The following is a 546,808-nucleotide window of genomic DNA, read 5'->3' on the forward strand; positions in this document are numbered from 1 at the left end:
TCCTTACTCTTCATGACCCTGAAATTTTGTAGAGTACTCGTCAGGTAATTTGTAGAATGCCCCTCAGTTTGGGTTTGGCTGTTGTGTTCTAAGGATTACGGTAGGGTTATGAGATTTGGGGAGGAATATTGCAAGAGGTGAGGTGCCCTTCTCCGTGCACCATATCACATGGTACATATGTCAACATGAGAGATCACAGGTTGATGCAAACGTTGATCATTTCATTAACATGATAGTTGCCAGATTTCTCCACTATAAACTTACTATTTTTCTTTCTATACTATATTATTTGGATGCAGTCACTAAGTCCAGCCCACACCCAAGCAGAGTTCTCCTTTTTAGTCTTTTCTTGACATCCTCCTCATAAAACTATTAATCTATATCTGTCACTATATCTCATACCTATATCTAATATCTGTTAATTATCTATGATGCATTATATCTATGATCTTTTATGTCACTACTGCATTTCTTAGAGCTTTAATGAAATTATATAGTATGTACTCATTTTTGTCTGGTTTTTTTTTTTCACTCAGAGTAATTCTTTTTCATGAGAGAACATGAACCAGGAGTTCCAAAAAGAAAATGATTAAAATTTAAAAGTAAATACTTTTAAATTTTGATATGTTTTCACTTTGGTTGAAATATGGACAGTTACTATGCATCAGTGAAAAAAAAGTTTAGGTCAGGCTCCGTGGCTCACGCCTGTAATCCCAGCACTTTGGGAGGCCAAGGCAGGCGGATTACGAGACATCAGGAGTTTGAGACCAGTCTGACCAACATGGTGAAGCCCGGTCTCTCCTGAAAATACAAAAAAAAATTAGCCAGGTGTGGTGGCTCACACCTGTAATCCCAGCTACATGGGAGGCTGAGGCAGGAGAATTGCTTGAACCTGGGAGGCAGGGTTGCAGTGAACCGAGATTGCACTCCAGCTTGGGTGCAGAGCGAGATTCCATCTCAAAAAAAAAAAAAAGTTCAAAGTACTTTCTAATTTCTCTTTTGATTTTTTAAAATTTGATCCATGGGCTATATGGAAGTATGTTACCTTGCTTCCAAAATATTATAGTTTTTCTATAGATGTTTCTGTTATTGATTTCCAATTTAATCTGATTATACTCAGAGAATATACCTTATGATTTTAATCCTTTCAAAATTATTTAGATTGTTTTATGGCCCAGAATATGGTCAGTCATGATAAATGTTTCACATGTTCTTGAGAAGAATGTGTATTCCGTCTGGGTGCATTGGCTCACACCTGTAATCCCAGCACTTTGGCAGGCCAAGCTATGCGATCGCTTGAGGTCAGTAGTATGAGACCAGGCTGGCCAACATGGTGAACCCCCATCTCTACTAAAAATACAAAAATTAGCCAGGTGTGGTGGTGCATGCCTGTAATCCCAGCTATTCAGGAAGCTGAGGCAGGAGAATTGCTTGAACCCAGAGGTGGAGGTTGCAGTGAGCCAAGATCCCACCACTGCAACTCCGGTCTGGGTGACAGGGTGAGACTCTGTCTTAAAAAAAGAAGGAAAGTGTATTCTGCTGTTGTTGGGAGTCAAATAAATTGAGTGTTGTTCACGTCAGCTCTATCCTTGCTTATCTTCTGTCTACTAAATTCTTGAGACAGGTGTATTGAAAACTCTGATTATGCCAGGTGCAGTGGCTCACACCTGTAATCCCAGCACTTTGGGAGGCTGAGGTGGGCAGATCACAAAGTCAGGAGATCCAGACCATCCTGGCTAACACAGTGAAAACCCATCTCTACTAAAAATACAAAAAATTAGCCAGATGTGGTGGTAGGCGCCTGTAATCCCAGCTACTTGGGAGGCTGAGGCAGGATAATCGCTTGAATCTGGGAGGCGGAGGTTGCAGTGAGCTAAGATCCTACCACTGCACTCCAGCCTGGGCGACAGTGAGACTCCATCTTAAGACAAACAAAAAACTCTGATTATAACTGTGGATTTGTCTTCAAGTCTTGGTCTTCGAATGTCCAGAAAATGTTGATTGTATGGCAGATATTATATGTAAAGTGCCATATATGCTCCAGATGGTGTTATAGCCCATCATAGAGAATTCATCCTTTAATCTGTTGGGCTGATAGAGGAGGGGGCTGATCATTTCATTTCAGTCTGGGACTGAGCATGGGTGGGATTAGGAGGAAAGCTGGGTATGGTAGAAGCGGATTAGACTCAGCCTATCTCTGATCTCTTTCCAAGTAATGGTCTTTTAGGGCTCTTAAAATTGAGAAATAGGGTTTGTTACCTTTCTTGAAGGTTTTTGGAAAGTTAAGTTCTCTATCTCTCTTTCTTTTTTTTTTTTTTTGAGTCTTTCTCTGTCACCCAGGCTAGAGTGCGGTGGCACAATCTCAGTTCACTGCAACCTCGCCTTCCAGCTTCAAGCAATTCTCCTGCCTCAGCCTCCCAAATAGCTGGGATTACAGGCACCCGCCACCATGCCTGGCTAATTTTCGTATTTTTAGTAGAGACAGGGTTTCACCAACTTGGCCAGGCAGGTGTTGAATTCCTGACTTTATGATCCACCCGCCTTGGCCTCCCAAAGTGCTGAGATTATAGGCGTGAGAGTCACTGTGCCACCCAAGTTCCGCTTTTAAGAGGTTTTCAGATTGGATATTCAGTCTCTTACCAAGTGTCTTCAAAATTTGGCACACAGCTTCGGGGGAGACTAGGTACCTCCATTTGACATCTGAAATATTCAATTTGCCTCCCTACTGTTCCACATATATACCAAAATCTCAGCTGATTTCACCATTTTCTGTACTGGGAGGTTCTGCTCTGGGGCCAACCCTGGATTCTCAGCCCCCGGTTATATGCAGAATAAAGTATCTAGATCCTCTGTATCAATACTCCTTCTGAGGCTAACTCTTATCTGTTTTAGTTTTAGTCCTCTTTCTGCTGGTAATACTGTGATATCATTTCTTTTTTTTTTTCTTTTTTAATTTTTTTTTAAAGATGGGGTTTTACCATGTTGGTCAGGCTGATCTTGAACTCCTGACCTCAGGTGATCCACCCACCTTGGCCTCCAAACTGCTTGGATTACAGGCATGAGCCACCACGTCCAGCCTGCGATACCATTTCTTTTTCAAATTTATATCTGAATATTTTTGGGGGGACGGAGTTTCGCTCTTGTTACCCAGGCTGGAGTGCAATGGCGCGATCTCGGCTCACCGCAACCTCCGCCTCCTGGGTTCAGGCAATTCTCCCGCCTCAGCCTCCTGAATAGCTGGGATTACAGGCATGCGTCACCATGCCCAGCTAATTTTTTGTATTTTTGGTAGAGACAGGGTTTCACCATGTTGACCAGGATGGTCTCCATCTCTTGACCTCGTGATCCACCCGCCTCAGCCTCCCAAAGTGCTGGGATTACAGGCGTGAGCCACCGCCCGGCCTTCAGATAGGCTTCTTAAGCCTGAGACTCCTAAATAAGGAAATACACTGGAAAAAACTAAATTAGTTCAAGAAGGGTAGTTCCTGTTGGATTCTAGTAAAAGCATAAAAAAAATCCCCAATTGGCTGGGTGTGGTGGCTCACGACTGTAATCCAAGCACTTTGGAGGCCAAGGCAGGTGGGTCACCTGAGGTTAGGAGTTCAAGAGCAGCCTGATTAACATGGTGAAACCCTGTCTTTAAATAAATAAATAAATAAAAATCCCCAATTTAAGCCTCCAGTATCCCTAAAGATTAAGATAAACACCTATGTTCTTTCAATCAAAGATCAGTAAACGTAAGAGAAAAATGTCAGTATGATTAAGTTAAGTTAGGCAACAAACAACAGATTTAGTCCTCCATGGTCTTCAAACATGGAAATTATAATATTCAAACTGTAAAATAACTTTATATGAAATACTATGAATTTTTAAATGGAATTACAAAATAAGCAACAAAGACTATCATAAATAATTGCAATTTTTTTTTTTTTTTTTTTTTTTTTTTGGAGACGGAGTTTCGCTCTTGTTACCCAGCCTGGAGTGCAATGGCGCGATCTCGGCTCACCGCAACCTCCGCCTCCTGGGTTCAAGCAATTCTCCTGCCTCAGCCTCCTGAGTAGCTGGGATTACAGGCACGTGCCACCATGCCCGGCTAATTTTTTTGTATTTTTAGTAGAGACGGGGTTTCACTATGTTGACCAGGATGGTCTCGATCTCTTGACCTCGTGATCCACCCGCCTCGGCCTCCCAAAGTGCTGGGATTACAGGCTTGAGCCACCGCGCCCGGCCCAATAATTGCAATTTTTAAAATAGAAATAAATAATGTGTGTGAAAATGAAAAATATAATTTGCCTTTTTCTTTTTTTGAGACGGAGTCTTGCCTTGTTGCCCAGGCTGGAGTGCAATGGCATGATGTTGGCTTACTGCAATCTCCACCTCCCGGGTTCAAGAGATTCTCTTGTCTCAGCCTCTGAAGTAGCTGGGATTACAAGCACCCACCACCATGCCCAGCTAATTTTTGTATTTTTAGTAGAGATGGGGTTTCACCATGTTGGTCAGGATGGTCTCAAACTCGTGACCTCAGGTGATCCACCCACTTGGGCATCCCAAAAGTGCTGGGATTACAGGCACAAGCCACCTCACCTGGCAATTGTTGACATTTTAAAACTTCATAAAGCCTTGGCTAAGATAGCAGATTACACATGGATAAAAAGAGAATTATATTATGGACGCTGAATTGAATAAATTACCTAGAATGTAATAAAGAAAATAAGAAGATGGAAATTATAAAAGTCAGATTAACAGATGTGCAAAATAGAATAAATCTAATCTATGAATTTCTGGGATTAGTGAGAATATAGAAAAAGAAATAATTAAAGGATTAATGATTATTTTTCAATTCTGATGAAAGATAGAAGTTTATGAATGTCCAAAACATGACTTCCCTTTTTTTTTCTTTTGTTTATTTATTTTTTATAATAAAGTCAAGAGGTCAAGCCATGCACTTGGTTTCTCAAGTTACCCGCTTGGCCGTCTTGCAAGTGTACCTTTTTTCCTTTCCTTACTGTTCTAAAGCTTTTAAAATATACTTTCCCTCTTGGCTTGAAATTTGCCTTGGTCTCTCCTTCTGCCTATGCCCCTTGGTCAAATTCTTTCTTCTGAGAAGGCAAGAATTGAGGCTGCTGGAAAGCCATACAGGTTTGCCACCGGTAACTCGGACACCTTCCACCGGTAACAAGAGCACTGAAAGTCAGTCAGCAAATTTGTTCAAAATAAAGACCACTGGTGACTTTTGATAAATGAGATTTCTGTGGAATAGTGGGGGAAAAGGCTAAACTGGAGAGTCTAGGGGGAGAATAAGGAAGTAGAAACAACAAATACTTATTTCGAAGAATTTTGCTATAAAGGGAAGCAGAGAAATGCAAGGGTAGCCACAGATGTATGTAGGGGCAGGGTATATATTTTAGGCATGTGTACAGGTTGAGTATCCCTTATTCAAAATGTTTGGGACTAGAAGTGTTTCAGATTCTGAATTTTTTTGATTTTGGAATATTTACATTATACTCAAGCATCCTAAATCCAAAATTTTGAGATCAGAAATGCTCCAATGAGTATTTTTTTTTTCGAGTGTCATGTTGGTACTCAAAAAGATTCAAATTTTGAAATATTTCTTTTTTTAAAAAAGTTTTTAATTTTTAGATTTTAATTTAATTTAATTTTTTTCAGATGGAGTCTTGCTCTGTTGCCCAGGCTGGAGTGCAGTGGCATAATCTCAGCTCACAGCAACTTCTGCCTTCTGGGTTCAAGTGATTCTCCTGCCTTAGCCTCCCAAGTAGCTGGTGTTGCAGGAGCGGCCACGGGAAACAGATCTCTTGGACACCGAATATTGGAGGAAGAAGTTTATTCGGACCGGGAGCCAGGTGGCATATTTGCCAATAATCAAGCTCACCTAACAAAAGAAGTTTCCTTCTTCATATATGGTTATACTTTAGATGGTACACGTGGAAGAATCTTAGGTATATAGCTTAACATATGAAAAGGGTTTCAGTTTACAGTCTTAGGAATTACGTATGAAAAGGGCTTCGGTTTACAGTCTTAGGAATTACATATGAAGAGGGTTTTGGTTTACAGTCTTAGGAAAGAAAAGGGGAAGTTTATAGTCTTAGGAAAAGGGAAGTTGATCTGAGATACCTGAGTCTCCCTCTTCATTCCCCACTTTGAGACCCTCACCGCTTTGTAATATTAGTGAGAGATCTCACTTTCATTCTCACTTTTCAGATTTTCTGAAGAAACAGACTGATAATGTTTCATATAATACACTTGTGGTGTCATTTTTTGGCTGACTACAGTAAGGATGAATCCCCTAATCATCTGAAGGAACAGGGGCAGTAGACAAGGGAGCAGTAAGCAAACACCTATTATTATTAAAGCACTTATGACGAGGGTTTTGAATCCTCCTGAGGATGAGGACCAACCTCCAAATAAGGACTCAGGGTTAAATCTGTGCCATATCTGTACCGGCACATGTGCCAGTTTGGTCATGTCAAGCACAATATCCTCCACTGCTCGCCCCTGGTCATCTATGTGCAGATGGCAGTTGGTTAGATTGAATTTTCCACAGATTCCTTCTTCGGCTGCTAGCAAATAATCTAGGGCCAATCCGTTCTGCTAAATAGCATTTCTCATTTGAATTTCTTGTTGGGCCCAGAGGGACAGAGCTTTGCCCATTTCATTAGTGAGTATTTCCAAAACAGCCTGCAACCGGATAATCTGGTTGAGCATGTAAATAGGGGTCCGGTATCCCCATGAGCCATCCTTAGCCCATGTGGCCAGCCCATAGTACACAATAATTCTCTCAGGTGGCCACTCATCATCTGTCCAATTCCCTAGTTTTGGGTCTCTCTTCTCCCTAGTGGAGTAAACTGAATGCCCTAACAGCTCACCTGTCTTAACAGATAATAGGAAGAAAGAAGGCTTAATGATGCCTATGACACAGCTACCTGTCCATCTCATGGATTACACACCTTATATTGAGTACCATTATATGAACAGGTTCCCTTCTGTGTCCCCGTACATTTATAAGAGCTGCAGGACAAAAGAGTACCTTTTACATCCTACCTGGTGTACATACTGAGGGCATTCTTCAAAATTGGTTAATGTTCTTACTGTGCAAATCCAAATATTAAGAACAAGTCCCACGATGATTCTCCTCATGCTTCGGCCGTGCATGGACCAGCCAGCTTCCGGGATGTGGCTGGAGCAAGGCTTGTTGTCCTTCTTTTTTTTTTTTTTTTTGAGACGGAGTTTCGCTCTTGTTACCCAGGCTGGAGTGCAATGGCGCGATCTCGGCTCACCGCAACCTCCGCCTCCTGGGTTCAGGCAATTCTCCTGCCTCAGCCTCCTGAGTAGCTGGGATTACAGGCACGTGCCACCATGCCCAGCTAATTTTTTGTATTTTTAGTAGAGACAGGGTTTCACCATGTTGACCAGGATGGTCTCGATCTCTTCGCCTCGTGATCCGCCCGCCTCAGCCTCCCAAAGTGCTGGGATTACAGGCGTGAGCCACCGCACCCGGCCTTGTTGTCCTTGTTAAGGTGATTCTGCAGTCCTTGCCTTGGTCTAAGTCTCAGCTGTTGCTGGTTTTGACACGGCTGTGGTGGATTCAGGCTGGGATTCCCTCCACCTTCACAGCTGGGGGATTGGTCAGGATCAGGTCTGAAGTCCTTTTCATTGTGGCTTTAGAGGGGCTGTACTTCTGTCCTTTATCCACACGTGATTACCTAGTGAGAAAGGGTGAACTGGGGAGAAAAAGGCTTACAGGACATTTGTTATTTACTTAGGTTTAAGTATCCTAAGCGACTTTCCTTAGAGCTGGTAAGTAGCATCCTAACCCGAGGAGTTCCCAGGGGTGCCCAAAGTAGGGTAGGGGGCCTATGGTATAAGACTTAAAAGGGAATATCCTGTTTTTTCTAAAGGGGGTGCCTCTAATTTTGAATAACCCCAAGGGAAGTGCCTGCACCCTCTCTAATCTTGTTTCCTGAACACTTTCCCTAAGCTGTTTTTGATGGTCAGTTCATTTATTTTTATTTTTTTATTTTTTCACCTTTCCGGAACTCTGAGGTCGGTAGGCAGTGCACAGTTTCCAGGTGATACCCAAAGCTGTTGCTCTTTTCCAGACTAAATCTGCCACAAATGCTGGTCCACTCTATGCTCCGATGTGCAGTGGTAGTCCAAACCTAGGGGTAAAATCTCGAAGCAGCACACAGGTTACTTCATGGGCTCTTTCAGTTCCATTCAGAGTATGTGCACACCAGGACCAACAAATACTTACGTCCTCCACACTTGGACATTTCAATAAAGTCTCCCTGGAGATCTTCAAACGGAGCTGCTCCATAAGCTTGAATTCCAGGGAGAATAGTTGGACCCTGCCTCGCATTGTGTTGCCAACATGTAATGCATCGCTGTGCCAGTTTTGGTCAAGGCTGCTAAGTGTGAGATGTAAAATTACTGGCCTAGCATCTTTTCAAGCGACTCTTGACCTAAATGAGTGGTCTCAGGTACGGCTTGTACAACTGCGGACCCCAGCAGCTGTGGTGCTGTTTTTCTTCCATCTGGCCTCTGGATCCATCATTCTTTAATCAGTTGCCCCCTTCTGTTTGGAGAAAGTCTCTTTCCTCCTTAGAGTAAGTAGGTATTAGATCAGGGATCTGGGGAAATCAGCGGGGCTGTAACTGCTATTCGGTAGGGGGCAGATGCTGCCCCACCTACGAGCTGCTGAAACCGCTCGGGAATTTCCCAGGGCCACGGAGGTGTGGGCCCTCTGATGCCCTCGGCAATGCACGACCACCACTCTCCAGACCATTTCTAGGAGCTGCAAAATGTCATGCTGATACTTTATTTCTTTTCCCCCTGAAGTTTACGGGCCTCTCTCTTTGAACAGTGCTCCAGGTACTTGGAGAGTCGGGAAGGCATAAACGGTTACTAACTTATCTTTACTCAGCTCTAGGGCTTGAGTTAAACAATGAGTTCAGCCTTTTGAGCCAAGGTGCCCTGAGGCAGGGATTTGGCCTCCATTACAGTGTCCAGAGTTACCACGGTGTAGCCTGCACATATGTCCCCTCGTGGATTGACAAAACTGCTCCCATCCACACACAACTGCCAGTCTGCTACTGTCCATGGCTGATCCCAAGGATCAGGCCTGCTGGAATAGACTGTGTCCAGGACTTCAACACAGTTGCGTTCAACAGGTCCCTCTGACATTGGGAGCAAAGTGGTGGGGGTTAAGGTGTTGCAGACCTCAACGGTGATGCAGGGATTTTCACATAGCAGGCCCTGGTATTCAGTCAGCCTAACATCTGATAACCAGTGGTACCCTCTAGTTTTCGTTAGAGTCACTACTGCGTGAGGTACCTTGATATTTAGGTTCTGTCCCAGAGTTCGCTTATCTGCTTCTTGTGCTAGCAGAGCAGGTGCGGCCAGGGCCCTTAAGCACGGGGGTCATCCTTTGGAAACTCCATCCAGCTGCTTGGAGAGGTAAGCTACAGGCCTGGGCAAAGGTCCTACTGTTTGATCTAGGACCCCAACTGCCACTTTTCTCTTTCTGCCACATATAATGTGAAGGGCTTTGTTAAATCAGGCAGCCCCTAAGCTGGAGCTGACATTAGTTTTGTTTTCAGCTCCTGGTAGGCCTGACGCTGCTGGGATCCCCATTCAAAGGGCTCCTTGTCTCCCTCTTTGTCACATCATAGAGGAGTTTGGCTAGTACCACGAAGTTTGGAAATCCACAATTTACAAAACCCAGCGCTCCCAGGAGCTCTCTCGCCTGCCTTTTATTCTCAGGTTCTGTCACTCTGCAAGCGACTTGCTTCCTCTCTGCTTCTAGGCTGCATTCCCCCTTCCGGATCGTGAGCCTCAGATCCGCATTTGCTTTTTAGCAAATCTGCGCTTTCCTTATAGACACTTTATACCCACAGTCCTCCAGGTGCCAAAGTAAGGCATTTGTTTGCACATCCGACTGCCGTGGGGTGTCTCAATAGAAGGTTATCAGCATACGGGGGCAGGATGCAAGCAAGAAGCTTCTGGGGGGTGGTCACAGGCTGATGCCTCCCCAAGGATGATGAGAGAGCTTCTGAGCCCCCAGGAAGCTGGGTCCAGGTGTATTGAGTGGCTACACCTGCTTCTGGGTTTCTGCCATTGAAATGCAAATAGTTCTTTTGACCCCCTGAGGCCAGTCTAATGCTAAGGAGGTATTTCTTTAAGTCCAATTAAGTGGACCAACTATCTTCTACTGGCAATAATCCCAACTGCGTATATGAGTTGGGTGCAAAGCCACGCAAGCCCTGCATGGGCCTGGGTGATAATATCAGTCTTCTGCTTCTGGCTAGGAAGGCTCCACCCTCCTTCCCACGGGACAATGAGAGCCTGGACGACCCCTGCCTAAGGCATTTTAGCTGCAGGGAGTCTCCTTCTTGAACGGCATAGTGGCCCTCGATTTGCACAACAGGTTTTGCCAGAGAAGGCGAGTAGGGGCAGTCCATTAAGTACAGGAAAGTCTGTTCTCTTAACACCTTAATAGCTCTAACAATATTGGTTCTGTTCTTTCCATGGGGGGTTACAGGGCTGTCGTCCGGACTGTGGGCTCTTTGGGGGCATGAGTCCAGCCCCCCTCTCTTTTAGTCCAGTGGCCCTTCCATTAGATTGAACAGAGCCCCTTCACTTTTTATCTGGATCCTTGTGCTTAGGATCGCCCTGTTCTCCCATTAACTGTGGGCATTTTTTCCAATGTCGTATTTCTTGACAAAATGCACACTAATCTCGTTGCAGACACAGGCGGGCAGACTGTGGGGCTTTCCAGGAACCTCCCTTTTTCCACACTCTTGGGGACGTTCCTCTCATAGCAGCAGCTATCAAGTCAGCCTTCCATTGAGCCTGGCTTTCCCTTTCCCTATGACTTTCCCTCTGGCTTCTTGCCTCTTGGTTTACAAACGCCTGGTTAGCCACTTCCAATAACTTAAGTATTCATACATGCAAATCCTGCCTATTTCTGCCACTGCATTTGCCTGGACTTGGGAGTCCGTGTTTCTCGGCGGCGAGGGAGATGGTGGTTTCTAGCAGTCTATCCCTTGGCTACTAAAACAGTCGCTGCCTGCTCTCTTAGCCACTTTGGAGGGTTCAAAACTAACTGCAACCACGAGTCTATGTACGGAAATTGATCAAGGTGTTCTAGCTTGCCGTATATAACCTCATGCCTTACTTTGGAGACAAGGGGCCTGTCTAGGGTCCCCTCTGGGAGCCAACCGACTCCAAATGCTGGCCAGTCTTCCCTACATAAAACCCTCAATTTCTCGGGTATCATAGTTACTTTATAATCCCCACTAAATCCTTTCTTGAAATTTTTCAGCATGGTTCCCAAAGGGGTGAGCTTGCTTTGGGAGTGACCCATGTTAACGATTCAAAAAAAAATTCCCATACTTAGGAGAGTTTCAGTACAGCAGTTCCCGACTAGCAAGACGCGGCACAGAGCACTCTCCAAATTACATTCACTTCAATCCCTTTACAATGCACAGAGGCTTTTTCACTGAGCCTTATGTGGCTGTCTCTAATTCTTACAAATTGCTTGACACATGAGGCCCTTCCTAATGGGCCCAATACCTGTTACGACTGATGATGAGTCTGGCTGGACACATCTACACAGAGAGACACGTCCACACAGAGACACACATCTGAATGCTCTTCTTCCAATTCAAAACCATAAGCAAAAGCTTCCAAGGTTACACACATCCACACACAGAAACACATCCGAATGCTCTCCTTCCAATGCAACAGAGAGCTACCTTCCAACGTGCCAATCTGGCACCCGTGGGTGATCAGGCCACGCTTCCACCCAATGGGGTGGGCTACTTTCCTGGGTACAACGACACAGACACACATCCAAATGCCCTCCTTCCAATGCAACAGAGAGCTACCTTCCAACGTGCCAATCTGGCACCCGGGGGTGATCAGGCCACGCTTCCACCCAATGGGGTGGGCTACTTTCCCGGGTACAATCTTACCAAATTCAGTGTGCCGGACTTCCCCAACTGCTCATTCCTCCTCGGTGTTCAGCCACGGGGTGGATCTGGACTGCAGGACCTCCCTGCTCCCTTCTGGCGAGGCTTTTCCACCAGGCAAACACCTGCCCAGGAGCGCTCTCAGGATGCGCCACCCCAGAGAGCAGGAGTCCCCCCGCAGGGATGCTCCACAGGGCTAGGCAAACCACCTAAGAGACTTTTCCCGCTGTCTGCTATCCGAGACTCGCTTCCCGGCCAATGCACCAAAATGTTGCAGGAGAGGCCAAGGGAAACAGATCTCTCCAACACCGAATATTGGAGGAAGGAGTTTATTCGGACCGGGAGCCACGTGGCATATTTGCCTAATAACCAAGCTCACCTAACAAAAGAAGTTTCCTTCTTTATATAGGGTTATACTTTAGATGGTACATGTGGAAGAATCTTAGGTATATAGCTTAACATATGAAAAGCGTTTCAGTTTACAGTCTTAGGAATTACATATGAAAAGGGCTTCGGTTTACAGTCTTAGGAATGAAAAGTGGAAGTTTATAGTCTTAGGAAAAGGGAAGTTGATCTGAGATACCTGGGTCTCCCTCTTCTCTGGGACTACAGGTACCCACCACCATGCCCGGCTAATTTTTGCAACTTTAGTAAAGACAGGGTTTGACCATGTTGGCCAGGCTAGTCTTGAACTCCTGACCTCAGGTGGTCCACTGCCTTGGCCTCCCAAAGTGCTGGCATTGCAGGTGTGAGCCACTGCACCTGGCATGATTTTATATTTTTGAATTTGGGATGTTCGACCTGTATATTACTAGTGGAAGTAATATATTGTTGGAGAATAATCTGTCACATTTTGAAATATGCAATCCCTTTGACCCAGCAATTTGAATTCTAGGAGATGTGGTGTGTGTGTGTGTGTGTGTGTGTACATACACATTGTGATGGTTGCTACTGAGCATCAACTTGACTGGATTGAAGGATTCAAAACATTGTTCCTGGGTGTGTCTGTGAGGGCGTTGCCAAAGAAGATTAACATTTGAGTCAAAGGACTGGGAAAGGCCGATTTATCCTTAATCTGGGTGGGCACAATTTAATCAGTGGCCAGAATAAAAGAAGGCAGAAGAATGTGGAAAGACTTGACTGGCTAAGTCTTCTGGCCTCCATCTTTTTCCTGTGCTGGATGCTTCCTGCCCTGGAAGATCAGACTCCAAATTCTTCAGCTTTTGGACTCTTGAACTTATGCCAGTGGTTTGCCAGGGGCTCTTGGGCCTTCAGCTACAGACTGAAGGCTGCACTGTCAACTTCCCTACTTTTGAGGTTTTTGGTACTCTGACTAGCTTCCTGGCTCCTCAGCTTGCAGACAACCTGTTGTCTATTGTGGGACTTCACCTTGTGATTGTGTGAGTCAATTATCCTAACAGACTCCCCTTCCTATGTATATCCATCCTATTAGTTCTGTCCCTCCAGAGAACCTGGACTAAAACACACATGCAGTGTACATACTTATATACAGTCTTAGTCGGTCTATCTGAGCTGCTCTAACAAATATTGTAGACTGGATAATTTGTAAACAGAAAGGTATTGCTTGCAGTTCTGTGAGGATGGGAAGTCCCAAGATCAAGGTGCCAGCAGATTCAGTGAGGGCCCCTGGTGAGGGCCTGTTTTCTGCTTCAGAGATAGTGATTTCTCCAGACTGGCTAACATGGTGAAACCCCGTCTCTGTTAAAAATACAAGAATTAGCTGGATGTTGTGGCATGTACCTGTATTCCCAGCTACCCCGGAGGCTGAGGCAGGAGAATTGCTTGAACCTGGGAGGCTGAGATTGTAGTGAGCCAAGATCACACCACTGCACTCCAGCCTGACGACAGAGTGACACTCTGTTTCAAAGAGAAAAACAAACAACAAACCAGCATAGAGGCTCACACCTATACTCTCAGCACTTTGGGAGGCCGAGGTGGGTGGATCACAAGGTCAAGAGTTCAAGACCAGCCTGGCCAACATGGTGAAACCCCATCTCTACTAAGAATACAAAAATTAGCTGGGCATGGTGGCGCATGCCTATAATACCAGTTACTCAGGAGGCTGAGGCTGGAGAATTGCTGGAACCCAGGAAGCAGAGGTTGCAGTGAGCCGAGATCGTGCCACTGCACTCCAGCCTGGCAACAGAGCAAGACTCCTTCTTGAAAACAAAACAAAACAAAATTCAAGATTTTCCTGTGAGACCCAATCATGTCAATAGGTGATACGATCTGCAGAGACAGCATCTTTGGGGCAGGCTTTATGGAGGGTTTTAGTATCTTTCTGGGGGAGAGAGGGTCTATCTGATATAAATACTAGATAAATTAGTTTGTAAATGAAATAATAATATCATATTATCAGTGAAAAAAAGAAAAAGAAAATAAGATAAAAAAGCTTATAATTCTCAAATATTATCAGTGAAAAAAAAAGAAAAAGAAAATAATATCAACATTCACTAGCCTATGTGCCAGCCAAGTAAATTATTTACATGGATTATATCAGTTAATCTTCACAACAACTCTTTGATGTAGGTAATGTTATTAGCCCCCATTTTACTGATGAGCAAACTGAGGTTTAGAGAGGTTAGAATTCAAACCCAGGGAGTGAAAGAAAAGCTAAAGTTGTTCATCTGTGTTCTAAGATAGGAGTGTAATGGAAGAATGAGCAGATGGAAGAGGAAGAGAAGACATAGCATCTAGATATAGAATAGGCCAAAGTCTTCAAACTTTTGTTTTCCATTGAGAGGTCCTTTTCTAGTGATGGCTTTAGCTGCTGAGAAACATCATGCCACACTGAACACATTTGTCTTTAAATAGCTTACATTCTATGTTGGAAGAACAAAGTTTTAAAATTTGATGAGCAGGACACAATTTACCCAAAAGTTCAGGACCACCACAGATGATGTCTCCCATGTCAGTAGCTGTTTTTATTTATTTATTTTTTTATGTTTATTTTTATTTTTTTGAGATGGAATCTCACTCTGTTGCCCAGGCTGAAGTGCAGTGGCATGATCTTGGCTTACCGCAACCTCCACCTCCCGGGTTCAAGCAATTCTCCTGCCTCAGCTTTGAGTACCTGGAACTACAGGTGCATGCCACCACGCCCAGCTATTTTTTGTATTTTTAGTAGAGACAGGGTTTCACTGTGTTACCCAGGATGGTCTCCATCTCCTGACCTCGTGATCCGCCTGCCTCAGCCTCCCAAAGTGCTGGGATTACAGGTATGAGACACCACATCCAGCCTTATTTATTTATTTGTTTAATTTTTTTTTGAGACAGGGTCTCACTCTGTTGCCCAGGCTGGAGTGCAGTGGCACTATCTCAGCTCACTGCAACCTCTGCCTCCAGGGTTCCAGTGATCCTCCCACCTCAACCTCCCAAGTAGCTGGCAGTACAGGTGCCCGTCATGACGCTGGGCTAATTTTTGTAGTTTTAGTAGACAGGGTTTCACCATGTTGGCCAGGCTGGTCTCAAACTCCTAGCCTCAAGTGATCCACCCTCCTCAGCCTCCCAAAGTGCTGGGACTACAGGCGTGAGCCACTGTGCCGAGCCTTATTTATTTTTGAGACGGGGTCACCTTGGCTGGAGTGCAATGGCAGGATCATAGCTCACTGCAGCCTTTATCTCTTAGGCTCAAGCAATCCTTCCCCCTCAGCTTCCTGAGCAGCTGGGATAATAAGTGCACGCCACCACACCCTGCTAATTGTCTTCTATTTTTTGTAGAGACAGGATCTCACTTTGTTCCCCAGGCTGGTCTTGAACTCCTGGGCTCAAGAGATCCTCCCTCTTCAGCTTTCCAAAGTGTTGGGATCATGGGCGTGAGCAACTGTATCCAGCTAGTGATTTTCAAATAAATTGTGCATATAGTAAGTTTTATCTGAGGAGTGAAGTAAAGGTTAGTCGTGTCCCTCTCCAGATCAGCTTGACCCCTTCAAGGCTACTTCTCATTCCTACAAAGGACAGCGGGATTCATGTAAAACAGTATCCCTATATTTGCTATGCAATTGATGATCTAGATTTGGAGTGCTTTGCGTTGCCTGAGTGCCTTCTCTTTCTTTCCTCCCAAAATGTATGACTGAGTCTAGTTATGAGAAAACAGTGGACAGTGGACATACACACCTGATATTTAGGGGAGATGGTGTATCCAGTGCATAACTTTCCATCAGATTATTCATAAGAAGATTCAGGAGGCTGGACACGGTAGCTCAAGGTGGTAACCCCAACACTTTGGGAGGCCTGGGGGTGTGGATCACTTGAGGTCAGGAGTTTGAGACCAGCCTGGCCAACATGGTGAAACTTAGTCTCTACTAAAAATACTATATATATATATGTATATATGTATATATGTACATATATATATCCAAGCATGGTGGTACATGCCTGTAGTCCCAGCTACTCAGGAGGCTGAGGCATGAGAATCACTTGAACTTGGGAGGCAAAGGTTGCACTAAGCCAAGATTGTGCCACTGCACTCCAGCCTGGGCAGAAAAAAAAAAAGAAAAAAAAAAGGAAGACTCAGGGCCGGGCACGCTGTCTCACGCCTGTAATCCCAGCACTTTGGGAGGACAAGGCAGGTGGATCACGAGGTCAAGAGATCGAGACCATCCTGGTCAACATGGTGAAACCCCATCTCTACTAAAAAAAAAAATACAAAAAAAAAATTAGCTGGGCATGGTGGCTGTAATCCCAGCTACTCAGGAGGCTGAGGCAGGAGAATTGCCTGAACCCAGGAGGCGGAGGTTGCGGTGAGTCGAGATCACGCCATTGCACTCCAGCCTGGTAACAAGAGTGAAACTCTGTCTCAAAAAAAAAAAAAAAAAGAAGACTCAGAATAACAACAATAAAACTATATACTAGGTACATACAGAGAGAGTGAAAACAAATATGATAAAATACTAAAACTTGGGGAATCTGAGTGAGGAGGACAGGAGAATTCTTGCAACTTTCTGTCACTTGAAATTATTTGAAAAGTAATATAGAACACATTCATATTTATAATAAACATAAAATATATGTCTACACAAAAACATGTACACTAATGTTCATAACAGCATTATTCGTAATAGCTAAAACGTGAAAACAAAAAATATACAACTCAAATAAACAAAATTTTATATCTAAAATTTTATGTATCTAAATGACCAAATATTATTTAACAATAAAAAGTAGATAGAGGCCACGCATGGTGGCTCACAACTGTAATCTCAGCACTTTGGGAGGCCGAGGCTGGTAGATCACTTGACGTCAAGCGTCAAGACCACTCTGGCCCACATGATGAAACCCTGTATCTACTAAAAATACAAAAATTAGCTGAATGTGGTGGCGCACACCTGTAATCTCAGCTACTTGGGAGGCTGAGGGAGAAGAATCACTTGAACCTGGGAGGCAGAGGTTGTAGTGAGCTGAGATAGCACCACAGCACTCCAGCTAGGGTGAAAGAACAAGACTCTATCTCAAATAATAATAATAATTATTATTATAATTATAATTATAATAAAGTAGGCCCGGCATGGTGGCTCACGCCTGTAATCCAAGAACTTTGGAGGCCAAGGTGGGTGGATCACCTGAGGTTGGGAGTTCAAGACCAGCCTGACCAACATGGTGAAACCACGTCTTAAAAATAAATAAATAAATAAAAATAAAGTAAATACAGATACATACTACAACATAGATCAACCTTTGCTTAACAGGTTGTTATGAAACAACTATATAGAGGTCTGGTGTGGTGGCTCACGCCTGTAATTCCAGAACTTTGGGAGGCCAAGGCAGGCAGATCATGAGGTCAAGAGATTGAGACTATCCTGGCCAACATGGTGAAACCCTATCTCAACTAAAAAATATAAAAATTAGCTGGGCATGGTGGCGTATGCCTGTAGTCCCAGCTACTTGGAAGGCTGAGGCAGGATAATTGCTTGAACCCAGGAGGCGGAGGTTGCAGTGAGCCGAGATAGTGCCTCTGCACTCCAGTCTGGCACCTGGCGACAGAGTGAGACTGTGTCTCAAAAAAAAAAAAAAAAGAAAAGAAAGAAAACGGCCGGGCGCGGTGGCTCAAGCCTGTAATCCCAGCACTTTGGGAGGCCGAGGCGGGTGGATCACAAGGTCAAGAGATCAAGACCATCCTGGTCAACATGGTGAAACCCCGTCTCTACTAACAATACAAAAAATTAGCTGGGCATGGTGGCACGTGCCTGTAATCCCAGCTACTCAGGAGGCTGAGGCAGGAGAATTGCCTGAACCCAGGAGGCGGAGGTTGCGGTGAGCCGAGATCGCGCCATTGCACTCCAGCCTGGGTAACAAGAGCGAAACTCCGTCTCAAAAAAAAAAAAAAAGAAAGAAAGAAAACACTATATAGATGAACCTTAAAAACATGCCAAGTGATGCCGGGCGCGGTGGCTCAAGCCTGTAATCCCAGCACTTTGGGAGGCTGAGGCAGGTGGATCATGAGGTCAAGAGATCAAGACCCTCCTGGTCAACATGGTGAAAACCCGTCTCTACTAAAAATACAAAAAATTAGCTGGGCATGGTGGTGCGTGCCTGTAATCCCAGATACTCAGGAGGCTGAGGCAGGAAAATTGCCTGAACCCAGGAGGCGGAGGTTGCGGTGAGCCGAGATCACGCCATTGCATTCCAGCCTGGGTAACAAGAGCGAAATTCCATCTCAAAAAAAAAAAAAAAAAAAAAAAAAAAAAAAAATGCCAAGTGAAAGCAGCCAGTCACAAAAGACCGAATACTGGCTAGGCATAGTGGCTAATGCTTATAATCCCAGCACATGAGGAGGCTGAAGGAGGCAGATCATTTGAGTCCTGGAGTTCAAGACCAGCCTGGGCAACATGGTGAAACCCTGTCTCTGCAAAACAAACAAACAAGCAAAAAAACCCTCCAAAATTAGCTGGGCTTGGTGGCACACACTTGTAGTCCCAGCTACTCAGGAGGCTGAAGTGGGAGGATGCTTGAGCTCAGGAGCTAGAGGCTGTGGTGAGTCAAAATCGCACCACTGCACTTTAGCTTGGGCACCAGAGCAAGATGGTCTCAGAAAAAAAAAAATAATAATAAGGTTACATATTGTATGATTTTATTTATGTGAAATGTCCAGAATAAGAAAACTCATAGAGAAAAAAATAGATTTGTTGTTGCCAGGGGAAGAGGAGATGGGTAATGGTGAATAACTGCTGATGGTTACAGGTTTCTTTCTGGGGTGATGAAAATGTTCTAAAAGTGATTGTGGTGATGGTTGCACAACTTTGTCAATATACTAAAACCCCCTGAAGTGCACATTTTATTCATAATTTTTTAACAATACTGAGTTTTACTAAAGATAGTAGAAAAGCGAATATTATCAAATTCCCTCAATGATAGTAAGGAAACCTTCCGGGCAGGGCATGGTGGCAGGTGCTTCTAATCCCAGCTACTCGGGAGGCTGAGACAGAATTGCCTGAACCCGGGAGGCAGAGGTTGCAGTCAGCTGAGATCGTGCCACTGCACTACACAGCCTGGGTTACAGACCGAGACTCTGCCTCAAAAAAATGAAAAAAGAAAGAAAATGCAGACAGAATTCCAACCAAGCTCTGTCTTCAGATCCTATTAACTGCCATGTTATATGGTCTGCCCGCCCCTAGAATGTAAAAGAGTTTACAGCTAAGGCCCTCTTTCAGGGGAGCCCAAAGTAACAGAGGTCAGATATTGTGTCTTAGCTATCTGTGTGTCCTCAGTGCCTAGGACACTGCCTGCCATGTGATAGGAACTCAGAATGTTTGTCCAGCTGCTTAACTCTGCATGGAACATGGCATATAGAATTAAATGAATCCTCCAGTTGTAGAGTCTATTTTCTACTTGTATCACAATTTATTTATTTATTTATTTATTTATTTATTTATTTATTTATTTATTGAGATGGCGTCTCAACTCTGTTGCCCAGGCTGGATCGCAGTGGTGCAATCTTGGCTCACTGCAACCTATGCTTCCCAGGTTTGATGGGTACTCTGGTCTCGACCTCCCAACGTGCCTGGCTAAATTTTTTTTTTTTTTTTTTTGCGACGGAGTTTCGCTCTTGTTACCCAGGCTGGAGTGCAATGGTGAGATCTCGGCTCACCGCAACCTCCGCCTCCTGGGTTCAAGCAATTCTCCTGCCTCAGCCTCTCCAGTAGCTGGGACTACAGGTGTGCGCCACCATGCCCAGCTAATTTTTGTATTTTCAGTAGAGAAGGGGTTTCACCATGTTGACCAGGATGGTCTCGATTTCTTGACCTCGTGATCCACCCGCCTCAGCCCCGCAAAGTGCTGGGATTATAGGCGTGAGCCACCGTGCCTGGCCAATTTTCGCATTTTTAAAAAAACTTTGTAATAGGTTTTTATTTTTGCATTATATCTATTACAGTGTTTGAAACCTAAAGAAATACATTTTCTCTTCAAATTTGGATGTACGTATAAATATTTGTCTGGACTCAGCACACTCAATACCATGATTTCTTGGCCAATGTCTGCTCTGAAATCAAGCTACAGCTACCCAAGGGCCCTGAGAACATGGAAAATAGAGTTTATAGTTATTAGAAAAATAAAAGCAAATGAATTTGCAAAGAAAAACCAGTCAGGAGGATTTGATTCATCTTCCAAGGGTCCAAAGCTGGTAACCCAAGTCATTCTTGGGGGATATCCAGTTTCTTGAGTGGCTTGGACTCCATACCCTTTCCCTCTTTAATAGGTTAATCAAAGGCAATTCCCACAAAAGCTGGCTTAAAAAACCAGTACCTAACTCCGGAGTCTGAGGGCTCATGAATTTTTTTTTTTTTTTTTTAAGACAGAGTCTCGCCCTGTCACCCAGGTGGGAGTGCAGTGGTGCGATCTTGGCTCACTGCAACCTTTGCCTCCTGGTTCAAGAGATTCACCTCCCGTGTAGCTGGGATTACAGGCACCTGCCAGCGCGCCTAATTTTTTTTTTTTTTTTTTTTTTTTTTTTGGTATTTTTAGTAGAGATGGGGTTTCACTGTGTTGGCCAGGTTGGTTTTAAACTCCTGGCCTCAAGTGATCTGCCTGCCTCGACCTCCCAAAGTACTAGGATTACGGGCGTGAGCCACCTCACCCAGCCATCATTTTGTATTTTTAGTAGAGGCAGGGTTTCACCTTGTTGGCCAGGCTGGTCTTGAACTCCTGACCTCAGGTGATCTGCTCGCCTTTGCCTCCCAAAGTGCTGGGATTATAGGCATGAGCCACCAAGCCTAGCCAATTTTCTACTTGTAAGGCAATTTAGAGGGGCTTAGAGTCACAGAGATCTTAGTGGGAATTTGGTAGCTATGTGATCTTGACAAATGTATTTAACTCATCTGAGTCTTGTGTCTCTAATTTGGAAAATGTATTAAATATCTACTCATAGCATTATTATTTGGCTGGAGTGAAATAATGCTGCAGTGATAAACATGTAGTACATACTCAATGAATATTAGCTGTTATTATTACCTCCCTTATCCTTTCTTCCAAATAGGTCTTTGTGACGAGTCAACCATGAGTTAGTTCCCAACTCAAAATAAGTGAAGCAGAAGGCCGGGCGCGGTGGCTCAAGCCTGTAATCCCAGCACTTTGGGAGGCCGAGGTGGGTGGATCACGAGGTCAAGAGATCGAGACCATCCTGGTCAACATGGTGAAACCCCGTCTCTACTAAAAATACAAAAAATAAGCTGGGCATGGTGGCGCGTGCCTGTAATCCCAGCTACTCAGGAGGCTGAGGCAGGAGAATTGCCTGAACCCGGGAGGCGGAGGTTGCGGTGAGCCGAGATCGCGCCATTGCACTCCAGCCTGGGCAACAAGAGCGAAACTCCGTCTCAAAAAAAAAAAAAAAAAAAAAAAAAAAAAAAAAAAAAAAGTGAAGCAGAAACTGGGACTTAGGAGTGGAACTGGCATTAAATTGGAAAGCGGGAAACTTGTCTCCTGGCTTTGTTGCCCTTTCTCTACCCAGCAACTATGTAATCTTGGTCAAGTCACCTTATTTGCCTGGACTTCCAATTTCATAATTAAGAGCATTGACAGAATTGATCTTTAAAGCCTCTAGGATTCTCTGGAATCCATACATCTGAGATTAAGATTATGTCGAGGCATTATTACTCTTGGCTTGATTGTTTTTTAAACAAATTAACGTGAGGTGGTTGGAAAATGCATTCATTATTTACTCATTTTAGAATTACACATTGTTTATTTATTTGAAACTGAACTATACTTCCTCCAAACATGACAGAAACTTGGTTAAAGGCTGCGAAAGACTCAAACTCGCCACCTAGCGGCGAAGAAAGGAAGTTTCAGGTGACACAAGATGTCCCGCTATCACCCGCGAAGGATGGTTGTCCATAGCCATTTTTTATCTTGTATTAAGTCCTCTCCCCTCATCACTCAAGACATTATTATGTATTATGTACCCGGAAACTCAATACTTCCTAGCGTGCTCATTTGACAGTACTTCCCCCCATCCCCAGACGGAGTCTCGTCGTGTGGTCCAGTCTGGAGTGCAATGGCACGATCTCGGCTCACTGCAACCTCCGCCTCCCGGGTTCAAGCGATTCTCCTGCCTCACCCTCCTGAGCAGCTGGGACTACAGGCACCCGCCACCACGCCCAGCTAATTTTATTTTTCATTATTTTTATTTTTTTTAAGACGGGGTTTCACCATGTTGGTCAGGCTGGTCTTGAACTCCTGACCTCAGGTGATCCGCCCGCCTTGGCCTCCAAAGTGCCTGGTTTACAGGCGTGAGCCACCACGCCCGGCCTTTTTTTTTTTTTTTTTTTTTGGATAGTTTTAGTAGAGACGGGGGTTTCACCATATTGGTCAGGCGGGTCTCGAACTGCTGACCTTGTGATCCGTTCTCCTAGGCCTCCCAAAGTCCTGGGATTAGAGGCGTGAGCCACCACACCTGGCCGACAGTACTCAAGCCAATGAAGTATTGCGGACGTTTGAGAATTGGGGAAAGATCAATTATATTAAAATTGGCGAGGTGGGGTAGGAGTGAGAGGAGGGGAAGGTGCCTTCCGACCTTTACATTTGCATTTCAAGCCACCCGTACCCGAGGCCCACCCAGTCCATCTGTGTATGGGTAGATAAGCGATTCTGCCATTTCCACCAGTGGCTGGTACAGAGAACCAGAACCACCACCTTTGAGAAGACCTAAATCAATACACCAATTGGATTCCTGATGTCAAGTATTTAACGACTTCGCTTTACTTACCACAGTAATTAAAATTAAGTCTTCAAACTTAAATTTAAATTTCTAAAAGCAGGAATGCACTGTCCTTAATCTTAAACACCAAAGGTGGGGGGGATGAGGACAGAGTCCTAGAGTACTAGGCCTACTGGTATAGGGCGAACTCTTCTGCTTTTTTTTTTCTACCCCACTTCTTTTCCCTGTCTCCTTTCGTTCCCCTTTCTTCTCTCTTCTCGTTCTCTTCGAGGTAACAGTCACAAATTAACACCGGCATTACGTTTAAATGACACAGATAGTGCTCTGTGCAGTGTGATTCAATTATTCCAAGAGGTTTGGTCATCGAAAATATTTCTCTTTCAGCCCTTTGCTGAAACCTGAAATTAAAGCACTTCCAATAGCCTGCTTTAAGTATTCCCAATTAAGTCTGTTTTTTTGAAATATTAAAATCATTCTCACTTGGGCGCAATATTCCGAAATTCCTTGAGAATTTCGCCTACGAGCAGTCTTGCTAGTAGAAACCTATATATTTTTTTAATTTAAAACGCTTGATTTCCACTTTTTACTGCGTTTCCCAATGTTGGCGGTCTCCGAATGACTTAATAACGTGTATCCCTTTCACCTTTGAAAAACTTAGAGCTCAGTGCCTCCACCGGCATCCGGGCATTTATCCTTATTTCAGCTTCTTAAGCAGGCTCTGGGGAGGAGCAGTTTCGACCGAGAAGTTCAGAGCAGCAGTTACTACGGAATTTGCAACAGTTGGTGCCAAGCGATAGGCAGGTTGGAAGTGATAAATGGGCCTGGCGTAAAAAACAAAAAGCCCCGGGGAGGGCGGAGGCAGCCGTGGCCTTGGGGGAGTGTGCGAGGGCGGCGCGGGGCCGGCGGGGCCGAGCTTCGGCCGTGGGAAGGCGCCGTCCCGGGCGGCCAGAGACGACGGCCGCCGCGGAGTAGGGGAGTAGGACTGCGGGACGGCAGCCCGGCGGGCGGTGGGCGGCGCGCGGCGCGCGGGGCGGGCGCGCGGGGCGGGCGCGCGGGCCCAGGCCGCCCCGGGGCCACGCCGGGGCCACGGCGAGGTGAGGCCGGCCCTGCCCCCGCACCGCCCCCGGCGGGAGGCGCGACGCCCGGGCCGCGGGTGCGTGCGCGGCCCCGGGCGACGCGGCTGGGCGTGCGCGGGGCCGCGGCGGAGGCAGGGCCGGGCGGGCGGCAGAAGATGGCGAGGGTGTGTAGGCGGCAGCAATGCTCCGTTGAGAGACGCGGCTTTCGGCAAGAACTGGATTCGTGGCGCCACAAGCTCATTCACTGTGTAGGTGAGACCCTCCGCCGGCCGCCGCGGGCCCTCAGGCCACCCCTCCGCTGGCCGCCCCGGACCAGGGAGGGAGCCGGGGAAGTGGCAATTGCTGCTCCGGCCCGCCCGCCCTCTTGGGCTGGAGCGTCCCCCTCCCCCACCCCCCGGAGTGCGAGCGCGCGCGACCTCCAGGCGGGCTGCCCCGCTCTGCCGAGCGCGCGCCGGCCCCTCCCCTCCGCGCGCCTCCCCGGGGCGGGCTCTCGGCGGGAGCGCGTGTTCCTCCCCCTCCCGCTCCTCCTCCCCGCCCACTCGCTCCCTCCTCCCAGCTCCCACCCCAGCTCCTGCTCCCGATCCCGCTCCCGCTCCGGGCCCGGCGCCCTGGCGCCGCTACGGGCTTATTGTGGCGACTCGCCCCGCGGCGCTGCCTCTGCACTGAGGGTGGCGCCAGGGGCGCGGGCGTGCTCAGCCCCCACCCGCGCTCCGGCCGCCCCCGTCCTCCTCCCGCGACACCCCTCCCCCACGCGCGGGGCGCGCCCCTAGCTCTGCGTGCACGCGCGGCGGGCGGCAGGCGGGCGCCCGGCGCTCGGGCGTGTGCGAAGCGTGAGGTGGAGATGGGGGCGGAGGGAGCCAGAGCTGTCACAGTCCCCGGGTGCGCCTGACCGAGCCGAGTGGGGTGTCATGGCCGCGGGGGGCAGCGGCTGCACTTCCTCTGCGGGCGGCGGCGGCCGGGGAGTTAATCCTCGACGCACGGGTCGGTGTGTGCGTATTTGTGTTCGGTGTCGTGCGGCGGGGAGGAGGGGGTGGGACCGGGTCCGAACGAGGCGCCCCGGCGGGGGTCGTTCTCGTTCCCTCCCGGGGATTGGCCGGAGCCGCAGCCTCTCCCGTTGCCCTGTCCGCCCCCAGCCTCCCGGACCTTGGGCCGCCCGCGGGCGGCTTTTCCCTGCGGGCCGGAGGGAGCGCGGACTGGGGCGCTCCGGGAGGGGCCGGGCGGCCGAGCTGCGCCTCTCACACTGTGTGTTTTGTCTGTTTTTCTCTCCCAAGGTCCCGTTTCCCTCTGTGCGGCGGCCGGCGGGACCATAAGGGCTTAACTCATATATTTAACCCCCCTCCAAAAAGTAAGTGGCCCGTGTGGTGTCTCCGCTCCGCCCGCCGCCCCCTAGCCCCAGTCCATCCTTGTGTCTGACTCTCCTGTCCTCCAGCATTGTTACTTCCCGGTCTTTGCTTCGGTGCTGCTGGTGTGTGGGGAGATGCCCTCTCGTCGTCCTCTGTCCCCCACGCCCAGTCCTCGGGGAGGCACAGAATTCCAGCCCCTTTTCCCCCAGGGCAATATTCTTGGGAACCAGGTCTTCCCCGGCAGAACCTATGAGATTCTATCCGTTCGCTTGGGCCCCTCATCCCCTCCTTCCCGACAGGGTTTCGTTGGAAGGAATTATGCAAATCCTGCTTTCTGGTGTCCATTCAGCGGCAATTTCATGCGGTGAGAAGTTCTCTTTGTTGTGCGAGGGGGAGAACAGACACTGATTTAATAGACATATCTGTTGGGGGGAAGGGTGGAGGGGGTGTGGAGAGGCTCAGTTTGGAAGAATTACAGCACTTGGTTAGCTCAGTGTCTTTGTGTTTAAGCCTTCTGGCTTGACAGGAGGGTCTGCCCTTTACAATGTCCCACAAGAGATGTTTTTGATAATAGATTAAAAAGCAAAACTGAAACTTTAAACAAGTGAAAAATCAAATAACCTTTACTTAAAGAATATAAGCCTTTCCATTTCTGCAGCTTTTCATTACGAAAATGTATAACGTGAGTTTTGTTAAGGATTTAGACTGTAACAGCATAATTATACAGGCAACAATGCTTTAAGGTATCTGATATCACTTTGGTTGTCCAAAGGTTAAAAGTACATTTTCACACATATGCTTGTGCAAATAATAAAGGCATGAGTCAGTTTTTTGGTATAATTCGTCTCATGAGTATATTTTAAAATTCCCCTCCTGCCAATCCAAGACCAGTGCTGCCCTCCAGAAAACAGTCTTTTGGCTATCGGTTATCCTGTACTCTGCTCTATCTCCGCTTGTTTCATTCTTTCAAACCTATTATACATTTACTAAAATGTTACGTCAGTTTAAGTACTTTTTGAATTACATGTTATTTCGGACCATCGTAGAAGAGAGCATATAGCAGGTTTTGAGAAGCTTGAAATTAATGGGTTTTTAGAATTGTGGGTTAACACAAAATGCCGGAATTGTTTTGAAGAATTTTTAGTTCTTGTATGTTTTGCGTTTCTTCGTGATTGGCTTTTTCAGCAGAGCTTTTTCGTCTTTTAAAGCTTTTGAAATTTACAGTGTCCTATCCTGTGAATTTTCTAAGTTCATGTTGCTATAGTTTAGATGGTTTTAATTAGTTGTGTATCTCATTCTAATTGTTTGCTTTTAATATTGACCTCCTGCCTCAGGACCCCATTTTATCAGTCTTTGCTAGTTAGTGGTTAGTTACTGCTGCTTGACAAGATGTGTCTTTGTTTTTATTTTTTTATTTTTTTGAGACGGCGCTCTGTCACTCATGCTGGAGTGCAGTAGCGTGATCTCTGCTCACTGCAACCTCTGCCTCCCGGGTTCAGGCGATTCTTCTGCCTCAGCTTCCCAAGTAGCTGGGACTACAGGTGTGTGCGACCATGCCTGGCTAATTTTTATATTTGTAGTAGAGACTGGGTTTCACCATTTTGGCCAGGCTGATCTCGAACTCCTGAGCTGGCGATCCTCCCACCTGGGCCTCCCAAAGTGTCAGATTACAGGCGTGAGCCACTGTGCCTGGCTGTCTTTTTGATTTTTAACATTATGACTGATAAATTATTTCTGTAAATATCTCAGTGGAATATCAAAATTTGGGTTCACTTTTTAAAGGCAGATTTTAATCTGATGATCAAATTTCTTAAAGCATACTTTAAACTCCAAATTTCCACTTTATAAGGTAGTAAAGTTCAGAAGATTATATAGAGTCCAGAGTGCAGAGCAATGTTTTAATCTCAGCAGTAACTTATATTCGTAGTCTCCCAACCAAAATCAGTGGAGCCTCATGTTTTCTCTTTTATTATGTGTAATTTTGTTCTTTAAGAGGAGCATTCTAAGTAAATTAATTGTAGTGTTAAGAACTTTTTATAAGAACTGGCAGTGATCCATATACCTTTCAAAAGGTAACTTGTTTATACTTCCAGATGTAATAATTCCTCATTTAATGGGTTTGGTTTTAAACAGTTAACCTATTTGATTCTCTTGACTGATTGTCTTAATACTTTTGGGTCATTTGGTTTCTGAAAAGTATTTAATTTACAGAACTTTGGATTAAAAATTAATTCTTAGTCATTTCTAAAATCGAATTCTGCCGTCTGTTAATAGTTTTTTGGAGAGCAGGTGGTGGTGGTGGCAGTGGTGGCGGTGGTGGTGGTGGCGGTGGCGGCGGCAGCAGCAGGGGTGGTGAAGTTGGTGCTTAAATGATTAGGTTTAGTTAAATTGGAGTTAGTCCTGGGTTCAGACAGTGACTGTGATCAAGATGGATATTTGGTTACCAGGTGATTATTAAGGAGTCCTCTGAGACTAAGATGATCGGTCTAGATTCCAGGAAGATCTAGGCTCTCTCTGTGCCTGATATGATGTAGCGCCTGATATGATGTAACCTATTGCTCCGGTGTACTTTGCCCTTGCCTTATTTTCAAGAAGCTCTTCCTAATGTGGGCAAGGTTGTGGTGATTTCAGCTTAGCTCTAGCTTGGCTAAATATAGGACAGCAGATGAGTCTCTTTGACTTTCAGAAAGTTATTTCAGATTGCCCTAATTTCCTCAAATGTGCTTGTAGCTGGAGCAGTTCTAGGAAGTGTTTGAATAATGCCATATTTTTAGTCTTATGGGACTACACAGGATGACCTGGAATTTCTTATGTAGTGATAATTGGTTATTTGATGCCACTTTTATTTTTAGTTAAATTTCTTTGTAGAGACAGGATTTGACTGTGTTGTCTAGGCTGGTCTCAAACTCCTGGCCTCAAGGTATCCTCCTGTCTCAGCCTCCCAAAGTACTAGGATTATAGGTGTTAGCCACCTGCTTGTTGGAACTTGCCCCTTCAGAGTACCTGCCTAATCACTTGATGCTGTCTTGAGGATGAAGCGCAGTTTGGTGTTTACTTCATTTAAATAAGCATCTGTCTTTTACCAGGCAGTGTGGACAAAGTTACTGGGAAAGCTTCCCCAACCTTCAGGAACTTTTCAACTTTAGAGAAAATGTAATATATTCAGTTATTGTGCATGACATAGTGTGACATATCATGGTGCTAGGGGTGTTAGACGTGAAAGAAATCTCTCCTGAGATGATGGTGGAAGATTTCATGAATAAGGTGGTAGATTTTTGCTTAATTCTGATGAGTAAGGAAACAGCATTTCATTCATGAGAAATGGCATGAGCAAAAAAGGACAGCAGTGTTGTCAGTTTAAATAGTAGTTCGTGATTAGTGTAAGAGACATACACATGATAGGTTTGCAAAGGTAGGTTGTAGGATTTTCTAATGCAGGTTAGAAAGTGGAGACTTTTTGTTAGGCAACTTGCAGTTTGTAATACATGTCTTTCCTTAGCTCAGGGGAGGAATGTTTCCTTTAGCTAAGAATTTCATTGTGGAACTCTACAAAAATGACACAGATTCCTTTTTAAACCACTTTTACAGGACAATATTATCCACAGAAGTATTATTTTCTAAGCAAGCTCATTTGGAGGCCATACCTTCCAATGCTTTTACAAATCTGTTTTTGGAATACCTTTAGGATTGATAAATTTCCATCCTTGGAAGTTGGATTTGGTATATTGGAAAGCGTTATTTACTGTGAAGTGTGGCAGATTAAGGTGTATATTAAATAATGGATAGGTTTTCTTCCCTGGTTTGCACACTAGCTTGGAATGCTCAGCAGAGGGATTTGATTTGTTTCCATGTGACTCTGAACCTCTCTCTCTCTTTTTTTTTTTTTTTTTGAGACGGAGTTTCACTCTTGTTACCCAGGCTGGAGTGCAATGGCGCGATCTCAGCTCACCGCAACCTCCGCCTCCTGGGTTCAGGCAATTTTCCTGCCTCAACCTCCTGAGTAGCTAGGATTACAGGCATGTGCCACCATGCCCAGCTACTTTTTTGTATTTTTAGTAGGGACGGGGTTTCACCACGTTGACCAGGATGGTCTTGATCTCTTGACCTCGTGATCCACCCGCCTCGGCCTCCCAAAGTGCTGGGATTACAGGCTTGAGCCACCGCGCCTGGCTGAACCTCTCTCTTGATTCGTATTTCCTTTAAGTCTGTCCATCTGTTGTATGGAATCTCAGTTTGTGATATTGGATAGATGCAAATAAGCAAAGCTGTTATTTTTCATAGTTGCAAATGAAAAACTTAACATCACTACTGTATAAATTATCTTCTAGTCTGTGTTTATTTTTAAGTTCTTTTTACTATTCCATACACTTGAATGTTGTTTTGGAAATCCAGTATAAACCATTAGCTCATTTTATTGACCATTCTTGTATTCGGCAGGAATCCTGAGTACAGTGGTCCATGCCTTGAATTTTTTTTTCACTTTCAATATAATTATAATTCAAATAAACAAAAAAATAAAAAAAATTGTTATGGTATGTGAATTATAATTTTTTTATCCGAATACTAGGTTGTGTATATATCATCACTGTCCAATTCCAGAATATTTTTATTTTTTTCAGTGATGAGGTCTTGCCATGTTGCTCAGGCTGGTCTTGAAGTCCTGGGCTCAAGTGATCCTCCTGCCTCAGTCTCCCAAAGTCCTCGGATTACAGGTGTGCGCCACCGCACCCACCCTCAGAATATTTTCATTTCCTAAAAAAGAAACCCCATATCCATAGGCAGTCCCACATTCCATTCCTCCTATGACCCAGCTCTTGGCAGTTACTAATCTACTTCTGTTTCTGTGGGTTTGTTTATTCTGGACATTGCATGTAATCGGAGTCATACAATGTATGGCTTTTTATGTTTGGCTGGTTTCACTTAGCATAATGCTTTTAAGGTTCATCCATGTTGTACCATTATTAGCACTTTGTTTCTTTTATGGCTAAATAATACTTCACTGTATGGACATAACACATTTTGTTTATCCATTAATCAGTTGATGAACATTTGGGTTGTTTATACTTGCAGGCTATTATGGATGATGCTTATGAATATTTGCATACAAGTTTTTATGTGGACATTTGTTTTTAGTTCTCTTGAGTATGTACCTAAGATGGAATTACTGGGTCATGTGGTAACTTTGTTTTATTTTGTAGGAACTGCCAAATTATATCCTAAAGTGGTTGCAGTTATTTTACATTACCAGCAGCAGTATATGAGAGTTCCATTATTCCACATCCACTCCAACACTTGTTATTGTCTACTTTGATTATATACTAGATACTCTAGTGAGTATGAAGTCATGTTTGAAAAAAAAAATACAAAAAATTTTTTAAAAGACAGGTTTATTTCATTGTGGTTTTGATTTGCATTTTCCTAATAATGTTGAACATCTTTGCATATGCTTTTGGAGATATATTCAGATCCCTTGCCCATTTTAAAAATTGGGTTATTATCTTTTCATTGTTGAATTGTAAGAGTTCTGTATATATTATGGATATACTTATCAATACATGCTTTGCAAATTTTTTTTGTCTCATCATATTCCGCATTTGAGAACAAGTACAGATGAACGCATAAGCAGATATACTGTAACAAAAGCTAAACACAGGATACCTTGTGAGGAGACTAATGAGCATAGTAATGGAATGAAATAGAATTCTCAGGAAAAGCTTTCTTTCTTTTTTGAAATGAAGTCTTACTGTGTTGCCCAGGCTGCTGGAGTGCAGTCATGCAATCTTGACTCGACTCGCTGCACCGCTGCCTCCCAGGTTTCAAGTGGTTCTTCTGCTTCAGCTTTCCCGAGTAGCTGGGACTACAGGCACACACCAGCATGCCTGGCTAGTTTTTGTATTTTTAGTAGAGATGGAGTTTTACTGTGTTAGCCAGGCTGGTCTTGAACTCCTGACCTCAGACAATCTGCCTGCCTCAGGCTCCCAAAGTGCTGGGATCACAGGTGTGAGCCACCACACCTGGCCAAGAAAAGCTTTCTTAAACATCTTTTCTATCAGTTACTAAAATTGTTATTTGTTGGGGTTATGTAACGGCACACATTTACTTTCCTATCCAAATCTAAATTTCTGCCTTTTATGATGAGGGTTCAAATATTAAGTTCAGATAATGTGGTATATCATACTGTTTAAATCTATATTATTCCTGAATTTTGGATAGTAAATGACAGGAGTTTGTATAGAGAAGGATGCCTTTGCTCTATATTGCCCTATCACAGGTGTTTTGAATGAATCTATTCCATTTCTGAGATTGAATAGTGAGAATTTAGGTAGTGTGAGGAATCTCACTAGCAATATATTTGAAATTTAAGATTACATTTTTTGTTTGCATTTTATAAAACCCAGACATCTGACAAGTCATACAATTTATGGCATATGTTTTCTTTTTTTCTTTTTCTTTTTTTTTTTTTTGAGATGGAGTTTCGCTCTTGTTACCCAGGCTGGAGTGCAATGGCACGATCTCGGCTCACCGCAACCTCCGCCTCCTGGGTTCAGGCACTTCTCCTGCCTCAGCCTCCCGAGTACTGGGATTACGGGCACGCACTACCATGCCCAGCTAATTTTTTGTATTTTTAGTAGAGACGGGGTTTCACCATGTTGACCAGGATGATCTCGATCTGTTGACCAGGATGATCTCGATCTCTTGACCTCGTGATCCACCTGCCTCAGCCTCCCAAAGTGCTGGGATTACAGGTGTGAGCCGCTGCGCCCGGCCCCTCTTTTTTTCTTTTATTTTGAGATGAAGTCTTGCTCTGTCACCCAGGCTGGAGTGTGGTGGCATGATCATGGCTCACTGCAACCTCTGCCTCCCAGGTTCAAGTGATTCTTCTGCCTCGGCCTCCCTAGTAGCTAGTATTACAGGCGGGCACCACCATGCCCAGCTAATTTTTTTGTAGTTTTAGTAAATACGGGATTTCACCCTTTTAGCCAGGCTGGTCTCAAACTTCTTAGCTTCCTCCTGCCTTGGCCTCCCAAAGTGCTAAGATTACAGGCATGAGCCACCCCGCCCAGCTTATGTTTTGTTTTTTGGTGGTGCTAAATTAAATATACCGTTTTTAAAGCGTTTGTTTAAATTTCTTTGTTACTCTTGGGTTTTTTTTTATTTTCGAATTGGTTAGATTTGGTCTGTTACAAATGATGTCTTAAGGATGAAACTATCTTATGGGGTAGGTGACAATTAGATTGAGAATCCTTTGCTTAATGGATTGTGAAGGGCGAGTTAGGAAAGCTGTGTAGTAATGATTGGCATGTTTTAATGATTTTTGGTCTTGTTTTTATTCCTTTGTTTCATATTTTAATCTAATGTTTGTTAAAGAGAGTTGTAGATTCTTTTAGCATATTGCTTAATCATTTCCTGCATTCATTATTGTGCAAGCCTGTGAATTTTACATTGTAAAACTAGTATTTGTTGAGTCTTTATACTATAATGAAATTCTTATAATTGAGGGTAATAGAAGGATTTAGTCTTGTGTGAAGTGAATTTGTTGTAAGAGGAGAAGTCAGACGGTTTTCTAAAAGAAAAAGATGGCTGTTACTAGTGGTGTAGACTAATGTTTCAAATTTGGTATTGGGAGATGAGAAATTAATATGCTTCAGACACATCTATTTTAAAATTTCTTCTCTCTCTATATATATTTAAATTTAAAGAAAAAATAGAGACGGGGTCTGGGATTACAGGCATGAGCCTAGACCAGTATAAAGGAACTTTTTAGACTTTAAATGTTCTCCAGAGGCTAAAGAGAAAAAACAAATTCTATTCAGTTGTGCCTTTCAATTGTATTAAAAACTATTCTAACTATGCCAGATGAAGTAAAGCAGCATTTCTTATAACTTCTAAATCAATAAAAGTTAGTCCATCACAAGTCAGGTGCGGTGGCTCATGCATGTAATTCCAGCACATTGGAAGGCTGAGGCAAAGGAATTGCTTGAGCCCAAGAAGTCGAGACAGGCCTGGGCAATGGAAACCTTGTCTTCGCATAAAATAAAAAATTAGCTGTGTGTGGTTCTGTGCACCTGTAGTCCCAGCTACTCAGAAGACTGAGGTGGGAGGATCGCTTCAGCTCAGGAGGTTGAGGATGCAGAGCTCAGGAGGTCAAGGATGCGGTGAGTCCTGATTGCATCACTGTACTCCAGCCTCAGGGACAGAGCAAGACCCTGTCTGAGGAAAAAAGAAAAGTTCATCAAGGTGTTTTACAAAGCTTGAAGGGGATTATTTAGAAACATACAGTTGTCTCAAAAGAATTTTGAAATGTGCAAAAATTTAGGTGGATAATTAACTCTTTAAAACTTGACATAGAAAGCAGAAAATACCAGCAGATCTATTAATGGTATCACCATCTTATATTTGCATGGCACATTTTATACTTTCTAGAAAACTTACACATTCTCTTATTTAGAAATGTGGGAAGGTAGAGGTGGATATTAAAAAACAGTTGCTCAAAAAAAAAAAAAAAAAGAATGAATGTGACCTCCATCCAGTGGTTAAATTAATTTTTTATATTCTTTAAAAAAAAAAAAAACAAAAAAAGGTTGCTCACACTTGTAATCCCAGCAGTTTGGGAGGCCAAGGCAGGCAGATACCCTGAGGTCAGGAGTTCAAGACCAGCTTGGCAAACATGGTAAAACCTGTCTCTACTAAAAATACAAAAATTAGCCTGGTGTGGTGGTGAGCGCCTGTAGTCTTAGCTACTTGGGAGCTGAGGCAGGAGAATCACTTGATCCTGGGAGGCAGAGTTTACAGTGAGCTAATATTGTGCCGCTGTACTCCAGCCTGGATAACAGAGCAAGACTCCGTCCTAAAAAAAAGCAAAAGAAATTACTCAATTGGAAAACATTTAGTTATCTTGTTAAAGCAATTAGGGTTTCCCTCATTGTATATACTTTCCTATTATCCATAGAAAGAATAGTATGATATTTTAATATTAGAAAAATCTGAAATAGTTATGTAACTTCTCAGGTAAGAAAATATAGAACTGTACTCTTCTAGAAGTGAAGTTGTTTACTTTTTTCTAATTTTTTTATTTTTGAGACGGCATCTCTTGCCCAGACTGGAGTGCAGTGACATGATCTCAGCTCACTGCAACCTTGCTTCCTGGGCTCTAGGGATCTTCCCACCTCAGCCCTGCCGAGTAGCTGGGAGTATAAGTGCATATCACCACACCCAGGTTTTTTGTAGAGACAGGGTTTCACCATGTTGCCCAGGCTGGTTTCGAACTCTTGAACTCAAACATCATCCCTCCTCGGCCTACCAAATTTCTGAGACTACAGGTGGGAGCCACTGTGCCTAGCCCAGAAGCATACTTTTTAGTTAACTTGCTTCAGTTGCTCTTTGAAATTAGGTAGTTTTTGTTTTGTTTTGTTTTGTTTTGTTTTGTTTTTTGCCTCTGTTAAAGATGATACACATCAAGACTTTCTGGTTTTTGTTGTTTTTTTGCGGGGAAAGGAGTCTTACTCTGTCGCCCAGGCTGGAGTTCAGTGGTGTGATCTCGGCTTACTGCCACCTCTGCCATTCAAGTGATTCTCCTGCCTCAGCCTCCTGAGCAGCTGGGATTACAGCCGTGAGCCACCACGCCCAGCTAATTTTTGTATTTTTAGTAGAGATGGTGTTTCACCATGTTGGCCAGGTTGGTCTTGAACTCCTAACCTCAAGTGATTCACCCACCTTGGTCTCCCAAAGTGTTGGGGTTGCAGGCATGAGCCACCGTGCCTGGACAAGACTTTCTTTTTGAATTTAGAAGATGTTGTAAACACCAGTATTATTTTCCATAGTTGCTATCATTGGAAAACCTGGTTTTTAAAAATTAACTAAAAAGAAATATAGAGATGGAGGTCTCATTATTCTGCCCAGGCTGGTCTCAAACTCCTGGACTCAAGCAGTCCTCCCACCTCAACCTCCCAAAATGTTGGGATTACTTACAGGCTCAAGCCACTCCACCAGACGAGAGCATTATTATTTTTATTTATAATACTAGGTAGTCTGTTACTGTTGTTTGATCTCATGATTAGCTTATTTTTCATACAATTTGAATCATTTTATCATTATCAATAAATGATTATTATGTATACTTCTCTTAGTAGGTGATTTTTTTAGAGTTTTGCAGAAAGTAAAGGCATGCTTTTACCTTTTCTCAACTAACCGTGTAAAGGGAAAGAGAAACTAAAGGGATCTACAGACTGTATCCTACTTGGTAAAAGAAAAATCTATATGTGAAAATGCAAATTTACTACAAAGACAAATTTGTTAGTCTGTTACTATATTAAATCAGATACGAATTGTGTTGTAGATAATTCGTATCTGATTTAATATAGCACCAGGCTCCTTATACGTTTAGAATGATGAGTATATACAAAAATTGTCTAAATAGCTTTCTTTTTATTTTGAGACAGAGTCTGGCTCTGTTGCCCTGGCTGGAGTACCGTGGCCCCATCTCGGCTCTCTGAAACCTCTGCCTCCTAGGTTCAGTGATTCTCCTGCCCCAGCCTTTGGAGTAGCTGGGATTATAGGCACATGCCACTACCACAGCCCACTAGCTTTTTATATTTTTGGTAGAGATGGGGTTTTACCATATTGGCTAGGCTGGTCTCAAACTCCCGACTTCAAGTGATCCACCCATCTCCGCCTCCCAAATTGCTGGGATTACAGGTGTGAGCCATCATGCACCGCCCCTAGTTGATACAAATTTTTGAAGTAAGTATACATTGTATGTAGATGAGGCAAATGTTGAATTAAATTGAGACATGCACATGTTCAGTTTGATGATCTCTTGTTTTTCACTTTTTCTATTGTTCTCATTGTGTGGGTATTTGTGAACTTTTATTTGGCTACTCCTTTTCCTTCCAGTCAGTGGAAGCATGTTTTTTTTGTTTTTTAAAGACAGGGTCTGGCTCTGTCATCCTAGCTGGAATGTAGGAGCACGATCATAGCACACTGTAAACTCAAAACTCCTGGGATCAAGTGATCCTCCTGCCCCAACCTCTGGAGTATCTGGGACTACACTACAGCATGTTTTATCATGCCTGGCTAATTTTTGTTTTCTTTTGTTTTTGGTAGAGATGAGGTCTTGCTATGTAGCCCAAGCTGATCTTGAACCCTCAGCCTCAAGTGGTCCTCCTACCTCAGTCTCCCAAAGTGCTGGGATTACAGGCTGAGCCTCAGTGTGTGGCAGAAAACATCTGTTAACATCTGTTTTACAAGTGGGGAAACAGATTTAGGTAGATTATAGATTTCATTCATAATCACTTAGCTACAGTGTGGTAGACTTGGGATTGGAATTCAAAATTTTACGCCCTTTAATCTTCCTTTCTTTCTTTTTCTTTTTTTGATTTTGAGATGGAGTTTCGCTTTTGTTGCCCAAGCTGGAGTGCAGTGGCACAGTCTTGGCTCGCCTCAACCTCTGCTTCCCGAGTTCAAGTGATTGTCCTGCCTCAGCCTCCTGAGTAGCTGAGATTACAGGCATGCGCCACCATACCCAGCTAATTTTGTATTTTTAGTAGAGATGGGTTTCTCCATGTTGATCAGGCTGGTCTTGAATACCCGACCTCAGGTGACCCGACCTCCTGTGCCTCCCAAAGTGCTGGGATTATTACAGGCGTGAGCCACCATGCCCAGCTAATCTTTTTTCTTTACGACAGGGTCACACTCTGTCACTCAGGCTTGGAGTGCAGTGACATGATTCTAGCTCACTGCAGCCTCCTAACTCCTGGGCTCAAGTGATCCTCCTGCCTTAGCCTCCCAAGTAGCTTGTGACTACGGGTACACTCCATGGTGCCTGGCTAATATTTTTATTTTTTTGTTTTTTTGTTTTTGTTTTTTAATAAAAAGTAGAGTTGGGTTTCTCCATGTGGGCCAGGCTGGTCTCGGACTCCTGACCTCAGGTGATCCGCCCACCTCGGCCTCCCAAAGTGCTAGGATTACAGGTGTTGCGTGAGCCATCTCGCTTGGCATATTTTTATTTTTTGTAGAGATGGGGGTCTCTCTTTATTACCTAGCCTTCAATCTTCAGCATTATGCTTATGCCCTTCTTTTAGAATTTCCATTAAGTTGTCCTCTTTGTTTCTGAATACTGATTGCTTATGTGCTTTATGTCTTACATTAAGGTATTTTGGTTTCTCTACCCATAATCTTACCATAAACAGGAGTTTATTCTATTAATTTTCTGTTCTCTGGCCTTGATTAGAATACCTTGCCTCCTCCTCTTCAGCTGTTACAGTCCTATTTGTGTTTCCTTTTTTCTTTTTGATTTTTTAGTTTTGTTAGCTAAATGAGTTTCTGAGCTGAATATTTCTACCGGCTTAATTTTCCTTCCTACCTTGCTCAACTGGCCATTCTACACCATTAGCTGAGATTGGAGCATAGGCTTATGAGAGGGAAAGGCAGCAGAGGAGATCTGAGCGATACAGATTCTACACCTGGCGAGTCTTCTGTGTGGACCAGCCTAATTCATAGAGGTTTGTAACAAAAGCCTTGTGGTAACAGTAGCTGCTTGGCCTGCTGATACTCTTCCCAGGGACCTCAAGGAGGTGTGTGTGGAGGGCTGGTGGAGGGGCGAACAGGTAAAGCAGATTGAGGTCAGGATTCAGGACTCCTGAATCTAGCCAAATGCCTTTTCTTCACTTATAACCTTGTATGTGACTTAAATTTGGTGCAGCTGGCAATATTTTAAATTGTGTGACAGAAAAGGAAGTTGCTGAGTAATGTGCAATTACTGAGAAGAAGAAGAAATTGAATAAAATTTTTGAATGAATATACTATTTTGATAACTCATACATCATAATTGGTCTTAGAGAAAATAATGCTTACTAGCAAGCACAGGACGATGTTGTGACAAAGGCAACAAGGAGAAATTCCCATCAAATAAAATGGGAAGCTTCTTGCCTTCAGTAATAGTAAAAAAAAAAAAAAAAAAAAAAGGGGGGGGTGAAATCAGTGTTTATGAGCATTTCACGTTTCAAATGTGGCTCTTTTGTTGCACCTTAAATGATATAAACACTAATCTCACAAGTTAGGTTATATGAATTTTTATTCGGCTAGTAAAGAAGCTGACAAAGTTTACCATGTATGTGGACTTAACTGATTATAGTAAAATAATTACAGATGAACATCAATAAGTCCATAAATATTTGGTCATTGTTACTGAGAAAAACCTTTAAACTGGTCATTTTTCTATCAATGTTTAATAGAGCTAATACATCTTTTAAAAATCATTCAATTGACCGGGGGATGGTGGCTTATGCCTATAACACCTATAACACCAGCACTTTGGAAGACCAAGGCAGGCAGATTATTTGAGGTCAGTTTGAGACCAGCTTGGCCAACATGGTGAAACCCCATCTCTACTGAAAATACAAAAATTAGCTGGGCATGGTGGCTGTAATCCCAGCTACCATGGAGGCTGAGGCAGAAGAATTGCTTGAACCAGGACCAGGAGGCAGAGGTTGCAGTGAGCCAAGATGACTCTGCTATACTCCAGCTTGGGCTGCAAAGTGAGACTCTGTCTCAAAAAAAAAAAAAAAGGCACTGGAATTTTGTTGTACTGGCTTTATTTATTTTTTTCCTTTTCTTTCTTTTTTTTTTATTTTTAATTAAGACTTGGTCTTGCACTGTCACTCAGGCTGGAGTACAGTGGTGTGATTTAGGCTTACTGCAGTTTTAGCCTCCCAGGCTCAAGCAGTCCTGCCATATCAGCCTCCTGAGGCTGGGACTACAAGTGTGTACCACCATGCCTGGCTAATTTTTAAATTTTTTTCTAGAGAATGGGGGGCTCTCCCTGTGTTACCCAGGCTGGTCTTAAACTCTTGGGCTCAAGTGGTCCTCCCATCCTAGCCTCCCAAAATGTTCCCACTGCCTGGCTGTACTGGCTTCTTAAAAAAAAAAAAAAGAAAGGTACGAATAAAATGATAAAGCTATTTCCCTTGTGAGACTTGTATAACCAGTTTTTATTTGTGTATATATTTACTATGTATAGGCTTTCATTGTATAGTTTTTATTAAAATAGATTCTGGCGTGTTAAAATAAATAGATATATACTGAGAAATCCCCATACATCTACTGAAAACAATTTCAAAAAGACCTATGGCTTATGGCTACAAATTTACGATCTAAAAGAGAACATTCCCTTTGGTGCCTTTCGCCTTAGGAGAAGAACTTCTGCTTAATTTTATGTAACATGTCCAAATCAAAGATTAGTACATTTTACTGGTGAAAGGTAAAGGTATTTAAGTGCATAAATAGAATAAAAATAGAAAAGAGAAAACAGGCTGGGGGCAGTGGCTCCAGTACTTTGGGAGACTGAGGTGAGGATTGCTGGAGCCCAGGAGTTCAGGACCAGCTTGGGCAACACGGTGAAACCTTATCTCTACAAAAAAATAACAAAAATCAGCTATGTGTGGTGGTATGTGCCTGTGGTCCCAGCTTCCTAGGAGGCTGAGATGAGAGGATTTCTGGAGCCTGGGAGGTCAAGGCTGCAGTGAGCCATGATCATGGCACAGTACTCCAGCCTGGGCAACTGAGTGAGTCCTTGTCTCAGAAAAAAAGAGAAGCTAGAATTTTCCACAGATATTTAAGAAGTCTTTTAGGAAGACTAAAGACCTAGACAGCATTTGCCTTTTTTCCCCCTTTTCCTGGGGACTTAAACTTTATTTTGGAAAAAAAAAAAAGAAGGTGTGTTTTTGTTAAATGGTTGAAAAATGTATGTTATTATTTCTCAAAATTATATGAAGTTGTTTAGGTAAGAAGACTTTTAGGGAGGAGTTATCAGGAGCTATAATAGAAATTTATGTGGGACTGAATTTTTCCAAAAAAAAACGAAAAACAAAAAACAAAAAACAAAACCACACGCTGGTGACAGTCCTGAATGAGTTGTTTGGTCAAGATTATCTATTTATTTATTTTTGAGCTGGAGTTCTGCTCTTGTTGCCTAGGTTGGAGTGCAATCTCAGCTCACCACAACCACTGTCTCCTGGATTCAAGCAATTCTCCTGCCTCTGCCTCCCAAGTAGCTGGGATTACAGGCATGCACTACCACGCCTGGCTAATTTAGTATTTTTAGGAGAGACAGGGTTTCTCCGTGTTGGTCAGACTGGTCTTGAACTCCTGACCTCAGGTGATTGGCCTCCCAAAGTGCTGGGCTTACAGCCATGAGCCACAACACCCAGCCAGCCAGGTTGAACATCTTTAATCTGAAAATCCGAAATTTGAAATGCTCCAAAATCTGAAACGTTTTGAATGCTGAAATGACTCTGTAAGTAATTCCACACCCGACCTCATGTGATGAGTTGCAGTCAGAATGCAGGTACACAACAGTTTATTCAGTGTCCCTCAAAGGGAAAAAAAATCCTCCCAGTGCTTTTCAGCTGAGATACATCTTTTCTGTATATGCTCAGATTCCCCCATGCAAGTGTGCCCTCTAATAAGATGGCATGTGTGCATACCATATGTGTCAATGGCAGGTTCCCCATGATGCCCCAAGATAGGACCAAGACGTCTGTGCATCACTCATTTTGTTTTTTTGTTTATTTTCTGCCTCTGGCGTAAAGATGTTATTGGAATTGTCAAAAAGACCTGCAGATATCCCTGTGGGTGAAACAATAAACAGGGGAAGCATTGCTAGCAAAGAAAGTCACGTTGTTGGAAAAACTGGACAGTGATGTCTGAAGTGTCTTTACAGAAGAGTATGGTGTTAGAATGAGCACTGTATATGACCTGAAAAACACAGAAGGAAAAACTATTAAAGTTCTATGTTGAAAGTGATGGACAGAAGTTAATGAAAAATAGAAAAGCACTGCATAAAGCTGAAAATGGTCTTGATTAGATCTTGAAAGAGTAGATCCATCAACATCACAATGAGCACATGCCACTTAATGGTATGCTAGTCATTAGCAGAAAGATTGAGGCTGGGCACAGTGGCTCAGGCCTGTAATCCCGTCTGCTCAGGAGGCTGAGGTGGGAGGATCACGTGAACCCAAGCAGTACTAGCCTGGACAACATAGTGAGACCCCATCTCTAAAAAGAAAGATCAAGCATGATGAACTGAAAATTGAAGGTAACTTTGAATTTAAAAACAGGCTGGTTGCAGAATTATAGGAAGAGACATGGCATTAAATTTTTATTATTTATTTATTTATTGAGGCAGGATCTCACTCTGTCATCCAGGCTGGAGTGCATGTGTGATTATAGGTCACTGCAGCCTTGGTCTCCTGAGCTTAAGTGATCCTCTTACCTCAGCCTCCTGAGCAGATGGGAGTACAGGCACATGCCACCATGCCTGGCTGATTTTTAAAAAGTTTTTAGTTGACCAGGTCTCGCTATGTTGTCCAGGCTGGTCTCAAACCTCTGAGCTCAAGCAGTCCTCCCACCTCATTCTCCCGAAGTACTGGGAATACAGGCATGAGCGACCATGCTGGGCTTATTCAATTAAAAAAAATTTTTTTTTTTTTTTGAGACAGAGTCTCACTCTGTCACCAGACTGGAGTGCAGTGGCTTGATCTCGGCTCACTGCAACCTCTGCCTTCTGGGTTCAAGCAATTTTCCTGCCTCAGCCTCCCGAGTAGCTGGGCCTACAGGTGAGCGCCACCATGCCCAGCTAACTTTTGTATTTTTTTAGTAGAGACGGGGTTTCACCATGTTGGCCAGGATGGTCTCGATCTCTTGACCTCGTGATCCACCTGCCTCGGCCTCACAAAGTGCTGGGATTATGGGCTTGAGCCACCGCGCCGGGCCTGAAGATTTGTAATGAACCATCTGCTGATCGTGAAGCAGCAGAGAAACTTACTGACAGGTTTGCTAGGGTCATCATTGATTTGAAAATCTGATGCCAGAACAAATCTGTAATGCTGATGAAACGTCACTGTTTTGGCGTTACTGCTCCAGAAAGATGACTGACTACAGCTGATGAAAGGGCTCCTGTAGGAATTAAGGATGCCAAGGACAGAATAACTTCTGGAATGTGCTAATGCAGCAGGCATGCATAAGAGTAAACTGATGTTTTCAAGGAGTGAATTTCTTACCAGTCCATTATTATGCTAACAAAAAGGTGTGAAACTCCAGGGACATCTTTTCTGATTGGTTTCACAAACATTTTGTAATACTGCTCGTGCTCACTGCAGGGAAGCTGGACTGGATAACAACTGCATGATTCTTTATTCCTTGATAACTGTTATCCTCCAGCTGAAATTCTCATTACAGATGTTTATGCCATGTACTTTTCCCCAAATGTGACTAAATTAATTTAGCCATGTGACCAGGGTATCCTTAGATGAATGAAGAGTAAATATAAAAACACTTTTTTGAACAGCACGCTAGCAGCAGTGAACAGAGGTGTGGGTGTGGAAGGTTTTCAAAAGAAGTTTAGCATGAAGGATGCCATATATGCTGTTGTTACCTCTTGGAACACACTGACTAAAGACATAGTTGTGCATGACTGGCATAACCTCTGGCCTTGTGACTATGTTCAGTGATTATGATGAACAAGGTGGTAACTTTGAAGGATTCCCTTGTCAAGTGAGAAAAAAATGATGTCTGGCTTACATATGCAAAAAAATATACCTCCAGAGATAATTAGTAAACTGGAAGAAATGGATACCAAAGAAATTTTTTTTTCTTCTTCTTCTTTTTTTTTTTTTTTTTTTGAGACAGAGTGTCGCTCTTGTTACCTAGGCTGGAGTGCAATGGCGCGATCTCGGTTCACCGCAACCTCCGCCTCCTGGGTTCAGGCAATTCTCCTGCCTCAGCCTCCTGAGTAGCTGGGATTACAGGCACGTGCCAACATGCCCAGCTAATTTTTTGTATTTTTAGTAGAGACGGGGTTTCACTATGTTGACCGGGATGGTCTCGATCTCTTGACCTCGTGATCCACTCGCCTCAGCCTCCCAAAGTGCTGGGATTACAGGCTTGAGCCACCGCGCCCGGCCAAGAAATTTCTAACATTGATAATGAGGCTCTAGTTCATTCATTTGATGGTGAGATAGGTAGTGATTCTGAATCAAGATGATTATAGTGACAATGACGATGATGTTAACAGTGCTCGATGATGTTAACACTGTAGAAAAAGTGTCTATAGATGATGTAGTGAAATCATGTCAGTTTATAAAATTGAAGAAAGACTTCTAAGACAAAAAACGTTGTCAATGAGGCATATGACTCTGGAGCAGACATTCTAAAAAAGCCATCCAGCAGAATGCCTCTACATTCTTAGAGGATCCATTTCTGGATCTGTCAACTGCTTATGATGTTTCTTCTCAACTCCCCCCAAAATAAATACAGTGTACAGTCATTTTTTTAGTGAGAACATAGCATTGTAGATGGAGACTGAAAGCCTGACATTGTTGCTGTTGTTTAACAACTGACTCAGGTATTCTGGTGATGCTCCTGTGCTGTTTAGTTTTCCCAAACACGTTATTTTTTCACGTATTAATGGCATGGCATTTTTTTTAAATGTTAAGTCCTTATGTGTGAATAAGTGTAAGAAAATGATTGGTTATTGGTAGCATATAAATTGAGAGGAATGATGCTGATGCCACACAACCATAGATTGTCCACATGGATGGCTGAAAAGGTGACACCTTTGCCTTCTGATGCTTCAGTGTACACAAACTTCGTTTCATTCACAAAATTTAAAAAATATTGTATAAAATTACCTTTAGGCTAGGCCAGGAACATTGACTCATGCCTGTAATCCCAGCACTTTGGGAGGCTTAGGTGGGAGGATCGCTTGAGTCCAGGAACTTGAGACAAGTGTGGGCAATATAGTGAGACCTTGCCTCCACAAAAAATTTTAAAAGGAATTAGCCCAGCATGGTGGTGCATGCCTGTAGTTCCAGCTACTTAGGGAGCTGAGGTGGGAAGGTTGCTTGAACCCAGGAGGTGAAGATCCCTGTGAGCTGAGATGCACCATTGCTCTCCAGCCTGGGTAGCAGAGTGACACCCTATCTCCAAAAAAAAAAAAAAAAAAAAAAAAAGAAATGTTTAGGCTATATGTAAAAGGCATATATGAAACATAAATGAATCTTGTGTTTAGACTCGTGTCCCATCCCCAAGATATCTCATTATGTTTCTGCAAATATTACAAAATCTGAACAAAATCCTAATCCTGAAACACTTCTGATCTGAAGTATTTTGGATAAGGGATATTCAACCTGTATGTCTGTTTTATTCTAGGGAAACAGACTTCTTCAGAAGCCCATGGAGGTAGAGCTCCATGAAGTAGAAGCAGTAGCAATGGTGGTGATAGTTAAGGGAGTGAAAGTAACTAGAGAGAGATTTTTATGATGAAATATAATGAGTAAAATTTTTTTATTGAATATTTTGTCCCTGTTTTTATCGGGGTTTTTATTCTGTGAAACAATTTCGTTTTGTTACAGTGTAAATAGCTTTCTCTCTTCTAATTTTTGTCTATTGTTCATGAACTTAAAACTTTTTTTTTTTTTTTTGAGACGGAGTCTTGCTCCGGTTGCCCAGGCTGGAGTGCAATGGCACAATCTCAGCTCACTGCAACCTCTGCCTCCTGGGTTCAAGTGATTCTCCTGCCTCAGCCTCCCGAGTAGCTGGGATTACAGGTTCCTGCCACCTGCCACCATGCCTGGCTAATTTTTGTATTTTTAGTAGAGACAGGATTTCACCGTGTTGGCCAGGCTGGTTGTTGAACTGACCTCGTGATCTGCCTGCCTCAGCCTCCCAAAGTGCTGGGATTACAGGCATGAGTCACCACGCCTGGCCAAACTTAAAACATTTTAAGATGTGTAAACATTGTTGAAGTTAAACATTAGTTCTCCATTTCTTTTTTTTTTTGAGACGGAGTTTCGCTCTTGTCCCAGGCTGGAGTGCAATGGCGCGATCTCGGCTCACCTCAACCTCCGCCTCCTGGGTTCAGGCAATTCTCCTGCCCCAGCCTCCGGAGTAGCTGGGATTACAGGCATGCGCCACCATGCCCAGCTGATTTTTTGTATTTTTAGTAGAGACGGGGTTTCACCATGTTGACCAGGATGGTCTCGATCTCTCGACCTCGTGATCCACCCACCTCGGCCTCCCAAAGTGCTGGGATTACAGGCTTGAGCCACTGCGCCCGGCCCAATTCTCCATTTCTAATAGTTTTAAAGATGTGCTTGAATAGTTAATTTGTAATGATAATAGGAATAAACTTTATTTTGTTAATATTTTTGTCACTTTTTTTGTTGTTGAGGCAGAGTCCAGCTCTGGGATTATGGGAATGTGCCACCATGCCCAACTAGTTTTGTATTTTTAGTAGAGATGGGGTTTTGCCATGTTGGCCAGGCTCTTGCACTCCTGACCTCAAGTGAACTGCCCGCCTCAGCCACCCTGGTCCTGGTATTATAGGCGTGAGCTACCACGCCCAGCCTGTTGTCACCTTTTAATATCATAAAAGGAAGAATAAAAATGATTTTCTTTAATCACCTACCACAATAAGATAGTGTTTCAATTACCTGATGTCACAGTAATGGTGCATATCAATCACAAAACCTCAGTGACATATAACTAGAAGCATTTATTGAACTCAAAAGTTTGAGGTTCAGTTAATCAGGTCTAGGCTTGCTCATGTCAGCTGTGTTGTTGACTAGGCGGCTCTTTTGATTTTGGCTGGACTTGCTCCATGTCTGGGGTGATTTGGCGTACGTAGGTTGACCTAAGTTGGGTTAACTGGGGCAACTAGTCTCTGTTATATGTTTCTCACGTTCAGCAGGATAGCTTGGGGTGTTACCCTTTGTTTTAGTATGTTCTCACATTGCTATAAAGGAATACCTGAGACTGGGTAATTTTATAAAGAAAAGAGGTTTAATTAACTCACAGTTCTCATGGCTGGGGTGACCTCAGGAAACTTACATTCATGGCAAAAGGCATCTCTTTTCAGGGTGGCAGAAGAGAGAATGAATGCAAGCAGGGAAATGCCTGATACTTACAAAACAACCATCAGATCTCATGACACTCTCTCATTATTACAAGAACACCGTAGGGGAGACTGCCTCCATGATTTGATTACCACCACCTGGTCCCACCTTAGACACATGGGGATTACAATTCAAGGTGAGATTCAGGTGGGAACACAGAACCAAATCATACCACCCTGGCATGACAGAAATATGCAAATAATTTAGAAATAAGCAGCCTTTCAAGCCTCTGCTTGTATAATATCTACTATCCCATTGGCTAAATGAATATCTCCTTGGCTAAATCACATAATTGAACCCACAGTAATGGTAGGATGATATTATAAAGTTACCCAGCAAAAGGCCTAGTTACATGGAGGGACATGGAATTGGGGCCATTTATAATTGACATCAGAAAACATCAGTTTTCATTTCTTTGTTAATTTCTTTGAGATGGAGTCTTGCTCTGTTGCCCAGGCTGGAGTGCAGTGGCACCATCTCAGCTCAACTGCAACCTCCACCTCCCAAGTTCAAGAAATCCTCCTGCTTTAGCCTCCTGAGTAGCTAAGATTATAGGCACCTACCACCACACCCAGCTAATTTTTGTATTTTCAGTAGAGACGGAATTTTACCATGTTGGCCTGGTCTTAAGTTCCTGGGCTCAAGCGACCCTCCCACCTGAGCCTCCCAAAGTGCTGGGATTATAGGCATGAGTCAATGTACCTGGTCTAGCCTAAAGGTAATTTTATGCTGATGCCGTACCATAGATTGTTCACATGGGTGGCTGAAAAGGTGATATCTTTGCTTTCTGATGCTTCAGTGTATACAAACTTCGTTTCGAACTCCTGACCTCAAGAGATCCACTGACCTTGGCCTCCCCAAGTGCTGGCATTACAGGCATGAGCCACCATGCTTGGCCCTTTTCTTCATATTCATAACAGTAGGTATTCTTCAAGCACTAATGTGCTAAACGACTATTTTTCCGATTTAATCTGTACACTCAACTTGAAAAGCGTGTGTGTGGTGGTGTTTTTTTGAGATGGAGTCTCACTGTCACCCAGTCTGCAGTGCAGTGCACTATTTCGGTTCACTGTAACCTCTGCCTTCCAGGTTCAAGCAGTTCTCTGCCTCAGCCTCTCAAGTAGCTGGGATTACAGCTACTTTAGAGCTGTAATCTGCCACTGTGCCTGGCTAATTTTTGAATTTTTAGTAGAGGTGAGGTTTCACCATGTTGGCCAGGCTGGTCTTGAACTCCTGACTTCGTGATCCACCCGCCTTGGACTCCAGGAGTGCTGGGATTAGAGGCTTGAGCCACCATGCCAGCCAATACTCATTTTTATTTACTTATGTAGGAACGGGGACTAGGATAATTAAATAATTCATAGATATACTAGAATTGATGATGTGAATCTAAGACTCTGACTTCAGAGTCTAAATGCATTCATATTGTTGTAATCATTTAAATGGTGTCTTTAATTTTCTCCCTGAGGTATTCCTCCCTTATTTTGGGGAAAAATTACATATTTTTTTTTATCATACCATCTCAACTGAATATCTTATTTTAGCCCTCCCAGGATCTTTTTTCCCCTCCTATTATGGCAGTAGCATCTTGAGTTTCTCTTAGGGAATCACCTTTTCTGCCGTTCTTAAATTCTGTATGATTTGGGTGAGGCTGACTTAACCCTGGGACTGATATTGGCTGTTGTGAGTGGTTCAGGGATCACCTCTGAGATTTGATTGGTGGAGTTCTTGGGAAAGAGATTTCTTTTCTCTAGGGTAGCTAAGCTAATAGCCTATAAGTGGGAAGCAGCTTCCATGTGGGGAGAGCTTGTTGGTGAGTGATGCTATGTGCATTTGTGTGAGACATAACAGAGTGATGGATGAGAGTTATTTCTGTGTACTTGGATCCAGCTGCGCATGCTCTAAAAAAATCTACTTGAGCTGATAATTCTGCTTTTTTTGCTGAAGCCCATTTATGTTAGGTTTTTATTACCTTGAACCAAAAATTCTGACTAATGCTGTTTTGTTAGGTTTTTGTTGTTTTCTGTTTTCGAGACGGAGTTTCGCTCTTGTTGCTTAGGCTGGAGCGCAATGGCGCAATCTTGGCTCACTGCCACCTCTGTCTCCCAGGTTCAAGTGATTCCTCTGCCTCAGCCTCCTGACTAGCTGGGATTACAGGTGCCCACCACCACGACCAGCTAATTTTTTGTATTTTTTAGTAGAGACGGGGTTTCATCATGTTGGCCAGGCTGGTCTAGAACTTATGACCTCAGGTGATCCACCTGCCTCCCAAAGTGCTGGGATTACAGGCGTTAGCCACTGCGCCCCATCCTGTCTAATGCTGTTTTTAATCCTCCCTCCCTTCCTTTCTTTTCTTCTGCCCTTACCTCCCCCGTCCCCCACTTCCTTCCTTCCATTCCTCCCCGCCTGTCTGCCTTTCTTTCTCTCTTTTTCTGTCTCTCAGTCCCCACTCTTTTAGTTTCCCTCCACCCTTCCTGGCAGGGTCTTGCTCTGTTGCCTGTGCTGGAGTGCAGTGGCATGATCATTGAGTAGCTGAGACCACATACATGTGCCACTGTGCCCAGCTAATCATTTATTATTTTCGTAAAGATAGAGTTTTCATGTGTTGCCCTGGCTGGTCTTGAACTTCTGAGCTTAGGTGATTCTCCTGTCTTGGCCTCCCAAAGTGCTGGAATTACAGTGTGAGCCACTGTGCCCATCTAATAGTGTTATTTTTTCCTCCAGAAAGATTATACCACTGTGAGGGGAGCAGAAAAGATATAGCTCACTATAGGTAGACAATGCAAAAAAAAAAAAAAAGAAAAGAAAAATTATCTGGCCTTATGGAAATAGGGAAGGTTTGCTTACCTGGGTTGATACTATACTAGAAAGGAATAGTAGGGAACAGTATGGAGGGAAGATCTACTTAATTTCAGTAAGCAGAAATAATAGACTTACCACTTCAAGGTATTCTCTTATTTTATTCTTTTTTAGTGAGTTCTTCCATCAACTGTTAATACAAAGATATTAATATAGATATATGTGTATGTGTATATATAGTACACATTTGAATGTTGCAGAGTTCATTTTAATTGTAGTTATTTCTATCTCATAAGACATTTTAGAGCAAGAAACAGTATTGTAATTGTTATTTATGAAACCACAACCTACAAACATGATTTAAGTAAACTGAAAAGTTTAAGTAGTTTATTATTAAAAATAATAGACATCCATTCGCAAAGCCATCCCTTGTACTTTTTTATTACTTGGAAATGTTGAAGTCTTAAATTCTAGGATGCCATTATCCCATGTGTTTCAATAGATGTTACTTTAATTTTATATGTGGGTAAACAGTTGTGTAAATTGATGCTGCTATAAATTTATTGTGTCCAGCTTCAGCTGGACTCTAAGTGCTGGGAATGCGTTTGTGTTTTCCTGGTCAATCCCTGCAGTTTCCCACAGTGACTCTTAAGCCTCCATGTACTCCTCCTCCTCTCTCAACTGATGATCTTGTCACTTGCAGAACAGTGAAAACCGAAGCTGTTGAAAATGAATATTCTCCAGCATCCTTCCTTTTACTCCTAGGACCACTTAGAAAATTTTAGAAAAATGCTGCCCTAAAGCATTGTTTCCAAATATTGACTGCTTGAACAAAAGCATTGAAATATTTATTTAAAAATGCTAATTTGGGGCCCTGCCCTAGATGATGTTGGGCAGGGTAGGGGAATCTGTATTTTTAACAAGTGTCTCAAATAATGCTTGGACACACTGAGGTTTGGAAACCACAGGCATATGAATAAGATTGCTTTAACCAATGTGAAAGACTTTCCAATATATCTGATCCCAGCCTGTTTCTTCAGTCTTGCCTCTCTCTGTGTATCTTGCCCAGTCCCTATTCCCTAACCCCTGAAGTCTTCTAACCACAAAATAGCTCACTCTTTTTCTAGAGTGCCAGACTAAAATTCAGCAAGAGGTTAGTGTTCTGTTTGTTGTGATTCAAGTTATTTAAGGAAAAATAAGGGAATGTTGATTTTTGGACACAGTTTGGTGTACCTTAATGACTTTAACACAGTGATTTTTAAGAGAGGTTAGGTGGGAGGAATTTGAGAACCACTGTATTCAAAGTATTAGACATAGTAAGGACTGTAGTTTTTCTATGTGGGAGTTGTGTGGAGACACATAAATGTGACTTTTTAACAGGTGAAATGTTTTATCTAGTTTTACTTCAAAATGTAATGCTTTCCTTTTTGTTTAGAACATATTACTTTGAGGTTTCTGAAGCACCAGCAAATGGAATAAGTAAAGGGCTGGGCATTTTTTTTTTTTTTTGAGACGGAGTTTCGCTCTTGTTACCCAGGCTGGAGTGCAATGGCACGATCTCGGCTCACCGCAACCTCCGCCTCCTGGGTTCAGACAATTCTCCTGCCTCAGTCTCCTGAGTAGCTGGGATTACAGGCACACACCACCATGCCTAGCTGCTTTTTTGTATTTTTAGTAGAGACGGGGTTTCACCATATTGACCAGAATGGTCTCGATCTCTTGACCTCGTGATCCACCCGCCTCGGCCTCCCAAAGTGCTGGGATTACAGGCTTGAGCCACCACGCCCGGCCTAGGACTGGGTATTTTTGAGAGAGAAATTGGTAAAAGTTGGAGGTGGGCAACAGGCAGAAAAGAGCTTTTAGATTGTATGTGAGTGTAAAATGTTGATGCTTCTTCCAGAACTACAGGGATGCTTATTGACATATTATGTGTGTGACAGAGTTTGTTAGAGAAACAAACAAATGAACCATAAATAATGATAGGCATATTAAAGGGTGAGACTATCATGAATTTCCTCATAGTGGTGCTTTGGTCAGAAAGAGATACTCAATATGATTGTCACCATTCTGGCCAGCATTTAGTAATTAGGCTTGTCATTATTTTCGGGGATGATCATAATGTTGAGTGTTACTAGAGAGGGAAAATTTTTGTCAGTGTTGGGATACTTAGGGCTTTTTAGGTTTTTGTTTGTTTTTGACACTGAGTTTCGCTCTTGTTACCCAGGCTGGAGTACAATGGCACGATCTCAGCTCACTGCAACCTCTGCCTCCTGGGTTCAGGCAATTCTCCTGCCTCAGCCTCCTGAGTAGCTGGGATTACAGGCACACACCACCATGTCCAGCTAATTTTTTGTATTTTTAGTAGAGACGGGGTTTCACTATGTTGACCAGGATGGTCTTGATCTCTTGACCTCGTGATCCACCTGCCTCGGCCTCCAAAAGTGCTGGGATTACAGACGTGAGCCACCGCGGCTTTTTGTTTTTGTTTTCATAAAAAAACAACTCTAAGTATCTAAACATTCACAAAATGGAACTCACAAATCCATACTTCTTAATGAGCGTGAATTAATTTGTAACTTAGATTCTAGAACCCTGCCTGGCAGATGGCCTGGTGGATAGGGTCATCTGTGTTCATTACACAGATACAAGCTATTCTTTCTCTACTTGCTCTCCCTGTCTCTTTGCTAAATTTGAGAAAATAACCTTAAAATGAGTTATCTTCTCAGCCACGTGGCATACTGCAGTATTGTGCTTTTGTTTATCAGGACACTTTGTATTGCAAATGACAGAAACCCAACTCAGATTAGTTTATGTCAAAAAGGTCATTTTTTGCATTGGAACCAAATCATAAAAAGGGAAAAAAAAAGGTCATTTTGTGGGTTTATGAACTTGGAAGTTTGGAGTGTAAAATTAGGTTCATGCAGGATCCAGGAGTTTAATCAGGAATGTTTCCTTATTTCCACTTTGTACTTTCAGCTTTCTTCTTTGGCAGGTATGATGGTAAAGATGGTCAGTGGCAGCTGCAGCTCTAGTAGCCTTGTATCATTCTTTTTTTTTGGAGTCAGAGTCTGGCTCTGCCGCCCAGGCTGGAGTGCAATGGCGCAATCTTGGCTTACTGCAACCTCTGCATCCCTGGGTTCAAACGATTCTCCTGCCTCAGCCTCCCAAGTAGCTGGGATTACAAGTGTCCACTACCACGCCTGGCTAATTTTTTTATATTTTTGGTAGAGGCGGATTTTCACCATGTTGGTCAGGCTGGTCTCCGGCTCCTGACCTCAGGTAATCCACCTGCCTTGGCCTCCCAAAATGCTAGGATTATAGGTGTGAGCCACCATACCTGACCGAGACTTGTGTCATTCTTGAAGTCCACAATCCTAGAAGGAAACATGTGTCTCTTTCCTTTTTTTGAGACTGAGTCTCATTCTGTCTCCCAGGCTAGAATGCAGTGGCATGATTTTGGCTCACTCCAAACTCTGTCTTCTAGGTTCAAGTAATTCTCGTGCCTCAGCCTCCGGAGTAGCTGGCACTACAGGTACGCACTACCACACCCGGCTAATTTTTTTGTATTTTTAGTAGAGAAGGGGTTTCACCATGTTGGCCAGGCTGGTTTCGAACTCCTGAGCTCAAGCACTCCACTCGCTTTGACCTCCCAAAGTGGTGGAATTACAGGTGTGAGCCGCTCCACCTGGCCTGATGTGTGTCTTTCCGCGTAGTACCAGCCAAACTGAGTGGACGGAAGAACACTGACCAGGCTTGGGTTATGTAGCCCATCCCTGAGCTAGTCACTATGGCCAGTAGAGTGTGATTCTCTGACTTGACCAGGGACAAATGCTTTCTTTTGGAGAGGGGTTTTAAGATCAGCCTTTCCTTAGAGCTTAAAGGAGAAGATTGGTTCTTCAAATGAAAATTGGATTCTGTTACCTAAGAGAAATGGATTTAGGTTAGGCAAAAATTGATAAATACTCCAACCATGAATCTAGATCTAATTTTGAAGAAATTGACTGACTTTGGCCACATGGTGGGTTGAATTGTGTCCCCCAAAAAGATAATTGAAGTCTTAACCTCCAGTACTTGTGAATTTTAGCTTGTTTGTATATAGGGTCTTTGCAGTTGTAATTAAGATAAGGTCATACTAGATTAGGGTGGCCTCTAAACCAACAAGTGATATCTCTAGAGGAAGTGGGAAATTAGGCTGCAGACACAGACCTTCAGAGATTAGAGTTGAGATTAGAGTTATACTGCCACAAGCCAAGGAATGCCAAGGGTCGCTGGCAACCACTGGAAGCTAGAAAGAAACAAGTAAGGATTTTTTTCTAGAGCCTTTGGAGGAAGCATGACCCTGTCAATACCTTGATTTCTGACTTCTAGCCTCCAGAATTGCAATATTGTTTTCAGCCAGTTACCCAATTTATGATAAGTTCCAGCAGTCCTAGAAAACGAATACAGTATATTTTTGGCACATGATAAAATTTAATTTTTGGGTACGTCCATTGTTTTAAGATAAAATGCTGACCATAAGTTTTCCCAGTGGATATCTTCAAAAAATGTGATGTTACTTTGTGATTGGTTACATTTATGAAACTTTACATTTTACTCTATAGTTAGTGTCGCTGAACCTGTGTTTCTAGTTGATAGACGGCTAAACATTTTTCAGTGTGTTTGACTCAGCAGTCGTGTATGAAAACTAATAGAAGAAATAAAGTGAAATGCCTGCAGTAAATACATGCTGATAACCTGAGTATAAAAGACTTTGTCTGGGGCAATTAGCTGTTGAGGTGGGGACAATTAGTATTTTGGTGAGTCTGAGCAAGAACTTAATAACTTGAACAGTATTTCCGGGTTCTAATTCATTTTCAGCAAACAGAGTTGGATAACACCTTTAAGGCTGGCTGAACTTTGAAAAAAGCATATATGTTATGAATATCATTTTGGTTTCTAATTTATAGAAAGTGAATATCTTCTGTAGGCACTGTAATTCTTGTTCAGAACCTTTGTGGTGTGATAAATTCATTTTTGAGGAACCTAAGACTTTCCTGGAAAAACAAATTTTAGGAGACGTATGCAAGTACTTTTAAATACCTATGCTTTCCCTCCCAACCCCACTAAAATTTGCTAGAATGAAATAGCAGTAAGTAAAGAAAATGTTATAAATTAATAATGATGAATGCAGTACACTTCTTTTAATGCTTATAAATATTTTTGACGGTGGTAGTGTGAGTATGGGAAAACAAAATCTTTTTCTTCTTCTCTCACATCATATAACAATAATCACTATCTAAAACACAGAAGAGTTCTGTGACCAAATGTGGGTTTTTCCCCCCCACCAACAGGCATACAATCATTTTTGCAGTGCACACTAGGTGAGTGTTTTTTCTTTCTTTCTTTCTTTTTTTTTTTTTTTTTTTTTTTGAGACATGGTGTCTCCATCACCCAGGCTGGAGTGCAGTGGTGTGATCACAGCTCACTGCATTTTTCACCTCCTGGGTTCAAGTGATCTCCTGCTTCAGCCTACTGAGTAGCTGAGGTTGCAGATGTGTGCCATCACACTCGACTAGTTTTTGTATTTTTAGTAGAGACGGGGTTTCGCCATGTTGGCCAGGCAGATCTCAAGTGATCTGCTTGCCTCGGCCTCCCAAAGTGCTGGGATGGCAGGTGTGAGCCACTGCGCCCAGCAAAGGTGGGTGTTTTCTAATTCAATTCCAATGCTGTCTACCTGGAGATACCATCAGATCCCACACATGACGGCTCCGTCTCCAAGACTGGCCCTCCTTCTTCAGACCTACCAGTCTTAAGTCTGGACCCAGGCTAGAGTGCAGTGGTGCAATCTCAGCTCACAGCAACCTCCGCCTCCCCGGGTTCAAGTGAGTCTCCTGCCTCAGCCTCCCAAGTAGCTCGGTTATAGACGCCCACCACTGTGCCCGGCTAATTTTTATATTTTTAGTAGAGACAGGCTTCTGCCATCTTGGCTATGCTGGTCTCGAACTCCTCACCTCGTGATCTGCCCATCTCAGCCTCTGAAAGTGCTGGGATTACAGGTGTGAGCCACCACGCCCAGCCCATCTTACAAATTTTCTGATTTTTCACATTCAGAATTGATTTTCTGGGAATTGATTCTAAAAGTTTGGTTACACTGTTAGTGGTTTGGAAATGTGAAGTGTGTGATTGGCATAGCATGAACATGTTTTTCTGAGGTCTACCTTTTTCAAGAAAGCATAGATTGGTGTTGCGCAGCCTTCTTTAAACTGCTTTAAATGAGTTTAGAAAATTGCTCAAATTTCACCCAAAGGTCTGGGCTTCTATTTAGTTTAGGCAATTGCTAAAATAGTTTTTCTCTAGTAATTTTAAGTTGGTATCTGTAGACATTTTTTGTTGGATTTAGTATGTTCTACAGAATGCTAGATGCCTTCTTTCATGATGCTGTCTTTCGTTTCTAACCTGCCTATTTTATCTGTTCTTTCTGGCACTTTATTCTTTCTGTGTCAGTTAGCATTCTGTTTACTGAATGTTGGAGGAACTGTTTTGAGCTTTGTGGTAGGAATGTCACTTTATATGTTTAGATTCTGATCTGAAACCCTCATCCCTGAGCAGTTATGTTTCTGTAGCTAATGATGCCATTAAATATTAACTTGGCAGTAGTTTATGAACCTTATTGCCTAATTTCTTTAGGTCCAGTATCTTAGAAACTCCAGGAGAAGCACATCATAAAATTCACAGCAGAGATTAAAGGTTATTAGAATAAATATACCTAACTAAGAAGGGACCAATAGGTAGAAGAATAAGGATAGGAAATAATGACACAGAGGATAATCCAGTATTCTGAGAGCCAGGTTGAAAAGGAAGTAGATACTCAAGTAATGACTCATAGATGCTAATCCAAAATGTTCTCTGTCAAATAAAGGTGTATTGACTTTCAGTTGATTTTTCAAACAAGGAAAAATTCTTATTTGCTTTGGGGACAGTCTTTGTTTAGATGGTTTGGTTGGATTGTATTTTTATTCACTGAGCCAAATGTTCTGTGAGCATCTTTACTAGCTGCCAAGCACTGTGCAGGGATACAGTGATGTGCCAAGCAGACTGTTCCTGCTCACCTGGCACTGAGAATATAATGGGAAAAAGAGGGACATCAGTCACACAAGGAACCAGATAAAAGCTCTAAAAAGATACATCGTTCTCTGCATGTATGTATGGTCATGCGCCTCATAATGTTTCAGTCAACAACATATCGCATATGTGGCACTAGTCCCATAAGATAATAGCACTTTTTATTTTATTTTATTTATTTTTTTTTTTTGAGACAGAGTTTCACTCTTGTTACCCAGGCTCGAGTGCAATGGCACGATCTCGGCTCACCGCAACCTCAACCTCCTGAGTTCAGGCAATTCTCCTGCCTCAGCCTCCTGAGTAGCTGGGATTATAGGCACGCACCACCATGCCCAGCTAATTTTTTTTTGTATTTTTAGTAGAGACGGGGTTTCACCATGTTGACCAGGATGGTCTCGATCTCTTGACCTCGTGATCCACCCGCCTCGGCCTCCCAAAGTGCGGGGATTACAGGCTTGAGCCACCGCGCCCGGCTGATAGCACATTTTTATTATACCTTTGCTGTGTTTAGGTATGTTTAGATATACACATACTTACCATTATGTTACCATTTCCGACAACTTTCAGTATAGTCATATGCTGTAGGTTTGTACCCTGTGAGCAGTAAAAAGTCTAGGTGTGTAGTAGGTTATACTATCTAGGTTTGTATAAGTATACCCTATAATGTTCACACCACAACACACCTATTGATTTATTTCTCAGACCATATCCCTGTTGTAAAGCATCTCATGACTGTAAATGTGTGTGAGTTGTGGGGGTGGATTGGAGTAATAGAAACTCAGAAGAGTGTCTGAGAAAAGAAAATTTAATTTGATAGATGAAAGATTAGTAGGAGTTAATTAACTAGGGGAAGGAGTTGGGAGGAGTGTGGTTGGTGGAAAGGACTACGGGATATCGGCATATATTTTCGGAAGACAGAAGAAGAAAAGTAAGATCTTAATTTCCCTCTTAAGATTCATTCTACTTTGTATAAAAATTATATTTTTGTCTCACTATTGGATGTGTTTAAACATGCCTTTATGTTCAGTTTTGGCTGGAATATTAAGCTGTTTAAAAAAAAATTAAGAGAAACTCATCTGTAAATGTTAGAAGGGGACTCTGGATGAGTATATTGTTAAACTTGTATGGGAAGAAAAGATAAAATTGTACCTAGACACTATATATTTTTGTAAATGCATAGCTGTACAATTCCCATTGGAGAAGCATGAAGGCATTTTTTTTTTTTTTTTTTTTTGAAACAGAGTCTCTGTCACCAGGCTGTAGTGCAGTGGTGTAATCTTGGCTCACTGCAGCCTTCAGCTCCCAGGTTCAAGCAATTCTCCTACCTCAGCTTCCTGAGTATCTGGAACTACAGGCACTTGCTACCACACCCAGCTAATTTTTGTATTTTTAGTAGAGATGGGGTTTCACCATGTTGACCGGGATGGTGTTGATCCCTTGACCTGGTGATCCACATGCCTCTGCTGCCCAGAGTGCTGGGATTACAGGTGTGAGCATGAAGGCATTCTTAAGCAGACACACTGTCAGTTTCTACCTCTCTCTTTCCAAAATCAAATAGTGACTTTTTAATCACATTTAATTGAGATACAATTAAAATGTACAGTAATTAAGTTATAACTGTTATATACACCCCATGACCGTCACCCAAAACAAGAAATAAAACACTTCTAGCCTCCCTAAGATTTGCCAATATCCTTTTCTGGCTAATCCCCCACTGCCACAGTAACTGATTCCTAACATTATAAATTCGTTTTGCCTGTATCTGGAATTCATATAAAAAGGAATCATATTGTATGTTGGTTTCTTTGTCAGGGTTTTGCTTAAGCCTAATGTTTGTATGTGTTGCTGTATTTATATTAACAGTTCTTTTTTTTTTTTTTTTTTAGCAGATTTACTGAAATTCATATAGCATTTATTTTGCCCATTTAAAGTTTACAATTCAGTGATGTTGTTGTTGTTGTTATTGTTTTTACTATACTCACAGAGTTGTACAACCATTACATGATCAATTTAGAATAGCCAATCCTCATTCCGTCTCCTTCCCTTACCCCAGCCACAGGCTGTTATTAATGTACTTTGTCTCTATACATTTGCTAATCTGGACATTAATTCACTTTTTTTTTTTTTTTTTTTTTTTTTTTTTGCTTAGTAGTATTTCATCGTATGGCTATACCACAATTTGTTTATCCATTCTGTTGCTGATGGGCATTTCACTGTTTGGGGATATTATGCATAATGCTGCTATGAACATTTTTTTACAAGTCTTTTTGTGGACTGTTATTCATTTCTCTTAGGTACATACCTAGAAGTGGAATTGCTAAGTCTTAGGGTGGAGATAGATGTATGTTTAATTTTATAAGAAACTGCCAAACAACTCTTGAAAGAGGTTATGTCATCGCTTTACATTCCCAGCAACGTGTATGAGAGATTGATTATTCCACATTCTCCCGTATTTATGGTCTTTGTCAGTCTTTTCTATTTTAAATATTGGCTAGATGTGATGGGCCTCACCTGTAACTCCAGTACTTTGTGAGGCTGAGGCAGGAGGATTGTTTGAGTCCAGGAGTTTGAAACCAGCCTGGGCAACATATGGAGATCTTGTCTCTACAAAACATTTAAAAATTAGCTGTATGTGGTGGCACGTACCTGTAGTCCCAGCTACTCAGAATGCTGAGGTGGGCGGATCGCTTGAGCTGAGGAGATTGAGACCGCAATGAGCTGTGATAACACCAATGCATTCTAGCCCAGATGACAGAGTGAAATTCTGCCTCAAAAAATATATTTATAAGCTGACTGTGGTGGCTTACACCTTACACCTGTAATCCCATTTGGGAGGCCAAGGCTGGAAAGTGGGAGGATCACTTGAGCCCAGGAGTTCAAGACTAGCCTGGGCAACATAGCTCTATTTTGTGTATATAGATATATGTTTAATCTACTTAATATATGTAAAAATAATACAGTATATTTATATATGAATATATATAGATTTTAGAATATTTTGTCTGTTGTTTCAAAATAGCCTACTGGAATTTTAACAAAGATTATGTTGAATATATCAATTTGATGGGGATGGATGTCCTAACAATATTGAATTTTCCAGTATGCCCTAAGGATGGTTACTTGTTTTTTGAGACAGAGTCTTGTACTGTTGCCCGGGTTGGAGTGCAGTGGTGCACTCTCAGCTCACTGAAACCTCTACCTCCTGGGTTCAAGCAGTTCTCCTGCCTCAGCCTCCCAAGTAGCTGGGATTACAGGTTCCCGCCACCACACCAGGCTAATCGTTTGTAGTTTTAGTAGAGACGGGGTTTCACTATGTTGGCCAGGCTGGTCTCAAAACTCCTGACCTCGTGATCCACCCGCCTCGGCCTCCCAAAGTGCTGGGATTACAGGTGTGAGCCACCACACCTGACCAGAGTTGTTGCTTTTTAAAAAGTCATCAAATTCTTAAAGAACTGAAATTACAGTGTAGTTTTAGGTAACTGTTGGAAAAACCTAGTCTAACCTTTCATATCAGATCAGATTCCCCCATAAGTATACTTGTCTTTCATAGCACTTTTCATGGTTTTTAATTTTGTATTTATGACCATTTCATTATTGTCCATCTCCTCCAAGCTTTAAGCCTCTTGATGATAAGGACTATCATCTGTTCAGCATTGTATCACTAGCAGATAGATTAGTCTGACACACAGTGAGTGTTCAGTAAGTCGTCATTGGACAGATGAATTGTTAGGTTTTTTTTTCCCTTTGAGACAACAGTCTCACTCTATCGCCCGGGCTGGTGTACAGTGGCATGATCTTGGTGCACTGCATCCTCTGTCTTCCAAGTTCAAACGATTCTTCTGCCTCAGCCTCCAGAGTAGCTGGGTTTACAGGCACCTGCCACCAGGCTCAGCTAATTTTTATATTTAGAGATGGGGTTTCACCATGTTGGTCAGACTAGTCTTCAAACTCCTGACCTCAGGTGATCCACCCACCTCGGCCTCCCAGAGTATGGGATTACAGGCATAAGCCACCACACCCACCAGGATCTCAGTTCTTCTTAAGCAAATATTTAGGTATACTGAACTGTAAGCCTCATGAGGACATACAGACTTGCCTGTGGTGCTCATCATTAAGCCTAAGCAGTGATGGGGCTCATATTTTTCATATTTACATCTAGGCAGGATCTGACTTCAGAGCCTGAACTTCTAACCATAAGTTTTGACTTCTACTGTAAGAAGGAAAGATTTTGAGGAAAAAAAAAAAAAACTACTACGTTACAACCATAGTAATAATGTCTCCCAAAGTCAGTAGGCACTGACGTTTTATAGCCTTCCCAAATCAGAACAGATTTCTCTCTCTCTCTCTCTCTCTCTTTCTCTCTCTTTTTTTTTTAAGATGGGGTTTCACCATAATGGACAGGCTGATCTTGAACTCCTGACCTCAGGTGATCCACCCACCTCAGCCTCCTAAAGTGCTAGGATTACAGGCGTGAGCCACCAGATCAGCTATTCATCTGATCTGAATAGCTCAGATCTCATAGACTATTCATATCTTGTAGACTAATTTCAAGTCATTTAAAAGTTTTGAAAAATAAGTACTATTTGGAATTATTATATCATCCTTGGATATTAAACCTGGGCTCAAAAACCTATTGTTTGATGTTGCAAATAGTTAACTTCAGTTTTCTTCTATTAAGGTAAAATACTTTCATCATGTCTGTGCCCCCTAAAATAATCCTGTTACTGCTTTGTCTTCCCCTTCTCCTCTCCTAATCCTCTGTAGTTATTTTGTTTAGAAGCAAGATACTCTTAATTTTAAGAATTAGATCAACGAGAAATTGGGCTAGAGATATACAAAAGCCTTGGACAATAGTAGTTTTCCTTGTCCTCATTCGTATTAGAAGTGCTGTTAATTTACTGATAAATTCTAAGTTGGAAGACAAATCTTTGCAACTGGTAGCATCTCAGTCAGTAATAATTTGTTTTCCTTAGAACCATACTGAGCTCTGGAAGAGCTGTCTTGTTCAGCATTGTATCACTAACAAATAGGTTAGTCTGACACACAGTGAGTGTTCAGTAAGTTGTTGTTGGATGGATGAATTGTTGGGTTTTTTCTTTTTTTGAGACAGAGTCTCACTCTGTCACCCACGCTGGAGTGCAGGGGCATGATCTTTGCTCACTGCATCCTCCACCTCCCAGGCTCTCGAAGAGCTCAGTATGGTCTACAGAACAATGAGCAGATGTGAACCAAAATGCTGGGATCTTTTTAGTTTCAAATTTGTGTGTGTGTGTGTGTGTGTGTGTGTGTGTGTGTGTGTGTGTGTGTATGTAAGAGATGGGATCCAGGCAGGAGTGCAGTGGCATGATCATAGCTCACTTGTAGCCTTGATCTCAGACTCAAGAGAGTCTGCCTTAGCCTCTCAAGTAGCTAGGCCTGTAGGCATGTGCCATCACACCTGACTTTTTTTTTTTTTGGGGGGTAGAGACAGTTTCCCATTGTTGCTCAGGCTAGTCTCAAACTCCTGGTCACTAGCAATCCTGGTTCGAAACCAGCCTGAGCAACATGGTGAAATCTCCACTTCTACAAAAAAAAAAAAAAAAAAAAAATTAGCCAATCATGGTGACTCATGCATGTAGTCACAGCTACTCGAAAGGCTAACGCTGGAGAGTCACTTGAGTTCAGAAAGCTGAGGTTGCAGTGAGCCAAGGTCATGCCACTGCACTCCAGCCTGGGCGATGGAGAGACCCTGTCTCAAGAATTAGTGATCCTCCTGTGTCAGCCTCCCGAAGTGATGGGATTATAGGTGTGAGCCACCACCCCCAGGCTCAATTTTTTTTTTCCCCAAAGCATCAGAGTAGGAAAAGGTCACTTTATTTAGACCTTTACTCTTTTTTTTTTTTTTTTTTTTGAGACAGGGTCAGAGCTGGGTGTGGTGGCACATGCCTGTAATCCCAGCACTTTGAGAGGCTGAGGCGGGCAGATCACCTGAGGTTGGGAGTTCGAGACCAACCTTATCAACGTGGAGAAACCCTGTCTCTACTAAAAATACAAAATTAGCCGGGTATGCCTGTAGTCGCAGCTACTCGGGAGGCTGAGGCAGGAGAATTGCTCGAACCTGCAAGGCACAGGTTGTGGTGAGCTGATTATTGTGTCATTGCACTACAGCCCTGGGCAACAAGACTGTTGTTGCCCCATCTCAAAAAAAAAAAAAAAGAGAGAGAGACAGGGTCTTAGTCTGTTGACTAGGCTGGAGTGCAGTGGTACAATCTTGGCTCACTGCAACCTTGGCTTCCCGGACTCAAGTGATTCTCCAGCTTTAGCCTCCCGAGTAGCCTGTAGTCACAGGCGTGAGCCAGTATGCCTGGCTAGTTTTTTTTTTTTTTTTTTTTTTTTTTTAAAGCAATGGAGGTTTTGCCATGTTGCTCAAGCTGGTCTTGAACTCTTGAGCTCAAAGCAATCCGGCTTGCCTTGGCCTCCCAAAGTGCCGAGGTTACAGGTGTGAGCCAGCATGTGTGGCCTATTTAGACCTTTTCTAAAGGAGATTAGAAAATTTTAAATTACTTTTTAAAAGTAGCTGCAGTAGTTGATCACTTATTATTGAACCATGATATTGTAGGCAGAGAGGAGGAGAGGAGCATTTTAGGATGTATATCTTACAAAACAGCAACAACAAACAAACCAAGTTAATAACATTCTGGAGTCAAAATGACTGCCACTTCACAGAGTCAAGATAGAGTCAGGGTCTTCAGTTCTTCTCCCCAGGAAGTTTTGTAACTTTTGGTGGAGTCCCAAATATATCCATATAGTCCATGCCACATAGAAGCAGTTCTTCTGACCAAAAACACCTGAGATGAGAAATGCTCCTAAACTGCTAGTCCTGTAGCTTGCCCCGCAGTCTGTAGCTAACTCACATGCTACTGTCACTACATAGGCAGCCATGTCTGATAATCTGAATAGCTGGAGTTAGGTGTGAACTCTACTGTGAGGGCACATGTGGCTTATGCCATTACTGCAGTGTCAGTAAAAAGTATTGCTGAACCTGTGGAAATTTCAGAGATATCATCAGTATCAGCAGCCGCATGGTATAGCTTTTGTTAATGAGATTTTAAGAGTGTCCAAAGAATGAGGGTAACCTGAACTGAGTGAGGATTTTAGCAAGATACAGAAGCAGTGCTATTTACAAATAAAGGAAGAAGCTAGTGTGGTGGCTCACACTTGTAGTCCTAGCACTTTGGGAGGCTAAGGTTGGTGGATCAGTTGAGCTCAGAAGTTCTGACACCAGCCTGGGCAACATGGTGAAACCCTGTCTTTACAAAAAATCAGCTAGGCGTGGTGGTGTGCACCTGTATGCCTGGCTAATTTTTTTTTTTTTAAAGAAATGGAGGATGTAAATTTTTTTTTTTTTTTTTTTTTTTAGAAATAGTCCCAGCTACTTAGGGGACTGAGGCAAGAGGATCGCTTAAGCCCAGGAGTTCTAGGCTGCGGTGACTTTAGATGACACCACTGCACTCCAGCGTGAGACACTGCCTTGAAAAAAAAGGAAAATTACCCTAAGGAGCAAGCTAAATTAACATAAGACCATAGCTAACAAATTATAGTGAAGATAAAGACCACCAGTTAATTCTCCTTATAACAATAATAGCCTTAGTGTTTCAGAATCCCAATAGAGGAGGATGTTCTTATTGTATAAGCTGTTTGGGGTTGGGCAGATATTTATGTGATTTCAAATGAGATTTGTATTTAAAAGGTTATTTTTTTAAAAAACCAAGTACTATAGTATTAGATGATAGCAGAGGGTCACCCCAAATTTCGTATGCAGAAAAAACTGCCATTATTAACACTGTAGACAACTTTTATTGCATAGATAACAGCTGGAAGGGCGAGCAAAGGGCTGAGGGGGATGAGTGGAGGGATGAATGAATGGTTGGAAGGAGAGACATGATTTTAATAAAAATTGGGTTACATTATATATACTGTTTGTATTTTTAAATATTAACTTTAATTCTATTTGAATTTAGCAGAAAGGGAAATTGAAACCGTTGCTACCATGAAGTAAATGTTAATTCACAGCAGGAAGTACTGTAATTAGTTTCTGAAAGCTTCTTCTGAGTTTGTGGGGAAAATCATTATGAGGGGGAAAAAACTGTCATTGGGATTTTTTTAAACTTTCAACTTAAGACAGTGGTTGTGCTTTCAAAGGTAAAGAAATTAGCATTCTGACCTTTCTTTTCATCACTTTTTCCCTGAACTGCTGAGTTTGTAAATTATTTTAGTTTTATGCTTTCCAGGTTTATGAAGTTTACATTTTTTCTTCAATCCTAATTCCTGTAGTTTCGTTAACTTGATTCTATATTTGAATGGATTCAATGCTAAATAAGGCTTTTTGTTTTGTTTTGTTTTGTTTCTTGAGACAGGTTATCCCTCTGTGGCCCAGGCTGGAGTGCAGTGGGGCAATCTCGGCTTATTGTAACCTGCACCTCCCTGGTTTAAGCCTCTGCCTCAGCCTCCTAAGTAGCTGGGATTACAGGAGCCTGCCACCACAGCCCAGATAATTTTCGTAGTTTTAGTAGAGATGGGGTTTCACCATATTGGTCAGGCTGTAAGTTGTTTTGATGTTAAATCTGTGGTGAACAATGACTAAAATATTCTTCGAGCATTAAAGGGTATGGGGGAAGGGATAGCATCATGCAGTTTTTAGAAAACCAGCCTTTGGATTGACTGAGGGACATTCATGAGCTTTCGCCAACCTCTCTGGCTTGTGGAAAAGAGGACAAATGGGCCACTTCATGACCCAGAAAGAGTTTTCTTGAGAATGATTTACTTTACTAAATGGAAATTTCATTTTACTAAAATAGAAAACATTAATTATAGTCTAAAAATATTTATTAAGGATATATATATCATGCTATACAACTATTAGGTATTTTGTAGCTTTAGTAGAGATCAGTATGCTTATAAAAGGTGTCTTGCATAATGTTTGCAGATTTCTGCTATTTTATAAGTTTTTATCACTTCTACATACATCATCATTGAAGATTCTTTCTGATTCTTGTGTATCTGTATTTCATCCAGTCTTTAACCTATATTGCCAGTGTAGTGTTTCTAAACATGATTTCCATTATCCCATCAGTAATCCTTTAATGACTCATCATAATCTTCCAGATAAAATCTGGACACTAACTTGACTTCCCATACATATTTTAGTTTACTGCTTACTATTTTACCTAGTTTATCTTCATGTTCCAGTAATCAGCATAATAATAGCTAACATTTATATAGTATTTTATATGCCAAGAACTGATGGAGCAGTTATAATAAACTTCTTGTAATTCTACAAACAGATCATGTACTCTCACTTTCCTACCTCTACACGTAGAGTACCCTATGACTAGAGTACTCTTTATCAATCTTTTTTGAGATGGAGTCTTGCTCTGTTGCCAGGCTAGAGTGCAGTGGCGCGATCTTGACTCACTGCAACCTTTGACTCCCTGGTTCAAGCAATTCTCCTGCCCCAGCCTCCCAAGTAGCTGGGATTACAGGCACGCATCACTGCGCCTGGCCTAATTTTTGTATTTTTAGTAGAGACGGGGTTTCAACGCCAGGATGGTCTTGATCTCCTGACCTCATGATCTGCCTGCCTCAGACTCCCAAAGTGCTGAGATTACAGGCGTGAATCACCATGCCTGGCCTATCAATCTTTTAAATTATTTAATACCTGCTTCTTATTTTGAGATTCCACCCAGACATCATTTCTTAGAAGCGGAATTCCCATACTCATTTTCTGTACCCCCACCTTTACCTCTTAAAATTTTTGTGAGATGTCAAGGCAATGTATTATTTTTTTCAGTGGTTACAATTTCAGTGGTTACAGTAGGACTCAGTTGCCCTAGTTTAAGAGCAGAGGAAATAGGATTTTTAATTGTTCATCACCAGTACTTCATTCCTCAAACCATGTGTGTGAAACACATGGGCCGGGTTTGGTGGCCACACCTGTAATCCCAGCACTTCGGGAGGCTGAGGTGGGCCAGTCATTTGAGCTCAGGAGTTAGAGACCAACCTGGACAACATGGTGAAACCTTGTTTCTACAAAAAATATAAGAATTAGCTGGGCATGGTGGAGTGCCCTTACAGTCCCAGCTACTTGGGAGGCTGAGGTGGGAGGATCGCTTGAGCACAGGAGGTTCATTGAGGCTGTAGTTAGCTGTGTTTGCACTACTGCACTCCAGCCCGAATGACAGAGTAAGACTGTCAAAAACAAACAAACAAAAAACAACAACCAAAATGTGGTCCACAGGTAGGAGGCACAAAATTGGTAGATCTTGCTTTTGAAGATCCAAAATTCTACTGGTAAAATACCGACTTATAAATAGCTAATTATATTTAGCTGGGTCAGAGACTTAAACTTTAAAAAAGAAAAAGAAAAAGAAAAAACATAAAAGAAGTAGAAGCAACATAGACAGTTTTTTTCTCCTGTCATAGTATCTTAGTTCTTTTTCTTTTGCTGTGACAGAATACCTGAAACTGGATAATACATAAAGAAAAGACATTTATTTCTTAACATTTATGGAGTCTGGGAAGTCTAAGATTGAGGAGCCGTATCTGAGGAGGGCCTTCTTGCCTCTAATGGTGGAGGGTACCTCACGGAGAGGGCAAGAATGCCAGCTTAGGTCTCTCTTCCCTTTCTTTAAAGCCATTATTTCCCATCATGGGGACCCCACCCTGATGACCTTACCTAATCCTAATACCTTTCAGAGACCTTACCTCCAAATACCATCAACATGTGAATTTAAGGATTAATTTCTCAACACATGAAATTTGGGAATACAGTCAAATTATACCACATATTGAAATGGAAAAGGCCTTTAAATGGTTGTTTAGAAATTAAATTCTTTATGTGACAAAAGCCATATAATCAAAAAGCAAACAGAGAAAAAAGATTGTGGCTTTTATTAATACATAACTTCCTGCCATATATTAGAATGGACTCTTAATATTCAGAAAGTACAAAAGGTTAATGACTCTTCAGAAAATATGGACATGGAAATGAATAGGCAGTTCACAAAGAATTAAAAAGCTCAGTAGACTTTTTTTTTTTTTTTTTTTTTTTTAAAAGATACGGAGTTTTACTCTTGTTGCCCAGGCTGGAGTGCAGTGGTGCCATCTCAGCTTACTGCAACCTTCACCTCCCGGGTTCAAGTGATTCTCCTGCCTCAGGCCTCTCAAGTACCTAGAATTACAGGCGCCTGCCGCCACGCCCGGCTAATTTTTTTGTATTTTTAGTAGAGACAGGGTTTCATCATACTGTCCCGGTTGGTCTTGAACTTCTGACTTCAGGTCATCCAACCGCCTTGGCCTCCCAGAGTGCCAAGTTTACAGGTGTGCCTGACCAACAGGCATATTTAAAAATTGTTCAGTCTTTATTATAATCAAGGAATTGCAAATTCAAACATCAAAGTAAAATCTTTTGCTTATTTGTGTATTGGCTAAGATAAGTTCAAGCATCCAAAGGACCCTGGGACCGTCTTGTGTGCTCTCACTGGCCTAAGATGGAAAATGCACTATTTTTAAAAAATGACTACAACAGATTTAACTATATCAAATCAACAAAAATCCAGGAGTTCATAATGATACTTTAAAAATAGACCCAGTTTGGTGGCTCATACCTGTAATCCAAGCACTTTGGGAGGCAGAGATGGATGAAATGCTTGAGCTCAGGAGTTCAAGACCAGACTGGGCAACATGGTGAAAACCCTGTCTCTACAAAACATCCGAAACTTAGCTGAATGTGGTGATGCATGTCTGTAGTCCCAGTTACTCAAGAGGCTGAGGTGGGAGGATCACTTGAGCCCAGGAGGTCATGGCTGCAGTGAGCTGTGATCATGACACTGCACTCCAGCCTAGGTGACAGAGTGAGATTCCTTCTCAAAAAAGTAAAATAAAATACAAATAACTTACTGATTGTCTTCGGAAATTGCAAGGGTATCATTTCCTGAAAATTTATAATAGGAGAAGAATGAAGCATATTATCTTCCCTATCATCCACAAAATGTGTTACAAGGTAATAGTTGATAGTGGAAAGCTCTTTATTGAAGAATTTAGTTAATAATGAAGAAAAATGAAAATATTAGAGTACTGTTTCGCATCCATATACAAGTAATGGATCCAGGCAGATTATCAGTATGTGCAAGTATATTGAAAAGTATAGAAAAATAACAGAATGCAGACCATGTAAGGTATATAGACCATTGTGACAACCTCCACTTGTACTCTGAGCAAAATTGGCAGCATTGTAGGCGTTTGAGCAGGAGAGTTGACAGGATGAGATACAGCTTAGTTTTAGCAAACTAACTGGCTGCCACGTTGAGAATTGGTCAGTAGTGCAGGAAGCAGAATTGACACATATACCAAGCTGGAAGTTACTGCATCAATCCAGGTAAGAGATGAAGGTTGCTAGTACCCAACTAGTAGAGGAGAGAAATTATTAGGACTCTAAATATATTAGATTGATAGACCCAGCAGAATTTGCTGATAGATTAATGTGAGTGAGAAGAGAGAGAAGAGGATTAAAGAGAGGAGAATAGGAGGACTCTAAAGTTTTTTGCTTAAGCAACCGAAAGTTTAAAGTTGCCATTAACCAAGAAGGAGGAGACGAGGTGGCACAGATTTGGAGACGATAAAGAATTCAGTTTTGACTACGTTCCACCTAGTAGATACTCTCTGTGAGCATAGTATTGCTGAAAATTAAGATCCAAGGGTATGAAAAAGCTGTTTTGAGATGACCTTTCATTGTCAGCCTCATATTGTTCATTAACCATGAGTTCCTATTTCATCAGCTTGATATTTTTGTATTGTGTTTTGTTTTTCTTTCTTTTTTAAGACACTGTCTGGCTCTGTTGCACAGGCTGCAATGCAGCGATGCAATCACAAGTTACTGCAGCCTCGACTCCCAGACTCAAGTGATCCTCCCACTCACTTCAGCCTCCCAAGTAGCTGGAACTGAAAGCTCGCACCATCACACCCAACTAATTTTGTATTTTTTGTCGAGATGGGGGTTTGCCATGTTGCCCAGGCTGGTCTTGAACTCCTGAGCTCAAGCAATTCACCCACCTGGCCTCCCAAAATGCTGGGATTACAGGCATGAGCCACCACGTCTAGCTTTAATTTTGTTTTACCATTTAAGATGTGTATATGACACCCACTATATGCTGAATACTATTTACTTTCTCAAATACCTCATTTATTTAATCCTCATAGAAACTTGATGAAATAAATATATTGTCATACATATTTTACAGATGAAGCACAAAGAAATTAAGAAACTTGCCCAAGACCACGTAGCTAGAAAAGGTAGAAGTAGGACTTGAACCCATGCAGTGCTTTAAGAGTTCATGTTCTAAACCACTGTGCAAAGCTGCTTTCCTTTTCATTATTTCCCCTTATTTTATTGTAGTCATGAATGGAGAGTGAGGATTCAAGCACAGGCCAGAATCTTATTCCAAGGTATCTCCACAGAGGTTGTGGCTAATAAGTACAGTACTTCTATAGCTTCAAAAATCATAATTATTTTCATTATATAAAAAGCTAACAGTAAGACTGCTAGTGCTGGTAGAAAAGTTGTAGAATTTATATCTCATTGTGCTCTTAGGCAGTATTTTATGAGACCTTCTGAAATGTAATGGTTATCTAAGTTGGAGACTGTGTTATCAATTTTTTTTAAAGACAGTCTTTCATCTCACTATGTTGCCCAGACTGAAGTGTAGTGGTGCCATCTCACTCACTGCCATCTCTGCTTCCTGGGTTCAAGCTTTTCTTGTGCCTCAGCCTCCTGAATAGTTAGGATTTACAGGCATGCACCACCACGCTCAGCTAATTTTTGTGTATTTAGTAGAAATGAGGTTTTACCATGTTGGCCAGGCTGGTCTTGAACTCCTACCCTCAAGTGATCCACCCACTTTGGCCTCCCAAATTGCTGGGATTACAGGCGTGAGTTACCATGCCCAGCCAATATTGCATCTTTATGATTCTGTTTACATGTCTAACATGTTACAAGAAGTAATGGTTTGGGATTTGTGGACTAACGGTGTTTCATATATTCCCCTACTTAATGTTGCTTCAGTCGCTTCACTGTTAATATTGAAAATCCTTAAGGATCTGGCTGGCCTTTAGCATTCAGATACTGGTTTTGCTCTATTTGGTTTAAACTGACATTGCCCCAAAAGGCAATGTAGCTTTTTAGTCCACACTCTCCTTTAATAATGTCAGTGACCTTTAGAGCTGTCAGTTTGAAATAATGTAACTTTGCAAAGTATTTTATATCATTGGTTTTTCCTGGAGGGCATAGTGAGACTACAAAGGTTGTGATGATGGTGGCCTTCTAGCATTGTGAAAATATATTTCAAGTCCATCTTGTTTAGGTTATCTATATTCTTTTTTTTTTTTTTTTTTTTTGGTGAGACAGAGTCTCACTCTGTCATCCAGGCCAGAGTGCAGTGGTACAATCTTGGCTCACTGCAACCTCCACCTTTCAGGTTCAAGCAGTTCTCGCACCTTAGCCTCCCAAGTAGCTGGTATTACAGGCATGGTCTTGATCTCTTGACCTCGTGATCCACCCGCCTCAGCCTCCCAAAGTGCTGGGATTACAGGCTTGAGCCACCGCGCTCGGCCCGGTTATGTATATTCTTAATGGGGACCACATAAATGTAAAGCAACACTGTATGATTTAATTCTCCTTCCCTTTGTTGGCATTAATGAGTCATCAGTACAATTTTAGAAAAAATACACAGAATCATATTTTTCCAGATAGCCAAGATGTAACAGTTGATATTTGTTTCTTATATTGAATGTAGGGGAACCACTGAACACAGTTGGAGTGACTGTCTGGTCTTCAAGAATCAAATATAACTAATACCATTTAGGATACATAAGAAAAATAAATTTATTACATACAATGGATATCTTAGTGCATTTGAGCTTAATTGTCTCAGACAACCTGGTTAGGCTCATCTTGACTGTGGTCTGTCTTTGTAAGTCTCCAGAGCTAAGGGTGGTTTTTTGTGAAGTAGGGGCAGAGATTGTATATGGTCTGCAACACCTGAAATATTTATCATCTGGCCTTTTACAGAAAAGGTTTGTCTAACTCTCTTCTGGAGAAGAGAGTACTTAGATTTGAATCCCAGCCTCTCCTTTGACAGCTGTTTGGCCCCATTATCTGACTCTGTAAATGGGAGATAGTAATAGTACATATCTCAGAATTGTGGAGAAGACAGAAAGTAATGAATGTCAAGTTTTAGAATACAGTTTTATGATGGTTAACTGGTATTTTAACATATTTAATATGTAATATAAAATGGTAATATATGCTGTTTCTCTGTGAATATAGCAGATATCAAATCTTGGCTTTGTGATATAAAGTAATGTTATTTTAATTGAGACTATTAATCGGTATTTGTGGTACCATGATGTTATATAGATTGTTGTGGTGGAAATATCCTCTTTAAAGCCATGTAATCTATCCTCCATTGTTTTACCACTTCTCAGTGTATGATAATTCACTATTTCTTATAGTAGTCTCTTTCTTCTTTGGATAACATTGACTTATTTTTAGTTGATATACTGGCTTTGTCTTCCTCTAGCTTCCTCTAATTGCTGTTTATTTGAGTGTTGTTGTCCTAGATAAGCAGCTCTCAAACTTTTTGGTTTCAGGACCCCTTAAAAATTACTGAGCTCTTTGAAGAGCTAATGTATTAATAATTTATTTGAACTAATAATCAACCTCTTAACATGTTAAATAACTCTTAATGAAAATTTGTTGTTTCCCAAAACAAGTGGGCATTGCTTTTACATTTTTGCTCAACCTCTTAACATGTTAAATAACTCTTAATGAAAATTTGTTGTTTCCCAAAACAAGTGGGAAAATGGGCATTGCTTTTACATTTTTGCACATTTCTTCAATGTCTGGTTAATAGAAGGTAACTGAATTATTGTATCTACTTTGTCATTCAACTGTTGCATATGTTATTTTGATTGAAGCATGTCATGAAAATCCAGCCTGATACATAAAGGTTGTTGGGAAATATTATAATAGCCTTTCAGATAATTCTGGGTATTTTTTTTTTTTTGATTCAGCATTAAAACTTGACAAATAGTGGTGGGTTTTTTAAGTTAATAAACTTTATTTCTAGAGTAATTTTAGTTTCACAGCAAAATTGAGCAGAAAGTACTCCTTGCTTCCACACATGTACTTGCTCCTCCACTTTTGACCACACTACAGTGGTACATTTATTACAGTTGATGAACCTATGATGACACATCATTATCCAAAATCCATAATTTATATTAGGGTTCACTGTTAGTCTTGTATTTTCTATGGGTTTTGGCACATGTGTTGACCATTGTAGTGTACAGAGTCGTTTCACTGCTCTAACTGTGTTCTGCCTGTTTATCCCTCCTTCTGCCTAACTCTGGCAACCACTGGTCTTTCTACTGTTTTCCATAGTTTTGTCTTTTCTAGAATTTTATAAAGTTGGAATCCTAGAGTATGAAACCTCAGCTTGGATTCTTTCACTTAGTAATACACTTTAATGCGTATTACTCCATGTCTCTTTATGGCTTGATAGCTCATTTCTTTTTAGCAGTGTCTCAATGTACCATAGTTTATCAGTTCACCTACTACAGGACATCTTAGTTGCTTCAAGTTTTGGCAATTATAAATAAAGCTGTTACAAACATTTGTGTAACGGTTTTTATGTGGTCATGTTTTCATTTTATTTGAGTAATTACCAGGAAGTGCAGTTGCTGTATCATATGATAAGAGTATGTTTAATTTTGTAAGAAACTAACAGTCTTTCAAAGTGGTTGTACAGTTTTCCATTTCCACCAGCAATGAATGAGAGTTCTGTTGCCCCATATCTTCCCCAGCATTTGGTGTTGTCTGTCTAGATTTTGGCCATCTAACAGTCGTATGGTTGCATCTCATTGTTTCAATTTGCAGTTCCCTGCTGTATGGCTGTATCTCGTCGTTTCAGTTTGCACTTCCCTGCTGACATGTGATGTTGAACTTTGATATGCTTACTTGCCTTCTGTATGTCTTTGATGAGGTGTTTGTAGAGGTCTTTTGCTCATTTTTGATCGGGTTGTCTGTCTTCTTGTTGAGTTTTTAAGAATCTTGTGTGTATTTTGGATAACAGTCCTTTATCAGATGTGTCTTTTGCAGATATTTTTTTCCCAGTCTGTGGTTTACCTTCTCATTCTCTTGATTGGTAGTTTCTTTTTAATTAATGAAATATTTTAATTGACAAAAATTGTATATATTTATGGTGTCCAACTTGTTTTGATATATGTATACATTATGGAATGGCTGTATCAAGAGTGGAAGTTTCTTAAGAAATACGGATTTTTTTTAAACAGTGATATATATAACTCAAGATACAATAATATATGGTTATATATACCATATAACATTTTAAATGTTTAAATATACTGTTAAATATATAATAATTCACCTCATTTTTGTAATAGTTTTGCATAAATTTTACAAGTTCAGGGACTTGAAGATTCAGGAGGTCAAAACTATTTTCATAATAATAATACTAAGCTGTTACTTGCCTTTCAGTCTTCATTCTCTCACTAGTGAAGTTTTCCAGAGGTTATGGTAAGTAATTCTGCCTTCACTCTCACAGCTAATGGAATGTGAGTCCATTTTCTGTTTTAATTTTAAATATAGAAAATATCAAAGGATATAATTTACATGAACAAAAGCTCTTCAGTGATTTCAGTAATTTTTAAGAGTATAAAGCGATCCTGGGAGCAACATACTTGAAAACTGTTAAGTATATTTGGATTCCAAACCTTATGCAGGGCATAAGCAAGGGATTCACTTTGTCAAGCGAGACTTGTCGTCCTTTCTCTGTATCTCAGAAGAGAACTTTCTTTGCCAGTGTTTGGATGTTTCCCTCCAGTCAATCCTTTCTGCACCTGAGGGTGCAGTGTCTCTAGGACAGCATTTCTCAAACTTTTGTAAACTTAAGAATCACCTGGAAAGTTTGTTAAAAACTAAGATTCCTGGGCACATTTCCAGATATTCTGATTGATTAGGTCTGGGTTAAGGTACAAGAATTTACATTTCTGTGGAACAAGCTGCCAGATGCTGATATGGCAGGTCAGCAGACCACACTTTGGAGTAAGGTGTAGGTCCTAGCCTTTATGTGAGAGTCTCAGTTTCATTTTTTAAGGCCCTTCTGCCCCTGCCTGCATATTAAAACCCAAATTGCTGTGTTACCATATTAATCATCATCCCTTAGTGTGTCAGTGCACTCCCAGCTGTCCTCCAGATTCTCCTTCATTTCTGGCACGTGAGGCATTTCCTACCTACCTCTCTTTCATTTCTGGCACGTGAGGCATTTCCTACCTACCTTTTCAGCTTAGCTTGATGTGTGTATTTGGTGGGGAGGGTAGTGGGTATATATGTGCACTTAATACACATTTTATCAATTATATGTAGTAACAGGACTTTTTTTTTTTTTTTTTTTGAGACATAGTTTATCTCTTGTTGCTCAGGCTGGAGTATGGTGGTGTGATCTTGGCTCACTGCAACCTCTGCCTCCCAGGTTCAAGCGATTCTCCTCCCCAGCCTCCTGAGTAGCTGGGATTACAGGCATGTGCCACCATGCCCGGCTAATTTTGTATTTCTAGTAGAGATGGGGTTTCTCTATGTTGGTCCGGTTAGTCTCAGAACTCATGACCTCAGGTGATCTGCCTGCCTCCCAAAATGCTGGGATTATAGGGGTGAGCCACCGCACCAGCTGAGTAAAGTTGTCTTCACATACTTCTCTGAATAGTTTGGTCCCACCAATAAACCTATAACTGTTCAACTGGAAGTTCCTGTAAATCTATTTATAGGCCTTTTGGGAAAATGCCCTAAAATAAATACTACGTTATTTTGGTTTTAGTACATACTTAATTTAAGGAAATGCAATGCTTTACAGTTATTTAGAACATTACTTCTCATTTGAAAAAAGATATGCTACAGTAAAGCTTTCAGAATTGGACCCCATGTGTTCTGAGCTTAGAATATAACAATAAATCTTTTTTTTAAATGGCATTCTTAATAGTTTGTTGACTTGTCATTTGTTTCTCTTTTAGCATTAGAATGTTAAATAGGTCTTTTTCTTTCTTTCTTTTTTTTTTTTTTTTGAGACATCTCTTTCTCAGGCTGAAGTGCAGTGGCATGATCACGGCTCACTGTAGCCTTGACCTCCTAGGCTTGTGCCACTGCTCCTGGCTAATTAAACCTTTTTTTTTTTAAATGAGACAAGGTTTTCCTGTGTTGTCCAAGCTGATCTCAAACCTCTGGGCTCAAGTGATCCCTGCCTCTGCCTCCCAAAGTGCTGAGATAACAGGTGTGAGCCACTGCAGCTGGCTAAATGTTTTTTTAAAAAGGATTTTAGTTGAGAATTGGGTTGTTCAGGATGAACTGAAAAGAAAAATAAAAAGTGAGAGGATTTGGGTTGGTCAGGTTTTACTTAGAGTTCTAATATAGGATACTTTAGATTTGATTTTATATTTTTGTTAAAAAGAATGGCCTGTTTTAATATTTTTTTATATGTTTCTCTTAATGATTTTAAAGGCTTTGTTTTTTGAGACAGTCTCTTACACCGTGACCCAGGCTGGACTGCAGTGGCACGATATCAGCTCACTGCAACCTCTCCTTCCAAGGTTCAAGTGATTCTCGTGTCCCAGCCTCCTGAGTAGCTGGGGCTACAGGCATGTGCCTGCTAATTTTTTTTATTTCTAGTAGAGACAGGATTTCGTCATGTTGGCCAGACTGGTCTTGAGCTCCTGACTTCACGTGATCTGCCCTGCTTGGCCTCTCAAAGTGCTGGGATTGCAGGCATGAGCCACTGTGCCCAGTCAAGACTTTGTCATATATTTTTCTAGTCCTTTATATTTGCCTTGTTGAACTGTACTCAGAACTTTAGTGATCAGTTCATCACCATGTTATAGGTATACAGGTTGAGGGTCTCTTAACCCAAATGCTTGGGACCAGAATTGTTTTGGATTTTGGAACATTTGAGTTATGCTTAACAGTTGAGCATCCCTAATCCGAAATCCTTCAATGAGCATTTCCTTTGGGGATCATGACAGTACTAAAAAAGTTTCAGATTTTGGAGTATTTTTGATTTCAGATTTTCAGATTACGGATTCTTAACCCATACTGTCTAGTTTATAATATTCTTCCCAACAATGTCCAACAGCTTTAGTATTCTCTTTTAGCTGTAATGACATTCTTTGTAATAATTGTAGATTTAGAGAAGAATATACAATGACACCTAAGACTTACTGATTGCTTAGGGTCAATCATTGTATAAATCTAATTTGGGTTGTTTTTTCCTTAAATATATTACCTTGTACTTACTCAACCTTAAGAGATTTTACTGGATTGTCTTACCTTTAATGCCATCTGTAAACTTCCTACATCTCTTCCTGAGCACTTGTAATAATTAGACTGGATACTGAGATATCCTACTGCTTACACTTCTCCAGCCAAAAGTACCCATTTATTCCTATGTTTAAACCACTACTTTCATCATTTAACTCTATATTCTTTTACTCAGCAAACTGGGGACTAAAGATCTACAATATTCTGAAAATGTAACTATTAGTTGCAACTTTAATAAATAGAGCAAGAAAACTGTGACAAAAATGACTTGATCCTTCAGGGTCTCAAAGTTCGGTCCCTGGGCCCCTGGTGGTTCCTGAGACTCTTTTAGGGATCAGAAAGGTCAAAATTATTTTCATGATGATGTTAAGATGTCATTTCCCCTTTGCACTGTGTTGACAGTTGTACTCACATTGAAAGAATGACGGGTAAAATTGCTCAGGTGCACAAATTAACACAGTGGTACCGAATTATTATAGTAGTCCTTGTAATCTTTCGTTGCCTTGTACTCAGAGTATGTGCCAGTTTTACCTAAAAATGCCCATAATGAAGCAATAAAAATATACTACATTTACTAAATCATGGGCCTTGGGTCTCTTAATATTCTATTAAGTGCAATGGGAAATATGCATAAAAGCTCTTTGTGATTGCGTTGAGTTGCAAGGTAAAGTATCTACTTTTTTTTTTTTTTTTTTTTTACTTGAGACAGTCTCACTCTATCACAGGCTGTAGAGCAATGGTGCGATCTCAACTCACTGCACCCTCTGCCTCCTGGGTTCAAACAACTCTCCTGCCTCAGCCCCCCAAGTAGTTGTGATTACAGGTGTGCACCACCATACCCAGCTAACGTTTATATTTTTAGTAGAGATGGGGTTTCACCATGTTGGCCAGGCTGGTCTCGAACTCCTGACCCCAGGTGATCCACCTGCCTCCACCTCTCAAAGTGCTGGGATTACAGCCATGAGCCACTGTGCCTGGCCTACTTTTTTAATAGAATACCATTTTACTTGGAAGAATATCTGACAAACTATAATTATTCAGACTTCAGTATTTGGCAAACATTTTCTTAAAAATGAATGAAGTGGGCCAGGCATGGCGGCTCATGCCTGTAATCATAGCAGTTTGGGAAACTGAGGTGGATAGATCACAATATCAGGAATTCAAGACCAGCCTGGCCAACATGGTGAAACTCTATCTCTACTGAAAATACAAAAATTAGCTGGCCACGGTGGTGGGCACCTGTAATTCCAGCTACTCGGGAGGCAGAGGCAGGAGAACCTCTTGAACCCGGGAGGTGAAGGTTGCAGTGAGCTGAGATCACACCATTGCACTCCATCCTGGGTGAAAGCAAGAATATTGGAAAACTTAATCCACCACTGTGAGCATGAGAACTTCCCTGAAATGACCTTTTTGATAGGAACAGTAGCGATATTAACAAATGCATTTTTTTTTTCTTTTTCTTTTTTTTAAAGATGGGGTTTCACCATGATGGCCAGGCTGGTTTTGAACTCTTGACCTCAGGTGATCCACCCACCTCAGCCTCCCAGAGTGTTAGGATTATAGGTGTGAGCCGCCACACCCAGCCCAACAAATGTAATTTTTTAATGTAATGAAATAGGTCAACATTTGGAAAATGTGCAGTCCTCAGTGAATTAATACTTTACAAATGACCAATAAATTATGTTACAAATAAGCATTGGTCAAGTGCAAAATAGACTGATGGATTTTTTTTTGTAGCAAAATTTTTATTTTTTAAATTAAGATATAGTAAAACTGACAATTTTTATGTACAGTTGTGTGACTTTTGCCACATGTATAAATTTGTGTACCCAACACCACAACTAAGATACAGAATTGTTTCATGACTTCAAAAAGTTCCTTATGCTGTCTCGTCTTTTTTTTTTTTTTTTTTGAGTCAGAAAGTCTGACTCTGTCACCCAGGCTGAAGGGCAGTGGTGTGATCTTGGCTCACTGCAACCTCTGCCTCCCAGGTTCAAGCAGTTCTCCTGCTTCAGCCTCCTGAGTAGCTGGGATTACAGGCACATGCCACCACACCTGGCTAATTTTTGTATTTTTAGTAGAGATGGCGTTTGAGCATCCTGGCCAACCTGGTCTTGAATTCCTGACCTCGTGATCCACCTGCGTTGGCCTCCCAAAGTGCTGGGATTACAGGCGCGAGCCACTGTGCCTGGCCCCTGTGCTGTCTTTCCTAATTGCCTCACTCCAAACCTCTGGCAGCTTCTGATCTATTTGCTTGCTATAGTTTTGTTTTTTAGAGAATATCATATAAATAGAATCATATACTATGTAACCATTTGAGACTGGCTTAATTCACTCAACATGCATTTTTCCAAGTTTCATCTACCAATATTTCACTCCTTTTTAAAAAATTGAAATTTACCATTTGAGCCGTTTTAAACTGTGTATAATTCCGTGGCTTTTAGTATATTCACAGGGTTGTACAGCCAACACCACTATCTAATTGTATAGCATTTTGATCACCCTTCCAAAAGACAGACCATACCTATTACATAGTCACTTCCATTTCCATATTTCCTCCGTAATATCCTTCGTGTCTGTGAATTTTCCTCTTCTGGACATTTCATATAAATGGAATCATATAATGTGTCCTTTTGTGTCTTGTTTTCATTTAGCATATTTTTGAAGTTCATCCATGTGGTTATATGTATCATTACTTCATTTATGTTGTCAGCTCAGGTTGCCATAACCAAAATACCACAGACTTAGTGACTTAAACGGTAGGTACTTATTTCTTTTCTTTTTTTTTTTTCTTTTTTTTGAGATGGAGTTTTGCTCTTGTTACCCAGGCTGGAGTGCAATGGCGCGATCTCAGCTCACCACAACCTCCGCCTCCTGGGTTCAGGCAATTCTCCTGCCTCAGCCTCCTGAGTAGCTGGGATTACAGGCATGTGCCACCATGCCCAGCTAATTTTTTGTATTTTTAGTAGAGACGGGGTTTCACCATGTTGACCAGGATGGTCTCGATCTCTCGACCTCGTGATCCACCCGCCTCGGCCTCCCAAAGTGCTGGGATTACAGGCTTGAGCCACCGCGCCCGGCATTATTTCTTAAGTTCTGAAGGCTGGAGTCCCATATCAAGGTCCAGCAGTGTTGGTTTCTGCTAAGGCCTTTCTTTCTGGCTTCTCACTTTAACCTCTCACACAGCCTTTCCTACAGCACAAGTGATCTTGGGCATGTGTGTACTTTCTCTGTTTTGTTTGTTTGTTTGTTTGGTTGGTTGGTTTTTTGTTTTTCCTAACAAGAACACTAATTCTGTCAGATCAGGGACCCACCCTTCTGACTTCATTTCCTCTTTGTTACTTCCTTAGAGACCTCATCTTCAAATACAGCCACACTGGGGTCAGAGCATTAACATGAATTTTGGGAGGGACATAAACTTTCAGTCCTTAACAGTTCTTTTTTATGGTTGAATAATATTCCTTTGGATGGTTATACTCCATTTTGTTTATCCGTTCTTCAGTTGATGGACATTTGAGTGTTTCCACTGTCAGATTATGAATAATACTGCTATGAATATACATGTATGACTTTTTTTTTTTTTTTTTTTTGAGATGGAGTTTCGCTCTTGTTACCCAGGCTGGAGTGCAATGGCGCGATTTCGGCTCACCGCAACCTCCGTCTCCTGGGTTCAGGCAATTCTCCTGCCTCAGCCTCCTGAGTAGCTGGGATTACAGGCACGTGCCACCATGCCCAGCTAATTTTTTGTATCTTTAGTAGAGACGGGGTTTCACCATGTTGACCAGGATGGTCTCAATCTCTCGACCTCATGATCCACCCGCCTCGGCCTCCCAAAGTGCTGGGATTACAGGCTTGAGCCACCGCGCCCGGCTCATGTATGACTTTTTGTTTGAACACCTGTTTTCTCTTGTGTATATACTTAGGAGTAGAATGCTGGGTCATTTGGTAATTCTATTTTTAACTTTGAGAAACATCTAACTTGTTTTTCAAAGTGTCTGTGCCATTTTGATTTCCTACTAGCAATGTGTGAGGATTCCCATTTCTTCACGTCCTTTACCAGCATGTGTTATTTTCTTTGTATGTGTGTGGTTTTTTTGTTGTTGTTTTTCTGTTTTGTTTGAGATGAAGTCTCGTTCTGTCATCCAAGCTCAAGTGCAGTGGCATGATCCTAGTTCAGTGTAACTTTGAACTCCTGGAGTGAAGTGATCTTCCCACCTCAGTTTAGGACTACAGGTGCACAATGCGTCTGGCTAGCCTTTAAAATATTTTGTAGAGAAGGGATCTGGCTGTGTTGTGTAGGCTGGTTTCAAACTCCTGGACTCAAGCAGTCTTCTCACCTCGGCTTCCCAAAGCTCTAGGACTGTAAGTGTGAGCCACCCCTGCCCAACCTAAAACTGATTTTCTTATGTTCATCTTGTATCCTAAAACCTTGCTGAACTTAATAGCCCGCATTCCACCTGGGCTTTTTTTGTTGGAAGTTTTATTAAATTTTTAATCTTTTTACTTATTATAGGTCTTTTCAGTTTTTTAGTTGTTTTTTGTGGTAGTTTCTAGAGGTTTATCCATTCATCTTATCTAATTTGTTGGCATACAACAGTTCATGGTATTCTCTTGTAATCCTTTTTATTTCTGTAAGAGTGGTAATGATGTCCGCAGTTTTATTCCTGATTTTAGTAAATTGAAGTCTGTCTAGTTAAAGATTTGTCAATATTGATTTTTTCAGAGGAATTTTGGGTTCATTGATAACTGATTTTTCTCTTGACCCTTTACTGATTCCCAATTTTATATTGCCCCATTTCAGTGTCTCCCTTCAAAGTCACCTATCCAGTTGCCTTCTTCATTGATCTACTTTGATTTCTAACCAGCATCTCAGACTTAACATCTCCAAAACTGAACTAGATCTCTGCCAAACATTTCTCCTCCAGTCTTCTCCATCCTAGAAAGTTAAACTACCATTTACTCACTTCACAGACCAAAAGCCTACGTGTCATTTTCAGCTCCTTTCCCTCGCATTCCACATCAGCATATCATCAAGGAAGTTGCTACCACTGTCTCTTGCCAAGGCTGTTGTCATAATAGTCTCCTAATGCTTTATCTAATAATCTGTCGTCTGTACAGCCACCTGGTAATCTTAAACAACATAAATTTGATTATTTTAGCTCTACTGCTACCTAAATATGAAACTTCAGTGCATTTCTATTAAAATTGAAAATCCAGTCTCCTCACTGTGGACTGTATAATCGTGCCTCTAAATCTCTTACCTCATCATGGACTTCCCATCTTAATTACTTTGCTGACCATGCCTGCTTTCTTGCTTGTTCTCAATATACCATATTTCATACCTTAACTGCATCAGTGCTGTTCACTCTGTCTAGAACATTCACGTGTCTCCATATGGCTTGCTTCTCCCTTACTTTATTGAGTTCTCAAGAAATGTTACCTCCTTTGCCTGTAATCACAATGCTTTGGGAGGCCAAGGCAGAAGGATTGCTTGAGGCCAGGAGTTTGAGACCATCCTGGGCAACATAGCAAGACTCTATCTCTAAAGAAAAATTTAAAAATTTAGCTAGGTGTTGTGGTGCATACCTGTAGTCCAAACTGCTCAGGAGGCTGAGGCAGGAAGATCACTTGATCCCAGGAGTTTGAGGTTATTGCGAGCTGTGATTGTGCCATTACAACCCAGCCTGGGCAACAGAAAGAGACTCTGTATTTAAAAACTAAAAAGAAAAAAAAAATATTGCCTCCTAGATAATTTTTTTTCTCAGCTCTCTAAATGCTCTCTTCACTGCTTTGTACAATAAGACTTATATGCACGTCACTGACATTTCTGGTGTTTAGAGGGGTGTAGGATGAGGAGGGATCCCGTCATTACGTATAGTCATACCTTATGTCATTGACTTTTTTATTGTTCAGCAATGTATAAGACTGAAATACTTCACATACAATTGACTGTGAGGAATGGGAAATATGAGTAATTTTAATTTTTTTTTACCTCCAGTAAATTAATTGCAAAGCAATTTTATTACTTTTATTTATTATTGTTATTACTACTATTTTTTTTTTAGGCAGATTTCTCGCTCTGTTGTCCAGGCTGGAGTGCAGTGGCATGAACTCAGCTCACTGTAGCCTCTGCCTCCTAGGCTCAAGTGATAGTTCCCCTCAGCCTCCCGAGTAGCTGGAATTGCAGGCGTACACCACGAAACCTAGCTAATTTTTGTATTTTTAATAGAGGTGAGGTTTTGCCGTGTTGGTCAGACTGGTCTTGAACTCCTGACCTCAAGTGCTTCACCCTCCTCGGCCTCCAAAAGTAATTCCCTGGGATTACAGGCGTGAGCCACAACGCCCTGCCCAAAGTAATTTTTGGGCAAGCATGGTAGGTCTAGGATGGGGCTAACTCTGGAAAGAAGAGAATAAATGGACAAAGGAATAGGGAAAGGATGGGAAGGGATAGAAGAGGAACCCCTACCTTTCCAACCTCCTAAGAACCTTCAAAGTTGAGTTTTTGTCTTTGTTCTTTCAACTATAGAAATTTCCATTTTACCTAAAGTGAGGGAAATCATTCAGCTATAATTTTGTTTTTACTTTGTTAACTCCATTACTCCTAAGGAATATGAGGCCTTCCTTTAAACTTTCATCAGAGGAGAGAGAGAGAAGCAAAAACAAAGGAATGCAATGCTTACCTCTCACACTGTAATTTGTACCTTGGTAGCTTTGAGAAAAAAATGTGATGTAAAAAAGTTACTGTGGATTCAGTAGTGCTTTTAAAATAAATATGTATGTATTGCTTGTAGCAAGATGTGTTAAAAAGAGTGAAGTTAGTGGCTGTATATGCAAGCACATTTTTATTTAATTTACAAACAGTGCCCGTATGGATTTACTGACCTTGTAATGACTGAGATCTTCTAAGGGATTGTGGCCTATGGATTGTGAACTGATGTAATTGACTCATTCCTATCAACCTCAGATTTGCATTAAATGGTTTGTTTCTAAGCATAATTAACCTAGACAGTTTGATATACAAGAAAAAATGAAACAAAACTGCCCTTGGATTTCCAAAGACTTAAATTAATCTGACCTAGCTACTCACTACCTTTGTGATTTTGATAACTTATTTAATACCTTTGAATCTCATTTATGGCATTATGTATGTAATACTATATTCTGATAATGTTCTAACTATTCGGTATATCTTTCTTTTCCCTCCTTAATGTATGAGTAACACTGGTTTTCGGGACTTTAACTTTCTTATTTTATTTCTATCTTTGCTATGATTACAGCTTTCCACAAAGAAAGTTTGCTGCCCTCTGTTCATGGGCCAGCAAAGAGAGCCCTTAATTCAGTTCTGGTTTTAGTCCATAGATAGATAGAAGAGAATTTATTTGAGCTGGAGCAGAAAACCATCTTTTTTTGGTCAGATATCTATTACCCTTCTGTTTTGTTTACTTTATTTCTGTTTCTTCAAGTCGTCAGCATGCCTGACACATCAAACAGTCCTCATAAAGTCTCCAACCTCTCAGGTAATTATAATGATGTAGGAATTACAATCCAACAAATATTTCTTAAGCACTTACCTGAGAATGGTAGTTTAAAGAATAGGTCGATGTTAAAAGGTGAATAAATATTTCTTTTTTTTTTTTTTTTTTTTTTCACGTTTAAGATTTTATTCAGATTTGATTTGCATTCCAAAAGAAATTATAAAATGTATTCACTTGTTTATAAAAAAAAAAAAAGAGGGGCCACAAAATTTTAATTCAAATTATAAAACATAATTAATTAATTTTCAGATTAAAAGTGGGCTAGTTGCTTGGAGTAACAAACTTTTAAATCAGCATTTTCCACCTCCACACCAAGGATAACCATCTAATTAATGATCAGCTGTGCTGTAATAGGATAGCACTGAGACTTGAGTAAACATCAAAACTGAAGCACCCTTCTAAGCCCAGACCAGGAGCTTTTTTATGCCTTCTCATAGTGGCGAACAGCAACCACATCACCAAAAGTAAGGGTCATAACCATTTTGCCATCCTTAATTTCTCTTACAAAATTTGTTTCTTTGCCATCCCATTTCTGTACGTGAACAAGTTTGTCTCCATCCAGGCTAACAACAGACTTACAGTTTCTGTCATCCGCAGTGGTTTCATCAAACTCTTCTCCCAGGTGGAAACTAATCTCCGTGTTCTTGAATGTGCTGAGAGTCCTGATGACCACTTTGTCTCCTTCCTGACTGATAATTACCGTTGGTTTGGTCACATTTCCCACCTGCCTAGTGGCAAAGCCCACACCTAGAGCCTTCATGTACTCATCAAAGTTCTGACTGTCGGTCAGTTTCCAGGTAGCACAGAAAGCCTCCACCATCCTTGCCCTTTCCCGTCTTTAGAGACAAGAGCGAGGATCTTCTCGTCTAATTGCCACTGGTGAATAAATATTTCTTAGCTCAAAATATAATGGAATTAAATACCACAAAAGGGTGTCGTTTATAAAATAGTACAACTTGAGTACTGATGAGGATGTTATTAGCTTTGCCTGTTTGCCTGGGGCCTATGGGGTGAGATAGGGGATACCTCAGAATTAGATTGAGGGTTGCAGGAAGAACATTATAGGCAGAGGACATATTGTGTTCATATGGCATGGAAGCATTGACAGTGCACATTGTGATTGATCAGTGTGGCCAGAGCATAGTGTATGTATACAGAATATGGTAGCAGAGAAGACTGAAAAGGTAATTTGGGATCAGACCGTATAATGATAATGCATGGCATTCAGAAATTAGAAGTCTTCAGTATTGTCAGTGGAAAGCTATAAAATGTTTTTAAAATGTAGAAAGGATGATGTTTAGCAGCAGCATGAAGGGTGAATTCTGGTGGTAGAGATGGTGGTGTAGGTGAATATAAAGATAAGTTACAAATTAATAGATGTTATTAATAGGTAGTGTCGGCTGAACAAAGTGGCTCACACCTGTAATCCTAGCACTTTGGGAGGCTGAGGCGAGCAAATCACGGGGTCAGAAGTTCAAGACATGCCTGGCCAACATGGTGAAACCTCATCTCTACTAAAAATACAAAAATTAACCGGGCATGGTGGTGCATGTCTCTAATCCTAGCTACTAGGGAGGCTGAGGCAAGAGAATTGCTTAAACCCACCCAGGTGGTGAATGTTGCAGTGAGCTGAGATCAGGCCACTGCACTTCAGCCTGGGGGACAGAGCAAGACTCTGTCTCAGGGGAAAAAAAAAAAAAAAAAAAAAAAAAAAATTAAGTGCGATGAAGTGAAAAGAGCCTGGACATTAGAGTCACAGGCATGGTTTTAAATCTAGGTGCTGGCCTTTGCAGTTGGGAACAAATTAACTGCTTTGATTTTTAGATTTTTTTTTTTTTTCCCGCATGTACCAGGTGGTAGTAGAACTTGTTTTACAGTGTTCTTCTGAAGGTTTTGTTATGGGCCTGAAGCACAAATAAGGGTTCACTTAATGATAACTGTCATTATTATCAACATGAATGACATTTATTATAATTTTTAAGGTAAGAAATAGTGAAAACCTGAATTTAGGGATGGAAAAGAGAGAATAGATGGGGAGGAATTTTTTTTTTTTTTTTTTTTTTTGCTCCATTGCCCAGGCTGGAGTACAGTGGCAGGATCTCAGCTCACTGCAACCTCCACATCCTGGGTTCAAACGATTCTTCTGCCTCAGTCTCCGAGTAGCTGGGACTACAGGCATGCACCAGCTAACTTTTGTATTTTAGTAGAGATGGGGTTTCACCATGTTGGCCAGGATGGTCTCAATCTCCTGACCTTGTGATCCGCCCACCTCAGCTTCCCAAAGTGCTGGGATTACAGGCATGAGTCACCACGTCCAGCCGGCAGGAATCTATTTGAAGTAAAATGAATAGGACTCAGTGACTGGAAATACTTGGTGATTTATGGAAAGAATGGAATTGTGACTGAGGTGTCTAACCTGAGTATCATGTGTTACTCAGGAAAGTGTTCATGATGACATTTTCCTGGTAAGTAATACAGACTATAGGAGGAATCCATGATTTCTCAATCATGGATTGATTTCTCAATCATGGATTGAAGGAAAGGAGTAAAATGATGTTGATTTAGGCATTTTTAGGTATTTAGGAGATTTCGGTGATGATATGAAGTAGGCAGTTAGTCTTAGGGCAAGAAATAAAAGATTGGAGTATATGTGTGATAGTGGGAAAGCATGTTAATTTTGACTCCTTGACTAGAATTATGAATATCTTAACAGCAGGGCATACTTTTAAACATTATCCCTGTATCCCTACACTGCTAGCTCTATTTAAACACTTGATTTTTTTTTTTTTTTTTTTGAGATGGAGTTTCGCTCTTGTTACCCAGGCTGGAGTACAATGGCGCGATCTCGGCTCACCGCAACCTCCGCCTCCTGGGTTCAGGCAATTCTCCTGCCTCAGCCTCCTGAGTAGCTGGGATTACAGGCAAGTGCCACCATGCCCAGCTAATTTTTTGTATTTTTAGTAGAGATGGGGTTTCACCATGTTGACCAGGATGGTCTCGATCTCTTGATCTTGTGATCCACCCGCCTCAGCCTCCCAAAGTGCTGGGATTACGGGTGTGAGCCACCGCTCCCGGCAACACTTGATTTTTATTAAATGTGAGATTTTAAAAATAATATTCTTTATGATGGCTTTGTGAATAGAAAAGATAATTCATAGTTACTTTGATTTCTGATTTTTAACTGTTCACTTTATTTAAATTTATACATTTAAAACTAGTTCTCTTTTTTTTTTTTTTTTTTTTTTTGAGACGGAGTTTCGCTCTTGTTACCCAGGCTGGAGTGCAATGGCGCGATCTCGGCTCACCGCAACCTCCGCCTCCTGGGTTCAGGCAATTCTCCTGCCTCAGCCTCCTGAGTAGCTGGGATTACAGGCACACGCCACCATGCCCAGCTAATTTTTTGTATTTTTAGTAGAGACGGGGTTTCACCATGTTGACCAGGATGGTCTCGATCTCTCGACCTCGTGATCCACCCGCTTCGGCCTCCCAAAGTGCTGGGATTACAAGCTTGAGCCACCGCGCCCGGCCAAAACTAGTTCTCTTTAAATACATATCTTATTCTGTAACAAATTTTAACAAACTTTTAATAAATGTCTTAATTTCTTAAAACATTTAAATCTGTAAGTATAAATTAAAATTTTATATTTTCTCTGTAAATACTGATTTAATAAAACCTTCCTAGATATTTAAATAAATCTTGTAAATATAATAATTTAAAATTATAAGACATTCTTAAGTTGTGTGAGTATTCTTTTTTTTTTTTTTTTTTTTTTTGAGTTTCGCTCTTGTCACCCAGGCTGGAGTGCAATGGCGCGATCTCGGCTCACCGCAACCTCCGCCTCCTGGGTTCAGGCAATTCTCCTGCCTCAGCCTCCTGAGTAGCTGGGATTACAGGCACGCGCCACCATGCCCAGCTAATTTTTTGTATTTTTAGTAGAGACGGGGTTTCACCATGTTGACCAGGTTGGTCTCGATCTCTCGACCTTGTGATCCACCCGCCTCGGCCTCCCAAAGTGCTGGGATTACAGGCTTGAGCCACCGCGCCCGGCCATGTGAGTATTCTTAATACAGGATACAAACTTAGTAAAATTTCATGATAGAATTACAAGTCTAAATCAGCTATTCAATAATACATCTTAAATTAGAATTACAAGACTGGGTCCAATAGGCCAGATCGTCTTAAAACATTACAAATATTTACCAATAGGCATAGAGTACTTATTTTTTAAACATATTTTTTGAGATATAATTTACATATCTTAGAATTCATCTATTTTAAGTGTACAGTTTGCCTATTTTTATTATATTCACAGAATTATGCAACATCACCACAATCTACTTTTAGAATATTTCCCTTCACACAAAAGGAAATATGTTGCCCATTTGCAGTTATTTTCATTTTCAGTCACCCCAGGAAACCACTAACGTACTTTATTCTATCCGTAGATTTGCCTTTTCAGTACATTGTTTATAAACGGACTTACATAGTATGTGGTCTTTTGTTTCTGTTCTTTTTTCACCTAGCACCTTGTTTGAGGCTTATTCATCCATATTATAATTTTATTCCATTGTATGGGTATACCACATTTTGTTTATCACAGATTGCTTCTTAATATAAAATAATTAAAATTTTATTTCTTTTAAATCATCCTATACTTGATTAAGAAAAAAATCCTGAAAATAACTAAATGAATCCTTTATAAGTTAGAAAAAGTGCAATAGGATAAACCCAAATAAATGGATAATTTTAAAAAATTAGAGCACAATTTAATGAAATCAGAGATACAATAGAGAAGATCAAAAAAGTCAAAAGTAGGTTTTTAAAAGAAAACTAAAAATGAAACCTAATAAGACCGATTAAGGAATAAAAGACAAAAATAGTATGAAAATGAAGACTGACTACGTATTAGAGATTAAAATACAAGGAATTCATAGCACCTGCCATTAGGTTTTATACAGTGTTTTTCCTTTTCAGGAGATCTTTATTCTGGATCATATTTTGCTTAATGGAACTGCTTTGAGTAACCCTTACCCCCAGAGTGAATGGCTTTTCTACTTTCAAAATCGGAGAATATCTGTAAATGTCTCTTTTCAATATTCATAAGCAGCACATTGTCTACATTTTTTTCCTTTAGAATTTTGTAAACACAGCTTCATAGGCTTTTTTTTTTTCTTTTTTCTTTTTTAAGAGATGGAGTCTGCTCATGTTGAATTCTTGGAGTCAAGCAATCCTTCCACTTAAGCTTCCCAAGTAACTGGGACTACAGGTGTGTGTCACCACATACCATACATACCCAGCTCTCCATAGATGTCTAGCATTTACATTTACCAGTGAAATGACTGGTGGTCTAAATCTCTTTCCTCTTATTTTAAGTAAAATTAAGTGAAATATTTCCCATATTTGGAGCTTGTAAATTTTTATTGTCAAAATTCCGATATTTTACCAGGAGAGTCTACATGTGTAGCTTCCCCTCCAACCCCTAGTGCTGCCCCAGTATTTCATGGAGCCCATTAGACAAGAAGACTCAAGCCAGTAATCAGTGTTAGGAAGTTTTTGTTTCCTTTTCCTTCCTTAAAATTTTTATTCATTTAATTAATTTTTTTTTTTTTTTTTGAGACAGAGTTTTGCTCTTGTTGCCCAGGCTGGAGTGCAATGGTTCGATCAGCTCACCACAGCCTCCACCTCCTAGGTTCAAGCGATTCTCCTACCTCAGCCTCCTGAGTAGCTGGGATTATAGGCGTGCGCCATCATGCGTAGCTAATTCTTCGTATTTTTAGTAGAGACGAGGTTTCTCCATGTTGGTCAGACTGGTCTCGAACTCCCGACCTCAGGTGATCACCCAGCTTGGCCTCCCAATCCCAAGTGCTGGGATTGCAGGCATGAGCCACCACGCTCAGCCTAATGTAAATTTTTTAAATGTTCATTTTTTGGCTTTTCTTGTTCTAAAAATCTTATTTAAAATCCTGTTTTACAGATATTGCACATCTGACCACCTAATCTCTAATATTTTTCTCATGATATATATGTCTTTGACACTTTACACTATTAGTGCTGTCCGTCCATTCATCTGTCTGTCTTCTTTTGATGGTCTCAGATCTTGGCTTACTGCAGGTTCCACCTTCTGCGCTCCAGTGATCTTTCTGTGTCAGCCTGCCAGGTAGCTGGGACTACAGGTGCGTGCCACCATGCTGGGCTAATTTTTTGTAGACACAGGGTTTTACCATGTTGTCCAGACTGATACTAGGGCATTTCTTAAGTTGATTTTCTAAATCACTACTTTGTTGTGTATTTCTCTACTTAATTCTCTTTCATTTTAGTGGTTTTTCTCCTCCCCTCAAGCATTATTTTCTGCTCTTTTATTCAGAGCTCTTTGCTTCCCTCCCTGGCTATTGCCTCTTTGCTATTCCTCCCTGGCTTCAATAGAAATACTGCCTGCAATTTTTCTTCAAGTTCTACTGTTTTTTTTTTTTTCTTATTAGTTCTGTTTCAGTTTGGGCCATTAGTTGTGATTCAATTGTTAATTCTCTTTGGTGTATCTGGCCAGGTTTTGTCATCAGTTCTTGTGCTGGGTAATTCTGAGAGTGATAAGTGAGCCAACAAATAGGGTTCATATGCATTATCTGGGAGCAGGTGCTCAGGAGGAGAGGAAGAATTCTTAATGAATGTAGTTCTCTAATAATGAGATGAATCACCAGGAGTAGTAAGGAGAAGAGAAGCCTGAATGATTGTTGTTCACTATGTATAGAAGTTCATCTGGTCTTTGAATGACACACTGAGATAGTTGGAGTGTCAATTAAAAACAATTGATTACTTTAATCACCTTGGATAGAATATAAAAGATTGTATAATACAGTGCTCTAAAATTATTACCACAATTACTATTGCATCAACCCAGTACTTTGCAACTGACTTGTTATGAAGTTCAGTGTGGTGGTGGCAGCAAGTCACACATCCTGAGTTTTAAGCAAACAACTCCAGATACTATCATTCCCCTTTTTGTTTATTAGGACATTATTACTGCCAGCAAGCGCCTTTGAACTGATACTTTGTAAAATGTAATACAGTCATGTGTTGCTTAACGATGGGGATGCATTATGAGAAATACATTGTTAGGCAGTTTCATCACTTTTCAACATAAACTGTACTTAGACAAACCTACATGGTATAGCCTACTGCATACCTAGGCTATTTGGTATAGTCTCTTGCTTCTAGGCTGCAAACCTGTACAGCATATTATGGTACTGAATACTGTAGGAAATACTTGCCATCATTGCCACACAATATCATTGTCATACAGTGGTATTTGTGTTCTTAACATAGAAAAGGTACAGTAAAAATTGTCACACCTGGTTAGGGCACTTACTGTTAATGGAGAGTTCAGGACTGGAAGTTGCTCTGGGTGAGTCAGTGAATAAGTGGTAAATGAACAGGAAGGCCTAGAACATTGCCGAACACTACTGTAGACTTCCAAATACTGTACGCTTAGGCTACATTAAATTTATCTAAGAATAAAGTAATTGCAGTCCAGCATTACAATGGCTATAATCACCAAGCAGTAGGGATTTTTCAACTCCATTATAATGTTAGGGGACTATTGTGGTATAGGCAGTCTGTCCTTGACTAAAACATTGTTATATGGCACATGACTACTTTATTGAAGATTGAGCACCAAGCTCAGTACAAGCCTGAGTACAAGATCCAGGGGACCTTGATGTAAAAATTGCTAATTTTCTGATATATTCCTACATTTCCTTTAGCACGTCTCTCAAACTACTAGTCTCTATACTGGTATCTCAGAGGAGAGGTTCCCAAGACCTATAAACCACTTTTTCATTCTGTTAATTTTTTTCCAAAAGAACAGGCTATATTGCTGACCTTAGTTAGCTTTGTATTTGATATATTCCTATTCTGTTACTTTATATAACTTGTTTCCCCAGTTTTGGTTGGAAATGGATTGTGATTTAGATTGAAGGCGGACATTTGTGGGAGAGTTTAGTCTTCTATCTTCTGTTTTTAAGAGCTGTGTGATTAAATCAGAAGCCAAAAGTAGGCATGCAAAGCCTTCCTATAAGAGAAACATTGTTCCTATAAGAGAAATACTGCTTCCTATCCTTCCTGGAGCATTAATTCTCCTTGAGGAGACAAGACATAAATGAACAAAAAGAAAAATGAGAACATAGGGTTTAGATAGCCTGTGACAAATTTTATTTTTGCAAATGATAGAAAGCAAAGAAGACATTAAGCAACTGACTTTTATTTAAAATCGAACAATGATCTGGGAATTCTGAGGATGAGAGAACTGGAAACTAAAGATCCATGAGGGCAGGTAACAACATGTCTGCTCAATGCTGCCTGTTGAGCAGTCCCTGGCAGATGATAGACGCAGTATATGTCGAATAAATGAATATTTGTTGAACAGTTTGAAGAGTATCTTCAAGGAGAGAAATACTGTATTTGAGCAGAGGTGAGATGTAAAGCAGGAAAGCTCTGGTAAGTAATCCAGCTAACAGTACATAGGGTCAAATTATAAGCAGTTATTGCTGAATTGGAATTTGGATTTTGTTCTTTAAGCAGCATAAACTTTGAAGAGGTATTGGCATCATTGAAGCAGTGTTTTAGGAGTAGTCTGAAGAGATGGTGCAGATTGCAGTGAAGAAGAAACTAGAGATCAACCTTGAGACCAGTTGTGATGTTGGATAGGAATTCTTTCAAAGGTAGTCAGCTTCATAAAATAATTTTTCTTCATGTGTGATATGAAAAGGTAGTTTTAAAGTCCTTGTGATTGAACATAATGGCATGGCTGTCTTTTTCAGTATTTAGTTTTCTGTGGCATTTTGTTATTGATCTTTCTGGCTTTTAGGTGATATCATGGTATACATTTTGAATATATTTGTTCTTCCCTTATTTGTCTTTTGTTAATGTCAAGCATAGCACATGAGACATTCCCTGTTGCTATGCAACTGCTAAATTCAATATTTAGTATTAATAAAACTGAGTGACATTAACATCCAGTGAACAGAGAGTAGCAAAATAGGACTTTATGGTATCAAATCAATAATGTTTGTTAGGTTTAATGTATTGTTGCAGGTATGAGCAGAAGAAGAGTGACTTGTTTACAGTTGCTATTTTGAGCACAATTAGTTGTGGTTAAATCTTTGTGTTTATGACCAGATTTTTGTGTTTGCGTTTGTTCGTTCTTTGTGATTGCTTTTTGGTTTATGACTCAGTTTTTGTTAGTATTATTGATGTTCTGCTCAGTTTCTTTTTCTTGTATCAGATTCTGTTCTTCTTTAAAATTTTTATCTCCCAGAGCTTTCATTTGCATTTTTCTTTCCTGGCATTATTTCTCACTATATTTACTTTTTTCCTTTTCAGGAATTTACGGTCAGCCTGCAGATTTGGAATTTGTTACGATTTTATGTAAACCTAGGCGAAAGAATATTAGATTTGCTCTTCAGGATAAGACATACTTAATGATTTCCTTTAGCCATTTAAAGTATGTATTTGATACTTTCATGATGTTGAAATACTTTATTTGTAAAATCAGAATTTCTCTTAGTGTGGGGGCAGGTAGGAGGGCTTAAGAATTGGAGATACGCTGTGGGAGTTATTTATTTTTTTAAGTCGAGAGTGTTCTGAAAATATCTGGTCTGCAGGGCCAAGATAGACAGTATCTAGCAGTTTCTTCTCTTCTCTTACTACTGCCTCCCCACCCTCATGGCCCTACCCTAACCCTTTTTCCTACCTAGTGTGGGGAAGAGAAGGAACCATAACAATTCAGTGGAAAATGTTTTAATTTTTGTAGGTAAATAATAAACATAGATACCTCCCATTTGTTTGAGTGGTTAGTTTGATTTTGCTAACGTCCTTGGAATAATTTTGATGGGAAGTAAAGAGAGTTGAAAAATAATTGCTCCCTAACAATAAATGAAAAATCTGGAATCTAGGAAACATATAGTATAGAAAAACCAGCTCTCTCATTACAGTGTAGGTAAACTAGAGATTACTAAAAATTGTGGCTTAATACTAAGGCAGAGAAATCTCTTACATTACCATCTTCTTATAGCCAGATAAAATACCATTTTCAGAGGCCATCAATTCTACCTCCTCCTGAATCTTTTTTTGTGATTGTATTTGTGGTAAAGAATTGATGGATGCGAGGGGGCCTTATGTATCCAGCAGGCTGTAGTATTTTAAATAAAGTGATACCTTATCTTTTAAGCATGGGAGTGCTTTTTAACAATTAAAAAATCACAAGCCTCTAAGTCAGGCATCCCCCTGAGGCCATTTATCCGGCCCCCTGCCGCCCTTCAGGAAGGGGCACCTCTTTCATTGGTGGTCAGTGAGAGGAGCACAGTATGTGGTGGCCCTCCAACGGTCTGAGGGACAGTGAACTGGCCCCCTGTGTAAAAAGCTTGGGGACGCCTATTCTAGGTGACAGATAATGTTACAAAATACACAGTGCCCTAAGCTGTTAGGAATTCAGTAACACTTTTTATATTTGCTTTGTTGTATCATGCTCATATTTGAAAAGTCGTATGTATACTGCAAGAACAAGACATGGCCATGCTCAGGGTACATACGATTCATAGACTCCTTGTAATAACCATTTGAGTTCTCAGTGAGGTCCATGGCACACATTTTGGGAACCACTGCTTTAATCCATTATTCCTGGTATGTTGTTTAAAGATACAGTCTGATACCTGCTCTTACTTTCTTACACTCTTGACCCATAAAAAATTGCAAGATGGCAAAGATATTTATCATGGAGTAGATCACCAGTATTTGAGGTAATAAGCCAGAAAAAAAAAGTTTTTGATTTTTTTCATTTTCTACTTTCACACTGGTAGAAGGACATAATAGTTTAAATGTTTGTATGCAAGTATATTGGATTTCTCTCTCTCTCTTTTTTTTTTTTTTTTTTTTTTTTTGGTAAGTATAATCAGTAGGGTTTACATTTATAAAGGAACCAGCACATAGTTATTGTGGCAGTGTTAAATAGTTACAGAAGTCTTTAAAAATATATATATGTTGTAGCTTGTATGTGTGTGATGTCGTTTTTCTCAGTGAAGATTTCATAAACTGTTAACTCAAAAAATCTGTTGTCTCAATTGGTATTCGAGAAAACACTTTAGATAATTCTAGTAAGTTGTGGAAATTTTGAAGCAGTTTGATTCATTCATTGAGAAAAGTACCTTTTAACATAGAGCCTGAGAGTTTGTACAAAGAGGTGTTTGGGATTTTGTAAAATAGTAGGAGAACCTGTGAATTTCCATTCCTTCATTGGTCTTGATCTTGAATGTGCTCAGAATTTGTGTTGAACGTTAATCATTGACAGAAATGCAAATGCTACTTGTAGATTTGCCGTTGACACTTTTTTCTAAGCATCCCTTCAATAGTAATCCAGGATCCTTGAGAACTGGAAGAAAACACCATCATTTTTTTATGCAAAGATTTTTCAATACTAGAGTGAATATTACTGTGGTAATGGATTTTGTTTTTATCCTTTCAGGATTTGAAAGTATTCTTGAAGGGCTGTTTGGACCTGCATTATTAAAAGATCTCAGTTTATTTAAAGGTATTCAAAAAATTTTTGGTATTTCAAATTCTTCCTGGTGACATACATGATACCTTGGTGATTTAAGCCTCAGTCTCCTATTTATTCACAGTTTCATGTGGGTTAAAGCTGTATTCATGTAAGCGTCTTTTTGTGTTCAGTTGATATTGTTAATGTATGTATTTATGATGTATTAACTAATGAGCAGTTAAGAACTTAAGAATTTTAAGAGTTAAGAATTTTAAGCGAAATATGGCCCAACTACTTAGGTTTTTGTTAAACAGTATTTTGAAATTAATTCTAATTTATTTTCTGAAAAATTTTCTTTTATGACTATTAATTTGTTACTTTTTTTTTTTTTGCAGACTGTGAACCTGAAAGCATTTCTGATTGGACTTTTGATGAAAACTGTTTATTCTGTTGCTTGAGAAGAGATAAAGTAAAGGTAACCAAGAAGCTTGAGTAACTTTTATTTAGTATAGTACTTTAAAAGTTTTCATTTCTTAAAACATTGTATAACTTTGTTGGAGGATTGTAGGAAAAAGAAAGTATGGGTTTATACTTATGAAAGAGTTTGATGGTAACTCTGGGTTTTGCCATTTAAATTCTTTCCATCTGTTGATTAACCTATTAAGAAATCTATATCATACCATGCATTTTTAAATTGTTGCTGTTGTTCTGTGTTTTTTTCGCTTTTTTTGCTTTTTTCTTTTTTGAGATGGAGTCACGCAGGGATGCCCAGGCTGGAGTGAAATGGCACCATCTCAGCTCACTGCAGTCTCTGCCTCCTAGGTTCAACCGATTCTCCTGCCTTGGCCTCCCGAGCTGCTGGGATTACAGGCACCCACCATCACACCCGGCTAATTTTTGTATTTTTAGTAGAGATGGGGTATCACCATATTGGCCAGGCTGGTCTTGAACTCCTGACGTCAAGTGATCTGCCTGCCTCATCCTCCTAAAGTGCTGGAATTACAGGCATGAGCCACTGTACCTGGCCCATGCATTGTTTTATTTATACAGTTCACTAGGCAGAGTAATTAACTAGGTCTCAAACCATACCCCAGGCTGGGCGCAGTGGCTCACGCCTGTAATCCCAGCACTTTGGGAGGCCGAGGCGGGCAGATCACCTGAGGTCAGGAGTTTGAGACCAGCCTGGCCAACATGGTGAAACCCCACCTCTATTTAAAAAATAAAAATAAAAATAAAATTAAAAACTTGTGTTTATTGTAAAAATAAAATGTGTGGTAATTCAAGGAATCAGAGTTATTTGTAGTGCAAAAAGAATGGTAACCAAAAAAATAAAAAATAATAATTAAAAAAAGAAAAAAGGGGGCACAGGAGTAAAAAAAGAAGAAAAGAATGATAACGTAGATCTAGATCAAGCTGTTACTAATTCATGTAGATTTATGATGTACTATGGTTTATACTTTAAAACATTTCTTCAGAATATCTGAGCATGAATGCTATTATTTTCAATTGTATAAATTGGCTGAACCTTTGTGTATCTGTTGTTTTATTGCTTTGTTTTAAACAAACAATTTTGCTTTAGAAAACATTTCATTTGTTGGAAACATTTATTAATAATGGTTTACTGTCTTATTTTTTTTCATGGTACTTCTATTTCCTGTTTTAAAGCCTTGGAAACACTTTCTTCTGCCCTATACATTCTTAACTTAAATCATTGACCAGATTTTATCAGTTTTTCCCTGATAATGAATTTTATTCTTTTTCATTCCCACAGTTATTACTATAGTTCTCTCTTAATTTTCCTCAGTCTCTTAAATATTCCTACAAGGTTAAACTACTTCCAACCCTCACCCCTCAAATGGTGTAGAAATGTTACCTTATACTTAGTCTTTGAGGACTTTCTCATTGTCTTTTGGATTCATTAGCCCCACAGTGCCACAGTACCCTCCACATTTTAATCCACTTTTCTCTCTGTACGGGTTTTCTTTCAGCTAAACTGATCTGATCATTTAAACAAGATGCTTTTTACTAGTCTTTGGACTACACCATAGCATACCCTTTCTCTATAGCTAGAAATTCCCTTGCTTTTTCTCTTAAGCCCCACCCTTCCTCTGCTCCTATTGCTGTTTCAACCTTTCACACTGTTGTAAATATTACCTGTGTCAATTACTTGTCAGTTAATATTCTGCCTTATTTTGTTCATCCTTTTCTGTGTTTGAATCTTTTGTTCCTGTCTACATTGTCAACTGCTAAAGACTAGATAGACCATGCTATATGCTTCCTTGTACCCCTGCATATAACCATTGTATCACTATTTATCCTTGTTGGCAAGTTGCTTTAAAATTTGAAAACCAACATGTAGCCAACTTAAAAGCTTCTTAATGTTCTTTCATGGCTTCTTTTTGTTGTTTTCTACATGAAAAAGTTGTTGCTCTATTTGGAATGGTCTGTTTTTGTTGAATTGAGGAAAATGTTTTCAAACTTAATGTGGCTCCAAAACGAGAGACTAAAAAGTAAAGCAACATGATTTTCAGTTAAACTTCCAGTGACGTAGAAGTTCATAATTTTAAACTCTGTGTGTATATGCGTGTGTGTGCACACATGTCTTGTGGCTATTTATTGAGCAAGGCATTTAATAGGAACTTTTGAAGAATAAAAAGAAAGTTACTAATTTTTTTATTTTTTCAGTTTACGATAAGGAAGAGAGTCATTCTGTGCTTGGTAGTTGTATACAGTATATTCTTGTGATATGATTGAGAGTTTTCCTTTGCTATATGAGGGTAAAATATTATATGAATTTTTTAAGAGATAGGGTCTCACTGTGTTGTCCAGGCTGAACTTGAACTACTCTAGGGCTTAAGTGATTCTGCTTCTTCAGCCCTCCAAGTAGCTGGGACTACAGATGCACATCTCCACACTGGCTTGTGTGAATATTTTTAGAAGAAAATACAGATAGAGAAAGTCATGAAATGAAGCATTTAAAACAACTGTTGTACTGTTTGTAGTTCTACAGTTTTTAGTTGGTTTTCTAAATAGAAATAATATTTCCATTTGACAACTCAGCTGATTCTGGGAAAGCTGCTTTTCTCCATTGGATACTATACCTCCTTTCTTTGGCATTTATTATTTTCAGAGAAGTCATACATTTGTAATAGAAAATAGGAAAAGAGAAAGCCTATATCATGTGAATTGTCAGATGTACAGTATGTCTTTAGTTGTGTTAGACTTAAAGTGTTTGTATTGGAACACTCTGTAGTCATTTGGAGCTTCTTGTCTGAGAAGGACTAGAATCTAGAAACTAAATCTTTTTATTTTTATTTTTTTGGAAATTATATCCAGTGGATTTAGACTTGCATTTTAAGGCTGGCTTCAGATTCTAAAGAAGGAACTATCAGGAGAGTGTGGTAATAGCCAGTAGGTGGCAGCATAGAGCATGGTATTGGAATCTTGAGTTTGAGGTTGGCATGGTGAAATAATCTAGGTAGTATTTGGAAAAGCAGTTAGAAATATTGATCTGATATTTGGGCAACAGAAGTTATGCATATCTTTTTTAGCTAGTTGGATTTTCAGTAACTAATCTGTAGAATGGATAAAGCAAATAACATTGTTTATATTTACTTTAAAAAATATATAGGTGAAAAATATGAAGTAGCCTCTTTGGGAAATAGAACAGGGATTCTCCTAGAGATTAGTAAAAAATTTTGAACTATACTTCAGGATTCTGCAGAAGTTAGAGAATATAATTTGAAAGGAAATGCAACTAATACGTTCTGAGCATCTGCTATGTGCCGGTTATTTTTACATGTTCCTTTTTTTTTTTTTTTTTTGACAGGGTCTTGCTCTTTCACCCACGCTGGCGTGATCATGGCTCACTGCAGCCTCTGCCTCTTGGGTTTAAGCAATTCTCATGCCCCAGCCTCCTGAGCAGCTGGGAGGGACTACAGGCGTGCACCACTATGCCCAGCCGCATGCTCCCATTTAATCTTCGAAACAATCCTAGTTTTATAAAGAAAGAAATGGAAAGGATCAGAGTCATTAAGTTCTGGGCAAAATCACATAGCTGGGATTTGATCCATGTTTTTAGAATATATGCATTTTGATAACAGTAGGAGCAGTAGCATGGAAAGTAGAGAGCAAGAATTAAGTAGGCCTTGGAATTCAATTGGAAAAGGGGAAAGAATTCTCAGTTGGACATTTCTGCAATTCAGAAGTTGGAAAGAGGGAAAGCATATTTGAAATGACCAATCCTAGCTGTGTTAGGAATCTGTTAGTGACTGACTGCCTCAATTATCTACTTACTGCTTTCCTTCCTCCCTTTTTCTGTTTTATGGACATAAAATAGGCACTCTAAAATATTTATTAAAAGAGTGACTAAGAAGTCAGGAGGCTTAATAAACTTGGCAAATTATAATAATTAATAGCTCTTTTGAGTATTTACATGTGCCTACCATATATACACAGTTCTCTGTGTACTGCTTATTCATGAGACTTTCCTTTAACCTTTTTTTAAGCTTCAAATTTAAAAATTAATTTTAGCCTTACGAAACAGTTGCAAAAATTATAAAAGGGAATCCCATATATTCTTTAGCCAGATTTTCCAAATGTTAGCATGTTATATAACCATAGTACAATTATAAATTCAGGAAATTCAATGATATAATAGTATAATCTACAAACCTTTGCAAATTTGCCATTTATTTCAATAGTGTCCTTTATCTCGTCCAAGATCCAGTCAAGGATTACAGTCTTACTGATGTATCATTTTTAGTGCACCGTATCAGAAAGCACATGGCGATGTATGCATTCATCACTTGGTTAAGGTGCTATCTGCCTCTTTTCTCTAAGATTTCTTTCTTTCTTCTTCTTCTTTCTTCTTTCTTCTTTCTTCTTTCTTCTTTCTTTCTTCCTCCTTCCTCCTTCCTCCCTCCTCCCTCCTCCCTCCTCCCTCCTTCTTCCTTCTTCTTCTTCTTCTTCTTCTTTCTTCTTCTTCTATTTTTTTCCCTTTTTGTAGTTAAAGGATTCCTTGTAGGGGGAGGTACTTTGAGATTTTCTAAATGTCCTCTTTTTTAAAATTACGCTAGTTTCAGATCATACACTAATTTTAGCATCCGCTGATGAATGTTACCTGAAAAAAAATATTACTGTGATGTTAACCAAATGATTTTCTGTTTCCATTATTCTACCTTTATGAGTTGGAATTCTAGTGTAAGAAGGAACTTCTCTTTCTCCCCATTTATGTTGTCATTTTAATGTATCGGATGAATTCGAATTCTTATTCTGTGGATTATAATTCATTACAGTCATTGTTTACTTTGCAGTTCACATTATTCAAGGCCATTTAGAGCCCTTTGAAATTGGCTCTTACATCCTTTTTGACATCTTTCTTGCCTGTTTTTTTTTTGTGTGTGGTTTTGTTTTTTTTTTTTTTTTTTTTTTTTTGCACTTCGTTTTACTTTTTGGCATGAAAAGATGCTCCAGTCTTGTACTTTCCCTGTCCTAGCCCTGGCTTTCTCCAAAGAACTCTAGTTACTTTTTAATTAAGAATTCAAGGTGTGAGCACTAGGTGTACTCTTAGTACTAGAGTGTCATTGCTTTGAAACATGTATGTTTACTAAAGTACACGTATATCTATGTTATTTTATATATCATTGAAAAACCGTCTAATGAGATTTTTTTATTACAGATGTGTTGATAGTATGAAGAGTTAATCTAGTAGTAATGAGAAGGTGGCAGAGAGATGGGAAGGATAAGAAATTACTTTTAGTAGTTAACTCCTAAAAATGGACTGCTTCAGTGATGAGTCTCTTGTGTATGGCTGAGATAGAGATAGCTGTTGTAAAGTACAGATTAACATGACAATTCATTAAGGATGATGGGAGAGTAGGATGTTATACCAAAATATAAAATTAGTTTATCCACTTATGTTAAGACTAAAGTAAATTTAGTATTTTTTATTGGCATATTAGGAGAATGTTCTAAGAAGTTAGAACTTGAGGCTGGATGCAGTGGCTCACGCCTGTAATCCTGACACTTTGGGAAGCTTCAGGCGGGTAGATCACTTGAGGCCAGGAGCTTGAGACCAGCCTTGCCAACATGGCAAAACCCCATCTCTACTGAAAATATAAAAAATTTAGCTGACTGTGTTGGCCCATGCCTGTAATTCCAGCTACTTGGGAGGCACAACAATTGTTTCAACCCAGGAGGCAGAGGTTACAGTGAGCTGACATCGTTCCTGGGTGACACACCAAGACTGTCTGCAAAAGAAAAAAAAAGTTAGAACTTGATCTGTGTTTTTTAAGAACATCTAAGTCTGGATAAGCGGAGATGAGAAGGCACATCCTGGGTGGAACACGGCATTTATTTTTGGAAGTTACCAGTGATATGGTTGGAGCCAGATTATAGATACCTTTCAATGCCCAGCTAGCTCAGGAGTCATGTAACTAAATCTTCTTCACTGTATCAGCAAATATTTTGCTGAATATTTCATAATTTCTTCTGATTCATGAATATGCATTGTTTGGTTATATCCCTTTAACATTTTCGTTTTTATTGCTATTTTATTTATTTATTTATTTGAGATGGAGTTTCGCTCTTATTGCTTAGGTTGGAGTACAGTGGCATGATCTCAGGGCTCACTGCAGCCTCTACCTCCCAGATTCAAGCGATTACTCTGCCTCAGTCTCCTGAGTAGCTGGGATTACAGGTGTGCGCCACCATGCCTGGCCAATTTTGTATTTTCAGTAGAGACAGGGTTTCACCATGTTGGCCAGGCTGGTCTCAAACTCCTGACCTCAGGTGATCCACCCCGACTTGACCTCCCAAAGTGCTGGGATTATAGGTGTGAGCCACCGCTCCAGGCCTTTGTTGCTATTTTAGTACATTGATAGTTTTTTTTTTTTTCCTCCAAGCCAAACTGTATCCAGCTTTATTAAAGATACTTTAGATAAACAATCATGGTATTTCAGGCAGGACATGGGCAGACTGTCATTAACAGTATAGAACAACTTTCAGACTCCCTTATTCAGTGGACAGAAATCAGAAAGCCTCTATAAAACCGAATGAAGTCTTCATCTGATGCTTTGAACAGGGGAAGTTTAGAGTGAGGGTTGACATTTGACATTTAGCATATTATTTAACAACTTTTCAAGAGCTGCCCTGACTTTCAGGAATTGAAATGAAAATGACAGTATTTATCTGAAGATCCACAATCTGGAAATGGAACCACTGCTCTTTTGAGGGATGCCATCTGAGTGGTATCACTGGTAAGCCAGATTGCCTGACACACTGGTAACTATTTATTGGGACTGAGGTCCCAACAGATGTTTGGATTTAAGGGAGTTAAATCGATGCCAAACGGTGGAAAGGGAGAAGAGGACATAAAAACACATTTGTTTTTCTATACCACAAGGCTTTTGTGTCATGGTGGCCATGTGTGTCAAAGTCAGGAAATCCCCCCTCCTGGGAGCCAAGAGGAAGTCTCTAAACTAGAAGGGAAAGGTGGTTTCCCATCAGTCCAGCTTTGGAGACATTCTGTGCCCCTTCCCCAAAAAGCAACAGTGAAGTATTCTGTGTGTTCACAGCATAGCTTTAAAAGCAACAGTGAAATATTCTGTGTGCTCACAGCATAGCTTTAAAAAAAAAAAAAAGTAAAACAAAATTCTGCATTTTTATAAAACTTGTTGAAAAATACTTCAAGAAGTATTTCAAACTATACAGCCAGCAAGAGTACACAGTTATCAAAAATGTACTCACTTCACACAGCATCTGCAGCACCTTCAGTTTTCTGTGCCTGGTCTGATTTTCATCTCCATTTTCTATAGGCTTATTCCCCTCCTTGGCAGCATCAGCTTTTTCCTTTTTCCCTTTGGATACCTTCTCTCCCTCCTTTACAGGGCCCTTTGGAGGAGCAGGACTAGCAGACAACCCACAGATCTCTGTGGTTCTTCCTTCACTTGGGCATTGTCTCCTCTAGCATCCCCTTCAGCCTTTCTCTAGGCATATTGGCAGCGTTAGCGGCAGGATGTAGGTGCTTGGCACAGGATGCAGTGATACCCAGCCTTTTGTAGTCCAGGAGTCATTCTCACCTCGTTTTCACCCTGCTCCCTTTGAAAGTTTATATTAAGAGCAAATGATAAATCTAGTTGTTACATTTTTATTGTATTCTTCAACATGTATTCATGTTGAATATATTACATTGGGCTTATTCAACCATTCTTGATGTGACTTACCTGTCATCTTATACCAGAATACCACAAATCAGTAAGTATTTACAATACCTATTATATAAAAAGAACTATGGAGGAAAAAATATCAATATAGCTTCCATTAGGAGTGAGAAAGAAGCACGTGAGATACTTAAAGGATACACACACATATATATACACACACGTATGTATAAAGGAGAGATTATATATATAAAATACATGTTTTACACACACACACACACACACACACACACACACACACACACACATATTTTGAGACAGAGTCTTGCTCTGTTGCCCAGACTGGAAGGCAGTGCCACGATCTTAGCTCACTGCAATACTGCAACCCTGTACTCCTGGGTCCAGGTGATTCTTGTACCTCAGCTTCCTGAGTAGTTGGGACTACAGGTGCGAACCACCTCACCCGGGTAATTTTTGTATTTTTACTGGAGATGGGGTTTCACCATGTTGGCCAGGCTAACCTTAAGTGATCTGACCATTGGCTTCCCAAAGTGCTGGGATTACAGGCTTGAGCCGCTGCGCCCAGCGTATATATGAGATTTAAATAGAATGCAAAGTTAAATAGATGTGACAAGTTAATACGTGTTAATTAGGTGCTCAGTTAATTGTACAAATCTAAATTGCTGGGGCTTACCTTGTCATATTTCCAGAGACGTCTGGTATAGATTATTTAGAAGGATTAAAGAAAACTACTTGATGTGAATTAGTGCTCAGTAGGAGATTCCATTAAATATCAAAGAGTTTATTTTTTTGGTCTCCTGATTCCTGGTATTGTTTGCAAAACAGGCTGGGGAAACCATCAATTGGTGACTGCTCTGTTCAGTTTTATATGGTCATAGTCAATGAATAGACTAATCATTTGGCAAGTTTATTAAATGTCTGATTCTGTGTTTGGCCAGAGAGGATAACAAAGAATTAAAAGACCTGGTCCCCACTTGGTTGGAGAATATTGAGGAAACTGTGGGTGGCAAAACCAATTAGACTCGTAATCTATAAGGAGATTTAAGTCATCCATCCTGTGCACCCAGAACCTGAGTTCCCATGTAGGCAGGGAACATTGAATGTAAAATCCCATTCTCATTCCTGTATGTAGTAATTTAGAGATAGTGGCTAATAGAAGAAAATATAAGTACTGTGGCAGTTTGAGAGATGCAGTAGATGACACTGGAGTTACTTAATCTAGAATATAGAACTCAAACTGCACCTTAAAAGGATTTTTGTGTGTTTTAGAGTGGTTGGTTTGGTAATTGCGTTTAGAATTTACAGTGAGAAAATCATAGGAGGGTCTTAAAATAATTCAGAAAATGAAACTGAACTAGAGTAATGGCTGTGAAGATGCGTAAGGAAGCGATGTGCGTAGAGAATCTGAAATAAATTGTGAAAGCTTAGTGAATACATAAATATATAAATAAGGGAGAGGGAAGTGATACTGATGTTAGGCTTCCACCCCAGATGGCTTGGCATGGTCAATTAAAAATCAGAAGTCAGTAAGAGAGAAGGGGAAGTTGTGGTGCAGTGGCCATTTTTATGAGGAGAATAATGGAGATAGCTCAAAGCATTTTGAGGTGAGAATGAACATTTAAAGTGTCAGTAGACAGAGTTGTGGGAAATGAGTTGAAATAAAAGGTCTGAGGTGAAAATATACTGGAGAGGGTTTCTGAAAACATGATTGGATTTTTTAAACAAAGTTTTTGAGGAGTAAAGCACAAAATACTGAGCTTTATGAAAGACCTTCATTTTAGGAAGTAAGAAGAATCAGATTAAAAAGAAGGTAGAGTCATAAAATAAATGAGTTACCCATTTTGCATTCAGTTATCTTCCTGGCCCCATACTCTATAATGATTAGGGGGATGGGTTGTCATGTTTGTCAAACTAATGTGGACTCCTGTACCATTTCCCAGAGTGGACCTCAGATGGGTTGAGCAAGTACCCTCAAAACATACTACAGTGGGCTTTCAGAGAACAGGTTCTGAAGAATTCTGGTTGTAGAGGACAGACAATAAGTCTGACAGCATGAATGAACATGTTGGTGTTGGTGGGAGTTAAGAAATGCATCTACATACACTACTAGATTGAAAAGTTGTCAGTGAGAAGAATGATGATGAAAACAGGACCATAAAAAAATAGGCAAAGGATTTAAGTAAAGATCTTGGGAGCTAAAGGGGGAAGCTTAACTATACTCAGGAAGAAATTAAAACTGTTATAAGGAGGAAACAGTTGGAAAAGGCAAGATTGTAAGAGAACCAACAAGATATTAGTTACCGAACATTGATAGGACATTCCTACTGAAATTAGAATACAGTCAGTATAACTTCAGGAGTTACAATTGTTAGGAATTAAATGAGGCATGAATGCCTGAGTGTGAGAACCGTGTCCAACTGACTTTGCTCTCACAGAGATAGCAGTCACTGGTGAGAGACTCTAAGATATGAAGGCAGTGTTTAACACAAGAATAAGGTGGAATAGGCTGAGGTAACTACTACTCTTTTTTTTTTTTTTTTTTTTTTTTTGAGACAGAGTTTCACTCTTGTTACCCAGGCTGGAGTGCAATGGCGCGATCTCGGCTCACCGCAACCTCCGCCTCCTGGGTTCAGGCAATTCTCCTGCCTCAGCCTCCTGAGTAGCTGGGATTACAGGCACGTGCCACCATGCCCAGCTAATTTTTTTTGTATTTTTAGTAGAGACGGGGTTTCACCATGTTGACTAGGTTGGTCTCGATCTCTCGACCTTGTGATCCACCCGCCTCGGCCTCCCAAAGTGCTGGGATTACAGGCTTGAGCCACCGCGCCCGGCTAGTAACTACTACTCTTACCTGCAGTGCTGCTCAAAGTTTTCCAGTTACACTAGCAACATTAAAGGAAAAGATTCAAGTAAAGTAAGATTTCCTCAGCCAGCAGTGCATTTTTAAGTATAAAAAATTACTGAAGTCTAGATATTAAACAGAATCTTATTTTTTGTATTTTACATTTTGTCAGTGTAAAAACCATGAGGCATTTGGAATGTGTACACATTGAGGTACCTTTCAACTCTGAAATTCTGTGATTCTATGTCTTTTTTCAGTAGCTTGCTTAAGGAGATTCTTAGAATTAATCAGTGACCTAACTTTAGAATATACTTATATACAAATTTGGACTAGAGTTATATAGAGCCTCAGTGTTTGATTTGAATGTCTTAATAGAGTCAGTATTTTCTTTCTTTCTGCCCATTAGTATAGGTCTCATTTTTTTCTTTCTTTCCTTATGAACTGGTATTTGCATATTAGACTTTCTTTGTTCTTTCCCTTCCATTATGAGAGCTTGTATTTGTTCTGTTTCTCGTATCTTCCCTCCTCTCCCCGTTTATTAGGTCTCCATCTTTTTTGAAATTATTTGCATTTTCTTCATGGATTGTACCTTTTTATTTTTTTTAATTACAGTAAATATACCTCACAACATTTACTATCTTAACTGTAAGTATACAAGATCAGCAGTTAAGTACTTGCATTGTTGTGCAGTCAGTCTCCAGAATGCTATTAATCTTATAAAATGGAAACTCTTTGTCCATTAAATAGTAACTCTCCCATTTCCTCCTCTCTTTAGCCCCTGGCAACCACTATTCTACTTTTTGTCTCAATGAGTTTGCTTGTTCTAGATACTTCCATATAAGTAGAATCTATGTATTTGTCACTTTGTGACTGGCTTGTTTTGCCTAAGATAATGTCCTTTGTTTTTTCTTATTGTTGTATGTGTCAAAATTCCTTTTTAAACCAGAACAGTATTCCACTTACGTATATATCACATTTTGTTCATCCATCAGTGGACCTTTGGGTTGCTTTCACCTCTTAGCTGTTGTAAATAATTCTGCTATGAACATGGGTTTACAAATACGTCTTTTTGAGATCCTGCTTTTAATTTTTTTTTTAATATATATATACCTACAAATGGAATTTTGGATAATATGGTAATTCTGTTTTTAAGTTTTTGAGGAACTACCAGACTTTCCTACATCAGCTGTACCATTTTACATTGCTACCAGCAGGGCTAAAGGGTTCCAGTTTTTCCACATTGTTGCCCTCATTTGTTATCTTCTGTGGGTGTTGTTTTTTTGTTTTGTTTTTGTTTTTGTTTTTTCAAATAAGACTTTTTATTTGCCACTATTATAAGTCTGAACTTTACAGATTCTTGGACTGGTGGTTCATATCCATCAGCTCGTTCAACTTTAGCACCTGTCTCATCCCCAGTGGCTTTTCCAGAACTACTGCCTTCACCATGAAGCTCCATGAGTTTTCCCAGTTCAAACTTGGGCTTCTTCAGTATTTTTACTTTTCTAACGAAGATATCATGGAGAGGATAAATAGATTGGCATGCCTTTTCTATGTCTTTACCAATGTCGTCTGGAATCAATTTATTGACCACTTCTTTAAAGTCATTTGTCAGGACCTCTCAGGTCATGATTTCCATCATCATCTTCCGGATTTGGCGGACCTGTTTGTGCTGAGCATAAGAGGTCTTCCGTATCTGATTGTTGCATTTTTTTAGTAAAACCAACACAGAACAGACGAAGCACGTAACCGTCGGTAGTCTTGACATCAACATGAGCTTCAATCATTGTCTGCCATTTTTTGACCATGGAACACATTTTGTCACGGGTCAGATCCATGCCATGGAAGTTAGTCAGGCAGTTTTTGCCCTGAACATCTTCAGTAATCAGCTTGAATTTCCTAAATGCAACTTCATCATTCTGCAAATCAGCAAGACTAACTTCAAACACTCGACCCTTGAGTCCAGCAGATGCAATTTTGGTTCCTTGGGTCCTGGTGACTAGCGTCTTTCCAGTATTTCTTATATTGAACATAGTGGGTGCTTTCACATCATACCGATCTTTCTTATAAAATGGATCAACCACTTTTTTCTTGGCTCCCTTTTTGCTGCCTTTCGTAAGGCGCTTGTTCTTGCCGACCGCCATGGTGCTGCTCAGAGAGCCAAAAGGTGGTTTTTCTTTTTTTCAATAGTAGCCATGATAATGAACGTGATGTAGTATCTCATTGTGATTTTGGTTTGCATTTCCCTAGTGATTCGTAGTGTTGAACAGCTTTTTGTGTGAGTGTTGGCCATTTGTATATCATGTTTAGAGAAATGTCTGTTCAAGTCCTTTGCCAATTTTTGAATTAGGTTGTTTGTTATTAAATTATAGTTCTGTGTGCGTGCGTGCATGCATGTGTGTGTGTGTATGTGTGTATGAAGAACTATATACATATATGTGTGTGTGTGTGTGTGTGTGTGTGTGTGTGTGTGTGTGTGTGTATATATATATATGTGTGGTTATGGGAAGGGAGAGGGAAGTAGGCGGGGGGCCGGGGGGTCGGGGGGTTGGTGCGGGAGACAGGATGCTACTCTGTTGCCCAGGCTGGATGCAGCCTTGACCTCCCGGGCACATGTAATCCTCCTGCCTCAACCTCCCAAGCACCTGGGACCACAGGCACTCGCCACCATACATGGCTAATTTTTAAATTTTTTGTGGAGTTGGGGTCTTGTCATGTTGTCCAGGGGGTCTTGGACTCCTAGACTCAGGAACTCCTAGAATCCTAGAACTCCTAGGCTCTTGCTTTCCCTCCTTGGCCTCCCAAAGTGCTGGGATTACAGGTATGAGCCACCTCCCCCAGCCTACGTATTCTTAATTTTTTTTTTTTTTTGAGACGGAGTTTCACTCTTGTTACCCAGGCTGGAGTGCAATGGCGCGATCTCGGCTCACCGCAACCTCCGCCTCCTGGGTTCAGGCAATTCTCCTGCCTCAGCCTCCTGAGTAGCTGGGATTACAGGCACGAGCCACCATGCCCAGCTAATTTTTTTGTATTTTTAGTAGAGATGGGATTTCACCATGTTGACCAGGATGGTCTCGATCTCTCGACCTCGTGATCCACCCGCCTCGGCCTCCCAAAGTGCTGGGATTACAGGCTTGAGCCACCGCGCCCGGCCGTATTCTTAATATTAACCTCATATCAGATACGCAATTTGCAGGTTATCTCCCATTTTATAATTTGTTTTTTTCACTCTCTTGTGTCCTTTGATGCACCGTTTTAAATTTTGATTTAGTTTCAATTTATCTATTTTTACTTTTGTTGTCTGTTCTTTTAGAGTTGTATCCAGAAGATCGTTGCCAGATCCAGTGTCATAAAGCTTTTGCCCTGTTTTCTTCTAAAAGTTTTATAGTTTGTAGCTTTTACAGTTAGGTCTTCAATTGATTTTAAGTAAATTTTTGTATACGATACAAGGCAAGGATCCAGCTTCATTCTTTTTTAATTTTTTGGAGGCAAAGTCTCACTGTATCTCCCAGACTAGAGTGCAGTGGTACAGTCTCAGCTCACCACAACCTCTGCATCCCAGAGTCAAGCGATTCTCGTGCCTCAGCCACCAAGTAGCTGGGATTACAGGTACATACCATCACACCTGGCTAATTTTTTTGTATTTTCAGTAGAGATAGGAGTTTACCATGCTGGCCAGGCTGGTCTTGAACTCCTGGCCTCAAGTGATCCTCCTGCTGTGGCCTCCCAAAGTGCTGGGATTACAGGTGTGAGCCACAGCGCCCAGCCTAGTAGTATGTGGATGCCCATGTTTCCCAACACCAGTTGTTGAGAAGAGTTGTTTCTCCCATTGAATGGTGTTAATATCCTTGTAGAAAATCATCTGACCACATCTAAGTGTTTATTTCTGGACTGTTTGATTAGTTCATGTGTCTCTCTTAATGTCAGTACCACATTCTGGGAGGGATTACTGTAGCTTTATAATAAGTTTTAAAATGAAGAGGTGTGAAACCTCCAAAATGTTCTTTTTTTTTTTCTCCCCAATATTGTTTTGGCAGTTGGAGTATCTTGAAACTTCAGGGTGGATTTTTTTTTCCCCCTGCAAAAGACACCATTTGGATTTTGGTAAGGATTGTATTAAATGTATAGATCATTTTGGATTGTATCAGCTAACAATATTACCATTACGTCTTTCCCTTTTGATTTCTTATATATTTTAAAAAATAAAATTTTCTAAGTTCTTTTTTTCTAAATTTAAAGTCAACTACTATATATTTCATTTTTACTACATGAGAAGCACTAGCCACTGTGGCATGAAGATGCTACAAGTGAAAGAAAGAAGTTTTAGCCACAGATACTATTTTCAAGGAATTTACAGTCGGTGGAGGAGATTAGAAATAGAAGTAAATAGAACACAAGTTAAAGACTGTTGATATCAGAATAGTAGAAAGTCCTTTCCTACGAAAACAGCAAAGTTACTCTCAGCCAGGCTTTATAATGCAGTTGCCTCAAATATGCAGTTAATATTCTTGCAGTTGTAGTAGCCTTAGCCACAGTCATCATGAAGAGTGGATTGAAATTCAGGGAGCTTTCTGACTGAGATTGAGCTGTGGATGAATATTGGGAATAGTATAAACTTTGAATTTCCAGCCAGGCACAGTAGCTCACACCTGTAATCCCAGAACTTGGGGAGGCCAAGGTGGTCAGATCATGAGGCCAGGAGATCAAGACCATCCTGACTAACACAGTGAAACCCTGTCTCTACTAAAAATACAAAAAATTAGCTGGGCGTGGTGGCATGCACCTGTAGTCCCAGCTACTTGGGAAGCTGAGGAAGGAGAATTATTTGAACCCGGGAGGCAGAGGTTTCAGTGAACTCAGATTATACCACTGCACTCCTGGGCAACAGAGCAAGACTCTGTCTCAAAAAAACAAACAAATAAAAAAAGAAATTTGTATTTCCAAACAATGGAGGCATAAAGAAACCCTTCCTATTGTCTGTAGGGATGGTCTGCTTTTGTCTTTTAATAACTATACATGTATGATGAAGAAAACTTATCAACAGCAAATGCTGATGATAGATACTGATGAATTAACTAATGTAATGGTAATAATCATTTGCTGCTTATTCTTTAGGCTTAATTTCTAGGAACAGTAATAATAATTAGATACATTGATGAGTCATTTATGATAAGTTTATACTTTTTTTTTTGAGATGGAGTCTCACTCTGTCACCCAGGTTGAAGTACAGTGATGTGATCTTGGCTCACTGCAACCTCCACCTCCGGGTTCAAGTGATTCTCCTGCAGCCCCCGCCTGAGTAGCTGGGATTACAGGCGCATGTCACCACGCCTGGCTAATTTTTTGTATTTTTTGTACAGACGGGTTTCACCATGTTAGTCAGGATGGTCTTGATCTCCTGATCTCATGATCCACCTGCCTCGGCCTCCCAAAGTGCTGCGATTACAGGTGTGAGCCACCGTGCCTGGCCCAGTTTGTACATTTTGAATGGCATATTTAACTCTTGAAATGTGTCTAGCTTCAAAGTTCTTGGTTTTCTATTCATTAACTTGATAGTCTGCTTAACAGTCAATGGTAACATTGGCATATGCCAAAGATTATATTAAGCCCAATTCATACTTGGTTTATTTAAAAAGCAATAGTTTAAGCAAAGTAAGGTTTTCTGTTAGATAATTGACCTTAAAGTGTATGGACATTTAAATGGTGGAGAAATTTCCCCTAAGACTTGTTGGCATTTAAAGTAATAAGATGTAGGAAAGTGGCATTTAAATCAACAAGTTGCATCATGTCAGCTCTTTTCAGCTCGTTGCTTGAAATGTCAGTAGCAGACATGGCTGTAGCTGTAGGCCCATGATCTATTTGGGGAGGCTTTGCTAACATAGTTATTACAAAACCTGCATGTTTACACATGCTTTTAATTCCCAAATTTTCTATATCCTATAGTATGAATTTAAATTCATACTATATTATTTTTAATTCCCAAATTTTCTGTATCCTATGGTACGAAATTAAATTCATACTCCAATATTATCTAAATTTGGAGAATCCTATCACTAAGTTTAGATGGGTGGTTTTAAAATGTCATCCTGTCGGTTTTGCATCACACTTCTAAAGTCTAGGCCATCCTACCCTTTCCTAATGTGAAACTGTTTGCATTCTGTCCTCTATTTCCTTTCTTGAGGTCTTACCTCTCAAATAGAAAATAAGTAAGCACCCTCCTCCTCCAATCTTACCACCCAAAGCACATCTAAACTCACAAGGGGACAGATATTAGAGTTAGAAAAGAAACTTTAAGAAATGTTCATCTTTATTAAAATTTAATTGTATTAAATATTTATCACTGTAAGGACTAGATTCCATGCTGACATAATTTTGTAGCTTTGTTTATTCAGTGATATATTTGCTGTTTCAGGGACCATTGGAGCTATTTCTGTCACAATTCTTGGAGGAATCTCTAAGAGTTTCCAGGGGTCAGCAAACTAGGGCTTGCTAGTAAATCTAGCCTGCAGGCTGTTTTGTAATACCCGCAAGCTAAAGAGTTGTTTAAAAAGAAAAAAAAAAAGAGCAGAGTAAGCAACAGAGACTTATCTGGCCTGTAAAACCTTAAATATTTACTCTCTAGCCCTTGACAGAAAACTGTATGCTATTTTTTTTTTTTTTTTGGTATACTCTTTTTAATATCTTCACCAGGTTCTTGAGATATTAAGAGAGGCCTGAAAGTCATTAATTTCCATATCCTGCTTTTATTCTCTTTCTCTTCATCCTCAAGTCAGGTACCAGCTACCTGTAACACAATCAAATATAAGTTAATGGCAAGACAGCTGGGATTATGGAGGAGAAGATGCAAGAGAAACAAAGGACATCTGGCTTGTGGGAGAAAAGTAGGGCTCAGTCTTTGTCTACCTTTTATTTTGAGACAGTCTCACTTTGTTACCCAAGCTGGAGTGCAATGGCACAGTCTGGGCTTGCTGCAGCTTCAACCTCCTGGGCTCAAGTCATCCTCTAGCTTCAGCCCCACAAGTAGCTGGGACTACAGGCGTATGCCCCTACGCCCAGCTAATTTTACATACATGTGTATATATTATATATATATATATATATATATATAAAGTAGCTGGGACTACAGGCGTATGCCCCTACGCCCAGCTAATTTTACATACGTGTGTGTGTATATATATATATATATATATATATTTTTTTTTTTTTTTTTCTTTTTCTTTTTCTTTTTTTTTTTGTAGAGATGGGGTTTTGCCATGTTGCCCAGGCTGGTCCTGAAGTCCTGAATTCAAGCCATCCACCTGCCTTGGCCTCCCAGAGTGCTGGGATTACTACCATTACCGTGTAATAATCGGGCACGAGCCACTGTTCCCAGCCCGTTTATTTTTAATGACAATGAAATTTTTTAAAAATAGCATAGAACATTTATTTTGTAGAATTTCCTTAGTTTAGGTTTTTCTGATGTTTATGATTACGTTCATAATATTAAACAAGTGATTATTAAATAATTAAGTGATAGATCCTCCTTTATGTATCATATCATATGAAGCATACAGTGTCAGTTTAATCAGGTGCTGTTAACTTTGTTTTTACTTATTTTTACGTGTGTGTGTGTGTGTGAGAGAGAGAGAGAGAGAGAGAGAGAGAGAGAGGTGTGATATCAACTTTGATGACTTGGGTTGATGTCTACCAGGTTTCTCCACTGCAGTATTACTGTTTTCCCTTTTATAATAAGTTATTTATGAGGTGATGCTTTGAGACTCTGTAAACATCTCATTGAGCTTTGATCATTTTAGTTTCAGTATCACTGATAGTTTCTTGCCTAAATCAGTTATTGTTCTGATAGATGGAAAATGGTAATTTTTTTAAGCCCTTTATTTATTCTGTTTTTTAATTGGCTTTATACTTTGAGGAATACCTGTCCCTCTTCCTGTATCAATTTGAAGTCAGGATTCTTATTCTGTGCAATAGATTGTCAGTTAGTGTTACATATTTGGTCAGTGGAAGTCCCTTTCAAGCCACTTCTTGTGTCCTTTTGGCATGTCCCACTCTTTATGAGCATTTATTACATTCTGTTACAAGATGGTCATCTTGTAAGGTTCATCTTGTCCTTTTTCTGCTCTAGCAATGGAATCCTTTTTTCTAAAGAGATCTGGTTCCTTTCGTGAGGAACTGTTGATACTCATACCTCTTTTATTGCCCATCTGCATACAGCTTCATTCACATTAGCCTTCTTATCTTGATTTGTATTTTTTGGTAGTAGCAAAAATAGTGAAATGTCATTAACTCTTAGCCACTAAGAGCATATCCTTTCAGTATACTGTGCAAAGAAATTTATGGAAAGTTATATAGGTTTTCAACTTCAAAGTATGCTTGCTTTTTAGGGGAAAGATAGTCAAGTGAAGTTTGAAAATAATCACATATCTTTGTGACACTAAAATTACAAGCAAAAATCATTTATTTGATTTCAAGTGATTAGTACAAGAGTTGAAAGACAGTGAGTAATATATTCAGTATCTTTAATACCCTGAACCTGTTTTTACTGATATTTAGGCATTGAGATAGTGTTTACATACAATAAATTTCATCCAAAGAGTACAATTGGATGAATTTTGGTAAATGCATATGGCTATCTAACTACCAGCATGGTGAAAGACACAGGACACTTCCCTCACCCTAAGAAGTTTGTATGTGCCCTGTATAGTCAGTCCCCTTCCCAGACCCACAGACCTATACAATCATGAGTTTTACCTTTTCTATAATTTTATATAATAGGAATCGTAAAATACCTAGTTTTTTATGTTTGACTTCTTAGCATAATTTTTTGGGATTTTTGTTTTTGTGTATAAGTTTTGTTCCTTTTTATTGCTGGGTGATTCTCCATAGCATGGATATGCCACAGTTTATCATTTCACCTTTTCAATGGACTTGCCGAGTTGTTTTCAGATGTTGGTTTTTATGACTTGTATACATTTTGTTGTGGACATACTGTTTCATTTCTCTGGGATCAATACTTAGAGTTGGAATTACTCAGTGATATTATAATTATATGTTTAACTTTGTATTGCCATATGGTTTACCAAAGTGACTGAACCATTTTTGTTTCTATCAGCAGTGTATGAGAGTTCCAGTGTCCTTTATCTTGCCAACATTTGATATCATCTGTCTCTTTAACATAAGTCATTCCAATGGGTGTGTAGTGGCATCTCACTTTGGTTTTAATTTTCATTTCCCTGATAACTGGTGAGGTTGAGCATCCTTTCCATCTATATATTTATGTGATTTGTTTGAAACTTTTATCATTTTTAAAAAACATTATAAGTTATAATGATTATATATTTTGTGTGAACTCTTTGGTCAGGTAAGTTATACAAATATTTTCTCTGAGGTTGGTCTTTTTCTTTGTGTCATTTGAAAAGCAGAAGGGTTTTTTTTTTTTTAATCTCAATGAAGTTCATTTTAACATCTTTTTCTCTTAAAATTTGTTTTTTTAATGTCCTGTTCCAAAAAATCTTTGCCTATGTCAAGTGCAAAAGAAAGAATCTATTTTTTCTTCTAAACGTTTAGTAGTAACTTTTATTTTGATCTCTGACTTATTTCTGTTTAATTTTTCTATATGGTGTGAGGTAGGAGTTGAGGTCTTATATTCTGGTAGAAAATTCACTTGTTCTAGCACCGTTTGTGAAAAGACTGTCTGTTGTCACATTGAGTTACCTTGACATCTTTGTTTAGTCATTTGACCATGTGCATGTTGGTGTATTTCTGGATCCGACAGACAAACCTTGGAGATACTGTGGATTGGGTTCCAGACCATCATAATAAAGCAAATGTCACAGTAAAGCAAGTCACATGAATTGTTTGGTTTCCCAGTATATATAAAAGTTATGTTTACATTATATTGTAGTCTGTTAAGTGTGCAATAGCATTATATATAAAGAAACAATGTACATAACTTAATAAGTGCTTTATTGCTGAAGAATACTAAAAATTATATAAGCCTTCAGTGAATTGGAATCTTTTTTTCCGGTGGAAGATATTGTCTTGATGTTGATGGCTGCAAACTGATCAAGTTGGTGGTTGCTGAAGGTTAGACTGGCTGTGGCAGTTTCTTAAAAGATGACAATGAAGTTTGCTGCATGAATTAACTCTTCTTTTCAGGAAAGATTTCTCTGTAGCATGTCAGGCTGTTTGCATTTTACCCACAGTAGAACTTCTTTCAAAATTGGAGCCAATTCTCTCAAACCCCTGTGTTGCTGTATCAACTAAGTTTATTTAATATTCTAAATCCTTTGTTGTTATGTCAACAATGTTGACAGCATCTTCACCAGGAGTAGATTCTATCTCAGGAAACCACTTTCTTAAAAGCATGATGTAGACTCATTTAAAAAAAAAAAAGTTTTTTTCCAAAAGTTTTTGCTCATCCATAAGAAGAAACTCTTCATGTTTTCAAGTTTTATTACGAGAGTGCAGCAATTGAGTTGAATCTTTAGCTCCACTTCAGGTTCTCTTGCCATTTCTGCCATATCTTCAGGTCCTTTCTCCACTGCCGTCTTGAACTTCCCCAAGTCATCCATGAGGGTTGGAATCAGTTCTTCAAAACTCCTGTTAGTATTTATATTTTGTCAAACTCCTCTGTTGAATCACGAATGTTCTTAATGGCATCTAGAATGGCAAATCTTTTCCAGAAGGTTTTTAATTTACTTTGTCCAGATCCATCAGAGTAATCACTATGTATGGCAGCTATAGCCTTGCAAAATGTATTTCTTAAGTAACAAGACTCGTATTATTCTTCGATACATGAGCTGCTGAATGGGTATTGTGTTAGTAGGCATGAAAATAACATTAATCTCCTTGTATATCTCCATCAGAGCTCTTGAATGACCAGGTGGATTGTCAGTGACCAGTAATCTTTTTTTTTTTTTTGGAGACGGAGTTTCGCTCTTGTTACCCAGGCTGGAGTGCAATGGCGCGATCTCGGCTCACCGCAACCTCCGCCTCCTGGGCTCAGGCAATTCTCCTGCCTCAGCCTCCTGAGTAGCTGGGATTACAGGCACGCGCCACCATGCCCAGCTAATTTTTTGTATTTTTAGTAGAGACGGGATTTCACCATGTTGACCAGGATGGTCTTGATCTCTTGACCTCGTGATCCACCCGCCTCGGCCTCCCAAAGTGCTGGGATTACAGGCTTGAGCCACCGCGCCCGGCCCCGACCAGTAATATTTTTAAAGGAATTTTTTTTTTCCTGAGCAGTAGGTCTTAACTGTGGACTTAAAATATTCAGTAAGCCAAAATATAAACACATGTGCTGTCTTCCAGGCTTTGTTCTGTTTATAGAGCACAGGCAGTGTAGAGTTAGCATAATTCTTAAGCGCCCTAGAATTTGGGAAATGGTAAAAATGAGCATTGGCTTCAACTTCAAGTCACCACTGCATTAGACTCTTAACAAGAGAGTCAACCTGTTCTTGAAGCTTTGAAGCCAGGCATTGACTTCTCTCTAACTATGAAAGTCCTTGCTGGAATCTTCTTCCAATATGAGGCCTTTTTGTGTACATTGAAAAATCTGTTGTTTCATGTAGCCACCTTCATCAGTGATCTTAGAGTGATCTGGATAACTTGCTGCAGCTTCTGTATCAGCACTTGTTACTTCATGTTGCACTTTTGTATTATAGAGATGACTTCTTTCCTTAAACCTCATAAGCCAACCTTGGCTAGCTTCCAACTTTTCTTCTGCAGCTTCCTCACCTGTCAGCCTTCATAGAATTAAAGAGAGTTAGAACCTTGCTCTGGATTAGGCTTTGGCTGGTTTAATATTCTGTCCAGACCACTCAGACTTTTTCTGTATAAGCAATAAAGCTGTTTTGATTTCTTGCCATTTTTGTGTTCACATTTCTAATTTTCCTTAAGAACTTCTCCTTTACATTCACAAGTTGGCTGCTGACATAAGAGATCTAAATTTTGGCTTATCAGCTTTCAGCATGCCTTCCTCACTAAGCTAAACCATTTCTAGCTTTTGATTTACAGTAAGAGACTTGCAACTCTTTCTTTCACTTGAGGTCATTGTAAAGTATATTAACTGGTCTCATTTCTATATTGTTGTGTCTCAGGGAATAGGAGGTCAGAGGAGAGGGAGAAGGACAAGGGAACAGCTGTTAAGTGGGCTGATCAAAACACACTTAGTATTTATCAGTTTAGTTCACCGTCTTATACAGGTGCAGTTTGTGGGACCTCAGTTTGTGAAAGACACAGTTACCTGCCAATTGCAATAAAGTGAGGTGTGCCTGTATTGTGTGTCATTGATCTTTATGTCCATCCTTAATACCAATACCACAGTGGCTTTATTATTAAATCTTTATATGTAGAAATCTAGTAGTATGAGTCTTCCAGTTTTTTTGTTTTTCAAATTTGTTTTGCTAATCTAGGTCTTCGATCTTTCCTTATAAAGTTTATAAAGACTAATCATCTTACCAATTCTTGAAAAAGACTTTTAGGATTTTGATTAGGATTGTATTAAAACTTAGATTAATTTAGAAAGAATTACCACATCAATAGTAGTATTTCAGTTTACTTAGTTTATCTCACCTGTATATGTTTTTAATTTCTGTCAGCAGTGTCTTTATAGTGTCGTTTCCCTTCGACCCAAAGAACTTTCTAAAGCATTTCTAGTGGCGCTGAGAGCATGCTACTTTAAATTGTGGAGAAAGGTATAGAGTAAATTGTGCTTTGAATGGGTCCTCTCCAAAATTCAGGCGTTGCCAATGTGATAGTATTAAGAGGTGGGGCCTTTTAAGAGGTAATTGGGCCATAAAGACTCCTTCTTTCTTTCTTTTTTTTTTTTTTGTTTTTTTTGTTTTTGTTTGTTTGAGACGGAGTTTCGCTCTTGTTACCCAGGCTGGAGTGCAATGGCATGATCTCGGCTCACTGCAACCTCCGCCTCCTGGGCTCAGGCAATTCTCCTGCCTCAGCCTCCTGAGTAGCTGGGATTACAGGCACGCCCTACCATGCCCAGCTAATTTTTTGTATTTTTAGTAGAGACGGGGTTTCACCATGTTGACCAGGATGGTCTCTATCTCTCGACCTCGTGATCCACCCGCCTCGGCCTCCCAAAGTGCTGGGATTACAGGCTTGAGCCACCACGCCCGGCCCAAGACTCCTTCTTTCTTAATGGAATTAAGTTCTTATAAAAGGGGCTTGGTGCAGGGTTAGGCTAGCTTACTTACCCTTCTGCCTTCTGTGAGAGTGCAGCAAGAAGGCCCTCACCAGACACTGAATGCTGTTGCCATGATCGTGGAATTCCAGGTTCCAGACTGTGAGAAAATAAGCTTCTGTTATTTGTAAATGACTTATTCTCAGGAGTTTTGTTATAGCAGCACAAAATGTACTAGACATACTCCATATTTGAAAATATATTTTTGATATTTCATAGGCCTTCCTAGAAAACATAATAAAGGCTCCTATTAGATAATAAAAGTGTATATTTTTCAAAGCTTTTAGTATATTATTACAAATGATGACAAATATTATTTATAATATTGTTATTAAAGCTTTTCCTGTTAAGAAATATCTCAACCCATTTACTATTGTATCTCCTCACCTGCTTTGGGTGATAGATGGTGAGACCACAAAGCATTGGTAGTTTCTTTTTTTTCCTTTGAGATGGAGCCTTGCTCTGTTTCCTAGGCTGGAGTGCAGTGGTGTCATTTTGGCTCACCGCAACCTCTGCCTGCTGGATTCAAGTGATTCTTCTGCATCAGCCTCCTGAAGAGCTGGGACTACAGGTGCACACCACTACACCTGGGTTTTTTGTTTTTGTTTTGTATTTTTTGTTAGAGACAAGGTTTCGCCCTGTTGGCCAGGCTGGTCTCACACTCCTGACCTCAAAGTGATCTGCCCACCTTAGCCCTGCAAAGTGCTGGGATCACTTGCATGAGCCACCGCACCGAGCAGCATTGGTAGTTTGTGTAGCTTTTTTCTTTATGCTTCTCCCTACCACCTTCCACAGCTTCCTTAAAAGAAATTACTTAAAGGTATTTGGGAAGTGGACACAAAATAGTGAGCCTGAAGATAGCTGACCTACACTTTCCCCTGAAAGCTGTATATAAAATTAAATTTTATATACAAACATATATAAATACATTCTTCATTTGTTTCAGCAGTAGCTCTTAGGAAGTAAAAGAAAAATCATTTCATAACAGCAAGAAAAAAGTTAAGATAATAAGTACATGGGAACTCTATGAATAAACTTTGAAATCCGTTCAAGTCCACTTAGGTAAATTTAAAACAGTTACTAAAAGAGAAGACTGAATATTTTTAAGGATATTCCTCTTTTAAAATTGCTTTCTAGGTATAACGCTATTCTGATTTAAAAAAAAATGCATTGTCTTTTTTTGGGGAGCTTTTGCGGGTGGGTAGCAGAATTCACTAAGTGATTTAAAATATAATCTGAAGACTAAAGCCAGAATGGCCAGGACATTTTAAAGACATAAATAATGAGTGGGGATTTGCCTTTCTAAATACTAAGACTTAATGTAATTTTAAGAATGTGCTACTGATGATGGATTTGAAAAATAAATCAATAATTATGATGGTTTTATAAAAAGTGCCCTCAAACATTGCTTGTAAAATTAAGTGTTACTACTCAGTAGATGGTGCTGAAATTACTGATTAATCAATATATTACTTCCAGTAAACTCATAGGAAAAGAAAATATATAAGAACAATAAACCATTAAAAGATATTGATTCTTACCAGTAATCAGAAAAGAACGTTTTTTATTTTTTTTTATAGAGTCTTGCTCTGTTGCCCAGGCTGGAGTGCAGTGGTGCAATCTCGGCTCACTGCATACTTCACCTCCTGTCACCTTTCAGGTTCAAGCTTTTCTCCTGCCTCAGTCTCCTGAGTAGCTGGGACTACAGGTGCATGCCACTGCATCCGGCTAATTTTTATATTTTTAGTAGAGACAGGGTTTCACCATGTTGACCAGGATGGTCTTGATCTCCTGACCTCGTGATACACCCACCTTGACCTTCCAAAGTGCTGGGATTACAGGCATGAGCCACCGCACCCAGCCCAAAGAACCATTTTTTGCCAATGAAATCTAATATCTTCAAGTGTGGCAACCATAGTATCCCCAGTGCTCCAAGTGGGAATACAATTTGGTATAACTTTTTCTTATAAAAAAAAAAGTTTGAGAATATATTTCAGGAAAAGAAGAAATTGTTTCTTTTGATTCATGCTTTCTCTTACAGTAATCTATCAAGTGTTTTTGAAGAATAAGTAATGATATAAGAAAGAAAATCCTTGTAATATTGAGAATAGGTAAAATGATCTTCAGTGTGAATCTCATTTAATTTTTTTAAATTAATACATCTTTATAGCTTTGTGTACAAGGTAGCTTTTTTCAAAATCTTCCAGAGAATGAGAAAAACATGCATTATTTATTTATTTATTTAAAAAAAAAAGACCTTGTAGGATTTCTGTGCAGTATGTTTAGTTTAAGAAAAAAGAAAATATAGATGATTGTGGCTTATAAATTTTTATTGGCAAATGATGTGACCTTTATTTGTGTAGAGGAATAAAAGAGAAAAGAATACAAGTCCCTGATTAAGTTAATTTAAAATTTGGCAGCTTGATGGTATTGGTTTCAATTTATAGGTAGAAAGACTTTTTTTTTTTTTTTTTTGAGATGGAATCTCTTCAGGTCGCCCAGGCTAGAGTGCAGTGGTGCGATCTTGGAGCCTCCACATCTGAGGTTGAAGCAATTCTCCTGCCTCAGCCTCCTGAGTAGCTGGGATTACAGGGACATACCATGCCTGAAAGACTCTTAATATAAGATTTAAACACAAATGAAAAGATACACTTGGATTTTTCAATATTGATTTCTCTTATGCAGTTCATGAAATAATTTTGAAAAGATTTTCTGACAATTTACAGCTCTAGTTTCTTGAAGTGCCATAGATTTAAGAGTTTTATAACATTTGTTTAACATATTTTTCTGCTAAGTGTTTCATCAGGAAAAAGTTGTGATGCTCACCTTAACACATTTCACAACTTTGGCAAGATTTAATTCTAAATATGTCAACTCTTATTTAATGTAGAAACATAATAAAGTGATCTTTAAAATAATCCAGATTCGGAGGATTAAAATAAGATGGTAATAAGCTTTATAATCTTTAAATTGATTCTTGAGGTAAGATTACCTATATTGCTTTTGTGTAACCAAATTTAAGCCAAAATTCCATTAAGCAAACAGTGTAGGACTGTGAGAGAGGGAGGAAACCTTTTGGGTTAATGGTGGTATCAGTAACAAATGCCATAGCTCTTCTACTCTCATCCCTCCCCCATTTTTGCAATTGCTTATTAAGGAGAGAGCTTTTTAAAAGCCTAAGGACTACTTTTTACCCTAAAGCTATAGAGTCATAAACTCTGGGGACCTCAAGGCATAGAGGCTTCTAAGAAGTTCATAATAGCTTGTATACAAAGCCACTTCTGCCTGTGAACCAATCAATCTAGGTGGACCAATTTCTGCATCCTGAAGGAAGCAATTCCTCCTGGGGGGGTAGAAATTCCAGTTGAAATCTCCAACTTCATCTTTATTTTTTTTCGACAGAGCATCACTCTGTCACCCAGGCTAGAGTGCAGTGGCACAGTCTTGGCTTACTGCAACCAGTGCCTCCCAGGTTCAGGAGATTCTCATGCCTCAGCCTCCCGAGTAGCTTGGATTAAAGGCATGCGCCACCATGCCTGGCTAATTTTTGCATTGGTTTTGCCATGTTGGCCAGGCAGATGTCAAACTCCTAGCCTCAAGTGATCTACTTGCCCTGTCCTCCAAAAGTACTGGGTTTACAGGCATGAGACTGGTCTCAAACTCCTGCCCTCAAATGATCTGCTCATCTGGGCCTCCAAAAATGCTGGGTTTACAGGCATGAGCCACCGTACCTGGCCTAAATCTCCAACTTGACTCCTATTTAGTTCTATGCCAATGACTTGTTTTTTTTCTTTTTAATTTTTTTATCTTTTGTTTTAGTTTTTTCCCACAATGTATGACTTGTTCTTTAGTAATGAATAAATATTCCTAAATTTATTAGGAATAATAAATGTAAAGACAAATGGTTTTTGAGTTACAGTAGAAGATTTTGCATCTTTTTGTTATTTGCCTTATGATAAATAATGTATTATTTTAGAATTCAGCTGAGGGGAGATGACACGAATTGATTTAACTTTTCCTTATCTCCTGGCTATTTTACTTTCTCTTTCTTTTTCTTTGAGACGAGTCTCTCTGTTGCCCAGTCCTGAGTGCAGTGGTGTGATCTTGGCCTTCACCTCTCAAGTTCAAGCAATTCTCCTGACTCAGCCTCCTAAGTAGCTGGGACTACAGGTACATGCAGCCATCCTCAGCTAATGTCCATATTTTTTTAGCAGAGATGGGGTTTTACCACATTGGCCAGGCCAGTCTCAAACTCTTGACCTCAGGTGATCTGCCTGCCTTGGCCTCCCAAAGTACTGGAATTAACAGGCATGACCCACCACACCTGGTCTTGGCCATTTTATTAGCTCTGTTATATGTCATATAAACTTTTTTATTCTTATTGGTTCATTTTATTGGAAGGGTTGACATTACAAACAGAATTCCAGCAAGATGTGGTGACTCATGCCTGTAATCCGAGCACTTTGGGAGGCCAAGGCAGGAAGATTGCTTGAGGCCAGTAGTTCTGCAACAGCCTGGGCAATCGAATGATACTCTTTCTCTACAAAGTATTTTTAAAATTAGCCTGGTGTGTTGGCACATGCGTGTAATCCCAAGACACTTGGGAGGCTGAAGCAGGAGGATAGCTTTAGCCCAGGAGGTAAAGGCTTGCAGTGAGCTGTGATTGTGCCACTGCACTCAAGCATGGGCAACAGAGCAAGATACTGTCTTTAAAAACAACAACAACAAAAAAAAGAAATAGAAAACTCCAGAGCTTTCAGGCTTAGAAAATCTCACCCCTAAAGATGTTGAAAATAATGAAGATCTGTGTGAACACTTAAGGTCCATGATATTAGTAGCATTAGGGGAAATGACACACCTGTTGGATGTTTGTTTGTTTCGTGAATCAGGCAACTTCCTGAGCCAGAGTAGGCTCTGAGAATCACATTAGAGGTTTAATGGAGAGTCAGATTAAGAGACAGTTAAGAGCCCTCCTAGGGTTGGAGCAAACTTCAAACACTGGCAACAACATGCCCCTTCAGTGAAGCTCAGCTTTTATTGGATCAGGAAAAGGAAATTAGAAACTAGTTTCAGATGAACTAAAACAAAAAACTTAACCAAAACAAATGAGATGTAGCTAATGGTACTTAGAAGATACTTAGAGAAGGCCTATATTTAAAAAGCAGATCTCAAATCAATACCCTAATCGTCCACATTGGGAAACTAGAAAAAGAAGAGCAAACTAAACCCAAAGCAGACAGAAAGAGAGAAATAATAAAGATGCATGAGCAGAAATAAATGTAGTAATGTAGAAAAATGATAGAGAAAAGGAACAAAACCAAAAACTGGTTTTTTGAAAAGATCAACAAATTAGATTAACTATCGTGATCAAGAAAAAAAGAAGACTCAAGTTACTAATCACAAATGAAATAGAGGAAGTCAGAAGTAAAAAGGATTGGGGAATACAGTGAAGAATGTGTATGCCAGCAGATTAGAGAATTTGATGAAATAGGCAAATTCCTAGATACAAACTTATCAATACTGACATAAGGTGAAACAGAAAATCTGAATAAACCTATGATGCAAATTGAGTTGTGTCCCCCAAAACATATGAATCCACTCCTGGTACCTGCGAATGTGACCTTATTTGGAAATATACAGTCTTCCCCCTTATAAGGGAATGCCTGAACCTACAGATAGTACCAAACCCTATATATACTTTGTTTTTTCCTGTACACATACCTATGAAAAAGCTTTGTTTGTTTGTTTTTTTAGAGACGGGGTTTCACCGTGTTGGTCAGGCTAGTCTTGAACTCCTGATCTTGTCATCCGCCCATCATGGCCTGCCAAAGTGCTGGGATTACAGGTGTGAGCCACTGTACCCAGCCAGTAAAGCTTAGTTTATAATTTAGTCACAATAAGAGATTAACAACAGTAATTTAAAAATAGAGCATTTATAACAATATACTATAACAGAAGTTATGTGAATATTCTCTCTTTTCTCTCCAAATACTTTATTGTACCATACTATGAGTAATTGTGGAAAGCAGAACTGCAGATAAGAGGGGACCACTATAAGGTCTTCATCAAGTTATGATGAAGTCATTTTGGATTAGAGTGGACCCTGAATCCAATGACTGGTTGCCTTGTAAGGAAAGAGAGACTTGGAGACACACACACACACACACACACACACACACAGAAGGAAAAGGACCATGTAAAGATGGAGACAGAGATTGGCAAGGAATGCCAAGGATTGTCAGCAACCACCAGAAGCTAGGAAGAGGCAAGGAAGGACTCTTCCCTAGAGCTATCAGAAGGAAAATGACCCTGCTGACACCCTAATTTTGGGTGCCTGGACTCCAGAGCTGTGAGAGTATACATCTGCTGTTTTAAGCCACTTAGTTTGTGATAAAATATATAGCAGCCCTAGTGAACTAACACAACTTAGAATAATGAGATTAGATTAGTAATTTATATAAACTTCCATCAAAGAAAAGCCCATGGCCAGGTATCTTTACTGGTATTTTCTTTTTTTTCTTTTTCTTTCTTTCTTTTTTTTTTTTTTTTTTTTATTTAATAGAGATGGGGGTCTCATGATGTTAGCTAGGCTGATCTCGAACTCCTGGGCTCAAGCGATCTGCCTACCTCGGCCTCCCAAAGTGCTGGGATTACAGGCATGAGCCACCACACCCTGCCCTGCCTCCACTGGCATATTCTATCAGACATTTAAAGAAGAATTAATGCCATTTCTTAACAGACGTTTTCAAAGTATAGAGAGGAGGGAAGACTTCATTCAGTAAGGCCAGTATTGTTTATATGAAAACCAAAGAAAATTACAGACAGATGCCACTTGAGTACCAACACAAAAAAATCCTCAGCAACATTAGAAAACCAAGTTTTGCAACATATAAAAAATGTTACACACCACAACCAAGTGGAATTTATCCAAGGAGTGCAAAGTTGCTTTAACACCTTATTTGTGTGTGTGTGTGTGTGTGTGTGTGTGTGTGTGTGTATGTGTGTGTCTGTCTCTCTGTCTCATCTTGCCCTGTCATCCAGGCTGGAGCACAGTGGCACAATCATGACTCACTGCAGCTTTGACTTCCCAGGCTCAGGAAATACTCCTGCCTCAGCCTCCCAAGTAGCTGTGACCACAGGTGTGCACCACTATGCCCATCTGTTAATAATTTTTTAAAACTGATTTGTGAAGATGGGATCTCCCTATGTTGTCCAGACTGGTCTCAAACTTCTGGGTTCCAGTGATCCTCCTGCCTCAGCCTTCCAAAGAGCTGGAATTACAGGCATGGGCCATTGTACCTGGCTGGTTTAACACTCAAAAGTCAATTACTGTAATACAATGTATCAGTAGAGTAAGTGACACAAACCACACGATCATGTCTGTAGACATCCTCCAAAAAGGCATTTGGCCAAATCCAACACGTTTTCTTCATTTAAAAACAAACAAACCAGGAATAGAAGGGAACTTCCTCAACCTGAGCTACAAAATCACACAGCTAAAAGATTGAACAGCTTCCCCCAAGGTCAGGAACAAGGCAAGATGTCCACTCTTACCACTTAATCCAACATTGTACATGAAGTCTAGCCAGGAAAATTAGGCAATAAAAAGAAACCAAAGTCATTCAAATTGCAAAAGAAGAGGTAAAACTGTCTCAGTTTACAGGTGGCATGATGCTGTACATAGAAAATCCCCCCACAAAACGGAGTTTAGCAAGTTCAGCAAGGTTCAAACTACCACGTCATTTAAAAAAAAAAAAAAAAAAAGGCTGGGTGTAGTGTCTCACGCCTGTAATTCCAGCACTCTGGGAGGCTGAGTTGGGCGAATCATGAGGTTAGGAGTTTGAGACCAGCCTGGCCAACATAGTGAAACCCATCTCTACCAAAAACACACAAAAAAATTAGCCAGGCATGGTGGCAGGCGTCTGTAATCTCAGCTACTTGGGAGGCTGAGGCAAGGAGAATCGCTTGAACCTGGGAGGTGGAGGTTCCAGTGAGCTGAGATCACACCACTGCACTCCAGTCCTGGTAACAGTGTGAGACTTCATCTAAAAAAAAAAAAGAAGTTGTATTGCTATACACTAGCAGTGAACAATGTGTATGAACATGAAAGTTTGAAAACAGTTCTGTTTACAGTAGCATCAAAAATAATATAACACTTAGGAATAAATAAAAATGTATAAGACTTGTATTCTGTAAATTACAAAATGTTGCTGAAAGAAATTACATGGAAAGACATGTTCATGGATCAGAAAACTTTAAATTGTTACTGTGACATTACTTTCCAAATTGATATGCTGATTCAGCACATTTTCTACCAAAATCCCAAATGACTGCAAGATTCACAAGCTGGTCCTAAAATTCATATGAAAATTTAAGAGACTTGAAATAGTCTATATCTTGTAAAAGAAGAATAAATTGGGAGGATTTACACTTTACCAGTTTTAAAACTTACTACAGACTACATTGGTCAGCTTAATGTGAAGCTGCCATGAGGGTAGATATAAATAGTGGAGTAGAATTGAGTGTCCAGCAGTAAAATGTATGGCCAGTGACTTTTGACAAGCATTCCAAAACAGTTCTTTGGGGGAAAGAATTGTTTTTTCACCAAAAGGTGCTGGAACTGATTATCCACATGCAGGAGAATGAGATTGGACCCTTCCTCACACCATACACAAATTAACTTGACGTGCATCCCAGATCTAAAGCCCTAAAACTATAAAACTCTTAGAAGAAAGCATAGGACTAAATCTTCATGACCAAGATTTTTAGGTATGACATCAAAAGCACAATTGACCAAAAAAATATATTTAGAGTTCATTGAAATTAAAACTTGCGTCCTGCTAACAGTACCATCAGTACTATCAGTGAAGTAATTAGAAAACTCAAAGAATGAGAGAAAATATTCACAAATTATATATCTAATAATGGACTTGTTTCAGAGTATATCAAGAATTCTTAATGCTACAAGAAAATGGTAACTCAGTAAAAAAAGGGGAAGGATCTGAATAGACATTTTTCCAAAGAAGGTATAATGTGCCATGAAGCACATGAAAAGATGCTCAACATCGTTAGTCAATTAGGAAAACACAAACCTTAGACCATGATATATACTACTTCTCATCTGCTAAAATGGGTTTAATCAAAAAGATAATAAGCGTTCATGAGTATGTGGAGAAGTCAGAATCCTTATACATTGTTGTTGGTAATGAGAATCCTTATACTCATTGTTGGGAATATAAATGATGTAGCTGCTTTGGAAAATGGTTTGGCCTTCCTCAAAATAGTTAACATATGATACAGAAATTCTACTAAGTTTATATGCAAGAGAAATAAAAATACATGGCCAAACAAAAACTTGAGCATGTAATAGCCAAAAAGTGGAAACAGCCGAAGTATTTGTCAACTAATGAATGGATAAATAAAATGAGATATATTCATCCAATGGAATGTTATTTAACAGTAGAAAGGTAAAAAGTACTGATACATGCATCAACATGGATGAACCTTGAAAACATTATTCTAGGAGAAAGAAGTCAGTCATCACAAAACTACATATTATGTGATCACATTTATAGGAAATATTCAGGGTGGGCACATCTCTAGAGACAAAAAGTAGTATAGTGGTTGCCTAGGATTGGGAGCAAGTTGAGAAAAGTTGTAATTGAATGTTTATGAATACCGAATTTCCTTTTGGGGTGTGAAAATGTTCTAAAATTACATTGTGGTGATGGAGAGTCATAGCTGTGAACAGAAACCATTGAATTTTACATGTTAGATGGGTGAGGTGTTTACTATGTGAATTACGTCTCAATAAAAGTGTTTAAAACAAAACAGGTGTACCCAATTGATATAAATCAACTAAAAGTAATGTAAATATTTCAGCGTTCAGGCTGATACAGTTACTTGTTTGATTCAAGAAAGAACATGCAGCATTTGCCTACTGAATGCTAGGTTTCTCTGTGTTGCTTTAAATTAGAAGGCAGCCTGAATGGTTTTGTTTGTTAGTGATTTTGTTTGTTTGTTTTGAGTTTAGGAGTGGAGGTTTAATTGGTAGAGGAGAAGAGAAAGAGAAACAGCTTTCTCTATAGAGGAAGGAGTCTCTGAACGGTGTTAGTTTTTTTTTTTTTTTTTTCCTCGGTGTTAGTTTTTAAGATGGAATTTCACTCTCGTTGCCCATGCTGCAGTACAGTGGCACAGTCTCAGCTCACCGCAACCTCCGCCTCCCGGGTTTGAGCGATTCTCTTGCCTCAGTCTCCCAAGTAGCTGGGATTACGGGCATGCGACACCATGCCTGGCTAATTTTGTGTTTTTAGTAGAGACAGGTTCTTCATTTTGGTCAGGCTGGTCTCAAACTCCCGACCTCAGGAGATCTGCTTGCCTCAGCCTCCCAAAGTGCTGGGATTACAGGTGTGAGCTACTGCACCCAGACAGCCTGAATGTTACTATGCCACATAATGCCTGATTTTTTAAAAAATCACTAAACAGTGAAATGATACCAAAGTATAATATAATTAAAGATTTTTTTTTTTTTTTGAGACGGAGTTTCGCTCTTGTTACCCAGGCTGGAGTGCAATGGCGCGATCTCGGCTCACCGCAACCTCCGCCTCCTGGGTTCAGGCAATTCTCCTGCCTCAGCCTCCTGAGTAGCTGGGATTATAGGCACGCGCCACCATGCCCAGCTAATTTTTTGTATTTTAAGTAGAGACGGGGTTTCACCATGTTGACCAGGTTGGTCTCGATCTCTCGACCTTGTGATCCACCCGCCTCGGCCTCCCAAAGTGCTGGGATTAAAGATTTTATTGGACTAAAATTGATGACAGTTCCTAATACATTTTAGATACTAAATCAGTATCAGAATTATTTTGTTACTCATTTTTTAAAACTAATGGTTTTTTAGTCTTTTATAAAAGATAATGTTAGTAAATACACCTATAATAAAGGTTCTCATGATTTATAAGGCAAAATATTTCATTTAATTTTTTTTACATTATATAGCAGACTTACTGTGCCTTACATAGCAGTGTTTAAGGATCATTATTTTAGTTTGAATATGCCAGTGAGTTCTTCATATTAACCTTTTTACAATATATACATAATTGATGCTGAATACAGATTTTGGTTGTGCTTTTAACATAATTCTTAGGATGGGAAGTCATAGAAAACTTGTTGCAAGTATCAGTGTGTATTTTTTAAACCTTTGAGAGAATCATTTGTGCATTATAACATGTCTTCAATATCTTGTTTAATTCCTTTCATTGTCCCAAGATATGTTCCATTTTGGTGTTCAGAGCACTTATATATGGAAATAAAGACATTAATTCATACATTAAGGTGATTTCAAATAAATTATATGTACTAGAACTTAAAGAATACTTAAATATGCTTTTAGCTTTTTAAAAAAATACTTTTATTTTCGGTTACTGTGAGATACGAGAGTGGAGGTAGGTGCGAAGTATTGTCAATTTGGTCCAGTGCTCCTGTGGTCTGGAATTATATGCTGGAAGACTCAGGGATGAGTATAGTACAGCATATTGGAACTTTTTGTCAGAGAAACTTTCTGATCTACTTTGTTTTTGGAGACAAAGTCTTGCTCTTGTCACCCGGGCTGGAGTGCAGTGGTGTGATCTAAGTGCAATCTCCACCTCCCAGGTTTAGGCAATTCTCATGCCTCAGCCTCCCAAGTAGCTGGAATTATAGGCATGCACCACCATGCCCAGCTAGTTTTTGTGTGTTTAGTAGAGACTGGGTTTTACCATATTGGCCAGGCTGGTCTCAAACTCCTGACTTCAAGTGATCCATATGCCTCAGCCTCCCTAAGTGCTGGGGTTACAGGCATGAGCCACCTCACCCAGCCAGATCCACCATTTATATTGCGAAGGTGTTCAAACTTAAATACATTTTAACAAAAGATAATGCTATGCTTACACTTAGAACATGCAGTGCATTCAATTTCTCAACTCATTTTGCTGCTGTTACTTTTGACCAATTAATCAATTTTGTAACCCACTAAAGGTTTGAGAATCACAGTTTATAAAATAGTAATTTAGAGACAGAATTGTGAATTCAGATGTATTCTGAGTTTTTTTCCTAATGCCCCTTTAAAAGTGTTTCTGTTTTGTGTCTGGTGAAAAACAGATCTAGGAAGGCAAACATGATCCTCAAATGAGATTTGGAATTAAATTTTTTTTTTAAATTAAAGCATTCTTTCTGAATTGCCTGTGAAAGATAACTATGGTATAGTATAATAGAACCAATATATTTGTGTGCTCACAAGAAAATTATCCCTTTGGCAGTTAAAGTTTAGAGTTTATGCAAATTTTGAACAAAATGTATAGTCAAAAAACATGGATAAGATCTAGCTAAAGAATATGTTTACATTTATTTTGCTTTTATACTTTTTAAGAGATAAATTTTATACTGAAGTTTTTAAATGTTTTAATTGCATCAAATTAATTTGCCTTATTTACTGCTAACTTTGATTTCGTATCTATGCTTTTGATATTGAATGGGGAAAGATTTTTGCACAACTATTTCACCAAGTAAATTTTTGCAGGGACACTTAGTCGGTCTGGATGAACCAGCTTCGGGAGCTGGGCAAGAAGCTCTGCTTAAACAAGAGCAAGCAAAAATCATTCGATTCGAGAGACAAGCAGAAGAATTCCTCAATGCAGTCTTTTATAGAAAAGGTTGGTTTCAGTGAAGAATGATATTTAGCATCTGCTTGTCTTGTATTATTAATCTCCTTAATTTCAGTGTCATTTTAAAAGTTACTTTTAAATGTTTTTCTTCATTGATGATATAGTTTATATTGCTCTATATCCCTTGGGTCAAATTCCTATCGGAATTAAGGTTAAGGTTAGCACTTTTCTCCGCATTTAGGCTGTGATGTGATGGTGAGTTTTAATTAAATAGTTTAGAAAATTAGTATGAAATTCTAAAAATTTTAAGCCCTCAATAGCACTACATTTTTTTACACAAATTTTCTTATGGAGACCGTTACTGTTTTAATCACTGATAATAAAACCAACTGTGTGAATCTTTAGTAATTCCAGCCGGAAATTTCATTTGGAGAGAAAATGTAGTTATAAAATTAGATTTGTGAGTGCTCTTTTCCTTGATACAGTCTTGTTTCTTAAAATTTTTATATTAAAATTAGGGAAACGATTATGTAGTAAAACTTTTCTCCCTAAATTTGAGTTGGCATTTAATAAGCTCAGCCTCCTGCACTTTTAAAATTTATCTTTATCCTTGAAACTTTGGTATATGTGGTTTATTTTACATTTCTTTTGAAATACAGAAAAGTTGTTTAATCATAGGCTCTTGAGGCTTATAAATCCTTCATAGAGGCATTCAGGTTTATTCTCTATTCACAAAGCAAAATAGCCATCAACCAGAACCTTCAGGAAATTTCCTTTCATGTTCCTTTCCAGTGAAGAGTCTTTACTTTTAAGAAATTATAGCCAGGCGCGGTGGCTCAAGCCTGTAATCCCAGCACTTTGGGAGGCCGAGGCGGGTGGATCACGAGGTCAAGAGATCGAGACCATCCTGGTCAACATGGTGAAACCCCGTCTCTACTAAAAATACAAAAAATTAGCTGGGCATGGTGGCATGTGCCTGTAATCCCAGCTACTCAGGAGGCTGAGGCAGGAGAATTGCCTGAACCCAGGAGGCAGAGGTTGCGGTGAGCCGAGATCATGCCATTGCACTCCAGCCTGGGTAACAAAAGTGAAACTCTGCCTCAAAAAAAAAAAAAAAAAAGAAAGAAGAAGGAAATTCTAAATGGATTTATACTGCTTAGTTACGCTTTTCCTCCATTTCCAAGATGGTAGTTACTATGATGTGTTCTAAAGTTTTATACAAACTCTTGATAATCTTAAATATTCTTATTTAATCTTCAGCAGACTCAGTGATTCCATTTTCTTTAATAATTCTTCGTATGTTCTAGTTTACACCTCTCATTCCTCTGGGAATTCCCTCCTTCCCTTTGACATTGGTTAAAAGTCTGATAAGTGCTGGTTCTGTTGGGTTTCTTTATAGTTGGACACTAGCTGGGCTTCTGCTTAATTTGAACAGTATTTCCAAAAGGTGATGTGAGGTGTATGTAGTGTCATATAAAATTAAGAAATGCACAGAGATTGTTTTCTGTTCTACTTATTTTCCCCATTTTCTTTCACTAGATCTCTAGGTAGAATTAAATCATTTATTACATCCTTACTTCTCTATAAACACCCATGAGCACCTCCTGACCTAAATCTCCCAGCTGAGTCTCCTGTGTCTAATTATCCCTACAGATTGCTCAGAATTCCAAAATTATGTTCAAAATAATCGTTTTCTTAGTTTTATGAACACTTGATTGTTAAAAATCACATTTAAATATAAATAACTAATAGAGCAGTTCTATCAGTTTGCTTACCAAATTTATTTATTTATTTATTTATTTATTTTGAGATGGCGTCTGTATCGCCTAGGTTGGAGTGTAGTGGCACGATCTCAGCTCACTGCAACCCCCATCTCCAGGGCTCAAAGTATTCTTCTGCCTCAGTCTCCTGAGTAGTTGGGACTACAGGCACGTGCAACCACACCTGGCTAATTTTTGTATTTTTAGTAGAGACGGAATTTCACCATATTGGCCAGACTTGTCTCAAACTCCTGACCTTGTTATCTGCCTGCCTCGGCCTCCCACCACAGTGCTAAGATTACAGGCATGAGCCACCGTGCCTGGCCTCAAATAAAATATCTTTACAGCTCCTCTCCTGAAGGATGTACACAGAGTCATTGATCTAATGTGTTGTCACAGCAAGCTTCATTATCTGAAAAGAGGACTTCCTCTCGGTAATTTACATGGAGGAACCACTTTTCATCCACTCTTTGCTTAGGGGGAATAAGGTCAGTCATGTAAGGACTCCTACAGAGAAATTCGGTATCAGTTTTCTACTAGTCCCATCCCTTTGTCATAGAGGAATAACTTTAAAGTTTTTATAAAAATTTTTTTTTTAAGAAATTAAACTTTTGGGTTATAACCTTTAGGGGAGGAATTATTACTTTGGAATTAGTCTCAGGATAGATTTCAAGAGACGGGAATGCTGAAATTCTAAGTTGAGTTTATTGGTTTTTATGTACAGGCATGGGATGCTCAGAGAAAGAACTATTGCTTTGGAATTTGGACATTTCCTTCCCCTTTATGTATTAATATTGCTATTTTTGGATATAATTCTCTTAAAACCATCTCCAAGATAGTAATTAGTACTCTTTAAATTAATACCAAAAATGTTTAGTCTCCAAGGACATGATGGGCACCTTAGTCTGAAGAGAATCATATTTTAATAAATAATTCAAATGCTTAGATTTAGTCCCTTGTTTCGAAGTATTGTAAATGGTATGTTTTAAATAATTAGTGTAAAGATTATGTATAGTTAAGTAGAATCAGAGATGGAATAAAAGTAGGCTTTTGTGATATGGAGTCAATTAATTTCACTGTAAGAACAATATACCATCTACAGATGTCATAATGGCATTTATTTTTAGCTCGCTTTGTCACTTGTATTTAAAAAATCTGTTAGATTTGCATTTTAAGATATACAGATAGCTGTGATATAACATACTTTTCTGAGTTTTATTTTTGATCTGATTTGTTGCTTTTATTTGACTCAGTTGTGCTGTGTTCCCCTGGGTATGGATGTATTTGTAGATGTGTATTTTAAGTATGTCAAAGAATGAAATCTGTTCAAGAAACTTTAACAAAGTAGAGAAATTCAAATGGCAGAGATGTAATGGATAAACACTGTCTTGTCTCGTGACTGTTTCTTCATTCAATAAAGAGACAAGATACACTACAGACATTGAATGCTCCAAGGTAGTGGTCTGTGGTCCTTGTCCTGGTATCTTTGACTCTTCACAGAGCTCTTTAATTATATTTATAATATTACTTAAACACAGAGACATCTCATAAATTCATAAATTTTATTTTATATATGGAAATTTTTTATGTATTGTGTGTTCTTCAACTATTAAGGGAGAAACAGTAAACTAATATTAAAACGAAATTTATATGATAGTTTATGTGGAGATTTAGGTAGAAAAAAACAGGTCTTAACTGGAAAGTTAAATGATACTAAGAAAATTCAATAGAGATAGTTAAAAAGCAGTGTATGGATAAAACGTTTATTAAAACACTGGAGGAACCATTGTCATTAACTGTAGCAACTTCCGAACCTTACCTAGTTACATACCTTTATTTTTAAACCATGTGGAATACTTAGAGTCTCTATTTATAGAGAAGAAAGTTAGAGTTATAAATATTCCTTAGTATGACAGAAACATTATTATTAGGAGAGAGAGCCTCAAACTCCAGAAGATGAAATAAATATCACAACTTTGTGAGCATCTTCTGGTATTGAATATTGTCTTTTAGTGGGGGAAAATGCCTGTTCTTAGGAGCCCTGTGAGGTTTTGATGGTGTAGTTGTTTGTTGGTTGTTTATTATGGAGATTTTAGATTTTAGTTAGTAATTAGAGTCAGTTTTTCTTTAACTTTCTAAATTAAACTCTTAAGTTCCTTACAGCTTGAAAATACTGTGGGTAAAGTTGTTTGCCTTCTATAGCTAATCTTTAAAAGACTAGGGAAACCTTGGTTTTCTGAGAACTGTCTTGGAAAGCCCCAAAAGTGTGGTGGGGAAGAAAGGTCACAGGTAAAACAGTAAAAGGGGAAAAAGTTTTAATTGAGGGTCTGTCACTAATCATCTATATAAATTTGTAGTGACCACTTACTCTTTTGATCGCATTTCCTTTTTTTTTTTTAAAGGACTGTTTCATGGTGATTGACCTATGTAGTATTCAACTAAATTGAATACACACTTTAGACAAGGCAAGATTAGCTATATAGAGATACACAGAGGTAAACACATTGCCCTAGTTTTATTTTTTTAAAAGGACTATTTCATGGTGATTGATTTGATTGACCTATTTAGTATTCAACTAAATTCAATACATACTTTAGACCCGGCAAGGTTAGGTATATAGAGGTACACAGAGAAAAAACACACAGTCGCAGCTCTTGAGAAGCTTAGTCTTCCTGATTATTTGAGTATGATAATTATAGAGGCGTGATGATGATGTATTTATACAAGTCATTTTCCCTTCCATCCTAACCTTTTGCCCTTCAAAGTCTCTTCCAGTGCTAAAAGTTCTATGAGTTAATGAGTTCTTATGGTCAAAACTTCACATTAACTAGCAATTGATAATTCAGCTGTTTATTTCATTATTTCCCTAGCTATTGTTTTAGTTGTTGGCAGAGTTTATTTAAAGTACTCTTGGAAAATAGTGTGGTTTTTCTTAGGCTTTTGAGATTTAACGTTTAAACACCTAGCCCAGAGGTTCTAAGATTATGGTCCCCAGACCAGCAGCATCTTAGAACTTGTTAAAATGCCAGTTCTTGAGCCCACCCTAGAACTACTGAATCAGAAACACTGGGGAGAGAACCCAACAATCTGTTTTTGCAAGCCGTCAAGGTGCTTCTGATGAACATTAAAGTGTGAGAATGATTGCCGTAGCCTAAAATGGATCTTAAAATTAAGTATCTCCTTTTATAGTCTTCGTATGCTTTTAGTCTTTAAAGTAAATTAAGCACTCATGAACTCAGTAATGTATTCTTCAAATATTTAGGAGGAGGTGACTGAGGAAAAAATCTAGGGAAACTTGCTGTGATCTATAGATGTGTTAACGTGAGAGTAATTATTTCCTAAGAGAAGGGTTTTGAGATTTCTATATCAGGTAAGTGATTCTTGCCCATAAGATACCTATTTGTTATCCCTTTATTTAATTTCATAATCAATTATTATATGGGGGAAGATGCTTAGAATTATTTTAATGAAAATTTTATTTTTAAAAATCTATAACTCAAAAACTTAGTAAAAATATAAGTCAGAGGGGAAATACTATTTTAAAAATAACTGCATTTTAAGAAAAAAATGAAATTTTATGTTTACTTGAAAGCTGTCTTTTTTTAGTACATTGTCCCACTTTAAAAGTAAATAAATCTTTATTTACAGACAGTCCCTGGGTCTCCGACCCCAATATTCCCCTAGTGGCCCGTGAGATCATGCAGCGAATGATCCAACAATTTGCTGCTGAATATACCTCAAAAAATAGCTCTACTCAGGACCCCAGCCAGCCCAATAGCACAAAGAACCAAAGCCTGCCGAAAGCATCTCCAGTCACCACTTCTCCCACGGCTGCAACTACTCAGAACCCTGTGCTCAGCAAACTTCTCATGGCTGACCAAGACTCACCTCTGGACCTTACTGTCAGAAAGTCTCAGTCAGAACCTAGCGAACAAGGTATGGTTTGATGTCAAGGTCTCCTCTATCTTACCAGAGTACTTTAATTGGGGGAGAAAAAAAGGAACAAAAAGCGTTGTGGGCAAGTAGAGCATCAGCAGCAATAATAGTGTAAAAACTAATGTGATTCTTAAATTATTTCTTACTATGCAGTGATGGAGAAGTACAGCTCAAGTTGTTACAGCCTTATCTTCATGATCATGATTGATGTACCACCCAGAAAAGTCAGGTGGTTACAGTTGTCACTTATCTTTCAGTTGCTTGATATTTATATAAGCATTTTATATTTTCCAAAGTATTTTTATGTTTTTTAAAACTCCTATGAAAAAGTAAGTTTTCCTCTTACCTACAAATTTTCTAGGACTAGCACCTGTCTGAGAAATACACTTCTCCTTGTAGGTATAAATTACGTAGTCTGCAAATGAGATCGTAAGGAAAAACATGTATTTGAATTTTGAAAAATAAACTGCTAGGGTTACAAATAGAGAAAGGAGCAGAACATTCTTTAGGTTGTTAAGTATGTTCAGTGTTTTATAAATACAGAAACGCATACAGAAACACATATATCCACTGACTAACTTGAAAGTATTTCCAAAAGGGAATTTGTTGAAGACACTAAGTGATGAAGTTAAGAGGTTGTTTTGTTTAGAAAATGTTTCTTGAGACTCTGAAGTTAATTTTCTTCAGTAGGTATTCCTGTTGCTTTGTGATCTCATTTTACCTTCAATTTCACAAAAATTGAGGCAAGCATTTCAACTCAGTTAATATTTGAACCACCGCAATTAGTAAATCGGTGATGTTTATACTGAGATTTTATTGTCATAGAAATCTTGAGTATATAGCAAAGTTACGAGATGTGTGGATTTATTGGTGAGAAATACATGTTTATTTTGGAAAATAAATTTAATTCCTAAAGAACGTCTTTGAAACGAACTTTCTTTTGAGTAGTTTTTCTTTGCTTTTATCCTTTTCCTTTGTGGTGAACAGCGAACAAAATACCTGAGTTCTGAGAGATTTCTTGACAGGAGACCTCCTATTTGTTTCTCATGTGCCTTTGGTTACTGTATTTACAAAGTTGTATCTTTTTTATTGATGACTTTTCTTTTCCACAAATTGGTAGTATTCACTAAAAATCTCTTCACTCTATTGCATCAGAAGCTTCAGTTTTATTTTGGGAGAATGGCAACATAGAATTATATTTAAAGTATTAATGTAGGTTTACATAAAATGATACCACTTAGTCTAATTTAACTTGTTTTAACTAGTGTTATACTTCATTTGAGCTACATGATAGCATTATAGTATGCAGACTTCAAATGAAGTAAAAAAAAATTAAATTATATTTCCTTAATGAATGTGTTTTCAGCCCAAACCACAATATTTTTAGTGGTAGACCTAAAATATGTTGCCTGTTTGATTAGACAAATTGTCTATTTGGCTTGTCTTTAAATAATAGTGTTTTAAGCAGTACTTTTGCTTCTTAGATGTGTCTAATTGGGTTAGATGTCTAATGGGATAATTGGTTCTATAAGCCTATAATTATATTTTTAGAAATATTAGTGACTCTAAAAGAGAAAACACTTATGAGTATGGGTTTTTTTTAGTTTACAAACTCAGTTGCCTGTTTATTTCTAGCAGCCTGAAATAAGGAGTCAAAATGTCTTCAGATACAAGTTGTAAGTAGGTTCTACCCTTGGGTGATTTTTAACATAACTAGATATCAAGACCTCTCTGCTGGTGGATCGAAAATTAGAGACATTGTGTATTATCTTATTCTGTTAATTTTGGACAGAATAATAGACTTAAAAGATTTCTACGTATTTCTATAAGGAGAAAAATGTCTTTGAGGGAAAAGGAAGTCTTCTAACTTTATGTATTAATAACATGAATTTGTGATTTGGTTTAGTTGCAGTAAAAAATGGTTGTACTTCCAGGCTCTCATCAGTATCAAGAGAGTTTCATTCTTCTTTCTTTAAACTTTCTCCACCAATTTTTAATGTCGTCTTAGTTCTTGCATTCATAAAATTCAGCAATTGAATTTTGAATCTCTGCAAATATTTTTAAAAGACTGAATGCAAGTATACATTTTTTATAGATATGTGTAGAGAACTATTAGGACACACCCAAATTATAAATCATTAACAAGGGATTCGTCTTACAGACCATCGTGTTTAGTATATACATGTACTTTAACGACATAAACTTACATTTAAAAATAATTTTTGTATCTTATTTAAAATTTTCTACATCCAACTTATATGTACTTTTGGAGTTTCAGGTAGATTTAGCTCTTGAGGGATTTGGTTCTGTAGTTTGTATGCCATTGTAGAACATTAAAAATTTCTATGCTTTGATCAAGGTAAATTTAGAAAATTGCATCTTAAAAATTTTGAGAACAGAGGACCTCATGCTATGTAAACTGCTATTTCTAGTATCTCACTATATCTTAACATCTTCAGTAACATGTTTTATCTTTTCTTTTGCCCCATTAATATTTAGCCCTTGCAGATAATAAGTATAACATGCCTTGCTATATTTATGTTGCTTCAGGATTGAATTGATTTTATAACTTAAATATATGACTCGCATATCTGCTTAGTTGAATAAGCCTACTGCTTTTTCATATTTAGCCTATTCAGTTGACATTTGCTCCAAGTTTTTAATGTCTTCAGGTGTTTTTTTGTTTCTCTGCAGACGGTGTACTTGATCTGTCCACTAAGAAAAGTCCATGTGCTGGCAGCACTTCCCTGAGCCACTCTCCAGGCTGCTCCAGTACTCAAGGGAACGGGTAAGGGAGAATATTTGTAGCCTTACACAGTTCAATATAGATAATTCATCAAAGGTTGATGTCAGTCTCCCTTTTAGGTTTTAAAAATTAACCCTTCTAACTAAGTCATTTATAAATATGGACCATTGATTAAGTAAAAATATAATCTCTGCAATGTAAATTGGCTAGTACAGATGAATATTTGTCAGTTTAGTACAGACAGTAAATAATCATGAATATGGCAGAAATATTTCTTTGGACTTTTCGTTGTGGCATGTTTTGGAGTGTGAAACTCAAGTTAAATAATTCTGAAGTTTAGATGTGAAGACAGTATTATGTGTGCTGAAGCTGTTGAATGAAAATTGAGCTCCAATACTTGGTATCTCTAGTGGGGTTCGTGTGTGTGCATGTTCATTTTTGTTTGTTTCTTTTGGGTTTGGTTTTGGTGGTTAATTTAAACTGTACTTTAACTCTGGCAGTTCAGAATATGCAATTTTCTGAAAGACTGATTGTAGATGTTGATGCATAACCATCTTAGGCTACCAAGACATTATTACATGCTCAGTTTTCATAACTCTTAGGATACTAAAGTAAATTCTCTGACTACCTAATTTTATGGTATAAGAACCATCTTCTCCCTACGTGTATCTAATAACCAACTAGAAAAGTCAGGTTTTAATAAAGATACCTAGACACCATGTTGAAAAAGGATTTCTATAAAGCTGTGTGACAAAAATTAACTATCTTGATATGAAGAATAACTTGGTAAGTTTAAATTAGTTAATACTTAGACTTATTTAACTTTCAGATTGTCAATATGGGGAAGTTACTTAGATATTAAAGGAACAAGTGGATGCTAAGTGGACTGGCCTTTTCCAACTTACTGTTGACTACCTTCAAATCAAAGGATTCCTTTACAGACTTTTTATTAAAATCTCCCTTTATTTTCTCTAAAATTCCAAAACTTTTCGTTTGCAGAAAGTATTAATCTATTATGCATAGTTTACTAACCTTTTTCTTAACCCTTTCTTTTCACTATGGTTTATACTAGATATGTCAGCACGGTCCCAAATCTTTGGGTTCTATTTATATATCAAAAAACACTTGAGCTGGGCATGGTGGCTCACGTCTATAATCCCAGCACTTTGGGAGGCTGACTCAGGCAGATTACCTGAGGCCAGGAGTTCAAGACCAGCCTGGGCAACATGGCGAAACCCCATCTATACTAAAAATACAAAAATTGTCCAGGCATGGTGGTACACACCTGTAGTCCCAGCTACTCAGGAGGCTGAGGTAGGAGGATCACAGCTGCAGTGAGCCATGATCACAACACTGTACTCGAGCCTGGGTGACAAAGCGAGACCCTGTCTCCAAAACAAAAACAAAAAACAGTTGAGTTGTGTAATTAAGGAAATTAAGGACACATACAGGAGAAGTCCATGTGCAGTTTGCATAAACAAATCCCTTGCTTAAGATTCACTGTAAACTTGCGTACTAGGTTCATGTATTATATGGCTGAAGTTGCTGTGTTTATCCTTCTGAATGGAAAGTGTTTTCTACTGGTTTTGTTTTATGGAAGAAAAATGCACCAACAGGAATGCCCATCTTTTAGTTGAATATTCAGTGTTATCCTTACTGTGTTACTGATGATAGTAGATCCCCGTAGAGTTTTGTAGAACATAACTGGTTTATGATTTCTGCAAAGCCCCACTTTTGTGCCTAGATAATGTAATCATCCCCTTGGGTATGGTTTGCCAGATGTCAACCTTTATATTGATAATCTTTCTCTATTGTGGAAGTCAAAACTTTACAGATTAACTTTGTCTAAGTAGTTGACTTTTCAAACATTATTTGAAAGCTGTCCACTTGAAATTTGAAAATAGGTGTTTGGTATTTCAAGAAGGGGAAGTCTTTTTTTTAAGCCAGAGAAAACTGCTAAAAAATGGTTTAGTTCCCTCTGACAATAATTACTTTGAGTAGAACTTAACGGGTAAATAAAGACTAATGTCTTTTAAGCTTGGATTATTTCAATGGAAAATCATATTATTCGTGTATCTATAACCAATAGTGTTTTTAAATGAAGAAGTGTGGTAAGTTATAATGCAGTGGGTCTTTTGGTTTGGTTTGTTTGGAATTTTTTTTTCCCCGTTGGGTCTGTTAGCCATATATATGTATTTTTTCCCCCAAGCAAAATAAGAAATGTTACTTGGAATTGTTTGATTTTTTGATGATGAATATCAACATGTTTGTGGGATAAATGAGGAATTATCTATGGGTTCCAATAATGTGTGTGGTTCCAGTTTTAAAACTAGTTGTCATGAATGTTGAATATATTGAATTAAAATAAATAATTTGGCTTACTCTTTTATTACTGTACTTGTTTAGTGGTAACGTCACATTGGTAACACAATTCTTTGTAGATCTATGGAGACTGATGATTACTTTGTAATTAATAATTAAGATGCTATTTTCAGACAGTTGCGCGAAACTTTTTCTCCGAAAATTTGTGAACCCAACCAGAGACCAGCTGACAGGTTTAATTTTTCTTTGCCCAAAAAGCTCCTGATTTTTTTCTTTTTTCTTTTTCCTTTTTTGTGAACAAGTTTTAAAACTAACTGCTGAGACCATTTTTTTTTAATTTTAGAGAAAAATAAATAAATAACACAAAGTGATGTTACCCAAGCAAGGCCTTCTAATAAAGGAGTGGTCCCCTCACCCATCCCTCCCTACCTGTGCAAGTCCTGCTCACATCAGTTTCCTTCCATCCAATTAGGCGACCTGGGAGACCCAGCCAGTACCGCCCAGACGGACTTCGGAGTGGTGATGGGGTACCTCCAAGAAGCTTACAGGATGGAACCAGGGAAGGTTTTGGACACTCCACATCACTCAAAGTTCCACTGGCTCGATCCCTGCAGATTAGTGAAGAACTACTGAGCAGAAACCAATTGTCCACAACTGCCAGCCTTGGGCCATCTGGATTACAGAATCATGGACAACACTTAATATTATCCAGGGAAGCCTCTTGGGCAAAACCACATTACGAGTTCAACCTCAGCCGTATGAAGTTCAGGGGAAATGGTGCACTCAGCAACATCAGTGACCTTCCTTTTCTTGCAGAAAACTCTGCCTTTCCAAAAATGGCACTTCAAGCAAAACAAGATGGAAAAAAGGATGTGAGCCATTCATCTCCTGTAGATTTAAAGATACCACAAGTTCGAGGAATGGATCTTTCTTGGGAGTCTCGCACTGGTGATCAGTACAGCTATAGCTCTTTGGTAATGGGTTCACAAACGGAGAGCGCGCTTAGTAAAAAATTAAGGGCTATTCTTCCAAAACAAAATAGAAAAAGCATGTTAGATGCTGGACCCGATTCTTGGGGCTCAGATGCTGAGCAGTCTACCTCTGGACAGCCATATCCCACATCGGATCAAGAAGGAGACCCTGGCTCCAAGCAGCCTCGGAAGAAAAGAGGGCGTTACAGACAGTACAACAGTGAGATACTGGAGGAAGCAATCTCAGTGGTTATGAGTGGAAAAATGAGTGTTTCCAAAGCTCAGAGTATTTATGGGATTCCCCACAGTACACTGGAGTACAAAGTAAAGGAGAGGCTGGGCACTTTGAAAAACCCTCCAAAGAAAAAGATGAAATTAATGAGGTCGGAGGGGCCAGATGTTTCTGTAAAGATTGAATTAGATCCCCAGGGAGAGGCAGCACAAAGTGCAAATGAATCAAAAAACGAGTAGGAATACTGTAGAGTGCCAATTACTGTACAAACTGGGTGAGCACTACTGCATCATTGTTCAGCTATCATTGTTTGCACGTAATTTCATTTACTGTGACACTTGTTTCTTTGCAGATTTGCATTGACTTGTGTGTACAGAGATGAAATGTGCATTCTGAATGTTGCTTATTTTAAATTTTTCATGTGCAGTATGGCTCGGAATATGTTTGGCCTTTTGCATGTTTCTCTACAAAAGAGAATTGAGTTACCTCACAGAGAACAGATACATGGAAGTGGACTCCTTGCCTGTAGAGCCTGCATGCTTTTCTTTTTGTTTGTTTGTTTTTTTCTAAGTTATATTTGTTTTTACTTTTTAAAAAAGAAGAGGAAAAAAAGCCCCCTTTTAGAAACCACGTCTGTCATACTGGGAGCTTTATCACTGCAAATTGGAAAGCCATCTTATAATACAAAATTATTCACATTTTTCATCTACGATTCACCTAGTTGAAGGATTAAACTAAAGAAAAACTAAGAAGAACAATGAACCTTTGAATTTGAGAAATTTGTTTATTCAGTGACATAATTATTGGGTCATATATTTATAGTTACATTTTATAATTTTCTTCTCACTATTCAATTTACTCAACAAATTAGCAAGCTATTAGTGCTCACCCAGAGGGGAAGGCGGTGAAAAATGTGCACACACTACCTTCAGAAATACTTCAGTTAATTACTTTGAACACTACCTTTGCTGTGATTTCATTTGAGATTTTCTAAGGGTAGAATTTGGTCTCACCAACAAGTGAGGATATAGCCTTATCTCATGGAGGACGAGCTCCGTATTTACTCAGGAGCAGTCAGGGTACATTACATAAAACAATGGAGGATGCCTCATTTTAGCAAACTAGATTTCTTTGTATTCTTCAGTCCTTTTACAGAATTGATGTGCTAACTGACTGAATATCATTGCAGCAACTAGATTAAGATATTCAAGATCTGTTTATTGGGGATGGGAGAAATAGGGAAAGAAATGTGTATAAGTAATTATGATACTGCAAAAGTGATGCTTAGATTTTACAGCCTCAGTAGTTTGCCCAGTATTCCACATTAATGAAGGATCCATGTTTGTGATGTGAGAAAAAACACAACCCCAAGGTAACCTGATATGATTAGCATGCATATCACTTCTAATAATAATTCAATCAGAAGTCAAGCTCATTAGAATTCCTTTGTTAACTAGTCTAAATACCAGTAGAAGGGTGGAAGAGGTTGTTTTTTTAAGTTTTTATTTAATTTTGTTTGTTAGAATTTTTCTCTCTTTTTTTTTTTTTTTTTTTGGCATCCTGCATAATACCCCCTTCTTGACTTTTTCTGATAATTAGCCGATATTCATGGTTGTTTAGCACACAGTTCAGGACCTTTGAGATCATGTTTTTATAAGCACTCCTTGAAGAATATCTAAGCTTTTTTTGAGATGGGCTTTTAAAATTATAGTAAGGAAAGTTTTTTTTCTGCAGTTTTTGCAAGAACTAAGCAGAGCCCATGGAATTTAATGTTTCATTGTGATCAGATTAAAATTTACTATTTGTGCAAAACAAAATCCACACCATGTATACTGTATATTCTAATCTGCTGAGAAAGGTGGTCAGGCCCTTCTAAATGCTTAACCAAAAGCAACATTATTGGAGTTTCAGTGTAAAATAAAAATCAAACTTGGAGAATTGGTTAGATTGAGGTTGATTTCAGATGAATACGAACAGTTTGAGGGGAGGTCCAGATATTACCAAGGCATAAATTCTTGCCTGGAAACTTTGGAGCAGTTAATTAAATTAGGTTAAGTTTTCCCTCAGCGACCTATGTGTTCAAAGGTTAGGCACACCATTGCTGTTATTAAAATACATGCACTGCTCATTCTTGACATAGCTTGGGTGTGGGTTCTTCTTGATTTGGTTATTTTTTGTAGCAGTTTAATCAGTGGATAACTGAGCCTGTTTCCTCTTAGCTTTCTATACTTAACAGAAAAAGCAGTTTGGGTTTAGTAGCATTTTATGATTCTACGATATTTTGTCACCTCGCTGGAAGTTGCAATAAAAATTCCTTAGGAAATGTATGGTTTTCATCTGCAATTAAAGGAAATCATAGAAAGTTTGCTGAAAGCAAAGGGCTAAGCTTATGAAGGAACACCTCCTTTGTTACACACTCAAGAATTTGTCAGCACACAATTAATTGCGGCCATAGTACCTTTTTGAGTAATGTTTGGGGTATTCAGTAGCCCAGGGTTGCTGCAAAAGGGTCCTTTGAGAAAGTTAATTTGTGCTTGCTTTTATTCCCTCTCAGAAAGACATCACTAAAGGCCCATTAAAAATCTGGCCCTAAAAGTTCAACTTTTGTAGAGTTTACTGTTCAGAGGTTTAATCCTATGTGGTAGTCTATATAAGTGATGTATGAGTTGAGTTATGTAAATTTTGTCATTGTAGTGTACATGGAGTGATCATTTTACTAACATAAATATTTTCTATGTGTGTTTCAGTGGATGACAATCGAGCAGCAGAAGAATGGTGTGCCTACCCTTTAATGCTGCAGTTTAAATAAGAGAACTTGTATTGTGTCATTTCAGATTGTAGGCTGAGAGTTGTAAATAGTGAAAATTTGAGTAATTCTATGATTTGTTTTGGTTAGAAAGTGAATTTAAAAAACAAACCAAACTCTAAACTTTCTCAGATTAAAAGTCCTGAGACCTGAAGATTGTAATATTCATGTCTGTGAAGCTTTTAAACATTACACTTGAGATCAGTCATGACTTGATATTCAGGTAAATTTTCTTTTTCAAGAAGCTTTTGAATAAGCGTATTTCCTCCAAAGGTCTCTCTTTCTCTCTCTCTTTTTTTGAGTGTAGATTATTTTAAAGCACTAATTGCATTACATTGGTAACTGCAATATAAAATAGCCATTATTGTTTTGTGAAGCATGGTTGAAATTAGCTAGTGGTCCCTTTTAAATTTTCATGAGCCTCTCAAAAAAGAAAAACTTAAAAAAAAAAAAAAACAGAAGCTGCTGGAATATTTCAAAAGATATATATTTTACCTTATTATAGGTTTTGTAAAGTTAGTTTGTAATATTCAGGTGCACTTTTAATGTTAAATTTTGTGTTCAGAGTTCCATTATACCATTTCTCGGAGGTGGCTCATCACATGGCTGGTTGTCAGTCTTGGTGCCGCAGTGATTCCTTAATATTTGATTTCTCTCTTGATTTGCCACTATTCTGTATTGGCACTTTGAGTGTAGATATTCTGGTTTGGGGATGTCCTCACAAATGTGTGATAGAGATTGGTTTATTAGCATGCTTAATTTCTGCTAATCAGAGTTTTGCATGGCCCAAACAGTTGACCATTTTTATGGTATGGGAAAGTGTAGTTCACAACTGTCTTTATCACGAAAGCCGTTTTTCCTCACATTTTCCAGTAGGCAGATGATAACATTACTTAAATTATTAATATATAACATTCTTGGAACTATTGATAGGAAATAATGTATTTAAAATAATTTTTTTGCATTTTCAGAGAACCTTGATATAGGGTAGATAAGCTATGGCACTATAAAATCAAAAACACTAAATAATTCTGTGGAAAGATATCTAGTTGGTATTTTATCTTTAGCTTTCTCATTTCTGAGACAGCTTAGTCATTCAGCTTGACGGTAATGTAGTATATAACTTTGTTCAGTAAGCTTATCAGTGACTCTGAATTATGTTTGTGATGAGCTATACACTTTTCTGTTCCCCAAATACCATGAAGGGCAAGGTCACTCTTTCAGGAAAAATAATTTATATTTGTGTATAATACTTTTTAATATTAAGTTTGTTGTTCTGAAGTTTAGATGTTGCTTGATAATACCTTTGCTGCAGCAGATCATGAATATGAGTAAGGCTTTGTGTGATAATAGGGGTCCTTATGTGAAGTTAATTACTATTCAGTTCTGGTGAGCAAGCTCAGCAAGTGTGAAGTGTGTATTAGCTTTATTTGGTACACTTTTACTTTACAATATTGAAGTGCTTTTAGAACTCTGGTTATCTTACATAAACCATTACCTCAACCAATTGGCATTTCTTTTCCCCAACATTTACGTTAGCTATCATATGAGCTATGTGTGATCAGACGGTAAAACTATTAAAGGCACAATGAGAAGTTTAGTTCCCAAGTTTCGGAGAGAACTCTAAATTAGACTAAAAACAACTACCTGTTAACACCCATATCATAACTACCTTCTGTCATTAGGCAGTACATAGCAACCTTTGAGCTGCTAGTGAGCAATGTGTTCTCCCCTACCCCCAAGTAAGCACACAGTGCCAGGCCTGGTTCTAAGCCTTTGTGATTCTCTTAGATCTCATTGGCCCATAATAGTGAAGCATGGATTCATTTATTTTCATTAAACAAATTGAGTCAGCTCAATAATATTGAAAGCTGAAAATATTTTGAGTTATAGCAGTTATATGGCAGATCGGAGTCATTTTCTTTAACAGCTTTTATCTTGGTAGATTTCCTGTTGAGACCATGTATTTTTGCTTTTATAATTTTGCTTTAAATTCCAGAGGTTTTCATATAAACTGCTCTTTTCTGCATATTAAGGTTGCTGTCATTGGTGATAGGCTATGGCAACAGACAGAACTGTGCTCCACTTTATGTTTTATAGGAGATATTGAAAGTTACAGGTTAAATTTTGGCCTTCTTGAAGATATCGGAGCTTGTTTTCCTTGTTACCTTTAATTAGAATTTGGTCTTCATTAATGCTTTGGTCAGGCCAGTATTACTAAAAACTTGATGGCTTCAGAACAGCCTATTTAGGAGACTATATAGCTATCTAGTGATTTTTTTAAAAATTGCTTTCAAAATCTACTGAAAAGGAAAAAAGTACAGTTGTGGTCCAAGGAAGACAGAACTCCAGGCTCTTTCTTCTTTGTTTATTTTGGTTTAATTCTGTACTGGAGACTTGAACAGGATTTGTGAACATGGTGATGGAAAGAAAAATGGAGGACATTATTTGTGTACCCTCATTCCTGAATAATCTTGCAGTCACCTTTTGAAGAAGCAGACATTAGCCCTGTAACATAACACTGTAGCTATAAGCCCTAAGTGTTATGAAGGAGATTGGGGTGGGGAGGGTCAAGTAGGATGGAAAAAGCATGTAGACTTCAGAGAGGAGGCTAAAGATTCTGCCCTAGAATACTAAAAATGAGTCGCAAGATAATGTGGTAAAAGTTAGGCCATCCTGATTTGATACAGAGATCTCTTAGATTGTTCTGCCCTAGAATACTAAAACTGAGTCGCAAGATAATGTGGTAAAGTTAGGCCATCCTGATTTGATACAGAGATCTCTTAGATTGTTTAAAAATGATAATTGAGGCTAATTAATGTTGATTTGACAATAGAACGTGAGTTAATTCTGCAACTGTTGGGGGTTATTTTATGGTTTCCATTTCATTTAGAGCTATATCAAGAAAAACTGAAAAGGAAGCACTTTTAGTTAATCATAGATTTATTGGATGTAGCAAATATTGTTATAATATTTAATCTCTGTTATTTGAATGTGGAAATGAACTCTTTTACCCCATCTTGAACTGTCATTGAACAGGCTCAAGATGATCAACACTGGAAATGACCCTACACACATACCAAAAAAATCTAAAGCAGTTAGACATATTTGAAGATCCATACCTCTTAAACTTTTTAGATTTATCTTGGGAAAGAATTTATGAACCTCTAACCAGTATTAGTGCAGTCTTGGGTTCCTTGTTCTGCATAATTGCACCCTTTCTCAGGTATGTCCTGACAACATAAATTTTAAAATAATCTCTTTAGAGATTAGATTCTCAGTGGATAGTGTGTAAGGGGACTAGGGGTGGGGGGTTGGGGGTCGTTGAACACAGGACACTGACACAGTAGAGCAGGGATTTTTAACAGTCAATAGCCAAATAGAATTTCAATCTAGAATATTTTTACCCCCTCAGAATGAGTGAAACAACTTCTATTATTTGGTATACCCGGTGCTACACTCTTAAAAGTCTTTTTTTTTTTTTCCATCCAGGTGACTTTTTCTTTTTCCTGCTTGGTGGGGAAGGTTATATAGTAAACTTCACTGTCACTAGGAAAGCACTTGTCCAAAATGTTTAAAGTACTAGAAAAGGGATAATTCAGCACTTTTTCTGTTACAACACTAAAGTCTTAATTTATCTTCAGAGTCTTAGGTACTGTAAGTTTTAGGATGATTATTTAAAAATATAAAACATACTACATAATATGGGGTCAGATCACATTTATATAAATCTTATTTTAGAAAAAGACAACATTTTGTACCTTTCTAGCAATTCCAAGTGATTGCCTCATTTTCTCCATTTTATTAAGCATTTCAAGCTTAAGAATTTGAAATTTGAGAGAAGGTGAGGGGGAAAATTCCCCAAAATAAAACATTGTTTCAGACCATTTTAGAAAAATAAATCACTAGGAAAATGGGTAGGGACTCTCTCCCCCTTTACGTCTTCAGGGAATGAGCAGTATTTAGAATCTTTGGCTGAAATTCAAGCCTTTTTACTTTGTAAATTTTTAATACTAATTCACTGACATGCTTTTTACACCAGAGGACTGAAAATGGATCTTAATGTTTAAGTTGTGGAAGGGTATATTTCTAAAATGGGGGGCGGGGATGATTAACTAGGTTAGTATTACCAGCATTAGTAAGTTCAAGGAATTTTAGTATGTAATAGCAAAGTGTTTGATTAAAAGTCTAATCCTATATTACTAGTTGAAATTAGTTACATTCTGATCTAGGAAAGATAATAGTCATTGGATATTGATAGGCTGTGCTGTCAGAAAACCAGACTAAGATAGAAACCTTTATCTGACTCCCACATGTTGCTTGTTCTGATGGGATGTATACTTTACAGCAGCTTATTGCTGCTTGGAAAAAAATGTATAAACTATACATTTGGAGTGTTTGCGTTTAATTCTTTATAACCTCCACTTTAAGCTGTCAGACATTGGTATTTTATCAGTCCACACTGTTTAATAAAACTAATGTTCTTAGGAATCCAGCTTGTACACACTGTTTAAAAACCCTCAGGGACAGTTTACACACTCTTCTCACTCAATTCAGGTACTTTGATGCTATTCTTAAACCTAACAGTGACTTGTATTTTTCTGTTTTGCTTTTATTTCAACGTGCTGGTAGCACATCTGATGAATGTCAACTTAAAAACTCAGTTCAGGTATCCAGGTATAACTCAGCCAAACAGATTTTAAAGCTGCATATAACTCTCCAGCACATGGTGCCTCACACTCTTATAGTGGCATTCTATATATTCAGTTATTACTACTGAGCAGATACTATGGGGGTTCCTGTTAACAGTGTATTGTTTTTAAAAATGTGCATAAATGTATAGCCAGCACACTACACACACAGTCATACACAAACATGCACAGATAAACTATGTATTTTTAAATGCCACTAATAGCCAGCACAACTAAAACAAAAGACATTCCTAACTGCTCTGTAAGCTGTAACAGATGCAGTTCCTTCTTGATGTGGCTCTTGCTTCTTCACAATAACTACTACTAAATTCAAGCACTGGTCCTTGGGTGTCTGACCTCTACATTCTAGTTTATGCAATGTCTTTAGAGAATTTTGTGCACTGGCCACTGTGATGGAACCATTGGGCCAGGAGTGCTTTGAGTTTATCAGTAGTGATTCTGCCAAAGTTGGTGTTGCAACATGAGTATGTAAAATGTCAAAAAAAAAAAAATTAGCAGAGGTTTAGGTCTGCATATCAGCAGACAGTTTTGTCAGTGTATTTTGTCGCCTTGAAGTTCTCAGTGACAAGTTTCTTCTGATGTGAAGTTCTAATTCCAGTGTTTTAGTCCTTTGCATCTTTAATGTTCAGACTTGTCTCTTAAAAATTACTTTTGTTTTCTGCAGTACTATCTGTGGTTAACAAAATAGATATTCCTCTGCTTTAATATTTGATATCTTACATCTAAAATAAATTCTCTCCACATATAAAACCCATAGCCTTTGAAGATACGGAAAATGGGATCTTTGAAATTTCTAGAAGTTAAAGTGTCATACAACAAAACAGGAACCCCCTTTACTCTTATGGACCTCATTTCAATATACTGTTTACAGTTTGATGGAATTGTATAATTTAATATTTCTCTTGTACTGTAGTTTATATTTATTTACAGATTTTTTTTGTACTGTGTGATTTGAACTTTTTGTTCCTTGCTATGATCAATGTTTATGTAGTAGAGCACTTATGATCACAAATTAAGTTTTTTGGTTTGATTGCACTACATTAAATTTTTTAATGCAGTTCTGATTTTTGACTGGACTAAAATTGTGTCTTAATGTATGTGATGAGTACTTAAAATTTTAATCCATGTGGTTCTTCCCCCCCCCTTTTTTTTTTTCATTGTATGTCAAAAGCGCTAGTTCTTTCGTGCATGTGTAAGATTTAATGGTTCCATTGTATTATTTGACCATGACATTTTGGAGAAACATTCCCAGCTGTAATGTTGTGTATGGTAGTTCTCACTGGATGCTAGACTTTTCAAAACCACTATTCTTCTAATAAATTTTGTTGTGAAAAACTGTTTTAAAAGCTTTCATTTCTACTTCCTAAGATTTTAATCCTTTTTGGAAAATTCACAAATTGGGTAAGAGTTGGATTGTACTCCAGCTCTAAACACACATGGTAATCAAAGTTAGTGATTATTTTATGATAAATCCTTTCAAGGTGAAATCTCTTAAAGTTGCTGCTGTGAGATTCTGCTGTCATATTCAGGTGCAATACCGCCTTGTAACTCAATGTCTTTACTAATTTGATACTCGGCACACAGATACTCGATTTTTTTCTTTGAGTTATTAATTTTAAAAAAAAGTTTCCAGCTAGACAAGATGTGATATTTCCATAATACCTTTTTCCGTACTGACTTAGTTTTCCATAATTTTCTTAAGAGTGTAAAACATCATGCTGGGGTTCCTTGTCCGAAAAGAATAGTGACTAATTTTTGTTTGCTCTTAATTCTTGAGGTGTAAGTACAAAAGCAACATTGTCAGTTAAGGTTATTCTAGTAGTTCTCATTTTTGGCAGGATGTTGATGATTACTTTTACCAGGACACATAAAGAACAGAATATGTATTGCTCAGTATTTAAATTGTTTTTAGAAACTGAGTGTATAAAGAAGCTTTGCATTGTAAAGTGGTTAGGAGAGCTGAATTCTAGTACCTTAAGATTAGAAATAAGAGAAATGTATTTCAGAAAACTACTTGTTCAAGCTCATGATGTAATTACATGTAGGGAGGTTGAAGTGATTTTTGATCATTTCTAATGGCGTGGGGTTTTGTGTTTGTTTGTTTATTTTTTGTTTTTTGGTTTTTTTTTGAGATGGAGTCTTACTCTGTTGCCCATGCTGGAGTGACGTGGCCTGATCTTGGCTCACTGCAATCTCCACCTCCCGGGTTCATAAGCAATTCTCCTGTCTCAGCCTCCTGAGTGCTGGGACTACAGGCGCGTGCCACCACACCTTGCTAATTTTTTTTTGTATTTTTAGTAGAGACGGGGTTTCACCATATTGGTCAGGCTGGTCTTGAACTCTGACCTCAAGTGATCCACTCCCCTCAGCCTCCCATGGTGCTGGGATTACAGGCTCGGCCTCTAATGGTGTTTTATATTTAAAGATGATGCTGTCGTTAGTCATTGGTCTAGTTTGTCTTTTAATAGTTTTTGTTGCACACAGACTGGCTATCTAGCTGTTTCTGCCTTTGGTCTGATGTTTGTAAAACAGGAATTTGTATTAGTACTATGGACTTGTTCTCTTGGCTTCATTTGTTCCCTAGTTATGTCACATACTTAATCAATTTTTTTTAAAAAGCTAATTATTAATTCTCTGTAAGTTCCAAAGGCATAACTTACTTGTTGTCATTTCTTGCCATTATTCATTCTAAACTGGTGGCCAGATCAGTAGTAAAATTATAGTTTAGCATCTCATAAATGAATTTGCTTTATTTTAGTGATCCTATCTTCAAATTGATACTTAGCCCTTCAGTTGTTACAAAGGTCCTATTTAAAGAAAGGACATTTTTTCTTTTAGACTGGAGTTTTCTCTGATTCTGCTGATATTTTGGAAGTTAATTCAGGAGGCCCCTCTGTCTTAACTGGTGTGAAAATTAGCAAGATTGCATAAGGGAAGTAAAGTGGGAAAAAACAAACTTGTCTTTTTTTTTTTTTTTTTTTTTGTGATATCCTGAGTATTGGGGTTTTTTTTCACCCAAGGACTCTCACCAAACACTGTATTCAAATACAACCCCAACCATGTCATGTGGTATTAGGTTTTGTAGCTGAAATGAGTGAATAATCCTTTTTTTAAATAGGAAGTATTTGTTAAGTGATATAGTAGATAAGAGTTCTTGTTACATTGTGTACACTTCATCATTATTTGCTTCTAAAAGGTAAGCATTTTAACACAGATTATTTATCAGATTCATCTGATATACAGATTGTTGAACTTCGTTGTTTGTCAGAATCTTATTCATTCATTCACTCATTTATGTATGCATTTATTTATTTATTTATTTATTTTGAGATGGAGTTTTGTTCTTGTTGCCCAGACTGGAGTGCAGTGGTACAACCTTGGCTCACTACAACCACCGCCTCCCAGGTTCAAGCGATTCTCCTGCCTCAGCCTCCTGAGTAGCTGGGATTACAGGCATGCACCACCATGCCTGGCTAATTTTGTATTTTAAGTAAAGATGGGGTTTTGCCATGTTGGACAGGCTGGTTTTGAACTCCTGACCTCAAGTGATCCACCTGCCTCGACCTCCCAAAGTGCGAGGATTACAAGTGTGAGCCACCGCCCAGCCCAGAATCTCAGTCTTACCACCCAGGTTAGAGTGCAGTCGTGTGATTACAGCTCACTGCAGCCTCGACCTGCTGGGATTATGTGAACCTCCCACTTCAGCCACTGAGTAGCTGGAACTGTAGACACATGCCACTATGCCTGGCTAACTTTTACAATTTTTATGGAGACAGGGTTTCACTATATTGCCCTGGCTGGCCTCAAACTCCTGAGCACAAGTGATTCTCCTATTTTGGCTTCCCAAAGTGCTAGGATTATGGGCATGAACCATCATGCCTGGCCAACTCTAGAGGTTTTATAGGCATGTAAGAATATTGCTGTTTCTTGACTAGTCATTTTTCAATGTTTGTTGTTCATCTTGCCAACTTTTATTTGATCAGCAGTATGGAGTGACTGGTTTGATTTTTTTGAGATGGAGTCTCCCTCTGTCTCCCAGGCTAGAATGCTGTAGTGCCATCTCGGCTCTCTGCAGCCTCCACCTGCCGGGTTCAAGCAATTCTCATGCCTCAGCCATGAGTAGCGCTGGGGTTTCACCCATGGCGGGGGGTGCCCATGGTTGGCCTGGCTTGCTTGGAACTCCTGGCCTCAAGTGATCTGCCCGCCTTGGCCTCCCAAAGTGCTAGGATTACAGATGTGAGCCACCACTCTGCCTTGATTGTAATTTTAAAGTTATCCTTCAGCTTGGTACACTAGAACATTTGTTTTTTCTTCTATAAAGTGAGAGTATTACAGACTGAATGGTTTTTAGACCTCATTTCAACTCACTTAAAATGATAGAAAATGCCATTTTATATTAAATGTGAGACAAATACACAAATTATATCTTTATGAACATTGGGAAATACAGTAGAAACTCTTTTTTGAATAAGAAGATCTTATAAACCTGTGTCTCACCTTTGTGTTGAAACATTTTCTAAAGGGAAAAAAGATGTGGATGTCATTTTTAGATGTCTTTTATTTAAAACAAAGTCTGTTTAAAGTTTTTGTCATGAACTGTGATACTTTTGCAGATATTAACTTGAAAAGTCACTTTTTATTTTAAGTTATTCATAATTTTTATTTCTGTTGTATTGGCCTAGGTCTGCCTTGAATATTAAGTGCTACGGGTCTTTGGAATTATCAGATATAATCAGTCTTAAGCAGAATCAACCGTTTTTTTGGTGGGGTGGCAGGGGGAAGAGAAAAGAAAAAGAGGGAGAGAGAACAGGAGTATTGCTTTATTGCCCAGGCTAGAATGCAGTCTAAAAATGAGTATTGAAAACCTCTTTTATGCCAATAATTGTGCTTAACAATGGAGACAGGAAGGAGTAAGGGAGGAAAATAACAAACAGGCAGCCAACTAATATTTCATTTAAACCTATGAAATGTACAGTTACTGAGGAGAGATTTACTTCCAATTATGTAGTCACTTTTAGAGTAGGTGTGATGTGATACTGATAAGAATGTATGTTTTGTGGATTTGGGGTGGAGAGTTCAATAAATGTTTATTAAGTTTACTTGTTCCAGGTCTGAGTTCAAGTCTTGGATATCCTTGTTAATTTTCTGTCTTGTTGATATGTCTAATATTGACAATGTGATGTTAAATTCTCCCACTATTATTGTGTGAGAGTCTAAGTCTCTTTATAAGTCAAAGAACTTATGTATTTGGGTGCTCCTGTATTGAGTGGGTATATATTTAGGATCGTTAGCTCTTGTTGCATTTATCCTTTTACTATTGTGTAATGTCCTTCCTTGCCTCTGTTGATCTTTGTTGCTTTAAAGTCTATTTTATCAGAGGCGAGAATTGCAACTCCTACTTTTTATGTTATTTATTTATTTATTTATTTATTGCTCTCCATTTGGTTGGTAAATCTTCCTCCATCCCTTTGTTTTGAGTCTTTGTTTATTCCTGCATGTGAGATGGGTCTAGATGGAACATACTGATGGGTTTTGGCTTTTTATCCAATTTGCCTGTCTGTGTCTTTTGATAGGGGCATTTAGTTAATTTAAATTCAGGATTGATGACAATATATGTGAGTTTAATACTGCCATTTGATGCTAGCTGGCTGTTTTGCCCATTAGTTGATGTAGATTCTTCATTATGTTGATGCTCTTTATCTTTTGGTATATTTTTGGAATGGCTGATACTGGTTGTTCCTTTCTATGTGTAGTGCTGCTTTCAGAAGCTCTTGTAAAGCAGGCCTGGTGGTGATGAAATCTCTGAGTACTTGCTTGTTTACAAAAGATTTTATTTTTCCTTCACTTATGAAGCTTAGTTTGGCTGGTTGTGAAATTCTGGGTTGAAAGTTCTTTTCTTTAAGGATGTTGAATATTGGCCCCCACTCTCTTCTGGCTTGTAGGGTTTCTGCTGAGAGAACTGCTTTGAGTCTGATAGGCTTCCCTTTGTGGGTAACGTGACCTTTCTCTCTGGCTGCCCTTAGCATTTTCTCCTTCATTTCAACCCTGGTGAATCTGACGATTATGTGCCTTGGGGTTGCTCCTCTTGAGGAATATCTTTGTGGTGTTTTCTGTATTACCTGGAGTTGAATATTCTCCTGCCTTGTTAGGTTGGGAAAGTTTTCCTGAATAATATTCTGAAGAATATTTTCCAACTCGGATTCATTCTCTTGGTCACATTCAGGTACACCTATCAAACGTAGATTAGGTTTTTCACATAGTCCCATATTTTTTGGAGACTTTGCTGGTTCCTTTTTACTCTTTTTTCTGTAATCTTGTCTTCTTGTTTTGTTTCATTGAGTTGGTCTTTGACCTCTGATATCCTTTCTTCTGCTTGATCAATTCGACTATTAAAACTTGTGCATACTTCTCGAAGTTCTCGTATTGTGTTTTTCAGCTCCATTAATTCACTTATATTCCTCTCTAGATTGTTCTCGTTAGCATTTCTTCAAATCTTTTTTCAAGGTTCTTAGTTTCGTTGCATTGGGTTAGAACATGTTCTTTTAGCTCACAGAAGTTTCTTATCTGCCTTCTGAAGCCTGATTCTGACAGTTCGTCACACTCATTCTCCATCAGGCCTTGTTCCCTTGCCCATGAGGAACTGCGATCCCCTGAAGGAGGAGAGGCATTCTGATTTCGGATGTTGTCAGCCTTTCTGGGCTGGTTTCCTCCCATCTTTGTGGATTTATCCACCTGTCGTCTTTGTGATTGCTGACTTTCAGATTGGACTTCCAGCTTGGTGGTGGTGATGGACGTCCAGCTGAGTGGACGTCCAGCTTGGTGGTGGTGATGTTATCTCTGTATCTTTGTTTTCCTTCGGCAGATGCCCCTCCCCCACAGAGCTGGACCTTCCTGGGTTCAGCTGTGCTGCCGGTGAAACTCTCAACTGTCAGCGCTTCTAATTGCTGTTTTCCTGAGGGGGTGGAACCAGCCGAGCCCGATCACCTGGCTCCCCTCCTCGGAGCCCCCTTCTTTTTTTCTCCCAACTGAACAGTCGACTCTCTCTCAGGTGCCCCAGTCGCCCGCCAAAAGGCGCTGGGATCCATGCAATTTCCTCTGGCGACTGCACTAGCTGAAACAGCAGCGCAGAGATTCATGGTGCTTTTCTGCCTGGGAGATTCCTGGTCTGGCTCTTGGCTTCAGTGCCCCCTTCAATTGGCTGAATGGGTGACTCTGCCTCCTGGAGCCCCAAATGCCAACCAAAAGGGCACCCAGTCCTGCACACTTGGCGGTGGGACACCGGCAAAACAGCTGCGCCAGCCAAAAGTTCGTCTGGAAGTCTGGCGTCCACTTACTCCCTGCGCCTTCACTGGGAGCTGCAATCCTGAGCTGCTGCTAGTCAGCCATCTTGGATCTCTCGTTCAGAATCAACCTTTTAAAAATATAGATGCCTGGGTCTTGCACTAGATCCACTGAATCAATTTATAGGAATGAGACTTAGACATGTTCAGTATTTTCAAAATGTTCCATATGAAGTTTTTTGGGTTTCTTTTTTATTGTTAAAACATTTAAATTTACAGTTTTAACCATTTTCAAGTATACAGCTCAGCATTAAGTACATTCGTGTTGTGACCACCAGAAGTTTTTATCAACCCACTGATTAAGCACCCATTCTACTTTTTCATTTTTTAGGTGATAAACATGGAACTTGCAACCTTGAGGGACTTCTTCTGCCTCACACAATGAGTTGCCCATAACAATTTCATGCCATGTTATCTCTATACCACTTTGGCATTCTTGACTCAACCTAGAATTAAAATTAGGGATTGTACCTACTCATAATTTTCCTTCAGATTCAGTTTTAATTAAATTTTAACAATTTAATTTGACTCAAGCAAATTTGTACTGCTTTGTAGGAAGAGAATGAAATCTCTTTTGTGAAATTAGCCATAAAAATATTGAAAGCATATATAAACCTCAGTGTTAAAAATCAGCCATTAATAGGTGACCTTCAGGAAGCCCTCATAAAGGAGGTGAGTCTTGAATAGGTAGGGCATGGATAGGAGAGGAAAGACTACCCCAAGTTTGAGAGAGTTTGATGGGCCTGGTAATAAATGCCATGTCCCAATGCCTGTAAGCCCAGTTTCTGGGAGGCTGAGGTGAGGCGGTCACTTGAGCCCAGGAGTTTGAGACCAGCCTGGACAACATGGCAAGACCCCGCCTCTACAAAAAATATAAAAATTAGCTGGCTTATACCTGTAGTCCTAGCCACATGGGAGGTGACTTGGGAGGATAACTTGGGCCCGAGAGATAGAGGCTGCAGTGAGCCCTGATCGCACCACTGCACTCCAGCCTGGGTGACAAAGTAAGAGACCCTGTTTCCAAAAAAAAAAAAAAGAAAATTTCAGCCTTTCCACTTGCTTACTACATGATCTTGAACAAGTTATTGAACCTTCCTGAGTTTCAGTTTTTTGATCTGTAAAAGAGGGTCATAGATTTGCTATAAGGTTTAAATGAGATTCTCTTGTGTAAAATACTTAGCACTATGGCAGCTCTTTGCCCCAAGTGTTCTATAAATGAAAGGTATTGACAGCACCTGATGGGCATGAATTTAGTGTGAGGGATAGAAGAGTAAGAAAGATTGACATTATGCAAGAAACTATTGATTACAACACTGAGAGCGAGGTCATTGTGTTCATATTAGACTGAAGTAAAGGGCAACCAGTCTCATTGAAGAACACAAAAATATTGGAACTGTAATTGGAACCTGGAGTGCTGCTTTCTTGCATTTCATGGTACTGTTTGAGGGGAATGTAATCAAACCATTATTGTTTATTTTCAAAGATTAAAATGGAATAAAAGTTGTTTGGAAGTAGAAGATGCTTAAGATTAGAAATTTAAAAGTCACATAGAATTAACTATCTGCATTTCCATTGTATACAACATTTTTTTGTATAAGGGTGAAGCTTTGCATGCTTTATAGACTTCTTTTTGCCTGAGTAGTAGAGTTTGAACAACAATCTAAGAGCTAAGGGTGGGAATGTGTATGTTTAATCATCAAAACTTTTCCATTGGAAGAAGTTGGGGACAATTCTGCCTATTTAATGTGGTTTTATCAGTTAGGAGTTCTGTGCATTTCAAACCAACAGATCAGATCACAGCTAACATAAGTTTAGAGGTGTTTGTTTCAACAACTAATTAAATTGACTTGAGAATGGGCGCAGTGGCTCACACATGTAATCCCAATACTTTGGGAGGCCGAGGCAGGTGGATTGCCTAAGCTCAGGAGTTTAAGACCACCCTGGGTAACATGATGAAACCCTGTCTTTACTAAAATACATAAAAAAAAAAATAGCCAGGTGTGGTGGCACTTGTCTGTAGTCCCAGCTGCTCAGGAGGCTGAGGCACAAGAATCGCTTGAGCCCGGGAGGTGGATGTTGCAGTGAGCCAAGATCACAACACTGCGCTTCAGCTTGGACTGCAGAGTGAGACTCCATCTCAAAAATAAATAAACTAAAAAATAAATTGACTTGAGGTGTTTTTACCAAGAAGAACTGGCAGTGTAATTTTTGTTACATAGAGCTGGATTAAGAAAAATCCATCTTCTTGGATTTTTTCTATCTACCTACCAGGTCAAGTTTTTCAAATTGGATTGACCAGCTACAGCCTATTAATGGATTGCAAGATCAATTTAGTGTGTCCTAACCAGCATTTTATTTTATTTTTTATTTTATTCTATTTTGGAGACAGAGTCTCACTGTGTCGCCCAGGCTGGAGTGAAGTGGCATGATCTTGGCTCATTGCAGCTTCCAGTTGCTGGGTTCAAGCGATTGTTGTGCCTGAGCTTCCCAGGTAGCTGGGACTAGAGTTGCGTGCCACCACACCCGGCTAATTTTTTGTATTTTTAGTAGAGATGGGGTTTTGCCATGTTACCCAGACTGGTCTCAAACTCCTGAGCTCAGGCAGTCCACTTACCTCGGCCTCCCAAAGTGCTAGGATTACAGGCGTGAGCCACCAAACATGGCTCTAGCCAGCATTTTAAAAAAGAATAGAATCAGAGTACATAGGATTATAGTAAGAATAAATAATGTTTCATTGAAACATCATTATACATATGTAATACAAACGGATGTGTGTACTGAGTCACTCTGTAAAAAGTATTTCTTGCTCTGGATTGTTGTATTGAAATTCTAGAATTGAATTTCAATACAATCAAAATACAATTTCTAAATTCTGGATTGAAAACCTAGTGGCCTTTTAAAGCCATTATGTAATAAACCATTTCTTTTCATCCCGGTTTTCCTGGTACCTTAGAGAGCACACTTAGACTGCCTGTGTGCTTAGTCAGGAACCTGCATACTTAGGTCTAACCTTCAAAATTCCCTTCTTTCCCTGCCTCATTGAACTCATTTTCATTGAAAGCTTATTTTTTCCCTTCTGATTATATGTAAAAATCTTTTCTCTACCCCTTTCAATTCCCTTGAAAAATGCCTTTGGGAGAATTATTTTCACTGCATAGTAATTTATTTGAATAGTCCATTTGTGACTGATTTAATGCCATTGGAAGAAGTTGGGGACAGTTTCATGAGCTGAGCCCCAAGCTATAGGCACTGAGGCTACCAAGTTGAAAAGGACAAAGTCCTTGACCTAGAGGAAGTTCACAGTCCATGGAGAAGATGATTAGGTCAGCAGTTACCATGCAGCATAGTACTGTTTAATAAAAGAAGCAGACTGCGAGAGTAGAGTAAAAAATACCTAATGCAGCACCAGGGAGAGGGCGCTGAGGAGGGTTGTGAAAGCAGAGGGGAGCTTATAGGGGTTTCAAGCAAGAAAGTAACCAGATGAGATTTGGGCTTTAGGAAGATGGCAGCTCTGGATAATGTGATGCTGACTCTAAAATTAGGAGAAACTAGGGGCAGAGTGCTTACCATATAGTATTTCCCAAAGAAAGTCAACCTTTGTATTAAGCTGGATGGTATATTGGAGGCAAGGGAAGTGATGAAACTAATAATAAGGATTGAAGTTGAATAAATATCTAAATTGAAGCAGAATATGTAGCATAGAATATCTAAATAACAGGCCTTAGAACTCATGTCTGCATGTGTGCCTACACCTTCAGTTACATTTGTCTTCCAAGATTCCTGAGTAAAAACTTGAATATACAGATTATTTTATTAAGATTTAGTTTAGTCCTCCCCCCAGAACATCTCCAGCTGTAAGCTTGAGTGTTTCTAGAGAGAGGTGGCATGGGGAGTAGTTCATAAACAACTATTAATTCCTATAGCACCCCAGAGAGGATGATAAATATAAAATACCTTGCTTATCCTCATACTTTAAAAAATAAAAATACTTATAAAGTAAAAATTCAGTGTTATTGCTCACCTTATGAATATCAGTGAGGTAAAGGGGGCATACACACACACACAAAATTTAAAATGTTTTAAAATGTATGTCATCCAGTCCAAAATCTCATGTCTCTCACTGCCCCTGAACCCTCCCTTATTTTTTTAAAATTAACACCATATATACGTTAGATTTTACATAGTCTAACCAAGGATGATGAAGTTAGAAACAGTTAATGTGGTAGGGGGAGAAACATAGAAGTAGTTTGTCAGAAATGTCTGTTTTGTGAGGCCATTACATTTCCAGAGAGCAGATGGAGGCATTGACCTGTTGTACTTAATTCCTGCTCTTCAAGTAACTTTCTGGTCATATTTTAGCATCCTGGGTATATTTGCCTGTAGGGTAAAAATATATTAAAGAATGAACATGAGAATCTTCTTGATAGTTCTTTTTTTTTTTTTTTTTTTTTTTTTGAGACGGAGTTTCGCTCTTGTTACCCAGGCTGGAGTGCAATGGCGCGATCTCGGCTCACCGCAACCTCCGCCTCCTGGGTTCAGGCAATTCTCCTGCCTCAGCCTCCTGAGTAACTGGGATTACAGGCACGCGCCACCACGCCCAGCTAATCTTTAGTATTTTTAGTAGAGACGGGGTTTCACCATGTTGACCAGGATGGTCTCGATCTCTTGACCTTGTGATCCACCCGCCTCGGCCTCCCAAAGTGCTGGGATTACAGACTTGAGCCACTGCGCCCGGCTCTTCTTGATAGTTCTATTTTTTTCTTGTAATTTAATAAATTTGACAATCTAGTTGAAGAAAAATAGGATATACAATATATATGCCTTAAAGTGCTTCTGTGATATTTAGGAGATCTACTCTGTCCCTTATCTAGGAATATTAAGCCTTAAGATACAGAAAGCTGGCACCTATGGCTTCATGTCCAGTAAGCTCCCTCTGAAACTCCTATTTTTCCCTCAGTTTCGATTATTAATTCATAATTTTTGAACTTTTATTCTGCTCCGGTTTTAGTGAACATGGTTAAGAACATGGTAAACTTAGCTATTACTAAGGGATTGCATGTCTTTTATTTTAGATCAGTAGCTCCACACACTTGAACAAATACCATGTTGCCATTAACAGTGGTAAGCTACTGAGGCTGGGACTCTTACAGGGGTGAAGAGGTACATCCTGGTTTCAACCCCTCACACACCATTCTCCATGATTTTGATCTCTGGGAGAGGGGATAATTTAACGCCAATTTTGAGAATTGCTTTTTCTGTATCTAGGTTCTGTCTACATCCAAATTTAGATAACTTGGATTTCAAACACCTAGAAAACACATATTTAATGGCCTGAGATTTTTATGAACTTTATTTCTCACTTTCCTATATTCACTTTTACCTGCCCTTTCACGACTTCTCCTGATCTAGTTCTATGGAAAGAAAAGTGTGGTCAAGGGTTTTAAAGTACACCTATGCCTTTCTAAAGAGTAAAAAAAAAAAAATTCCATGCCTCATGCCCACCTTCTCCATTATGTCTACACACTTTGTCATAGCCCTTGGAATATTCTTATATCCAGGTGTGGAGGACACACAGATATGAAATAGCCAAGAGCAGATAAATTTCTCAGTGTAGACCTAGGACTTAGCAGATTTTTTTCAACCCCCACGCCCACCTCGCTGCCCGACTATACTTACACTTTCTGTGTTTAAGAGAGAAGAAGTGAGAAAATTAGGGGACACAATTTCAGATATTATCTGGCAAAAAACAGAACTCTTATTCTCTGAAGAGGGTCTGAGGAAGCATTTTTATGTTTTATTTAAAGAGTGAAGCCGTACTAAATTACAACTCTTGACTATAATCAGCTCTCTAAAGCTTTCTTTCCCCTTCTCTTTCCCTGGGACTCCCTTTTTCTGCTATTAAGATTAGCTCCTATCCAAACATCATTCACTGTGGCTATTTTATCTTTTTCAGTCAAGAAGAATATATTTTGGTCATCAATGATATTGTCTTTGCCCATCAAGCAATTTATTGGTAGTTAGTACATACCTAAATTTGTCACTCCCAAATTCTAGACTCTCAAACTTGTCCCTTCACCTTCATACCACATCTCTTCTCCACTTGATCTTTTACCCTAAGATAACCTAAGCGTTGCCTACCCAACAGTATTAACTACAGGAATGCTTTCCTTCAGGAATTAAATGTTGTGTTATTGACTTGGTAGGCAAGTTCAGCTGTGTCTAACCTGTGATGTAGATAAACATCAGTGAGTAAATCATTAAAGATGGGGTTGTGAAACAACAAACTGTGGCTTTTAAAGGGTTTATGAATATTATCTTATCCTTTACCACACCCTCAAGAATTAGGCATACAACTGAAGATAGGAAGACTGTGGTCAAGGTCATGCACGCCATTTCTCACCAAGTAGATAAACTGCAACCTAATTCAAGTACTGGAAATCCAATTTTTTCTTTTCCTTTATGAGAAGTGGGAATACTTCCTACACTAGTATCTTACTGTGCTTTAGTGGTGGTTTTCAGGTGATTAACGAACAATTCACTTGACTATTACAGAGAGTCCTCTTGGTGAGCAGAAGCGGCATGAACTCAAATCATTTCAACATCTGTGATGAATTTACTGTTCTTATACAGATCTTATTTAGTCAGATGTGAAGGACATCATATGATACAGACTGTTATCTGTACCGAACTAAAACAGTGCTTCCTCCACCTTAGGCCAAGTTGAGGAAATGCTTTGCAGGACAGAAAATCGTCTCTCTCTGGTTTCCCTACTAGCTGCCCAACAATATTCTAAATAAATGCAAGTGCTATATTTAGGGTCTGTTAAAATCTAAGGTCTCAGAAAAATTGAGTAACTAGATGCAAAAGTAAAGACGAGCTGTTTAAAACAGGAAAAACTGGCTGACACCTATTTTTTAATATAAAAAAGTAATATAATTAAATATCAGGAAGTTGAGATTAATTTTTAAAATATTCAAATGATAAAATTCATCTAAATTTAGGTGTTATTGCAGGAACAGTAGCTCACGCCTATAATCCCAGCACTTTAGGAAGCCAAAGCTGGTGGATCACCTGAGATCAGGAGCTGAAGACCAGCCTGGCCAACATGATAAAACCCCATCACTACTAAAAATACCAAAATTAGCTGGGTGTGGTGGAGCCCATGCCTGTAATCCCACCTAATTGGGAGGCTGAGGCACGAGAATCACTTGAACCCGGGAGGCGGAGCTTGCTGTGAGCCGAGATTGTGCCACTACACTCCAGTCTAGGCAACAGAGGGAGACTCAAATAAAATACAACTTAAGTGCTATTGAGAAAAACTCTAGAAACAAAGTAGAACGCTGGATAACTTAGAGCTACAGCCAAAACTGATTTTATTGCTATATTGTAAAGTTAGCTGTTATAACAGGGCCATTTAATGACACCTGGACAAAGGTTAGTATTAATGTGAAGGCTCTCAGATCAAAGTGAAGTGATCAGTGGGCTCATCATTCCTATGTGTCCAGTTGCCTGCTAGACATCTCAGATTCAGAATCGTGTAAACGTCGTAATACATACAGAACAAAACCAGCCTGACCAACATGGTGAAAACCAGTCTCTACTAAAAATAACAAAATTAGCCAGGCATGGTGGTAGGCGCCTGTAATCCCAGCTTCTTGGGAGGCTGAGGTAGGAGAGTTGCTTAAACCTGGGAGGTAGAGGTTGCAGTGAGCTGAGATTGCGCCATTGCACTCCAGCCTGGGCAACAAGAGCGAAACTCCGCACGCTCGTGTGTGTGTGTATGTGTGTTTGTATGTATACAAGGCCCCATATAATTGAGTTTTACCAAGAATAGTGGTTTAGAATTTCAGGAAAGGATGCAATCAATCCAGGTGGGGTGGTTTTGAGCTGGCCAATGACAGGCTGACAAGAATACCCTGGTACCTGCTCTTATGACCTGTGGTTCAGCAGTATATTGTCCCTGATCCTTTTTCTGAGGAAAACGTACAAATGGCCTTTTCTGTTGAAGCCATTTTCTCTGGAGGTTGCCATTTGCAGTTCTGTGAAAAGAAAAGGTTTTTTTTGTTTTGTTTTGTTTTGTTTTTTCATTCTCCTGAGCTTCCACAAACTACTGCTCCAAGTGTCTCTTATGGTTAGGGTAGGCTATCGGTCTCTCTGATGATGCTACTGTTTTTTTAGCATCCACATGCTTTGTTGCATTGTTCCAGGTTAGAGTTCAGTGGATCCTGAACATGTTTCTTTAGCATACCTTAGTGGGTGGCATGGAAGACGCCACCTCCTCTTGCCATGAGGTTGTGAAACACATTCCTGCCTACCTGTGGTTGTCTAATGGGGATTAGCTTGAGCCATCCGGCCACAGTTGCTGCTTCAGGGCTGGCTGCATGGTCCTTCGGAATACCTTACGTTAGTTAAGGGTAATAAAAACATTGGGGTGCTATTAAATTGTTGAAACATGGGACAGTAGCAGATTAGAGTTTCACAATCATAAAGGAAGTTAGCTATTACCTGTGGACTAAATGATTATTCATTTATTCTGTGTGAGCATCCCTTTAGAGGAAAGTGCTTCTTCAGCTTTCTTCATAGCACTCTGTCTTCTTATTGTATGTATACCTTGATTTCATTCATCCCCAGGCATCTTGTTAATTCCAAGCACCAAAGCTTCCTTCCAGAGCCCAGCTATAGGCCTGAAGCAGTACCCAGAAAATTTTTGCAAAGACTTAGGTAATGATTGTACTTCTTGAATTAGGAGGAACCATTTATCTCTTCAATTTTTCTACAATAAGATGCCATGATATTTCTTCACCCCATTCACAGAGCTTTGTCAGCCTTTTTTGTGTACTGCTATGCACCTCGAGTATATTCTTTGATGTATTAAAAAGGCATCCTACTTGTTTATAGTCACCTACCTTGGAAACATCAGGAACATATCCAAGAACCAGGAGCTAAGGAATAAAGGCCTCTGAGCAGCAGAAGTTATGGTTAGAAAATTCACGTACTCACCCCTAAAACTATTCCTCAAGCTTTCATTCAGAGCCTGTTTATTTTTAAAATACTATTCTGGCACATGGGATATGGCTTCTCAGCTAGTGAGAAGTCCTACTAAAGGCAGAAATAGGACTGCTAAGATCAGCACTGTTTGGAAGCCAATAAGGAGGAAGATTTTAATACAAAACAGGCTACCACTGTGGCTCTTTAGGAAGTCAGACTTATTTAGTTGAGTAGCCCCCCAAACTATTAATATAATTTGGTTTAGTGTAATAAAAATAATAGCCAAACTTCAGTAATAGTGCATATGATAATGATCCCAAGTATCAGGAAATAATGAATTATGTTCAAGATGAGATAATTTTTTAAGACTTCCATCAGAAAAAAAATTGAATCTTTATATATTTGCTTTAAAATTTTTGGTACTTGAAGTTTAAATTTTATCCAGAGAATTTACTCTTTTTACGTTATAAGAAAGCATTAATGCATGTTCCTGATCTCCAAGTTTGTTGGCTTGTTTGTTTGTTGATATGGGGTCTTACTCTGTCACCCAAGCTATACTGCAGTGGCATAATCATAGCTCCCTGCAGCCTCAACCCCCTTGGCTTAAGCGATCCTCTTACCTTAAGTTTCCCAAGTAGCTGGGATAGCTGGGACTGCAGGCTAAAGCTAGCAAGCCCAGTTAGCCTAGTTATTTTTACTGAAGCACTTTTAATTTGATTCATTGACACTAGTTGATATTTGTATAAACCGTGTAGGTTTTTCCTTGGAGAATTCCCAAGTGGTAGATGGGGCAGGTACTCTTCTAAGACCCAAAGTGGTTAAGTGTTTTGGACAAGGTCACATAACTAGTAAATAGCAGGACTACTCATTGGTTCTCCACCTCCTCACTGGTACTGTAGCTTGTAACACATATTGTGTTGTTGCTTCCACCTGATAGACATAGCGGCAAAGTTCCTCCTAAAGGGCTCCAGGGGTCCTTGAGCAGGGACCACCTCCTGCCTGCTCCATGAGCAGAAAAGTCTGCAGCTACATGAGGAGTCTGTTGAGCTCCTTTGAACATCTCATTGAGTCTGTAAGTTGGAAATGTCCTAACAGTCACTCATCCAAGGATGTCACTGATGTCTTGCCTGTTCCAAAGGAAGAAGATAATATTTGCCATTTTTGCAAAGCAGGAGGAGCTTATTCCATATATTGCCTTTTTAAAACTTTTTATTAAGTCCACTTTATAGACAGACAAGTACTCAGTAGGTTTTTTTCCTAGCTGCTTTCATCTTTTCTTCCCTTTGGCACATTTTGTCCCCATTGCCAGGATGTACATTGGAGTTTACCATACTCGTGTATGTTTTGTAATACTTTAATGGTCTTTTTTCCCAGTGTATTCACAATTCAGTTATACTTGGAAAGTTTGAGGTAGGCATTTTCTTTTTTTTTTTTTTTTTGAGATGGAGTTTCGCTCTTGTTACCCAGGCTGGAGTGCAATGGCACAATCTCGGCTCACCGCAACCTCCGCCTCCTGGGTTCAGGCAATTCTCCTGCCTCAGCCTCCTGAGTAACTGGGATTACAGGCACGCGCCACCACGCCCAGCTAACTTTTTGTATTTTTAGTAGAGATGGGGTTTCACCATGTTGACCAGGATGGTCTCGATCTCTTGACCTCGTGATCCACCCACCTCGGCCTCCCAAAGTGCTGGGATTACAGGCTTGAGCCACCGCGCCCGGCGAGGTAGGCATTTTCTAAGACATTTCTAGTCTTTCAAATCCATAGTCTAATGTAGGCCCTTTCAGAAACCCATGGCACTACCAACTAAGACTGCTTTCTTGCTAATTGTGAAAACAAAAACACAGTGTATTATTTTTTCTGGTAAAGCAGTTAGGTTAAGCAAGAGATTTGACTAGTTTCTTGGTTTTGTATTTAGTCATGTTCAGCAACCTTTTCACCACTTGATCTTAAAAGTCTCCCTAAGTCAAGAACAAAAACTGAAATTGTCTGAGTACCTAGCCTTTTGTGCTTTATGCTTTATGTATGTTATCTAATATCTCAGTCATTTGAGATACTGACACTCAGTCCCAGCTTACAGATGAGGAAACCAAGGTTCAGAGACATGAAGTAACTTGCCTAAGATCTTGTAGATAGTAAATGTCAGAGCCAAAAGTGGAATCTCGGATTTCCATATTCCACAGCCTGTGCTCTTTCCACTATGACCCCACTGCTCAGAAGCCAGTGGAGGGTGGGAAGGAAGGTAGGGGTGATGTGGGTTGTCTAGGGTCAGCCTTCCTTATAAAGGTGCCTCATGACTGGAACAGAAAAGTCAAAGACTGAAGAAAAGAATTAGCCAGAAGATACTATCAAACAACATCTGTTCACACATTTAAACTGCCTTCTGTGCTCTGCCCTATTTCATGTCAGGTCACATAATAGTCTCCTGAGGAATTATAATCCATACAGAGAAGTTTGAGAAATTATATAAAACTCCAGGAAACTGGAGCAACTGCATGGTTTCAGGCATCCAGAAGCACAAAGCAGCTAGTGAAAGGCCTGGCTGTCTAAGCAGGCATTGCCTGTGGTGTGACTTGAATCTAGCATCACCCTTTCACACAGCCCCAACTGTCATGATAAGCTCTAAGGATTTGTCCTGGGTGACTTATTTAAATGGTAGAAAGGGGTTTTTAACATAGAATAATTTCTTGTGCATGATTGTAAAAGATGTATTGAAGGTCTAGGAGAATATAGCAAGTGGACCTTGAGTGAAGATAGAATACTACTACCTCTCGGTGATAGGCCTATACAGTTTAGTGTGGCATCATATCTGTGTTCTCACTTAAGAGACTGTGAATTGGGACTAGCTTATTATCTCACCTTTTAAAGAATGTAAAATTGTTGATTTCTATTCCTTTATGCTCCCAGGAAAGGTAGAAGGATTCCTGCATTAGCGTGACCAATTGGTCATGCCGAGAAACCATCTTAAAATTTTAAGTTCTCAGCCAGGCATGGTGGCTCATGCCTGTAATCCTAGCGCTTTAGGAGGCTGAGGCAGATGGTTGAGCTCAGGAGTTCGAGACCAGCCTGGGCAACATGGTGAAACCCCATCTCTATTAAAATACAAAAAATTAGCTGGGCGTGGCAGTGTGCGCCTATAGTCCCAGCTACTTGGGAGGCTGAGGTAGGAGAATTGCTTGAACTCAGGAGGCAGAGGTTGCAGTGAGCCAAGATCGTACCACTGCATTCCAGCCTGGGTGACAGAGTGAGACTCTGTCTCCATAAAAAATTAACAAAAACAAACACAATTGTAATTTCTCTAAGTACTTTTTTTTTTTTCTTTTGAGATTGAGTCTCACTCTGTCGCCCAGGCTGGAGTGCAGTAGCACAATCTCGGCTCACTGCAACCTTCACTTCCAGGGTTCAAGCAATTCTCTGCCTCAGCCTTCTGAGTAGCTGGGATTCCAGGCACCTGAGACCACACCCGGCTAATTTTTGTATTTTTAGTAGAGACAGGATTTCACTATGTTGGCCAGGCTGGTCTTGAACTCCTGACCTTGAGATTCACCCACCTCAGCCTCCAAAAGTGCTGGAATTACAGATGTGAGCCACCATCTAAGTACTTCTAAGCCAAGATTTGTACTGTAGTGTGCCTCAATTCTTGTCAGTGTTGTAGACTTATAAATCAATGATTATTTAACAGGAATACCCAGACCCAAAATAAAGCAAAGTATATGTTGACCAACTAGAGTTAATAATGTGGTCAAAATTTTAGTTTTTTTGAAAAAAAAATATATTTGCAGTATTTCTTCTCTTTAAGATAATTTTTGAATGATTACTTTTAAAGTATGAAGAAGTATCCTTCGTAAATATAAACTTACGCTGTGGTTAAATTAAAAAAAGAAAAAAGTATGAAGAATACTGTCACTAAAAATTGAGACAATAACAGCCTGGCTCTATATTATAATTAGGTAAATAATTCTTATTTATTGAATCAAAAGTATACGAACAGACTGAGAAGCAGTTTTGGCCAAAGTACCCACTCTCTTTATAGTACAGATAGCCAGGCAAGGTGGCTCAGCTTGTAATCCCAGCACTTTGGTAGGCTGAGGCAGGAGGATGTCTTTAGGCCAGGAGTTCAAGACCTGCTGGGCCAACATAACGAGACCTTGTATCTACAAAAAAAAAAAAATTAATAATAAAATGAATAACATCAAGTGAATTTTATAATGTAAAAACAGTTCTTTGGTAAATGACCATACTAATACCTTCTTTCTCTTTGTCTGTCTAGTGAGAACTCAACAGAGGCAATAGCAGTAGATTCTAACAATCAGTCGAAGTCCCCACTGGAGAAGTTTATGGTCAAGCTGTGTACTCATCATCAAAAGCAATTCATTCGTGTTCTGAACGACCTGTATACTGAATCTCAGCCAGGCACTGAGGACCTGCAGCCTTCTGATTCTGGAGCAATGGATGTATCCACTTGTAATGCTAGCTGTGCCCAGCTAAGCACCAAACCTAAGGAAAAAGATGCTCTGTGTCTCGATATGAAGTCTCCTGCTTCTGTAGATTTGTTTGTAGACTCTCACAGCCCTCTACACTTGACGGAACAGACCCTGAAGGAGCCTCCTCCTGAGACAAACTCTGTAGATGGAAGAGAGAATACCCTGACTGTTGTCCAGAAAGATTCCTCTGAAGTTCCAACCACTAAACCGAATTCTATTAATAGCAGTTCAGTGGATAGTTTCACTCCGGGATACCTCACTGCATCTAATTCTTCCTCAGTGAACTTCCACCACATCCCTAAAAGCTTGGAGGGGCAAACCACTGGACAGGAGCAAGACACAAATGTGAACATATGTGCGGATGGGAAAGACCATATGCAGAGTTCAGCTTTAGTAGAAAGTCTAATTACAGTAAAAATGGCAGCTGAGAATAGTGAGGAGGGCAATACCTGTATTATTCCTCCAAGAAATTCGTTCAAAGCTTTATCAGAAGAGGCTTGGGACTCAGGGTTTTTGGGGAACTCACCTAGAACTGCAGACAAAGAGAATACTTTACAGTGTAGCTCAAAAACACCTTTACGCCAGGATTTAGAGGCAAATGAACAAGATGCAAGGCCAAAGCAAGAGAACCATCTTCACTCGCTGGGAAGAAATAAGGTGGGTTACCATTTACATCCCAGTGATAAGGGCCAGTTTGATCATTCCAAAGATGGTTGGTTAGGCCCCAGCCCTATGCCAGCTGTTCACAAAGCGGCAAACGGACACTCAAGAACTAAGATGATATCAACCTCCATTAAGACAGCTCGGAAAAGTAAAAGGGCATCAGGGCTGAGAATAAATGATTATGATAACCAGTGTGATGTTGTTTATATCAGTCAGCCAATAACAGAATGCCACTTTGAGAATCAAAAATCGATACTATCTTCTCGGAAAACAGCCAGAAAGAGTACTCGAGGATACTTTTTCAATGGTGACTGTTGTGAGCTGCCAACTGTTCGTACACTAGCCAGGAATTTACACTCCCAGGAAAAAGCAAGCTGCTCAGCGTTGGCATCAGAGGCAGTTTTCACTCCTAAGAAGATCCTTGCAACTTCAGCCCCTAGACATACAGTAGATGTGCAGCTTCCCAGGGAAGACAACCCTGAAGAACCTAGCAAGGAAATAACCTCCCCTGAGGAAGGAGGTGGAGATGTTTCACCTGGAAAAGAACCTCAAGAGCCTGAGGTTTGCCCCGCAGAGATTAAGCCAAATCTGAGCAGCTCCCCTAGGTCTGAGGAAACAACAGCCTCCAGCCTGGTGTGGCCTCTCCCTCCTCACCTTCCTGAAGAGGACCTGCCAGAAGATGGCTCCACAGTCGCAGCTCCCACAGCAAGCGGGATGTCTTCTCCTGACCACGACCCACCACCACTTGCACTGCTGGATACGGAGGAGGTGAGCGTACCCCAGGACTGTCCGCTGCTTCCCTCTACTGAAAGCGTTTCTGGGGGAGGCAGTGCCGATGTCATTTCTAGGCCTCATTCTCCTCCTGAAACAGTCAGTAGAGAAGAAAGTCCTCTGTGCTCAGAAAATCAAAGTTCCCCAGTGTGCTTGGAGCCTCCCCTGAGTCTGGGCAAGGCTGAGGACGACCAAAGCATCAGTGCTGAGGTTGAGCCTGGGGATACCCAGGAGCTAGATGTCGACCCACTCTTGAAGGAAAGCAGCACTTTTACTGATGAAAAGCCCAGTGAAACTGAGGAAGGTGAGGCAACAGGTGGTACAAGAAAATTAGAGGGAGCGGATGGGGATACAAAATGCCTGTCAGAAAAAGACACGTGTGAGCCAAGCACTGACCCACTCGAAGAGAATTTGGACAAGAAGAAAAAAGGTAAAAAATTCCTCGAGGCCTCTGATAGGTGCCTAAGAAGTCAACTTCTGGATTCTTCCTCTACTGACAGATGCTTAAGAAATCAAAGTTCAAATTCTTCCTCAGCTTGTCTTGAAATCAAGGTTTCTAAAAATCCTGGTGCAAAACGTTCCAGAAAAGAAGCGCACCCTAGTGGGGCAACACCTGAGGGCCTTCCACCTGACGCTTTCCACACGGAAGCTCTGGAAGACACAAAAAAGCCAAGTGTCAGCGAACGCCTGCCTGAGAAAGATGCCGAGCCGGAGGGTGAAAGCGCTGGGGTCATCACCAGGCAGACTTTGAAAAACATGCTGGGCAAAGAAGTCAAGGAGTTAGGAGGAGAGATTTTCCCCAGCAAGGACCCCATAACCGCAGCTGGACAACCACTGCCTGGAGAGAAACTAGAAATCTATGTTCAGTCGAAAACAGACGAGAAGAATGCTCATATCCCCTCAGAACGTATTCCTTGTAAGAGGGACCCAGCACAGGCAAAAGAAGAGCCAGGGCATCTTCCCACACAGCATGCGGAGGAGGCTGTGAATGAGGCAGACAGAGAAAACACGCAGCAGAAAGATGATGACAGTGATACCCCATGCAGCTCGCTCGGGTTGTCGAGTAGTGGAAGTGGTGATGCTGCTAGGCCACCAAAATTGGTGCCAAGGCCTAAAAGATTGACCTCTTCAACCTACAACCTAAGACACGCTCATTCTCTGGGCTCCTTGGATGCTTCAAAAGCGACTTCAGAAAAGGAGGCTGCACAAGTAAACCCCCCACTGCCGAAGGAAAACAGAGCTTCAGAGAGTGGAGACCCCCTAGGTGAAGATGATGTTGACACCGTGGTAGATGAACAGCCAAAGTTTATGGAATGGTGTGCTGAGGAGGAGAACCAAGAGCTTATTGCCAACTTCAATGCCCAGTACGTGAAAGTTCAGAAGGGCTGGATCCAGTTGGAGAAAGAAGGACAGCCCACACCAAGAGCGAGGAACAAATCAGATAAGCTGAAGGAGATTTGGAAAAGCAAGAAAAGGTCACGAAAATGCAGGGGTGCTTTGGAGGGTCAGAAGTTTTCTCCTGTTCAGATGCTGTTTATGACAAATTTCAAATTATCTAATGTTTGTAAATGGTTCTTAGAGACAACTGAAACCCGGTCTCTAGTCATTGTGAAGAAGCTCAATACTCGTCTTCCAGGAGATGTTCCCCCTGTCAAGCATCCACTTCAGAAATACGCTCCTTCCAGCCTGTATCCCAGTTCACTGCAGGCTGAACGCTTGAAAAAACACTTGAAGAAATTTCCTGGAGCTACTCCTGCTAGGAATAATTGGAAAACGCAGAAGCTCTGGGCTAAATTTCGAGAGAATCCTGACCAGGTGGAGCCAGAGGATAGCAGTGATGTCAGCCCCAACCGTAATTCTGAAGACAGCATAGAGGAAGTCAAGGAAGATAGAAACAGCCATCCTCCAGCCAACCTGCCCACTCCAGCCAGTACTCGGATTCTTAGAAAATATTCCAATATTCGAGGAAAGCTTAGAGCCCAGCAACGTTTAATCAAGAATGAGAAAATGGAAAACCCAGACGGTCTGGCTGTGGAAAGTAAAACAAGTCGTAAGAGCGTATGCATCAACCCTCTGATGTCCCCCAAGCTTGCCCTGCAAGTAGATGCAGATGGGTTTCCTGTTAAGCTCAAGAGTACTGAAGGAATGAAGGGAAGGAAGGGGAAGCAGGTGTCTGAAATCTTGCCTAAAGCAGAAGTTCGGAGTAAACGCAAGAGAACAGAAGGCAGCAGCCCTCCTGATAGTAAGAACAAGGGGCCTGCAGTGAAAGCCAGCAAAGAAAAGCATGCTGATGGAGCCACCAAAACCCCTGCCGCCAAGAGGCCAGCTGCAAGGGACAGAAGCAGCCAACTCCCCAAAAAGATGTCTTTGAAAGAGAATAAAGGGAAGGTCCCTAAAAAGTCCCCTGGGAAGAGCTGCCCTCCCTCCAGGAAAGAAAAGGAGAATACAAACAAAAGGCCTATTGCCTCAGAAACACTGACGAAACCTGCAAAACAGAAGCGGGCAGGTGAATCCTCTTCAAGGCCCCAGAAAGCCACGAATAGGAAGCAGACTAGTGGAAAGACTCGGGCCAGACCCCTGACAAAAACCCCAGAGAGCAGTGCAGCTCAGAGGAAGCGAAAGCTGAAGGCAAAGCTGGACTCTTCGCACAGCAAACGGAGGCGGCTGGATGCAAAGTGATTGGAAAATGGTAACCAAGAATAAAACTGTTCTATAGAAGTAACCTTTTATTTTGCATTAACTAAATCTGCTTTTATAAGCTTATCAAGCCTTTCAAATTTACAGTTAATGGAGAACAGCGTGATTTGAGATGTCAGAAAATGCATCTCAGATGGAGAAGGGAACTTGCAGAGTCCTTCTCTGAGGCTAAGGGAAGTTATATATTATATTCTGGTTGTTCCTTGGGTTTTAAACTTGGAACCAAGCAGTTTTTGTTTTTAAAAGTACAGTGCCTTATTTATCCTTTTTGTTTTTAAATTTACAAAAGCTAAAAAGCTGATCTATGTGATTAAAGGCTTGTATTTTATACTTGATGCACAAGCACTTGCACTGTAGCCGAGAAGACCACCATCATGCACATCAAAGGAGCTTTTCAGCAGCCACCCTGCAGCGTCTGCCCACCAACAGATACCCCTCTTTGCAAACCCTAGCAGTGAACTTCCCTCTCTGTCTTGTTTGTTTAGATGATATTTGAAAGCTAAACCAAATCATTTTTATGGTATGCAGAGGTTTTATAATTATTATAAAAGATTACTATTTCTGTTACCCCCTTTTGAAAAAGATCACATTAATTGTTTCCTCCTCTCACCTTTGATGTTTTGTCATTTGAGAGCATGTATATGTCACAAGTGTTAATTTTTGTTCATAACTTCTAAAAAATCATTTGCATCCCCAAACTGTATTACCGATTCTCACCATCTTCTTCATTTCTGGCCTTGCTAGCACTCCTGCTGCCAAGAGGCCAGCTGCAAGGGTCTTGTTAGAAGACTGCATTCTTAGAAAATAGATTCTTAGTTGGAGAAGGGAACTTGCAGAGTCCTTCTCTGAGGCTAAGGAAAGTTGTATATTATATATAGTTTGGGAGTATATATAATATATAACTTTGGGAGGAAAAAGTCCAGGATGTTTTTTTTTTTTTCATCTTGTAGCTGTAATTTGATGATTAGGATGAAAATGACTGTTCTTATTTTCTTTCTTACCCAAATACTTCCATATTCAAAGAAAGCCGAAATATTTGCAGTAATAGAAAGGTTTAAAAGTGTGTATGTCCATGTGTGCTTGGGTGCATTTGCATGTGGTTATCAGCCACAAGTGTCTCCCAGTCCCGGTTTTACAGTAAAATTTTTTCTTCCCCGTGCCGTGTGCTTGGGTGTTCCTGAGTTGAGTAATTAGCAAAGAACAGGTGGCTTAAAAGTAGTCCAGTGTCTCTGTGAGCATCCCCAATACCACTATAGTACCAGACTCAGAAAGATCTAAAACAGTCGGAGTTATGTAAAGGTTAGAGTAGCCTTGCAGTGAGAGGAAGCAGCTCCAACATCTGTGGGGAGCCCCCACACCCCCTACACCCAGAGCTGATGTGCAGTTGTATGCTCCAATGTGAATGTACTTGTTGGAGTAGATGTTCATTCTGATTGATTAATGCCATCCTAGTAGTTAAACGCTTGTAGTATCACTCCTGCCATGTCATGTCAGGCTCTGTTCCATGTCTCAGAAATGAGAACTACAATATTTTCACTGACTTTGTTTGCCTTTCCCAGGTGAAGCCTGAGACGGGCGCATTGGCTTTAGCCTAGTGCTTATGACCTTGCTCCATTATAGCAAAGTGTGTACTTGACTTTTCCATTGGGCTCCTCTACAAAAAAAGGCTTGGTTGCTGAAGCCTCAACCAGCTTGTTTAACCTGTTCTGTCGCCAAAATCAGCTTGTATGGACAGCTGTGGCACTGTCCCATTTCATTTAAAAATTTTCCATTTAGGTTGTTTCAGATCTCTTTAGATAAGCCCAGATGGACTTTTTTCATGCGAATCATGATAATACAGGCCTTCTACCCATTCTGTTAAAGGTTTGCTGTATATCATGGAAACTTCTGATGATTGGATAAGACTGGAGAAAAGCATTTGATTTATGAGAAATTTAGAATTGTGTTGAATTTCATAGCTAGAGAAGCTTGCTATCTTATGAATCCCTGATTTGTTTTAATGTCTTCTCTGTCCGATGAGTCTTTTTATTATCTTTGACTCTGGCCATTCAAGAGCTACCTATATTAATAAAACTGCTGAGTGTGTATATTGGCAACCCTTTCTCAGCATTAAGTTGCACAGAAGCATTAATATGTTTTGAATAGGTTCATTTAATCTTAAAAAATGGTTTTAAGGTTTTAAGAATATCTTTTCATATAGTTGTCACTGGATACTGTTTTTGTGGTGACTTAAACAGCTGATGTTTGCCAATGGCAGACATGCTGATTCCTGTACATTAGAGGTGCCCCCTTGGCTGCATACAGACTACCTTGTAAGGTGCTTGGATTAGGTTAGGGAGAGGAGTAAGGTAGTAAGTGGGTGGAACTTTTCCAGTTCCAAGTGTATAACTCATTCCATTCCTTTTTTAAGTTATTTTTCATTTTTAAAAGCTCACTTAATAGCCTTCTTTCCCATTCTAGGCTGTGTGTGAGAAAAGGTGTTAATGTGTATCTATGTATCTTACATACCTAACAATGCAATGGATCATCTTTAAAATCAACTTACACTTTATAATAAGGACATTTAAATAGACCGAAAGTCTACATAATTACAACACTTGAAAGTGTAGAATTTTTTATGTTTGTTGAATCTCATTTTGGCTGATTCAATTAATTTTGTTTTAGAAAAAAGAAAATAGCAAAACGTGAGGGCCAATCCCAAAAGGCCCTTTGATACCGGCAGCAGGTACTGGCAAAGCAGTTTCCCAGACACCTCCAAGCTCAGGTTGGGTATTGAGTCAAGTCGGTTAGTTTTCCCTCCCTTGCAGAAATCTTCCTAGAGCCATCTTCAAGAATGGCCCACCACCAGATGCAAAAGCAGTCTATCCCACATTCTGATTCCAAATCAGAAAGGAATTCTGTTCCTGGGTGTACGCTTGGTGAAGTGACCATCCCAGTCTTGGGGCTGAAGCTGATGACCAGAGGATTCTGGTATTCTCTTGAGTTTCTGGAGATGCTGGTAGGTGCCTGGGAAGTAATCACTGAAGCTCTGCCGTAGCTCCCCTAGAGGAGGGCCCTCTTCAGAACACCCGTCTTCTATCCCATGAGGCTCCCTGCTGTAGGTGGACACCCAGGAGACCGCTCTCTCACTTAGGGTCCCAGCTAGCACTTCCTCAGACAGGTAACAATCTTGGAGTACAGCAGGAAGGTTGCAAACCTGTGTTCTGCTCCTGGGGCTTCCTTCATAGGAATGCTATTAGTGTCTAAGTCAGTAGTTGCTAGCCCCTTGGATTCCTTAGTAAAGACTTCTCTGTAGGCTGTGAGTCTCCTGCTGTATTGTTCCTAAAATAGTATGGATCGAAGAGGTACCCTTAGTCATCCCTTTACATATTTGGTGCTTCCTAATGGGATCCTCTATGCATCACACACTAGGCAGGTGAATTTCTCATTGTTCAGTTATGTCATCAGTAAAAGGCATCACTTCAAGATAGTTACTTTGAATTAAGGTTTGGCCTCTTTTCCTGCTTTGTGATAAGTTCTGTGGTGAGGGTGGGAGCTGTCATTCACATTTATGGGCAGCGTTCCTGTTGATTAGTGGACCTAAGTGCCAAGTAGGAAAACATAGCATGCTATGCGATGCAAGCTGGAGATGCTGTAGTGTTAACCATCAGCAGGTTCTGTGTCTGGTCACAATACCTGGGACTGGGCTGGAATATCCCAAGGTGCTGGCCAGTAGCCCAGAGAGCCATCCCCGTTCCTTTTGGTTTTAGGTCAGCCTGTGCAGGCTGCCTTTTGGATTCCAGATGATCTATCAAGGGTCTGCAAACTGTGGGCTGGTCACTTGTTTGTGTAAATAGAATGTGTTTGGAATATAGCCACACCCATTTTCTTATCTCTGTGGCTGCTTTTGCACTGCAAGAGCAGAGTTGAGTAGTTGCAGCAGAGACCCTTGTGGCCCTCACAGCCTGAGATACTTACTATCTGGACCTTCAGAAAACATCTGATCCCTGCTTGAGAAAGTCATCCTTTTTCAGGAACAAATATTCTCTGATTTTCCTTCTTTCTTCTGCCCCTTTTTCTCTGTTCTTCTGTATTTACCATTTTCCTTGTCTCAATTATGTTTTTCTCTTTTACACCTCTTTATTCTTGCTACAAAGGAGACATGTTATATCGATACGCACTACCATCCTCTTAAACTTGAGTAACCTTAGCATTCCATCTTTCTTAAAATCAACCATCACAGTAGCCATAACGAGGCCACCTTACCCTATAAAGCCTGAACCCATGAGCAAATAGGGATTCGGAGTTCTAAAATTACATGTCCTGGGCCTCTCATTTCACTCACAAAGAACTGTTACTGACTTTATTGTTTAGTAAAGTAAGCCAAGATTTTGTTGCTGGTAAAATTAGTTGAGACTACTTTAGTTGGACTTTTAGTCCTTTGAATGTCACACTTAGATGCGGAAAATGTTCCTCACACAGTCGAAACCAAGTCTGATCACAAACCCAAAGCATTATTTTTCTTTTTCTTTTTCTTTTCTTTTTTTTTTTAAAGCATTGTTTTTCTAATGTAATATTTTGGTCAGCTTTTAGGAAAATAAAGAGTTGGTACTGCTACCTTTTTAGTCACATACTTTCAAAATCATTTAACTAAAGGTAAGCCAACAAATAAAACATAGATGCTTTTGGAGTGCTTTAGTAATGATTTTAAAAATTGGAGTTATAACCAGAGTATGACTGAAAAGCTATTATAGTCTTCCTCCTGCTCCAAAAACTCAAGGATAAGTTATATGTAATCTTTTTTTGTTTAAGTAGAGACAAGGTTATGCTATGTTGCCCAGGCTGATCTCAAACTCCTGGACTCAAGCTGTGCTCCCACCTCAGCCTCCCAAAGTGCTGGGATTATGGGTGTGAGCCACCACACCCACACAAGTATGAGTTTCTGTGCGGTTGTTTTTAAATGTGAATGTGGTTGAATGTCCTGTCAGTGAAAAATTTTTGTCAGTGGCCCCAAATCAGTGATCGTTTTAGTTGTCTTGAAACTGAAAATTATTATTTTTAATTCTTAGTGTTACTTTGATGTCTTATGACTTGATATCCACTGAAATACTGGATTTTTTTAAAGTATGAAATCACATCTGTGTAAGGCAGTTTTCATACCCTAGCAGTAAGTGCTTTTCCCCATACTTGTTCTCAAATCCTTTTCAGGGGAAAATGAAAAGATTATTGTATTTGAAACAAGCAGAATTGTGGGAAGCTGCCTTTTTTTTTTTTTTATTTAGACACCCAGGCTGGAGTGCAGTGGGCATATATGATCATATAGTTTAAAAGTGCAGTTTTTTACGGTTGACTTCATTTTTATGACACCCACTGCAGCCCTCATCTCCCAGACTCAAAGAGATTTTCACACCGCAGCCTCCTGAGTATCTGGGACTACAGGCACATGCCACTACACCCAGCTTTTTTTTTTTTTTTTTTTTCCAGTTTTAGCAGAGATAAGGTCTCGCTGTGTTGCCCAGACTGGGAAGTCTTTTGAGGCAGCCTTCACTGTAATTCATCCCTCGGAACATCAGAACTGAGTCTTGTATTCTACAGTGGATGGATTAGAAGACTTGAGGGTCCAGCCTCTTTCCTTTACAGATAATCAGACTTTGGCAGAAACCCAGAGCTCTCAGGGCTTTACTGTATTGTGTTGTGCCATGCCATGCCATGCCATCCTGGGGCCCGGGAAATCACCCTGAGCACTTGTGGAGTGTGTCCTTGCTCAGGCTTTTGCCTTGGGATTGAACCGAAGCTGGTCAGTTCCTTCCACTTCCCTCCTCTCTGTCTGATCTTCCTTTTCCCAAAGCTTCAGTGCTTGATGCTCAGTGCTCAGGTGATGTCCTTTGCTCCATCTTTCAGAGGGGCAATGTGTGGTTATGCTGCCAGGTGAGCACAGACCCAGAAACTTTCTCCCCTAGCTGGGACCATCCCACATGGGGTGCTCAGTATGCATGCCTCATGAAAGCAGAGACTGTCCATTAAAAAAAAAAAAAATTAGGTACTCATGGTATTACAACATGCCAGGGGTTGGACAAATGGATTTTTTACCCGTTTTTAAGGGGTTATGTAAAAAAATAAATAATGGAGACTGTATGTGGCCCACATAGCCTAAAACATTTACTACCTGACCGTTTTGCAGAAAAGCTCTACTGGTCCTTGGAATAGTCATTCAAGATCAAATTGTGTAGACAAACACAACTTTTTTTTTCTTCATGTAATCCGACATTGCCACAATTCTTTTAGATTTTAAGAGTATCTTGCCTGTTCATCTCAGTACACAGCTGCTGATACACACTATTCCTGAACAGTGCTTTTGTAGAAAATAAACATTATCCCCCTTTGCCAGTTGTCTACTTGTTAATGAATTGTGGGCATGTGATCATATCTATTAGGGTATGTAGTTAAAACTAAAAGTGCAGTCTTTAAAAGTACGATCTTCATTTTGATGAATCGGTGAACATGACTGGTAGAGAGACATTCCATTAACAGCAGTTCAGCACAAGCAAGTTACTCATGAACTTAAAAGCCAAGAATAGTGCCTCTCCCCGAAAGTACACAATGTGTTGGTTTTGCTCCTAGAACCCTTCATTTCTCTCTTCTATCGTGTACTTGCAGGTTTCTCACTCTTCAAGTTCTGGTCGTGATATGTGAACATAATTGCCTGGTGTTTGCCTGTTTGACTTTCAAGTGCAGACCACACAGTCTCTTAATAATACCAGCATGTCTGTGGCTTCTTGTCAGGACACCAGCAGCTTTAGACAAAACAAGTAACTCGGGGGCTCTCTCACCGAGTTACCTGCTCGTTCTGAGGAGCCATCCTTGGCACCTTGCCCTTCCTCCTCCGCCTCTGCTCATGCTGCCAGCCCCCTTCCAGGAGGCATCTTCTCTGGGACAGTCTGCACTTCCCCAGTGCTGCCCTGAACACGTGTCACATTAGAAGCATTGTTCTCTCAAAACTCTGTTTTCCTCTAGTATTTAGCTGTTGGGTCCAAATGCTATTCAGTTTATCTACTTCTTTTTTTGACCCCAGATGTCTATGATCTGCACCTCATAGTTGTCTTGTAGCTAAAGCTGTGGTATTTGGGAGCTAATACGTGGGAAAGGGACTATACAAGCAAGATTTGCATAATTTTGTATATTTATACCACAGGTAGGGATTATTTTTAGAGCCACTATAGCTTAAGGTTATTGATTTCACTAGTATGGTTTCTGCATTCTAAATAGTTCTCAGAGACTGTGTTAGTAACTGGTTTCAAATACGTATATATAATACATCACTGTGGAATTTATTTCACTGTGTAAATAATATTTTCCGGTTCAAATACTTCTATAGAAAGTATTTATTTTAACAAGAAAATTAACTGTCAAAAGGGCTTTCCAGAAAGTGTTCTTTTTAGCCACCCATCCTCCCCAGCTACCATGCTCAACCATTGAGTCCCCAGAGAACAGTGAAGGCAGAAAGGTGTGGCCTTGAAACCTTCACTCTATTTGGACAGATGCAACATAAATGCATCTCCACACTTCACCCCGTCTCACAACAAAGTGGGACTCCCATCATGGGTATGGCTGTGCCAGGCATGGCATCAGACATGCCCCATGCAACCTACTTCTTGCATGTATGGTTGGTACTTTCAGCTGTATGCTTAACAGCCTGTACAGGAAAATGAGCCTTAGTTGTAGCCCCAAGGAAATCCAAACCCATGCCTGTGAGATACGGAGAAACCACTGGTCGCCTGAAGAAAGCATTAAGGTGTATTTCCAGTCCTTCTCTCATGTTGGTGAAAGGCATCTATTCACACTCTCATTAATCATGGGAGATAAGCATGTTACCTTCTGCACCTTGACAATGCTTGTGAGCACCTGGCTCTTTCTCCTCCGCCCCTCTCTCCCTGTCTCAGCATGCATCTGTGCAGATGTGGGCCAGTCCCTCTGTAGCCAGTGGTTACAGAATGAGACCATCTGTTCTAAGATGTGGTCAGCTTTACTTCTCAGGAGTCCTGTCCTACAATTCGGAGCACCCCTAGATGGGATGGAACCAGTGCTTTATGATCATGTTCCTCTTCCCTGTGCTCTGTCCTTGGGCACCCCCGTGTGAGTCATGATCCTCATCGTGCAGGGCTGGCTGGACTGAGAATTGCAACTCCAGGACAGCAGGGAGCTTTGGGACTAGTCATGCAGGGGGTTTTGTTATCCATTTGAACCATTTGCGTATTTTCTTAAGGCCTCCCTTTGTCTTTTCTAAACAAATGAGGCAGACACTTGAACAGTAGTGCTGGAGAATGTTTTTTCTAAGAAACTGTTTGTAAGCAAATCTGATTTTTAGATGAAATGTGAATGAGAAACTAGGTGCCAGGGAATTTAGCACTGAATTAGACGGTCAGAACTTTTTTAACTTTGCAGGAAGAAATAAATTTTGCTGTCATCTAAATGTTCACAAGAAGTAATGTTGTAAATAGTTTTCTAAAAATATTTATTACCTGTGCCGTATACAAATTCATGTTCTGAGTGATGTTGGTTTGCATTGTAGTATTATAGAATATATTTTGAGCAGTGGACTTCCTTTCATAACACAGTTCACACATGGAGAAAGAACAAAAACCAGCAGGTTGAGAGCTGTTTGGGGCATTGATCTGTAATGTTACATCAAATCTAAGCTTTAACTGCCCCTCTTCTCATCTGGTTATATTTTATATATATATACACACACACACACACACACACACACACACACACACACACAGGTGTGTGATAAACTGGTCAGTGGTCAGTACCCAGATCTGCAGAGCAGATTTCCAGGTGTTCTTTCTGATGTGTTGCCCATAAGCAATAAGATCCTAGGTAATAACATTTATTCCGGGGCCGCACTGGCCCTTGTCTCAGAGGATAGGGTGGGGGTAGAACAGCTCTTGCTAAGACCTCTTGCCTTTGCCGGAGAGGTTGCTGTACTTGAATTTTTCCTTCTGTTTGTCTGCACACTCCTTCCTGTCATAGAACTCTATCAATGGATGAGAAATCTGCCAACACCAGACACATCAAGATTGGGCGTATAGATTGAAACATTTGCAATTTTTTGTGAATGTATAGGGTTCCCAGAGTCTAGTTGAGGCAAAGCTCATTTGGCTGTAGAGTAAATAAATGTAAGACTTGTTACAATGGAAATTTAAGTGGCCAATTAAATGTCCTTTGGCTATATTTGACCTACCTTTAAAAGCTAGCCCATTTCCTATAAGCCTCTTGTATTCCTGGGCTTGAAATGTCTAAAACTACCTTGGTGTCTGGGATTAAACCATGTAGGTCAGTATAGAGGGCAGTCACTCCTCCATCTCTCCCAGCGTGTCCAGTTCAGCAGATTTCTAAAGCTGTTAAGCAGCCTCTCTTTTTGACCGTCCTAAACTTTGTGAAAAAAATACCCCACACCCAGATAACCATGAATAGAAGTAATGTAGTTTTTTAGGCTTTTGGAATATGTCTTCTCTTTTGTATTTAAGATGGTGTTTGGAACTTTCACTAGTGTTTTTTTTAGATTGAAGTGGGTGCATTAGGATAAAACTTTCCGTTGCTGAGCCTGAAGGCAAGCAAGAGGAAAGAAATTGACCTGTATTGTATCATTGGGGAGGTGACTACTTCTTGTGGTGGTAGGGGGTGGGGGGAATGGGGCATTGTAAATTATGTGGGGGTACAATAGAATTCTGGCCTGAGGCTCCCCAAGTCTTATTACCTTGTATGAAAAATCCCCTTATTAGCCTCACTTAATCTCAATAGAAGCCTGCTGTTTACCCTCAGGGAACAAGTAGTTTTCAAAATTGAGCTCCTCCAAGGTCATTGGCTGATGCCTGTGTCCAAGCATTGGTCATCTTTGTAAACTCATGGCATTATTTCCCCATATGCATTATGATACTAAGAAATTCAACCCCAACCTGTATGAAAAGCACAGCCCAGGGCCCTAACTGAGGCTAGCATGAATGCCTTTGAGGGGCCAGGGAGCCGTAGGAGGCCCATGCAATTTAACTGAAGCTCAGGTGCCACGTTGGATTTTTATTCTTACTCGGCCGAAACCCTTTTGAATGCGTTTAGGGCAGGGCTGCTGATCCGGCTGTGGATTCAGGGAGCTCTAAAATGAATCTCTACCGTTCCTTTAAAGGTCTTTCTGGTTTCTCCCAGTGTTGTCATTGCCGAGGTCGATCTCGTAGTTGTTCAGTTGTGCTCCTTTTTGCTGTCTTGTGAGTCTTAGCCAGTGATCCAGCTGCCCAAGGACAGAGCCTCCAGAGGGCCTAGCGTCCTCCTGGTACCAAGCGTGTGCTCCTGGCCTGTGTGACAGTGTCGGTTCCAGAAGCAGTGAAATGAGAAATTCTGCAAGTGGCAACCCGGAAGATCAGTCTGTATCTCTTGGGCCTGGATTTCTACTATGTTAGTGAGTGTAGGAATATACTGTGTCTTTAATGGATGAAAATTCAATGTATGCTGTGAATTTGTTGGTTTGAAACATTGAAATTTTTCATTAGACAATGTTTACATACCTCACCTGAAGAACCTTTGAGAGTGTATATATAAAATTTAAAAATATATTAAGTTGCTTTAAAACAATATGTATAGCTATAAAAGTTGGAGTTATTTTAACTTTGATATGTACCAAGTCTCTTAAATATTGAAATCTTGTAGACTTCTTGTGCTTCTGTGTTTTGCTTTCCTATTAGGCCATGTAGGAAACTGTGTTCTTGTTATTGGTAGAGGGGCCCTCACTGAAATCCAAGCTTGGAAGGATTTCCTATGTTTTTTCAGATTCTCTTGTTTGTTTTTGAGGGATGGGGCGTGGAGCCAGAGGGATGTGCGGGAAGGGTTTCTCTAACATTGACATCTATTCCATGAGCTTTTTCAAGGCGCTTATTTTATGGCAGCGTATTAAACTTCTTTGATATTCAAGTGTGTCTGTGTAGTCACTGAAGAGGGCACAGAACGCCTTGGAGCCAGGCATTCAACTTGCAGCCTAAGACAAAATTGATGAGTTGCCGGAAGAAACCACAAAGCAATACTTCCACCAAGTGTCCGGGCCTAGAGGAACCTTGTTTGCTAAATGTAAGTAACAAATCATTTTGTGAGTTTTGTATAACTTCAGGAAAAAGACAAGCCAATGGAGGAATCCTTGAGATGCCCATGGCAGGGTTGGAAAGATGCCAGCATTTTCTTCTGAGGGGCAGGGAGCAATGGAGGTCAAGCTCCTGACCTCGGGCTAGCCACTGGGAAGTGTGCAGGCCACAGGCCAGGGCTGCCCCAGCTCTCATCGTCCTTGCTGGAGTATGGCAGAAAAAGTCCTTCTATTTGCTAGCTTCATGAGTTTTTTCATTGTATTCGTTCAGCTCTGCTTGAAGTGGGTCAGCTTAAGGGCCCAGTGATTCTTTACAAGCTCATTTGACTGTGCTTGTAAAGAACCACATCCAGCAAAAAATAACCCTGCAGCTGATTGCCAGGCCACCCCTCTAATTTGAATTTGGAAGATTACCTTGCTCCAGATTAGTTGTTTTCATTGTTAAGATAGACCTCTTTTCCTCCAATAGTCATCCTGTAGTGGAATGAGAATACTGACCCAAGAGGTGCAGACTGGCTGCCTTGGGGTAAGGGGCATCTCGAAATTAACTCTGAGGGCTTTGGGTTTAGGGATGATAGAGATGTGTCATCACCAATCTCAGGAAAACTTGGCAGCCCGAGTAATCAGGATGTCGCGCCTGTTGGAAGTCTGGGCACTGCCTTTTGGTCCCAACCAAGCCTTGCTGCTGCCCATCCCCTTCCTTTTAGCAGTGAAATTTGCCACTGAATTTACTTCAAGAAATAGCAAACTGGTGGCCCATAGATGTGTTTTCTTTAACCTAGTGTTTAAAAGAATGAGCTTTTTTTTTTTTTTTAACATAAAGATTAAGAGTTCTGACTTCTTTTTTTAAAAAAAGTTAAAAATACGAAGATTGGAAAGAATTAGCTGATGGTAAGAGTCAGCAGACACACAGTACATTGGAGAATGTGTCTTTCAGGTCACCACAGCCCCTGACTCTCCATTCCCATTTGTCATCACTGTTTCTTTACAGCAGGTCTATGCACGTGCTGCTTTGGCAGAAGTGGCAACACAGATGATAGGCCAGGTGACTGACAGGTAAGCTACTGGCCTTGCCGCACAGGAGCATCCAACCCCATTGGAACCCATTTTCTCTCCTTCACCCTCTTCATTACGTTTCCTGCAGAATCCCTGATTTTTTTGGAAGGCACCACTGAAGTTATAGCAGGTGGCCCCTTTCAAGATGACCCATGTGCTGTCAAGTTGTGGCTTGTATGACCATTGCCGCGGCCCAATTTTCCGCTGAAATCTGTCCATGGTACTGGCTCAGGCCTCCCTTTACTGTCAGTGACCTTGCCCAGCCTGCCTGCCCAGGCCTGGCCTCCCCCATCCATCCTGTGTCCTATAAATCATGAAACTGTGCTTGCAGTTTTCTCATCTGATTGGTGACACAGCCACTGCAGACCGGTGTTTGCCTGCTTTCTCCAGTGTCTTAACAGCCACTGTGCTAGGGACGGGAAAGTGAACCTCACAAGGCATCTGAGAAGTCACACTATTGATTGTCCTGATGGGCTCCAAAATCCTCAGAGCCACATTAAAAAGATGGGTGTGGCTCTGTGCGCAAACTTACAGAATGTCCCTGTCACGGCAGTTACTTGAAGGGAGATGAGGATGGGCAGCCTCCCCAGCTCAGCCTCGCACTGACAGACCCTGGGGGGCTGTGCCCCAGCCCTCTCCCAGGGCCCCCTCCTTCAGGAGGAATGGATTTCAGGAAGACAAGCGCGTTCCAGGGACAGATGTCCTACATGTGTAGCCCCTTGGTGCCACCCTGGGGTCCCAGGTGTGATCAGCCCAGAAGCCCTAGTGCCCTAGGAGAGAACGCCAGCAGCACCGGGCTCACCCTTGGTGGAGATAAAGAGACCAACAAGGCAGAGTGAATCAATGTCATGTTCACATGGAAGACAACAGACAGTATCAACATAGTCTAAAACGATACTTCAGGGGCGGGCGCAGCTCCCTCACAGGCCTGCTCTAGGCCAGTCTCTCTTTTTTTTTTTTTTTTTTGGAGACAGTTTCACTCTTGTTACCCAGGCTGGAGTGCAATGGCGCGATCTCGGCTCACCGCAACCTCCGTCTCCTGGGTTCGAGCAATTCTCCTGCCTCAGCCTCCCGAGTAGCTGGGACTACAGGTGTGCACCACCATGCCCAGCTAATTTTTTTATTTTTAGTAGAGACGGGGTTTCACCATGTTGACCAGGATGGTCTCGATCTCTTGACCTCGTGATCCACCCGCCTCGGCCTCCCAAAGTGCTGGGATTACAGGCTTGAGCCACCGCGCCCGGCACCAGTCTCTTAAGAGTCCCATCAAGACTACAGAAACCCCGACAAAACGTGTCACGACCACATCGCATCCGAAAGGCAAAACAAGACGCTGGATGTTGACTTTAACATATAAAAATACTATAACAAAATGAAATACAAATATATATTAGAATCTGTAAGTATTCTGTATAAAGAGATACTTTTACGGTTAGGCTGCCATCAGGCAAAGAGGAGACAAAGTCCAGCCTTTTCCACTTCCTGACACCTTCACCGGGAGCCCCAGCCCTGTCGCCAGGGGTGTTGCCAAGGCCACAGCTCCCTCGGGACGCACCCTGCTGTATCTCTTCATGTCTAAAATGCAGAGAGAACGAGCGGTCTTCACAAAGGGGTGGGGGCGGGGGCAAGATGTGGAGAGGACTTCTCAGAGGGACAGTTTCGCTGTAGCCGCATTCCGGACTTGGAAGCCGCGTGTGAACAGGCAACGTGAGTGTGGGCTCAGGTCCTTAGCAACTCGCTGGTGGATGGCCACATTGGAGAAGAAGCTGATCCTGGGGCACACAGCTCTCACCTCACCTCATGGCGGATTCCAATCCTCAGCCTGCTCCGAGGTCAGCACTGCCATGCTAGGAGGCTGGGCCACGTGGAGGGGCCGGTCAGGGGAGGCTTAAGCTCACATGGTGCTCCCTGGGAACAAACACGCCAGCCACTCGCCTCCCAGCCCTGTGGCGCCAGGTGAGGGGTGAGGTATCACCTGTCTACAGGTGCCCTTTCTACCACCTGCAGAATGAAGAGGTCTCCTGCCAGTCAGTGCCCTTCAAGCCTGGGAATTGGCTTCTCCAGGGTGGTGGGGAATGGTGGTGGCCAGGGGATCTTTCTTTCTCAGAGTTGGTGAGCACCTTTCTTCTAGGGAAGAGGCAAGCTAGCTGCCCTTGAGCTTTCCTGCCCTATCCAGCCCAGTGCAGCTGTTCTGCAAGGTCCCACGGTGGCCTGGGAACTCGGAGTAAGAGAGGGATGCTGTGCTATGTGGCCCTGGGAGAAGCCCGATGAGGCCCAGGCTGCTGTCTACTTCGGGGTGGGGGCAGGGACTGTGGCCTTGCTCAGAGCTACAAGCAAGTAGATCCCAGCTCCCTGGTGAGGGGCAGATCCTGCCATGATGATGCCTCCCCCGGTGGGCAGGGTGGGCTCTCTTCCCATGGACTCAACAGTTGCTAGATTGAGTCCTTGTGGTCTGGGACATGCCAGGCGCCCCCTACCCCAGCTCTAGCCTTCTAATCAGCATCAGGGGCTCCCCTCACCGCCCTGGGCGGGGATGTGGGCACAGGACACGGACACAGTGCCACTCTGTCCCTCATCTGAACACACACCCAGCCATGCCTCCTGGTCACAGGTGGAGGGAGCCAGGGCAGGGACATGCTCACTGCTGTTGCCCACCAGAAGCCCCCGGGGATGTGCCCTCTTGGTGAGACCCTCTGGGGAAGGAAAGGGCAACTTTGCGTCCCTTTAGCCAATTCACAATTTGGCCTCACAAACCATCTTTCTACATTTTCACCGTGTATGGAAGAGACGCCTACAGAGATGATCATATTCAGCGCCTCTTCCAACACGGGCTCCTTTGCTGCCAGCAACCCTCTGGCCTGGGCTGCTGTCTGTGGCTGGAGCCCACACTCAGCTCAACTCTTCCCAGGCATCCTAGGCATTCCTGCAATGCTCTGGGATTCGTTTATATCTATCTGTCCATTAGGCTAGAATGCCCACAGTTCCCAGCCCCAGGTTAGGCACATAAATACTTATGATCCGTGAAGATGAGTCTTCTAACTCTGGCCTCCCAAGACCACAGTGGGGGAGTCTACACTGTTCCTTCTGTCATCCCACCCACCCATTTTACAGCTGAGGAACCCGAGGCCCAGGTGGGGAGAAGTTTGTCCCGAGTGATAGAGCCAGTGGGGACTTCCCAATGCCCGCAGCACCATCCCTTCCAGTGCTCCCTACCCGCCTGCGGTATGAAGGACTCTGAACCAGCTGCTCCAGGGTCGAGCACCCTGGCACAGACCCCCACTCCCAGCCCCTCTGCCGATAGCTCACCGACAGCTTGTGGCTGGCTGCTGGCTGGGGATCCCAGGACCAGTGCCCCTTCTGTGGCCAATGTCTGGAGGCAGATGGTGTTTGTTTACCTAGAGCAAAGAAGCCCCTGCCCTCTTTGGTGGGGTCTGCCACCATAAGCAGCCCCTGTGGCTGTTACCTCCACATAAGCCCTCCTTGAAGCTACAGTAGTCAATCCTAGAACTTTTGGATTCAGAGGCCTTGTCCTAGAACCATCTCCACCCGCAGTGGCTGCAGAGCAGCCAGTCAGCCCAGAGGGGAAGGGTCCAACCCTCCCTGGCCAGCAGGAGGCGGCACCCCCGCTCCGCAGCCTGGCCTACCACCAGCAGGTTCTGTAGCAGTGGGATGAGCCAGGCTGGCTGCTGATGAGGCTGAGAGTACTTCACTGGTACCTGCAGAGGGGTGAGAGGCTTCCGGGGCCATGGACCCAGCTCCAAGCCAGCCTGGGCCACAGGCCAGAAGGGCAGGGCTGGTTTGGAAAGGTGTCATTTATCTTCTCCAGACCCAGGTAGCAGGTAAGGAGGGGTGTCATCGTTCTGCACTTCTTGGCCTGACCTCATGCACACATTCATTCAACAAATATTTATTAAGCGCCTATTTGTGCAAGGCACTTCCGGAGAGGGCAGCCCACAACCCGGGCCTCACCCATCCTCTCTGCCCCACAGCTATGGCGCAATTTGCTTTTAAAAGGCTGTTCTGGCACCACCCCACCCAGGAGGGCCCAGCTGCCCAGGAGCCATCCTGTGATGACCTGCACCCCAGCCCGCTGCAACGGCTGGGTCCCCCTTGCCCACCCTCAACCACCTGTCCATGCCTGGCGCTATGCACAGAGGGCACAGCCACATTTGGTGGGCTTTTCCACCTCCTCGGCAAAAGAGGTCCCATCACTGCACTCAAAGGTGAACTTCCTCCGCTTCAGCCGAAGGCCCTGGCAGCAGCCCTGGCCTGGACACGAGCCCCGGCACTCCACCCATGACAGGGGCCGCGTGGTCCGGCAGACGGCATAGCCCCTCTGGACCTGGTGAAAGTCCCGGACAGGGTCCCCCCGGCACTCGGACTCTGGATGGGACAGACACCAAAAGAAAGCCTCAGGGCACACCCATGGGTGAGCTGCTGCCTCCAGGGAGGCGGGAGGAAGAGGAGGAGGGCAGCATCTGCAGGGTGGAGCCTGTGGCGTTCAGACCCCATCATACTTCCCCTCTCGCCGACATGCACAAACTCCTCCCAGGGCCTTCCGGGACAGATTGAACTGCTCAAGGGAGGCAGGGTCCCCATTGCTAGAGTTGTGCAAGAGAGGCTGGAGGACCCAGAGGCAACATTATGAAAAGGATTCATGCTGGGGAGGGGACGGCCTAGGGGACCCTTAGGGTGCCTGAGTTCTGGGTTTCTCTGGCTTCTCCCTGCCCGGCCTTAGCAGTCTGGATTCCAGTAGAAGCATCTTGGTCAAGGAGCAGGGAGGGCCTGGGAAAGACTCCCCAACCCTCGGACTTCCTGCTGCCGCTCCCAGGTCATGATGTGATGGGGCCAAGATGCAGAGGTTGGGCCAGGAGCTGTTACCCCGGGTGGTCTCTTCTGCAAGGAGAGAACCCAGCCAGAAGAGGCACATACCCTGGATAAGGGAGCTGCAGGGCAAACTGGGCCAGGAAAGATGGGGGGGCAGTGTCCAGAGGGTGGAGGGACCCCAAAAGCCTCATAGTAGCCCATGGCACAGGGCTGGGGGAGGACAGAAGGGCTGCCGAGGCTGGGAGGAAGAAAGAGTCAAATCGCTAAAGCAATTTGTGGGGGACCCTGGGGAAGGCACATCAGGAGGGGGGGCCCTGACCTTGCTCACACAGCTCGCCCGAAAAGCCGGGGTCACACACACAGTGTGCCTCCTTGGTGGCCAAGGCCTGGCAGTGGCCATGCAGGCACTGCAGGCCTCTGCAGGGCTCTGCTGGGGCCCCGGCCTGGTTGCACAGGGCCCCCGAGTACCCATCCTGGCACTGGCAGCTGTAGGAAAGAGCGTCGAGGGGCACGCATTGCCCGTGGACACACCTGCAGGGGACAGAGAAACGGTGCTGTGAGGACAGACCCAGCCAAGCCCCACCCGAGGCAGCCCACCCCGCCCAGCCCTGACTTCACAGGTCTTTATTCTGTTCCCAAGATGGAAACAAACGGGGTTGCCTGTGACTCTGCATGTGTCCTTATGAGCCTTGCTCTATTAATAAAAAAGTGAAAGCCAGATAAAAGTAATAAAACCCTGGGTTGGGCCAGATGTTCTCATTTATGCTGGAAGACTGTAAGGCAGCCCTTCCCATGGGGAAGGAGTAGGTGGGCAGGGCCAAGGGCTCCCCCAGGGCCCCAGGCTCACTTGTGGCCATGGCAGGGGCCGTCAGCGGGCTGGTCGCAGTGCAGGCCCCCCCAGCCGGCCTCACAGTGGCATGTGGGCCCCGGGGTGGCGTTGGGCTGACAGATGCCGTGCAGACAGTAGAGCTTGCGGCAGGGTTCACAGCCTGGCACAACGCCCGGCTTCATCTGCGTCTTGGTGAAGTCCTGTAGCTCATTGTTGATGTACAGGTTTCGGATGCATCCGTGGAAGCTGGTGCCATTGAGGATCTGCCACAGGCGGAAGGCAGCTGAGTTGACATCCACGGGCATCCCTGGAGTAGGAGGGAAGCAGAGCTGGGCTGAGTCAGGCTCGGCCATGCTGGACAACCACCTCTGAGGTCTGGGCAGCTCCAAGGCATTCCCTCTTGCCTGCAGCCTCTGTCCTTCGTCTCTGCAACCCTGATCCAAGGTCCTTTGCCACCTTGGAGGGCCCAGACTCCTTTCCCAGATGAAAGGGAAAAGCTGCTTCCTCTTTGATTGGAGCTGGAGCATCAGGCCTGGCAGTGGCCAGCTGCTGGGTGTGGCTACCAGGTGCCTGTTCCTAGTCTGGCTGCCCTCACCAAGCCACCTTCTCTCCCTGGTGAGCTTTTACCTCCCAGAGACCCCAGCCGTAGCAAAGGGGCAGGGCCGAGAACTCATGTGTGTGGTGCTGGGTCATTGCTTTTGTGGCCATCCCTTCTCAGCAGCCCTCTGAAGTAGGGCTTGCTAAGCCCCATTTGGCAGATGCTCATGACTGGCCTGAAGCTTCTGAGCTAGGATGAGGCCCAGGGCCATCCCTCACCCCTGCCCCAGCACAACCCTGCTGCATCCAGCAGCCTGCTCATCAAGACCTGGAAACGCTTGCAGGTGGTAGATGGGGTCATCTAGCCTGCAAAGCCCCTAAGGCCAGCCGAGGCAGAGGCTGATGTAGGGACTCAGTGCCTGAGTCTCTTGCAGCGGGGCCTGGGCCTCTGAGGGCCCCAAGACTAGACCTTAAGCCACTGAAAAGCCCCTCCTGGCCCAAAACCAAGAGGAAAGGTGCCCACGGTATTGCAGACAGCTTAGACAGTCCCAGGACCTCCCCTAAGCGAGGCCTTGCACCCAACCCAAACAGCCATCCTTCTTGGTCAGTCTGGGCCAGGCAGAGAGCAGCTGGGCTCCAGGCAGCGAGGCCAGTCCTGCAGCTTGGCCACCACCAGGATCATCTCCCCACTTGACATTTCCCGCAGCTCAGTCCCTGGGCACCAGCACTCCTGGCCAGACTCAGGGCACACAGCAAGAGAGGCCCCCCCTCTGCCAGGGCCAGATCCTCACCTCCCACATAGAGTGGCGCCTCACTGTTGAGCGTATAATGTTTGCCAAAGTTGTCCATGGTCATGGGGCTGCCGCCATCAATGGAGAGATTCACCATCTGGTCAAAGGCGACCAGCTCAACAGTGTGGAACTGCCCATCATTGATCGTCTCGGCACTGGAAGAAGAGGGGGTTCCCCAACCCAGGGAGTGGGCATCAGTCTGGACCATCCCTGCCTGGGCACTTCCCCAGAAATACCAGCAGCTGCTCCCCAGGAGACTAAATCTTAAGGACTGTGGGGGCTCAATGGCCTATCACCTGATCCCTCTCACTCCCCTTCCTGGACTCCCTGGGGAAGGCCGAGAGGTTTCAGGCAGGGTTCTCAAACTTACGAGTCTCCCCCTCCCCATTAAGGAGCTTCCTCTAAGGTGGTGGAGGGATGGGGAAGGGTGGGGCCCCTGCACAGGTCTGAGCGACCTGATGGTTCAAGTGTCCTTCAAACTTGGGCAGCCCAGGTTTCTAGAGGTCTTGATAACCACTTGCTTTCGGCCCAGGAGGCCTCGCCCTGGCAGTCCCGTACCCCTGAGGCCAGCTGGAGGACATGAGGAAGCCCTACCTGTAGATGGCAGAGCTGGGGTAGCTGCCTGGGTCGTAGCTGACACGCACATGGCCCTGGTACAGCTCAACTGCAATGTGGTCGTTGTCCCCGTTGTACAGAAGGATTCCATTGTCCTCTGCCGTGGAGACCTGATGGGCAGTGGCACTTTCTCTCCCACCCGACCCCACGCAGCAGCAGCACAGGCTGGCAGGTGGGGCAGAGAGGGGACCCAAGGTTGGAAGAGAGATGCTCTCTTCCTCTACCTGGCCAGCCTCCCCAGGGCCATTCCTCCAGGGGGCGCTGACAGAGGCTGCAGCCTCGGGTTCAAGCCCCATCCACTGCCAGCCTGGCCAGGTCCAGGCAGGGGAGGGTTCTGGGCCACTGAAGCCTGGAAACTCTGTGCCAGAGAGTGGCCAAGAGACCTCAGGACAACCTTCCCAGAGAGAAAAATTAGAACGGGACCTCTCTCTGCTGAGTGTGGGTGCCCTGTCCTGTGGGCCCCAGGGAGCTAGCTGCTTAGGGTGGGAACTATGGAAAGGACAAGTTCCGGAAGGCTCTCTGACAGCCAGAGTCATCCAAGCCTAGTGGAAGGAGCCACTCAGAAAGTAGTGCCTGTCTCTGGAACTGTGCAAGCAAAGTGAGATCTTTGCCTCAGGAGGGAGATCCCTCTAAGATGCTGCAGGAGCCATGATCACTGTTCCCTGCCTTGTCCTGCTTCCTCCGTTTCATCTGGTAAAGACCCTGAGGCCCCTGGTCTGTGGAGCCGGGCATAGGACCCAGGCTGTCCAGTCACCCTGCCCCATCTCCTCGGACTCAGCGGTTGGTTCCGAGATGGGCATGGGACTAACGCCAGGCCAATCGGAGATCTTCCTTGAGCTGACGGAATTAAAACTTTCAAGGAAGAGCCTTCGTAAATGGTAAGATGAGGATAAACCGAAAACATGCCCAAGGCAATGGCTGGTTAGGGTTTTGGTGAATTTTATTTTTTGCGGTTAGGCTAGCTGTTGTCTTGCCCTGTAGACTATGTGAGTGGACAGGATATTGGAGAGGTGACATAGGGGAAGAGCAGAATGCGCATGTTTGAGAGGCTGAAGAGCTCTGAGAAAAAAGGGAAAGAGGACAAAAGAGAGGGAAGAAAGAGGTGGCATTTGTGACAGGGAATGGAAGTTGGGGGAAAGAGAAAGACGACTAAAGGAGAGTTTAACATTCCTTATCATGTGCTTGCAACGTAAGCCACTCTCCTCTCCATCCCCAAAAAGTATTTAGCAAAACATCGATAGATTTCACCAATGCCATTGAAGTGGGACTCGATTTACTCTCCCCTCACTATGAAGATGTTCTGAGATGGAACCGAAGGCAGGGAAAGGGCGATTTAAGGGACCCTAGGTACATTTGGTTAAAGGGATTAGCTCAAAGTTAACTCTGGTCATACTCCAGCCACACATAGAAAGCCTGTCTGCAGCACTGAAGGCAGATGCTGAGGAGTAGTTGGGACAAGAAATGGTGGGAGAGGATGATGGCAAGTCTAGTTTTCTGAATCCAGTTACCCATGAGACCATGTCCACCCCTGCTCTGGTTTTGTGACTCTATAACCTTTCTAACTGTGCTTAAACTAGTTCAAGCTGAGATTCTGATATCCGCATGCAAAGAATTTTGATTCACAGGGTCCTTTTAGTTCCCCAGGCACCATGCAGGGACACGTCTTGATGCTCTGGCCTAAGCCAGGGTCCCCTGCTCCCTGACGCCCATCTATGACCAACCCCTCTGGCACGCACCTGCAGGGTGATGTTGGCCCGTGGCCAGTTTTGCAGGTCAGTGAACTGCAGGTAAGTGTCCCGATCCACAAAGTTGACACTGAGCAACTTCTCACACTCAGGGCCACCGAAGCCTGGGAGGCACTGGCACACAGGCCTGTTGCCCTGGTCCACACAGTTGGCCCCATTCTGGCACTCAGTCCCCTCACAGGGGCTCTTGGGGGCAGGCGGATGGGGAGGGATCTCACAGAGCTGTCCGCTGAGAGGAAAGGACACAAGTCAGAGAAGGCCAAAGAGGAAGGAGGTATCTTCCTCTCCCACAGCCCTAAAGAGAAATTCACTAAACATCTTGGGAAAATGGATTCTTAAAGTGACAGAAGATGCTCCTAATAAACACTTTTCATGAGAGAGATGAGAGCTGGAAGGATACCAAGAAACAAGTATGGTCCCTAGTCTAGCAGCATCAACATTACCTAGACACTTGATAGAAATGAAAAACCCACTGAATCTGCTTTTTAACAAGATCCAAGATGATTACTGCCTATGTCAATAACTCTTCAAGGCAGATTTTACTATACCCATTTTGCAGAAAAGAAAACTGAGAATTAAGACACAGGCATAAAGAGGGAAAAGTCAAATTACTAAAATAAGAAATAAAAGAAGGGACATTACTACAAACCTTATAGAAATACAATGAATTATAAAGGTATACTATGAACAAAAATACACCAACAAACTAGCTAACATAGAGAAATGGACAAATTCCTAGAAATACGCAAACTACCAAAACTGAACCAAGAAAAAATAGAAAATATGAATAGACCTATAACTAGTAAAGAAATTGAATTAGTAATCAGAACACTTCCCAGGTCCAGATGGTTTCACTGGTGAATTCTACCAAACATTTAAAAACAATAAATATCAATTCTTCACAAACTTGTCCAAAAAATCAAAAATGAGGGAACACTTTCTAACTCATTCCATGAGACCAGCATTACTCTGATACCAAAACCAAAGATGTCACAACAAAATAGATCACAAAAAAACTAGACCAATATCATACATTTTGTCACCAAAATCCTCAACAAATTATTAGCAAATCAAATACGCCATTGAAAAAAAGATTATATACAATGACCAAGTAAGATTTACCCCAGGAATGCAAGGCTGGTTTGACATCTGAAATTCAATTAATAGAATACATGATATTGATAAACAAAAAAGCAAAACAAATGTTCATCTCAATAGATGCAGAAAAAGCATTTGACAAACTTAAACATTCCTTCATGACAAAAACACTCCACAAACTAGAAATAGAAGTGAACTGCATCAACCTGATAAAGGGCACCTACAAAAAACACACAAATGACATCATACTTAGTAAAGAGAGACTGAATTCTTTCCTCCTAAGATTAGGAACAACGCAAAGATATTTGTTCTCACAACTTCTATTCAATATTTTACTGGAGGTTCTAGCCATGACAAGAAAAAAGGAAAGGAAAGAAAAGGAATGAAGGAAGAAGGGAGGGAGAGGGAGGAAGGGAAGGAAAGGCAGGCAGGAAGGCAGGCAAGAAAGGGAAAGAGGGAAGGAAGGAGAAATAAAATGCATCCAGATGACATGATCTTGTGTAAGAAAATCCTACAGATTCCACTAAAATGCTATTAGAATTAATGAAATAATTCAGCACGATTGTAGAATACCAGATTAATGCACAAAAATCAAACAAAAAATAAAATTAAAAAAACAATTCCTTTACAATCGCATCAAGCAGAATAAAATAAGAATAATTTTTTTTAAAGTGCAAAACTTATAGTTTGAAAACTACAAGATGTTGAAAGAAATTAAAGAAGATCTAAATAAATGGAAAGGCATTAATATTCATGGATCAATATGCTTAATATTGTTAAAATGGGAATACTAGCTAAATTGATCTACAGCTTTAATACAATCTTTATCAAAATCCCAGTTAACTTCTTTGCAGAAATCAACATGCTGACCCTAAGGTTCACACAGAAATTCAAGGCAATCAGAATAGCCAAAACAATCTTTAAAAAGAAAAACAAACTAGGAGAACTCACACTTCCCAATTTCAAAATAAGATCACAAAAACTACAGTAATCAAGAAAGTGTGGTACTGGCCTAAAGATAGTCATACAGATTAATGGAATAGAACTTAGAGTCCAGAAATATCCTTACATTTAGACTTAGTTGATTTTGACAAGAGTGCCAAGACTGTTCAATTGGAAAGGATTATGTTTTCAACAAATAGTGTTAGTACAACTGTATGTATATCTGCATGCAAAAGAATGAAGTTGGGCCTCCTACCTCACACCATATATAAACATTAACACAAAATGAATCAATGGCCTAAATATAAGAGCTAAAACTATAAAACTCTTAGAAGACAACACAGGTGTAAATCTTCATAACCTTGGATTAGGCAATGGTTTCTTAGGCTACCCACAGCACAAGCAACAAAATAAAAAATAAGCTAGATGTACCCAAATTAAAAACTTTTGTGCATTATCAAGAAAAGACAGCCAACAAAATGGGAGAAAATACTTCCCAATCATATATCTGATAAGGGACTTATCTAGCATACATAAAAAGCCTCTACAACTCAATAACAAAAAGACAAATACCTCAATTTAAAAATGAGCAAAGAACTTGAATAGGCTTTTTTTTTTTCCCAAAGATGATATTTTTAAATGGCCAACAAGCACATGAAAAGATGCTCAACATCATTGGGCACTGAGGAAATGCAAATCAAAACCACAATGAGCTACCACTTCACACACTCATACACTGCTGGTGGGAATGGTACAGCCATTGGGGAAAACAGCTTGGTAGCTCCTCAAACAGTTAAACACACAGTTAACATATGACTCAGAAAATCCACACCTAGGCAAATACCCAAGAGAATTAAAAGTGTATGTCTACACAAAAACCTGTACACAAATGTAGGTAGAATCGGTCTTCATTATGGCCAAACAGTGGAAACTACCTAAACACCTATCAACTAATAAGTGGGTAAACAAAATGTGGTATGTCCATGCAACAGAACACTATTTAGCCATGAGAAGGAATGAAGTGCTGACACTTGCCACCACATGGATGAATCTTGCAACATGACTCTGAGTGAAAGCAGCCAGTCACAAAGAACAGCACAAAGATATGATGCACCTTACAGGAAATCTCCAGAACAGGCAAATTTATAGACACAAATATTAGGAGATTAGTAGCTGCCTGGAACTGGGATGAAGAGGGGCTGGTATGACAGATAAGGGGTGTGGAGTTTTTTGGGGGGAAAGGAAAATGTTCAAAATTGATTGTGGTGATGGATGCCCAACTCTGGGAATAAACTAAAAGCCATGGAATTTTACATGTAACTGAGTAAACTGTATGGTACGTAAATTATATCTCACTGAAGCTATTTTTTTTTTAAAAAAAATGCATGAGTGGAGCATGGGATGTGGGTGGCCAGAGGGAGGGTGGGCCGTCTAACCTCCTAGGGGAGCCCAGTGGGCAGGGAGATGCCCTTTGTGGCAGGACGTGTCCTCAGAGGCTCGGCTAGGCAGGTAAGTGACAGGACACGGCCCAGTCATCTGCACCCATCTCTCACCCCCTCCACCAAGCAGGTTAGGGGTCCTCTGCCTAGGCCCTGAGCCGTTCATGACTTTCCCAAGGCTGCACAGCTGGTGACTGGCAAAGGCATGATTAAAACCCCAGCATCCAACTCCCAGGCTCTGACCCATACCGCTTTCCTTAGCAATGGCTGGAGGTTCCTGCCAGCCCAGGGGCTGACAGCCACAAGGAGTCACTCCTAGTGTGTCCAGGGGCCACTCACCTGTAGCCCTCGGCACAGAGGCAGGAGTAGCTGTTGACTTCATCTACACACTGCGCCCCATTCTGGCAGCGGTGGTCCCTGCAGTCATCCTGGTTCTCGCTGCAGTTGTCACCTGCGTAACCTGGCACACACTCACACCTGTGGGGGGTGGGGAGGGATGGTTGGGGGGGTCAGCCACACAGAACCTGGGAGGCCAGAGGAGCGCATTGCCCCCCACCCCACCCACCACAGCCTGTACATGTGAGAGAGAGAACCTCGAGTTCCAGTGATGCTGTTCTCCGGGAGGCCACACAGAGCTCTGGATCTAAAAGGGCCCCCAGTCCTTCCTGGGAGCCTTTCCTACTAGGAGAAGAGAGCTCACGTGGACTTGAGGCAGGGGCCAGGGACTGGAAGAGTGGACCCCAGTGGCAGGAGGAGATGGAGTCTCGTCACGGAAGACCCACCCTCCCCAACAACAGCACATGCAAGGCCAACTGTCAGCCCTTTCCTGACCTGCCCAGCGGTTCAGCTGCACCCTCCCTGTTCTCCAGGATCTGTCACCCGTGACTGAGTTTCACAGGCTCCCCCACTCCTCTTTCCCCCAGTCCTCGGCAGGGCTGCTCAGTGGGTGCCGCGACCCCAGGTCAGCCCCCAGTTGCCACCATGCCTCACTGCTGGCCCCAAACACTCCCTGTGGGCTACTGTCTGCCTATCAAATAAAGGACACACTCCTGTAGCCCTTTCTAGTAATGGCCTTGCTCCCCGTCCAACAGATCTGCTCCTCTACACCAAGCCCACCTCACCAAGCACTTCCCTGCCTTCACACCCATGGATTCCAGAATGCTATCTCCTTTCTCCCTGCAGGGTCCAGCCAGCCCCATAACTCACCTCCTCCAGGGAGCCTCTGGGGAGCACTCCAGCCCTCACTGAGCAGTCTCCTTGTCTGAACTCCTTCTAAACTCCTAACTCTGAAGCTCAACCACACAACCTGGCAGACGGGTGCTCTTGCCTGTGTTTTTCACTCATTTCCTTGTCCAGTGTTTTTCAGGGTATAAGAAATACTTTCAAGCCCAGTACACACATACGTGCACACACACGCGCACGCATACACACACACACACACACTTGAAACCAGATTCATACGATACTTATTATCCTTATAAGATGGTATGTTGCTTCCTGATACTTTGTTTCACCTTTTAATGTTAATCTTAACATTAACATTAAACAGGGGCTGGGGCTCCCTTTCTATCCAATTGATCACAATCTACTAATGAGTCTGGAGTTACAGTCTGAAAAATGTTACAGTAACTAAGCCGCCACCTACTCATTCATTCATTTAATGACTATATACTGGATATATGTCTTGGGTTCCAGGTAACGCCAGGCACAGCTGAGCATGTCAGTTCCATCTTTCCACCAGGACAGGCAGTTGAGAGAACATGCACTCAGCACTCCACCTGTGTGCCACGGCCCCAGTCCGGAGCTAAGCACCACGTTTGCCCTTCGTGATTGAGGGACTGTGCCAGGAGCTCCAGGCTGCACGGTGTGTACTCCTGCCTTATCCCACCCTCCAGGGAGGGCGCATGTCACCCGATCTGCCACTGCTGCTTGGTCTGCCTGCCAAGCCCCACCCCTGGAAGCCCCCACAGGAGTGCAGCGTTGGTCCACTGTTTGGATGGAGGCTCTTGTGAGCCCACTGATCATGGAAGCAGGCCTCAACGATCCTGGACTCTCACTTCCTGTCATGGGCCCCAGGCTGCCCCAGCTAGACAGGGGGATGCTGGGGGACTCCATCCACTGGTGTTGGCCTGAGTCCCTGGGCTTGGGTTCCTTAGCCGCAAGCCCCAAGAAGCTCTGCCCTGACCACCCCTTGCTGCCCTGATGGGTGGAATGGGGAGGTCTCAGAAATGAGACTACGTTTGCAAACTGCAGTCCGGAAGCATCATTTAAAAAATGTATGACCTTCATAAAGCAGTCTTCAAGTAACAGACACTTTCACATATGCTGGTAACAACCATGACGAAAACACAGGCTAACAACTTTTTACCCAAACCTCCTGGGGCCAGATAGGTTTTGGAATTCAACACTTTTTAGGTTTTGGTAAGGTCAGACTATGCATATCACACAGCCTGCTGGTAGGCACTGAAGCTGCCCAGTAATCAGGCTTACTCATGTTTCTGCCACAAAATCTACACATATTCACATTACATGGGATGAATAACAACAGAAAGCAATCTCATGCCGGTGCAGGCCAGCTTTTATTACCAAATACGTCCAGGTCAGATTTTGCCATGAGATGGGATGCTTTCCCATGTTTTGTGGATTTTGTAATTGGGGATAAGAAATGGTGGATCTGGAATCATAGCCTGGAACACTTAACGATGCCAGACCTGGAGCTAAGTGCTTTCCATGCATTTTTTAAATTTCCCTTGCAACCAGCCCAGGAGGAAGCTACTGTCACGCCAGTTTACAGGCAAGAAAACAGGCTCGGAGCAGGCAAGTGACACCTTCAGGGTCATACTTCACACCCAGGTCTCTGTGGCCACAATGCTGTGCCCAACACCCCTCCACCCGCCACCCTGCATGGATTCTAGGAACCCTGTGGAACTGAGACCAAACCCACTGGACAAGTGAGGAAATGAGGGTGGGGTGTGGAGTCCAGATTGGAATCCAGCCTGACTCAGCAACCAGAGCTCCTCCCTGGTCCTGGAAAAGGGCAACACTGACCTGGGCCCATCTGGGGTGCCCACACACTGGGCCTCGTGTTGACACGGGTTCAGATCCGGAGAGCACAAGTCCACCAGCTGCTCACAGGCCCTTCCTGGAGAAAGAAGGAGCAAGGGGCAGGAGAGAAGTTGTTCTCCTGTGCTCTGCCAGGTGGCCGGGCCCACAGAAACCACCGGCGCACACTGAGCCAGGGACCCCCTTCCACTCCCGGGCATGGGGGCTCTAGGCTGTCTCTGTCCCCCACCTCCCCCAGACACTGCGGCCCTGACACGCTTACCCTCGTACTGCAGGGGGCACTGGCAGGTGTAGTTGCCCACGCCGTCCACACAGATGCCCCCGTTGGCACAGGCATGCTCCACACAATCATCCGTGTTTATCCCACAGGTTGGTCCTTCAAAGCCGGTGGGACAGGAGCACCTGTGTGGGGAAAGGGAGGATGGAGAGACAGCCCTCCTGGGACACTGATGGAAGCCTGTGGCTCCCAGTCAGTATCACCATTCCACAGAGTTAGGGTCCCTACTCTGGGCCAGGCCCTTGCCAGGTGCTGGGTGGGGCTAGAGGTGACCAAGACTGACCCTGCCCTCATGGGATTCACTCACAGTCTAGTGGGAAGGCAAAGGGGAGGTGGGCAGAGAGAGCAGCGGTAGTAAGGAAGCGTGGTGTAAGCACTGAAGCCAGGGAGCCAGGACAGAGATGCAGGAGACACCTGGCTCCTCCTCGGCAGAGAATGATAAGGGCAGGCTTCCTGGAGGAGGTGATGAATTAACCAAGGACCCTGACAAGGGAGAGCAGGAGGAGGAGGAAGGTGACTGGGGCAGAGGAGTGTGTAAAAACCTGGAGTAGCTGGGCGCAGTGGGTCACACCTGTAATCTCAGCACTTTGTGAGGCCAAGGCAGGTGGATCACCTAAGGTCAGGAGATCAAGACTAGCCTGGCCAACATGGTGAAATCCCGCCTCTATTAAAAAACAAAAATTGCCGGGCGCGGTGGCTCAAGCCTGTAATCCCAGCACTTTGGGAGGCCGAGGCGGGTGGATCACGAGGTCAAGAGATCGAGACCATCCTGGTCAGCATGGTGAAACCCTGTCTCTACTAAAGGTGCAAAAAATTAGCTGGGCATGGCGGCGCGTGCCTGTAATCCCAGCTACTCGGGAGGCTGAGGCAGGAGAATTGCCTGAACCCAGGAGGCGGAGGTTGCGGTGAGCCGAGATCGCGCCATGGCACTCCAGCCTGGGTAACAAGAGCGAAACTCCGTCTCAAAAAAAAAAAAAAAAAAAAAAAAAATTAGCTGGGTATGGTCCCATGTGCCTGTAATCCCAGCTACTCAGGAGGCTGAGGCAGGAGAATCACTTGAACCTGGGAGGCAGAGGTTGCAGTGAGCCAAGATTATGCCACTGCACTCCAGCCTAGGCGACAGAATGAGATTCCATCTCAAAAAAAAAAAAAAGCCTGGAGTGGAAGTCTTCTGCAGGGGCCCTGCCCATTCACACAGTTCAATACTTCAGGAACACAGACTTCAGGCACAGTGAGCAAGAGGCTGCATTGAGCAGGAGCCTGGTCATGAGGGGCCCTGGAAGTCAGTGACCTTCAAGCCAGGACACACCTTCCCCTGGGGCACCCAGGGTTTTCCATGAGGTGTGTAGATCAGAGAGAGGTCCAAGAAATTAATGTCCAGATCTTCAAATATCTTCATGAGCTCCTCCCTAAATTGACCCGGCCCGGAACTCTAAAAAGGTGGCCTCTCAGCCTCAGTCCTTACAGACTGGGGGTAATGGGACACGCCCTCCAGGTAGAACGGGGAGCATGCCTCCAGACACCAAGTAAAGGGGCAATCAGGAATCCTGATGCTTAGAAAGTGAATGAATACATACAATCTAAGTCAAGAGATTTCCAGTTCTGTGTACTGGAAGTAATTGAAGGAAGGCCTCATGGAACTGTCAGCTGATAGAATATTAAAAATAATCTTGATGACAGGTCACTGTGGAGATTTGGCATGTAACCTGGGAAGGCTTTCAAAGAATTAAGTGACACAGCTATAATAAAACTAACCTCATCAGTTTATTTACATGAACAAACTCCTCTAGCATTTGCAGCTATAAAAACAAAACAGGAATAAATCTGCTGTGTCTTCTCATATTCTGCAACACTCATCCATAAACCAACTGAGAGAAGAAAAGAAAATGACCCACATCCATCTCATTAAAAGAGATACAGTCTAATAACATTTTCCTTTTATATGTACTAATTTTTAATTTTATAATATAGTTAAGTTGTTTTGAATTATTGTAGGGGTAACTTGCTGCAAAAGAAACTTTAAATCAGAGGCTTATGGTGATAAGAATGAAAGAAACACCTTTAAGTTTTAACTTACGTGTACCCATGGTGGGGACAGAGACGTATGTCAGGGTACTGGAGAAAAGACACTAGCATAAAAATCTATTAGGTTAGAAAGAAACATGGGAGGGTAAGGAATAAAATGCAAATGTTAGAGGAGAGAAAAGAACAAGGTGAAATATTTAACTGTTAAAGAAGAACCTGTTCATGTCATTTTAAAGTGGGGTCCAATTGGCTGGGCATGGTGGCGCATGCCTGTAATCCCATCACTTTTTGAGGCTAAGATGGGTGGATCCCTTGAGGTCAGGAGTTTGAGACCAGCCTGGCCAACATGGTGAAACCCCATCTCTGCTAAAAATACAAAAATTAGCTGGGTTTGGTGGTGCGTGCCTGTGGTCCCAGCTACTCAGGAGGCTGAGGCAGGAGAACTGCTTGAACACAGGAGGCGGAGGTTGCAATGAGCCGAGATCCCACCACTGCACTCCAGCCTGGGTGACAGAACAAGATTCTGTCTAAAAAAAAAAAAAAAAAAAAAAGTGGCAAAATGCCATGCTGTTTAGATTTCATTGGAGGATGATAAAAGAATGATTTAATGTCATAGTTTTTAAAACTTAATTTTTGGTTTTAGAGACAAAGTCTCACTCTGCTGTCCAGGCAGGAGTGCTGTGGTGTGATCACGGCTCACTGCAGCCTCTACTTCCTGAGCTCAAGCAATCCTCCCACCTCAGCCTCCTGAGAAGCTGGGGCTACAAGCACTCATCATTACACCTGGCTAATTTTTAATTTTCTGTAGAGATGGGTTTTGCCATGGGGATTCTGCCACATTGCCCAGGCTGGCCTCCAACTCCTGGTCTTAAGGCCCTTCCACCTCAACCTCCCAAATAAAGCAATAGTTTTATCTTAAAATGTTCATAATATTTACAATGAAAAACTTATAATGAACATTTTAGCTGTCAATCTAAGAATGTGTGAGAGAACGTATAGTTTTTAGAATATGTTTGGGGAGTTATGTGAGTAAAAAGAATTCAAACCACCATTTCAGGAAATGGTCTGTGGTGAAATTTTTCCCCCGAAGGCTGGAGGGGACCAGCAGCGGGGTTTTCCACTGGGGTGACAGGGTCAGCCTCACATTTCAGGAAGTGCCCTCTGGGCAGCTGGAGCAGGGCAGTGGGAGTGGACGTGGCTTAGGAAAACAGGCGCCCAGTGAGCCTCAGGGTTGAAGGGGACTCATGGAGGCACCCCCTTTCTACCTGCAGGGCCCGCTCCCCTGGCCCCCAGTCTGTAAGGCGGTGAGGTGAGGGGACCGGCCCATCCTCCATCTCAAGGTGAAGGGGGTCTTTCAGCTCCCGCTGACTGTCTTAGGAATGAGGAGGGGCGCACCCATGGAGCTGCTCACCGAAGCCCAGAGGAGGCTGGGTGCAGAGTGTGAGGACGCCGTTCCCAAGGCAGCCCAGGGAAGAGAGGCCACGTACTGTTTCATTTTTACATCCGGTGATTTGGGTGGCAGAGGCAGGCGCAGCCATTTCTGCCCCTAGACTCAACATCATTTTCTGAAGAGCCAATTTATTGTGCCAGCAATTTATTTCCAGCAACTGAATCCTACGTATTCCTCAGGAAAGCTCTGGGATGCTGGGGCTCATTGGGGCGGGGGGGTCCTGGGGGAAGTAGCCAGTGGGAGGGGGATTGGGCGGCGATGTCGGCTCTGAAAGGACGTAAGAGATGGGGTCACTAGGGCTGGCCCCTTCACTGAATAGCAGGAAATGGGCTGCTCGGGGCAGGGCTGGGGGGCCATCTCTTCCCACAGTGCCCAAGGTGACTTATAAGATGGGAGACCCCAAAGAGACCAAACAGGCCTGGGCTCCCACCTCTGGGCAGACCCCACCCACCCAGCAGCAGCCTCAGCTGTGTCTCAGGGGCTCAGAGTGGCAGTTTGAGGGGGCTGGCCAGGGCCCTGCCTGTAGGCAGCACTGCCAGGGGCAGGCTGTTCAAGGGAGATTGGAGGCTTTGGATTGAGTGGAAATTGATAGGAATTTCAAATGCCCTGCTGTGGTGCTTGGCACTGCACTGTATATGCTTTGGCCATGGATTCCTGGTGCCTTCTAAAACACCCCCATGGCACTTGGCAGGAGCAGGAGGAAGGGCTGGAGCAAGAAGCCGCAGAGCCGGCTCCAAGCTCTGCTCACTCCTGGAGCAGGGGAGCTGCGCAGCCCAGGCGTCCGCTGGTCTCTCTGTGCTCCCACCACAGCTGGGCAAGGAGGGGCTTGGCCCGGTGGGCTTGGAGAGCCCTCTGGCTATGACTTGGTATACATGCCTGCTCCCCACAGCTGCCTCTACCTCCCCTCAGGGCACGGGAAGCCTGGGCCATCCCTGATGGAGAGGAGGGCCCTGAGGCACAGGTGCTGGCTCCTCAGCGCTCACCAGGCTCCTGCCCCTTCAGGCAACTCACGTGAATGGGGCATCCTCTCCCTCCTGTGCACGGCAGGTGCCCCCGTTTTCACAGGGGCCACTGGAACAGCTGTCCAGGGATACCTCACAGTCTCGGCCCTGGGGGGAAAATCAGTGATGGGGACCCCAGGGAGACCTGGGAGTTAGTGTGAGCCAACAGCCAGCCAGACCCTCAGCAGCTCAGCCTCCCTGTCCCAGGAGTTACTTGTTTTCATTCATTCATTTGCCCACTCCATTCATTCATTCATTCATTCATTCACATGTTAAGTCATTGATTACAGGTTCACTCAAGCATCTGCTCTGAGCCAGGCAGTGCCCTGGGCCCTGGGGAGGGACAGCCTGCAGCGCACAGGAGGCCTCCTCCTCCCCACCTCTGCCTCCACTCACCTTATAGCCGCTGGGGCAAGCACACCTGTACACCTCAAGGGGGTCATTGTGGCAGGTGCCCTGGTTCTGGCAGGGACTGGACAAGCAGGGATCACACTTGGCCTGGACAGCCAGTGTGGGGGGGCCTGCAGCAAGGAGAGGGTGTTAGTATGGGGGAGGGGTGGGCAGCCCAGGGCTGGGTACAGAGCCTCACCCCCCTAGGAGCCCACTTCCAAGGAGCCTTTTCCCTCCTGATTTTTCCCCAGATTGTGCTCATACTACCCGCCCCCCACCCCAGCACTGCCCACCTTTCCAGCCTTCAGACCCTTTTCTGTGAAACCGGGTTAATGACAGCCCCTGCCTCAGGCATGTATTCCAATCACAGCTGGAGGGCTCAGTGCAGCCCCGGGAGAGCTAAACCAGTGAATTCCAGTGCACACAGCGTGCTTGGCAGGCAGGCGGTGGGCGCTGTGCACAGCAGCCATTAGGGCCGGATGATCCATGTAAGGGCACAACTGCTACCACCGAAGTTGGCCAACCCTTGCTGTGTTCCCTCATGCCCTTCTGAGGCAATGACCCCAGCCTGACACCTGCTGATTAGGAAGACAGAAGGTGGCCACCTTGGCAGAGAGGAGACGGTGGCTCTGTGAGCATCGTGCCCAAGCTTGGCTCTGCAGGTTGGCCATGCCAAGGAGCAGGGGTTGTTCCCCTCCACGCCTGAGCCAGGGAGGACCATTTCCCCCATCTCCCTGCTATGGCAGTTCCCTCCAGCATCTCCAGGATGCACTGGCTGTGGAAGTAACCAGAGGAGCCAGCAGCCAGGCCACTTGGGACACACCCTGTCAGGGGCATCAGGATCTCAGGAGACTACATAGGAACTCAGGCTTCCCTAGAAGACACCTTCTAGAAGGGGTGGAATATTGCTCCTGCTGAGGAGGTATGAGCGTGAACAGAAATAAAAACACTTTGCAGCAGTAACTACAACACATGACAGACTTGTGGGGTGGAGGTGTGGTTCTGCTTCTTTTTTTTTTTTTTTTTTTCCTTTTTTTTGAGACAGGGTCTCACTCTGTCACCCAGGCTACAGTGCACTGGCACAAACATGGCTCACGGCAGCCTCAGTTTCCTGGGCTCAAGTGATCCTCCCATTTCCACCTTCCCAGTAGCTGGGACAAAGGCACACATCACTATGCCCAGCTAATTTAAAAAATTTTTTGTAGTGACAGAGTCTCGCCATGTTGCCCAGGCTGGTCTCGAACTCCTGGGCTCAAGCAAGCCACCCAACTCAGCCTCCCAGAGTGCTAGGATTACAGGTGTGAGCCACCACACCCAGGTGAGGTTCTGTTTATTCAGGTGTAGGTTACCTGGGTGAGTTTGGTTTGTGAAACTGCAGCGACTCATTCACTCATGATCTGTGTACTTCAATGTGTGTGCATGTTCTATTTCAATAGTAATTAAAAAACCAAAAACAAAACCCTTCTCACCAACACGAATCCTACCCCGTTAAACAAACACAGAGCAAATGTTTCAGCATAAACTGACTTGCTCCCAACAGCCAAGCCACAGATCAGGCCCCTCTGAGCTGTCACGGCTATGACAGCATCCTGCGAGCAGGGTGGCCCAGGACCTCCTCATTAACCAACGGCTGTCAGCTTCATTTCCGATGGTGGCCTCTGAGCTTGCAGAGGGCAAGGGCCGTGCTCCATGGCCTCCGGTGCCCTCCCCCTGCTGTGCCCCTGCACATAAAGCCCGGCCCAGCAGCCACTCAGCCACCTGTCTGTGCTCAGCAGGGCTTCTGGGGCTTGAGCTGTCTGTCACTCAATCCCTGAACATGTATTTACAAATGCCCACAGTGGAAGGTCTTGGGGGAAAGCTGGAAGCAGCCTCCAGTGACACCCTGGCTCTGTATTTCTGTAAATGTCAGGAGAGTGGCTGTGGGGTCCCCTGCTCCAGCAGGTACTGAGAGAGGTCTCAGTTAACTGTTCAACGAAAACTCCTACCAAACAGAGGTCTGCGAGCTTGCTCTGCTGAGGGTTGGAGCTTCCAGAAACACTGCTGCTATTTTTGTTTTCCTTGTGTAACCACAGGGAGGGATTATAGCCCTGCCAGCCTGAGATTTTCCTGCCTGGCTTTTTTTTTGTCCATGACATGTCGGGACTGGAAGGCAGCCATCGAGCTGCAGGTGCCTCGTTCCTGTCCCCTGACCCCCCGCCCAGTGGTCACCACAGGGACACACGCATGTCGGGAAGGCCCTGAAGTGCTGGGCCAGTTCTGTGGCCCCCAGCAGCAGGAGGACACGCTCCTGGGCTTACCTTGGCATTCAAACTTCTTGGCAGGCGTGGTGAGGAGCAGCTTGCCCTCCATGTCCGGGGGCCCAGCACAGCGGGCAATGCCTGGTTCCTTGTAGCCAGTCTTCACCCAGCTGGACAGCCAGCGGAGGTGGCAGTCACAGTACAGGGGGTTGGCACCAATGGCCCTGAGCAGAAAGCAGAGAGAAGCAGGCATTACAGCTTCATAGGATTCCTCACCCACTGGGAACCTCGGATCCCAGGCACTCCACCGGGGGCCGGCAAAAATCCGAGCCTTCTCCATTTCACATTTACTGTGTAGCCAGTGCTGTGGTGTTGTCGGTTTTTTTCTTTTTTTGAGATGGAGTCTCACTCTGTTGCCAGGCTGGTGTGCAATGGCGCGATCTTGGCTCACCGCAACCTCTACCTCCTGGGTTCAAGTGATTCTCCTGTCTCAGCCTCCCAGGTGGCTGGGATTACAGACACATGCCACCACACCTGGCTAATTTTTGTATTTTTAGTAGAGATGGGTTTCACCATATTGATCAGGCTGGTCTCGAACTCCTGACCTCAGGTGATCCACTCATCTCAGCCTCCCAAAATGCTAGAATTACAGGTGTAAGCCACCACACCCAGCCGCCGGTGCCGTTTTAAGCACTGCATACACACTGTCTCAGTCCTCAGCACACACGACTCTCCCCATTTCACATGTGCAGAAACCGAGGCTCACAAAGGCTGAGGATCAGACACAGAAACAGGGAGCTGGGACTTGAACCCAAGCTGTTGGGGCCAGAGCCTATGAATACCCTGCCTCCGGTGTGCACTGGGAGAAAGCAACCAATGTCAATCGCTGCAATGAGACAGCGACTTTCCCGTGTTTGTGCACCACATCACGTCATCAGCCCCGCTCTGCAAGTCTTCTCTCCATCTCAAAGACCTGGGTGCTGAGCCGCCCATGGAATAAGTAATTTCCCTGGGGTCACACAACTAGTGAAGGGCAGCGCCTGGATCCAGATGCGCTGCTGCCTGCCTCTGAAACCCATGCTCTTATTTTTCTTTTCCTTTTTAATTAAACAGAACACACGAATGCATTCTCATTGTCAGCCACTTTCAGACACTGCAGACAAAGCCAGCCTCCGCCTCGCACAATACCGTGAATGATTAAATGCCACTGAGTTGTACACTTTAAAAAAAAAAAAAGGTTAATTTGATATTATGTGAATTTCACCTCAATTTTTTTTGAAGGCACATTCCTGTGTTTCTGATGGGGGTGCAAAATGGTAGCGCCCCTATGGAGAAGATTGTGTGACACTTATCATGTGACTCACGCAGTTGCCTTCTGAGCCAGCCATTGTTTCTGGGCGTTTACCTGTAGGCACCTGTAAAGACATCTGTGCAATGGCCCTATTTGTAATAGAAAGACTGGAAACTCTCATGCTCATCAATGGGGAGTGGTCACATAAATTGTGATACATTCCTATTACAAAAATCAGAAGTCTACACCTCACTGTCACTGCCCTTCACAAGGGGACACACGGTTGCAGGGTCACCATGCTCTGGTGTGAGCCCTTTCAGGCCTTCCCCCCATGTACACACATGGTACCTCCTTACAAAGCATGGCTCTACTGAGCAGCTTTCTCCTTGTCACTAAACAGCACGCCTGGGGAATCTTCCCAGTTAGTATATAAGCATCCATCTCACTGTGTCCACTGTCCCACAATATCCCGAAGAGTGGATGCCCCGTGGCACCGTAAGCAGCGTCCCTGCTGCTGGACAGTCTGGTTGCTTCCAATGGCAGTGAACACTCGCACGTGCCTCTTTCTTTTTTTTTCCCCCTCAAGACAAGGTCTCGCTCTGTGGCCCAGGGGTGCAGTGGTACAGTCTCAGCTCACCACAACCTCTGCTTCCCAGGTTTGAGTGATTCTTATACCTTAGCCTCCTGAGTAGCTGGGATTACAGGTGTGCACTACCATGCCCAGCTTTTTTTTTTTTTTTTTTTTTTTTTTTTTTTTGTATTTTTAGTAGAGACGGGGTTTCACCATGTTGGCCAGGGTAGACTCAAATTTCTGGCCTTGAGTGATCCGCCCGCCTCAGCCTCACAAAGTGTTGGGATTACAGGTGTGAGCCACCGCGTCCGGCTCCTCTTTGTGAGGTATGAATATTTCTCTAGAACAGATGCCTAGAAGCAGGATTCAGACCGGCACACATGACCTAAAAGAGATGCCAAGGAAGGGGCTCAGGAAACAGCAGGTTCGACCTCGGCATGGGTTGAATTTTTGCTCCTTATTTGCTGACGGCATCCATCCTGGCTAACGGGATGGAAGATTTTTTCTGAAGCTCCGGTATATTTTAAAAAACAAAGACTTTTTAAGAAAACAGGAATTCAAAAATGGTGGCATATTTCAAATGCTTACACTCACCAGATGAGTATTTTTATACTAACAAAAAGCATGATGTCACATAAGTATGTTATTCAAAAGATAAATACACAATTTATTTAAAAGTATTTTTTACAGCACATGATAAGGAGTATGGCCTGGCAATGAGCCATGAGTTGAAGGGTGATTGGAATGCCTTCTTTCAGTCCTGTAGCTCATTTAGAGAAAAAGGCCGACAAGAGGAAATCTGAGACCCTGTGAATGTGTGGCCCGTGACGTGGCTTACGGTTCCCTCCGTAAGTGGCAGCACAGTGGCACCTGAGATTGTGTGCCGTCCCCTCTCTTCACCACAAAAAAGATGGTGCAAAGGCCCAGCTAAAGCGATTCAAAAATATGAATTCTGGACACACTCGCTTTTCCTTGTTCCTATACTGAACAGACTCTGAGCCACACCTGGATTCAACATCCCAAGCTTTCATTGATCCAAAGGCTGGATTTTTGTGGCTGAGGACCACCTTGCAGTCTCTTCAGTAATACTTGTAATTCACATTCATCTGGGGACCATTTCTCCTGACGAAAACTGCTGTGAACTCAGTGGAGCGTGCAGAGCCAAGGCCCGACGGAGATGTATTTGGGGGGCAGGGGTCGTTGGGCAGACAATGCAGCCAGCCCACGTCAATCCAGAAGGACTGCGGATTCAGGTTCACACCCCAGCCAAAGTATAAATAACCCTTGTTCTTGATCTCTGGCATAATATGGAAATAGTTGAAACAGTCGCTATTTGATCTGTTCATGCCAAGCCCCTTCCCAGTTCCTATTTATGTAACCTGGACTGAAATAGCCTCCCCTGGCTGCCTCACAAGTTGCAGAACCATCCACCCCACTCCCAGGCGATCTTTCTGTGTGCAATACTGTCTCCTGCATTTGAGGGCAGAGACCAGTAAGCTCCCAGCTGTGTCAGGCACTAGCAGGCACCAATGTCTGCTGAATGAATGAATGCCTGTCTAAAGCACAAGAAAAGCACAACATCTCAGTGCAAAGGAAATTCAAAAAGAAGAGAACCATCTATCATCCCATGAATGCAACTAATTTGATTTTAGTGTATTCCCTTCCATTTCCTGTGTATATGTTTGTCCATCAGAGTGTACTGTCTATTTTATTCTGAGTTTTCATCAACTAATAAATTATAGTGTTTACCAGGCACAGTGGCTCATGCCTGTAACCCCAGCACTTTGGGAGGCTGAGGCAGGTAGATCAATTAAGGTCCGGAGTTCGAGGCCAGCCTGGCCAACATGATGAAACTCTGTCTCTACTAAAAATACAAAAAATTAGCCAGGTATAGTGGCGACACCTATAATCCCAGCTCCTTGGGAGGCTGAGGCAGGGAGAATCGCTTGAACCCGGGAGGCGGGGGTTGCAGTGAGCTGAGACCACACCATTGCACTCCAGCCTGGGTGACAGAGCAAGACTTCATATGAAACAACAACAACAAAAAAACCAAAAACAAAAAACCAAAAAACAAAAACCCTCCACATTTTGAGCTGGAGTAAAGATGTACTTGGGTGTTATTTGGTTCTCACGAGAAAGGAGGAAAAGTAGCAAACTGCCCATCTCAACAGTTAAACCCTGAGTAGAAGAGAGACACTAAGGGCGGATGCAAAGGTATAAAATGTAGACCAGATGCTGAAAAGGCCCAGCCTGGCAAGGTGGACAGTGAAAGTGGACACTCGGCTATGCCCAGGGGTAAGCAACAAAAGCCCTGTGGTTCCAGGGTGGCAGCAGCCCCTGGTGCCCAGCAGAGACAAGCACAAACGCTCTCTGGAGAGGAGCATCTCCAGAGAATCTCCAGTTTAGGTCTTCAGAATTCCTCAAGATATGCTAGCAAAAATAAGCATGCAACCAAAAATTATCCAACACAGATGGAAACAAGCCCCTGTGAATTCAAGAGAGGAGGAACAATAAACAACACTGTCCCCACCCGGCCTACGTCCAGAGCCACCACCTCCAACAGGGCTCACTCTTGCCTCCTCCCATCCCACTCACCTTCTGCATGCCACTGTGGGCTTATGGGCTTCCCAGGAGTTTCCTACAACTCAATTCTCCACAATTCCCTTTCTATATACAATGAGGTCCGAACTCCTCAGCAGACACAAACAGCCCTTCACAACAGAATTCCAGTGTCCAATTTCCAGATCCGTCTCTTCCCACCCCACATTCTTTCCCTAGCCAAACATCCTTTATCCTATCCTGGACAGCGCAGCATCCCTGAACACGCCCTTTGCTGGCTTTCATGTCTTTGTGCGTGCTCTTCCCTCTTTCTAGAATTCCTTTCCTCACTTTCTCCAGCTGGCTAACTCCCAGTTCCTCTCCAACGGCAGCATAAATGGGACCTCCCCTGTGAAGGCCCTTGGAGTTGCCCAGAGTTAGTCACTGCTTCCTTTGAATTCTCTTTATAAGATCCCAAATGGTCACAGTGGGCAGAAACCTTGTGTTAGTAAATTCTTCAGCATTAGAGTCACTCTGGTTACCTGGGATGTATTTATTAAGGTAATAAAGCAAAGAATAAATTAAGAACTTTGGAATCAGATGCACCTAAATTCAAATCCTAGGGAAGCTGCCTACCTTTTTTTTTTTTGAGGAGTCTCACTTCGTCTTCCAGGCTGGAGTGCAGTGGCGTAATATTGGCTCACCGCACCCTCTGCCTCTGAGATTCAAGTGATTCTCCTGCCTCAGCCTCCCAAGTAACTGAGACTACAGGCACATGCCACCATGCCCAGCTAATTTTTTGTATTTTTTTTTTTTTTTTTTTTTTGAGATGGAGTTTTGCCCTTGTTACCCAGGCTGGAGTGCAATGGCGCGATCTCGGCTCACCGCAACCTCCGCCTCCTGGGTTCAGGCAATTCTCCTGCCTCAGCCTCCTGAGTAGCTGGGATTACAGGCACGTGCCACCATGCCCAGCTAATTTTTTGCACTTTTAGTAGAGACGGGGTTTCACCATGTTGACCAGGATGGTCTCGATCTCTCGACCTCGTGATCCACCCGCCTCGGCCTCCCAAAGTGCTGGGATTACAGGCTTGAGCCACCGCGCCCGGCCCAATTTTTTGTATTTTTAGTAGAGACGGTGTTTCATTGTGTTAGCCAGGATGGTCTCGATCTCCTGACCTTCTGGATCTACCTGGCTCAGCCTCCCAAAGTGCTGGGATTACAAGCATGAACCACTGTGCCCGGCCAGAAGCTGCCTAAATTTTTAGAACCTAGGACTGTAAAATGAAAATAATAAATCAAATCCTACCACCTGGGGCAAAGCCCCTTCCCCCTCCCACTGCCATGGCAGACATTACAAATCAATCACTGCACCCCTCCTACTGAGTCCAGGCCCAGCCCTGGAATCTTCAGCTGGGTCTTCAAGGGAGTCCCTGCCAATCATGTGGAGCTGGTGCGTAACAAAAAACCCACTTCCCAATTCAGTCATGGGGTAAACAAGACCTCACAGATTAAGCACAGAGTACAGTATTTGATTCAGGGAGATCCTCAAAGAGCAGCACCCATTACTATTTTATTTCTTGAAGTCTAAGACTGATGAATTACTGATTTAACATGCTTTCAGAGAGATGGGGAACATTACCGTATTAAATATACACTCTGGTTTGTAGAAAAGGTGAGTCTTAGAACTAAGAAAATCTAGTGAGACTGATGAGTGAATGAACTTCAAGAAGAGTGTCTGGGGGCCCCAAAGCTCTCCAGCCTGGGTGTGCCTGCCCACCAGGCCCTTTTGGGGCTTGAGGATGGGGCTGAGAGCCAAAGGAGACAGTTGAACCTGGGGTCCCGGGCATAGTCCACCTGGCCACAGTTCCCCAACCCTGCCTCGGCCAGGAGAGAATGTGCCTGCTCGGTGCCCAACCCAACCTCCAGAATTAGGATGGCCCTGTCACAGCCCGGTGCTTCTTGACTTCATCAATTTCTTAATAAGGCAAAATATAAATATAATATGAAATTTGCCACTTTCACCATTTTAAGTGTACAATTTAGTGCCATTGATTGAACAGTGGTGTACAACCTCACCACTACCTACTTCCAAAGCATTTTCATCACCCCAAACAGAACTCTGTGCTCATTAAATACCAAGTCCCCACGGCCCTGCCTCCAGCTCCTGGCATCCACCATTCTACTTCTGGTCTCCATGAATTCGGCTGTTCTAGGTACATCACATACGCGGAATCATACGATAGTCATCCTCGTGTGTCTGGCTTCTTCCACCTAACACAATGCCTTCAAGATTCATCCATGTGGTAGCACCCATCAGAACGTCATCATTTTATGGCTAATGCCCCATTGCACGTGCTGCATTCTGTTTATCATCTGTGGACCCAGGCTGTTTCCACTTTGGGGTTATTGTGGATCCCGCTGTGGCGAACACTGGGGTACACATGTTCTTTTGGATATACCCCTTAGAGTGGACTGCTGGGTTATATGGTAATCCTATGTTGAGTTTTTTGAGGAATCAAGCCCACTACTTTGAAAGAATTTTCATAGCGCTGCCAGCTACAAGGTTTTGGAAGTAATTCTACATCGAACTACAGCACCTATCGGAGGTAGTGAATTCCAGAGCTTAATCTCCCACCGTGTGAAGCCAGAGGCGCAGTCCGGTGGGAGCGCTGCGGAGAATTGGCCTAGGAGTCAGAAACCCCAGCACCCGCCGCTGTGCAGCTTCGGGCAAGTGTCTCACTTTTTCTCCATCCACTTCCTGGTGTGAGAGATGAGAACCACGGTACCTACGTTGCAGGATCACTGCAAGGAGCACATGAGCTGAGGCAGAAAGTCCACAGCAACCGACCAGTGGTCATTAGAACCTTCCCTACTGCTCGCAAGGAACTTTCTGCTCTGTTGCTGTGGCTGATCAACCACTGGACACGCGAGTCCCAGAAGGTGCACATGGGAAGTGCACAAGCTTAATTTCAGGATAAAAGCAACAAATTCTGACACAGTCTCAGGAGGTGGGGTCTTCCTGTCGAAATCCAAAGAGGCCCAGAGAATGGGGCTGGAGTACTCACAGGTGAGACAGGGAGGTCACGTCTGCGAAGATCCCCTCTCGGAGGGTGGAGATGTCATTGCCATGGAGGGACCTGAGAAGAGAAGAGGCTGCTGGTGCCTCATCGAGGGACAGCAATGGGAGAGCTGCTGGAGGGAGAGGCCCAGCCCTCTGCAGAGAGGGGACAGGCCGCGCCTACCCTCCAGGCCTCTCGGCCAGTGCCCCGAGGGAGATGGCTCCCAGCTCAGAGACCCTGCCCCACTGGCCACAGGGAAGGAACCCTGCAGGTGGACCACCTGTCCCCTAGCCCTTAGGAGGACTGAAACACCGTGTTTCTATTACAAACAGGACCCATGTGCCCAGAGCCTTCCCTCTTCAGCAGAGGAGCCTAAGCAGGAGGGGCTGCTTCTTAGGAAGGAAGTTAAGAAGGTCAGCCACAGGTAGGGCTGGGAGAATGTCACCTTGCCCCGGTGGGCTGACAGGCCATCCTAATGGATGGACTGAGGCCTTTGACCGCAAGGCAAAACCTCACAGCAAGAACTCATAGAAAAGGTTCCCAAATCTCTTGTAAACAAACATTTTTCAACCTGAACAGAAGTCTCCTATGCAAATGAAGGGCCGCCTTATCTTGGATGTCCCCCTACCACCACAAACCCATCTTGGCGGTGACAGCAACCCGTATCTCTCACATCATTTCCCACGCACACCCCAGCTTCTTGGGAATGAGAGTATCCACAGGGGCTTAAAGTGACAGCGCCCTGGACTCCACCACGGCACAGCATGGGCCCTAGACATGGGGACATTTCTGCCCACCAGGTGGGTGGCAGGACCCTGGGTGGGGGGCAGATTTCCTGGCGGGACGGCGAGTGAGGAGACTTACAGCAGCCGCAAGGAGCGGAGTCCCTGGAAGGCCAGTGGCGGAATGCACTGCAGGGCATTGTAGCTGAGGATCCTGCAGAGGAAGAAGGGCACCGTGTGGGCGCCTGGCCCCTCGGGCTCAGCTGCTGCCCAGGATGTGCAGGCCCCTCTCACCCAGCAGCCTCCTCATGCTCTGTGAAGGGAGGCAGCACAGCCGGCAAGCGCATGGGCTGGGCCCTAAGAAACTGGTGGCCTTGAGCATGCCCGTAAACCCCTTCTGCCTCAATCAGTTCCCTTGGCTGTGAAATAGGAACAAAAATAATGCCAACTTGATAGGGCTGTCCTGGGGGCCAAATCCAGGTGAGGCTCTAATAAACCCTCAACAAAGCAGAGTTGCTATTGCTATGTCTGACAACATTCCCTAAGGGGCTGCCCCAGCAAGGCGCATAGGCGAGTTCACGATGAAGGTGGCACCTGACCAGGACCTGCCTGCAGGGAGCTCACTGTCTCAGCCGACCACTTCCAGGGTGGACAGGTAAAGTCATCTACAATAATTTACTACTGAAAAGCTGTGACAGTGAGAAAGGTGCTGTTACTACTCCCATCTTACAGATGAGGAGACTGAGGCCCTGAGAGGTGAAAGAACTTCTCCAGGGTCACATTATTAAGTTATTAAGAAGGGGCCAGGTGTGGTGGCTCAAGCCTGTAATCCCAGCACTTTGGGAGGCTGAGGTGGGTGGATCACCTGAGGTCAGGAGATCGAGACCAGCCTGGCCAATATGGCAAAACCCTGTCTCTACTAAAAATACAAATGTAAGCCAGGCATGGTGGTACATGCCTGTAATCCCAGCTACTCTGCTGGGAGGCTGAGGCTGGGGAATTGCTTGAATCCACCAGGTGGAGGTTGCAGTGAGCCAAAACCTCGCCACTGCACTCCAGCCTGGGCAACAAGCGAGACTCCATCTCAAAAAAAAAAATTTACTAAGAAGGGATTTTCATTATAGCTTTCAGTTTCCAGAACCCACAGGCTAAGCCACTGTCCCAAAATGCTTCTAAGTAATTGAATCCATCCATGGCAGATAGACAGATTAAGAGGAGAAATCATACTTGCAATAGCTCCATGCTGGAAACAACCCCCTTGTCCCCCAGTAGATGAGTGGGTGAGCGCACGGCAGCACAGCCGCCCCGGTGCAGTGGAACGCTGCTCAGCTACGAAAGAGAGCTTCCGGCACACGCACCACCACCGCACCATGGATGAATCTCAAAGTCATCACGCTGGCTGCCGAAGCCAAGCAAAACCAAGTCTTTCCGTTTGTGTGTAAAACGCTAGAAAATGCCAATATTAGCCAGACAAGGTGGCAGGCGCCTGTAATCCCAGCTACTCGGGAGGCTGAGGCAGGGGAATCACTTGAATCCAGCAGTGAGCCTCCCACTGCTTTCTATAGTGACAGAAAGCAGATCAGTGGATGCCTGGGTCTCGGAGCTGGGAGAGGCAGGAGCAGGGGATTATCAAGGATAGCACTTTTTTGTTCTTTTTTTTTTTTTTTTTTAAGACAGGGTCTAGCTCTGTCACCCAGGATGGAGTGCAGTGGTGTGATCTTGGCTCGGTGCAACCTGTGCCCCCCAGGCTCAAACCATCCTTCTGCCTCAGCCTCCTAAGTATCTGGGACCACAGATGTGCACCACCATGCCTGGCTAATTTTTTGTATTTTGTATTTTGGCTTGGGCTCACATCCTGCTTCTGGAGACTGGCTGGGTCAGGGCCCTTCCTTTCTTGGGTACCGGCTCTACTGTTCCATCTGTAAAACGAGGTGTTGGAAGGTGAATGGGGTTTCACATGTTACCTAGGCTGGTCTCAAACTCCTGACCTCAAGTGATCCATCCAACTCTGTCTCCCAAAGTGCTAGGATTAGAGGCATGAGCCACCATGACAGGCTGAGTGCTCTTAGTTTCTTGTTTGTTTCTTGAGACTGAGCCTTGCTCTGTCGCTAGGCTGGAGTGGCTGGCTAATTTTTGTATTTTTGGTAGAGCCGGGGTTTTACCATTTTGGTCAGGCAGGTCTTGAACTCCTGACCTCAAGTAATCTGCCCGCCTCTGCCTCCCACAGTGCTGGATTACAGGCATGAATCACCACACCCTGCCGAGAGCTCTTAATTTTTGACCTGGTATCTACACGTGTGCTAGCTTTTTGATTATTTGTTAAACTGCACCTTTAATATTTTTGCATTATTATTTTCCGTATATACCATATGTTGTAGTTCACAATGAAAGATGTTTTCTGAAAGTCTTTCAGGCTCTCAGGCCCAGTACCCTCTCCAGCGGGCACAGTGTCTGCACTGGATCGGGGAGCAATGCACAGCATAGGCTGGAGCTGAGGAATGACTCACAGCCGTGGCCCCACAGCCCTGTGGCTCCCCACCCAAGCCCTGCTGGGACTCACAGAGTGGTCAGCTGGCTCATGTTGGTGAAGGAGGAATTGCTTAAGGAACTGATCTTGTTGTTGCTCAAGTCCCTGGAAAAGGCAAAGGCATCATGGTTTAGAAAGAACTCATTCAGCCCTGGCTCATGGTCATGGGCTTCTTCCCCTCCCCCACTCTGCCCAGGGCCATTCCCCAGCCAGGTTAACCAGGGGTGGAGAGGAGCCCAGGTGCACAGCCTTGGCTCACTGCTCTTGCTTAGCTACAGCCCTGCACTGCTCCCTCAGCTCCCTCGGGTACCAGGGCTCGGCTTCTCCATTTCCTGACCCCTACCCCACCCTTCTGTGGGCAGAGTCTGGCTCTGCCCCTTTTCGCCATTGGAACACTCCCATCAGGGTGTTGGTGGCCTCTGGACCAGATCCAGGCAGATTAAGAAGGGAAATCACACTTGCAATAGCTCCATGCTGGAAACAACCCCTGTGTCCCCCAGCAGATGAATGGATGGGCAAACCGTGGCACAGCCACCCTGGCACAGTGGAACACTGCTCAGTTACAAAAAAGCTTCCGGCACACGCAACACCACCACACCACTCCTTTCTCTCCTGCCAGGACCTTAGCCGGGCTGGTTCAGGACCCCTCCCTACGAGGCAGTCCTGTGAGGGAGAAGGCAGCTCCATTTCACAAAGACCCAGAGTCTCAGGGATCTGTGACTCCCGAAGGGTCACCAGCTGGTTGGAGGCAGAGGCAGATTCAAAGCCAGTCCACCAGCCCCAAGCCCAGGCTGCTGCCATGGCCCCTCCAAGTCACCTGTGGCATCTGGCACAACTGACCACCTTCCTCTTCTCAAAACTCCAGCCACCCTTGTGCCTCCATTCCTGACCGTCTTCGGGGGTCTTTGGCTGTGCCTCTGTCTCTGCTAGAAGCTTCTCTCATACTCAGCCAAGAGCCATGGGGATCGCTAAGCCCCATCTGCGCCCCATTTAGTCCAATCTGGGTGCCATCGGGGACACCCCTGTGCTGATGGTGCCCCCCTCCCCCGTAGTCCCAGCCTGTCCTCTCATGAACTCCTCCGCCCGATGCCCACACTCAAACTCCGTCCATATCTTGCATTCCCTCCCACACCCCATTCCCCAAGCTCCAGCTCCAGCAACGCCGCCTGCCCACACATCCGCCCTCTCATCCCAACCATCTGATCCACCCCTGGCTGGTGGCACTGGTCATCTTTCGCTGTCCTCCTTTTCCTCTTGAGCCAGCGTTCTCTCCCTCCTGGTTCCTTCCTGGGATTCTGCCCTCATCTCTCACCCACTGCTTTGCCCCTTTTGATCCATCTGCCACGCAGGTGGCACCAGAGCAGTCTATGACGCACAGCTGATGAGGCCACTTCCCCACCAAAACACCACAGTGGTGCCCACGTGCCAAGCATATGGACTCCAGGCCCTCTGCTGGCCACCTCTCTGTGCTCCTGGGTGCAGCCTCTGCTCCTCCCTCCCTCTGCTCCCCACCCCCCAGGCTTCCCGGGCTTGGGATTCACCATGTTTCTTGAAGTCCTCTGAGCAGACCACACTCTGTGCTCCCGGACAGCTTGCTCCCTCTGCCCACCAGTGAACTCCAACTCGTGTTCCAAGACTTCCTCTCCCCAACCCCTCCCTGAGTTTATCACATCCTCCTCCAGCTGCACTCCTAATCACCACTGACCTCTGTTGGAAGCCTTATCACCCACTCTCCCCTTATCACCCACATTCTCCCTAATCCATGACAGTCTGGAGAGGGGGCCGCAACTTCAGGGACTTCACAGTTGCCCACCTCAGGCACTCTTGGCTCAGGAAACACTTAGAAGATGCAACGATGTGCCCTGCCTTCACCTCCTCCTCCTGAACTTTCTTCTAATCCGATTCCAAGCCATCCCCCTGTCTTTGGAGATATAGTTAAGTGCTCTACTGAATGTTCAACACACTTTCCCTGTGATGAGGAGGTGTCACTTCAGCCCCCAAGAGGCAGTTTCCCAGGAAGAACTCGCTCGACATGAGTCCTCTTTCCTCTCCTTGCCTCCTCAAGCGTGTCTGAGCCGCTAGTGGAGCTGTTTCAGGTTAGACCAAAGAAGGGCCGGGGAACTTGCTGTATCCTCTTTCTTTGGCACTGTCACCAGCCACTGAATCACACCCACTCCACCCCCTCTCCACGCCTCCCACTGGAGCATTCAACACACACTGACCAGGTCATTAAGAAAAGACAGATAAATTGGAGATTCCAAACCCTGTAAGCCAGACCACCCAAAGTACCCAGTCCTTGAACTAACTTTCACCAGCCCACAATAAGAAACTTGGGCCAAGATGCGGTCACCATGCATAGCTTCGTTTAGCTAACATGATTTTCATAGCAAGACTTTCTCAACGGAGGAGGCAATACATTGATTTAGATTCTGGTGTAAGTGCCTCGTGTAATTACAGACCCATTACGAACAGTTCTGGGACTGACGGGGGCCCACAGAATGCATTTGGAGTGCACTGCTCTGGGCTTCTTTTTGGTAGAATCTGGCCCAGGAGCAGATAAAGACAATCAAAGTGAGGAGCTAAATAGGCTGGAAGACTAAAAGGAGCTGAACTGATTATCCCAAGGCTTATTTTGTATATCTCCATGGAGTGGGAAGGGTCAAAGGTGGAAATCACAGAAAAGCAGAGGTTAGCCTAAAGAAAACCTAGTTACAGGTATGTATTTGTAGCTGCCATCGTTCCTATTTGGTTTGAGAGCTGAGCTGGACCGAGAAGTCTTCCATCACCCTCTGTTTCTCCTGGCGCCTAACCTGGCAAGGATAACCCCTCTTAACAGAAACAACCAGCCTCAAGGAGCTTTGGGGAGATGCGTGGGCAGGAAGAGGAGGCAGGTCCAGCCCAACAAGGCCCAGAACTATGCAATTGCTAATCGTGGCCACTAGGTGGCAAAACAGCTCTAGGCACACAGAGGGGACGCGGACGGGGACGGGGATGGGGGAAGAAGGGGAAGACGGGGAAGGAAAAAAAGCGGGATCTGCCCAGAAGTGAGGTCTGTCGGAAATTCCAGGAAGCTGGAGTTCTGATGGTCAGATGCCAAAAGCCCTCCTGCCCTCAAGCGGCCTGGATACTCACACGAGCTGCAGGTACTTGAAGGTAGACAGCTGTCCTGGAACCAGCGTGAACTGGTTCCCGTCCAAATACCTGCAGAGAGAGCACAGCGGCGTTAGTGCCCATCGCCACCTCTGGCAGTGCCCCACGCGGAGGACAGCCTTCCCCACACAGGGACTTCGCGCTCACGTCCTCTCCTACGCATAGGCCACATGATGGGCCGTAAGCCATTCTGGAGTCGCTTATAAGAGGAGAAAATATGTACGTTGTTGGGGTCACGTGGTAGGTGCCACCCAGAGGACTTGGGAAAAGCCAAGAGACACGTGGCCTCTCTCGGTTCCCTTCCCGCTTCCCTTCTCACCCTCCCAGCCTCCGCCTTATCCACAGACACTCCCCTGGCCTGCCCTCCCCTCCTACTCTGCTCCTTCCTGGCTAAATGGATCTGATTTGCACATTGCTACCCCACCAGCTCCTAGGGCCCCCTCTCCACCTGCTGGTGTGGGCTCTGAGACTGGTTCCGATCCAGACCGTCCAACTAGTTTCCCCTCATTCTAACAGTACCCCTCGGCCTTCCTGCCGTCCAGACTCTGCGCCCCGATGCTGCTTCTCCACCTCCCTCTGCCGCCGGTGCTGCCGCTGCTCTCTCGCAGTTAGCTTTTGTTGCGCTCTCTCGCCACCCGCCGACCATGCCTGGGCGCCTGCGGCAGCCTCTTCGGTCTGTTCTCTGTACCTTGGACCTCCCCTCTGGCCTCCATTCTACACACCGCTATCCAAGTCACTGTCCTTAAAACCAAGTCCACCAAAGCCCTCCTAAGACGAAAGCTTCCCAAGGTTCCCATTGCTACAGGACAGAGCTTGGGATTCAAGATGCTCTGAATCTCCCCCTCTTCCCTTCATCACTGACCACCCGTTCATGCCTCCAGCCTGGTGGTTGCTGAGCGGTGGCCCAATGCCACCAGCTGAGCCAAGCTGGGCTCCAGCACCGGACCTCCCCCCCAATAACTGCAGCCTGCAGGACAGCTCTCCCCCACTTCCCAGAGCCCCAGAGAGCAGCCAAAGCAGGGCTGTGTCAGCCTTACCCCTGCATGGCTTCATACAAACTGATTTCCCACCCATCTCGTTTGATCCTTGAAGCAGTCCTTGTCCACATACCCAAGTAGTCCCATTTCACAGATGACAGAACTGAGGTTTAGAGAAGTTAAAAGATTTTCACAGGCTCTGAACTTCAGCATCCACTGTCAAAGGAGGTAGGCTGCCCCACCCATCCCATTCTTCTCAGGGCTGCTAGGAGGCTCCAAGGAGGAAACAGGGACTCACGAGGTCTGCAGAGCACTAACTCTGCAGTGGGAAACGGGGTGAAGATGGGGCAGGCCAGGTGCAGGGAAAGGCCCATGTGGTTGATGCGCTTGTGAAGAAAAGGTCAGCCTTGCTGGTAATGCAAGAAATAAATGAAAACCTCATCGCTGGTCCCGGCGGTGCAGGGAGAAGAGCTCAGCTTTGGAGGCCTGGAGGGCTGAACCCCAGAGGACAGGAAGAGCTCAGAGGTCAGGAGCCGGCCAGAGCCTTTTGCTGGGAGGTGTTTGCTGAAGAGATCCCAGCTTCCCATCCATTTGTCATCTGCATCTACGTCCATCCTCCACATGTGCTCAGATACCAAATACAAATCAACTAGGATTTCAGCACCACCATCCTCAGTGCTGACCAGGGAGGCAAGAAGGCCACCTCCTCACATGGTCGGCGGGAGTGCAAAGGAAACAGATTTTCTGGGAAGACCATCAGGAAAAAGCAGCGAGAGTCCTAAAAACACACCACTCTTCGCCCAGCGATTTCAGTGAAGGGTGTTCACACTGGTGCTATTTATGACAGTAAAAAAAAAAAAAAAAAATGGAAATGACTTAAATTTCCAACAAAAGAGGGGTTGTTATCCGGATCCTGGTAGATTCATGTGAAGAACATTATGCTGCTGGTACAAAAATCACGTTTGTACGTCTTCCTGACACAGGAGAGTGCTCCGAGAGACCAGGGCAGGTGGGAAGGCAAGGCGTCTTCTTTATTTTAAAGGCAGAACTTAAAGGGAGGAAGCACTCCCCCATCATTCAGTCATCAGGTGACCACAGAGGGGGATTAAAGAGAAACTCAAAGCCTTCCTAGCTAATGCCTGCTCTTGGTCACCTCCTCCTCTGGCTGCCAGGCCCCAGCCCCTCGGGAAATGCCCCCACTGCCCCCGTCTGGTGGACCCAGTGAAGGGGCGAGGCCTGGACTACTCACAGTTCTGTGACGTTCTTGGGGACACCCCTGGGCAGGGCCCGCAGGTGCTTGTTGCTGCATCGGACCACGGTGTCCAGGCAGGCGCACTCCTGTGGGCACTGCGGGCGGGGCAGGCAGCCCCCCTCCTCCTGGCCTGGGGAAGAAGGCACAGAGCCCCCGTCAGGGAGGGGGCCGAGCTGCCGTAAGGCCTCCTACAGTCAGGGCCATGTTCTGGGGCCACTCAAAACAGAAGACCCTTCTGACAGTACCTCGGCCACCAGTAAGTCTCTGCACCACACCTCCCCGCCAGGCACCACCCCCACCAGGGACGAAGCCCCGCGGAGCAGTTTTGAGGTTAAAATAGGTCTTGAGTTGATCTCTTCCTGCTCAAACTCAAAGTGGACCTGGTCAAAGCAGAGCTGGAGGATGGCCCCACACCATCCTGTCCTGGAGTGCCTGCTACTCCAGGTGCTGGATCGACATCATCTCCTTAACAGCGCAGGCAAGGGCGCAGCGTCGGCCCTAGAATGCAGGCGTGTGGAGGACAGAGGCCTGGGCCTCTTTTCTTCTCTTTGTTCACTGACAGAGCCCAGCATCTGGCACACAGCAGCCTTCACAACAGAGGAGTTGAGTGAATGAATGAGCAAGTGGATGGATTTCCATTTCACTGAGATCCGAAGAGGTTAAGCAACTTGCTCGATTCATAAAGTTGGCCCAAGGCAATGCAGAGTCTGAGCCCAGGTCTGGCTGAAGCAAAATCTGAGCTCTCGTTCCACCGCCCTTCATTGATTCATTCATCTATTTAATAAATGTGAGCCTGCCTTTCTGCTGATTGGGTGTCAGAGGGATGATAATATCACACGGTCAGAGATCTTGAGGACACTAGTATGTAGGTGGCACACGCTCCCTGTGACAGGGACCATCAGTTACACAGGCCACCCGCGTGCAGGGCCTGAGTGACAAGGGTGAACCCACTGCATCCTCAGAACAGCTCTCTAGTGAATGTGTTACCATTAGCCCATTGGAGCAGCAAGGAAGCTAGGGGCAGAGTGTTCAGAGACTTGCCCCAGCCTGGAAGAGGTGGCACCAGGGCTGGAATCCAACCAAGCAGGCTGCCTCTAGAACCTGCTGCATTGACCACCACCCCTCAGCAGCAACATCTCAAAACTATTCACTTCCTCTCACCTCTAGGGAGCTGTTCTAAGGGGGAGTGGAAAATATACGTAGGGAGCATCTACAAGGGTGCTCCTGGCAGCATGATACATTGGAGCGGGACTAGGAGGTTGTCTGAACTCCCAGCAGCAGGGGACTGCTTACACCAATTGTAGTGCCTTCCAGACAGCGTCCATCCTGCTGAAACGTTTTCACAGGTGGCCCTGCAAGACCCTCTGTGTGCCACACTTGTGCACATGAGCAACAGCAAAGGTCTGGAAAGCCACACAGCGAATGTTGACAGGAGTCATCCAGTTGGGGCATGGGGGCCAGGGGGTGGTGGGCACATCAGTAATTTTTTCTTTTTTTGAGAGAGAGTCTCGCTCTGTTGCCCAGGCTGGAGTGCAACGGCACGATCTTGGCTCACTGCGACTTCCACCTCCTAGATTCTAATGATTCTCCTGCCTCAGCCTCCCAGATAGCTGGGACGACAGGCATGCACCACCGTGCCTGGCTAATTTTTGTATGTTTAGTAGAGACGGGGTTTCACCATGTTGCCCAAGCTGGTCTTGAACCTCAAGAGGTTCGCCTGCCTCAGCCTCCCAAAGTGCTGGGATTACAGGCTTGAGCCACCATGCCCAGCCTGTCAATAACTTTTTTTAGTCCTCCTTCTGGTTGCCTGTGGTTGTTACTGTTTTTAAGGAATACGGATGCATTTCTTTTGTAATAAGAATAATAAAAACAAACTGTTTCTTGGAAAAAAAAAAATAATGCTGCCAAAAGATAGTTAATGGCATGAGAAAATGCCCCAAAACATACAGTTAGGTTTTAAACAAATCAGAAATTTTTAAAAAGACTTGCAAGCTATTACTATATAAATTAATTAAATATATATGTGAATAGTATAGAGTCTTTTTTCAATTTTAGAAGTTGGAAGCAAAAGTGTTCTTAGAGAATTCATTAATTTTGTTTAGAAAAATAAACAACAGGCTGCGGCAGGTGGAGGGCGAGGAAGGGAGAGACCAGGGAGAAGGGAGGCACCTCAGCACCGAGAAGCGGAGAAGGGGGCTGGAAGCTGAGGACAGCCAGGGAGAAATTCCTCGCGGCAGGATGCTAGAGATGCTACGAACAGGATGGCTGCACTGAGAAAAATCTGCTTCCAGCAGTGACCTTGGGTGTTTGGTGCTGTGGGGAAAAAATGGGGGGGCGGGGCTACCCTGAGAAGTCATAGGAAACAGGGCATTGGAGCAAAAAATGACCAGGGCTTCCTACACACAGGGGAGGGGACTCAAAAGGGTTCCATTGCATAAGGTGACCCCATGAGTCTAGAGAACTTAGGGACAGCCGAAAGGCAAGTCTGAGTTAACCAAACATACAGAAACTGCACTAGGCCAGGCGCAGCGGCTCACCCCTGTAATCCCAGCACTTTGGGAGGCCGAGGTGGGCAGATCACCTGTGGTCAGGAGTTAAAGACCAGCCTGACCAACATGGAGAAACCCCATCTCTATGAAAAAATACAAAAACTAGCCAGACTTGGTGGCAAATGCCTGTAGTCCCAGGTACTCAGGAGGCTGAGGCAGGAGAATCACTTGAAGCTGGGAGATGGAGGTTGCCATGAGCTGAGATTGAGCCATTGCACTCCAGCCTGGGCAACAAGAGTGAATTTCTGTGAAAGAAAGAAAGAAAGAGAGAGAGAGAGAGAGAGAGAGAGAGAGAGAGAGAGAGAGAACTACACTAAAATGTGAACTGTTTTCTCTGAGTGACGGGATAATAGGTAAAGTTTATTTCCTTCTTTTATCCATATTTTCCCATTTTTCAATGATAGGAACTTTATTGCTCTTATAACCACACAAAGACACCACCAGGCAGGGGTGAATCCTCGCCTCTCCTGAACATAGGGCCTCCCTCCCCACCGAACCTCTCCTCTCAGGGGCATGCCGGGGGTGCTGCCTGCCCACCCCCATCCTCCTAACCTGCCCCACCCCACTGGTTGGACCTAGGGTGCCCTCTCCCTTGCCATTGGCGGGGGTGGGGGGGGGCATGAGTTACCTTCCTCACACCTGAAGTCAGGGAACGCCACGTCCTGCAGGGGAATCTGCCGCAAGAAGTCGGGGTTCTGGCAGCGAGGGTTCCCAGTCACGATCTTGCGCTTCCGCAGCCAGTCTCCCAGCCAGGCCAGCTGGCAGTTGCAGTTGAAAGGGTTGGCCAGGAGGTTCCTGAAAGAGGCAGGCCAGGTGGCCATGGAGACACCCTGTCCCTCAGCGGTGCCAGCAAAGCCCTCCTATCCGCCACAGCAGGATGTGCCACACTCTGGCCACATGGCATTCTGTCCCAGACCACCACCCATCACCAAGAGGACCAGCTCTCAGGACCAGAGGGAGATCTTGAAATGTGGAACCCAGTTTCAGCAAACCACGAAGACCCAGCATCCCCAGGCTGAGCTCTTTCAAAGTGGCTGGCTGAGAGGACCATGCCCTTGGGATGGCTGCTTCCAGAGCCCCTGCCCGCCTGTCCTGGGGGCTGGACTCACAGCGTGGAGAGGGACTGGAGGGTGTCAAAGGCCCCCGGGGACACGGTGGTGATCTGGTTGTCGTAGAGTGAGAGCAGCCGGACATTGCGCAGGCCCGTGAAGCTGTCATTGTGGATGCAGCTGATGCGGTTGTTCCGCAGCATCCTGGGGAGGAGGAGCAGGGAGGGAGGAGGGGGCCTTTGCTGGACCATGCAGCTTCGGCCACCGTGGCATATTCACAGTTCTCCTCCATAGGTGCTCAGCCACAGAGCCAGGAACACGTGCCAGGCAGGGCCCGGCCAGGTGAGGCAAGTTCTACACACCTATGCTCACTCCAGACTGCCCCTGCCTCTGAGCAGCTTCGAGGCTCTGTGTCCCTCTCTCCCTGCCACTGTCCTGGCCTCGCCCCCACGCGCTGCATGCCCAGGATTCCTACCAATCTTTAGGCCACACTCCACATCAGTGCCCAGGAGACTTTCTAAAACCAAATCCACATGTCACTCTCCAGCTTAAAGCCCACTCACAGCCTCCAAACTGTCCACAGAGTCATGTTCGAACTCCTTCCTGTGACCTGAGACCGTGTCCACCCGGACCCGGACCGTCTCAGCCCTGGCACCTGCCTGTCTCCCAAGAGATGGACCAGCCCTCAGCCTGCTGCTCTGCTGTGACAGCTTTCTAGAATACTCTTTTTTCTCATCTACATCTGGAAAAGCTGCCGTTCATCTTCAAAAACCCAGCTCAAGCCTGACGCAGTGGCTTGTTTTACATGCCTGTAAAAACCAGCACTTTGGGAGGCCAAGGATTACTTGAAACCAGGAGTATGAAACCAGCCTGGGCAATACAGTGAGACCTTGTCTGTACCAAAAAAACTAAAAATTAGCGAGGCATGGTGGTGTGCGCTTATTGTCCCAGCTGCTTGGGAGGCTAAGGTGGGAGGATCTGCTAAGCCCAGGAGTTCAAGGTTACGGTGAGCTAAGATGGCTCTACTGCACCCTGGCTGCCGGGGCGTCAGAGAGAGACCCTGGCTCCCTACACAACTGTAACAACAAAACCAGCTCAATTTCGCTCCTCAGTCAAAAGTAAAAACGAAAACCAAGCCAACACAGAATAGCTAACTCACAAAAGAAATTAAAATGTTTATCAACATTCATAGGTGTTCAGTGTTACTACTAATCAAAGACATCTCAGCAATATTGATTTTTTTTTGCTTGCCAAATTAAAAAAGAATGAAAGACATGATAATGAGAATAGTAATTATCATAATGACGTCCAGGACCCGTGAGAGTGAGTGACGGACACTTCCACACACTGGCGGGAGATGCCTTCGTACCTCCCTGGAAGTGCACTTGGTAAGATGTATCAAAATCCCTAAAAAGACACTTTATGTTTTCACCTGTCTACTCCATCTTTAGGAATTCCTAACAAGAGTTTAATCATGCATTATACATGAACTTCACAATAAAGATATTGTCACAGGCTGAATGTGTTCCCCTCCAGTTTCTATGTCTAAATCCTAATCCCCAATGTGTTGGGATTAGGATGGCGGGGGGTCTTTGGGAGGTGATGAGGTCATAAGGGTGGAGCCCTCATGAACAGAGTTAGCGCCCTTACCAAGGAGATCCCAGAGAGCTCTCTTGCCTTCTTTCGACCATGTGAGGACATCATGAGAAGTCAGAAGTGTGCAACCCCCAAGAGGGCCCTCACCAGAACCGTCCATGCAGGCACTCTGGTCTAAGATTTCAGACTCCAGAACTTCTGTTGTCTATAAACCTCCAGTCTATGGCATTTTGTTAAAGCAGCCTGAACCTCCTAAGGCAGGTATCAATACAACACATCTTATAATAAAAAAAAATTTAGAAACAGCCTATGTTGCCAATAATTATATAATACATAGTCATTCAAATTGATGCAGAATGTTTTTTATATTAGGAATTAAACGTGAAATGGAAAAAAATTTTAATATGTAATAGTGCTCCTATTAAGTTTAAGGAAAAAGCAGGTTACTAAATAAAATGTACTATTCCATTAGAATATTTCTGTATGCATGCGATGCATGTATGTATGTGTGTACATGTATGCGTATGCAGGTTTAGAGATATGTAAAAGACTGGAAAGACAGTTGTTTATATCAACAATTAACAGTGGTCATTTCTAGATAGTTATGGGGTATGGGCCCTTCTCTTCTCCTGTCCCTATCCAAATCTTCCTTTGAAAGAATGCAACTGACCGGACCCAATGGCTCATACCTGTAATCAGACTTTGGGAGGCTGAGGCGGATGAATCATGAGGTCAGGAGTTCAAGACCAGCCTGGCCAACACAGTGAAACCTCGTCTCTACTAAAGATACAAAAATTAGCAGGGTCTGATGGTGGATGCCTATAATCCCAGCTACTAGGGAGGCTGAGGCAGGAGAATGGCTTGACCCAGGAGGGAGAGGTAGCAGTGAGCCAAGATCACACCACTGCACTCCAGCCTCGGAGACAGAGCAAGATGAAAGAAAGAGAGAAAGAGAAAGAGAGAGTGCAAGAGAGAGAGAGAGATTGAGAGAGAGAGAGAGAGAAAGAGAGGGAGGGAGGGAGGGAGGGAGGGAGGGAGGGACTGCACAGCCTCATTCAAGGTGAGCATGAAGAAAAGTGAGGCAGTCCTATAGGAACAGCCTGGAAAGACGGCAATTCTATATTCACAGATGAAAACAGCAAGCTGCAAAACCCAGTGCATAATAAAATTCACTTTTTGTAAAATAAAGCAACAAAAATCCATAGGGAGTCCCGCCACACATTCATTTACCTTCTATATATTCCATGTTACGTGCTCAGAGACAAATCTATCCTGCTACAGATTTGGGACTTACACGCAGCCAAGTGGCTTCTAGAGCTGTGCACCATATTCTAGAGCATCCAATATAGTAGCCACTAGCCACATGTAGCTATTTAGATTTAAATGTATTAAAATAAAATGAAATTCAAAATTCAGTATCTCAGTAGCACTAGCCACATTTCAACCACTCCACAGCCACGCGAGGTGACAGGACTGGACAGCATAGACACGACACATTTCCATCTCTGTGGGAGGTCCGATGGACTGCCCTGCCTATGGGACACGCTGCACACCCGCAGGATCTGAAGAGCCAGCACTGCCTGGCAGATGGGGGGGATGTCCCGCATCATTCATGGAGGAGCGGATGACCCCAGGATCCCACTGAACTCCAGGGGTCTGCTCAGCTTAGGCTGGGCTCTGGGTTATGGGATCCCAGCATCTCAGGGACAGCGCAACACCCCTGCTCCCCCATCTACACCCACCGAGTCACCTTGGCAAGGTCATCCAGCCCCTCCTGCCTGCAGTAGCACCAGCCACTCCTGAACTCACGCTGTGCTCTTACAGCCTGGCCAGATGGTAATGGGAAGGGACCCCTAGGAGGGCCCACGTGTCTCCATCCCTTGATGCCAACCAGGCATGAGTCCCATGCCCCGGGGTACAAGAGAACAGGCCTCACCATAGAGTCGCCAACACTCGATGGCCTGTCCCAACACAGTCAGGATCCTCAGTTCTCCCCCGCCTCCTTCGAGCTGGGGCCAGGGGAGGGGCTCCTCCAGCTTCTGTCTCTTCCTCTCCCTTGGCCTCACCTACCTCCTGCAGCTGGCCCACCCTGCTCCCCAGCCCTGCACACTCACAGGGTCCTCAGGCCATCCAGACCCCGGAACATGCCGCTCCGGATGGACTCCAGCTGGTTGGCAGTCAGGTGCAGCTCACTCACAGAGGATGCACCCTCGAAGGTCCCGTCTTCAATTTCTGACACCTTGTTGTTGCTCAGGTTGCTGAGAGAAGAGGCAGTGGGGAGGATTACACATGGCCCAGACCCAGAGCTTCCTGCAGGCCACACCCCCATGCACAGAGCCCTGGCCCCCCAGCGGGGCTGCCCCCACCCCAGCAATTCCCTTCTCCATCCTGGGCCAGCATCCCGACAGACACCTTCCTGCCGGCGGGGAACTCACATTTTCTTCAGATGTGTAAGTTTTTTAAACATCCCAGTGGCCTCCAGGATGGAAATCTCATTGTTATTCAATCGCCTGTAAGAGGCAAGAATGAACTTACACATCCACAAATGATGGACATTTCTAAGCCCTTCCAAACTGAGAATATCTGGGACTCAAACACAGAAGACTCCCAGAAGAATTTATCTGGCAAAGCCAACTGATCCTATTTCAAAGGAAGGCTGGGCCTCGTACTGGGGAGGATATGAATGGGGATATTTTTAACATGAAAAATGCCATGAAAAATTTACAGACGTAAATGACAGATGCTTGCAGGCATCTATGCACATAGACATATGTGTAGACAAATTCATGTTTTTAGATAGAGGAATAAAAATAACAAAGGATTTTGGAATCATATCCCCAAGAAGAGAAATGCATCTTTGAGACAAGCCATCCCTGATTTAGGCTGGTGACCTGCCCCAAGTGCCAAAGGCTGGCATCTGCATTTGAGGGGTGAGGAGGGCTGTGAATGAAGCAAAGGGCAGCAGGATGGGGACTTCTCCCTGCCCAAGCCAAAGGGTGGCACGTCCTGAGCCAGAGGCTCCAGTGGTCCAGCCCCATCTGGGGAAAATCCGGGAGTAGGCCAAGGAGGGTTAGTGGCAGCTAGGGACAGGGGAGGGCTGGGGGTGGGTGGCTGGGGACCCTCACAGTTCAGCCGTGGACTGGGGGATGCGCTCGGGGATCTTGGTGAGCTTCAGGCTGGAGCACTCCACCATGTTGGCCTCACAGCGGCACTTGTGTGGACAGACCACGTCGCTGTTGCACTCGCTGTTCAGCTGGTAATCCTCCGTGCCTGCCATGAGAGGGCGGGGGCAGGGGCTGAGGGACCTGGGGCAGGCTCCCAGCAGTCCGGGCCAACCAGGGCCCCCAGCCTGCCCACCCACTCCCACCATCCCCACCAGGCTGGCCTTGGTATCCCCCACTCTCCTACCTGGAATGAAGTACTGCTCTTTGGCTGGGGAGAGAAGCAGAAATACCACAATGCAGGAATCAGCCAGGACCTGCAGGAGCAGCCCAGGCCCCAGCCCCACTGCTCAGTGGAAGGCACCCCAGACAGGGCTGAGGAGCCCATCTGCCCAGTCCCTGTGTGCAGAAGGGTGAGCTACAGAGCACACGTGTTCCTTTCCCAGGCTGATCCAATTAAACCTCTTGCAAGGATCGCCAAAACCATCGACCTCTCACTTACAATGGCACATGGTGGGGACTGTGCTAACTTTACAGATGGCATCAGATCCTTGACCAGGATCTAGGCTCAGAAGCTGCCCTGCACTGTGCCCAGCCAGATGCCATGGGGACTACAATTGCTGAGGTTGTTTCCGTGTTCCAAAGCCTGGAGGAGGCTCCTGTCTCACTGAGGTGGGTTCCCAAGCCTCCTGAGTGTCTTCAAAGGCGTGACACAGAGGCATAAAAGAGAACTGGCTGGAAGTGGAGGGACCCGAGTCCTCCCTCTGGGACCTTCGACAAGCCTTGCTTCTTCCCTAGGCCTCAACAAAATGAGGTGGGACTGAACTACCATTCAGATCAAGCCTAGAATTGTGGGCCCACGCCCTGCAGCCTGGGTTCACAGTAATGAAAGACACCTTTGTGAGAGCCATCCAGGAAACGTCACGGGGTCCCTGAGCAGGCTGAAGACAGACAGACAACCAGACAGGTAGATAGGCAGGCAGGCCAGTGGACAGGTGGACAGGCGGGCAGGTATGGAGGTAGGGAGGTAGGCAGGCGGGCAGGTGGGCAGGCGGATAGGTGAACAGGCGAGCAGGCAGGCAGATACCTGAGCATCGGAACTTCTTGCTCTTGATCTGCCCGATGCGCTTGTTGGCGAGGCGCCGGGGACTGGCACAGCGGGCCCCACTCGTCTCGATGGGATTGGTGCGCAGGAAGTCCGCCAGCCACTTGAGGTTACAGTCGCAAATGAAAGGGTTCTGGGCCAGGTGCCTGTCCGAAGCAGGCAGATCAGCTATGAGAGACAAGGGCTGCAAACCCACGCAGATCTCCACCTGGACAGGGCCCTGCTGTGGCTGGGGCCAAGGAGGCTGCCTGTGGTCTGGAGCCTAGGGTCTGCCACAGGGAGAAGGGGAGAGCAGGGTGAACCCGCAGGGTACAGCCCACCACTTCTGGAGGGGTCCTGCCAGTACACCACAGGGGAAAGGTCTCTGCCACCCAGAGCTTCCTACTGTCCCTGTTGTACTGCGCATCAAGTCTCATCCTGCCCCACCTCTTTCTACTCACCTTTACCTCCCTCTGCTCTGGGACATTCCATGAGCATGAGTGGAGAAAGGAAGGACCCAGAGACTTGCCCAAGCACCCCTGGCCTTTCATAGGCAAGGATGCCAAAGCCCAGAGAAGGTAACAAAACCCAGAACTGCTGGCACTCAGACCACAGCCTCTGACCCTCCCCAGCACCCATGGGCCCTGGTTTGTCCCCTTTCCTTCAGACTTGGGTAGCAGCCTGTCTCCTACAGAGAGGGATGGGGCCGGAGTGGCAAGGCCTGCTAGAGTCCCTGGGCTTTACCAGGAGTCACCATCCCCACTCAGGGCCACAGGAGTGACATTTCCTTGACCATTTTATGGCTGTCTCTTTACACAAAGAAACCTCAGAAACCATGACTAAGCAACCCCTTGCTGGGGAATCACTCATATTCTCTCACGAGCTGCCTGTGTGGTCAGCAGGATAAATGTGGGGATGGTGGCGGGCAGCAGATGGCAGCGATGGGTTGCTGTGAGCGACCCCACGGGGGCATGGCCATGGGTGGGCTCTGAGCTACCACAGCACTGGGCATGCCCTGCTCATGGCTGTCCAAACTGAGACAGCCTGGGAAGAGCGTGCCTACGCCTGTCCTGGCTCTGGAAAACTGCCTGAACCCAGGAAGACAGAGCAGCGGACCAACTCAAAGGGACCTGCCCTGCCATGTCCACTTTTCCTCCATCTAAGTCCCACCAGTTCAGGCCACCTGACACCGTTCTCAGCCCAGCCCCCTGCTAGGGGCTGCAGAACTCTCTAAGCGGAGGAGTAAACTGCCCAGAGTCTGTGCCCAGCTCAGCTCAGACCTTGGTGGTGCTCTCTGCTGTCCCTCACCTCCTGGGCTCTGCCCTCCGGCCCCCAGTTGGGAGCTGGGTCCCTGCCACCTCTCCTTCGCAGTGTCCTTCCCTATTTTCCCCCCCGAGTTCTGGCTCCTCTCAGCATTACCAGGTGGACCAGGCCCCGCCCACCTCTTCTGCATCCAGCTCAACATTTATTTCCCCTCTTAAACTGTCAGTTTGCACAGACAGGATGTGTTTGCTGATATCCTGGGGGCAGAGTTTGCAGCTAATTTAAAATATACCAGGATTTAAGGACGGCTTCTAGCTCCTCCCCAGCTGCCCATCCACACCTGACTGTGCCTTAGTGCCCCAGCCCCTGCAGGAACCAATTGCTTCTCTTTATTACCATCTTGGTGGAAAACTGTGTAAAGTCATCCCAATTGTGTTGCTTAGGCGTGTATTAAAACATTCAAGGTGTGTGGTGTAGAGTATCTCCTTTCTAAAAACAGGCTGTGTCAAAAACCTATAAAACTTGAACCACCCACAGAGACAGGTGGCTTCTGTATAAACTTTAATGTGTTACACAAATTAGAATTTTTAACAGTTTCAAAGGGCAGGAAGCTAGAAAGGGAAAACACTCAGGAGGAAGAAAAAAATCCATTTAGGAAAAAACAATCATGTTAAAGAAACACCCAAAAACTGCGCTGCGTATGAGGCCACACATCTGCCTCCGTGAACGTTTCTGGCAGCGGAAAGAAAGGAAGAGAGGACTAATTCTCAGCGTCTTTCTAGATTCACGCATTAAGGAGTCACAGCTCTTTGGAGGCAAAGGCTCAAGATCATTAGTCGTTAGGGAAATGCAAATTAAAACCACAGTGAGATACCACTTCACACCCACTAGGATGGCTAGAATCAAAATGCAAAAAGAAAAAAAGACAAACAATACCAAGTGTTGGTGAGGATGAGAATGAGAGAAATTTTGAGCCCTCATCATGCACCATTGGAGGGAATGTACAACAGTATGGCCATTTTGGGAAACACTGGCAGTTTCTTTTAAAAAGTTAAACATTAATTTACCATATAAATCAGAAATTCCAAAAGAAATGATAATGTTGGTCCACACAAAGATTTGTGAGTGAATAGTCACAGTAGCATTGTTCATAATGTCCCTAAAGTGGAAACCACTCCAAATGTCCATCACCTAGAATGGACAAGCAAATTGTGGTCTATTTACACAATGGAAAAATTATTTGGTGATGAAAAGGAATGAAGTACTGATACATGTTGCAATATGAGTGAGCCTCAAAACCATTATGCTAAAGATAGAAGTCAGTCACAAAAGATGGCATATTACATGATTTCATTTGTTTGTTTTTTTGAGTTAGGGTCTCACACTGTCACCCAGCCTAAGTGCGGTGCTACAATCAGCTCACTGCATCCTTGAACTCCTGGGCTCAAGGAATCCTCCCACCTCAGCCTCTTGAATACTTGGGACCACAGGCATGCACCACCACACCTAGTTAATTTTTAAGAATTCTGTGTAGAGATGGGGATCTCGCTATGTTATCCAGGCTAGTCTGAAAATCCTGGCCTCAGGCAATTCACCCACCTCAGCCTCCCAAAGCACTGGGATTTTTTTTTTTTTTTTTTTTAAGACGGAGTTTCACTCTTGTTACCCAGGCTGGAGTGCAATGGTGCGATCTCGGCTCACTGCAACCTCCGCCTCCTGGGTTCAGGCAATTCTCCTGCCTCAGCCTCCTGAGTAGCTGGGATTACAGGCACGTGCCACCATGCCCAGCTAATTTTTTGTATTTTTAGTAGAGACGGGGTTTCACCATGTTGACCAGGTTGGTCTCGATCTCTTGACCTCGTGATCCACCTGCCTCGGCCTCCCCAAGTGCTGGGATTACAGGCTTGAGCCACCGCGCCCGGCCAGCACTGGAATTATTACAGGTGTGAGCCACTGACTGCACCTGGCCTGTATGATTCCATTTTAATGAAAGGTATAGAAAAGCCAATCTACAGAGAAAGAAACATAGATCAGTGATGGCCAGCAGCTGAGTCTGGAAATGGAGACAAGGGATTTGGAAAGGAAGGTGATGGAAACGTTCTAAAGTTGAATTGCAGTGATAGTTGAACTCTGGAAATTTACTAAAAATCATTGAATTGTACACTTAGAACAGGTGAACTTTATGGTATGCAAGTTATACCTCAATAGAGATGCTTCTCTCTCTCTTTTTTAATGTTAAATCTCTTGGGGTAAGTAAAACGGCAGCAAAGTCAATACTGTTACACAAGCACTTGGCCACAGATCTTGGAGCTATGGACAAATCAAACATGATTTGGTAAATTTAAATATGCTCAGGTTTAATAAAATAAGACTCAGTCAAGGAGCTGAACCACCTAAGGTTGTAATAATAGTACCTGATAGTACCTTGGATTTACATTTCTTTTATTCTTGTTCCAAACTGTAATTCAGTTGTTAACATCTAATATATGTGCATGGAAGTTCAGTTTTGTGTTACCTCCTTCAGTGATGAGTTCTGTTCTTACAGAAAAAGCACAATTAAAGGGGAAGCTAAGTACTTTCTTGGTAATGATGAAGAGATGTCCGAGATCAAATTCCGGTTCTACTGGATGTTCTGCAACACTGGGTGTGTCACGTGACCTCCCTCAGTCTTGGTTTTAAGTAAAATCAGGATGATAGAACCTACCTTCATAGTGTCACAGTAAGTATTAAGATAATGCATGCAAGGGACAGTGGCTCACATGAGTCTCCCGTTCCCATTCCCCATCCCCAAGGCTTTCCTGTGTGGGGGTCCCCAGCCACCAAATCTCCTTCGCATGTTTCTCTCAGACATTCTGCCGGCTTCCTAAAATAGTCCACCTTGCCAGTGTCTCCCTGTACCCTCTAATTTCACATGTTTGGCAAGGTTTCCCCATGGAGCTTCCTCTTCATCTCCCTGGCTATAAGTAAATTAATTAGCAGGAGTTGGGCTGCAGGCGAATTTGTGGACTTTAATGAGTTTGTCTTTGTGGCTGACCTCTCTGGTGATGTGCAGAGTCCCCAGGGGTCATGAGCTGTACCTTTTACTCAGCCTGTTTGGAACCTATCCCAATACCCCATGCAGATGTTATCCGATCATGAGCACTGCCCCACATAGACAGGGGCAGGCATGACAGTGACAACAATGGATATGATAACATTAATAATTAATGTTCATTAAGGGCACACCACAGGACCCGCAAGTCAGCACATCCCATCTAACTTCAGGCTCAGAATTAAAGATGAAGAATGAAGGGGATTGCTTAAGTGCCTCAGTTTAACCACACCGCAGAGGAGAATTTTCTTTACATGGAAACATTCCAGCTAAATATAAGGATTCTGTTTTAAAGCGTAGTCACAACTGCATTAGAAATGAAAAAGAATGTTAGAATTCTGTTATGGTTTGGATGTTTGTCCCCACCAAATCTCATGTTGAAATGTAATCCCTGGTGTTGGAGGTGGGGCCTGGTGGGAGGTGTTCGGATTGGTGTTTGGTTGAATCTGTATCCGTCCGTTTTTGTGTTTCTATAAAGGAATCCCTGAGACTAGGTAATTTATGAAGAAAAGAGGTTTACTGGGCTGACAGTTCTGTGGGCTGGATGAGTACAGCACCAACATTTGCTCAGCTTCTGGTGAGGCCTCAGGAAGCTTACAATCATAGCAGAAGGCGAAGCAAGGCTAAGCATGAGAGTGGATCTCTCACGAATGGCATGGTGCTACCCTCGTGATAATGAGTGAGTTCTCACTCTGAGTTCGTGTAAGATTGGGTTATTTAAAAGAGCATGGCACTCCTCTCTCCCGCTCTTGCTCCTTCTCTTGCCACGTGACCTGCCTACCCTTCCTTTGCCTTCTGCCATAATTTTAAGCTTCCTGAGGCCTCACCAGAAGCCAAGCAGATATTGGTGCCATATGTGTACACCCCACAGAACTGTTAGCCAAGTAAACATCTTTTCTTTGTAAACTACCTCATCTCAGGTATTCCTTTATAGCAACATAAAAACAGACTGATACAAATTCAAAATCACCATTTCAGGATTCCTAGAGAATTCATGGGTTCAGGCACTGAGATCAATGGCTGATTTTATTACAAAAGGGAGACAGCCAGAGGTGGGCCTCCTGATAGGAAGCCCACAATCCCATCTATAAAGTCATCTTGCCAAATATACAAATAAATCAAAACCGAACCTGACCAAGCTCCCAAATCCAATTTTCAATCTGCAGAACACAGAGTGGTTAGAGGAACGGGTCAAACGACACCACAGGGATGCAATCAACAAAACCTAGACCCTACAGAACCAATGATGCAGTGTCTTCAACAAATCAGTTGCAAGGAAAAGGGAAATGGAGAGGACACAGAGGTTAAGAGCAACTTAAGAGGTACATCAGCCAACATCAACCAACATCAGCCAACATCAGCCAACATCAGCCAACATCAGCCAACATCAGCCAACATCAGCCAACATCAGCCAACATCAGCCAACATCAGCCAACATCAGCCAACATCAGCCAATTAGATTGCACAGGCTTTATTTGAATCCTGATTCAAACTATTAAAAATTTTATAACATGTAAGAGACATTTGGAAATTTGAATACTAATTAGATACTTGATGATATTAAGGAATTAATTGTACATATTTTTAGATACAGCAATAGTGTTGTCATTGCATTTTTAAAGAATCCTTGTCTTTTAGAGATATGTACGAAGCCTGTATAGAAGACAATATGTCGGCCGGGCGCAGTGGCTCAAGCCTGTAATCCCAGCACTTTGGGAGGCCGAGGTGGGTGGATCACGAGGTCGAGAGATCGAGACCATCCTGGTCAACACGGTGAAACCCCGTCTCTACTAAAAATACAAAAAATTAGCTGGGCATGGTGGCGCGTGCCTGTAATCCCAGCTACTCAGGAGGCTGAGACAGGAGAATTGCCTGAACCCAGGAGGCGGAGGTTGCAGTGAGCCGAGATCGTGCCATTGCACTCCAGCCTGGGTAACAAGAGCGAAACTCCGTCTCAAAAAAAAAAAAAAAAAGAAGACAATATGTCTGGGATTTGTTCAAAATATTTTGGGTGGCAGGGAAGGGGGGAGGGATAGATAAAACAAGACTGTATGGGAGTTAAAGCTGGGTGATGAATACTTGGGTGTTCACTGTAGTGTAGTACCCTTTGTTTTTTTTTTTTGAAACAGAGTCTCACTCTGTTCCCCAGACTGGAGTGCAGTGGTGTGACCACAGCTCACTGCAGCACCAACCTCCTGGGCTCAAGCAAGCTTCCTACTTTAGCCTCCGAGGTAGTTAGGACTACAGGTGTGTACCATCATGCCTGGCTGCTTTTTTTTTTTTTTCTTTGGAGACGGAGTTTCACTCTTGTTACCCAGGCTGGAGCGCAATGGCGCAATCTCGGCTCACCGCAACCTCCGCCTCCTGGGTTCAGGCAATTCTCCTGCCTCAGCCTCCTGAGTAGCTGGGATTACAGGCACGTGCCACCATGCCCAGCTAATTTTTTGTATCTTTAGTAGAGACAGGGTTTTACCATGTTGACCATGATGGTCTCGATCTCTTGACCTCGTGATCCACCCGCCTCAGCCTCCCAAAGTGCTGGGATTACAGGCTTGAGCCACCGCGCCCGGCCGCCTGGCTACATTTTTAAAAAATTTCTTGTGGAGATGGGGTGCCCAGCCATGTCACCCAGGCTGGTCTTGAACTCCTGGGCTCAAGCAATCCTCCTGCCTCAGCCTTCCAAAGTGTTGGGATTACAGGCATGAGCCACCATGCCCGGCCTACTATAATACTCTTAATCTGCTTCTAATTTTCCAAAATAAAATATTACAACAAATTACCAGATTTACTGCTATATTTTTACTCACAGTCACCATTATCATTATTGTATTTCATCTGATTTGACATCATAAATTGTAAGAGGCACTACTATTTTTGATGTACCTCTGATAACATGCATCCCAGTTTCAGAGATGTTAATGCGGAAACGTGTCTTAGAACCAGTGCCCTATATTATCATCATCACCAACAATATTATTGTTAGCTAAAGCCAGCATCTATCAAGCACTTGTGATGAGCTAAGCTTTGTACTCACACCCTCTTTCATTTCCTAACAACTCTATGAGGTGTCCCCATCTTATGGATAAATAAAAATGAGGCCCAGAGAAGTTGCCCAGAGTCACACAGCCATAAGAGGTCGAGGTGGACTTTGAACCCAGGATGGTCTAACCCAGGTCTGTGTCATTCCTCTGTAAGAGACCACCCCTCAGTGAGGACAGCAGCCCAGAGCCGGACAGCTGCCTGTCCCTGGAGACTGCAACCTCCCCCGGGCCCTCCCGCTGGGAGGGGAGAAGAAGAAGCCATCAGGGCACTCACAGTGTCTGGATGGCCCGCAGGGAGGTGAACGTGCCCTTGGCAAGGCTCTGGATCTTGTTGTCATACAGGGAGAGCAGCGAGAGGTTCTGCAGGTCCAGGAAGGCATCGGGTCGGATGCAGTTGATCTTGTTGGCATTCAGGAGCCTGTGGGCAGAGCCAGGACCAGGTGGTGAGCGGAGAGGCTCAGCATCAGACCCATCCCATGTTCTGGGTGTTCTGTACTATCAACAAAGAACAAAATGCTGCCAACTAAATGATGTGCCGCTGATTACAGCGTGCATCCCAGTTTCAGAGCTGTTGGTGTAGAAAACACATGTGTCTTAGAACCAATGCACTGTATTATCATTATCGTCATCATCACCATCGATCTTCAGCCCCTGCCTCCATTATTACAGGGAGGAGCCCACCGAGGTAGGCCCAGGGAATCTGCCCTCTGGGTGTCCGCTCCACACAGAGGGGCCTGGAACTCCGACTGCCTTCTCCATGCACAGGGTCATCTCGGTCAACCCACTCTTCTCTCTTTCCAAGAATTGCTAGAGATGCCCTGTGGGATTCTGGGAAAGCGGACAGCCACATTGCAAAGGCATTTTGGTGGGTGGGGGGGCTCCTCCTCCTTCTCAGAGTTCCACTGGGCTCCCGAGGCAGCTGAGTTGGAGCATTCGTGTTCAGTGCCTCTTGAGTCCTGGGAGAAAATCCTTGCCCGAAAGTTCATGGTTCAAGGAGGCCGAGCTGGCATGGGTGTCCCCCTGCAGGAGAAAGCTCTGTCCCCAGCCACACCAGGCTCCTCAGGAGCCTCCCTGCTCTGGCATCCTGTGAGCAGCTCTGAAGCTGCCTATGCCTCCCTCTCTGGGCGAGACTCTTTCAGCCCTAGTGGGTCTGCCTGTCTTCCAAGCTCATTGTCTCAAATGAGTGCCATACTGCAAAGAGGCCCAAAAGGACAGTCTACCAGGCCAGAGGAATGCTGGTCCTTCCCTATGTCCCACCCAAGACACCCAGGGTTCGTTCTTACAGGAGCTGTAGGGTGTACAGGCCTCCAAACACACCACGGGGCAGGTCTGTGATCTTGTTTCCATAGAGGACCCTGGAGAAAAGCAGCAGAAAGGTGGGTTAGGGGACAGCCCACCAGAGCAAACGCACAGCTCTGCAGATAGCCCCAGCTCAACGGCGCTGCCCCTAAGCCATTTACATGAAGCACGTCCTAATGGTGTCTATTTGTTACAGCAACTTGGCCACAGACGACAGCAAAGTGTCTTAAGAAGGGGTTACCCGCTTCTAGGCGTAAAGTGCCCTATGCGCTAGAGATGGCCCTGATCCCAGTCACTAAGAAAGCAGCCCCTGCTCCACCACCCTCACACAGGGACCCCACAGAAGGCTGCGAAGGGGCGCTTCCTGGGAAATTAATCTGGTCTGGAATCCAAAAGGAGACTGTTCAGAGAAGAGAAATCCCATGAGCGGGAATAATTAACATCTTTTCAGAGCTTTACAGGAAAAAATAGAATGCCAGACGGCACATGCAGTGAGATCCGGATGGTGGGACTTCAAGCATTTTTTTTTATATTTTAGTATTTTCAAAGTTTTCTGCATTGAGCATGAATTCCATGTATAGATTTTTTTTTAAAGCAAAAGTTAAAAACAACACATGTAGACATGGGCGGGTTCAGGGGGACAGTGAAAGTATCCAGGGGGTTTGGGGTGGGGGTGGGTGGATGCCATTCCCAATGTCATAATCGGACCCCACAAGCTATCCTGGTAAACGTTGAAGCTGAGTAAAGAATCCTGGGTACTGCCTCTCCAAACATGGCTCCAAGGTCATTCCCGTGGGGGAACAGCAACAGCAAAGTCCCTGCAGTGGGAGCTGTGTGTGCCTGTCCTGTGTGGACAGGAGACAGGGCCAGTGTGGCTGGAGTGGAGGGAATGAATGGGACGGTAGCTTGGGCTTTACCAAGCCAGCATCAGGAAGCCACTGAGGCACTGTCAGATTCCCGTTTCAGAAACACCCTTCAAGCTGCTGGGTGGGAAATGCAGCAGAGGGGGCAGGAACCAAATCAGGGAGGCAAGGCCAGGGCTGGCCAAGGTGGACACTATTCGTGGGGTGGACTGGAGTCATCCACGTTCCTACACGCAGGGTGGCGGCTGTGACCAGGTACCCGTGAACAACAGAAACCCACTAAGATGGGTTCTTCACCTTTTACCTCTTTATACTGCCATGTCCCACTTAGGAGAGCTTCATTCACTTCTCAGAGGAAGGGCCCTGAGTTTTGACAGGCCACCTTCAGAATCTGATCTCCTCAGCCAATGACAATGACCCCTCACCAGGCTGTCGTGTACAGCTGTGTAGGGTATGCACTGCACAACTTCCGAGGTGCCATTCACAACTGGCTCCACCCGCTACTTGGACTCTGCTCCAAGAAAAGATGGCATGCACAGAAGGCACTGAGCTGGCAGGCTCCCTCACTTCCCGGGGGAGTTCCATTCTGTTGTACTTGCCAGGCCTCTAGTCTCTGCCAAGCACGTGTCCTGTGCTGCCAAGGAGCAGGTGAAAACACTCATCCCCTAGAGTAACAAATGGCCCCTCCTACAGGGAGCTCACCCAACTCCAGGGCACTCTGAGTGTGCTCTCCACACAAAGTGCTGTAGGACCTCGGCGAGTGAGGAACTTGGTGAGCGAGAGAGGGAGGTGCTTCATTACCTTTTGTATGTTCTACTGACAGACTTCCCCAGCAGACCCTGAAGGAAGGGAAACACTGGGAGGCGGAGTGGGAAAATACTGTCCCAGCAGCACCCACTGCATCTTGGGATCCATCACATTTGGGATCAAAGACAGCAAGGTGTGTCAGATGTAGCAACTGGAGCTGGTGCTCGCTGGTGCTCCCTGGTGCTGTGGTAATCACAGAGGCCTCAGGAGCACAGCATGCTGGGCTTCGATGGGGGACAGGGCCAAGATGCTTGTGCACAGAATGCTGGGAAAATCCACACCGTGGTAGGCTGTACATCCCAGTTGCCAGGGGCAACAGCTCTGCCTAGCTTCTCCACACTTCTCCCGCTCCCAGCGTCGGAGCGTCCACCAGTGAGGAAGAGGAAGCTGGAACAGCAAACCCTTTGCAGCCAAAGGATGACCCACTGAGGCTGGGGTGAGCAGGGGCTGTGTGGAGGGGGGCATAGCCCTGCTCCTTCTCCTGCACCCACCAGAGAGGCCCTGGGCCCTGCCAGCCTCCTCAGGGGATGCCCCGGACCACTGAGGAAGCCTTGCCACTGCTACTCACAGCGAGTTTAGGGAGCGGAGGCCCTGGAAGGCGTCGGGTGCGATCTCTGCAATCTGGTTGTTGCTCAGGTCTCTGCAAGGTGAGCAGAAGGAGAGGGGGCATCTGAATTTCTCAATGGCCACTGAGCCCTGCCCAGTCCCCTCCACCTCATAGATGCCATGGGGGCAGGGTGGGGTGCTTTGAAATTAGCATAGTGGGAGGCCAGATCCCTCTGTTTCAAAGCCCACGGCCGCTATTTCCCTGTGTAGTCTGAGGGCTGGGCCTGAGGGGGCACTCCAGCTTGGGAGTTTATGGGTGAAGCTTTCCCATGCATCCTGGCAGTCTCCCAGCCCCCTCCCATCCTTAACTGCTCCTATTGCTACCCAAGCTGAAATGGGAGGATGACAAGTAACTCTGGTCACAGGCCAGGCTCAGGCTCAGCACTCCCTCTGGGCCACACAACAGCCCTGCAAGGAGGCCCCCGTGTTACAAGCCAAGCAGCCTGAAGGGCAGGAAGGCGAGGTGGCTGGCCCAGGGCCGCTCAGCTGCAGGGGCTGAGTCAGGGCCTGGCCCAGGGCTACGGGACTGCCCAGGATCTCTGTCAGCCCTGTGCCAGCTCCCCAAGAAGTAGCTGGAGACACTCACATCCTCCGTAGCTTTCTGTAAGGTGAGAAGGCTCCAGGGGGGATGGACTTGATACCGTTAAGCTCCAGGCGTCTGTGGAGAGAAAACGAATGGGAGGCATAAGGGCCCAGGTTACCCCAGCCCTGGGGGTTACCTGCTGGGATCACCCACCCTGAACAAGCCTTTGGCCCTCCTGCTCCTGCTCCCTTACCCCTTCCAGAAGTTGAAGTCGGGGGTAGGGGCACTGGCACAGGCAGAGAAAATTCTGACTTGAGCTCCATCATCCCAGGCATTTAAGGCCGAAAGGGGCCTACAAATGATGCCGAGAACCCGATTCCAGCAGACCCACGCAGCTGGGTGGGATCACAGAGGGACACCCCCTCCCCAGCCCTGGACACAAAGCTCAGCCCAGCAGAAGCAAACGATGTCTTCTCTATGGTCACTCAGGGGCCCTGAGGTGGCACCTACCCCAGCTCTTCACTGGACCTCTAGAGCCAGGCCTGCCAAGCGGACGGACCTGTGCCCACCCCAGCACCTGCTCTGCCCTGTTCTGTACTCACATCTCCGTCATGGTCTCGGGCAGGTTGGCCGGGATGGCAGTGAGGCCTTTGCCACGACAGTCCACGATGCCATTGCTGCAGGTGCACATGGCCGGGCAGGAGCCGGAGGACAGGGTGCAGGTGGGCACGCGCCCCGCTTCCCCTGGGCCTGCAGAAACAGGGGGTGTGGCCTCAGGCTCTCTCGCATCAGCACGTCCTTTGAGCCCAGATACAGACTGATGGGTGGGACAGGGTGCACAGCAGCAGTTTCTCTGGATAAGGATGAACCAGCGGAGATCACTAATGAAATGATTCCAGACATCGGTATAACTCTGTGGGTGCCTGGCACGCAGCGGGTATTTGTCAGATGTTTGCTGCCCTTGAATCTAAATTGAATTGCAGTGGTGTGTGATTCATCCACTAAGAAATCCTGGCCTACAATTCTGAAGCTGTGGATTCTAGTCCAAGTCACTTAACACTTCTGGGCCTAAGTCCTCTCATCTGTCACGAGGGTGACAATGACAGTTTCCTAAACACTTAAACACTTACTCTGTGCCACATGCTCTAAGTGTAGTACGTGCAGTATCGCATTTAAGCATAAGAGGAGCCTATTACTGTTGCCATTTTACAGCTGAGAAAACAGAGTCCTCGATATTAATTTGTAGAAATTCTCACAGCTCGTAAGTGGTAAAACCAGGATCCAGCCCAGTGTCTTATATAAGAGCCTTTGAAAATATGGAGGTATAACTTACACAAAATGCTCCATCTGAAGGAGGTATAACTTATACAAAGTGCTCTATCTGAAACACGTAGCTCGTGGAACCACAGCCTAAACACAGAACATTTCCGTTACCCAAGAAGATTCCCTCCTGCCCCTTCCCCAAAGTAACCACTATTCTGAGATCTGTCGCCAAAGATTTGCTCTGCTCACTTACGAGCGTCATGTAAATGAAACAGTAGTTTCTCTTATGGCGGCTTTTTTGCTTAATATACAGTCTTTGAGATTCGCCACGCTGCTATGTGTGTCGGTAGTCCATTCTTTTTCATCGCTGGGTGGTATTCCATTACATGGATATATCATAATTAGCTGGTGGACATTCAGGTTGTCTCCAATTTGGACTATGATGGAAAAAGCTGCCTTTAATATTTTTGGACATTTTTGCAGAAAAAAATGCACACACCTAGCAGTGGAGCTGCAGGGTCACAAGGCGGACACAAGCTGAGCTGAGGATCCTGCGAGACAGTTCTGCAGAGTGGTCAAGCCAGTTGATATCCCCACCAGCATTTTAACCTTGAATATCTTCCCTGGCTGCCCCAAAAAGTGGGCACCAGGAGCAAATGAGGCAAAGCCTCATGGATTCCTGGCATATTGTGACAGTAGCCTTCAACAGAAAAGGGTTGCCAGGGTGTTCAGACCCCGAGGAAATACTAATGTCTGAAAATAGAAACCACAGTCTTCCAAATGCAAAGGAAAGGGTTTCATTTCAAAACAAAAATTGTCCCAGTGAATTATCCATTCCTATTCCTAAAAACCATGGTAGCTGCAATGATGCAGAGGCAGTCCTGGCTCACACCTGAGACACACCCGTGTGTATGCACACACGTTCCAGCACACGGGCACATTCATACACACACGCATCTGCACATACACACAAACACACACATGCACACACAGACACACACAGCACTGCTGAATACAGCGGTGTTCAAGCCCAGTCTTGGGTGTCTGCCAGTGCAATGGAGGAGGTGACAGCCACAGCCCAGAGCCCTACACTGAGGCAGGGAGGACGAGCCTAGGAGATGCTTTCCTTCAGAGCACTGTGGCTGGCAGGCCCAGTCCACAGACTGGGGAAAACAGCCTCTAAATCCTCTGACACAAGGCCGGGCATGGTAGCTCATGCCTGTAATCCCAGCACTTTGGGAGGCTGAGGTGGGCAGATCACCTTAGGTTGGGAGTTTGAGACCAGCCTGATCAACATGAAGAAACCCTGTCTCTACTGAAAATACAAAATTAGCCGGGCGTGGTGGCACATGCCTGTTATCCCAGCTACTTGGGAGGCTGAGGCAAGAGAATCACTTGAACCCAGGAGACGGAGGTTGTGGTGAGCCAAGATCGTGCCATTGCACTCCAACCTGGGCAACAAGAGCGAAACTCCATCTCAAATAATAATAATAATAATAATAAACAAATCCTCTGTCACAAATCTGAGAACTGTGCATTCATTCAGCTAGCATTTCCTGCACCAAGCGAAGAAAAAGTACTGAGGATGTGCCACAAATGCAATGCGGGACCTCACGTAGGATCACAGAAGGTTCCCTGGGCTCTGCAGGGCGAGGAGGAGTAGGCAGGTAACAAGGAGGGAAGGGCGTGCCCAACAGGGGAGCAGCCTGTGAGGCCAGGGGATGGGGAAGCCCGTGCCAGGAAGGGGCAGAGGCAGAGGCAGCTGGGGTAGCTGCAGGCAGGGGGAGGCAGGGAGATGGTGCTGGCCCTGGCCAGGCTTGCGGAGCCTGAGAGCAGTTCAGACTCTCGCAGCAGTGCTGACGGCTGGGTGAGTACACGAGCAGTGCCCACCCAGACTTGTGGGTTCTTTTTGGTCTTTTGGCTGTAGTAGGGACATCAAAGGGGCCAGGGAGGACATGGGCCACCAGTCAAGAGGCTATCACAGAGCCCCAGGGGGAAGGTGAAGGGGCATGGGCTTTGAGACCCGCCTCCCCTGGAGCCAAGGTTAGAGGGCCCAATTCAACGACTTGTCAAGGCAGCAGAGGTGAGGCGATAGGAGGAGGGGAGAGGGGGTGATAGCAGGGGCAAGGAGCCCAGAGGACGAGTGGAAGGCGGCACTGAGTACACCAGAAAGAGGACGGGATCGAACAAAGCAGGCGCTGAGTGCACGAGGCAGTGAGGGAACAGGAGGAAAAAGGAGATCAGATGAGAAGTGACACACAGAGACAAAGGCCATGCTGAGAACGGGAGGTGGTGTATGGAGCAGGAGAGGCAGACAGTGGGGGCAGGAGATGGTGGGCGGGGCCAGAAGGTGATGGGCGGGGCCAGAAGGTGATGGGCAGGGCCAGGTATCAATGTTGAAGTTAGGGGCGGGAACAAGAGGCAGGGCAGGAGGCAGCAGTGGCACTGGACAGTTGAGCGCCTAGCAGTGGCGTGTACCCACCTGAGCAGCTGAACTCACTCTTCTGGACCTCTGCCACATTAAGGCCACGCAGGCTGGCCGGGCCTGAGCACTGGGTGAACAGCCCGATGGTTGGCCGCTGCCTCAGCCACTGCGAGAGCCAGGCCAGGTGGCAGTCGCAGAACAGGTGGTTGGAGTGCAGGCGGCTGCAGGAAGACAGGGTGGCTCACAACCCATCTGGGCCCCCAATCCAGTCAGACTGTGGGAACCCCCAACCTCAGGCAGGAGGCTGCCTCCAGTGCTGTGTTCAAGCCAAACACATTTAGTCAAGTAGGTGGCTCAGCTCCAACCCGGGATTATCCAGTCCCATGAGGATGCCGCTGCTGCCCCTCCCCCTCCACATGCTCTGGGCACACCTGGGCCGGAATGTGCCCAGCAAAGCCCAGGTTATCACACTGAGCTCACACAGGCTCATGGCCCCAAACCACCAGGCTCATTTTCAAGCACAAAAACAAATCATTTGTTTTCCAAGGGAAAAACCAAATTAAGTGGCACTGGATGACCTGCAACTGTATCTCAACTCCTTCTACCTCCGATTGCATAGAGCCCCCTCACCCTGGGCCGGCCTCTGGGGGTCTCGGGGAGAATGAACTCCACGACCTGTCTGCAGAACCCTCACCTCCTATCCCACCCACCCCCTGGCATCAGCTGGGCTTGGCTGCCCCACTCCCAGCTGCCCCAGCCGACTCACAAGGTCCGTAGCTTAGGCATGTGGTTGAAGCTGGACACGGGGATGATGGTGATATTGTTATTGTTCAGGGTCCTGATTGGGAAAAATCAGAACCATTTAGCACCTGCCCAGCAGGAGCCGATGTGGGAGAGGGCCACCCTGCTGACAAATGGGGAGACCTTGAAGTGGACCAGCACAGTGCTAGACATGGAGGGGCTAAGCCAAAGAGCACAAGTCAGACCCCACCCCATGGGAAAGCCCTGAGCTCGGACAGTGACTGTGAGCCAATGGCACCATAGACTTCAAGGCTGGTAGGATAGGGAGATGGAGCAGGACAGGTGATGGGATGCATCCCAGACTTGGGTTGGCTTGGAAGAAAGGGTGGGGTTTGGATAGGCAGGGGGAAAGAGGGAGCATTCCAGGCCGGGTGGCAGAAACCCTTGGGTTTCATCCTGAGCAGGTTACACCAGGGCACACAGCTTGCTGCAGGCACAAGCCCATGAGGGCCTGTCCTCCCTCCTCCAACCCATAAGGGTCTGTCCTCCCTCCTCCAACCCATGAGGGTCTGTCCTCCCTCCTCCAACCCATAAGGGTCTGTCCTCCCTCCTCCAACCCATGAGGGCCTGTCCTCCCTCCTCCGACCCATGAGGGCCTGTCCTCCCTCCTCCGACCCATGAGGGCCTGTCCTCCCTCCTCCGACCCATGAGGGCCTGTCCTCCCTCCTCCGACCCATGAGGGCCTGTCCTCCCTCCTCCGACCCATGAGGGCCTGTCCTCCCTCCTCCGACCCATGAGGGCCTGTCCTCCCTCCTCCGACCCATGAGGGCCTGTCCTCCCTCCTCCGACCCATGAGGGCCTGTCCTCCCTCCTCCGACCCATGAGGGCCTGTCCTCCCTCCTCCGACCCATGAGGGCCTGTCCTCCCTCCTCCGACCCATGAGGGCCTGTCCTCCCTCCTCCGACCCATGAGGGCCTGTCCTCCCTCCTCCGACCCATGAGGGCCTGTCCTCCCTCCTCCGACCCATGAGGGCCTGTCCTCCCTCCTCCGACCCATGAGGGCCTGTCCTCCCTCCTCCGACCCATGAGGGTCTGTCCTCCCTCCTCCGACCCATGAGAGCCTCCCCTCCTCTGACCCATGAGGGCCTGTCCTCCCCTCCTCCTAGGTGATTCTAGGAGGACTGGCCTCCCCCTTCCTGTCTCCCTGGTGCCCGCTTCCCAGGCTGTGGCACTTGGCACCTTCGTAGCAGAGCCCTCCACACCTCTCCTTCCTTTTCCCTGCTTTACTTACAGCACCTCCAGCCCTCGCAGAGCACGGAAGGCCCCTTCCTCGATGCAGCTGATCTGGTTCTTGTCCAGCTGTCTGTGAAGCAAAGGAAGGTTGTAGAGAGAAGGGCACATTGCCTAGAGTAAGGGTGTCCAAACATTTTGACTACGTGCTCCATTCCTTCGAAGAGGCATGCCCCTAGTTGTTTGTTACGTGTATATGTATCAATCCAAATAGTAAACGTTAGTAAAAACTTATGTTTTTTTCTAATCTTCAGTTAAAATCATAAATGTAAGTAAAAGTTATGTTCTCCTATTCAACCTTACGTATCCCCTGGGGAGCAGGCACCCCCCTACACACACACACATTTCGGAGACCACCTAGCTGGTGCTGGCAGGTGAAAAAGGAGAGTGTCACAAGGCAGTGGCAGCCAGAGCTGGCAAACAGATTTCAGCCTGAGTGCCAAAGAGGTTGACTTGAGGTGGCTACCTGGAGTGCTGCTGTCAGAGTAAACTGAAGCTTTGAAGTGAGCTCTATGTGAAAGAATGCAGTGATTGATTACCAATGTCTGCCACAGGCGTGGGATGGCGTGTGTGTGACAAGCATGACAGGCATTTGCCATCCCTGTTGTAGTCAGACCTTGGGGACGTGGTAAGCCTGGATCAGAATAAATTTGAATAATAAGCCATTACGTTTAAATAGCATTTGACGGGGTGTATTTACTTCCATGTCTCATTCAAACCTCAGAACAGGCCTGTGAAGTAGATCTTATTATCCCTATTTTCAAGAGCAATATATCGAGGCTCAGTGATGTTCACTGACTTGCAGCAGCTTATGTGACATGTAACTGGAAGAGAAGATTCAAACGCAGCTCTTCCAACCCAAATACGAGGCAGGCAATGGAGGACAAGGGCACAGAAACTACGCCATCAAAATGGACTGAGAATATCACCCATGCTGATAAGTTGCCTCACTAGGTCCCCAAGAGCCCTCCATTAGCTCTTCACACGTAATCACACCCAAGGGAGAGGCAAGGGCTGCATGTTTCCTCCAACCCCAGATTGTTCCAGAAGACCATGCTGGCACCAGCCCTCTAAGAGCCCAGGTCAGCTCCCTGGCTGCCTGGACCACATGGTTCAGGGACACCCTGAGGATGCTGCCAGGAGTGGCCCTGGAACCCCTGCACCCTTCTCCCTCCCAGGCCTGTACTCACAAATTTTTGAGATCCGTAGCTCCACGAAAAGCTTTCCTGGGGATGGCCTGAATGGCATTCTCACTCAAGTCCCTGGGAGGATAAAGCCAGAGGGAGAGAAAACACAGATCAGAAAAGAGGTTCCTGCAGAGTGCTGTGCCGAGTCAGGGAAGCAGGGCAGCTGGGCTGGAGGGCACTGGACAGACTGCTGCTGTACTCCGGCAACCTAGGACAGCACCCAGCCCACAGCGGCCACTCAGCAAGCATTTGTTGAATCACGAATGATGGAACTGGAGAGGCACACCATGTCCTGGAGGGAGATCAGTCCCCAGCCACCTCCCCTTCTCTGGGCTGGGGGCTTGCAACTGAAGGGAAGAGCCTGGGACAGCTATGACCAGCCCTGCCAGACCCCACCTGATGTAGTTTAGATATCTGTCCCCGCCCAAATCTCATGTTGAATTGTAATCCCCGGTGCTGGAGGTGGGGCCTGGTGGAAGGTGATCGGGTCACGGGGGCCGATCCCTACTGGTTTGGTGCTGACTTCTGGATGGCCAGTGAGTTCTGGGAGCTCTGGTTGTTGAAGGGTATGGCGTCTCCCTCTCCACTCTCCCTCCTCTTCACTCTCCCACGTCAAGTACCTGCTCTCTCTCCGACTTCCGCCAGGAGTAAAAGCTCCCTGAGACCCCCCCAGAAGTAGATGCCTATGCTTCCTGCACAACCTGCAGAACTGTGAGCCAAGTCAATCTCTTTTCCTGTAAATTACCCAGTCTCGGCAATTTTTGATAGCAATATGAGAATGGCCTAATGTCCACAGAGGTCAGCCCACCGGACCCAGAGGCTAGCTCAGTCCCTCATGGCATCATGCAGGCCTGCAAAGCAGCACACAACAGAAATGCTTCTGGAGGTGGATTGATGACCCATGTCTGCCAACAGGGTGGGAAGGATGGCACCCTGGGCTGTCTGGCAAGTGCATGTGGGGCTTATGCTCTGTGTCTTATGTGAGCAAGCTAACTCAAGACAGACAGAATTGGCTCCGGTGACCCAGTCAGCCAGTGGCCCACCCAGGTCTTTAACTCCAGGCAGGGCCTGACTCCAAACCCTGTGCTCTTGGGGACTGCAGGCAGCAGGGCACCTCCAAGAGCCTGGGTCACAGGGAGTCAGGAGCACGCTAGGGGCTGGGATGACTGAGGACTTCATGCCTTCCCACTAATGCCCTGGTGTGAGGGAGGGGGCACTGTTGGGGCTGCAAATCCTCAGCCTCAGGAAGTTCCAGGCCAGCTTTGGGGCCCTTCCTCGCTCCCTGGCAGGTCCTGGCCTCGGACACCAGTCCTCCGGCCTCTCTTGCCTCTCTGCAGCCTCCCTGGTATTCACAGACATGTACCAACACCCCTTTCCAGGTCAGCTTTTCCTACTCACAGCCGCATGCCCCCCACCCCAGGCCAGCACTGCCCTGAGTACTTCCCAGGAGCGTGGCGTGGATATGATCACCATCCTCATTAGACAGAGGAGAAAAGGGAGGACTCAGAGAAGCTAAGCAACTTATTCAAGGTAACCGGGCTGGAGGGTAGGGCCTCCGGAATTTGAATCCAGGCATTCAGGTCCCAGAGCCCCAGCTTGTGCAGCAGCCCTGGGGGCCCACTTTACAGAGGAGGGAACTGAGCTCTGAGTTGTGAAGTAACTGATCTGAGCTGGACCTGGGCCGCCCGCCTCAGAGCCCTGCCCCGGACGCACCAGGGTCCTGAAGGTGAACAACCAGAGGCAGACCGTCCTGAGATGGGCCCCAGTGCGAGGCAGTGCCACAGCCCCACCTCCTCCTCCCAGGCCAGGCCTGTGGGCTTTGATAGTGCCCTTCCTTTCAGCCCCTCACCCCACAGGGTCTGAGAACACAGCCCACAGTCCCCTACCCACTGCACACTGCCCCTTGAACTGTCAAGGCTGCCACCGCTCTGTCTGGGTTTCCCTGTTGAGAAACCCAGCAGTGTGCTGAGCCCTGAATCGCAAAAGTAGGGGGCAGGTGAGCTAGAGGGCACCAGCTGCTGCTTCACCCCAGCACCTAGGACAGCGCCTGGCCCGCTGCAGCCACGCGGCAAGCATTTGTTGAATGGATGGATGGATGGATGGGTGGATGATGAAACTGGAGAGATGCACGCTGTCCTGGAGGGAGCTTGATCTCCAGCCACCTCCTCTTCTCTGGGCTGGGGGCTTGCAGTTGGAGGGAAGAGCCTGGGATTTGAGTCCTGGCCCTCCCCCTCCTGGCTGTACATCTGCAAGACACCTTTTCCCTCCCGAGCCCAGTGTCCTCGTGGACAAAATGGGATAAATAAGAATCTGGAAAAGCAACTGCCCTCCAACCCCCAGAGTGGGCACCAACATCTGTGCACTCCCCAAGCCCAGCCCCTCCTGTCTCGTCCCCCCACAGCCTTCAGAAAAGCAGCCAGACACCTGTGTCAGAAGGGGCCTTGGCACCATCAGTGCCCCTTGTTCTTGATCTCTCTCTCCTGGAGAGGAGATGGCTCAAGCCTGAAGCACAGACACAGCTGTCCCTCTTCCAGAGCCACCCTGCCCTCCCTGGGGAGTCTCCCCTCCTGCTGGGCAGTTTCCTCTTCCCACACTCGCCCGCCCCCACCTCCCCTCCCTGCTCTGCACTCAGCATCTTTCGTCTTCAATCTTGGTTACTTGTGCCCTATCTCCAGCTCCCCTGTGTAGTCTGTCAGTATTCCTGGAGACGTTCCCCAAATTCTACCAATTTAGGCTACTCCCCAGAGGCCCCCCAGCAGCCCACTCCCTGCTGCCTGTCTACGCAGCGACTCCCCCAGCCCCATATGTCTTGAGAGGCACATTTCAGTCTTTGCCTTGCTAATCCTGGTTCTCATCTCTTCCTTGCCTAGAGAGCTTCTTGGCTGTTACAACCTCGTTTTAGTCTCTCTGATTCATACCAGAAGTTGCTGCCCTGGTGGTGCCTGCCCTAATGGCTTGATGGTTTTCCTGGACTGTGGACTTGTTCTCTCCATCTTCCTAAGTGGGGTGCTGCCACTGGGCAGAGTAGGCTGGCAGAGGAATCACTGGATTTGGAGCAGGGCTGTGCAGGTCACACAGGTAAACAAGAGACTGCCCGCACTGGGGCTCATGGTCATGCGAGTTACCCAGTAACCAGGAGCCCAGGCTGACACGGGAGCCCGACACAAAACCAAGCCCACCTTGATGGAGTGCCTGCAGGTACCAGTGGCCGGGCTGGGCTTGCGGATGCAGAGCTAACCACAGGTGCATGGCCTACCCTAGAGCACTCATGCCCAGAAGAGGCACAGACAGGAAACCAGTGAGGAAACCCTCAATCCTTCACTTCACAAATGTGTGCTGAAAGCTGGTGGTCTGCTGGGGACCCCCAAAGACTAGCTTTCATGGGGTGCACGTGCCAGCTTTCAACAATGGCTGGAGGAGCAGTGCTGCCAACAAGATGGGTGAGTGCGGAGGAGTGAGCGAGCAATTCTGCCGGAGGGAGGGGAGGTAGGTGGTCTGTGATCGGATCTTTCAGAGTTGACGCGTCCCAGACAGGAAAGGAAAATGAGGAGAGGGTTTTTTGTTTTATTTTGTTTTGGGGACAGAATTTCACACTGTCACCTGGCTAGAGTGCAATGGCATGATCTCAGCTCACTGCAACCTCTGCCTCCTGGGTTCAAGTGATTCTCCTGCCTCAGCCTCCTGAGTAGCTGGGATTACAGGCGTCTGCCACCATACCTGGCTAATTTTTTGTAGTTTTAGTAGAGACAAGTTTCACTAGTTGGCCAGGCTGGTCTCGAACCCCTGACCTTGTAATCCCTCCACCCCCGCCTCCCAAAGTCCTGGGATTACAGGTGTGAGCCACCGTACCTGGCCAAGAGGGTGTTCTAAGCAGTGGGAAGAGCGTGTGTAAAGCCCAGAGACAGGAAGGAACAAGGCAGGCTCGGGGAATCTCATGTGATTTGGTATGACTGGTGTAGGTACCTGGGAGGTTGTGGTGGTTAAAATATGTCTACAAATTCTTCAACATTCCTCCCTTCAAAAGATGGAGCCTCATTCTCCTCCTCTTGAATGTGGGCTGGACTCAGTAACTCACTTCTGAAGAACAGCATGTGATGGAAGCGGTAATGGATGACCTCCGAGACCAGATCGTAAAAGACATTGTACCTCCCTCCTTGTTCCTTCTGGGACTGCTCTCTCCGGGAGAGCCCAGCCCAGGTCACAAGGACACACAAGCAGCTCTCCGGGGAAGCCCACATGGAGAGGAACTGAGGCCTCCCACCAGCAGCCAGCACAGGCTTGCCAGCCCTGTGAGCCAGCCATCACGGAAATACATTCTCCAGCCCCAGCCGAGCCTTCAGATGATACAATCACCCAACATTCTGACTGCCAATCTCATCAAGAACTCCAAGCCAGAACCACCCAGCCACCCCCAGAGACTGTGAAATCACGGATGTTTACTGTTTGTTCTTGAAAGCTGCAGTGTTTTGAGGTCATTGGTTACACAACAACCGATGATTCATCCAGGGATGTTTTGAGGCATGACCCTGAGGGAGGGAGGGGCATCCTTAGACTCAAGTTAATGAGCTGAAATCATGTTAGAGACTTGGTTACATCACTTCTTTTTTAGGGCCCCGGTTTCCTCATCTGTCTAATTCATAAGTTGGACCAGAAGATTTCTAAGCTCTTCACCAGTGCAGACCCACCCACCTGCAAGACACGTTGCCATGGTGTGAATGATTGTTTCCTCCCAAGAAAGGCATAGGTTGAAACCTAATCCCTAATGTCATGGTATTAGGAGGTGAGGACTTTAGGAGATCATAGGTCATGTGAGCTCCATCCTTATAAAAGGATTAGTGCCCTTATGAAAGAGACCCCAGAAAGCTGCCTTGCCCCTTCCTCCACGTGAGGACACAGCTAGAAGGCACCATCTACGAAGCAGGGAGCAGCCTTCACCACACACCAAATCTGCCAGTATCTTGATCTTGGACTTCCCACCTCTTGAACTGTGAGAAACAGATTTCTGCTGTTTATAAGCCACTCAGTCTATGGCACTTTTTATTTTTTTAGAGATAAAGTTTGGCTTTGTCATCCAGGCCATAGTGCAGTGGCACAATCATAGCTGTCACCTTGAACTCCAGGGCTCAAGCAATCCTCCCACCTCAGCCTTCCAAATAGCTAGAACTGCAAGATGCACTGGGACTAACCTGCTCTACAGGTAGAGACAGGGTCTCACTTTGTTGCTCAGCCTGGTCTCAAACTCCTGGCCTCAAGCGATTCACCCACCTCAGCCTCCCAATAAGATATTTTGTTACAGCAGCCAGAACAGACTAAGATACACATCAAGTGAGGTGCTTGCTTCTTTAGGGGATCTGGGGCCCAAGAAAGTAGGTGAGGAAAGTTGCTGGCCATACATCTTCTGAAAGAGGGGCTCTGGGGAGAATAGCTTCTTGCTTTTGCTGACCCACAGGGACTCAGGGAGATGACAGCATTAAGAGCCAGGTGGCAGTGAGAGGAGTAGCGGCCTGAGGACGTCCCCAGAGTCAGGAAGGCAGGACCTCCAGTGGGACCCTTATCTCAGCCCGGCCAGCCACTCACCCTTTGGCCAAGCCTGGGAAGAAATGCTGGGGCCAGCACTCACATCCATTCATTATTCCATTTAATCCTCACCACAACCCTGCAAGGAAGGTTTTTTTATTCGTATTGATTTGCTTATCGATTTAGACCCAACCTTGTTCTAGAAAGGCTTTAAGGTGGCTTATAGGGATTTTCAAAACAGCAAGAGAGCAAGAATGAAAAATGAGGCACAGAGAAGAGGAGAAATCAATGGCAGGTACTAAAAATGCATGCCGCACATGAGCACACGCCAGGCAGGGCTGAGCTGGGCTCTGAGCTTTCTCGCGGAGAGCCAACAAGAAAGGAGAGCCGGTCAGCTCACAGCGCCCACGGGACATGCATAAGTCTAAAAGGATCAGCTTCTCAGGAGTACAGCTGGCTTGGCAATAAGATGAGGCAAGAATTTTCCCAGGGGTCTTTATTAAAAATGACAGGGTAGCCTAATCAATAACACTGGATCCTTATAATAAAGGGATTCGAGGGCCTCTTGCTTATAATAGCAACAAAGTACGATTCAGCAAAAGCAGTTCTATAAGGACTTACACCAGAAACTAAGTGGGGAAGAGGGAGAAGCGAGAGGTAGACTCCACGCAGGGTCAGTCTAAGCAAAGACACTGGGGCATGAGAGTCTTGTATGATAGGAGGAGCAGAGGTTCTGGGAAGCAAGTGTCAGCTGAGAGAAGCCTCACACAGGCCAGGGGAGTGATGGGATAGACCAGAGAGGGCTGTGATCTGACCATCTTTTAAATTAATTAATTAATTTTTTTGAGACAGAGCCTTGCTCTGTAACCCGAGCTGGAGTGCAGTGGCACAATCTCAGCTCACTGCAATCTCAACCTCCCTGGTTCAAGTAATTCTCCTGCCTCAGCCTCCCAATTAGCTGGGATCACAGGTGCCCGCCACCACGCCCAGCTAATTTTTTGTATTTTTAGTAGAGACAGGGTTTCACCATGTTAGGATGATCTGGTCTCCCGATCTCCTAACCTCGTGATCTGCCCACCTTGGCCTCCCAAGGTGCTGGGATTACAGGCATGAGCCACCACCCCCAATCTATTTGATCATTTATTTGGAGACAGAGCCTCACTCTGTCATCCAGGCTGGAGTGCAGTCACTCAACCACAGCTCACTGTACCCTTGAATCCTGAGCTTAGTTGATCCTCCTCTCTCAGCTTCCTGAGTAGCTGGGTCTACAGGCACATGCTACCATGCCTGGCTATTTTTTAAAAGTCTTTTTGTAGAGACAGGGTCTCACTGTGTTGTCCAGGCTGGACTCAAACTCCCAGGCTCAAGTGATCCTCCCACCTCAGCCTCCCAAGTAGTTAGGAGTACAGGCACAGGCACTGTGTCCAGCTCTCACCATCTTTCAGGCTTTGTTCTGGGGCACCAAAGCTTACAGAGGAAAGACACAACCCCCAGGCAGGCAGGTGGCCAAGGGCCAGTCAAGAGATGATGGATGGCCAAAGCTGGGTGTGGAGCTGCTGCATCCTGTCCAGCCAGCTCACAGCCGGAAGCAGCCCACACTGTTTAAATGAAGACAGGGAAGTGAAGTTGGGGCCCCGGGAGAGGCCAGAGGAAAACAGGTGAACCTGATGGCAGCAAAGCAGGTGGCAGAAGAAGCCTGCACCTGCAGAGGGATGGACCAGGTTCAGCTCCTGCTTCTGCCATTGACCAACCATGGGCCTGGGGAAGTTCTGCACCTGAGAGCTTCAGGTGCCCTACTGTAAAATACCTACCACGTGGGATTTTGGAGAAGATTGTGTGAGTATGTACTTAAGCTTCTGAACCAGAACCTCCATTTAGCAATATTCAAGAAATGCCGGCTAAGCACAACCCAAGCAACCCGAGGGCTCTGTTGTTTCAAGCCTTCCCACGAGGGGGCGCCAGAAGCATTCCCTGGACCTGGATGCCTAAACCACATCACAAATCAGAACAAAGCTATTCTTTCTTTTTTCTTTTTGCTCCAGTTGACTTCCTACCTTGCCAGTACGTGTCTCATCTTTCCCAAATCCTTTTAAAATAAAGTTTGTCATGTCTTCTGCCCCTGGTCTGCGTGGAAACTCCCCAAAAGCACCAACTAAGCCTTTCCCCATCACTCTTCCGGGGGCTCTGAGCCACCTTCGTCTCCCTCAAACCGAGTCATTCCTGCCCGTCCTCCTCCCACGTGGCCTTGTCACAGGCCCCGAAGTGAGGAGATGGCTGGGATGCATCCGGGCAGAACGAGACATCCTGAAAACGGCTGTCCTAGAAGCGGGTGGGATTCGCGGCTGGAAGGACAAACCACCAAGCCCAGGGCAGCGGGCGTCTGTCCCAGCCCGGGGAAGCGGGGCCAGACAGGGGCTCAGAAGGAGGGCACAGGCAGAACAGTGACAAGGGCACCATGGCAGATCCCCAGAGCCAGACCCAGGACAGTGCTGGGGAGATAGAGGGCTGGGACAGATGCTGAGGCGGGAGACGAGGTCCCGGCTTCTGACAAGCACCCTGGGGACACAGGGATGCTGGTCCAGTGAGCACTGATTGGGAGGCGAGGGTGCAGAAGACAAAGCCCACAGCCGGGTGTCACGTGGGAGACTTGGGTTCACCTACTTCAAGCATGTGGTCTTGGGCAAGTCACGTAACCTCTCCGGCCTCAGAATCTGCAACATGGGGATGGAAAGCGGCACTTACGTTGCAGGATCTGATGGGAGAGGCGCCCCTGCCTACTTCCTCACCTCTGCTGACATTCCTTCAGTTTCCCAGACCCCTCCGGCCACCCACAGGACCTGTGCACTTGCTGTGGCCTCTGCCTGGAATACTCTTCCCTCACCAGCACCCAGGAGACGCTATTCATCCTTCACACCTCAGTCTATGAACACCTCCCCTGAGCCCGAGTCAGCTGCTCCATCTGCAACAGGCTCCCAGCACCCTGCTTTCCTTTTCAGCACCAACCCAGGCTTGTAATAAAATACAGGTGCACTGCATGTGATGAAGTACTGACTCTTGGTGAATGTCCATCTCCCTCTCCAGACCATAACTTTCTGCCAGACACTTTCCTTCACTTCCCCTTGCATCCTGGCACACTGCAGGGACTCAGTAATTTTTAGCTGAATGAACTGAAATGCATCCTTACATGAGTCCCCTGCTCTAATCCCTCTGGCATTTTCCTGGCCAAAACAAGGAGTCAGGCCCAGCCAAGGGGGAGGCAGGGGCTCAGGGCCAGACAGGCTGGCTCTGCATAGTGAGAGACCACAGCTCCTCAGCTGTGCTGCAGCTACTTGTACTTGCTCTGCCTAACCAGGCTGCAGACTCAATGAGATGCAGGCTCAGGAAGGGAAGGCAAGCATGAGCAAGCATGTGTTATTGTGGATGATGTCACATCAACCGTGCCTCTGCCCTTCACACATCCTTCGGGGTGATAACAACTAAACACCCTCAAGTGATTCCAAGCTTGCACCAGCTCAAGGCAAGGGTTCTGCAGGCAAAGCCTGAACCCCATCGCCAAGATCAAGGGCCCCAGGAGGCAAGCTCCACCAAAAGTAGCTCCTACTCCACCTGGAAGCATCCAGCAACCCCAGCTGGTCGCCCTCCCTGAAGAGAAGGGGGCTGCCAGGTCCACACTCTGACTTGGCACCATCTCCAGGCACCCCGCTCTGGCTGTCCCACCTCCTGCACACTCTGCCAATCCCGCCATCCTCTACCAGGGCTGAGGGAGGCAGGGGCTGGGGAAGCCGAGGTCAAGACCCCATGTTCGGGCTGCTAATCTGCCTTCACGCTCTAACCTGATTGGTCCCTGCTGGCAGCCCAGCCTCTAAGGGGATTAGCAGTGGGGGTGGGGGTGGGAGAACACAAGGAGCCGCTGGGCACCCGCCAAGGATGGACTGGGCTCTGGGTGCTTGCTGCCCACTCAGCTGCCACTGCAGGGCACAGGCCTTACTTTGTCTGCCTTTTATGCCACATGGAAGCTTTGGGCAGCCTGGCTTGTCCCCTCAGCCCCCTGCAGCCTGAGTGGTTACCCTGAACCAGGGCAGCCCAAGAGTTCCAGGGTACATCATCTGGGGGCTTAGATCCTTGTCAGAAGATAGTGGGATTAAGGACTCAGGCTCTGGCCTCATGCACATCTTTTATCTAAAAAAAAAAAAAAAAAAAAAAAAGTCTTCCTCTATCGCCCAGGCTGGAATGCAGTGGCATGATCTCAACTCACTGCAACCTCCACCTCCCAGGTTCAAGCAATTCTCTGCCTCAGCTTCCTGAGTAGCTGGGATTTCAGGCACCTACCACCGCACTCAGCTAATTTTTTTGTATTTTTAGTAGAGAGGGGATTTTACCATCTTGGCCAGGCTGGTCTTGAACTCCTGACCTTGTGATCCACCCACCTCGGCCTCCCAAAGTGCTGGGATTACAGGTGTAAGCCACCATGCCAGGGCTTTTTTTTTTTTTTTTTTTTTTTTTTTTTTTTTTTGAGACAGAGTTTTGCTCTTGTTGCCCAGCCTGGAGTGCAGTTGCATGATCTCAGCTCAGCACAACCTCCACCTCCCAGGTTCAAGCGATTCTCGTGTCTCAGCCTCCTGAGTAGCTGGGATTACAGGCATGTGCCACCACACCCAGCTAATTTTGCATTTTTAATAGAGACAGGGGTTTCTCCGTGTTGGTCAGGCTAGTCTTGAACTGCCAACCTCAGGTGATCTGCCCACCTCGGGATTACAGGAGGGAGCCACCGTGCCCGGCCTCATGCATATCTTCTGACTCCCAAGCCTCAGTCTTCTCATGGTAAAATGGGATTATCATACGGCTTAACCAAAGCTGAGTGTGGGCCAGGAGTGGCAGAGTTGACTGCAATAGCCAAACTTTAATAATTGTCTTTTGGGCTCTGCAGGGAGGAGGAGGGAGGGTTAGGGCCTGGGAGTCAGGAGGCTGAGGCTCAAGGCCACCGACCCACTCCAGAACCTCCAGCAGGACCACAGCTAGTTCCCAGCATCTGCAATGACACTGACCTCCCAGGGATGCCAGGAGCACGGGATTGCGTGCTGTGTGTCGCACACTCAGTGTGCCCGCTGGCCGCTGGCGCCAGCACAGGGCAGCCTCGCACGGCTGTTATCAGTAAGTGGCTGCCCAGGACTCCACTGTAGATAACTCAGCAAGCGAGTCCCTGCCACCAGTGGACCGGCAGCAGCCTTGTCACCGGGAAGTCTGTCGGGAAAGCAGATTTTTGGGGCCCAACTCCAGAGTCTAAACCTGCATTTCAGCAGGATCCCTCAGTGACTCAGGTGCACACTGAAGTCTGAGAAGTGCTGCCTCCAGCAGAGGGAAGGTGTACAATTTTTTTTTTTTTTTTTTTTTTTTGAGACAGTCTCACTCTGTCACCCAGGCTGGAATGCAGTGGCATGATCTCGGCTCCCTGCAACCTCCACCTTCCAGGGTTTTAAGCAATTCTCTGCCTCAGCGTCCTGAGTAGCTGGCATTACAGGTACATGCCACCACGCCTGGCTAATTTTTGCACTTTTAGTAAAGACGGGGTTTCACCATCGTGGCCCAGCTGGTCTTGAACTCCTGGCCTCATGATCCACCCACCTTGGCCTTCCAAAATGCTGGGATTACAGGTGTGAGAAAATGTTTTAATGTCCCCAGCCCGAGCTAAAGCAAATTGGGTTATAATCTCTGTACCGGTTAGCATTTCAAGGCAAGCAGGCGGAGGTGTCAACTCCTATTCTTTGGGGGCCGAGATGGGGGAGACTTGGACATAGACACACCTAGTGAGTGGAGAGTGGGAAGATCAGCTACCAACCCCTCAGCTGCAGCTCACCGAGGCCCACCTTCCCAGGTACAGAGAAGGCCCTCACAGGCCGGGGAGCAGGGACCAGACGCTACTTTTGTCCCAGAGGCCCTTCCCGCATTCCTGCTCATTTGCATGGAAGACGCCCGAGGGCGTGGGTGAGGAGCAGGTGTGGGGCTCCCAGGTGAATCAGCTCCAGCACTCACATGGAGCCTTGGCATCACCAGCCCAGGCAGGAGGTCAGGAGCCCCAGCTCTGGCTCCCTGCTCAGGCCAGGCAATGGGAGACAGACTCCGAAGGGCAGTATGTGCTCCAGGTCCCTGCCGCAGGATGGCCTGGCAGGAGGAAGTCTACCAACGCCTGTGGGTGGGACGCTGGGATGCGCACGCCCCTCAGAGATACTCCTGGGATCTCGCTGGACCATCCCTGCCTTTGTCTCTGCCCATCCTCCACACCTCTCTTTAGATCCTATGCCTCCCACCTAGCAGGGGAATTAATTCTGCAGTGCCCTCCCTGCCTGCTCTCTCAAGCCATGAAACAACACTCAAGTGCCGCTCATCTACCCTGCGTGCATACTGCACATGTGCGCGCCTGGCTCCAGGTCAGGGACTAGGTCTAATTCCCCTTCAAGGTGGGTTCCAGTGAGCATTTGATCATAAGGAACTGAATCATGCTGCCTTGGGCCTCAACTCAAAGACCAGAGCTTTGTCCACTCACAAACCTCGCCAAGATCTAGAGACCCAGGAGGCAAGCTCCACCAAAAGCAGCTCTTACTTAGCCTGGAAGGATCCAGCCACCCCAGCCGGCCACCCTCCCATGAAGAGAAGGGGGCTCAGGTGCTCCCAGAAGATGCAAGCAGAAAGCTTATCAATCGGCTGATTCTCAGTGTGAATCTATTTGTTTCATCTTCTCCAGAAGTCAAGCTCGGGTAGGGACCAGGACAGGGGCCAGGGTACCAAGGAGACCCAGCGGTGGTATCAGAGACCGTACTGGTGCAGTGAAGGGAGAGTGGATCTCGCTCACCACAAGCCCAGTTTCCTTTAACCTGGTCTCCGACTTCTCCAGCTTGTCAAAATACAGAATGGAACCAGGGGCAGTGGCTCACACCTATAATTTCAGCACTTTGGTGGGCTGAGGTGGGAGGATGGCTTGAGGCCAGTTAGAGATCAGCATGGGCAACATAGTGAGACCCCATCTCTCCAAAAAGTTTAAAAATCAGCCGGGCATGGTGGTGCATGCCTGTAGTCCTAGCTACACAGGAGGCTGAGGCAGGAGGATCCCATGAGCCCACGAGTTCAAGGTTACAGTGAGCTATGATCACAACACTACATTCCAACTTGGGTGACAGATGAGACTCCGTCTCTTAAAAAACATCACACAGGACAGGACAGAACCTGGGAGCTGCCTTTGCCACCTCCTCTAAGCCTGGCTGCAGTCCTTTGTGTGGTGAGTTCCTCTTCCTAATCCTGGGTGCTCTCCTGCCCCCTCTCCTCTGCAATGACTTCGATGAGCCAGAGCAGCTGGAGTGGATGGCAGGGTCATCAGATCAGCGAGCTTCCCCAAAGGGAGCCCTCAGGGCACGGCAGCTAATGTGGGAGTGGAGTCCTGCAGCCTGGATTCAAAATGAAACCCAGCACCAACTAATACCTCTTTGAGTCTCAGTTTCCTTTTCTGTAACATAAGATTGTAGGAGGAGACTGGCACACGGTGGGTGACAATCAGTTGTACTGTCCGTGAGGCTTCCAACGATTAAATACTGAGCAAGTACTGCCGCTACTAAGAACAGAGCAGTTATAGCTCTGAGGCTCTGAAGAAATGACGACTCCCTCTCCTTTACCAGCTCTCCCACTCCTAAGAGGATGAGAAGATTCATGGAATTAAAGCTCACATATGCTCTGTGAAGTCTGGAAATTTTTTTTTTTAATATTGAACCACAGGCCAGGCACAGTGGCTCATGCTTGTAATCCCAGCACTTTGGAAGACCAAAACAAGAGGCTCATTTGAGCCTAGCAGTGAGAGACAACCTGGGCAACAGAGCAAGACCTCATCCCCCAAAAATGTTTTAAAATAATTCTCCAGGTCTGGTAGCGTGCCTACAGTCTCAGCTGCTCAGGAGGCTGAGTTGGGAGCATTGTTGAGCCAAGGAGCTGGAGGGTGCAGTGAGCTGTGATCACACCACTTACTCCAGCAGTCTGGGTGACACAGTGAGACCCTATCTCAAAAATTTTAAAATAAATAAAATGCAGAAGAGCCAACATGGTCCCAGGGAGCTCCTGGTGTCCAAATTCCTGCAGGTGGTTTGGGGCCTGACACCGTGGATGGTGGGGTCTGAGCTTTGCCCTTATTGATCCCATCTGCATTTCCTGAGCACCCAGCATGTCCCAGGTCCCATCAGCTGGAGAGGTGCCCCCCTCCCCTGCCCACCTCGAAGCTGCAAACCCTCCTGAGGCGGCCCCCTCCCTCCAGCACCACCAGAGTTAACGTTGCAGAAGCCTCATCAGGCAGAGGCACGAAGCTGCCTGGGACGCTGCTCCATAAAAGCACCAGGGTAACATTTCCTTGAGCTGGGCTGTTTGCTGTGCAGCTACTGAGCATGCGTTCCCACAATGGCGATATCAGGGGCACACCCCACAAGGCAGCCCCGCGTCGAAGCGAAAGTTCGGTCCTGCCAAGGAACAGCAGCTCAGAGGCTGAGTCCCACTCAGCAGCGAGAGGCACAGGGTGCACGGGAGACACAACCAGCTTCGTCCTTCAACTCTGCCAACAGCAAGTGGCAGGCATGAATCCCAGACACCAGGGCAAGGGCACAGCAGCAGGCCATGAGGGCAGATGCAGCAGGCAGAGGAATGCAGGCCCCTCTGCATGTGAACACCAGGGTAAGGCCTCCACGCTTACTCAACACCAGGTGCTGAGCAAGGAGACCTTGGAGGCCCCTGGTGACCTGCCAATCCTTGCTGGTGATACAGCAGGGAGCATGAGAGGCAAGGCTGCTGTCCCAGGCACTGACAAGGAACAGTTAGGACCAGTGAATTCAGAGGTTCCCAGGCCAGACGCACAATGGCGGGGGGCAGGGGAGGTGGCGCAGGAGGACAAAAAATTGATGTATAGAGGAAAGGACATGAGCTTTGGAGCCAGACAACCCTGGGCTTGACTCCAAGCCCCATCATCTACTGCCTGTGTGACCTTGGGCAAGCTATTTAACCTCTCTGAGTCCGGTTACTCACGGGTAGAGGAGGGTTAATCACAGCCCCCTCTTCTGAGTTGTGAGAATTAAATACCACATGTGCCACTTATATAAAGCTCAAAATAGGCAAAACTAATCTGTGCTGTTGGAAGTCAGGACTGTAGTTACTTGGGATGGGGGGAGCAGGGATTTGTGGCTGGAAGGAGGTACAGGAGGCTTCCGGGTACTCGTGATGTTTTACTTCTTGATCTAGTTCTGGTTCCATGAGTGTGTTCACTATGTGAAAATGTGGTGAGCTGTACACTCATTGGTACACTTTTCAGAATATATGCTATACTTCCATTAAAAGTTTTAAAAAGTAACATGGGAAGCACTGATTCTAGCACCTGGTGCTTTGTAGGCATTCAACAAATGCCAGTGCCCTCCCTCCCCAGTCCCTGCTGGAGGAGACACATGGGGAAAAAATCTGCCAAGTGACAAATATGCCAAGATGCCAGGCTCACAACTGTAGGCAGTGGGGAAACTCCCAGGCTGAGAGGAAACTGCCGAGGACAGCGTGGCAGAAACAATCCCCAGTCAGCGGTGGTGAGGCAGCAGGGCCAGCTTCCAACAGACACAGAGGCGGAGGTGGGAAATGAGCACCATGCAGATGTGAGCATCTGCCTCTGCCAGGTGAAGACCCTGCATCTTCCAGAGTCTCTAACACAGCAATGCCAGCTCAGGTTCTGTGTCTCCCTCAAGAACAGGCACAATGCCCTGCTCCGGGAAGAGATTTCCGGGTTGGGGGGAGAAATGCAGGAGCAAGGATCTGGGAGAGCCAGGGCTGGAGTGTGGGAAATAGGCCAAGGGAGTAGCCATCAGAGAAGGTCCAAATGCCTTCTCTGCCTTGTTGCAGGAAGCAATGAGGGCAGTCTTAAGGATACGTTATAAAATAGAGCGAGAAAATAGAAATCAGAGAAGTAAAAACCTAAAGACAGAAATAGGTGGAAATATCCAACGAGAGAGAAGAGCAGCCTACGAAGCCCTTTGCATTTGCTGTCAGTGGGCCCTGGGCTTCTCACAGCCAAGCGCGACTGCCGAGACTGGTGTCTTACACAGTTTGCCAAGTCTATGGACAAACCACCTTGGGAGTAGAGTGGCCTTTCCTGGGTCTTAACCCAAGCACAGAGGCCTCCCACAAATCTCTATAAAGAGGAGACCACAGTAGATGGTTTACCGCAAGGAGGTCCACCGCTACCCCTGCCCAAAACAGAGAAGACTAGGAGAGAAAAGCGAGACCCTCACTGGCGTCCCCAGCAGGGGCCCAAGGACATTCAGCCACACCGTCCAAGTGACACAAAGCGAAGTCACAGACCAGCTAATTCTGCAAAGGGTCAATCTGCTAAATTTTTGTTTCCCTTTAACAGTTTGGTTTTAGTTGGGCAGTTTCCCATTTCCCTTCACAATAGCCTTTTAAGGACAGTCGGATTGCCGCGCCCCAGCCTCTTCCTGTAGGAAGACCCCAAGCTCTACCATTCTTCTGTAGGGAAAGGCTGGGGTGGGTTCCCTACAGTTCAAACACCTGGAGCGCAGCAGAGACAAATGGAATGGTTCTTAAACTGCTCCAATAAAGATAAAATGCAAACCAGTCGACTCACACCAAATAGTTAAAAGAAGTGTGTCAATTTGATGAATCAGTCATTTGACAAATTGGCCATTCCATGAATTGACTTTTGGTAAATTGGCTTTTAGCAAAAATGACATTTGGCAAATGGGTCTGCTTCTGTCACAGCAATGTGTTTCACAGGGTAATTACTCACATGCTCCCAGGCCGTGCTCATGGCCTGGTACCCAATCTCAGGAGAAGTCATTCTGCAGGGTCAGTGCCACCACCTACTACACTGCTCTTTGCTGAACAGGCACAAGCCAGGTGGGTTTTAGGGTATTTTGAGGGATGCACAGGCTACCCAGCAGGCAGGCCACTCTTCACAGGCATCATTTTTCTCAGGAAAGCTCATCTAGACTCTAAGGGGCAGACTCTTTGGGCTCTCCTGGATAAGGACCAGGGGTGGGCCTAGGGCTAGGAAAGGCAGGATTTAACGTGGTTTGAAAAGAGAGAGAACTGAGGTGAAAAGTGACAGGGCTGGGCAAGTAAAACCCAGGTGTGCTGAGGGAAAGGGCTCTGCTCAGAGAAGTGACCAGTCCACAGGGGCTGCAAATCCAAGCTTCTCCAGGGAGAGGCTGGGAGCCCCACCAATGTGTCAGGACAGCTGACATCTGCCTTGAAGCCATGCCAGGAGCAGCCCACCAAGGAGGCCAGCAGAGCATCACTGAGTCCCTGGGGCATTTCCATTCCCTCTTTCTTGGGGGAAATGGAGTCTATTTCTCTACTGAAAAGACCATGCCTCTAGGCCAAGCACGGTGGCTCACATCTGTCATCCCAGCATTTTGGGAGGCTGAGACTGGCGGATCACGAGGTCAGGAGATCGAGACATGGCCAACATAGTGAAACACCATCTCTACTAAAAATACAAAAATTAGCTGGGCGTGGTGATGCGTGCCTATAGTACTAGCTACTTGGGAGGCTGAGGCGGGAAAATTGCTTGAACCCGGGAGGCGGAGGTTGCAATGAGCCAAGATCATGTCACTGCACTCCAGCCCAGGGACAAAGCGAGACTCCATCTTAAAAAAAAAAAAAAAAAAAAAAAAAAAAAACCATGCCCCATTCCCCCACACCTCAGTCTCCTACAGGGCTGTCACACCCTGTCGGTCTTGGCCTCAGGAGTGTCTCAGAAGGAGGGGCTTGAGGGATTTGAATAGCAAGAGGTCAGCTTCCCCAGGGCATCTACAGCCCCTGAGGTCCCCTTCACATGCACAGACAGGGATGCTCAAAGGGAATAAGACCCTAACTACTTTCCAGGCAGGCAGAAACACAGCCCTGTCTGTTACAGGGGCAAGAAAGGTTTCCAGTTGGATGAGGGTGATCTGCAGGTGGCCACAACAACAAAAGCCGCGAGGAGTTAACAGCCACAAGGAGTCGCTGCCTGGGGAGCTGTCCGTGGTTCTGAATCCATCGGTACTCTTCCTCTGCTCAGGGCTAAAGACACTCCTTGGATCCCCGCCACTTTCAACCTGGCACATCTGGCCCACACGTCAAACCTTGTCTACTCAGCTCCTCTTTCTCCCAAGCTTACAGAGAGTCACGTCCATCACACGCAACCGGAAGGTCAGGATAGCTTCCCTATGACCCTCAAGGGACCCACTCTTAGACTCCTAGGAGAGGTGTGTGCTGAGCACAGTGCACATCACTAAGCTACTTCTATACTGTGTGAAGCTCAATCCTGCCCCAATTCCCACTTCCCTAGAAGTCAGACCTCCCCTGGACACAGATGCCTGGACACAGATGCAAGCACAGAGAGGTGCTGAGAGGGCATCTGGGCACACCCCAAATCCTTGCACAAAAACTGTTCACTATACTCCTAGGACATGAATGATTGTGACTGGCTCTTGAGTAACACAATTGTTATTGGTGGTGGTGGCGGTGGTGGCAGTGCTGGTGGTAGCAATATTTATTATGATTTATAATGTGCCTGGCACTGTGCTGGGTATTTTATATGTTTTATATACATTATTTCATTTAATCCTAAAACAACCTCATGAGACATATACTCTCACCATGTGTAGGATGTTAACAGTCAGAATATGTGTGAGAGGGGACAGGGAGTATATGAGAACTCTGGGCTTTCTGCTCAATTTTGCCATGAACCTGAAACTGCTCTAAAAATGAAAGTCTATTGTTTGTTTATGGAGACAGTCTTACTCTGTCACCCAGGCTGGAGTGTGGTGGCATGATCATAGCTCACTGAAGCCTGGGCTCAAGCAATCCTCCTGCCTCAGCTGCAGAGTAGCTAGGACTCCGGGCACATGCCCACCATGCCCAGCTAATTTTTATTTTGTAGCAATGGGGTCTCACTATGTTGCCCAGGCTGGTCTTGAACTCCTGGCCTCAAGCAATGCTCCCACCTCAGTCTCCCAGAGTGCTGGAACTGCAGGCAAGAGATACTGCACCTGGCCAGTCTATTTTTTTTTAAGCTACTCTGATCATGCCTATTTTCCAGATAATGTAACTGAGGCATAAAAACTTGCCCAAGCTGCCCGACTGCAGAATCCACAAGCTAACCCACTATGCTACACCAGCGCAGCACATTAGAATCTTCAAACTGACGGGCAGGTGTGCGGGGAGGCTTCCAGAAGCCTACACATGTCAGCAGTGACACTTGATGGATGAACTTGGAGGGAGGAGGTGAAAGACTAGAAAGCAGAGTACGATCATGAACATTCATAATGTTGACACTGAGTCATCAAGGAAAGGTGAAATTATGTTCAGGACCCTCTGTTTTAGAACTTAGATGCTGTATAATACATTTTAGACATATTCTCATCAAAAATGGCATACGGTTCCCATGTTTTCCCCGAGCAGCTGTGCTACAGGAAGTGCGGAATGTCAGCCCCCGTCTGCAGTGCGCATTGTCTGGGGACTTCTCCTTGCCTCCCAGGATTCCTGTAAGTGTCTCAGGAACTGTCACTCCTTCCAAACCCCTGTAGGTTTGAAAGGCAAAGAGGCAAGCACTGGAATCTTGTAGTGAGAGGCTTCAATCAGAAGTCCCTAACGGACATGCAGCTGCATTTGAGACTGCATCCTCGGGGCCTCTGAGAATGAAGAGAGTTGTGGTGGGAGCAGCCTGGAGGCAGGATCAGAGGCCATCAGCCCCTGACTTCTCACAATCTCTGGCTACTACCCAAGAGCCCCCGGCAGCAGTGACACCAGGGTTCCTGGCCCCAGTCTTCACCTAGCTGTGGAAGTGACGGCCAGCTCTGCAAACCCTGAACACAGAGGGCACCTACCCCTCCTGGTGTGGTGGCTGCAGCCAAATTCTGGGGGAGACAGGCAGAGGATGGTCAGCTCCCACCACCATTGTGAATACCAGAAACTGTGTTCAGGGCTAAGGAGCCTTCATCTTAGCACCCAATTTGGCCCAACTTCTGATTCTCTAGAAGCGGTGGAAATTTTCTCTGACTTCTAGAGGCTAGCTCCAGCAGCCACACCCTCCCCCAGGGAAGGGTTGGTGCTGCCGGGCACCCTGCTGCCTGCCTCATTCTCTCCACCCCTAGGCCGGGTATCCCCACCTGGGCTGTAGAGCCTCAAAGGCCACACAGCTATTGCAATATCTGGTCATCCACATGCACTGCCAGCATTGCGTGAGGAGTGAATGAGGGTTAAACACCATGGGCTTTACCTCTGGGAGCCTTATTTTCCACATCTGTAAAATGGGAGAAAGTAAGAGTCATGGCGGTGGTTTCAGGCCCAGTAAACAGGCGCTCCTGCTGTCTCTTTTCTTTTCTTTGTGAGACAGTCTTGCTCTGTCACCCAGGCTGGAGTGCAGTAGCATAATCTCAATTCACTGCAACCTCCACCTTCCAAGCTCAAGCAATTCTCATGCCTTAACCTACTGAGTAGCTGGGATTACAGGCATGCATGCCCAGCTAATTTTTGTATTTGTAGTAGAGACAGGGTTTTGCTATGTTTGTCAGACTGATCTCAAACTCTTGGCCTCAAGTGATCTGCCTGCCTCGGCCTCTCAAAGTGCTGGGATTACAGGTGTGAGCCACAGCGCCTGGCCACTATTACTCTTCTTATACCTCCCAAGTGGATACAAATGCCCAGTGGACAAGTAAGATATTCAAAGGCACTGCTGGACCCCTAAGGTCCTCTTCAAAAGCATGATGTGTTTCCTCAGTCACTTCTTAACTGTACCCATGCTTTTTCTTCTTAGCATTTACCATAGTTTTAACCAACCAATTATTCATGAAATGATGTAATTAAATGTAATTATGTGCCTGGCACTGTGCTGGGTATTTTATGTTTCATTTAATCATCTGTTCCAGTAGGGCAAGGGCCATGGGTAATGGCCCTAGCAAACAGGTGGCATGTAATTGGTATTTGATGATTACCTTTGGCTACTCAGAAAGGTCAAAACTAGCCCTTGGAAGGGGTCTGCGATGTTTTGACATTAACAATGGGTCCTCCACCACTCTCAGAGTGGCCAAAAGCCGGAGTGCTGATGCCAGTGGCAAGAATGTGGGGCAATGGGAACTTTTGTCCCTTGCTGGTGGGGATATGAAATGGTACTGCCACTTCAGAAGATGGTTGGGCAGTTCCCCATCCCCACAACACTAAAGACACTGTCACCATAGGATCCAGTGAACATGTTCCTTAGGGTTGCCCAAAGGAGTTACAACTTATGTTCACACACAAGTCTGTACATGGGTGTTTATGGCGGCTTTATTCCCAACTGCTAAAACTTGGAAGCAGCCAAAATGGCCTTTAGTAGGTGAATGGATGAGTAAACTGTGGACCATCCAGACAGTGGAATATTATTCAGTGCTAAAAAGAAATGAGCTGGACAGGTGAGGTGGCTTATGCCTATAATTCCAGCACTTTGGGAGGCCAAGGTGGGTGGATCACCTGAGGTCAGGAGTTTGAGACCAGCCTGGCCAACACAGTGAAACCCCATCTCTACTTAAAAAAACAAAAATTAGCCAGGCATGGTGGTACATGCTTGTAGTCCCAGGTACTTGGGAGGCTGAGGCAGGAGAATCGCTTGAATCTGGGAGGCAGAGGTTGCAGTGAGCTGAGATCATGCCACTGCACTCCAGCCTGGGTGACAAGGGGAGACTCCATCTCCAAAAAATAAAAAATAAAAAAAAGAACTATCAAGTCATAAGACATAGAGGAAAGTGAAATGCATATGACTAAGTGAAAAAATCCGGAATGAAAGCCTTTATACTGTATGATTCTAACTGTATGACATTCTGGAAAAAGGCAAAATGATGGAGACTGTAAAAAAAAAAAAAATCAGTGATGCCAGCAGGTGGTAGGAGAAATGGATGAATATGCAGAGCACGGGGGACTTTTAGGGCAGCGACACCACTGTGTGACACTACAACAGTGGACTCGCGTCATTAGGTATTTGTCCAAAAGCATAGAGTCTACATCATCAAGAGTGAACCCTACTGCAAACTACACACTCTAGGTGATAATGATGTGTCAACACAGATGTACTGATTATGACAAATGTAACTCTCCGGTGGCAGATGTGGAGGCTGTGCTTGTGAGGGAAAGGGAAGGGGGTAAGTTGAAAATCTCTGTGGCTTTTGCCCAATTTTGCTGGTAATCTAAAACTGCTCTAAAAAATAAGGATTATTAAAACAACTAAAATAAACAGGTGCTAGCCCCCAGTGAAGACTGACTGGACTGAATAAATGTATGAAGCCCCTGCCACCACCAACCCCCTTACCCCCACAATCCAGCCCCACACACAGCTGTCATTCCTCCAAGGGGCCTGTTCTCCAGCAAATGACAAAAGCCTCTGAACCAGCCCATCTGCCTTTGTGCTGTGTTGGGCAGAAGGGCCACAGCCCCAGAAGAAAATTCCTACCATCCCCTCCAGGCCCTGCTCACCATCCTCCTGCTTGCCTCCCCATTGCCCAGTATAAACACTTTTCCCTCTGGCCACCAGGGCCATCCCCTGTCTCCATCTCTGCATTTGTCACATTGCATGTCTGCAAGCCTTGAGCCTCCTGGTAATAAGGATGGCAGCACAGCTGTGGAGAAGGATGCACCTGCCTTCTGCCAGCTTCCTGAAGGAAGGCTCGCTAATGTGAGTATAGAGTGCACTCCCAGGCCGTACCTACAAGCCAGCACAGCCACACCATAATCCAATGGTATACACGCAAAGGCTAGCCTCAGAGCCCTCTGCCTGAGCCTCCTGATCACACTCTCAGCTCCTGCCCTGAGTGTGTAGGGGGTAGTAACATCTGCGGATCTGATTCCAGCCTGGGGAGCTCAAGGTCTCCACTCTGAGCTTGAGCTCCAACTCAGATTTACCAGAGCTGTGTGCTGGAGGGATAGAGTCTTGATCAGCGCAGCCACTATTTCCCGTTTTCATCTTGCTTCATTTGAGAACACAGCCAGGTTGAATAACAAACCATGTAAACTAAAGCCTTGCCACCCAAAGTTTGGTAAGAAGACGTGCTATACCGGCAGACAGAAATGCAGAATCTCACCAGCTCCCGAGACCTGCTGCATCAGAATCTGCCTTTAATAAGGTGATTTGTGTGTGCATTCAAGTGGCACAGCCCTGGATAGACACTGGTTCTCAGACTCAGCTGCACACTGGAACTATCTGGGAAACTACAAAAATACTGATGCCGGCCAGGCACGGTGGCTCACGCCTGTAATCCCAGCATTTTGGGAGGCTGAGGCAGGAGGATCATGAGGTCAGGAGATTGAGACCATCCTGGCCAACATGGTGAAACCCCATCTCTACTAAAAATACAAAAAAAAAAAAATTATCTGGGCATGGTGGCACATGCCTATAACCCCAGCTACCAGAATTGCTTCAACCAGGGAGTCAGAGGTTGCAGAGAGCCAAGATCGCACTACTGCACTCCAGCCTAGAGACAGAGTGAGATTCCATCTCAAAAAAAAAAAAAAAAAACTGATGCCTGGCCTACCCCAGAGATAGAGCCTGGACTCTGGGGTCTTTCAAAGCTCCCAGGGGATTCTAGTGTGCAGCCAGGGTTGAGAGCTCTCATTCGACACGTATGACCTCTAACACTATCTTCTCTGTCCCTCGAGCCCCTTGTTGTGTCCTTCCCCTCCCAGTGCCCCTCTTAGGGTGCCACCTCTTTCTCCAACCCTTTCTCACAGTATTTCTGATGCTCCAGGATGACTGATGTTAACTAGGTGTTGAGGATGTTGGGCTTCGAAGAGTAATTCAGACTAGAGGGTAAATGACTCACAGCCCTAATTTCCATGCAGCATGTCAGGGGGAGTCTTGGCTCAGCCTAGTCCATCATTGGTGACATCTGACCAGTCTGGGAATGTAAAGAAAATGCTCTGGGCAGAAAGGGCTTTGCTGGTCACCCTGGACTAGCCTTTTCTATACAGCTAAGCCTACTGTAGAGTAAAGAGCTTTGCACGGCATGCGTGAAAGTTCGCTACTAAATTTTAACAGTTGAGCAAAGATGCCTGTGTGTCTATCTGTGTGGATGTGTCTAAATCTCTGCATCCTGCTAACATTTTTGGTAGGAAAGGGAACAAAAGAAAGGGGAGTGAGTGGAGAAAGCACCTTCAGAAGCCAAGGACCCAAGGCAGTGGGCGGCAGGATCGCAGGAGCCCACGTCCACAAAAGGAATGAAGCACTGTGTCTGCCACAGTTTTGTGGTGAGTTGGTATCAACGTCCCCACACAAAACCCTCCCCTCCCCATCATGAGCTGTCACTGGGAGGGTCCAGAGGCCAAGGGAAGAAAGAGGCCAGATCATTCTTGTTTATCACATGAGCAGGGCCACACAGAAGCTGGAGGCCCCAGCCGCACACCCACCCTGCCAATGCACCCCTGGGCTGTACCCTGCAGGGAGAAACTGCAGAAAAGCAACGCTGAAGCCCTGCAGGAGCAGCGCCCAGCTCCCAGGTGCTGGGGCCACCACGGGGCAGCCATCTCGCGGAAGGGCAAGGGAACCCAAGACAGAGAAAGGGAGACAGTCCAGAGCCCAGAGCCCAATAATGAGAAAATGGCAAAAATGGAATGAAAAAGAAAGAGTAGTGAAAGGAGGAAAAAAGACAGAGTCAGACAGGAAGACACAGGGCGATGCCAAGCCCCCCACGACTGGGGGTGAGGCTCTGAGGCGGGAAGCCCGGGGACTTGGCTTTTTGCCGCAGCATGGGGTGGCAGTGAGTCTCCGTCACACCTGACAGCCAGCTAAGGTGCAAATGAAAAGAACGCAGCGTGGGGCTGCTGGGGCCCTCCGCTCTGGGGCGCTGGGCTCTGCCACTCGCCTGTCTCTCTAGGCCGGCCAGGCAGAGAGATAATTTGCCCGAGGCTGGAGGTGTCAGACTCTGAAGATGAGTGTGAAGCCTGCAGGTGACCTGCCCGTAGGGATGTGTCTTGTGTGACTAATCGCGGGCAGAGGTGGGAATGGAGTTCTGGCCGCCACAGCGCTGTCTCCAAATCACATCCCTGTGAGGCGGTGGAAGGTGTCCTTTCCTCACTCCTGGCTGGGGGAGGGAGGTTTCAGCAGCTCCAATGGCTGCAGGCAGGGGGATCAAGGCCGGCAGGGACAGCCTGTCATCATGGACGGGTGGGGGCCATGAGGAAGGATGGCTCATGCTCTGTCTTGTACACCACAAATCCAACAAGCATTTCACATGTCAGTTAAGGGCAGAAAGTCTGGAGCCAGATTGTGTGGGTTGAATCCTGGCTCTGTTTCTCACTAGCTGGGTGACTCTGAGCTTGTTCCCTAACTTCTCTGTGCCTCACTTGTCTTCTTGCATAAAGTGGGAATAACAAATACTAACAGTATCCAGCTGTGGCCGGGATTCAATGAGTGAGCATGTGACAAGCATTCCGCTTAGTCCCTGCTGGCGCATGTGCCTGTCACCAGCATCCTTGCCGCTACCGTTCACCCAGGCCTCCTCTGTGCTCAGGGCCGGACTACAGACTTGGGAAGAACAGCAACCAAGGCAAGGGAGGTTCATGCTTGTACCCCGGTCGGGGAGCCAAAGGCCACCCACGATTTCAGAGATGGAGGCGTGCCGAGAAGGCAACAAATCGGGAGCCAGGATGGAGAGGGAGTGGGAAGGAGGGGCCCCTGCAAGCTGTGGGGTTGGGGGCCTCCCTGCTGTCAAGGGAGAAACCAAGTGCCAAGAAGCAGGGAGCAGGCAGAGCCCTGGGAAGAGCATCCCAGGCAGAGGAACCAGCAGGTGTAGAGGCTGTGAGGTGGGCAAGAGCTGGAAGTGTCAGGGAACAGGGAGAAGGTGGAGGCTGGAGCCACAGGCAGGGGCTGGTCATGGAGGGCCTCGGAGGCAGGGCTGGGATGCCGGTTGGAGCTGAAGTGAGTTGGAGGGTGTTAGCAGGAGGGCAGCAGGGTCTGGCTGACATTCTGTAAAGAGAACTGGTTGCTGTGAGGCAACTGGATTTCAGGGGTGTTGGGGGACAGTGAGAGCAAGAAGCAACCCTCTTGACAACCTTAGGAGGTAGAATTTTTGCGATGAGAACACTGAGCGCACCGCAGGGTGGAAAGGGGCAGAAGTGGGTGCCACCAACAGCTCCCTTCACTGAGTGCTTGCACACACCAGGCTCTGCACTGTGGCACTTTCCCAGAAGATGTGAAATTGCAAACCCCAAGCCATCCAGTGGGTGCCGGGCCACACAGGCCCTGGCCGCTGTCTCCTAAGCCCACGTCCCATCCATGAAAGTGGCCCTCTGCTAGTGCTAGAAGGGTAACAAGCAGGCCTGGGGGAACCCTGGTTCTGAGCACCGCTGCAGAGCACATCTGCCTCTGCCTCACTGCCATGGGAGGAGGCTCATTCAACGTCACAGGCAGCGCTGGAGGAAAAACTACTTTGTGATATACTTGAGATCAGTCACTGACATCAGCTGAGAAGATAGCTACCCATCCTAGCAAATGTTCACTCCGGTTTAATACAATCCTATCACTGAGAATTTGCCTCTTGCAAAAGGCAAGCACTATGGATTCAAAGCACGCATTTGATTTTTTCCGTTTCACATGAACTTTGCAGCTACGTCTGAAAACCAGTGTGGATCTGCTCAGACACGCTCCACGCACCACGCTGCCACCTTCTCCTCTCGAAAGGGGCTTGTCCCCCTGTCTTTCTGTGAAGACAGCCAGGTTCCTTAGGGAACTCACCTCTGTCTATCTCACTATCTACTACTGATAAGGGTCTATCCTCCGTGCAGTTACACATGAACTTGCAGATTTTTGTGTGGCCGAGTTGCAAATCATTATTGTCTGGTAGGTAAAAATCATCTAACCCTGTCCAACATAACCAGTTTTGTATTAAACTTCGTAGTTTGTTTTTTGAGATGGTCTTACTCTGTCACCAGGCTAGAGTGTAATGGTGTGATCTCAGCTCACTGCAACCTCTGCCTCCTGCGTTCAAGTGATTCCCCTGCCTCAGCCTCCCGAGTAGCTGAGACTATAGGTGCCCACCACCATGCCCAGCTAGTTTTTTGTATTTTTTAGTAGAGACGGGGTTTCACCATGTTAGCCATGATGGTCTCGATCTCTTGACCTCACAATCCACCCGCCTCAGCCTCCCAAAGTGCTGGGATTACAGGCGTGAGCCGCCGCGCCCCAACTTTGTAGTCTTATTTCAGTGTTTCCTGCCTTTTGCTGATAATAAGCTCTCAGCTCTCCACATTCTCCTTGAAACAATTTTACCATCCTGCTGGCCCCTTCCTTCATGAATTAAGTGTAAACTTTTGGCACACACCACTTTACATTTGTATGACTGTCACATTTCTAGCTTGTTTACGATCATTCTTTGCCCGCGTTTTTATCTTCATTTTGCAGATGGGAATGCCAAGGCTGAGAGAAGCCAGGGAGCTGGCCGAAGCGCACAGAGTTAGTAGGAGCACAGGTAGGATTTGGACCCTTCCATCCAATGCCAGGCCCATGGGCTAACTGCCCTCGCAGTTCCCTAGTTGAAAGGAGCCTTAGAAAGGATCTACACAAACTCCAGTCTTTTCCAGGCGAGAACTCACTCTGAGGCCGGGAGTGGCGAGAAGTCTTACGCACAGTCGCACACTCATAAAGGCCAAAGGGCAACCTTGGCAGAAAGGAAGTTTTTCAGCTAACCATTGCCTCATCTTCTTACATTTATCTCAAGTCTTTGCTCAAGCCAGGCCACCCACAAGGAGCAAGAAAGAGTGACTAGCACGCCGTGACATTTGTGAAGCGAGGGCCTGCCTTCACCTGCTTGCTGTCAATGCAGCTCTGGCATAGGTCACTCCTGAGATTGTCAAGCAGGGTTCTGAGCTGAGGCCCCTGGAGGCTCTGAAGCCTTAAGGATGGGCTGCCCCAGGTCTGTACAGCCCCTAAAACTGTGTGTAAATTGTGCATATGTGCATGGTACATCCGATTCTCAAAGGGATCTGTGACCACAAAAATGTCACATACCCTGCTTCGAGAGTATGTCTCTAGAAGGCTCCTGTTAGAAGCAAATGAACTAACTGGGAAGAGAAATGCACTCGTCTCTACACATTTGCATAGGTTAACCTGCTAAAGCAGGTCCAAGGATTTGTCAATATGAGAACAACGTGATTCAAAAGTCAGCCTTTGGGGCAGCTCATTGGTCAAACACCTGAAAGGCTCAGAAGCCATAAGAGCATGTGTGAGAGGCTAAGGCCCAGAGACCTATGTAACTGCATGGATGCCATTTCTGGTGGCAAAAGAGCAGCCAAGAGCCAGAGGGCCTCACCCAGCACAATGGGACTCTCCCCATAAAATATCAGCTCCTTGAAGCAGGGATTCTTACCTGCTTTGTTGCCAATTATTCGAAGCTTCTGGAAGAGAGCCTGGTATATAGCAGATGCTCAATAAACACTTCTTGACTGAATGAGAATTGTCCAAGAGGAAAGAAATATACCACTAGTTGGTGATATCTATAAAAGTCATGCCAAGGGCAAGACCCAAAAATGACAATAAAAATAGCAGTAACCAACACCTACTGAGCCCTTTGCAATGTGCCAGGCCCTGTGCTAAGTGGTCTTCGTGCCTCACCTATTTATTCCTCAAACAGCTCCACGAGGCCACTGGACTACAATTTCTTCATATGTGAAATTGTTGGCTCCATTTCACATACGAAGAAAGCGAGGTTCAGAGAGGTTCTGTGATTTGCCTGAGCTTACACACGCTGGGAGTCCAGTCTACAACCTGGACGGGGTCTGCATAATCCACATCTTAACCACTGTACAAAAAACTACCCTCCCTGGATTCACAGGAGAAGTGACAGAGGGAGAACCAGAGCAAAGAGGAAGAAGTTGTGAAGTGGGCTGGGAAGAGGGCAGGGCAGCAGCTGGAAGATACAGCCTGTGCTGTGAAGCTCTCCAGAACAGCGTTTGTGAGGCCCTGGAAGGGTGGTGGGTAGGGAAGGGGAAAAGCAGCAAGATGTGGCGGAGGTTGCCAGTGTTCCCAACCAAAATCCATTCTCCCCTTTTTCCTTCTTAAGAGAATTGTGATTTGATTTGGCCAGCCACGTGCCCAGATAAAAATTACATTTCCTACTTCCCTTGCATCTCCGGGTAGCTAAGAAGGTTTAAGTAGAAGTTGCTAAACAAAAAACTTTCAGAAAAATCATTCTGAAGGGGCTGACTCAGCTGGGAAAGGTGCCCTTCCTTCACTACTTTCCTTCTTCTTCCTGCCTAAAGCAGCCATATGAGATGGCTGGAGCTCCAGCAGCCATCTAGGAACCACGAGGATGGAAGATAAAGCTTAGGAATGTTGGAGCAAAAGTTAGAAGGGTCCTGGGACTCTGACGCCCAGCTGGCTCTGGAGCTGCCAGACTTTAATGTGACAGGAAGAATTCCCATATCTCCGTTTAAGTCATCTTTTAAAAAGGTTTTTTTATCTTACGTAGAGCCAAACCCAGTTCCAGCTGGCACAGAAGTCACCTATGAGGAAAAACGAGCAGAGCTAGCAATACCCAACACTTCATCTGCAGAAATACCATCTTGCCAAGGCAGGTGGCGGATATGCGGGCGCCCGTGGGCCTGACCACAGCAGAGAAGCCAAGCCTGGGATGAAGGCGTCCCTCACACCCACGCGCTCTCTTAGGCTGGTGGCCAGGGGGAACGGGAGGACACAAACAAGAAGTGACTGAAATGTGAGTGAGTACCAAAGAAACCAGCAACGGCAGACATGCGCATTTTCGGAAGGCGACAAAAACCACCTAGGAAAAGGCTGCCCCAGTGCTAAGATTGTCATTCACTTACTGGAATGGCCGCCGAGTAACCCTGTCCCCAGAAGACCCCCTGCGGCCTACTTAAAGGAAAAGCCAAGGTGTCAAAGCATGTTGACCCGTGGGAAGAATTCAAGGCAGCTAGTACCAGAGCTAGTGCTGGAACGAGAGAGACCCTCCAGGGCCACTGCCAGGCCACAGAGGACCTTTGTGGGAATTAGAAAAAGGGACCTCTTTTTCAAGATACTTCATTTATTTGGAAATCCTCAAAATAAACGTGCAAATTCGCATCTAAAATGAGAATGGTGTCCTTTAGAGGCGGTACCCTTGGGCAGTGCACAGCCTGAGCAACTGAACACATCGACCCTGCATAGCTGTCTGGTCCCACCACGCCTCCACCGACTGCATGGCTCCAAAACTGGCCAAATGCTATGCTCCTGAGGTTGTCTCAGCCTTATCAAGTGATGATTATGTGAGGCCATGTGGCCCCTAATTAGGAAGACAGAAGGAGTATCCACCCTAAAAAAATGGCACAATGTCAAGTTTTTCAGCACCTGGGTTAAATAGGATTCAGAAGAAGAATGCAGCTGTGTGGAGCAGGTGATAGCGGCACTAGGACCAGAAATTGCCTGGTCTGATAAGCATCGAGCACAGTGCCTAGGGAGAAATCAGTCTAATAAGAAGTTGTGGAATGCATCAGTCTACGACTAAATGAATGAAGGCATGAATATCTTTGAATTTTATTACAATTAATTAAAGCTACTTTATGTCATCCTATCAGTTTTTTCTCCCCTTGGGGAGAAGGAAGAACTTTTATAATTTATGGAATTATTTTAAACAAATAAATGCAAATGAGCAAACCTCAATAAATTATTTAATTCTCAACTTTAATTATCTGCCCTATCCCTGTCCCAACTGCCAGAAAGAGAGAGAAAGGCCAGGTGTGATGGCTCATGCCTGTAATCCCAGCACTCTGGGAGCCGAGGTGGGTGGATCATCTGAGGTCAGGAGTTCAAGACCAGCCTGGCCAAAATGGCGAAATCCCATCTCTACTAAAAATACAAAAATTAGTTAGGCATGGTGGTGGGCGCCTGTAGTCCCAGCTTAGGGAGGCTAAGGCAGGAGAATCGGTTGAACCTGGAAGGCGGAGGTTGCAGTGAGCTTAGATCGTGCCACTGCCCTCCAGCCTGGGTGACAGAGAGAGATAGGGAGAGAGAGAGAGAGACGGTGGGGCGGGGGGGGGGGGAGAGAGAGAAAGAGAGAGAGAGAGAGAAAGAGACAGACAGAGAGAGAGAAAGAGAGAGAGAGAGACAGAGAAAGAGAGAAGGAGAACAAATCTCCTGGGGACTTGCTCAGATGGGCAGGTCTGGGGTGGACCTGAGCGTCTGTGTTACGCCCAGCTCCCTGCAAAGGCTGATGCTGCCAGCCACACAGCACCCTTTGAGTTGAGAGGTACAGCGTCCCTCCTGGCTCTCACCTGGGGCTGTGCCTCATCCCCAGTGGCCAAGCAGAAGAAGAATCCCTCACCTGAGTGAGGCTGGCAGCTGTTGCCCCTCCCCCTGCTTCTGCTCTGGTGTGCTGGGCACTCTGATTTCAGACACCGTTAGAATTTCAGCCCAGCAGACAAAACAGCCGGCTGTGGCCCGAGCTTAGGGACCCAGATAGCTGCCTTCTGCTTTTTCCTTTCCAAATGAAATTTGAGATGTCATTTTTTTAATCACCAAAAAAAAAAGGGCTGAGAAAAGAAAATAAGCATTTTCTTCATGTCTGTCTCTGCTTCCTGCCCCCACTCACCACTTCCCGAAACTAGCCTTGCCATCCTCCTGCCATCGTGCCCTTGAGCTCCCCCACCGGTGCCCTGTTCCCCCAATCCTGCCTGCCCTCCCTGCCGCTCTCTGAGCGCACCTCTGGCAGAGCTGCCTTGCCAGGCTTATTTTTAACAGCTCTGATTGAAGCTGGGAGCCTGCTGACATTTACACTCCCTCATCATTATCAGCTCGAAGCTTCCAGCAGCCAAGCTAAAAAGGCTTCACGGAGCCCGAGCAGGAGGGGCCGGGAGGGAAATGTCAGCAGCTCGGCACTCCCACCCCTTGCGGAGCTGCTTCGCCACCTGCCCACAGCACAGCCCACCCGCCCCAACTCGACCCCGAGATGGAGGGAGGCAGAGAGTCCCCTTCCCGCAGCAAACCCACAAACACTCAGGGGCCAGCTGTTTTCTCGCTTCTAGTGACCACATTTTCTCTCTCAAGAATTAGGGCACGTGGTGTGATTTAGAAATGCATGGGTGTGAAAAGACTCATAGAGGCAGAAAAATTAAATCCCATTTAGTTTTGTATCTAATGAGAGCCACCAACAAGCCCCTCCTGGGTGGCTTTATCCTCATTTGGACAAATCTGAACCGCCCCACCAGCTGTCTTCGAACCTATAGCCTTCCTGCTCCTCTCTGGAGTTCTGCACCATCCAAAGCTCCCATTTCTTTTCCCAGGGATACTGGGAAGGCAAGATGAGAGTGTAGGGTGCCTGGCACCCCAAAAGAGGCTGACCTTGCCCCCAGGCTCCTCACCAGCACCCACCCAGCCTAGACCGGGCCCCCACCCAGGGGCCTCCATGTCCCCCACACACACTCCTGTGTCTAACGCTGCAACCACATCTCATCCTGGCAGCTACTTCGCTGATGGACCTGAGAAAGAGGCTCCCGGAGCATGGAGTGCCTTGATGCTTTGCTGTCTCGGGAGAGATTCACTGTTGTGTTTTATGTCTGCTGAGCAAGGTCAGAGGTCATGGGAATGCATCTGGCTCATTTGGAAACTTCACTTGTAGAAGGTCTCAGAGACCACTAAATAATTTACTCCTGGGTCATGAAGGAAATAATTTTTACAGAGAAAGCATTTCCAACTCAATGCACTAAAAGGTCACTTCATTAAGACAGTGGAGGTAGGGCGAGAGTTTAGAGGTGAGAACGATGCTTCTGTGGGAGGAAAAACTAGCTGTTAAAAGCATGGAAAGAATACCCAGTTTAGATTTATTTATCAAAGACGTCTTGCCTTTCCTATGTGGATGTTAATACAAAAGCATACAACCTAAAACTCGGATAGTGGATGTTTTTAAGTCTCAAGGAGCCCCCTCCAGGAAGTCTTCCCTGATTCACCCCACTCTGATCATTTGTTTACTTTGCTATCTTGCAGGCCTCTGCTATATGTCCTGGTCGGCAATCTGTAGCCCCAGGCAAAATATTAAATTCCTCATTATTTCCACTCCTCCAGGAAGGCCTTCCCCAGCCATACGGTCTGTGGGTAGCCGTCGGGCCTCCTACTTCCCTGCCATGCCCTACAAAGAGAGGTGGCAAGCTGTGTGAGCTTTGTCCAGAGCGTTTCCTTTCACTTCAATACACACAGTCGCAATCACCGGCCTAACAATTGTGTTCATGTTATTTTGATATTGCCATTTCAAGTGAATCAGGAAGCCCAGTCTATAGTTCAATCTGTAAAATTCTGATTGCAGAACTCTGATTGGCCAGGTACCAAGTTCTGGCAAAACCAGTAACCTTGAAGCATCACAGCTGGAACCACTGTTCCCCAAGCGCCTTCCACAGAGAGGACAGTGGTGGGGCTGAGCAGGGAATTCGAACATGCACACCGCCACAGCCCCGCCCTAAGGAGCTCACGGCCCAGTCCTGAGAACACTGGCTGGGATGACCCGGGGGCTGAGAGTTCTGGGGCTCTCGCTATGGTCTGGACGCTGTGCTGAGTACCACTTTCTGTTCACAAAAGTCCTACTGCTGCGCCCAACTCAGAGCTGGAGAAGAGAGGCTGAGGAAGCGGGAACTAGGGCGAAGCCACGCTGCTAGGCGGGGAGGGGCAGGAGTGGGGTTCTCAGTCAGAGAAGATACCCCTGGGCTGGAGGGACCTGGGAGCGGTGAGGGCTCCCAGGGCTACAGTGGGACTTAGTGAGGCAGAGTGGGTGAGCAGAGGCAGGACGCCCAGTGTGTGTTGGGGCCAGAGCTGAAGAGCCTGGTGTCCGCGTGGTACGCACAGAGAAAGCAGCTAGGAGGTGCCTGAGCTGGGCAGGTGCCAGGGCCTCTGAATGCCATGTAAGGGCGGGGAACTTGAACCCACAGCCACGGGACCACTGAAGACTAGAAAACAAGAGCGGATCCACGTGATGTCTCAGGAAGAACGACACCTAGAACCAAGTACGGTGGCTGGAAGAGGGGAAGGGCAGAGGAGAGTCCCTTGTGAGGCCATAATGGTCCTTAAAGCACCAATGGTGGGGCTCTCAACTCCCAAACGGAGGGACCTGGCTTCCCCCAGAAGGGGACAATGCCTGGGGACAATCACGTGGCTGTCAGTAGGAACCCTGGAGCTGGCCTCACCAATTGACCCCGGATGAGACTTGTCTCCTCCTCAGCTCTTCCTGTCCCCGGTTTCCTGAGCAATAAAGCAGCAGGAAATGAGACCGGCTCCTCACGCACAGGTGACAGGGAACCGAGGGAGCGAGCGTGCGTGTGTGACGGCCCAGCCCAGCGCCTGGTTCTCAGTGCCCCTCACCATTGTTAGCTGCCATGACTAACGTGAACAGCAACAGGAGGCTGGAGTGGAGGGGCAGGGAGTGGCTGGTTTGGGGGTATCCCGTGTCTGCCCCTCCCTCAGGCCATTGGAAACATGAGACAGGACTAAGAGAGGAGCCAGGGCTTGATTTGGGGGCTCGTGGGGGAAGGGAAGGCTGAAGTCACAGGAGGGCTGCGATCTCAGGAAGAGTTCCAAGGAAGAGACGCAGGCAGCACAGGCCCCGCCGTCCCAGGCTGGCTTGCCCCAGCTCGGCCACCCAGCGCAGCAGGCTCAACACAGCAGAGCCGGGCTGCAGCCACCTCGGAGTTTCTAAAAGTCAAAATTGCACAATGGGAAGAAGACTTCCGGCTGGAGGCAGGGCGGCAGGCAGAGGCCAGGAGAAGCTCCTGGATCTGTTGTACATCTGGGTAGGTGTCCGTCTGTCTGTCTCTGGCTGCTGCTGGCTCACCCAGTCTCCATCTCTGCCTGTGGCCCAGCCCTCTTTCTCTGCACGTGTACATACATGTGTGTTAGGTTCTCAGGGAGTGGGGTGCTTCCAGTCTTTCCTCTCACTTTTCCAAGTAAATCCAGTTGATGGTCCCCTGCCCTGGCCTAGGAGCGGGGAAAGGCAGTCCCAGAAGGAGAGGGAAGCTCTGGCACCTTCTTGCCCAGGGGAGGCCATAGACCCCGGGCAATGCCCCCGCAGTGTCTGGTTGCTATGAAATAGAATTTATACATGAAAATCAGGAGAGAAGCCAGCCCAGGGCACCCCAGTCATGGCTGTGACAGAACTGACAGCTAATTAGAAAGCTCCATTTGAGTCTCATGTTGAAAAGCCATTTAATAATTAAATGTCTTATCTGTATTTAAAACCCTCTGACAATATATACTTAGAGTATGGCCAGAGAACCAATTTTCTCACTTCCATCACCCTAAAAGACACAATATTTGAATCCAGCATCTCCCCATTAATGGTAAGTGACGTGACGTCACACGATTTGAATCAGGAAGTGTTCTCGTGTTGGGGGCCCTTCCTGCTGGCTCTTGGATTGATATGGCACAGAAACTCTGACTCAGAAACATGTTTGACATGAAAACGCCTCTTCCCAAGTCACTGAGCTGGGACTGGGCAGGCAGGGAGCGGGTGAGGGGACCGTTGGCCCCGCAGGGGAGGCACAGCAGGAGTGGTTCACCTGCGTGCAGCCAGCAAGAGATGCATTGTCTGTAAAGCAATAATAAAATTTTTGGTCAGGAGCAGCGGTTCACACCTGTAATCCCAGCACTTTGGGAGGCCAAGGCAGGAGGACCACGTGAGGCCAAGTGATGGTGAAACCCCATCTCTACAGAAAATTCAAAACAAAAAAATTAGCCAGGCATGGTGGTGCACACCTGTAATCCCAGCTACTCAGGAGGCTGCAGCTGGAGAATCACTTTAATCCTGGAGGCAGGGGCTGCAGCGAGCCAAGGCTGCACCACGACACTCCAGCCTGGGCCATAAGCGAGACTCCATCGGGGAGACGCCATCTCAAAAAAGAAAATTTTTTAAACAATAATTGTTTATTCATTAAAAGAATAACCATAACAATAAAACCAACAATAAAAGTCAGTTCACTTTTCCTTGTCATCACACACTGGCAATTTTAAGGCATGTCAGTGACACAAACACTGCTCCCCACCAGGCAGGGGTTCCCACTGCCACCCCTTGGTATACCACTGCCTCGGCCTGAGGTGACCACAAGTGTAAGTGCCCTGGAAGCCACAGGGCTCCCTGGCTTGCCTGGGGTGAAGAGGAAAAGTGCTGCTGCATATTTCTAGGGATGGTACAGATGCAGGCCAGTTTGGGCCCCGTGGATATAGTCTGCCCACCTACGAGAGCAGAAAACAGTAAGGGAACAGACCTGTCCATGCACCAATGCAGCTGCACCCCTTCCTGCTGGCACTGAGCCCTTCAGGTTGCCAGTGTCCTCAAGAGAGCTGGGGAAGCCATGCAGCACTAGGGAGGAAGAGTAAATCCCAAAGGCACATTCAGAAGCCTTGCGAGAACAGACACAGGTGGGAGAGAGTCATAGGCCTGCCACTAGGGACGCAGATGGAGTGTCTGCAGAGAAGGATGGAGAGGGAGGCACCAGAACCAGCTTCCTGGTCTTCTCCCTGTTGGATGGAGCGCTCCTCCCCAGACAACCAGCAACACTGCTTCCCTCACATCCAGGACAACCTCTCAGGGAGCAGAAGGCTGTACTTCCATCTCTCCGCCTGGAAGCAAAACTTCTCTAGTTTCTCTTGCCAGCCAAAGGAGCCAGTGAACTCCTAGCGGGGGAGCTCACGCACAAAGGAAATCAGACCCAGGAGGGAATTTAAGCATGACCTAGTTCAACTCTCTCTTCTGGCAGATGAAAAGAAAGCCCAGAGAGGTCAAGTGACTTCTCTGGAGTCACGCCGCTTGTAAGCTGGTGCTCTCCCCATCACCCCCTCCCATCATGCTGCTGGGAGCAATGCTGTATCACAGAGCCATCGCAGTCAGTGCTTATGGGTTTAGATCCTGCCTTCCTCCGACAGCTGTGCCAGGGAGGATGCACCACACACACCTCCTGGCCTCAGACAGCAGCCTGGACTGGCTGTGAGCAACCAAAGCATGGCTCCAGCACCAGCAGCACCAGCAGCACCAGCCCTGCTCTGAAGGTGGATATGAGTTTGCACATCCAAAGTGCTGATCACATGCCTCCCGAGTCATAGCCAGTAAGACTAAGTATCTCTCCCATGGTCTAATCACTGTTGGAACTGGCCTGGACTATCATTAAATTCAGGAGTATCGGGGATCTTGGAAAATACAAATCGCTCCCGACCTAGCTGGCATCCCGCCTCAGGGTGATCCCTGTTCTGGGTTTAACTGTCACTTCTCAAAGAGTGGTTGTGGACCCACAGGTCAACCTCACCTGGTAGCTTGTATGAGCAGAATCAGGCTCCTCCTGGACCTACTAAATCAGGACCTGCTTTGACACAAGACCCCAAGGTGACACAGATGCACATTAAAGCCTGTGAGGCACTGGGCCGGGCGCAGTGGCTCATGCCTATAATTCCAGCACTTTGGAAGGCCAAGGCAGGCGGATCACCTGAGGGCAAGGCTGGTCTTGAACTACTGACAACAGGTGAAACCCCATCTCTACTACAAATACAAAAATTGTCAGGCATGGTGGTAGGCACCTGTAGTCCCAGCTACTCAGGAGGCTGAAGCAAGAGAATCACTTGAACCCAGGAGGTGGAGGTTGCAGTGAGCCAAGATTGCACCACTGTACTCCAGCCTGATTAACAGAATGAGTGAGATTCCATCTCAAAAAAAAAAAAAAAAAAAAAACTTGTGAGGCACTGCAGGGACACGCAAAGGTGACAACCTTAGTGACATGCTGCCATTATAACTCTGTAACAGTGGCACGGGGGAGGACGGGGAGGCTGGGCTCAGCAGCAGCTCAGGCAGAGAGATACTGAGTCGTAGATGACAGCAGGCTCAATGTGCGCTGTTGTGTGATGTCACAGCGCAGCCGCCACGTTGGGAAACCACTTATATACAGTGTCTGGGGAGTGCAGGCCCCGGGGCCCCACAAACCTGGGTCTGTGTGCCCACTCTTCATTAGCAGCCCCAGGACCTGCTGCAAGTACGTTCGGAGCTCTGGAACTCATTTCCACATCTCCAGTGTGATGTAAGGATGTGCACGGATCCTAATGTGAGAAGCTGGCAATCAACCGGTCCCTGGCAGGTGCTCAGAGTCTGAGCTACGATCAAAATCTAGGGTGCAGGGGGAGGCTGCCTGCTTCTCCAAATACCCAAAGGGGGGCAGATCTAGGCTACGCGACCAGGGCTTGCAAGTCCAGGACAGCAGGTTGGGCTTGGCACCCCAAAGAACCAATGAGCAGCTTCAGCCATGCAGGAGAGGGACTGTGTGGGCAGTGGCCTCTCCTACGACAAGCATTCAGCAAGGACAGCTGCAAATACATCAGGGGGTCCCGAAAGGACTTGCCGCACGGCTGGGAGGGGAGACGAGATGGAGAGTAAGGCACTTCCTCATTTCTGCTGCTCTAAGGTAACGCCGTCAGCCTTCTCTGAGATCCAGACAGGGTCTCCTGCTTCCCCTCTCTTTGCAGCAGGACAGGTCAGGACAAAGCCATGCTGGAGTGGGGGCCACAAACCTGCCAAAACCCCCCAACACTCTTTCCCCAGCATTAGCTTGCAAGCAATTCCCAACGCCCTCCCACCGGCTAACCAGAAAGGAATCCACCATTGGTCTCCTTAGTAACGACTTCCAAGGCCCCTTGGTGAGGATTTTAACAAGCTTCCAGCTCTCTCCCCAAACTGCCTAATTTTTACAACAATCAGACTTTTTTTCTCCCCTAAGCGTTTGTTTTAGCACATCTGAAAAGCACACAGCGAGATTTCCAAACCAAGTTAGACAGCGATTTCTTCACAAAGTGCAACACCCTCGATTAATGAACCCTCTGGGAATGAAGTTCCTTCTAACAAAAACACTGTTCAAAATAAAGCTGGAAAACACCCTCACAAAGCCTCTAGGACGGAGATGTGAGTGTCATTGCCCAGTCTCAACCATGACAAGGCAGTGTGGTTACACAGTAGGGTCAGAGGTGGGCAGGCTCCAGCCATTCCCAGCAGGTGACCTTGCCCGATTACTTGACCTTCAACTTGGTTTCCTTGTCTGCAAGATGAGGATGATAACAGGCAACTCCCACGCAGGACTGCAGCCTGCAGAACACTCACTCATGCGGCAACTCTCTGCTGAGCATCCCCCGTGCACCAGGCCTTGTTCCTGGGGCAGGGGTACAGCAAGGAGCACAGCCCTGCCCTGCGGAGCTCATGTTCTGTGGGGGAGCAGGTGAGGAGGTGAGTACTACAGAAAAGAATCAAGCAGGTGAGAGATAAAAGCGCTGGGGGTACCGAGTGGGAGTTACCTTCTTCTAGGGTAGTGAGGAAGCCCTTTGAACAAAGACCTAAAGGCAGAAGGGAGCGAGCCCCATGGGTATCTGGGAGAAAGAGTATTCTAGGGCACACAGAACAGTCAGCACCAAGGTCCTGAGACAGGAATATCCTTGGGGTTCACGGAAAAGCAAGGAGTCCAGGGTGGCTGAAGCGAGAAAGGGGAAAGGTAGTCAGGAGTCGGGTCTTTGGATATCACCGTGGTAAAGCAGTAGCCATCAGAGGTTCCGAACAGAAAAGTGACCTACGTTTAGAAAATGATGCATGTAAGGCACTAGGAATGTGCCTTGCACATAGTAAGTGTTCAATTAACATCAGCAACTGTTACACACCTGTTTCTATCCAGTCACTCCACACACAAGCAAATGTATATGCCCACTGAAAACCCTTCAATGACACCCCTCTGCCTACTTAAGTACCCCAGGCCCTTCCGTCTTGGATGCAAATCCCTGTAACAAGGCCCAATTGACACCTCCAGCCCCCGCCCCACCAGCTACAGCCTCCCTCTCCCTCAGTCTACACCTCTTCCCTTGTCTTTACTTTTTTTTTTTTTTCTTTTGAGATGGAGTTTCCCTCTTGTCACTCAGGCGGGAGTACAGCAGTGTAATCTCAGCTCACTGCAACCACTACCTCCCGGGTTCAAGTGATTCTCCTGGCTCCGCCTCCCAAGTAGCTGGGTTACAGGCATGCGCCACCATGCTTGGCTAATTCTGTATTTTTAGTAGAAGACAGGGTTTCTCCATGTTGGTCAGGCTGGTCTCAAACTCCCAATCTCATGTTATCCACCCACCTCAGCCTCCAAAATGCTGGCATTACAAGCGTGAGCCACCATGCCCAGCCTCTTCTTTGCTTTCACGTGTGCAAGTTCCTTCCTCCTCTCAGCACCTCCTGAAGTCCTACCCAATGTCACAACCCATCTCAAAGGCCACCTCCTCCATGAATTCGTCCATCATGCATCCCCAGAAGGGGGTCATGCCTCCCACAGATGGCCGAGCACGCTGGGATACTCATGGATATCTCGTCCTTGATGCTGGTTTCATCTCCTCAGCAAACTCCACCTCCTGCCTGTCACCACCCGTGAGATGGTGACCTACCAAGCTCATCTGTGAGGCTTAGCCCCAGCACTGAACAGATCACTTTTAAAACCAGCTGAATGGGACTCCATGTCTGAGTCCCCTTCCACAAACACTCCCTTCGTGGAAGCCATCTTTCTCTCTCCTGGATTTCCCCTCTGGAGTCCCCTTCCACACTCTGTCATGGAAGCCTGTCTTCCGCTCCTAAACTCTATCTCTCTCTATTCCCTTCCACTCTGTGTGGAAGCCGCTTTCCTCTCCTGGATTCCATCTTGCTGGATTCTCTCACTCAGGGTGAGTTAGCTGTTTCTCTCTCTCTCCTTCTCCTGTTTCTCTTTAATCACTTTCTACAAAAAAAAAAAAAAAAAAAAAAAAAAAAAAAAAAAAAAAAGCGCCAGCTGAATAACACCAAATAATTCACAACTCCTATTTGGCCCCCTCCATGTGACAGAGACCCAGCCAATACTCAGCCAAGATGCTGAGAGAGCAGAGCTGGCTTCTTCCAGAGTCCTAGGGACCAGGATAATTATAAACAGAAAAAACGAGGGCATGCCCCTTCCTTAACATGAAAAAGTCAGCAGGAAAAATATATTTAACAACCACTCAGTTCCATTCACCACCATCTCCAACCATAGATGCAGGTAAGTTATTTGACAAGATAAAAACAGGCCATGATAAAGAAGATGAGGAGATTCAAACACACACAGAAAGGCCGAGCAGGGCTGCCTGACCACGCTCAAGCTCTTGCGTTTGCAGAAAAGGCACCTTGCACACATAAATGAGGCCCCAGGAGCAGCCAGAACTGTATGAAAGGGAACCCAAGGCCCTCCTTGCCAAGTCAGTGGCAGAGAGTGCTCTGGCTACATCGCAGGGGCCTCCAGTGACCGTAGTGTAATGAGAGCAGGGAATATAAATCACCATCCCTGTCTTTACAGAAAACACTGAAGACTGCTGAACTCCCACACAAGTTGCTGAAGCGGGCAGAAGAGATGGCAGATCAAACCAGGGTCAGAATCTTCTAGATGACCGCCTAACCAGATGTGGATAAATCACAGGACCACAGGACATCTCTGGAGGGTCTTAATTAAGAAGCTCAAGGTGAAAATGGGCCCAGGACACATGAACTGTTGTTAGCCGTGGCCCCTCTGGAAGCATTTCAAGCCACTTCTCCAGGCTAGCCTCGGCCCAGACTCTGCCCAGGGCCAAGAACAAAACAGAGAAATTGACCAGCCAGAGAGACAGCCTCACCCAGAATCTGGTCCGGAGGCCTCGACAAGGGCACCATCAGGTAGATGCCGGGGAAAGGCATGCAGGAGGTCAGGATATGGGACAGAACTCCAAGTGAGAAGCTCCCATAGATGGTACCCGTAGCGGGCATCCACTGCTTTTTGTTTTGTTTTTGTCTGCAGCTTCTGCTTACCCTACTTCTCAGGGATAACCCCAACTTTTGTTTGGAGATCAGCCCCTCCCCAACTCTGGTCTTGTGGTCAGGTGGAGATGACCAGCTCCAGGGCTGGCCCACCATTTCCCTGGCCAGATGAGAACAGAATCCCATCAAAGCCAGTATGATGTGTGAGACTTTTGAGGCAGAAGTTTACATCATTTCTGGGGTACTTGGAGCTAAGGCAAGGTCAGAGCTGGAGCTGCTGTAACCATCTTGGGACATGAATGAAGAAGGGGAGAATCAGAAATCGGACTGTGTGGAAGAGATTAGGAGAGGAAGGAAAAGAGGGAGAGGGAGAGGGAGGGAGAGAGGGAGGGAAAGAGGGAGGAAGGGAGAAAATGAATGAATGAATGAATCAATCAATCAATCAATCAATCTGGGCCCTGGTAGCATCATTTGAGCCCCTGATAAAGCCTCATCTGACTCAAGTCTGCCAGACTGCAAAGGAAGGAAGCTAAAGGGCACTGAGTGTTTATAGCCAGGCGCAGTGCAAATGTTATTGCATTTAGTCCTTGCAATAACCCAGGGAGGCAGGGTTATTTAGGGAAATCTCTATTTGTAAATAAGGAAACAGATTAAAGTAAGTGTGAGTGTGTGTGAGTGTGTGTGTGTGTGTGTGTGTGTGTGTGTGTGTGTGTGTGTTAACCTGCCCAGTTAGGTCATTCACACATAGTGGAGACAGAATCTAGAGACCAGGGATCAGCCCCAAGGCTATGATCTTCGTGTTGTGCTGCTCCACCCCTGAACAGACAGGCCAGCGGTGCAGAGAGGGCTGTGCTGGCAGAGTTCCTATTTTGATAACCGAACCCTAGAGTAGGCCTGCCCTGGAAACGTCAGCTAAGGGACCGACAGGCATAATGCTCTTTGGGAGAGAAAAACCACATCTTCGGCGATGTGCGTCCTCGCACCCTCCAAGGACTGGGGAACCAGCTGAAGAGTAGATGATAAATGTCAAGATACACGGTAATCCTGGGTAATTCATTCAGAGCTGGCAGTAATCTCAACTTTTTGTACAGCAGTGACTCTGAGCTATCAGTTTTAACGCGAGAGGGAGCCTTGAGAGTCCTCAAGGATGTTTGCCAAAGGCACAGGCCCAAAGCCAGAAAAGGTACCCAACAGGTATCCCATCCGGAAGATGTTGCAAACAGAAGACAAAGCACTCTCCCTGGGGGAAGTACCCCTGCAGCTGCGGGGGGCCTCCTGGAGACATGCTCACCTGAGCGGGCTCCCGTGCTGCTGAGGCTGGATGGAATGGCACATGGAAACATGCTTTGTCAACAGCAATGTGTTGTAAAATGTGAAGTGGCGGCGTTATTTTAACTCTGTGCTTAGTTTGTAAAGACTCACTCAGCCTCCTTTGTTAAATAAAACCCCGATCTCTCCCCAAGTAAGTCAGGGCAGCTGGCCAAGGGACGCCACCTCTATTGATACCTCACACCCTCGCTGCATCACACCAGCCCCCAAAACTCTGCTGATTCCCCTTGGCACTGGAACCCTTTTGGTAATGGACGAATTTCTGTTCTCAAAGACCTCTCTCTTCATGCCGCAGAGGAATATTCGAAGAATATTGAAGAAAAAGGAAATGCACAAGCAGCTTTGCCCAAGGTCTAGATGTAAAAGCTCAGGCCCTGCCTTGCTGAGGCCCTGCCAAGGTTCAAAGACCCTGCTCCACCCCGACGTGCTGCCCTTCCAGCTGTGAGTGGGGTGGAGGACAGGGAGCCCAGGCATGGGGCCAGCCCCCAGGAGTCAAGTAGGAGCCAGGATGGGGACCGGAAGTTGCCACCCCACTGCTCACCAACCATACTCGAGGCCCATGTCACCCACACAGAGGAGGAGGAGATACACAGAGGGATTGCTAACCTGCAGGCAGGGCTAGCAGCGCTTCACAAAGAGAGATGAAAGGGGTAAGGCTCCGGTCCGGAGTTAAACAGAATCCTAAGTGACACACACACATGTGCCCAACTCTTCCCTGCCCCGAGGCATCTGCCCCAGTGTTCACTGCCTGGGTTGCCCTTCCTTCCCATCTTCCCTCCCTCGGAAGTCCTGTGAGCTCTACCATTCTCCTCCTCTCTAGGGCTGGTTGTGCCCTCCCCTGGGGTGGCATCAGCACCCTCTGGGTGCCCTGCGAGGACCTTCTGGAAGGTGCAGCGGGGAGGTGGGCAGGAGGATGGGCTCTCCGTGCTGCCTGGGTTTACATCCCAGCTTTGCCACTTCCTATGTCACTGTAGCCACATCACTTCACCTCTCTGTGCCTCAGTTTCCTACTCTGTGAAATAAGGAGAGTAACAGTGCTAAGGAGTGAATAAAATAGCTCCCAGGAAGCACTTGGCTCATGCAGTAAATGTGAGCTTTCATGCTTTTAACTTATCCTTCTCAGCCACCAAATTGAGAGCTCCCAAGGGCCCAGGCTCTGTGTCACCCCTCCCTGCGGTGCTCCCAGCACACTCCAGCATTCACCTCCCCCATGGCAACGGTGGAGCAGCCACCCAACAGGGTCATCACAAAGGCCCAACATAGTATCGGCTGGTGGTTAAGAGCCACACTGGGGACTCAGAGGTCCCGAGATCACGCACAGGCCCAGGGGCAGAGTGCAGTGAAAAGGACAAGTTCCTTTACTTCTTGAGCCTCAGTTTCCTCATCTGTAAGCATGAAATAAATATTACAATCTAAAAAATAAAAAAAATAAGCCAGGCACAGCGGCTCACACCTATAATCCCAGCACTTTGGGAAGCCAAGGTGGGAGGATTGCTTGAGGCCAGGAGTTCAAGACCAGCCTGGCTAACATAAAGAGATGTCATCTCTACCCACCCCACTCCCCCAAAAAAAGGCCAGCCTCACAGAGCTACTGTGAGAAATAGATGAAAAGGTATTTCAAGAGGCTTAGCACAGTACCTGACACTTAGTAAGTCACAATAAATACAATGGGTTTGTTTTCAGTGATAATGAAGCCGGCACTCCTATCGGTAATGAGCAGTGAGTGCTCTGAGACCATCTGCAGCCTCAGCTACTCTCTCCAGAGGTGCTTAAAGGAAGAAAGTAGGGCAGAAGGACTGCCTCCAAGATGCTGGGGAGGAGAGGAGAGCACAAAAAGGTTCTGGAAACATCCCGGCAAGAAACCTTCCCAGGGAAAAGCTGTGGGTCCTGGCCGCTTCCTGCGTCTCTTGCTCTAACTCTGCCATCTTCCCTCTTCGCCCCATTAGCCTTGTCAAACACAGAGGAAGGGATGAAAGGATGGAGTTTGGAAATTAACATTTCAAAGTAAATACTGGAAGAGTGCTGCCTGAGCCTTGGAGTGGCAGGTGCAGAGGAGGGGTGAGGGGCGGGTCTGGCGTGTGTACCCACAGCTTTTATGCCTGATCAGTCATCTCATTTCCCTTATGCAGCACATTAAAGAGAAACATCGCTGACAAACCTCTCTGTCCCCACCAAGCTGTTGGGTGCAAGCTGAGCCAGCGGGCAGACACAGCCCTGTCCTCCTGGCTCTTCTCTTGCAAAACTCCATCAAATGGCCAGAATTTGAGGGGGAAAGAACACTGTATTCAGCTCAGTTTATGCAGATATCACACCCAGGCAGTAGTTAGGACAGACCCTTAATGCCTTCCCAGAAGGGCGCAAACAGCAAAAGATCAATCCCTTATTCATTGATCCACTCTCCATCCATCATTGAAACTAGATTTTACGTTTAAAATATTTGTTGGCTCCTTCTCTGCTGGTCATGGAATGAGGACATTATGTGTCTGGGAAGAAGGCACAGAAACAATTCCATGGCTTGAAACCAAACAGAAGTGCCAGCCCTTCACTCAATGCCTAGTCAAAACAGTTCCAATGACAGAGCTTCTCCTTACAGCCTTTAAATTTGCAAACAATTTGCTAAGATCCGGTAGAGCTGCTGCACGTGCCCGTGACTTAGCAGATCCACTCCCAGGTATTTGCCTAAGAAGCTCTCCCAACTGTGCACCAGGAAGCACCCGCCAAGATGTTCCAAGCATTATTTGCAACGGAAAAACCTGAAGACAATCCAAATACACACTAAATGGAAAGTGAGTAAATCATGGTAATGCCACATAATAGTGAAAAATGCACGAACCACACACAGTCCACATCATCACGGATGAATTTCAGAAATGTAATTCAGAGTCAAAAAAAAAAAACAAACAAAAACAAAAAAAACGAGCCTCTTACAAAGGAATATACAGTTTGGTTCCTTTATGAAAAAGTTAGAGAATAAGTGAAAGTTAAGCTAAGGCTTACATATATACATCTATGTAGCAACACCAAAAAGAAAATCAAAGAAGTGATAAACCCAAAAGTCAGTACAGGGGTTCCCTCTGGACCTGAGGCTAGGGTTGGGCCAGAGAGGGCATGGGGCCTTCCTGCAGCTTTGCTACACTCTTGATTAAGTTTGGTGGTGAATTCATGAATACTAATTATATTATTATGCTTCACCACTAACATGCACATCAAGACACATTCTAAATTTCCTTTTATTATCAAAAAATCACTTCTAAAGCATTATTTTCAAAAAGAAGGTTGGCAAGGTGTGGTGGCTCACACCTGTAATCCAAGGACTGTGGGGTAGATTACCTGAGTTCAAGAGTTCGAGATCAGCCTGGCCAACATGGTAAAACTCAGTCTCTACTAAAAATACAAAAATTAGCCAGGCCTGGTGACAGGCACCTGTAATCCCAACTACTAAGGAGGCTGAGGCAGGAGAACTGCTTGAACCTGGGAGGTTGCAGTGAGCCGAGATCACACCACCGCACTGCAGCCTGGATAACAGAGTGAGATTCTGCCTCAAAAAAGAAAAAGAAAAAAAGAAAAGAAAAGAGGGCTGACCCTAATATAGCTAAGGACATTTGAAAGCAAAAAGGGACTCCAAATGCTTCAGACGGCCAGCCAAGAGTCCAAGTTGTTAAAAACCACAGAGACAAATGAACAATGATAACTGTATTCACTGAATGTCCATCATGGCATCTGCCCATACTAGACTCTTTGCAGAGATTATTCTAACTCTCACAGCCACTATGCAGGATGGGTCCTTATCACCGTGGAAACGACAGCTCTGATAGGAAAAGTGACAAGACCAGGGTCATCAAGCTGCTCCCGCCACAGGGTGAAAAACCAAACACTCCCTGTCTGTCCATGCCTACAAAGACTGCGTCTTTCCACGATGCCAAGCAGCCTCTCAAATATTTATAGACATAAATGGTGAATGAACCAAAGCGCAATTCAATCCAACACATATTTATAAATATTTATAACCAAATGTTTTGCTTTGATAATGCCTATTCTCTGAAGTGCCTGGTGTCAGACAAACAGGGCTTTTGCTGCGGGAGCCGGCTGCGGCTCACCTGGGAGTGTTCGCTCACTTCCACGAACACACGCTTATGTGCGCACTCACATCTGTACCCAGATGGCCCACTGCCCCATTACTCGTCATCGGCAATTTAACACACCATGAAAATAAGACTCGGGTGCCCAGGGACCACAGGATGATGTTTGCGAGGGAATGCGTGCCTCTCGGTGGCCTAAAACCTGCCAGAGGCTCCCCATCACTTTCAGGATTAAAGCCAAAGCCCTCCGCAGAATGGCATGTCCTGGCTGAACATGCAGAGCTTGCCCCTTCCCACTCACACCCGCGCCCTGACCTGACAGCTCGGCCCCATTTGCAGGTTCTCAAACGCATCGCGTTCCCTTCATCGTCCAAGGCTACACAGGCTGTTCCCTCCATCCTTCCCGTCTTCACCTCTCTCGGCCTAGTTAAGGTCTCCCAGACCCTCAGAGCCCAGCAACTGATGCCTCCTCCAAGGAGCCTCTGCCAAGCTTCACTGCTGGGTTCCCTGACTCCCTGACAGACCGCCCCGTGGCGCTCACTCCTTGGCACCAGCTCTCTCCATTTTCTCCTCTGTCCCCCTGTGGTTGTGAGCTCCTGTTTCTGCATCCACAGCCTGTAGGCTGGGAGACATGAATTCAGAGCATGCTCTAAATAAAAGCGTTTTTTTTTTTTTGGTTTGTTTGTTTTTAAGAATCACTGTTTTATGCAGATATACCCTAGGTAGTCACTTGTATTTTATCAGCTACTTTATGTAGACACACAGGCTAAAATAATATTTAAGATAGCTATTTTTGGGCCGGGTGCCTGTAATCCCAGCACTTTGGGAGGCCGAGGTGGGTGGATCACAAGGTTGAGAGATCGAGACCATCCTGGTCAACATGGTGAAACCCCGTCTCTACTAAAAATACAAAAAATTAGCTGGGCATGGTGGCACGTGCCTGTAATCCCAGCTACTCAGGAGGCTGAGGCAGGAGAATTGCCTGAGCCCAGGAGGCGGAGGTTGCGGTGAGCCGAGATCGCGCCATTGCACTCCAGCCTGGGTAACAAGAGCGAAACTCCATCTCAAAAAAAAAAAAAAAAAAAGATAGCTATTTTTAACAAAACATTTCACTACCACCACCAAAATGACATACATTGAAGCAGCATGGAGATTTGAAAACCCTGTGTCCTGGCTGCATTTTTATGGCATTTTATCATCCATTGGGGAAATAAACCCATCAGCATCATCTTCAAATTGGTCCAGAAGGCATCGTGCACTGAAATCTGTTTTCAGAGTGACCATGAAGACTGGCTTCGTGTTGCTGTCATCTTCTGACCCTTCCTCTTCTTCCTTTATCTCCTTGAAGAAGGAAGCAGTTTCGCCCTCGATAACTGGCTGCAGCAAAGGTCCCAGGACCACATAAAGCAATGGGCCGGGACAGATCCTCAACATCGTGTGCAGGCCCAGGACCTGTGCTGAGCCTTCACAGCACTATCTGATTTAATCTTCACAACCTCGCTACCAGGTACTACCATCCCCATTTCACAGATGAGGAAACAGATTTTAAAAGTCCAGCATCAGGAATAAAACCACACCGTCTGTAAACCCAAGACTGCTGGATTCCAAAGCCCAGGATCTCTCTCTCTCTCTCTCTCTCTTTCTTTTTTTAAGACAGGGTCTCACTCTGTCACTCAGGCTGGAGTGCAGTGGCATAATCTCTTCAACCTCTGCCCCTTGGCTTAAACCATCTTCCCACCTCAGCCTCCCAAATAGCTGGGACCATAGGCACACATCACCGCAACCTGCTAATTTTTGTATTTTTTTGTAGAGCCGGGTTTTACCATGTTGCCCAGGCTGGTCTCAAACTCCTGGGCTCGAGCAATCCTACCACCTCGGCCTCCCAAAGTGCTGGCATTACAGGCATGAGCCACCATGCCCAGCCTGGTTATTAATGTTTTAAATAAGCAATTGAATGCCATTAGAATGTTGAAATCAGAGGACTTCAGGCCCGAAAGGTATCTTGAAAAGCAGGATCAACTCTTAGTGGTCATTTTTGTATCCCTGATCATTTTTCTAGTCATCTACAAAGATGCATTAATGACAACATCTTTGATTATACAGCTTTTGCAATTTCAAAGGATTTTCCATCCGAACCAGCTCTTCCGAACATAGTTCTTTTGTTGCTATTGTCGGTGGTGGTGGGGTGTTTTGTTTTTTGAGACGGGGTTTCGTTCTTGTTGCCAGGCTGGAATGCGGTGGCACTGCAACCTCTGCCTTCTGGGTTCAAGTGACTCTCCCGCCTCAGTCTCCTGAGAAGCTGCGACTACAGGCACACACCACCACGCCTGGCTAATTTTGTATTTTTAGAGACAGGGTTTCACTATGTTGGTGAGGCTGGTCTCAAACGCCTGACCTCAGGTGATCCACCCAACTTGGCCTCCCAAAGTGCTGGGATTACAGGTGTGAGTCATCACGCTCAGCCTCGAACATTTTTCTTTTAGGATTTTTAAGTGAGTTTTATGGGTCTTCCCAAGGGTGGCCTGACGTGGTACAAAGACACGCTCACAGTCACATAGAGAGTCTCACTAGACTCCCAAGCAGGGCAGAGGTGGGAGAGACACTGGGGGGAGGACATCCACCCCGCTACCAGGTGTCTGAAGTCACTCCAGCTCTCCCAGCCCCTCAGGGTACTCAGGGACTATCCTAGCAAGGCAGGGAGTGAGGACAAGGGACCCAGCAAAGGAGCGCGCACCTGCTCAGCTTCTGACCACATCACAGTGTAACTGTCCGTGGTGGCAATGTTACAAGCCACGAGACCAAAGGACAATTCACCCCAACACTTAGGGTCAACATGGAGCAGCCATGGAGGCCCCGAGTCCCCTCAGAAGTACCCACTCTGGGGCCTGCCCATGGAAAGCCAGCCAGTGGAAAGGGGGCCTAAGTGAGCACAGAAACAGCAAAGGGAATCATTATTGCACACTCTGAAGTCTTCCTAGTGAGATCAAAAGCACAGGCTGGGTGCAGCAGATCACGCCTGTAGTCCAAGCACTTTTGGAGGCCAAGGTGGAAGGATCACTTGAGGCCAGGAGTTCAAGACCAGACTGGGCAACATAGTGAGGCCCTGTCAGCACAAAAATTTAAAAATTAGCTGTGTGATGAGGCATGCCTGTAGTCCCAGCTACTCTGGAGGCTGAGGTAGGAGAATCAGTTGAGCCCAAGAGGTTGAGGCTGCAGTGAACCGTGACTGCACCACTGCACTCCAGCCTGGTGACAAAGTGAGACCCTGTCTCAGAGAGACAACAAAAGTCCAAAGTAGGTGATGGAGTCATCTACCTGGATACTTGGAGTCATCCCTTAGCTTACGGCAGAGTCCTAAGGAGGCTCATCTCCCAGCCTTCTCAAACCAAAAAACAAAAATAAAAATAAAAACCCAAGCCCTCCCTAGCTGTGTGATGTTGGACAAATTCTTGGCTACTCTGAATTTCAGTTTCCTCCTCTGTGAAATGGGGATAGTAATAATTTCAGCCTCATAAATCTGTTGAGAGGATTACATAAGGCAATGCACGGAAAACCCTCAGCACGTGATCAACGGCACCTTGTGTGCTGTGATGGGTCCTGCCATTACCCATGACCCTCTCAGCTGTCTATCTTGTTCACCATCAGTGCCTGGTGTCAGAGTAGATGCTCAGCAAATAGGAAGGCCTGCAGAGCACAAAAGCGTCCTTCCCATCAGGACATCACAGGCCACGTGGGCTTCAAGGAAACATTTGGATCATGGAGTCTGAAGGCTGGCCCAGAGCAGGGGCCCCTTTCCTGGCTTCCCCATAAGGTTGCTTAGGAACTGCCACCTGGCCTCTGCTTGATCCCGCCCAGGGGCAGAGAGCTCACCATTGCTTGAGGCTCAGCATCCACTCCCAGCCCGCTGTTCCTTGGAATTGCCCTGAGACCCGCCTGCCGGCACTCATGCTGCTACTTCTGGAAAAAGGAGACTAAGTCTGCACATTCCCATGCCCCACATCCATGCCTTCAAATCCTCTCCTCAGCTCTGGGGACCTGAAACCTCTCCTGTTTCTTCACTGGCACCCTCAGCTCTGGGGGCCAATTCTGGGTGCCCATAAGTTTGGTCAACATTCTCTGGAGATGAGGAGCATGGAGCCAGGCACCACGGTCTGAGGGGTGTTCCCAGCAGCCCTCAGCTCCCTGATGGCTCTCACTGACCAAGTCTTCCAGGCCTGGAAGAGCCCTGGGCATCCTGACCCCTGAGTCCCTCCCATCTTTCTGCCACTGGGTCACTGCTGAGGGGAGGCTCAACAGCAATCCCAGCACCGGGCACCTGGGCATCCTGGGTCCTTCTCTAGAAATCCAGTCCCCACCCACGAGCCACCCAGCCTTCTCACTGTGAAGATGGTGTTTCTCTGCCCTTCCTTCTGAGGAGCTCAGACTCACAAAGGAAGCCTGGGTCCGATTCCAAGTCTTCTGAAAACAAAGAAAACATGGACTCCTCCCATGAGCACCAGGAATAAAAGGAACCTTCCCATAAGGCCAAAGGGCTCTGTCCTTGATGGGCAGAGTATGAGAAGCAGGGGGCCGAGTTGACAGAGGACAGGCTCTGGAGTCAAACCTTCATCCAAGCCTTGGCTGTGCCAATTCACCTGCTGTGTGACCTGGGGCAAGCTGCCTGACCTCTCTGAGCTTTAATGTAAAAGTAGAATCAATAAAATACATTTCACGGGCTGTTGAGAGATGAGAATGAAGTAATGTATGGAGAGTCCTGATGGCAGCCTGGGTCAGCACAGGTACTGAGTAAGTCTTCAGTTACCAAGAGGAAAGAGGAAGAGGAGGAGGAGGCAGCGGCAGGACAGGAGAAGGAGATAGAGAAATAATCATTCATCACCATCTCACTTCATCTCCTCCCTGCAGCCAGAGAGGATGGCTTCCTGAGCTAGCAGAAGCGCACTGCAAGGATTCCAGGTTCTTCCTCCTTAGGGCCTGTCCTGAGCCCTGGGGTCAACACTGCTTTCCCAGCTGCCCCAGAGGAGGGAAGAGCGGAGGCCACTGATGAGAGGCACCCACCATCCACAGATCTAGCCTGGCATCCTGGGCCTCCTCCCTGAGCTGCTGACCAGGAACCCATCCTGTCTCCTCTATGCCTGGTGGGCAGTGAGGTTTCTGTCCCTGATCCAGCTCATTTCAGGAGGCAGTGAGCGGGGCTGGGGACTCATTTCAGTGGGGCTGGGGGCTGGGTGTCCTTCCCAATTAACACTCTCAAGAATGCCAGCGAAGCAGCTGCCCTGTAGTCGGGCTCCCTAGGGAGAGGGGTCCAGGTGTTCCTGCCTCCTCCCTGGTGCAGGCTTGGGGTGGGAGAGCCTGTCACCAGGCCTAGCCCTTACCCCAGAGCATCTGGGCTTCCTCTGTAGGGGTGGGCAGCTCACATCCCCTCCATGCCTAGCCCACCATGGAAATAGAGGACGGGTGGGCTCTGGAGCTACAGAGACCTGGGAATCACTCCTGCCCAGCCCTCCGCCCTCCGCAGCTTGTTACCTGTCTGCGAAATGGCAGCACGCTCTGGGTGCCCACTGCTGCAAGGTGACAGGAATGCACGTGGCTTGGAACTTGGTTCACAGTCAGGACCCAGCGCTGTGCTGGTTTTCTCTCCCCCTCATCCCTAACTACAGTGGGTGGCAGAGACATGCCAGTACATTGCTTCATAGAGAGAAGAGAAAATCAGAAACCAAAAACAAAGCTATTTCATCTCTGTGTTTCTATGAGACAGAGACTTAGAAAAAACACTTGACAAGGAGAAAAGTTACAGGGGCATGAGTTTCAACATCGAGAAGCCCTACCCTGAAAGATCTGAGAATAAAGCACGTGAAGCGGGTGTGTAAAGAGCAAAGCAGGTCAATTTTCAAATAAAATACAGGAGATGGAGGACTAAGAACAACGTCTATTAAGTAATTATAAGGAAAGAGCTTCCTGTCTCTAATAACTTATTTGCTTGGAAAATTTGCTCTAAACACACTCTCCATGTCGACATTTGTTTGATGTTTGCTTGTATTTATCTAGCTTAATAAAGGAATTTGTCTTCATGTTTTAAAAAAAGGTGGGGGAGGGGGGTATGACTATTCAAGTATAAATCCACGAGGGTGTGGATTTCCAGGAACAACCTCAAGGCTCTGTAGCAGGCGTCCCCAAACTACGGCCCCCTGAGGCCATTTATCCAGCCCCCCCGCCACACTTCAGGAAGGGGCACCTCTTTCATTGGTGGACAGTGAGAGGAGCACAGTATGTGGCGGCCCTCCAACGGTCTGAGGGACAGTGAACTGGCCCCCTGTGTAAAAAGTTTGTGGACGCCTTCTCTGTAGCATATTACTGCCACCTGGTGACAGTGTACCTAAATCGGAGGGGTAGAAGTTGAGAGCATATAATCTCTTTGGTTGCTGGGTCTGAAAAAGGCCGTGAGATTTGGGCCATGCAAGTGACCCACACGCAAGTCACTCAGTTACCAGCAACTATTTTGAAAAATCAGTGAACTAAGATCCACTCCAGGATCTCCCTGAGGGCAACTCATTTCTGAGTTACAACGCGAGTTCCTTCTCTATAAAAGAAGGGACCTAAAAGATCTCTGAAGTCACTGCCAGCTCTTATATTTGAATGTTCTGTAAATGTGTCTCAGAATGAAAGCTCAATGAATACATTTCAGAAACTGCAGGGAGATCTGTCAAAATGCAGAGTTCTGGTTCCAGCCCCGGATTCTCAATAAGAAGGTCTGGGGTAAAGCTCTGAAATCTACATTTTTAAACAAGCAGTTTCTTTATTCTCTAGTGTTCGAGCATGGCTATTCCAAATCTTCGCATTTACTATTTAAGATTCTGCTTTATTAAATCTAGACGTTTTGAGGTGTCTGGCCCCACTGCAGTGCCCTCACATTTCCTGAGGGCCTGAATATCACAAAATACTCAGTGCAGCTTTACGGGGGCCATATGGCATAAGAAGGTTTTAGGCCCATTTTGCTGATGGGGAAACTGAGGCTCAAAAAGGTGACACAAACAGCCTGAGGTCACAGGCTGAGTAAGCTGGAGCTGCATTCGAACCCTCAGCTTTGGGATGCCCATGAACTTCCCAAAGACCTCAGGGCCTTCAGGACTCTGTCCTCCACGTCCTGGTGCAGCAGGGCGGGGGGCACTGACCTAGCCACGGCGTCAGATCCCACTCCACTCTTAAGGGCTTTCTGCAGACGTGGGGCATGCTCCAGACTCCAGCCCATGATCTCTCGGCCTCCCTTGGCCACCCACCAAAGGGCCCCCTCTAGCTCCAAAATGGCTGTCATAGGTTCTGACATTCCACTGAAAAGGCGAAGGTATGACCAAAACCGTTAGCACGGCTTCTGCCTAGGAGACCACACATTCTTAGGGGGGAAGAAAAGGTGGCTAGTCTATCCTGTAACTGCTGCTACCACCTAAAAGATATGCTGAATGAGTCAAACCCCATCTTTGTCACACACCAGCCATGTAACCTTGAGCAAGTTACTTAACCTCTCCGAACGATGCATAACTTTCTTATCAGAAAAAAAAAAGGGGGATTTAAAAGAATCGTCTCTTATTGAATTGCTGTGGGGATTAAATGAGATAATACATGTAAAATGTCAGCCATGATGACTGAGATATAGTAAGTGCTCAATAAATGTAGCTAAAAAACAAAAGGCATACACACATATGCACAACATATGGCTTGGAGAGAAATGGAAATACATCCCTGCTCTGACATGTCTGTTTCACTCAGACATATAGAATGTGACCCCACAGCCCAGCAGTGACGGGCCATTCAGGCAGGCACAGCCCGCGCTCTCTTATATTTCCCTGGAGGGGCAGCACTCTAGCCTGGGGAAAGAGTGTCTGGCTAAAGCCTAAATTAGAAAGAGTTCTCCGTCCTCATCACCCCTCCCACCTTCCTGTAAACCCATGGGAAATTCCTCAGGGGAACCCCACCCTCCCAGGGAGGTCAGGGGTCAGCTCATCGCCATCCTATCGGCACGGAGATGGCAGGCAGATCCCCCTTCCCCAATCCTCCCAGGTGAGGAATGGGTTTATTTCTCTTTTAATGGAAATGGGAGGGGGAAGCAAGTGGCTCTGGCCAGCCTGGCTGCTGCTGTGTTCTTCAATTACAGGGACAAAATGATTTGATGCAGGAACCAAGCCGGCATCTGGGTTCCAGTTAGCATCTGACATGGGGCTTGCTAATTAATCTGGAAACATGAATTCACAATGGCTCAAATCCGAGCGCAGTCAGGGAGAAAGCCGGCTGATGGGCCATGAACAGAAGGTGGGGTGCAGCGGGGTGGCGCGCGGAGGTCATCGGGAGCGTCTGGGAGGACTCAGGAGACGGTGCCTTGGGTTCACCCATCCTCCCTGGCTTTGCATCTGACCCCCAGGGACAGACGGGAGGGCCCCGGTGGACACCTGCTCTGTGTTGGCAGTCAGCGAGGAAGACAAAGGGACTCAAACATCTCGCCCCATCAGCCAGATCAGTCTCTTCGTTCCCACCTGGAGCAAATATACCGAACGCTGGCAGGCGGGCCCATCTTCCTGGGGCTTGCAATTCTTCCTCACTTAGTCTCGAAAGTTTAGGGGGAAATATTTTTTCCAAAGGGGTGTGTGTGTGTGTGTGTGTGTGTATATATATATATATATATATATACATATTTTTTGTATATATATATACATATACACACACACATTTGTATATGTATATAGATTTAAACGTACTTCTCCATTTAGCAAACATTTATCTGTCAGTTACCTTCTAGCTGAGCCTTTATTAGGCACCATCCATGGAGCTAAGAGCTTTACAACATTACGACATTTAATCCTTATGAATACTCAATGAAGTTTTACCTCCATTTACAGTTGAGCAAAACAGGGCTCAGAGAGGTTACGCTAGTTGCCTAAGACTGCACAGCTAGTAAGTGCGGGGTCAGATTCAGCCCAGAGTTGGGCAAGAAGACAGTGCCAGGCCCGCTGCCTACAACCATGTCCATGTGACTGTTGAGCTCGTTCCCAGATGCCCAAATGAGTCCCAAATAGCTCTGGGGCTCTGTAGGAAAGTAGGGGCCACGAGTCAGCAGACCTCACCCCCCTTTCCAATGTCAGCTTTACATCTCCGGTGCCCTGTGAGATTGATGGGAACACACAGGACAGCTGCCTGAAAAGCGTGTGTTCTCCTGAGTCAAATCCACCACTCACATCTTAGAGTTAAAGAAGCAAGAATCTGGGCAGGCTCAAGCTCTCATGTCAGGAGCCGAAACACAGTTTCCCGACTGACAGTCCTGCTTCACGCCGCGCGCATGGGCGGCTCTAGGCAGCGGCGTGGTCCTTCCTGGCTCCACGTTTTCTCAGACTTTGCATCCTGCTGAGGGCGCAGGGTGAGCCACCCACCTTCTGCGTGCCTCCTCCTAGGATGTTTATGATGCTAAGCAGACAACACCTCTGGAAGAGTTCACACAGGACTTGGCATACAGGAAATGCTCAGTAAATATTAGCTGTTCCCATCGCTTTGCCTCATTGCTCCATGGTACTAAGATAAAGGTCCCCCTCAGCCACTGCACTCTGGCTCTCTTTCCCTACTGGTTGGGAGAAGCTGCCTGAAATAAGAGCTGATCCAAATAAAACGCTTACCACAGTTCCTGCCACAGAGAAGGGTCCAGCCAAGCTTGGCCGATATTGTCACGACTGTTACTCTATTACCTGGACCACCTTCTCTCTCCTGGCTCCATCCCGCCGAAACTATTAGATGTCAAGACACTCTCCCTGGCCTGGAAATGCCAGCATCTCACACCTCTCTCCGGGCTGACAGTTGGCACTACTCTGTATTCCCTCCTTCTGTAGACCTATTCATTGCCCCTCAGTTTCCTTTGGCTTCTGGAAATTAATTATCAGTGATTTGTTAAGTTCATTAGCTCTGCCTCTCAACAGCATGGAAGGTCTGCCATCTGGACCCACATTTTCACTTTTATGCGTGGTGTTCCATAATTACACAATAAGCAGAGTCACCCTGCAAAGCCATGCTGAAGGCACTCGGCTTACCCCTCCCTCCTATAGATGGGAAGTCTCCCACCAGGACGAGCTGATCTGTCCACCCTGTTCTTGGAACTGCCGCCCCTTCAGACATATGCAGAGCCCCACCAGCTTTCCCTTCTCCAACATGAATGCACCCCTACTATGTGCCAGGGCCTGTGTAGGTACCGTTCACCCAGTCTCTTATTTCAGCCTTTGGTAATTCTGCGAGGTCACCATTATTAACCTATTTTTAGATTAGGAAACGGAGGCTCAGACAGATGAAGTAACTCACCCAAAATAATGTATCATTATCAAGGAGTGGAGCCAAGATCTAAACCCAAGATCTGAGGGTTTTCACGCACCAGAAAACCCTCAGGCTAAATGCAGCACGATTCTGCAAGCCCACCCCTTGCCCTCTTGCTACACCCCATTTCCCTCCTGCCTTCATCTGCAGGACCTCTTGGATATGTAGTTCTTACCTTAGCTCCATTCCGTCTGCCCGTTCCTGCCTCATCAGCTGCTGTCCTGCTCAACCCCATTGCTTTACTGATGTCAGATTTTTGACAGCCTGGACACACATGTCTTCACAGGAAGAACAAATTCTACTTACTGAGCACTCACTACCTGATCATTGCTGTAATATATTCCTGGATTATCTCATTTAATCCACACAGCAATCTGACCGGGCAAGTAACCACAGGAATTATCAGACACATTTTACACATGGGAGACCAAGGCGTAGAGCTACGGAGCCGCTGTCTGCAGTCGGCCAGTCAGGAAGTTATAGAACCTCAACGTGAAGCCAGGTGTTCTGACTCCAGTGTCTACTTCTGCATCTCCCTCACGAGGACAGAGCCAACTACGTTTCTGAGAGGGACGCTGCTACCGAGAGAAGGATTCCAGCCACATGGAAGAGGGGGTCTCGCATATCTTGAGATGAGTACCAACAGGTTCCCACAACTCCACTGCAGGCAACCGAAACCCTGTTTTCAAGTAAACAAGAATCAGCAGGGAAGATGATTCTTGCCTCATTCATCCAACAAACATTTACTGAACATCTGATAGATAGCAAGGGCTATGCTGGGTGTTGCAGACACAGAGAACACAGATATGCAGCCCAGCCCTTCAAGGGAAACAGACTCCTGCTACAAAAGGTGAAGCCGCGGTATCCAGGGAGCACGAGGCAGAGGGCCCCCATCCAGCCCATGAGGTGAGGAGGGAAGCCTTGCCAGGAAAGTGGTGTTTCAGCGGAGACCCAGAGGATGGCAGACATGGCCCAGATGATGTGTACGTGAGAGTGTGTCACACGCATGCATGTGCATCTGTCCAGGGAGGTACATCCTCCAGGCCAAGAGAACAGTGTGTGCAAGCCCAGAGTGAAGCATGAGGAAGGCTCATCTGAGAGGCACTCAGAGAGCAACAGGGGAGCTCATTCATTCAACAAATGTTTGCCAAATGCCAGTAATGCTTCCCGGGAGCTCCTTGTCCGGAAGCTGCTTGCTAGTGCCAGCAAACTGATCTAGCTTAGAAAGTCAGTCCTAGAGCTGCTTCCTCTAAGTTCCTCGGACAGTCCCCAGGTCTGTGCCTCATCTGCTCAGCAGCTCTATATTTCACCTGCCTCTACCTTGAGGCCCATCCCCTCCACCACCTCCAGGCCCTTCAACTGCAGTCCTCACCAACAGATACCACCATCATTTATCCACCAAAGGAGGGGGGCTAATGTTTGTGGAGCCCAGCCCTGCACAGGGGGGGGCCTTCAAACATCCTTCAAAGAACCCAACCAATATCCCCCAAACAGAGATGCTGTTATCCCCACTTTATAGATGAAGAAACTGAGGCTTAGGGAACTGCAGTGACAGCTGCCACACGTCACAGATCTTGTCATGTGCTTCCCAAAGACATGATCTTCAGAAATCAACGCCCTCCCTTCCCTAAAGGGGTTGCCAAAAAGTCACAAATGTCAAACAGCTTTTCCCTAAAAATCTGACACCTCTTATCAGCATGTCCCATTTTTGCAAAACAATAGATTGCTTCAAAATTCCCGTGGAATATAAAAGTGTGAGCCATCTGCAAGAGGAGAAGCAGAGCAGCCTCCCTTTATCTGGCGAAGAATGTGATACATGGGGAGACGGGGCCACTCCTTTCCTCCAGAATGTCTGAACTGTCCTCCAGCAATTTCAGAACAAGCCCATTGCTAGGCAAATTTGGAGACAGGCCAGGCACAGTGGCTCATGCCTGTAATCCCAGAACTTTGGGAGGGTTCTGGGATTACAGAGGCACTGAGGCAGGTGGATCACTTGAGATCAGGAGTTTGAGACCAGCCTGCCCAACATGGTGAAAATTAGTTTCTACTGAAAAATCCGAAAATTAGCCAGGTGTGGTGGCAGGTGCCTCTAATCCCAGCTACTCAGGAGGCTGAGGCAGGAGAATTGCTTGAACCTGGGAAGCAGAGGTTGCAGTGAGCCGAGATCACACCACTGCACTCCAGCCCGGGTGACAGAGCGAGTCTCTGTCTGAAAAAGAAAAGACTATTGGGAGACAGGGAAGAAGCATAATGCAGTGGCTCAGTCACAAGACTCAACAGCCGGCAACTGAAACACAAGAAGCAGGGTCCCCGGCAAAGCCATAAAGCCTCAGCTTTCCAGCAGAGGGTCGCCAGCCATCATGTGGAGGAAGACGTGTTCCGAGGAGTCCTCAGATCCCTCCATCAGACATTGTTGCCTGAATAAACAGTACTCTCTTCCCATGTCTGTAGGTTCAGGGGATGAGTGAAAAACAAACCCACTTAAAAGCATTACACAGCAGAAGCCTTGGGGGTGAGACCACACAGGAGTTCACTCTCTGCATGATATAGCTCTGGGATATTTGAATTTTATCATGAGAATGTATAACCTTATACAGTTTTAAATAATCTAAATATCAAAAATGGTATGAAATGGAAGGTAGCTCTTGTCCCTGCACATTTTCTTAAATGACACATGCTCAAAGTCCAACTATAACCTGACAGGGCAGGGCAGAGAACTATGAAGGCTTTTAACATTCAGAAGTGCTCTTTGGCCTAGGGAAGGCTGAACCCCAGGGCGGGGGTCTGTCAGCTCCATGCTCCTCCTTAACATAGTGGCTGCCCCCCCCCCGGAGCCTTGCTATTCCAAGGTTGAGGACATTTCATGCCTTACCAATAATTCATGGGTACAAACAATAATGCCAGCCGAATCTCCTCTGTGGATGGAAAGGGGCCTCAGAAGAAGCTGCAGGATAAACCTCTAACCTTCCAGGAGCGAATGTCCACTCAGGTGCCCACCCAGCTTCCCAGGGGAAGACAAGGTTTAGAAGCACTTTAAGAATCACGTTCCAGCCTGAGAAAGCTGGGCTTTGGAGACAGTCTTGAAGGTATCCCTATGTTCCACTCAGGGCCAATGGGACCCCTGGGAATACTCGGCATGAGGTTCCTTCTCCACCCAGGAGCACTAGGTATACCCAGTCCAGCTGTTAGAGAAGCAGCGTGGACATTAGAATAATCATTAAACCAGGAGAAGGAACAATAGGTTCTAGTCTCAGCTCTGCCACTTACCCACTGTGTGACCCAACATAAGTTGCTTAACCTCTCTGAGTTTCGGTGTTTTTTTTTTTTTTTTTTTTTTTTGAGACAGAGTTTCACTTTTGTTGCCCAGGCTGGACTGCAGTGGCACGATCTGGGCTCAATGCAACCTCCACCTCCTGGGTTCAAGTGATTCTTCTCTCTCAGCCTCCTGAGTTGCTGGGATTAGAGGCGTTAATTTTTATATTTTTAGTATAGACAGGGTTTCACCATGTTGGTCAGGCTAGTCTCGAACCCCTGACCTCATGATCCACCCGCCCCGGCCTCCCAAAGTGCTGGGATTACAGGCCTGAGCCACCGCACCTGGCCTAGTATACTCTTAATAAAATGAAGATGGAATAGAGAAATAGACAAAATATTCAAATACGCAGTCGAACAAAAAAGGAGCACAAATGGCCCTAAAAGCATTAAAATGGGATGCTCAACCACACTCGTAATTAAAGAAATACAAATTAAAACAAGATGTATTTCAGCCCATCAAACAGGCAAAGTGAAAAATATTAATAATGTTCAATACCAGAGAAGGTACGGGAAAACAGAGCTTCTCGTATACTGAGAAGATGGAACAGACTTTCCAGACAGCAACTGGGCAATAGTCATCATAATGTGAAACACATCTTTTCTTTGACTTAGCACCTCCACTTCTAGGAGTCTGTCCTCCTGATCTATCCATGCCAGAACGGGGGAGTCAGACAAACAAGGATGTTTCTTTGTAACAATGTTTACAAGAGCCTGACACAGTGTAACGTCCCCCCATGAAATACATATAATAAGATTCTGTGAGCCTGGGCAACATGGCCGAAATCCTCTCTCTACAAAAAATACAAAACTTAACCAGGCCTGGTAGTGTGCACCTGTGATGCCCTACTTGGGAGGCTGAGGTGGGAGAATCGCTTGACCCCAGGAGGCAGAGGTTGCAGTGAGCCAAGACCACACCTCTGTACTCCAGCCTGGGTGATAAAGCAAGACCCTGTGTTAAAAAAAAAAAAGAAAAGAAAAAAAAGCAGGCTGACAGTGGCTCACACCTGTACTTCTAGCACTTTGGGAGGCTAAGATGAGTGGATCACCTGAGGTCAGGAGTTCAAGACCAGCCTGGCCAACACAGCAAAACTCTGTCTCTACTAAATACAAAAATTAGACAGGCATGATGGCACATGCCTGTAATCTCAACTACTTGTGAGGCCAAGGCAGGAGAATTGCTTGAACCCAGGAAGCGTAGGTTGCAGTGAGCTGAGACTGAGCCACTGCACTCCAGCCTGGGCAACAGAGCAATGCTCTGCCTCAAAAAACAACAACAACAACAACAAAAAAAAACCCTGACCAGCCTGATCAACATGGTGAAACCCCATCTCCACTAAAAATACAAGAATTAGCCAAGCATGGTGGCATACACCTGTAATCCCAGCAACTTGGAAGGCTGAGGCAGGAGAATCACTTGAACTTGAACCTAGGAGGCAGAGGTCACAGCGAGCCAAGATCATGCTACTGCACTCCAGCCTAGGCAACAGAGTGCGACTCTATAAAAAAACAAAAACAAAAACAAAACAAAACAAAAAAAAAAACAAGAGTCTGAGTGTGTCGTGCTAAGAACAGGAACAGCTGCTATAGATGTGCTGATATATAGCAGTCTCTTAGCTCTACAGGAGGGAAATGAACAGGTAAGCTCCCATTTTGAAGAAAGAGAATATCCATGTTTTTATATACAGAGAACGTTTCAGGAAATCTCTACATGAAGCTATTTTAGTAGTTGTCTCTGGGAAGGGGACCCCAAGATCTGGAATAGCACAGAGACTTTTCATTTTATACGTCTCTAAACTAGGTATTAGATTTTTAACAACTTTCAGATGTGAGGGTTTTGTATAAACAGAAAGCACCTTGGCTGTGTGGAAATTCGATGCAGCTGAGATGAGAGAGGGCTATAAACTGTAACAGACATGCACATGCACAAGGAACATGTGGGACATGGGTGTCTCTTAGAGAAGAAACCCCACAGGGTGAACGAGGAATCAGATGCAGCACCAGCTGCTTTTTAGAGTTCACAACCCATTCATCCCCACAGGTATTTCAGGAGCCACCAAAAGTGGCAGAGTCCAAACTGGCCTTTACCTGAAAGGTTCAGGGTAAAGGGAGTCTTTCAAAGCCTCATCACCATCGCCCTGCTTCCCAGGAACCAAACCTCTTCACTGATACATTTCACCTGATAAACCAACTTCAAGGCCAGACTGGCTCTCAAACAGCAGGTCTGAGGGATGCACAAGGCTTTTGCTTGTTGACCGACAGATTTCAACATCAGCCCATAAGTTCCACCTTACGGCCGGAGCAGGAGGCATTCCCCAGCCTCACTGACACCTAGCTGGGCTCAGTGAACATTTGTGGAATGGATGAATGAGCGGCTGGTCTCGGGCAGGTCCCGAGAGCTCACAGGCTGTTAGATCTGGAAGAACTTTCCAGAGGGAGCCCCTCAGTCCCATGTACAAGTGTGACTTGCTCAAGATTCACAGCAAGAAGAGAAGGAGCCGAGGCTCAAGCCCGAGACCTGTGACCCTCACCTAGCACTTCCTGCCCTCTCATCTCCTTGAGCATGCATGGAAGTCACATTTTTCCAGACACAACATATGGCCAAACACTCCTCCCATCTATGCCATTCTCAGGCTGTAAAGGTTTTGAAGTTGGTTTCCAGTCTGATATTTCTGTAAAGTATCCAAAATAATCAGACTCATGGGCCGGTCTTGTAGTTTAAAAGAGAAAAGGGCTCTTCCCGCCATATTCTGTCTGTAAGTTAGGAAGATATCTATGCAGTACCTACCAGATGCCAAGAAGACAGCTCACTCTCTCCTTAGGAAATGAACCCAAGGTCTCTCCTGGACAGGGCCAGGTCACTCAAGATGGGCAGAAGCAGTCTGACCAGCAAGGACCTCATCAGGAACCATATCCCCTGGGTACCAAGATGAGCCGAACAGCCTCTAAGACCTCACCTCTACATGTACCACATCCACGCTACAAAGAAACGTGCTAGAGCTTCAGGGATCGTGCGTCAGCACATGGTGAGTTCAGCACCGACAAGTGTGTAGGGAGGACCCCAGCAAAGTGAGAGAGCACAGCGGGAAACCAGCAGCCTCAGGGTGCTCCCAGCTCTGCTCCCAGCTGTGACTCCAGGGAACCCCTGCCACCTCTCAGAGCCTCACTGTCCTCATCTGCAAAGACAGGACGTGAATTAGAACCTCTCTCGGGTTCCTTCTAGCTCATATATGACTAAAGCAATGATTCTTGGAGGATGAGAGGTAGAATCCCCAAAGGCAAAGCTTTTTCATAAATTGACAGGCAGCCGCTCAGGGCAGACCCAGCTCCCACATTGGCCTCCAAGAAGCCCCTGGGAAGCCACCGTGCAGGGTCAGGGAGCGAATGCACCGTGGAGTCCCTGCTCACAGGCCTTGCACTGATGCCTTCTTCCTGCCCTTCCTGTGGCCAAGCCCCTCGGCACCTCCGCCTCTTGTGGGTGAGGCTGGCCTCGGCCCTGGCCCTCTTCTCCCCTCTGTGGTCCATGCCGCTTTCTCTCACCAGATCTCTACAGTCCCAGGGCCCTGTCCCTCCCCTTCTCCGTGAGCCTGAGCCAGAGAGTCCCAGGGGGCTCTTCATCGCATTTGAGAAACAAACCTTTTGAACAAATGTGGGTAATCATAAAGATGGGCCCAGCAGGACAAGCAGGAGTGTTCATCTCTCTCCTGGCACAGTGCCCCCACTATGGCTAGAAGTGCATGTGTGTACACACATGCTCCCCAAATCCCACTCCTCTTCAGCAAAGAGCTGTGAGCATCCACCAGGACCCCCCAGCTCACCCCCACAAAGTTAACTTCCCAGAATGGGTCTTCCCCACCTCCCTCAGGCTCTGAGAGCAGGGGCTTAACAGGCCCCTCCTGCCCTGATGCCCACAGCCGGCATTGTGTGTGTAGGATCCATAGAAAGTATTGCAGCAAAGAAAGGCACGCCTGGAGCCCAGAACCCAAAGCCTGGGCTGGCGGTGGTTGCTAAGAGACAGAGGATGCCCAGCTGGAATCGTGACTGAGGTTTCTTGTTTGTGCAAGAGCAAGATGAAGAGGAAAGGAGAGGATGTGTTTGCTGTGATGAATTCCGGCCTCTACCAGATCCTGCTGGAAGGAGAAAAGGTCTCACTTAGGATCATACTCAACGATGTTCAGGCCCTCCAGCCTTCCAGTCTCAGAACAAGCTAAAAGCCCCAATCATTCCCTGTTCCTTAAATATCTGCCCTGGAAAACTAAGCCAAAAAAAAAAAAAAAAATCCTAGAAAAGAAAAGTTAGCTATTTTATTTTGTAAGGTGCAGTGCAGTGGAGGAGCAAATCCAAAGTGAGGCTCAGACTGCCTCCAGTCAATGCTAGCTTCTCCGCTTCCTGCTCTGTTCCTTGGGAAAATTCCTTAACCTCCCTGTGCCTCAGTTTTCACTTACGTTAAAGAAGCTAATATGGCTGGGCATGGTGGCTCACATCTGTAATCCCAGCACTTAGGGAGGCTGAGGCAGGCAGATCACCCGTGGTCAGGAGTTCAAGACCAGCCCAAGCAACATAGCAAAACCCCATCTCTACTAAGAATACAAAAACTAGTCAAGCATGGTGGCACACATGTAATCCCAGCTAGTTGGGAGGCTGTGGCAGGAGAATCACTTGAACCTGCGAGGGAGAGGGAGGTTGCAGTGAACCAAGGTTACGCCACTGCATCCAGCCTGGGTGACAGCAAGACTCTGTCTCAAAAAAATAAAAAATAAAGAAAAGAAGCTAATGTAAGTTCCTCATAGTGTATTGTGAGGACTAAGTTCAGTAACCCATGTAAAGTACCCAGCACAGTGCCTGGTCTCAGTTAGGACTCATGAATGTTCACTGTTACTAGACGTGGACTGTGACAGCTGGAGCATCTGGCGCAACTCCTTATTCTAAGATGAGGAATTGGAATTGCAGAATGGACTGAACCAGGTGAGAGAGGTTCACTTCCACGCTGCTCCACCATACCTTCCCTCCCCTGCCCTGGGAGGGTTGGCGGCCCATTTCACAAGGCGCATAAAACACATCAGCCTCCCAAGCAGGTATCCTGGGCCTGCGCTCCACAGCCCCAGCTCTGCTCTCTTCATCCCTCATCCTGCACACAGGTCCTGGCACCTCACTTGCTGGTGTCCATGGGGTACCAGCATTTGTTCAAAAGGTTTGATTCTCAGATGCAATGAAGAACCCCCTGGGACTCTCCAGCTCAGGCTTACAGGCCTTGCCCCATGGGGTACCAGGCATGGAGTGAGAACAATGTAGACACAGCCCGGCTGTCCTCACCCCACCCGAGCTGACTGCTGATGGAGCCTTCACGATCAGCCCCATTCCTGCCCCCAGCCAAACCTTCTCTCAAGAACAAGGCAGCCTCTCTCCACAAAACCCACCCCTACTCACCCGGTTCTGAGGCCCTGGCATTGCTCCTAGAGCGCAAAGCGGGTGAAGGCAAAGAGAAGAGAGAAAACAGAAGGAAACGACCTCTTCTGGCAGAGCAGTCTCTCTGCTGCCAGGAGCAGGAGCCAAGTTCAGGAAAAGCGGAGGTTTGGGACAGCACCCTGAGTGGGCTGATGAACAAAATTTCTAAATCCTAAATCAAGCACATGCTCAGACACAGGGATTTACTGGTATTAAAGAGTCTGGCCCGTCTGGCAATTTCTCAAAAATTAAACATAGAATCGCCGCATGATCCAGCAATTCCACTTCGGGGTACATACCCAAGAGGAATGTATAGGGACTCAAACAGATACCTGCACGCCTGTGTTCATGGCAGTATTATTCACAACAGCCAAAAGGTGGAAGCAGCCTCAGTGTTCATCCAGAGATGAATGGATAACGAATGTGGTATTTAAAACAGACTATGCAGCCTTGAAAAGAAAGGATGTTCTGACACATGCCACAGTGTAGATGAACTTTGATGACATTACACCAGGTGAAATAAGCCAGTTGCAAAAGGACAAATATGGTATGATCTCACTTGTCCAAGGTACCCAGCGTGGTCAAATTCATGGAAACAGAAAGTAGAATGGTGGCTGCCAGGGACTGGACTCTGAAGCCTGACTACCTGGGTTCAAGTCCTGGCTCTTCTTTCTGGGTGTATGATATTGAGCAACATATTTCATTGACCAAATGTGCCCCAGTTTCCCCATCTGTTAAAAAAAAAAAATCTCCATGCCTCAGTTTCCCCATCTATAAAATAAGGATAGCTGCACTTACACTTCATAGAGCTACCAGGAGGATTAAATGAGCTAATATGTGTCAAGCATTTAGAACATCACAAGGTACATAAAAACACCACATCAGCATCGCTATTGTTTTTGATGGGGGAGGGGCTACCATTCGGTCCATGGTCTGGATGTCTGCGGACATTTCTCTTCTTCCCTGGATTTGCTCAGGGGACATGCCCTGCGATCTAGAACCCTAAGGATTCCGAGGATCCCTGAGTGGGCACGACCTCGGCCACGTGGACGTCCTCAACCTTGGTCATGAAACTGTGGTGGCTGGGACGTAGAATGGAGCCTGCGGGGCTCAAGCACACCCTGCCAGCTGAGGACCACAGCATGGAACAGGCCAAGCGAGGGCATCGTGGACGGTCGTAAGCCTGCCCTTCCCTGTCGGTCAGCACCAGAGGAGGGCACTCCCTTCTTCCCTAAAGAGCCACGCAGGCCAGAAACAGCCTTCCCCTTCCTGCACAGCTGTCCACCCAGGGCCCATGGAACGCCTCTAATGCCCTTTAAAATTCTGCCAGCATCTCTCACCACACACACTCTCATCACAAACAGGCCCATGGAAGCAGTTGATTCAAACAAATTTGCCTGGGCGCTGTCAGCCTCTGGTGGATGTGAAACCACAAACAAGGCCTTTCTTCAGGCTGCACCCACCCAGCCCTGGACCAGGCAGAGGGTGGGGAGTGGCCAGCAGTACTACAGGCACACAGGCCCATGCCTCTGCCAGCCACGCTGAGTGTGGCCAACGACACACTCACCACATTCACAAGCACCGCCACCCGGCTACCAGCCAGGCCCTGGAGACCCCTGTGAACAGCAGATGTGAATTCTGCCCTCTGGAGACTGTGACGTTTCCCAAATGGCTCCGCCACCTTAAAGGCAGAGGACTGGAGGGCAGTCGCCCCAGCACAGAACTTCTTGAAGGTCTCTTGTTTTATCTTAAATGTTCTAACCAATTCTGCATCTTACTCCTTAATGCCCCTTTTCTTCCCCTGAAATAATAACAGCCACAAACATACACTGAGACATGCCAAGTCTCAGGCACCGTGCTGAGCTCTTTGTGTGTAGCACTGCATTTGCTAAACTCAGCCTATGCGTGGGGACTACGTCTCTGCATGCTGCAGACGAGAACACTAAGGCAATGTGCCCACGTGGCAGAGCTGGGCTTGGAACACAGCCCAGCCCCAGGTGCACTCCTTTAACGGCTATGTAAACGGAATACATACAACTGTTTTTAATCACTTAACTGCCCTTCCCCCAAATGTTTAAAGTAGAACCGAAGCTCCAGGACCCTGCCCCACTGAAGCCCTGTGCCTGCAGGCTCACTGCCCTGGACCCCTGGGGTGTCCAAACTCCTGCAGAACCCTGCCTTCAAGGTTAGGCTTAGGCCCTGCAAACTGACGTGCCCCTCTGCCAGCCACAGCCTCCTTCTTTGGCTTCTTCAGGCCCTGGGCTCTGCAGGCTTCAGTCTGGCCCCTCTGCGGGCTCAGGTAACCCAGGGTCCCAGACAAAGCCAACTTGAGCTTCCTCTACAATCTCAGTCTCTCCCCTCCCCACCAAGATGACAGATTTTAGGATTGTAGCACTCATTCTTTCCCAGGGTGACCCTTCCCAGCTCTGATGTCTGAGAGTCCTCTTGGTTCCCCGAACCTTAAACCACCGCCAGAGCTGCCCCCACACAACAGGTACCTGCCCATAGTCCCATGGCCAAGGCCTGTACCCAAGTTGTCCAGCAGAGTGCCACCCTAGCTCCCACCCAGTCATCAGCCCATTGCCACCACCCTCTTCTGAGCCCTGGGCCTATCCCTAAACCCCAATTACGACCCAACAGAATCTAAAATGCCAAGGGCCCAGCATTGCATTTCTAGGGGTCACTCACCTTCAGTTTTCAGTGTGTATTCTGCCACCTTCGGAAGGTCCAGTTACCCCTAGGCGCCCCGCACATCTGCCAGGATGCCGGAGCTTCCTACGCCTCTGAGACGCTACACTTTGTGGACCTGCCTTAATCTCCAGGGTCCACAGGGCCAGCACTCCTGGCTCCTAGCCCATCCCCTTCCTTACCTGGATGGAGACCTTCCGCACAAGAGGGAGCACAGCTCTAGCTACAGCTACAGTGTCAGGCAGAAGGAAACAGCTGAGGATGAGTCTCTTTGGAGGGGATGAAATAGATCACTAGCAGCCCCACGTGCAGGGCAGGCCCTCCTGAGGCTTAGATGAAAACAGTTTCCAGCTGATATCCCCCAGTCATAAAGTAAATTCAGGTGAGCCTGGAAATCGGGGCGATGCATGCTCATGGCAGCTTTATCACAAAAACCAGAGAGTGGGAGCCACCCAGGTGTCCATCCACAGATAAAGGGATGAACAGAATGTGTACAGGCAATGAAATATTATTCAGCTTAAAAAGTGGGGGCGGGCAGGCGCGGTGGCTCATGCCTGTAATCCCAGCACTTTGGGAGGCTGAGGCGGCGGGTATCACGAGGTCAGGAGATAAGACCAGACTGGCCTACATGGTGAAACCCCGTCTCTACTAAAAAATACAAAAATTAGTTGGGCATGGTGGCTCATGCCTGTAATTCCAGCTACTTGGGAGGCTGAGGTAGGATAATTGCTTGAATCTGGACCCGAGAGGCAGAGGTTGCTGTGAGCTGAGATTGCACCACTGCACTCCAGCCTGGGCTACAGAGTGAGACTCCATCTCAATTTTAAAAAAGGGAAAAAAAGGGAAATTCTGACACATGCTACAACAGGGATGAGCCTTGAGGACATGATGCTAAGTGAAATAAGCCAGTCATAAAAAGACACTGAGGCCGGGCGCGGTGGCTCACGCCTGTAATCCCAGCACTCTGGGAGGCTGAGGCGGGTGGATCACGAGGTCAAGAGATCGAGACCATCCTGGTCAACATGGTGAAACCCCGTCTCTACTAAAAATACAAAAAATTAGCTGGGCATGGTGGTGCGTGCCTGTAATCCCAGCTACTCAGGAGGCTGAGGCAGGAGAATTGCCTGAACCCAGGAGGCGGAGGTTACGGTGAGCCGAGATCACGCCATTGCACTCCAGCCTGGGTAACAAGAGTGAAACTCCGTCTCAAAAAAAAAAAAAAAAAAAAAGACACACACTGGGCCAGACAAGATGGCTCACACCTGTAATCCCAGCCTCTGGGAGGCCGAGGTGGGAAGACGGCTTGAGTCCAGGAGTGTGAAACCAGCCTGGGCAACAGAGGGAGACCCCATCTCTAATACTTAAAAAAAAATTGTTTTTAAGACAAACACTGTATGATTCCACTTCTATGAGGTCCCAGGAGCTGTAACTTATAGAGACAGAATGTAGAATGGTGGCTGCCAGGGACTGGCAGGAGGAAGCAATGGGAATTGTCATTTAATGGCTATAGAGCTTCAGTTTTATAAAGAGAAAATGTTCTGGAGATCGGTTCCACCGCGATGCGAACTTGACATTACTGAACCGTACACTTAAAAATCAGTATAATGGGGCCGGGTGTGGTGGCTCATGCCTGTAATCCCAGCACTTTGGGAGGCCAAGGTGGGTGGATCACAAGGGCAAGAGTTCAAGACCAGCCTGACCAACAAGGTGAAACTCCATCTCTACCAAAAACACAAAAATTATCCAGGCATGATAGAGCACACCTGTAGTCCCAGCTACTCAGGAGACAGAGGCAGGAGAACTGCTTGAACCTGGGAGGTAGAGGTTGCAGTGAGCTGGGATCGCACTACTGCACTCCAGCCTGGTAACAGAGTGAGATTCTGTCTCCAAAAAAAAAAAAAATCATTATAATGGTAAATTTTATATTACGCATATTTAACCACAATTTAAATTTTTTTCATAAAAGTGAAACAAGGACCATTTTGCAAGTAGATTACATATAATTACATATCACCAATCTCCTTCTATTTGCTTGGAATTACATTCATTAGAATTTGTACTTAGGGTTTGGGAAGGATCTGGACGCTTCATGGGCCTGCTGAAAACTCACACCAGTGCCACCCCCACGTCCTGTGCCCCACCACCTTGTCCCCTCGGTCACTCTGATTTGCCATCATTTCTGGACAGCCTTATACCCTTGTGGATTTGGATTGTGTCTCTGCTATGACTGTGCCGCTGGGCTATCTGGTCACAGAGTAGACACCCCATTAAGCTGCTGCATGTTCCCTTGGGTGCTATCAGGCCTGAGGGCTGGCGAGCCCCCACCTCCCAGCGGGCAGCCTTGAACCTTGGTCAGGTCCCTTGCAGACCTTCTGCCATCTCAAGAGGCTGGGGCAGCCTCACTTCCTCTCCTCAAAGAGGTGTGTTTGCTCTGCTCTGGGTGGGGGATCATTAGCTCGCCCCATCCTGTGCCACCCACCTCCTCCCACAGCCCCTGTGTCCCTACAGTCACAGCCACAGTTGCGTGACAAATGACTGAGGAGGTCTTGGGGACGCCATCTCATTCTGCAGGCGTTACTGTGCCTGACCTAAACCCAAATACCCAGGCCCCAGTCTCCCGGGTGACACCTGAAGGCCCCGGTTTCCTGGCAACCAGGAACAATGGCCCCTGGGAAAAGCACACACAGTTTGGGAAAGGGCAGCCAATTCTCTCTGCGCCCCTGGATGGGAGCAGGGCAGACCACTTCTGCGGGCCGAGTCTCCATTCAAGCCTGAGGGTGGGGGCCTCCAAGCCCACCTGCCCATCCTAAGCATGAGCTGCAGATCTCTCCCACCTGGGTGCTGCGAGTGCCTCTTCATGGGACAAAAGCCTCTGTGAGCCCACCCCTGGTCCTCCCCTCCCTCGGCAGGCATCCCTCCACTCCAGCCAAATCTGGACTTTGTTCCGCCAGAGCTGATTCAGGGTGTTCAGACTTCTGTTTGGGGGACTTCCATTGTCACCTTTTGCCTGTGGAAGTGATATTCTTTTTCCCCTTTGACTTTTTTGGGCCAGCTTCCCAGTTTGATCACGTAGTTTTGGAGGAGAGGTGAGGATACGGGCTTTGCCATCAGGCAGGCCCTTGGATGAACCTCCCTCCCAGCCACTCATCACTCACTGTGTGACCTGGGCAAGTCACCAACAGGGAGTCTTTTCTGTAGCTCACATTGACTCCCATCCCCAACAGGACCCACCAGCTCCGAAAAGCAGAGACCACAGCCTTTTTCCCACCACGATACCCCCAGAGACCAGAATGAGGCAGAAACATAAATATTTGTTGAGTGTGTTATAGATGAAAAATTAAAGATCTGACCTAGGAAAAGCCAGAGAGAAGCCTACGGGCCCAGCATGGGGAAAGCCCGGTGCCTGCAGACCCAAAAGGCATGGGCTTCATGAACGGGACCCAGCAGGCACCGCGAAGCAGGTGGGGAGCAGCAGCGCATGCGCCCTTCCCCATCCCCGACTGTGTGCCTGCGTCTTCATCTGTACGTGACAGGTCAGCCAGTTAACATGGTTCTAAAATACTTTGGCCCAATGTCCACTCACTGCACAACTCCACCGGCATCTCACTGAGAGAGGAAGGAAGGGACATACAATTCTACCCTCTTCCCTAGAAGGGAGGCCCCTTCAAGGTAACAGCAGACCTGATGAGCCAGGGCAACAGAACAGCACTCCTTTGGGAGGTAGGGAGCAACAAGCAGAAATCCTCGAAAACCTGGAATCAGCAAGGGCACGTGGGGCAAGCTCAGTGTCCCGGGAACGGGAGCCCAAGCAGAGTAGTGAGGAAGCTGGAGTGGAAGCAGCCTCCCGCAGGGCAGCCTGAGAGGAGAGCTGAACCAGGGGCTGCAGTGACTACCCACCCACAGCTCAGGCACCCCCCAGCCCTCAGGGCAGCTCTCACTGGACCCTCTGCTCGGGTCTCTCCCCAGAGGGGCCACTCAGCCAGGTGGAGGAGGGGCTGCAGAAGGGGATTCAAACAGCCATGGATGGTCCCATTTCCAAAAAGGACAATGACAGAGACCAGGCTGAGGGGTGGGTCCTCTGTTAAGACTATTTCCCCATAAAACCCCCCAGGATCTGATACACTGTGCCCTGGGGAGGGATCAAGAAAGGCTGGTGGTTGAAAGGCACCCCGGACCCCTGGGTGGGCTCCTAGATTCCTGGGGTCCTTGGGGGTGATGATGGAATTTAACATTGGAATGGGGCACTCGGGCTGACTAAACAGAGATGACAACATCTGCACTTGGCATTGGTGATAAAAAAAGAATGGCAACACACTCATAAAACCATATTCTTTTTTTTTTTTTTTTTTTTTTTTGAGAAGGAGTTTCGCTCTTGTTACCCAGGCTGGAGTGCAATGGCGCGATCCCGGCTCACCGCAACCTCCGCCTCCTGGGCTCAGGCAATTCTCCTGCCTCAGCCTCCTGAGTAGCTTGGATTACAGGCATATGCCACCATGCCCAGCTACTTTTTTGAATTTTTAGTAGAGACGGGGTTTCACCATGTTGACCAGGATGGTCTCGATCTCTTGACCTTGTGATCCACCCGCCTCGGCCTCCCACAGTGCTGGGATTACAGGCTTGAGCCACCGCGCCCGGCCGATAAAACCATATTCTTAAGTCAAATACCAAGAGTGAAGGCTCACGTCAACTTGTGCCTTCATCCACTGTAGCAGGTGCACCACTCTGCTGGGGAAGCTGTCCACATGGGAGGGGGGCGTGCAGGGGGAATCTCTGCACCTTCCTTGGTGTTGCTGTGAACCAAAAACTGTTATTAAAAAGTCAAGTTTTTTTTTTTAAGTGGGTTTACCATGAAGCTACGGAAACCTATTTCAAGGCCACTCACTTGCACTGGCCTCCTCCACAGTATGAGGAGGTCAACAATAATGTGTCCACATGGTATTATAATTTTGTAAATTTTGTCAAAGTAATCTTTTTGTATCATTACTTTTAGAAATCCCCCATCAAAAAAACAAAACAAATTAAAACACAAAAAGCCTCAGGCTCCCACCTACAAAACAAACAAACAAACAACCCATCTCCTTTCATGAAAATAAAAACCAAACCATCTCTGCCAGGCATTTTATAGAGTACTGATGAGCATGACTGCGCCCTCCCCGAAAGCCGGGAAATGAGCAGAAATGAGTGATCCTTCCAACAAAGCTCCTAATTGCGGAGCCTGCAAGACTCGAAGGCACGCTGTCGGTGTGTAGGAGGCAACGCTGTGTCCTCATGGCAGGATGAGACATGCCTGGGGGCAGTGGCTGGGTCACCGGGAACACCTCTCAACCTAGGTCTTTTCTGGATGTGAGCTGATATTAACAATGGAGACAGGAGATCAGAACAGATTGAACGGGGACAAGTCTTCCCTGTTAGAGTCAAAACAGATAACTGTCAAGGTCTCACCCTCTACAAAGCCTGATGCTCTTGGAGTTAAATGAGCTGGAAAACCCAGCAAGCATCCCTCCAACCTGCACTTCACACCGAGCAGGGCTGCAGTGAGGTCAAAGAAGAGAAAAAGGAAGCTTTTTGAGGATTTAACTGCAATCCTTTCATCAGCATTTAAAAACTTTTTTTAAAATTTCATTTTATGTTTTCCTCTTCCTAAATAATAAAGAAAATCCTTTATACAGTCAAGAAACGTTAGCTATTAACTGAAGCATTTTGGAGAGAGAAATCTTCGAGGCTCATTCTTCTTTTGCTAGAACGAATTCCACATGCTTGATAATCCAGACCAAATTTCCAGAATCTCAGCCACATTTGGTTGCCTGATTCTCTTTGTTTGGGAAAAAAAATGTAATAATCTACAATTAATCAGAAAACCACATCTGGAAAATTTTGCTCTAACATATTCTAAGTACAGGATGAGGATCAAGATGCTGGAATGTAATTGTTTTCTTTTGTTCCCCACATTTTCTACTTCGAGGGACTCTGACTTAACTATCCAGAAAAATACAAGCTTCATGTTTCTTTCTCTCCCTCTCTCCCTGCCTTCCTTCCTTCTGTCTCCTTTCTTTCCCAACTTCCCTCTCTTTTTCTTTTCCTTTTCTTTCTCTCTCTCTTTCTCTGTTTCTCTTTCTCTCTCTCTCTCTCTCTCTCTCTCTCTCTCTGCCCAGGCTGGAGTGCAATGGCATAATCTTGGCTCACTGTAGCCTCATAATCATGGCTCACTGTAGCCTCAACGTACCCAGGCTCAAGTGATCCTCCCCCCTCAGCCTCCCAAGTAGCTGGGATTACAGCCATGCCCCACCATGCCCAGCTAATTTTTGTATTTTCTGTAGAGACAGTTTCATCATGTTGTCCAAGCTGGTTGCTTTAGGTTCTTGATGGTTTGCCACACATTGGGCCCTATTACCAGCATCATCTCATTTAATCTGTGCTCGATAATTTGAGATTGGTTCTTACTATGCCCTTTTTCCACAAAGAAAACTGAGTCTAAACAAGATTAAGCAACTTACCAGCTCTCCTAGCCAGTAAGTAGCAGAGCTATTAGATTCCAGAGTCTACACTCAACCTCCCTGTTGTGCCTGATTCCCAATTAAGATTACAGTTGACCCTTGAACAACATGGGTTTGAACTGCCTGGGTCCACTTATATTGGATTTTTTTTTCAGCCAGAGGCAGATGGAAAATACAGCATTTGCAGGTTATGAAACCTGCGTATACCAAGGGCTGACATTTTATATATACGGGTTTTGAAGGGCTGACTGTGGAACCAATCTACCAAGTACACCGGTGGCCAGTTGTATCTGGGTAGCACCAGAGAATGCAACATGCAAAGTCCAGATGGAAGCGGCACACTGGCCTCCCCACCTAAGGGCTTCCGATCACCTTTGCCTTCAGCAATGTCCAGCTGACAGTTGCATTCACCTCCACCATCAATAGATGGCGCTTATCAGCAAGGGATGCACTCTTGGAGGGAGGCCAGGGGACAGTCGCCACGGTCTGTGGTCAGCGTTCAAATGACCAGTTAGTTGTCCACAGTCTTCCCCTAGGGACAACTGAGGTCTCATGCCATGTCCAGCTGGCTGGGAAAGACGCTATTAAAAATCAATACAGCCAGGCGCCGTGGCTCACGCCTGTGATCCCAGCACTCTGGGAGGCCAACGTAGGTGGATCACAAGGTCAAGAGATTGAGATCATCCTGGCCAACATGGTGAAACCCTGTCCCTACTAAAAATACAAAAATTAGCTGGGCATGGTGGTGCGTGCCTGTAGTCCCAGCTACTCAGGAGGCTGAGGCAGGAAAATCGCTTGAACTCAGGAGGCAGAGGTTGCAGCAAGCCAAGATCATGTCACTGCACTCTAGGTGACAGAGCAAGACTGTTCCAAACAAACAAACAAACAAACAAACAAACAAACAAAAAAACATCAATACATGAGTTCTGAGTCTACTGGAAGGATCTGCCCAAAATGATTTCCTGTCCTTTGTTTTCTATAAATGGAGTTGTGACTTGTAGGAAACTGGTGTGTTTTTTTCTAGTTGCCCTTAGAGGAACAAGACATTCAGACACCCAGGTGTGGTGACCAAATTTCAATATATCTGAGACAGAGGAAGATGAGGGGGGTGATTGTGCTTGACCGGCTGTATAATTGATGTGTGTGCATCTGTGCCTGTGAAATACAATGCTTCACTATTCGTTTCCTTTTATATTCCAGTATTTTTCATTTCATGGATGGGACCCAGGAGAGAAAAAGCCAGGCTACCAACAAGGCATCAAATTCTCACAGCTTACATCGCCCGCTTGAGAATCAGCAACCTGCAGCACCACCAGCCAACACTCTGCCTAAGCCCAAGACTATATCTAATCCATCCTGATATTCCCTGTGCCCAGCAAATGACTGCACGCCGCAGGCTTGTAATGAGTTGGTCAGGTGAATGAATGCATCCACGTATCCAGAGAGGGAAGCAAGAGCCCAGGGTTCCCTCGGCCAAGCCGGGGAGAGTGAGCCTGGAAAAACAGCAGGTTGGGAGCCATCTCTAGAATTCAGTCACCTTCAGGAGGGACTGTCCCGTGGGAAACTGGAAGTACTCAGGAGTCTAAGACCAGCTGCTACTTTGCAAATATCCACTAGGAATCGCATTAAGGATTCACCCTCCTGGGGCTGGGAGCCTTGGAGGAGAGAGGGACTCTCAATGTGCTCCATCAAACGGGGCATCCCTGTTCTCTTCTTTCCTAAGTGTTTTCTAAGCACTATGGAGAGGAGAGCTGGTCACACACACAAAGATAGGGAAATACATAAAAAGTGGCTTTGCCTTTCCGTTTTGTTTTCTAAGAAAAAAGTATTATCAACTAGATCAAAAAACAGTTGCTCTGTGACAGATGGGGAACCAAAACCCCCATCAGCAAGCACACTATTCTGAACTCTCTGGGACACCCGTGCTTGTTTGGAAACCTCATGGAAGTCATAAAAGTCCAAATCCAAACCGCTAAATGGCTTCCTCCAAAAGCCCCCAGGTAATAAATACTGTCCCCTTTGAGAGTTGACATGTCTAAAGGATTCTCCTAGAAATGGCGTGCAGAGTTCCGGGGGCCTCCATGAACAGGAAAACCCTGTCTTTTGGTCTCCTACAATGGGCACTGCAGCGTCCGTGTGCACACAGGGCACTGGGCCCTTGGCTCCAGCTGAACAGCTGGGGACTCCTGAAATTGGCAAAGCCTCTCACAAGGTGGGTACCCTTAGGGGCCCCACCACAGGGTCTCAGCAAAGTGCCTGTTGCCCCTCACTAGGAATGGGGAGGCAGCAGAACGGAAGCCTCTGCTTTGTGCTGATTTCTGGCACTTAGCCGGAGGCTCCCTCTTCCTGTCTTTCCAGGGGCTTTGCAGGGCGATGAAACCCCAGCGTGGCTTTCCCTCTTCCAGCCATCCCTCACCCTGGCCATGTCCCTGGGAGCGGGAACATCTCTGGCTCTGGCCCTGGGGAGGGTAAAAGAGTGGCCCCTGTCTCCCTGCCAAGGCGGGTGTCTCGCCACCAGAATTTATGTGCCAGCGTTCTTCGTACCAGCTTTTCCCAGGTCACCTCCCCACCCATTACTACCCCATTAGTTGCCCTGTGTTTTTCCCTAACTGTCACCAGCCCACACTGCCTCTTTGTTACCCTGCAGCCCTCAGGCAGTCCCCTCCCAAACAAGGGGCTAAGCTTCAACTTCGAATTGTGAAATATTTCCTCCCTCTCTCCTGTTCCCCTCCCACCGCCCAGAGCCTTTCGTAAAACAAACCCGCCAAAGGGAATACTCTGCTGTGTTTGCACAGCACGAGTGGGCCCCCGAGTTGCCTGGAGCCCCTTATTCTGCATAAACACACTTCCCCTCCTTATTGGTATTCAGTCAATACCTTCCTTTCTAACTCTTCCCTGCTTGGCCTCCGAGATCGGGCCGACAGAAGGGCCTTTGTTGAAGGACCAGAGGGGTACAAACACCAGGGCCCCGAAGACAACTGCGTGGACTTCAAAGGGGGAAATGAGTCATTGCTCAGCAGGCGATGGCTGGGTGGGGGCGGCCCAGGGGAGCACGGGCTCCTCCACACCTCTGGCTTTGCCCAGGGATAAACCTTCTGTGTCTCTTTAGGAATCAAACATCATTTCCAAAGCGATTCGGTGATTTTTATTGTTCCAAATGTGACTCTGAAATGTGGGCCAGAATCTGAGGTCTGGTAAATATTTTGCTACACAGCTCACTGGAGCCACTTTGCTGGAGGGGATGGCTTCCAACACTGAGGCTCGGGCTCGGGGACTTCAGGCTCCCATCAGCTGCCAGTTGCGTGTGTCTGTGAGCAGATTAACCAGCTGAAACACCACTTGGATCGGCCTCTCCCCTGCTCCCAAGTCTTCTGTGCCTCCCTTGTGGGAGGCTCTGCATCTAAAAGCACCCTGAGGTTATCAAGCCCTGGCTCCCCGCAACAGCTCCAGCCTGCAGTCCTGCCAGATGCGGATTCAGCCCCTCCCAGAACTCCTCCAGGAATGAGGTGACAAGCACAGCAGCCCACCCCTCAGCAGCCAGCTCGTGTGTAGGAAGCCTGCCTCGTGCAGAACAACATCGACTTCCACCCCCCGGACCCATCTTCTGGAACGAATCTGCTCCCTTGTCCTCATGACAGCCCTTCACATAGATTTGAAAATTACTCTCGGGGTTCCTCTACAGTTTCTTTCCATTGCACCAAACAGCCCCAGGCCCCTTGACTCTATCCCATATGAAATGGTTTCCAGATGGCTCCCAGCATTAGCTGTCCTCCTCCAAGCACGTTCAGAGACCTCCCCACAAGCACACACGATAAAACTGATCCTGGTTCTGAACACTGTTCTCTGGATGTGCTTGAATCAGCAGAGACTGGAACAGGACTGCCCCTTTTCCTGGAGAGGACACCTCATCTCTATTAATTCAAACTGAGACTACATTCACTCTCTTAGCTACCTTAGTGCACTGTATTGTATTATATTGCATTGTATGGCATCGCATCACATCGCATCGCATCGCACCGTATTGTACAGGGTCTCATTAGCCGTGCAGGTTTAAATGCAGTGGCATGCTCATGGGTCACGGCATCCTCAAACTCCTGGGCTCAATCAATCCTCCTGCTTCAGCCCCCAGACCTCCCAGTAGTTGGGACTACAGGTGTGTATCACCACATCCAACTAATATTTTGTTTTTGTAGAGTAAGGGTCTCACGGGTCTCTGGTCCTTGGCTGGTCTCTAACTCCTGGACTGAAGCAATCCTCCCACCTGGGCTTCCCAAAGTGCTGGGATTACAGACATGAGACATCATGCTTGGCCTCTTAGCATACTCTTGATTCATCCTCAGCTTGAAGTCACAGGCCCTTTTCACAACAAACACTGCCAAACTAGTTCTCTTCTTTAAAAAGAACTAAGTTGGAAGACTCGTACTTCCTGATCTCAAAACTTACTACAAAGCTACAGTAATCAAAACAATATGGTACTGGCATAAAGACAAACAAATAGACCAACAGGATAGAATAGACAGCCCAAAAATAAACCCTTGTATGTATCTGTGGACAAGGGTGCCAACGTCATCTAATGAGGAAAAGATAGTCTCTTCAACAAATGATGCTGGGAAAACTGAGTATCTCTATGCGAAAGAATGAAGTTGGACATTATCTTTTTTGTATACCATATACAAAATTTAATTCAAAACAGATCAAAGACCTAAATGGAAGACCTGAAACTATAAAACTCCTAGAAGAAAACATTGGGGGAAAGCTTCATGACACTGGACTTGGCAGTGCTTTCTTGGATATGACACCAAAAGTATAGGCAACAAAAGCAAAAATAGACAAATGAGACGACATCGAACTTAAAACCACGTTTGTAAAAGGACATTCAAAAGAATGGAAAGGAAACCTGTGGAATGGGATAAAATATTTGCAAATCATATATCTGATAAGGGGTTACTATCCAGAATATATAAAGAACTGCTGCAACTTAACAACAAAAAAATCAAACAACCCAATTAAAGAGCAGACAAAAGACTTGAATAGATATTTCTCCAAAGATGATATCAAGATGACCAGCATAAGTCATGCTGTGCTCAACATAACTAAAATGTTCACACCAATCATCAGAGAAATGGAATCAAAATGATGAGGATAGATCGCCTCATTAGGATGTCTACTCTTTAAAAAATAAGAGGAAATAACAAGTGTTGGCAAGGATGTGGAGAAATTGGAACCCTTATGCACTGATGGCGGGAATGTGAAATGGTGCAGCTGCTATGGAAAGCAGTGTGACACTTCCTCAAAAAATTAAAATTAGAACTACCATATGATCCAGTCATTCCGCTCTGGGTGTATATCCAAAAGAATCGAAAGCAGGGTCTCAAGGAGGTACTTGTATACCCATGTTCATAGCAGCCCTGTTCACAATATCCAAGAGGTAGCAGTAACCCAGCTGTCCATCACAGATGAACGGATCACCAAAATGTGGGATATACATAAAATGGAATATGATCCAGCCTTAAAATATAAAGAAGTTCTGACGCATGCCACAGCACGGATGAACCTGCAGGACATGATGTTAAATGAAATAAACCAGACACGAAAAGACAAATGCCATATGGTTCCCTTCATAGGAGGTATCTAAAGTAGTCAAATTCATAGACACAGAAAATAGAATGGTACCTACCTGAGGCTGTGGGGAGAGGGGAATGGAGGAACTCTAGAAGGGGTACAGAGTTTCGCTTTTGCAAAATGACAGTTCTGGAGATCTGTTTAACACAAATGTGAACATATTTAACACTACTGAACTGCACACTTAAAAAGAGTCAAGACAGTAAGCTTTATGTGTTTTTATCACAAATTTTAGAAAAACCACTACTGTTGAGAGGTAAGACAGCTTAGAACTGGGAAAAAAAAAAAAAGAGGGACGGGATTTGGGTTTGAGCGGAGTAGAATCAAGCTGCAGATACATCAATGAATGCCAAAGTGTCTTTGTGAATATGAATATTAACCCTTCATTTATGCACAACCTCTGCTGCCTCCACAGACTTCTAATGCCAAGATAACCTGAAGTCCCAAAGTAATGAAACTATGTACATGTCCTAGGAAGGACTTTTGATGCTTACAGGCTCTACGTTAAAGTTAAGATTAAACAGCCTGGGTGTGGTGGGTCACACCTCTAATCCTAGCACTTTGGGAGGCCAAGGCGGACAGATAACCTGAAGTCAGGAGTTCAAGACCAGCGTGGCCAACATAGTGAAACCCTGTCTCTACTAAAAATACAAAAATTAGCTGGGTGTTACGGCAGGCACCTGTCATACCAGCTACTCAGGTGGCTGAGGCAGGAGAATTTGTTTGAACCCAGGAGATGGAGGTTGCAGTGAGCCGAGATCACACCATTGTACTCCAGCCTGGGCAACAGAGCAAGACTCCATCTCAAAACAAAAAAAAAAAATAAACCAAGATTAGATTAAGTGGAGATATATTCCAGTTATGATTTTTTTTTTTTTTTTTTTTTTTTTGAGACGGAGTCTTGCTCTATCGCCAGGCTGGAGTGCAATGGCGCAATCTCGGCTCACTGCAACCTCCGCCTCCTGGATTCAAGCAATTCTTCCGCCTCAGCCTCCCGAGTAGCTGGGACCACAGGCATGTGCCACCATGCCCAGCTATTTTTTATATTTTTAGTAGAGACGGGGTTTCACCATGTTGGCCAGGATGGTCTTGGTCTCTTGACCTCGTGATCCGCCCGCCTCGGTCTCCCAAAGGGCTGGGATTACAGGCGTGAGCCACCGCACCCGGCCTCCAGTTAAGAATTAATGAAAAAGGTAAGAAAGGTAAGGCACTGTATCCAGATGTTTATTTCTTCAAATCTTGCTCTGTTGAAGATCAAGAATTTAAGGGTAGTAAGTTCTAATTCATGTTAATATTCGCACCAAGTTAATCTAATAAAGAACTGTACATTTAAAGCCAATTCTTGGGAATGCATTCAGAGAAAGAGGCTGTAGCCATTTTTCTTCCAGTGTATGAAGTCACCACCCCATTTTCAGTCAATAAACCAAAGAAAGGAGAGACTTCAGGAGTAAAGCTCTCAGGCAGCAGGCTAAGCTGCCTGCCAAATCCTGAGTGCGCTAAGAAAAGATGCAAGGGAGAGATAAGAAGCCCTGTCCCCTGCAGAGAAGACAAGCATCGGAACTGAGGGCAGGCCCCGCTGAGTCAGAGACAAGCAGAGAGGCAACCTGCAGGCTGCAGAGCCCAGCCTGCGACCTCCTGCCGAGGCCGAGTCCAGGATGAACTGGGAGCCGGCAACCCGCAGTGAGAACTTCTAGGTCAGTAAATTGTCCTCTGCATCCAAGCAATGGGGCAGGATGGGACATGTCCGCCCACCACTCTATCACTTGCAATGGTTTGGGTGCTGATCATAATCATAATACCTGCACTACAGGCTCCATACAATCACCCCGAATCTTTATAACGCGCCCCCCAACTCTTTACAGATGAGGAGATAGACACAGAGAGAGGTCAGGTAACTTGTCCAGAGCCCCACAGATAATCAGTACCCAGGACCTTTGGAGGAAAAGAGAGGACTCAATGCCAAGGAGCCTAACTACCAACTGGAAGAGCCAGCAGAGCTGTCTCCGGGATGCCCCTGGGCTGGGTGGTGTGTGGGGGCATGCCTCTGTGGCTCCAGCAGGGAGGGGATCAGGGTGCCCAATTTTGTCACTGAGCGTTACTGCTCTCCTTCAAAGGGAAGAGACAATGTGGCAAACAAGAATGCTGTCCCCAAAGATGTCCATGTCCTGATCCCTAGAACCTGTGAATGTGTTACCTCACATGGTAAAAACAAATTTGCAGATGTGATTAGCTTAAGAATCTTAAGGAGATGAGCCTGGATAATCCAGGTGAACCCAGTATAAGCCCAAGGGTCCTTACAAGGAAAGACAGAGGCAGGAAGGTCAGGGTGAGAGAAAATGTGGCTACAGAAGCAGGAATCAGTGATGCAGTCACAGGCCGAGGAATGCAGGCACCTCTAGAAACTGGAAAAGGGAAGGGACAGGTTCTCCCCTGGAGCCTCCAGGAGGAGCGCGACTCTGCCAACGTCTTGATTTTGGCCCTATGACACCCACTGTGGACTTCTGACCTCCAGAAACATAAGACAACCAATCTGAGTTGTTTTAAGCCACTTAAGTTGTGGCAATTAGTTGCAGCAGCAATAGGAAGCTAACCCAGACAGCAAGAACGTGCTGTGGACTGAACTGTGTCCCCCCTGAATTCCTATAATGAAGCCTTACCCATCAATATATGGTATTTGGAGACGGGACCATTGTTAGGATTAGATGCAGTCGTGAGGGTGGGGCCCTCATGGTGGGATTAGCATCCTTCTAAGAAGAGACACTAGAGAGTTTGTTCTCCCTCCGTCCACTGTGAGGACACAGTAAGAAGGCGGCTGTCAGCAAGCCAGGAAGAAAACCCTCACCAGAACCCAACCATGCCGCCACTCCGATTTCAGACATCCAGACTCCAAAACCATGAGAAATAAATTTGTGTTGTTTACATCACTCAGTCTATGGTAGATCTTTAATGGCAGCCCGGCCTGCAGCTATGACCACACTTCAGGCCCAGGATCCTGGCTAGATGAGGAAAATCCAATGAGTAAGTATTCTTGAAGGCAAAACTGGTTCCAAGTCTATGAAACTGTGACAGGGCATCATAGAGCAATGGGGTCCACGTCCATTAGCAGCCTGGACAAGTCAGTGGACAAGTTGCCTCTTTAAGACGTGAAAAAATATACCATGTACCAAACTCTAAGAGTCATATTAAGAGCATTTTGCAAAGAATCAAGTGGTTTAAAGATGTACAGTATTGGCCGGGTGCAGTGGCTCACGCCTGTAATCCCAGCACTTTGGGAGGCCGAGTCAGGGGTGGATCACCTGAGGTCAGGAGTTTGAGACCAGCCTAACCAACATGGCAAAACCTCGTATCTACTAAAAATACAAAAATTAGCTAGGTATGGTGGCAGGCGCCTATAATCTCAGGTACTTGGGAGGCTGAGGCGGGAAAATCACTTGAACCTGGGAGACAGAGGTTGCAGTGAGCAGAGATCGCACCACTGCACTCTAGCCTGGCTAACAGAGATTAGATTAAAAAAAAAAAGTTCATTTTTTTTTTTTTTTTGAGGTGGAGTCTCAATCTGTCACCCAGGCTGGAATGCAATGGCACGGTCTCAGCTCACTGCAACTTCCACCTCCCAGGTTCAAGCAATTCTCCCGCCTCAGCCTCCCAAGTAGCTGGGACTACAGGCGCCTGCCACCACACCCGGCTAATTTTTGTATTTTCAGTAGAGACAGGGTTTCGCCATGTTGGCCAGGCTGGTCTCGAACTCCTGACATTGGGTGATCGGCCCTCCACCTCAGCCTCCCAAAGTGCTGGGATTACAGGCATAAGCCACCGCTCCCGACCTATTTTTATGCTGTCCATTTTTCCTAAATGGCAAGCACTTCCTTTCAGATGAGCATCCACCTCAACAGGCTCTGGTCAGGCCCAATTCTAATGTGAGAAGCCTGACCCCTCTCTGCCAGGCTGTAGACCACTCTTGTATGCAGGATCCACGTGAGGGTCCACTCGTGACAGGCCACTCGTCAGCTCCAGCAAATGGCCAGATGAAGGTCAGCATGTGACTGGATCCAGGAGGAGTGAGGGGAAAAGAGCCAGAGGTTAAGGCTTGGGTATGGGGTTATCAGCTCCTTACCTTCTCTTTATCCCCTTCCCCCTACTCCAAAGCTCCTGCAAGGGCAGGAGACACTCAGAGCGCCTCTGGGGCAAAGATCACGCTTCTCCAAGATGCTCCCTGTAAACACTGGGGCCAAGGCCAGACAGACTGTGGCAGTGAGGAGTCCAGCGGCTTCTTGCCCTGCAGTATGGGATGGAGGAGGTAGGGCAGGAACAGGCCCAAAAGCACAAGACGGCAATTCCCGGCCATGTCACCAAAAAGATGCCTTGACACTTTTCCCACCCCACCCCAAACACAACATTTGAAAGACCTGAGCTATTATATTAACAATGAATCTTCCCATATTTTGATTACTCCGGAGCTGATTAATCAACCCACTGTGAGGCAGGGTTGCTCATTAGCATCAGAGCCAGTGCTACACCACCAAACTGACTCCCAACTATAGGAATCCAGCCCCAAATCAAAGTCTCCATTGGAGTGAGCGCATTTTGCCTTAGGGCACACACTGCAAAAAGGTTAAGGTTACTTCTTTGAGCTTCTCAAGATCTACTGATGCCTGGGTGGAAATTCCAAATACAAAATAGAACCACCTGGGTCACGGCTTACGGAAGGGTCTAACTAGGCGGTGGCGATTCCTAGCCCATCCTAACCAAAAATTGAGTTGGTTGAGCCCTACCACGTACAAGTCACCACAGCATCCCTGAGTCCAGCCTGGCACCAACTCATGCCCACCTCCACCCACTGAGAGGTCCACGCCTCCTCTTGGGTTCCTCCTCCCTTCACTCCCTGCTCAAGCTCTCCCTGCCTCCCAGGAAGCAGGGGCCTTCTTCAGGGCTCTGTGACTACCCCCACAGAGAGGAACCCCAGCCCCGCTCCACTCAACACCCCCCAGTAGATTTTATTTATCTTGCAAGCCAGCACTAAACCCTAAATAACTGGCTTCATGCTTCTGAGCCACAAGTCAAGGCCAACCACAAGCCAAACAAAACAGAAGTCATCTGGGAAGTTCTGAATCTACAAAATCCATGAAGCTGGAGCTCAGCACAGACATGTAGAGCCCCAAGGCCCAAAATCAGACAGCAAGGAACAGGCAGCTCTGGTCACTGGCCTTCCTCAGCCTTCGGGACAGTATCTGCCGCCAGAAAGAAACCACACTTGCCAGCCTGTTAACCCACCTATGCTGGGGAAACAAAAATGACTCCTGCCTGAACCCCTGTCTAGTCTGCTGGGGAAAGCAGGGCAAAGAGCTATGAGGAGCATTGTTGGGGGGGGCGCTCTGACAGAGGCTCCAACTGCTAAGATGGCACTGAGAGGTGGAGGCAACCTACTGTCCATCAACAGCTGAATGGATCAACAAAACGTGGTCTATCCAAACAGTGGAATAGTATCCAGCCATGAAAAAGAATGAAATCTCGATATGCACCACAAATGAGTGGACCTAAAAAATGCTATGTTAAGTGAAATAAGCCAGTCACAGAAGGGTAAATCCTGTATGATTCCATGTCTGTGAGGTACTGAGATCGGGCAAAGTCACAGAGTCAGCAGAGAAGTAGCCAGGAGCTGCAGGTGGGCGGATGAGGAGCTACTGCTTAATGGGTACAGCGCTTATGTTGGGGATGATGAAACATTTTGGGTATAGTGATGATGGTTACACGACACTGTGAATGTACTTAATGCCACTAAATTGTGCACTTATAGTCGAAATGATAAATATTATGTATATTTTACCGTGATTTTTAAAAGTGTTATAAAGAGAAAAAAAAACAGGGCACTGGGGAGGCAACAACCAATTCTTTCTGGAAAGGAAGGAACTAAGGAGCTACGATGGGCAGGTGGCATTTCAGCCACCATGAGGCAGAGCTGGGCCAGTCTCTCCCTCTTGTTCACAGCTCAGGTTCAGAGAGCCAGGAGGAGGGGAAGGGGGCCTTTGTGGGGGGTGGCTAAGGCTCACTCTCCACTAAATCACGCCGCTCTTCCAGAATACTCCGTGGCTCCCTCTTCCTATCACCCATTCAAACTCCTCACTCCAGAACATTCTAGGTCTAGAGCCCATCTACACTTCCTTCCAGGCTGAGCCCATACAACACTCTAAAACTGTGGGGCCCCTGCTCACGGGGAACTGCATCCCCACCCCTGTGTCTACACAGCCGCTCCTTCCACTGGAGTCCGATTCTTCCTCTTCAGCCTCCTGTGTCTCCCATGCCCTTTAATACCTTGAAACCCACCTTCCCAGAAGACTCATGAGTCGTCCCTTTCTTCTTCCTGCCTCTCTATTTTCTCACGTGTTCTACAATGAAAAGGCTGCATGGCGTGGTGAAGAAGAGCACACCCTCTGGGAGATGCTCCCTGTACTCCAAGCCTGGATCTGCCTACAACTAGCTATGCAACCAGTTTACTTAATCTGTGCCTCAATTCTCCTGCCTGTGAACATGAGAAAATAACAGCACTCACTGCATAGGACCATGACAATTAAAATGAGAAAATGCACATAAAGTTTTTGGCACATGAGTGCTTAACAAACAGTAACTATCATTATAATAACATATTGCTTTGGTATGAAACTTTGTTTGAGACAGGGTCTCACTTTGTCACCCAGAATGGAGTACAGTGGCACAATCATAACTCATTATAACCTCAAACTCCTGGGCTCAAGCGATCCTCACACCTCAGCCTCCTGAGTAGCTGGGACTACAGGTGCACATCACCGCGCCTATTTTTTCTTATTTTTTGTAGAAACAGGGTCTTGCTAGCCCAGGCTGGCCTCAAACTCCTGGCCTCAAGCAATTCTCCCATCTCAGCCTTCCCGAAGTGTTGGGATTGTAAGTGTGAGCCACCATGCCCGGCCTAAACTTTATTTTTTTAAAATTTTGCATGTTAGCACTTTGGCGGTCCCACGGATCTGTCTCTTGCTTAGTGTTTGGAGGAACAGATCCCGGGGACGCTTTCTTCCAGCCTCCAACCGCCCTCCGATTTCCTCTCTGCTTGCAACCTCCGGGACCATCTTCTCGCCATCTCCTGCTTCTGGGGACCTGCTAACACCGTTTTTGTGGTTAGCTCCTTTTTACTGACCAGCCATGAGCTCCCAGATTCATCAGAATTATTCCACCGACGTGGAGGCAGCTGTCGACCGCCTGGTCCATGCGTACCCGCAGGCCTCCTACACCCACCTCTCTCTCTGGGCTACTATTTTGATTGCGATGATGTGGCTCTGGAAGGCGTGAGCCACTTCTTCCACGAATTGGCCAAGGAGAAGCGTGAGGGCAAAACCTGCGTGGCGGCCGCACTCTCTTCCAGGATATCAAGAAGCCAACTTAAGATGAGTAGGGTAAAACCCTGGACATCATGGAAGCTGCCATGGCCCTGGAGAAAAGTCTGAACCAGGCCCTTTTGGATCTTCATGCCCTGCATTCTGCCTGCACAGACCCCCATCTCTGTAACTTCCTGGAGAGTCACTTCCTAGATGAAGAAGTGAAAATCATCAAGAAGATGGGTGATCACCTGACCAACCTCCGCAGGCTGGCTGACCCGCAGGCTGGGCTGGGCCAGGACCTCTTCGAAAGGCTGTCTCAAGCTTGACGAAGAGCGTACTGAGCCCAGCGACTTCTGAAGGGCCCTTGCAAAATAACAGGGCTTCTCCCTAAGCCTCTCCCTCCAGCCACTAGGCAGCTTTCTAACTACCCGAACAAGCCTTGGACCAAATGGAAATAAAGCTATTTGAAGAAAGAAAAAAAAAAATTTGCATGTTAGCTCAATCAGCTTTAAATGCCTTATTTAACTGGAAAACTAAATCTCTTATCACCTATCTTTCTTTGCTTTTCTCTATTTTTCAAATGTTCACTCTCTAGCAAGATTATTTTTGTATTTTAAAATTGTATTTCAAAGAAATTTTTAATGTTTTAATTGAAAAATATTTGCATAATTTTTGAAATGATTTTTCTAAAATCCTCACCTCCCTAAAAGTTATTCATAAGAGCGCGCTCCTGCATGCATGCCTCTCTATTCAGAATCTCCTCAATGCTTACACAAATTCTGTTTGTCTCATACTGATTTTTGTAATGCTGTAGGAGAGGACCAGTGGCTTTTTATGCCTTTGAGCCCCTGTAAATGCAGGGCATCCCGCGTTTGCCAGGCATCCTCTGGGGATACCCACTGACCTCTTGCCCCTCCCCCCTCCACGGCCTTCCTTCAGGCCCTGGGCTCCCTCGGCTGTTCAAATTTGTAAAAGCCTGTGTGGTTCTTAGCCAGCGGGGGCAGAGCCAGATTCAAAGCCCACAGCCGGAGCACCAGGGCTGTGTCTAGGACACTTCATCCACGCTGGGCGCATCAGCCGGCTCTGGCGTGCGGGATGTCAATCTCAGGCCGGCTGCCCTCTTCCCGGAGACTCCCGTGCCGGCCCAGTGGGACGCTCGCCTCTTTCACTTGAGCCTTGACAGCAGGCACAGATTTAATGATTGGAAAGCACTTCGAAAATCCAGAGTGCTCCGTAATTGCCAACTCATAATCCTCAAATTGTTCTCTGCGTGGCTGCAGGAGGCGAAGCCTCTGTGCTCGGAGGCTTTGCTTACTTAGCATGGCTCTCACAGCCAACCAGGCAGGGCAGAAGCAAAGAGGAGCTTTACCCGTCAGGAAGCCCCTCCTAAGACTCACCACGCCTGCTGGGGAGCAAGGCTTCCCAAGTATGAGCCAGATAAAGGGGGGCTGATGATGATGATGCCGATTCGTGGGCCGTTCCACAGACTGATTCAGAATCTCTGAGGAGCGTGACCCTGGAAATCTGAATTTTAATAAATTCCCCACTGAGACAACTCAATCATACTCTAGTTCAAGGACTGACAGAAAGTGAGTAAGTGGGTTTGGGGTCAGGTGGGCCTGGGTTCCAATCTCGGCTCTGATTCTTACTGCCTGAGACTTCCGAAAGTTACTTAATGCTAGGCCCATGAGATGCTGAAAGATATTCCCTGAAAAAAATAAATTTTTTGAGATTCACGGTCAGATATGTTTGGGAGACCTAACACTCCACAGAAACGGGCTGAACAGTCCTTGATGCAGGACTCTGCTTAGCCCATCTCTTCCCCAAACCGTCTAACCAAGGAAGCTCCTTTTTACCATTCATGCCAGGAACATCTTACTATCTCGAAGGACAAAGCTGGTGAAACTCCTTTCTGGGAAAAGGGACGTCTAAGGAGTGATAGACCGTGTTGTAAGGAGTCACCAGGGAGCTCCTGCAAGAAGTAGGCTCTGGCTGGGGAGGGGCAGCTGGGAGCCCCGTTCCTCGTGTGCTGCTGTCTCAGGCACGGCTGGCTCAGTTTTGCTGCTCTACTGCCTGGCACGGACGCATCACAATAGCGAGGTCACCTTCCTGCTTCGGGTAATTTCCCTCAGAGGCAAGACAGATCCATTTTTAACAGCTCTTCATTTCAGCAGAGAATGCCCTCCTGCCTCTGATGGAGGCTGGGGACCCAGACGGGAAGGGAAGCTTTGTTCTTCTGACCAGTGCTGACAGTTTAATTAAACCCAGCTTGAGACAGGGTCGATAGGGTCAGGCATTCTTCAACGGGACTCCTGTGAATCTCACATCCACGCCTCTCCACCCACCAGGGCCCTGTTAATGAGTTATGGTGGTCCTTACAGCAGGGATATAAATAAGGGGAGATAAATGCCCTGGGCTGCCCTTAATCACCCACCCCCACCCCTTCCAGGCCCAGCAGAGACACAAAAGGTCAATCTTGTCGGGACACATATTGGTTTCAAGGCTAAAAGGAACCCCAGAGGAACTGGGCTTCTAGAAGCGGCTTCTGGATGAGGAGGGGATCAGCCAGAGCAGGGTGGCACGGCAGCGGAGATCCACCCCAGATCAGAGGCCAAGGTGGCGGCATGCGTGGTGGGCAGACAGCCCGCTCCCCATCCAAACCTGATAAAGACTGAGTTTCGGTGCTGTAAGAAACAATCAGGTTTCCAGCATATCCCTCTAGCCCTCAACTTAACACCTGTGTGTGTTCATGAAAGCAACATCACCACATCCTCTGAGGGATCACTGTCAGGTGATGGAGCTGACCCCCAAACCCAGGTAACCTGCTACCCGGGTATACCTGCCCCTACAAGAGATATAGGTCCAGCCAGTACACTACCTGCCCCCACCTGCTCCAACCTGCTGGTAGGTCAGAGGGTGGCCAGCTGCTCTCAAAGAGCACTGATGATAGACCTGTCACCTACTGAGAGGCCACCACCTCCCTATCCATCTTACACAGACAGCACTCCAAGGGTTCATAGTACCCAACACAGAGCCTGGCCCACAGGAGACCCTCAGGAACCATTGGATCAGTGGGTGGGTGAGTAGCAGATGGAAGGTGAGGAGGAGTAAATAAAGGGGTGGAGGAAGGTAGGGAGGAATTGGCGTATAGAAGAGTGTCTGGGTTTATAGATAGGTTGGTAAATGAATAAGTTGGGGGGGGAGGGCTTATGGGTGGGGGTGAAAGAGTGGATGAATAGGCAGGTGGTGGGTGGGTAGTCAGTGCTGGATGTGAGAATGGATGGGAGGGGATGGGAGATGGAGGGATAGGTCAGGAGTAGGGAGAGAGATGGCTGGGTTGACTGATGGGTTGGTAGATGGTGGGAGGGTAGATGGGAGGTGAAGAGCAGTGGTTGATAACTAGGTGGATGGACAGATGGGTGGATGGATGGATGGGTGGAGGAGGTACGTGGGTGAGGCAGGTGAGGGGTGCTATGTAAGGATGAGCTTTACTGTCAGACAGACAGGTTCACATTTGGCTTAGCCCCTTGGGTGTGTCACATGCCCCCTGAGCTTGCATTTCTTCATCTGTAAAATGTGGGACATGCTGACCTCACAGAGATGTTCTGATGATGAAATCAGGTATATTTGTAAGTTGCTCAGCATGAGCCTGGCACACAATAACCTTGCATTCTTTCTAACTGTCACTATGATGACTGCAGTCCCTGAGACCTTTCATGAGGCCCCAAGGTGACAGGAAAGTGTGGCAGTGAAGGATGTCGTGGGACAGGCTCACTTCTGCAGTGGGGAGGGGAGGGGTCGTGCTTTTTTCTGAAGAGGTGTGAGTGCTGCTGTGCAGAGCCCCAGGCCCACCCGCAATGGGGCATCTCTGAGGAAGTGCGGAATGCATCTGGAATTTTGGGGCACCGAGAAACGACTCCAGGGAAGCACCACCTACTTGCTCCACATTCCCCCTTCCCAGCCTGCTCAGGAAAGTGCCCAAGAGGACAGAAGGCAGATCCCCCACATCCTCAGCCCAGGCACTGTGCCAGGGCCAAGGCCCTCCTGCCCGCACATGCCAGCCCCCCTCCACAGCCTCAGGGCATCTCTGCAGGGGCACCTAAGCCCCTCGAGAAAAAAAAAAAAAAAAAAAAACTGTTGGAAGAAGGCCCCTGCAAAATGAAGGGATGGTTGTGAGTTAAGAGTGGTGAGGCTGAGCTGCCACAAGGGATGGGGAAGCTGGCATCAACACGGAACACAGATCCAGGAGCAGATCACCCCAGGGCTGCACCACCCTCCAAAGCAGCCCCAACGTGGACTCACTTGACATTATTTCCTGGGTACCTCCGGCGTGCCACACTATTCACGTCTGACACAGGAGAGTGTCATAGCTCTCTTTAATCCTCACGTCAGCCCCTTGAGGCAGCCCGCCCTTATCTGTATCTCATAGAAGAGCAAACAGGCTGCGTAAAGGCAGCACTGCAGCATCGCATCACGGCCCTTCCCTTCACCTCAGACCACAGGGGCTTTTCAGTTCTTATTTTAAAACCGGGAGGTTTCCCACCATAAGCATAAAACACATGCTTCTTAGGGAACATCTGGGAAACAGAAGAGGAAAAAGCCACCCACAGACAATCCCCGCTGGCATTTTCCAGGCATTTTTTCTTGCATTTTCATCTCATTTTCTAAATGAGTGATTTATTGAGTGGTCATATTGTCAATGCCATGCGGAATCCTGGCTTTTGATAGCAAACACATATATCTGCATTACTTGACATCTTTCATAAAGGCCATTTTTGATGACTATAAATATTCCATCAAGTAGATGCATCATCATTTACTTCTTCATGCCCCCAATGTTGGACATGTATGTTATTTCCATGTTCTTTTTATTATTCTATATTTCAATATTCTAAATAATACGGCAATGAACATGTCTGTGCTCATGTTTCACTATTTCCCTAGGGCAGATCCCCAAATATGAAATTCCTAGGTCATTTTCAGGCTCTTGAGAGTCCCTGGAAGGCTTGGTGTCTCATTCCAAGCCTATCATCAAGCTGCTCTGTGGTCCAAGGCAAATCACTTGTCTGAGTCATAGATTCTGCATAGGAAAGAAGTGGACAGACTAACCCCACACACCAGGGGAAATACTAGTGCAGAATAACCCCTAGCAGGATTTTAACTTCTGGAGGCCACACAGACAAAATCAACCGAAACGTAGGCTGAGCCACCACCTATAGACGTGGGTGACCATGCCTTACCCTGCACATTTGGTCTCTCTCAAACCCATTTTCATGCTGATTTAGCATAACAGACTGTGCATGAAAGTCCTTAATTTGCTCCAGATGGGAAGGATTAGTAACAGATCCTCCAAAGCAAAGGGGAGGTCAACAGGTGAGAGACCAGGAATGCCGGGCACGGCCTTTTAAGGGAATAGGTCCCACCTCCAGCTCTCGAGGCAGGACAGGCACCATAGCATCACTGCCCCAGCGGATCCCACAAGCCCCCCACAGCTCACTGGCCTAGGGTGACCTCTTAACCTAAGACGGGCCAATCGGATTCTTTCTTCCAGAAATCTGGAGCTGAGGGCTGAGACACTGTGTGGATCGGAGCTCCCAGGTCACAGGAAGGAGGTGAGTTGGCAGCATGGCTGACCCGAGTCATGATGGAACTGAGATGCTGCTGATGAGCCCAGCACACTGGTTTGCAGGGAAGAGCAGGACGATAAGGTGGGTATTCAGAAAGAACTAGAAACGGCCCTCACATCTCAGTGCTGGTCCCTGGGAGGGCCAGCTGGACCTCACCTCCTGTTCTAGGAGCCTCCGAGCCTGCCAGCTGTGCCCCTATAAAACCCCACCTCCACCTTTACTATCACCAGCTGGCAGGATATTCTGTTTCTGGAACCAAGCGTGCTGAGAACTCCTTGGCCAGATCGACTAGGGGAGTTAACAGAGATACCGTAGAATGTCAGGTACTCAGGTCAATAGAATGGGGTGGGGTGGGGGGGCATGTGTGGAAAGCATAATATTAGAAGAATATTAACAAGTAGATTTTAAACACTTGTTCCTGGCTGGGCATGGTGGCTCACACCTATAATCCCAGCACTTTGGGAGGCCAAGGTGGGCAGATCACCTGAGGTCAGGAGTTCAAGACCAGCCTGATCAACATGGAGAAACCCCATCTCTACTAAAAATACAAAATTAGCCAGGCATGGTGGCACATGCCTGAAATCCCAGCTACTCAGGAGACTGAGGCAAGAGAATCACTTGAACCTGGAAGGCAGAGGTTGTGGTGAGCCGAGATTACACGATTGCACTCCAGCCTGGGCAACAAGAGCAAAACTCCGTCTCAAAACAAAACAAAACAAAACGCTTGCTCCTGTATCCTTCCCTATAACCATCTCCAAGGTGAAAAACCCAGTGAGCCCAGATACCAGGACAACCAGATGAATAAAGTTTGTTGAATCATTTCCCCAAGACAGTGCCCATTTTGAGATGGCCTGACCTGGAGGCCACCAATGCCTTGGCTTCAATGCAAACGAAGCAGGGCACGCTGCGTGGGAGTCCTGCCAGAGCCCTGCAGGAGTCCTCCCAGTTTGCATGCCTTGCTTACAGATGAGGTTAAGAAATGTCAAGGGGCCGGGCGCGGTGGCTCACGCCTGTAATCCCAGCACTTTGGGAGGCCGAGGCGGGTGGATCACAAGGTCAAGAGATCGAGACCATCCTGGTCAACATGGTGAAACCCCGTCTCTACTAAAAATACCAAAAATTAGCTGGGCGTGGTGGTGTGTGCCTGTAATCCCAGCTACTCAGGAGGCTGAGGCAGGAGAATTGCTTGAACCCAAGAGGCGGAGGTTGCGGTGAGCCGAGATCGCGCCATTGCACTCCAGCCTGGGTAACAAGAGCGAAACTCCATCACAAAAAAAAAAAGAAAAAGAAAGAAATGTCAAGGGAAGAGCTAAAGAAGAGTCTCCCTTCACCCAAATCCTGCTATGCTCCTGGATGCCAAGAGTTAAGAAGCTGATTCTTCGAAAGAAAAGGCAGTAAGTGTTAGGGAGAAGTTCTGGCTCTAGAGCCTAGAAACATCCCCCAAAGGGCCACCAAGACTTCCACTCCCCTTCTGGAAGTCCCTCTGTTGGCTGCCAACCACCCCTTCCCCAAAGTAGCTGGCCTGGGACCACTGCAATGAGGATATCCAATGTGTCTGGAGGCCTCTGCCTCCCAGCCCCATAGGGTGCCAACAGCAGGTGTCACACAGACTGCCGTCCTCTGCCATGGCTTTCTGCTCCTTGAATGAATCTCCTTGTGCCAGCCTTTGGTTATAGAATCTGGTTATTTAATACTCATTAAAATATAGATGTCCTTTCCTCTAGGACTCCTGTAAAATATGAAACCATGAAGAGGGCAGGGCTAGGAGTCAGAGGGCTTCATCCTGACTCTCGGGAAGTCACTTCCTCTTTCCAAGCTGCCTTGCTGGCAGTAACACTGGGAGATATTGCTTGCCTCACAGCCACATGTGTCAGACAAGACATCAAGCACAGGAGCACCAACTTCGCCCAGGAGCTATTTGCTCACCCTGAGTTATCAGGGGCACGATGGATGAACGTCTGCTGTGGGCCGGCTGCAGGCTTGGTTGCGCACCATGCACGGTCCCAGTTCAGACTCCGGCTAGCCCTACCATGTATGGGTAAGAGAAACAGGCTCTGAACAATGAAACCACCTAGCGTTATGCCTTGAAGAGCCCAGGACCACCTGACCCTCGACTTTCTGCTTCCAGGCCACCTTTCATTCCAGCGGGGAATGCAAGTTTCCCAGACACAGACCAAGAAGGCAGCCAATTTGTCACTTTCCTCAGGAAGGAACACAGGGGTGTGCAAGGCACCAATGTCCCTAGAGAAGGGTGGACTTGAGTAAAGGAGGGAGGGAGTCCCCCACAGAGCTCTCCTTTACCCCCAAGGGCTGGTGGAAGGTCATGACAAAAGAAGTCAGCTCCCCCCTAAAAATGAATACGGCGGGAGATGATCTCAAGTAAAGGACTTGAAGTTGGTGGATTCAGATTCACGTCATGGGTCTCAGAGATTTTAAAATCAATCAGGGAGACCGGAAGTGGGCACCCAGGGCTTGGAGGCAACTGTGCAGTAACATACGCCTTGATCCCTGCAAGGTGCAGGACAGCAGATCAACGTGGGAAGGAGAAGGGACCCAAGTAGGCAGATCAGGCCAGGAGAGTGACAGCAAAAGCTTGAAAAGTTAAGAGGACTCAGGAGAGGAAAAGAATTGCAGAATTGAGACCAAGAGAAAAGATGTTCAAGACCAATTTTTGCAGAAAGGTAGAGCTGTGATAACACTTGCAAGTCAGCAGAGAGAAAACAGGAGCTGCTGGGGCCAAGACAGGGCAAGGCCAGCTGCTTGCATGTGGCCAGCAACAGCACGGCCCACACAGACCAGTGCATGGCCCTCAGGCTCAACAGACATCACTATGGATGCACCTGCTGGAAAGAATCTTCCGCCTTTCACAGTCACATAGGGAAAAATTAAGCACCCACTGTGTGTGTCTGGCACAGAATGGATTGGCCAACCTACCAGTTACAGGAAAACTGGAGAAGGCCCAACTCAAGCCCAAGGGTGGTGGCAAAGACCAGCAAAAGACAGCATCACTAAGGGTTGCTGTGGAGTGGTCTCCGGGCCAGGAGGAGGAAGCAACAGGAAGTGATCAGAGAGACCATTTGAACAGACTGAAAATTAGAGTTCCACTGTAAAGACAAAAGCTTGGCCAGGCACAGTGGCTCACACCTGTAATCCCAGCACTGCGGAAAGCTGAGGCTGGTGGCTCACTTGAGCCCAGGAGTTTGAGACCAGCCTGCACAACATGGCAAAATCCCATTTCTGCAAAAAATTTAAAAAATTAGCCAGGCATGGCAGTGCACACCTGTAGTCCCAGCTACTCTGGAGGCTGAGGTGAGAGGATTCCTTGAGCCCAGAAGGTTGAGGCTGCAGTGAGCCAAGATCGTGCCACTGTACCCAGCCTGGGTGACAGAGCAACATCTCATCTCAAAAATAAATAAATAAATAAAAGTTTGAAGGTAAGATCAACAACAAATTCTGGAGATCACTGGGCTTAGGGAGAGAGGTCTAGAAATCATGACAGGTGGAAAGAACTAGCTGTGTTTAATCGGAGGAGACAAAATCCAGCCCCAGATTCTAGGAGCCGATGGTCATACCCCTTAGCACTCAGGTAACCACAGGTTGCCACCTCCCACCCAACCCACACCCCTCAGTCTTACCTACATTGCTTATTACCCCTTTCTCTACCTAGGTGTGGTCTCCTTCAGGGATGAACCAGCAGTGCCTTGCCAGGCATGCAGAAGGCCCCGCCAGTGGTTCTTAAGGTTATTAAAGACAACAATGAAGGGAATTAAAAAACCTCCCAACTCAAAATTCAAAAACCTGACAGCCCTCCAAAAGCTAGGTCGTTAGAGAAAGCAAAGATAAGAAAAATATAAGTTATTGGAGAGCAGATTTAGGGCCCAAAGTAACAAATTTTTCTAATTTACTTATTTGTCCACTGATAGAATTGATTGTCTGCAGAGGTGGTGAGCTCTCCATCACTAGAGGTAGCCAAACAAAGACTGCAGGACCATATGCCAAGAGATTGCAGAAGAGATACCTTAGATAATCTCAAAGGGCTTGCCCAACCCAAGATCCCATAAAATGAAATATATGGTAGAAAAATTACAGACACATGTGGCAAATCATGGTGCAGCAGAATTAGCAACCATCCTTTAAACTTGAAGGAAATATTGACAGCAAATAAAAATACAACTTTATGCCGTGGTTAATAACCTTACAGACCTCATGACCCTAAAAGGTAGAAAGAGCTGGAAATAGAAATAGGTTCAAGAAGGGTTTAACTGAATGAACAAATATTCAGCTCCCTGCAGGTTATCAAAGGTGTGGTGAGAGACGGGTAAGAATGACCCCCTGTAAAGGCTGGCATCGCCGTCCATAAGCATGCCTGCCTACAGAACACCCTTGTACCCACACCGCCAGCAGCAGCCCACAAGTCTGGATGAACTGCAGGTTCTTCCAAGTGCTTGCCATGGAGAAATACCCTGCACAGCACCCTCCTGCAGAAAGGGCCTGGCCTTCGATGTCCTGGACCGTTCCTGCCAGGGGAGGAGGGTCAAGGTCATGGGAACATCCAGGCCCCACTGACCAAACACTGTGCCTCCCACAGGGTGAAAGACGAAACCACAGAGGGAACTTTCTGGCCACATAGAGTCACTCACAGTCTTGACAAAGCCTGGTTGTTCTGGAATAGCAGTTCCGGTAACATGTGCAGCTGGTTTCGGTTCAGTCGCCTAAAAAAGAGAAGAAGAATTGTAAATCACCTAGACGGCCAGGAAATCCAAAGGACTTCTCAGAAAGTGCCAGATGGATTCAGAGGCAGAAGGCCCAGTGTTCAAATCCTAACAGGGTATGTGTGACATCCCAGGGAAATTACCTTCTCTGGGCCTCAGTTCCTCATTTGTAAAGTGAAGATTCCACCACCCAGCACATGGGGAGGATAGGAACAGAGTGTGGAAGCCCTCACCAGCACCTCTCCTTCCGCTCTTTCTTCCCATAGCCATCGTCATCATCACTTCACATCTGCAAGCCCTGTGTGGTTTATAAGGCACTGATTCTAACGCCATCTCCCTCTGTGAGTTGGAAACCTGACTACACTTGAAATGGGAGACATGCCCTAATGGCCACAAAGCCCCAGTTTCATCCACATTTGGCTCAACAGAGGTTTCACTTTCTTTTCATTGTTTGCTTTGGGTCTTTTTTTCAAAACGAAAATAGCGGCCAGCGGCAGTGGCTCATGACCGTAATCCCAGCACTTTCCGAGACTGAGGTTGGCGGATCACCTGAGGTCAGGAGTTAGAGATCAGCATGGCCAACATGGTGAAACCCCGTCTCTACTACAAATACAGAAATAAGCCAGGCATGGTGGCAGGTGCCTGTAATCCCAGCTACTCAGGAGGCTGAAGCAGGAGAATCACTTGAACCTGGGAGATGGAGGTTGCAGAGAGCCGGGACTGCGCAACTGCCCTCCAGCCTGAGCGACAGAGCAAAACTCTGTCTCAAAGGAAAAAAAGAAAGAAAATAGCTTTATTGATTTTTTTTTTTTAGACGGAGTCTTGCTCTGTTGCCCAGGCTACAGTGTAGTGGTATGATCTTGGCTCGCTGTAACCCCTGCCTCCTGGGTTCAAGCAATTCTCCTGCCTCAGCATCCTGAGTAGCTGGGATTACAGGAGTGCACCATCACACCCAGCTAATTTTTGTATTTTTAGTAGAGACAGGGTTTCACCATGTTGGCCAGGCTGGTCTAGAACTCCTGACATTGTGATCCGCCCACCTCGGCCTCCCAAGTGCTGAGATTACAGGCATGAGCCACCAAGCCTGGCTGATTATTTTTATCATTAATAAAAATGCATGCTTAGCCAGGCATGGTGGTGTGCACCTGTAATTCCAGCTACTCGGGAGGCTGAGGTGGGAAAACCACTTGAACCTGGAAGGTGAAGGGTACAGTGAGATGAGATCATGCCAGTGTACTCCAGCCCAGGTAACAGAGTGAGACCCTGTTTCAAAAAATAAAAAATTTTTTTAAAAAGCATGCTCAAGTGGCTCATGCCTGTAATCCCAGCACTTGGGGAGGCCAAGTGGGAGGATTGCTCAAGGCCAGGACTTGAGATTTGCCTGCGTAACAAAAAGAAACCTCATCTCTACAAAAAATACAAAATAATTAGCTGGGCATCGTAGCTCAGGCCTGTAGCCCTAGGGAGGTCTGAGGGGTCTTAGAACCAATCCCCCGTAGATACCAAAGGACAACTATATGATAAATCATCTCAGCCAAAAGCTTTCTTCCAGAGGGAAGGAGAAAATATTACTCCCATGTAGCCAGCAGTAATTGGTCTGTGGTTATCTCCTAGAAGGTCATCCTTCATCTAATATGTGAGAAAGGCCATCTCCACCACACGGGGCACAGTCATGTTCCCCATGGTACAGACAATTAAGTCAACATTCAGAGACCCACTGGAAGTTTATTTTTGAGACAGAGTCTCACTCTGTTGCCCAGGCTGGAGTGCAATGGCACAATCTTGGCTCACTGCAACCACCGCCTCCCAGGTTCAAGCGATCCTCCTGCCTCAGTCTCCCGAGTAGCTGGGATTATAGGCGCACATGACCATGCCCAGCTAATTTTTGCATTTTTAGTAGAGACAGGGTTTCACCACATTGGCCAGGCTGGTCTCGAACTCCTGATCTCATGATCCACCTGCCTCAACTTCCCAAAGTGCTGGGATTACAGGCATGAGCCACCGCACCCATAGGAAGTTTACTTTTCAGGGCAGGCTCCAAGGGAAACACTTCATTGCCTTGGGGGGAACAAAAATCAGTACAATCCTTAAAGCAATAGAAGTAGACATCAGATAGCTCCAAATTTCTTATCCTTGGTCCAGTATATTAATCCTGTATTTACACTGTCTGGTAACCACTGTTTTTCATTTTGTTTCCCCCCCACCCCCAAGACTTTCTCATTTTTCTAGCTTCTGCTTCTGAAAATTATTTAGGAGGAAAAGGAATTCAATACCTAGCTTAAAATGGAAAATTACAGGACACTAAAGGACCCCACATGGCGAGGGACATGCAGATTGCTGAGAATAACAGTAGTCGTGGCTACCGTCATCATCAGCTCTTACTAGGTGCCAGGCACCGGTGCAAATGCATTATAGCTATTACCTGATCGTGGGCAGGAAAGCAGAGTGTAAAGCCTCTTTCTTTTCAAAGTGACAACAGCACTTTGCAGTCATGCACTCACCCTCCCGACTTCCAACAACCCACCCCCCCACCAAAGGTTTCCTGCCACCACCTCGCCATGTGGCTTGGCTCTTCACAGGTGCCCAAGATAGGTTTGCTGACTTTGTTGAGTTACCCATCTTTGAAAAATGAGAGAAGAGGAATGCCAACAGGTAAGTGAGTCACTCAAGCCATTCCTGGGTGGTAGATGTGGGATCCTGAAGCTTGCCTTCCTCTACTCCCCATGGGCTGCTCCCATGGTATGATCTTGGCCATGGTACAGTGCCAGGCCGTCTCCCAGCGTGACCGGGCACATTCCACTCCTTCCCAGCTGCAGACCCACTGAGGCCACCATGTCCTGATCCCTCGCGGCCAGCTCAGCTGCACACTGCTGCATCTACACTGAAGTTTGTAACTGCTTACAAGAACCAGTTATGTCCACTCCCAAACCTGTTTATGCCAGAGGTATTTGTCATTCTAACTATGTAATTTAATTAACTATTACATAAATGAATGAACTGCTAGTGGAAAAAAGTCATCTCTATGAAAACAAAGTGGAATGCTTTAGAAAGGTTTGATGAAAGGGAAGCTGCTAATTATAAAGGGCTGTTAAATTAAGTTAAAGATGGGTGGTAGATCGGAGGTGGGTGTCATTATAAAAATCAGGAATTCTCCCCGAGATTGCTCCCAAGGCCCTTTGGAAAATCTCACTCCACCTTCCAGAAACCAAAACCAAAAATCGTAAACAAGGTATATGTGTGGGTTTAGGCGAGGCAAACAACACAGAAAGAACTCCAGTGTTTCACACCAGAGAAAGACCCTGGCCAAAAAAAGGAGGAGGAGGAAATGCACACTTATATGTTTTAACATAAAATGGAATTTCTAAGGAATGTGTAGGTTTTTTGTTTTGTTTTGTTTTGAGACAGAGTCTTGCTCTGCCGTCCAGGCTGAAGTGCAGTGGCATGATCTTGGCTCACCGCAACCTCTGCCTCCTGAGTTCAAGCGATTCTCCTGCCTCAGCCTCCCGAGTAGCTGGGGTGACAGGCACGTGCCACTGTGCCCAGCTAATTTTTGTATTTTTAGTAGAGACGGCGGTTTCGCCATGTTAGCCAGGCTGGTCTCCAACTCCTGACCTCAAGTGATCCACCCACCTCATTCTCCCAAAAGGCTGGGATTACAGGTGTGAGCCACTGCACCTGGCCAGAATATGTGGTTTTTTTAAATGACTCTGCACTTTAATCACCTTTTATGATTAACTGATGCACCACTGGTCTCCACCAACTCAGGGGGCAGCCACTGAACTGACCACTCAGGAAGGTGCCTGCAGGGCTAAAGTCACCACTCACCACTGGGGTCGTGTCTTGACCGCCCCCCAGACCCCTCTCCTTCTCCCCTCCTTCCCAGCACCAGAGGTGGAGCCAGGATGGGTCAGGTCCAAATCAGCCCCTCATAGGCAGGTCATTAACATGTATTTTGTTCTAAGTCTTTTATTTGTTTTTGTTTGTTTTTTTTTTATTATTTTTTTTAGTTTTTTGTTTGTTTTTTTGTTTTATCCTCTCTTGTTCTAAGTCTTTTGAAGAAAACAAGTGCAGCATTTGACATCCAGTCTAGCTGTGGGCTTCTCATCATTTCGTTTTCGGCCTGGATGAGGAACTCAAAAGAAAGATCGCCTTGCTTTCGTTCAGGCTGTGGGAGGGCAATGAGGCAATCATATTCTTTCCCTTTTATTCAATATCTTATTTTCTTTTTTTCTTTTTTTTTTTTTTTTTTTTTGAGACGGAGTTTAGCTCTCGTTACCCAGGCTGGAGTGCAATGGCGCGATCTCGGCTCACCGCAACCTCCGCCTCCCGGGCTCAGGCAATTCTCCTGCCTCAGCCTCCTGAGTAGCTGGGATTACAGGCATGCGCCACCACGCCCAGCTAGTTTTTTGTATTTTTAGTAGAGACGGGGTTTCACCATGTTGACCAGGATGGTCTCGATCTCTCGACCTCGTGATCCACCCGCCTCGGCCTCCCAAAGAGCTGGGATTACAGGCTTGAGCCACCGCGCCCGGCTCAATATCTTATTTTCTTTAATATAAAAATGAAAGGTGAGGTATCAGGTCATCTTCATTAAAAGCTCAGACTTTGAAGGCAACATGATCCGGGTTCTAGTCCTCCCTTCTGCACAATTAGGGACAAGTGACTTAACCTCTGTGCACCTCTGTTTCTCATCTGTGAAATTCCACTTAGAGCAGTGTTGTTTTAAGGATTAAATGAGATACTATAGGGCAAAGAGATTACCTGGGGGCCTGGCATAGAGTGGTGATAGCTATAATCATAATTATCAATGTGTCATAAGAAAACCCATTAAAAGAGAAAAACACAAATAATAAGATTAAAGTTACCAATAATTCACCACTCACTATAATGAGATTTAGTGGTTCCAATTGTCTTCTTCCTCCTGTATTCTATCCACATGCAAATTGATTTTAGTAATACAGTTGTCATGTTTTACCTTTTCCACTTAACATTGTATTTTCAGCACATTCCCGTGGCCTTAACTGTTCTTCAAAAATGTAATTTTATATCTTATGTGTCCACTAGAATGGGTTTCCAATTTTTTTCTATTTAAATAATGTGCAATGGCAGGGCACAGTGGCTCATGCCTGTGTAATCCCAGCACTTTGAGAGGCAGATCATGAGGTCAAGAGACCAAGACCACCCTGGCCAACGTGGTAAAACCCTGTCTCTACTAAAAATGCAAAAACAATTAGCCAAGTGTGGTGGCGTGTTCCTGTAGTCCCAGCTACTTGGGAGGCTGAGGCAGGAGAGTCGCTTGAACCCAGAGGCGGGGGTTGCAGTAGCTAAAATCATGCCACTCCAGCCTGATAGACATAGCAAGACTCCATCTCAAAAATAAGTAAACAAATAAATGATGTGCGATTAATACCCTGAGTTACAATTTTTAGCCATGTCTCTGATTATTTCTTTAAAATAAAATAGACTTTCTGGTTCAGAGCATGAACTTTAGTACTCTTTTTTTTTTCTTTAAGGACACAGCTGCAAGGACTCTTAACACCTGCAGACAAACCCCTTTGCAGAAGGGCAAGACTGACGACCGCGGTGAAATGAGTGCCCGTCCCCCACCCCACCTCACCCCACCGTGTTCCTTTTTGTCATTGTTGCCAAACTGAAATGCAAGAATTGATCGAGACCCATTTTCGAACTTAAAAGCCCTGTTTGGCGATAAACCATGTGAATCAGAACAGGCCTCCGCCTTCCCATTTCTGTACTGTGTGGCCCTGTGCACCTAAGACACCAATCCCCAGGGGCTTCCCCGATGGGTTCCCTTGGCACGTCAAGGCTTCCTTTAAGGACACACAAATCAATGGACAGTGGTTATGCCAGGATGAGATGACAGGAAGAAATTTCACTTCCTCTGTAAACATTTAGCCATCATGTATGTTCAGCGAAAAATAACAGGGACAGTTGCATTGAGAACATGGGGTGGGGACCCACCCCAGGTGTCTTTGTGACCATGCCCTGTGACCACTTTCACAGCTGCAGCTACTCCTGGCTCCTTCACCTGACGCAGGCAGGCTGGGCATGGGGTCCCCTCCCCTAAGCACCCCTCATCCCCAGCAGCAGCTTAGCCTGCCAGCTCCCTCTCTTGCCAGTGCCCCGCCCTCCAGCCTGCACCCCACCAGGACTCACAGCCGCTCCAGCTCCTTCATGTCATCAAAAGCCCCACGTTCCACTGCTCCAATCTGGTTCTCCATCAGCTGCCTGGGGAAGCAAAGAGACAAGGACAGCTACAGGGTGTGAGACAAAGGCTGCTAGAAGCAGTGGGCACGACAGAGGGGCAGAGGCAAACTCTGCCAGGGCAGTGTTGGCAAGGGAGTGAGATAGGAGCCATGCCCAAGCCTCACACAGGCCCACGCCTGGCCGGAGCCGACACAATTTCCTCACACCTTTGCAAATTCCCCAACACGGGCTCCTCAGGCTCTCGGCATCTTACCTCACCACAAAACCCACTTGCAGCCCCACGACCCTCCAAAGCTGCCTGCCAGGGCAGAAGTCCACGGGGTACCCAAGCACCAGGTCTCAGCTCCAGTCAGGCTCCAGGGAGCCGGGCCCAGCAGCAGGCAGCTCAGGCTGGCTTGAGCTGCTGGCGCGCGTGCCCTGGCCTCTTGGGGCCCTGAAGGCCTGTGTCCAAGGGACAGAGCAGGGGGACTAGCCAGTATCAGGGGGAGGGGAGCCTGTGCCAAGTGGGCAGAGCCCACACAGGCAGCAACACACTCTACAATTTGCAGATAATACCCTCTCTGCCTGCACCCCACCCTGCCTGGCCCCATTGCTGAAGAAAAGAGTGGGGTACCCACGCCAATCAAACCACCTGGCTCTGTGGGACTCTGCGTCCCCTGGCCGCCAACGTGCCCTGAAACCCAGAGCATCCAGCTGGTGGGGCAGCATTTCTCACCAACAGATTGACTGTTGCATGATAACTTTTGAGATAGTCAAGTATGTTTGTCCCCCTGCATCTGTCCCTCTCCACCCATGAGCAGGTGGCTTGCGTGCCCCTGCATGGGCCTCAGATGATGATGGGGGCAGGGCAGAGGGAGCCGCCACCAGGCACTTCCCTCTCTCTGCTTTGTTTCCAAAAGCCTGAAGTGTGAGAAGCGCCTGCTGGAGGCCTGGGGGCAGAGAGGAGGAGAATCCCGGGAGAGAGGATGGGCTTCCCACAGCAGACAGAGTCTGGGAGTCAGAAGGGACTCCCAGAGCCTGGGAAGGCAGAGGTCGGGGGTTCTGGAGCAGATCCCTGCCCAGTGACCCATCAGCTCTGACCTCAGAGACGATTGCTCATGAGGTCCCTGATCCTCCAGAAACTCTCAGAACTGCGGAGCTGGGAGTTCTGAAAGAATGAGGTCCTAGGACCCTTGCACTCCCCTGGAGCACAGGGCGATGGACCTGATGATGAGTTCAGACTCAAGACTCAACATCACCCCACCCGACACCCCTCAGGATGTCTTGCCAAGACTCACTCCACAGTGGAGCAGCCCAGCCAGCCCACCACCCTACCACCCACAGCCAGGGCCCTGCCCAGGACCTCCGTGACATTCTTGGGGGTGAGATGGGAGGGAGCGCCCCATACTCACAGCACCCGCAGCTGCTTGAGCCCTGCAAAGTCATTCTTATGGATCCGAGTGATGTTGTTGCCATTGAGTTCCCTGGAGGAGGAAGGAGAGAAGGAAGCAGTGAGGTGACCCAGGGGGGCCCCCAGGCCAGGGTCTCTGCTCCAGGCGCCCTCCCCGCCTGGCTCGCCAGTCATCTCATCAGTGGGATTGGGGGCTTCTGTGAGTTGAGTCTGTATCAAGGCCCAACAAGCTGGGCCCTCTACCCAGCAGACATCCAACCAACTGGAGCCTTAGGTGCAGGATGCACCGCTGGGAGTGCTATGGTTTCCAAAAATGTGGTTTCCGCCCTGATGCAGCTCAGTCTAGTTGGAGATGAGACATTCACCCAGGGAGGAATCTGGAAACTAGTCAAGGAGAGAGGCTATTCAGGCAGAATCCTCGCTGAACCTCAGTTTCCTTATCTATAAAATGGGGGCAACAACTGTGTCTACCTCATAGGGTTAGCAGAGGTATAAGCAAGTAAAGGGCATCGCCTGCGCTTGCAAAAGGCCCCCATGGGGACACCAGTGTTATCATCTAGTGGCACTGGCTCCTGTGAGCTGTCCGCATCTAAGCAGGAGAGAGCAGGGAGGGCAATGCAGTTTTAAAGGACTGAGGAAGCGGGACGCAAGCTGAAACCCACAAGACAGGGAAGAACTGCACACGACGACAGGGAGGGAGCAGACGCGCCCCAAGGACCACACTGCATCAGGCCTGGAGTAGCTGAGGGTCGAAGCGGACAGCAGACAGGCAGAGAGTTGGGAGCTGTGGGAAGCAGGGATGGGGATCACAGAAGGCCGGAGAGTGCAAACAGAGGAGAAACCGGGGCAGGAGGAGGCTCTGGGTGGGGAGGATGGGGCCCTGCCAGGAGGCCAGTCGTGCAGCAGTGAGCAGGAGGGCAGGCCAGGAAGCGAGCCCCTCCCCTACCGTCACTGGGCTCCTCGGGCCAGACCGACAGCTCCTCCTCTCCCCCATGCTGGGCTGTCTGGCCCCTCCTTCCTTCCAAGGCCACCTTGGACCCACCTAAAGAGCTGTCTGCCCAACCTAGCCTCACTCGGTCTCACCAAAGCAGGCCATCCCAGGAGTGAGGCTCTCCCCACCCCAGAGTCTCCTCATGGAGCCCCACACAGCAGAATCTCCCTCAGGCCTCACTCCAGCTGTTCCCTGTGGCATCTGTCTCCCTGGGGCAGCTCCCCGCTTGCCTCCTCCTCTTCCTTAACACTGTCACCAGTGTGCTTTGCAGCAACCTAACTGGACCTACCCCAATACACTCACATGCACAGGCATGCACATGGGCACATGCATGCTCACACATGCACACACACACACACACACACACACACGCTCCATGTTCACCTGCAGCCCAGTCTTCTCACTTAGCCAACTTTTGTCAAAAGTTCTGGGTGTAGCCATGAGCTCAACCCAAGGCCAAGCTACTTTGAGAAACAAAGTCTCTGTCCTCCAGGTGTTTAGAAAGTGTTCGGTCTGGGTGACGTTCTAGGGTTGCTTCCACTAAGATCAACAACACACGGATTCCTTTTCTGCATCGTCCAGGATCCAGGCATTACACACACCCTCCCACAATGCAAGAAAGTGGTAAAACCATATTCATCCTTCAGATGAAAGTGGCTCTGAGAGGCTAGGTGTTTTCCCGAGGTCACCTGCTGGTAATTGACAGAGCAGGGATCTGAACCCATGGCCATCTGACCTGCTGGCCCAGGCTTTTTCTACCAGGTCAGGCTGTCTTAACACTCAACACATCTTCCCGATGCCCTTCCCTTGGGCCTGGCTCCTGATCCTCAGAAGCAGCTGCAAAAACTCATTCCCTGCTCCTTCCTCATCGCTTTCCTAACAGGATTTCTCAGAAGGGCCTGAGGCCTTTCCATGCTAACACAGCCACTGATGAGAGCCCGGACTGAGCTGCCTCCCTGCCGCAAGGACACCTTCTCCGAATGAGATGGCTCTGCTCAATGTAAAGATTGTATTTCAATGAACTTAATATTATTTCCAGAAACAGCCCCACTGTGTTGTACCCCAGCCTGCTCCCTCTGCACCCTGGCCTTTCTTCAAACACTGAGAATGTCATCATGAAGCCCTTTAAAAGTGGTTCTCTTCCCAAGCAGGGCTGGTTTTCTTTGCGCTGAAATGTTTATCCCCAAACCTAAAACCACAAGGCATTTTTGGTGGTTGTTTTTCCTATTATAAAAATATGTCAGCAATGATTATAAGAGCAACAATCTTAAACAACTTAACCAGATGCTAGTAAAGCCTTGCTTGGTTGAACTCAGCACATGTGCAAAACTGAATACCATGCGGCCATTTAAAATTGTACGGTTCTGGCCAGGCGCGGTGGCTCAAGCCTGTAATCCCAGCACTTTGGGAGTCTGAGGCGGGTGGATCACGAGGTCAAGAGATCAAGACCAACCTGGTCAACATGGTGAAACCCCGTCTCTACTAAAAATACAAAAAATTAGCTGGGCATGGTGGCACGTGCCTGTAATCCCAGCTGCTCAGGAGGCTGAGGCAGGAGAATTGCCTGAACCCAGGAGGCGGAGGTTGCGGTGAGCCGAGATCGCGCCATTGCACTCCAGCCTGGGTAACAAGAGCGAAACTCCGTCTCAAAAAAAAAAAAAAAAAAAAAAAATTGTACGGTTCTATTTGTCTTGACAACAAAAATTGTGCATGACACAGAATGTGGGAAAAGGTCACAAGACAACCCTTTTCTATGAACCTGCTTGATACGGTTTCGCTGTGTGCCCACTCAAATTTCATCTTGAACTGTAGTTCCCATGATCCCCATGTGTCATGGGAGGGGCTTGGTGGAAGGTAATTGAATCATCTAGGCAGATCTTTCCCAGGCCGTTCTCCTGAGAGTGAATGAGTCTCATGAGATCTGATGGTTTCATAAAGGGCAGTTCTCCTGCACTTCTCCTTGCTGCTGCCATGTGAAGAAGGGTGTGTTTGCTTCCCCCTCTGTCATGATCGTAAGTTTCCTGAGACCTCCCCAGCCCTGCGGAACGGTGAGTCAATTAAACCTCTTTATGAATTACCCAGTCTCGGGTATGTCTTTATTAGCAACATGAGAACGGACTAATACACTGCTTATGTGGAAACACATAAACACACACACAGGAATACATGTATACGAATGAACACAGAATGAGCTGGGGGCTTCATGCCACATTTGTAATGGCTGCTGTCACGGCTGAGTGGTAGGACTCAAGGTGACCTTAGTTTCTTTTTTATACTTTTCTGCAATGTTTTCATCTTTTTAAAGACACCTATGTCTTTACAAACCAACATAATATCCAACATAAAATATCCATAATAGTCAACATATAAATAAAAATTATTGCATTTAAAAAGAAGTACTATGCATATTACTGAATATTTTTCAATTTCCCAAAAAAATTTTAAAAAGTCATACATAATCCCATCACTAAGAAATCACTCCCGTTAATGTTCTGAGATATTCGCCCTCAAGCCTGTTTTTTTTTAATACAATTTTTATATAGTTCAGATAAGTCAACAAATGTTTATGGAATACTTACTATGTGCAAAGCGTTTTTGCAAGGTTCTGAAGATAAGAGGATGAATGAGACATACATGTTACCCCTCCTTCTACAACCTCATACCCTGTGTGTTCTCCGCTTAAGATTCCGATTGGCCAGCAAGTGTCCCTTCATTTGGATATATCAAGTTACTGGACCACTCCCTCCCTGATTCCCTGTGACTGGAATCCCTGCGCTGTTTAGATATTGTCCAGTTATAAACAATATTTCATAAAGCTTGATGGGCATTTGGGAGGAATACATTCCTGCAAAAGGAATTACTTGGTCAAAGGTCATGAAAAATCTGACTAGTTTTACATATCATTCATCACTCATTCCTTTTCATGGCAACAAAAGCAATTGACTATGACAATTATTCCCATTTCACAGATGACAAAACTGAGGCAAAGACAAACACTGACTTATCTGAACAAGGCAGGACCCAAAATGGAACTCAAGAATCCCCGAGGATGGAAATCCCACTAAGGTGGGGCAGAGGTGGAAGGGACATTCTGATAACAGCCCGTTAGCACACCTCTCTGCTCACCCTTTTGTACCAGCCCCCACAGTGCAGGTGCAGGGGTGCATTCCTGGGTCCAGCCCCTCCTCCTTACTTCCTATACCCCACTCCACAACTGCACAAGACTAAAGATGCGCCAGGGGGAAAGACACTGGCACAGACAGCGAGGCAGGCACAGCCTCTCCCTTGAGGTCCTGCTTCCAGGCCAGAATGTCCAAAGAGGCCCAAGCCCACCCCAGCCTGCCACCATCAGCCTTGCTCTCTAATGCAGAGCTTGATGCCTCCTCTCAGGAAAGAGCCCCTCGCCCCAGCCTGAAGCCTGCGAGCTCTCACTAAGCTCCCAGGTCTGAGGGCTGCTGCCTAAGGAGGCATTATTGCCACTTAGCCTGAGAAAGTGACCTCCACTGGCTAAGCCACCCTCTCACCCCCCAGGATCAAGTTCACAGCCAGCCACTTCCCCTGAGCAGAGGTTGCTAGAATAAGGCTAGGAGGACATTCTTCTGCCGCATCTGATTCCTCCAATAGGAGGTTCTCAATGTTCCCATGGAGCCCCCTCCCCCAGTAAGCTGCTAGGGGGAGACTGGAAGATGCTCCTGGGACCTTAAGACCAGGGCGGCCAGGGGAGTGGGGCCACTGGGGCAGGCCCCAGCCTCGGGTCTGAGGAAGATCCCAAGATCCGGAGCCCACCTGGGCCCCCTGCGGTTTTGCCACCAGAGCCCACACCTCTTCCTGGGCACCTACTGTGTGCAGGCTCTGGGCCTGACCCTAAGCATCCTTCATCTCGTTTCACCCTCATCTTGCAACCTATAAGGGGAGTCATATGCTCTCCAACTTGCTAAGGAAGAAACTGAGGCACGTATGCATGAAGCAACTTGCATAGTGCCCACACGGCTAATAAACGGTGGGACCTGGATTAGCCCCTGGCCTGTGTGATTCCACACTGTCTCCTACGTCACAAGTTCTCCTGTTGCTGGACTCTCCCTCTGTCCCCTCATCCCATCCTCTTACCTCGAATGGCCATGCCTTGGACAGAGCTGAAGAGCATAACTTGGGGGCTTTGGAGAGGACACGCCATATACACTGGGGCTCTGTAATAAAACCATGTGCTCTGCCTACACAATAATATTGGGGGCTCCCCAGCCAGGCTGAGCTAAGTGTTCTTAGTCTCCAAAAGCGTGGGCTCTGGAGCCAGACCATTCGGCATCGAATTCTGGCTCCACCATTATACTGGCTGTGTGTCCCTGGACATGTAAGTTAGCTTTTCTATGCCTCCGTTTCCCCATTTATACAACGAGGAGGTGGCAGGACCCACCTCTTGGAGACGTGGTAAGGTTTAAATGTCTTGCTATTTCTAAAACACCAAGAATAATGCCTGGCACGCAATTCGTGCTCTCTATGGCAGTATTACCTGCTGCGATTATCCTTACTACTGCCACTGTTGTGATTTCCCTCTAGGACCACGGCTCTGCCAGGAGGTGGTGTCCCCAGGCTCAGCTCTGACCAGTAGGGCTAAGCTGAGCTGGGAGGAGTCAGAGACACCTCCCTGCAGGCCCGAGGATGCCGAAGACCAGGGAAGACACCCTAAGACGATTCTCCCTCTTCCACAGTGATGAGTTTATACTCATCCTTCTCCCCAAGGACGAAAAATGCTCCAGCGGCGAATGGCCCTGATTTCCCTCCGTTCCTGTGTGGTCCTGGCCTGAAAGGAAAACCTCCGTGGCAAACGATTTGGGAGAAAATCCTCCAAAGCAAAGTTACCAAGGAAAAAACAAAAACACACAAGGATTTCTTGAATCCTCTCAGGAAACAAGAATTTGATCCCCAGTCTCTGGGTGTTTGTGAGAAACCAAAAGAAACCCCGGGATTTCCTGGGGCTGCAGGAATACACTCCCCAGGCCCCTCTCGACTGTTCTGGGGGCTCCTGGCACTGCCTTCGCAATTTCTCAAGCTGAAGCTCCAGCCATTCCTGTTCCCTCAGGGACCAGAATGTTCCTTTCTCATCACAGCCTGCAGTGAATGAGCAGGCTCACCCTTCCTGCAGGGTCTCAAAAAAAAAAAAAAAAAAAAAAAAAAATCGCACATGCTGTCACTGAAAAAGACAAGCCTATTCAGGAACTGTACACCCAGCTCTTTGCGTTGAAATCTTACCCCTGCAGCACTGAAAGTCTGCAGAGTCAGACGGGGAGAACAGAGGAAAGAAAAATTTCCCCCACAAGTCGCTGCCCAGACAGCGGTAAAGGGGCCCACAGAGGCCTAACACCCCAATCTGCAGGCTGGCCCTGGCTGCATTTCTCCCATCCCACCCCCCAGCAGCAATACCCACCCCAGGCCTCTACCCTCAAGCCTGAGCCCTGCAGTGCTGCCTCACTTGCAGGCTCCCTGCATTCACTTTGGCCCCCCTCCAATCTGCTCTCCAAGCCACCACCAGAGTGGTCTTTTCAAGATGCAAATCTGATCATGGCACTCTCCACTTAAAGCCTTCAATGAATCTCCATTGCTCTTGGAATCAAGACAAAAATCTCCTTACTGTCCCGGCACAGTGGCTCACGCCTGTAATCTCAGCACTTTGGGAGGCTGAGGCAGGTGGGTCACCTGTGGTCAGGAGTTCAAGACCAGCCGAGCCAACATGGCAAAATCCCAATTCTACTAAAAATACAAAAATTAGCCAGGTGTGGTGGCAGGTGCCTGTAATCTCAGCTACCTGAGAGGCTAAGGCAGGAAAATCACTTGAACCTGGGTGGCAGAGGTTACAGTGAGCCGAGATTGAGCACTGCCCTCCAGCCTGGGCGACAGAGCAAAACTCTGCCCCAACACAACAAAAATCTCCTTACCGTGACCTGCAAGCTCCCGAGTGGCCTGCTCTGTGTGCACCAGCCCAGCCTGCCCCAAGCCCTTTCTGCGTTGCTAATCCCTCTGCCTAGAATGCTTCTTCCTTCCTCTTTGCCTAATAACTCCAATTGGCAAACCTTCCCATCACAGGCCCACAGAGTACCCCAACCCTCTCTTATGTAGCACAAATCAGAGCCAATTTATATTGGTTTTTTTTTTTTTTTTTTTTGAGACAGAGTCTTGCTCTGTCACCCAGGCTGGAGTGCAGCGGTGCAATCTCGGCTCACTGCAACCTCCGCCTCCCGGATTCAAGCTATTCTCACACCTCCGTCTCCCAAATAGCTAGGATCACAGACACTCACTACTACGCCCAGCTAGTTTTTGCATTTTTAGTAGAAGCAGGGTTTCACCATGTTGGCCAGGCTGGTCTCCAACGCCTGGCTTCAAGTGATCCACTTGCCTCAGCCTCCCAAAGTGCTGGGATTACAAGTGTCAGCCACCTCGCCCAGCCAGAGCCAATTGATATTGATTTGGGGGATTCCCTGACTGATGTCCCAGCCTCTACATGAGACTGGAAGCTCCCTGGGGACACAGACTGTGTTTTTCTCACTATTGTATCTCCAGGGTGCAACACAGAACATGGCACGTGATAGATGTTTCAATAAGTGTTTCTTGAATGCAGGAAAGAATTTGCATTAAAACTGACATTTTAAATCGCACCAGTTGAGTGGGTTTTCCATGTTTGTTTCCCTACTCCAAAAATAAAAACACACACGTTAAGAAATGCTATTCTCGCCGGGCGCAGTGGCTCACGCCTGTAATCCCAGCACTTTGGGAGGCCAAGGCGGGTGCATCACAAGGTCAAGAGATCGAGACCATCCTGGTCAACATGGTGAAACCCCGTCTCTACTAAAAATTAGCTGGGCACCTAAAAATTAGGTGGCACGTGCCTATAATCCCAGCGACTCAGGAGGCTGAGGCAGGAGAATTGCCTGAACCCAGGAGGCGGAGGTTGCAGTGAGCCGAGATCGCGCCATTGCACTCCAGCCTGGGTAACAAGAGCGAAACTCCGTCTCAAAAAAAAAAAAAAAAGAAAGAAATGCTCTTCTCAGCCAGGCATGGTGGCTCACTCCTATAACCCCAGCCCTTTGGGAGGCCAAGAGAGGAGAATTGCTTGAGGCCATCCTGGGCGACATTGCAAGACCTCATCTCTACAAAGAAAAATTTATTATAATTAGCCAGTCATGGTAGTATCAGCTACTTGGGAGGCTGAGATGGGAGGATCACTTGAGCCCAGGAGGTTGAGGCTGCAATGAGCTATGATTGCACCACTGTACTACAGCCTGGGCAAGAGGGCAAGACCCTGTTGAAAGAAAAAGAAAAAAAGAAAGAAAGAAAGGAGGGAGGGAGGGGGAGAGAGAGAAAGAGAAATGAAGGAAGAGAGAGAGAGAGGAAAATAAACATTCTCCCCAAATGGACATCACCCCTAAAAAGCTCCACATGCAAAGGATGCTGCCTTGTCGCCAACAAACTCGTCTCTTCCAGGTCCTTCCATTCTCATAAGTGAGCCCAGTATGAGCAAGGAAATGGCACCTTTAGGGTCCAAGCTGCTAAGTGAGACAGTTGAGTGACTCCAGACACCCTCAGCAGGAAATAGGAAAGGACAGGTGTCTTCCTCCTCCTCAGGGGTGGTCTCAGGCTTCAGGAGCACCAGGGTAGCCAGTGGAATGGGGCAGGTGCCTGCCACAGGGCAGCACTGGCCTGGCTGTTGCATAAATATAAGCTCCACGTACTTCTCACAACATCCCTTGGAAGTGCGCGTCTTCGACATCACCTTACAGATAAGGAAATGGACCCTACAGGTTGAGTGGCAGAGTTGGGAAGCCAATCCACGTGGCTCAGTGTTTGGGCCAAATAACTCAGGCCTTGGATACACAGGCCTGGCTGGAATCCCAGCTCTATCCTTTTATTTAAAAAAAAAAAAACAAAAAAAAAAAACAGGATCTCATTCTGTTGCCCAGGCTAGAGTGCAGGGACATGATCACAGCTCACTGCAGCCTTGACCTCCAGGCTCAAGTTGGGGTGACGAGGATCTGACTGAAGCCGGCGTTCACCTCAAGCAGTCATGACGCAGGAGGGCCTGAGGGCCCAGCAGGCATAGCCCGGAATTTCGAGGATGTGAGGTTATGGGGAAGAGGGGGTCACAGAGGAATCCCTAAGAGCACCGGCAAGCCTTGGGTAGGTATCGAGGAATTCTGAAGTCCTGGAGACCTGAGCCCAGAGGGCAGAGTGAGCACAGAACCTGACCCCAAGGAACAGGGAGCCGTGGCTCCCGAAGCGTTGAGGCCTCTGGCCAACCTGCCTTGGCCCATAGGGTAGAAGAATAATTATTCCTCAGCCCTTTAATAGGAAATGCCAGCCCCCCAGCCCTAGGGCTTCCAGTCTGCTCCTCCACTCCCTTCAGTGTCAATGCTTCCTTCTGGCCTGGAGCAGCCTGGAGCTCCGCAAGCAGCCTTCTTTCCCTGCCCTTAGCACACGCACCAGGCTCCCAGTCAAATGCCCCTCCTCTAAACCAGCTTCCCCAGGTGCCCATCTATTCCCTCCTCCAGAGCGCTGACTGTCATTCGGAGCTGCAGTCAATAGGAGGTCCTTTGTCCAAGGCCAGCCTCCCAGCTACCTGTGAGGGGAGAGGCCACAGCTGGTTTGCTCACTGCTGTATCCCCAGCACGTGCAAGGGTGCCTGGTACATAATAGGTGCTCACTGAATACAGGCTGCCAGAGCAACCCTGCCCACTGAGCCTGGCACACCATGGTCGAGGGCTGGGACCACCCGCTGACATGTGACCAGTGGGGAAGCCCCAAGGAAGAGGAAGCAGGGACCCCATACCAGGGCCCATTTGCTACCAATCCACTCCACCCATGTGCCTGGGTTCCTGGGGTCCCGTCTTGTTTCCTTGGCTAGAGAAATAGCAGTCGCTACACTACTATCCCAACAAGCAGCTCATTTAAGCCTCACAGTAGTACCTGACTCAAAGGCTCCTTGTCAGCCTTGACTGACAGATGAGCGCATGAGGCCTAAAGAATTTCAGTGCCCTGTTCTAGGTCACCCAGCTGGTCGAGGAGCGGGACTTGAGCTCTTGCATGTCTGACCCCAGGCCTAGCTCTCTTTAAAAAAACTTTTGATTGTTAATTGTGGTAAAATATATATATATATATATATATATATATATATCCAACATACCCTCTTAATCATTTTTAAGTGTATAGTTCTATAGTGTACTGTACTACTTTAAAATGTATATATTCAGATTGTTGTGCAAACCAATCTCCAGAACGTTTTCACCTGCAAACTGTAACTCTATACCACGGAGTTCCCCCATTCTCCGCCAGTCCCTGGCAACTGCCCTGCATCTGTGGGTAGAGACGTGGCTTGCTTCCACGTTTTAGCTGTTGTAAATAAAGCATGGGTGTCCATATACCCCTTTGGGACCCTGTGTTCAGTTCTTTTGGGTATTTACTTGCAAGTAAAGTAGCTGGGCCGTATGGTGATTCGACTGTTCATTTTTGAGGAACTGCCACACTGCTCCCCACAGCAGCGGCCCCGTTTCATATTCACACCAGCAGTGCCCACATCCTTGTCAACACTTGCTATTTTCCGTTTTTTGATAGCAGCAATCCTAGTGGGTGTGAGGTAATTGGGGCCCAGCTCTTAATCCCAACTCCATGGTACATTCTGTCCTGAGGCCCAAAGGGCACCCCCGTTCCTTCACTTCTGAGGCCCCACCTTGCTCTTGCCAATCCCCTTCCCAGATCTGAGGCCCACCCCAAAACCACAGCCCTGCGGCCAGGGACCCCCTGACAGCCCCTAGGTCTCCATGCTCTCTACCCACACAGGCCCCTGGGAGGCCACCCACCCACCAACTCCCTGCCGCTGACCTCCGCCTGCACCACCACCACCTCCCTGAATGTGCCCAACTCTGCTCACCACTCTCCACCCCAACACCAGACATCTCGCTCCCTATACCAGCCTGCAACTGGGTCCACCCAGCAAACACGTGCAGCCAGGAATCGATCGCGCCCAGTTTGCCTTTACAGCCCCAGTGCTAAGCACTGGCAGGTGTTTTGTAGATGCCGAATGAGTGTCTGGCAAATAATGAATGAATGAGTGAATGAAGTCAGGCCTCATTAAGACTAGAGAGCAAAAGTCAATTTAAAAACTAAACACAGGCACGTCTTAGAGCCTTGAGACTCAGGGAATTTCAGCTTACCATTTCCCAGCCAGCTGTTCAACTCTAGGCACATGGCTCCACCTCTATGAACCTTCTCCTCATCTGCAAAGCAGAGGAGAGTAATACCTTCCCTGCACCGGAGTGTGATGAGGAGTGAAAGAGGGAACTCAGGTAAAGCAGCTCATTGGAGGCTGGCAGGAGGGAGGGGCTCTAAACCGCAAACATGCCACCATCAAACTCCCTCTCGCCTCTCTCTGCCTCTGCCCTTTTCTGGCCCATTGCCAGCCCTCCCCATTCCCGAATTCCCCAAAAGCCCTGGCTCTCTCCTGCCCTCTCAAAGAGACTCCAGTCCACTTGCCTCTGTGCTGTAAGCAACTCTCTCCTAAGCCTGCTCCCCGTCAGAGCTCCTGAGCCTGTCCTCTCATCTGCAAACTTCCTCACCACCTGCTTGCTGCCAGCCATCTGCCTCCTGCCTTTGGCTTCTCCCAGGAAACTGCTCTCCCCACTTTACCAGTGACCCCTGATCTTATGTTCCAGAAGCTTTCCTCGGACCTCGTCCTCAGACAGACTGAATGCTCTCCACACCGCTAATCCTTCTCCTCTTCACCAAACTCCTCCTTTGGCCTTTGCAATAACTACTCGGCCCAGGCTCAAACCCACAAACGTGTGGCCAGTGCTCCCCCAAGTCAAACACGAGACAGAAGCTCCTCCCGCCTCTCCGCCATCTCCTCCTTCCATGCATTCCCCTTCTCCTGCCCTCTGATGTGGGTGGGAGCTAAAGCGTGTGAGTCCTCGAAGGATGTGCTTTCTTCTCCAGGAAACCTCAGTACCAAGCAGTGTTTCTTAAACTGTGTCCTGGGCATTCCGGAATCCAAATCACTGGAATTGCCTTGCCAAAGATCTACAGAACCAGCACCTCTAGGATGGGCTGGGAATCTGCATTTCGTGCCAGCTTCCCAGGAGATCTTTATTCCCACCGAAGTTTCTGTTCCACTGCCCTCATGGGTTGAAGCGCTTCCCTGGAGCCTCCCCCAACCACCCATCTCTCTCTCCAGCCTGAACACGCTCCAGAGTAACCTTCCCCATCATGACATCTGGGGCCATCTTTTTCACATACACTTTTAATGGCAATTCAAAGAAAACAGGCGAAAGCCAAATTCACAGCTTCTCCTCCAGGATCAGTTGCCTTTTCCAGCTTTATTCCAGTCTCAAGATCACTCTCACAGGCTCTCGAGCCTCAGAGTCTGCTGTGCCGGTCACACTTATTCTCTCTGCCTTGGTCCAGGCCCTACTTCCTCTCATATCTTGGCCTCTGAAATAGCTTTGAACTTGGCCAGGCACGGTGGCTCATGCCTGTAATCTCAGCACTTTGGGAGACCAAGGCAGATGGATCACCTGAGATCAGGAGTTTGAGACCAGCCTGGCTAACATGGTGAAACTCCATTTCTACTAAAAATACAAAAAATTAGCCACACGTGGTGGTACGAGCCTGAAATCCCAGCTACTCAGGAGGCTGAGGCAGGAGAATCGCTTGAACCCAGGAGGTGGAGGTTGCAGTGAGCCAAGATTGCAAGATTGCACCATTGCACTCTAGCTTGGGCAACAGGAGCAAAACTCTGTCTCAAAAAAAAAAAAAATGGCTTTGAAGTCTATGACTGTAGAAGATTCCTAGTGGCTGAAAGCAGCACAAATGTATTATCTTTCCATTCTGGAAGTCAGAAGTCCAAAATCAGCCTCACCACGTTAAACTTAAGGCGGTGGCAAGGCATTAACGGCAGATTGGATAAAGAAAACGTGGTACATATACACCACAGAATACTATGAAGCCATAAAAAAGAAGGAAATCAGGCTGGGTGCAGTGCTTGTAATCCCATAGCATGGTCGTAATCCCAGCACTTTGGGAGGCTGAGGCAGGTGGATCACCTGAGGTCAGGAGTGTGAGACCAGCCTGGCCAACATGGTAAAACCTCGTCTCTACTAAAAATATAAAAATTAGCCAGGCGTGGTGGTGGGTGCCTGTAATCCCAACTACTCAGGAGGCTGAGGCAGGAGAATTGCTTGAACCCAGGAGGCAGAGGTTGCAGTGAGCTGAGATCATGCCACCACAGTCCAGCATGGGCAACAGAGCAAAAACTCTGTCTCAAAAAAAAAAAAGAGAGAGAGAGAAGAAAAACAGATGAAGGAGAAGAGAATAGAAAGCCAGCTAATGGAGTTACAAAATCATCAATGAATGCTAAAACTAGGGGGATGAAAGCTTGATGAGAAACAGGATACGTACCTAGCTTCAAACAATCCCCCCACAACTTACCTGTTAATACCAAAGAGGAAAACAATGACTTCTCAGCAGAGAAGCCTGGCAGACGTCAACTTACCAAGTGATTTCAGACAAAATCACCACTACTGGGACAAACCGACATCATGTGCCTCCTGACATGCTGCACCAGGAAGGACACGGAGTCATTATTTGACATTCCTGGCAAAAATGCATAACCCAAATCTAAGAGTGAGGAAAGATCAGATGAAGCCAAACTGAGAAGCTTTCTGCAAAATAACCGGCCTGTATAAATCAAGAATGTCAAGATCAGGAAAAACAAAGAAAGGCTGAGCAACTCTTCCAAATCCGGGAAGACTAAAGAGTCGTGACCATTAAATGTCACGTGTGATCCTGGCAGGATTGTAGACGTGCAAGAAAACAGCCATGAAAGACATTATCGGGGCAATTGATGAAAACTGAATGTGAATTCTGGAGTCGAGAGTAGTTTTGCACAGATGTTTAATTTTCTGATGTTGGTAGCCTTATTGTTCTTAGAAAACACTCACCGTGGCTCAAGCCTGTAATCCCAGCACTTTGGGAGGCCGAGGCGGGTGGATCACGAGGTCGAGAGATCGAGACCATCCTGGTCAACATGGTGAAACCCCGTCTCTACCAAAAATACAAAAAATTAGCTGGGCATGGTGGCGCGTGCCTGTAATCCCAGCTACTCAGGAGGCTGAGGCAGGAGAATTGCCTGAACCCAGGAGGCGGAGGTTGCAGTGAGCCGAGATCGCGCCATTGCACTCCAGCCTGGGTAACAAGAGCAGAACTCCGTCTCAAAAAAAAAAAAAAAAAAAAAAAAAAAAAAAAAAAAATACAAAAAAATTTAGCTGGGCATGGTGGTGCATGCCTGTAATCCCAGCTACTCAGGAGGCTGAGGCAGGAGAATTGCCTGAACCCAGGAGGCGGAGGTTGCGGTGAGCCGAGATCGCGCCATTGCACTCCAGCCTGGGTAACAAGAGCGAAACTCCGTCTCAAAAAAAAAAAAAAAGAAAAGAAAAGAAAACACTCACCAAGTATTTAAAGGGAAAAAGTTACAATGTCTCCAAGCTATTCTTAAATGCTTCAGAAAAAAATTACCTTTATGTGTGATTATGATAAAGCAAATCGAATTGTGATGTTTGCACAAATCCTTAAGTTGGTTTTTAAAATCGCTGAATTGTTTTTTAAAATTTAATAAAAAGTGTTATACACTGCCCTCTGGGTGGTATATACGCTCCCCTCTCTGGGGGGCCCCGTTTCCCTGCCCCAAGGCCTAGTGCTCACCCATTACTTTAATCCCCTCTGCCAGAACTCACTAACACAAATCTTCCCCCGTCAGGAGGCTCTGCTTCTCGCTCTCCTTCCCGAACACATGGCACACCTTCTGAATGCTCCCAAACTCCCTTGCTCTCGCTTCACCTCACTGCTTACCGAAGTCTCGCCCATCCTTCAAGACCCGGTTCAAACCCTACCTCCCCAACACAGCAACAGTCCAATCCCTCCTTCCCATCTCACTCCCATCTAGAGACTCTCATCAGCCTCATCTACACACTGATGGAGCACTGACTATGTGTCAGGCATTACTCTTTTCTAATGATTCATCATTATTCTTGCTGCTTTCAACCAGCTGTCCCTAGTATTAACCTCTTTCACAACCACGGACAATTATCAAAACTAAGGAATTATCTGGGCCTGGTGGTACATGCCTGCAGTTCTAGTTACTTGGGAGGCTCAGTGGGAGGATCACTTGAGCCATGGAATTTTGAGACCAGTCTGGGGAACATAGTGAGACCCCATTTCAAAAAAATCATCTTGGCCAGGCACGGTGCCTCATGCCTGTAATTCCAGCACTTTGGGAGGCCGAGGCGGGTAGATCGCCTGAGGTCAGGAGTTCGAGACCAGCCTGGCCAAGATTGTGAAAACCCCTCTCTGCTAAAAATACAAAAAATTAGCCGGTTGTGGTAGCAGTCACCTGCAATCCCTCCTCCCTGGGGGGCCCAGGTTGCAGTGAGCTGAGATCGTACCATTGTGCTTCAGCCTGGGCAACAAGAGCAAAACTCTGACTCAAAAAAAAAAAAAAAAAAAACTCATCTCATCTGAACTTTGCAGCCCCACGAAGTAAATGCTGCCACTGGTGCCATTTTACAGATAAGGAAACTGAGTCACTAGTGAGTAGTCTAAGATCTCTCAGGTGGTAGGTGATGAAGCCAGGGTTCAAACTGGGCCATTCTCATATGGAAGCCTGAGCTGGTAGCCACTGACTGTGTTCCTCATCCCTACAGACATCCTTACATATTCGTTCTTTCTCCCCCACCAGGCTGCAAGCTCTCAGACCTCTCTCAATGACACTAGGCCCCCTGCAGGTGCCCAACAGCTGTCTGTCCGCCACAGGCTGGTTTCCAGAAAGGAGAGGAGGGGGTCATGAGCTCCGTCAAAAAGAGGAGCCAATTCTCCACCCCGCTGAGCACAGCCCAACTTCCTGGCTACTGCCCAAGGCCCGGCCGTCATCTGCTCTGGGTAATAAGTATTTGTATGGCGATAATTACAGCATTCGGGAAGAAAATCCCATTAAGCAAGAGCCCCGCCGAGCTGCTAATGCCGGCACAGAACTGGAGGCAGCAACTCGGCCAAGGACCCGTCTGCTCCCAATAATGCAGGAGCCGCCCAGCCCCAAAAGAGCACGGCCGCCCCTGCTGGCAGCCTCGGGTAGCCGGGGCCACGGCCAGCCAACCCCGCCCCCGAAGGGGCACCTTGGAAGGTCAGCCCCTCCCCTTGTGCGCCAGGGTCCCCAGCGGCTGCCTGATGGGGAAGAGGAGGGGCACCCTGGGATCCAGCCTTGAGTGACACCCAAATTTCCTTCACATCCCTGCAATTCCCTGTCACCTTAATAACAATAATACTACCATTTATTGGGCACTCGCTGTCTGCCGGGCCCTGTGCAATGCGCTTCTGCGAGCATTACTGCATTTAATCCTCATGACCACCCTTTGAAGCAGGCCCTATCATCATCCCCACTTTATGAGAAAAGAAATGGGGGTTCTGAGAAGTCGCCCTTTCCTCCAGAGCACTTTTCCCAGCTTGCAGTTACGTGCTCATTCTTGTATTATGTCATTCATCTCTATCTCCCCAGCTGGACTAAAACTCGGGTTTCTGTTTCTGTCCAGCACTATTCACCCGGCACAATGCAAACGTTCAATAGATAGCTATCTGTTGAATGAGGAAATTAAACCCCATCCCTTGCCCAAGGCCCTCCCCAGCTGCTGAGTGGCGGAGTCAGGTTAAAAACCTAGGTAGTCTGGCTTCACAACCATGCCATCACGATCACCCACCCTGCATGGTCCCCACTCTGTCTCCAGATCCCAAGGCAAAGGGGCAGAGATGCCCAGGGAAGGTAAATGAGCGCTCTCGACAGACAGACTGCAGGAGTCCCCGGCAGCACGCCCCCACGCTCAGATCCTTACCTCCCGAGCTCTCTTCTGCCCCACCCGAAACCTCCAGCCTGGAGCTTGAGCTTCCCAAATAATAACAATAATCATTTAATGATTGAATCACAAAGCATTTCACAACCATAGCATGAGTGAATCTTGCAAAGGCCCTTTGAGATATAGGTGTTATCATCCCCAGAGGCTGAGGCAAGGGTAAACACCAGCCATGCACCAAGCGAGGAGCGCTGCCTCATGTGCTCCTAACAACCTGCAGAACTGTCGCCATCCCCTTTTACAGATGGGGAAACTGAGTCTCGGAGCAAGGAGAGGCACAGCACGAGGGTCCTAACACCAGTCATCCAGAGCACAGCCACATGCCAGGGCGCCGGCCACCACATCAAAGCCTAAGCAAGCTGGAGACTCTTGCCCTGCCAGGAAATACCTCCCCTGCACAGCGCAGGTCTCTGCTGCAGGAGACCATGGTGGCCTCCTCAGATCCCACCAGGCCCGATAGCAAATGTGGCTGCAGTGGCTCCTGACCTCATTTACCGAGATCAGCATCCAATTACTATTTGGCATTCCAAACAGGCTCCCCAGAGCATCAGCCTCAGCTGCCCCGGGCAGCCTTCCTTACGTGTGACCACCCAGCCCTGTTCCACGGGACCTCCAGCTCAGGGAGTTGAGCCCAGAGCGCACCTCCCAGGCCTCTGCAGCAGACGTGGAGATAGAACAGGTTGGAAGGACTGGCAAGGAGGGAAGAGCACATAAGGAGGACAGCAAGGCTGGGCACGATGGCCCATGCCTGTAATCCCAGCACTTCGGGAGGCTGAGGTGGGAGGATTGCTTGAGCCCAGAAGTTTGAGACCAGCCTGGCAACCTAGCAAGATCCCTATCTCTAAGAAAAAGCAAAAAAAAAGAGGATTACAAGAGAGCAGGACCCATGACCTGACAAGCAGGAGAATGTGCTGGGCCTGGAGGCAAAGGGCAAACAGTAGCCCTTCCCGGAGGCCCTGCTTGCCTCCCTCCACGCTCAGGCGACCTCCCTTCTCTGGGCAATCTGCCACAGGCACAAGCCTCACACCTGGGTGATGTCTACCTATACTGCACTCACCTGTCACACACTCCTGGACACTCTAGTTATAAGATTTTTTTAATTAAAAATCAAGTCCAACCGAAAGTCAAGGTCATTGTGGAAGGAAAAAAAATAACTTACTGGTGACCATAGCTGGGTCCCTCTGCGCCTGGGCAGTACAAAGAGTCGAAGCTTCCCGGCCTCCCCCGCTGCCTCTCCCATCCCTGGCTCTGTATTTTAATTGTTTATTACAGTGAATTATTTAGCATCCCTTCCCTGCCCAGCCCACAGCCCCTCTGGCTGAACTAATTTCCTCAGCAGTTCTGGGACCTACTCAATCTCTTCCCAGAAGTCCCTGCAGCAATGACAATTTCTTTCCATTTTGGGGGGACAGGCCTGGACCCAGAGTTATAGAATATATGATCATAAAGTTACCGAGCTTCACAGGCTGCCACAGGAACTGCCCGAAGTACAAAAGGTGAATGCACAGCTGCAGTCCATAAAAATTTCACAGCCTCAGAAGAAGCCGCTGTTCCAGGCTCTGATACTGCACGACACTCATATTGATTAGAGAGAGCATTTGCCACAGTTATTTTGAGTCTGCCTGGGCTCTCACCAAGGCCTCTTTCAAGATGTTCTTTTCCTCTTCGAGCAGCTCCTTCACGGGCTGCCTGGAGAACAGGCCAGCTCCCTGCGCTTTCCCAGTGCAGGAAGCTTTAACCACATGGCAGAGATCCTGCTCCACTTCCACAGGATAACTCACCCCTGGAATTTTCTAGAGGAAAAGTCCACATGTGGAAAGGCTTCCTGACCCTTCCTAACCTCTTTTCCAGCCTCAAGTCCTATCCCACCCACTGGCCACTGGCCACAGCATGTTTCAGCCCCACGGACAAGCTGGCCCATCTGCCTATATCGGGCCAGGCACGCTCACGCCTGCAGGCTTCTTCCCTATACTCACTCACACCTGCAGGCTTCTTCCCTATACTCACTCACGCCTGCAGGCTTCTTCCCTATACTCATTCACACCTGCAGGCTTCTGCCCTATACTCACACCTGCAGGCTTTTGGCTCATGCTCACGTCTATAATCCCAGCACTCTGGGAGGCTGAGGTGGGAGAATTGCTTGAACCCAGAAGTTAAAGACCAGCCTGGGCAACATAGCCAGATCCTCATCTCTACAAAACAGGGGGAAAAAAAGGCCCACAGAGAGCATGCCTCATGACCTGACAAGCAGCAGAATGTGCTGGGCCTGGAGCCCAGCTGTTCCCTCTGCCTAGATTGCCTCCCTTCTCTGCTTGGCAAAAACCAATCAAACCTCGATAAAGTGGCCCATCCTCTAAGAAATGCCTTCACCTGGAAAAGGGCTTCGCATCCCTGTGTTCCCACAGCCCGTTCCCCGAGGCTGCCTGGCCCTCCCTCTCCTGAGAGCTCAGTTAGAGGTCCTCTGCCCAGTCCTCTAGACCATGTGCCCCTTGAGGACAGGGGTGGGCTCACTCCCTCAGCACCCAGGGCAGTTCCTGGCTTCAGAAACATTTGCTGAATTAAAATAATGAGATGCCCCTCCTTATCCCTTCATAATAATGGCTCTCATTTAGCAAACATCAGAAGGTACCAAGCACTTCCCATACATGCTCTTCCATCCTCACAAGAACCAGAGACCTTATTTAGCCTCAGCCCCATTTTCCTGATGGAAAGCAACCAAGGTTCAGAGAAGTTACGAAACTTGCCCAAAGTCACACAGCTAATAGGTTACAGAGCTGGGAAACCCAGGTAGTATAACTTCCGGAACACCAATTCTTTCCTCTGTACTAGGAAATTTCACTTTCATCTCACTCTGATCACAGAAGAGCTAAAGAGTTCATGAAGTCTTAAACACTAAAGGTGGTAAGAGAGTAAGGATGAAGGAGGTGATTTTAAGATTCAAAATTCAAAAGCAAAGAAGAGGGGCTAATATATGTGTCTTAAATCTAGACTACAGCCAGTGTAGCAGCTGCAGGAGAAACTCCAGTGGACAGGTGGGAAGCAGGTATGGAGGGGACAGGCATGAAGGGTGACCAGGCCACCTCAGGGGTCCTCTGGACAGGTTCCTGACCCTCAGTTCCTCTCTGATTCCACATAGGATAATGGGCTGCCCATAGAAACTCAGTGTGATACCACCTCTCCCCAGTCCTAAAACACACAGGCATTCACACACCATACACACACACACACACACACACACACACACACACACACACACACTTCCCATCTAGATTGTATCTAGATTGCAAATTCTCTGAAACCTCTACAGGAATTTTTCAGATGCAGCCAAGAAGAGTCTGGGGCAAATGTGTGCTAATTGCTGGCCTTGGTACAGAGTCTGATTCAGGAGACAGTTCTCCTCAGGGTCAATTTTCTGTCTCTGAACAGCTGGAAGCCATGAAAATGTGCACGAAAGTTATCAAAATATGCACGCCTTTCCTGAGAGCCACAGCAGTCACTGACGAGTGTGGGAAGGAGTAGGTAGGTTTCAAAGGCGCCAGCAGCCTTCTCCAAAGCCCTGTTCAAAAATCTTCTGGTCCAGTCACCTCTGTGAGCAGTACAAAGGCCCTGCATGTGACCAAAATCTGCATATACACAGCCCATTACAGGGACTCTCATCGCCTCACGCTATTAAGGTGGCCCCTTAATACTAGGAACTCACACATTCTGCAGGGGAATCACAGAAAACTAAGTATAAAGGTCTGTAAACACACACACACACACACACACACACACACACACACACACACACACTCGACCAGCTCAGTGAGTCTAGAAAAGGGTCAAGTTTCCTCAAGAATTCAAAAATGAGAGAGAACAGGGAAAGAGAAATGCTGTGGTTTTTGTTTGTTTGTTTTTTGTTGTTATTGTTGTTGTTGTTTTTTTTTTGACTTGCCATGGTCAATGTCTTTAACCTTGGACCCCCTTCTCCAAGCTTCTGTCCTCTTGACATTATGCACTGGGTTCTCCATGCAAGACACACCTGCCCCTCTCCGGGTGCTGAATGTTACACACCCCAAGCCCATACCCAAAGCCCTCAGGTCCCATTGTCTGCCTGGGTTGGGGATGGCTGGGTGTGGAGGAGGCGTTGAAGTGGGGACCAATGCGTGGCACCTGCGGGGAAGAATTCTCCAGGCTCTGGGGGAAACAATGGAGAAGAAGGGGCAGACCAGAAACTTCGCCTGCATCCCACCCTGCTGCCCATCCTCAGGAGCAAGCTCTCGAGCGGGAATCCGAGCAGCTGGCTCTGAATGCAGCCGTAGCCCCATGTACCCAAAAGGAGACACTGTGCCCGGTGAGTGTGGGAAGCGTCCCTCCTGGGTGCCAGCAAGGCTTTCTGGCAGCAGTTCGCAGGCACCCTGGAGGAATACAGTGCTGGCGCAGTGGGGAGGGCCTGCGGGTGCGAAGTACAGGGTGCAGGTGTGAGAACGGGAGCTGACAAACCCGCCGAGGGCCCTTTCAATCCCAGGGAAAGGGAAACCACGGCGCTCCAGGCTCCTGGCTCGGAAAAGACCGTGGCAGGCAATAACCCGCCTGTGGGCTGCGGAACCCGGGCAGGCTCCAATGGTCCTGCCCCCACCCGCAAGCCCGGAATTGTGTCTGGGTGGAAGGGCAACCTTGGGGCTCCCTGCGAGCCAGGGGCGGGGGCCATACTCACAGGCGCTCGGTGTTCCGCGGGATGTTCTTGGGGATGGCCTGCAGCCCCGTGCCGTGGCAGTCCACCGTGGTGCCAGTGCAGGTGCAGAGGGCGGGGCACGCCGAGGCACCCAGGCGCCAAGCGGCTGCCCACAGCAGCATCCAGAGCTCCGGCCGGACCCGCCCCGCCGAGGACCCCCACCCGGGCGTCAGCGCCATGGTGCCCTCGCCGCGTCCCGCTCGTGAGCCAGACGGCGGCAGCCGCTAACCATCCCCGTCCGGGGCCGCCTCCAGGTGCCGTCCCGGGGCAGAGCCACCCAAGAGCCCGCGGGCTGGGAGGCACCTTGCTCCTCCAAGCGACGGCGCCTGTGCGCTGACTGAGGGAGGGCGCCTTGGGCGGAGGGCGCTCAGCTCCTCTGCTGTTTCGCCTCCTGCGTCTCCCTCTCCCTCCCTCCAGCTCCCAAATGACTGCTGCGAGGAGGAAAATGGGCAGGCCCCGCGCGCGCACGCACCCCGCGCACACACCACACACACACGATCACACACACACCCGCGCGCTCGCTCCCACCCGGCAGTCATCCATCAATCGAAAAGCACACATCCAGGGCCAGGCTCCTCCCCGCCCTCCCCCAACAGCTCCTCTCTCTCGACGACCACTCGGCGGCTGCGAGCCGCCTGCAGTTTCAAAGGTGGAACCTCCGAGACGCCGCCAGCGGGCAGGGGCTGCGGGGGAGGGGGGAGGAGGGAAGTGGGCTATGGCTCGACCTGCCAAGTCCCGACTCTAAACACACACACACACACACACACACACACACACACACGGCGAGGACGCGCACATTTAGGTGCACGCACCCTGGCACCCCTGGCCCCAGCTGCTAGCTCAGGGTGGGAGGGGGATCTTATTTTGCTGCTTGGACGCCTTCCCCTGGGGCCCAGACCCGTTTCCCCCGTTCCCCCGACGGCAGAAGCGGCCTTTGGCCCCACCCGACTGGCTATGTCAATTCTTGGTGAGGGGAAACCCTGCGCCCCAGGTGGCATCCTCAAGCCACCAATCTTACTTAGCCTGGACTTTGAGGGTGGAGCCTTGGGGGTCCATGAAAGCCCTAGGCCAAGAACAGTCTCCTCCCTACCTCAATGCACCCATTTCTCAGAGGGGAACAAGCCAGCCCCATCCCATGCCCAGGATGAGAATGGCTCTGATTGGGACATTGGTTCAGCAGGGCACATTCGTGCCATAGTTACACTGGCTTCTTCCCCAGTTGTAGAAGAGAGAGTTGAGACATTAAGGGGACTTGGAAATCTGGCAAACGTCTTCCTCCACTCACATCAGTGTGCCTCCATTTCTGACAGGTAGAAACAAATGAAAAGGAATATCCTTGCTTCAGAGTGGAACTGCGTGGGGAGTGAAAAAGAAGAAAAAAGAAAACGAATATTCATCTTGCCATCAAAAGAAACAGAGAAGGCTGGCAAAGGTCTGGGCGGCCTGCTTGGAGAGAACCCCACAGGCCACCCCAGTCAGACCCAGGCCTCACACTCAGCTGGGTAGGGACCTTTCTCACTGTAAGGCATGTGTGGACATGGGTGTGCACAGGACATCCAGGTGGGGAAGGAATTCTCCTCAACCCCAGAAAAGCTAAAAGACCTCCTCAAAACTAAGGACAGCTGTGGCTCGCTGGGGCAGTGTCCAGCAGTCAGGGCCCTGATCGGAGGCTGCCTGGCAAGAGGACACAGCTGGGCAGCCTGAGAAGCACCTCCTGTCCCAGGAGCAGCCGGGAGCAGGCACAGCGTGGACACAGTTGGCAGGGAGGGTGTCGGTGAGGGTGGGGGAGGTTGATAGACTCCACAAGGCTGAAGCCTTATCACCCACCAGGTACTCAAGTCTCAGGCATTTTCTTTGTTTTTCTTTTCCATGTTGATGAACATTTTGCAGCCTCTCTGCTGTCATGGCACAGACAGAGCCGTGGCCAGTGTGTCACAATTTATGCAGCTGATTTCACACATCCCCGTCTGTGACCTCCATCCGAGCAGTGGGTTCTTGAGCATCAGTTCAGTTTCTCAGGGGGCAGGGCTTTCTCAGGGATGCCTGTGTGGGGGGATTTTAGGGAAGCTTCCCACAAACCAGGATGGGGTCTGAGAGGGCCACCTCTGCCCTGCAGCCCACCAGCTCCTGCTCCGGCTCCACGGTGCCCCGGCCCTCTACCCGTGCCCTCCTCGAAGCCTCGGACAGAGTGGCATCCCCCCTTCCTTGGTGCCTGCTGCTTTGTTTATCCCCTCTTGGCACCTGCAGCTGCTTCTCTGTACCCTCTACATCCCACACCCCTGCCCACACCCCTGCCCACACCCTGGCATCCTCACTTGCTCCCCCAGACACGCACCCCAGCATGTGGCACTTAGTAGGCCTGTCACAGACAGCACTCAGGCTGCTGAGATGCCTGGCCTCCAACCTTCTGCTCCAGCAGTAGCTCCCAGCCCCATGACCTCAAAAGGCCCCTCAGAAGCCAGGACCCATGTCGAGAATGGAAAGAGTGTTGATTAGCCCTGCCCTTTGGTCCTCAGGGTGAAGGGGTGTGAGGAGGAGTGGGAGAGCAAAGGTGCAAGATCAGCCCTGCTCGTGGCTCCTGAGAGCCAGCCCCTGCCCTAGAAGCTTCCAGACCAGCCTGGACAGTGAATTCTAAGCAGGCCCTGAGCTGAGTTGCTGCTGCTTGGCAAAGCCTGGCTTTTCCTCTGAAGGGAGGGAAGGAAGGAGCCCCCCCAGACCCAGGACAAAGACTCCCCCCGACAGCCCGTCACAGGAGGCCCTGCCCCAGCAGCCGGGCAGCTCCCCAGCTTGGCTCTCATCCCTGGTTCCTCCACCCCAGAACCTGGCCAGCTCCCCGATTCAGGAGGCAGCTCGCCATGAATGAGCACAGCTCATTAGCGTGCCCAGCACATTTACTCGTCAAACAACCGCCTGGCCAGCCGCACACTCCCAAGCCCCCCTCCGCTTTTTCAATTTCCTCTCCCATGCCCCTCCCTCTCTTGGGTCTCCCTACCCCCTCCCTGCAGCCGGGCCACCTGCTCCCACTGCACGGGTGAGGAGGAGGCAGGTCTGGTGCATTGCTGCTGCCAGGAATACTCCACCAAGCCCGGTCCTGCTCACCTGCTGCCAGCAGGGCAACCCCCTGGCAGGAAAACTTGGGGTTGAGTCTCCCCATCCCAGGACATGCATCCCCTTTGAGTCCTCTCAGCGACGTGTGCCAGGAGTTGAGGACCACTTCCTTCGTGTGACTCAGGGAGAGAGCACCCTCCTTACAGCTTCTGCACAGGGTCCTCTCCCCACCTCCACCAGACCCTTCTGGAGTGCCAAGAATCAGGAGAGCCTGGGTGAGGCTGAAGAGCACTGTGGAGTGGATTTCCAAACCGCAAAAGGCAAAAATGAGACAGAATGGCTGCTAAGTAGACATCTGATAAACACCACTTACTGAGTATCTGTGTACTACATGTGCTGTACTGGAACTCAGCAATCCAACAGGCGACAAGAATGGCCCCAGCCTCAGTGGGCTCACCGTCCAGTGGGGGCACAGAAAGAGGAAGCAGGAAAGCATAATCAGTTGGGTGTCAGTGAATGTGGAATTGCAGAGAACGCAGAGTGAGGGCACAGAGTCAGGCTGGAAGGCTTCCTGGAAGAGGAGGCACTTAAGCTAAGTCTTGAAGGATAAATAGGCATTTGTTGGGCAACCAAACAGGAAGAAAGGCTCTCTCAGCAATAAGAAGTACATGAGGCAAGTCACACAGACTGGGAGCAGCATTCTCAATGGCTGAGCTGGGGCTTGTCCCACAAGGCTGGAGCGTGGCAGGGGGTACGGGTGGAGGTTACAGAGGTGATGAAGACACATCCCAGAGGCCCCTGTGCAGCCTTTCTCTGGCTTCACTGGGCTTTCGGCATCACCTGGCCTGGTCCTGTGTTCAAACACGTCTATGTGTTCATGTGCTTGGAAATGGACTGCCACTGGAACCTGGTGCTTCCAGGGAGGGGACTTGGGAGGTGGCAAGGAGACAGTTGCAGCAGATGTTTCTTTTCTACTGTTGGGGGGGTGGGGGCGGGTTGTTTGTTTTTTGAGATAATCATAGCTCACTGCAGCCTCCAACTCCTGGGCTCAATCAATCCTCTCGCCTCAGCCTCCCGAGTAGCTAGGGCTATAAGGACACGTCACCACACTTGGCTAATTTTGTTTTGTTTTGTTTTGTTTTGTTTTCTGTAGAGGTGGGTCTCTCAATGTTGCCCAGGCTAGTCTCAAACTCTGGGTTCAAGCTATCCTCCCACCTCAGCCTCCCAAAGTGTTAGGATTACAGGCATGAGCCACCACATCCAGCCTTTGTTCAGATTTTTTATCCTGTGTACTATGAGCTAATTTCCCCCTACCAATACACTTTAACCCCCCTGGGGTGCTTATCATACACGCTTATTCCTGTGGCCCACGCCCGATCTTCCCAATCAGAATCTTCCCTGTTAGCAAGCTGAGGATGGTGGGTAGAGGCAGTGCTAATTCTGATGCAGGTGATTCCAGAGACCGTGCTCTAAGAATCAGGTCCTGGTGTGCTGAGTTAGGAGTTTGAAATTAGACCTGAAAACTCTGGGAAGCCATTGAAGGAAGGGACCTGGCAGGGACAACAGGTCTGAGGCCCACCTGCCTTCCTCCTCTCCAGGTTCCACACATCATTAGCAAGGATGAGGCATGGCAAAGAGAAGATGGTCAAGGGACAGTGGCAGGGGCGTACAAGACGTCAGAGCTAGAAGGGATTAGAAAATCATCACATCCAAACGCCAGTAAACAGAAGCCCAGAGAAGTGAAGCAACCAGCCTGACCTCACATGGCAAAGGAGTTACAGAGGTGGGCCATGAATGAGGCCACACACCCGGGCAGAACACAACATCCAGTCCATCCTGGGCACTCCTCCTGACCCGGCTACCACAGGGGAACTACGAGAACAGGAGTCCCTGGGAAGTCTGTGCCGGCAGGACTGACAATATTTTAGTTTTAATCTCTAAACCCCTGGCTATGCTCAAATTTGGAGGAGGCTGAACCATTGGAGGCTCTCAGTGGCAAAGCCTACAGCAAGGAAAAGCTCCTAGACTAAAGGTCAAGTGGCTTTTAAAGCCCAGAGGCCACCATAGGCATCCAAGACAACTCTGGCCAACAGAAGCACTGGAAGCAAGAGAGAAGCAAAGTGGGTGCTGGGGTGGGAGGAGAAGAGGAGAAGAAAGGGAGAAAGCAGGGAGACAGCCTGCACTGACGCCAACCGTTCATCCAGCCATTCCGCAGACATCGATCGCATGCCAGCTGGGAGCCACGCACTGGAAACAGAAGAGATCTGTGCTTTGGGTTCACTGGGCTTCTTTTATGTTGTTCATAGTTTTCATCAAACTTAAAAAGTTTTGAACCATTATTTCTTCACTTTTGTTTTCTGTTCCCTCCTCTCTTTCCTCTGTTGGGGGCTCCATTTACACACATATCAGGCCATTTGAAGTTGTCTCATAGCGGATGGATGATGCCCTGTTCCTTTTTTCAGTCTTGTTTCTCTCTCTCTTTCATTTTGGTGAGTTTCTCCTGGTGGATTGTCATGTTCATTATCTTTTCTTCTACAGTATCTAATCTGCTGTTAATCCCATCTGGTACATTTTTTTTTTTTTTTTTTTTTTTTTTTTTTAGACAGAGTCTCACTCTGTTGCTCAGGCTGGAGTGCAGTGGCACAATCTCGGCTCACTGCAACCTCCACCTCCTGGGTTCAAGTGATTCTCCTGCCTCAGCCTCCCAAGTGGTTGTGACTACAGGCATGTGCCATCACGCTCAGCTAATGTTTGTATTTTTAGTAAAGCTGGGGTTTCACCATGTTGGCCATGCTTGTCTTGAACCCCTTACCTCAAGAGATCTGCCTGCCTCACCTCCCAAAGTGCTGGGATTACAGGCATGAGCCACCGCCCCTGGCCCCACCTGGTACAAAGTTCATCTCAGACATTACTAATTCTATTATACGTATCATTTCTGGGTTTGAAATAATTGCTTTTCTTCTTCATTATGGGTCATACTCTCCTACTACGTAGTCCACCCGATCTACACAGGGTTACATTCAAGATCCCAAGTGGATACCTAAAACCAAGGATAGTACCAAACCCTGTTCTATTACGTTTTTCCTATACCTACCTAACTTTGATAAAGTTGACTTTATAAATTAGGCACTGTAAGAGATTAACAACAATAATTAATAATAAAAATAGAATATTTATAACAATATACCATAATAAGAGTTATGTGAATGTAGTCTCTCTAGCTCCCTCTCTCTCAAAATATCTTATTGTACTATACCACAGATAACTAAAACCACAGGAAGTGAAAACATGGATAAAGGAGAGCTACTGTACTTTGTATCCAGGTAATTATAGATTTCATGCCAGACATTGTGGATTTTACCTTGTTGGGTGCTGGATATTCTTGTATTTTGAAAAAATATTCTTCAGCTTTGTCCTGGAACAGAGTCTAGTGACTTGGAGCCAGTGGGATCCTTTTGAGGCTTGCTTTTAAGCTTTCTTAGGCAGGACTAGGACTAGCCTGCAGTCAAGGGCTGATTTCCCTACCCTTCTGAATACTCTCCCCAATGCCCTGTAAGTTAGGAGGTTTCTGCTCTGGCTGGTGGGAATGCCAGCTAATCGCAACCCTGTGGAAACTCCAAGGGTTGTTCTGCCTGCACCTTTTGGGTGGAACTTTCCCAGCTTCAGACAGTTTACACGCAGGCACTGATCAGTTCTCAGCTGAAGCCCGGGGGAGGAGAGGGTGGCATGGAAGGAAGAACCATCTGCAGATCTCTAGCTACTCATCTCTCTGTGTAGCAATTTCCTCTCCTGTCTTCAGTGGGAACTCGAGCCACCTTGGCCTCCCCCAACCCTCAGCTCTGACTCTTCAATTCAGATTGATGCCGGGTTCCACCTGGGTCCTCCTCTGGCTCCATAGCCTGGAAACTCTCTCCAGGCTGTAAGCCAAGCAATTACAGGGCTCGCCCCACGTGTTTCCCCTCTCTCAGAAATCACTGCCCCACGATACCCGTTGTTTAGTGTCTCATAACAGTTGTTTCCATTTTTTCGCTGGCTTTTCAGTTGCTTAAGGCAGGAGGGGGTAAAACTGTCCCATTGTATCATCTTGGCCAGAAACAGAAAGTTGGAAGAGACTTTTGACAATACTTCATGCCCTCAAAACATTTTCTGTGTAGGCCAGGCGTGGCGGCTCATGTCTGTAATCCCAGCACTTTAGGAGGCTGAGGCAGGCAGATCAGGAGGTCAGGAATTCGAGACCAACCTGGCCAATATGGTGAAACCCTGTTTTTACTATAAATAGAAAAATTAGTTGGGCATAGGCCTGTAGTCCCAGCTACTCGGGAGGCTGAGGCAGAAGAACCCAGGAGGCAGAGGTTGCAGTGAGCCAAGATTACACCGCTGCACTCCAGCCTGGGCAATAGAGCAAGACTCCCTCTCACATACATACATACATACATACACCTGTTCTGTGTGCTAGGGAAAGACAGTCAAGCAAACAGATAACGACATGACCCTGACAAGTGCACTGAAGCTGGCCAGAAAGAAATGGACCTCAGCCACACGAGCTCCTCACAGTTTATGAAGCACATAACGCTCTTGGTACAAGCCAGTCCCTACGCGACAATGGTCTTCCCATCATAACGGCCCGGCTTGGCTCTCTGCACCCTTCAGGTCTCAGCTTAAGCAGCAACTCCTCAAGAAGCCTTTCCTCATGGTGGGGTGGGTCAGCACCCCTGTTCCCATCGAAGGGGACTGGGAAGCCATCTGGGGATTGAGGCCAAGACATGACATAGGACCTATGTTCTCTCCTCTGTCTTCTGCCTCAGCCCCTGCTGCCTCCCATGGCAGGTGGGAAGGAGGGACCCTGTTTGGAAGCCCGTCATATACCCAAACCCTTCTCCACCACACACCCTTCTCCATCTGAGTCAGCCTTCAGTTCTCCAAAGTCCAAGAAGGTGATTGACAAAAATGTGGCATCAGGGAGTTCATTAATTCATATGCATCTTGGGGGCCTCGTCTGTAAAGAATAATCCTACCAACTAACAAACACTCCCATTGTACCTACAAATTCCAGGCACTCATATTGCTCCAAGACCTTTACCTAGTAAATCATTTAATATGCCCAAGGAACTGGAAGCACAAAGACATTTAGTCACTCACTCAAGGTCACACAGCACATAGGTGGCTGAGCTGAGATGTAAACTATGCATTTATTTAAGATCTACCTCCTGGGACCAGTGTGGAGATTGAATGGATAATACATATGAAAGTACCTTATGGGCTGAGCGTGGTGGCTTACGCTTATAATCCCAGCACTTTGGGAGGCCAAGGCAGGCAGACCACTTGAGCTTAGGAGTTCAAGAGCAGCCTGGGCAACATGGCAAAACACTGTCTCTACAAAAAATACACAAAATTAGCCAGGTGTGGTGGCTTGTGTCTGTAGTACCAGCTACAGCAAGTTGAGGTGGGAGAATCGCTTGAGCCTAAGAAGTCGAAGCTGCAGTGAGCTGTGATCGCACCACTGCATTCCAGCCTGGGCAACAGAGCAAGACCCTATCTCAAAAAAGTAAATATATAAATAATAATAAATTGGGTTGGGTGTGGTGTCTCACACCTGTAATCCCAACACTTTGGGAGGCCAAGGCAGGCAGATTACCTGAGGTCAGGAGTTCAAGACCAGCCTGGCCAACATGGTGAAACCTTATTCTTTACTAAAAATACAAAATTAGCTGGGCATGGTGGCGCATGCTTGTAATTCCAGCTATTTGGGAGGTTGAGGCAGAAGAATCACTTGAACCTGGGAGGCAGAGGTTGCAGTGAACCGAGATTACACCATTGCACTCCAGCCTGGGCAACAAGAGTGAAACTCTGTCTCAAAAATAGTAACAATAATAAATTTTAAAATTGAAATAAGACAGTGCCTTATGCTGCATGTACAGGCATGTGGTTAGTGTGTTCATTTTTTTAAAAAAGCCAAAAGTGGTAATAGTGATAATTTAGGGAACAGGTCTGTCTAGAGAAAGTTCCATTTGACAAACATTATGTACAAGTAATTTTAGAGGATTTCTTCATCTTCTTTTTCCTTAGTTCCTTCTGCAAATGTGTATGTTCTGGGTCTGCTTGTGTAACTGACATGAAACCCAGATATTCTTAGACCTTTCCTTTCCCTCACAGACTGTGGGTGGCCTTCTCATCTCAAATGCAGTTGTCCTTCTCAAAATGGCAAAAACTCAGATTCAACAGCTCACGGCCTAAAAACATTCAATGAACTTAAAAGTAAATCTAATCTAATTAAAAGAAAATCCACCCAAATGTTAACATCATCGGAATTATCAGTGATGTGTATAGCCTCTTATTTTATACCCTTCTATATTTTCCCTATTTTCTAGAATAAGCTACAAAAAATGATTTTAGAAATAAAAATGTAATTACCAAATTATAGATTGAATAAAATTACCACTAAATTTCCTATGCCAAATTTAATGATTTTATGTGAACGCACTAAATACTAAATACAAATTTTACATTCCTGCACCGAGAGAGCTGCTATAGATCTGCAAAGCGTGCTTAAACAAATAAGTGATGAGGCCAGGCGCGGTGGCTCACGCCTGTAATCCCAACACTTTGGGAAGCTAAGGCAGGCAGATCACAAGGTCAGGGGTTCAAGACCAGCCTGGCCAACATGGTGAAACCCGGTCTCTACTTAAAAATACAAAAATTAGCCAGGCGTGGTGGCACCCACCTGTAATCCCAGCTACTTGGGAGGCTGAGGTGAGGCAGGAGAATCACTTGAACCTGGGAGGCAGAGGTTGTCGTGAGCCGAGAGCCTGCCATTGCTCTCCAGCCTAGGTGACAGAGTGAGACTCTGTCTCAAAATAAAATAAAAATAAGCGATAAGCTGGTTGCAGTGGCTTATGCCTGTAATCCCAGCACTTTGGGAGGCCAAGGCAGTTGGATCACCTAAGGTCAGGAGTTCAAGATCAGCCCGGCCAACATGGTGAAAACCTGTCTCCACTAAAAATACGAAAATACAAAAATTAGCCAGGCCAGGTGCGAGGGCTCATGCCTGTAATCCTAGCACTTTGGGAGACTGAGGCAGGTGGTTGGGAATTCAAGACCAGCCTGACCAGCATGGAGAAACCCTATCTCTACTAAAAGTACAAAATGAGCCAGGTGTTGTGGCGTATGCCTATAATCCCAGCTACTTGGGAGGCTGAGGCAGGAGAATCGCTTGAACCCAGGAGGTGGAGGTTGCAGTGAGCTAAGATCATGCCATTGCACTCCAGCCTGGGCAACAAAGCAAGACTCTGTCTCAGAAAAATAAAATAAAAAATAAATGACAGTTTGTATGAAAATATCTAGAACAGACAAATTTATACAGACAGGGAGTAGACTGGAGGTTGCAAGGGGCTGGAGGGAGGTGGGAATGGGAAGTTACTGTTTAATGGGTTCAAAGTTTCTGTTAGGTGTGAGAAAAAAATGGAAATAAATGGTGATGATTGCATAACACGATGAATGCACTATATGCCACTAATTGTACACTTAAAATGGCTAAATGGTAAATTTTGTCACATGTATATAATTAGCACAATAAAAAATAAAAAATGATGGCTCAGCTAAGGGAGATGTGGTTCAGAACGCGGGTCCTCCACGGGTCTTTTCCTCCTGCGGCTGGTGATCGCTAGCGTTAAGCAACTCCCGCCCAGAGAGTTAAGAAGCCTGTTCATCATGCCCCACCGACAGGGACGGGGGATCTTATCCCAGGCAGTCTGATACCAGATGTCACCCTGAACCTTTTTACTGCCCTCCACAATGACAAAACTGCGTGCTGCTGATGTCACATCTGGAATGATGTCACACAGGAATGATCTGCAGGTAACGCTGTAAGGGAGGTGCTGTTACCTCTGTTTACAGAGGAGAAACCGGAGCCTGGGAGGAGTCGTCGACTGCTGCTCGGTTATGCAGCCGGTGGGTGGCAAAGCCCCCTGTTCGCGCCCAGGCCTGGCACCTGCAAAGGCCAGACAACGGCGTCAACACTGCTGGCAGATTTAAAATAACCGTCGCAGTATTGAAGCTGGGTCAGAGAGCCGAGGTAGGCCAGGCTGGAAAGGCTTGGAGAGGTTTCCAGGGAGGGCAGGATGAGTGTTTTAATCGACCGTTTGGCTGCTTTGGGCTTCCGCCAAGCCAGTTTGGGTCCTTGGAGGATCTCTCCTCCTCCTGCATAAACATTCACTAGCCGGCCCGCGGCGTCGGGGCGTCGGGGCAGCGGCGCGGAACCCGGAGTCCTGGCTGGGTTCGCGGACACTGGCTCCCCCGCGGGGCGCATCTCTGCTCGGCGGGACTCCCGCGGGACAGAGCGCGGGGCGGGGGCCGCGAGGACGCGCGGGGGCGGGGCGGGGCCATCTGGACCGCCGCTTGGGGGTGGGCGCGTTTGCTAAGAGGGGCGACGGAAACCGCGCGCCTCTGCTGGATCAATCAAAACAGCGCCTCGGGGACAAACGGGAATGCGGGCGGCGCAGAGGCCCTCCGGGAGGTTTCCGGCACCATCTGTGGGGGCCCACGCTGGGAAGCTCTGGGTTTGTCACCCTGAGGCCCGTCCAGTTGTCCAGCCACCCTGTCCTCAGCGTCCCTCGGTGGGGGGCAGATGCATAGCGCCCGGGCCCAGCACAGCTGGACGCGACTTCGGACCGAAAACCTTGCCATCCCCCTGTTTTACAGGTAAGGAAATAGCGCCCCTAGAGGAGAAGTAGCTGCCCTAAGATCACAGAACTGACGGAGACAGAGCCGAAAGCCTTCCCCTCCCATCACCCCGCTTACCTGAGATGAAGCGTCTACCTGCCCACCTGTCAGGTAGACGCTTCGTCTCAATAGGTAAGCGGGGTGATGGAGTTCTGTGCAACTCATGTGTGCAGTCTAGCCCCCAGCCCAGTCACTGGAACCTAGTAGGTGCTCAATAAATGCTTGTGAAACGGTAACGAACTGGGATGGGACTAGAAAACTCAAGTCCTTCATCTTTGAGGAAAGACAGAATTTAGAAATCCAAGAGTACTGACAGTTGTTTAGAGCCAGAGTAGCTGGAGGCTGGATGAATACACACAACCCAGGAACCCCAGACCGCAGCCCACGCAGCTCCACTCCTGGCTGCAGTGAAAGAAAGAGCCACTTCCTCCCTCCCTTCTCCATCTCCCGGCTCCTTCCCAAAGGCTGACGGTGAAGATATCCTCTAAGGGCTTCTCCTTAAAACCTTAGAAATGCAAGGAACTTTCCATTGCCTCTAGTTACAGTCTATGTAATGTTTTCTTAAATGATTTTCATTAAGTTCATTCAATAAATATTTACTATTGTGCATCCACCATGAACAAAGCCCTATATTACTGAAACAAGATGTGTGATCCTTGTTAAAATCAAAAGCAAATTTATAAGTCCGGAGTCCTCTACAGCCAGAAGTATTTCGTGGGCAAACATATTCAATACAGACTGTACATATAGCAGCTATTATTTCAAAAGGCAAAAGCCCAGGTTAAAAGAGGTCATTCTTGGAGAACTTTTTTTTTTCTTCTGATTGGAAAAAACAATTTCCAGGCATAGAGAACTGATCACTGGACTGGGGATGTGTCCTCAAACCTCTTCCTAGCCAATACAGATGAAACTGCTCTAGGACAACCAAAGAAAGCTAAAGATGTGATATCTGGCAAAACAAGCCTAAACAAACCTCTGGAAAGTCTAGAAAGAATTGGGAGGAATTCAAGACTTATTAGAGCCTGCAGGAAACCAAAGTTCAATTAAGTAATTGAAAATATGGAGACCGGGCATGACAGCTCATGTCAGTAATCCCAGCACCTTGGGAGGCTGAGACAGGTGGATCACGTGAGCCCAGGAGTTCTAGACCAGCCTGGGTAACATGGTGAAACCCTATCTCTACAAAAAGTACAAAAATTAGCTGGGTGTGGTGGCACACACCTGTAGTCCTAGCTACTCGGGAGGCTGAGGTGGGAGAATCACCTGAGGCTGGGAGGTCAAGACTTCAGTGAGCTGAAATCTCACCACTGCACTCCAGCCTGGGTGACAAAGACTCTGGAAAGAAAAGAAAGGAAGGAAGGAAGGAAGGAAGGAAGGAAGGAGGAGGGAGGGAAGAAAGGAAGGAAGGAAGAAAGGAAGGGAGGGGAGAAAGAAAAGGAGGAAGGCAGGAAGAAAGGAGGGGAAGAAAAGGAAGGAAGGAAGGAAGAAAGAAAATAGGGAAAGGTTAGAGACTGAGCTGCCTGGTTGTATTAGGTGTTTGCTTTTTTTTTTTTTTTTTTGAGACGGAGTTTCGCTCTTGTTGCCCAGGCTGGAGTGCAATGGCGCGATCTCGGCTCACCGCAACCTCCGCCTCCTGGGTTCAGGCAATTCTCCTGCCTCAGCCTCCCGAGTAGCTGGGATGACAGGCACACGCCACCATGCCCAGCTAATTTTCAGTATTTTTAGTAGAGACGGGGTTTCACCATGTTGACCAGGATGGTCTCGATCACTTGACCTCGTGATCCACCCGCCTCGGCCTCCCAAAGTGCTGGGATTACAGGCTTGAGCCACCACGCCCGGCCAGGTGTTTGCTTTTAAGTCTTCCTCTAAGTTGATATTACATCTCAGAGTCAGAGCCTAACAGATCTGTGTATACCTCATGTTTGCTTTTCTTTAAGTCTTGCTCTAAGTTGATATCATATCTCAGAATCAGAGTCTGAGTTTTACGGATCTGTGTATACCTGGAGCCCAACACGCTGTTTGACATGTAATGGAAACTGTTCACATTTGATGCAATTCAGGGCTTGGTGAGTCAAACTCAGTTACTCCACGAGCTAAACATTTATCTACCCTGTGACTCTGTACTCTCTCTCTCCTGGAGATATATATATATATTTGCATATGTACATATAAATCGAGATGTATAGATATAGATATATGTACACACAACAGAAATGAGCAGTTAAGTCCACCAAAAGACATGTAGAAGAATATTTACGGCAGCCTCATTCATAATAGCTCAGACTGGAAACAACTCCAATGTTCATCAACAAGAGACTAGACAAACAAATTGAGGTGTAGCTACACAGTGGAATAATGAGCAAGAACACACCATTCAACAACATTAACGAACTGTACAAACATTCAACTGAGTGGAAGAAGCCAGAGAGAGGAATATATATTGTTTAATTCAATTTATATGAAATAGAACACAAGCACATCTAATCTATAGTGATAGAAGTCAAAATACTGGCTGCCTTTGAGACAGCAATAACTGGAAGCAGGCACAAGGGGACCTTTTGGGCCTCTGGAAATGGTCTGTATTTTGATCTCAGTGCTGGTAATGTGTGTGTATGTGTATAAATATTTATACACATATATACACATTAAAGCATAAATACGTAAACATACATCAACTTATACACTTAAAATCAATGTGCTTTATGAAGGTTATGCCTCAATAGAAAACAGGAAGAAATCGTTTCGATCAGGATGACAAGTGCATGGTGGGCAAGCTACCACTCTCCCCTCCCCGGGCAGCAGCAGACGATAATTAATCACCACGATCCTTTCCTTTGAGCTCAGCTTCAGCGCCATCTCAACCCAGTGCTCCAGCCAGCTGTGCTTTGAGGCAAAACTATCAGCTTTCCCTCATGTATACACAAGTATGTTGATTAAGATAATTAATTAATCATCTTACCATCTTAATTATTAATTATCATTCTTCAGTTTGTTCAGCCTCACTCTGAGGATGCCTGGCTCCCACTATGGACTCATGGCCGCTTCTCCAAAGTCCAGGTTCAGTTCCCAGGAGGAAGTGGCTTCTGAAGAGCACATCTGGATGCTGTAGAGTGACAGCGGGAGGGGCACACCACAGGAGGAAGGCCCTTGACGGAGGGCTGGTGGATTAATGCAGCACACTGGTAAGCATGGGACCCAGAAAAGGCTCCAGTTTGACTGGGCACATTTTCTACCAAGTGAAATGAATTGTTTTTTCTTGACTGAGGAGAGAGAAGAGAAGTTGAGGCTAGGCTGCAGGGACTGGCACCTCTTGATTTGCCCAAGGTCCTCTGGCACCTGAAGCCCAGCCTGTTCCCCAACAGTCACCAAGGCGCTGCGTCTTATCAGGTATAATAATGCTTCTTGTGGGGTTCCTCCTGCACAGCGTACAAAATCTTTCACTTCACTAGCATGCCATCATGAGAGCTGGACAGGGTGGGAATTATCCTCCCCACCCAACCCCCACCTCATTTTAAAATAAGAGAACTGGCTGGGCACAGTGGCTCACATCTGTAATCCCAGCACTTTGGGAGGCAGAAGAGGCTGGATCACTTGAGGTCAGGAGTTCGAGGCCAGCCTGGCCAACATGGTGAAACCCCATCTGTACTAAAAATACAAAAATTATCTAGGCATTTTGGCACATCTGTAATCCCAGCTACTTGGGAGGCTGAGACATGAGAATCACTTGAACCCAGGAGGTGGAGGTTACAGTGAGCCAGGATCGCACCACTGCACTCCAGCCTAGGCAACAGAGCAAGACTCCGTTTCAAAAAAAAATAAAATGGGCTGGGCACGTTGGCTCACGTCCATAATCTCAGCACTTTGGGAGGCCAAGGTGGGCAAATCACTTGAGGTCAGAAGTTCAAGACCAGCCTAGGCAGCATGGTGAAACCCTGTCTCTATTAAAAACACAAAAATTAGCCAGGCATGGTGACAGGTGCCTGTAATCTCAGCTACTTGGGAGGCTTAGGTAGGAGAATTACTTGAACTCAGGAGGCAGAGGCTGCACTGAGCTGAGATTGTGCCACTGCACTCTAGCCTGGGCAACAGAGGGAGACTCCATCTCAAAAAAAAAAAAAAAAGTACATAAAACACACCAAAGAAGCTGGGCATGATGGCTCACACCTGTAACCCAGCCTTTGGAAAGCTGAGGCAGGAGGATCCCTTGAGTTCAGGAGTTCAAGACCAGCAAGGGCAAACAGCAAGACCCTGTCAAAAAAACATAAGCATGCTTGCCGGGCGCGGTGGCTCAAGCCTGTAATCCCAGTACTTTGGGAGGCTGAGGCGGGTGGATCACGAGGTCGAGAGATCGAGACCATCCTGGTCAACATGGTGAAACCCCGTCTCTACTAAAGATACAAAAAATTAGCTGGGCATGGTGGCACGTGCCTGTAATCCCAGCTACTCAGGAGGCTGAGACAGGAGAATTGCCTGAGCCCAGGAGGCGGAGGTTGCGGTGAGCCGAGATCGCGCCATTGCACTCCAGCCTGGGTAACAAGAGCGAAACTCCGTCTCAAAAAAAAAAAAAAAAAAAAAAAAAACATAAGCATGCACCTGTAGTCCTAGCTACTCTGGAGGCTAGGGCAGGATTGCTTGAGCCCAGGAGTTCGAGGCTGCAGTGAGCTATGATCATGCCACTGCATGCCAGCCTGGGCAACAGAAGAAGACCTTGTCTCAAAAAATAAATAAAATAAAACACACAAAAGCAGTGTTGCACTGGTTATAGTTTGGTTTCTCTCTACTGACTGCTAAGAAAGATGCTGCAGCTAATTAATGAAAAAGGAATGATTAAATTAGAGTAACACCATTTTGTACCCACAGATTAATGAATGAATCTAGGCATTGAGTATCAGCAGCTGTTAACATCACTCCCTTTACACATACATACATACACACACACACACACACACACACACACACAATTATGTGCACCTCTGAGGAAATAACACACCGTCACCTACAGTTGTCAAAAAATCAAAACCTGAATTTGATCAAGTCTCTGAATCTAGCTACCAATTTACTGGAAATACAGACATATGACAGAGATATCGTGGGTTCAGTTCCAGACAACCACAATAAAAAGAATATTGCAATCAAGTGAGTTTCATGAATTTGTTGGTTTCCCAGTGCATATAAAAGTTATGTTGGTTGGGTGCAGTGGCTCACGCCTGTAATTCCAGCACTTTGGGAGGCCGAAGTGGGCAGATCATGAAGTCAAGAGATCAAGACCACCCTGGCCAACATGGTGAAACCCTGTCTCTACTAAAAATGCAAAAATTAGCCCGGCATGGTGGCAAGCACCTGTAATACCAGCTACTTGGGAAGCTGAGGCAGGAGAATTGCTTGAACCCAGGAGGTAGAGGTTGCAGTGAGCTGAGATCGTGCCACTGCACTCCAGCCTGGACAACAGAGCAAGACTCTATCTCAAAAGAAAAAAAAAAGAAGGCCAGGCACGGTGGCTCAAGCCTGTAATCCCAGCACTTTGGGAGGCCGAGACGGGTAGATCACGAGGTCAAGAGATCGAGACCATCCTGGTCAAAATGGTGAAACCCCATCTCTACTAAAAATACAAAAATTAAGCGGGGCGCGGTGGCTCAAGCCTGTAATCCGAGCACTTTGGGAGGCTGAGGCGGGTGGATCACAAGGTCGAGAGATGGAGACCAACCTGGTCAACATGGTGAAACCCCGTCTCTACTAAAAATACAAAAAATTAGCTGGGCATGGTGGCGCGTACCTATAATCCCAGCTACTCAGGAGGCTGAGGCAGGAGAATTGCTTGAACCCAGGAGATGCCGGGCGCAGTGGCTCAAGCCTGTAATCCCAGCACTTTGGAAGGCTGAGGCGGGTGGATCACAAGGTCGAGAGATCGAGACCAACCTGGTCAACAAGGTGAAACCCCGTCTCTACTAAAAATACAAAAAATTAGCTGGGCATGGTGGTGCGTGCCTGTAATCCCAGATACTCAGGAGGCTGAGGCAGGAGAATTGCCTGAACCCAGGAGGCGGAGGTTGCAGTGAGCCGAGATCGCGCCATTGCACTCCAGCCTGGGTAACAAAAGCGAAACTCCGTCTCAAAAAAAAAAAAAAGAAAAAAAAAAGAACTTTATCACTGGGTGCAATGGCTCAAGCCTGTAATCCCAACTATTCTGGAGGACTGCTTGAGGCCAGAAGTTCAAGACCAGTCTGTGCAATGTAATGAGACCTAGTCCCTAAAAAGGTAATACATAAAATAAATGAAAATCTTAAAAATTATCTGAGTGTAGTGACATGGGTCTGCAGTCCCAGCTACTTGGGAGGTCAAGGCTAGAAGATTGCTTGAGTCCAGGAGTTTGAGGCTGCAGTGAGCTATGATTGCCTCATTGCACTCTAACCTAGGCAACAGAATGAGAACCCGTCCTAAAAAAAACAAAAAACAAAAAAAAACTGTTATTGCTAAAAAATGTTAACAATCATCTGAGCTTTCAGCAAGTCATAATCTTTTCGCTAGTGAAGTGTGAAGGGTCTTACCTTGATGTTGATGGCTGCTGACCGATCTGGCTAGTAGTTGCTGAAGGTTGGGTGGGTGTGGCAATTTCTTAAAATAAGACAACAGTGAAATTTGCCCCATTGATTAACTCTTCCTTTCATGAAAAGATTTTGGTGGCTCAACCCCAGCACTTTGGCAGGTGGAGGAAGGAGGAATTCTTGAGGCCAGGAGTTCAAGACTAGCCTGGACAACAGAGAGACCTCATCTCTACAAAAACTAAAGTGGCCAGGCATGGTGGTGTGCACCTCTAGTTCCAGCTACTTGGGAGGCTGAGGTCAGAAGATCAATTGAACCTGGGAGCTCAAGGCTGCAGTGAGCCGTGATCACACCATGGCAGCACTGCACCTCAGCCTGGGTGTCAAAACAAGACCCTGACTCAAAAAAAAAAAAAAAAAAAAAAGATTTTGATGCCGTTTGATGGCATTTTACCCACAATAGAACATCTTTCAAAATTGGAGTGAATCCTCTCTCAAACCCTGCCACTGCTTTATCAACTAAGTTAATGAAATATTCTAAATCCTTTGCTGTCATTTCAATGTCTTCTCCAGAAGTAGAATCCATCTCAAGAAACCCCTTTTCACTCAGCCATAAGGCGCAACTCCTTATCCATTCAAGTTATATCGTGCAATTGCAGCAATGCAGTCACATCTGCAAGCTTCGCTTCTCGTTCTTGTTCTCCTGCTATTTCCACCACATCTGCAGTTCCTTCCTCCACTAAGGTCTTAAACTCCTCAATGTCATCCATGAGAGTTGCAGTGAACTTCTTCTAAACACCTGTTAATGTTGCTATTTTGACCTCCTCTCATGAATCACAAATATTCTTAATAGCATCTAGAATGGTGGATCCTTTCTAAAGGTTTTCCATGTACTTTGCTGAGATCTCTCAGAGGAATCTTTTGTAAGGCAGTTATAGCCTTACAAAATGTATTTCTTAAATAATAATACTTGAAAGTCAAAATTACCCCTTGATCTATGGGCTACAGAATGAATATTGTGTTGTCAGGCATGAAAACAACATTCATTTCTTTGCACATCTCCATCAAGCTCTTGGGTGACTAGGTAGATTGTCAATGAGCAGTAATATTTTGAAAGGAATCTTTTTTTCTGAGCAGTAGGTCTTAATATTGGTTATAAAATATTCAGTAAACCTTGCTGTAAACAGATGTGCTGTTATCCAGGCTTTGTTGTTCCATATATAGAGCCTGGGGAGAGTAGATTTAGCATAGTTCTTAAGGGCCCTCGGATTTTCAGAATGATCAATAAGCATTGGCTTCAACTTAAAAACACCAGCTGCATTAGCTCCTAATGAGAGAAGCAGCGTGTCCTTTGCAGCTTTGAAGCCAGGCATTGATTTCTGCTCTCTAGCTATGAAAGTCCTGATGGCATCTCCCTCCAGTGGAACATCGTTTTGTCTACACTGAAAGCCTGTTGTTTACCGTAGCCACCTTCATCAATTTTCTCAGCTCGATCTTCTGGATAGCGTTCTGCAGCTTCTCCATCAGCACCTGCTGCTTCACCTTGCACTTTGATGCTATGGAGAAGGCTTCTTTCCTTAAACCTCATAAACCAACGTCTGCTAGTTTCCCACATTTCTTCTGCAGCTTCCTCACCTCTTTCATCCTTCAGAGAATAGAAGAGAGTTAGCACCTTGCTCCAGATTAGGCTTTGGCTAAAGGGAATGTTGTGGCTGGTTTGAACTTCTATCCATATCACTCAAACTTTCTCCACATCAGCAATAAAACTATTTCTCTTTCTTATCATTTATGTGTTCACTGGAGGAGCACTTTTAATTTCCTTCAAAAACTTGTCCTTTGCGCCAGGCTCACACCTGTAATGCCAGCACTTTGGGAGGCTGAGGCGGGCGGATCATAAGGTCAGGAGTTCCAGACCAGCCTGGCCAACATGGCAAAACCCTGTCTCTACTAAAAATACAAAAACTAGCCAGGCGTGATGGCGCATGTCTGAATAGTAATCCCAGCTACTCAGGAGGCTGAGACAGAATTGCTTAAATCCAGGAGGCAGAGGTTGCAGTGAGCCAAGACCGTGCCATTGTAGTCCAGATACCCGGACAACAAGAGCAAGACTGCATCTCAGAAAAAAAAAAAAAAAGAGGACACTCTTGAGTGAAATTACAAAGAAATGCAAGGAAGTTGTTACTATAAAAGTACCTGAATTTCTCTCTGAGTATTTCTCTCTGAGTACTGCCACTGTCTATCCAGTCAGATGAGAGGACTCGCGCTGTCACACACTGAGTGCCCAGCGAAGCTGGAGCTGAAGCCCAGGCCATCCTGCTTCCACTACACCGATGCTAGCATTTACAAGGGGAGAGAACACCATGACTGGTTTAGATGATGACAGTCCCAGACAATAAAACTTGAGGTGGTGTCTATTGGGAGCTGCTGGGAAGGTTTTCCTCACCCTTACAAAGGGACATGAAGAAGAAACACCTCCTGCTCAGACCAACATTGTGTGATGCCTAGAGCTGTGGCAGCAATTTTATCACCTTGAGGGAAATGACTGCCACTGTGAGAATGGCAAGCCTGAAAGAGAGAAAGAACCTGGGTTATTGGTGACAACGGTGAGCTTCTGAATTCACCGCCCTGGACATGCCCTAACCTGATCTTGTGGCCTGTGAGGAAGAAAGCCCTCATGGTTTTTTGTGTTTTTTTTGTTTGTTTGTTTGTTTTGAGACAAGAGTTTTGCTCTTGTTGCCCAGGCTGGAGTACAACGGTGAGATCTCGGCTCACTGCAACCTCTGCCTCCCAGGTTCTAGCAATTCTCCTGCCTCAGCCTCCCTAGTAGCTGGGATTACAGGTTCCCGCCACCATGCCTGGCTAATTTTTTGTATTTTTAGTAGAGATAGGGTTTCACTATGTTGGCCAGGCTGGTCTTGAACTCCTGACTTCAGGCAATCCACCCGCCTCAGCCTCCTAAAGTGTTGGGATTACAGGCGTGAGCCACTACGCTCAGCTGAAAGCTCTCATTGTTTATGCTGGGGCTGGATGAGTTTTCTATTACTTGCAGACCAAAAGCCACCTACAAGGGGCAGCTCACACTTCCTGAGCAACTGCTGGCTAGCAGGCACAGACCTTAGTACTCTCTCATTATTTTCACTCTCCTTTTAGGAGTGGAAGTCATGACCTCATTTGATAGCTGAGGAAGCTGAGACCCAGAGATCAACAGACACTCGCTCTGCCACACACCGAGTGCCCAGTGGAGCTGGAGCTGAAGCCCAGGGCATTCTCTTTCCACTACACCAGTGGTGGCGATGGGGTTCATCACTATGTCCTTTGGAACTCTGCTACAAGTGCAAGGAAGGGGAACCAGGCCAGCCCAAAACACAGGGTATCCAGGAATTCAGAATCAGTCTCTCTCTGTCTCTCTCTCTCCACCTCTCTGTCTCCATCTCTGTCTCTCTCCCATCATTGCATGCTTGACACTCTCAGGCCAGCTGCCCTACTAGGCCAGAAGCATGGCCACCAGCAACCCAGGTCTCACATCCTAACAGCCAAGGGACAAAAAGGACAGTAGTCTCACTTTCCCCAGCTCGACTTTTACCAATCTTGGGCCACATACCCCCGCCTTGGGCTAATCATGTGAGTGAATTCTGGGTGCTACTTCCTGGTCTGTGGCTTGGACTATTCAAACTCTCTAAGATTGAGTTTGCCCGTCCTTAAACAAGAATAATAATCATACCTATTTCATTGGGTTGTTGGGGGGAATCATTCATTGATTTAATGAATACTTACTGCAGCCAACTCTGTGCCAGGCAGTGTGTTAGGTATTGAAGCTATAGTAGAGGACAAAGAGACCCAATCCCTGCTCTCATGGAGTTAATGGTCTGTCGAGAAAGACAGATATTACATAAATAAACACATGAACGATTATCTCTGTTACAACTGTGAGACGCGTTCTAAAGGTAAAGAGTCCCCAGGAGAGAGGGAAAGGAGACCTAGCTCAGGTCAAATGAGTAACATTTAAAGAGCCCAACACTGGGCTTGGCATGAGTTAGCATTCAGTCTATGTAGCTATCTTACAGGTTTTTACTCGGCGTCTTCCCAACCCTCTGGTCTCCCCACAGCCACTTCCTGCAAGGAGGGGAGCTGCAGCCAATCACAGGCTTCCTAGGGGACAGAGAGCAAATGTGGCGCCTGCGTTGGGGCAGCAGCAGTACAGCAGGTCCCAGGAAGTGCAGTGCTGGTGGGCAGCTCACGACATGGCCACTTATTGGGAGCGGCCTCTCCTGGGCTCCAGCTGATGCCCCGCCTGGGAAGCCTGCAGAGGCCCCAGTGGCTTCTCAGGCTCCAGGCTCTCCTAGGCTCCTTCTGCTGGCTCTGCCCCAAGCCCTGAATGCACTACAGAACAAGTGACTTGCCTTTCACCATTGCCAGGCTCTGCCATCATGAGCCTCAACTCCCTGGCCTCAGGGACAAGGGTCCTGCCCCTGCCCCTGCCCCTGCCCCAAGGCACCGTGCTATATAATCACTTCCTGGTGACTGTTTGCAAAACTCTTTGTGATCCAGGGATGTGTCTGTGGAACACATCCTGTCCCCAGCAGGGCCGTATGCAGCTCCTTCTCATCTCTCTTGAGCAGAGGCACTGTGTCTTCAGGGAAGAAGGGCCAAGAAGCTGCCGCATCAGATCACTGCCACAAATCCTGGCTCCGTTCCCATCCCCATCACCATCACCACTGCCCTGGCCTCAGCTCAAGCCCCATGGCCCTAATCAGGACCCCAGTGCCAGCCCATCTGGCCACCCAGCCTCCAGGGTCTCCCTTCCAACTTGAGGCAGCCAGAGAGGCTGCCTGGAGCACATGTCACTCCTCCATGTGAGCGCCATCAATGGCTCCCTGGATCTGCACCATCCCACCAGTCCCCTAATGTTGCCACAGGCCCTTGTGATCTGGCCCCTGCCTAACATTTCCGACAGTATGTTCTCAGCCAGCCAAACATGTGCATAGAATTTGCCCAGAACATGATACATGTTTGTTAAACACATGCCTCCTTCTGTATTAATTTACAACGTGCCAGGCTCTGTGTGTGGCTCTGGGATGCAGTGGCGAGCCACATAGACACAGTCTCTGCCCTCGGAGAGTTCACAATCTAGTATGAAAGGCAGACAGCAATGAAACAAAAGCAATCACAAGGGTTTATCATGGCAGGGTGTGGTGGCTCACTCCTATAATCCCACCACTTTGGGAGGCCGAAGCAATCGGATTGCTTGAGCCCAGGAGTCAAGACCAGCCTGGGCAACATAGTAAAACACCATCTCGACTAAAAATATTAAAATTAGCCAGGCATGGTGTCATGTGCATGTAGTCTCAGCTACATAGGAGGCTAAGGTGGGAGGATCACTTGATCCTGGGGGATCGAGGCTGCAGTGAGCTGTGTTCGTGACACTGCACTCCAGCCTCCAGAGTGAAACCCTGTCTCAAAAAAAAAAAACACAATTAATTAAAGAAAGAGTAGCTGGGTGCAGTGGCTCACACTTGTAATCCAGCACTTTGGGAGGCCGAGGAGGGTGGATCACCTGAGGTCAGGAGTACAAGACCAGCCTGGCCAACATGGTGAAACCCCATCTCTACTAAAAATACAAAATTAGCTGGCCATGGTGGTGCATGCCTGTAATCCCAGCTAGTCAGGAAGCTAAGGCAGAAGAATTACTTGAACCGGGAGGCAGAGGCTACAGTGAGCCAAGACTGCACCATTGCACTCCTGCCTGGGGAACAAGAGCAAAACTCCATCTCAAAAAAAAAAAAAAAAAAAAAAAAATTGTCATTACAAATAGTAGTAAAAGCTATGAAGGACCCATCCCTGCAGGATGGACCGTATAAGAGAAGTGTGATTTTGCCTGGGAGCCAGCAGCTCCCCTGAGATGACACCAACCTGATATCAGATGAATGAGTAGTCGCCATCCAGGCGAGGGGTTGGGGTGGAGGGAGAGCTTCCCTGATGCTGAGGTCAGGGGCACCCACAGGCTCTGGCACCCGGAAGTCTGGGGGCAGGTGAGCCCTAGAGAGCCCAGGGCTGTGAGCATGGCCGAAGACAGGGCATGAGCTCTCTGAACCAAGGAGGGATGGGAATGAAAACAGGGAAGTGTGGTGAGTGATGCTGGGGGCTTGGACTGATGTCATCACACCAGAAATGCCAAGTCAAAGGGAACTTTATCATTTAACTTTTTACTTATGGAATTTTAAAAAATTAATAAATGTAGAGAAAGCACTACCATGAACCCCTGAACCCCTCATCCAGCAGCATCAATAAACGGCCAACCCACAGCCAACCTTCTTTCAGCTATACCCCAGCCATGCCCCTCACCCCAAATGTATGATACCAAAACAAATCCAGACGCTATGTAGTTCCCTTGTAGATATTTCAGTATTATCTCTACAACAAAAGGACTGTTTTTTTTTTTTTTGTTTTTTTTTTTTTTTTTTTTTTGAGACGGAGTTTGGCTCTTGTTACCCAGGCTGGAGTGCAATGGCGCGATCTCGGCTCACCGCAACCTCCGCCTCCTGGGTTCAGGCAATTCTCCTGCCTCCCGAGTAGCTGGGATTACAGGCACGCGCCACCATGCCCAGCTAATTTTTTTGTATTTTTAGTAGAGACGGGGTTTCACCATGTTGACCAGGATGGTCTCGATCTCTCGACCTCGTGATCCACCCGCCTCGGCCTCCCAAAGTGCTGGGATTACAGGCTTGAGCCACCGCGCCCGGCCAAAAGGACTGTTTTTAACATAACCAATTATCACACCTAAAAAATGAATGATCACATGAGGGGAAATGTCTCAGGCTTGATATTTATTACCAAACTACCCAGAAAAGCCACCCCAACCCACCCCAAGCAGGTGTGAGGGTCCCCATCTCACTGCACCCTGGCTAACACTGGGTGTTACAAGAGATGGATTTCTACAAGAGGCTCACCCCAAAACCTAGGAGCTAACCCTTAAATTCCAGTTTCCTTTAATGAAAGGAGGCAGCCACAGAAACGCTTTCTGTGGAAATCTCTCCCACACACCCACGAGTGGCCAGCACTTAAAGGTTGTAGAGACTGGAGGTGGTACGCCCAGCAACCTCTGCTGGCTCCCCAGGGCAGGCCCAGTGTGGGTTCATGGAGCAGGGCCACTGGCCATCCTTCATCTCCCACATCTGCCCTCAGCCAATGGGCACTGAGAAAGGGCTTCCTTAGGACCCAAGGGTTTCCAGAAACAACCCACCACAGCCAGAGAGGGAAGAGCCAGCAGGTGCTCCTTCCTGTGCCAAGCACATCCCCCTTCAGGGCTCAAAGGATTTCCTGTTTGAGCTGAAGCCTAGGAACTCACTGCCTTGCCTCTCCTCAGAGCTTCGGCCTCCCCACAGTGACTCATGGGCCTCCCATTCAGTCAGGAACCTAGAATATCAAAAAATCTACAAGCCAGATAGGTGAGTTTTCAGGTTTGGAGAGCAGTTTCGTCTTTCTAGTAAGATGGAGACAGCCACAGTTCCAGAACTCTCTGCACAGTTCCCTAACCTTTCTGAGCCGTGGTCTTCACCTAATCAGTCTTGACTTCCTGCTACAGACTCCTACTCTTGGCCCAGAATAGAGGCGGCAACCAGGCATGGTGGCAAGCGCCCGTAATCCCAGCTACTCTGGAGGCTGAGGTGGGAGGATCGCCTTGGCCCTGGAAGGTCAAAGTTGTAGTGAGCTATCATCACACCACTGTACTCCAGCCTGGGTGAGACCCGTCTCTAAAAATATTAAACATAGAGACAGCTGTCCTTTCTGCAAGCCAGCCAGCCAGCCACTGAGTCTTTGCTGTGTTACAGGCACCCTGCTAAGCCAGAGAGATGAAAAGGTGACTAGGACCTGATCCCTTCCCTGCAGGAGTTCTCACCATCTCTGAGGAAGGCAGTCACATAAACACCACGCAAGGGGCCCAGGGCTCAGAAGAGATGCTTTCACGCTGCTGTGGGAATTCAGCTAATGGAGCCAAGAGCTCTGCCTAGAGAGAGGCGGCTTCTAGGGGGTGGTATCTTTTAAGCTGGGGCTTGAATAACACTGGGGAAAGTCAAGGTGGGGGTAACTGTCTCCTGGATAGGACATGAACTAGCACTCTTTGGATTCAAGCAGCAGAATGTCTTTTCACACACTTACTGGCCAGTTGTACATCTTATTTGAAGTAACGTCTGTTCAGATCCTTGCCTATTTTTTAATTGGATTATTTTTATTGTTGAGTTGTAAGAATTCTTGGCCAAGCTCAGTGGCTCATGCTTGTAATCCCAACACTTTGGGAAGCTGAGGCAGGAGGATGGCTTGAGCCCAGGAGCTCAAGACCAGCCTGGGTAACATAGAGAGATACTATCTCTACAAAAAAGTTTTAAAAGTTAACTAGGTGAGGTGGTGCACACCTGTAGTGCCAGCTAATGGGGAGTCTGAGGTGGGAGGATTGCTTGAGCCCAGGAGGTTGAGGCTGCAGTGAGCCATGATCACACCACTGCACACCAGCGTGGGAAACAGAGCAAGATCCTGTCTCAAAAAACTAAAAATAAAAATAAGAGGAGTCCTTTATATATTCTAGACACCACTCCCTTATCAGATATACAGTTTGCAAATATTTTCTTCCATTCTGCGAGTCTCGTGCCTCTTGAATTTGGTGCCACATACCTATACTATCTATTAAAATGTCATAGGTAATTGAACATTTTCTGGAGCCACGATAAGAAAGAAAAAGGGCCAAGTGCAGTAGTTCATACCTGTAATCCCAGCACTTTGGGAGGCCAAGGCAGATGGATCACTTGAGGTCAGAAGTTCGAGACCAGTCTGGCCAACATGGTGAAGCCCCATCTCTACTAAAAATACAAAATTAGCCGGGTGTGCGCCTGTAATTTCAGTTACTCGGGAGGCTGAGGCAGGAGAATTGCTTGAACCCAGAAAGCAGGGAGGAGCCGAGATCATGCCACTGCACTCCAGCCTGGGAAACAGAGCGAGACTTTATCTCAAAAAAAAAAAAAAAAAAACAAGAAAGAAGGTGAAAAGAAATGGCCAAGCATGGTGGCTCACACCTGTAGTCCCAGCAATTTGGGAGGCCCAGGCAGGCAGATCACTTGAGCCCAAGAGTTCAAGACCTGCTTGGGAAACACGGCAAAACCCTGTCTCTACAAAAAATATAAAAATTAGCCAGACATGGTGACAAGCACCTGTAGTCTCAGCTTCTTGGGAGGCTGAAGCGGGAGTATCAATTGAGCCTGGGAGGTTAAGGCTGCAGTGAGCTGTGATCATACCACTGCACACTCCAGCCTGGATGACAGAGGAAGACCCTGTCTACTTTTATTAATTCTCCTCAAATGCATGAGGAACCCAACATGGCCAAGTGGCAGACATTATTATGTGCCCTGATGGAAGCTTTCCTCGCTCAGAACTAAGGCCTTCAAACTAGCAGAGCTCAACATTGCATGGGCAGAAGCAAACAATTCCGCAAGTAAGGAATGTAGCAGTGAGAGGAGGCCCTCCCATTTTCACCCCTTGGTTTCTATCGGAGAAACAGTCACAGGTTCCAAGCATATACAGCATCCTGTAAGATAAAACCCCAGGCCGGGAACAGCAGCTCACATCTGTAATCTCAGCACTTTGGGAGGCCAAGGCCGAGGGGCGGATCACCTGAAGTCAGGAGTTCAAGACCAGCCTGGCCAACATGGTGAAACCCCATCTCTACTAAAAATACAAAAATTAGCCAGGTGTGTTGGCAGGCACCTGTGATCCCAGCTACTCAGGAGGCTGAAGCAGGAGAATCGCTTGAACCCGGGAGGCAAAGGTTGCAGTGAACCAAGATTGCGCCACTGCACCCCAACCTGGGCAACAGAGTGAGACTCTGTCTCAAAAAGAAAAAAAAAAAAGATAGAACCCCAGCATTCCAGGACAACTGGTACTATAGCCAAGTCTTCAACAGCCAGCCCACGGTTCCATCAGGCCACTCTTTCTGGGTCACAGAGTATGTGGTAAGACCAGGGAATTCCCATGAGCACAGATCCACTGTGGAACTTACATTGCTGTGAGATAAGTTCCCTGGTCAGAAGTTATATTATGTAGAATACCATGACAGTGAGTGAGGTATTCCATGAACACAGATGGTTGCACTGGCAGAAGTATTTTGGGAAGAGATGGCAAATCCATATCTAGAATAAGAGTCTGTTCCAATGAGGACAAAATCGATGCCCCCCCACCCCCATCGTGGAAAGGGTCCAATGTAGTCAGTCTGGTGGCAGACTGACTACACCCCCACCTCCAGGAATGGTGAGCTAACTTCTGAAATGTCTGGAGGGCATTTTCTTTCATTCCTTTCAACATTCAACAATTTGCTGGGGGCCTCTGGGCCCAGCCCTGTACTATAAATGGCATAGCAGGGGCCACTGTCTCAGGTTCAGGGTTTAGAGACACAAGAAACAGAGATGGCTGCAATGGCCAACCCTCCTGCAACAGAACGACCCAGTGAAACAAGCACTGGGCAGGGAGTCTGGGATACCTGACTTCTAGTTCCAGGTCTGCCACTAGCACCCATGTGACAGGAGTGCAGGCTCTGAGCTTCTTTAGGCTCAGATTCCTCATACTTGAAACAGAATGGAAGCTCCAGGATGGCAAGGTAGACCAAGGCTGAGGGGTGATGGGGAATGCATTGAGGAATCAGTTCCCTTTGGGTACAGAACACAAAAGAGTCATTTGTCAGCCGGGTGTGGTGGCTCATGCCTACAATCCCAGCACTTAAGGAGGCGGAGGCAGGCGGATCACCTGAGGTCGAGAGTTCCAGACCAGCCTGGCCAACATGGCGAAACCCTGTCTCCACTAAAAATACAAAAAATAGCCAGGTGTGATAGCGCACTCCTGTAGTCCCAGCTGCTCAGGAGGCTGAAGCAGGAGAATCACTTGAACCCAGGAGACGGAGGTTACAATGAGCCGAGATCTGGCCACTGCACTTCAGCCTGGGCGAAAGAGCTAAACTCTGTCTCAAAAAAAAAAAAAAAAGAAGACGCCACTGGAGGCTTTTTAAGAAGAAAGGAATGAAAAGAAAGAGAAAGAGAGAGGAAAAAAAATTTTTTTAATGAAAAGAGTCATTTGTCTATGAAGAGTTTTTTAAATGATTAACTAACAGTTGACCACCTTATCACAATACCCTACAATGCCAGTGAGAAAATACCCATCCAAAAAAAAAAAAAAAAAAAAAAAGATAATCCTTGGTTTGCCTGAGTTCTAAATAATTACTACAGTTACTATTAAGGTTTTTTTTTGTTTGGTTGGGTTTTTGTTTGTTTGTTTTTGCTTTTTTTTGTTTTTGAGACGGAGTTTCGCTCTTGTTACCCAGGCTGGAGTGCAATGGCGCGATCTCGGCTCACCGCAACCTCCGCCTCCTGGGTTCAGGCAATTCTCCTGCCTCAGCCTCCCGAATAGCTGGGACTACACACCCAGCGATTTTTCTAGAGTAAGTATGTAATGGCTTGTAATCTTTCAAGCTCACTTCTGGTTAAAATTTAAACAAATAAATCAAAGGGAAATGTAAGCCGCCACGCACACCATCGCTTAACGCCTGATGCATTGAACCAGGGAAGCTTGCCTGTGCCATCTAGTGGTAGACGTGGTAATTACAGGCACATGGGGCTGGCCGTTCTCATCCCCGCGGGCAGCTCTTGTCCCACAGGGTAGCGGGCACGGGGCTATGGAGCACTTGAAATGTGACTCATCCGAATTCAGATGGGCTGTAGGTGTAAAATACGTACTGAATCTCTAAGACTTAGCATGAGAAAAGAATGTAAAGTAGCTCTTTAACAATGGATTATACTGATTACATATTGATTTTCTACTGATTACACATTCAAATGATAATATGGGGGTGGGGGAAACCTCAGGAAGGTTTAATCAGAAAAGTCAGCCCCTAGGATGATTGCATCCTAGGTCTACCTAGATAACAATGAGAAAAATCCTTCACTTCTCAGGGCCTTAGTTCCCTCATCCTTAAAATGGACCAGTGATATCGACATCATGAGATTATGATGATTAAATGCAATAAGGTATATAAATGCCTAAGACACAGTGAGTGCTCAGTAGAAGGTGGTTTCCCTTCTCTCAGAGCTAATCAAAATGGCAGAAAAACTAGAGTAGACAGCCTCCTGGGGGCACTCTCAGAGGGTCTGGATTTATTTCCCTTTTTCCCCTTTATCACTACGCTGCAGGTGTGTGGCCCAGGCAATCAGCCCCCCTAATTGTGGAAGACCAGCTCCAGCTGCCACCCTCCTGGGCTGCTGCCCTCCTGGGCCCCCGCCCACCTCGGCGTCCACTATGAGCACAGCACCAGGAGCTCTTGCCCTGCAGGGCAAGGCCCAATCCCACCTTTCTGCTTGGGTGTCTTCCTGTCCACATGGCCCTTCTGCTTCCCTGTATCCACACCCACCACTGGGCACAAACCTCGCACCGACTGCCACCTCTGCATCAGCGGTTCTGTGTCATCCTGGACCAACAGCATCTGCAACAGCTGGGAACTGGTGAGAAATGCAAGTTCCTGGCCCTCAGACCCGCATCAGAGACTCCAGGGGTAAGGCCCCGCCATGCTTCAGAAAGACCTCTAGGTGACCGCTGCCTGGTCAGTCTGAGAACCAGTACTCTACAAACCCTCACAGCTGCTTTCGCTCAGGATCACCCCTGCTCCCCTCCCACTCTCTCCATCCATTGGAGCCCCCATTCTGTTGCAGAGGAACTCCTGTGCCTGAAACGACTCTGTCATCTTCCCCTTCACCATTTGCCCATGGTAATCTTCACCAAACTTTAGTCATTAGCAAACTTTCAGTCTTTTTATCACATATGCAGGCCACTTTTCTATTTCTTCCTCAACATTTTAAATTTGATACAAATTCAAATACACACTTTAGGTGGGCGCAGTGGCTTATGCCTATAATCCCAACATTTTGGGAGAGTGAGGCAAGAGGATTGCTTGAAGCCAGGAATATGAGATCAGTCTGGGCAACATGCCAAGACCCCATTTCTACAAAAAAAAAAAAAAAAAAAAAAAAAACAAAAAAAACTAAAAATCAGCTGTGCACTGTGTCACGTGCCTGTAATCCCAGCTACTCAGAAGGCTGAGGCAGGAGGATTGCTTGAGTCCAGGAATTAGGGGCTGCAGTGAGCTATGATGGCACCACTGAATTCTAACCTGGATGACAGAGTGAGACTTTGTCTCTAAAGACCAAAACAACCCCAAATATACACGTTAGCCTGGTCCTAAAGAATCTAGAAATTCAGACTTAACATACAAGTTATATTTTTCTATCACATATTAAACACTATGAAAAACTGCTTATCACCGGGTATGGTGGCTCATGCGTGTAATCTCAGCACTTTGGGAGGCCGAGGTGGGTGTATCATTTGAGGTCAGGAGTTCAAGACTAGCCTGGCACATGGCAAAACCCCGTCTCTACTAAAAATATATAAATTATCCTGTGGTGGCGTGTGCCTACAATCCCAACTACTCAGGAGGCTGAGGCATGAGAATCACTTGAACCCAGGAGGCAGAGGTTGCAGTGAGCCAAGATTGTGCCACTGCACTCCAACCTGGGGGATATAGTGAGACTTTGTTTCAAAAAACAAAACAAAACAAAAATTGTTTATCCGAAGTACCATCTACAGGTCATTTTGGGGAAACGGCCTGCAGTGTAGCCTGGTTCTCTTACAACACACTCTACCCTTTCCTGTCCATCCCTCGGTTTCCATTTCCCACCTCCTCTCATCTGCAGCCCAAGCTCTTGAAAGCTCTACCTTCCTGGACCATCCAGCAGCTCCCTTCCATCAACCCGCCACCCAAGACTCTGACATCCCTGAGGCCTCCCGGTGAAACATCACCAGCTCAATAAATACACATAGAACGAATGAACTCCAGACCCTCAAAACATCTGCCTCTGCCCCACAGTGCCCCAACCCCCATCCTTATGTAACTCATCTCTAAGTAGCAGCTCCAAGAAGTGTACCTGGGCCTTCCCCACACATCTTTCCAGCCCTCCGCACACCCACCCTTCCAGATTACTTTTCCACCCTCACCAAGAGCTTCCCATGTGCCAGGCATTGTATTTCCATAGGTAGTATGGAAACAGAATATAAAGAACAGCTCTGGCCTTCAAGGAACTTGAGTTTCCATAAGCCAGAACCAGTCTCCTCATTCCTGCCATTGCTCCTAGAAACATGTAACAAGCATCCTTCCTTGTCCACATCAGAACACCTGTAAACACAGAGTGAGCCAGAGAGTGGGAGGCATGGTCAGCATACCAACTGCTAGTTAGGAGGTGGGTTTAATAACAAAAGCCATCTCCCGTGATGGAAATGAAATCACTGGCAGCCTGGGGCAGGGCATGGAAAACTGACTGCAAAGTGGCATGAGAGAACTTTCTGGAGTGACAAAAATGTACATCTTAATTGGGGTGATGGTTACAAAGATGTATACATTTGTCGAAACTCATCAAACTGGCTAGGCGTGGTGGCTCACACCTGTAATCCCAGCACTTTAGGAGGCCAAGGTGGGCAGATCACTAGAGGTCAGGAGTTCGAGGCCAGCCAACATGGTGAAACCCCTGTTTCTACTAAAAATGCAAAAATTAGCTGTGCGTGGTGGCCCATGCCTGTAATCCCACCTGCTAGGGAGGCTGAGGCAGGAGAATTGCTTGAAACCATGAGGTGAGGAGGCTGCAGTGAGCCAAGATTATGCCACTGCACTCCAGCTTGGGTGGAGAAGTGAGACTCCACCTAAAAAAAAAAAAAAATTGTATCAAACTATATGCTTAATAGAGTTAATTTGAAATGAGATGGACTCAAGTCCCCCAGGCTGCCACTCACTAATGCATCACCATGGGCCTAAGCCACCATCTTTCCAAAACTGTTTCTGCAACACATGATTTATGGACTAGTTCAGTGATTTTCAAGCCTCTTAAACAAAATCTTACTCCAAACCAGGCTGAAAATGACATGGAGAATCAGGTGCTGTCCTTCTGGCCCCCTTCCCCTCCTCACAGTGACCCTGGAGGCAATACTGTAAACCTATCTGAAACCATTGGGATCCATTTTCTCTAAGCTCCCAAATAGCTATGACCCTCTTTGATTCTATGGCTCTGCTAAAGATTTGCATCAGACTAAATATATCCCCTTTTCTCCACACCAGATGGTTCTATATTCCTCCCCATGTGGAAAGAGCTGGTTTTCATGCTCTCATGGAAGAGGGAAACAGAGACAAGAAAGAGGGCCATGCCTCTCTCTTCCTGGTTCACGTAACACAGCACACGTGGCGGCATTTAAGAAGGGGCCACAATATAAGACCTCTCATTAATGGCCAATTTTGGTTACATCAAAGTACTTATTAAAGCCTGGATCCCTGGGTCATTAGATGTTCAGTAAATCCCCGTGGCTCTTCATCAGAGAGACAGAAGCCCCTGACCCAAGGCCTCTAACCTGAGCAGAAAGACTTAGTGGGTCTGTATGCCCAGGGTAGTGGGTCAAGGAGGTGGGGTGACATTTCCAGTGTTTGTCCTCACCTCTGCCCAGCTCCTCCTGCTTCTCCTCCCCAGGGTGGACTAAAGACTAATTAAAGGAAAAAAGACGTGGCCACTGGTTCTGGTGGAGTAAGTTGTTCGGGAGAAAGGACTAGGAATAGAGGCCCAGAGGTTCTGGGATATAACATGAGCCGTATGTGTAATTTTGTATTTTCTAGTGGCCACATTAGAAAGGGTAAAAGAGGCAGGCATGGTGGCTCATGCCTGCAATCCCAGCACTTCGGGAGGCCGAGGCAGGCGGATGACCTGAAGTTGGGAGTTTGAGACCAGCCTGGCCAACATGGTGAAACCCTGTCTCTACTAAAAATACAAAAAATTAGCCAGGCATGGTGGCACATGCCTATAATCCCAGCTACCTAGGAGGTTAAGGCAGGAGAATCACTTGAACCCGGGAGACAGAGGTTGCAGTGAGCCAAGATCGCACCACTGCACTCCAGCCTGGGCTACAGTGCAAGACTCTGTCTCAAAAAAAAAAAAAAAAAAAAAAAAAAGTGTACTTGCATGTTACAGTCTACAGATGTGTGGAGTCATCTGCCCTTTCTTTTCCCCAATAAACCAAACTACCCAAGGAGGGACACTCAGAATTGCCCACAGGTTAGGGGCAGGACATGGCGGGAGGTGACTGGTTTCCCCCATGCTGTTCTCATGATAGTGAGGGAGTTCTCATAGGATCTGATAATTTTTTTTTTTTTTTTTTTTTTGAGGCAGAGTCCCACTCTGTCACCCAGGCTGGAGTGCAGTGGTGTGATCTCAGCTCACTGCAACCTCCACCTCCCAGGTTCAAGTGACTCTCATGCCTCAGCCTCCTGAGTAGCTGGGATTACAGGCGTGTGCCACCACGTCAGGCTAATTTTTGGATTTTTAGTAGAGATGGGTTTCACTGTGTTGGCCCGGCTGGTCTCAAACTCCTGACCTCAAGTGATCCACCTGCCTTGGCTTCCCAAAGTACTATATGCCACATGTACACGTTCCACAGGGATTTACGATTTAGAAAGTGCTTTTTTTCCAATAGTAACACATTTTTATTTCTCTCAGAACTTTAAAATATGAACATGGTATACGTCAGCCAGTCTTTACTTCCAGGTATATTCTCAAATGAGTCGCAATTCCCTTTTACATAACATACTCTTGTTCCGGAGGGCAGTTAGCTTTTCATCAGTCTTTCTGTCAAAATAACATCCAATGACAAATCACATAGGGACAAGAACATGAACCCAGTGGTCCCGCACAGTGTGAAGTAAATTCACCATGATCGCTGCAGGTCCAGCGGCAATAGTGACCCCGAGACCACGGGCAATGGAGAACTAGAAAGCGCTTTTTAATACATGATCTCATCTGGATTTCAGAGTACACTGCATGGAGAAGTAGAGTGGTTGTTATTATCTGTATTTTACAGATAAGTAAATTGAGACTTAAAGAGATAGTAGGTTGGTGCAAAGTAATTGTGGTTTTTGCCATTAAAATGCCACAATTACTTTTCCACTAACCTAATACATTTACATGTGGACAAAGTAACTGAATCCAGATTCCGCGGCTGTGGTTCCTGGTATGGTTTCCTTCCTCTGGCACCAACCATCAAACTCATTTTCACCATCCACTGTGAATGCCATGTGGGCCTGAATTATGTTCAGCCCTTCAAGCGACGCAATGGAACTTAATTGAATGAGACCTCTTATTTCTAGGAGCTTCAAATGTGAGACTAAGAAATGTGATTATGTAGAGAATGACTAATGAAGAATTCTTAGCTTTTTTAATTGAGCTAAGGGCAAATAAAACACAAATGAGATTTTTTTATGGAACTGATGTTTGCTCTTAGGTTGAAATCTCCTAGCTCATCAAATACAACACAATCCCAATGGGAGAGATTGAGGTTGGATATATCTTCCAAAGAATATACCACTTCCTAAAAAGGATAGTGTTTCCACTGCAACAGTTTCAGTCCCCTGGATAGAATCTTCTGCTCACATAAGGACCTTCCTTAACACATCTATAGAAATGAACAGAATATTGCTGGGCATGGTGGCATGTGCCTGTGGTCCCAGGTATTCAGGGGCTAAGTGAGGAGGATCACTTGAGCCCAGAAGTAGCTATTTCTGGGTGCAATCACAGAACCTGAACTAGCCACCACATAGCCACTGAACTCCTGTCTCCGGCCTGGGTAACATATTGAGACTCCCATCTCTTTAAAAAAAATAAAAAAAAAACACACAAAAGAAAGGAGGGAAGGAAGGAAATAAATAATATTGAATCCCGTCAGAGGAATAACCTCTGCTGCTCTCATGCTTAGTGCGCTGGCTTGCTTTTCTTGGTTCTCAAATGATGCAATCTGATAGAGCTGCAGCTTCCTGGTTGAGGGTTATTTTTTCATGCCTATATTTAAGATGCTTAATTTTGTGATTCATTCTTTATAATTAGATATAATGTTTAGAATATATCCATGTTTAACATTAACATTTTTCGGCCGGGCGCGGTGGCTCAAGCCTGTAATCCCAGCACTTTGGGAGGCCGAGGTGGGTGGATCACGAGGTCAAGAGATCGAGACCATCCTGGTCAACATGGTGAAACCCCGTCTCTACTAAAAATACAAAAAATTAGCTGGGCATGGTGGTGCGTGCCTGTAATCCCAGCTACTCAGGAGGCTGAGGCAGGAGAATTGCCTGAACCCAGGAGGCGGAGGTTGCGGTGAGCCGAGATCGCGCCATTGCACTCCAGCCTGGGTAACAAGAGCGAAACTCCGTCTCAAAAAAAAAAAAAAAAAAAAAAAAAAATTAACATTTTTCCTTTGAGGGCTACTATTTTCCCCTCTGAGCTGATCTTAACCACAACCTTTTTTTTTTTTTTTTTTTTTTTTTTTTTTTTTTTTTTTAAACAAGGTCTCACTCTGCCACTCAGGCTGGAGTGCAGTGGCATGATCTTGGCTAACTGCCAACTGCAGCCTCCTGGGCCCAAGTGATCTTTCCACCTCAGCCTCACGAGTACACAAGTAGCTGGGACCACAGGTACACACTACCATGTCCAGCTATTTTACGTGTGTGTGTGTGTGTGTGTGTGTGTGTGTGTGTATTTTTAGTAGAGACAGGGTTTCACCATGTTGCCCAAGTTGACCTCGAACTCTTTTTTTTTTTTTTGAGACGGAGTTTTGCTCTTGTTACCCAGGCTGGAGTGCAATAGCGCGATCTCGGCTCACCGCAACCTCCGCCTCCTGAGTTCAGGCAATTCTCCTGCCTCAGCCTCCTGAGTAGCTGGGATTATAGGCACGCGCCACTATGCCCAGCTAATTTTTTGTATTTTTAGTAGAGACGGGGTTTCACCATGTTGACCAGGTTGGTCTCGATCTCTCGACCTCATGATCCACCCGCCTTGGCCTCCCAAAGTGCTGGGATTACAGGCTTGAGCCACCGCGCCCGGCCGATCTCGAACTCTTGAGCTCAGGTGATCCACCTGGCTTAGCCTCCCAAAGTGCTGGGATTACAGGTGTGAGCCATGGTGCCCAGCCTCAACTGCAACCATAAATTTGCAATTGCCATGTGTCAGGAGAGTCCCAACTGTGTCTATGTGGGAAACTGACATTTCCCCCAAGGTTGGTGTGTGTGTTGGGGGGAGATCTGAATTATTATAGGGTTTCTTTGCCCCTTGGGCTCATGACTTCTAGAGTCTTGTGTGTGTGTGTGTGTGTGTGTGTGTGTGTGTGTGTGTGTGTAGATGATAGATAAGACAGATAGACAGACAGACAGACAGACAGACAGACAGACAGATACACACACCCCGGACCATGGACAGTTGACCCTTGAACAACATGGGTTTGAACTCTACGCGTCCACTTAAAAGCAGATTTTCTTCCTTCTCTGCCACTCCTGAGATAGCAAGACCAACCCTCCTCTTCCTCCTCAGCCTACCCAATGCAAAGATGATGAAGATGAAGACCTTTAAGATGATTCACTTCCACTTAATGTTATAGTAAATATATTTTTCCCTTCCTTAGGATTTTCTTAACATCTTCTTTTCTCTAGCTTACATCATTACAAGAATACTATATGAAATACATGTAACATACAAAGCATGTGTTAACTGACTTTATGTTATCCATAAGGCTATTAGTAGTTAAGTTTTGGGGAAGTCAAAAGTTATATGAGGATTTTTGACTGCATGGGGGTCGGCACCTCTAACCCCAGCGTTGTTCGAGAGTCAACTGCGTACCTTGTTAGCTTGAATTACAGCTCTTTTCTGGCCCACAGGCCCCACTTTTTTGGTTTCTTTGCCCCTTGGGCTCATGATTTCTAGACAGTCTATTTCTTTTCTCTTTTGTCCATAGATATGGTTCAGCTGAATTAAGCATTCCTCAATACCAAGGCATTGAAAATAAAAGCAACCTATTTCCGAGAATAAAAGAGGAAAGCTGGCATGACACCAGCGGCCCCAGCTACTTACCCTAATCCGGATTCTAGAACACCCAGGCAGGGTCTGGGCACTCAGCTGCTAATAAAGGATTACATATTAATGATTGACTGGAGCCGGGCGCGGTGGCTCAAGCCTGTAATCCCAGCACTTTGGGAGGCCGAGGCGGGTGGATCACAAGGTCAAGAGATCGAGACCATCTTGGTCAACATGGTGAAACCCCGTCTCTACTAAAAATACAAAAAAAAAAAAAAATAGCTGGGCATGGTGGTGCGTGCCTGTAATCCCAGCTACTTAGGAGGCTGAGGCAGGAGAATTGCCTGAACCCAGGAGGCGGAGGTTGCGGTGAGCCGAGATCGCGCCATTGCACTCCAGCCTGGGTAACAAGAGCGAAACTCCGTCTCAAAAAAAAAAAAAAAAAAAAAGTGATTGACTGGAACCAAGACTCGGTCATTGCTCAGCTTCAATTTTTCTTCCTTGCCTTTGTATTTTATGGTGGAAACCAAGAGGCTGGGCCTTGAAGCATTTCAGCAGCAAGCATGACATCCTCCACACCATACCCTCCAGCCTGGGGTTCAGCATTCTTCACCATTCCCATTCCCTGAACCCCTCGAATTCAGGAATAAAGGTAGAAACAAAAAGTGGGCAGCCCACACAGCAACAGGCAAAGGTGAAGGAACTATCCTGCAAGGAAGGGGGACTGAGAGGAAAACTCTTCACACATTTCTGCTTTTCTATCTTCCCTTTCCACTGTTTTGTTTGTTTGTTTGTTTTTTGAGATGGAGTCTCGCTCTGTCTTCCAGGCTGGAGTGCAATGGCGCGATCTTGGCTCACTGCAAACTCCACCTCCCAGGTTCAAGCAATTATCTTGCCTCAGCCTCCTGAGTAGCTGGGATTACAGGCGTGCACCACCACTCCCAGCTAATTTTTATATTTTTAGTAGAAACAGGGTTTCGCCATGTTGGCCAGGCTGGTCTTGAACCCTGACCTCCAGTGATCCGCCTCAGACTCTGAAAGTGCTGGGATTACAGGCATAAATCACTGCGCCCAGCCCCTTTCCACTATTTAATGCATGTCTACTTCTTCAGTCCTTTCCACAATTCCGTGATTAAGGATTATGTGCTCAAGCACCATACTCAGCATTTTGGTCTTCTTCGTGTTTTTCAAAATGCCCCTCTTGCCCCTGACACTCCCTTTTCTTTTCTTTGGCATCACCCACTTTCCCACAGGTAACTTTAAGAGTCTCTCCATTCTGCATTTTCAAGGACCTGGCTCCTTTCTTCGAAGTGAGTATTATAAGTTGGTCCTTGGGGACTGGGGAGAGAGGGACAAGTAGTTCCGAATAGCGCCTCAGGAGATAACACGGCAAAAGAGGAGTGTGTGGGCAGGTAACAGAGTAAAGACAACTGCAGAGTTTTTATTTCTATTCAGGATTTAAACACCTTTGTCATCAAAGTAGCTATGTCAGCATCAATAACCTGCTGATTATAAATGTATCCTTGGCAAACAGAAAGAGAATGAACCTTTAATGAATAATTGCCATCTGCCAGCACTGTGTAAGGCTACCGATTCTCAGTATTTTAGTCGTCAAGGACTCCTCTGAGATTCTAGAAGCTATGAAATCTCTCCCCTAGAAAAATGCAAATGTACACAAAATTGTACATAGAATTACGGGACGACAATTGTCCTGAGCATAACCACAGACCTTACATTAAAACCCTCTGTGCGAGGTCCTTGTTATTGAGGTGGGTATCATCCTCCCCACCTTACAGATGAGGAGACAGGAGGTTCCAGGACATACCCAAAGTCATATTCCTAATAAATTACAGCCATAGGCTGGGCACAGTGGTTCACATATATAATTCCAGCACTTGGGGAGGTTGAGGTGGGCAGATCACTTAGTCCAGGAGTTGAAAACCAGCCTGGCCAACATGGCAAAACCTCGTCTCTACAAAAAATACAAAAATTAACTGGGTGTGGTGGTACACACCTGTTGCCCCAGCCACTTGGGAGGCTGAGGTAGGAAGATCACCTGAGCCTAGGAGACAGAGGCTGCAGTGAGCCCACATCGCACCACTGCGCTCCAGCCTGGGTGACAGTAAAATGCTGTCTCAAAAAAGAAAAAGAAAAAAAAAAAAGGTAGCTGCTATAGACTGAATGTTTAAATTCCCACAAACTAATTTTGAAACCTAATCTCCAATGTGAGAGTATTAGGAGGTAGGGTCTCTGGAAGGAGGGGTCTTTGGGAATGTTTTTGGCAGGGCCCTCATGAATAGGATTACTGCTCCTCTAAAAGAAGCCCCAGAGAGATCCCTCGTCCCTTTCACCATGTGAGGTTACAGTGAACATGGTTGTCTGTGAACCAGGAAGTGAACCCTCAGCAGATACCCATTCTGCTGGCGCCATGCTCTTGGACTCCCCAGACTGCAGAACTGCAAGAAGCACATTAAGCCACCTAGCCTATGGTGTTCTGTTAAAGCAGCTGAAGCCCACTAAGACAGATGCAGGAACAACATTTCAAAATGGGTTGTCCAAACATTATCCCTTCTTGCCTCAGATGAAATAATCACCTAGGTTTTCCTGTTACTGTAACCGTCACTCCTTATTTTTAAATGAAGAAATAAGAATTATGTGAGAAACTGAAATCTATATGAAGCATTCTAGACTCAACCACAGAAAATTAGGGAGCTCAGGATCCCAGAGGCTCCAAATCATACTTCTTGTCAGCCAAAAGCCCCACTCCTCCTGAACATACCCACACAGCTAAAAACAAGCCAAAGAGAAGCCTTTCTAGAGGCTTTACTTTCCTCAGAAAAAGAAAAAAAAAAAAAAAAATCAGCAGCCAAAATGTGAACTAATAGACCAGTCAAAGCCTCTGCATATGAAACCAAAAAAAAAATTTTTTTTAATTTCAGAATATTACAAGAATATAAAAGAAAGATAATGCATAGGATTGTTTCTTTACAATTACATACATATAGTCAAGTAAGAATGAAAAATTCAAACCAAACAGTTAAGAAACCTTGTTTCTCTTGTTTAGCAAGCTCAGGGATGGGACAAAGGCAACCTTTGCTCTGCAGAAAGAACCCTGGGGTGAGGGAATATTTCCCCCAACAGGCTCTGTCTGTCCCCAGACATGGCCAGGGGAGGGCTCCATGGCTCTTTAGAACAGGCTGTGGCCTCACACACTACCATGGAGACTCCAGTCTCCATGGTAACCCAAGCACTCAGGCTGTGTCCCACTCCTCCTCGCTAGCCTGCTTCTGTCAACTCTACGCCGGTAGAAGGATCTCAGCATTAGCTGTCTATGGAAGCTAGCTTCCATAGTTTTAGGTGCATTAATCAACACTGGTATCAAAAGCTTGTCCATCTTAGGAACCCAACTCTTCCCCAAATTCTAGACAATCCCACAAAATGCTGGCATCTAGGTTTAGACTTAGGTCCTATCTTCCATTTGAAGGCTTCAGGGTAAAGGAGGACAGGGATGAGGCTCTCTCCTGGGGAAAGGAGTTCTACACAGAAATGACCTCCGAATGGGGGCCATTAGCCTCAAGCATCTATGTGAGGCCTTGTAGGAAAGGAGACAGAGTCTGGAGCATCTATTCCTAAAAATCACACAGCTGCATGGCCAGTCACTGTGGCGCATGGTCCCAATGACCACAGGTTCTCCTAGAAGGCAGTATTTTCAACCGCATGCTAACATAGGCTCGTGTGGGGAAAGCCGGAAAAAAAATATTTCTACTCAGGAAGAGAGAATGGCTCTGCTCTGACAATCTAGGATCAACTGCTTCGTTACAGGTCAACAGAACAGATACCTCCGAGGCACCCAGATGTCACTACAGTCAACAGCCCTCCCCTAGCCCATCTCCCAGGGATGTTCCCTTGTCCTTCCTGAATGACTCTGGAAGGACATTCTAGGTAAAGAGCTTTCCTTTGCGGAGGATCAACTGTAGTTATGATTACAATTCATTACTTGCTCCTTTTTTTACAGTTCATTACCTGCTCCTATTTTGGCACTCAGGTACAAAGCTAACTTCCTACAGTGGGTTTTAGTTGAGTTAATCACCATTGCTGTCAAAAGCTTGTGCGTCTCTTCTCCTGAAACTCTTTCACTGCTGCAGCAGAGTTTTTCACACCAGATTTACTGGTCCCAATGCAAAAAGTTTATCACTGTAAAAGGTGAGAAACTCCAGTTCTCACTAATTCAGCTAGTGGAGTTCACACAGTGCAGTCTGAATCAGGGAGGCGGCCTACAATTTCATATGTGTATCCCTCTGGCACAAACACAATGCCCCATACTGACACCACATCAAAGCCCATCACAGGTGACCCCAGAAAGAAATGAAGTTGTAAAAGCCACAAGAAGAGGTACTTCCAAAGAGATTGTTCCAACGTGAAAAATAAACACAATGAAACAGATTCAAAAAAAATCTTATAGATGAAAAAATTCTGTTAAATACTGGCTGAAAAAAAATACCTGCCCACCAAATCACAAGGGAGACAGCAGCCTTCTGTGGCAAATGATAAAAGGAGTTTTGTCTGCGTTTTCCATAAGATTCCACAGGATTAGAGTAATTGCATATCACAAGGTAGAAGGCTATGCTGCTTACTCCTCAAATTTGGATTCTAAGTCAATCACAGCTTTTATTTAGAAAAATGACCTATAAAACCCCTAAGGCAAGGGAAAACATATTCAATAAATAAACAAAACACCCATAAACTGCCCAAGGAGACCAGTTATATAAAGGCATGTGCAAGTGATAAACATCTCTCTCACCACCCTCACCCTAGAACACAACCCTTGCTTACTGATTCCATTCACCCAAAGAGCATCTACATCCGTCTAAATCTCAGCTACTTCCCTCAAATAGAACCAAAAACTAATGCAATGACAAGGAGCTATTAGATAACCACTCTGCTCCTCTACCTGATGCCAGCCCATGTTTAAAAGACCACAGCATCACTTCAAGGTGAATGAAACACAAGTAAATAAATAAAGGAAGGAAGAGTTAAGAGAGAACACGATTTCAATTTGGTGATACCAAAAAGGTTTTCTGTCTGAATTAACAATATCTGGTATAAGGGATTTCACTTTCTTAATAAGAAAAAAATAGTCAAATATTTAATAGAAACCTACGCAAATGAACTTGCTAATAAGTGTTTTTAAAAATGACCTAAAGCTACTCTAGAGAAAGGGGCTTTTAAGCAGTTTTGTTTTCCTAACCATCTATTGTTCACACTCTATTAAGTTGGAAGACCAAATTTTACATTTTTCTCCACTATTGCTGTTACAGCAGCAAAAGCAGCAGAAAGGCTGGCAGAGAGGGCTGCCAGCTGGGCACAGGGCCAAACTGCTCCCCCAAAGTCGTCTTTCATTTCGGCAATAGCGCAGCACATTCAACAGCTTAGAAATAGGTCAGAAAACCACATTTTGTGGGACAACTGCTTCCCCATAGTGGCCTGACTCGGCTCCAACCCACAGGGTGAGAAGGGTTGTACAGATCCACAGAGCCAGGCAGCATTCTCTCTGCCACATGCTGCTCTCTGGGCAGAAACCAGTTCCTACGAGGTCAAAGCCAGGCCACTGCTCCCTCCAACATATGTGAACACACCAAATCCAAAAGCCAAAAGTTCTGGCCCCACCTGTGCCCCTTCTGACAAGGAGAGGGCGGCGCAGTAACACTCCTTGAACACTGTTGATAAGCCACAGCTGCTTCCAAATAATAACATTCTCGCCTTTAAATCCTGTCAGCCCTGCAGAGGCTGCTGCTTGCTTCTTTTTTCAGGAGACGGTCTAGACTGCACCGTGAGAGAGTACACTATAACCCCACCCATAAAGAGTCATCCTGGGACATAAAGGCAGCCAGCCCCCTCCCAGGCACATTCCAGAGCTTCCCCCACATACAGATATTTCAGCAAACTTCTAATGTGCTGTCAGGGACTTTTCTTGAGTCACAGTGATTTGGTTCACAAGTATTACGTTGGCATCGGAGATGTTTTAGTTAAGAGGAAACTGAATGAAGGTAACAAGTTCAGCAAAACACAATTATTTTCACATCACTGGCGAAATGGGAAGAGAGATGGACAAGGGAGGGGAAAATGAAGGGAAGGAAGGAAAAGAGTTTAATAATTACTATTTGTTAGAATATTATATTATCCTGACTTCTCCTGTTTCAATACTGCAGGTCAAATACTCTTTGATGTCAGACCCAAGAAATAATAAAAAATGTCCAGGAAAGCTATAAATTCTTTGGACACAAATTAGGTATTGAGGAATATAGCCTCATAAGATAAAGAGTTTTCCCAAAGCTCAAAGTGAAAAAGTGGGAAAGGCACCTAGCTTGCAGTCCATCCAAAAACATGGCTTTTAAAACAAAGAAATAAACAAACAAAAACAAGCAAATACCCAACACTGTCAAAACAGAGACAACCCCAAAATATCCATTAAAAATAACATCAATCCACTAGGATTGACGGTGCTTTTTAAAAAATTACTGGCAGCTGAGCACACATTTCCTATTTTTTTCAAACGCGTAATCTGCCTAAACACACTGAATGAGCACGGAGCCCACCTTAGTGTGCTGTATAAACTGGTTGGATAGTTAGTGGTTTCCCCATAATATTAACAAAGAGAAAGAGAACCTAAGCACTCTCTCAGAAGGCACAGCTTGCAGACGTTATCCAGTGAGCGGGATTAGAGGTATCAGTCGGGTCATGGTATTAGTTGGCTTTCACAATTCAAAATGCAGCAAGCAAGCTGCAAGTCCAAGCTTCGCTGTGGCAGGAATAACACCTGGCCCACTAAAGAGAAAATTCTGCGTGGACCACAGGAGAGAACTCTGGATCCTTCAGAGGAATCCTAGGTTGAAGGAAAAACAAGAGCATTAGACATGTTCTTAAATATTTCTTTTTGCAAACATCTCACCCAAAAGCTACAGGGTCTACACTTAATATTTTCTCCAAACTGAGGATTCATTAATCCTCAGTCACAAATTAAGAATTTGTGGCCGGGCACGGTGGCTCAAGCCTGTAATCCCAGCACTTTGGGAGGCCGAGGCAGGTGGATCACAAGGTCAAGAGATCGAGACCATCCTGGTCAACATGGTGAAATCCCGTCTCTACTAAAAATACAAAAAATTAGCTGGGCATGGTGGCGCACGCCTGTAATCCCAGCTACTCAGGAGGCTGAGGCAGGAGAATTGCCTGAACCCAGGAGGTGGAGGTTGCGGTGAGCCGAGATCGCACCATTGCAGTCCAGCCTGGGTAACAAGACTGAAACTTCGTCTCAAAAAAAAAAAAAAAAAAAAAAAAGAATTTGTGACTCTACCAAATAAACATCTGCCTGATCTAAACTCATTCATTAAATCATCTTAATGGCTATAACAGCTAATAGTAAGTGCATATTTTGTGCTGCTTGAAGAATTTTTTGGGGGGGCAGGGTGATGGAGTCTTGCTCTGTCACCCAGGCTGGAGTACAATGGTGTGATCTCAGCTCACTGCAACCTCCGCCTCCCATGTTCAAGAGATTTTCCCACCTCAGTCTCCCGAGTAGCTGAGATTAAAGGCACCCGCCACTACACCAGGCAAATTTTTGTATTTTTAGTAGAGACAGGGTTTCACCGTGTTAATCAGGCCGGTCTCGAACTCCTGACCTCAGGTGATTGCCCACCTCAGCCTCCCAAAGTGCTAGGATTACAGGCATGAGCCACCACACCCGGCCTCTAAGTTCTTTATGTACGTTATTTCATTTATCCTCACAATAAACAGTATATGAGATACTACTCCTACCAATTTACAGAGAAAGAACCTGCAGCCTACACAGTTCACTTGCCTGAGGACTAATTTTTAGCTAGTAAGCAGCAAAACTGGGAATGGAACCCAAGCCCAACTGAAGGCAGTACTCATGCTGTGAGTAAAAGAAGACCAAGCTGTAAAGAGACAGGAGAAGCAAGAGCAGAAAAGAGCAGAGAACTTAAGATAGAGCCTTGAAAAAAATAAAGATGTAGTAGAATAGGCAAACAACAGTAAGCCACTGCAGATAAGAAAAAGAGTTAAAGAGGAAGAAGGAGAACGAGAGTAACGTAGCATCATAACACCGAGGAAAGCATTTCCAGATACAGGAAGTGACCAGGACAGAGTAAAGTGAAAGTGCCATTGCTTGATCCAATTGAGGGTCATTCATTAGCTCGACTTCTCTGAACTACTAACATTTTTGAGGGTCTGATTAGAACTATATATTCTCGCCCCCAGAAATATACGAATATGCACCTACATAAAAGATTGCACCAACAATACCAGGAACTGTATTGGACCATTTAGGAAGTCCACAGATGACAGGTCAAGATTCCCTGCTCTAACACTTGCTGGTGAAATATTAAACTGGTTTTTTAAAAAATGTCTTTCTTTCTTTCCAAGGTAGAGTTGTCAATACAAAAAGATATTATTTCTGGATGCCTTTCAAAAATGAAAGCAACAAAAGGTGTAACTGATACAAAACAACTTAGCCTTCAAAAATAACTTATGCTTGGTTTTGATTCATGGACATACAGAAATATTTAGACACAAAAAACCCAAACACTGATCCTCTCTCAATTAGACAGCCCAGCCTAGAAGACAAAAGCAAGGAGAAAAGAAAAGAGAGCTTAGATAATTCATTCAAGGATAAGTAAGAAGACGATACTGAAATCTCATTTTCCAGAAAAGAATTTATCCATAAGGATTAGGCTTTTGTTCTCTTTCTATTGCTGATGTCTCAAATAGTAATTATGCTCATATTCCAGCAATAAGATGATCATGTCAAACCATACGTCACTTCAGCTGCCACATAAGCCTTACATAACACAACCAAGTTTCATCCGGTTTTCTATAGTAACAACTATAACCACTTATTAATGGTTTAACAATTACAAAGTGCTGCCAAAACATTATTTCAATGGAGCCTCATAATAAATTAATAAATCTGTGAAGTAGATGTAACTTTTATCCTCATTTTCAGAGAAGAAAACGAGTTCAGAGAGAATGAGTGGCTTTCCTGGGTCAAAAGAATGATAACTCCAATCAGGACTAACCACAAATCTCACGGCCTTTCCATGGACCCACTTGGCTCCTTCAGAGGAAGGCACAGCAGCCTTTTACAAGAAGAGCCTGGGACAATCAGCAGTCCCAGCATTAAATAGTCTTCTTTGTCCTCAACAGCCCTCAAAATATGCTGTATGATATGACTTCCAGGATCCTTAGGCATGAGCTGTTGATCTGGAAAGCTTCACTAATTAAGCCTAGCCTATACAGAAAAGGAACCTAACTATTCCTTAAGCATACTCCCAGCACTGTTGTATTTGGTTCCACGAATTCGTTTACATTTGTTTGTAATTTGCTTTGCGAGTATTCTTAAGGTCTTTTCCCCATGTGTCCTGGCTGTCCAAGAACTCAGGAACCATGTGTGTCTGTATTCACAGCTCTACCCCTTGGCACCCGAGACAGTGCTGAGTAGATGGCTCAATAACCATCTGGTGATGAACTCAAGGGCAAGGATCTGGCTTTGTAATTTTTATGTCACTTCTGACTACAAATGTACTATCCTAGGAATTCAAACAAATGCTACTGATTAGATGCAAAAAGAAATTACATTTAGTAAGAACATAGAGTAAATACAGTTAGTACCTTTTTTCCCCTCTTTCTTTCCTTCAGACCACTTCAATCTTGTTGGTGTCATCGTGACAGCTGGAGAGCCAGAAAATAACTGAAATAAGAAAATTGTACAGTGGTTTCAATGTTCTAAAGGCATTCCTATAAACAGACTTTACTAACAAAGTAATTATTGACTTGTTCAGTTTCAACGTCAAGAGTTTTTCTGAGACTGATGTATTTATATATCATTAATCTTAACTGATTTGCTACCGGCTGAATGAAGTAAGCATGCCTAGGATATCTTGAAGCACCACCCCACAAGTAATGCAGAGCCAAGGAGGCCTGGTTCAAATGTCACCTGCCTGTGTAGTCTCCCAGTAAGAACTAACTGCTTCCTCCAGCACTTGTTTAAGGAGCTACTGTACTGTACTACTCATCTGCTTGTGACTAGTGATATCCTTCTTTTTTTTTTTTGAGACAGAGTTTCGCTCTTGTTACCCAGGCTGGAGGGCAATGGCGCGATCTCGGCTCACCGCAACCTCCGCCTCCTGGGTTCAGGCAATTCTCCTGCCTCAGCCTCCTGAGTTGCTGGGATTACAGGCACGCGCCACCATGCCCAGCTAATTTTTTGTAATTTTAGTAGAGACGGGGTTTCACCATGTTGACCAGGATGGTCTCGATCTCTTGACCTTGTGATCCGCCCGCCTCGGCCTCCCAAAGTGCTGGGATTACAGGCTTGAGCCACCGCGCCCGGCTAGTGATATCCTTCTTGAACCCAAAATGTGTTTGTCTGTCTGTTGAATGAATCAATGAAAACCAACAGAAAAAAAGGTAGCACAAATGAAAGGATTGAGAAAAAGCCATTTGAATGGCCCAAAGAAACACAGTAAAACCGATGACAGTTTATCAGTTTTCCTCTTTTCTACAAATACATACAAAAAGACAGACAGTCCAAAGAACAGTTTCTTACTAAGTTCACATTTTCTTTGCTGGCTCCCTTCAATTCACCAAGGGCTACAGATTCTGGAGTGGGGTTCTTCTTTTTCTTTTCTGACATCATCTGATTTCCCAGGACCTTCCGCTGATTTAAGAACAGAAAACATTTGATTTATAAACACTTACTGTATCTATAGTGGAGCTATACTAGCCTTCAAAACTATAATGTTCTTAGGTTAAAAAAAATCTCAGCATTCTGATAATTCTGTATGGATCCTCTCAGGCCATCTTACATAAGAGAGGCCAAAGCATGTTAGCAAAATCATTACTTTTGTTTAAGTAATCACTTTTCCTCCACATTTAAAAGGGCTGAAATGTTAGAAGTAACTTTATAATTTATTTAAACAAGCTAATAGGTCAATTACAGTGTGCCTCTGAGACGAGTTACTCACCGTATAGAAATACCAGTTACTGACCATGTAATTTTTTCCCCAAAGATGTGCTGTCTCTGGCAACTATTTAAAAAGTCCTTCCCCCAACTCACCACTAAGGGATACTTAGGCTGGCTCTTCTCTAAGATACTTTTTCCTCTCTGTCACTTCCTCACACAGGACTGGAACATTCGGAGACATTCTCTAAGAGTTCCTAATAAAGCCACAAGAAGGTAGACGCCTTCTTAAGAGGGTCATATGACTATACTGACATGCAAAGCAAGACTAAAAGCCCTTTCATCTCTGAGCAGCTTAGAAGATGATGTAATTTACATAACCGCTGACAGTGACAATTCTACCATCTTTGGAGAAATCTTTCCTATTTTCCCTTAGAGAATAAATTTGAATTCCAAAAAAAGAACATCTCAAAACTAGAACATTAAACCCTACATTATAAATACTAGCAGCAATATTCAGAACATTCTGATTTAATAAATAATTGACATGAGAGAAGTTCTGGAGGAAAAACCTCTAACCAAAAAAGGGATCGAGACAGGCTAGATGGTCCATTATACCTTGATAAGGCTGAGGGAAAACACAAATTAAAAATAATATTTTAGGCCAGGCATAGTGGCTCATGCCTGTGATCCCAGCACTTTGGGAGGCCACGAGTTCGAGACCAACCTAGTCAATACGGTGAAATACCATCTCTACTAAAAATACAAAAATTAACCAGGCATGGTGGCACATGCCTATAATCCCAGCTACTCAGGAGGCCAAAGCATGAGAATCACTTGAACCCAAGAAGTGGAGGTTGCTATGAGCTGAGATCATGCCACTGCACTCCAGTCTACACAACACAGTGAGACTCTGTCTCACAAAAATAAATAAATAAAAAGACTAACACATAGAGAAACAGTTATCTGACTATAACTTTTCTGATTATCAATCATCTCTATGACAGGGAAGTCAGAGGGAACGACAGATTTTTCCAACTGAGAAGAAAAAAAATGAGAGTAAACTAAGAATGTTCATTTTACTAGCTCTGTCTAAGCAGGTAAATGCACTTTTAGAATTCTAATTAAGAGAACTTTTTTAAACAATGATAAAATATACATAACATTTACCATTTGATCCATTTTTAAGTATACAGTTCAGTGGTATTAAGTATATTCACAGTGTTGTGCAACCATCACCATCAACCATCTTCAGAACTTTCTCATCCTCCCAAACAGAAATACTGTACCCATTAAATAATATCTCCCCATTCTCCTCAAACTCTTAGCTCCCCTGACAACCAACCACCTTCTCTACTTTCTGTCTCTATGAACTTGGCTTGTAGGTACCTCAGTGGAATCATACAATATTTTTCCTTTTATGACTAAATTATTTCTCTTAGCATAATGTCTTCAAGATTCATCCATGTTGTAGAATATGTCAGAATTTCCTTCCCTTTTAAGGACAAATAATGTTCCATTATCTGTATATCCAAATTTTGTTATCCATTCATCTGTCAATAGACAGTTGAGTTGCTTCTGCCTTTTGGCTATTGTGAATAACGGTGCTATGAATACAGGTGTATGAATATTGCCTCGAGACCCTGCTTTCAATTCTTTTGGGTATATACCAGGAGTATGGTGATATTGAACATTTTTTCATGTATTTCTTGGCAATATGTACAACTTCTCTGGAGAAATGTCTATTTAAGTCCTTTGCCCACTTTCTTTTTTTGGAGACAGAGTCTCGCTCTGTCACCCAGGCTGGAGTTCAGTGACGCAATCTCAGCTCCTGGATTGACTGCAACCTCCGCCTCCTGGATTCAAGCAATTCTCCTGCCTCAGCACCCAGAGTAGCTGGGACTACAGGTATGTGCCACCACGCCCGGCTAATTTTTAGTTTTAGCAGAGATGGGGTTTCACTGTGTTAGCCAGCATGGTCTCAATCTGCTGACCTCATGATCCACCCGCCTCGGGCTCCCAAAGTGCTGGGATTACAGGTGTGAGTCACCATGCCCGGCCTTTATCTACTTTTTAATGAGGTTGCTTTTACTGTGCTGAGTTATAGAAGTTCTTTGGATTATTATGGATATTAATACCTAATCATATAAATGATTTGCAAATATTTTCTCCCATTCCAGGGGTTGCCTTTTCACTCTGTTGTTGGCAAAGGAAATTTTGATGTCAAGTAAGCCTAATGTCCCAGAAGCTACTGGCCCCAGGAAGTCAGGATTAAGAATAAATTCTAGATATCTATAAATTATAACTAGGACCAAAATTACAGTAAGATGAATTTTTAAATACTGACAGCTGTACCTTAAAAAAAAAAATTATAGGTACAGTGGCTCACATCTGTAATCCCAGCACTTTAGGAGGCCAAAGCAGGAAGATCGCTTGAGCCCAGAAATTCAAGACTAGCAACACAGATTGGGCATAGTGGCTCATGCCTGTAATGCCAGCACTTTGGGAGGCCAAGGCAGGTGGATCACCTGAGGCCAGGAGTTCGAGACCAGCCTGGCCAACATAATGAAACCCCATCTCTACTAAAAATACAAAAAATTAGCCAGGCATGGTGGTGGGCACCTGTAATCCCAGCCACTCAGGAGGCTGAGGTGGAAGAACCACTTGAACCACGGAGGTGGAGGTCGCAGTGAGGTGAGATCACACCACTGCACACCAGCCTGAGGGACAGAGCAAGACTCTGTCTTAAAAAAAAAAAAAAAAAAAAAAAAAAAAAAAAAAAAAAAAAAAAAAAAAACAGCAACACAGCAAGTCTCCATCTCTACAGTTTGTTGTTGTTGTTGTTGTTGTTTTGAGACAGAGTTTTGCTCTTGTTGCCCAGGCTAGAGGGCAACGTTCCGAACTCAGCTCACCACAAGCTCTGCCTCCTGGGTTCAAGCGATTCTCCTGCCTCAGCCTCCCAGATAGCTGGGATTATAGGCATGCACCACCACAGCCAGCTAATTTTGTATTTTCAGTAGAGACAAGGTTTCTCCATGTTGGTCAGGCTGGTCTCAAAATCCCGACCTCAAGTGATCCGCCCACCTTGGCCTCCCAAAGTGCTGGGATTACAGGCATGAGCCACCACGCCCAGCCTACAAACATTTAAAAATCGCCTAGGCATGATGGCATGCACTTGTGGTCCCAGCTACTTTGGAGACTGAAGTAGGAGGATCACTGAGCCCAGGGGATCAATGCTACAATAAGCTATGATGGTGCCACTTGTACTTCAGCCTGGGCAACAGAGCAAGACCCTGTCTCAAAAATAAATAAATAAATATTACAAGTTATTTATTTTTTAGGGCAAAAAATTTAAGCTCCTTATGTTCCTGGAATTATATATCTTAGTAATGACAAAACAATTAAAAAAAAAAAAAAGCAGTGTGAAACACCAAAAATTAAAATAAAAAGAAGCCATTATCCTCAGCAAACTAACACAGGAACAGAAAACCAAACACTGCATGTTCTCATTTATAAGTGGGAGTTGACCAGGCATGGTGGCTCAGGCCTGTAATCCCAGCACTTTGGGAGGCTGAGGCAGGTAGATCACTTGAGGTCAGGAGTTTGAGACCAGCCTGGCCAACATGGTAAAACCCGTCTCTACTAAAAATACAAAAATTAGCCAGCCATGGCGGCAGGCACCTGTAATCTCAGCTACTTGGGAGGCTGAAGCAGGAGAATAGCTTGAACCTGGGAGGCTGAAGTTGCAGTGAGCTGATACCAAGCCACTGCATTCCAGCCTGGACTACACAGTGAGAGTCCGTCTCCAAAAAAAAAAAAAAAAAAAAAAGTGGGATCTAAACAATGAGAACACATGAACACAGGGAAGGGAACAACACATACTGGGGCCTGTTGGGGGGTTGGATGGCGGAAAGGAGAGTATTAAGAAAAACAGCTGGCCAGACACAGTGGCTTACACCTGTAAAACGAGCACTTCGGGAGGCTGAGGCGGGCAGATCACTGAGGTCAGGAGTCCAAGACCAGCCTGGTAAATATGGTGAAACCCCCTAAAAAGACAAAAATTAGCCAGGCTTGGTGGCAGGCACCTATAATCCCAGCCACTTGGGAGGCTGAGGCAGAAGAATTGCTTGAACTTGAGAGGCGGAGGTTACAGTGAGCCAACACTGTGTCATTGCACTCCAGCCTGGGCGACAAGAGTGAGACTCTGTCTCAAAAAAATTGTTTTAAGAAAAATAGCTAATGCATGCTGGGCTTCATACCTAGGTGATGGGTTGACAAGTGCAGCAAACCACCACGGCACACATTTACCTATATAACAAACCTGCACATCCTGCACATGTACCCCAGAACTAAAACTGAAAAAAAAAAAAGAGATACTCAGTGCTTTGGGGGCAGCAATCTCTTCCAAAAATGAAAAACAGAAAAGAAAAGCAGCGAATAGTACTAATCTCTCTCCAAGTTAACCAAAACCTTGCCTTAGTTCATGCATGGAAATTTTAACCTCATGAGCAAGTTACCTACTGCCACCTGATGGCAATATTTCTCCACTACAAGTTCCAATTGTCTTGTACATTTAATCTGCAAACATGGTAATAGAAGCAATAACATGAAAGCATATTTTTGTATTTGTTTTAAAAACAAGACTTTTACTGAATTTGATACATGGAAGAAAGTACAACAACTGTTAAAAATATTAAGCTCACAAAAATTTGGGGTACCAAAACTCACTAGCCTATTAGAAAATCCAGTTTTCTAACAGTTTCCCTAGTCTGTCTCAGCTTCCTCACTTCTCCAAGGGGGGAGATGCAAATTGCATCAAGAAGTGTGTAACTCAAAGCAGGTCAGAAAACAAGAGACCCCTTACACTGCTCAGGAATATGGACACTGTCCTCAGCCCTAGAAGAAAAGGAAGGACCCTTACTTCTATTATTCCTCACTTCATAGAGCCCCTTCTCTGATTTGAAAAACAGCAAAGCACTTTGAAAAATAAAGGCCAGCATGGTGTCTCACACCTGTAGTCTCAGCACTTTGAGAGGCCAAGGCAGGTGGATTACCTGAGGTCAAGGGTTCAACACCAGCCTGGCAACATGGTGAAACCCTGTTTCTACTAAAAATACAAAAAATTAGCCCGGGATGGTGACATGCACCTGTAACCCCAGCTACTTGGGAGGCTGATGCAGGAGAATTGCTCAAACCCAGGAGGTGGAAATTGCAGTGAGCCAAGGTTGCACCATTGCACTCCAGTTTGGGCAACAAGAGTGAAACTCCATCTCAAAAAAAAATAAAAATAAAAATAAAAGCTTTTCCACATTCTGTCTTTACCCTCTTATAAATTAGCCCTTTATAGCTTTGCACAGTGGTAGTATTGTAGCCAATGAGGTTTATCCAATGCACGATTATTGCTAATTGAAAACTTTTCCTAATACCGTGCCATGACGACTTGAAATATAGTCGGCGTTGGCAATTTTTGGCAGTCTTTACGGAGACTGAATCATAAAAAAAAAAAAAAATAGCCCTTTATAGGATTCCCCCCTCAAAAAAAATACAAGAAAACTGTTTATGCATTTAAAAAAATCACGCTGTTACATTTCCTAAAACTCAATGCTAAAAACGACAGCCCAGAATACCTACCTTAATAAGCCCACTGAAGGAGCGTGAACGGGCCCTCTTTTGTACCTGGTAAGTAGAAGGTTCTCGCCCTGGTGTCTGGGTCAGTGATTGCTTATTAAACTAAAAGAAAACATAAACAACATTGATAAATATTTTCCCAACAGGACATAGCATTCTGTGACAACCAATAGCTAAGTGTAAATAAAAGTCCAGGAAAAAGTAAGCCTGCACATAGGTAGATTAGGAAGTCAGCAAGCAAATCACAAAGTCAGAAGTGATGATGCCAAAATGGATTCAATTGCTCTGAGTGGCTCTGCATGCCACATTCCTTGAATGTGGAAATACTATTCCTATTTTACAGATCAAAAAAGTGAGACTTTGGTCGAGCTCAGTGGCTCACGCCTATAATCCCAGCACTTTGGGAAGCCAAGGCGGGTGGATCACCTGAGGTCAGGTGTTCGAGACCAGCCTGACCAACATGGAGAAACTCCATCTCTACTAAAAGTACAAAATTAGCCTGGCATGGTGGCGCATGCCTGTAATCCTAGCTACTTGGGAGGCTGAGGCAGGAGAATCGCTTGAACCCGGGAGGTGGAAGTTGCAGTGAGCTGAGATTGTACCATTGCACTCCAGCCTGGGCAAGAGGAACAAAACTCTGTCTGAAAAAAAAAAAACAAAAAACTGAGACTTGGAGAGCTTATGAAATCTACCCAAGATCCCCAGCTGCTAACCAAGACTTCTTTGCAACAAAGCATCTTGGACACAAAGAGTTACTGGCACAATCTAAAACAATTCCTAATTTAACACAAACTGTATACAGAATCTTTTTAAGTTACTATCTGTTATGACTGCCTGCCAACAATATAATCAGAGGAAATACATCAAAATGCAGACCTGTCATGCTATCAATTTCTCTGGAGGTATCTAAAGTAGAAAACGGGAAGCCCCAATGCACTGAATAATCTTATTCAATGCTTTGATTAGCCATTCATTTCCCACTTAAAAAATACTAATAATACAACATTTAATTCTTCTACTCTTCTGCCTTTTGTTTTTCTATTGATCTTTTTTTTATTTTTATTTTTTGGAGACACAGTCTGACTCTGCTGCCCAGGCTGGAGTGCAGTGGCAGGATCTCAGCTCACTGCAACCTCCATCTCCAAGAGTTCAAGCGATTCTCATGCCTCAGCCTCCTGAATAGCTGATATTACAGGTGTGCACCACCACACTCAGCTAATTTTTTCTATTTTTAGTAGAGATGGGGTTTCACTGTGTTGGTCAGGCTGGTCTCGAACTCCTGGCCTCAGTGATCCGCCCACTTCATCTTCCCAAAGCGCTAGGATTACAGGCATGAGCCACCACACCCAGCCTCTTCTGCCTTTTCTTATCATGCTTTTAAAATTTCAGTAGTGTAAAAATTTGGGGCTAGGCAAGGTGGCTCACACCTATAATTCCAGCACTTTGGAAGGTCAAGGTGGGCAGATGACCTGAGGAGTTTGAGGCCAGCCTGACCAACATGGAGAAACCCCGTCTCTACTATAAAAAAAAAAAAGTTTTAAACAAATTTAAAAAAAAAAAAAAGTTAGCTGGACGTGGTGGTGCACGTCTGTAATTTCAGCTACTTGGGAGGCTGAGGCAAGAGAATTGCTTGAACTCAGGAGGCGGAGATTGTGGTGAGCCAAGATCGCCCCATTGCACTCCAGCCTGGGAAACAAGAGCGAAACTCCATCTCAAAAAAAAGATTTGGAAATTTTATCAGTTCGAGTTCTGGAGGTTAAAAAATTACTTTTATATAAAGGTACCAAGAGGTTCTAAAGTTAATTACCTCAGCAGGCAGAAAAATCAGCCACATCTAAAGAGCTTAGCTAGTAAGTATCCCTACTGAACACATTGGGACAAGTAAAAACCCATTGTTCCTAATATTGGCAAGAGTACAATAAGGTAAATTCTCTCATATCGAACTCAAGGGAGTGTTAACTTGCAAAATGTTCTGGGAAGGTATTTGGCAAGGTGTATCCAGAGTCTTTAAAAAATGCATATTAAAAAGTACATGATGCCAGGCGCGGTGGTTCAAGCCTGTAATCCCAGTACTTTGGGAGGCCGAGGCAGGTGGATCACGAGGTCGAGAGATTGAGACCATCCTGGTCAACATGGTGAAACCCTGTCTCTACTAAAAATACAAAAAACTAGCTGGGCGTGGTGGCGCGTGCCTGTAATCCCAGCTACTTAGGTGGCTGAGGCAGGAGACTTGCCTGAGCCCAGGAGGCGGAGGTTGTGGTGAGCCGAGATCATGCCATTGCACTCCAGCCTGGGTAACAAGAGCGAAACTCCCTCTCAAAAAAAAAAAAAAAAAAAAGTACATGACACTAGAAATACGAAAAATTAGCCAGGCATGGTGGCATGCACCTGTAGTCTCAGCTACTCGAGAGGCTGAGGTGGGAGGATCACGATCACCTGAGCCCAGGGAGGCTGAGGCTGCAGTGAGCCATGCTTGTGCCACTGTACTCTAGCCTGGGCAACAGACTCAAAAAAAAAAAAAAAAAAAAAAAGTATATATCACATACTTTGTTTTTCTAAAAAGTGTAAAATGTTTTTCTTTCTTATCTTTAAGTCTCAGTGTTCTTGTTGAAAGAAGTCATTATACCTGTCCTACATGAAACTACTTAGCTGCTATCAAGAATTCAATTACTAGACTGGTTTGAATCTGCACCAGTACTCAGCCAACACCCTGTAAAATTCCAGTTGTAACATAGTTTGCTAGGTCTCAAAGTAACTTCAAGGAGAGTGGCAGAAACTTCTCTTAAATGATTTTGTCAATTCTTAAGAAAAGCTCAGTTCACCATTATCTGAGTATTTGTTCATATCTGGCCTTATGCTGAGAGTAGGTATGAAATAAATTAAAAAAGACTCTTCCCCAAGAAAATCCCAGTTGAATAAAAAGTCAAGACGCTGACCTTGCCCGTTCAGGTAAAATTCTAAAAGGTCTGAGACAAAATTAATCTCCTGAAAAAGAAACTACCCGCCAGGCGCGGTGGCTCAAGCCTGTAATCCCAGCACTTTGGAAAGCCGAGGCGGGTGGATCACAAGGTCAAGAGATCAAGACCATCCTGGTCAACATGGTGAAACCCTGTCTCTACTAAAAATACAAAAAATTAGCTGGGCATGGTGGCGTGTGCCTGTAATCCCAGCTACTCAGGAGGCTGAGGCAGGAGAATTGCCTGAACCCAGGAGGTGGAGGTTGCGGTGAGCCGAGATCGCGCCAGTGCACTCCAGCCTGGGTAACAAGAGCAAAACTCCATCTAAAAAAAAAAAAGAAACTACCCAAAGAAGTCACAGAACTTACATACCACACTTTGAATCCCTAAATAGCAAATTTTGTTCCCATAGCTCCAGCATAAACAAACTTAGCCACAAAATTCCTACTTTCTAGTATCAGACTAGGGCCCTGATTTATTGTGTTTTCTAACTGCAAACAACTCTGTTAATAAAAAGCTACCAGTTAGGGTTTGCTATGCCAGTCACCCTACATAGATTACCTCTAATTTTTACAACTATGAAATATTCATGTTACTATTATCATTTTACAAACAAGAAAACTAAAACTCATAAAGTTATTTGCTAAGAAAATCTGGAGGGTTTGCACTTTGGAATAATATATTGTAACTGCTGGTCCTCTCTCAGCAAACCTGGGACATGACCAAAATTAGAGACACTCTAACCACACTTAGATCCTCCTGTTAACTGCAGAAATGCAAGAGCCTCCACTCCTTTCTCTACTGGAGCAATAGCACAGAGATCGCCATGGAGATTCCACAGACAAGCTGCTTTCTTGACTAAGCCAAAAATCAAATGAGATTCTTAACAATATGACTTACTGATTCTACAACCACGATTACATTCCTAAAGCCCCAATCATGACTTCCCTGCCTTCATGCACCTGTCTAATAAGTTGTTTCTTCTTTGCTGACTCTGGCATATTGTGAACATGTTGAAACAGCTCTCTCAGTGCCTCTTCCGTATGCTGCTGGGTCTCCTCCTGGTGAGGGCAGGAATCTATCCAGTTCCGCTTCTGAGACTTTGACAGCTGAAAGGACTTAGTATGACATGAAGCTATCAGGTCAAGGTCGTCCTAAAGAAAATTTAAAAGAGTAAATTAATATATCCTGCCAACTTTGTTTTCGGGTTCTTACAAAAACCTGAACAAAAAAAGAGAGAATGGGGATATGGTATACTCCTATACTCAGGAACAAGAAAAATTTTAACACTATTATCAGACAATAAGGAACCTATTAATATAGGTTATATTAATAGCCCACTCCCATGACCTGCCCAAAGAACCTAAGTGCATTTATAATACTGCCACCAAGAGTAATATGTGTATAAGAGTTCAGTTTTAAAAGCTTTTTTAATTTCATTAATTTTCACTGCTTTTCAACAAGGTAAGCAGGGAAAGTATCATGATTCCCATCTGACAGAGGAGAAAAAAACTGAGGTTAAACTTTAAGTTTAAAGTCATCTGAGGCCGGTTCGGTGGCTGATGCCTGTAATCCCAGCACTTTGAGAGGTCAAGGCAGGCCTGACCAAAGGAGGTAGGGAGTTCAAGACCAGGCTGACCAACATGGAGAAACACTGTCTCTACTAAAAATATAAAATTAGCTGGGTGTGGTGGCGAATGCCTGTAATCCCAGCTACTCAGGAGGCTGAGGCAGAAGAATCGCTTGAACCCAGGAGGCAGAGGTTGCGGTATGCCAAGATCACAACATTGCACTCCAGCCTGGGCAACAAAAGCAAAATTCCATCTCAAAAAATTAAATTAAATTTTTAAAAAATGGCCGGGCGCGGAGGCTCAAGCCTGTAATCCCAGCACTTTGGGAGGCCGAGGCGGGTGGATCACGAGGTCAAGAGATGGAGACCATCCTGGTCAAAATGGTGAAACCCCGTCTCTACCAAAAATACAAAAAATTAGCTGGGCATGGTAGCGCGTGCCTGTAATCCCAGCTACTCAGGAGGCTGAGGCAGGAGAATTGCCTGAACCCAGGAGGCGGAGGTTGCGGTGAGCCGAGATCGCGCCATTGCACTCCAGCCTGGGTAACAAGAGCGAAACTCCCTCTCATTAAAAAAAAAAAAAAAAAAAAAAAAAAATTTTAAAAAATAAAAATAAAAATAAAGTCATCTGAATTCTAAAGTAACAGACCCACCTGAGAGCCTAGCGGCTCTGACTCTTGGCTAGTACTCCTTCCCACACATGAAAACTTAATATGACAACTAGACAGCAATGCTAGAGGAACAAAAACAGCTCTCTAAGAAAAACCACAATCCAGTTAAACTAGTTGAAATCAAATACTGTTTTCCTGGTCACAATGAATATTTGCAGAACAAGAGGGAAAAACAAATAGAAGCAGAAAAAATACTAAAAGTGGACAGCTTAAGTTTCTAATCAAGACAGGATAAATAGAACTTGAAACATTTAAGCACTTAAAAAGTGCTTGTACAGTTTTTAACTTCTCACTTTTTTTGTTTGTTTTTCACTTTTTTTTTTTTTTTTCAGAGCAGGAGTGGAAGTTTATTTAAAAAGGCTTAGAGGCCAGGCGCAGTGGCTCACGCCTGTAATCCTAGCACTTTGGGAGGCCGAGGTGGGAGGATCACGAGGTCCAGAGTTCAAGACCAGACTGACCAACATGGTGAAACCTCGTCTCTACTTAAAAAAATACAAAAATTATCTTGGCATGGTGGCTTATGCCTGTAATCCCAGCTACCTGGGAGGCTGAGGTAGGAGAATTGCTTGAACTGAGACCAGGGAGGCAGAGGTTGCAGTGAGTTGAGATCGAGCCACTGCCCTCCAGCCTAGGCTACAGAGGAAACTCCATCTCAAAAAAAAAAAAGGCTTAGAAAAGAAAAGGAACATATGCCTGGAAGAGACCCAAGCAGGCACATAAAAGTGAAGTGCCTAACTTCTCACTTTTTAAATTTTTTTTGAGATGGAGTCTCACTCTGTCACCCAGGCTGGAGTTCAGTGTCACCCTCTTGGCTCACTGCAACCTCTGCCTCCTGGGCTCAAGTGATCCGCCCACCTCAGCCTCCCGAGTAGCAGAGACTACAGGTGCATGCCACCTCGCCTGGCTAACTTTCTGTATTTTTAGTAGAGACTGGTTTTGACCATGTTGCCCAGGCTGGTCTTGAACACCTGAGCTCAAGTGATCCGCCTGCCTCAGCCTCTGAAAGTGCTAGGATTACAGGCATAAGCCACCATACCTGGCCATAAGTTCTCACTTTTAAAACTCAATAATCATATCTAGACTAGACGTGGTGGCTCATGCCTGTAATCCCAGCACTTTGGAAGGCTGAGGCAGCCAGATAACTTGAGCCCAGGAGTTTGAGACCAGCCTAGGTAACATGGTGAAACCCTGTCTCTATCAAAAATATAAAAATTAGCAGGCATGGTGTGCATGCCTGTACTCCCAGCTACTCAGGAGTCTGAGGTGAGAGGATCAACTGAGCCCAGTAGGCAGAGGTTGCAGGGAGCTGAGATCATGCCACTGCACTCCAGCCTATGCAACAGAGCAGGATCCTATCTCAAAAAAAAAAAAAAAAAAAAAAAAATCATTATCATATCTAATCTTCTTAATAAGCATTATATATTTCCCTATCTTTCTAAGCTCATCTGGTCTCAAATCTTTTAGCCATTTGATAGAGTTATACCATACCACTGAACCTAAAATAGGAATAAATTATATAAAACTGTCCTTTCTTCCCTATAAAATATTTAACACATTTCCTATTCACAGATTATTTCCATCAGAAGGACTTTATGAAAAAAACTTTAAACACAAGGTCTGTGTGATCACTCTTATGCAGAGGATACCATCTATCAGTGGAGAACCTCTGAAAGCAGATAAAAATAGTGTGTGGGGAGCTTTTTTTTTGTTAAGAGACAGGGCCTCGATGTGCTACCCAGGCTGGAGTGCAGTGGCACAATCAACTCACTGCAGACTTGGAACTCCTAGTTTCAATTGAGCTTCCCATCTCAGCCTCCAGAGTCACTGGGATTACAGGCCTAAGCTACCACACCTTGAATGTGAAGCATTTGTATTCTAACACATAACTTACTTCTTAGTCTTCTTCATTATGACAAAATGACTACGTAATTTTGAGCTATAACACTAAAAACTTCTTACTTTCCATGCTTTCACTTTGACTTCATCCTTCATTTTAAAACTCCACCAATCTTAACGCTCTCCTTGTTTGGGTTAAGAGCAGATCCTGTTCTTACCTTGGATGCCTGAGTTCTGGATCCCAAATAGTGCAATCTGGCACACTCCCGAATGTAAGCAGGAGCCTGGGCAGGACATAAAAGAAAACCAAAACTCAGTGATTAGTAGTATATGACATTCTTTCAGGCCACAACAACAATGGTTCTTAAAATCATTTGACCAGCAGATTACTTTAGAAAAGCCAAAGATACTCAAAATTCATAGCTTTTCCATAACTTCCTTTCTCTTGCCACCAAATAGATACCTCAACAAATCTGATGGAAAAAAACTGTGAGAAGACGCCAGTGTAATTGTTGCTGCTTTAAAAATCAGACATGGCATGTATATTCTCAAATAAGCCAAAGACAAAAATATAGACATTTGTAGGAATGTTTATATGTGACAAAAACCACCTCCTCAAATCCTTACAAATTACAAGTGGTGTCCAGATCACATTTTAAAATCACAGTGTAGAAAATATCATTGAACGGCCGGGCACGGTGGCTCAAGCCTGTAATCCCAGCACTTTGGGAGGCCAAGGCGGGTGGATCACGAGGTCGAGAGATCGAGACCGTCCTGGTCAACATGGTGAAACCCCGTCTCTACTAAAAAAAATACAAAAAATTAGCTGGGCATGGTGGTGCATGCCTGTAATCCCAGCTACTCAGGAGGCTGAGGCAGAAGAATTGCTTGAACCCAGGAGGCGGAGGTTGCGGTGAGCTGAGATCGTGCCATTGACTCCAGCCTGGGTAACAAGAGCGAAACTCCGTCTCAAAAAAAAAAAAAGAAAATATCATTGAACATCTGTAATCTCAGAACTTTGGGAGGCAGAAGCAAAAGGATTGCTTCACCCCAGGAGTTCCAGACCAGCCTGGGCAACACAGGGAGACCCCCCATCTCTACAAAAAATTACAAAAAGAAGGCCAGGCACAGTGGCTCACACCTATAGTCTCAGCACTTTGAGAGGCCAAGGCGGGCAGATCATCTGAGGTCAGGAGTTTGGGACCAGCCTGCCCAACCTGGTGAAACTCAGTCTCTACTAAAAATACAAAATTAGCCAGGCATGGTGGTATATGCCTGTAATCCCAGCTACTTGGGAGGCTGAGGCAGGAGAATTGCTTGGACCCGGGAGACAGAGGTTGCTGTGAGCCAAGATCGCACCACTGCACTCCAGCCTGGGCAACAAGAGCAAAACTCCATCTCAAAAAAAAAAATATTAGCCGGGCATGGTGGTGCATGCCTGTAGTTTCAGCTACTCAGGAGGCTAAGGTGGGAGAATCACTTGAGTCCAGAAGTTCAAGGCTGCAGTGAGCCATGTTCATACACTGCACTCCAGCCTGGGCAACAGAGCAAGACCCTGTCTCAAAAAAAAGAAAGAAAGAAAAAACAATTTAGAATTACTATGGAGTAGAATCCTGTGACAATTACCCTGATACTATCTTAGTAGATGTACAAAATCATACAACTACCATAGAGGAAAACTGGGTAGGTAAACATCTAATAAAATTGCATTTGCATTTACTCTTTGACACAGAAACCTCACTTCTGGTTACATATCCTGAATATGTAACTCCAGAAATGCAAAACACACTTGTAAAAAATTAATCAAATGGGCCAGGCGCGGCGGCTCAAGCCTGTAATCCCAGCACTTTGGGAGGCCGAGGCGGGCGGATCACGAGGTCGAGAGATCCAGACCATCCTGGTCAACATGGTGAAACCCCGTCTCTACTAAAAATACAGAAAAAAAATTAGCTGGGCATGGTGGCTCGTGCCTGTAATCCCAGCTACTCAGGAGGCTGAGGCAGGAGAATTGCCTGAACCCAGGAGGCGGAGGTTGCGGTGAGCCGAGATCGCGCCATTGCACTCCAGCCTGGGTAACAAGAGCGAAACTCCGTCTCAAAAAAAAAAAAAAAAAAAAATTAATCAAAAAATTGGATACAACCTATATGTTCTTTAATAGGGAACTGGTTGAATCAACTTTCATACATTCATACAATACAGTACTATGAAGAAAGGAAGGGAGAAGAGGCAGGGAGGTAAAGAAAGGAAGGAAAAGGAAAACAAGGGAAGGAAAGGAAGGGAGGGAGAGAAAAAGGACGAAGGGAAAAGGAAGAAACAACGAACTGAGGGGGGATTCTAGGATCTACTGTTGAGTGAGAAAAGTAAGTAAACATTTATTTGTGTAAGAAAAATAGAGAAATAGGAATATATACAGAAATATACATTTACTTGTTTTTATGAAAAGAAACACATTCTCTGAATAGGTGATAAATTAAAAAAAAAAAAAGAAACACTAAGAGGATAAACCAGAAAACAATGAAAATGGTTAAGGAAAGAACTGAGATTTCTCTAAATACACCTTTTAATGTGTTTTTGACTTTTGAACCATGTTTACAGTATAGATTTAAAACATAAAATTAAATCCAAAAGAAAAAAAAAGGTAAGCCCTAAAACGGAACACCAACAGGGAAAAAAAAACCATATCTGTGTATCAAACTGACAACGTGAGCACAGAGAAAGAAAATCTCAGATAATTTTTGAAAACTGTATTCTGAGCCAGGCACGGTGGCTCACACCTGTAATTCCAGCACTTTGGGAGGCTGAGGCCGGCAGATCATCCAAAGTCGGGAATTCGAGACTAGCCTGACCAACATGGAGAAACCCTGTCTCTACTAAAAATGCAAAAATAGCTGGGCATGATGGCACATGCCTGTAATCCCAACTACTCAGGAGGCTGGAGCAGGAGAATCACTTGAACCCGGGAGGCAGAGGTTGTGGTGAGCTAAGATCGTCCTATTGCATTCTAGCCTGGGCAACAAGATAAAACTCCATTTCCAAAAAAAAAGAAAAGAAAACTGTATTCTGACTGTATATCCTTAGTGGGATATATTCAAGAAAAAAGGAATTGAAGGAATATCTTAAACTTCAATAAGCAAATTTATATAGGTTTACTGTTAGTAGTAACAGTGTATTATTTTGAAATTAATTTAAGTATATTGAAGGACAGAGTAAATAATATATACAAATGCCATTAAAATCTAAAATTTGGCTGGGCACAGAGGATCATGCCTATAATCCCAGCACTTTGGGATGCCAAAGTGGGTGGATCACTTAAGCCTAGACCAGCCTGGGCAATATGGTAAAACCCCATCTCTACGAAAAATACAAAAATTAGCCAGGTGTGGTGGCACCACCTGTGGACCCAGCTACTCAAGAAGCTGAGGTGGGAGGATGGATTGGTCCCAGGAGGCAGAGGCTACTGTGAGCCCAGATTGTGCTACTGCACTCCAGCCTGGGTGATGGAGCAAAACTCTCCAAAAAAAAAAAAGAAAAAAAACATGAAATTTAAAATATAAGAAAAAAAGAAATACAAAATACAAATACAAAATAAAAGAAGCCAAGAAAAAGCTCTGTAGCATTAAATCTGAATTGGTGGTATTAATATGAACTTACAATTGGTTTAAAAAAAATTTTTTAATCTATTTCCTTGCCCTCAAGGAGTCTAGAAGCAATGACACACCAGAAACAATGAGTATTCCTAGTGTCACTCAGAAACCAAGGTTCCCTGGAGAAAGAATTACTCCAGACCTAGGCCAGCATGAGCACAAAGTGAGCTGGGAACATTTTATACCAGAAAGGAAACACTCAAAGACAATATAGTCCTGTCAAAAAGATGCAGAAGCCGCTTAACAAGGGCTATCACTGGCCAAATCTGGGATGATTTAAATATCAATTTTGTTTGTTTGTTTGTTTGTGACAAGGTCTCACGCTGTCACCCAGGCTGGAGTGCAGTGGCACAATCTCGGCTCAGTGCAGCCTCCACCTCCTGCGCTCAAGCCATCCTACCACCTCAGCCTCCAAGTAGCTGGGACCGCACGACTGTGTCGTCATGCCCAGCTAATTTTTTGTATTTTTGGCAGAGATGGGATTTCACCACATTGCCCAGGCAAATATCAACATTAAAAACAAAACTAACACTTTGAAAAAATTAAAATCCATGAGTTTATATTAATATTCATTTTTAAAGAGAGAGAGAGAATGAGACAAAGAAAAGCTATTATCCAAAGAAGAAAGTCAGCTAATAAAGGCTGAATGACAAAATTAGAAAATCGTTGTTTTTAATACCCAATGTAATCATAGACTCCAGCAGGATTATCAATGGATGCTAAAACCATTATTAGGTAATCACTCCACAGGTTATTTACTAATTGCAAAGGGGAAAAAAAAATGTACCTTTATAACTGAAAGATCTGGCAGTTAGCAAAACTACCATCATGAAGAATGAGAAAATGGAACAATCTGTGCCTCCTCATATGAGGCAACGTGATACACACAAACTTCACCTATGAAGTATCTTTGCCAAAAACGCTTCATCTGAATCTAATTAAGACTCTAGACCTAGCTTCTAGTTTGCAGGAACTACATGGAAGGTGATACAAGAACACGTTAAATAACTTGAGAAAACAATAATTTAGAATGGGGACATTCTACAACACAGTTAACTTGATGCTTCAACAAATCAATGACATGAAGAAAAAGCATGAGTGTGCAGATTAAAAGTGTCATAATAATCAAAAGCAGCACAGAAACTTTGATTGGCACATGTTGAAAAAAAAGTATGAAATACATTCTTATAACAGCTGGGGAATTTGAATATGTACTGAAAGTTAGATGACACAAAATTCTTATTAGTTTCTTAGATGTGATAAGAGTAGTATGGTTCTTAAGAGAATATTTTTATTATTAGGATATGCAAACTTAAGTACTTAGGAAGAAAGTATCATGGTCTGCAATTACTTTTAGTGATTCAGCCAAAAAAAGTCTGAACATATATAGAGAGCAATAAAGCTAATATGGCAAAATGATAACATTTGTTGGCAGGGGAGGGGAAGGGAGGAACAAAAAAACCACCATCCCCAAAGATACTATGAGCTAAAAGAACATCCAGAAAGGAAGCTAGGCTTAGACAAATAGGCTTACATGAAAATCTGAGGTCTTAAGCATTTTACAATGCATAAAGAAACAACAAAAGAACTGCTCAAGTAAAATGGAAATTGGCCTTAACTGTATATACATGAGAAATCCCTAGGAAAAGATGCGATGTTGGGAGAGAGAAAACCAGACTGAGTCAGATGGGCTGATAAAAGTAGAGGACAAAAGTAGTAACAGAAGGAATTTTAGGAAAAATGATAAAGCAGGAACGTAGCAAGACTTCATCTCTACAAAAAATTAAAACCTAGCCAGGTGTGGTGGCATACGCTTGTGGTCCAAGCTACTCAGGTGGCTCAGTAGGAGGATCACTTGAGCCCAGTGAGCTGTGATCATACCACCACACTCCAGCCTGGGTAAGACTCTGTCTCAAAAAAAAAATAAAAAATTATAGATGCTGATGAGGATGTGAAGAAAAGGGAACTCTTTTTTTTTTTTTAATGAATATATTGGAAAAAATTTTTGGAGACCTGCAACCATTTGAATAAACTTGAAGATAAACTTCCTAAAAATATTTTTTTAAAAATTGGTCAGCCACAGTGGCTCATTCCTGTAAGTCCAGCACTTTGGGAGACTGAGGCAGGAACACTGCTTGAGCCCAGAAGTTGTTTTTTTTTGTTTTGTTTTTAGAGAAAGAAAAAAGAATAATAAGAAAAAGAATAAAGAAGAGAAAGAAAGAGAAATAGGAAGAGGGAGAGAGAATGGGGGTATTGCTTTATTTGCCCGGGCTAGAATGCAGTCTAAATATGGGTATGCCTATCATTGTGCTTAATAATGGAGACATGAAAGAAAATGAGGGAAGAGAATAACAAACTAGGAGCCAACCAATATTTTGTTTAAACTTCTAAGTTGATATGATGTGGTATTAATAAGAGTGTGTATTTTGTGTTTTTAAAGTGGAGAGTTCTATAAATGTTAATTAAGTTTACTTGTTGCAGATCTGAGTTCAAGTCCGAGATATCGTTGTTAATTTTCTGTCTCATTAATCTGTCAAATATTAATGTTGAAGTCTCCCACTATTATTGTATGGGAGTCTAAGTCTCTTTATAAGTCTTGTATATCTGGGTATTCCTGTACAGGGTGCGTATATGTTTAGGATCTTTAGCTCTTCTTCTTGTTGCATTGATCCTTTTATCATTATATAATGTCTTTCTTTGCTTCTTTTGGTCTTTGTTGCTTTAACAACTATTTTATCAGAGGCAAAAATTATAACTTCTGCTTTTTATTTATTTATTTATTTTTTTTTGCTCTCCGTTTGGTTGGTAAATCTTTCTCCATCCCTTTGTTTTGAGTCTTTGTGTATCCTTACATGTGAGATGGGTCTGAATGCAGCATACCAATGGGTTTTAATTTTTTTTTTTTTTTTTTTTTTTTTTTTGAGACAGAGTTTCACTCTTGTTACCCAGGCTGGAGTGCAATGGTGCGATCTCGGCTCACCACAACCTCCGCCTCCTGGGTTCAGGCAATTCTCCTGCCTCAGCCTCCTGAGTAGCTGGGATTACAGGCACGTACCACCATGCCCAGCTAATTTTTTGTATTTTTAGTAGAGACTGGGTTTCACCATGTTGACCAGGATGGTCTCGATCTCTTGACCTCGTGATCCACCCGCCTCAGCCTCCCAAAGTGCTGGATTACAGGCATGAGCCACCGCACCCGGCGGGTTTTAATTTTTTTATCCAAATTGCCTATCTGTTTTTAGATTGAGGGATTTAGTCAGTTTAAATTTAGAATTAATAATGATATATGTGAGTTTAATACTTATACACTGTTCGTGGGAATGTAAATTAGTATAGCCATTATGGAAAGCAGTATGAAAATTTCTCAAAAAATTAAAAATAGGACTACCATAAAATATAACAATCCCACTACTGGATACTTATTCAAAGGGAAGAAAATCAGTTTTCAAAGGAATACCCGTATCCCCATGTTTACTGCAGCACTATTCACAATAGCAAAGATATGGAATCAATGGTTGAATGATAAAGAAATTGTGATGTATATACACAATGAAACACTATTCTGCCATAAAAAAGAATGAAATCCTGTCATTTGCAGCAACATAGATGGAACTGGAGGTTATTGTGTTAAGTGAAATAAACCAGGCACAGAAAGACAAATATCACATGTTCTCACTCATATGTGGGTGCTAAAAGTGGATCTCAGGCATGGTGTGGTGGCTCACGCCTATAATCCCAGTACTTTGGAAGGCCAAGGTGGGCGGATCATTTGAGGTCAGGAGTTCAAGACTACCCTGGCCAACATGGTGAAACCCTGTTTCTACCAAAAATACAAACATTAGTCCAGTGTAGTGGCACATGCCTGTAATCCCAGCTACTCAAGACGCTGAGGCAGGAGAATTGCTTGAACCCGGGAGACGGAGGCTGCAGTAAGCTGAGATCTCACCACTGCACTCCAGCCTGGATTACAAGAATAAAAACTCTGTCTGAAAAAAAAAAAAGAATGGATCTCATGGTGAGGGAAAAAAAGAAAAGAAAAAGAAATTAATCGCATGGAGGTAGGGAGTGGAAAAATAGTTACCAGATGCTGGGATAGGTGTTAGGCGTGAGGGTAAAGAGCAGTTGGTCAATGGGTACAAATATATAGTGAGATAGAAGAAATATATCTCTAACACTCAATAGCAAAGCAGGGTAACTATAGCTAACAACAATGTATCGTATATTTCAAAAGAACTAGAAGGGACTTGAAATGTTCCCAACACATAGAAATGACAACTATTCAAGGTGATGGGTATTCTACATACCCTGTGATCACTGCACATTTAATGAGGGTAACAAATATTACATGTACCCCATAAATATGTACAGATATAATATGTCAATAAAAGTTGGCCAAACAATCATATGCTGAGGTTGCCAAGATCCTCTATAAGAATAAATCTTCTATCTGTGAAATTGTGAAGAAGAAGAAAGAAATCTGTGCATAGTATACATACAGGGTTTGTATGTATACTGTGTTTAGCCACAGTTTCAGGCATGTACTTGGGGCTTGGAAACATATCTCCCATGGATAAGAGGGAACTACTGTATGATGAAAACTATAAAATACTGCTGAAAGGAATTAGAGAAAACATAAATAAATGAAAAGATATCCCATGTTCATTATTGGATAAGATTGCTAAGATGTCAGTACCACTCAAGGCAAACTACAAATTCAACCTATCGACCTTAGAAAAACATCAAAATCTCAATGAAGTCTTTTGCAGCAGAGATAGAAAATCCATCCTAAAATTCATATGGAATCTCAAGGCATCCTGAATAGCCAAAACAATGTTAAAATGAAGAACCAACTTGGAGGACTCAAACTTGCTGATTTCAAAATTTACTACAACACTACTAATCACAACAGCAAGGTACTGGTATAAAGTCAGATAAGTAGACCAATGGAATAGACTAAAAAGCTAGAAATAAACCCTTACATATATATTCAAATGTTTTTCAATAAGAGGACCAAGACCAAAGGAGAAAGGACAGTTTCTTCAACAAATAGCACTGGGAAAACCATCTAATCACATGCAAAAGAATGAGGTTGGACTCTTACCTAACATCAGAAACAAAAATTAACTCAAAATGTGTCAAAGACATAAATGCAAGACCTAACACTATAAAATTTTTAGAAGAAAACATAAAGCAAAAGCTTCATGACAATGGATTTGGCAGTAATTTCTTGGATATGACATCAAAGGCACAGGCAACAAGAGAAAAAATAGACAAATTAGACTTCAAGAAATTTTTTTTAATTTACACATCAAAACACACTACGAACAGAGTAAAAAGGGAACCCATAGAATAGAAGAACATATTTGTCCATATAGCTAATAAAAGATGATATCTGGAATATAAAGAGATGTCCATCAACTGATGAACAGATAAGCAAAATGCAGTATATACACACAGTGGAATACTACACAACCTTAAAAAGGAAAGAGCCGGGCACGGTGGCTCAAGCCTGTAATCCCAGCACTTTAGGAGGCCGAGGCGGGTGGATCACGAGGTCGAGAGATCGAGACCATCCTGGTCAACATGGTGAAACCCCATCTCTACTAAAAGTGCAAAAAATTAGCTGGGCATGGTGACACGTGCCTGTAATCCCAGCTACTCAGGAGGCTGAGGCAGGAGAATTGCCTGAGCCCAGGAGGCGGAGGTTGCGGTGAGCCGAGATCGCGCCATTGCACTCCAGCCTGGGTAACAAGGGCGAAACTCCGTCTCAAAAAAAAAAAAAAAAAAAAAAAAAAAGGAAAGAAATTCTGTCACATGCTACTGCATGGATCAACCTTGAGCACACTATGCTAAGTGTAAATAAGTCAGGCACAGAAAGACAAATACTATATGAGTCCACTTACATGAGGTACTTAGAGTAGTTAAATTCATAGAGACAGAAAGTGGAATGGTGGTTGCCAAGGATGGGAGGAGGGTTAAGGGGAGTTACTATTTAATGAGTACAGAGTTTCAATTTTACAAGATGAAAAGAGTTCTGGAAATGGATGGTGATAATGGTTGCACAACAATGTGAATGTACTTAATGCCACAGAACTATACACTTTAAAATGGCTAAGATGGTAAATTTTATAATTATTTTACTGGAAAAAAAAAAAGAAACCAGAACTGGATGATCTTGGAAACTTTCAGCCTCTCCAGATGGCAAAAGATGCTAAAATTGCCACATGTCTGTAATCCCAGGATGGCTGGGATTGGGAGGCTGAGGCAGGATGACTGAACCCAGGAATTCAAGACCAGCCTGGGCAACATGGTGAAACCCTGTCTCTACAAAAATCAGCCAGACATGACAGTGCACACCTGTGGTCCCAGCTACTGGGGAGGCTGAGATGGGAAGATCACCTGAGCCCAGGAGGTTGAGGCTACAGCTTGCCAAGTTTGCACCACTGCACTCCAGCCTGTGCAACAGAGAGACCTCTTCTCAAAAAACAATAATAATAATAATAATAAATGCTAAAATTAAGAGATTCACTATCAGGAAGTATACACGAAAGAAAAGGTCAAGGATGTGACTGTGCTACGTTTTGCTAAAACCTTAGAAACATTAAGAGGTCAGAGTATTCAGTCATACAAAGGGCCCTTTCAGGAGAGTAAGAGCATACCTTACAGATCCTCTCAAACCAGAAAGCCTTTAGGAAGCTTAAAGGTACTGTCCCTAAGGTTTCTCAGCAGGTGATCAAGGTAGGGAAAAATTTATCTTCAAAAGATTTGTACATGTGGCCTTTGTCTAATGGAATGAATTCCACTGAAATCCACAGAAGACCTACAAAGTTCTTAAGAAAATTATGTTAGTAGAAACACAGCCTGTTTGGATTGAAAGGGCCAAAGAGTACAAAATGATCCCCAAAATTCTACTGGCAGTATGCATGCAGGATAAAATTACTCAGCTGCCACATGCACTGCCTTTGTGAAAAAGGAAGAAAGGCTCAGAGAGTGAAGCCAGTTACCCAGAGGACCCAGCCCTACTCAGCCTCCTATTCCTATTCCTCTCCACCGTAGCAGTTGTTCCCCGGGGTTTTGCTACTGTCCGTTCTGGTTTGCAATTCCATTCAGGACCTTTTTCTCCTTTAGTCATCTTTATAGCCCCACTTAGGATCCCACCTTGCTCCATTTTCTTTGTCCTGTTACCAACCAAATGCCATCCCTTACCTACCTTAAAAAGTTTCTGGGAGTGTTTAATCATAAAAGCCATCCCACTGTTTAACTTTGTGATATTCTCCTGAAGGTCATTTGCAGTGACCTATTCAGAGGAAAAGAAACCAAACAAAGGGCATTAAGAGCTGGAAAGTAGTATTTACCAATATGCTTACGCTTTCAAATGTATGAAGTTTCTATCCCTAACAAAGGTGCCTCTGATACCATGCTTAATTCTGGAAAGACTTTTTGGTTCACCAAGATATAACATAATCTAGAACAACAAATATGTCCCTAAAGTGATGAGAATATCCTTGAAAACCAATTTTCATTTCCTAATTCTGCTTAAAAATTAGACATGTAAGCAAAACTGGCAAAGAAAATCTAGTCTCGGATTCAAAATGAGCAGAAAGAACAGAATCTGTTCCACCATCGAGGACAGCACTGCCACTTTAGAAAACTAGAGTTTCTCCAAAGACAAAAGGGAACTGTCACTACCTATACCAAAGGTGACATCTGTTTTTCTTTTCTTTTTTTTTTTTTCTGAGATGGAGTCTCACTTTGTCCCAGGCTGAAATGCAGTGACATGATCTCGGCCCACTGCATCCTCTGCCTCCCGGGTTCAAGCTATTCTCCTGCCTCAACCTCCCAAGTTGCTGGGATTACAGGCGCACATGACCACACCCAGCTAATTTTTGTATTTTTAGTGGAGATGGGGTTTTACCATGTCAGCTTGTCTCAAACTCCCGACCTCGTGATCCACCCACCTCAGCCTCCCAAAGTGCTGGGATCACAAGCATGAGCCACCGCACCCAGCCTGACATCTGTTTCTTAAAAACACAGTAAAATTGTCATTGATTCCCTTCTTTTGTTTCTCCTGTCTTTTTTTAAGTACTTCAGTATCGCTATTATCCAAAACCCCTCATTTTTAACATGTATCTTTGTTACTTTATCTCTTTGCTTTTAAATACTCTTTTCTTTTTTTTTAGAGATAGGGTCTTGCTTTGCCACCCAGGTTGGAGTACAGTGGTGCAATCTTAACTTACTGTAGCCACCAACTCCTTAGCTCAAGTGATCCTCCCACCTCAGACTCTCAAGTAGCTAGCACTACAGGCATGTGCCACCACATCCAGCTTATTTTTCCTTTCCTTTTGTAGAGATAAGGTCTCAAGGTCTCACTGTGTTGCCCAGGCTGGTCTCAACATCCTGACCTCAAGCAATCCTCCTACCTCAGCCTCCCAAAGTGCTGGGATTACAGGTAAGCCACCACTTCTTTTTATCACCACAGTTCACTCCTTGCTTTTCTATAGTCGTGGTTAGCTCATTCTAAAATTCCTTCATTATAAGGCTTGATCTTCTTAACATGGACAAATGTTGATGTGTCCTCTGCTCCCCTACTCACCCCCAGAGGCTCTTCCTGGTCCAGAACTTTCTTATTTTTTCACTAGTTATTTGTTAAGTAAAATGTTTCACACAATCTCTCTCCTTTACCTTCCTTTTCTCATTTCTTATCATCTCAAAAATTTTTTATGAATTACTATAACCTATTTCTGTTATCTTCCCAACAACCTTGTGGGGTAAGTAGTAAACCTATTACAGAAAGTCCTCACTTAAGGCATTAATAGGTTCTTGGAAACTCTAAGTTTAAATGAACCAACATATAGCAGGTCCTCAAATAACATCATTTTCTTCAATATCTTTTCGTTATAACATTGATGAGAAAAATGATTTGCTTTGTTATAAGTCATTTTGATTAAAGTTGCAGTTTCCAAGAACCTATCAACGATGTTAATAGGTTAAAGACTTACTGTATTATGCCCAGTTACAGACAAGAAGCCTACACACAGAAATGGTAAAAGATTAGACAGACAAAAAATGGCTTGTAGACAGTTGCTTTAAAAAAGAAAGTAAAAGGCCAGGTATGGTGGCTCACACCTGTAATCCCAGCAATTTGGGAGGCAGAGGCAGGTGGATCACCTGAGATCAAGAGTTCGAGACCAGCCTAGCCAATATAGTGAAACCCCATCTCTACCTAAAAATACAAAAATACAAATATTAGCCAGGTGTAGTGGCACAAGCCTATAGTCCCTGATACTTAGGAAGCTGAGGCAGGAGAATTGTTTGAACCTGGGAGGCAGAGGATGCAGTGAGCCGAGATTGCACTAGTGTACTCCTGGGCAACAGAGTAAGACTCAGTCTCAAAAAAAAAAAGAGAAAAGACATAGGTAACAGTGCTGTTATGTGACTTCCAATCCACCTACCCTCGCTCACAACTCAGATTATAAATGGGCAAGAATATGATCTATGTACCCCCAGGTCAACAATTTGTTTAAAAGACTTCAGATGAGGCTGCAGTGAGCAGTGATTGTGGTACTCCAGCCTGGGCAACAGAACGAGACCCTGTCTCAAAAAACAACAGAAAAAAATACTTCAAAGAATTTTATTTCTCTGTGTTTTTATCCCTCAGATATTAAAAAAAGAGAGTGAATTTATTTCTCATGTAAGTCACTGAGAAGACCATGGTCTCCATAATAAGAATAAAGTTCAGCTTTATCCAAAGAGACTACGTATCTATAGGAAATAGAAAAGTTAGGACAAGACAGGATTGTTCTAAGTGCCATCTCATCTATAAATCTATAAGCTTGGTGACATTATCCCACGAGATCATACAGCTCCATTCTAATTTTATTTTATTTATTTATTTTTTTTTTGAGACGGAGTTTTGCTCTTGTTACCCAGGCTGGAGTGCAATGGCGCGATCTCAGCTCACCACAACCTCCGCCTCCTGGGTTCAGGCAATTCTCCTGCCTCAGCCTCCTGAGTAGCTGGGATTATAGGCACACGCCACCATGCCCAGCTAATTTTTTGTATTTTTAGTAGAGACGGGGTTTCACCATGTTGACCAGGTTGGTCTCGATCTCTCGACCTCGTGATCCACCAGCATCGGCCTCCCAAAGTGCTGGGATTACAGGCTTGAGCCACCGCGCCCGGCCATTCTAATTTTATACTATTCGATCTTCAGAAACTAATTTGATTTCCCAAGAAGCCTTTCCCGTTAAGAAGTACTACCATACTGACCAGCCAAAATGAGTATTCTTGTTTATTCAGTAGCTATAATTTCTCACTAACAGTTGCCACTAATACCATCCCATGTAGGTTTACCAGAGATTGATTTACAAGTGAAGTTAACAGGAATTGGCCCTCTCAGGTCTGATGACTCTTAATGAACTAATAAAGTAACTTCCCAACCTCATAAAGCTGAAGGCTAGACCTTGGCCCCTTGATAATCTCACCAAGTTATAGCCATAGAATAAGGCCCAGCCCAAGAAAATCAAGTAATCTTTACTCTTCCTGTCAACACTCACATTTTTTGGCCACAGGACATGGGGTGCAAACATAAGGGCAAGGTTATAGGCTGACATCTTATTCTTGTCTTGTTTCTTTGCTGTCTGGTATAGGAGATCAAGCAATAACTTCAGCAAATTCCGATTGGGAGGAGGGAGAATGAGGAAGAGTAACTGGAGAGCCTCAATTTGCCGGTCCTTGTCTGGTATATTGGTTTTGTTTCCTTTATCATCAAACTGCATCAAATCTTGAGGACGAAAGAGAATTTGCAAAGCAGGGAGAAAATATCAGCAAGAAAAATCAGTGCTATCATCATTATCCTCCCCCTTTCTCCTAAGAAAGGAGAAAAAAGGTTCAGACAGAAACACAATTCAAAGATTACAGTAAAACATAACAAAATAATGTCAATACAATTCAACAATAAAAAGGCCAAAAAAATTTGTTAATGCGTACAGGATTTGAATAGACATTCTTTCAAAGAAGGTATACAAGTGGCCAATAAGGCTTTGTATGCTCAGTATCATTAGCCATCAAGAAACTATAAATCAAGCTGGGCGTGGTGACTCACGCCTGTAATCCCAGCACTTTGGGAGGCTGAGGTGGGTGGATCACCTGAGGTTAGGAATTTGAGACCAGCCTGACCAATATGGTGAAACCCCATCTTAAAAAAAAAAAAGAAACTATAAATCAAAACCACAATGACATACTACTTCATACCCACTACGATGGCCATAACTACAAACAGAGTGACAATAAAAAATGCTGGTAAAGATGTAGAGAAAATTAAACCCTCCTCCATTGCTGATGGGAATATAAAATGGTATAACCACTTGGAAAACATTTTGGCAGTTCCTTAAAAAGTGAGAGTTACCATCTGACCAAGAAATTCCATTCCTAGGTATATACCCAAGAGAAATAAAAACATATCCAGGTCAGGCACATTGGCATATGCCAGTAACCCCAACACTTTAGGAGGCCAAGGTGGACAGATCACTTGAGCCCAGGATTTCAAGACCAGCCTGGGCAACAGGGCAAAACCCCATCTCCATAAAAAATAAAAAGATATACACATGTCTTTGATAATGCCACTCACTCCACTTCTCCCCACTCAGATATTTTACAGCTAAAAAAAAAATGAGAGTGAAAAATGAGCGTGAATATGTCCTTGTTCACAGGCTGCTCCTTATAACAGGCAGCTCCCAATGGAGTCAGGATTATTGGTTCTCCCCTAACAGGCTAAAAAGGTTATCAACAAAATCAGTCCATTGGATAATGAAAGTTTCAAAGGACACTAATAACCATTTGAGTACAATTCATATAGACCTAAAAATGATTACAGTGTGTTATTTCAGCTGTTTAATCTCTATAATTCCAGGTTTAGGAAAGGCAGATAACACTTTTAGAAAATGGCCCCTGTTGGCCGGGCGCGGTGGCTCAAGCCTGTAATCCCAGCACTTTGGGAAGCCAAGGCGGGCGGATGACGAGGTCAAGAGATCGAGACCATCCTGGTCAACATGGTGAAACCCTGTCTCCACTAAAAATACAAAAAATTAGCTGGGCATGGTGGCGCATGCCTGTAGTCCCAGCTACTCAGGAGGCTGAGGCAGGAGAACTGCCTGAACTCAGGAGGCGGAGGTTGCGGTGAGCCAAGATCGTGCCATTGCACTCCAGCCTGGGTAACAAGTGAAACTCTGTCACAAAAAAAAAAAGAAAAAAGAAAGAAAGAAAGAAAGAAAGAAAGAAAGAAAGAAAGAAAGAAAGAAAGAAAGAAAGAGAAAGAAAATGGCCCCTGTTAATATTAAACTGAAAACAAGGCCGGGCACGGTGGCTCAAGCCTGTAATCCCAGCACTTTGGGAGGCCGAGGCGGGTGGATCACGAGGTCGAGAGATCGAGACCATCCCGGTCAACATGGTGAAACCCCGTCTCTACTAAAAATACAAAAAATTAGCTGGGCATGGTGGCGCATGCCTGTAATCCCAGCTACTCAGGAGGCTGAGGCAGGAGAATTGCCTGAACCCAGGAGGCAGAGGTTGCGGTGAGCCGAGATCGCGCCATTGCACTCCAGCCTGGGTAACAAGAGCGAAACTCCGTCTCAAGAAAAATAAATAAATAAATAAATAAAATAAAAAAATAAACTGAAAACAAAAATTCTTTCCAGTTATCAGCTAGGCATATGAAAGGCTACAACTGTGCCACGCCTCAATATGTTCTCAAAGAATAGTGAATCACAGGGTGGTGAAAGGGAGGATTTCAAATATTGCACTAAATGAATTAACTGAACTGGAAAGCAAACAAAACAAGCATCCTTCATGTTAACATTTGTAAAAAGAATATTTTCCAAATCTTTTCCAAAGGTCTAACATATTTCTCCCCAAAATAACTGTAAAATTTTACAATATCGTAGTAATATTTACTCATTATATCATTTGGATTGCTCCTAAAAGTGCTTTAAGATTAATTTTTTTAATTCAAAACATTTCTTTTTTTTTTTTTTTTTTTTTTTTTTTGAGACGGAGTTTTGCTCTTGTTACCCAGGCTGGAGTGCGATGGCGCGATCTCGGCTCACCGCAACCTCCGCCTCCTGGGTTCAGGCAATTCTCCTGCCTCAGCCTCCTGAGTAGCTGGGATTACAGGCATGTGCCACCATGCCCAGCTAATTTTTTTTGTATTTTTAGTAGAGACGGAGTTTCACCATGTTGACCAGGATGGTCTTGATCTCTTGACCTCGTGATCCACCCGCCTCGGCCTCCCAAAGTGCTGGGATTACAGGCTTGAGCCACCGCGCCCGGCCAACATTTCTTTAAGTAGTTAAAATTACTCAAAAGGAAAAAAAAAAAGAAAAACCTTGTATTTCTTTTCCATATAATTAGAAGAAACAGGAAAAATACTCAGGGGCAGAAAAGTAAGCAACTGTAGTAACGGATACTGATGCTGTGCACACTTAGAGCCCATAGCGGCATAACAGACATGCAATTTAAGAATGAATTCCCAGGCAGGGCGCGGTGGCTCAAGCCTGTAATATCAGCACTTTGGGAGGCTGAGGCGGGTGGATCACGAGGTCAAGAGATCGAGACCGTTGTGGTCAACATGGTGAAACCTCGTCTCTACTAAAAATACAAAAAATTAGCTGGGCATGGTGGCACATGCCTATAGTCCCAGGTACTCGGGAGGCTGAGACAGGAGAACTGCTTGAACTCAGGAGCTGGAGGTTGCGGTAAGGATCGCGCCATTGCACTCCAGCCTGGGTAACAAGAGCAAAACTCCGTTTCAAAAAAAAAAAAAAAAAGAAATCGGTGACACTGGGCTGGGGGCTGGGGCTCACACCTGCAATCCTAGCTAGCACTTTGGGAGACGGAGGGAGGATCACTTGAAGCCAGGAGTTTGAGACTAAACTGGGCAACAGACTTTCTCTTTTTTTTAAGACAGAGTCTCGCTCTATCGCCAGGCTGGAGTGCAGTGGCGCAATCCCGGTTCACTGCAACTTCCGTTTTCCAGTTTCAAGCAATTCTCCTGCCTCAGTCTCCGGAGTAGCTGGGACTACAGCACTCACTCAGGCATGGGCCTGGCTAATTTTTTGTATTTTTAGTAGAGACAGGATTTCACCATGTTGGCCAGGATGGTCTCGATCTCTTGAGCTCATGATCTGCCCTCCTTGGCCTCCCAAAGTGCTGGGATTACAGGCGTGAGCCACTGCACCCAGCCCAGGCTTTTTTCAAAAGAAAAAAAATTAAATCAGTAACACTGGTTGTTTCTGGGAAGAACTGGGTGTTGGGGAACAGGGGTAGGAGAGGTTTTTACTGTATATTCTTTGAATCATCTGAATTTTGACCTATGTGTTTCTATTTAGAAAACAAATATTATTTTTTAAAAAACAAATTTCCAAGAGTAGAGATGTCCTCAACTGAGGCATAGAAATACTGAGTAAAAACCCCAAACCAAGGCAAAAATACTGAACCTGTAACCATCTGAAATATATGAATCAATCCAATGAAAAACATACATTTATTAAGCAACTAAAATGGGTTGAGCACAGTGGCTTATGCCTAAAATCCCAACACTTCAGGATGCCAAGGTGGGCAGATCGCTTGAGCCTAGAGTTCAAGCCTGGGCAATATGGCAAAACCGTATGTCTACAAAAAATATAAAAAATTTTGCCAGGCATAGCGGCACACGCCTGTAGTCCCAGCTACTTGGGAGGCTGAGGTGGAAGGTTCATCTGAGCCTGGGAGGTCACAGCTGCAGTGAGCCAAGGTTGCACCACTGCACTCCAGCCTAGGTGACAGAGCAAGACCCTGTCTTCAACTAAAATGTTCAGCATACTACTCGAGGACCTATCAAAGATTCAAAAATAAATAAAACCCAGACCACATCTTACCACCAGCTCATTATCTCAATACAAAGCTTAATCACCAAGAAAGCCATTCGATTAAATTAAACTTAACTAGCCAATACCTATAAGTACCAGAGAAGTCCAGCAACATCACAAAGTCTTAATCAATATTAACAGAAGTATTGCTGCAGGTCACAGGCAACAGAAAATTCCTAGGAACTTTACTAAATTGAAATAAATGTATTTACATCTCCCTCTTACTTCCTATACTCACCAGCAATTTTGAGGTGCGCATTGAAATGTTTATGTGTCAGCAGAGGCTCCGGCAACTCTCCTAGAAACATCTTCAGCAAAGTGGCAACATCATTTGAATGAAACTCCCCTGATTCCAAGTCAATGTCAGTTCCATTATTGAGAGCATCCCTTAAAATCTGCTGTCGGACACTATTACCTGGTACTCTAAACAAACCCTCTACTCGCAAGTCTGTTTAGTATAAAAGAAAGCAGAGGATAGGCAAAAAGGAAGCAGAAAGATTATGATTAAATTACATAATCTAAAGACTACTTTACACTTAAAAGATCCTTTACAAAGCCTTTCAGGTAAGTTTTTGCCTTTTTTTACCAGGGTAGTTTAGAACCTACTGACCTCCTGAGGAGACGTATCTGAAGGTCCCTGAGCATTTGGAGATCTTCCAAACTAAAAGGTAGTCCTCCCAGGAGTCATTCAACATCCTGAGGTATATATAGACACTCTGAATTTAACCCAATCAAGTCAAAATTAGATTGAAAAATAAACTGAAAAAAGCCAAATCTCCCTGAAGACCTCTTCTCCTTGTTTATCCCAGACGTGGTATGGAGGGGCTACATACATGTGTGGATGTCTGTGGCTCTTGTAAACTGTTTTCCCAGCCCAGAATGAATCTAGAGTCTCTACATTGCTCTAGGAATCAGAACTCTAACGTGTCAAATTACCTTTCAGCCTAAATGATTACCAGAAGCTTAGGATCATCCCAACTAAACTATTCATTCCTAGGCCAGGTAAAATGGCTTATGCCTATAATCTCAGCACTTTGGGAGGCCTAGGCGGGTGAATCACTTGAGCCCAGGAGTTCGAGACAAGCCTAGGCAATATGGCAAAACCCCATCTCTACAAAAAACTACAAAAACTATCCAGGTGTGGTTGTGCAAGCTTGTGGTCCCAGTTACAAGGGAGGCCGAGATGGGAGAATGACCTGAGCCCAGGAGCCCAAGGCTGCAGTGAGCCAAGATTGCACCACTGCACCCCATCCCGGACAACAGATTGAGACACTGTCTCAAAAAAAAAAAAAAAAAAAGAAAAGAAACATTTAAGTAAAGAATGTGTTTTAATCATGTTAATTCTGGAGGAAAAAAAAAGTATCATGCTCTCTTAAATAAATGCCACAATTCTTTAGGAACAACATATTTTTCCAGAAGAAATGTCTCTCTGAGTCGAGAGGTAAATGTGACATCACAGTCTAATATATATACACTTTGAGAGTATAAAGCAAATTAATATATGAGATGAAGTTTAAAAGGAAATGCATTTTTAAAATGCCACCTGAAATTAACACTGGTTAGTTCCTTTGTTGATGGTTAATTAGCGCCTACTAACTCCAGGCAGCTCTCAACAGAAAACTGAGAACTCTACATTAAACAAAGAATGATAAAATTTCAAGTAGTCTTACTTTTGTGTAGATATTCAATCAACTGGTATATCTGGGCAATGCCTTCCTCCGTCAGTGGGGACCCAAATATCACTCCTTTTTCTGAAAAACCATATGATATGACAGGGCTATATTCCACACAAATAGTACAAAGTCTTCATACCTAAAACCACTCACGCATCCTATTATTTCACAATTCAGCAAGTGTTTTCACATGGTCAGTAAACAAAAACCTTAGAAGTGGAAGTAAACCAGAAAAGACAATCAAGACAACTCTCAATCAGCTCTCTCAAGTTCAATATTAGACTACAGGTTCCTTGAGGGCAAAGACCACCTTCTTGTTTAAATAAGAAGGAGATATCTAGCATGTTAGTATTTAATTTAACAACAAACAGAAGGCCAGACATTGTGGCTCACACCTGTAATCCCAGTGTTTTGGGAGGCTGAGATGGGACTGCTTGAGGCCAGGAGTTTGAGACCAGCCTGGGCAATATAGTGAGACCCCGTTTCTACAAAAAACAGAAAACAGTCAGGCATGGTGTCATGCACCTGTAGTCCCGGCTACCGGGAAGCTGAGACAGAAGGATAGTTTGAGGCCAGGAATTTGAGGCTACAGTGAGCTGTAATGACACCACTGTACTCCAGCCTCGGCAACAGCGTGAGATCCCATCCCCTAAAAAAAGAAAAAAAGAAAGGAAAAAAATTCAAGCTTTCTTTACTATAGCCTCTAGCTATCTAATTTTGACTTTTTAAAGATTATTTTCACATATTAATAGGGCATGAAAATCAAGACACCCCTGATAACTACCTAAGTTAATCATGTCATCTCTCAGAGACTGAATGAATTTGCTTTAGTTTAATTATTTATTTATCTAGACAGTTTTTATAATTTGTATTACTATTACTTAAGGTGTTACTACTTACAAAAATTTTTTTAAATGGCCCAAAAATGCTTTAATAGCAACTCTTTAATGAAGGTGTGGATGCTGAGAGAGAAGCCCAGGGCGCAGCTGAAGCCTACCCACCCTTCACAGACACATCTCCTACCCTTGCGCTTGAGAGACATGAGAGACCGGAAGAATCCTGACGCTGGGCCGGCCCCGCCAGGCAACTTAAGGTCCACTTCCCCCATCAGCTGAGCCAACTCCGTTCCAGGTAAATCAATGAGCCTTGTGATATTGCTGACCACCAACTCGGTGAACACCTCAGGTTTCTCATGTCGGAGTTTCTCCACAAAAAAGTCAGGATTAAAGATAATGGGCTGACCTCGAAGGGAAGAGTCATTGCAGATCACAAAACTGCAGATGGCATCACTGAAAAAAACAGAAGAAAATCTCTCAGAACATATTTTTGTACGTTTTATATGCACTACTCATTGGGTTCCTTGGTCTTGACTCCGCACAAAGGCAGAGGTTTCCTTATAGTCAGCTTCCTTTAATTGAGCCAGCTGCCCTTGAACTCTGTTCCTTAAAACCACAAAGCCTCACAGAAGGGAAAGCACAAGTACATACAACAGATTTTTTTTTTTTTTTTTTTTTTTTGAGACAGAGTTTCGCTCTTCTTACCCAGGCTGGAGTGCAATGGCGCGATCTCAGCTCACCACAACCTCCACCTCCTGGGTTCAAGCAATTCTCCTGCCTCAGCCTCCTGAGTAGCTGGGACTACAGGCATGCACCACCATGCCCAGCTAATTTTTGTATTTTTAGTAGAGACGGGGTTTCACCTTATTGACCAGGATGGTCTTGATCTCATGATCCACCCACCTCGGCCTCCCAAAGTGTTGGCATTACAGGCGTGAGCCACCGCGCCCGGCCCCATAAAACAGATATTAATTCAGCTTTTCCCATGTCCACAAATAGATTTTATTTTAAAATACGCCAATTCTGGATGCCTCTGACCCATCCATCATTATCTAAGTCCAACCTCTGCTCAGACAGTTCTTCTCTCTAGGGCTCCTGATCCTAGCTGGTTCTCCACTCCTACATTACATTGGGCTATACTCTTGGCAAAGCTCCTTTGGATCTCAGAAATATTTTCTTCCCTGTTCTTTGTTTCCCAATGCCTACTATACCCTTGTATTAGTCTATTTTCATACCGCTAGGAAAAAATGTCCAAGACTGGGTAATTTATAAAGAAAATGAGCTTTAATGGACTCACAGTTCCACATGACTGGGAGGCCTCACAATCTTGGCAGAAGGTGAAGAAGGAACAAAGGTACATCTTACATGGCAGCAGGCAAGAGAGTGTGTGTGAGGTAACTGCCCTTTATAAAACCATCAGATCTCGTGAGACTTATTCATGGGGGGAAAACCCCACCCCATGATTCAATTACCTCCCACCAGCTTCCTCTAATGACACATGGGGATTGTGGGAGCTATAGTTCAAAGTGAGATTTGGGTAGGGACACAGCCAAACCACATCATTCTGCCCCAGCCCCTCCCAAATCTCATGTTCTCACATTTCTTTTTCTTTTTCTTTTTCTTTTTTTTTTGAGACAGAGTCTGACTCTGTCACCCAGGCTAGAGTGCAATGGTGCAATCTTGGCTCACTGCAATCTCTGCCTCCTGGATTCAAGCAATTCTCCCTGCCTCAGCCTCCTGAGTACCTGGGATTGCAGGTGCCCATCACCACACCCGGCTAATTTTTGTATTTTTAGTAGAGACAGGGTTTTTCCATGTTGGCCAGGCTGGTCTCGAACTCCTGACCTCAGGTGATCTGCCTGCCTCGGCCTCCCAAAGTGCTGGGATTACAGGCATGAGCCACCATACCCAGCCAGTCCTCACATTTCAAAATCAATCATGCCTTCCCAACAGTCCTCCAAAGTCTTTTTTTTTTTTTTTTAAGACAGAGTTTCACTCTTGTTACCCAGGCTGGAGTGCAATGGCGTGATCTCGGCTCACCGCAACCTCCGCCTCCTGGGTTCAGGCAATTCTCCTGCCTCAGCCTCCTGAGTAGCTGGGATTACAGGCACGCGCCACCATGCCCAGCTAATTTTTTGTATTTTTAGTAGAGACGGGGTTTCACCGGTTGACCAGGATGGTCTCGATCTCCTGACCTCGTGATCCACCCGCCTCAGCCTCCCAAAGTGCTGGGATTACAGGCTTGAGCCACCGCGCCCGGCGGGTTTTTCTTTTCTACTGCATTGTCAGGCTGCAAATTTTTCAAACTTTTGTGCTCTGCTTCCTCTTGAAAATTTTGCTGCTAAGAAATTTCTTCCACCAGGCCAGGCATGGTGGCTCACACCTGTAATCCAAGCACCTTGGAGGCCAAGGCGGGTGGATCACCTGAGGTCAGGAGTTCAAGACCAGCCTGACCAACATGGTGAAACCCGTCTTTTAAAAAAAATATCTAAAATAAATAAATAAATAAAATTTTTTTAAAAAAAAGAAATTTCTTCCACCAGATACCCTAAATCATCTCCTAAAGTTCAAAGTTCCACAGATCTCTAGGGCTGGGGCAAAATGCCGCCAGTCTCTCTGCATAGCAAGAGTGATGGCCTTTATTCCAGTTCCCAACAAGTTCCTCATCTCCATCTGAGACCATCTCAGTCTGGATTTCATTGTCCACATCCCTATCAGCATTTTGGTCAAATCCATTCAACAAGTCTCGAGGAAGTTCCAAACTTTCCCACATTTCCCTGTCTTTTTCTGAACCCTCTAAACTGTCCCAACCTCTGCCTGTTACTCAGTTCCAAAGTTGCTTCTACACTTTCGGGTATCCTTACAGCAATACCCAACTCTTCTGGTACCAGTTTACTGTATTAGTCTGTTCTCATGCTGCTGATAATGACATACCCACAACTTGGTAATTTATACAGGAAAGAGAGGTTTAATGAACTCACAGTTCCATGTGGCTGGGGAGGCCTCACAATCATGGTGGAAGGCAAAGGGGGAACAAAGGCATCCATTACATGGCAGTAGGCAAGAGACCATGTGCAGGGGAACCTCCCTTTATAAAACCATCAGATCTTGTGAGACTTACTCACTATCAAGAGAACAGCATAGGAAAAACCCGCCCCATGATTCGATTACCTCCCACTGGGTTCCTCCCACAACACATGGGGATTATGGGAGCTAGAATTCAAGATGAAATTTGGGAGGGGACACAGCCAAACCATTTAAACCCCTTTTTACTTCTAATATGTTGTTATGTTTAAGAACTGTATAATTGAAACTACAGCAGACATATAGTTTGTATCTATTAACAATTAATTCTAATGGCTTGTTCTAATCCTTATTATATAAACAGTCATCTATTATATAACAAACAAATGGACATAACACAAGCTAGAAAGGACAAGTTATCATATCTCAGTTGGGCAGAATGGAAATTCACCTGACTCATACAAACATACCCAATAAAAACAATCACAACTTAAAAGTGGTCCATTATGCCCTAGGTACCAAAGCACTGTTCCAGGAAATATGACAGCACTTCTAAATATTAGACATAACTAATCTACAAAGGACATTGTCAATACTACATGGATAATTGTTCATAACAGTATAGTGAAAACAAGGCATGGGTAAACTTCAAAGTTCATCCCTATTTCCTTGAAAAATTATGGCATGATTTGATCAACAGCCCACATCTTCAGTTGGTGGCTAGGAGATTTTTTTTTTCTCTGAAATGATCATGTATTATTAGAAATACTATATGAAGCTATTGTTGCTGCAATAAAAATAAAAAATAAAGAGAAATAACATAAAAGTTAAAAATCTAGGAATGTGTGTCCTCAAGCCAAAAAGTCACTAAAAAAACAGAATTTAAAATGCTTTTCTCCTCAACCTTTTTACATACTAGGTTATTTTTCCTGTTCAAATGCCAATGATGATAAATAAAAGCCAGTTAGAATTAGAAGCAACTTCATCTTAAATCTTGAAAAGCGCCTCTTTTTTTAATGTCAGCTTATTTCAGTCAAGAAGCAAGAGTCAATATAGGACTATTGTTTATAATCACTGCCAATGAGTAATTACTACCCTACCAGGAGGGCCAGAAAGTCATAAAATATGTAGCACCAAAAAGAGTCTCATAATTTATTGAGTCTAAACTAATCATTTTCTGGAATTCACATCCCTTTTAATTCTGAATAACTGATTCAGATCAGATTAGCTTTAACATAAAAATGTATATTAATAGCAAGCTTTATATTCCTGAAACAGAAACACATACATATATAAAACTTACAAATTTTTATTAATGTCCAGGCAAAACTCAGGATTCTAACACTTTCATTACACTTGATCCTTCCAGCACTAAACTGGATCAAATTTCGTACATAAGTGAGAAAGAAACTAGAAGCAACATGTATCATTTTTCAACAAAATCCTTCCTACCTCTTGATCACCCCCAAAACTACTCCCTCCAAAACAGCATGAACAAGTAGAAGAATAAACAGGTTGAAGGTTGCTCCTAGCTCTTAATAAAGAATACAAGAAGAAAAAGATACAGTGGAAGTCCTAACACCTAAGTAACATTTAAACAATCTCAGTTTCTTTTCCCCGGTTTTTTCTCCCCGTTCTTCCTATGGTCATTCTCTCTTGTTATGTCACATTTTAATTTCTTTAAGCTAGTTATTTTCTTTTCTCCCACTTCCTCACATTTTCTGTGTGAACCATCTGATAAAACAATATCTAAGAGATGGAAATAGTTAAAAGAGAAATTAAATAGAAGGTGAAAGAAATATGGAAAAGAGTTACAGCGGATTATTTTTCTTAAAGTTATCCCCATATCACAAAACCCACTAACGCCTTTCCAAATAATACACAATACCACAATAAAAAGCTAAGAATATCAAGAAACATGTTTAAGAACTTAAGAAATTTCTCGGACTAAAGAAAAAAACACTATAAGCAAAAACGACTTTCTACCCTACAATATTTTAAAACGAACCAAATGTACTAAAGTTCAAGAAAATAAATACACTTCTTACATAAGTGCTGAAAGCTTCTGATGAGGCATTGGTAAATGGAAGAGACAGGAAAAAAGCTTTCCCCTTGTTTGTTGTGACAAAGAACCTCTCCTTTCCCTACCCCAGCACAGCCTACGCAAATTCCAGACATGTTAGAGGATACAAGGGCACATTATGGGGCCTGAAAGGCAGTACTTAAGACTCTGAACACTTATCTGCAAGCAGGAAAATAGAGATAAAGAACTAGACCAGTTAATTAACCGTATTTGCCAATACATAGATGGAACTCAAAAGCAGACTCCCATCACCACTGAAGTTGTACTAGATGAAACAGTTACAAATGTAAAAGCATAGGACAGGTAGTTTTACAATACGGGGGAAGGGTGATCCCTACCTCACATCACAGACAAAAAATAAATTCCAAACAAAATAAAGATCTAAATATGAAAAGCCAAATTTAAAAACATTAAAAAACAATATAGAATAAATTAATGTGACAGAAGAAGAGTTGCTTAAACAAGACATAAAAAGCACAATCTCCAATGAAAGAATCATAAATTTAACTACATTAAATTTTTCTGTATAACAAATGACATTACAAACTAAATTTCTTAAAAATGAAGTCACAATGCCTCTAAAGAGGAAAAGTGAATAAAAGGGGAAGAGGAGTGGGAGAGAAACTTTTCACTGTATGCTCTATTGTATTTTCTGGATTTTATATTCATGTGAACATACTAACTATTCATAATAAATAAGTAAATAAATAAATCTAAAACCTTAAAAGTAATAATATGAAAGCACTACATAAACTGCATGCTGTTAAGGAAAAAAAAAAAAGAAAATAATAAAATACTAGAAAAGCCACAGACTGAAAAAACAGATGTTTGCCGTGCATATAACCAAGAATAAGTATTCAGAATTTATCAGTAAGCCTAAAAATTAACAAGGAAAAGACACTTGACTCAGTAGAAAATTAGTCAAATGACATGATCAATAATGCATAGAAAAGGGGGCCTAATAACTAATAAACATAAAAAGAATCTCTGCTCTTTTAGCCAGATTTGGAAAAAAAAACAAACAAACTCAACTTCACAAGTTATCAAAGTAAATTTAAAAATAGTATATTTCCTTACTCATCACTTAGCAAAATCAGATTCAAGTGGTATATTTTTATTCTCAGTTTGCTATGTATTTTTTTGTTTTGTTTTTTGAGACAGAGTCTCACTCTTGTCACTGAGGCTTGAATGCAGTGGGGTGATCTCAGCTCACTGCAGCCTCTGCCTCCTAGGCTCAAGCAATTCTCCTGCCTGAGCCTTCCAAGTAGCTAGGATTATAAGTACACACCACTACACTCAGGTAATTTGCCTCTGTTGTTTATTTATTTACTTATTTAAAATTGTGTATTGGAGGCCTGGCGCGGTGGCTCATGCTTGCAATCTCAGCGCTTTGGGAGGCCAAGGCGGGTGGATCACGTGGTCAAGAGATCGAGACCATCCTGGTCAACATGGTGAAACCCCGTCTCTACTAAAAATACAAAAAAGTAGCTGGGCATGGTGGCACGTGCCTGTAATCCCAGCTACTCAGAAGGCTGAGGCAGGAGAATCGCCTGAACCCAGGAGGCGGAGGTTGCGGTGAGCCAAGACCGTGCCATTGCACTCCAGCCTGGGTAACAAGAGCAAAACTCCGTCTAAAAAAAAAAAAAAAAAATTGTGTATTGGGAGGCCAGGCACAGTCGCTCAAGCCTGTAATCCCAGCACTTTGGAAGACCAAGGCAGGAGGCAGGAGGATCACTTGAGGTCAGGAGTTCAAGACCATGTTCGGCCAACATGGTGAAACCCCATCTGTACTAAAGACACAAAAAATTAGCCAGGCATGGTGGCATGCACCTGTAATCCCAGCTATCCGGGAGGCTGAGGTAGGAAAATGGCTTGAACCCAGGAGGTGGAGGTTACAGTGGGCCAAGGTCACACCGTTGCACTCCAGCTTGGGTGGCAGGGCAAGACACTGTCTCAAAAAAAAAATAAAATTGTGTATTGGTCTTTAATTTTATCAAATACTTATCAAAACTTTATTGTGCATCTATTGATCATTTAATTTTTCTCATTTATGGTAAATAATACTGATTTTCTAATGTTTAACCAACCTTGCATTTCTAGAATAACTCAATTTTGTCATGACAGATTATCATTTTTATACGTTGCTCAATTTGGTTTGCTAACAGTTTGTTTAGGTTTCCCATACATTCATAAGTGAGATTGGTCTTAAATTTTCCTTTCTTGTAATATCTTCATTAGGTTTTCACTGTATGCTCTTTTGTATTTTCTGGATTTTATATTCATGTGAACATACTAATCATTCATAATAAATAAATAAATCTAAAACCTTAAAAGTAATAATAAAATACTAGACAAGCCACAGACTAAAAAAAAGATGCTGTTTCTAGCCTTATACACTTAGGTGGGAAATAAGTCTTTTTTTTTTTTTTTTTTTTTTGAGACGAAGTATTACTCTGTTGCCCAAACTGGAGTGCAGTGGTGCAATCTTAGCTCACTGCAACCTGCGCCTCCCGAGTGCAAGCAATTCTCCTGCTTCACCGTCTTTTTTTTTTTTTTTTTTTTTTTTTTTGAGACAGAGTTTCGCTCTTACCCAGGCTGGAGTGCAATGGCGCGATCTCGGCTCACCACAATCTCCGCCTCCTGGGTTCAAGCAATTCTGACTCAGCCTCCTGAGTAGCTGGGACTACAGGTGTGCGCCACCATGCCCAGCTAATTTTTGTATTTTTAGCAGAGATGGGGTTTCACCATGTTGACCAGAATGGTCTCGATCTCTTTACCTCGTGATCCACCCGCCTCGGCCTCCCGAAGTGCTGGGATTACAGGCGTGAGCCACCACGCCCGGCTGTTTCAGCCTCTTGAATAGCTGGGACTACAGGGGCACGCCACCACACCCGGCTAATTTTTTGTATCTCAGTAGAGATGGGGTTTCACCGTGTTGCCCAGGCTGATCTCGAACTCCTGGGCTCAGGCAATGTGTCTGCCTTGGCCTCCCAAAGTGTTAGGATTACAGGCGCGAGCCACTGTGCCCAGCCTATATGTCTTATTTTTCTATTTTCTGAAAAAAATTTATGTGAGATTAGTGTTATTTCTTCTTTAAATATGTGACAGAATTGGCTGATGAAGCCATCTGAACCTACAGTTTTCTTTTCTTTCTTTTTTTTTTTTTTTTTTGAGACGGAGTTTCGCTCTTGTTACCCAGGCTGGCGTGCAATGGCGCGATCTCGGCTCACCGCAACCTCCGCCTCCTGGGCTCAGGCAATTCTCCTGCCTCAGCCTCCTGAGTAGCTGGGATTACAGGCACGCGCCACCATGCCCAACTAATTTTTTGTATTTTTAGTAGAGACGGGGTTTCACCATGTTGACCAGGATGGTCTCGATCTCTTGACCTTGTGATCCACCCACCTTGGCCTCCCAAAGTGCTGGGATTACAGGCGTGAGCCACCACGCCCGGCCCCTGAACCTACAGTTTTCTTTGTGAAAAGGTTTTTCTTTACATATTCCATTTATTTTATGTTATGGACCTACTCACATTTTCCTTTACTTCTTGTGTTAATTTTATTAAGTTGTACATTTCAAGAAATTTGTCTATTTCACATAAACCTTCAAAGTTTACTGGTATAAATTGTATATAATACCCTCTTATCATCTTTTTTGTTGTTGTTGTTTTGAGACGGAATCTTGCTCTATCACCCAGGCTGGAGTGCAGTGGTGCAATCTCAGCTCACTGCAACCTGCACCTTCCGGGTTCAAGCGACTCTTCTGCCTCAGCCTTCCAAGTAGCAGGGCTTATAGGCATTTGCCACCATGCACACCTTTTTTTGTATTTTTAGTATGCAGGGTTTCACCATGTTGGCCAGGCTGGTCTCGGACTCCTGACCTTGTGATCCACCTGCCTTGGCCTCCCAAAGTGCTGGGATTACAGGCATAAGCCAGGCACCCGGCCATACTCTTATCTTTTTTAATGTCTCTAGGTTCCACAATAATGTCCTCCTCTTTGTTCCTGATATTGGTAATTTGTTTTTCAATGTAATTAGCATTGTCAAGGTTCCAAATTCTGGCTTTCTTGATTTGTTGAACCTCTCTATGGTATATATTTGTTGTTTATTTTATTAGTTTCTTGTTTCTTCTTTTTTTGAGACAGAGTGTTACTCCGTCTCCCAGTCAGGAGTACAGTGGCATGATCTTGGCTCACTGCAACCTCCACCTCCCAGGTTCAATCAATTCTCCTGGCTCAGCCTCCCAAGTAACTGGGATTACAGGCACACACCAGCATGCCCGGCTAATTTTTGTATTTTTAGTAGAGGCAGGGTTTCACCATGTTGACCAGGCTGGTCTTGAATTTCTGACTTCAGGTGATTCACCACCCGCAGCCTCCCAAAGTGCTGGGATTACAGGTGTGAACCAACCACACCCAGCCTATTTCATTAATTAATTTCTGCTCTTTTTTTTTTTTTTTTTTTTTTTGAGACAGAAAGTCACTGTCACCCAGGCTGGAGTACAGTGGCACTATTCTGGCTCATTGCAACCTCCACCTCTTTGTTTCAAGCGATTCTCATGCCTCAGCCTCCTGAGTAACTGGGATTACAGATGAGTGCCATCATGCCCAGCCAATTTTTGTATTTTTAGTACAGACAGAGTTTCACCATGTTGAGCAGGCTGATCTTGAACTCCTGGGCTCAAGCAAATCCCACCTCTCAAAGTGCTGGGATTACACTCATGAGCCATCAAACCCAGCCCACAACATTATTTTCTGAACAGCCAAAACTGAAAGCAAAATGTCCAGAAGAATTTTAATTTAATGGCTTTGTTTATTTGCAATGGAATATTAAACAGTAATGAAAATGGACAGACTCTAGCTATATGTACAATCACAGTTAAATCTCACAGATGAAAAGCAAAAGAAGCCCCCCTCCACACACACACACACACACACACACACACACACACACACAGACAACTACATACTCTATGGTGACATTTATATCAAATTTTTAAAATAGGCTGGGCGCGGTGGCTCATGCCTGTAATCCCAGCACTTTGGGAGGCCAAGGCGGGTGGATCACAAGGTCAAGAGATCGAGACCATCCTGGTCAACATGGTGAAACCCCGTCTCTACTAAAAATACAAAAAAAGGGCCGGGCGTGGTGGCTCAAGCCTGTAATCCCAGCACTTTGGGAGGCCGAGGCGGGTGGATCACGAGGTCGAGAGATCGAGACCATCCTGGTCAACATGGTGAAACCCCGTCTCTACTAAAAATACAAAAAATGTTGGCTGGGCATGGTGGTGCGTGCCTGTAATCCCAGCTACTTAGGAGGCTGAGGCAGGAGAATTGCCTGAGCCCAGGAGGCGGAGGTTGCAGTGAGCCAAGATCGCGCCATTGCACTCCAGCCTGGTTAACAAGAGCGAAACTCCGTCTCAAAAAAAAAAAAAAAAGATTTGCTGAAGCTGGGTAATGCGAAGAGTATTGATTATATTGTTCTATAAACTTGTATGTATAATCAACATTTCATGACAAATTGTTTGAAGAAACCAAGTAGTTTTGACTTAAATCTCACTTCAATCTGATATAAATATTAAAGAAAATCAAAGTATATACTAAAGACTAATTTATTCATCATAAAAGTTTTTACATAGACGGCCAGAACCAGGAAAATTAGTAGCTAGATATGTAGGCACACAGAAATAACAAGGGCTCTGGGCAACTATCCCAAAGGATGATAGAGGCAAGATCCCTCAAAAAGAACAATTTGGGGGAGGCGGCCTGCAGGAGACAGAGGGATTGACAGGACATTGTGCGCGGCAGCTTTCCTCTGGATACCAATGCTGAGGACACCATATCAGAGCTCTCCTGCCCACTTCTGTGGGTCGCCACTTCCAAGATAACCCCAATGCCAGTGACATCCTTCCCATCAGTTACCACTCCGGCACCAGAAACCTGTGAAGGCTGCAACAGCTGTGTTTCCTGTTTTAAAGCACTGTTAATACCTGCTCTTGGATGGATAGAATGTAAAGAAGATGAGAGCTACTGTTCACGTAATTCAGCAGTTAGAGGCTGTGGTGTGGTGAACAGGACTTCTGTTCTGTGCCAACTGCCACCCTGGTGCCAATCAGTTCTACAGTGACACATAGATCCAGTGTTTCATACTCAGTGAATCTCAGCAGAGTTGCTGAGGCTTTGTGTGTTGAGTTCACAAACGACTTTGTATGGATTTTGTGGAAATCTTGGGAAATACAGAAGCCTAAAAGAAATTATAATTCCCATTTTCCAGAGTTAAAACCACAACTCTGCCTTCCTCTTCTACAACTTCCACCACAGTTACTCCATCAAGTACAACAAATACCACTTTCACTCCAACCTCACAACCTGTGTAGAAGTCTACCTTTAATGTATAATTTTCTTTCTATTTTTAATGCTATAATTTTCTTTCTTCATAAATTCTGCAAATCTAAGAAACAAACTTAAATTCTGTTTTTTTGTTTGCTTGTTTGTGACAGAGTCTCGCTCTGTCGCCCAGGCTGGAGTGCAGTGGCCTGATCTCGGCTCACTGCAACCTCCGCCTTCCAGGTTCAAGCAATTCTCCTGCCTCATCTTTGAGTAGCTGGGACTACAGGTGCATGCCACCGTGCCCAGATCATTTTTTATATTTTCAGTAGAGACGGGGTTTCACCGTGTTAGCCAGGATAGTCTCCATTTCCTTACCTCATGATCTGCCCACCTCAGCCTCCCAAAGTGCTGGGATTACAGGCATGAGCCACCACACCCGTCCACAAACTTACACTCTGTAAACAGACCAATTACACTGATAAGGACTGGAGAACCATTCATGTAAATTACTGAAACCAAAATACTATCTTTCAAGATGTCCCACATGGAAGATACTTTTCCAGGATCTTTCAATTCCCAAAAGATGCATATAATCTATTTGAGACCATCATCTTTAAAGAAAAAAATCAGTTAAATCATTTTGTTCAACAGGAAATTTTTTAATATTCTGCATTAATCCTTGTGGCAGTCTTTTATTTTAAATGGTTGCTGCTTTGGGATTATCGTTTTTTTTTTTTTTTTCTTGACATGCCAAATGTAACTTTCTGTAAGTGACAGAAAATGCTGTCTTGTGCAGACAATGTCATGACTCTTAGCAGTTTAAATTTAGTCACTTTAAAGCCTGAAAGCTGCATTATTTTCATCCTAACTCAAGACATAATATAGTGAACAGAATTGAGAAGAGTTTGCCAAATGAGTATCAATCAAATGGATTGTGGCCTAACCTACTTATAGTCTACAATTACCACTTTTACCACTAGATGGAACCCTACATGTAAGGTGATATGCTCAGTGAAAGGACTGGAAACAATCCACAGCTGAAAAATCAATTACAGAAAATGAAATGCAAGTGCTTCTGAGGCATGTTGAAGCCATGAATCTGCAAAATTCAAGGCAGTTAAAAAAAAAAAACTGCATCCTGCAGATGTATCTTTTGGCTGACTATACTAAAACTGCACACCCACAAAACTAAATGTTTCCTCCCTGGTGAATTGCCTAACTTGATTTGTTTTCCAAGAACCACAACCTTGGCAAGATTTATCAAAATATGAGCTATATTTAAAGTTGTCTAAATCTGATTTACCACCCTGAGAGAAGTATTCACTGTCTCTCACTGCTTTTTCAACTCTAAAAAGCTCTGAAACACGGCTTTAAATGTGTCACTTTGTTGGAAAGCTGTTAGATAAGAAACATAACTATCTCTTTCTTGGTTATATGAAAAAGAGAAAGGAATAAATATAAATTTTATAAAATAAAAAAAGAAATACAACTATCAAAGAAAGACTGTATTCTTCCCTCTTTTTACATATCAAATTTAAGCCAGTATCATGAAAGTTGTACATAAAGAGAGAAGAGAAAACTAAACAGGCCCTATATGCCCAAGCTGTTGGTGCTTTTTAATACTAGAGACAATTCAACATTAATAAGTAGTAACACAATTCAGGGAATGATATCCAATTTCTTAGATAAAAATTTTGAAACACATTTATATACCCTTAAGAGTAGCTGTGCAATGTTTTGTAGTATGGACTACAAAATTATCTCTAATTTATACTCCAAAAGTCTGCAAATATATTTAGCCCCTATATTTGATCGCAACCTGAACAAATTTCTTTCTTGCTTGCTTGTGTGTGTGTGTGTGTGTGTGTGTGTGTGTGTGTATGTCTATGTGTGTTTAGATTGTGTCTCCCTGTTGCCCAGGCTAGAGTGCAATGGCACAATCATAACTCACTGTAGCCTCAACTGCCTGGGCACAAGCAATTCCCCCACCTCAGCCTTCCCAGTAGCTGGGACCACAGACATGCACCACCACACCTGACTAATTTTTTTTTATTATTTGTAGAGACAAGTCTCTCTATGTTGCCCAGAGCTGGTCTTGAATTCCTGGGCCCAAGTGATATTCCCACTTCAGATTCCCAAAGTGCTGGGATTACAGGCCCAAGCCACCGTGCCCAGCCAAAATTTCAAACTAATAGAACAACTTAACCAAAATTAAATTGGCAAACTATTCTGAGATGAAAAAACTCGGCCGGGCGCGGTGGCTCAAGCCTGTAATCCCAGCACTTTGGGAGGCCGAGGCGGGTGGATCATGAGGTCAAGAGATCGAGACCATCCTGGTCAACATGGTGAAACCCCGTCTCTACTAAAAATACAAAAATTAGCTGGGCATGGTGGCACGTGCCTGTAGTCCCAGCTACTAGGGAGGCTGAGGCAGGAGAATTGCTTGAACCCAGGAGGCGGAGGTTGCGGTGAGCCGAGGTCATGCCATTGCACTCCAGCCTAGGTAACAAGAGCGAAACCCCGTCTCAAAAAAAAAAAAAGAAAAAAGAAAAAAAGAAAAAACTCTTGACTGCCCACCTTCTTAACCTAAGCATTTCTGGAATCCTGTGACAATACAATGTTCTCAGTCAAGAATGATGAGCATCAATAATGCCAATTTACTGACTTATTTATTTGCTTGGCAATTATCTTTTTGGGTGTCATATGAATTGCCATTAATTCTGTTGCTTTTATCTTCCTTAATTTTTCTCCCCCATGTAGTGTACAATGGGAAGAGAGTTGTTTGTATTTTTTTTTTTTTTTTTTTTGAGACGGAGTTTCGCTCTTGTTACCCAGGCTGGAGTGCAATGGCGCGATCTTGGCTCACCGCAACCTCCGCCTCCTGGGCTCAGGCAATTCTCCTGCCTCAGCCTCCTAAGTAGCTGGGATTACAGGCACGCGCCACCACGCCCAGCTAGTTTTTTGTATTTTTAGTAGAGACGGGGTTTCACTATGTTGACCAGGATGGTCTCGATCTCTCGACCTCGTGATCCACCCGCCTCGGCCTCCCAAAGTGCTGGGATTACAGGCTTGAGCCACCGCGCCCGGCTACAGTTGTTTGTATTAAGAAAGTAACATCACACTGGGTGTGGTGGCTCACACCTGTAATCTCAGCACTTCAGGAGGCCAAGGAGGGCAGCTCATTTGAGGTCAGGAGTTCAGGACCACCCTGGCCAACATGATGAAACCCCATCTCTACTAAAAATACAAAAAAATTAGCTGGGTGTGGTGGTACACATCTGTAATCCTAGCAACTAGGGAGGCTGAGGCAGGAGAATCACTTGAACCCGGGAGGTAGAGGTTGCAGTGAGCCGAGATCATGCCACTGGACTCCAGCTTGGGCAACACAGTAAGACTCCATCTCAAAAAGAAAAAAAAGAAAAGAAAACAGTAATATCAAAATTCCCTATTAATTTGGGAGAAAGTGCTATAGGATGCTTCACCGACAATACAATCTTTATCATTTATCTAAAAAATGTTTACTCCTCAGAAAAGTAGAGTCAATGCTTCGTGAGCCTCTCTCTCTCTCTCTTTTTTTTTTTTTTTTTTTTTTTTTTTGAGACAGGGTCTCATTCTATTGACCAGGCTGGAATACAGTGTGTGATGAACACCTGGGCTCAAGGGATCCTCCCACTTCAGCCTCCCAACGTGCTAAGACTAAGGGTGTAAGGGTGGGTGTCACCACACCTGGCGACTTTTTTTTTTTTTAATAGCCCAGGGTCTCACTATGTTGACCAAGCTAGCCTCAAACTCCTGGCCTCAAGCAGCCCTCCCACCTCAGCCTCCCAAAGGGCTGGCATTACAGGCATGAGCCACTGCACACAGCCTCCTACAGACTTTTAAGTGCCATTGAGTCTCAGGCAATTAAAACTAGAAGTACTTCTATGTACGATCAGATTAGGTCCTAAAAGACGACTTCTACATTCATTTGTTCCAAAGTCCAGAGTGACACATACTATCCAAGAGACAGCTAGTGGTTTTTGTTCTGGCACATGACTTGTTCATATCTCTAAGTTCACGAATTGAAAATTCTTTAAAAAAAAAAAAAGTTTCTGGCCAGGCACCGTGGCTCATGCCTATAATCCCAACACCTTCAGCTTCCTAAAGTGCTGGGATTACAGGCACGAGCCACCATGCCTAGTCCAAATTTCAAACTAATAGAACAACTTAATCAAAATTAAATTGGCGAACTATTCTGAAAAGCCAAGGTGGGAGGATCACTTGAGCCTAGGAGTTTGAAATCAGTCTAGGCAACATGATGAGACTCTGTCTCTACAAAAGAAAAAGAAAGGAACAAAGAAATTTGTTTTTAAATTAGCCAGGCATGGTTGCTTGAGTCTACGGTCCCAACTACTCAGGAGGCTGAAGTAGAAGGATCACTTGAGCCCAGGAGATCAAGGCTGCAGTGAGGTGTGTTCTTGCCTCTGCACTCCAGTCTGGGTAATAGAGCGAGACTCTCTCAAAAAAGAAAAGTTTCTATACTTCAGTCAGCCACAAGTACTCAAAATTCCACAAACTTAACCATAAATCTTTTCATCAGCCACCATAAGAAGGTGAATTGCTTTTCTGAGATATATGGTACCCAAACTAGAAATTAGTCACTCGTGTCATTTAAAATCAATCCAATCATGATCTACTGAGTGCTTTGTAACTTTAAGGTATTATAAGGTAAAGAGACAAAAACTAAGGTAAGTTTCTAGCCTCCAGGAACTGAAAATTCATTAAGTACTACAATTTCTAACGGTAGCTAAAGACCACAATACAAAAGATGATACAAGATCATTAACAGCCGGGCGCAGTGGCTCACGCCTGTAATCCCAGCACTTTGGGAGGCCGAGGCGGGTGGATCATGAGGTCAAGAGATCGAGACCATCCTGGTCAACAAGGTGAAACCCCGTCTCTACTAAAAATACAAAAAATTAGCTGGGCATGGTGGCGCGTGCCTGTAATCCCAGCTACTCAGGAGGCTGAGGCAGGAGAATTGCCTGAACCCAGGAGGCAGAGGTTGCAGTGAGCCGAGATCACGCCATTGCACTCCAGCCTGGGTAACAAGAACCAAAACTCCGTCTCAAAAAAAAAAAAAAAAAAAAAGATCATTAACAGCCAAATGCATGATACAGACAATAAAGGCTCTAAGAATTCAAGAGAGAATCTTTCACCCATATACAAGAAATTTGAGCTAGATCTTAAAGACTAGGATTTAGACAGTGGGCGGGGGGCGAGGGGGGAATGATAGCTAATATTTAAGATACTTTTTGGTTTCTCTAAGTTTTTTCCAGAAACCTAAGATGTTTTTGACACATATTAGTGGCCAGCCCTTTTCAAAATGAAAGAGAGGGTTGGGCGCTGTGCCTCATGCTTGTAATCCCAACACTTTGGGAGGCCGAGGCAGGTGAAACACCTAAGGTGAGGAATTTGAGACCAGCCTGACCAACATGGAGTCTCTCTCTACTAAAAATACAAAATTAGCCGGGCCTGGTGGTGCACACCTGTAATCCCAGCTACTCGGGAGGCCGAGTCAGAAGAATCACTTGAACCCGGGAGGCAGAGGTTTCAGTGAGCCAAGATTGTGATCGTGCCATCGTACCACTGTAAGGTGTGGGGGGCTTTTTTTTTTTTTTTGAGACTGAGTCTCACTCTGTAGCCCAGGCTGGAGTGCAGTGGCAATTTTGGCTCACCGCAACCTCCACCTCCCAGATTCAAGCGATTCTCCTGCCCCAACCTGCGAAGTAGCTAGGATTACAGGTGCACGCCACTGCACCCAGCTAATGTTTTTGTATTTTTAGTACAGACAGGGTTTCACCATGCTGGCCAGGCTGGTCTTGAACTCATGACCTCAGGCGATCTGCCCACCTTGGCCTGCCAAAACTTCTGGGATTACAGGCATGCGCGCCACCATGCCCAGCCAAAAGTATATACTCTTAAAGCTTCAGTGAATTTGTAGGTTGTAGATGTTCTGTATAAAAAATGACTGGACACAGAACAATGCAAATTTAGTTAACATTAATTACCTATACACTTACTAGGTAAGATGACAATTTTTGTTTTTTGTTTTTTTTTTTGAGACAGAGTTTCGCTCTTGTTATCCAGGCTGGAGTGCAATGGTGTGATCTTGGCTCACCGCAACCTCCGCCTCCTGGTTTCAGGCAATTCTCCTGCCTCAGTGTTTTTTAATACAATTTTTTAAAACAAATTTATTATGTATTTATTATTTATTTATTTATTTATTTATTTATTTTTAGCAATAGGATCTCACTCAGTTACCCAGGCCACAGTGTAATGGCGACATTCTAGCTTATTGCAGTCTCACACTCTTGAGCTCAAGTGACCCTCCTGGTTCAGCCTCCCAAGTAGCTGAGACTGCAGGTATGTTCTACCATACCCAGATAATTTTCCTCTTTTTTTTTGGAGACAGAGTCTCACTCTGTCACCCAGCCTGGAGTGCAGTGGCACAATCTCAGCTCACTGCAACCTCTGTCTCCTGGGTTCAAGCAATCCTCCTGCCTCAGTCTCCTGTGTAGCTAGGACTACAGGTGCACGCTGCCATGCCCAGCTAATTTTTTTTGTATTTTAGTAGAGATGGGGTTTCACCATATTGCCCAGGCTAGTCTCAAACTCCTGACCTCAAGTGATCTGCCCACCTCAGCCTCCTAAAGTGTTGCAATTATAGGCATGAGCCACTGCACCCACCCTAAGCCAAATTTAATGTTTACAGATACCATCCAATAAAAAGTGTACAGATTTCCTATATCACTCTTCCTAGTACTACCAACCCACTTGTTTTACCAATCAAAGTAAACTTGTGCAACATTATCTGCTTTGCTTTATGCTGTGTTTTCAGGCCACTTACCAGTTTATGCAGATTAATTCTAAAATTCTATTTTCTTCCAAGACAGGCCTTATTTACAAATGTGATCAAACTCTCTAAGCCCGATCATTGATAAAATGTAAAATAAAGCCAGATTTGGCAAGGCACAGTGGCTCACACCTGTAATCCCAGCATTTTGGGAGGCCAAAGCAGGCAGATCATGAGGTCAAGAGATCAAGACCACCCCAGCCAACATGATGAAACCCATCTCTACTAAAAATGCAAAAATTAGCTGGGTGTGGTGGCATGCACCTGTAGGCCCAGCTACTCAGGAGGCTGAGGCAGGAGAATCACTTGAACCCAGGAGGCAGAGATTGCAGTGAGCCAAGATCACACCACTGTACTCCAGACTGGCAACAGAGAGAGACTCCATCTCAAAACAAAAATGCAAAAATTAGCCAGGCATTGTGGTACACACCTGTAGTCCTGGCTACTCAGGAGGCTGAGGCAGAAGAATCGCTTGACCCTGGGAGGTGGAGGTTGTGGTGAGCTGAGATCATGCCACTGCACTCCAACCTGGGCAACAGAGGAAGACCCCGTCTCAAAAAGAAAATACTAAGCTGTATGTATTTCCCTACTGCCAATTATGGGGAGAAGTAGCTTTATTTCATTTCCTGCTATCGCCTTTTCTCTTTGACCCATAACGGTCTCTATTATGTTTATACTATTATTGGTAAAGTGAATAGTTTCTTTTTTTGTTTTTGTTGTTGTTGTTCGTACAGGGTCTCACTCTATCACCCAGGCTGGAATGCAATGGCGGGATGATGGCTCTTTGCAGCCTCCACCCGCCCCAGCTCAACTGATCCTCCCACCTCAGCCTCCCAAGTAGCTGGGACCACAGGCATCCATCACCACACCCGGCTATTTTTTTTTTAATTTTTTATAGGGTCTCCCTATATTGCCCAGGCTAGACTTGAACTCTTGGCCTCAAGCAATCCTCCTGCCTCCGCCTCCCCCTCCCAAAATACTGGGATTACAGGCATGAGCCACTATGTCTGACAGTGGATATTTTCCATTTGTGAATTCTCCTTTGGTATTGTCCACTTAAGAGTAACCTGAAGGTATAACAAATGAAGTGTGTTAAATTTTAAAGAACGATTCTACTCAATAGAGACCATAAATGGAAGGGAAGGGGTGTTCCTCATCAGCAGGTCAAAAACATAACATGGGAATCTTTACAGGCAGAGCAATTTTTCCTTGTTTAAATCTTTGGCCAGATGCAGTGGCTCACGCCTATAATCCCAACACTATGGGGGTCTAAGGCAGGAAGACTGCTTGAGCCCAGGAGTTTGAAGCCCACCTGGGTAACACAGGAAGACCCCGTCTCTAGAATAAATTTTAAAAATTAGCCAAGTGTGATGGCGCATGCCTGTAGTCCCAGCTACTTGAGACAGACTGAGGAGAGAGGATTGCTTGAGCCCAGGAGGTTGTGGGTATAGTGAGCCATGATCATGCCACTACACTCCAGCCTGGACCACAAAGTGAGACCCTGTCTCAAAAAAAAAAAAAAAAAAAAATAGTAAGTTTTTTAAAATAAATATTTGATTAAAACAAGTTAAAGCGCCGGGCGCAGTGGCTCACGCCTGTAATCCCAGCACTTTGGGAGGCCGAGGTGGGTGGATCACAAGATCAAGACCATCCTGGTCAACATAGTGAAACCCCGTCTCTACTAAAAATACAAAAAAATTATCTGGGCATGGTGGCATGTGCCTGTAATCCCAGCTACTCAGGAGGCTGAGGCAGAATTGCCTGAACCCAGGAGGCAGAGGTTGCGGTAAGCCGAGATGGCGCCATTGCACTCCAGCCTGGGTAACAAGAGCGAAACTCCGTCACAAAAAAAAAAAAAAAAAAAAAAAGACAAGTTAAAGCATTTTTAATTTAATAATTATAAATTATTAAATAATAATAAATTATCCCAATGGTGTAGTGTTAAAAATAAGGATGAGGAGGCTGGATGCGGTGGCTCACGCCTGTAATCCCAGTACTTGGAAAAGCTAAGGTGGGTGGATCGCCTGAGGTCAGGAGTTCGAGACTAGACTGACCAACATGGAGAAACCCCCGTCTCTACTAAAAATACAAAAAGAACTAGGTGTGGTGGCACATGCCTGTAATCCCAGCTACTCAGGAGGCTGAGGCAGGATAATCGCTTGAACTTGGGAGGTGGAGATTTCGGTAAGCCGAGATCACACCATTGCACTCCAGCCTGGGCAAGAAGAGCGAAACTCCATCTCAAAAAATAAAAATAAAAAAATAATAATGATGATGAGGAGGAAACAAAAGCTGGGCTCTTCTAAATGATCCATATTCTGCATTCAAGATTTAAATATGTATTCATCTGTGCCAGTCAGACAAAACAAGGGGCCACACATCAACAGAACATTAGAAAGATTAATCTTTGCAGGGCAAGAAAAAATTTGTAAAGTATTTATCACCATGAGAAAATATTTCTCTTAGAAATGACAGACTAGCCGGGTGCAGTGGCTCAAGCCTGTAATCCCAGCACTTTGGGAGGCTGAGGCGGGTGGATCACGAGGTCAAGAGATCGAAACCATCCTGGTCAACATAGTGAAACCCTGTCTCTACTAAAAATACAAAAAATTAGCTGGGCATGGTGGCATGTGCCTGTAATCCTAGCTACTCAGGAGGCTGAGGCAGGAGAATTGCCTGAACTCAGGAGGCAGAGGTTGTGGTGAGCCGAGATCGTGCCATTGCACTCCAGCCTGGGTAACAAGAGCAAAACTCCATCTCAAAAAAAGAAAAAAAAAGAAATGACAGACTATTATTCACTAATTATTGATCACCTACACAAAGCTAAGCACTGGGAATATGTGATAAACACGTATGTGTGTTCTGCCCTCAAAATGCCTTACAGAAATCCCAAACTTCTCTTTTACAACATGGAATTGATGAAATGGTTTCAGGTTCAGGTAAGATTGTGTGAATTCCTGCTGATCATGTAATTATCTAATATTCTCACTCAAAATTTAAATTCAACTGGCAGTATAATATATTAGAAATTCAGGCCAGGTGCAGTGGCTCACGCCTATAATCCCAGCACTTTGGTAGGCCAAGGCAGGAGATCACTCATGTCAGGAACTCAAGATCACCCTGGACAACATGGCAAAACCCCTGTTTGTACAAAAAAACACACTAGCTGGGCATAGTGGCACATGCCTGAAGCCCCAACTACTCAGGAGGCTGAGAAGGGAGGATGGATTGAGCTCAGGAGACTGAGGCTGCAGGGACCTCTGATGGCACCACTGCACTCCAGTCTGGGCAACAGAAAGAGACCCTGTGTTAGACAAAAAGAAATTCAAACTCTTCCATATCATATTTTATTTACTTTTTTATTTATGAAACGGAGTCTTGCTCCGTTACCCAGGCAGGAGTGCAATGGCACAATCTTGGCTCCCTGCAACCTGCACCTCAGCCTCCCGAGTAGCCGAGACTACAGGCGCCCACCATCACCCCTGTCTAATTTTTGCATTTTTAGTAGAGACAGAGTTTCATCATGTTGGCCAGGCTGGTCTCAAACTCCCGACTTCAGGTGATCTCCCTGCTTTGGCCTCCCAAAGTTCTGGGATTACAGACGTGAGCCACTACGCCCCGCCCCGTATCATATTTTAAATAACACACTCAAGCACGCTCATCTAGGCTCAGGAAGAAGCCGGGTCATAAAGTCAGCTTCCCAGGATTCTTGGAATCTCCTATTCTGTACAAATGGAACAAAAAGACGCCAAACCGATGTATTTTACTGAGTTACGCTGAGGCAATGTAAATTAATTCAATCTATTGAAGTATACCAAAAAACAACATTGTAATCAATTAAGACAACTTAGGTCTCAAGGCTAAGGCAACACCGCCTCGAAACTCTTTCCTGGAAACACTAAATCTCGGTGTGGCTGTTGAGGAAAGAACACCCTATGGAAATAAAGTCATGATGTCCTGGACTACAAGATCCCTCCCTCATCTGCTCCTTGGCTGTTCTGTTAGGAAGAAAAAACTCTATCGCGTAGAGTTGTCATTATCGATTTAGCCCAGTGCTAACTTTAAATGTATTGTTTTATTCAATCTTGACACTTGGAAACAGGCATCCTCATGCCACTTTACAGATGAAGAAACTGAAGTCGAGAGACGTTTAAAAACTGGCCCAAGGACTCAACACAGTTTCTAATTGACACTCAAACCCTTGCTGAACGCGCCAAGTGCCTTGGGGAGTATATGAAGCGATGTGTGTAACCGTGAAGAATTCGCTAAACAGCCCTGGACTTCCGTTTCCTCGCCATCCAGAGGAGTCTCGGCGCCAAGGAGATCAGCGCTGCCACCCCCAGCCTGCAGCCAGCACAGCTGGCGGAGCCCCCCAGGACAACGGCAGGACGGAGCGGGGGACCTGGCTTGGAGCCCAGCGCTGAGGCCCGACCACGAAAAACGCCATGCGATAAGGAAACAAAGCCCAAACCGTGCGCCACCGTGACCGAAGGCAAAGGCGGCAGGACGACCAGCTCAAGGCCGCGTTTCCCAGGAAACTGGACCAAACTCAGCTCACCTCCGGCCGGATTCGCGGGCTGGCACCTCCCCTTCACTCAGTGCCTCCGTCGCCATCTTCGTCAGCAAACTTCTTACACCGCCCCCCCTTAGGTCCCGCCCCCACATCTTTGGATTGGCTAATATGTTTTCACCTCTTCCGTGCGGTTGGATGACTCGACCGCCCCTCCTCAACCTGAACCGTTTAATATATTATTGGTCTATTCAAATAACTAACTATCATTGGTCGTTCCCAGCCCTGGCGGAAAAAAAGGGAGGGGCGGGGAAGACGACCCAGCCCCGAGGCCTGCAGGGAGTTGTAGTTTCTCATTTTGATTAACCCTTCCGATTCCATCGACTTTTAGGTTCAAGTCAGAAATCACCAGCCTACGTTCAAATTTTGTCCTGATATGTAAATCTCGGAATTATAGAGCTGTCGACTGTAAAAGTGACTCGTCACTTTCTAAAATACAACACTCCATACCTGTATCTTATCATCACGCAATATACCTAGATAACAAACCTACCCATGTACCCCCAAATCTAAAATGAAAGTTGAAAATAAATAAATAAATTTTCTTATGTATTTATTTATTTGCATGTTTTGTAGAGACAGCGTTTCACCATGTTGCTCGGGCTGGTCTTGAACTCCTGAGCTCAAGCAATCCTCCCACCTCAGCCTCCCAAAGTGCTGGGATTACAGGCATGAGCCACAGCTCCCAGATATTAATTAATTAATTAATTTAAGGCAAGACATTCTCTGTTTTAACCCAGAGAGAAATTCCTCAAGATCAGACAGGGAGTGGCAACCTAGAAGTACTTGCTTTTAAATGTGAAATATGTGCAGTAGAGTTTAGTGAAAGGAGTATAAACCCTGTCTCTACTCAAAATACAAAAATTAGCAGGGCATGGTGATGCATGCCTGTAGCTCCAGCTACTCAGGAGGCTGAGGCAGAAGAATTGCTTGAAACCGGGAGGCAGAGGTTGCAACGAGCCGAGCCAGCTACTGGTGACGCAAGAGAATTGCTTGAGTCCAGTTCTGTGCTGCAATGCACTATGCCTATGGGGTGTCTGCACTAAGTGTGGCATCAATGTGGTGACCTCCCAGGAGTGGGGGCCACCAGAATGCCTAAGGAGAAGTGATACAGCCTAGGTTGGAAGCAGAATATATCAAAAACCCCATGCTGGCTAGGCATGGTGGCTCACAAGACCAGCCTGACCAACATGGTGAAACCCGGTCTCTATTAAAAATAGAAAAAAATTAGCCAGGCGTGGTGGTAGACACCTGTAATCCCAGCTACTCAGGAGGCTGAGGCAGAGGCAGAGGTTTCAGTGAGCTGAGATCATGCCACTGCACTCCAGCCTGGGCGACAGAGTGAGACCTGGTCTCAACAGAAACAGGGAAAAAAAAAAAAAAAAAAAAAAAAACCCTATGAAGATCAGTATTGGAATTGTGCCTGTTAATCACCACTGTACTCCAGCCTGGGCAACACAGTAAGACCCTGTCTCTAAAATAAATAAGGAAATAAAAGAATGCGAAACTCCCTTCTCTCCCTTCTCAGATAACACTTGGCTTATCTCCATGGCTATGTGATAAGGACCACACATTACATCATGGTTACAGTTTAATCAATTACTCAAGAGAGAAGAGTGTTTCTCTTCAAAACCAACTGTTCTGCTGTGACTTCTGATTAAAAGCAAATATCATTTCTGATTAACAGCAAATATCATTGCTGAGTGCTGTAAAAACACAAACTCAGCTGACAAGCCTGCACACCTTTGTTTCTGCAAGGGTATCATGACTTCTCTGAAGTTATCCTTACTCTATCTAGGTACAGATTGTCAGCCTGGTGCTAAGTATGTTCAGCAGGAATTCAAGACAGTTCAGAAAGTCATCTTGTTTTCAACAGTCTAGTTGAACAAAAGGTCACAGAAAGGTGGCCCCAGCCTCAAGCAGTTTACAATAGACTCAGGAAGACACACATATATAAGTCACACACCACAGAAGATAGTTTAGAATTATGGGGCTTGGTGGGGGGGGCTAAATACAAAGCGGGGAACAGACTCCTAGGAATTTGGAAGTCCAGAGAAGGGAAGAGGCCAGGACCATCAGGAGGGTTTAGGAGCAAACCCATGGACTTGAGTCAGCCGTGAATGTCACTACAAATCCAATTACCTACCCCACAATACTGCAAGCTTTGGGGGCAGAAGTGGTGTTCTAATCATCTTTGTTTTTCCAGGCTCTCACCTCCATGGCAGGAAAGCAGGGAGGGAGGAAAGCCGGGAAGGAAGATCTGCCCCTGACCCCACCTCTAACTTCACCCTTCAACAGTGAAAATGACTCACAGCCCTCGGTGCATCTTTCTGTTTTATACTTTCGTATACTCTGCCCTCTGTTTAAATTAAAGCAACATTTTTTTTACTTTTTCTTTTTTTTTTTTTTTATTTTTTGGATGAAGTCTTGTTCTGTCGCCCAGGCTGGAATCTCAGGTCACTGGACTACAACTTCTGCCTCTCAGGTTCAGGCGATTCTCCTGCCTCAGCCTCCTGAGTAGCTGGGACTATGGGCACACACCACCACTCTCAGCTAATTTTTGTATTTTTAGTAGAGACAGGATTTTACTATGTTGGTCAGGCTGGTCTCGAACTCCTGACCTCAAGTGATCCGTCCACCTCAGCCTCCCAATGTGCTGAGATTACAGGTGTCAGCAGCCACCACACTGGGCCTAAAGTAGGACATTTGGATGCCCACATCAAAATACAAAAGCATCATGTGCACAGCAAGCATTTCTGAGCCTTACATCAGTTTCAAATCTTGTTAGGGATGGGGTGAGGGTACCTACTGATATCTTTAAAAATGAAAATCTAGGCTGGGCACAGTGGCTCACATCTGTAATCCCAGGACTTTGGGAAGCTAAGGCAAGCAGATCACATGAGGTTGAGAGTTTGAGACCAGCCTGACCAACATGGAGAAACCCCGTCTCTACTAAAAATACAAAATTAGCCAGGTGTGCTAGCACATGCCAGTAATCTCAGCTACTCAGGAGGCTGAGGCAGGAGAATCACTTGAGCCCGGGAAGCGGAGGTTGTGGTGAGCTGAGATGGCACCATTGCCCTCCAGCCTGGGCAACAAGAGCTCTTCTTTTCATATTGTTTAATTACACGAGTAATACAGAAAGATATTTTTATCGTTAAAAAAAAACTCAAATAATTTGGATAAAAATTTACCCTTGTTTACATTCTAGTCCCTCCGCTAAGAAACCACTATTTTCAGTTTTACATGTGTCCTTCCAGATCTTTTTCTATATAATATATTAACTCAACAAAGATTTATTGAGTGTCTACTATATGCCAGGCACTGTTCTAGGCCTGGGAATATAAGTATAAACAAAAAAAAAAAGGTTTTGGGCCGGGCGCGGTGGCTCAAGCCTGTAATCCCAGCACTTTGGGAGGCCGAGGCGGGTGGATCACGAGGTCAAGAGATCGAGACCGTCCTGGTCAACATGGTGAAACCCTGTCTCTACTAAAAATACTAAAAATTAGCTGGGCATGGTGGCGTGTGCCTGTAATCCCAGCTACTCAGGAGGCTGAGGCAGGAGAATTGCCTGAACCCAGGAGGTGGAGGTTGCGGTGAGCCGAGATCGTGCCATTGCACTCCAGCCTGGGCAACGAGAGCGAAACTCCGTCTCAAAAAAAAAAAAAGAAAAAAGGTTTTGTTTTGTTTTGTTTAGCATTTCACTATAATGGTATCATGCATATCCATAGAGAAATACATAATTTTGGCCAGGTGCAGTGGGTCATGCCTGTAATCCAGCACTTCGGGAGGCCAAGGCAGGCAGATCATGTGAGGTCAGGAGTTCAAAACCAACCCGGCCAACATGACAAAATCCCGTCTCTACTAAAAATACAAAAATTAGCCGGCATGGTGGCATACACATATAATCCCACCTACTCAGGAAGCTGAAGCAGGGAGAATAACTTGACCCAGGAGGCAGAGTTTGCAGTGAGCCGAGATCGCATCATTTCACTCCAGTCTGGGCAACAGAGAGAGACTCCGTCTCGAAAAAAAAAAAAAAAAAAAGAAGACATACATAACTTTGTTTTAATTTTTAAATAAAGAATGATCACGAGGTCGAGAGATCAAGACCATCCTGGTCAACATGGTGAAACCCCGTCTCTACTAAAAATACAAAAAAAAAAAATTAGCTGGGCATGGTGGCGTGTGCCTGTAATCCCAGCTACTAAGGAGGCTGAGGCAGGAGAATTGCCTGAACCCAGGAGGCGGAGGTTGCGGTGAGCCGAGATCGCGCCATTGCACTCCAGCCTGGGTAACAAGAGTGAAACTCCGTCTCAAAAAAAAAAGAATGATATACTTTACTGTCCTTACATGTATATTATGGATATTTTTCCACATCCATATCCAGAGTTCTGCCATTACTCTTTTGAACTGCTGCATGATATTCCACATTATAGATGATTCTGTGTTTATTTAAACAATCCCCTCTAACTGAACATTTGTGTACATGTCAGGCAGAGTTGCAAGCACTGAAAACAGACTTGCCTAATAGAAACAGAAACTAGATTTGTTGGAAGGAAACTAGGCTGAAGAACTGACAGGAAGAAAAGGGGCTACAGAACAGGAAACCCAGCTGAGGTGATGCCATCCAGAGCTGTCCACAGCAGCAGGCTCCCCTCCACTGACTGCCCATTTATCCTGGGGGTTTGTCACTCCCTGGAAAGACAGAGTCTTGAGTTGAGAACATCTGGCAAGCCGAGTCTAAGTCTCTCATGCCTCCACTGTCTGCTAGGAGGAGAGCCTTGCCTCCCACGAGAATTCTCCCCATGGAGAAACCCCCAAAGAGGGGAATAATGAAGAGACACATGTTTCCTACAAATCATTCTCAATTTTTTGTTTCTCAGGTCTCTTTATGTGCACAACCACCTGTTTGTGCACTGGGGAAAACTTAATGCCTCATGGATGGATCACCCAAGAGTTCAAGATCAGCCTGGCCAACATTGTGAAACCCCGTCTCTACTAAAACTACAAAATATTAGCCATGAGGCATGGTGGGCACCTGTAATCCCAGCTACTCAAGGCAGGAGAATCGTTTGAACCTAGGAGGTGGAGGTTCCAGTGAGTTGAGATCGTGCCATTGCACTCCAGCGTGGGCAACAAGAGTGAACCTCTATCTCAAAAAAAAAGAAGAGACACCTGAGCTAGCACACTCAGCCCCCTTACCATGTAATGCCATCTTTGGACTCTTACCATCTGAGGACTCTTCACAGAGTCTCCATCAGCAAGAAGTCTGTCAACCAGATGCAGCCCCTTGACCTTGAACTTCTCAGCCTCTATAATTGTAAGAAATAGGCCGGGCGCGGTGGCTCAAGCCTGTAATCCCAGCACTTTGGGAGGCCGAGGCGGGTGGATCACGAGGTCAAGAGATCGAGACCATCCTGGTCAACATGGTGAAACCCCGTCTCTACTAAAAATACAAAAAATTAGCTGGGCATGGTGGTGCGTGCCTGTAATCCCAGCTACTCAGGAGGCTGAGGCAGGAGAATTGCCTGAACCCAGGAGGCGGAGGCTGCAGTGAGCCGAGATCGTCCCATTGCACTCCAGCCTGGGTAACAAGAGCGAAACTCCGTCTCAAAAAAAAAAAAAAAAAAAAAAAAATTGTAAGAAATAAATTTATTTTCTTTATAAATTACCCAGTTTCAGGCACTCTGTTATAAGCAACAGATAATGAAGTAAGACAGTAGCCCAGGCCCCAGGTCAGAAGGCCACAGGGGCTGGTGTGAGTTTCAAAGCAGTAACACATATGTGATGGTCAAGAGCAGGCCAGTACATTGTGATCCCACTGAGTTGGGTGTTATCTCCATGGTCATGTGAACTAATACACGGACAGATCCCTTTTTCCTCCACTGCAACCCATTCTCATAGAGCTTGTTTTGGTATGAAGATAAATTTTGCACATGACGTCTCTATAGTGACTAGGAAGTAGGATGAAGGTCAGGAAAGGCACTAAGATTCCCCTACCTTTCTGTCCTCTAGATATGGAGGCTTCAGAGTCAGCTTCAAAGATTCCCCCATTCAAAATCAGAAAGTAAGGCCAGGTATGGTGGCCTACACCTGTAATCCCAGAACTTTGGGAGGCTGAGACAGGTGGATCATGTGAGCTCAGGAGTTGAGGACCACCCTGGGCAACTTGGTGAACCCTGTCTCTACAAAAAATACTTTTTTTTTTTTTTGAAACAGAGTCTTGTTCTGTCGCCCAGGGTGGAGTGCAATGGCACGATCTTGCCTCACTGCAACCTGAGTTCCACCTCCTGGGTTTAAGCAATTCTCATGCCTAAGCCTACCAAATACCTGGAATTAGAGGCGTGCAGCACCACACCCAGCTAATTTTTTGTGTTTTTAGTAGAGACAGGGTTTTGCCATGTTGTCTAGGCTGGTCTGGAACTCCTGAGCTCAGGCAATCCCTGAGCTCCGGTCTCCCGAAGTGCTTAGGATTACAGGCATGAATCGCCAGGCCAGCCTCGTTTTTGTAATTTTAGTGGCGGTGGGATTTCACCATGTTGGCCAGGGTGGTCTCAAACTCCTGACCTCAGGTGATCTGCCCACTTCAGCCTCCTAAAGTGCTGGAATTACAGGAGTGAGTCACCACATTCAGCCAAAAAACTACAAAAATTAGCTGGGTGCTGTGGTTTGTGCTTGTAGTCCCAGCTACTCTCAAGTCTGAGGCAGAAGAATCTCTTGAGCCCCGGAGGCAGAACTTACAGTGAGCTGAAATGGCACCGCTGCACTCCAGCCTGGGCAACAGGAGTGAAAACCTGTCTTTAAAAAAAATATAGGCCGGGCGCGGTGGCTCAAGCCTGTAATTCCAGCACTTTAGGAGGCCAAGGCGGGTGGATCACGAGGTCAAGAGATCGAGACCATCCTGGTCAACATAGTGAAACCCCGTCTCTACTAAAAATACAAAAAATTAGCTGGGCATGGTGGCACGTGCCTGTAATCCCAGCTACTCAGGAGGCTGAGGCGGGAGAATTGCCTGAATCCAGGAGGCGGAGGTTGCGGTGAGCCGAGATCGCGCCATTGCACTCCAGCCTGGGTAACAAGAGCGAAACTCCGCCTCAAAAAAAAAAAAAAATCTATATATATATATATATATATACACACACACACACACACACACACACACACACACACACATATCAGAAAGTAAAGGAAATTGTCCTTTAACCTCTCAGACTTACACATCTCCATCCAGGGACCTACAGTTGTTCCCAGCCATAGGGCTTATCTTTTTTCAGAGTTATGGAAAGAGATAGCTGCTTTTACACTTTAGTGTGAATTAAATATAAAACTACCTCTTCTGAAATATGTGAACGTATTTATTTATTTATTTTGAGATGGAGTCTCACTCTGTCGGTGGAGTGCAGTAACACAATCGTGGCTCACAGCAACCTCCACCTCCCGAGCTCAAGGGATCCTCCTGCTTCAGCCTCCTGAGTAGTTGGGATTATAGGCACCTGCCACAATGCCTGGCTAATTTTTATATTTTCGGTAGAGATGGGTTTTCACCATGTTGGTCAGGCTCAAACTCCTGACCTCAGGTGATCCACCCACCTCAACCTCTCAAAGTGTTAGGATTACAGGCATGAGCTACCATGCCTGGCCTGGAGTAAGGACCACTTCCAGTTGTGAAGGAAAATGCTTGAGCCGGGCGCGGTGGCTCAAGCCTGTAATCCCAGCACTTTGGGAGGCCGAGGCGGGTGGATCACGAGGTCGAGAGATCGAGACCATCCTGGTCAACATGGTGAAACCCCGTCTCTACTAAAAATACAAAAAGTTAGCTGGGCATGGTGGCGCTTGCCTGTAATCCCAGCTACTCAGGAGGCTGAGGCAGGAGAATTGCCTGAACCCAGGAGGCGGAGGTTGCGATGAGCCGAGATTGCGCCATTGCACTCCAGGATGGGTAACAAGAGCGAAACTCCGTCTCAAAAAAAAAAAAAAAAAAAAAATGCTTGTTGCCCAGTTAACATAATTCCACATCATCATTTAGATTAGAAAACCTAAACAACTTCTGGAGAACGCAAGAATTGTGTCCCAGGCTGCCGTTTGACATTTGCTGCATTTCTAGATGTGTTTATATGATTGCTTGTGTAGTGTTGTCTTCTCCCACTGGAGTGTAGCTTCATGACTTAAGAATCTTTTTTAATGCTATGCTTAGCCAATTATTTGTTGAATGAATAAAGGAACAAATGAGTCAAAGCAAAGATTTAATAGAAACAATGAGGTTATTTAGCCCTTTTTTTGGTAAAGATGGGGTTTCACCATGGAAAAAACACATCCTGCCTATATCAGACAGGATTTTGTTTTGATGCACGCAGCATCTCTGTAGGTGCTCTCTGCTTCCCTATCCTCAGGCCATGTATTTTGGGTGGCACTGATCCCATTTCTGGTTAAGGAGGGGGCGGGGAGCAAGTGACACAGGCCTGGCAAATCAGAGGAACCTAACCTTTAGATTCATGGATCTGACAGTCTAGACCAGCCCAAGTCGCTATAGGAGGAGGTATGTGATAAGGGCTCACTTGGAGGAACCAAAGGGAGTGGGAGGAAGGAGAGAGGGAGGAGCCACTGACTCGTGGTGAGAGTAGAGACAGCTGGGTTGCGGAGGTTTATAGCTGGACTAAGATTTAGATGAATGGAATTGAGGGAGGACATTACACAAAGAGCAGGACCAAACATGGGGAGATAGGAACATGTAAGATGCTTTGAAAGCTGGCAAGGGCCCAGTTGACAGGAGCAAAGGTTTATGTGGGGGTGGAGGACAAGATCAAGTTGGAAGAGTGGACCAGAGCCAGGCCCCGGAGAGTTCTGGACACTGTGTTAAGGAGTGGAAGAGTTTACCCCGGAGGCAATGTGGACCTGTTCAGAGTGGAGACTGTGGGAAACCTGAGCAGGGTTGGGCATTAGGAAGTTGATCTGTCAGAAGAGTGGATTAAAGGGAAAGAGGCCAGGGCTCTGATACAAGATGCATGAGCCTGGCCAAAAAAACATTAAGGGCATCGGCAATGGGACCGAAATAGAACGACCAGCTGAGGCACCGAAGAAAGAATCAGCCCGCCTTGAGGGGCATAATAAGGCAGAGCTAAAAGACCAGATTCTAGAGGCTGGGTTATGCTTTGGTTTGAGAAGGGCAGGCTTTGTCATCAGTCAAAACTGAGTTTGAATCCTAGCTCTGGCAACAGAAGTTTGTGTAATCCTGGGCAAGTTTACTTATTTCTGGGTCTTGGTTTTCTAATCCATGAAAAGGAATAATAATACCAAATTCAGAGGTTTTTGGAAGACTAAATGAAATAATACCCTTAAAGCAACTTTCAGGGTACCAGGAATAAAATAAATATCCAAGGTAGCTAATGGGTACAAAGTTTCTTCTGGGAGTGATGCAAATGTTCTAAAATTAGATTCTGGTGATGGTTACACAACTCTGTAAATATCTAAAAATTGGCTGGGTGTGGTGGCTCACGCCTGTAATCCCAGTACTGTGAGAGGATGAGGTGGGCAGATCACGAGGTTAAGAGATCAAGACCATCCTGGCAAACATAGTGAAACCCATCTCTATTAAAAATACAAAAATTAGCTGGGAGTGGTAGTGCATGCCTGTAATCCCAGCCACTCAGGAGGCTGAGGCAGGAGAATCATTTGAACCCAGAGGTTGCAATGAGCCAAGATCGAACCACTGTACTATATATATATATATATATATATATTTTTTTTTTTTTTTTTTTTTTTTTTAAGATGGAGTCTCACTGTCACCCAGGCTGGAGTGCAGTGGTGCGGTCTCAGCTCACTGCAACCTCCGCCTCCCAGATTCAAGTGATTCTTTCATCTCAGCCTCCTGAGTAGCTGGGGCTACAGGCGTGCACCACCACGCCCAGCTAATTTTTGATTTAAAAAAATTTTTTTTTCTTGAGACAGAGTCTTGCTCTGTCACCCAGGCTGGAGTGCAGTGGCACAATCTCACCTCACTGCAATCTCCACCCTCCAGGTTCAAGCAATTCTCCTGCCTCAGCCTCCCAAGTAGCTGGGATTACAGGCACCCATCAGCACTCACAGCTACTTTTTTGCATTTTTAGTAGAGATGAGTTTCACCATGTTGGCCAGGCTGGTCTTGAACTCCTGACCTCATGATTCGCCCAACTCAGTCTCCCAAAGTGCTGAGATTACAGGTGTGAGCCACCAAGCCTGGCCAAAAAAAAAAAAACAAACAAACAAAAAAAAAAAACGTATTTTTAAAAACAAACAAACAGGGCCAGGTACGGTGGCTGACATCTGTAATCTCAGCACTTTGGGAGGCCAAGGAGGGCGGATCATCTGAGGTAAGGAGTTCAAGATCAGCCTGGCCAATATGATGAAACCCTGACTCTACTAAAAATACAAAAAGTTAGCTGGTGTGGTATGGGCAGCGGCACAGGCCAAATCCTGGGGCCAAGAGAGCCCAGGTGCCGCTTGTGGGAGGCTGTGAGCACAGGCCAAATCCTGGGGCCAAGAGAGCCCAGGTGCCACTTGTGGAAGGCTCAAGTCCTGATGATTCAGGTCCAGCCCGTGGACGGCACGAGGCGGCACGAGGCTGGTAGCCGCACGAGGCACACCAGGCCGGAATTTTCCAATTGCAAGCTTCCTTTGCCCCGCCCCCCTGCCTGGCCTATTTAAGCCGTGAGCTCAGCAACAATAAAGGAGACTTGATCAGACTCCTGTCTTGTCTCCGTTTCTCGCGTCTCCTGCCCACCCTTCCCCACTCCCTCCCTTCGGGCCCCTGTTGTTGTCCTGCAGGTCGGGACAGTGTGGTGGTGCACCTGTGGGAGAATGGCTTGAACCTGGGAGGCAGAGGTTGCAGTGAGCCGAGATCAGACCACTGCAGCCCAGCCTGAGCAAAAAGATCAAAACCTCTGTCTCAAAAAAAAAAAAAAAACATCCAGAGGTAGGCAGTCCAGGATTACGTTTGGGTCTTTCAAAAAACCCAGGCAACAAGATAAAAGAGAGACAGGTTTGCCCCTTCCTCACAGGGTGACTTTCTAAAGGCATCACATAATATAGCCCACTTGACTGGGTGCGGTGGCTCATGCCTGTAATCCCAGCACTCTAGGAGAATGAGGTGGGCAGATCACCTGAGGTCGGGAGTTTGAGACCAGCCTTAACAATATGGAAAAACACCATCTCTACTAAAAATACAAAATTAGCTGGGTGTGGTGGCACATACTTGTAATCCCAGCTACTTGGGAGGCTGAGGCAGGAAAATCACTTGAACCCGGGAGGTGGAGGTTGCAGTGAGCCAAGATGGAGCCATTGCACTCCCACCTGGGTAACAAGAGCGAAACTCCATCTCAAAACTCTTATATCTCGGCTGGGCGCGGTGGCTCAAGCCTGTAATCTCAGCACTTTGGGAGGCCCAGGCGGGTGGATCACGAGGTCGAGAGATCGAGACCATCCTGGTCAACATGGTGAAACCCCGTCTCTACTAAAAATACAAAAAACTAGCTGGGCACGGTGGCGCATGCCTGTAATCCCAGCTACTCAGGAGGCTGAGGCAGGAGAATTGCTTGATGACTCCCAGGAGGCGGAGGTTGCGGTGAGCCGAGATTGCGCCATTGCACTCCAGCCTGGGTAACAAGAGCGAAACTACGTCTCAAAAAAAAAAAAAAAAAAAAAAATACAAAAATGAGGCCGGGCGCGGTGTAATCGCGCACTTTGGGAGGCCACCCTCCTGGGCCTCCCAAAGTGCTGGAATTACAGGCTTGAAATCCCAAAGTGAAACTCCGTCTCAAAAAAAAAAAAAAAATGAGCCAGGCATGGTGATGGGTGCCTGTAATCCCAGCTACTCAAGAGGCTGAGGCAGGAGAATGGCTTGAAGTCCGGAGGTGGAGGTTGCAGTGAGCCCAGATTGCACCAGATAGCGGAACATTCTACCCTGCTCCGAAGCAATCTAGCCATTTTAACTACTGGCTTCTAGACCCAACCGTTCTAGCTCCCACCCCCCACTCCCCTCTCCCCAAGTGTCTAACCAGTGGTTTATCTTTCCTGCCCAGTCAGCAGCTTCAGGACATTTTTAACTTTTGCCTGCCATGGCTTCCTCAGCTGCTACTCTACTGAGAGACGTTGATTTCATTTTATTTTTTGAGATGGAGTCTCGCCGTGTCACCCAAACTGGACTTCAGTGGTGCCGTCTCAGCTCACTGCAACCTCCGCCCCCTAGGTTCAAGTGGTTCTCCTGCCTCAGTCTCCCAAGTAGCTGGGATTACAGGGGCCTGCCACCATGCCTGGCTCATTTTTGTATTCTTTTTAAAGTAGAGATGGGGTTTCACCATGTTGGCCAGGCTGGTCTCAAACTCCTGACCTCAGGTGATCCACCCACCTCAGCCTCCCAAAGTGCTGGGATTACAGGTGTGGGCCACCACACCTGGCTTATCAAAAGATGTTTAATATCTCATCATCTCTTAACACCTCAGTTTGAGTCCCCTAATCCCCCTGACTTTTTTTTTTTTTTTTTTTTTTTGCGATGGAGTTTCACTCTTGTTGCCCACTCTGGAGTGCAATGGTGCAATCTCGGCTCACTGCAACCTCCACCTCCTGGTTTTAAGCAATTCTCCCACCTCAGCCTCCCAAGTAGCTGGGATTACAGGTGCTTGCCACTATGTTCGGCTAATTTTTGTATTTTTAGTAGAGACAGGGTTTTGTCATGTTGACCAGGCTGGCCTTGAACTCCTGACCTCAAGTGATCTGCCTGCCTTGGTCTCCGAAAATGCTGGGGCTACAGGGATGAGCCATAGCATACAGCCGAATCCCCTGATCTCTTAAAAATTCTCTCCGTACAAATCCCTCTTCCCCAGTCAGCTAAGCCTCCCTTTTTGGGAGGCTGGGAGGCACTGAAAGGACTGGTAATGAAGCAGCCCTGTGTCTGCCCTGCGACTTCCCAGTCCAGTCACTCGAGCCTGCTGCTGGTTTCTCAAGCCACATTTCCCTACCATCAGAAACTTCCCGTTTCTTACAGAAATCCTCCACAGTAGAGGAGAATGTATTCAATCTGCAGCAGGATCTACCTACATCCTTTTGCTCCTGGAGTGCGAGCCTACATGGTTCTCCTGCTATGTGCTGGCCAGCCTTGCAGCAGGGTGAACACCTCCTCTCCTCTCTTTTCGTTCCTCCCTTCCTTCTCAACCTTCAGCCCTGAGCCCTTCATGTTCTGGCCAGTCCTAAAGGGTGCCACTAATCAATTCTACCTTTCTTTCTTTCTTTCTTTCTTTCTTTCTTTCTCTTTCTTTCTTTTTTCTCTCTCTCTCTTTCTTTCTCTTTTTTTCTTCCTTTCTTTCTTTCTTGCCAGTCCTAAAGGGTGCCACTAATCAATAATTTTCTTTCCTCTTTCTTCCTTCCTTTCTTTCTTTCTCACAGGTTCTCACTCTGTCACCCAGGCTAGAATGCAGTGATGTAATCACAGCTCACTGCAGCCTTGACCTCCTAGGCTGAAGTGATCCTCCCAACTCAGCCTCCCAAGTAGCTGGGACTGCAAGTGCATGCCACCACGCCTGACTAATTTTTTTTCCTTTTTAGAGACAGGTCTTACTATCTTGCCCAGGTTGGTCTTGAACTCCTGAGCTCAAGCAGTCGTCTTGCCTCAGCCTTCAAACATGCTGGGATTACAGGCATGAGCCACCGTGACCAGCCAATTGCCCCCACCTTTTTTTTTTGAGATGGAGTCTCTCTCTGTAACCCAGGCTGGAGTGTAATGGTATGATCTCGGCTCACTGCAACCTCTGCCTCCCGGATTCAAGTAATTCTCCCAGCTCAGCCTCTCGAGTAGCTGGGATTACAAGCACCCACCATCTTGCTGGGCTAATTTTTCTATTTTTGTAGAGATGGGATTTTTTTTTTTTTTTTTTTTTTTGAGACAGAGTTTCGCTCTTGTTACCCAGGCTGGAGTGCAATGGCACGATCTCGGCTCACCGCAACCTCCACCTCCTGGTTTTAAGCAATTCTCCCACCTCAGCCTCCCAAGTAGCTGGGATTACAGGTGCTTGCCACTATGTTCGGCTAATTTTTGTATTTTTAGTAGAGACAGGGTTTTGTCATGTTGACCAGGCTGGCCTTGAACTCCTGACCTCAAGCGATCTGCCTGCCTTGGTCTCCGAAAATGCTGGGGCTACAGGGATGAGCCATAGCACACAGCCGAATCCCCTGATCTCTTAAAAATTCTCTCCGTACAAATCCCTCTTCCCCAGTCAGCTAAGCCTCCCTTTTTGGGAGGCTGGGAGGCACTGAAAGGACTGGTAATGAAGCAGCCCTGTGTCTGCCCTGCGACTTCCCAGTCCAGTCACTCGAGCCTGCTGCTGGTTTCTCAAGCCACATTTCCCTACCATCAGAAACTTCCCGTTTCTTACAGAAATCCTCCACAGTAGAGGAGAATGTATTCAATCTGCAGCAGGATCTACCTACATCCTTTTGCTCCTGGAGTGCGAGCCTACATGGTTCTCCTGCTATGTGCTGGCCAGCCTTGCAGCAGGGTGAACACCTCCTCTCCTCTCTTTTCGTTCCTCCCTTCCTTCCCAACCTTCAGCCCTGAGCCCTTCATGTTCTGGCCAGTCCTAAAGGGTGCCACTAATCAATTCTACCTTTCTTTCTTTCTTTCTTTCTTTCTCTTTCTTTCTTTTTTCTCTCTCTCTCTTTCTTTCTCTTTTTTTTCTTCCTTTCTTTCTTTCTTGCCAGTCCTAAAGGGTGCCACTAATCAATAATTTTCTTTCCTCTTTCTTCCTTCCTTTCTTTCTTTCTCACAGGTTCTCACTCTGTCACCCAGGCTAGAATGCAGTGATGTAATCACAGCTCACTGCAGCCTTGACCTCCTAGGCTGAAGTGATCCTCCCAACTCAGCCTCCCAAGTAGCTGGGACTGCAAGTGCATGCCACCACGCCTGACTAATTTTTTTTCCTTTTTAGAGACAGGTCTTACTATCTTGCCCAGGTTGGTCTTGAACTCCTGAGCTCAAGCAGTCGTCTTGCCTCGGCCTTCAAACATGCTGGGATTACAGGCATGAGCCACCGTGACCAGCCAATTGCCCCCACCTTTTTTTTGAGATGGAGTCTCTCTCTGTAACCCAGGCTGGAGTGTAATGGTATGATCTCGGCTCACTGCAACCTCTGCCTCCCGGATTCAAGTAATTCTCCCAGCTCAGCCTCTCGAGTAGCTGGGATTACAAGCACCCGCCATCTTGCTGGGCTAATTTTTCTATTTTTGTAGAGATGGGATTTTTTTTTTTTTTTTTTTGAGACAGAGTTTCGCTCTTGTTACCCAGGCTGGAGTGCAATGGCGCGATCTCGGCTCACCGCAACCTCCGCCTCCTGGGTTCAGGCAATTCTCCTGCCTCAGCCTCCTGAGTAACTGGGATTATAGGCACGCACCACCATGCCCAGCTAATTTTTTGTATTTTTAGTAGAGACGGGGTTTCACCATGTTGACCAGGTTGGTCTCGATCTCTCGACCTCGTGATCCACCCGCCTCGGCCTCCCAAAGTGCTGGGATTACAGGCTTGAGCCACCGCGCCCGGCCGAGAGATGGGATTTCACTGTGTCGGCCAGGCTGGTCTCGAACTCCTGATCTCAGGTGATCCACCCACCTCAGCCTCCCAAAGTGCTGGGATTACAGGTGTGAGCCACCACGCCCAGCCCAGTTCCCCCTTTTCTATGGCTTATTATTTCTAACACTTTACTGCAAAATTTTTCAAACAACAGCCAACAAAATTGAAAGAATACCCTTCACCCAGCACCCAGATTCTAGCATTTTAAAAATTGAGATATTAGGCCGGGCGCGGTGGCTCAAGCTTGTAATCCCAGCACTTTGGGAGGCCGAGGCGGGTGGATCACAAGGTCGAGAGATCGAGACCATCCTGGTCAACATGGTGAAACCCCATCTCTACTAAAAAAATACAAAAAATTAGCTGGGCATGGTGGCACGTGCCTGTAATCCCAGCTACTCAGGAGGCTGAGGCGGGAGAATTGCCTGAACCCAGGAGGCGGAGGTTGCGGTGAGCCGAGATCGCGCCATTGCACTCCAGCCTGGGTAACAAGAGCGAAACTCCGTCTCAAAAAAAAAAAAAAAAAAATTGAGATATACTTCACATAACTGAACTTCAACATTTTAAAGTGTACACTTCAATCATTTTTAGTACTGTATATTCATTATGTTGTGCAAACAGCAGCACTAATTTCAGAACATTTTTGTAACCCCCCCCAAAAAAAACCTCTTACCTATTAGCAGTTAGTCCTAATTTCCCTCCTCCCATTCCCTGGCAACCACTAATCCACCTTCTGTCTCTATGGATTTGTCTATTCTGGACGTTTCATATAAATAGAATTACACAATATGTTGCCTTTCCTGTCTGACTTCATTCACTCAGCATAATGTTTTCAGCATTCATTCATTTTGTAGCATGTATCAGTACTTCATTCCTTTTTATGGTGAATAATATTCCATCATATCATATGAGTATACAACATTTTATTCATCCATTTATCAGCTGATGAACATTTGAGTTGTTTCCACTTTTTGACTCTCATGAATAACGCTGCTATCAACATTTGTGTACAAGTTTTTAGGTAAACATATGTTTTCAATTTTCTCAAGTATATAGCTAAAAGGAGAATTGATGGGTCATATGGTAAAACATTTTACAATACCTGTTTTTGTTTGGTTTTTTTTTTTTTTTTTTTGAGATGGAGTTTCGCTCGTGTTACCCAGGCTGGAGTGCAATGGCGCGATCTCGGCTCACCGCAACCTCCGCCTCCTGGGTTCAGGCAATTCTCCTGCCTCAGCCTCCTGGGTAGCTGGGACTACAGGCACGCACCACCATGCCCAGCTAATTTTTTGTTTTTAGTAGAGATGGGGTTTCACCATGTTGACCAGGATGGTCTCGATCTCTTGACGTTGTGATCCACCCGCCTCAGCCTCCCAAAGTGCTGGGATTACAGGCTTGAGCCACCGCGCCCAGCTTACAATACATGTTTTATCACATATCTACCTGTCTAACTATCCTTCTAATCCATCCATATTAATCCTTCTCATATTTTAGTGTACTTTGCAATAAATCCCAAACATCAGTTCACCTCACTCCAAACTCATCAGCATGTCTATTACTAGAATTTGATCTTTCTTTCTTCTCTTTTTCTTTTTCTTTTTTTTTTTTTTTTGAGCTATAGTCTTGCTCTGTCACCCCCAGGCTGGAGTGCAATGACACAGTCTTGGCTCACTGCCACCTCCGCCTCTGCCTCCCGGGTTCAAGCGATTCTCCTGCCTCAGCCTCTCAAGTAGCTGGGATTACAGGCATGCAGCCCCACACCTGGCTAAGTTTGTATTTTTAGTAGAGACGGGGTTGCACCATGTTGGTCAGGCTGGTCTCAAACTCCTGTCCTCAGGCGATCAGCCCACTTCGGACTCCCAGAGTGCTGGGATTACAGACATGAGCCACCATGCCCAGCCAATCTTTCTTCACAAGTTATTCTCTTTATGCAAAATTTACAATTTTTGTTTGTTTCTTTGTTGTGGTTGTTTACTGGTCTTTGGTTTTTGGTTTTTTTGAGACAGGGTCTCACTCTGTCGCCCAGGCTGGAGTGCAGTGGCACAATCTTGGCTTACAGCAATCTCTGCCTCTTGGGCTCAAGCTATCCTCCTGCCTCAAATGCCCAAGTAGCTGGGACTACAGGTGTGAGCAACTACGCCCAGCTACTTTTTGGGGTTTTTTGTTGGTTTGTTTTTTGAGATGGAGTCTCAATTCTGTCACCCAGGCTGGAATGCAATGGCACGGTCTGGGCTTACTCACTGCAACCTCCACCTCCCAGGTTCAAGTGATTCTCCTGCCTCAGCCTCCCAGGGAGCTGGGATTACAGGCACCCACCACCAGGCCGGGCTAATTTTCTTGTATTTTTAGTAGAGACGAGGTTTCACTATGTTGGCCAGGCTGGATTCAAACTCCTGACCTCAAGTGATCTGCCTGCCTCAGCCTCCCAAAGTGCTAGGATTACAGACATGAGCCACAGTGCCTGGCTGAATTTTTATATTTCTATTTTGGATACTTAGCTAAGAGAAATAAACACATGGGCCCACATCAAGGCCTACAGGGAGTTGATCATAGCAGATTTTTTAGCTAAGATGGGGTTTCACAATGTTGCCCAACCTGGTCTTGTACTCCTGAGCTCAAGCTATTCACCTGCCTCAGCCTTCCAAAGTGCTAGGATTACAGGTGTGAGCCACTGTGCCTGACCTACAATACATTCTTTTTTTTTTTTTTTTTTTTTTTTTTTTTAGATGGAGTTTCGCTCTTGTTACCCAGGCTGGAGTGCAATGGCGTGATCTCAGCTCACCGCAACCTCCGCCTCCTGGGTTCAGGCAATTCTCCTACCTCAGCCTCCTGAGTAGCTGGGATTACAGGCACACGCCACCATGCCCAGCTAATTTTTAGTATTTTTAGTAGAGACGGGGTTTCACCATGTTGACCAGGATGGTCTCAATCTCTTGACCTTGTGATCCACCCGCCTCGGCCTCCCAAAGTGCTGGGATTACAGGCTTGAGCCACCGCGCCCGGCCTACATTCTTAAATATACCACTCAATGAGTTTTTTGTTTTGTTTTGTTTTGTGTTTGAGAAGTCTCACTCTATTGCCCAGGGTTAAATATAGTGACACATTCTCGGCTCACTGCAACCTCCATCTCCCGGGTTCAGGCTATTCTCATGCTTCAGTCTCCCAAGTAGCTGAGATTACAGGTGTGTACCACCACACCTGGCTAATTTTTATATTTTTAGTAGGGATGGGGTTTCTCCATGTTGGCCCGGCTGGTCTCAAACTCCTGACCTCAGGTGATCTGCCCACCTCGGCCTCTCAAAGTGCTGGGATTACAGGCGCGAGCCACTGAGCCCAGTTCACTGAATGAATTTTAACACATGCCTAAACCTGTGAAACCCAAATCTAGATATCAAGATTTAGAGCATGTCCACCCTCCTGCAAGTTCCCTCCGTCTCTCCAGTGTCAGCTCTGCCCCTGCTCTACCAAAGGCAACCAGTCTTCTGATTCTTTCCCCACCATAAGTTACTTTGCCTGTTCTAGAACTTAATATAAATGGAAACATATGTATGCCCATTGTCATCTGGCCTCTTTCACTTAGCATACTGTTTTTGTTCTTGTTTTTTTGAGACAGAGTTTTGCTCTTGTTACCCAGGCTGGAGTGCAATGGCGCGATCTCGGCTCACCGCAACCTCCGCCTCCTGGGTTCAGGCAATTCTCCTGCCTCAGCCTCCTGAGTAGCTGGGATTACAGGCACGTGCCACCATGCCCAGCTAATTTTTTGTATTTTTAGTAGAGACGGGGTTTCACCATGTTGACCAGGATGGTCTCGATCTCTTGACCTCGTGATCCACCCACCTCGGCCTCCCAAAGTGCTGGGATTACAGGCATGAGCCACCACGCCTCGCCTTTAAATTGTTTTAAATTTATTTTATTTTATTTTTTTATAGAGACAGGGTTTCTCCATATTGGTCAGGTTGGTCTAGAACTCCCGACCTCAGGTGATCTGCCTGCCTCAGCCTCCTAAAGTGCTGGGATTACAGGGTTGAGCCACTGCGCCCAGCTGAGGGAGACCCTGTCTCAATTAAAAAAAAAAAAAAAAAAAAATCTGCTATGATCACCTCCCTGTAGGCCTTCATGTGGGCCCATGTGTTTATTTCTCTTAGCTAAGTATCCAGGATTGGAACTGTTTTCCAGTACAGACATATGTTTCATTTTATAAGAAACTGCCAGACTTTCCAAAGTGGTTGTACCATTTTTGATGCCCACAATAATGTATGAGGCTTGTAAGTTGTGACACAGAGATTAAAAAGCACAAATTGTAAACTGCTACTAATTCTTTTCATTTAAAAATTTTAAATAGATCAGGCATGGTGGCTCATGCCTGTAATCCCAGCACTTTGGGAGGCCAAGACCGCGAATCACCTGAGGTCAGGAGTTCGAGACCAGGCTGGCCAACATGGTGAAACCCCGTCTCTACTAAAAATACAAAAATTAGCCGGGTATGGTGGCAGGTGCCTGTAATCCCAGCTACTTGGGAGACTGGAGAAGAGGTTCAACCCAGGAGGCAGAGGTTACAGTGAGCCAAGATCGTGTCATTATTGCATTCCAGCCTAGGCAACAAAAGTGAAACTTCATCTCAACAAACAAACAAACAAACAAACAAACAAGACTAATAACCTAGGCCGGGTGCGGTGGCTCACGCCCGTAATCCCAGCACTTTGGGAGGCTGAAGTGGGTGGATCACCTGCGGTCAGAAGTTCAAAACCAGCCTGGCCAATATGAGGAAACCCTGTCTCTACTAAAAATACAAAAATTAGTCGGGCTTGGTGGTGGGCGCCTGTAATCCCAGCTACGCGGGAGGCTGAGGCAGGAGAATTGCTTGAACACAGGCGATAGAGGTTATGGTGAGTGGAGATCGCGCCACTGCACTCCAGCCTGTTTGACAGAGCGAGGATCCTTCTCAAAAAAAAAAAAAAAAAAAAAAAAAAAAAAAAAAAAAAAAGACTAGCAACTTCCTCCTCTCCTCTCCAGCAACGCCAACCCCAGTCCAGGCCCCCATCGCCCAGGATCTCAATCAAGAAACATTCATTTGTGGCCTTTCTTTGCCATTTCCAACTCTGCCACCCCCATCGCACGACAAGGTCCCCTTCTTCCTTTCCATTCCTGTCAGCTTCGTTTCTCTATAATCTCCGTACAAATCTCTAGCCTGACTCCGCTTCCTTTCCAGACTCTCCAGACGCCCGCCTACCGGACCTCAAAAGCGCAAACGCTAAAAACCGGTTAAGTTGACGCACAGAGAGAAGGGGTGTGTGGGTGGGTGTGTGTGTGTTAGTGTATGTGCTTGTGTGTGGAAGAAACCAACAGGGTCCACGCTGGTGTCCATTTCTGGAAATGCCAACTGCGCCCTACTGCGGGAGCCAGGATCAGGTCCCCAGGGCGCCCCTCCAGACAGCACTCTTAGCGAAGGAGCTAAGACGGCAGCCCTGCTTCACCCAGACCCCTAGTTCCGCAGGAGCTCCGCCCCCCCCAGCGGCACAGCACCCCCGCCCCGGCGCGGTGGTAGGGCCCAGTGCTACGTCACCCATTGTTTACAAATCAACCCGAGCCGGCAGGATTCCGGCTCCCGCGGCGGCAGGCGCGCGGCACTAGTGCCTGGTGGGCTCCGGCTTCCGCGTCCGCCCCGGCCCGGGCTTCGGCCTCAGCCCCGCGCCCGCTCCGCCGCGGCCCACCGCGCCCACGGGCAGCTAAGCCTCCAGCGACGCCCACACAGCTCCGGGTGCCCGGACAGGGGGCCATGCCCTGCCGGAGAGAGGAGGAAGAGGAAGCCGGCGAGGAGGCGGAGGGGGAGGAAGAGGAGGAGGACAGCTTCCTCCTGCTGGAGCAGTCGGTGGCGCTGGGCGGCTCGGTCGAGGTGGACCGGCTGGTGGCCCAGATCGGCGAAACGCTGCAGCTGGACGCGGCGCAGGACAGCCCAGCCTCGCCGTGCGCGCCCCCGGGGGCGCCGCTGCGGGCCCCGGGGCCCCTGGCTGCAGCAGTGCGGGCGGACAAGGCCCGGCCCCCAGCGATGCCGCTGCTGCTGCCGCCGGTGTCGATGGAGACGGTGGGCCCGGCGCCCCCTGGGGCCCTGCGCTGCACCCTGGGGGACCGCGGCCGCGTGCGGGGCCGCGCTGCGCCCTACTGCGTGGCAGAGCTCGCCGCAGGCCCCAGCGCGCTGTCCCCACTGCCCCCTCAGGCCGACCTTGATGGGCCTCGGGGGGCTGGCAAGCAGGGCGTCCCGCAGCCGCTGTCGGGTCCGTGCCGGCGAGGATGGCTCCGGGGCGCCGCCGCCTCCCGCCGCCTGCAGCAGCGACGCGGATCCCAACCCGAAACCCGCACAGGCGACGACGACCCGCACCGGCTCCTGCAGCAGCTAGTGCTCTCTGGAAACCTCATCAAGGAGGCCGTGCGGAGGCTTCATTCTCGACGGCTGCAGTTACGTGCAAAGCTTCCCCAACGCCCGCTCCTGGGACCGCTGTCGGCCCCGGTGCATGAACCCCCTTCGCCTCGAAGCCCTCGCGCGGCCTGCAGTGACCCAGGCGCGTCCGGGAGGGCGCAGCTCAGAACTGGCGACGGCGTTCCTGTCCCCGGCAGCTAACACGCCTGGGGTGGTCACAGCGCCAGCCTCAGACTGGAGGGCAAGGGGTTCCCCTGAGGGCTGCAGTTCTGCTCAGGCTGATGGAGAACTCTGGCTTTTGGAAGCGAGAGAAAAAAAGCTAATGATGAGGAACTGAAAAATCGCGAATGTTTCACGGGAAACTGGGGTCTAAGGCCAAAATATTTGGAATGCAGGACTTGCCCCTATTTAAGGCAGATTTTACAGAGCGCACCCCAAGCTTACAAGTCAGTAGAACTCCTTATTTGGCGTGACCCGACCTGGCCGCGGAGCCTGCAGTTCCGCGCAGCCTCTCAGTGCCCTCCAGCCTGCGACCATGTGGCCACAGTCCACGCTTCTCGAGATTGCAGTGCGCCGGAACCACGGAGGATGATGCCAGTTACTGCTTTACCTTTTTAGAGCTGGCTCCTGGTCCACTTTGTCGGAGGAAAACATGAGTAGATAATTTCAGTGTGCACCCCAATCTGCCGGACTTGAATATTTTCGACACTTTAAAAAAAAAAAAACATCTTGTGTCTTTGGAGGTGCTGCTTAATATCAAACACGCGGTGCCATGAAGGGACCCTTTGGGGATTGAATAGGAGTAACCCCCGCCCTCTCTTTGCAATTGTCTGCCTTTCTCAGAGTAGGGGAGGAAGGCTATACGACACGGGTGGGGACAGGAGGTGGGGGCGGGGGATGCTGAATGGTGGTGGAAGGGTAGAATGAGGCGCGGAGTAAACCCCACGCCCTCTCTAACGTGTATTCACAGCCGGCCCGCCTCTCTGAGAGTTCAAGGTCACTGTTTCCTGGGCACGCACTGGGTTGAGGGGCACAGTAGTCGGGTTCTGCCCGTGTTCGGAGACGAGCGCAGTGTTTTGCAAGTTCTGGAGTCTCCTGAGGACACGCGCGCCGCCACCACCGCGGTTGTGGGAAAGCGCGGACGTGCTGGGCGCCTGTGCTTCCCTGGGCGACCACCGCCCCTGGCCGCGGCCCCGGCTTTCACGGAAACTCGCTAGTGGGAGTCCTGGGCTCCTCCTCTACCACTCGGCTCTGCTGTCCTACTCATGGCGCAGGGATCCTGGGGGCCTGGGTTGGGGGCTAGGGAGACGTCATGTGATGGGCACTCCAGGGACACACAGCCTAGCACAGCAGCTTATAATGGGCTCTCCGGGGCCATTTGCAGTAACAGCTGCAATTCCCTGGATAGACGGAGTTGATTTCCTCCCTCTGCCCCTCCCCCAGCCATGCCAGCTGGCCTTTGTAAGTGCAGGAAACCGAGTAGAAAATGTGACCCTCCAAATGGAGAAGCTGCAGGCTTTGCCATTGTGAACCATGGTGAAGTGCTTGGAACATACTGTTCACTCACTGAAGGCGCTGAGACTGTGCTGTTGTTCTAGTTTTATAGTCAATGGCTTGTTCATCATCCAGATGTGGCTACTGACATATCTACACTTCGCACCGGAGTGTCTGGAATTGTGGCTGTCCTGATTATAGGATTTTAACTTAACTGAAATGCCTGCTTTGAATAAATGTGTTGGGTTTTTTTGTTTGGTTTTATTTTATACTTGCCATTGGTGAAAAAGATGTACAGAACACATTTCTCTGATCTCCATAAACATGAAAACACTTGAAAGCCCTGTCAGCCTGGCTTGCGGATGGTAATTAGAGCGCCTTTGTGTCTGAGCAGCTCACTAGCTAGACAAGGTCTCCGCAGCTGGGTGTGTATTGGTGCTGGCATGAAATTAAATGAAAGTGAGGTCAGGTTTTGGACCAATCCCATTCGTTAAAACCTCAGAGCCTTTTGGATTACTAGTCAGTGATGGAGATGTGTTATAAAGCTGCCTCTATTAGCAAAGGACATCAGATCAGCCAGTCAGTGCAGACTGGGAGGGTTTTTGTTTTGTTTTGTTTTGTTTTTTGGGTTTTTTTTTTTTTTTGTCCTTTCTTTCTACTGTGGCCATTAAGTAAGTGCACTTGTTCCACAGGGTGGCCCTTAAGGCTGGGGCAGCTCTTGATTAGGGAACTGCTCACAATGGGAGCCTGGTGGTAGGAAAGCTGGCTGGAAACTAATAAAAGACTCCTCTCTTTGCCCCTGGGGCATTTATGCCATTCTGCCCCTAAGCAGTGACATAACAGCCCATGTCTATCCTTCTAGTTCTGACTTCAGTCTGTTCCCTCACGGAAGGAGCTAATTTCCTCCCTCTGAGGAAGGAGTACCCAGGGTTTAAGTGTGCTTCTGAAGTGGGAAGGGAACCTTGGACAAGCTGCTCTACCTCTGTGGTCTTCAGTTTCCTCATCCGTACAATAGGGATAATGAAATAAAAGGTGGGCCAGGCCCGGTAGCTTGCACCTGTAATCCTAGTAGCACTTTGGGAGGCCAAAGTGAGAAAACTGCTTGAGCCCAGAAGTTCAAGACCAGCCAGGGCAACATAGTGACACCTCATCTCTACAAAAATAAATAAATAAATAAATGAGGCAGGAGGATTGCTTGAGCCCAGGAGTTTGACGCTGTAGTGAGCCATGACTGAGCCACTGCACTACCACCTGGGTGACAAAGCAAGACCCTGCCTCAAGAAAATAAATTAATAGGCCGGGCGCGGTGGCTCAAGCCTATAATCCCAGCACTTTGGGAGGCCGAGGCGGGTGGATCACGAGGTCAAGAGATCGAGACCATCCTGGTCAACATGGTGAAACCCTGTCTCTACTAAAAATACTAAAAATTAGCTGGGCATGGTGGCGCGTGCCTGTAATCACAGCTACTCAGGAGGCTGATGTAGGAGAATCGCCTGAACCCAGGAGGTGGAGGTTGCGGTGAGCCGAGATCGCGCCATTGCACTCCAGCCTGGGTAACAAGAGCGAAACTCCGTCTCAAAAAAAAAAAAAGAAAGAAAAAAAAAAAGAAAATAAATTAATAAAAAGCATATGGTGACTGGCACATGCTGGAGATGAACAGTATTGAGTCCCTACCCCTTCCTTCCCAGGACTGCTCCTCAGCAGCCAACTGACTGTGTCCTCATTTTCCCACAAAACGAGAGCATGCCATGATCCCAAACCTGCTTTCTAGAGTGTTCTATGACTCTGAGTCCTGATTTTCTAACTCCCTTTTTGGCTCAATGCCCCATTTTCTGAAATTCACACACAGACCCTGATGGTCTCTGTGGAGTACCTTCAGAACCCACCAAGCCTGTCATTTCCCACAACATGCCCAGAAAGAGCTGTAGGGGGGCTCAGTCCAGTGTTCTCTAGCATGGGAACGGTAACTATAGAGACTCTAATACAAACTGAGGAAGACAAGACCCCAACAGTGCAGTGAGCACCACCTCTGGGCGCTAAGCATGAGGGAAAAGTGGTAAGGTAGTGATGTCCCCTGGCATGGGAGTATCCCTGAAGTCCGTAGTTCCCTTTCTTTTCTTTTTTTTTTTTTTTGAGACAGAGTTTCGCTCGTTACCCAGGCTGGAGTGCAATGGCACGATCTCGGCTCATCGCAACCTCCGCCTCCTGGGCTCAGGCAATTCTCCTGCCTCAGCCTCCTGAGTAGCTGGGATTACAGGCACGCACCACCATGCCCAGCTAATTTTTTGTTTTTAGTAGAGACGGGGTTTCACTATGTTGACCAGGATGGTCTCGATCTCTTGACCTCGTGATCCACCCGCCTCGACCTCCCAAAGTGCTGGGATTACAGGCTTGAGCCACCGCGCCCGGCCTAGTTCCCTTTCTTAGTGGAGGTAGGATTTATCCAAGGTGTAAGGGGTTCTGAGCAACCCAGGGCTTTCTCTCCATCCTAAAACTGGCTATGATTTATGTCACTGCACCGACTGTGCATAGCTTCTTGTAATAAGAATGACTGGTTAAGGTCAGACTCAACCTTAGGGCCCATGTAGTACAATGTCCTCCTAAAAAAGGAAAACTGGAAAAAACTAAAGCCTCTCTATTTATAGCACTTTAGCACTTTTTTCTTTGAGATGAAGTCTTACTCTCTCACCCACGCTAGGGTACAGTGGTGTTTTCTTCCCTCACCACAACCTCCACCTCCCAGGTTCAAGTAATTCTCCTGCCTCAGCCTCCGGAGTAGCTCGGATTACAGGTGTATGCCACCACACCCGCTAATTTTTGTATTTTTATTTTCTTTTTTTAATTATTTTTTATTTTATTTTATTTTTTTGAAATGGAGTTTTCACTCTTGTAACCCAGGCTGGAGTGCAATGGCGCGATCTCGGCTCACTGCAACCTCCACCTCCGGGGTTCAGGCAATTCTCCTGCCTCAGCCTCCAGAGTAGCTGGGATTACAGGCACGCGCCACCATGCCCAGCTAATTTTTGTATTTTTAGTAGAGACGGAGTTTCACCATGTTCACCAGGATGGTCTCGATCTCTTGACCTCGTGATCCACCTGCCTTGGCCTCCCAAAGTGCTGGGATTACAAGCTTGAGCCACGGCGCCCGGCCACTATTTTTATTTTTATGTATTTATTTTAAGATGGGGTTTCACCCTGTTGGTCAGGCTGGTCTTGAACTCCTGACCTCAGGTGATCCGCCCGCCCTGGCCTCCAAAATGCTTGGATTACAGGCGTGAGCCACCACGCCTAGCCCAATTTTTGTATTTTTAGTAGAGACAGGGGGTTTCACCATGTTGGCCAGGATGATCTCAATCTCTTTTTTTTTTGTTTTTTTGTTTTTTGTTTTTGTTTGTTTTTGAGACGGAGTTTCGCTCTCGTTACCCAGGCTGGAGTGCAATGACGCGATCTCGGCTCACCGCAAACTCCGCCTCCTGGGTTCAGGCAATTCTCCTGCCTCAGCCTCCTGAGTAGCTGGGATTACAGGCATGCACCACCATGCCCAGCTAATTTTTTGTATTTTTAGTAGAGACGGGGTTTCACTATGTTGACCGGGATGGTCTCGATCTCTTGACCTTGTGATGCACCCGCCTCGGCCTCCCAAAGTGCTGGGATTACAGGCTTGAGCCACCGCGCCCGGCGATCTCAATCTCTTGACCTTTTGATCCACCCACCTCAGCCTCCCAAAGTGCTGAGTGTGAGCTCCTGTAATCAAGTGATTCTCCCATCTCCTGAGTAATTGGAATGACAGGTGCATGTCACTGTGTCCGGCTAATTTTAAAATTTTTTCTAGAGACAAGGTTTTGCCATGTTGCCCAGGCTGTTCTCAAACTCCTGGGCTCAAGCAATCCATCTGCCTCAGCCTCCCAAAGTGCTGGGATTACAGATGTGAGCCACCTTGCCCCGCCAGGATTGACATAAAGTATTTTTAAAAGTCATATTGGGGCAGGCACCATGGCTCACACCTGTAATTCCAGCACTTTGGGAGACTGAGGCAGATGGATCACCTGAGGTCAAGAGTTCACCAGCCTGGCCAACATAGGGAAACCTCATCTCTACTAAAAATACAAAAATTAGCTGGGCATGGTGGCAGGTGCCTGTAATCCCAGCTACTCAGAAGGCTGAGGCAGAGAATTGCTTGAACCCTGGAGGCAGAGGGTGCAGTGAGCCGAGATCTTGCCATTGCACTCCAGCCTGGATAACAGAGCAAAAACTCCATCTCAAAAAAAAAAAAAAAAAAAAAAAAAATTCATACTAGACCATTTTATAGGTGGAAAAAGAGTCCAAGGAAGTGAGCAGGGCAGAGTGACCTACCAAAGTTGTTTATGAAGCCAGAGGCTTAGCAGAGTCTCGAACCTAGGTCTCCCAGCTCCCAACTCAGGGCTCTTTCCAATGGCTTCATATCATGAAACATGGTCCAATATTGTCCACTGTACAACTCTGCACATAGGCTACCAAGGGAATGACATCCCTGTAGTTGCCCAAATTGGTGGCCCTGCCATTGGAACCCCGGAAAATTGTGCTTCAGGTCCCTAGCCTGAGTTAGGGAATGCCACTTCCTTACAAATTGTTCAGCATCCTATGAAGACAGCTGGCCACAGAAAATGGCCCGGGTGAGATAAGAGAACAAAGCTATAAAATTGAATGAAAAAAAAAAGTGAACATATACATTGGCAAATAAGTGATTTAGAGAAAAGAATGCCACACCTCACAGATTCCATCCTAAATTAGACATGCATGCGACAATATTTGGATTCAGTTTTTACCCTTTTTTGCTCTTTCTTTATCCAGCTCAGAAACAGAAACATGGAGCAAAGATCAGACACCACTTTCCTATCTAGCAAAGTCTGTGTTGAATCCTGTGATCCCTTCCTTCCAATCAGGAAAGAGTTACCTTGGCAACCAAATTACTAACTCACTCAATTAGCCCCCCTCTTGTACCAATGCTCAGTAATCACAATCCGTCAGCCCCCGGAGAGCTCAGCCTTCAGCAGTCTGCTATACCGCCTCATTTACAGATGGAAGCTCAGGGAGGTTTTCACTCTGAGGTACACTCCATTTGCACACTGTGATAGCTGGTGCAGGCGAAGGGGCAAAAACTCTCCTGAGTAGTGCTTACTCCTGGTTTTCCATCATAACTGAAGGGAGCACAGTTGACCTGCCCCTACCAGTGTTACCCAAAGGACAGAATAGGTAAGAATGGGGCCTCTGCAGGCAGCCCTCCACCGCCAGCTGTGTGATTTGAGACAGGGTCAGTAAGCTCAATAAACTCATTTATGCCGGGCGTGGTGGATCACGCCTATAATCCCAGCACTTTGGGAAGCCAGAGTGGGTGGATCACGAGGTCAAGAGTTCAAGACCAGCCTGGCCAATACGGTGAAACCCCGTCTCTACTAATAATACAAAAATTAGCTGGGCATGGTGACACACACCTGTAGTCCCAGCTACTCAGGAGTCTGAGGCAGGAGAATCACTTGAGCCCAGGAGGGAAAGGTTGCAGTGAGCGGAGATCACCCCATGGTACTCTAGTCTGGGTGACGGAGCGAAACTCCATCTCAAAAAAAAAAAAAAAAAAGGCCGGGCGCGGTGGCTCAAGCCTGTAATCCCAGCACTTTGGGAGGTCGAGGCGGGTGAATCACGAGGTCGAGAGATCGAGACCATCCTGGTCAACATGGTGAAACCCCGTCTCTACTAAAAATACAAAAAAAAAAATTAGCTGGGCATGGTGGCGTGTGCCTGTAATCCCAGCTACTCAGGAGGCTGAGGCAGGAGAATTGCCTGAACCCAGGAGGCGGAGGTTGCGGTGAGCCGAGAAAAAAAAAAAAAAAAAAAAAAAAGGGTGGTGGGGAGCGGAGCCAAGCTAAGCCTGGAAAGCAGCTCCGGGTTGGAACTGGTGGAATAAAGGCAGCTGGCAATGAGGACAACCTGGGACCACAGCTCTTAACTCCCCCATTTCCTATCAGAAAACCTATCCTTTTCCAAATGCTCCAGTTCTGAAATTCAATGCTCAAGTTCTACTTGCCTGTCCTGTCCACTCCTGTCTATAATCTGTACTAAAAAAAACATACAATAGGGTAGGCTCGGTGGCTCACACCTGTAATCCCAGCACTTTGGGAGGCCAAGACTGGTGGATCACCTGAGGTCAGGAGTTCGAGACCAGCCTGGCCAACATGGTGAAACCCCATCTCTACTAAAAACACAAAAATTAACCAGGTATGATGGCGGGCGCCTGTAGTCCCAGCTACTCAGAAGACCGAGGCAGGAGAATCACTTGAACTCATGAGGTGGAGGTTGCAGTGAGGTGAGGTTGTGCCATTGCACGCCAACCTGGGTGACAGTGAGACTCCATCTCCAAAAAAAAAAAAAAGAAAGAGAAAACCATGCAATTTCCTCGCAGAAAGTGGCCTTTGAGTTCATTTTGTTCTCACTCTCACATTTTATTTACTGTCATTAGAGTTATCTCAGGGACTCATATGTGAATGTCTTCTCTTCCCCAATAGATTATATATTTTGTGATGGCAGAGGAGTGACAAGATGAAGAGGATGTTTTTGGCAGATTGTCAGGCCGCACAGCATGGGGAGTGGTCTGGAGCTGAGAGGAAGCACCGATGGTCAGCCGGATCGGCTGAATGGCTGTTAGAGCTCCCAGGCACCCAGGCGATAAGGGCATGGGCGGGGAGAGGAAAACACCAGGAACATTTCCAAACGAAAAATGGTAGGCCTGTTACAGTACCGGGTAGCTGTAAAATCGTGGCTCTGGAGCCAGACTACTTGGCTCCTTCCTTGAAAGCTCCTTCCTGCAACCGTGGGCAGGTGACTTCCCCTCTCTAACCTTAAGTTCATTTGCAAAGTTCCATTATAATAAAAGTCCCCACCTCATAGGGTTGTTGTGAGGATTAATTGAGCTAATGCTAGTAAAAATGCTTAGGCCACTGCCTGAAACATAGCTGCATTTAGCAACAGCGCCAGGGTACTGGTATTTAGTAAATATTTGCAGAGCGAACACATGGGGCAATTTCAACAGACTGGCAGAGGCTAAGGGAATGGGGTGCTTGGGACGTTGTGGTGCCCACAAGTCTGCAGATGGGAAAAGGGGACAACAGCTAAAAAGGGAAAATGGATCAAGGGAAGAATTCACTCAGCCAGGAGACACCTGTGCTTGTCTGAATGCAGATGGGGGATACAAAAGCTTGAAATCGCCGGGCGCAGTAGCTTGTGCCTGTAATCCCAGAACTTTGGGAGGCTTAGGTGGGTGGATCACCTGAGGTCAGGAGTTCAAGAACAGCCTGGCTAACATGGTGAAACTCTACTAAAAATATGAAACTTGGCCGGGCGCGGTGGCTCAAGCCTGTAATCCCAGCACTTTGGGAGGCCGAGGCGGGTGGATCACGAGGTCAAGAGATCGAGACCATCCTGGTCAACATGGTGAAACCCCGTCTCTACTAAAAATACAAAAAATTAGCTGGGCATGGTGGCGTGTGCCTGTAATCCCAGCTACTCAGGAGGCTGAGGCAGGAGAATTGCCTGAACCCAGGAGGCGGATGTTGCGGTGAGCCGAGATCGCGCCATTGCACTCCAGCCTGGGTAACAAGAGTGAAACTCTGTCTCAAAAAAAAAAAAAAAAAAAAAATACAAAACTTAGCTGGGCATGGTGGAATATGCCTGTAGTCCCAGCTACTCAGGAGGCTGAGGCAGGAGAATCACTTGAACCCAGGAGCCAAGATGGCACCACTGCACTCCAGCCTGGGTGACAGAGCGAAACTCTGTCTCAAGAAAAAAAAAAAAAAAGGGAGTGAAATCAAAGGAAAGATCCCATAAAGGACTAAGATCCTGGCGGAGTCGGGCAGTATGGGGTCCTCAGCCAGGGCAGGTTTGAAGGGCAGGGCTTAGGGGGACTATGGGTGGGGATGCCCCACATGACAGCTCCCTGTGTCACTAACTGTCCTGCCACAGGGTGGCTGGAACCTGACAGATTGGCTGCCGAAACCACCTTGTGTAATCCTTCGTGCCTGGGATGGCTGGAGATGTTTCTGTTATTTTTCTGTGAATGAATTATCTGTAGCTGATGGTATAATAGAATGAAAACTAAAACTGATACCAAGGAGTTTAAGTGCTCCCCCTTATCAACTGCTGACTGATAGCAGGTAAAATCACAACCCCCAATTGATAGGCTGCCCAGGCAGTTTGTTTGACTTATTGATTTGGGTGGGTTAAAAAAAGCAAGAGCTGGTTATCATCCTGTTACCTTTGCCCTGCCTTTGGCCCATTTCTGTAACTGTCTAAATTAGATTCGATAGCCTAAGATTGGTGAAAAATGGTTTCCTAGGTTTTCCTGAAAATCTTTCCTGGACACTGAAGTCACAAACCCCTTTCTGCTGATGCACCATACTTTTCTTCAGCTGGGCTAAGTAGGGGAAGAATTCAGTGCAGATGTCAAAACATGCTACTTAAGGGTGCTGACAAAGGGAACTTGAGAATTAACTTCAGGGTTCAAAAGACAGTGAAAGTCATTCAACAAGATCTGATTCCACATGCCCTGGATCTCTGTGGCCTGACCACAGAGGATATACTTAGAGATAACAGACACAGCTGTGTTTGTTATATGCACATGTGGACCCACGTACATTCCACACTTCCGTTGTTCACCCTACAACCACCTTTGGCTTCTCTTGGTTCTTTTATTCTGTCTGTTCCTTTTGTGTAGTCTTCTTCCTCCCATAGAGATTTGATGAGTTGGGTCTTTGTAAAGTGTTTAGAACACAGGCCCGGCACACACAGGCTGGGTGTGGTGGCTCACACCTATAATCCCAGCACTTGGGAGGCCAAGGTGAGAGGATCACTTGAGGTCAGGAGTTCGAGACCAGCCTGGACAATATAAGGAAATTTCGTCTGTACCAAAAAAAAAACAAAAAACAAACAAACAAAAAAACCAGCCGGGTATGGTGGTGCCCACCTGTAGCTACATCTACTTGGAAGGCTGAGGCAGAAGAATCACTTAAACCCGGAAGGCAGAGGTTGCAGTGAGCCAAGACCACGCCACTGCACTCCAGCCTGGGTGAGAGTGAGAGTGTCTCAAAAAAAAAAAAAAAAAGGAAAAGAAAAAGTGTTTAGAACACAGCCTGGCAAGTGACAGGCACTACTGCACATTACCTGGTGTTATTACTGCCCATCTCCCAGGCCCCACTCCACACCCCTGCCCCACCCACCCCCTTAGCCTTGACTGCCGAATCTTTATCTTCAACCCTGAACCCTCTCCAACTCCTAGTCATTTACGAGGCACCAGGTTTCTGTCCTTTTAACTTCCCACAGGAAACTTTTAATTCTCCACAAACACTCTCTCTCTGTCTCTCAGACACACACACACACACACACACACACACACAAACACCGTTTCTCATTATTTCCCTATTGCTCTAGTCCTTCTAGGCTAGACACTTGCAGAATGTTACCAGGGAAACATGGGCATTGGCCCCTTCAGAAGACAAAGTTGTCTCAACTCTGTGCCCATCCACTACAAGGGGCTAGGGATATCCTAGCCAAAATCATTCCTGAGCTGAGTACTAGGAATGGACTATCCCAAGCTGCAACACCTTGGAAATGGCCACTGCCTCCTAAACACAGAGACACTTCCCCAGGCCAAGTTCCAGGCCCTCCACAGGCTTTGTAAATGGCTGGATCAGTAACAGGAGTTGGGGTGTGTAGTTCAGACAGGAGGCAAGAGAACCAAGTTAAGTGCCCTGAGTTCTGATTCTGCTCTACCACCAACAATTCCTACCTTGCACCATTGTAAAAAGCAAAGTAGGGCCAGGCACAGTGGCTCACGCCTGTAATCCCAGCACTTTGGGAGGCCAAGGTGGGTGGATCACTTGAGGTCAGGAGTTTGAGACCAGCCTGGTCAACATGGTGAAACCCCATCTCTACTAAAAATACAAAAGTGAGCCAGGCGTGGTGGTAGGCAGCTGTAATCCAAGCTACTCTTGGGAGGCTGAGGCAGAAGAATTGCTTGAACCCAGGAGGTAGAGGCTGCAGTGAACCAAGATTGCACCACTGCACTCCAGCCTGGGGTCAGAGTGAGACAGCGTCTCAAAAAAAAAAAAAAAAAAAAAGCCTTGTAAAAGGTGCCAACCAGGGTGCCTGCCCATAACAGGGATCAGCTCCCTCTCTACCTAGGAAAGTAGAGAAACACTCAGATCCCGTAGGTCTTTTCCCAAATTGCCTGCAGTTCTTATCTATTAGAAAAATAATGCCTACCTCGTGGCACATAAAGCCGTGTGGTAATACCAAGAATGAGTAGCTATCATTTTTTCAGCACTGAAGTCTCCCCTTCCTCATTTAACCCTTCCAACTCCCCTATTAAGTACTACTGTTTTACAAATCACAAGGGCATGACACAGCTAGTGAGCAGAATGGGCTGAGTCAACTGAGCACCAGCCTTCCTCTGCAGTCCCAGCCTTGGGAGCGTGCAGAGCACGAGAGCTTTTCCCTGGGGGCTGGTTAGTAGCGCTGGGCAGGGAAGGGACAAGGCAGGGGCCAGGCATGGTGGCTCACGCCTTTAACCTCAGCACTTTGGGAGGCTGAGGCAGGCAGATCACTTTAGCTCGAGTTCAAGACCTGCCTAGGCAACACAGTGAGACCCCATCTCTACCACAAATCTAAAAAATTAGCCTGGCATGGTGGCATGAGCCTGTAGTCCTAGCTACTCAGGAGGTTGACGTGGGAGGGACTGCTCGAGCCCAGGAGGCTGAGGCTGCAGTGAGCCCAGAGCACACCACTGCACTCCAACGTGGGTGACACAGTAATAAGACTCTGTCTCAAAAAAATAAAATACAAACGAGAAAAACGGACAAGGCAGGAACTAGGAAGGGGTTCAGCAAGGGCTCTATGCCTGGGGAAGACAGGGCAGAGAGAGAAGGAGGAGGGCTACTTCAGTGAAATCTAACCCGACTGCTCAACCAAGCCATTTTACAACTATCAAACGCACTGCTGTAAAATCTCTCCTTAGGCCATAGCTCAAGACTAGGTCAGCCTCAAAGGGGAAAGCAGGCTGGCTTTGCCTGTGCCCTCACCAATTTGCACAAAAACATCCAGATGAAAACCCACCTCCCTCCCCCACAGCACCTCTTTGCTCTCCAGCCCAGAAAGCATTTCTAGAATACCTTTTCTTTCCACAAAGGGAGTGGAAACCCATATAGCAGCTTCTAAAAACCTGGACTTAATTTCCTGACCTTGTGGAACCAAAACTCAGAAGCACTCAAGTACTGCGGCTCCACTAGGATTCTGTGCCTCGCCACCCTGTCCCAATCCATTTGTCCAGGTCCCCCTATTTACCCCAAGGGCCCTCTTCATGATTAAGGGTAGTATCCCTATATGCTTTTTTGTTGAGACAGTTTCACTTTTGTTGCCCAGGCTGGAGTGCAATGGCGCCATCTGGGCTCACTGCAACCTCCGCCTCCTGGGTTCAAGCGATTCTCCTGCCTCAGCCTCCCAAGTAGCTGGGATTACAGGTGTGCACCATCACACCTGGCTAATTTTTTGTATTTTTAGTAGAGACAGGGTAGTTTCCCCATGTCGGTCAGGCTGGTCTGAACTCCTGACCTCAGGGGATACGCCCGCCTCAGCCTCCCAAAGTGGAGATTACAGGCATGAGCCACTGTACCCGGCCCCCTATATGCTTTTCTTCCCCTCTCCCACCTTCCACCAAAATGCAAACCAAACCATGCTCCAAAACAAAAGCCAAATTTATTCAGCAGACATTTTAATTACGAAATCCTAGAAATCAGGACCGCCACAACTTCAGACACTCCGTTGCGAAGTGTACATCAATAGCTACATCTGGAGGATGAAGAAGCCATTGAATCTTTAGAAAACTGGTTTAGCGACCTTAAAGTTTGGGGGTGGCACCTTACAAGAGGGCCGTCAAGTTTAAGGGTAAAGCCAGCGGCTTCTCCTCTACAAGAGTCACATTTGAAAACCGGTTTCAGTCACAAAAGAAGAGCTGGCACGGCAGGAGGAAACCAATTGAGCGGGTGAGGTCCCACCGAGGCCGAGGCCCGTGGCTCCATGGAGGGCCAGGAGAGAGCAGAAAAACGTCCAGGGTTTTCCATGCATTCCTATAGACACCAGGAAGGGTGGAATAAGAAAGCTCAGCTGGGAGGACAAGAGAGAGACTCAAGAGATTGTTTATGACTGTGTCTGAGAAAGCTCCTGGCATGGCCATGAGTGGCCTTCCGGGAGTTCCGTAAAGAGGAAAGCAAACAGGAAAGAACTCTCCCTCCGCGTCCCTCTCTGCCTATTTGTGTCCTCGGGAGACTCCCAGCGGTAGGTAGTAAAGCACCAACGGGGCTCTTCTTGGAGCAAGAGAAAGACAAGATTCCGGGTTCGGAAGCTCTCCCAGGAACCCCACAGCAAACTGTGACCTTGAACCACAGGTGGCAAGGTCAAGTCATTTACTAGTCCACATTCAAATCCAACTCTCCCACCTGCAAAATTCTTCACCTCCCTCCAGTCCCTTAACTAGAGTTCACATCTCTCACCTTCACCAGCCACCGAATCGGTGGGAGAAAGGGGCAATGCCAACCCACCCACCACCGAACTTTTACATTCTTCTCCCCCTCTAGAATTTCTTTGCACAGCAATTGTAGCACCACTTTCACTAAGTTCCTCCACCGGAAAATAACAAGAAACTGTATGCGTGTCGTAAAGTTTTCAAGTACTGTTATAAAGCCATCGCGGTTCCAGCCCCACTGAGCCCTCCTTAAACAATCCAAGCTCACGACGCCCCCAAGGGCTAAGTGAGGTACAAGTCGATGTAAGTAGCTGCCACAGTTCTCCTAGTTTATCCCAGGTCCTTGGCTAGGATAGCCAGGTAAATTCTCATGTCCCAAGGACGCGCTCTGGCGCATGCATTTCTCCACGTTTAAGTTTTATCCAATAGCCTTGCCGGAGCTGGTAACTTCTTGGCTTGAGATCTCTTCCCCACGCGCCAACCCCAGCCAAAGTGGTCGCTCCCAGGTTGGCGACGTCAGCTTCAGCTCAGAGTTGGTAGAAACTAGATGTTGCTGGGTGTAAGCAGCAGCCTTTCTTCCTCCTCCAGGGTGCCTGGGTCAGAGGAAGGCGCCTGATGGCTGCAGGGCAATAGGGTCCGGTCCGCTGCGGCCTGTCCCGGGCCCAGCGGCGCTCGCAGGACCCGTGGCTGCAACCGCGGCGACGGCTCGTTGGAGCCTCCGCACCGCTTCCTTGATGAGGTTTCCCGAGAGCACGAGCTGCTGCAGGAGCCGGTGCGGGTCGTCGTCGCCGGCGCGTGCCCCGGCTTGGGTCCATCGTCGCTGCTGCAGGCGCCGGGAGGTGACCGCGTCCCTGAGCCATCCTCGCCGGCACGGCCCCGGCAGCGCGCTGGGGCCTGCGGCGAGCTCGGCCACGCAGTAAGGCGCAGCGCGGCCCCGCACGCGGCCGCGGTCGCCCAGGGCACAGCGCAGGGCCCCATGGGGCGCCGGGCCCACCGTCTCCGCAGACGGAGGCGGCAGCAGCAGCGGAACCGCCAGGGGTCGCGCCTTGTCCGCCGGCACCGCGGCAGCCGGGGGCCCAGGGGCCCGCAGCGGCGCCCCCGGGGGCGCGCACGGCGAGGCTGGGCTGTCCTGCGCCGCGTCCAGCTGCAGAGTCTCGCCGATCTGGGCCACCAGCCGGTCCACCTCGCCCGAGCTGCCCAGCGTCACCGAATGCTCCAGCAGGAGGAAGCTGTCCTCCTCCTCTTCCTCCCCCTCCGCCTCCTCGCCGGCTTCCTCTTCCTCCTCCCTCCGGCAGGGCATGGCCCCCTGTCCCGGCACCTGGTGCTGTGCGGGTGTCGCTGGAGGCTTGGCTGCCCGCGGGCGCCTGACTGAGGACGAAGCCGAAGCCGGGGCCGGGAAAGACGCGGAAGCCGGAGCCAGCAAGGCACTCGAGCCGCGCGCCTGCAGCCGCGGGAGCCGGAATCCTGCCGGCTCGGGTTGATTTGTAAACAATGGGTGACGTTGCACTGGGCCCTACCACCGCGCCGGGGCGGGGGTGACGCGCGAGCAGGCGAGGGGACGCGGTGCGGAGCGGGTGGCGACAGAAGCCCTCCCGCGTCTCTGTTTGTTGTTTCCGCAGGAGGGGGTCCGGGGCGTGGGGACCGCTTTCCTGTCTCCTGGGCCCAACCAGCTGCGCAAGAACGTGGCACCTCGGAGGCGGCTGGAGTTGGTTTCTCCCACGCACGGACACACCCACTCCCACTCCGGGCCCGCCTCCTGGGCCGCGGCCTCCCTCCCCACGTGTCGGCCGCGCCTAGGCCCGCCCGACTACAGCACCGCGCACCCGCAGTTCCTGACCACGGGCGTGGGGGAGGGGCGGGCCGCCGCGAGTCCGGCTTCGAGGAGGCGGGGCGGGAAAAGGCGGAGGGAATTGGGGGTGAAGCGACAGCACCTTACTTACTTATTATTTAGACGGTGTCTCTGTCGCCCAGGTTGAAATGCAGCGGCGAGAACACGGCTTACTGCAGCCTCGAACTCTGGCTTAAACGATCCTTCCACTGCAGCTTCCCGAGCAGCTGGGACACGGGCGCAACCACCACGCCTGGCTAATTAAAAGAAATTGTTTTTGTAGAGACCCGGGGCGGGGGTGGGGCCTCACTATGTTGCCCAGGCTGGTCTCGAACTCCTGAGTTCAAGGAGTCGTAGCTCCTCATCTCCGAAAGTGTTGAGATTTACTGGCGTGAGCCGCCGCGGCCGGCCTGAGGGAACCCTTTAAAGCAGAGCAGAATCGCTGAGGTGAGGTCCCAGAGGCTTTCCCTCCTGCAGTCTTCAAGTCACCGGGCATATCATGAGACTAGGAATCACCACCGCTCGGCTAAAGAGAAGAGTTGGCCGGGCGCAGTGGCTCACCCCTGTAATCCCAACGCTTTGGGAGGCTGAGGTGGGTGGACCACAAGGTGAAGAGATCGAGACCATCCTGGCCAACGTGGTGAAACCCCATCTCTACTAAAATACAAAAAACTAGTGGGGCGTGGTGGCGTACGCCTGCAGTCCCACCTACTGGGAGGCTGAGGCAGGGGAATCGCTAGAACCCAGGAGGCGGAGGTTGCAGTGAGCCGAGATCGTGCCACTGCACTCTAGCCTGGCTACAGAGCAAGACTCCATCTCAGGGAAAAAAAAAAAAGAGAGAGAAGAGTTGACTTTGTCATTTTTGTTTTGTTTTTTAAGGTTCAAATAGAAATATAGGGGATCGGCCGGGAGCGGTGGCTCATGCCTGTAATCCCAACACTTTGGGAGGCCGAGGTGGGCGGATCACTGAGGTCAGGAGTTAAAGACCAGCCTGGCCAAGATGGTGAAACCCGGTTTCTTTTCTTTTCTTTTTTCTTTTGAGACGGAGTTTCGCTCTTGTTACCCAGGCTGGAGTGCAATGGCACGATCTCGGCTCACCGCAACCTCCGCTTCCTGAGTTCAAGCAATTCTCCTGCCTCAGCCTCCTGAGTAGCTGGGACTACAGGCGTGCGCCACCATGCCCAGCTAATTTTTTGTATTTTTAGTAGAGATGGGGTTTCACCACGTTGACCAGGATGGTCTCGATCTCCTCACCTCGTGATCCACCCGCCTTGGCCTCGCAAAGTGCTGGGATTATAGGCGTGAGCCACCGCGCCGAGCGAAACCCAGTTTCTACTAAAAATACAAAATTAGCTGGGTGTGGTGGTGGACACCTGTAATTCCAGTTACTCGGGGGGTGGGGGGGGGAGCGCTGAGGCAGGAGAATGGCTTGAACCCGGGAGGCGGAGGTTGCAGTGAGCCAAGATGACACCGCTGCACTCCAGCCTGGGCAACAGAGCAAGACTTCATCTCAAAAAGAAAAGAAAAGAAAAAAGGCCAGGCGTGGTGGCTCACGCCTGTAATCCAAACACTTTGGAAGCCAAGGCGGGCGGATCACCTGAGGTCAGGAGTTCAAGACCAGCTTGACCAACATGGTGAAACCCCGTTTAAAAAAAAAAATACAGGGGATGGAAAAAATCTCTCACAGCACTTAAACATCTCAAACATGGTTCACATTTAAATTTTTTCCTCTTCTAGCCTTTGTTCTATGAAAGTGTATTATACAAACACACGCATACAATGTTATACACTTTTCCACTTTGCCTTACATCATAAACGTTTTTCGTGTTACTGCATACGCTTTGAAAACATTTGAGACGGAGTTTGGCTCTTGTTACCCAGGCTACAGTGCAATGGCCTGATCTCGGCTCACCGCAACCTCCGCCTCCTGGGTTCAAGCAATTCTCCTGCCTCAGCCTCCCGAGTAGCTGGGACTACAGGCGCGCGCCACCGTGCTCGGCTAATTTTTTTTGAATGTTTAGCAGAGACGGGGTTTCACCATGTTGACCAGGATCCTCTGGATCTCTTGACCTCGTGATCCACCCGCCTCGGCCTCCCGCCTGTGCTTTTAACATTTGCCTAATTTCACCATCGTTATTGTGTGACTAACATTTTTGTGTGTAACACTTTAAGATATTGATGATTCTTTCTTCAAAGCATATTCCCAGGAGTAGAATTTTAAGTCACAGGAGTTGGGTATTTTCAGGTTTACTGATAAATGTTCAGGAAATCTCTTTCCAAGAGTTAGGTAAATGTACGTCATTCATGTGTGAGCATACATCATTACACCTTCACTAGTATTTGAGTATTATCATTGAATTTTTTTGTGTGGATTTTATAGGGAAATTTTCTCCTTTCAGTTTGCCTATCTTTGATTTCAGTTAGAGCAATTTTCCAAATGTTTGGTAACGAACTGTACTTCCTTTTTTATGAATTGTCTATTTCCTAGGAAGTTTTTCCCAGGGAGTTTTTCTTATGCATTTGCATGACTCCTTTACATACCACAGGTTAACACTTTTCTTTCATATTTTGCTGCAAATACGTCTCCAGGCTCTTGTTGGTTCCATACAGTCATTTTCTCCCCCAATAAAATCACATTTTCTTGTAGGCAAATTTATAAAATCCCTTTGAGATTTCTAACACGATGCTAAATTTGGAGTCTTCTTGCTGCCAGAAAGTTATCGAATATTCCGTTCTATTTTGTTTAGATTTTTCAAATGCCTTTTTTTTTTTTTTTTTTTTTTTTTTTTCAAATTCATCTGGGATTAATTTTGGTCTTTGGTGCAAGGTGATGACATGAAATTAATTTTTTCCTGGAAAGCTTGCCAGGTGAAAGTGTATTTCTTCACTAGGACAGAGGTGTGAGGGTAGCATAAACACAAGCTGTCTGGTGAGTTTCTAGTTGCTGGTTAAGCTGGTGGTTGTGAGGAGTGGGTGGGGCTGGGAATGTTTTGGTCAGTCTGTTGTGTGAAGTCAAAAGAACCCAGAACAGGTTGTACAGAGACCTAGATTCAAGTCTCATTCCTGCCACATCCTGGGTGTGGGACTCCAGGCAAATCAGTTTACAAGTGTTTTCACTTGTAAATGGAAAAAATAATCCCTGCCCGGCCTCCCTCTGAGGATTGTTTTCAGGATCAAATGAGATAATGGGAACGGGCTTTATCAGGCAATACACAAATGTAGGATTAGGTCCAGCGGTTTACTAACAGAGGCCTGGCTCAATTCCAGCAATTCCCCCACCCCGGGGAGCATCTACTATATTAATGTTGAAGATTCCCGAATGCAGCCCACTAGGTGAAACGCACCCTGAAGGTATTACTTCCTTGCACTTGCTGGGTTTCTTAAATTCTGCCGCAGATCTACCCTGACCTGGGATTGCGTAGGGCTTTACTGAAGTCAGCCCAGAGGCTCCCAAGCCCTAAGGTGAGTCCCCACAACTAGTTCTGCAGGTTTGAGTGATGGAGCCTTTCCCAGTGGGCAGCCTCCCACCTCCATCTCCGGAGGGCTCTTCACACACTTTACTGATGAGGTCTGAAAGCCGTTCCCCTGGAGAGACTGATTCTCATTTTCATTCCGATGGTACTTACTGGAGAATTTCAAGAGGAATGAAAATTAGGGGAGGGCTTATGGATTGCAGTAGAGTTAAAATGGTAATTTTTTTCCTCCTTTCTGTAAGATGATGCCTGGCTGTAAGTAGAGAAAAGCAGTTTTATGCTCCATTGACTTTAAACATTAATGGGTCCGGTTTAGCTATTGTCTCTCACCCAGCATCCCTGGAAGTTGTTTTTGTCTTCCTGTCAGGGTAATTCCACTAGTGTTCTTAGTACTATAGGAAATGGAGCTTTGAAATGGCATTCTTTAAAAACAAAACAAAACAAAACAAAAAAACTCCAAAAAAAAACCACAAAAAAAAAAAAACACCTTCCCTTTGTAATGTTGCTTTTGTGTAAAGATTGCTATGTAAATATGCTGGGACTTAGATATTATACTATTCATTATAGAAATGAATTCATTACAGAAGACCAGCTCCATTTTCTGGGGGCACCTCTCTGGAGAGCTCTGAGAGGGAAGTGCTGTGCTGGACCGTGAGAGGCAGAGGAACGCCCTGGATTAGGAAGCAAAATACAAGATGCTAGAAAGGCTCAGATGCAATGAAAAGTAATGAGAGGGTATCAAAAAGGGAAGTGATGAGAACTCGTGTGCCCAGCACACTGGCTGCCTGCCTGGAAAGAGACACTCTCGGAGAGCATTCAGAAACGCCCAGGGAAGAACAGAATTCAAGGGTTTTGTGCATTCACTTAGATTGCATTGAAATTCTCTGCAAGGAGTTTGCTTTCCACACAAACCTTATTTCAAGTTACCTGCCCTGAGAGACACTAGCCGTGGTACAGTGGGATGAACACTAGGCTTGGGAATACCACCTGGATGGGGTCACTTTATCCTGTTGTGCCTCTGATTCCTAATCTGTAAGGTGGGGGATGGTCCCTTCTTTATGAAATGGTTATATTACATGAGAATAGCATGTATGGGAAGACTCATCATGTGGACCCTGCGGGTGGTGTTGGCATAGGCTCTAGGGTGGAGAAATACTTTTAGGGATGCTGAAGTTTTTTTTTTTGTTTGTTTGTTTGTTTGTTTGTTTGTTTTTGAGACGGAGTTTCGCTCTTGTTACCCAGGCTGGAGTGCAATGGCGCGATCTCGGCTCACCGAAACCTCCGCCTCCTGGGTTCAGGCAATTCTCCTGCCTCAGCCTCCTGAGTAGCTGGGATTACAGGCACGCGCCACCATGCCCAGCTAATTTTTTGTATTTTTAGTAGAGACGGGGTTTCACCATGTTGACCAGGTTGGTCTCAATCTCTCGACCTCGTGATCCACCCGCCTCGGCCTCCCAAAGTGCTGGGATTACAGGCTTGAGCCACCGCGCCCGGCCGGGATGCTTAAGTTTTAAAAAGGGCAAACTCAGGCCGGGCGCGGTGGCTCACACTTGTAATCCCAGCACTTTGGGAGGCCGAGGTAGGAGGATCATGAGGTCAGGATTTCAAGATCAGCCTGGCCAACACAATGAAACCCTGTCTCGACTAAAAATACAAAAAATTAGCTGGGCATGGTGGTAGGCGCCAGTAATCCCAACTACTCAGGAGGCTGAGGCAGGAGAATTACTTGAACCCGGGAGGTGGCAGTTTCAATGAGCTGAGATCACATCACTGCACTCCAGCCTAGGCAACAAAAGCGAAACTGTCTCCCAAAAAACAAAACAAAACAAAACAAAACAAAACAAAAAACAACAACAAAAAAAACACGGTCATATATTGCTTTTTCTTTTTCTTTTTCTTTTCCTTTTTTTTTTTTTTTTTTTTAACTTTATATACTTTTCTTTTTTTTTTTTTTTTTTTTTTTTTTTTTGAGACGGAGTTTCGCTCTCGTTACCCAGGCTGGAGTGCAATGGCGCGATCTCGGCTCACCGCAACCTCCGCCTCCTGGGTTCAGGCAATTCTCCTGCCTCAGCCTCCTGAGTAGCTGGGATTACAGGCACGCGCCACCACGCCCAGCTAGTTTTTTTTTTGTATTTTTAGTAGAGACAGGGTTTCACTATGTTGACCAAGACGGTCTCGATCTCTCGACCTCATGATCCACCCGCCTCGGCCTCCCAAAGTGCTGGGATTACAGGCTTGAGCCACCGAGCCCGGCCTACTTTTCTTGATTTTACAAAAAAGAACTCTTTTCTTGGCTGGCATAACAAAATAAAAAGGCCATATATTGCATGGTACCAATTACATGAAATACCCAGAATAGGTAAACTGATAGAGGTAGAAGCAGATTGATAGTTGATTCGAGTTGGGGGATGACTGAGGTGGGGGTGACTGCTAACAGGCAAGGGGTATTCCTTTGGGGTAATGGGAAAATTTTGGAACTTGTTAGAAGTGATGGTTGCACAATATTGCAGGTGTACTAAATGCCACTGAAACGGCCACTCTTTGAAGTCTCTAATTTCTTTCTTTTTTTTTCTGAGATGGAGTCTTGCTTTGCTGCCCAGGCTGGAGTGCAGTGGCATGACCTCTGTTCACTGCAACCTCCCCCTCCTAGATTCAAGTGATTCTCCTGCCTCAGCCTCTCACTTAGCTGGGACTACAGGTGCATGCCACCACGCCCAGCCTTGAAATCACTAATTTCAAATAGGGCACTGGGGTGCAAGTTTGTAGTCCCAGCTACTTGGGAGGCTGAGGCAGAAGGATCGCTTGACTCCAGGAGTTCAAGACCACCCTGAGCAACAATTAGAGACCACCCCCCAACAAACTCTGAAAAAAAAAGAATAAATTAATAAAATTGCAAATGTTATGTGAATCTTGCCTTAATAAGAATAATCATATACGTTGTGCAGTATTTGATCCAATTCTTTCTTTCTTTGTAATTGGAACTGCAGTCTATTTGCTGGTGTAAAACAATCACATCTGGCCGAGCATGGTGGCTCATGCCTGTAATCCCAGAGTTTGGGAGGCTGAGTTGGGGGGATCTCTTGAGCCCAAGAGTTCACCAGCCTGGACAACATGGCAAAAACCTGTGTCCACACACACACACACACACAAATTTAGCCAGGCATGGTGGGGTATGCTTGTGGTCCCAGCTAGTTGGGAGGCTGAGGCAGGAGGATTGCTTGAGCCCTAGAGGTCGAGGATCTACTAAGCCAGGATCATATCACTGTACTTCAGCCTGGACGACAGTGAGACCCTGTCAAGAACAAATACCTCCTTCATATTAGTGTGGAAGATAGCAACTCCACAACACCACTAGCACCACACAACCTGGATAGCTGTACAGATTGTTTTGAGAATTTTATTATAATTTTTTTTTTTTTTTTTTAAACACAGGGTCTCACTCTGTTCCCATCTGGAGAGCAGTAGCATGATCTTGGCTCACTGCAACCTCTGCCTCCCAATCTCAAGTGATCCTCCCACCTCAGCCTCCTGAGAAGCTGGGACTACAGGTGCACACCACCACACCCAGCTAATTTTTAGATTTTGTATAGAGATGGGGTTTTGCCATGTTGACCAAGCTGCTCTTGAACTTCCAGGCTCAAGCAATCCACCTGCCTCAGCCTCCCAAAGTGCTGGGATTACAGGCATGAAACACTGCACCCAGCCCATTTACTTTTTAGAGACAGGATCTCATGCTGTTGCTCAGGCTGAAGTGCAGTGGTACAATCATGACTCACAGTGGCCTTGACTTCCTGGGCTCAAGCAATCCTCCCACCTCAGCCTCCCAAAGTGCCATTCTCCCTCCTCTGCCTCCCAAAGCCCTGGGATTAAAGGCATGAGCCACTGCACCTGGCCATGTTTTGAGAATCTGAAAACAACTCTATTGTGTTAAATGCTGAAATTCTGAGGTTTGTTACAGCATCTAACATAACCTTGACTCATGCAGAGGGATAAAGTTGTCAGGTAAGAGAGGTGGGGAGAGAGCAGCACATCTTAGTACCATGAAAAAGTTCATGACACTATGTTTATGATATTGTGGCACACAATGTCTAGGGGAGAGGAAAGACGAGGGCATGTTCAGGGTGCAGTGCAGAGGAGCTGCACTGGCAAATGCAGGGCCCGGCTGTGAGTGCAGGTGGGCAGAGAGACCTGATTTGTGTTTGAAGAGGAGCCCTACCCCCAGAGGTGCCAGGCTTAGGGGACTGACAGAGGAGGCATGTCCCAAAGATGCCAGTTTAGGACTGACGGAAAAATAGCAGGCTCTGATCAGACACAGTCCAATGCCTTCACTCGTCTACCACAGCCCAGGTGAGTTACTGTCGGCCTCTATTTTTTCCCGGTCTCACAGGCCCTCTATTTCACAGAACCCCAGTGCGTTTCTCCTAGGCAGGGTGGGTTGCTTCAGTGGGGCAGTTCTGAGTGTCCCTCTCTGGGTAGTTTGGTTTCTTGGGGAAAAGAAGGGGCACATGACTCCACACATCTGTAGACCCCAACATGCAGGTACACTTTTTTGTGTTTTTTTTTTTTTTTTTTGAGACAGAGTCTCACTCTGTCATCCAGGCTGGAGTGAAGTGATGTGATCTCAGCTCATTGCAACCTCCGCTCCTAGGCTCAAATGATTCTCCTGCCTCAGCCTCCCAAGCAGATGGGATTACAAGTGCACACCACCATGCCTGGCTAATTTGTATTTTTAGTAGAAACAGGTTTTCTCCATGTTGGTCAGGCTGGTCTCGAACTCCTGACCTCAGGTGATCTACCTGCCTTGGCCTCCCAAAGTGCTGAGGTTACAGGAGTGAGCCACTGCCCCTGGCCTGGTTTGTCTTTTCTACGTCTCCAGTTAATCCTCCTCTGTCTGCTCTTACTGTTGGAGAAACCCAAGCTTAGCCCTTGTGTTTTCTTCTCTGTCTACACTCATCCACTTGTCGATCTCCCAGTGTATTTGCTTGAAACACACACATATGCACACACACGTGTGTGCCTTCTTCATGTACTTGCCCTGCCTGGATCTCTCCCCAGAGCTTCGGTTCTGTGTATCCAGCCACTCTGGCGGCTCCATTTCCATTGGGACGTCTATCAGCCATCTCCACCTCAACACGTCTGCAACTGAACCCCTGACTTTCTCTGCCCCATGTGCTCCATCTGCAGTCTTCCCCATCCCAGTTAACGACCAGTCCGTGAATCCAGTAGCTCGGGCTTGGAGTCATCCTTGACTCCTCCCTTCCTCTCACACTCCACAAACGTTCAGCAAATCCTGCGGTCACCACCTTCAAGATATATCCAGAATGCGGCCGGGTGCGGTGGCTTAAGCCTGTAATCCCAGAACTTTGGGAGGCCGAGGTGGGTAGATCACGAGGTCAAGAGATCGAGACCATCCTGGTCAACATGGTGAAACCCTGTCTCTACCAAAAATACAAAAAATCACCGGGCGCGGTGGCTCACGCCTATAATCCCAGCACTTTGGGAGGCCGAAGCAGGTGGATCACAAGGTCAAGAAATCGAGACCATCCTGGTCAACATGGTGAAACCCCGTCTCTACTAAAAATACAAAAATTAGCTGGGCATGGTGGTGCGTGCCTGTAATCCCAGCTACTCAGGAGGCTGAGGCAGGAGAATTGCCTGAACCCAGGAGGCGGAGGTTTTGGTGAGCCGAGATCATGCCATTGCACTCCAGCCTGGGTAACAAGAGGGAAACTCCGTCTCAAAAAAATAAATAAATAAATAAAATACAAAAAATCAGCTGGGCATGGTGGTGCGTGCCTGTAATCCCAGCTACTCAGGAAAGCTGAGGCAGGAGAATTGCCTGAACCCAGGAGGTGGAGGTTGCAGTGAGCCGAGACTGCGCCATTGCATTCCAGCCTGGGTAACAAGAGCAAAACTCCGTCTCAAAAAAAAAAAAAAAAAAAAAAAAAAAAAAGATATATCCAGAATCCAACCACCTGCAGCACCCACTGAGAGCCCCTGGCTCCCTCGTCTCTCCCTTGGTGACTGCACTAATCTTCTAACTGGTCTCCCTGCTTCTGCCCTTGCCCCTCTGCAGACTATTTTCCACACAGCAACCCCGCGACTTTAGAAAAACCCAAGTCAGATAATGTGACCCCATGTTCACAATCTTCCAGAGGCTTCTCTTTTTCTTTTTTTGAGACGGAGGCTCAGTCGATCCTCCTGCCTCAGCCTCCTGAGTAGCTGGGATTAAAGGCATGTGCCACCAAGCCTGGCTAATTTTTTGCATTTTTAGTAGAAACAGCGTTTCACCATCTTGGCCACACTGGTTTTGAACTCCTGACCTTGTGATCTGCCCGCCTCGGCCTCCCAAAGTGCTGGGATTACAGGTGTGAGCCACTGTGCCCAGCCGGTAAGAGGCTTTTCTATTGGGAGGAAAAGGCAAAGTCCTCAGACCCACAGGATGTGGCCCCTGCCCTCATCCTAAGCCCATCTCCTACCACACCCACCTCATTCACTCAGCTGCAGCCGCTTTTCCTTGAACACCCCAAACACAGGCCTGCCTCAGGGCCTTTGCACTTGCTGCTTCCTCCATCCAAGAAGTTATATAAAGGCTCAATTCCTCACCTCTTTCAAGACTTTAGCCACTTTCTCAGGTTACCCAATTTAAAGCTGAAACCTTCCTGGCTGGGCACAGTGGCTCACACTTGTAATCACAGCACTTTGGGAGGCCAAGGCGGGCAGATCACTCAAGTGCAGATCGCTTGCAGTCAGGAGTTTGAGACCAGCCTGACCAACATGGTGAAACCCCATCTCTACTAAAAATACAAAATGGCCCAGGTGAAGTGGCAGGCACCTGTAACCCCAGCTACTGGTGAGGGTGAGGCAGGAGAATCAGCTGAACCCAGGAAATAAAGGTTATAGTGAGCAGAGATCGTGCTCCTGCACTCCAGCCTGGGCAACAGAGCAATACCTACAATTAGGTATTGATTTTGTTTGGTTCCACCGTGAAAGCTTGGGATTTGCTTGTTTTGTTTGATGCCTAGGACAGTGCCTGACACAGAAGGCAACAGTAAAAATGTGTTGATAGAGCCGGGCGCGGTGGCTCAAGCCTGTAATCCCAGCACTTTGGGAGGCCGAGGCGGGTAGATCACAAGGTCAAGAGATCGAGACCATCTTGGTCAACATGGTGAAACCCCGTCTCTACTAAAAATACAAAAAAAAATGTGTTGATGATTGAATGAAAGGCATCCAGCCTTGGTGTTCTAGTAGAATAAGGGGTAGTCTTCCCTCTGCAGAAGATGAGATCCCTGCACCAACAGCACTGAATTCAGGCTTCAGTTTGCATATCACTTATACAGCCACTTTTTTTTTTTTTTTTTTTGAGACGGAGTCTCGCTCTATCACCAGGCTCAAGTGCAGTGGTGCGATCCCTGCTCACTGCAACCTCCGCCTCCCAGGTTCAAGTGATTCACCTGATCGTAACAGCAGCTTCCCAGCAGGCCTCCTCATAGCCTCTTGTCCTGTTCTAATCCATCATCCATACAATAGCCAGTGATTAAAAAAAAAAAAAAAAAAGGCCGGGCACGGTGGCTCAAGCCTGTAATCCCAGCACTTTGGGAGGCCGAGGCGGGTGGATCACGAGGTCAGGAGATCGAGACCATCCTGGTCGATATGGTGAAACCCCATCTCTACTAAAAATACAAAAAAGCAGCTGGGAATGGTGGTGCGTGCCTGTAATCCAAGCTACTCAGGAGGCTGAGGCAGGAGAATTGCCTGAACCCAGGAGGCGGAGGTTGCGGTGAGCCGAGATCGTGCCATTGCACTCCAGCCTGGGTAACAAGAGCGAAACTCCGTCTCAAAAAAAAAAAAAAAAAAAAGCTAATTGGATCAGGTGAGTGTCCTGCACACCGTCTCCCCTCTAATTTGAGTGAGGATAATTCCAGTCCCACTGAGAATGGCCTCCGCCACCAGCCTCAGCCCTGTCTGCCAGCACTCTCCTCCTAGCACCCCTGGCTGGGTAACCCTGGCCTCCTGTCAGTTCTTTGAAGAAACCAAGCTCTTCCACTCCAGGGCCTCTGCTACCCAACATTCTTTTTCCCCTTCTTGGCCTGTAGCAGCACAGCCCAAAAGCGAGACGCTGTTTTTTTTTTTTTTTTTTTTTTTTGAGACGGAGTTTTGCTCTTGTCGCTCAGGCTGGAGTGCAATGGCATGATCTCAGCATCAGCACACTGCAACCTCTGCCTCCCAGGTTCAAGCGATTCTCCTGTCTCAGCCTCTCAAGTAGGTTGGATTACAGGCACCTGCCACCATGGCCAGCTAATTTTTGTATTTTTAGTGGAGACAGGGTTTCACCATATTGGCCAGGCTTGTCTCAAACAAGGTGACTGTTGCAAGGATCGAAAGAGATGGTGTGAATGAATGTGTTTGGTAAACCGGAGAGCTCCGTACAAGCTCCAGTTGTAACTGCCACTGTACCCACGCAGGAGATGCAAATCTGGCAGGTGTGGATCAGACGCTAGGCCCCTTTGTGAAGTCCCGAGGGAGGACCTACATAGTCCATGTGATAGTCCTCATGGGGGTAGGGGGGAATTTTCTCAGAATACTAGATGTCAGCTTTGCTAGTTGATAAATAACGAGTGTTTGCTTTGGAGCACCCCACCTTCTGCGAGGAGTTGAAACTAGCTGCTGGAATGATGAAGGAAGGCATTTTTAGGTAAGTATTATCACACAATGATCCGATCGATACACATAAAATCTGCTCAGGGTAATACCGTACCTTGTCATTTTTTTTTTTTTCTGAGACGGAGTCTTGCTCTGTCGCTAGGCTGGAGTGCAGTGGCGCAGTCTCGGCTCACTGCAACCCCTGCCTCCTGGGTTCAAGCGATTCTTCCGCCTCAGCCTCCCGAGTAGCTGGGACTACAGGCGCATGCCACCACACCGGGCTAATTTTTGTATTTTTAGTAGAGACGGCGTTTCACCATGTTGGCCAGGATGGTCTCGAGCTCTTGACCTTGTGATCTGCCCACCCTGGCCTCCCTAAGTGCTCAGATAACAGGTGTTTATCTGTGAGCCACTGCGCTCAGCTGGCCTTGTCATTTTTATGAGCATATTTACAACTAAGGGTTGGTCTCAGGTTATCTCCTGTATATGTAATTCAGACTCGGTGACCTCAAGTCCAAGATCTATGGCACAGCAACTCTTCTGGGTAAAAACAAGACTTCTGGCCAGGCGTGGTGGCTCACATCTATAATCCCAGCACTTTGGGAGGCCGAGGTGGGCGGGTCACTTAAGGTCAGGAATTCAAGACCAGCTTGGCCAAAATGGTGAAACCCCGTCTCTACTAAAAGCACAGAAATTAGCTGGGCGTGGTGGCATGTATCTGTAATTCCAGCTACTTGGGAGGCTGAGGCAGGAGAATAGCTTGAACCCAGGAAGCAGAAGTTGAAGTGAGCTGAGATAATGCCACTGCACTCCAGCCTGGGTGATGGAGTGAGATTCTGTCTCAAACAAACAAACAAAAAACCAAGACTTCTAAGAGCCTGCAGAACCTGCATTGGTTGGGGCAGTGGGGGCTGTACAGGTTATTCCTGGCACCAGTTGCAAATCTACCTGCCTGTCATCAGTGCCTCTCATCCTCTTTGAAATTCTGACTTAAAATCATCAGCTCTGTAATTGATTGGTACCGATGGGTCTGCAGGGTGACATCCCTGGAATTTGGAAATCAGGCTGCCCTCTGGAAGTAAAACCCTTCAAGTCCACACATGGTGGATAAAATTAGTTATCTGAACAAGGCCCCAGAGGGAATAGGATGTCTCTCTGGTGAAAGCCAGAACTGGGCTTGGAAGTGCAATCTAGGCATGCCCACCTGTGAAAGAAGCCTTATTAAATCTCAGAAGTGTCTGGGCACAGTGGCTGACTCCTATAATCCCAGCACTTTGGGAGGCTCAGGCAGGTGGATCACCCGAGGTCAGGAGTTAGAGAGCAGCCTGGACAATATGGTGAACCTTGTCTCTACTAAATACACAAAAAATTAGCCAGGTATGGCACCTGTAATCCCAGCTACTTGGGAGGCTGAGACAGGAGAATTGCTTGAACCTGAGAGGTGGAGGTTGTCATAAGCCGAGATCGTGCTACTGCACTCCAGCCTGGGCAAAAAGAGTGACACTCCATCTCAAAAAAAAAAAAAAAAAAAAAAAAAATCTCAGAACAGCAAGAAAGTGGCTGCAAAGGTCCTAGAAGACACCAGAGAGGAAGGATCTGTTCCATTCTGCAGCATGAACCAAAATGGAGGGGCAGGGCCCCAAGAGGCTGCTAGAATGGGGCCCCGTAGGCAGATCTATCCCCAGAGACAAAACTGCCCCACACCAATGATGATATTATTCATATATCAATTGCAGGATTCCCTTTGCCCTGTTTTATGCCCCCAGTACAGAAAAACCACCTATTTCAGCTTCCTATGCAAGAGTATATGCTGAGAAGTCACCCTGAGTATCTTGGATCTTGGGCAGTTATAGTTCTCATTATAAATTAATATATTATAATTTTGACTAAGCCTCATGTGAATCTGTATTCTCTTCTCTGAACCAGATCAATCTTGATTTTATCTTTATTTAGCGGCCCAGCCTAGAGTACAGTGACTATTCACTGGCTGGACCAAAATGCACTGCAGCCTCAACCTCCTGGCCTCAAGTGATCCTCCCACCTCAGCCTCCCAAGCAGCTGGGTCTAGAGGCACATGCCACCATGCCCAGAAACAATCCTGATTTTAGACTTGCAAAGCTGGTCTCCAGACCTCAGCCCTGGAATGAGTATGCAGTGGCAAGCCACTCCACAATCTACCTACGTTCTTAGTATTTACTGATGATTGACCACAGCCTCAATACCCAAATCCAGGCATTTCCATGACAAAGCAATGAGATTTGGAATGAGGACGAAGTTTGCCACTGCAGCCCTGGATGACTCAACTGGCCTCTTACAGCTTGGTAAGTGTTTCTAATGGCAGCAGCTACATTAAGCGTAATTTCAGGAAATGGCAAACCAGCTTACATTGTCCCAAATCAGGGTTATTTTCTGGAGGACAGTCATCTATCTACTCACAATAATGTATATCAAAAATAGGACAAAGAGTAGTCATCATGGCATTTTCTAAATATTGCTTTGCGCACGGTCTGGTATCTAGTGATGGCATTAAATTCCTGCATACAGCAAACAGCAACATACTTATAAACTCAAATATCCTTTGTAAACTGAAATATGTCAGCTGGGCAGATGTTAATAAAACTGAGCCATTGAAAATGATGTCTATGCAGTGTTTACATTAGTATAGGGTAAGAACTTTAGTCAAGCACAAATTTCTAACACAAATTGTCCAGGCATGAACTCATTACATTACAGGTGGCTGATGCCTGTAATCCTAATACTTTTGGAGCCCGAGGCAGGAGGATTGCTTGTGACCAGGGAGTCTGAGGCTGCAATGAACTATGATTGTGCCACTGCAGCCTGGGTGACAGAGCAAGACCTTGTCTAAAACATATATATGTTATATAGATATAATATATAAAATATATATTATATATTAAACATATACATATATATATATATATACACACATATATATCTTTTGCCCTGGGATTACAGGCATGCACCACCACAACTGGCTAATTTTTTTTGTATTTTTAGTAGAGATGGCGTTTCGCCATGTTGGCCAGGCTGGTCTTGAACTCCTACCTCAGGTGATCCACCTGCCTTGGCCTCCTAAAGTGCTGGGATTACAGGCGTGAGCTACTGTGCTGGCTCCATTTTTTTCTTTCTTCGAAACAGGGTCTTACTCTGTTTCTGTGGCTGGAGTATAGCAGCATGATGTCAGCTCACTGCAACCTCCACTTCCCAGACTCAGCCTCCCACCTCAGCCTCCCAAGGAGCTGGGACCACAGGTGTACGCCAACATGCTTGGCTAATGTTTTGTAGAGGCAAGGATCTCACTATATTGCCCAGGCCAGTCTCAAAATCCTGAGCATAAATGATCCTCCTGCCTCGGCCTCCCAAAGTGTTGGGATTACAGTTGTTGAGTCATTGTGCCCAGCCTTACATTTTTTCTTTTCCTTTTTTTTTTGAGATGAAGTCTTGCCCTTGTCGCCCAGGCTGGAGTGCAATGGCGTGATCTCGGCTCACTGCAACCTCCACCTCCCGGGTTCAAGTGATTCTCCTGCCAAGTGATTCTCCTGCCTCAGCCTCCTGAGTAGCTGGTATTGCAGGCGCCTGCCACCATACCTGGCTAATTTTTATATTTTTAGTAGAGGCAGGGTTTCACCATGTTGGCCGGGCTGGTCTTGAACTCCTGAACTCAGGTGATCCGCCCACCTTGGCCTCCCGAAGTGTTAGGATTACAAGCATGAGCCACCGAACCCGGCTACATTTTTTTCTTTAATTAAAAAATAGCACTATGTATATTAAAAACAACAACAACAACAAACAAAATGAAATGTACTAGGGATAACTAAGAATTTGGTAGAATTTGTAGCCCCCGCTTTTACTTTTGTTTTATCCAAATATTCTGTGAATCTTTATCACTTTTATAGTGAAATAGGTATCATTTTAACATTACCCTTTGAAGAAAAATAAGCAACCAAGGAAAAAAAGTGGGGAGAGGACTATGAGGAGTGAAAACAGGTTACCTGAACTTCAGAAACAATTTTGTTACATGTCCCAAACAGTACAGAAAAAAACACCCTTCTTGGGACTGATCAGGTTGCAAGTTAGACTAGCCTTAAAGACAGCCAATGGTGGGAATGAACTGCCAGGACAGTCCCCACCAAGCCTTCTGCCACAATCACGAGAAGGGAAATAGTGAAGGGGCAAGATCAGTTTAACCTGACTCACCTATGGCCAGAAGTGTCACGATGTGGACATGACTGGATGGCCTTTGCAAATGACCCATGGCCAACTGCAGGGTTGTGGTTTCGTAGTCAGGCAGGGTAGGATCTGTTTTCCATTTCTGAGAATGAGACGAGGATGGACCCCAGAAAAGCAAGCCTCAGATTCTGACATGCCCAAAAGCACAAATTAAAATACAGGTATTAATCGACTTACGACCTATGCAACTTACGACCGTTCGACTTTACGACCACAATCGCTAGCCACGACTGCTCCGCGTCTGGCAGCGCAAACGTTGCCCAGCTGGGCGTACGACAGTGCGGACCAGCTTCCGGCAGCACTACCATCTCCGCGTGCACCATTTCAACTGTTATCCCAGACTCGGTACAACAATTTGTGTTTTGTGTCTTGGATATTTTTCATCAAACCCCTCCCAAGGTGTCTACCAAGAGGAAATTGTCTTTGTCTACGCCTCGGCCTGCCAAGAAGGAAAGAAAGGCCATCGATCTCGACACGAAAATGAAGGTAATTAAGCAGTACGGAGGAGGAAAGAAAGTGAATGTGATCGCATAAAATGAACAAAGAAAATTATGATATATAACAATAATGAAAGAAAATTGTGATAAAATATGACTTAAAGATTTTTATAACATCATTTCACAGTACTGTACAGACAGCCTACTCAACTTACGACCAAATCGTGTTACGACCGGTCTGTCGAAACCAATCGTGGTCGTTAAGTCGAGCACTAGCTGTAGTGAGAGCTCTCAACCTTTCTATTCACCCTAAAACTAGATGACTCTTTTTTTTTTTTTTTTTGAGACAGTGTCTTGCTCTGTCACCAGGCACCAGGCTGGAGTGCAGTGGCGCAATCTCAGCTTACTGCAATCTCTGCCTCCTGGGTTCAAGCAATTCTCCTGCCTCAGCCTCCCATGTAGCTGGGACCACAGGCACATGCTACCACATCCAGCTAACTTTTTTGTATTTTTAGTAGAGACAGGGTTTTACCATGTTGGCCAGGATGGTCTTGATCTCTTGACCTCGTGATCCACCTGCCTCGGCCTCCCAAAGTGCTGGGATTACAGGCTTGAGCCACTGTGCCTGGCCCTGGCTCTTTTGTTGATAAACATCCTAAGATTCTTTTTCACCCTCACTGTTGAAACACCACCTTTTTTTTTTTTTTGAGGCGGAGCTTCACTCCTTGTCCAGGCTGGAGTACGAATGGCGAGATCTCGGCTTACTGCGACCTCCACCTCCCAAGTTCAATCAATTCTCCTGCCTCAGACTCCTCTGTAGCTGGGATTACAGGTGTGCGCCACCACACCCAGTGACTTTTGTATTTGTATTTGTATTTATTTATTTATTTTTTTGAGATGGAGTCTCATTCTGTTGCTCAGGCTGGAGTGCAGTGGTGTGATCTTGGCTTAACTGCAACCTCCGCTTTCCAGGTTAAAGCAATTCTCCCGCCTCAGCCTCCCGAAAAGCTGGGATTATAGGCAGGTACCATGCCTGGCTAATTTTTGTACTTTGTATTTTCAGTAGAGACGGGGTTTCACCATGTTAGCCAGGATGGTCTCTATCTCCTGACCTTGTGATCCACCGTATCCAGTTGATTTTGTATTTTTAGTAGAGATGGGGTTTCACCATGTTGTCCAGGCTGGTCTTGAACTCCTGACCTCAGGTGATCTGCCTACCTTGGCCTCCCAAAGAGCTCGGATTACAGGCATGACCAACCACGCCCAGCCTAAAGAACACTGACTTTCAAAATACATGTTTTAAGCACCTGAAGTTTATGAGGCAGAGGATTAATTCTTTCCTCTGCATCAAGATTACTTGTATTTGAAGTCAATTTTCAAAATATGGCATGCAGAACATCACTAACGCCAACCTTTCTAGGTCACCTCCCCTCCCATCTTTTAACAAAAACAAAGCTCCTTGGAAAATGTGCCATAACAAGCAGGTTGGCTTCATGCTTTAAAAAAAAAAAAAAACCAATACTGGGCAATTGGCTCATACCTGTATCTACTTTATATGAAACTTCCCAGTGCATGTGGTCACATTTCCTGATAAACAGGAAAGGACCAGGCTTGGCTAACTTTGACCCACCTTGTGTTCAGAAGTGTAACAATGGGGAGTATGGTTAGATCCCCTCTGCAGATCTCTCATAGCCACTCCTGACCCTCTTTCTTGCTTGCTCTCCAATTCTAATTTCGATGAACAAGGCATGTAAACAGTGCCACCTCTGGGCCAAGCGCAGTTTCTCTCAGCTTTTCCTAGCCCCAAATCATTGGGAGGAAATGCCCTAATTTGGGGGGACGCTGGATCCAGTTAAGCTTGGGTCCCTCAGAGAAGGAGAGTATCCTGAGACAGGCTGCCAGGAGGTGCACAGGGCCTCTGGGACCAGTATCAGAGCCAAGTGCCTTAAACGAGGATGGAAACCAGGAATATGTGAGTGGGAAGAATGTACCAGCCAGGTGCTAGGGGACAAAGCACACTCCTCATACTGGGGTGTGGGAACGGAGCTGGGGTTCTTTGCTTCTGACTGCCTGTGGGAATGCACACACAACAGAGGACCCGGGCTGACAGGACAGTGACCTCAGGACCTCTGTGCCATGCCCTTCTCTGCTGCAGACCAACAAAGCTGAACCAGTGGGAATCAGGTCGCACAAACAG

At 45.6% G+C, this 546,808-nt stretch overlaps 6 protein-coding genes, 1 non-coding gene and 1 pseudogene across 28 annotated transcripts; 3 read left to right on the forward strand and 5 right to left on the reverse strand.

Moving 5' to 3' along the window:
* Positions 1–24,364: 24,364 nt before the first annotated feature.
* On the forward strand, positions 24,365–188,143 carry LCOR (ligand dependent nuclear receptor corepressor). 18 transcript variants are annotated; one of them, XM_074382687.1, is made up of 9 exons: positions 24,399–24,487; positions 25,511–25,584; positions 25,882–25,946; positions 95,901–95,966; positions 96,311–96,390; positions 132,692–132,824; positions 138,185–138,472; positions 141,167–141,260; positions 172,858–188,143. In XM_074382687.1, exons 3-9 carry the CDS (start codon positions 25,901–25,903, stop codon positions 177,182–177,184), a joined length of 5,034 nt encoding a protein of 1,677 aa, XP_074238788.1. In that variant the 5' UTR covers positions 24,399–24,487; positions 25,511–25,584; positions 25,882–25,900; the 3' UTR covers positions 177,185–188,143. The 18 variants fall into 18 exon arrangements, with proteins under 18 accessions (XP_074238786.1, XP_074238790.1, XP_074238788.1 ...); XM_074382693.1 differs by lacking the exon at positions 25,882–25,946 and adding an exon at positions 124,200–124,308; XM_074382686.1 differs by having other exon boundaries at positions 24,403–24,491.
* On the reverse strand, positions 84,474–85,260 carry LOC101031838 (fatty acid-binding protein, brain). The gene has a single exon (XM_003922344.4). The coding sequence runs from the start codon at positions 85,205–85,207 to the stop codon at positions 84,809–84,811; it is 399 nt and encodes a 132-aa protein (XP_003922393.1). The 5' UTR covers positions 85,208–85,260; the 3' UTR covers positions 84,474–84,808.
* Positions 103,487–109,089, reverse strand: LOC101031530 (small ribosomal subunit protein eS1-like; annotated as a pseudogene).
* Positions 188,144–193,253: 5,110 nt separating the features above from the next.
* Positions 193,254–384,717, reverse strand: SLIT1 (slit guidance ligand 1). The gene is made up of 37 exons (XM_003922342.4): positions 384,079–384,717; positions 362,461–362,532; positions 361,019–361,090; positions 354,773–354,844; positions 256,556–256,627; positions 255,367–255,438; positions 254,102–254,173; positions 253,393–253,556; positions 250,250–250,397; positions 249,711–249,782; positions 249,087–249,158; positions 246,833–246,904; positions 245,824–245,967; positions 238,158–238,321; positions 237,318–237,341; positions 237,035–237,179; positions 236,345–236,419; positions 236,024–236,167; positions 232,374–232,517; positions 231,893–232,059; positions 228,713–228,845; positions 226,469–226,537; positions 223,370–223,441; positions 220,952–221,023; positions 220,094–220,165; positions 212,689–212,852; positions 210,398–210,522; positions 210,012–210,109; positions 205,511–205,650; positions 205,234–205,327; positions 202,525–202,662; positions 198,698–198,935; positions 196,941–197,071; positions 196,347–196,501; positions 195,037–195,325; positions 194,509–194,720; positions 193,254–193,745 (listed from the first exon to the last, which is right to left on the reverse strand). The coding sequence occupies exons 1-37, from the start codon at positions 384,273–384,275 to the stop codon at positions 193,507–193,509; spliced, it is 4,605 nt and encodes a 1,534-aa protein (XP_003922391.1). The 5' UTR covers positions 384,276–384,717; the 3' UTR covers positions 193,254–193,506.
* Positions 384,718–423,763: 39,046 nt separating this feature from the next.
* ARHGAP19 (Rho GTPase activating protein 19) lies at positions 423,764–490,001 on the reverse strand. Of its 5 annotated transcripts, none has more exons than XM_074382701.1 (13): positions 489,926–490,001; positions 467,228–467,493; positions 466,600–466,689; positions 466,202–466,282; positions 464,770–464,979; positions 460,185–460,411; positions 456,839–456,925; positions 446,203–446,268; positions 442,870–443,061; positions 438,954–439,052; positions 432,969–433,079; positions 432,032–432,110; positions 423,764–429,230 (listed from the first exon to the last, which is right to left on the reverse strand). In XM_074382701.1, the coding sequence occupies exons 1-13, from the start codon at positions 489,979–489,981 to the stop codon at positions 429,220–429,222; spliced, it is 1,575 nt and encodes a 524-aa protein (XP_074238802.1). In that variant the 5' UTR covers positions 489,982–490,001; the 3' UTR covers positions 423,764–429,219. The 5 variants fall into 5 exon arrangements, with proteins under 5 accessions (XP_074238802.1, XP_074238803.1, XP_074238805.1 ...); XM_074382702.1 differs by lacking the exon at positions 489,926–490,001 and adding an exon at positions 472,113–472,578; XM_074382704.1 differs by lacking the exon at positions 466,600–466,689 and having other exon boundaries at positions 467,447–467,493.
* On the forward strand, positions 438,668–438,808 carry LOC120362602 (U4 spliceosomal RNA). The gene has a single exon (XR_005578455.1). It is a non-coding gene; the product is annotated as a U4 spliceosomal RNA (small nuclear RNA).
* Positions 490,002–511,120: 21,119 nt separating the features above from the next.
* Positions 511,121–514,589, forward strand: FRAT1 (FRAT regulator of WNT signaling pathway 1). The gene has a single exon (XM_039465218.2). The coding sequence runs from the start codon at positions 511,303–511,305 to the stop codon at positions 512,140–512,142; it is 840 nt and encodes a 279-aa protein (XP_039321152.1). The 5' UTR covers positions 511,121–511,302; the 3' UTR covers positions 512,143–514,589.
* A 10,605-nt stretch (positions 514,590–525,194) lies between these two features.
* On the reverse strand, positions 525,195–527,590 carry FRAT2 (FRAT regulator of WNT signaling pathway 2). The gene has a single exon (XM_039465169.2). It carries the CDS (start codon positions 527,277–527,279, stop codon positions 526,578–526,580), a length of 702 nt encoding a protein of 233 aa, XP_039321103.1. The 5' UTR covers positions 527,280–527,590; the 3' UTR covers positions 525,195–526,577.
* Between the last annotated feature and the right edge of the window lie 19,218 nt (positions 527,591–546,808).

The sequence above is a fragment of the Saimiri boliviensis genome, chromosome 12, assembly GCF_048565385.1.
Source record: "Saimiri boliviensis isolate mSaiBol1 chromosome 12, mSaiBol1.pri, whole genome shotgun sequence".
Taxonomy (NCBI): domain Eukaryota; kingdom Metazoa; phylum Chordata; class Mammalia; order Primates; family Cebidae; genus Saimiri; species Saimiri boliviensis.

What these genes read in the sequence shown, in the direction of transcription:
- LCOR (XM_074382684.1), top strand. Translation starts at nt 25,832, where the DNA reads ATGAGATTCTATCCGTTCGCTTGGGCCCCTCATCCCCTCCTTCCCGAC. An exon ending in AGATCTCAGTTTATTTAAAG is followed by an intron (nt 95,967 to 96,310) that starts GTATTCAAAAAA and finishes TTTTTTTTGCAG; the next exon opens with ACTGTGAACCTGAAAGCATT. An exon ending in GTCAGAACCTAGCGAACAAG is followed by an intron (nt 138,473 to 141,166) that starts GTATGGTTTGAT and finishes GTTTCTCTGCAG; the next exon opens with ACGGTGTACTTGATCTGTCC.
- LOC101031838 (XM_003922344.4), bottom strand. Translation starts at nt 85,207, where the DNA reads ATGGTGGAGGCTTTCTGTGCTACCTGGAAACTGACCGACAGTCAGAAC.
- SLIT1 (XM_003922342.4), bottom strand. Translation starts at nt 384,275, where the DNA reads ATGGCGCTGACGCCCGGGTGGGGGTCCTCGGCGGGGCGGGTCCGGCCG. An exon ending in CTCAAGCAGCTGCGGGTGCT is followed by an intron (nt 361,091 to 362,460) that starts GTGAGTATGGGG and finishes TTGCTTCCCCAG; the next exon opens with GCAGCTGATGGAGAACCAGA. An exon ending in CTTGCCCCAGCGGCTATAAG is followed by an intron (nt 210,110 to 210,397) that starts GTGAGTGGAGGC and finishes TTTTCCCCCCAG; the next exon opens with GGCCGAGACTGTGAGGTATC.
- ARHGAP19 (XM_074382701.1), bottom strand. Translation starts at nt 489,981, where the DNA reads ATGGCGACGGAGGCACTGAGTGAAGGGGAGGTGCCAGCCCGCGAATCC. An exon ending in CCTTCAGTGGGCTTATTAAG is followed by an intron (nt 433,080 to 438,953) that starts GTAGGTATTCTG and finishes TTCTTAAATCAG; the next exon opens with CGGAAGGTCCTGGGAAATCA. An exon ending in GCAAAGAAAATGTGAACTTA is followed by an intron (nt 432,111 to 432,968) that starts GTAAGAAACTGT and finishes TTCTTATTTCAG; the next exon opens with TTATTTTCTGGCTCTCCAGC.
- FRAT1 (XM_039465218.2), top strand. Translation starts at nt 511,303, where the DNA reads ATGCCCTGCCGGAGAGAGGAGGAAGAGGAAGCCGGCGAGGAGGCGGAG.
- FRAT2 (XM_039465169.2), bottom strand. Translation starts at nt 527,279, where the DNA reads ATGCCCTGCCGGAGGGAGGAGGAAGAGGAAGCCGGCGAGGAGGCGGAG.